The sequence below is a fragment of the Natator depressus genome, chromosome 9 (genome assembly GCF_965152275.1).
Source record: "Natator depressus isolate rNatDep1 chromosome 9, rNatDep2.hap1, whole genome shotgun sequence".
NCBI lineage: Eukaryota > Metazoa > Chordata > Testudines > Cheloniidae > Natator > Natator depressus.
The window spans coordinates 693,403-1,266,716 of NC_134242.1; the positions used below are offsets into that span (position 1 = coordinate 693,403).

At 49.8% G+C, this 573,314-nt stretch overlaps 7 protein-coding genes, 1 long non-coding RNA gene and 1 pseudogene across 12 annotated transcripts; 8 read left to right on the plus strand and 1 right to left on the minus strand.

The window, feature by feature from the left end:
• Window positions 1–1,362: 1,362 nt before the first annotated feature.
• On the plus strand, window positions 1,363–9,516 carry LOC141993730 (uncharacterized). The gene is made up of 3 exons (XR_012640933.1): window positions 1,363–1,466; window positions 6,607–6,737; window positions 9,406–9,516. It is a non-coding gene; the product is annotated as an uncharacterized LOC141993730 (long non-coding RNA).
• Window positions 9,517–10,525: 1,009 nt separating this feature from the next.
• Window positions 10,526–51,965, minus strand: BDH1 (3-hydroxybutyrate dehydrogenase 1). Its single transcript, XM_074963313.1, has 7 exons — window positions 51,865–51,965; window positions 40,642–40,773; window positions 33,890–33,962; window positions 29,943–30,053; window positions 23,190–23,331; window positions 15,761–15,913; window positions 10,526–12,589 (listed from the first exon to the last, which is right to left on the minus strand). Exons 2-7 carry the CDS (start codon window positions 40,725–40,727, stop codon window positions 12,120–12,122), a joined length of 1,035 nt encoding a protein of 344 aa, XP_074819414.1. The 5' UTR covers window positions 40,728–40,773; window positions 51,865–51,965; the 3' UTR covers window positions 10,526–12,119.
• Window positions 51,966–52,002: 37 nt separating this feature from the next.
• LOC141993655 (D-beta-hydroxybutyrate dehydrogenase, mitochondrial-like) lies at window positions 52,003–94,178 on the plus strand. The gene is made up of 5 exons (XM_074963199.1): window positions 52,003–52,161; window positions 65,916–66,026; window positions 83,245–83,386; window positions 89,171–89,323; window positions 90,996–94,178. Exons 1-5 carry the CDS (start codon window positions 52,003–52,005, stop codon window positions 91,463–91,465), a joined length of 1,035 nt encoding a protein of 344 aa, XP_074819300.1. The 3' UTR covers window positions 91,466–94,178.
• Window positions 84,992–85,323, plus strand: LOC141993732 (large ribosomal subunit protein eL33 pseudogene; annotated as a pseudogene).
• Window positions 94,179–117,485: 23,307 nt separating the features above from the next.
• Window positions 117,486–155,951, plus strand: LOC141993733 (very long-chain specific acyl-CoA dehydrogenase, mitochondrial-like). Its single transcript, XM_074963315.1, has 17 exons — window positions 117,486–117,552; window positions 119,355–119,419; window positions 120,111–120,245; window positions 121,754–121,898; window positions 122,523–122,652; window positions 124,326–124,448; window positions 128,824–129,022; window positions 130,002–130,106; window positions 131,875–131,961; window positions 138,037–138,099; window positions 138,250–138,351; window positions 141,552–141,649; window positions 145,270–145,342; window positions 147,082–147,154; window positions 148,109–148,181; window positions 148,775–148,850; window positions 154,903–155,951. Exons 1-17 carry the CDS (start codon window positions 117,498–117,500, stop codon window positions 155,038–155,040), a joined length of 1,740 nt encoding a protein of 579 aa, XP_074819416.1. The 5' UTR covers window positions 117,486–117,497; the 3' UTR covers window positions 155,041–155,951.
• A 2,285-nt stretch (window positions 155,952–158,236) lies between these two features.
• On the plus strand, window positions 158,237–172,511 carry APOD (apolipoprotein D). The gene is made up of 6 exons (XM_074963316.1): window positions 158,237–158,292; window positions 159,895–159,966; window positions 165,443–165,596; window positions 166,235–166,356; window positions 170,347–170,432; window positions 172,081–172,511. Exons 1-6 carry the CDS (start codon window positions 158,252–158,254, stop codon window positions 172,314–172,316), a joined length of 711 nt encoding a protein of 236 aa, XP_074819417.1. The 5' UTR covers window positions 158,237–158,251; the 3' UTR covers window positions 172,317–172,511.
• Window positions 172,512–191,313: 18,802 nt separating this feature from the next.
• On the plus strand, window positions 191,314–218,692 carry PPP1R2 (protein phosphatase 1 regulatory inhibitor subunit 2). The gene is made up of 6 exons (XM_074963200.1): window positions 191,314–191,489; window positions 201,390–201,497; window positions 202,468–202,548; window positions 202,890–202,996; window positions 204,913–205,104; window positions 215,024–218,692. Exons 1-6 carry the CDS (start codon window positions 191,314–191,316, stop codon window positions 215,089–215,091), a joined length of 732 nt encoding a protein of 243 aa, XP_074819301.1. The 3' UTR covers window positions 215,092–218,692.
• Window positions 218,693–235,138: 16,446 nt separating this feature from the next.
• ACAP2 (ArfGAP with coiled-coil, ankyrin repeat and PH domains 2) lies at window positions 235,139–342,795 on the plus strand. Of its 4 annotated transcripts, XM_074963320.1 has the most exons (25): window positions 235,139–235,265; window positions 256,143–256,200; window positions 258,051–258,170; window positions 260,932–260,985; window positions 263,723–263,781; window positions 265,252–265,435; window positions 267,671–267,715; window positions 269,275–269,370; window positions 275,165–275,239; window positions 294,197–294,309; window positions 298,588–298,608; window positions 302,305–302,356; window positions 304,374–304,474; window positions 305,697–305,802; window positions 315,923–316,134; window positions 316,382–316,451; window positions 318,447–318,541; window positions 321,072–321,253; window positions 321,580–321,684; window positions 322,043–322,135; window positions 327,143–327,330; window positions 327,641–327,750; window positions 332,262–332,372; window positions 332,641–332,702; window positions 338,026–342,795. In XM_074963320.1, exons 1-25 carry the CDS (start codon window positions 235,213–235,215, stop codon window positions 338,127–338,129), a joined length of 2,469 nt encoding a protein of 822 aa, XP_074819421.1. In that variant the 5' UTR covers window positions 235,139–235,212; the 3' UTR covers window positions 338,130–342,795. The 4 variants fall into 4 exon arrangements, with proteins under 4 accessions (XP_074819421.1, XP_074819422.1, XP_074819424.1 ...); XM_074963321.1 differs by lacking the exon at window positions 298,588–298,608; XM_074963323.1 differs by lacking the exons at window positions 321,580–321,684; window positions 322,043–322,135 and having other exon boundaries at window positions 338,026–342,794.
• Window positions 342,796–345,754: 2,959 nt separating this feature from the next.
• On the plus strand, window positions 345,755–446,279 carry XXYLT1 (xyloside xylosyltransferase 1). Of its 2 annotated transcripts, none has more exons than XM_074963318.1 (4): window positions 345,755–345,841; window positions 370,407–370,554; window positions 406,901–407,033; window positions 444,787–446,276. In XM_074963318.1, exons 2-4 carry the CDS (start codon window positions 370,464–370,466, stop codon window positions 445,181–445,183), a joined length of 621 nt encoding a protein of 206 aa, XP_074819419.1. In that variant the 5' UTR covers window positions 345,755–345,841; window positions 370,407–370,463; the 3' UTR covers window positions 445,184–446,276. The 2 variants fall into 2 exon arrangements, with proteins under 2 accessions (XP_074819419.1, XP_074819418.1); XM_074963317.1 differs by lacking the exon at window positions 345,755–345,841 and adding an exon at window positions 346,638–347,015 and having other exon boundaries at window positions 444,787–446,279.
• The last annotated feature ends 127,035 nt before the right edge of the window (window positions 446,280–573,314 follow it).

Sequence of the window (573,314 nt, forward strand, 5' to 3'; positions counted from 1 at the left end):
CCATCATTGGGATTCAGAGTCACCAGGCATTACTACCTGGGTTACATTTGTTCCTGTGCTGAAGGGACTGTCACTGGTCCATCTCTCCCACTCAGATAGCCTGAAGCATGGTTGACACTACCAACTTCTGTTGGTATAACTTCATCATGCAAGGGTGTGGAAATCCACACCCCTTAGCGACACAGCTTTACCCATCTAACCCCTGGTGCAGACAGCACTATGTTGACGGGGAGGGCTTCTGCTGCTGACATAGCTACCGCCTCTCGCGGAGGTGGATTAACGATGCTGACAGGAGAAGCTTTCCCGTCAGCATAGGTAGCATCATCAGTAAGCGCTACAGTGGCACAGCTGTACTGGTGCAGCACTATAAGTGTAGACAATCCCTGAGCCTTCCTCTCCCCCGGAAAGTCCCTTCTCTCACCAGGATGTGTGCGCCCCTGCTAAGGGCAGCCCCCTGCCTCCTTGCCTCAATGACTAGCTGTGGCTGGAAGGGTGGAGTGGGGGAAGGCTAGCAGGTCTACCTTCCATGCCTGACCCTTCTTGCAGGTGCTGTGGGGTGAGGCTCATGTACGTGCCCATCTCCTGGACAATAACCTGCTCCTGCCCTTTTAGCGAAGAACCTTTCTCCCTCTCTCTTACCTGACTGCACATGCAGATGGACATCAGGCCCATGGGAAAGCAGCCAAGGGGGGCATGGAGTGTGCCCTGCCCATGTACAGAGAGGGCCAGGGCTGCAGACAACAGCATAGCTACTCAGAATGTGGGGAATTTGTGTGATATTCACATTCCCACAGCTGCTCCATGCTTCCCTGCTGAGTGGACCCTGTGGTCCCATCCTCCCGCCTCACACCTCAGGCACATCACTCAGGGTAAGCGCACCAGTGCTCAACTTACTTTCTCAGATGCTCACTTCAAGAGGCCGGGAGAGCTAGCTGAGCCGGGTCCCTCAACTAGCACAGCTTGACTAGAATTGGGAGTTTCATTCTGGAATTGTCTGGTGTGGAAGCGCTGGCTAAGGTTCAGCTCCAGTGTGATCTAATTTAATGGCTACAGAATAACTCTCTCCAGACAGTGCAGAAAACCCACCATTAGATCTAGATGACACGTTAATAAGCAGACAGAACCTTGTTTCAAAACATTTCAAAACAAAACATTACATTCATCACCCTAAAAGACAAAGACAGACAACAGGTCCTGAAAGTCGGTGAAACCTCATGTTTTCCCTGATTAAGACCTGAAACAAAATGTAACAGCTGTGGTTAAAAATACCTCATCTTTGCTGCCTTCCACTCCATCAGGAAAAACTATATATAGACTGAAAGGGTCTTTACATAGAAAGCCTTGGTGACAATCGTCTTTTTTCCCTGGGAGCTGAAGCACACTGAGCCATGCAGTACTGCACCTAGAACAGAAAGATCCATGACAGCCTTCAGCGCTCGCACAGTCTGTGTTCCATAATTTAAGCAGTGAGTAATTATTTTCCCTTTTAATTTGATAAGACAAGTGAAGGCAGCTGCCTACATTTCTGTCAAACAATAATCAAAGGGACCTAATTTCCCTGCAAAGCTGCATGATGCAGTCGGCCCCAGATCACTCTCAAGTATTTTTGTGCCAACTGCCCTTCAGGTAGAGGCTGGACTGGCTAAATTTCCCTTCTCCATTTACTGTAGCTATTTATTCCAGAAACTGGCTGATAAAATCAACTTCGAAGTGCAAAAGGAGCTATAGCTAATAAGTGGAAAGCCCAGCTGTTGCAGTATATAGCAATGGTTGATATGTTACATCAGCGCTGAATGTCTTAACTTGGTTCTAGGGGGAGATGTGATGTGCTAGCATTTTTCAGACAGGACCTATGCAGAGGATCATCTGGCCAGATGGTCATTAAGTGACAGAACACAGTGGTTGAACGTATTCATCTGCAAACTCACTCCTCAGAACTCCAGCTGCCTTGCAGCTACCTAACTAGTCCACAGATTTGCTTTGCAGCTGTCAGAACCCTCCTGCTGCCCGTGTAGCCGCCAGACCCATCTCCTAGCTGGTGACCACTTCCAGTTTCCAAGAGTCACCTATCCAGAAACTAGGTATTGACCTCAACGTAAAAGACTAGGAGGACTTGTGGCACCTTAGAGACTAACAAATTTATTAGAGCATAAGCTTTCGTGAGCTACAGCTCACTTCATCGGATGCTGTAGCTCACGAAAGCTTATGCTCTAATAAATCTGTTAGTCTCTAACGTGCCACAAGTCCTCCTTTTCTTTTTACGGATACAGACTAACACGGCTGCTATTCTGAAACGTAAAAGACTGCATACCACTTTTCACAAGAGCAGGGGTGTTAACCCCAGTGTACTGGCCAAATTCCAACTCAGCTAATTAGATTCTGCCTCCTGGACTTCTCTTTGCCCTACACTGCTGTGCACATTGTCACATTTCTTCTGCAGAAGGAAGTGTCTGCATTTCAGTGGTGGGTGGCATTGTTATAGTGATCTCTGTGTGGGTAGCCTGCAAAGTACTTTAGAATTCTTTGTGATAAAGGATGTTTTGTAGATGTCAAGTGCAGTATCGTTATTTGGGTTTCCTGTCTGGCTAAGAACAAGAGTGGCAATGCTTCATGTCTGACGCATCATCTCTTCGGGATCTGCATGCTGCACTTGTAGAGAGGCAGGCTCAGCAACCTAACTGATCCATGCCATGTCTAACTTTAATCATTCTGTATTAAACCAGATGTCACGTGTGCCTGGTGCAGCTTGGTGTCTGGCCTGCTGAACAGAATTACCTGTTCTGGGGTCTATGGATATTTTGAGGTCAAATACTTAGATTAAGAGAACTGGATTTTAAAGTATCTGTCAATGAACTGCTGTGTGACTTTGGTTAGGTCACTGCCCCTCTCTGTGTCTCAGTTTCCGCTCTTTTTCTGTCTTTTCTACTATGACTGTAATCTCTTTGGGGCAAGAACTGTCTCTTGGTGTGTGTGTCTGTGTGTACGCACTAGCCAGCACAATGGGGCTGGGCACCTTCCTAAAAATCATCAATAACAGATTAATAGATTCCAAGGCCAGGAGGGACCAGTGTGATAATCTAGTCTGACCTCCTGTACAGCACAGACCAGAGAACTGCTCCACAATAATCCCTAGAGCAGAGCTCTCTGAAAAACATCCAACCTTGATTTAAAACTTGTCAGTGATAGAGAATCCAGCACACCCCTTGGTAAATTGTTCCAGTGGTTAATTGCCCTCACTTTTAAAAATGTACGCATTATTTCCAGTCTGAATTTGTCTGGCTTCAACTTCCAGCCATTGGATCCTGTTAGACCTCCTCTGCTGGACCCAAGATCCCATTATTAAATATTTGTACCCTGTGTAGATACTTACAGACTGTCACCAAGTCACCCCTTAACCTTCTCTTTGTTAAGCTAAATAGACTGAGCTCTTTGACTCTGTCACTCTAAGGCAGGTTTTCTAACCCTGTAATCATTCTTGTAGCTATTCTCTGAACCCTCTCCAATTTATCAACATCCTTCTTGAATTCTGGGCACCAGAACTGGACACACCATTCCAGCTGTGGTCACACACCAGTGCCAAATACAGAGGGAAAATAACCTCTCTACTCCTACATGTGATTTCCCTCTTTATGGATCCCAGAATCACATTAGCCTTCTTGGCTACAGCATCACACTGGAGCTCATGTTCAGCTGATTACCCCCTCCCCCCCAACACTGCTTCCCAGGTTAGAGTCCACCATCCTATAAGATGTGTGACCCATAGCCAGAAAGGGTTAAGCAGCTTGCTAATTGACCCAGATTCAACCTTTAGGGACATATTGGTAGATAATGTTTGTGGTTTTGTGTGTTTACATATATATTGTTAGAGGTTAACAATGTAATCAAGCAGTCCCTGTCTATGCTGTATTCTGTTAATTCAGAGATCAAAAGGAAACATTAACATTTAACAGAGTAACAGCCGTGTTAGTCTGTATTTGCAAAAAGAAAAGGAGTACTTGTGGCACCTTAGAGACTAACCAATTTATTTGAGTATAAGCTTTCGTGAGCTACAGCTCACTTCATCAGATGCATACTGTGGAAAGTACAGAAGACGTTTTTATACACACAAACCATGAAAAAATGGGTGATTATCACTACAAAAGGTGAGTAAGGAGAGTGATCACTTTACATAAGCTATTACCAGCAGGAGAGTGGGGTGGAGGGAGAGAAAACCTTTTGTAGTGATAATCACCCATTTTTTCATGGTTTTTGTGTATAAAAATGTCTTCTGTACTTTCCACAGTATGCATCCGATGAAGTGAGCTGTAGCTCACGAAAGCTTATGCTCAAATAAATTGGTTAGTCTCTAAGGTGCCACAAGTACTCCTTTTCTATTAACATTTAAATGAACTGTAAACATAGTGATATCACTGTATTCATCTCTCTTTGAAATGTATAGCAAATCACCTACAAATGGTGGAAAACAGGCAATTGCCTTATGTTAATCCATGTATCTAATTACCGGTGATGCTTAGAAAATAGGTTAACTTCAAAGTTTCTAGGATTCCTTATTGTTCGCCTAAGGACTGCAAGCTGTCAAAAAAGACATGGAACTGTATAAAGATGTCTGGGGTTCTGATCCTGTCATCTCAGATCTGCTTGATGCTTCATGCAGGGGAAGCTTAAGTCACAAGACTGAGATCTCCAGTCCTAATCTGGATCACCCTGAATATGAACATTGGACTATAACCTATGGACTAATTCTGAAAGAACTCTTTGCAATTATAAAGCTTACCATCTCTACTATTAATCTGATCTCAGAACTGTACTCGTGTCTGTATGCGTACTGATCTTTTAACCAATACTCTCTCTTTTTTTTAATACATTTTAGTTTAGTTAATAAGAATTGGCTGTAAGCGAGTATTTGGGTAAGATCTGAATTATTCATTAATTTGGAAGGTAATGTGTCTGATCCTTTGGGATTGGTAGAATTTTTTTATATGATGAATAAGATTTTCAGTAATCCTCATCATATTTGACCTGGGTGTCTGGGTGAAGGCCTAAGGCTGGGTTGCTTTAAGGGAAATGTGTTATTGGCTTCTGGGCGACCAGTGAGATATCATAGAAGCTGTTTTGTGCTGGTTTGGTAAATCTAAGTGTTGGAATATCCACCAGCTTTGGGGATTATTTGCCCCATTCTTTGCAATTCACCCTAATTGAGTGACGTCAGTGCAGCTCCCTGGGGATCCTGATCACAGATGGCCTACATTCTTTGTTTCTAGATGGATATGTTGCCACACACACCCCCTTTGCCTTCCTGGGTTACTCTGGGGCAGGCAACTCCCTTGTGTGCTGGGGTGCCTGATGTTGACAGTAAAGGCGATCCTGAGTCTCCCAGTGGTGATGGTGGGTAGGTGGGGATCTGCTAGCCACCCCTCGGCTGCAGCCCTTTTACTTACAAAGGAAATGAAGCTTGGTGGTGTCTCCACCTAGCTGGGTCCTGCACACTCTCACTGGCCTGCCTTGGGAGCCTCCAGGAATATACCTGAGCTAAGCTATGCAATGGTCTAACCCAAAAGTACCAATTATAAACAATATACAAACAATGTACAAACACTCCTTTACTTAACCATCTAGAAAAACATGCTATAAAAGACTGACATTAATTAAAATGTCACAACCACTTTAAATCAGCAGGGGGCATGTCAATAAATCATTTAATAAATGCAGTTTACAGTAGTAAACAGAGCTTACCCAACTCCCATTTACACTGGCACCACTTACCCCACTCCTGAGCGTGGCAATCCTCTGACTGCAGAGTTGTGGGTGCGTGTGAAGATCTTGAAGCTGGGGCCAGCGCTCCGTTGGTCCGACTGAGACAACACGGGGCAGGGCGATTCTACTGTGAGATCTTTCTATGCCGCTCAGTCCCTCTGGAGATGGGAGCTGTTCTTCCCAGAGGCCAGGAACCTGGCTCCTGGCTAGACGACAAGGCCGCTTCGTCTCTTCTTAGACTCAGGCACCCCCTTACAGTCTTGTTCCTGTCCCCCTTCCCCGAAAGCACTTTCCCAACCAAGACAGGAGGTGGTTACTCCCACTGCCTGCACTGCAGGCCCGCCTCAGTCGGCTCTGGGCTCAGCAACAGTCTCTGCCCCTCTGCTGACACCCAGCCGCAGGCTCCGCGGCTCCCCGCCTGCGCGATGCCCCTGCAGACTCTCAGCAGCTCGGACAGAGCGCCACAAGCTGCCTGAGTCCCCTGGCCCGGCTCTCAGCTCCCCCCACACCAGGGAGCCCGCCGCACGCTGCCTCTGCATCCAGAACGAGGGTCCCTTCGCCGCGGACGCAGAAGTCTCTCTCTTCCCCAAGGCATCATGGGAACTGTCATCTCTGAGGGTGGACTGCAGCATCCCAGCTGGAGCACTCCCAGTTCAGTTCCGAGGCCCCGCTAATAGAGGGGCCTACATAGACATTTAGCTGCATTAAAAGGAATATTGTTGACTTGCACCCAGCTTACCAAGCGAGTCAGATCGCTCTGTGTTAGTGACCTGTCCTCTGCAGGCCTCCCCCAGTCTTTGGGTCGGCTGCAAAACTGGGAGCTTCAACTTTTCCCCTCTTCTGTTTCCTCAGCACAGATACCGCCATCCCCCCTCAAGAGTGTGTACAGCACACGGCTGGCCGGGGAACTGATGAGGCCAATGTGTTCTGGCCAGCATTGGGCGCAGCAAGGACACTAGCTGCACCACAGACGCCTTGCAGTGGTGGGTACCGCATTTGCCATTCAGACCAGCCCACTGGGTCCAGAAATTGTGCCTCTAGCATTGTTAATAGCGGATGCTCTAGAGGAAGGTAGCCTGCCTCAGGCCCCCAACAAACATCTGACAAACTACGGGTATGCCCAATAATTTGGGGGTGAGGTGGGCTTCTACCTGACATGGCTCTTGCCCCTCCCTTCCCCACGGCAAACAGCACGCACCCTGAAGCATGAGAGTCAATTACCCATTTTAACTCAGCCTGTAGTGCTCCAGTGCTCTTGGCAGCCTGGAAATTGCTCAGCCCTTTAAAGACCCCACCCACACTGTCTGACTGGCTGAGCCCCGGCTGTGGAGAATTAACGCATACTGGCAAGCATCAGATACAGAGAGTGGGCAGGATTCCCTGGGTAGTCCAGGAGAACCCCACCCCAAAACACAGACCTCCACTAAGCTCTGCTTGGTCATCACAGCCCTCCCTCTGGGCCCTACTGGATCAACCAAGTCCATTCCCCAGGTGAGACGAGTGAGAGACTTTGTGCTCCAATCACTTCCTGAAACAGAGCAAGGCTTGGGCCAGGAAGTCATGCTGCAAATTACAATGGTGTAGGGATGGATTCTCCCTCGCTGACCATTTTGAAATCAAGATGGGATGTTTTTCTAAAAGCTCTGCTCTAGTAATGACTGTGGGACAGTTCTCTGGCCTGGGCTGTACAGGAGGTCAGACTAGATGATCACAATGGTCCCTTCTTCTTCACTCAGGGCACAGTCAACCTGTGGAACTCCTTGCCTGAGGAGGTTGTGAGGGCTAGGACTATAACAGGGATTAAAAGAGAACTGGATAAATTCATGGAGGTTAAGTCCATTAATGGCTATTAGCCAGGATGGGTAAGGAATGGGGTCCCTAGCCTCTGTCTGTCAGAGGGTGGAGATGGATGGCAGGAGAGAGATCACTTGATCATTACCTGTTAGGTTCAGTCCCTCTGGGGCACCTGGCATTGACCACTGTCGGCAGACAGGATACTGGGCTGGATGGACCTTTGGTCTGACCCAGTATGGCCATTCTTATGTTCTTCTGGCCTTGGAATCTGTGTGTCTATAGCCAGATCAAGCCCATCATATTGGTAATATGCTCCTGTATGCGCTGAATTGGGCCACAGTGGCTGGGAATCCCACTAAACCAAGGGGTCCTAAGCTTGGCAACATCAAGTGCTGCACTGGCAGCTTGCCAGGAGCCCAGGGTCTGAGGCAAATATGCATATAAATGTTCCTACTGTAAAATAGTAACTAAAAATGCACATGACCATGTCTGCATGCACTTGCATTCTCCTTGGCAGAGGTATAGAAATTGCTGGTTTGAATTCATTAGCAATAAATACAAAGCAGTGTACATACATCCCTAGTTACTGTTTCAAACAGAGCCATGGTCTGGGTCCAGTTTATAGATCTCCATGCGGACATGGTGGGGCACCCCAGCACTAAGGCATGGACTTATTCACAGCTATTGAGTCTAAGGGGTAGGTGCCCTTTGAATTGCTGAACCTGTCTTTCGTACAAGCCACCTTCTCTGCTGTGTTCCATTCATATCTGAGAGCGCATTCTCTGGCTCTGAGCCCCTGTAATCAGAACCTTGAGAACATATCTGTCCTACCTTTGTAGATAGCTCTGTGTCTTTAGGAAAGACTCCTTCCTTTCCTCATTGAAACAAACACACTACAAATGAGACAGAGCGCTTTGTTCACAATGTAGTGTCACGTTTTCTTAGCCGAATGTGGGATAATTCAACAACCAGAGTTTTGAACACCTTCTTTGAACTTATTTTTAAAAGTGGCTCCTCTTCACCATTAAAATACTGACTTGCTGACCCCTTAAGCACTGCCCATGCTTGTTTAGGATCAACAATCCTCGTCAGGGGAAATGTGAGCCAGAGATCTCAATTTAACATGCTTAATTGATTTGAACATAGTTAATTACTGAATTAGTCTGGCATTCTCATGGATGCTTTTTCTAGGGGGCTTCTGCCCAAACTCTACACTTATGAGTGTATCATGGGGGTCCTACTCTTCCCCCGCAATGCACATAGGGTGGCCACTGCTGCATCCCCAGAATACCAGACAGTCCGGTACTTCCAAGGATGGAGTAGGCCTACCCCGGCCGGCGTGACCCTGCCCCTGCTGGCATGCCCTCACACATACAGTGCCCACAGAGGGTGCCATTTTGAAGAGCACTGGGCCCGATTCTGGGAGATGTCCTGACCAGACCGGGTCAGAGAGAGGGACCCAGATGACATCACAATCTCCACCAGCTTCAGCTAAATCCCAGCCAGCACCTGGCATGTGTCATTTCCTTCAAATCCCCCCAACCCCCCAGTTCTTTTCTCTCTCTCTCTCCTTTTGCCTTCTGTTTAATAAGAGTCTGGCTTTGCCAGACAAGACTGTATATTTTGTAATGTTGCTATAAGCCTCTGACCAGAGAGGGAGTTAAAAGAAATGCCATAAACAATCGGCTCCTGATACAAGTTTACCAGGTCTCAGAGTGACTCTTACACTATGTGCTGTGGCTGTTTCTCCAGCAGTGAGGATGCAAACGAGAGTCGAGACCAGAGACAGAAGCTGCATTTCCTATCTTTGTTGTCCTTTCTCTCTCCTTTGTGCCTGTGCATTGTTTTGTCTTTTAGGAAATGGGATCGGACTTCAGCAACAACAGCTCCACCCTATCTCAACTAACTTCTTTCGATGACCACATCGACTGTCATACTATCTGAAAGAGCATCCGGCAAGGTGTCTTTCCTTATAAAACTCCCTGCAGCTACAGGGAAAGTAAATATGGTTAAAATAAAGGCCTTATTTAATACTTTACATTTCAAATGTTTTAACTGCTTTTCCTTCTTTTTCTATAGCTTTAATAAAAGGTTAAAAAGTTGTTGAAAGGAGTGTTTGCCATGGTACTAATGAGGCTGAGGTCGCTGGATGCCAAACCCCGAACCTTACTGAAACCTGTTTAATGTTGGACAGTTTCAGGGTCCTGTTAACATCTTTGACACTCTGGGCCCACTTATTCCATCAAATTAATGCAACATTTTTGGTGTCCCTGGTTAGGCTCAACAGGGCTCAACCCTATAGCTTTTTAATGTGTACAGCTCTCACTGAAGTCAATGGGCATTTTACACAGAATAAGACCTAAATGTCTGGGTCTAAGTAGTCACTATGTGTGAGTCCGGTATTTGTCATGAGATAGACTAGACTGATTTAATTACTTATAGTCAGAGTCTTAAAGAGCCCAACTTGTAATTTAGAAGACCACAGAAACCTATTACAATTCAACAGCTGTGTAAAGTGTGTGCGTGCACATGTCCTCTGGTATCAAACCTGCAGACCTCAGGTGTTAATGTTGGGCCAAGTCCAGATGTAAGCCTCTCACCTTACATATCAAAAAACAAAAAGCTGGAGCCTGTGGACTTTATCACCATTAGTTTTAATGTTAATCAAGCCAAAGGATATTTTGATCATTTCCTCTTTCTACTTGCTACAGTACTTACAACAGTGCAACAAATCCTCTCTCTCCATTTTCTCTAAGAAAATTAACTCGCAGTTACATTTTTGCTCACCTCCCACGCTTGAAAAATGTAACACTCAGCACTCCTCTGAGAAAGGCTTTTTTGTTGCTGGTGTTGATTTTTATGGATGTATTTTTCTGGGTTTTTTTTACAGTACAAAATAATGTTTCTAAGTAAGGCTGCGATGTTGGCAATTTTTTTAGTAAATTTCATGGCAGAGGTGTGGGGGAAAATGTGTAAGTCACAGAAGAGGAGGGGTGGGAGATCGAGCCCACCCCACACTCACCTCACAGCAGTGGCTCCTGTCCTGTGCGGCAAGGCTTGGCTCCCTACTCCCAGCCTTGTGACCTGGCACAAGAGGTCTCAGTGCCATTCAGGTTTGGCCCTTTTGCACTTTTGTAGAGGGATCAACGGGCCAAACCTGAGTGTCACACCATGGATTAGGTTGCAACGTCACTCAGGTTGGAGGCCTAGTCAAATGTGTTTTTACAGCCATTTCCAGTATTTCATGGACTTTATTCAAATTCACGATTTCTGTGATCACTGTGACCTTTATGACAAAATCGTAGCCTTATTTCTCAGTCATGTAAACATAATAACCATCATGGATATTAAACTGCCCTTAAAGTTTATTCCTTTTTTAAATTGATTTTCTGCTAAAGATCATATCCAAACTACATTAGCTAGACAAATGTTTCAGCTCCATGACTCCTTCCGTGTAAATTATTACTCTTATTATGTACGGTTTGTACTGCAGTAGGCCTAGAAGACCCAATCAGATCAGAGCCCCATTGTGCAAGGCACTGTTCAATCCGTGCTAAAAAGGTGATGTAACTCTGAGGTCCCAAGTGAAAAAATGACATTCATCGTCAAGGTGAATGTAACGGTTGGTTCTGAATGATCCTGGCAAAATACAGGAAAACTGGTTCTCATATGGAAATGGGTCAGTGCTGCTGCTGCACTACATTACGTCAACACTAGTGCAATTAAACATACTTCAAAGCTTTTTACTTTGAAGTCACAGCGTTCAGCTACTGCTGAAGAAATGAGAAATATTAACATGGGCTGATCCTGCAGCCTTACTCGCCTGTGCAATGCTTCTCACACTCATTGGCCTCAATGGAATACTCATGTGAGGAAAGAACAGCTGAGAATAAGGGCTTCAGGGTTGGGCACATGATCTATCCAACTCCTTGGAAAGGAAGTGTATGGGAGAGAAAGACTGAACAGCTCCCTTTGACCCAGTTTCCATCTTCGTAAATGTAATGATTAAAGGACAGGATCAGCTGCTCATTTCAGTGCTTAGAGTGCTATAAGATGGGATCCCTGAATTAAAGAAACCAGCAGGATCTTGTGCTATTATGACCAGTCCCCGTAACAATCTTTGCAGCCCTTAGCCATCAATCTGCAGCAATATGCTATTGCGACAGGAGGGCCTGCGGTCTGTGGAGTGAAGGCTGCCTCCGAGTCAGGAATGGTCAAAGCTGGTGTAACTCGGTCAGCGGAAACTAGACTGAAAATCCCTTCAGAGCAATTGTAAATTCAATGAGGAGCGTAACTTGCCATCTGATTTTGGAAAAAAAAAGGAATATTTGAAATAAATAGTACAGAGCTGAGTCCCTACAATATACATAAACACATTCCTGCCTACGAAAGGTCCCATGCAACAATTACTGCCTTTTAAATTACATTCAAATGTTTAAATTAACCTTTTAGATCTAAATTATGGTACCTTGAATACAGCTAAAAAAAATACAAAAGTGACTAACGGGAAATTTGTACAACATGCCCTTTGAAATTAACCTCCCACCTTGGCAGCCTAGCGACGAGATGCCTCAGTAAATGTAGATCCGATCCGAAATAGCAGCAGGCAAGTGCGTCATGATCTGCACGCGCAGCCACCAGTAGTAATCCATGGGGTGGTAGCGGGTGTAGGGGGAGGACGACATCAGTGCATGGGTGATGCTGTTGATGACTGGCGAGGTGTCTGGTGAGCCACTGTTGCAGTAACTCTCCATCTTGGTGATTTGCTCATCCAAGTACTTCCTGCCGTAGTCTTTGCGCACAGTCTCTGGAAGCTCCTTCCACATTTTCTCTGCTATGGCTTTAATTCGCTCAGGGGTGTACAGGTTGGTGGCCCCTATGAAGTTCCCAGGTTCCACCACACAGATCTTCACTCCTTGGGGGTGCATCTCGTACCGCAGGCAATCGGAGAAGGCTTCCACCCCAAACTTAGTGATGCAGTACGACGATCGAGCAGGGCTGCCCATCCGACCCATCATGCTGCTGATGTTCACCACACGACCTAGGAAGGTGCCAGGTAAATCACAGGGACATCAGCAGAAGGAACGAGCACTACATACTCAACACATTCGATTGACTTCAGAGCCTGTTCTGATGCTCCTGAAATCTCCTGGGCCTTGGGCATTTTTTCTAGTTAGGTGTGGAGTACTGTGTGTAATTACTGTGACTGTGTGTGCAAATGGGATAACAGTGCATGTCAATTGCTAATTGTGGTAATCAGCAAAACAGGGACCAAAGGCTACTCAGCCAGTGAAGCTGACATGCCAGCGCAGGGAGGGACCCAGGACAGCTGATGGAAGCAAAGGCACCCAGTCCAAATTTCCTGAGAAATACAGGGCTGAGACCAGTTTCCTCATAGTTCCTTGCGCTCCTCTCAGTTCCAAGTCCCCAGCCCTTGCCCTTTTGCCCAGCAGCTAATCTCACCCCACAAGGGAGGAGAATGGTCAGAGATTATCCCTGTGCTGGGGTAAGCTGAATTTCTGTCTCATGTTTTTGGTCAGTTTTGCTGAAACAGAGGGTCTGTCTGGATTTTCCCTGGGAGGGGTGTGGCAGTGCAGCTGTGTTGTCAGTCGTACAGGTATGTGGCTGCACAGAGATACACAGTCCAGTTGCACAATGTGTTTCAAGGATGCTTAGTGCCTTGGTTGTATCCAAATTCATTATTGTTGCCAAAGGCACGGCAGCAGTGTGAATGTACAGCAAAGTGCGCCAGTCGTTACAAGACAGATGCATATGGGCTGCAGCATATAGAGAGATTGGAGGGTCATCAGCAAAGAGCTAGATCTGTCTGAGTAGAAAACAGCTGCCAACCCACTGGAAGGGAGGAGGGTGTTTTGCAATCTGCCCCTCTGCCTGAAATACCTTGGAGATCATTCCTCTGTTTCCATAACAGCTGGCCATCAGTCACAACCCTTTCAGAAACGGTGTTTCAGCCACATGGACTGGCAGGACAGAGCTAATCGCCAGAGCTAGGCAGGACTCTAGGGTCTCTCTGAGCACCAGCCCGGGCATGCTGAGTTAGCAATACAAACACAGGAAAACAGCCGGCTCCCAGCAACAACCTTAGAAACCAGAGGCAACCCACCAACTTCAGTGGAGTGGCTCCGAGTTTCTGAGTGGGTAATCGAGAGCACAGTTTGGCCTTTCATAGTGTATGAAAATATGAACAGGAGCAGTTAGGAGCTAAGTCATCCCCTGGGCATCTAGGAAACCTGTCGCCGGGCTGCACCGAGAGGCCTCGTGGGCTGCTGACCCCTGATTACAAGTGCAGTCTGAAGACAGATTTAGTTCTGTTGGTGGCTCTAGCTGTGGGTTGTTGCAGTGCAGGATGGGCACGTGCCCATGGAAAGCAGTGCAGTGCTCTCGACAGCCACCCGCCCGCCATGGAGTTTACATTGTTCTCCAGGAGGCAGATTTAAATAGCAAGTTAGAACTGACACAAAGTTACATTCTCTAAATTCAGCTCCTCCTGCTGCCTCTGCTGCCCTTCTGCGTCAGGCTGGTCACTGTCTCGGGGGGGAAGCAAACAAACCTGCCGGCTGCAAGGCACTCGTGGGCGTGTGCTGATTCCCACACAGCGACGCTGTTGGCATAGCTGCTCCCAGAGCAGCACAGGGTAGTGCAGCCACCCACATACCCAGCACTCCTGCGCCTGCCCAGGGCCGAGAACCACTAGGAAGAACCGGGAGCAGAACTCTGCGGCCAAAGTCAGCCTCACCCGGCATGTCTGACAAATGCAAAGCCTGCAAGGACATGCCCTTAGATCCGGACCTTCGTCCCACCAGAACCAGCACAACATGCAGTGTGATAGTGAGGCGCTAAGCAGAGGCTGGGACGAGGAGCTGGGCCAATCCTGTGCGGTGGGAATTAAGGGTGCTCAGCAGCAGGCCTTTATGTAACTCTCAGACCACATGAATGGCTGTCCTCAAAGCCCCCGAGTTTGTACAAGAGTGAGGATAAAAGGTCCAGGGTGACGCAGGCTGCCAGGAGGAGACTTCCTGAGGACATGGACATGCAGTGAGTGGAGCAGCCTAAGGGTCCTTGCTGGTTTGGCAGCACCAAGTGCTATGAGCACATCTCTGCTGGGCTAGCAGGCTGGGCCCATGCCAGCGGGGTGCAGCCCTGGAGGACTCTTTTCTTGCGATGGCATGGCTCGGATGCCCCCGGCCTGGGGTTGTGCCTAGAGGCCATTTGGAAACCTCGGCTAGTGCCATTTAATTGGATGTTGTAATTTCCTGCACTTTCTGTCTCTCACTGCTGTTAATGTAACACCCCAGACACAGCTGTCATACCTGTAGTGTGCTTTGAGGTTAAGAAGAGTTGAAATTTAATAGCTTAGCTGGCTCAATATGGGACTTTCTTCCCCTTACGTCTCTTTGCAAAATCCATGTGAACCCCAGGTTTGTGATCTTTAGGTTAGAAACCCCATTGCTGGCAGCTCCGCACTCACTATAACGAGCCACCCGACACTAACAGCCCCCGTGTCGGCTGCTCCGTACTCACTATGACAAGCCACCCGACACTAACAGTCCCCGTGTCGGCCGCTCCGCACTCACCAGGACGAGCCAGCCGACACTAACAGTCCCCGTGTAGGCCGCTCCGCACTCACTATGACGAGCCAGCCAATACTAACAGTCCCCATTTCGGCTGCTCCGCACTCAGTGTGACTAGCCACTCTACAATAACAAACCCAGGGCCACCTGAGATGCAGCAGGAAACAATTTCCCTGATGCCACTGTAGCTTCTCCAGGCCAGCAAGAGCAGAGCCAGTTTATTTACAGAAGGGCAACTCGGGAGGTTCTGGCCACATATCTACCATGTCCAGCAACTCCAAAGCAGTTAAAAGGAGTTATGAAACCCATCCGGTGATGGACTAAACCCTGCACTCAGATATGACGTGATGGACAATAATATAGAACCCTGCCCTGCGGGGGAAAGTCACTCGCAGACTGTTTGGGCGGCTTCTCTGTTGCCCTTCACTGAGTGGTGTTCTTTCACGCCCACTGTGTCCAGGTGTGAACACTGCCCTTCTCAGCTGGTAGCATTTCACACATCCCTCACACCAGGAGCAGGACAATGGGAATCGGCCCTTCATCCACTAACACACCCGAGAAGCAGGAGAGCAGGGTTACAAACATGCTTGGGGGATGCTAACATGCAGGAAATCACTCACCTTTGGCCCTCCGGATTAGAGGGAGGAAGGCCTTAGTGGTTCGGATCGTCCCCCACAGATTCACTTCAGCTACCTCCTTGTAGGTCTCCAAGCTGGTGAACTCTACTTCTCCGAACGTGGAGATCCCAGCATTGTTCACCAGCCCCCAAAGCCCTGCAGATTAAATCCAGCACGAAAAATCACCACTTTGCAATTAATGACAGAATCCTGGGAAAGGGCTTTCTAATGGATTATCGAATCATATCGTGCAGCTTTTAATTACAATAATACCAAGGTCTGATAGCACTTTTCATCTGTGGCTCTCACAGCACTATACAGAAGAGGTCAGCATCATTTCCCCCATTTCATAGATGGGGAAATTGAGGCACAGAGACGTGATGTGATTTTCCCAAGATCACCCAGCAGGCCAGTGGCAGAGCCAAGAATATAACCCAGGTCTCCTGAGTTCCAGACTATCCACTACGCCTCACTGCCTTCCCATCTTAACCCATAAAGATGAATTCCAGAGTGGAAAGAACCCAAATCTGTGCTCACCTAACTGAGCAGACCATCGTCACAATCTATTCAGCAACACCTAACTCAGGGAGAGCATTACAAATCATGTTAATGAAATTCTAAATGAAATAAATACAGAATCTCCTTCCTCCTCCTTTATCAGATTAAAACATAGGAAAAAAAAATCCTGTTTCCAAATGCAAACAAGAACTGGCGAGATCGAGCAGAGACAATGGACTGTTGTCCAGAGTTAGTTACGTGCCGCAGTGCAGGCATACAAGGAAAGAGACACTGGAAAAAGAAAATGCCAAACTGAAACTGTCTCTGTAAATCCAAATTTATCATAGCTAGATTGGGCTGAAATGTCATGAGATCATCACAAGAGCATTAGTTCTCATACAACACATAACTGCCCATATTTCCCGTGGCCTGCAATACTGTAAGAGCCTAACAGCACTTTGGTGCTTCCACTCAGGAGGTGCAGAGATCCTGGAAATGATTGAAAGGAGAAAGATCAAAGTTTGAGATCTGGATGCAGATTCAGATTGTCCCTTCCTCAGATCTCCATGTTATCTTCATGGTGAAATAAAACCCAAGTAACCACATTACAGGGCACAGTGCAGATCTGTGCCACTTTATTTCATAACCTGAGAAACATTCTTTGTGAATTGGACTAAAAAGAAACTACATCCAAAAGCAAAAGCCAGACATCCTCTCCATAAAGGGCTTGTCTGCAATAGAGTTTTGCACCGCAAGGTTGTTAGCCAATTTGTAAAGGCTAGTATGAATACTCCCCCAAGCCCTAAGGTAAACGACAAACTTTTGTAGTCTGGAACAAACATGTAGGAAGTGTCCAGACTAACTTTCACAAATGGATTAACTGCCTCAAAGTAACTGTCAATCCGCTAATTTGAGCTAAAAACTCTAGTGCTAACATAAAAGCCAGAAGGTTTGCAATGCCGGGGGAGGGGAGCGTGTGATATGTGCACATCTCTCCTGCCTCTTCCTTTTGTTCTTTCTTCTAGGAGAAAGAAGAGGAAACTGACCACTGCTGTTCTCATCAGGCGTCAGTGATTAATGAATGGCTAGAGGAGAAATGTGACATAATTTGAACCAACTTGATACAGGAATCTACCTGCCATAAAAAACTATTGCCAAGTCCCATGAGATAGCTTCGCTTTGTTGTCTAGTAAAAGCCAAATGCTACCTGCTGATTGGGGGTGTTTGACAGAGCCCATGTTCTGGGAATTAAGCCACAGAGGGCAAACTCCTAATCTGCAGCTGAGAATTTTGGGTTGTTGGACGTTTAGACATGTACTTAATCACAGTAATGTGTTTATTTTATACGAATTACGGAACAATTAGTCTCTGGCTTCCTCTGTATTATCTCAGTTAGAGCCTTACTCTTCCCCGTGGCAGTTCTCTGCTACCAGGGCTGAATTAAGGACATTCTTTAGGGGAAGGAAATTGCCGGTTATCAAAGTGTTCCTAACATTCCATCAGATGCCCGTGGGCAGCTGAGGCTTTCACAGAGCAGAAGCTCAAGTGCTGTCCTCTCCTCACAGTGAGGTGTTTCTGGTGAGTACACGTCTTTCTCACTCAGGCTGAAGACAAGTCAATTCCGGCCTCCCCGCTGGAGCCTGTACAATCTGAGAAAGCGTTAACGGTCCTAACCAGCTTTGCAGGAAACTTCCCAGAGGGGTCTCCGTTTCTATGAATTATTTGCTTAGCTGATGTGGTCTTCTAAAAAACATTGTCTCTAATCTCCAGTCGTCCAGACGTGGCCTCACGATTGCCCTTCTGGGTTTACAAGAGAGCAGTATTGCATCCACTACTGGCCCAGCTCAGCACATGAATATGGGAAGGGAATCCATTAATGATCCTCCTCCCCAGGCTTCTGCTGCCTCTGAATGGGGCTAATTATGCCTGTTACTTTACAAGCTGCAATGTATTAATTAATAAACAAAACATAATTAGCACCGATCTTCAACTCTTTTCACCAACACTTGTCCCAGTCCTGCATGCCTTGAGCATCCAGAACTGTTGTGGATTTTAACGGCCTCAGTGGGAGTTCTGGGTGCACGAGGCCTTTAGGACTGGCTCCACTAACTAGTTAATGTTCACAGTGCCCTTGTGCAGAAGGCAAGCCTCAATGTCTGCATTGGGCAAATGAGAGACAGCCTCAGCGGATGACTTGCCATATGTGTCAGACCTGAGACTAGTACTCAGAAATTCCTCCCTCTCCCACTAGGGCATGGCCGTGTTCCCCCTCCACCCACCCTCTCTCCCTCCCTGTAAAGTGAACACCACAAAGACACAATGGTCTGATATAGCAAATGAACAGTGCAAAACAAAACTGCTGGCAGTCTCGGGATGGACAGCTCCAGAGACTGAGGGATCGCTCCTTCTAGGGGCGGAGCACTCTGGCCCCAATCTAGCAAAGCACTTAAACTGGTGCTTAACTTTAAGCAGGTGAGTGGAGCCCCACTAGCTGCTGTTTATTCTCGGAATGAAGCAGCATTCACCGGTACAAGCTTCCCCACACTGTCCTGGTGCTTCAGCAGTGATCTTCCAGGACGACCAACTTTGGAAGCGAGTTCTCTCTCTATGTCTCCACTGGCACTGCCAAGGAGGGTACCAATGCTGACAGGATTACTTTGCGATGTGGTCACCTCTCTGTTTGAATCTGGATGGAGACCCACCAAACAAACGTGAGGTGGTAGCAGCTTTCAGCTATACACACAGCCAATCTGGACTAGATTCCAATGGGCAGTCTGCAGGTGGGAGATGTGGGTTCTGCTCCCCAGATTCGCTATGTGACCTGAGGCAGGTCATTTAACCTACCTGTAAAACGGGGCTAATGACGCTCGCTCCCTAGGATGTGGGGAGGTTTGTGAGGCACTGGGAGAACACAGACACAGCAGCACAAAGAGCCGTTATTACAACCCTGCAGATGAAGCCCCCTCGGCTTCCAGGAGGCCTGGCAGATGAAGTGAATCCGGACAGAACATGAGGAAACTTCTCCAGCCTCACAGTGGGGTTTATAATAGGGGCAGATTATCACAGCTGGTTCCATGCCAACCTCTCCCCTAGTTTACTAAGAGGCTGAGCTCTGGCACGGCACCACCTGGTGCACAAAGCATGCATGGCACCAGTCCTGCTGATAACACAAGCAGGTCTTCCATTCAGGATGAAGAAAGGTTTGGCTCATCAAAACTCAGGGCCAGCACCCAGCTCGAGCCTGGCACCGCTGGCGTGAACCGGTGCCCTGCCGCCGCTGGAGCCGGGCCCGCCTGGCGTGAACCGGTGCCCTGCCGCCGCTGGAGCCGGGCCCTGCTGGCGTGAACCGGTGCCCTGCCGCCGCTGGAGCCGGGCCCGGCTGGCGTGAACCGGTGCCCTGCCGCCGCTGGAGCCGGGCCCGGCTGGCGTGAACCGGTGCCCTGCCGCCGCTGGAGCCGGGCCCGGCTGGCGTGAACCGGTGCCCTGCCGCCGCTGGAGCCGGGCCCGGCTGGCGTGAACCGGTGCCCTGCCGCCGCTGGAGCCGGGCCCGGCTGGCGTGAACCGGTGCCCTGCCGCCGCTGGAGCCGGGCCCGCCTGGCGTGAACCGGTGCCCTGCCGCCGCTGGAGCCGGGCCCTGCTGGTGAGAAATGGTGTCCTGCCGCCGCTGGAGCCGGGCCCGGCTGGCGTGAACCGGTGCTCTGCCGCCGCTGGAGCCGGGCCCGCCTGACGTGAACCGGTGCCCTGCCGCCGCTGGAGCCGGGCCCGGCTGGCGTGAACCGGTGCCCTGCCGCCGCTGGAGCCGGGCCCGGCTGGCGTGAACCGGTGCCCTGCCGCCGCTGGAGCCGGGCCCGGCTGGCGTGAATTGGTGCCCTGCCGCTGCTGGAGCCGGGCCCGGCTGGCGTGAACCGGTGCCCTGCCGCCGCTGGAATTTTGGGGGGATTTTTTGAAAGCCTGAAGAGGGGGTTTCAGGATGGGGTCCCTGTTGAGTATGGGTTGTAGTTGTTTGATGGTACCCCATATGAGGGGTTCCAGTGAGGGCTGGTAGGGGAAACTGGGGGTGTGAGGTCAGAGGGGGTTTTATTTCTGTACTGAAGCAGGTTCTCTTGGGATCTTTGGGTGGCCTGTTCCAGGATACAATCCACTACATGGACACCACTTGACACCCCAACATCATCAATTTATCAGCGCTACCCCACGCCAGCGCTGAATTATCTGTCCTCTTCCAGGGGCTGAATTTCTGACCCACTACAGACCCTGATATCATACTAACATTCGGAGGACTAGAATTCCGGTAACTCTGCCTCAAAGAATTCTGTCACAGCAATCATGAGATCACCCGCACTTACCATGCCCCTACCGACAGGCATAAGAAAAGAGAGTCATCTGACTGGACACGCTACACTCTTGATCGTTACATTGACTGCTTCAGGGAAAACATTGACTGTGAAACCCTAACAAACACCATATCCACACAATCTCTCCACCGCTGGGAGGGTAGCTATAAAGCCCCTGAAATCCAACCACCAGAGAGTGACCAAACCAGCAGGCAAAGGGGCCGCCATCGTAGTCCTCAATCATGACGACTATGCTAATGAGGCCAAACGACAACTCTTCAGATAGCACCTGCTCTACAGAACTCAGAGAAGACCCCACACCAGAATTCACCCAGAAATGTAAGGATATCATCAAATCCTTCCCCAGACAACTCCCAAAGAAATCCTACAACCTCATCCCCCACAAGCCCACCACGGGGACCTTCTGCAAGCTTCCCAAGACACACAGACAAGGGAGCCCAGGCAGCCCCATAACTTTTCTAGGCCCTAAAAATCAAGATTTGAATAAAGAGACCGTTGGAATAAGACATGAATCTAATCTATAATCCACTAACACCCCCCCATACACACACAGCTGCTGCCCTCCCACTTCCTTTCTCCCCATGATTGGAGAGGTGTTAACAGGCTACTTCCCCTGAAACGGTCCCTTGAAATATGTGTTAACTCCTTATGCTAAACAATCTGTTCCACCTTGTGTATAGCTGTGACAGCTGAGTTCATCTCCCAGATCTGAGGGAGAGCTCTGTGTAAGCTCAAAGGCTTGTCTCTCTCCCGCAACAGAAGTTGGTCCCATAAAAGATATTACCGCCCCCACCTTGTCTCCCTCATAATCCCCAGTACACATACAAAATGATGGGGTCTAAATTAGCTTTTGCCGCTCAAGAAAGAGAGCTTGGCATCATTGTGGATAGTTCTCTGAAAACAGCCAAAAAAAAGCAAACAGAATGTTGGGAATCATTAGGAAAGGGAATAGATAAGACAGAAAATATCATATTGCCCCTATATAAATCCATGGTACGCCCACATCTTGAATATTGCCTGCAGATGTGGTTGCCCCATCTCAAAAAAGATATATTGGAATTGGAAAAGGTTCAATAAAGGGCAACAAAAATGATTAAGGGTTTGGAACAGCTTCCGTGTGAGGAGAGATTAATAAGACTGGGACTTCTCAGCTTGGAAAAGAGACAACTAAGGGGGGATAGGATAGAGGTCTATAAAGTCATGACTAGTGTGGAGAAAGTGAATAAGGAAGTGTTATTTACCCCTTCACATAAGAATCAGTAGTTACCCAATTAAATATATAGGCATCAGGTTTAAAACAAACACAAGGAAGTACTTCTTCACACAATGCACAGTCAACCTGTGGAACTCATTGTCAGGAAATGTTGTGAAGGACAAAAGTATAATTAGGTTAAAAAAGAATTAGCTATCTTCATGGAGGATAGGTCCATCAATGGCTGTTAGCCAAGATGGTCAGGGACACCCCCACGCTCTGGGTGTCACTAAACCTCTGACTGCCAGAAGCTGGGAATGGGCAACAGGGGATGGATCACTTGATAATTGCCCTGTTCTGTTCATTCTCTCTGAAGCATCTGGCACCAGCTGCTGTTGTAAGACAGGATACTGGGCTGGACGGACTATTGGTCTGGCCCAGTATGGTCGTTCTTATGAGGTGCCTAAATCATGTTGTGGATATAGCCCTAAGTTTACCCTCACAGGCAATTTGCACCAGCATCCTCCCACTGGGGGTTTCACCAAATGGGGGATGTTCTCCCTTATGCTGGGGCTCCATGGCAGACCTCCAGGGGAGACTGTGAGATACACACATCCCCTGGCCCTTCTGGATCACTCACTTTTGGGGCTGTGCTGGCCAACTGTTCCCAGCTCCTGAAAGGAAAGTGGGAGGTTTCAGATGCTTTGCTCTCCCTTCCTGCAGGACTTTCCTCAGTGGGCCCCATGTGTTGGACTGTGCTGGTGTAGCCCAGGGCCAAAGCTCTGTACTAGGAGAGTGTAGAGAGCCAGTGGGAGTCACTGTTTAACTGGGAGAGTGCAGGAGAGGGGGATGAGTAACTGAGATAGCAGCTGGCACCCAGCTGATTCTTAACACATATTTCAAAATGTAATTCCCGTTCAAACCATACCCTGCTGTCTACATTGCTTCAGGTGGCTCCTGCCCCACTGGGATGCTCCAGAAGATGCCCTGCTGTGCCTGGCAGTCACTGCAGGGCCCTGCTGCAGCATGACAGAGGCTTATAAAGGCTCTGGCTGCATGCTGCAGCAGCTCGTGCTGAGGCATCAGAGCAGAACTGGAGGTGGGCAGCACGATTCCCATGGGGCCTGAGCCATGTGGGGCACTCAGCACGCTCCTGGCAAGTCACACATTCGGATAGGTGAGGCTACTTTTAACCTTAGTGACAGAAAGTCTCACAGTGATCTGGGGGGTCTGGATGGGACAGCCTGCTTAGCACTGCTGCTGCCTGAAGCTTTATCCCCTTCACACACAGCTTTTGGAGCCTGCCCTGAAAATCACTTGAGGCTGAAGCCAAGAGAGCTCCTTCCGTGTAAGTCTGTGACACAAAACCCAATGAACAATCTCCCACCTTTCTGGGGGTCCTTCAAACTGGCACCCATATGCTCCACCGCGCGGTCAATCTCTTGGCTGTTGCAGACATTGAGCTGGATAGTTCTCATTCGTTCACTCTTCATATTGTCCAGTTCTTGAGAACCTGCTTCTCCTTGGTCCTAGGCAGAGGAAAGAAATCAGTTTACATCTGTTCGGGACTCGTGTGAAGTTTGTGCAAGAAGAAAAGGGCCAAACACAAGCCAGCCGCTAAAAGAAAACCATGAGAGTTCAGTGGGTGGTTACTGGATGGCTGGCTTGCCCCTGCAGCTCTGGGGTGGAGGGGAAAGCTCTTTTCATAAGGAGGGAGTTACTCCCCCTGGAAGAATATCCCTCTGGGAGACCCTCCCCTGACCATTTAGCCCTGGCTGCTGAGTCTCCCACTTAATCTGCTTTGAAGAACTGCTCCTTTCTGAGGGAAAGAGAGAGTGTGAGATGTTACTTCCACATGACTCAGACTTATGGGGCTTGGGTAATGCCCCATACTGAGAGCGAAAGGGGGCTGGGTCCCTCCTTCCTTTGGGCAAGTAACTCAGCTGAGTTGAGTTGAGTTGAGACTTGCTCTTTAAGATTCACGTTTGGCTGGGAAACGATAACATATCGTGTGCAGAAAATCACCCAGCAGCAAGAGTGGCTGTAAGCTTAGCACAAACCCGTCCTTAATCACAGAATCAGGGCTGGAAGGGCACTGGGGCACCTAGTCCAGCCCCTATAACGTGTGGGCATCTCTGCACCCTTCTTTCCTATAAGCCACTGGCTATGCTGGGTTCTCACACACAGAGGTGAACGTGCAGATCAGAGGTGCTTGTGGCCCTGCTACTGCTCAGGATGGTGCCTCGAGGCCAAAGAACCTGGCTGTCCCTCTCTCTCTCAGCAGTTTTCCCAGAACAGATAGACCGTGGAAGAGGCTCTCCCCAGGGCCGGCTCCTGATCACTCCCTCTCTCTGTTCCTATCTCCCCTTCTTGGCACCTTTCTTCTCAGCTGAACATGCCCAATCCCCTCAGTGGGTCCTTTCAGAATTTACATCCTAACCCCTTCACCATCTTTACTGCCCTTCTCTCCAGCTGATCCAGGCCATCCGGCAGCAGGACACTCCAAACCGTTGACACTGCTCCAGAGATCACACATGGGCACATCCCCTTGGCTGCATTTACTCTCACTGCATCCTTTTATTACACACCTCTTTCTCAGCAAGCTCGCTCTCATTGATATGTCTGCTCTGAGCAGTTCCCCCAGCGGTGTGGAAATGTGGGCTGTGTTCACGTATCTACCTGGACTCTCATTCAGTCACGTTTTACACTGTATTCTAAGCTCTCTCTGCTCTTGCCTCCTAACCCCCAGCACACGCCGCAGCTCCTTCCTCTCCACATGGCACGGTTTGGACCTGATGCTGAGAGGTGGCTGTGAATTTCACAGGCTCATCCCTTCTCAGGACCAGTCCCTTGACTGGCAAGACAGCACTAGCTACAGGACAGCCCTGGCCATTGCACAGATCCCTTGGTGACGATAGTGAAAGTCTGGCTTGAAAAAGCCTTGTGTCCTCTCCTCATTGCGAGAAACTCCCTCTGCCTCACCTCCACAACGTGTCATCAGGAAACAGTTCTCTTTTTCTTCTGCACAAGCCAGTCACACAGCTCGTCCCTTGTGTGACGGCAGCCGAGCTCCGGTCTCCTTCCTGCTGTACCCTCTCTAGCTGGCTCTGCGTTAGTTCCCTGCTGGTTAGCGTTAATATGCAAGCACTTTAGGGCTCTTCTCTTCTGACCTTTTACAACTGATTTGGCAAAACATCCCTGAGAGAATAAAACTGCCCTCACCCTCCTCTCTAGACTTGTAGATGAGAGAGCTGGGAGAGACCTGTCAGAGCACCCAGCCCACAATGCTGGGGCAGGCCAGTTTCTGTGGCGCATTCTCCAGTGCTTTGTACTGTCTAGTTCTAAATAGCCCAAGTGACAGGGCTTCCCCTGCTTCCCTGGGCAGGCTATCCACCGCCTACGTTCTCCCTGAGACTGAGGACTGGTCTCTACTTGGAAGTGATATCAACATAAACTACACCGGTCATGGGTGTGAAAACCCCAAATCCCTGACGGATGTAGCTATTCCGTGCTTCCATCAACACAGGGAGGTGGTGTTCCTGCACCGACAGAACAACCCCTTCCATCGGTGTAGGCTGTCTACACACTATGGGGCTATGCCGACATAGCAATGCTGATAGTCTCCATAGAGCGGACATACCCTCAGCCTACCTTTCCCCTAGCTCAGAGCCCTCTCAACCAGAAGGCTGATCCTCCCATCTGTCCAATCCCAACATCTCACTGTGTTGGCAGAATGATGGCCGCTGATCCCTAAGTCCCTGCACTTCTGCTTCTTCCAAGGATTCTCCTGAAGGCTCCTCCTTTCCCAGGCCTCATCTGCTCTGGTTCGTGGTAGGATTTCTCTGGAGTTCATTAACTCACATCTCCGATGTCTTGTCTATTCTCTTCTCCATCTTTCCTTGGCATGCCTCTCCTGTTCCAGTGTGGGCTGTGTTAGTAGTGATTAGTATTTGCCCTTATAAGAAGACATCATGTGCTTGATTCACACAGAAACATTCTGCAGAGATGCATACGAAAATGCAGCACGTTCAGACCCATGTGTGGCTTTTTGGATTGCTTGTTTTGATTGTGATTGGAAAGACAGCTTAGTGCAGACGTTGGTTGCTTGCTCAAACACAGGTGGTGCTGAGGTCACTGTGTGTAGGCCAAAAAAGTCAAACAACATACATACAGCACATCTAGAGATGCCAGGAAGAAGTCACAAAATGCAACCATGCAAATTCCTCACAATCAGAAGACAGGGCCGGAAGAAGTAAGAGAGGAAAAGTGAAACAAAAAAATACCTCTCCCTGCCCCCATGGCAAATTTTGGAAAAGCTGGGAAATCAACTCCCAGAGAAGAAAATCTTGCAGCCCAGGTTCAGTGGGGTGGATCACAATGACCATGTCACCAAGTGCTGGAGGTACTGGCCAGGACTACACAGAGAAACAGGCATCTTTTGTGAGAATCCAGTTCCCACTGCAAAGCCCCCAGGCCTCTGTGCCACAGCTACTTCTAGAGATACTCTTCAGCATCGTAAGGTCTCCTGGCCACTTCACCACTGCCCCTTCTCCCTCCCACAGCTACAGAGCTACCTTGGCAGGCCCAGATTCTTCTGTCCCCCCACCCGACACGTTGAGCTAAACCCCACATTGACCAGTGCTGAGAAAGGGACAAGGGGTGGGATCCTGATGGCCAGGGTGGAGAACAAGCAGTGGCCAGGGGACACAAGGATGTAGTGCTGCTCCTCTGGAAAGGAGCAGAGTCAGTTGTGCTGATTGCAGATGCCCTTGCCAGCAGACTATGCCCTGTTGGGGATACGGTGCATTGGCTGGCGCGATACTCTGTTTCCATCTCCTAGTGACCTCTGGAGCAGTATCCAGACATCCTGCCCTCTGCTATGTGGAGAGGAGATGCTGTCTATGCCATTTTCCCCATTGCATGCTGGCTCTACGGGGGCAAGATTTCAGCCCCAGATCTGAACCCTGCTGCCATCTTTCTGTTTCCCAGTTACCCTCCAGTGCCCCCGGGCTACGACCTGGTGGCCCCATCAGCCTGGTCATGGTGGCCCTGCAGTGCAGCATTTCATCTTCGAGCCCTGGGAGCCTCCTGTGCCATCCTATGGGCCTTTCAATAAACTGTTCACATGCTCATTTGCTACCCCATTCCCTTGGCTACTCACTCCCCAACAACGCCATAAGGCCTGAGCACGTGAGAGCAAAGCAAGCAAGGACTCCATGACACGCCTAACAGCTGTGTAGATATCAGAGAGGTCCAATGGAGACAGATATGTTGCTGGAAAAATACCTTCTTCATCTTGTGTCATCTGGCTCCTATAGCTATTAACCAAAGAGGTGAAATAAGGCTGCTGCAGGGTGATGCTTACTTGGATCCAAGCTGCCATTATCTTTGGCAAGGAATCAAAATGTTTGGAAGCACCTGGTTGTGAAATGATGCATTTATAGAACCACAGTGGCAGATCCTCAGCTGCTTACTTGGTTTCCACTCATTCCTGATTCAAGACAAAACTCTCCCTGACTGCAGTTTGAGTTTCCCTGTGTAAAAATCAAGCAAGGAGCTCAGGGTTTGACCCCAACAGAAGATTTTGACTAATTAAAAAGTAGCACCAGATGTTCATTGCACACACTCTATTCATTTGCATGTGGAGGCGGCCGCGGAAAAACATTGTAAATCAAACCTATGGCCTTGAAGTGCAGCTATACTCTGCAAAGGTGACAACGTGAAAATGATACTCTGAAGTACTGCATTCATTTTCCACCAATCACTTCTAGATCAATTCACTTAATTTACATACTAAAAGACAACTCTTCTTATTCCCACCTCTAGAAATTCTACCTAGGATCTGAAAACCGTGCTGGGTTTCTTTCTGCCTAAGATCATCACCAGTATAATCGTTCTGCAATCAGAAGTTTGCTCAGTTTTGCTAATGATGCTTGAGGCATGAATCAAATTCAGGTCTCTCTCCCATAGCTGTACTGGTTCTGCAGGGCTAACAACAGAAACTTGGATTAGTCCATGATGTCAGGATATGACTTGAAGACCCACTGGGAGCAGATCTGCTGAGTAGGCTTTTGCCATTTTCACAGTCACTTTTCTGCTGATAACCCCTTTGAAGGCCTGTTGGCAGCACTTGCTATGGTCTCACTCTTTGAAGAACACACCAAGGGGAGTCCAGCAGAAAGTGCTACATCTAATTCCTGAGTGAGAGGCATTATGTGGAACACACTCTGCCGAGCGTTGGAATGGCGTTCACAACCATGCACCGCCTCTTGTCGCTTCCAGAGCCACTGCCAGGCAGTTCAGGCCCAAAACATGGCTTATGTGGGAATTGTCACAGGCCAGGGTTTTCTGAAGTGACAGAGATTGTAGGTGCCCAGCTTGACACACCATAAAGGAGCCTGAGTTTCAGACAGTGCAGATCACCCACCCTCTGAACATCCGCCCCTTTAAGGTCTCTCAGGTCAGCAGCCAAAAACCAAGGCCCCCAAAATCACTAGTCGCTTCTCAACATTTTGGCCAGATCTGCCCCGGTGCTGATGTTCATTCTACATCTCTTTCATCTTTAGTATCAGAGGGATAGCCATGTTAGTCTGTATCCACAAAAACAACAAGGAGTCCGGTGGCACTTAAAAGACTAACTGATTTATTTGGGCATAAGCTTTCATGGGTAAAAACCCCCCACTGAAGAAGTATTTTACCCACAAAAGCTTATGCCCAAATAAATCTGTTAGTCTTTACGGTGCCACCAGACTCCTCGTTGTTTTAATCTTTAGCTCTGCCACAGACTACACTGACAGACCATAATGTTTATCTTTTATTGCAAAAGCTCAGTAGAAATACTCAGAAAACAAGCGGCCGCTGTTCTATCCTTCAGGTAGTTTTAAAACAAGCAACAGTTTCCATGGACGTACAGTACTCTTATGTTCTTTTGCTGCATAGCCAGTAGAGGGAGCCGGAGTTAATGAATAAACCCCTTTTCCAGAGCTGCACTACCACAATTGACAGAGATGCTGAAAAACAAATTTCTTTCATTTGAAACAATGCAGGAGGGGAAAAAAATTATACAATTTAAAAAAAATAAATGAAAAGGCAAAAACGAGGGAATTGTATTAAAAACATTTTAAAAGTACCTGGCAGTGTCTCTTTGAAACAAATAATTTGGACGTGGGCACAGTTACACCTGATACATGCTTTAAAATAGGCAAACCACTCTTTGGCATCCTACTGAGAACAAAGTATGTTCTCACAAGAAACTGGGTTGGCAACAGGTTTCTGAATACCTAAATAAGAAAGTGGTAATGTGTTTGGACTTTGGAGGGGTGGGGGCAGGGATAGCTCAGTGGTTTGAGCTTTGGCCTGCTAAACCCAGGGTTGTGAGTTCAATCCTTGAGGGAGCATTTAGGGATCTGGGGCAAAAATTGGGGATTGGTCCTGCTTTGAGCAGGGGGTTGGACTAGATGACCTCCTGAGGTCCCTTCCAACCCTGATAGTCGATGATTCTATGAAACCATTCCAGGGCCTCACGCTGACACAGTGATCTGAATTCTGGCCTGTCTTACACCCCACTGAAACCCTCACTGTAATAAACAGGAAAATCAAGACAGAATTTGACTAGAATACCTAGGAATTGACTTCACTTCCATCAGTACTACTGCCTTCACTGGAATCACTCCTGATTTACACTGGGGATTAGATGTACCTCTGATTCTGGAAAATAGTAAATTTGCACCATCTGTCATCTAGTCACCAGAGGGTCGGGGGGTGGGTGCACTAATATATTAGTCAAAATACACTTTAAATAAATAGGCTTTATCAGATTAGGTCCAAAGACCCAGCCCGGAATTGACTCCAACATTCTGATTTGAGACAGTCCCAAGTCACTGTGTCCAGATTTTAGGTTCTGACCCATTTTTAAACTGGCTCAGAGCCATGACATTTGGATCTGAATTCAGATGTGTAATTCCCCCAAATCTCAGGGTGGGTAGCTCTGGGGTTCTGGTCCCAGCCCATCTCCGATTCTCATGGAAGTGAAACAAATGCTTGTGTCATTTCCTGGTGTGACACCCACCGCTCGGAAATTGTGCAGTGTGTTACAGTGCATGTGCATTAGATGAAGGACCAAGCTCTTTTATTTCCCTACCTTAAACAGGCAGCCAGCAAAGACAATGAAGCCTTTGGAGTGCAGGTGTTTGGCTAAAGAGAACCCAAATCCTGAGTCACAGCCAGTAATGAGCACAGCTTTGCTACCAATCTGTAAAACGAGATAAAATAAATAAAACATATTGAAAGAGAGTGTTTGAAACAAGTGAATTGCAGAGAAGGGATAAAACCCATATATGAGGTTAGAGGCATCCTCTCCCAGGGACGTCCTCCCAACTGTGGGCCAGTTAGTGGAATCTGGCACATCCCAAAGGCACCAAATATTAACCGCTGTATTCAGGGTTAGCTGAACTGAGCAGGAATGAATAAATGCAATATGCAAACAAGAATTTACAGGGGGAGAAATATGTCAATGTGATTAAAGAAAGGTTGTAGTTTAATCCTACTCACTGCTTGTTTCCTGTGGCCAACCTATAACACACAAACCCTCTAGTTACAGGTTTTAGAGTAGCAGCCGTGTTAGTCTGTATCCGCAAAAAGAACAGGAGGACTTGTGGCACCTTAGAGACTAACCAGTTTATTTGAGCATAAGCTTTCATGAGCTACAGCTCACTGCATCCGATGCATTCAGTGGAAAATACAGTAGGGGGATTTTATATACGCAGAGAACATGAAACAATGGGTGTTACCATACACACTGTAAGGAGAGTGATCAGGTAAGGTGAGCTATTACCAGCAGGAGAGCGGGGGCGGGGGAATCCTTTTGTAGTGATCATCAAGGTGGCCCATTTCCAGCAGTTGACAAGAACATCTGAGGAACAGTGGGGGGTGGGGGGGGGAAATAAACATGGGGAAATAGTTTTACTTTGTGTAATAACTCATCCACTCCCAGTCTCTATTCAAGCCTAAGTTAATTGTATCCAGTTTGCAAATTAATTCCATTTCAGCAGTCTCTCGTTGGAGTCTGTTTCTGAAGTTTTTTTGTTGAAGAATTGCAACTTTTAGGTCTGTAATCGAGTGACTCACATATATCACATTGGGATTGACAGAGCCAGAAGAGTACCCAGAAGTCACCTACTACATGACAGGCCCAACAAAGAAAATAACAGAACGCCACTAGCCATCACCTTCAGCCCCCAACTAAAACCTCTCCAACGCATCATCAAGGATCTACAACCTATCCTGAGGACGACCCATCACTCTCACAGATCTTGGGAGACAGGCCAGTCCTTGCCTACAGACAGCCCCCCAACCTGAAGCAAATACTCACCAGCAACCACACAACAGAACCACTAACCCAGGAACCTTTCCTTGCAACAAAGCCCGTTGTCAACTGTGTCCACATATCTATTCAGGGGACACCATCATAGGGCCTAATCACATCAGCCACACTACCAGAGGCTCGTTCACCTGCACATCTACCAATGTGATATATGCCATCATGTGCCAGCAATGCCCCTCTGCAATGTACATTGGTCAAACCGGACAGTCTGTACGTAAAAGAATAAATGGACACAAATCAGACGTCAAGAATTATAACATTCAAAAACCAGTCGGAGAACACTTCAATCTTTTTGGTCACTCGATTACAGACCTAAAAGTGGCAATTCTTCAGCAACAAAACTTCAAAAACAGACTCCAACGAGAGACTGCTGAATTGGAATTCATTTGCAAACTGGATACAATTAACTTAGGCTTGAATAAAGACTGGGAGTGGATGGGTCATTACACAAAGTAAAACTATTTCCCCATGTTTATTATCCCCCCCACCCCTCCACTGTTCCTCACACGTTCTTGTCAACTGCTGGAAATGGCCCACCTTGATTATCACTACAAAAGATTTTTTCCCCCCCGCTCTCCTGCTGGTAATAGCTCACCTTACCTGATCACTCTCGTTACAGTCCGTATGGTAACACCCATTGTTTCATGTTCTCTGTGTATATAAATCTCCCCACTGTATTTTCCACTGAATGCACCCGATGAAGTGAGCTGTAGCTCACAAAAGCTTATGCTCAAATAAGTTTGTTAGTCTCTAAGGTGCCACAAGTCCTCCTTTCCTCTAGTTACAATTTCAGCAGATCTCATAAGCTAAGCAGAATCTGACTGGTTTAATATTTGGATGGGAAACCAGTTGGTTAATGTAAGATATTATTTTTGCCTAGCTATTTTTCATTATGAAGGTCAAAAAGGGAAAGTTAATATTCACGTCTCCTCCTAAGAACATTGAATGGCTGGAGGTCAGTGGTGGAGGATGTTCAAATCCCTGTAAGTAGTGTGTGAAGTGCTCTGACATCCTTTAGGAGCAAAGGAATTGACTCCGCCATTTTGATTAGATATAGGCCCAGGCCACTGTGTCCAGGTTTGATGTGCTGGCCCAATTTGCGCCAGGCATTACACATAGAGAGGGTGCTGCTATTGGTACCATTAGTTAAGAACCATTTACCGTGGCCTCTGTTGAAAACTAGACACTTGGCTTCCCCCAGGGCACACTGGGGCTGAGCGACAATGACATTAGCTAGTCCGGCCGAACTCTCGGCAAGATTCCGTCAGCCACTCGGGGTTGGAGCAGCATCTGTGATTAATGCGGTCAGGAATTATTATAATGTCAGGCCTGTGCCATGTGCAAAGGCAGGAGGGTACAAGCAGCTTTCCCTTCCCTATGCCTGGCCACAAGCATATCGGGGAACACGGCCCTGCCGGTGCTCCAGCAAGTAGGCTCTAGCTGTCGGCAAGGAGATGAGGAGGGATGGGGCCATGCCCCTCATCAGCTAACAATGCTATTTGTGTACCAAGGGGGGAGCGTACGGTACCTTCACTAAAGTGCGTGTGGGGGAGGGTACTGCTCAGCCAGCACACCCCAGTGATTCCCAGGAGGCATTTGGGCAGGCTGATCTTGCTGTGCTCCTGAGGACTCCAGCAGGTGCATGGCTGCCCACCACGCAGGGCACAGGGCAGGATCTGACCCTTAATTAACTGTAATTTACAGCAATACAAATAATTGTTCCTGGTACTATGGCCATGGAGATTTTCTCTCAGAAAACACGTTTTAAACACTGGCCCCTGGTGAGTGTTTGGGAGGTGCACTATGCACATGGAAAAATGCTACTTGGCATTTACATGGTGCTTTCATCCCAAAGTGCTTCACAGACCACAATGCTCCCAGCCCCTGAAATCCAGACACCAGGGCACCCAGCACAGTAGGAAGGTAGAACTGTGACCAAGGACACTATCTATGGCAGGTCCCAAGACCAGAGCGTGTGAGCGACGCACAACCCTTGAAGTGCTGTATTCTCACCACAAGTGCTATTATTCCCAAAAGTCAGTGGGCTCAGTACCAGAGTAACTGGGTCTGTGTTATACAGGTGGTCAGACTAACTGACGTAATGGTGCTGTCTGGCCTTAAAATCAAGGAAAGAATTTCACACATAGGGATGTGAGAGACTAAGTGACTTGCCCAAGGTCACCTAGGAAGCAAGTACCAGAGCAGAGAACTGAACCTAGGTCTTCTTAGTCCCAGGCTAGCACCCTAACCACTGGGCAATGTGTCCGCTGCAAACCCCTGTTCTTCCTCAAAGTGCCACAGAACATACTGTCAGGTTTCAGAGTAGCATAATGTGGAGCTACACCAATTTCCGCCAGCAAAGAATTCTGCACCTAAAATCCACTCACAGGGGGCAGGACTATTGTATATAGTCCTGTATACACTGTATAAAACTTCCTTAGAGAGGAGCTTTCAAACTGGTAAGTGAGTTCCTAATGTAGTAGAAAAAACACTGGTCTGCGTGTTCAATTCCCCCATTAACAGCATGTGTTCTTCTCCGTCAATGGACACTACACACTAGGAAAGAATGTGGAATATGCTGGAGAGGTCCAACACTGGCTCTGTAGTGCAGATCAGAGAGGAGAATTTTGTCACAAGGTTTCTATCTTTGTGTTAAAAATCCTAGCTCGTCAGAGACAGCTGTTTTAAAGTGCTGTCACACTCACCTGATCTACTTCACTTGCGTAAGAACGTCTGGCACTTGGAGTCAAGAAAGGAAAGCAAAATCCTTGCACAGGCCTGCAAGAGAAACGAGAACAATCAGATACAGACTTTCTCCCAGCCACCGACCTTGAAACCTTGGCAAGAGCCACAAAGAGGTAATTTAGTTTTGCTCCTGTCCATGGCATAGGATGTAATCTGAGAACAGAGGGCTCGGTCTGCAAATCTCCCTATACCTATTTCTTCTCCACTGTGTCAAGCATTTTTTCCCAAAAGACTTATTGCTATTCCCAGGAGCTGAAGCTGCCAGGATACAACTACTGAACCTTATAAAACAGTCACTAATCTAACGCACACGGATACACCCAAACATGAAATGGACAGTACACAGAAAGCAGGTTTGGTGGCAATCATTCCACAGTCCAATAAAACTCACTGTTAGGAGACGGTCTGTGATATTCAGCTGAGGGCTTGGCTACGCTTGCGAGTTACAGCACAATAAAGGCGCCCCGGGCGCACTAGCTCACTACCCGTCCACACTGGCAAGGCACGTAGAGTGCTCTGACTCCGCGGCTACAGTGCTGCTGTGCGAGTGGAATAACGTTTGCTGCGCCCCTGCTGGAGCGCCATGGCGCCAGTGTGGATGTGGTCTTGCATTACTGCACTCTGATCAGCCTCCAGAAACATCCCATAATTCCCTTAAGTCAAGTGGCCACTCTTGTCATTGTTTTGGAATCGTTGCAGGAATGCGGATATGCCCTTTGAAAGCTCCATTTCTGAAAACCAGCTGCTTATCTCCTCCGAGACAAAGCAACCATTAGTGTGAAATGCTGTCAGAGAGAGGGGAAAGGAGAGGGGGAGGCGGGGGCGGGGAGGGGGGTCTGCTGCTGTCTGAACTTACAAGACAGCATGCTGACATGCTCTCAGCCCCCCAAAACCCCACTCTCTCTCTCTCCCCTCACATACACACAACACTCCCTGTCACACTCCACCCCACTCCCATTTGAAAAGCAAGTTACAGTCACTTGCATGCTGGGATAGCTGCCCATAATGCACGGCGCCCAATGCCGCTGCAAGTGCCGCCAATGTGGCCACGCCAGTGCGCTTGAAGCTGTCAGTGTGGACAGACTGCAGCACTTTCCCTGCTGCGCTCTCCGAAGGCTGGTTTAACTCAAAGTGCACTACATCTGCAAGTGTCGCCATGCCCTTAAAATTTCCCTTACTCAGTTCTACCTCATTACCCTTAATTACAGCCCCTCCCATCTCCTAAATAACACCTCTCTAGCCCTGGCGTCTGCACCAATCAGACGCTCTTATGGAGTTCTCACATCCCCTCTTAATAATTAACTAAGAGCTTGTGTGGCTTTGAGCCATGCCTGCCATACAGGTTACAATCCCCTCTGTACAGTTTATCTCCAGACATACTGCATTTCCAAATGCAGTGTGGCATGGAAGAGATGGTGCTTTCCACGGAACGAGCATCCATTAGGAAAGCTGTGTGACTGGCAACAACTCACTCGCTTAGCTCTTCCCTCAGCTTACAAAGATCGTTTAAAGCCAGGGCTCAGTCAGAACATCCATGAGAGCAATCCAAATTCCTTCCCCAAGCAATCATCTCTCCTCTGGGCTGTGTCAGTTTCTTTCTGTTTCCTTCACTCACTGTTATTGCTGCCTCTGGGCTGCATCTTGCTACAGTCTCCTGGCTCTCTCCCCTCAGTTCCCTGCAAATATTTCAGCTTCCCTCTGTGTTTCATTAGCTATCCCCTGGCTGCGTCTCTCAAACACTTTTCCCCAGGGAGCAGTGCTCTCTTTCTCTCGTAAATTGGTTCAGCTACTTGCAAGCAGATTCTCATCAGATGCCAGAGGTCCCCCCTAAACAATGCATGTGACGCTGCAGCACGTTGTACAAAGATCTACACATACTCAGCTTCTTCTGCTGCATCTAGGGCTGGATGGAGCTGTGACAGGAAAGGGGCTACGAATCAGACGGGTAAGGTGGAATCCTCTCCTAGTTGGACGGAACTGATATTGGCAAGTTTGACCGATCGGGTTACTACAGTTCACCTGCCATTCCACAGGCCAGCTCCTTCTCTACCTCAGCTGCAGTGTCACAAGCCCTGCGTCCTCTTGAAATAGCAGAAGCCAAGCATGAAGAGGGTTAATTGCTGCGGAGGTCAGGCGCAGGTCACAAACTGGCTGTGTCTAAGAATACCGAACTGAGATCCTGGCCTGGGGCTTTCATTTCTCTAGCTAAACATCTTTATGTATTCTAGCAGCTCACAACTTTTTCATAATGTTCATCTTAGTTGCATGAAACATTTTTATTTTTCAAAGTCATCTTTCGTTTGCGATTTACTTAAAACACACTGATTGACTGTTGTCCCTGTGCTGTTTGCAGAGCAGAGCAATCTTTTGCAGATAACTGTGAATTTGTTCTACAATAACTTCTCACTTAAAGTCATCCCGGTTAACATTGTTTCGTTGCTGATCAATTAGGGAACATGCTCGTTTAAAGTTGCGCAATGCTCCCTTATAATGTTGTGGCAGTCACCTGCTTTGTCCACTGCTTACAGGAAGAGCAGCCCGTTGGAAATAGCAGGTGGGGGCTTGGAGCCAGGGTGGACCAGCAGCCCCCCCCCCCCCCATCAGCTCCCCACCCCCCTAAGTTCCCTGTGTGGCAGCTGCTGGCCAGGCTACCAATTGCCGGCAGTTCAGCTGACCCTCCCCCCACTGCCATGTGCTGCTCCTGCCCTCTGCCTTGGAGCTGCTCCTGGTTACTGTGCGGGGTGGGGGGAAGAGGAGGGCTAATGTCAGGGTGTCCCCCTCCCCCCGCTCCTGCACCCCGCTTACCCCTTCTCCATACAGAGCAGGGTGGGGACACGACAGGGCTCAGGACAGAGGGAGCTTGCTGGCCGCAGCTGCTCTCTCAACTTGCTGATCTACTTAAAAAGGCAAAGTACTTAAGTGGGGTCAGCATCCTTAAAGGGGCAATGCGTGTGTCTCTCTCTCTCTCACACAGGGTAGAGTGTGAGGCTACATTAACAATGTGTTAACCCTTGAGGGCTCAGCTGAATGCTAGTTCATCATTTAGTAGTAAGGCATTCCCTGGGAAATATCCCACCCTCTTACTTCACCACCTCAGCCAAGCTTCACACTCATCATTGCTGTATACAGTATTAAATTGTTTGTTTAAAACTTATACTCTGTGTGTGTGTGTGTGTGTGTGTGTGTGTGTGTGTGTGTGTGTGTATATATATATATATATATATATATATATATATATATATATATAGTTTTTTTGTCTGGTGAAAAAAATTTCCCTGGAACCTAACCCCCCCCCCCACATTTACATTAATTCTTAGGGGGAAATTGGATTCGCTTAACATTGTTTTGCTTAAAGTCGCATTTTTCAGGAACATAACTACAGCGTTAAGTGAGGAGTTACTGTATCTTGTTTTGTGGGGTAGCCGAGTGAAATGAAGGTCAGTTGCTGATCAGTACTGATGCCAGCAAAGGAAAGTCCCAGCAAATGTGCATGATGCTCGGCCTCTTAATGTGCTTTTATGGTGTGAAGTAGGTTTAATCAGCCTTATACAACAACTGAATTCTAGCGAGCACATCAGAGACCTTTGACTCTACAGTGAGCTGAGGGTTATGGAATTTAATTTATCCTCTTTAATCTATTAGCTTTGATTAATTTATCTATATGCAAATCTCAGACAGAATTTGTCATGATTCAAGCGTGCAAAATGTTATCCCATTGCATTAAAGCATTGACTATGCAACAGCACTACCATTCATGTCAGCGGTGAGACTTCCATTGCAGCTCTGGCTAGCAGTCCGTGTGTGCTTTAGAACATGCAGAGTAGAGAAACAAGGTGTGCATTTAGGAAACAGAAATGTATTGTGAGCAAAGGTGACCGTAGCCCCACTGGGCTCCTCCTGGGTGCAGGTGTCTGCCTGGGTGGGGCTGACTGCAGTATCTGGACCAAAGTTTCATGCTGTTTGTATAAGAAATCTCTACAAAGTTGTTCAGTCTTCAGTGTTTAAAACTGTCAGCTCCATGAGCCATCTGCGAAGTCATTAGTAACCAATGCCAAAGCTTCCAATGTTTTTTAGGGTCCAATCCCACACTCTTCACTCAGGCAACCCCCCGCCCCCAAAGTCCAAGGCCCTCTAACATCAGCAGGGGCAGACTCAGCGCCTTTCAGGGCTGGGCTCAAAGTGAGATGGTCTGATAAAAAAAGTCAGTGGGAGTTTTGCCTGAGTGAAGAGTCCAAGGCTGGGCCATTATTGACTAGTATTGAGGGGCCACAAATGCAAAGCCTGCGAGCTGCCATTGGTTTGATGTGGCCCCCACATCTTCCAGACACACATAGCAAATGGAACAGAACTATTTCCTGGTGTTTCCTACGAACCTGAATGCTTGGTAGGTGGCTTCCTGGGAGCCTGGCTGCCTCTCTCCCCATGTACCACCACCACCACCAGAGTCAGGCTGTGGCCCTCCTGGTTTGGCCTGGGAGGGGCTGCTGGCACAGTGTTCTCTGTGAAGCCGCCCCCTCCCGCCCGCATCCCTGGAACTCACCTGGGGCCATCAGAACCAGAACATAAGAACATAAAAACGGCCAGACTGGGTCAGACCAAAGGTCCATCTTCCGACAGTGGCCAATGCCAGGTGCCCCAGAGGGAATGAACAGAACAGGTAATCATCAAGCCATCCACCCTGTCGCCCATTCACAGCTTCTGGCAAACAGAGACTAGGGACATCATCCCTGCCCATCCTGGCTAATAGCCATTGATGGACCTATCCTCCATGAACTTATCTAGTTCTTTTTTGAACCCTGTTATAGTCTTGGCCTTCACAACATCCTCTGGCAAGGAGTTCCACAGGTTGACTGTGCGTTGTGTGAAAAAATACTTCTTTTTATTTGTTTTAAATCTGCTGCCTTTTAATTTCATTTGGTGACCCCTAGTTCCTGTGTTATGAGAAGGAGTAAATAACACTTCCTTATTTACTTTCTCCACACCAGTCATGATTTTATAGACCTCTATCATATCTCCCCTTAGTTGTCTCTTTTCCAAGCTGGAAAGTCCCAGTCTTCTTAATCTCTCCTCATACGGCAGCCGTTCCATACCCCTAATAATTTTTGTTGACCTTTTTTGAATCTTTTCCAATTCCAATATATTTTTTTGAGATGGGGTGACCATATCTGCATGCAGTATTCAAGGTGTGGGCGAACCATGGATTTGTATAGAGGAAATATGGTATTTTCTGTCTTATTATCATTGCTTTCTTAATGATTCCCAACATGCTGTTCAGTTTTTTGACTGCCGCTGCACACTGAGAGGATGTTTTCAGAGAACTATTCACAATGACTCCAAGATCTCTTTCTTGAGTAGTAACAGCCAATTTAGACCCCATCATTTTAGATCTATAGCCAGGATTAATTAACTTTCCAGGTATGCTATAAAGTACTTCTTTTTTCATGAAGAAGAGCTCGGAATCTCGTTTCTCTCACCAACAGAAGCTGGTCCAATAAAATATATTCCCTCCCCGAACTGGTCTCATTTATCTTGGACATTCAGGGCTTGATCCAAGTCCATTGAAGTCAGTGGCAAGACTCTCACTGACTTCAGCCAGCTTTGGATCTGGCCCTGGTGTGGGAGGTGGATTTAGGAACAGCAGATATAGTCAGCTGTGGGCACATTAGAGTTAATATTACTGGGACAGGTCAATATCGTGCATTATGAATTTGGAGGAGGACTTGGTTGTGTGTCAGTCCTCATGCCCTGATTCTATTGTTATAAAGTACGATTTAATTGTTGTAAAAGTGCCAAGAGGAAAGGATGGAGATTTCAGTGTAAATCTAAAAAATTACATAAAAGAAAACATGTGAGTTCTAACAACAGTCCTTGTTATTTAACTTGAGTTGGAAAGACGATCCTTCATAACATTTAAGTCCTTTTTCAGGGCCTGATCCTGCAAACATTTGCTACTAAACATTGTCCCATTGACCTTAAAGGACTACTCACGGTAGCGAGTGCTATGCTTGGTCAGAAATGTTAGCTAGAATTGGCCCTGAAAGTGAACAAATGCAGCCATTTTTTACACTATAATTTAAAATGAAATTCTGCCGGGTTATAAACTTCTGACTTCATTATCCAACACCTGTCTTTATTTATAAATCAGTAACATATTTAGACAGCATTTGTGGGATACAGTTTAGACTCCAACCTAATTTTACAATTTGATTCCTCCATTCAAATTCCTGAATTTCAGACCAAACCCTGCAGTCTTAGCTCAAGCACAGCTCTCACTGCAAGTCCAATTCTGGACTCATTTATTCCAGAACAAGTCCGGTAAAGTGAGGGGAGTTACTCTGAATTTAGACCAGTCAAACTCAGATCAGACTCTGGGTCCAAATTAAGAGGGTGTTTTGTCTGAGCCAGGATTATAGATCTAAATGGTTAATCTTCTGCTTGCATTTAGAGAGAAGCCTACTTTGCCCAGGTCATCTTCATAAACAACTCCCTCCCTCCCTTCCAAATTTCTCTGTTGTTTTATTTGGTTCAGTACCTGTTTAATAGAGTCACAGAAATACATTGCAGCTGAGGAACTGGGACTAACTCTTACAGACGCAACTGGTCCCTACTCATGCAAATAACTAATCCCATTGAAATGAAGGAGCCACGTTGGAGCCTTGATGTGTGTGTCACACTAGCCCTCACACTCTCCCATGCCCCCCAGGTTCCTTACCTGAGACCATTTCCAATGTCCCTGAAATTCAGAGTTTTCATAGATAAAAGTGACAGAGGCCGGGATATCCTGGTAGCCAGCATCATTGCAATCCACAAACTGTACCAACAGCAAGCTCTTTCTCCTTTAGCTCTGAAACACAAGAAAGCACCTCTCCTTTATTTGCTCTGTACTTTTATAGTCATGCTGACTCCTAGTATTTTAACAATAAAATGAAGTCCAAAGTAGGCTCATCTTTTCCCCCCTCCACCCCATACAGAGAGATAAATAGCTCAAGCAACATCTACCAGTTTAAACTACTTTTTTTTTTTTTTTTTTTTTTTAAGTGAAGGGGTTTAAGCAAACAGAAAAGCAATGGGTCATTTTACAAAAAAATCTCCATTTTCATTGATTTATTGCTTCCTAATCTCTGCATTTTCTTAAACATTTAGAAAAAAATTAAATTAATTCCTCAAGTAACATAGTTTTAAGTCAGCTGTCTGAAATACTTTACCGTTTTAATGTAAATCCAGTGTACTCAGCAAAGTTAAATCCTATATTTTCAAAACATTCCCTGGGCTTTAATGCCAGTGGTAGCCAGTTGGCTAAAAAATGTGTGCAGCTCTTTGAAATGTAATGCCCCAAATGGCTGGCAATACAGATCCAAGCCCAGGAAGTCACTGAAAAGGGTATTCTAAAAACGAAAACGGCACAAAAGCAGGAGGTAAGAACAAGGGGCCTTTCCAAGAGTGAATCAATTTTGTATAAAACAAAATCTGATCTTAATTTTCTCCTAAAACCTGAATCAAACCTTTTTTCTTTTAAGCTGGAAAATACTGGTCCAGTTTTAATGTGTGTGTAGATAGATAGATAGATATTTTATTTTACGCTGTTATTGCACTTCTGGGGTCTGTCTGGAAACGGAGGTTGGCCAGAAATGAGAACATTCCATGAAAGGTGCTGTTGTGAGGGCCTTTACAGTTTGGTCAGAAGAGGGAAATACTGGAAATCTTGCAAGAAAGCCTGTTCTCATGAAAGTTTGTGCTAGACAGCTTTACAAACTCAGGTTTGCCGGGTTCCCATAAGCATCTGAACTTCGGGGTTCTCATACAGATCAAAGGTTCCTTCATTGCTCAGGTGAGAAGATTATTGCATGAAACTGACGGGCAATACATTGAGAAGAAAGGAGAGGAACGCCTTCTGTGGTCAGACAGTGGAGATACAGTGGCATGGGGGTGAGCAGAACTACTAATGCTGTCTAGATTTTTTTAAAAAATCCAAGAACATTTTATGACCATTCATAAACTCTACATCTATGGAAGCAGAGATAATGATAACGAGGGTAATAAACCCTCAGGCTTCAGGGTATGAGCGTTTTGTGTAGAAGAATTTTAACTCTATGTACATCATTGCACAACTGCCAAAGTGCAGAGCAGACGGATTTCAGCCCAGGTCACATGGAGCCTGGCTGCATGTCATGGGAAGGTTGCAAAGGAAGGGAAGATGATTGGGGTTTTCTCCCCTGATTTGTACTCGCTACTTCCAATGCTGTCCATCCCGCCCCTTTCCATGGGTGGGAGAGCAGCTTTCTGCCCATACTCTGAACTCCTCCCTTGGTGTCATCTGTCTGCCCCACACAGCCAGAGCCAGGAACAGTTGTTACATTAAACAGAGCGCTCTCTAGAATGACAGCTACCTCCCCTCTCTCCTCATGTGTCTCAGGGAGAGCCAGCTGTGTTCCTGATGGAAGTAACAAAGGAGGGAAGAAGGGTATGGTGCATTCCCATGTGACTTGGAGGACTGGAGAAGGGGGCTGGTGTCTCCCAGTCGATTTTCTCTTCCTTCGCTTCTCTTCCCGCTCTGTTGTGCCTGCTCTGCCCCTCCCTGTTACATCTGCTCTTCCTCCCATCCTCACCCCTATTGTATAGGCACACTCAACTCCCCATTGTACCTGCTCTGCCCCGCCCCCATCCTCTGTTCTATCTGCCTTCCCACCACTAAATCTACTCTGCTCCTTCGCTTTAATCTGCTGTTCCCCTCTCCTCACCCTTGGTTGCCCTTCCCATCTCCCCCAGCCCCCTCTCTGCTCTTCTCCAGGCCTGCTCACGCCCACAGGCTCCCTGCACTAGGGACTGCCATGTGAAACGTACAGTACTAGCTTGCTGCCCCTCATATTGTCAATGGAGAGTGACCGGTCCAGTAAAACCTGCTTTGGAGCACAGCATGCAGGAGACACAACAATCTGTGGGTCTGACCAGCAGGCCAGAGCCTGGCCAGGAAATGAGGGCTCAATCCTGTGCAGTGCTGAGCACTCCAGAGGGATTAGCTGGGCAGTAGATACTAGAGCAGATGGGCCATTGGTCCCATGTGATATTGAAAATCCCATGTGCCTGCTCGAGATTTTTGTGCCTAAGTCCCCCTGCAGTTAATTTCTGCTAGTTGTAAACCTGTTGTATTGATGGGAGAATAGCTTTAGAGCTGTGTCCAGGAGCAGCAAAGGGGTTCTCATTGAATGGGAGCTGCAGTGAGCCCAGAGAAATTGCAGGGTGATGCCCTAGTCTGACAAGGGTGACTTTGCACCATGCATTGCGCTGTCAGGGCTTGGTCACATCAGCCTCGTGATACAAACACGCCAGGCTGGTTCAGACTGGGTTGCCAAAGTCACAGCTGCAAAGGCCCAAGCCCCACCTCCCCAAGGCAGGCTTTGATGCTGCTGTATCTGCTCCAAAGCCAGGTACTGTGGAGGGGGCAGGTCGGGGGCGGGCTCCCAATGTTCTTTGCTTACCTTGTTATTTACACTTTTACAAACACTGCAAAGCTGCTGGCTGCCGCACAGGGCTCCCTGACTGACCCGCCCCCCGACCTGTCCTAGTCACAGCTCCCGTGCGCGACCCCTCCAGCCCCTGGGGTGCCCGCTGTGTGGGCAGGAGAATGTCTCTCCTCCAGTCTCTGCTGGGCACAGCCAGCCTGAGGCCCTCAGTGGGAAGAGGTGACACCTGGGTGCCTCAGGGAGGGGGGCGGGCTGAGGAGAAACAGGGTGATTAGCTTCTCCCCCCTCCTCTTCACTCCCCCCTACAGTCTCTGTCCCCTCATTACTTCCCTCCTTCAGGGCCTGTACACCCTGCCCCCATGCCCCTCTGGAGCCCTGTCCCCAAGTTACATCCCCCGGAGCCATGTCCCCCATTACACCTCCCTTCCCGGGCCCCCCTACCCCCTTTATGTTCCCCCTCCCGGGGTGCTCCCCGGTCTCCACTTGTGTCTCTCCCTGCACGCTGGATGAACTGCACTCCCAGGAACCCAGGTCTCCCCTGCCCCTGGGGCTTGGAGAGCTGCACACACGCAATCAGGAGCCCCACAGGAAAGGGCGGATGGGTTGAGCCCACATCTGGGAGCCCTAGCCATTCTAGCCAGTGAGCCCCTGGGGAACCATAGGTCTGCAGGGACCACATCACAGCCCCTCCCCCAGCTATAATCTGATCTCTCTCCACAAACCCACACCCTTGTTCTGAAATGACTGCTCCCCGTAAGGGAGTTACTCCCTTGTCTCAGAGGCCTGCACTGGTAGTGTCCAATGCCAGCCGATGCCCCTGGCAGGGTGGGGGGGCGGTCATTACACCAGCACGCTGAATTTAGGGTCTTGCTAACGAGGAGCTTTCCAGCGAGGCTTGGTTGTTCTTGAACCAGGCCTATGTTAAAGCAATGGCAGGCTGTATTTATTCTGTCTCCCTCCTTTGCTCGCTGTCACACAGAAGAGGAAGGGCGATGGGGGTGGGGGGGGGGGGGAGATGACTGCTTTCTCTTTCTGCTTTCCCTCTTCCAAGGCTGCTGGGAGCGAAAAGCAGGGATCCCAGCAGCTCCACTTCCTCAGTGCCTCTCCCCAGGATGGACAGGTTTAAATCCAAGTGATTTTAAATCACTGATTTCAATAATGATTTAAATCAAGAAGCAGGAAATCTTTCATTGAAGTAACTGATTTTAATCTTGTTTTGCATTTGTATGTTTTAGTTCTGTTCCTAAACATTCTCATTGGTTGGTAATCATTAAAATGTGTAAAAAGAACAGGAATACTTGTGGCACCTTATAGACTAACAAATTTATTTGAGCATAATGTGACAGGGTCAGGCCAGATGGCTACAGGAGAGTGAAAGAAGGCAGATATATTAGCCCCAGGTTAAGTAGGTCCCTTTTCCCTGGGTAAGGTAACAGGGAAGGTTCCAGAACAATCAGGAACCTTCTGGAGACAATTAAGACTGACAGGCTGATTAGAACACCTGCAGCCAATCAAGAAGTTGCTAGAATCAATTAAGGCAGGCTAATCAGGGCATCTGGGTTTAAAAAGGAGCTCACTTCAGTTTGTGGCGTGTGTGTGAGGAGCTGAGAGTGAGAAGGCATACTGTTGGAGGACTGAGGAGTACAAGCATTATCAGACACCAGGAGGAAGGTCCTATGGTGAGGATAAAGAATGTGTTGGGAGGAAGCCATGGGGAAGTAGACCAGGGCACACAGCTGTTCCAGGAGGCACTCTAGACAGCTGCATTCCACAGGGCCCTGAGCTGAAACCTGGAGTAGAGGGCGGGCCTGGATTCCCCCCAAACCTCCCAACTCCTGGTCAGACAGAGGAGGAGTTGACCTGGATTGTGGGTTCATGAAAATGGCCAAACTGAGGGCTGCCGCGAAGCTCCAAGGCGAGCAAATCCGCCAATAAGCGCAAGACCCACCAAGATAGAGGAGGAACTTTGTCACAATATATACACAGAGAACATGAAACAATGGGTGTTATCATACACACTATAACGAGAGTGATCAGGTAAGCTGAGCTATTACCAGCAGAAGAGAAAAAAATAAAAAACCTTTTGTAGTGATAATCAAGATGGGCCATTTCCAGCAGTTGACAAGAACGTGTGAGGAACAGTAGGGGGGAAAAACAAACATGAGGAAATAGTTTTACTTAGTGTAATGACCCATCCACTCCCAGTCTTTATTCAAGCCTAATTTAATCGTGTCCAGTTTGCAAATTAATTCCAATGCAGCAGTCTCTTTTTTTCCCCCTACTGTTCCTCACACGTTCTTGTCAACTGCTGGAAATGGCCCATCTTGATTATCACTACAAAAGGTTGTTTTTTTCTCTCCTGCTGGTTATAGCTCACTTTACCTGATCACTCTCAGGTAAAGTGAGCTGATGGATGATACCCATTGTTTTATGTTCTCTGTGTGTGTGTGTGTGTGTGTATATATATATATATATATATATATATAATCTTCCTACTGTATTTTCCACTGCATAATCGGATGAAGTGGGTTTTAGCCCATGAAAGCTTATGCTCAAATAAATTTGTTAGTCTCTAAGGTGCCACAAGTACTCCTGTTCTTTTTGCGGATACAGACTAACACGGCTGCTACTCTGAAACCTGTCATTAAAATGTGTGGATTTCCAAATAAATAGAGCCTTTACACAACATTTTGTACTTCCTTTTGCTAGCCAAGAGGATGAATTACATCTGTACACAGAGAGCTAAGCAATTATATATCTTGATATACTTTTTTCAGATTCTTAATTTTTTACTTTTTTATTATGTTAGAAATTGGTGAATGACACATTTCTGATTTCCTAGATGGTAATTGTTTACTTGGGATTTGTGTCAAGCTGCCCTGGAAACTGAAATTCAATTAAAAATGTAGAAAGACAGCATTTTTATTTTTATTAGTTAAAAAATTATCTTAAATGTCCTTCAATACACGAGAAAAAAATGTTTTGCATTTAAAATTAACTGATTTATTAAACAAAGGAAATAGTCATGGTAGCTAGAGAACTGACTGTTTCTTGACACCACGGGCCACACTGTCAATGGTATTTAGATGCCTAAAGATGCACACCGGTACCTACTGGGATTTTCAAAAGCACATAAGCAAGTTCAGTGCCTAACTCCCATTGGAATCAATGGGAATGGAAGTCAAAGGGGATTAGGCACCTAACCACAGGTGCTTCTGAAAATCCACTAGGTGCTTGTCGAAAAGAAAAAGGAGTATTTGTGGCACCTTAGAGACTAACCAATTTATTTGAGCATAAGCTTTCGTGAGCAAGCTTATGCTCAAATAAATTGGTTAGTCTCTAAGGTGCCACAAGTACTCCTTTTCTTTTTGCGAATACAGACTAACACGGCTGTTACTCAGAAACCTGTCTAGGTGCTTGTCTGTATCCTTAGGTGCCCAAATCCCTATGATGATCTGGCCCCACATGCTTCAAGGTTTTTAGAGCTAGTCTCCCACCTGTCTTTATTCAATGATGAGATGAGGAAAACAAGATTTTCTGTTTTTTTCAATTCCCCATCAGTTTCTCAACGTTCAATGAATTAGTCCAAATGAAGAAACTATTCCCTCTGCACCTGATAGCTAAATTAAAACCAAAAGTAATTCAGGCAAATCCATTTCTGCACAAGAGAAACTGAAAGTACTTATATTTGGAAAAATGTAAATACCAGTACTCACACCCCTGAAAAGACTGAATATAATATAGGAACTTAATGCAGTGAGGACATTGTGACATATTGAAAAGGCTTGAGTAGACCTCAAAAGTTAAAGATGTTTCCCCCTCATTCTGTATATAAGTAAAAACGCAGCACCCTTTAACTCATTCAAATTTAAAGAAGGCTTATTAATGTAGCATATTTTAGTCCCTGCCCTAAAAACTTAAAGACAGGGAGGGGATTAAACACACCAGATAAACCCGTATCAATGGAAGGGCTCCTCTGCTCTATTAGGATCACTGTGTATTTAGTTACAGAAACATACATCAATGTAGCTGAGATTCTGCTATCTCTAGATATAGGTACATATTTACCAGTTGTTGTTTTTAAGTCCCTAACTACATAGAGAGATCCAGGATTACTCTGAAGAAGCCTTTGCAGCCATGAAAATGTGGATGGAATATGCATTCTCTGCCTAATTAACATCTTACTGTTTGTTTATATAAAGGGTTAGATTCTCAGCTGAGTCCAAGTTTCTGTGTCAGGAGGCTGGTTGCAGCTTTCTGGATGCATACCACCAAGCCCTGGTGTAAATCAGAGCTGCTGAGACGCACCTGTAATTTATGCCACAGGTCTCTGAGTGATGGGATGCCAGTGAAGAGCTGAACCCACATAGCTCCATTCTGCTACTCCCTGCCTGCCCAGGCACAACCTGACACACCTTCCCCCTATACCAGGCATGGGGAGATTGTGGTGACAGCCAGCTCCTGGGCCAGCAGAGCTAGGCCATCAAAGAGCTCCCCTGTGTGGGGGGTTCTCCATGTGCCAGTTTATGTCACCTTTGTTCTGCTCAAGTAGCACAAAATGGACTTAGCAAACCAGAGTCCAGGACTAAGAATATTTATACCGGTTGCACCTTAGTGTAGATGTGCAGCAGTGGTGCAAAGCCCTAATGCAGCTGTGCAGCACTAGTGCAAAGCCCCAGTGTAGATTCAGAGATGTTCAGGCCAGACGGGACCATTATGATCATCTTGTCTGACTTCCTCCATTACACAGGCCAGCAGACCTCACTCTGTAACTTCTGCAGCAAGCCCATAACTTCTGGCTGAACATGTCTAATAGAAACACAGCCAGTCTTGATTTAAAGACTTCAGGTGCTGGAGAATCCACCACAGCGCTAGGTACATTGTTCCAGTAGTCAATTACCTCAGTATAAAAAATGTGCACTTTATTTCCAGTCTGAAATAAAGTTCTAGCTGCAGTTTCCAATCATTGGATCTCGTTAGGCCTTTTTCTTCTAGATGAAAGAGCCCTCTGCCATCAGAAATCTCTTCCCAGGTAGGTAGGTGTAGACTGTGATCAAGTCCCCTCTTAACCAACTCTTGGATAAACTAAATAGATCGAGCTTCTTATGTCTCTCATATCAGGTAGGTTTTCTAGAACTGGAATCATTTTTGTAGCTCTTTTACTATTTTTCAACATGGTTTTTGAAACCAAAACTGGACACACTATTCCAGTAATGATCTTGCCAGTGCTGTTACAGAGGTAATAGCACATCCCTACTCCCGCTTATACACCCAGGATTGCATTAACCTTCTTATGTACCGGACTCATGCTCATTGGCTATCTGTCGTGACCTTTACGTCCTTGTTGGTGTCACTGCATTCCAGGATACTCACTCTGACCTACAGTCTTTGTTCCTATGTGGATTTGGCTATATTAAAACACGTTGTTCAAATGAGCCACCTTACCAAGAAGTCCAGATCAGTCTGTATAACTGACCTGACCCCATCAATATTTGCCACACCACCAATTTGTATGTTATCTGCAAATTTTACTAGTAGTGATTTCATATGTTCTACCAGGTCAGTGATAATAGTTGACTGCATTGGTTGGACAGGGTTTACACCAGTGCAATTATCCCAGTTTCAGATTAGGGGAAATCCCATTGGTGCAGTGTATTTACAGTGGGGGGGTTGCACAAGTTCAGCTGCGTCAATGCAGCCATTCTCACGCAAAAAATCCCTAATGTAGACAAGTCCTTATACGGAACAGACTGGGGGCATGTCTACACTTACCCAGGATCAACACCGCGGCGATCGATGCAGGTCTAGAGAAGACCCACAAAACTGACCGCAGATCGCTCTCCAGTCAACCCAGGGTGGTGTAGACACCACAGTAAGTTGACCTAAGCTATGTTGCGTAACTTAGGTCGACTTACCTCTGTAGTGTAGACAAGGCCTGGAACACAAATTGTGTGAAAGTGTAGCAGTGATTGTTAGATTTCCAGCACCAAGTCACCTGAAGAAGCAGTGAAAACCTGGGCCCTCTTTTCTTCAGTTGTTTACTTGGTTCATACAGGAAACCCAGTGCTGCCTAGGGGCTAGTTAAGGAGACAGACCTGAATTCCATTCCCAGCTTCATCAATGACTTGGTGTCTGACCTTGAGCAAATCAATACAAATTTCTGTGCTTCAGTTTACCCGTCCATAAAATGGGGTCAATAAACTTCCTAATTTCACAGATGCTTATTGGGAGGCTTAATTAATAAATATTAATAAAGATCCTGGTAGGAGAAATGCTATGTATCATTAATTGTTTTGTGATTAATAAGGGTAAAAAATGGTCAAAAATGGCAAAAATATTTACATATTCATAAACTAATAACGTTTAACAGGTTCAGGTTGTGTAGATTTTTTTTTAATTTAACAAAATGAGGGAAACACATTGGAAGATCTATTTAAAAGTACTGTATCAAAGAGGATAATAATATAAATTAAACCTCGTCCATTTAGGGCCAGGCTCTGCCCTTGATGCTTGCCACTATTTCCCATTGGAAAAAAAAAAGTCTCGCCTCATGCATAAAGTTACTCACGACACAGGGCTGGTGTCCTACTCTTACACTAACCCACGCACTACATCCACTGGGCCTGATTCTCCACCCCCTTTACACCTGGCGTAGTCATCTCCCCGCACGATGTGGGTATTAACCATGGCTGCTGGTGTGAGTGAGGGGGGAATTCTGGTGTGGCAGCATTTCCCCTCTCCCTAACACAGATATAAATGAAGTCAATGGGAGACATCAGTGGGTTTTGTTTGGATCAGCAACAGTCCCTTGGCATCCGGCTCTCTGGTTCCAGCAACACACTGCAGAGATCCGGTCTGGGCTGGCTACACACCCCAAGCACCCAGCACAGGGCTCAGACAAAGCAGAGTCCTTTAAACCTGCCCGGCCACATTTCAGCACAAGCAGCATCCTGAGCGCACGCCCTGGGCTGGCAAGGGGCCAGGCTGAGCCAGCCCTCGGCATCTGACGAGGTGACGTGCCAGCCTCAGAACTGCATCATCAGCCTATCGGAGCAGGGGCGTGGGATGGAGACAGCCTGGGCCTCGTAAGGAGGTGCCCTTGCTTGCGTGTGTCTCCACATCACGCTGCCAGGGACCACACAAGTGATGCCAGCCCACCCGTCACCAGGGACAACAGCCAGCTCCCTCCGCACGCCTCTCCCGGGCCAGCTCGCTGCCAGAGCGGGGCGCAGGTGGCATCGCCCTGTCTGACCTTCATTTATCCACCAGGCCAGACCTGGAAAGTCCCCCAGCGCCTGTGTGCACGCGCGCCTCTCTCTCTCTGTGTGTGTGTTGTGGTGTGTGCGCGCGCGCGCGCCTCTCTCTCTGTGTGTGTTGTGGTGTGCGCGTGCGCGCCTCTCTCTCTGTGTGTGTTGTGGTGTGTGTTGTGGTGTGCGCGTGCGCGCCTCTCTCTCTGTGTTGTGGGGTGTGTGTGCGCGTGCGCGCCTCTGCTGTGGTGTGTGTGCGCGTGCGCGCGCCTCTCTCTCTGTGTTGTGGTGTGTGTGCGCGCGCCTCTCTCTCTGTGTTGTGGTGTGTGCGCGTGCGCGTCTGTGTTGTGGTGTGCACGCGCGCGCCCCTCTCTCTCTGTGTTGTGGTGTGTGTGTGCACACGCACACCTCTCTCTCTGTGTTGTGGTGTGTGTGCGCGCGCGTCTGTGTTGTGGTGTGTGTGCGCGCGTGCGCGCCTCTCTCTCTGTGTTGTGGTGTGTGTTGTGGTGTGTGCGCGTGCGTCTGTGTTGTGGTGTATGTGCGCGCGTGTCTGTGTGTGTGTGTTGTGGTGTGTGTGTGTGCACGCGCACGCATCTCTCTGTATGTTGTGGTGTGCGTTGTGGTGCGCGTTGTGGTGCGCGCGCGCATCTCTCTGTATGTTGTGGTGTGCGTTGCGGTGCGCGCGTCTCTGAGTTGTGGTGTGTGTTTTGGTGTGTGTGTGCACGCGCATATCTCTGTGTTGTGGTGTGTGTGCGCGCGTCTCTGAGTTGTGGTGTGCGTTGTGGTGTGTGTGTGCGCGCGCGCGCCTCTCTGTGTTGTGCGTTATGGTGTGTGTGCGCGCGCGCGCGCGTCTCTGAGTTGTGGTGTGTGTGTGCGCGCGCGCGCCTCTGTGTTGTGCGTTGTGGTGTGTGTGCGCGCGCGCCTCTCTGTGTTGTGCGTTGTGGTGTGTGTGTGTGCGCGCGCGCGCGTCTCTGAGTTGTGGTGTGTGTGTGCGCGCGCGCGTCTGTGTGTGTGTGTCTCTCTCTCTCTCTCTCTGGGCGCGCGTCTCTGTGTTGTGGTGGTGTGTGTGCGCGCGCGTCTCTGTGTGTGTGCGAGTCTCTCTCTGTGTGTTGTGGTGTGTGTGTGTCTCTCTGGGCGCGTCTCTGTGTCTGTCTCCCGCGCGGCGGCGGCGGCGGCTCGGTGCTCGCGGAAGCGCCGCCCGGTCTCGCCCGCCCGGCCCGGAGTTACCTGCAGGAGCCGCGTGTCTGCGAGGCTCGCCCGGCGCCGGCCACTGTGCGAGCGGCCTTCCCGCCGCGGGCTGAGGGGGCCGGCCGGGCCGGAAGTGACCTCACTCCGCCCCGCCCCGCCCCGCCCGCCGCCGCCGCCATGGTGCGGGCCCCGCCGCCGCTGCTGGCCCTGGCGCTGGCTCTGGGGCTCCTGGTGCTGGCGCTGCCGCCCGGCGGGTCCCCGGCCGCTCTGCTGGGCCTGGGCGGCGCCCTGCTGCTGGGGCTGCTCCGAGCGCTGCTGCCCCGAGCCGCCCGCCCCGTGAGTACCGCACCGAGCCCCAGCCCCGCACCGAGCCCCGCACCCGCCGCCTGCCCCGCACCGAGCCCCGCCAGCCCCGCACCCGCCGCCTGCCCCGCACCGAGCCTCGCCCCGCCCCCCGCCGAGCCCCGCACCCGCCGCCTGCCCCGCACCGAGCCGAGCCCCGCCCCCCGCCGAGCCCCGCACCCGCCGCCTGCCCCGCACCGAGCCTCGCCCCGCCCCCCGCCGAGCCCCGCACCCCCCTGACCCGCACCCCGCCTCCAGCCAGCCTTGCCCGGTACCCCCCACCTGCCCGCAGCCAGCCCTGCCCCCCCCCCCACCCTGCCCGCAGCCAGCCCGGCCCCGGCCTGCGCCCCCCGCCTGCAGCCGACCCCACGCCCGCTGGTGCCATGCAGTTCCCAGGGCAGTAACCCTGCACACCTGCTTCAATGAGGGGGGCAGGGACCCACACATGTGCATACCCCCAGGGAGTGGCTGGGACCCACACATGTGAAACGGAGCTCATTTCTAGTTCAGGCCCATCTTTTAAAAAAAAAAACTTTCGGAGAAACACTGCAGGGAAGGGTGAAAACTGAAGGGCAAGACGAAGGAATCCCTCACAGTAACTCCACCTTCCTTCTCTGCCCTTCCCTGTTCTCCCTTCCTTTCCTCTCGAGGTTCACTTCCATTAATCTTTTATTTGTGTCTTTCAATCTTTAGCCTCTTTAACTGACACAGAAAAGCTACTTTAACCTGACTCTTCTCTCACACCAGCGTAAATCAGGAGGAACTCCACTAACAGCAGTGGAATTATAGATTCACAGATTCCAAGGCCAGAAGGGGCCATTGTGATCATCTAGTCAGACTTCCTGGATAACACAGGCCATAGAACTTCCCCACAGTAATTCCTAGAGCAGATTTCAGAGGCTCTTGTTGAGCCCTGGGCTGTACCTGCCAGGAGAGAGATGTGGGACACGCAACCACCATTTGAAATAACTGTGCTGACCTCACAAGGAACGCTGCATTTCAGGGGCCTTTGAGATACATGTACTAACCACCTCCTAAGTGTCAGTCGCGGTATTAAAGGGCAGTTGGAATCATTCCCCAGGATCAGACCGTGCAGAGAAATCTGGCTGTTTGCAGCTGACACCAAGCAAATTGTCACCACATATCTAAGATTTTCCTCAGCTCCTAATGGGCACTGCTGTATTTATGCTGCTGTTCCTGGCTTCTGCAACATACGGCCACATCCCCTAGCCACTGAAACTAATGCGAGCCTTGCCATTGACTTCAATGGCAGTAGGACCCGGCCTCTGAGTTCTGTCTAGCGTGCCTGACAAGCAGCAGTAACTCAGCTGTCTCCAGGATTCCTACCTGAAACGCACCACTGCCAAACAGAGCATTCGCTCTTTGCAGCTCTGCGCAGAGTCCTGGCCTTGCTGTCAGACTGTTCTGTGCTGGTCCTGGAATTACACAGAACAGTCAATCACACGGGCCAGAATAAATATAATTGGCCCTGGAGCCACACTAGGCTGGGCACTTGAGGATTTCACCATCCCTGCAGCACAGGAACGACCCTGCTGTTCTGCCCTGGCCTCGGCTCCTTCCTTCTCCCTGCTGATGCTGGGTCACACAAACACGTCCTGGACATTCTTCCTCTTCACATCTGTTACCTGAGATGGGTCACATGACAGTCAGAGCAGGAGCAAGCGCTAGCCGTATCCTGGGACGTTGTGTGTCTTTTCCTCAGCCGCCTCATGTTCCCTAGCAGCAAGCACGACCCGGTCAGTTCTGAACCCTTGGCATTTGGACGAGCTGGTGGGATTGAGCAGCGCATCTCTGTTACCACTGAGTACAGATGTATTCTAGTTATGTGGGAGAGGGGCCTTCCACTATTTCCCTTCCCCAGCTGCCTATAGGGCCCCAGAACCCTGGGCCACAGCCCCTCTTCCAATCCGAGGGACCTGAAACGTAAAGAACCTTGGCCACAGGCTGGAAGTGCCAATGGGCAGCCAGTCCCAAAAGCTTGTTAGAATCATCAAATATCAGGGTTGGAAGCGACTTTAGGAGGTCATCTAGTCCAACCCCCTGCTCAAACAGGACCAATCCCCAACTAAATCATCCCAGCCAGGGCTTTGTCAAGCCTGACCTTAAAAGCCTCTAAGGAAGGAGATTCTGCCACCTCCCTAGGTAACCCATTCCAGTGCTTCACCACCCTCCTAGTGAAAAAGGTTTTCCTAATATCTTTCCCCAAGCTCACAACTCACTCCAGTGCTCTCACAGTTGCCTTGGGCTGCCCTTTACAGCCCATGAAAAGCACGGCTGAATGTCTCTCCACTTCTGGGAGGACCCAGGTCAGAGCACTGGGCAGGGATGCAGTCCTGCTCACGGTGCAGCTACCACAACTGTTAGCACTTCACACAGCACAACAATGTACATTTTTCTTATATTTGTCCATTAGCTGCAGCCCTTTAGTGCAACTTACATTGCAGTGACCACAGAACCTCCCTTATGTGCTACGCTCCAGCCTAGAGTGGATGCTTCTTTATTTACAGCCACGTTCTAACCTCAGTTATGAAAGCGCTGACACAGCTCTAATGATTTCCACTCAAGTAAAAGAAGGAGCATCTCAGCAGCTAGCTCAGGAAGCGGTTAATCATGGAGAGCAGAACTGTATGAACCGAAAGAGGGATTTGAAATCCCACAGAGTGGAGATCTGCCCCCCTATTTTTGCAGTTGACACTAATATGAACCAACCCAGATGTTAATTCCAGTAACATACTTCTACCTGGTGCCTGATGACTTTACTCTTTGTCTTCCACCCACTAGGAGAGTAGAACTGATGAAAACTGAGCCTTTGCAAGGGCTGTTTTCCTTTGTTGCTTCCTGGGTTTCACAGAACTATATTAATGAGATATTAGCGAACCAGGCCCATGAGATGCGTGTGTGAACTTGTTCCCATGCAGAGTCCATATTTGCACTGTGTGGTGGGGAGGAATTTGGTGATCTCAGTTCAAGGTCCACAAAACCCACCACCTCAATTGCCCTGAGTTAGTGAAACTACTGTCTTCAGCAGACAGACCAAGGAATCGGTGAGCACAGAAGCCTAAATTGCTCTCTCATGCCTAACAGCTGGGCCAAACTGGGGTAAGTCAGAAGAGGATCAAGTCCCTAGGCTGAAATCCTGGCCCCACTGAATCAATGGCAAAATGCCCTTTTACTGCATTGTAGCCAAGACTTCATCTCTAGTGGTTTAGTTGGGAAGTTCTCGTGTGCAATTTAATACCACGCAGCACTGCCTGGTCTGTTAGCAATTATAGAGATTCATTGGCTGGATTCAAACAGATAGCATTACAAGATGAACTATCCCTCTGAGCCCAGGTTCTCGCCCTGTGCATATACCAATTTAAGGTGTATGTGATGTAAAAAGAAGTACACATATAACACAGATACCAGATCTGATCTGGCAGCTGCTTGGAATAAAGAAGATTTAGCAGAAATGCTATTGTGGACATTACAAAGATGGGACACTTTAGTTAAACAGTGAGGTGGCAAAGTTTGCAGACAATACTAAATTACTCAAGATAGTAAAGTTCGAAGCTGAGTGCGAGGAGTTACAAAAGGATCTCACTAAACTAGGTGATCGAATTTCATCTGCCATTTTGTTTCCCAATGTTGATAAATGCAAAGGAATGCACATTGGAAAACGTAATCCCAATGATTCATACAAAATGATGGGACCTAAATTAGCTGTTACCACTCAACAAAGAAATCTTGAAGTCATTGTGGATAGTTCTCTGAAAACATCCACTCAATGTGCAACGGCAGTCAAAAAAGCAAACAATGTGAGGAACCATTGGGAAAAGGATAGATAATAAAAGACAGAAAATATAATAATGCTATTATTTAAATCCACACCTTGAATACTGGGTGCAGTTCTGGTCACCCTGTCTCCAAAAGGTAGATTGGAATTGGAAAAAGTTCAAAGAAGGAAAACAAAAGTGATGAGGGGCATGGAACGGCTTCCGTATGAGAAGAGAATAAAAAGACTGGGACTGTTCAGCTTGGGAAAGAGACGACTTGGGGGAGAGGACAGAGGTCTATAAAATCATGGCTGGTGTGGAGAACGTGAGTAGGGATGTGTTATTTACCCCTTCATGTAACACACTAACTAGGTGTCCACCCAATGAAATTAACAGACTGCAGGTTTAAAAGAAACATAAGGAAGTACTTCTTCACACAGCACACAGTCAACCAGTGGAACTCATTGCCAAGGGAAGTTGTGAAGACTGACAGTATAACTGGGTTCAAAAAAGAATTCGCTATGTTCATGGAGGATAGGTCCATTAGTGGCTATTTGCCAAGATGGTCAGGGATGCATCCCCATGCTCTGGGTGTCCCTAAACCTCTAACTGCTCCAAATCACTGACTGTTAGAAGCTAGGGTTGGACAACAGGGTGGATCTCTCAGTAAATTGCCCTGTTCTGTTCATTCCTTCTGAAGCATCTGGCACAGGCCACTGGACTAGAGGGCTATTGGTCTGACCCAGTATGGTCATTCTTGTGTTCTTATGTACAGATGTACCTGAAGCATCAATATTTGGAAGAATTTTTTTGAAGTCTGTCAACTCTTGTAATAAGTGGGAAAAGATTGCATGATGTCTGGGATGCTGCAAAACTGAGCACTCTCTCACACAACTAAGACCTCGATAATACTTAACAGACTTGTAGTGAAAATAATGGAAAAAATGATTTTTAAAATTTTTTTCGCAGTACTGTAAAATCAGAAATTGGTAGAAGAAAAAAGTAAACCTAGCAACTGGCACAGAATTGCAGACCTGATGTCCCACTTTATACTTTTTGAAATGAAATGTCTTTTGGTTTGTTTGTAAGCTTTGACAGATGTGCCAAATTCTGCTCTCCCAGACAGCACCACTGTAGTCTGTGGGGAGTATGTGAAAGTGCGTCTTTTGCTTATACAGTGACTCAAACTCTATGCTTGGTCTTGCTGCCACTGGAATTGCTCCCTCACATTGTATCTCTCTGCTGTCTAATAATCTCCTACCCCTCTAGTTCTTATTCTCTGCCACCTGCTCAGTCTCCCTGCTCCTCCAATGTTTCCCTGACCCCACCCCTTTTATTCTGTTTCTAAACTGTAGAGCCCAGTGGATGTGGCCGTCTTCCCCAAAGAGAGCTGGGGAGATGGTAGTCATGTGTACCTCACTGCTATCTCCAGAGGCTGTAGGGAAAGGCTGTCTTAACTGGAGGCAGTTGTGGCTTCAGTCAGTTGAAAGGGGAGGTAGATGGTCCAGAACACTAGCCTATGACTTTGGAACTGTGGGTTCAAGTCCCGCTTTGCCACAGACTTCCTGTGTGCCCTTGGGGGCAGGTCATTTACTCCAGCGTTGCTTAATATATTAAAGATCTGGGAAAGGGGTGAGCAGGGAGGTAGCATAATTTGCAGATGACTCAAAGTTACTTAGGATAAGAGACGTGTGTGAGGAACTTCAGAGACCTAAACAAGCTAGGTGAGTGGGCAACACAATGGCAAATTAATTTTAATTTTGACAAAGGCAAAGTAATGGAAATTGGAGGGAAAAAATTACTCCTGCCACTCTCATGGTTCTAAATAAACTTTCTCAACTTGTCAGAGGGTGGCTGGCCCCTTTAAGGGAAAATGGGGCCTCAGTCTAACGTGTGACAAGATCAGTTCACTTCCTCAGATGGCTGAGGTCATGTGATTAACTCAGGCCAGGCCTGGGGAGATGAGGGAGGAAAGGACAAGAGTCCTGGAATAGTCATTGCAGAAAGGAGCTAGGTGGGGTTAGGAGTGCTACGCATGGCAGAAGCCTCAGAAAATATTGATCTGGGGTTAGGCCCTGAAAGGCCAATGTGTGTAAGGACTAAATAAAATGGACCCCGGAGGGGAAGAGTTTTAATTACCATGGGACTGTGATGTGGAGTTCTGAAGGGGACTTGAGCAGAAGGAGAAACCGAGGCAGGGCACTGCAGAGAAAGGGACTTGGGCATTATTATGGATAGCTCAGTGAAGACTTCTCAATACGCAGCTATTGCCAACAATCAAACAAGATGTTAGGATGCATGAAGAGTGGGATGCTGAATAATATCGAGACTATTTTAATGCCTTTATTTAAATCAATGGTGTGTCCTCAGCTGTAAGTCTGCGCGTAGAACTGGCCATCCCATTTCAGAAGGGATAGTGCAGAACTAGAGTGGGTTCAGAGACGGGCAACAAGAACTATCAAGGGCCTGGAAAAACTCTAGTACAAAGAGAGATTGAAAAGACTGTGACTGCTATGCTAGAAAGGAGATGAGTAAGAAGGGACATGATAAAAACTATGTAGAATGATGAGTTGTCTAGAGAAGGGAGATCAGGAACTGTTTTTCCTGTCTCATAGCACAAGTACAAGGGGACATTCAATTAAATGGAATGGTGGGCAAATCAAAACCGATTAAATTGAAACACTTTATGATTAAACACAACATGATTGAATGTGGAACTCATTGCCCTAAGAAATCATTGAAGCCACGAATTTAAGATTCAAAAAAGGACGGGGCATTTATATGGATATCAAGAATATGCAGACTTATAATTAATGATAAAAATCCTGTAGAATGGACATCAAACCTTGCGCCTCAGAGCTTAAGACTGTCTCTAATGATTAGAGATCAGGATGAGCCGTAATGTTGAAGGCAGTATCCCACATCTGCTGCTGTGGGGTTCTTACACCTTCCTCTGCAGCATCTGGTGCAGGCCCCTGTCAGAGGTAGGATATTGGACTAGATGGACTCCAGGTCTGATCGAGGTTGGCGATTCCTGTGTTCCTCAATGAAGAGAAATACACTTACATTTTTAGGAAACTAAAGACCCGCCACTTTTACATAATGAACTTGTCAGAAAATGTATAAAATAGGCCCCTCTGCCTTTGCTGCCAGGAGTTCACAGACCCCAATCCTCACTGCGTTTTCATGCAGTGTGTGCAAAGTCCCCAGGAGGAGAACCCAGCTAGCCATGGCCAAGAGGAGTAAATCTGATTTGTGCCACTGAGATCAGTGGATCTGGCTGAATACACAGAGGGACATGGGTGTTGGAACTTGGCGTTCTGGGGGTTCCACCGCACCCCATGGCTTGAAGTGGTTTCCATCATAGACGGGGTTTACAGTTTGGTCCAATGGCTCTCCACACCCCCACTATACACATTGTTCCAGCCCCCCTACACAGGGAGCAGACCTCCTAAGCAAACAGAGATTCTTTTCACACAGAAACTTCTCAAAACAGCACCACCCTGTTACTCGCTAATTGATATTATGAAGAACATTAGAAAAATCAGCAACTCAGAGGGGGGCTCAGCATTCAGCAGAGGAATGTCACCAGACTCTGGATCGTCTCTCAGTAGTTATAATCCAGATTGGTTCATATTTTGTGAAGTTGCCTCAGTATTATGGTACATTTGAAACGGTTCCATTACTAGGACAGAAGCCCTTAAGTGCCTGGTAAAGCAGTGTGAAATTAAGTGTTTGTTGTCAGAACAGACAAAGTTCAGTATTGTAACTGCTTGTTTTGTACTTAAAATGAATCCATGCTGCACCAGATAATAAGGAGGGTGTCAAGGATGGGTTCACAGGGAATGGGACCTTGAAAAACAAATGACAGCGAGAGAGGGAATAGGAAAAAGTCTAGACGAATGTGTGCAGGTTCTCAAATTATCTGGAAAGGCTGAGGTTATCCAGCTACTTTGCTTAACTTTGCCTCTGTTGCAATCAGTGGATCTAATTTTGAGCATATGTGGAAATTGTTCAGTTTATTTTAAAGAAAATCAGACCCTTTTTTGAAAAAAATAAGTAAACTGTAAATGTGTTGATGAAGGTGCAGGTTTAAGTGAATATTTATTGTAATGTACTTAGACACACAACTTGCCTTTGTGGAAAATGTCGTCTAGATATAGCAGTGCCGTGCGTATAGATTAGTGAGCTAGCACTCGTGATATCACTGAGTCATCCCACCAAAGCCATCACAAAGCCAAGAGTTCTGTGTTCCAGCATTTCAGCAGCTCCAAGGTGCACTGGCAGAACTATGAGTTACCTACACACTGGTTACTCTGTAACACCTGCTGTCTCCAAGCACTGTACGAATATTGGTGAGAGAAGCCTCACCATCCTTTGAGCGGCAGCTAACTAGTAGTATCTTCGTTTCACAGAGGGACAAACTGAGGCATGGAGAGGCTAAGTGATTTGCCTGAGGTCATTCCAGCAACTCAGTGTCAGGATTCCCATTCCTGAGCTGCCTGCCAACCATGCTGCGTCTGCCTGCTCTACTCAGGACTGTGGGACCTTCACATTTACAAGCACTCAGGGCTTGACTACGCTTACTGGGGATTAACGAGCGGCTATCAATGCATTGGCAGTCGATTTAGTGGGTCTAGTGAAGACCCACTAAATCGACCGCCGATCGCTCTGCCGTTGACTCCTGTACTCCACCGGATCGAGAAGAGGAGGGGGAATCGACAGGAGAGCGTCGATGTCGCGTAGCGTGGACCCAGCAGTAAGCAGATCTAAGCTACGTCGACTTGAGATACGCTATTCACGTAACTCAAATTGCGTAGCTTAGATTGAATTTCCCCTGTAGTGTAGACAAGGCCTAGGTTAACCTGATTTTAAAATGTTGAGGGGTGCTGCTTGGGAGATGGTCATTTGAATATCTTATGAGCAGTCTTTCTATGAGCTGGAATAAAGAGCAGGAACATGAGGTATTTACACAGAGATCTGTTTTGAAAGGTGTACATTTGCACAGCCACAACTCTGAATGGGTGTACAACACTGTGTGTGAGTGTGTGTGCTCATGGTGTTTGCTCACACAAACCAATTACTTGTACACAAACACTGGGAGATGTGTGTGCAGTGCGTCTAACTACTTCTATATCACAGTAATATCCAAATACCTCACAGTCATTAATGTATTTATTATGCTCGTGGCACCCTGTGAGGCCATGCAGTGCTACTGTCTCCATTTTAGATGGAGAAAACTGAGGCACAGAGCCACTAAGTGATTAGCCGCAGGTCACACAGGGAATCTGTGGCAGAGCCATGCATTGAACGTCCTGAGTCCCAGCCTAGTGCTTTATCACAAACACCCCTTCTCAATGGGCTTATTGTTGCTATGGGCTTATTGTTGCTGGGAGGAGTGGTAGGTAACGCTGGAGGGTAGGGATAGGACACAGAGGGACCTAGACAAATTGGAGGATTGGGCCAAAAGAAATCTGATGAGGTTCAACAAGGACAAGTGCAGAGTCCTGCCCTTGGGATGGAAGAATCCAATGCACAGCTACAGACTAGGGACCGAATGGCTAGGCAGCAGTTCTGCAGAGAAGGACCTAGGGGTTACAGTGGACGAGAAGCTGGATATGAGTCAACAGTGTGCCCTTGTTGCCAAGAAGGCCAATGGCATTTTGGGGTGTATAAGTAGGGGCATTGCCAGCAGATCGAGGGACGTGATCGTTCCCCTCTATTCGACATTGGTGAGGCCTCATCTGGAGTACTGTGTCCAGTTTTGGGCCCCACACTACAAGAAGGATGTGGAAAAATTGGAAAGCGTCCAGCGGAGGGCAACAAAAATGATTAGGGGACTGGAACACGTGACTTACGAGGAGAGGCTGAGGGAACTGGGATTGTTTAGTCTGCAGAAGAGAAGAGTGAGGGAGGATTTGATAGCTGCTTTCAACTACCTGAAAGTGGGTTCCAAAGAGGATGGCTCTAGACTGTTCTCAGTGGTAGCAGATGACAGAACGAGGAGTAATGGTCTCAAGTTGCAGTGGGGGAAGTTTAGGTTGGATATTGGGAAAACCTCTTTCACTAGGAGGGTGGTGAAACACTGGAATGCGTTACCTAGGGAGGTGGTGGAATCTCCTTCCTTAGAGGTTTTCAAGGTCGGCCTTGACAAAGCCCTGGCTGGGATGAGTTAGTTGGGAATTGGTCCTGCTTTGAGCAGGGGATTGGACTAGATGACCTCCTGAGGTCCCTTCCAACCCTGATCTTCTATGATTCAGTGGATAAAGGATGGGATGTAACTCATTCCCTTATCAGTTTCTGCTCTGCCTGCTTCTGTCTATGATCTGATCCTTATCACACTGTAGTTCTTCCACATTAAGCCCCTTACCTTATTATTGCTACATACATCAGCAAAAACAAAAAATAGGAGCATGAGCATCTGGAAGGGACAGAGTGCAAGGCCCTTATTCCAGAAACTGTCTCTTGTAGCGTAACACAGGGAATATTGGGTTGCAAGCCACTCCCCAGAGACATTTTAAACCTAAGTTCCTTATTGCTTCCTCTTACTATTTTTTATTGTATATCATCATCGCCTGAAAGATAGTGCCTCAAGGAAGCCTATACAAACTCTATATTATACAGCCCTAGCTTCAGTTTGGAGAGCTATAGAACATTACAGTCATAAACAGGACACACAATTTGGTGTTGCTGGCTCACTTAAGCTTTTAAATTTAATTGTTTCACATAACTGACAGTACCATGATGAACAGAATAGGGGACGGGGAGTTCAGTCAGAGGGGGAAGGAGTATGTCCTAGGGGTTAGAGCACAAGATTGTGTGTTTAAGGACTTCTGGGTTCTGTTCTCAAAATTACCAGTGGCTTACTGTGTGACTTATTGAAATTGGAAAAGGTGCAGAGAAGGGCAACAAAAATTATTAGGGGCATGGAATGGCTGCCATATGAGGAGAGATTAATAAGACTGGGCTTTTCAGCTTGGAAAAGAGACGACTCAGGGGGGATACGATAGAGCAGGGGTCAGCAGCCTTCGGCACATGGCCCATCAGGGTAATTTGCTGGTGGGCCATGAGACATTTTGTTTACGTGGACCGTCTGCAGGTACGGCCCCCCGCAGCTCCCAGTGGCCATGGTTCACTGTTCCCGGCCAATGGGAACTGCGGGAAGCGGTGGGCCGCAGGGATGTGCTGGCCACCACTTCCCACAGCTCCCGTTGGTCAGGAACGGTGAACCGTGACCACTGGGAGCTGCAGAGGGCCGTGCCTGTGGATGGTCAATGTAAACAAACTGTCTCGCGGCCCACCAGTGGATTAACCTGATGGGCTGCGTGCCGAAGGTTGCCAACCCCTGTGATAGAGGTCTATACAATCCTGACTGGTGTGGAGAAAGTAAATAAGGAAGTGTTATTTTCTCCTTCTCATAACACAAGAGAAAGAAAGAAAGATCTTGGAGTCATTGTGGATAGTTCTCTGAAAACATCTGAAAACATCCACTCAGTGTGCAGGGCAGTCAAAAAAGCGAACAGAATGCTGGGAATAATTAAGAAAGGGATTGATAATAGGACAGAAAATATCATGTTGCCTCTATATAAATCCATGGAACGCCCATATCTTGAATACTGTCTGCAGATGCAGTCGCCCCATCTCAAAAAAGATATATTGGAATTGGAAAAGGTTCAGAAAAGGGCAACAAAAATTATCAGGGGTATGGAACGGCTTCTGTCTGAGGAGAGATTAATAAGACTGAGACTTTTCAGCTTGGAAAAGAGATGGCTAAGGGGAGATATGATTGAGAAAGTAGATAAGGAAGTGTTGTTTACTTCTTCTCATAACACACGAACTAGAGCCCACCAAATGAAATTAATAGGCAGCAGGTTTAAAACAAAGAAAAGGAAGTATTTTTTCACATAACACACAGTCAACCTGTGGAACTCCTTGCCAGAGGATGTTTTGAAGGCCAAGACCATAACAGGGTTCAAAAAAAGAACTAGATAAATTCATGGCGCATAGGTCCATCAATGGCTATTAGCCAGGATGGGCAGGAATGGTGCCCCTAGCCTCTTTGCCAGAAGCTGGGAATGAGCAACAGGGGATGGATCACTTGATGATTCCCTGTTCTGTTCATTCCCTCTGGGGCACCTGGCATTGGTCACAGTCGGAAGACAGGATACAGGGCTAGATGGACCTTTGGTCTGACCCAGTATGGCTGTTCTTATGACATTAGACAAGACATTGAATCATTGTGCATCAGTGTACCCACCCATTGAAAAAAGATAATACCAATCGAATACCTTAAAGCCAGATTAAGTGTTCATGCAGTGGCAAGTTGGACTTTGCAGTGTATCAAAAAGATCTGCTAACATACATTCTGTATTTTTGCATGCCCTGTTGAATCACTCTAAAATATCATTAAGTAAGGAGAATATTCCACAGAAATGATCGAACAATTAGAAAACCTGACCCTATGAGGAAAGGTTAAAATACTGGGCATGTTTAGTCTTGAGAAAAGCAGACTGGAGGTGCGGGGCTGGGATTATATAACTGTCCTCAGATATGTTGAGGGCTCTTATACAGAGGACAGTGATCAGTTGCTCTCCATGTCCACTGAAGGTAGGACAAGAAGTGATGGGCTTAATCAGCAGCAAGGGAGATTTAGATTAGATACTAGAAAAAGTTTCTAACTACAGAGGTAGTTAAGCTCTGGAAGAGGCTTCCAAGGGAGGTTGTGGAATCCCCATCACTGGTGGGTTTTAAGGACATGTTGGATATACACCTGACAGGGTTGGTCTAGGTTTACTTGGTCCTTCCTCAGTGCAGGGGCTGGACTAGGTGACTTCTCAAGGGCCCTTCCAGACCTACATTTTTATGATTCTATCTTTCCTATATTGCAGCAATAACTGACCAGTTGTTTTCATTTTGAACATGTGAATAAGAATTCACAGGTCTGTTTATACATTAAACACAGATTAATCTTTGTGAGTCGTTCTTATTATTTTAGTTTTGCACTTGCTCTTCACATGTACATGAGCAACTTTTGTGTCCATCCTGATGGGGAGCAATAACAATACCACCTAGCTCTTATATATCATTTTTTCATCCATCGAGCTCAAGCAACATAAGTAGCATTATACCCATTTTTTCAGGTGAGGAAACTGAGGCACAGAGCAATGCGGTAACTTGTCCATGGTCGCCCAGCAGGGCAGAGGCAGGGCTGTGAATAGACCCCAGGTTTCTGAAGTCCCAGTCCACTGCTCCTCCCAACTGCTGTGTCCAGCCTACTAGATGAGTTTGAATATGTTTTGTGGAATTTTGGTGTCATCTTCTCTTGTTGCTGGTGTCTGAAATTTTGCTGCCTTTTTCTGTCTCTCTACGTTGATTTACTTTTTAAAAAGGGAACTGTTGTCAGTGTCATTGTAACATAAATCTGGTTTTTTTGTTAGAATGGAAGCATGTATTATGGGTTGTACAGTGCATTTTCAAGAGAGAGCTCATTGCATTTCTGGACAAAAATGCCCACATTCTGATCTCATTTACACTGGTGTAAACCAGGAGAAAGTCAATGGTGTTAGACTGGTGTAAAATCAGTGTGACAGCAGAGTCAGGCCCATTGTGCCTTGCAGCTGGTGGTGTCATTTACAGCTGTGCACAGTAGATGTGAAATGCTGCCTATGATATAAATGTGTAGAGGGTTTTGAGTCTGGTAATGTCTCACACTCACTGTGCATGAGTGTAAATGGAAGTGCAAGGGGTGGGGTAGAATCAGGACAACTTCAAAACAACTTAGGACTTGTTGACATATGGTGTAGCCAATATCCCTACTAAAATACTATTGACGTGTGCTAAGCCTACTCGTTGGGCTGCGAGCTGCACCGGTGCTATGTATTGTAATTTTAATGGGCTTCTGCAGCATTGTAATAGCTCTTGCTATCACAGAGTGTATCCACTCCCTCTAAACTGTTGGCTTCCCCTGCACAGGTTGACGGGAAGGCAGTGCTAATAACAGGCTGTGACAAAGGCTTTGGACATGCCTTGGCAAAGCAGCTGCATGCACAGGGATTCACTGTCTTTGCTGGCTGTTTGCTGATGGTGAGTACTATGTTAAGTTAACTCTGTTAGAGGTTGTGAAGGGCACATTTTAAAGGGATTGTAACATGCTGATTTAAAGCCGTGATCAATGAAAATGTCTCTGCATTTTTAAAAAAAATTCAAATTAAACATATTTTTGCTTAGACTTCCACATTTCTTGCTCAGCATTGCGGAGTCAAAGCAGCTAGCTGTGGAAAAGCCCTAACAGACTATCAAATCAATAGGTCTTTCAGCCAAGAAAACCATCCCACTCGAATCTCTTATTGGAGACATCATCGACAGAAGCAAATAGATGCAATGCCAGGTGGAACACTTTCAGGAATTCTGTTCATGTGAAACCACTGTTTCTGAAGTAGCTCTAAATGAGATCTCTAGATTACCCAAGATCTTGATATAGAACCGTGTGTAAAGTCAGTCACCTCCTAGCACCAGGAATGGCTACAGGAAAAGATGGAATTCCATCTGAAGTACAGAAGAAAGGAGGACAGGTGTCAGACTCGCTGGGCGGCCAGCTGAGACAGGAGCTGGCTAGCATGGAAGCAGGCAAAGGCCGGAGCAGGCTGCAACAGGATCAAGGGCTGGATGGAGTAGAAGCAGTCTGTCAGAATTACTAGGCAATGGGTGTGTTCCCGGCCTGGTAGTGATGTTGAGCAGACTGGAGAGACTGCTTCCCTTAGGAGCCTGTATACCTGTCTTGGAATCAGCTGGGTGGGTCCTCACCTGTGGATTGGATGTGTGGGGCCTACCACAGGATGCTTCTGATGACTCACCAGGCTTAGGCAGGCTCCGAGGTAACTCTGGTTTAGGAAGGTTCAGGCCAGAGGTAACCGGTCACACATCAGATTGTGCATATGTTTAAGCACAATGTCTTGCTTTCCTGCCTGAGGGCAGGAGGAGGACCGCAAGACATGAAGGACACCAACATCATAATGTTGAACAAAAACAAAGGAGATTGGAGTGATTTCAGCAGCTGCAAAGGAATCTCTCTCTTTAGTGTTGGCAAGGCATTTGTGTGGGTAATTCTCAAAAGACTGCAAGTTCTTGCTGAACATGTATATCCAGAGAGTCAGTGAGGCTTTTGTCCTGACAGATCAACTATCAACATGGTCTTGAGACTGAGGCAACTGCAAGAAAAGTGTCAAGAACAAGGAAAATCTCTCTACGTTGACTTCATAAATCTAACAAAGGCTTTAAACTGATCAGCAGAAAGGGCCTTTTCTGAGTACTAGAGAGGATTGGCTGGCCCCCAGTCCTCCTCAGTCTGATCTTTATCTTTCCATGGTGGCATGAAGGCTACAATCCAGTGTAACGGTGATCAATCCAACAGCTTTGAAATCTGCAGGGGTGTCAAACAAGGATGTGTTTAGGCACCAATACTCTGATATAGTCTTCTCTCTCCTGCTTGATCATACTTTCTCATCTAGTACCAGGGCAGTACATTCCCATACAAGATCAGATGGGAACGTCTTCAACATCGCACATCTTAAGAGCAAAAGGCAAAGTCAAACACATGCTGATAAGATTTTTTTTTGCTGTTGCTCAGGAATTCGATTTATTAACCGCTCATGATATTGTAACATGACACACAATATCTGAACTGCTTCAGTGCTTACACCATTGTCTGTTGAGACAGATGGCTGCCATGTATTTATTTGTGTTACTGTAGTGCGTAGGAGTCCTAGTCATGGACCAGAACCCCATTGCACTAGGTGTACAAAAACAAAACAAAGTGACAGCCCCTGCCCCAAGAAGCTTACAGCCTCAGTATAAGACAAATGACAACAGGATACAGATAGATGGAGGAGGAGAAGTATACAATGAAAGAATATTGCTTGGCATGACAGGCAGTGAGCTCTGCACACCAGCAGTCTAACCAATGTCATGTTTTTTGTAGGCACCCCAGCAAAGTGGGGCGCGGGAGGGATTTGAAGGGGATAGTGAGGTAGCTAGTGATATTATCATTGTCCTACTCACCCTCCTCTGCCTGTGTGTGCCACTCACTTGTTCTGCCATATCAGTGTAGACTGTAAGTTCCTGGGCAGCAGCCAGAGCTCTTGTGAACTCTGCTTGGTTGGCGGGAGAGGCCACGTAGCATATTTGGGGTGTTGAAAAGCAACGCAGGGAGAGACTTCCAGAGCTTCAGACAACTCAGGGCAAATGTGCGGCCAGCAGGCCACTCTCCTCCCCCTCCCACCGCCCCCCGGCTTTAAGCCAGGGCTGTGGTTAGCTTAAGTGTCTCCAACAATTGTAGCTGTAGAGGTATCCACAGGCACTCACTTTCTTCTTTCCAGGTGGGTGCTCCACTCCTGCTCCGCCCTGAGGCCCCGCCCCCACTCTGCCCCTTCCCCAAGGCCCCACCCTCACTCCGCCTCTTCCTGCCCCCGCTCCACCCCCTCCTCCCACCGCCTGCTGCCGAACAGCTGATACGTGGGGCCCCCCGGAAAGCTGATTGGTGGGTGCTGAGCACCCACTATTTTTTTCCATGGGTGCTCCAGCCCCGGAGCACCCACGGAGCCTGCACCTATGGTGATATCCCCTGGGCAGATATGGGTCCCTCAGGAAGCTGGATCCCAAACGCTCTGTACTCACTGCCAGTGACCCTAGAGTATGGAGCACCAGAGCAACATGCTACCAGAATGGCGGGCAGCACCTTTCTGCTCTGACTTCATCTTCCAAACAGCCCCCTGGGGTAGCCCCAGTGCAGGAGGCCTGGGGAATGACATGGCCTGTCTATTTCCATGGGCCAAGCCTAGAGGAAAATAAAAAAAGGAGCAACTGGGAGGGCCAAGTCAATTCAGGTTTTGATATAACAATTGAAGATTTTACTAATAACAGATGAAACTAAATGCAGGAATTTTTATATATTTTTTACTTTTATGTGTTCCTTTAAGATAATTTAAAGCTGACTAGGAAATATTTGAAGGTGGCCATTGTATCCAGGTGTTTGGATGGCTGGAGACCACAGCTGTACTCCCAGAAACCCCCGCAGTACAGTTCGAACATAACCCACCTGGCTGCCCAGTGTCAGCAAAGGTTACGTTCTGTCATTGCACCAGAAAGGAAAGTTGGCCAGGCCAGACACCCCAGCTGACATATTTCATAACCTGGCAGAAGAAAGTCCTGTTGGACAACTGCCGTTGTGTGAAAATTTCCATCCAAAGGCTCTGTAAATCCTCTCTTACTAGCGTCATGCAGTGCTTTGAGCTGACCCTTCGCTGCTGCATCACTTTTCACTGCAGCGTGCTCGGGCTTGGGATAGGAGCAGCAGGTGGAAGGATGGAGTGAATGTGGAATCATTGTTAACAGGGAGGGCTATTTCAGGAGATTTGCACACCAGTGGAGAGCAGAGAGGGCATTTGAGGGCAAATAAATGAACTAAGTTGACCCCACAGTCAGCCTGACTATCTCGAGTTCTGTATGACCAGTTTGGTCATTTTCAGAAGCAAGGAACTTTCACCTCTTGGTCACAAGTTAAAACCTGACCCCAACCGGTATTGGCCTAGGAGGCAGAGTGATCCAGTGCAGGGTTTCTTAGTCTTTTAGGTTGGTGATGCCTCCTTTAAAGTAAAAAATTATTTTCATCACCCCCACCATTCCTTACACTTACTATAAAAGTAAAAATAAAAAATGTCTGACTGATAACCATGCTAAGCCTACAGGTCTTACAGCTGGATGTGTTTCTAGATGTTGAGACAAATACTTGACCTTGAAGGGAAAAGGTTATGCAGGGAGAGGGGCAGCAAGTTTTTTTTTGCTTTAGAGATTGTTATAAATTTTTCAACCCCTTGCAACATCCACAGCACACGTCCCTTGCTTGCTTTCATGACCCCTTGGGGTTGTGGTCCATTGGTTGTCTAGCAGTTAGAGCTGGGGTCATGGAATCAGGAAACGTAGGGTCAATGCCCAGTGGAATCATTGGCTTGCTGCATGACCTTGAGCAAGTTACACTACCACTCTGTGACTCAGTTTCCCATATGTACAAAGAATGTAATAATACTCACCCATCCTTGTAAAGTGCTCTGAGATCCTTGGAGGAAAGGTCATGTGGAAGCATCACTATCACCTGTCTGTTTTGTGGCTTGCTGTTGGTTGCTTTATCAGAGCACAGGGTTTTTATTCTTGTTTCCCTGATGCTGTCACTTTCCAGAAACCTTACAGTCACTGAAAGGTCTCCATTGCCCCTTCAGCAATGGACGGTGGTGGGGTCACATTCCAAGGGAGCCATACCCCATATCTGCTACTTCTCACAGCTCCCGCAGTGCATTTTGGCCCCCATGGTAGTTAGCGGGGCCCAAGTCATTAAACACTTCCTCTCCAGCTCTGTTTTATGGGCTGTAGCTCCAGATTGTCCTGCTGAGAGAAATGGGCACAGCTGTTTTAATTTGCAGCACTTCCTCTGTGGGTTCCTCAAACAACAGGGATATGGCAGAGCAGCCTCTTGACTTCCGTGTGAGGTGGCAGCGAGGGCGTGGTACAGGAATGGTGAATGGAGCCCCTCAGAGAATAGCAGCCCAGGCAGGGAGCAGGTGTCCAAGGCTGTGGGACCTGTTCGACACTGGTGGAAGTTGGGAGCACCTGGCACCCCCTGAGGTCAGGCCCTTCTGTAGTAAGATGCTGGTCTTCAGCGTTTCTTCCGAATTTGCATTAATGGGCAGCATTTGTGAAAACTCCCTGGTAACGGGCTTTGGGCTAAGGAGCTAGTTTGGACTAAACTATCACAAGTAATCTGATTCCAATAAGAATGGAAACACCCTGCGTCAGAGCTGGTGCTAGAGCCGTGTGAAGAGTCAATCCTCTAGGTCTCCCATGGCATCTTGGAAGCAGCGCTGATTCCTGGGCTACTCCCGATAAAACTCACCACAACCACCCGGGCCTCTCCACATCCCACCTGCCCCACAACTCTGTGCTCCATGGGCCTTATGGTGACCCCCCCCCGTCCCTCCCTGCGACACTGCACTCCGTGGACCTCCTGGTGACACCACCCCGCTCCGCCCTGTGACACCGCACTCCACGGGCCTCCTGGTGACCCCCCCCCACATCCTCCCTTGTGACTCTGCCCTCCATGGGCCTCCTGGTGACACCTCCCCCACCCCACCCCGCCCTGCGACACCGCACTCCATGGGCCTCCTGGTGACACCCCCCCACCCCACCCCACCCCGCCCTGCGACACTGCACTCCACGGGCCTCCTGGTGGCCCACCCGCCCTGCCCGGTGATGTTCCACAGGCCTCCCCGCGATCCACCTACGCTGCCCAGTGACACTGTGCTTCACAGGCCTCCCTCTGCGCTGCCTGCCCCACATCATGACACCATGCTACAAGGAGTTCCCTGTGCCCTTCCCACCTCACGATGCTGCGCCCCCCTGAGCATCCCCACCCCGCGACACTCCACAGGCCTCCCCATGCCCTGCCCATCCCGTGACATGACCCCACAAGGGCATTGCTGAGGCCGGCCTGCCTGCCCACACCACATGGGCCTTGCTGTGACCGGCCTGACCCACATCATGATCCGTGTCAGGACTGAATGGGCACTTCCCATCCCCAGAGAGAGGCGAGAACTGAAGGAAAGAACGAAGAGACTTGCCCACATGGAGGGGAAGGTTTGCTCTGCTGCTGGCCCCCAAGCACCGGAGCAGCCCCCGAGCAGAGGGGGTGGCGAGGACTGCGCTGTGAAGGGCTGTGATGACACAAGCAGGCAGGGCAGAGCAAAGTCAACTCCAGTGAAAGGCGCCTGTGGTGAGCAGCTGGCTGCAGGCCCAGAGCTGAGCAGCTGCAGCAAGGAGGGAGGGTGAGCTTCCCAAGGGCAGGGGGAGGGAAGTGCGGGGGACATGGCTGTACCAGGTTAGTCACCCAGGAATAGCAGCAAAACGGGCACTAGCCACCACACTAAACTTTACTGTACACAAAGTGTAGCCTGCCTCCAACAGTCGGCCAAGATGTGTGACTGGACGCTTCACCCAGTGCCACCGAGTGACTACATGTTATAAGGCAGTTTAAGCTTCCCATCACATCTCCCCCCTTTTGGTCTTTTCTGTATTTTAACAACTTTAAAACTCTAAAACTGTTTTTTTTTTTTTCCAAACTTTTTGAATGTCAATACATGTCTGTGTGTTACTCATCCCCGAATCATACTGGTTCTTCCTATAGCCACAGTGGGTAACATCTTGGCGACTAGGCTGTCTTTCCCTTGCAATGGCTTGCCTGGCAGGTTCAGAGTAGATTCATCTTCCTCTTCCTTGTTCTGCATCTTGTTCTCAATTGATTATTGAGTCTCAGGAACAAACTGAAGATGTCAATAGTTTCTGCCGAACTCCCCGCCATCTGTCTCAATGGTGTGTGACCTGGGCGCTGCATTCTTTTTCTTTACAACAACTTGAGTTCTAAGTGACATTGGTTCTAAGAATGTTCATAACCAGTTTTTGCCTTTTGATCTAATTCAGCCACTCCTCTCACTAGCCACTTTGGGGCTAGATTTTTTTTCCAGGGTTGGAACAGTAGACCTGAGTTGCCTTCCCATCAGGAGCTGGGCGGGGCTATGCCCAGTAGTTACTACTGGTGTTGGCCTGTACCTGGGAAGAGTAAGGAATGGATCTTCCTGCTTCAGAATTTCATCACTGTCTGTACTGCCCTCTCAGTTTCTCCATTTGCTTGTGGGTAATGCGGGCTGCTAGTGGTGTGTTCAAAGTCATGCTTTGTTTGGAATGACGTAAATTCAGCTGCAGTGAATTGTGGTCTGTTGTCTAGCAAGAACTGTTCTGGAATACCAGAATGGGCAAATGCTCTCTTTAATTTCTTGGTAACACTGCAACATGTTGAATCTTTCAAATATATTATTTCAATATATCTAGAAAAATAATCCATTTCAACTAGGTAATGATGTCCTCTGAATATGCATCAGTCTGCTACTAGCCTCCTCCAGGGGCTGTCTGGTAAAGATGTTTACCAGAGGGAAGGTGAGGGAAGTAATACCTTTCTTTGGACCAACTTCTGTTGGTGAAAGATGCAAGCTTTTGAGCTACATAGAGCTCTTCTCCAGGTCTGGGAAAGTTGGTAGAGGTATTGTTACTAGAGACTCTTTGCGTTATGTTGGTCTGTTAGTTCTGCAGTGTTCACATGAAGACATTTTATTCTTCATGTCCTTGCTGATTCCAAGCCACCACCCTGATTGATTGGCTCATTCATGGCATTTAGCTAGTCCTTGATGTCCTGGATAGATGAGGTCTAGAATTTCTCCTCTCAAAGCATTTTGGATGATAGTACAATCACCTTTAATCATTAGGCCATTGGACTTGCTTAATTGTCTGCGTACAGCAAAGCAGTCTCTTGTCACAGCCATTGTGTTCTTCAGATACTAGGGCCACCATGCCCAAATGTAACTAAAAACTTCTTAATGTTGCTCTTTGCAGCGGGTATAGTTTCCTGCCTGACACTTGTCTGTAAGTTCCCACAGCATCTACAAAAGCCTTTACATCATCTTCTATCCCACAGATATTTGAGTGCAATGTGGGGCTCCATGACAATGTGTCTGCTGTTACCAGATTTTTTACCAGGAGTATATTCAGCGATTGGGTTAAATTGCATGAGCCTGTTCAAAAGACATTGGCATCTCATTGATACTTGATAAAGGTCTTTTCCGTTGATAAGGGTTAGAAGAGGTTTATGGGCAGTTATCAGTTTAAAGGAACATAATCCACACAGATATCTGTAGGAGTTCTCACATGCTCATACACGTGCCAAGGCACTCCTTTTCAATCGGTGCATATCGTTTTTGAATGCAGCTGGTTTCCACTCAGACCCACATACCTGCAACAGTACACCACCAAGGACATAGCTACTGGCATTGGCAGTGATCACTGTGTGTTTGTTTGCATTGTTGAACATTGAAACTGGCCCTCATAAACTGGATGTATTGCACTTTACTAGTTCATTCAAGGATTTTGTCACTGTAGAAAGGTCTTGCAGGTATTAGCCAAAATAATTTACCATCCCCATTAAGCATCTCAGTTCTGGAACAAATGCATTCAATTGTCTAATTGCTTTTACTTTCTCAGAGCCAAGACTAATTCCATCTTTGTTTATTATCTGTCCCCAAAATTCATTTTCGTGTAGGTGGAAAACATACTTTTCTTTATTTAGCTTGAGTCCAGGCTCACTGATTAAGCTCTGAACTTTACTGAGGGTTTTGTCTTGTTTTCCACTGATGACCCATATACTAAAATTTTGTCCATAAAAATGACAACCTCATTTATGTTCCTTAGCCGCTCTGCCATCTTTCTTTGGAAAATATCAGGAATTCTGGTAATCCCAAAATGTAATCTTTGAAAACACAGTCTCCCAAATTGTGTAATGAATGTAGTCAGTGTAGCACTCTCTTAGAAACCACTTGAGGCATCAAGCTTGGAGAACACAGTAGCACCTGCCATGTAAGGAAGAAAGTCTCTGAGTGCTGGAAGGATATATTTTTCTCTTGTTACTGCTTCAATAAGTCTTTTAAGGTCCATGCAAGTTCATATTTTTCCCTATAACAGGTACCATCGGTGCAGACCATGCAGTTGGCTCAGAGCTTTTCTCGATTCTGTAACTCTTTTCCATTCTCTTTAACTCCATTTCTACTTTATGAAGTAATGGGATAGGAATTCTGTGGGGCATATCAACATCAAAAAGGCTGACAAAGGAGGTGCTGTTATCATCATGAATAGGTCGGAATATGAACAAGAGGCTGCTCGGCAGCTCTCCAACACCACTTTCTACAAGCCATTACCCTATGATCCCACTGAGAGTTACCAAAAGCAACTACAGCATTTGCTCAAGAAACTTCCTGAAAAAGCACAAGATCAAATCCGCACACACACACCCCTGGAACCCCGACCTGGGATATTCTATCTACTACTCAAGATCCATAAACCTGGAAATCCTGGGCACCCCATCATCTCAGGCATTGGCATCCTGACAGCAGGATTGTCTGGCTATGTAGACTCCCTCCTCAGGCCCTACGCTACCAGCACTCCCAGCTACCTTCGAGATACCACTGACTTCCTGAGGAAACTACAATCCATCAGTGATCTTCCTGATAACACCATCCTGGCCACAATGGATGTAGAAGCCCTCTACACCAACATTCCACACAAAGATGGACTACAAGCCGTCAAGAACACTATCCCCGATAATGTCACAGCTAACCTGGTGGCTGAACTTTGTGACTTTGTCCTTACCCATAACTATTTTACATTTGGGGACAATGTATACCTTCAGATCAGCGGCACTGCTATGGGTACCCGCATGGCCCCACAGTATGCCAACATTTTTATGGCTGATTTAGAACAACGCTTCCTCAGCTCTCGTCCCCTAACGCCCCTACTCTACTTGCGCTATATTGATGACATCTTCATCATCTGGACCCATGGAAAAGAAGCCCTTGAGGAATTCCACCATGATTTCAACAATTTCCATCCCACCATCAACCTCAGCCTGGTCCAGTCCACACAAGAGATCCACTTCCTGGACACTACAGTGCTAATAAACAATGGTCACATAAACACCACCCTATACCGGAAACCTACTGACCGCTATTCCTACCTACATGCCTCCAGCTTTCACCCTGACCACACCACACGATCCATCGTCTACAGCCAAGCTCTGCGATACAACTGCATTTGCTCCAACCCCTCAGACAGAGACAAACACCTACAAGATCTCTATCAAGCATTCTTACAACTACAGTACCCACCTGCAGAAGTGAAGAAACAGATTGATAGAGCCAGAAGAGTTCCCAGAAGTCACCTACTACAGGACAGGCCTAACAAAGAAAATAACAGAACACCACTAGCCGTCACCTTCAGCCCCCAACTAAAACCCCTCCAACGCATTATTAAGGATCTACAACCTATCCTGAAGGATGACCCAACACTCTCACAAATCTTGGGAGACAGGCCAGTCCTTGCCTACAGACAGCCCCCCAACCTGAAGCGAATACTCACCAACAACCACATACCACACAACAGAACCACTAACCCAGGAACCTATCCTTGCAACAAAGCCCGTTGCCAACTGTGCCCACATATCTATTCAGGGGACACCATCACAGGGCCTAACAACATCAGCCACACTGTCAGAGGCTCGTTCACCTGCACATCCACCAATGTGATATATGCCATCATGTGCCAGCAATGCCCCTCTGCCATGTACATTGGTCAGACTGCACAGTCTCTACATAAAAGAATAAATGGACACAAATCAGATGTCAAGAATTATAACATTCATAAACCAGTCGGAGAACACTTCAGTCTCTCTGGTCACGCAATCAGAGACATGAAGGTCGCTATCTTACAACAAAAAAACTTCAAATCCAGACTCCAGCGAGAAACTGCTGAATTGGAATTCATTTGCAAATTGGATACTATTAATTTAGGCTTAAATAGAGACTGGGAGTGGCTAAGTCATTATGCAAGGTAGCCTATTTCCCCTTGTTTTTTTCCTACCCCCCCCCCCCCAGACGTTCTGGTTAAACTTGGATTTGTGCTGGAAATGGCCCACCTTGATTATCATGCACATTGTAGGGAGAGTGGTCACTTTGGATGAGCTATTACCAGCAGGAGAGTGAGTTTGTGTGTGTATGGGGGTGGGGGAGTGAGAAAACCTGTATTTGTGCTGGAAATGGCCCACCTTGATTTTCATGCAGGTTGTAAGGAGAGTGGTCACTTTGGATAGGCTACTACCAGCAGGAGAGTGAGTGTGTGTGTGTGGTTTTTGGAGGGGGGTGAGGGGGTGAGAGAACCTGGATTTCTGCAGGAAATGGCCCACCTTGATTATCATACACATTGTGAAGAGAGTGGTCACTTTGGATGGGCTATTACCAGCAAGAGAGTGAGTTTGTCTGTGGGGGGGCGGAGGGTGAGAAAACCTGGATTTGTGCTGGAAATGGCCCAACTTGATGATCACTTTAGATAAGCTATTACCAGCAGGAGGGTGGGGTGGGAGGAGGTATTGTTTCATGGTGTCTGTGTATATAATGTCTTCTGCAATTTCCACAGTATGCATCCGATGAAGTGAGCTGTAGCTCACGAAAGCTTATGCTCAAATAAATTGGTTAGTCTCTAAGGTGCCACAAGTACTCCTTTTCTTTTTGCGAATACAGACTAACACGGCTGTTACTCTGAAACCTGTGGGGCATATATATGCTATGTGGTTCAGCAGCATTTCTACTGCATCCCCTTTTAAAAATCAGGTACACCAAATAGTCTGTCTCCTTCTTCCACCTTTCTCACTCCACCCATCATGGCAACCACACTGAAACAGAGGAGACTGTCAGCCTCTGATCACATCCACGGTAACATTAAAGCTTTTGTCTTTTGTGACAGGGTCGGGCCAGATGGCTATAGGAGAGTAATAGAAGGCAGATATATTAGCCCCAGGCTCAGTAGGTCCCTTTTCCCTGGGTAAGGTAACAGGGAAGGTTCCAGAACAATCAGGAACCTTCTGGAGACAATTAAGACAGGCTGATTAGAACACCTGCAGCCAATCAAGAAGCTGCTAGAATCAATTAAGGCAGGCTAATCAGGGCATCTGGGTTTAAAAAGGAGCTCACTTCAGTTTGTGGCGTGCATGTGAGGAGCTGGGAGCAAGAGGCACTAGGAGCTGAGAGTGAGAATGTGGACTGTTGGAGGACTGAGGAGTACAAGCATTATCAGACACCAGGAGGAAGGTCCTGTGGTGAGGATAAAGAAGGTGTTGGGAGGAGGCCATGGGCAAGTAGCCCAGGGAGTTGTAGCTGTCGCACAGCTGTTCCAGGAGGCACTCTAGACAGCTGCATTCCACAGAGCCCTGGGCTGGAACCTGGAGTAGAGGGCGGGCCCGGGTTCCCCCCAAATCCTCCTAATTCCTGGTCAGACAGAGGAGGAGTCGACCTGGACTGTGGGTTCAGAAAAACAGCCAAGCTGAGGGTTGCCGTGAAACTCCAAGGCGAGCAAATCTGCCAATAAGCACAAGACCCACCAAGGTAGAGCAGGAACTTTGTCACACATTGTAGGTTGCTTCTGTGAAAAACTGTCCAGTGCTGCCAAAGTACCTGGGGGGTTATTTAGGACAGTATCTGCTGGTTTCAGCTCTAGGAGAGGTTGAAGGTGATTTGAAGGCCCTTCTGGTATGACGGTTGCATCCACACCTGAATCTATTTTAAAATTAAGTCTTGCCTCAAATACTCAGTTTCACCTTCCAGGCTGGCTCTGTGTCATTACATGTGACTGAGCCCAGAAAAAAGGTCTCTTGACTCTCAGTGTTCACTTCTGTGTACAGCAGGGTGATGGGGTATGCAGACCCCACACTGGACAACATGGGGTTAATGAGCTAGTGTGGGCTCAAGTGTCGCTGCCCCATAGCAGGTGTGAGAAATGGCAGGTTCGGAGGGAGGAGATGAAGAGGGAGAACCCAGCTCAGTTGATGGCAGACCAGGGAGGAGAGCAGACATTCAGTCCTCGGCTGCTGCAGAGAGGGCAGACTGGAGGCAGAGCTCCCCAGCTGACTGCTGCCCAACGGCCCCTTCCTGAGGGGAGGGAGGGTCAGATGCTGACTCACCTTGAGAGGGAACCACTGCCTTCTATTACCTGCAAATGCAGGTTAGGGCCCTAGACTGATGAGTGTCCTCTGAAGGAAGAGAGCCTTGACCCAGCTTTGGGATGAACATCTGTGTTAATTCCCCTTGTTTTTGTTCATTAACTATCCAGAAGAGGAGAGACATTAAAGTGACCTGGCTGACGGTCCAAGTCACAGGAAGAGGCAGATGACCACAGCACTGGAATGACCATCAGCAGAAGGTACATGATGTGGAGAGAATTGCTATGCCACGCCCAGCCAAAAGAAGGCGCTAGTTGAGAGTCAACCGCTTCATGGGCAGACGGTGGCAAAACGTCCAGTTTTTGTGCATTTATGGCATGTGGCTCCTTTGGGTGGACAATCACCTCTTGGATTGTGATTTTCCCACATCATACGCAGCAATTGTAATAAATCCTCAAAGCCCCAGACATTGCCTTTCAGGATTTATTGAATTGCTTTTTACAGCTGTGCTAATCTCCTGTCGTCACTCTGTAAGTCACTTTCTCTAGGTCTCTTTCTGGAAGCCCCTGGTCTCTATTTTGATTTTTAGTCCTCTCCAATTGTCTCGTCATTTCTGTTGCTGTTTGAAGGGTTACATAGAATCATAGGACTAGAAGGGACCTCGAGAGGTCTTCCAGTCCCCTGCACTCATGGCAGGACTAAGTATTATCTAGACTAGTATTATCTAGAATTCTCTCTTCATTTGCAGTTTCTCTGATAGTCTGTTGCTAAAATGCCAGGCACTGTCTGTAGTCTGCTCTTCCCTTTTATCCTCAAAATCACAATTTTCTGCCGTGTCATACAAGCCTCCTATAAAAGATTCCACAGCCTCCCCCATATTTGGACATGCTGGTAGAAACACACTCGCTCATAAACCACATTAGGTTGAGGTATAAAATGCTCATCAAACTTAGCCAGCCCCCGCAGAGTAATTGTTCTTGTGGCTCTCGTCTCCAAAGGCCAAGGATTGAAAGACACATTCAGCTTCCCTGCCCCTGGTACAGATGAGAGAACTAGCTTTCCCCTCCCCTGTCTCGTTGTGGAGTTTAGTTGTAATGCAAAAACGTGCAAAGTGCTCCGTCCACGTGGGCCAGTCGGACAGTCTGTTGAAGCTGAGTCTCTCTGGAGTGGGGGACCTTTAGTGTTTTGACAAAATTCTGCAGTTTCTGTTTATCTTCTGACCCCATGTTGTGTTAGTCACACACATAGAGGCAAGATAGGTGCTAGTCACAACAGTTTTATTGTAAAAAAAGAGTGTCGACTGCCTCTGTCACTCAGCAAAGATAGGGTGCAGTATGCTTCATACAGTACAACCTCATGACTAAACATTTCCCTAGACCCAAAGAAGAGCTCTGGGATGCTCGAAAGCTTGTGCCTTCCACCCACAGAAGTTGGTCCAATAAAAGATATCACCCCCTCACTTTGTGTCTGTCACACATTATAATGCAGTTTAAACTTCCCCTCCCAGCCTGAAAGCACAGAAGCCGTAGAAAGAACAAATAAAACAAAGAGCAGGTGAAGGGGTAGAAGTTGTGTCTGCTGGGTGATGGAGATGCTGCTGTTGGAATCCGGGCACCAAGCCCAGACTCTGCTGATAAATCAACACAGCGACATGGACGAGGTTTTGTGGGCACTTTCATTTAGCATGAGGATCTGTCTGCAAGAGGGACGAGTCCCCTGTATGGTTCCTCCCAGGCACCAGGGGAGAAAAGGAGGCAGAGGGCGCACTGGGAATACCAGGTCTGCATGCTTCCCTCCGTGTTTTGTACCTAATGTGCATTCTTTTGGACGACCTCTTCTCCCCCCCAGAGACCCGAGGGGACATCATGGTGCAGAGTCAGGAGCAGCGAGGGTCAGTGACACAGCCCTAAAAAACCACCCAGGAGGCAACTCAGGCAGACCCTTCAGGAGACACTGGGAGTAGGAGGCACAGAGCAGAACCTTTGGGGGGATATGGGGAGACACCCCAACAGTCCTGGGAAGCATGCCTCACCTGAGCACTCCCGCAGCCCTCCCAGAGCTCACATCGCCCCAGAGGGGTAAGGAAGAGGTGAACCATGGAGGGGCAGGGCCAGCCCTGCAGTGGGCAGCCATGTCAGACAGTTATTCTGATGCTTATTTGATATAAAAATAGACCTTCCAAATCAGTATACTCTCTCGGCGCTGAGTGATTTGCAGGAGTTTAGGGCAGTAACTGATCCTCCTTGGCTGAAGAAGAAAATTCTTGTTTTAGGTGAGAAATACTAATGAGTGACACTGTTTTTCCAAGTCATTGACCAATGGCTGTTTGGCAGAAGTACTGGAAATGTGTTTCTTTTTATTTTAGTAAGGGCTGAGGGGGGAGAAAACTTACTTAGGGAGCCCTGGTTCTTAGCGCTCTGAGCTAACAAGAAGTGCCTTGAGCCCAGATACAGTAAGTCTCTGTTCGTGAGCTGGATTGGCTTCACTTCGTTCACTGCGAAGCAGCTGAAAAGCTCTTTGTATGATCCAAAGCTAAGTTTTAACAACGTTTTCCCAAGATACAGTGAGCAGCAGTGTACTGCATATAAACAATTTGCTTTAAAAGGGAGCATAACATTGTGATGCTGACACGATGCCTACCAAAATGCCAGCATCACACTTTGGGAAGTTTCCTTTTATGTACATAGAAAGGTGTGAGCAGTACTGTCGTGTCTCGTGTCCAGTGACCCAGGAAGTTCAACTGCTTCGTCCTGTGTTTCTGTGATGCCTGGTAACATTTAAGTTTTAAAAGGAAATGTTGTGGGACCAGATCCTGATTTCAGTTACGCTGGTGTAACACTGGAGTAACTCCACATTGAAGTTAATGGAGTTACCCCATCTGTATCAGCATGACTGAGACGGGAAGTTAGGCCATTCTGACTAACCACATGACCCTTTTGCTTAGCTGAAGAAGTTGTCAGAGGAAGGCACTTTTGAACAGGAGACAGGTAACCTGCAACACCAATAAAAGCAACTAAGTAAATATGCAATATTTACTTCAGCCTTCCTGCCAAGGCAGTCAAGCAGGTACCTGTGGGGTAAGACAGGCAATCTCCCCACCTACTGTAACATGATGTGGGACTACACTTGCCTTGTCCTTTTTGCCCACAATAATTGAAAGCTAGTATGCAAGTACAGGAGAAATCAGATCAATCAGAAGTGCATCTGAAGAAGTGAGGTTTTTACCCACGAAAGCTTATGCTCAAATAAATCTGTTAGTCTTTAAGGTGCCACCAGACTCCTTGTTGTTTTTGACTAATAGCAGCCCATCAAAATGCAAATGTCTCCTCCCTGATAAAGTTGATGATAAGAAGGAGGGGAGGAAATGGTGACCTAAATATCAGCTCTAAGATGCCTGGATTCCCTGGAGTCCATGGCTGAGCTAAGGGAAATTGAATTCCACCTTGTAGAGGTGTTTGTTTTTTGTTCTGTTTTTCATTCCTTCCCCACCCCCAAAAAGACCTTAAAGCCAAGTCCCAAATCCTGCCTGCTTTGCCTGGCAATGACCAGGTACAATTTGGAATTTGGTCTCAAATATAAGTTTTGTTTAATAAAAAAAAAAAATACACAGCAACAAATACAAAATACACACAGCAACAAAACCAAAAATAACCCCAACAAAACTAAGCACCTAAGAACGGTTTCCATTATTCTATTTAAAATTCCAGGGGAAATAGCTCACGAAAGCTCATGCTCAAATAAATTGGTTAGTCTCTAAGGTGCCACAAATCCTCCTTTTCTTTTTAGGGGAAATATTGTCCCTCAATTTTCACTTCAGTGCTTGCAAACTAAATATTGCAGCTTTGTGCTATTGCATGAGATCCTGGAAGTAAAACTGGACAAGAAACTGGTCATAAAGAAAAGTGGAGTTGACCTCATTATTCAGGGTGGAGTAAGCTTTTGTTCTGATGTCCTTACCCAGCGTTTCCTCTTCCCATCTTGCTGTGAACCAGGTGTCTGAATGGCTGCCACTCTCCCCACAAAGGTGACTGCATCTTCCTGATACTTCCATTACTATGCCTCCTGATCTCTTTTGTAAAAAATGCAAATTGTTATACAGAATGTTCACCTTTCAGTGTTTTATACCTTTCCTTTCTTATAGCACTGGACTGTTTGCTCTCAGACTCAGCCAGCAAGGAATTGCCTTTGGCATTGTAGTCTTGCATTTGCTTCTGAAAGAGAATGAAAGAATACATTTAATTAGAATGGGTAGGAATTTTGAGAGTGAGCTATTCAGAGGAGCTGCCAGAAAAGCCTTTACTCTCAAGTCCAGAAAATCTGGACTTCTGTGATCCTTTTGAAAATGTTGGCTCTGTTACCCACAGAGCACTGACACTGTTCAGCACTTACATAGCTCTCTACACCCTCCAAGTGCGGGGCAAACAGTAACCAATGAATCCACCTGTGAGGAAGGGAGAAACAGAGTCAGTCTATTTGCTGGGTGGGGAAATTGAGACAGAAATGGGAGGTAAATTCCCAAAGGTTGGACTCGCATTGTGTGATTGCATAGGCCATCTGGGGGCCACCTCTGTATGTGCATTTCCAACAGCACAAGCCTGTGTCCTTGGTGCGGGGCTAGATTACTGCCGTTCTGTCTGAGCAGGGCATCTCTCTCCTTTCTCTCTTGGGCAGGGTGAGAATGGACATGGCACCAGGGAGCTGGAGAGCATGAAATCAGATCGCATGAAAGTGCTGCAGCTAAATGTGTGCAGTGACCAAGAAGTGGCTCAGGCTGTGGAGTTTGTGAAGAACAATCTGAAGGAGCCGGAGAAAGGTAGTGGGGATAACATTACAGGCTGGGGGAGCCTGTGCTCTCAGGCCAGTTGCCTTTTTAATTTACTTACATGAACCCTTGTTAAGGAGGAATTACCCCACTAGGGCAGAGTTAAGTTTATCTGAGTGGCTTAGTAATGGATCTGACTGGTGTGTGGGAGGCATTTCCTGGCTTTAGTTTTTTGTTGTCACATTCTGGAAGGTGCAAAGGGGAGCTGGACTGTTGCATGACAGCAGATACAAGCTGGCAGACAGCAGCCACCTCTTACCATAGGCACCGACTTCCCCCCTTCTGCCCCCAGCCCTATTCCCAATCCACCCCTTCCATGAGGCCCTGCCTCTTCCCACCCCTCCCTGCCCCTATTCCAACTCCTTCCCCAAATCCCCACCTCAGCCCTGCCTCTTCCCCACCTCCTCTTCTGAGTGCGCCAGGTTCCTGCTCCTCCCCCTCCCTCCCAGAGTGTGCTAACGCTGCCAAACAACTGTTTGGTGGTGGCTGGGCAGGAAGCGCTGGAAGGTAGGTGGAGGAGCGGGGATGTGGCACGCTCAGGGGAGGAGGAGGAGGTGGGACGAGGGGTAAGGGGAGCTTGGCTAATTTTTCCCCATGGGTGCTCCAGCCATGGAGTCGGCACCTATGCCTCTTACTACGAACGGCCTGGCTCCTGCTTGATTTGAAGAAAGTTACTACTTGGCAGCACTGCAGGTAACCAGGCTGGCTGTGGGGAATGGAGCTTGAAATGGGACCTCCCTGTGCCTCTCCATCTCTCCCCTCTGTATCTGAGCCTGCTTCGGGGAGTTTGTGAGGGTTTGGCCCCAGTGGATCACACTATGCCTGCTCTGCTGTATTCATAGAGCCTGATCGGCCACCCACATGGGAGTAAACCAGCCACCAGCCTCAGACCAGGACTGATGATAAGCACATGACATGTCAGGGTAGTGAGCATCTCCTCACAGCTTTCTGTCCAGGGACATCCTCACAGGAGCACTTGGGGGTTTGCTCCATCCAAGAGGTGGGGTAGGGCCAGAAGTAGCTTTTTCCTTGGTCCTGGCAGGTGTTAAGGTGCTGGGCACATTAAAAGTGTGGCAGAAAGATAGTCCCAAACTTCATTCAAAGTACACAACAAGGTCCTTAATCCCTACATGAATGATGCTATTAAATATAAGGAAGAAATAACCAGAAGTCAGTTCCCACCTCCTCCCCTGAATGTGCTTTCTCTGTGCACAATTCTGTCCTTCCTGCACAACCATTCCACACCTGCCCTGTCTCATCAGATTCCTCTCCACACCTTCTCACACCTTCCCAAGCTTTTCACGCAGAGCAGGTTAGCAGCAGCGGCCCAGAGCTATGCTGTACAGAATAAGAGCTTTCAGGCAAACCTCACTGTTGTTTCTCAGACAGTGGCAATGAGATAAAAGTCTGGTTCCTAGCAGGGATGGGCACAGTATCTCTTGTGTACTTCTCCATCTGATAGGTGGGCAGTCCCTCCTTCGTGGAGATTTATGTAGTCACTTACTGCCATAGGCATGCTCATGGCGGCTCCCTCTCACTGCCATCTTGGGGCAGAGCCATGGGGGCTTGTTGGGATCAAGACTTCAGGGCAACACCATGTCTGGGAGATCGTGGTCCAAGGTCATTTTTGCTGGCTATAAGTGTGGCCTCCAAAACCAAAGGGATCATACTGCCCTTCTGAAAATTAACGGAGTTAGACCTGGGACAAGACTGAATTCTACTTGGGCAAGAGATGTGCCCATGTATACAATGCCAAACACCACACCGTGACTCTTGGTGGCAAGCCCAACACAACACAAGGCAGCTGGGTGAAAGTAACACATGCCCATAGAAACAGTGGCTTGCTTTGTGCTAAGTTCCAACCCAACCTTCTTGACAAAACCAGGGGGCACAGAATCAGAGTGATGCTGTGTCCATTTAGAATCTAAATTTTTACTGAAAATATAATTCAGAATTTTACTCCTGGGGGAATTCCGCACTACTGCACATGCTCAGAATTTATGTTCCCTGCAGATTTCTTTGCTTCCCCACAGAAAAATGACTCTCTGAAGGGGAAGCAAAGGGAAGCCACAAGAGCGGTTATGCGACCCGCCCCAGCAGTATGTTTTGGGTGCCCAGGGCAGCTGGCAGAGAGGTAAATCACTGTGGGGCAGGAGGCGGGACTGGGGAAGACCTGGCTGGTGGCTCCGACCCTGCCCCAGGCTCAGCTGCTAGTCCCAGCTGGGCTGGGGAGAATGGGACTTCCTCTTCCCCTGCACGGCATCTGGGGCTGGGTCAGACCCACCCCCAGATTTCTCTCCCAGCTGCAGGAAGCTCTGCAAACTGCTCCCCCCTCCCCCCAGCTTCCTGCACCCATTGCTCCTCAGCTGCAGGGGGAGGGATTCCTGTAGAGGGAGCTGCTCCCCTATCCACCCAACACCCATTCATCCAGACCCCCTCATACCCAGATCCTCTCACTGAGCCTCACCCTCCTGATAAGCCCCACTCCCCTTGCACCTGGACCACCCCAATGAGCCGGGTGCACCTGGATCCCTATCCCACTGAGCCCCAACCAGGTACACCTGGATCCCCACCGCACTGAGCCTCACTCCCCCAGCATCTGAACCCCCCACTGAGTCCCCCACCCAGACCACCCTGCCAAGCTCTATCCCTCCTACTCCCAGCCTCCCCCACCACTGAGCCCCAACACCTTCACCTGGAGACCCCTGCAGAGTCCCATTACCGTTACACCCAGAAACCCCCAACAAGCCCCTGTGTATCCAGATCCCCCCCTGCACCCAGATTCCCCACTGAGCTGCCCGCACCCAGGTTGCCCCACACAGAGCCCTCTCAACCCACACCTGGATCCTCCCACATTAAGCCCCTCCACACTTGGATCCTGTCTTGCTGAGCCTGCCTGCCCACACAGAGGGGCAGGGCCCTGGGGTGTTTCTGGGGCAGGCTGGGTCCTTGCACTGTGTCAGGGTTAGAATCATAGAATATCAGAGTTGGAAGGGACCTCTGGAGGTCATCTAGTCCAACCCCCTTCCCAGAGCAGGACCAATCCCCAACTAAATCATCCCAGCCAGGGCTTTGTCAAGCCTGACCTTAAAAACTTCTAAGGAAGGGGATTCCACCACCTCCCTAGGTAACGCATTCCAGTGTTTCACCACCCTCCTAGTGAAAAAGTTTTTCCTAATATCCAACCTAAATCTCCCCCACTGCAACTTGAGACCATTACTCCTTGTCCTGTCACCTTCTACCACTGAGAATAGTCTAGAGCCATCCTCTTTGGATCCACCTTTCAGGTAGTTGAAAGCAGCTATCAAATCCCCCCTCATTCTTCTCTTCTGTAGACTAAACAATCCGAGTTCCCTCAGTCTCTCCTCATAAGTTGGGTGCAGCCTCACTGCTGAATCCATGTCCCGGGGGGAGCTGCACAGTGATCTCCCACCTCTGTGCAGCCACTAGCCTGTGCTCTCCAGTGCCATGCTGGAGCCTCCACATTTATTTGACAAATAAAATTTGCAGAATTTTAAAATATTGTGCGCCGAATTCTAATTTTTTTGGTGCAGAATGACCTCAGGAGTAGAATTTGTTCCAAAACACACAGAAAGCACAACATTCCAGACGGCGTGTCTGGGCTTTGAGATGCTAAACTCTTTGGGGTGGGTAGTGTCTCTATTTCTCTTTGGTCTTGGGCCGCACCCACCAGTGTTGACACTGAACAAATAATAATGATAATGCTCTTTAAATGTGTGCCAGATGACTATCAAAGTTATGTTACAGACTACTATGATATGATTGACTAATGATGGAATCTCATAAAGGATTAACTGCTTTAATTAGCTTTTTCATAAATGGTCCTAAATGTATTAAATTTATTATACAGGCTCTGGTTACAGAGAGACCTGTTCCAGAACATGGCAGGGAGCCAAGAACTCCTGTGCCAAAGCTCTGCTGTAAGCCCTGTTCCCTCTCTGGCCTCGGGGAACTCATGACAAACTCATTCAATACAAGTCTCCGCTGAACTCTCTGACTTCTGTGAAATTACACTAGGGATTAATCAGGCACTCTGTGTCCTAATACCGTAGTACTCTTATCATTATTTATTATCTGTGGGTGCTACCGCAACACAGACCCTTATCAGGATCGGGGCCTCATTTTGCTGGGTGCAGCTCAAACATATAATTTAAGATCGTCTCTTCCCCAAGGACTTTACAGTCTACAATAAGGACAACGCTTAGCAGGTGGGTGTGTAACACAGGGAGAATGTGTCTAGGGGATGGGAGCAGTATGTGTAGCAGAAACAGAGACACAGCGTTGCCTGGATTAGCTATGTGTATAATTTATAATCTTCAATTAAAAATAATCATATGTACACAGACACCCAAATAAATGAACACGAGGTTTCAGTGGCTCTTCCAACAGGCCACCTGCCTACCTGTTACCTGAGCTAGCTAGCTGAGGCCATCACAGTAGAAACGGGATTTGAGAAGTGATTTGAAAGAGGGTGAGGGAACTGAATAGGAGAGAGCGTTCTAGGCATAAGGAGCAGCCTGGGAGAAGTTGCTCAAAGAGGACAAGGGACATTGGAGTCTGCCACGGTTGGCTGGGCAGAGGGGCCTGTTCATTATGTGGCAGGACAGGTGAGCAGATAAGTATAACGGGGACCCTGATAACGATGGCCCTACCACGACAGAAATAATAATAAATACACAACTAAATAACTGGTCAGAATTTTGCAATGTCTGATCCTTGTTTTCCTATAGTTTGCTCTGTCATTATCGTTGGTTATTGATTACATCACACCATATAGATATAAACAGGACTTTAGAAGAAAGACAGAGTCCTTACTCTGAAGAACGTAAAATCTCAGGACTCAATCCTGCAGACAGTCCTAAAGACAGCTGTGTCTTTAGTGCAAACGAATGAGGTTCTGCTGTAGTAAAGATTGAAAGTAGCCAAATTGTGGGCTGGTTACAAGTTGCTGCCCTCTGCAAACACCGGAGAAAGAACTTGGATGGCAGAACCCTGCAGAGGTGCCACGGTTAAGTCAGGACTTTCAAAAGTGGCCTCTGATGTTTCGGGTGCCCATCTTGAGCCTGTTTATTCAGAGGTGCTGAGCACCCTCATTCCCCCACAAGTAGGTGGGACCCATGGCTGCTCAGCCCCTCTGGAAATCAGTCCCCAGGTTAGGCTCCCCAAATCAAGTGTTATCCTTCATCTTCTCTGGCTGGAGGAGGACACTGTGCCGCTGCTGGAGAGGCAGCCGCTCCAGGGGAGCTCTTGCCTATTTCTCCTGTTTGTGCTCTTCAGTCAAACACCAGCCAGAGTGGGCCATGGTTAGCGGGACAGATACAGGTCCATCCCAGCCTCAGGAGAGCCAACGACATGACAGCAAGCAATGTTCCTGAGGGTCAGGTGCTGGCCCCTCACTAACTTCCCTGGTGCATTTGTCTTACCGGTTAACCCACCTTAACTGTTAACCCCCACACCGGCTGGAGTAGCCCCAGCCATGCCGACTGGCCCTTTAATCGGTTAACTGTTTAAATGAAATATTTTTAATCGTTTAAACAATTAACTTTTAAAACAATCTTTACATCCCTACTCCTGTTATTCCCATGTTACAGGAGCCCACTGCGGTGTTGTTGGTGTATTTCACTGTCCTAGATGAAAAAGTCCTGTTTTTGCCAGCAGGTTGTTTTACCCTGAGAGAAGATGAAATCCCAGAAGAGCTGTTTCTCCCTGAGGGACCCCCTACTTACACCCTTTAACTCTCTTGTTTATTGTCAGGTCTCTGGGGCTTGGTGAATAACGCTGGAGTATCAGCCTTCGGAGAGGTGGAATTCACGAGCATAGACAAGTACAAGGAGGTGGCTGATGTCAACTTGTGGGGAACTGTCAGAGTGACCAAGGCTTTCCTGCCCCTTGTTCGCAGAGCTAAAGGTACAGATGGCATCTGGTATGGCCGCAGTCAGAGAGAAGCTTTGCAAAGCAACAGGGAAAAGCCACTAGAAACCATCTCAAGTTCTGCCTTCAGTGATACCTGTGCAAGCCCCTGAGGCTGTACAGGCATGATGGAGAGCAGTATTTGGCCGTAATATGAGCACTTTGCAGATCTATAGCAAATCACCTTGTGTAACTCCTGTCTTTGAGGGGATCTGAGCTATAGCAAGGATGATAAATGAGGTTATAACAATATCTATGCACAGAGCCATTTTAGATGCTTCCCAAAAAGCCAGCCCAGCTAAACATGCCAGTGAGGTAATAAATATGAGGACTTTGGAGGCAGTAGGCGGATGCAAGCCCAGCCTCCTGCTCTGGGAAGGGAGACACAGACACACAAGAGGTGACACTGAGATGTTTTTTCCAGATATCATTTATACTGTGTGCTGCTAAATATATCCCAGCTGCCCTATAAGTAACTGCCCAGCCAAGTTTATATATTGTTATTCCTGTTCCGTTGTCATGGTGAAGGTGCATACAGGGTGTGAACAACAGTGTAGAAACTAAGTGTGCCACTCTGCTCCATGTGGCTGTAACATTTCAAGCCCCAAAGCTTGGCCCCACAAAACTCCTTATTAATGCAATAGCTGAGAGGATTTTCAGGGTCAGTTCAGCTAATGTAGCTGAACACGCGGCTGCAGGCTCCCCAGGGCACTGCTCCCCAGGAGCTGGATGAAACGCTAGAGGAGGTTTACTGCTCCTGCTCCCAGCCCTGCTGGAGTACAAACCACTTCGCGCTGACAGAGCACTGTGGTGAGTATGGGCTGTCCCTGAGGGATCAGGATGTCTCCCCTTTATCACAGCTGCAGCAGGGCCGCAATCACAGCTCCCTCCCCTCCTGTTTAACAGGAAAGCTCCATCCCTCTCCCATCACTCTCCACACACTCACGCCCCAGTTCCAGACACAGACCAATATGTGAATGGGCGCCAGAGAAACCTCCCCTGCACTGGCATGGGGAAGTGGGGGTGGGAGAGAAGGCCACCCAGAGAGTCCTGGGGCTCCCAGCTTTGGGCCCCAAATGCTCCTAAGCTTGCCCTGTCTGAGGTTTTGTTCAGTATTCATTATTACCTGGAAATGGGGATTGCAGCTCTTTGGTGAGTTTATGGAATGGATGGAGTGGCCATGGCCCTCGGAAATCCCCATCCATGTGCCCACAACAAACATGGCTGCCTCATCTTCTGTCCCCTGTTCCTCCTTGGCTAACACCCAGCTAGCAAATACAACATGAGTATCAGTGGAATTATTCCTGGTGTGGAGCTGGAAAGGGGCAAGGTCTTCCAGGCACAGGAAGGAGAGGGGGTAGACTGAGAGGATGACTGGTGATGAGATTAACCACGTTTGTGTCGGGGAGCCCTGACAACAGTGTGATTTCTGGAAGTCAGTCAGCAGCCAGGGCTGAGGGAAAGGATGTGTCAGTAGCATGAAGATCAAAGGAGGGTGCTTGCTGCCATGTCTTGGCTGAGGAGCCCCTTGTCCTCCAGCACAGAGTTTATGTTGTCTGGAGATTATTCCCTGAACAGGTTATCCTGTCACCAGTCTATTCGGGTGTCTATCCTGCCTAGCTCAGAACAGAGGCTACCAATTTTCTTTTCCTGTCTCTGTCCACTCTAGGTCGTGTGGTGAACATCACCAGCATGTTAGGGCGGATGGCCAGCCCTTCCCGCTCCTCCTATTGCATTTCCAAGTTTGGCGTGGCAGCCTTCTCTGACTGCCTCCGGCAGGAAATGTACCGCTGGGGAGTCCGCGTTATCCTCATTGAACCCAGCAACTTTGTAGCTGCTACTGGTATTCTGACACGTGAGAGCATCGAAGCCCAAGCAGAGGAGCTGTGGAGAGGAGCCAGCAAAACTGTCCGGGAAGACTATGGGAAACCCTATTTCACACGCCAGATAACCCTGATGAAGACCTTCATTAACAGCGGCCTGAAGGACATGTCACTCGTCCTGAACGACATCACGGATGCGCTCACTTCCAAGTACCCTTACACCCGGTACAATCCCATGGAGGCCCACTGGCGCGTGAGGCTGCACGTCATGACTCACCTGCCCACCGCACTTGCAGACTGGCTGTATATTTACTGAGCCACACTTTAAATAACTGGCCTGACAGCACCCACTCACTGTGTGTATTCGGATCTTAAAACTGATCAGTGGTAGCTAGAGACGGACCGGCTCCGGAACACCACGTCTCTCTGCACGAGGTGGTTTGGGCAGGATCAGGGCTTCGGCCCACATCTGTGTTGTGGAACACTGAGAAAAGACAGGGTCTGGACCCTTCCTAGTCCTCACTCCGTCATACTCCCTGCTATTCCAAGGGCATTTTCCACTGCACTGAGGAGGCGGCAGGGGAAGGTTTGTTATAATGGGACAAATCTGTTCCTGGTGTAAAGAGGCCAGCTGAGCTCCCTCCAGGGTGGATTTCTCTCATTAATGGGATCTTGCCAAGGGCAGGTCAGTTGTGGCCATGCTCGTAGATATCTCAAAGAAAAGAGCTAAAATGGGAAACAAAAGCAGCGTTTTCCATTAGACCAGAACTAGGTCAGTCACAACTTCTCTGCTCCCCGTCCTCGTGATATTGCTGAGTCACACGGCTCCACAGCCGTCTCTAGGGATAACAGCAGCATGACCTCTAAATGGCTTAATTGTGCAGGGTCAGGTTAGGAAAAAACTAGACAGCTCCGCAAGTGCAAAATCTCAGTAGAGAGAGGCCGTCCTCTCCAGGCACTGTAACCAGGGAGCAGACGGAGCCACTACTAGAGCCAGGGCCCAGACGTGGGCTGCGAGGGAGCACGTCTAAAGGGGTTTGGACCCTTCCCTGACTCTCTCACTGGCTGCTGGAGTGACAGGCCCTGAGACCAGGCCTTAGATAGCCCTAGAAATGCCCCTTCGTGGGCAGACTTTCACCGCTGGAAGACAAACAGGCACTTGGCTTCTGGCCCAGTTTTGGAATAAAACCACATTAGGGCTGCCCCAGCAGCTGCTCCCGTCTGGCACAGCTGCTCCTGCCCCTCCGCCCCCAAAGACACCAGTTGTTCCTACTGAGAATCTCCCACCCAGATCCACTGCCCTGGGGATGGGCCGGGCAGATTGTCACATCCCATCCATTGTGACAGAGTTCATGGATCCTGCCGTAGCTTGGCTCACTGGAGCCCATGGAGAAAGCCATGCTGACCAAGCCAGCAGCGTGGAGATTTATGGGTTAATAATCCCTGTCAGGGGCTTGAGCATCTCAGCTGTGCACCTGGCTGAGCGAAGGCTCTCATGCAGCTGGGCCTCCTTAGTGCTCACTAGAGGGCTGGATGAGGGCCCTCAGAGGGAGAAGCAATGGTTTGCTGATCAAAAGTCAGGACAGGGCTCTCGGGAGATGGGTGGTGCTTCCTGGGAGCTTGGCTGGCATTCAGTGTTGAGGTCGTTAACTCTGTGAAGGGCTGTAGCCAGGGACTGTGCCATTCAGGTCTGTTGGTTAAACAAGAACCCCTGTAGGAAACAGCAGAGAGGGATTGTTGTTGTTGCTTAACCCAGGGTGTCCTGTGAGCACTTCCTGATCATGCAGCCCCCAGCCCTACTGCTGTCCTGGACCCCCTCTGGGTTGAGAGGGTAGGGATGCCACGATCACTGGGTGCTCAGTGTGCTGGGGAGAATGAGTTGGGGTGGGGGAGGTTCAGTCTAGCTCCCAGTGGGTGGGTGTCCCCAGCACAAATAGCATCCTCATGGCTGGCACTAGCTGGCCCCCCTTTGGCCCTGCCTAGCCTGCCTTCTCAACAACCCCCAGACACCCACACTGAATAAGAACCATCCCCACAGGACACTGAAATGCCTGGATAGTCTGAGTACAAAGCCCTGAGTGGATGCTGCAAGGGGCACCATTTCTTTCCTTTTATTAATATTTCACAATGAAATGGCAATATGACAATAAGTGTCTCCTCAGAAACCTTCCTAGTATCTCTGCAGCTAATGAGAGTAGATGTGTCTGGTGGCTCGGGGATGGGGCCTGTTGTTCGTAGCATCGGGGTGCTTTGTCTTTGCTAGTGCTGGAGTTGCTCAGCACCTCACCCCTTCTCTAAGGAGTGACTGCTTGTAAGACCATGATCTGACTCCCGGCACTGCTGGTCAGGCTGGGGATCGATCGTCCAACTTCAGCACAGGTATACAGCACACACGCCCCCTGCTGCCGCTGTTTGTTCTGTTTCAAACTGATGTGAGATAAAAGTGAATTTCAAACCAGTTTTCAGAGTAGAAGCCGTGTTAGTCTATATTTGCAAAAAGAAAAGGAGGACTTGTGGCACCTTAGAGACTAACAGATTTATTTGAGCATAAGCTTTCGTGAGCTACAGCTCACTTCATCGGATGCATTCAGTGGAAAACCAGTTTGTCACTCATCCTGACCCTGCCCTCTTACATGAGTTACAGCATTTTATAGGACTCAGATTGTACCTGTGGCTGGATTCCAAATCCAGCTGTAAATGCTGTTTGATGTCGTGAAACCTCTTGAGAGTAAGGGAGGCTTCACATGGAGCTTGTGTGGAGAGGGCATGTGTTATAAATAAGGATTGGAAACGCTGGGCTGTAGGGCTATTTTCCATTGCAGATCACAAGTGTACAGAGAATGTCAGGGATGCAGGATGTCTGTTACTGGAAAAGATAAGATACCCTGGTGTTAAGCTACAGCAGTGCACGTCTGCTGTCCTCTGTATCCTTTGTGTCACCTGCACTGTGAAATTCTGGGAACACTAAGTACCACTTGATTACACAGAAGGGAAAATAAAGGAGATTTCTAGAGAACATGTTTTTTCCAATTCTTGTATTTTTTACATTTTCTCTTTTTCTCTGTGGGCTCTGTCACAGATCAGGGCATCTCTGGTCCAGCACAGCAGCTGCTCACAAGCTCCCAGCTCCTCAGCTGCCACCTCTCTTAGGTGGAGACCTGTGTCTCTCTCCCTACTGAGCTGCACAGCTCCCTGCCTCCACTGTGAATTCCCCAGCAGTCAGACTGCCTGAGCTGACTGCTGTGCCTTCCCCTCAGAGGCTCTCAACAGCGTAATTATCCATAGGTGTAAGTTACTGGGCAGCCCTTTCTAAACAAGGGCATGCTTGGGGTGAAAGCAGGACAAAGAAAACACTGAAAACAATAAAAGAACCTATATGCATGCTGAAGAGCTTACCAGTGATCACCCCAGCACCGGCTCTGGTAGGAATCAGTCCTTCAGATCCCACACCGGGGTCTTCCTGTGGGGACAGGTTCAGAACAAGCACCCCCGTGAGTAGGTCAAGTCCCTTCAACCCTGCCCAGAAAGGAGGGGGCCCCTGCCTTGGCTAGAAGGGCCTGTCCGGGTGCTGGATCAGAAAGCAGGCCCTGAGTCACTTTAGAATTTAGATGCAGCCGATTAACCAACAAAGACTGTACTTTTGGATAATCTAGAGCAGTGGTCTCCAAACTGGGGTGTGCGAGATGATCCCGGGGGTGCGCAGCAGCAGGAGAGCCGCCGGACGGCACTCTGCCATTTTTTTCTTTGGCGGCAGCTCTGCACGTCCACGGCTGGTGTTCCCCTCCGGCGGCCTGCCTGTGGCTGGTCTTCCAGTCGTCTTCCGTCGGCGGTGCGCCTGCGGCAGGTCTTCCGGTCTTCCCCCCTGGGGGTGCATGAACCAAAAAGTTTGGAGACCTCTGATCTAGAGAATCCAGTTGGAACCAGTATCTGTGAGCCTTTTCAGGCAGTGGTGCCTGGCAGGAGTTGTTATAACGTGAGTGAATTTGCCCCCCACTGTTCTTAGTTCCTGGAGACCCGAGGACTCCCTCCCTCATGGAATTACAGACAGCCCCTGAGCCACAATGACACACACATTTAACTCAATAAGGTTTGTCCAGGATATTGCCAGGTCTATCACAGGTCTGCAGCACTTACTTACCTGAGTAGCCCCATTGGAGTAAAGGGACTCAGGTAAGTAAGGGCTCCAGGATTGAGTTTTATGTGGCTTTTAAAATTGAAGGAGTTCATATTCTGTCACTGAGACGGACCTGCACTCTATGGTGCCGATAGGGAGGGAAGGATGAAGAGGTATGTAGCCTGCACTGGTAGTGTGGTTGTCAGCTACCACCCGCCCCCACACACCCCATGCACTGAACAAATACTGCCGTGGCTCAGCGCCACTGAGGCTCTTGACCAGGGGTCTCAAACGCAAATGACCACGAGGGCCACATGAGGACTAGTACATTGGCCCGAGGGCCGCACCACTGACCACCCTGCCCCGCCCCGCTGCCCTGGCCCCACCCCCACTCCACCCCTTCCGTGAGGCCCTGCCCCTGCCCCATCTCTTTCCACCCCTTCCCTGCCCCCATTCCAACCCCTTCCCTGAAATCTCTGCCCCCTCCCTGCCCCCAGGGGGTGCAGAAGGGGTGCAGGGGGCTCAGGGGAGGGGGCTCAGGGCAGGGGATCAGGGTGTGGGGTACGGCAGGGGGCTCAGGGCAGGGGGTTCGGCTGCAGGAGGGGTTCGGGGACGGGTCCAGCCTGGCGCGCACTGTGGGCAGGGCAGGCTCCCTCCCTGCCTGCCCTGCCCCCGCGCCGCTCTGGGAAGCAGCCGAGGCCTGGGGGGGCCGGCACAGGGGTCTGTGTGTTGCCCTGGCCGCGCCTCCAGGTACCTCCCCCGAAGCTCCCATTGGCCGTGTTTCCCCGTTCCCGGCCAATGGGAGCTTCCCCCGCAACACACAGCCCCCTGTGCGCCCCCCCCCCCCCCACAGGTTCCAGCCACTTCCCGGAGCAGCGCGGGGGCAGGGCGGGCAGGCAGGGAGCCTGCCCTGCCCCCGGTGCGTGCCGGGCCAGAGCCGCTCTCAGTAAATGCTGGGGGAGCTGGTGGGCCGCAGAAAATAACCCCGCGGGCCGCGTGTTTGGGACCCCTGCTCTTGACAGACCCCCAACGCATGGCTGCAAGCACCAGAGCAGGTCAGCGTCCATCAGTCGAGGGCTGCGGTTCACAGGCTCCCCAGCCAATTCTGCTCATTGTTGTTTGGTTTTGTGGTGTTATGGTTGCCCCTGAAGGCCACATCCAAGATCTGGGCCCTATTGTGGTGGGTGCTGTGCAGATGTCCAGTGAGGTCCCCAGCCCCACAGATCTTAGGGTCTACGTAGGCAAGACAGAACAAATAAGGATTATTATCCCCATGTTATGGATAGAGGCAAAGGGGGTGACTGACTTGTCACACCAGGAGTCTCTGGCAGAGGGGGCTGTTGAACCCAGGTTTCACGAGTCCCAGGCCAGGGCTTTAACCACCTGCCCATCCCTCTGCCCTGGGTTCGCTGGGTTATTGAAGACTGCTGTGCAGGGGAGCTTTCCTTATGCAGTCCCAGTCGGTGCAGATGGGTGGAAGAGCTCCAGGGTCAGAGAAGTCTTCCAAAGCCTGAAACTGAGCGGGTGTCCCAGAAGGGCTTTCTGAGTCTTTTCTCCACATCCAGACTGGGCTTGGGAATCATTTCTTATTGGTGGAACATCTTCAATCCTTGTGGTAGCAAGCAAACGTTCCGCCCGGCTTCACTGTCTGCTCGGGTCTCTGGCCGTGGGGATGTAGCTGATCACTAAGCGACTGCTCTGTCAGCGCGCAAGGAAGCTCAGCGACTCAAACCGCAGCTTTATTTTATACTTTCCATGTCGGGTTGCCAACTTTCTAATCACAGAAAACCGAACACCCCTGCCTTGCCCCCTGCCCCGCCCATTCTCCGGGGCCCTGCCCCCACTCGCTCCATCCCCTCCCCGTCACTCACTCTTCCCCACACTCATTTTCACTGGGCTGGGACAGGGGGTTGTGTGCGGGAGGGGGTGTGGGCTCTGGCTGGGGGTGCAGGCTTGGATGGGGCTGGGGATGAGGGGTGTGCGGTGCAGGAGGGGGCTCCGGCCTGGGGCCAAGGGGTTTGGGGTGTGGGAGGAGGGGTGGGCTCTGGGATGGGGCTGGGGATGAGGGGTTTCGGGTGCAGGAGGGGACTCTGGGTTGGGGTAGGGGGCTGGGGTGCGGGGGGATGAGGGCTCCAGCTGGGGGTGTGGGCTCTGGGGTGAGGGACAGGGGGTTGTGGTGCAGGATCCCAGTGGTGCTTACCATGGCTCCGAGGAAGTAGTAGCCAGGTCCCTGTGGCCTCTAGGCGCTTGGGTGGCCGGGCAGCTCTGCAGGGCGTGCACTACCTTTGTGTCTTCAGGTGCTGACCTCTGGAGCTCCCATTGGTCACAGTTCCCGGCCGATAGGAGCTGCGGAGCCGGCACCGAGTGGGGGCAGTGTGCAGAGCCTCCCAGTCCCTGGTCACCCCAGTGCTTAGGGGCCACAGGAACCTGGTGGTCGCTTCCGGGACCAGCACAGACCAAGGGCAGGTAGGGAGCCTGCCTTAGCCCTGGCCCCCCGCTGCACTGCTGACCGGACTGTTAACAGCCCGGTCGGCAATGCTGACCAGAGCCGCCAGGTTCCCTTTTCGACCGGGTGTTCCGGTTGAAAACCAGACGCCTGGCAACCCTATTTCCATGGTGCAATTTTCTCAGAGCACCGCCATTCAAGCTGACTGATGGTGCGCATTCACAGCACTGCTCGTCGGCTTAGCGTTCTGCAGACAATGACACACACACAGAGCTATCGGGCCAGATAGAATTATCCTCTTTTCACAGATGGAGAATTGAAATTCAAAGGGTCCGTGACTTGCCCAAGGTGTCACTGCTAGGATTAGAACTCAGGAACTTCTGGGTCCCCAGCCTGACCTTGGACTGCTGCTGCATGCCTCTTCTCCGCCCCTTTAAGAACTCTCAGATGAGATGTCAATCACCAGTATCTCTTCCTGTTGGGGTGAAAGCTCTGTGCAGACAACTCCCACCACTGAAAGGCTCAAATTTGCGGTTCTGGAATAGCAAGTATCAGATAAATACTTCTTTATTAACAGTGGAGGGAGTTACGTGAACTGTGAACAGGCAGGGGATGGCCAAGGTGGCCCAAGTGTTCCTTTCCAGAGCTGGGTTCATGATTCTGTTGGTAGTCACAGTATGCCATGAAGTTAAACTTTTGTTCTTATTATGGGGCTCATTGCTGTGCCTCCTCACGTACAGTGGCAGTGACTGACAGTTCTTTCTGAACACGGGAGTATGTAATTGTTATGTATGCAGACAGTCATGGGCGTGATAAGGAAGTTACAAGCTACAGTCAAATGGAAGTGCCATTGTGTTCACTTAACTTACATGTACAAATATCCCATTGTGTGCACCCAGTTTTCTCATTTGATGCACACATGAGCACTTGGACACATAATTGGTCCTGGCACATGCAAACACCAGATCTGGGTGGGCTTACTGGGCACTTCCATGGGTGACTAGGTGTGTGCAAAGGTGTGTTCACTGTTGGATGTGCTACACTTGAAAATCTGGCTCCATACCTTTACTTTTTAGAGTTCACCAGACGGTGACTTGTTCTCCTTTGTCACCAACTGGAGCCAGGCACCAAGCTGTGGAAGCCAAAAACTCCTTGTAGTTCTTACTGAATCTGCTCTTTATACTTCTGCTAGGTATCTGAGTAGCACAGGGGTTGGTATGTTTCTGATCTGAATCTCTAATGCTACTTCTTGGAATTAAAAGGAGTTTTGCAATTTACACTGACTTTGTAATGAAAAAGTGAAATACGAATAGAAAGGTCAGATCTAAAGAACTGGACAGAGAGGAAAGCAGGACAGGAAAATACTGGGGAAACCGAGGGTTATAATAGCAATAGCATGAGAACAGTAGTGGCTGTTATATGATCAACTGTAGGTAACATAAAGATGCTAAAGCAGTGGTTCTCAGCCAGGGGCACGTGTACCCCTGGGGGTAATCAGAGGCCTTCCAAGGGGGGACAACTCAGCTAGATATTTGCCTTGTTTTACAACAGGTCACATACAAAGCACTAGCGAAGTCAGTACAAACTAACAGTTCATACAGACGCTGACTTGTTTCTACTGCTCTCTGTATGATACACGGACATGTAAGAACAATGTTTATATTCCAATTGATTTATTTTATCATATGGTAATGAGAGGAAAAAACAATTTTTCAGTAATAGCGTGGCTGTGACACTTCTGTATTTTTATGTCTGATTTTGTTAGTTTTTAAGTGAGGTGAAATTTGGGGGTACACAAGACAAATCAGGCTCTGGAAAGGTTGAGAACCTCTGCACTAAAGAGATCCCTGCAGATGGAAACATGGAAGCTCACTGGATATAGACAATCTGTTGAAGGTTAATGGAAAATGAAGCAATTACAGGAGCTGGCCATTTGTTTCAGTCTCTGGTTACTAAATGCAAACACAGTATAAAAAAGAATTCATTCCTAACCAGCTTCAATCATTGCAGCTGTAAAGATACAGGCTCTCGTGAATATTTGAACAGTAAACTTTGCATACCAGATAAGAAAATACTTAACCAACTGCAGAGAAATAAGAGTTTAAAGCAGGTGGGTAGAGCTGACTGGCCTTTCATCAGCTCCTAAGCCAGAGCAGGTTAGTTAGACCTGCCCTCGTCTACAAATAAATCAGTTACTTTCCTGTTAGGCTGCAATGTTTTTTAATCCACCTGGGTTTGTGAAGGAAATCTGAGAGCTATTTACACAGCTGCAATTTCTCTGTGTTCTTTCCCAGTTTTTAGTCAGAGTGGGTGAGAAGAAGGTGACTTCCTCAGCATGGGCGGCTCTGCCAATTTTGCCGCCCCAAGCAGTTGCCGCTGAATGGCCACCGCCACAACAGCAGCGGAGCTGCCGCCCAAAAGCCGCTGCGGCGGGAAAAGCGGCGGAGCTGCTGCCGAATTGCTGCCACGGGACACGGAGCTGCCGCCCCATTCTAATTGCCGCCCCAAGCACCTGCTTGGAAAGCTGGGGCCTGGCGCCGGCCCTGTTCCTCAGAAATCTCTTGCAGACAGAGGCAAAAATCCCTGAAATGGGTCAGAGAAACTAAGTTTCTTTTGGATGAGGCAGAAAACTGAGGTCATGGTGACCTGTGGTTATTAGAGCCCATGAAACACCTTGCAAGCAGAGGTGAGTTGGCCAAGTGTCTTGGCCAAATTCCAGGTGTGTAGTTGCTGGCTATCTGCGCTCCCCTGCTGTTTTCAGCTGGATGCTAGATACGTCTGAGCCGTTGTGGTCTTTATCATTTCCTAAATGCACTCCCCGAACTGTTGCACAGGGAAAATGCTGTTTCACTTCGAGAAGTGGTTCCTCGTGGTGGTGGAGCATTTGCTGATACTCATTAACTTGTGCATCCCAGTTTCCCCCCCCACATGAGTCACATCATGGCAGTCTCTGATCAGGCTCTGTTAGCAGCGCACATTTTTCTCCCGCGGGTTGCTGTAACCCCGATGGCACAGTGACTGATCCAGTCCTGCTGTCGGTCTGGCAGCTCTTGTCTTGCCTTAGTTTGTCAGGATGAGTATTTTGTATTTAAATATGTAACTCATCATAACTTCAAAATGGGTGAGTTAGGCTAATGGACCACATTGAAAGGTGCCCGTTTGCGGTGGTGCCGAGCTTTGCCCCATGCGCACACTCCAAATGTTTAAGGTGCCCTGTGTCAGTCTGAGCCTGACCCTGCTTCTGTGCTGGGACGCTCCTCGTGTAGCGCACATCAAAGGCACTTTCTGCAGCAGCCACCGCATCAGCCAGTTCTGCCCTCCAGCAGCGAACGTACCGCTGGGAGCAGGATGCGGCCTTTGGGAGGAAACATTGTCTCTCCCTCCCCGTAGAGCATCTGTGCTGCTTTAGGGCCTGACTCCTCATTGGAGCAAGGGCTGCAGGGGTGGGCCCTGGTTTCTCTACCTAGGAGTAACACAAATACACACAGAGCTGGAGGGGATCAGGTGAAGGAAAATTCCTTGAGTTTTCCTCGCAGAGTTCCTGCCAAACCCTGCTGCTGGGGGGTTCTGACCCCAAACCTCACAGATCTCCTAGGCTGCAGGAAAGCACAGGGCTAGCTGTGCAGAGGCCCCTTGCCTCCCATCTGTCCGTGGGGTCCCACCAGGCCCAGGGTGGCGCAGCCCTGGAGGAGCTGGGCTGCCAGAGATTCCCCATGGTCCATATTAGCTGCCCGGTGCACAGGGGCCCATAGAACTAGATCAACTTTTCCAGGTAGTCCATGTAGAGCTCTAGGGAGGACTAATGCACATCCTCTGCCCCCCTCACGAATGCTGCCCTGTGGAGAGCACCCCTGGCTCCCCTTTCTGCTCAGCAGAAGGGGGATTTGTGCACAGATCTTGGGGAATGTGATGGGACTCGTTGTGTTTAGATTTTCCCCTAGGGATCGCTCTAGTTCTATTCAGTGCAGGAAAGGCCTCCCAGAATCTTTAACAGGGAGCAGGGTGCATCTGTCTGGACAGCATGGTGCACTCTTAATAGCCTCAGGTTTTGTCTGTCTTGACCACAAAACAAAATTCCAAACCCCACAGCAGCTGTGATTCCAGCCATAACTCCAGCACTTCCCAGAGTGAAATAACAAGTAATACCAAAGGACACAAGGAATCAAAATGCACAGGGGATAAAATATGTGTTCAGAAGAGATGTGAACAAAGATTGTGAGCACAGGAGGCTCTTCTAGGTGTCTGGAACTGCAAAGGAAGTGGCTTGTGGCAGGCTGTTGACATGGTTTCTATTTCTAGGCACTCGCGTCAAAGTACTGAGAGAGACAGCAGACAAACAGCACCTGGGGTTGCCCCTTCTCCATAGTCTTGTAGTGTAGTTTCATTTTTTCAGTGAGAATTAGGACAATGGTGATTGTACAATACTGAATGTAAATTATGTAAAGTTATTGGGAGTCACCGGATGGTGATGTTACAGACAGTGCTAAATCTTACTTATTTTAACATGTAGGCATTAGAATGGGGAGAAATGCTTATTGTCAGCTGTGATGCCCATCCTCTTAGAAGCTCAGAATGTAACCAATCAAAATAGTTCCCTGTTTTGTGTCTGTCTCTCTGAATTGTTCTTGGGTTATACCTGTGCAAGCAAACAAAGCATAGTGGTGCCAAAATAGTAGCAAGTGCTGCTGTCTTCCACTGTCTACAGGGCTTCAACTGAGATTGAAATTGAGGTCTCAATAAATGGCCGGATTTGTGGACCACAGTCATACAGTGGCTGAATCTCTATTACCCACCTGTGTGCCTAGTACCACCTACTGATTCGTACTTCTTTGACAGACATGGTAACATACCCCTTGTAATGTCTGAGATTCTCGGGACACAGCATGAGGAGTGTGTTTCGAGTTATAACATCCTGGGCCTTGGCTCGCTAGCGTGTGGGAGAGACGCTCGGGATGTGCCTGCTCTTAGCAGCAGCACTGTGGGGCACCAAAGCAGGACGCTCAAAGACCATCTAACCTGTGACACCCTGGGCATACTCTCTCTCCTCCAGCACCGGGGTGCAGGCCCACTCCCCGCATGGAGATTAGCATTGTGCATTGATGTCCGTTGTCAAAGCCTGCTCACTGCAGGGTCCCCTCACCCCACAGCTCTCTGACCCTGCTGTGCTTGTTGTCTCAGCAGTTTATCATACAGAGCTCGCTGCATCTTCCTCCATGTAAATATTTGATGTGGCAGCTACAGAATGCACCAGAAACTCAGTCAGTCAAGGTGCCAAAATGAACATCAGCTCCGAGGCTGTGGATATTGACACCATCCCTTCTGTGCAAGTTAAACGGGGTTGAAATGAACCTCTTGGGCCTCTCTGTTCGCAGCTACCCACTGCAAGGTGTGCTGTCCAGGAGAGGAGGGGAGGAACAGCAGTAAAAACCTGGCCCCATTGGGTATGTAGGCAGCAGGAGGTGTCTCAGGTGAGAGGAAGGGTCTTGCCCATGGCTGAGCCAGCCTGAGCCTGTGATCACATGTTCTGCTCACCTGGGCTGCACAGACCCCTGGTTCATCCTGCCCCTTCCCTTACACCAGTGATTTAAAGCAGAGCCCTTACTGCTTGGAGATCTCGCCTAGCTCAGGGAGCATTAGAGCTTACACCTGCTGTGGGCCAGTCCCCTCTGCTGGCTTTCCCTGGTCTCTCACATCAGACACAGGCTGCTTGTCTTCACCGTCACGGCCTGTCCCCACCCTACCGATCATCTCTCACTCGCTATCCATGTATCAGCTTCTAACTCCCGTCAGCCCATGAAGTCAGCCACTGTTGACCACCTGTTTAATTTTCAAACAGGCACCTTCATGCTTTTTTCCATGCTGCTCCTCATGCCTGGGAGGAGCTCATAAACAGCCACAAAGCTATCTCACCCTCCTCCAAATCCCTCCTCAAAACTCTCCTTTGCTGTGATGGCCACAAAAAACATGACAGCAGTGACCACAGCCCATCATGCTGATCTGTATTTCCTTGGGTCCTTGGACTCCCCCATCTGTCTGTATCCGTCTGCTGTCTCTTGTCTTATAGTTAGATTGCACGTTCTTTGCAGCAGGGATCGTCTTTGTTCTGTGTTTGCACCATGCCTAGCACAACAGAGTCCTCCTGGTCCAGGACTGAGAGCTCTGAGGTTCTTTGATAACACAGATAATCAATGATACATTTTGTCCATTAAATAGAGTGGCTGTTTATTTAAAATAAAGAAAAGTGCCTACAGTTATACACCAGACTTCTTCATTGGCTGATGCTGCCAAATTGGAGGGAAATCAGAGAAGAGCAAAAAAAATTAGAGAGAGACTGACTTGTAAGGAAAGGCTAAAAGAACGAAATGTGTCCAAATGATGGTGATGGGAGGGTTGTAATAAACATCTCTCTGTAGGTGAAGGGAGCAAAACAATCATGGGAAGGAGAATGGGGGAACCAAGGGGGTAGGAGAAGGATGGAATTAAACCCAAGCCAAATAACAAAAATCCCACTTTGAATGAATCTGAGGGAAAACTCAGTAAGATGTGTGGTATCTGGCTGTGCAGTGGTCTCCCAAGGGACGTGTTGGAAACCTCACTGCACTGCTTGGGACAGTTAAAACTCAGCTGCACAAAGCATTCAGGAATCCATACAAATTCTTCTTTGGCAGGGGGTGGACTATGGGCTTGGTCTTGCAACAAGCTGACCACTCTGGATGCCCTTAAGTGCCTAGTTAATTGTAAGCCCATAAATAGCCCCATTGAAGTCAAACTTTAAAACTTTTTATACAAATGATTCTTGTGAAAATAGTAGATAAGTAAATCCACTTAATGTGACTTTAAACCAAAGCCTAATTATATGTCATAAAGCCTAGCGTGATGGTGATACTGGGCTCAGATTCCGATCTGTTCTGCCGTGTACATCTCAAGAGACTCTTGTGTAAGTCAGTGCAGTTACTCCAGGGTTGCACTGGTGTCAAGGAGAGCAGAATGCACAGACTGAAGGAGATGTGACTATCCCAGATCTTTCTAGCTTCAGCCCTTGTACTCTGAACTGCTAACGTGTAACTCCCTCTACTGACAGGTTTCAGAGTAACAGCCGTGTTAGTCTGTATTCGCAAAAAGAAAAGGAGTACTTGTGGCACCTTAGAGACTAACCAATTTATTTGAGCATAAGCTTTCGTGAGCTACAGCATCCGATGAAGTGAGCTGTAGCTCACGAAAGCTTATGCTCAAATAAATTGGTTAGTCTCTAAGGTGCCACAAGTCCTCCTTTTCTTTTTCCCTCTACTGGCGGCTCCGCTACAATTCAGTATACGTGGGAGTCTGCTTGAGCAGTAGACGCCAAGCGTTAGACTACGAGCCAGACCCCAAAACACCTGTGCATAGAGCATGCATGCGGTCCTGCAGTGACTGTGCAGAGCCAGGTCCTATGCTGTATTCAGAGAAGTCTGGAGGCTGCTGTAAATTAGGCCACACCGCAATAGCCACAAGAGGCTGAGAACACAGCTGAGGGTATGTCTACACTACGGAATGAGGTCAAATTTATAGAAGTCAGTTTTTTAGAAATCGGTTTTATATATTCGAGTGTGTGTGTCCCCACAGAAAATGCTCTAAGTGCATTAAGTGCATTAACTCGGTGGAGTGCTTCCACAGTACCGAGGCAAGCGTCGACTTCCGGAGCGTTGCACTGTGGGTAGCTATCCCACAGTTCCCGCAGTCTCCGCTGCCCATTGGAATTCTGGGTTGAGATCCCAATGCCTGATGGGGCTAAAACATTGTCGCGGGTGGTTCTGGGTACATATCGTCAGTCCCCCGTTCCCTCCCTCCCTCCGTGAAAGAAAGGGCAGACAATCGTTTCGCACCTTTTTTCCTGAGTTACCTGTGCAGACGCCATACCACGGCAAGCATGGAGCCCACTCAGGTAACCGTCACCGTATGTCTCCTGGGTGCTGGCAGATGTGGTACTGCATTGCTACACAGCAGCAGCAACCCATTGCCTTGTGGCAGCAGACGATGCAGTAGGACTAGCAGCCGGCATCGTCATGTCCGAGGTGCTCCTGGCCACGTCGGCCAGGAGTGCCTGGGCAGACATGGGTGCAGGGACTAAATTTGGAGTGACTTGACCAGGTCATTCTCTTTAGTCCTGCAGTCAGTCCTATTGAACCGTCTTATGGTGAGCAGGCAGGCGATACGGATTGCTAGCAGTCGTACTGTACCATCTTCTGCCAGGCAGGCAAGAGATGAGGATGGCTAGCAGTCATACTGCACCATCTGCTGCCAGCCAAAGATGTAAAAGATAGATGGAGTGGATCAAAACAAGAAATAGACCAGATTTGTTTTGTACTCATTTGCTTCCCCGCCTCCCCCGTCTAGGGGACTCATTCCTCTAGGTCACACTGCAGTCACTCACAGAGAAGGTGCAGCGAGGTAAATCTAGCCATGTATCAATCAGAGGCCAGACCAACCTGCTTGTTCCAATAAGAACATTTACTTAGGTGCACCATTTCTTATTGGAACCCTCCGTGAAGTCCTGCCTGAAATACTCCTTGATGTAAAGCCACCCCCTTTGTTGATTTTAATTCCCTGTAAGCCAACCCTGTAAGCCGTGTCGTCAGTCGCCCCTCCCTCCATCAGAGCAACGGCAGACAATCGTTCCGTGCCTTTTTTCTGTGCGGACGCCATACCAAGGCAAGCATGGAGGCCGCTCAGCTCACTTTGGCAATTAGGAGCACATTAAACACCACACGCCTTATCCAGCAGTATATGCAGCACCAGAACCTGGCAGAGCGATACCGGGCGAGCAGGCGACGTCAGCACGGTCACGTGAGTGATCAGGACATGGACACAGATTTCTCTGAAAGCATGGGCCCTGGCAATGTGGGCATCATGGTGCTAATGGGGCAGGTTCATGCTGTGGAACGCCGATTCTGGGCTCAGGAAACAAGCACAGACTGGTGGGACCGCATAGTGTTGCAGGTCTGGGATGATTCCCAGTGGCTGTGAAACTTTCACATGCGTAAGGGCACTTTCATGGAATTTTGTGACTTGCTTTCCCCTGCCCTGAAGCGCATGAATACCAAGATGAGAGCAGCCCTCACAGTTGAGAAGCGAGTGGCGATAGCCCTGTGGAAGCTTGCAATGCCAGACAGCTACCGGTCAGTTGGGAATCAATTTGGAGTGGGCAAATTTACTGTTGGGGCTGCTGTGATGCAAGTAGCCCACGCAATCAAAGATCTGCTGATATCAAGGATAGTGACCCTGGGAAATGTGCAGGTCATAGTGGATGGCTTTGCTGCAATGGGATTCCCTAACTGTGGTGGGGCCATAGACAGAACCCATATCCCTATCTTGGCACCGGAGCACCAAGCCAGCGAGTACGTAAACCGAAAGGGGTACTTTTCAATAGTGCTGCAAGCTCTGGTGGATCACAAGGGACGTTTCACCAACATCAGCGTGGGATGGCCGGGAAAGGTACATGACGCTCGCATCTTCAGGAACTCTGGTCTGTTTCAAAAGCTGCAGGAAGGGACTTTATTCCCAGACCAGAAAATAACTGTTGGGGATGTTGAAATGCCTATAGTTATCCTTGGGGACCCAGCCTACCCCTTAACGCCATGGCTCATGAAGCCGTACACAGGCAGCCTGGACAGTAGTGAGGAGCTGTTCAACTACAGGCTGGGCAAGTGCAGAATGGTGGTAGAATGTGCATTTGGACGTTTAAAGGCGCGCTGGCGCAGTTTACTGACTCGCTTAGACCTCAGCGAAACCAATATTCCCACTGTTATTACTGCTTGCTGTGCACTCCACAATATCTGTGAGAGTAAGGGGGAGACGTTTATGGCGGGGTGGGAGGTTGAGGCAAATTGCCTGGCTGCTGGTTACGCGCAGCCAGACACCAGGGCGGTTAGAAGAGCACAGGAGGGTGCGGTACGCATCAGAGAAGCTTTGAAAACCAGTTTCATGACTGGCCAGGCTACGGTGTGAAAGTTCTCTTTGTTTCTCCTTGATGAAACCCCCCGCCCCTTGGTTCACTCTACTTCCCTGTAAGCTAACCACCCTACCCTCCTCCCTTCAATCATTGCTTGCAGAGGCAATAAAGTCATTGTTGCTTCACATTCATGCATTCTTTATTCATTCATCACACAAATAGGGGGATGACTACCAAGGTAGCCCAGGAGGGGTGGTGGAGGAAGGAAGGAAAATGCCACACAGCACTTTAAAAGTTTACAACTTTAAAATTTATTGAATGCCAGTCTTCTTTTTTTTGGGCAATCCTCTGTGGTGGAGTGGCTGGTTGGCCGGTGGCCCCCCCACCGCGTTCTTGGGCGTCTGGGTGTGGAGGCTATGGAACTTGGGGAGGAGGGCGGTTGGTTACACAGGGGCTGTAGTGGCAGTCTGTGCTCCAGCTGCCTTTGCTGCAGCTCAACCATACACTGGAGCATACTGGTTTGGTCCTCCAGCAGCCTCAGCATTGAATCCTGCCTCCTCTCATCACGCTTCCGCCACATTTGAGCTTCAGCCCTCTCTTCAGCCCGCCACTTACTCTCTTCAGCCTGCCACTTACTCTCTTCAGCCCGCCACCTCTCCTCCCGGTCATTTTGTGCTTTCATAGAATCATAGAATATCAGGGTTGGAAGGGACCTCAGGAGGTCATCTAGTCCAACCCCCTGCTCAAAGCAGGACCGATCCCCAATCAAATCATCCAAGCCAAGGCTTTGTCAAGCCTGACCTTAAAAACTTCCAAGGAAGGAGATTCTACCACCTCCCTAGGTAATGCATTCCAGTGTTTCACCACCCTCCTAGTGAAAAAGTTTTTCCTAATATCTGACCTAAACCTCCCCCACTGCAACTTGAGACCATTACTCCTTGTCCTGTCCTCTTCTACCACTGAGAATAGTCTAGAACCATCCTCTCTGGAACCACCTCTCAGGTAGTTGAAAGCAGCTATCAAATCCCCCCTCATTCTTCTCTTCTGCAGACTAAACAATCCCAGCTCCCTCAGCCTCTCCTCATAAGTCATAAGTCAGTGCTTTCCTGCACTCTGACATTATTTGCCTCCACGCATTCGTCTGTGCTCTGTCAGTGTGGGAGGACAGCATGAGCTCAGAGAACATTTCATCACGAGTGCGTTTTTTTTTTCTTTCTAATCTTCACTAGCCTCTGGGAAGGAGAAGATCCTGTGATCATTGAAACACATGCAGCTGGTGGAGAAAAAAAAAGGGACAGCGGTATTTAAAAAGACACATTTTATAAAACAGTGGCTACACTCTTTCAGGGTAAACCTTGCTGTTAACATTACATACATAGCACATGTGCTTTCGTTACAAGGTCGCATTTTGCCTCCCCCCACCGCGTGGCTACCCCCTCAACCCTCCCCCCTCCCCGTGGCTAACAGCGGGGAACATTTCTGTTCAGCCACAGGCAAACAGCCCAGCAGGAACGGGCTCCTCTGAGTGTCCCCTGAAGAAAAGCACCCTATTTCAACCAGGTGACCATGAATGATATTTCACTCTCCTGAGGATAACACAGAGAGATAAAGAACGGATGTTGTTTGAACACCAGCAAACATACACTGCAATGCTTTGTTGTACAATGATTCCCGAGTACGTGTCACTGGCCTGGAGTGGTAAAGTGTCCTACCATGAAGGACGCAATAAGGCTGCCCTCCCCAGAAACCTTTTGCAAAGGCTTTGGGAGTACATCCAGGAGAGCCGCGAATGCCAGGGCAAAGTAATCCTTTCACATGCTTGCTTTTAAACCATGTATAGTATTTTAAAAGGTACACTCACCGGAGGTCCCTTCTCCACCTGCCGGGTCCAGGAGGCAGCCATGGGTGGGTTCGGGGGGTACTGGCTCCAGGTCCAGGGTGAGAAACAGTTCCTGGCTGTCGGGAAAACCAGTTTTTCCGCTTGCTTGCTGTGAGCTATCTACAACCTCATCATCATCATCATCTTCTTCGTCCCCAAAACCTGCTTCCGTGTTGCCTCCATCTCCTTTGAAGGAGTCAAACAACACGGCGGGGGTAGTGGTGGCTGAACCCCCTAAAATGGCATGCAGCTCATCATAGAAGCGGCATGTTTGGGGCTCTGACACGGAGCGGCCGTTCGCCTCTCTCATTTTCTGGTAGGCTTGCCTCAGCTCCTTAAGTTTCACGCGGCACTGCTTCGGGTCCCTGTTATGGCCTCTGTCCTTCATGCCCTGGGAGATTTTGACAAAGGTTTTGGCATTTCGAAAACTGGAACGGAGTTCTGATAGCACGGATTCCTCTCCCCATACAGCAATCAGATCCCGTACCTCCCGGTCGGTCCATGCTGGAGCTCTTTTGCAATTCTGTGACTCCATCATGGTCACCTCTGCTGATGAGCTCTGCATGGTCACCTGCAGCTTGCCACGCTGGCCAAACAGGAAATTGAAATTCAAAAGTTCGCGGGCCTTTTCCTGTCTACCTGGCCAGTGCATCTGAGTTGAGAGTGCTGTCCAGAGCGGTCGCAATGGAGCACTCTGGGATAGCTCCCGGAGGCCAATACCGTCGAATTGTGTCCACAGTACCCCAAATTCGACCCGGCAAGGCCGATTTAAGCGCTAATCCACTTGTCAGGGGTGGAGTAAGGAAATCAATTTTAAGAGCCCTTTAAGTCGAAATAAAGGGTTTCATCGTGTGGACGGGTGCAGGTTTACATCGATTTAACGCTGCTAAATTCGACCTAAAGTCCTAGTGTAGACCAGGGCTGAGTCTCTGCATAGTGCAGGGACACCCCAGCCACACCCACTTTCCACTCTCCCTGGCAGCAGGAAGGGTGCCTGCTGTCAGAGCCCTTCGGTTGGCTCCAAGCCACTGCAGAGCACCCATACATGAAGCTGATCCTCCTGGGAGGAGCAAGCCAGCTTTATGGCTGGAGTCAGTCAGGGGGTGCAGCGCTGCCAACCCAAGTGCCCAAAGGGTACGTTTACTCAACTGGCTCGGGCTGCGGGGCTGTAAGATTTCTGTGTAGGCAGCCTGAGTCCGAACTATGGGAGCCCACAACCCTTTGAGCCTGAGTCAGCTAATCTGGGCCAGCCGTGGCCGTGTGCGGGCCTTTTATTCCAGTGTGGACATACCCAAACAGCACAAGACTGGCTTTAAAACTGAGATTTTTTAAACTAAGAAATGTTGGGTGGTTTTTATTTGATTTCTGGGTTTTGATCCTTTTTGTCTTTCCACTGTAAATCACTCAATCCCACCTTTCTGGGTCAGGTGTCCAGATATGTGTGTTCAACTTTTTGCTGCAACCACCAGAGCTAGAAACTTACTTTTAAAAAATGCAAGCTGAGATTCTCACCTCATTTCTTGACTAAAGGAGCTGGGGCTTTTAGAAAAATTGCACATACCACAACAGTTAATAACATAGGTCTTGCCCCATCTCCAGATGCTTCACAGGGAATGAATAGAACAGGATAACTTTGAGTGATCTATCCCCTCTCATCAAGTCCCAGCTTCTAGCAGTTGGAGGTTTAGGGACACCCGGAGCATGGGGTCACATCCCTGACCATCCTGGCTAATAGCCATTGATGGACCTAACCTCCATGAACTTATCTAATTATTTTTTTAACCCAGCTATACTTTTGGCCTTCATAACGTCCCCTGACAATGAGTTCCACAAGTTGACTGTGTGTTATATGAAGAAGTACTTCCTTTTGTTTGTTTTAAACCTGCTGCCTATTAATTTCATTGAGTGACCCCTGGTTCTTGTGTCATGAGAAGGGGTAAATAACCTCTCTTCATGGTGAAAACTGACCATTTATTCCCACCCTTTGTTTCCTATCTTTTAACCAGTTACTGATCCATTAGAGGATCTTTCCTCTTATCCCATGACTGTTTAGTTTGCTTAAGAGCCTTTGGTGAGGTATTTTGTCAAAGGCTTTCTGAAAGTCCAAGTACACTGTATCCACTGGATCAGCTTTGTCCACATATTTATTGACCCCCTCAAAGAATTCTAATAGATGGGTGAGGCATGATTTCCATTTAAAAAAGCCATGTTGACTTTTCCCCAGCATATTGTGTTTATCTATGTGTCTGATAATTCTGCTCTTTATGATAGTTTCAACCAATTTGCCTGGTACAGAAGTCAGGCTTACTGGCCTCTAATTGCCAGGATCACCTCTGGAACCTTTTTTTAAAAATAGGCATTACATTAGCTACCCTCCAGTCATCTGGTACAGAGGCTGATTTAAATGATAGGTTACACACCAGTTAGTTGTTCTGCGATTTAATATTTGAGTTCCTTTAGAAGTCTTGGGTGAATACCATCTGGTGATGTATTACTGTTTAATTTACCAATTCATTCCAAAACCTCCTCTACTGACATCTCAATCTGGGACACGTCTTCAGATTTGTCACCTAGAAAGAATGGCTCAGGTGTGGGAATCTCCCCCACATCCTCTGCAATGAAGACTGATGCAAATAATTCATTTAGGTTCTCAGCAACAGCTTTGTCTTCCTGGAGCGCTCCTTTGGCCCCTTTTCCACCCAGTAGCCCTGCTCACTGTTTGGCAGGCTTCCTGCTTCTGAGAGACTTAAAAAACATTTTGCTGTTACTTTTTGTGTCCTTAGATAGATGCTCTTCAAATTCTTTCTTAGCCTGCTTTATTACACTTTTACATTTGACTTGCCAGAATTTATGTTCCTTTATATTTTCCTCAGTAGGATTTGGTTTCCAATTTTTAAAGGATGCTTTTTTGCCTTTAAGTGCCTCTTTCACGCTGGATCTTTGGTCTTCTTACTGTTTGTTTGTTTGTAATTGTGGGGTATGCATTTAATTTGAGCCTCTAATACGCTGTTTTTAAATAGTCTCCATGCAATTTGCAGGCATTTCACCCTTGTGACTGCTTCTTTTAATTTCCATTTAACTTGCTTTTTTATTTTTATATAGTTCAGGGAATTTAAGCTATGCACATTGATAACCAACACCACTATATACTCGCATTGCTGCAACCCTTCTCTCTTCCCCCAGTATTCAGTACCTTCCCTTGTGAAGTCTTGATAAAGGGCCCAATCCTGCAAACCTGTGCTCATGGGGTTATTTATGGGAATAAGGGGGTTGCAGAAGTGGCCCCTTTGCACCCAATTCTACTCCCATTTCAGTCAGTAGGAAAATTCCCACTGACTTCAGTAAGAGCACTATTGGGCCCTGGTGCTACTACATGGCCAGAAAGGGTTAATCTCTGCTACCCTGCTGTATGCTACCTTTAATGCAGTGACTGCAGATTTTTACACAGATGTAGATTTGGCCTTTGGTCTCCTTTTTGCATGGAAGGCATCATGTATCCTATGTCAGCATGTAAATAACAATAAAATCCTGCCTGGCTATGTGAGGTTTCCACATCCACACCTCTGGCAAATAAGGTTTGAGTTTAACCCTGTAATGATGGCTGTGATGATCCATACATTCCTGTGACTACCTTGTGCCATCCAGAACTGGCTTCCTACTCCATTTTCTACCAATCCAACTCAGGCCTGCAGAGCAAGGGTGAATAGCATCACAAGAGGCAGTAATGTATCTGCAGCTGAAACCACAGAAGCAAACCAGGAAATGCAGCATTTGCTTATTTCTTAAACCCTATTCTGAATTGGTACAGCTAGGAGCACAATTTATGATGCTAATTATCAGGAATTTCCATTCTGTTGGGGTGTTCTTCATTCACGATGATCTGGAAAAGTTCAGGATGTTTGTGTGTCACTAGGTAGCATCAAACGAAGCTTGGATGAGTTATTAGTGGAGAGAGATGGGCCTAAAGTGATCCCAGATCTATTTCCTCCTCCTTAAAACTCTCCTCTGCTGTCAGCTTATGACCAGCTAGCAATGAGTAGGCAGGTGGTGCGATGAGACTGCTGCTTATCATGGATAACTTCTTGCTCATGTCACAGTTACCTCATCTTCCCTCTTTCCCCCACCCCTACTCCCTATTTGTTTATCTCATCTACCTGTTGGTTCTGATTACCAAGACTACTAGCTCGTCGTGGCTGACCTTTTATTGTATGCCTATGCAGCGCCTAGCGTAATGAGGCCTTGATTCTTGATTGGTTCCCCTGGATGGTAATAGAATATAGATAATACAGATGATGACATCATAATACCCTGAGTGACATCACCCCTGAAGCAATGATGTCACATTGCAGAAGCAAGCACTTCTTTATCAAGATTCCACAGCAGAGAAGCTCTGTGCCAACCTACTCAGCAAGGTGCTCCTCCCAGTGGCTTTCTAGGAGTAAGTCACAAGCCCACTATGGGATCGGGGCTGAATTTTGGGATGGGAAATAGTGAAGATCCCGTATAGGCTACACATGCCATACAATGGAGGCGGGAAAGCCCTGGTAGGGGCTATTTGGGATCAAGCCCAAAAAGGAGGGGTTGGGGGAAGGCTGTTTAGAAGGGAGATAGGTCCCCTGGTGATGTTGGCCTTGACTGGAGTGACAAAATGGTTCAGATTTCGGGATAAATTGCTACATACACCTTGTCTTGTGTTCACCCTCCTCCTTTTTCGGCAGAGGAAGTGAGCTGAGCAGTGCCTGCGGAGAGAATGCTTCGTTTGATCAGGACTAGACTGAGTGCCAGCTGGTGGAGGCAACTTTGGGCACAAGCTCTGGCTACGCCCCACTTCAGGTAGAGTAAACTGAGCTCAATTTATGAGTACAGCTGGCAGATTTGAAATCTTTACACCGTGACTTGAGGAGTTCAGTAACTCAGCCAGAGGTGAGGGGTCCATTACAGCAGTGGGTGGGTGAGGTTCTGTGGCCTGCCATGTGCAGGAGGCCAGACTAGATCATGATGCTCCCGTCAGGCCATAACGTCTATCAGTCTCTGTCCTTGCGCCATAGCTAAAAGGCAGTAACTCCCTTTGTCGAGCCTGGCCCTGGGGGCAGCGCCAGGGATTCTTCGCCCCCTCTTGCCCTTTCCAGCACAGCTGGGCAGGGATGGAGAGGAGACGAGGAGAGAGCAGGCTGACCCATTGTTTGTATTTGTATGTGTGTGTGTTGGGGGGGGGGAGGGAGAGAAGTAGGCTGACCCATTGTTTTCAGGGGGAGGAGGGAGGCTGACCCATTGTTTGTGTGGGGTGGAGAGCAAGCTGACCCATTGTTTTCAGGGGGAGGGGGGAGCAGGCTGACCCATTGTTTTCACAGGGAGAGGCAGCAGGCTGACCCATTGTTTGTGTGTGTGTGGGGGGGGAATTAGGCTGACCCATTGTTTTCACAGGATGAGGGGAGCAGGCTGACCCATTGTTTGTGTGTGTGGGGGGAAGTAGGCTGACCCATTGTTTTCAGGGGGAGGGGGGAGCAGGCTGATCCATTGTTTGTGGGGGGGGGAGCAGGCTAATCCATTATTTGTGGGGGAGGGAGCAGGCTCACCCATTGTTTGGGGGGGTAGAGGGGGGAGAAGCAGGCTGACCCATTATTTGTGGGGGGGGGAGAGCAAGCTGACCCATTGTTTTCAGGGGGAGGGGGGAGCAGGCTGACCCATTGTTTGTGTGTGGGGGGAGCAGGCTAATCCATTATTTATGGGGGAGGGAACAGGCTGACCCATTGTTTGCAGGAGGGAGGGGGGAGCAGACTGACCCATTGTTTACAGAAGCAGAGGGGGGAGCAGACTGATCCATTGTTCACAACATAGAACAAACCGATATGTTATTCTTATAAAGGACAAAGAAACACACGTGGCCATAACTTCCATCAAAATCAGTGGGAGCAGGACTGGACCCATAACTACGCACAAAAATAATCATCCAGTTTGCTTAATTACAGCCTATTTTCTTCAAAGCTGGCTAGCGCCGCACTCCAAGGAGCTGTAACTCGACCGTGAGGGCCCAGGGGCCAAACCAGCTGTGTTTGATTTAAGAACAAAAAAAATTAAGAGAAGTCAGAGCTTCACCTCAGGGCACTTTAAAGCCCTGTAACTCAAAGACAGGTTGACAAGCTTTCTTCAAGGTGTGTAGAAACATTCTCCTTTGGCTTTGGACGGTATCTGGCAGGTATCAGGTCAAACTTATAAGACAAAGTTAAAGGAGGGCTTTATGGAAGCTGTTTCTAGCTAACACTTCAAATATCGAAGTATTTTTGGTGTGCCCAGCACCATAATACCTATGTAGCAAGACAGATGGAGTTAGATTCTAGAGGTATGTCTTCATTGCGCCCCCCCACCCCTCCAAAAATATGTGTGCTTAACCCAGGTTAGCTTGCTGGACTAAAATAGCAGGAAGACATGGCAACTCTGTGTTTAACCCAGTTAGCAGGTCAAGTCAACCCCAGGCTCCCCTATCGGCTTTAACTCGAGTGGCTAACCCAAGTTAAAAGCCAAATTACTGTGCCTTCACTGCTCTTTTATCCTGGGTTACCTAACCTGAGTTAAGAACATGGCCCCCCCCTTTTTTTAAAGCGAAGACATACCCTAAAAAGCCAACTCCAGTGCTAGTTCCCAAGATCCATATCTGTTTGGGGAGCCTGAGTAGTTAATTGCTCTTACTAAATAAACTCCCGTCTGCCTGTTTTCCCCAATAAAGTACCAGCTGGCGAAAGAACCTAAGATACTGCTTTTGTGCAAAATCCCTGGTAGTAAAGATGGAGATCGGAGATGCCATCGAAGCAGGTTCCTTTTACAGTTTTCCAGGTGGTCTCTCAGGCTTTCTCTAAAGGTGCTGTGCCGTGACCATCAAACCGCAGACACAAGCCTTCCACTGCTGCCAGTCACCCAAGTAAATGCTTGTGACTGATGGTGAAAATTGCACTTGCATGATGATGTCACAGCGATTTTGTTCTTTTCCCCAGACTGACATCGCCTCCATACTATATAACACATCAAAAAGGGAGATACTCAAGTAAAGCGAACAAGGTAAGTCACAGTGCTTGTATAATTTTGCTTTGAAAGCCTTGGGAAATGGCTGCAGGTCTGCGCTCAGTGCTTTGTCCCGGACTGTGTTAATGACTGATGTTGAGACTGCCACTGTCCCCAGGGGGGACTCCTCCGTACTTCATAGATACTGTTGGCCTGATTCTCAGCTCACTCCTCTCCCATTCACTTCAGCTGGGCGTGGCAATCAGATCTGGTCAGCCTCAGAGGCAGTGAATAGCATTAGCATATAAAAAAATAAAGCACCAAAGAAGAAAATAAAGTGATGCCTGATGCTGCTTCTGCTGGCTCTAGGGTAACATAACGGGTATGGTACTGTAATGGTGCCAAACCACACAAGCGTGGAGGCCTGACGTCTAATGAGATTCACGTTGTGTTTGAGGCAAGTGTGTGAATAAGAACTGGGAGGAAAATCTGAAAAGCAGCTCAATTCTTAACAGCCTCCCCGTCTGCTGCACAATGACAGTAAAGGGGGGTCTTGGCAGCCACCCCAGGCAGCTCTCCCAAGAGGCCACACTGCAGAGTGACAATATGCCCAGCCAATGAAACACGAGGTGGAAGCATGACATCATCAGAACAGCTGTCCGTGATCTTGAGAGCTCTGAGCCTTTGAGAACAGGTGGAACCTCTCTGTGGGAGTTGGGTGCACCACAGTCCCGAGATCTCCGCAAAGGCAAAAATACCCTCTTCACTTACGTACATTTTCACTGTGCTTCTCAGCATGTCCTGCAGGGTGCCATGGTTCTGCAGTCAGCACAGGAGCGGTTCTCCTCCTGGACTCCCCACCTCTGAGCTGTGCAGAAAGCATACCATGAACTTCCCTCTCCTAGTATCACTCCGCTCTGCAGGGCTCATGTGTGTAAGTGCTCTTGTTATCGTCTGTCTCCTCCAGGAATCCACATCCTTTGTCATGAACCTGTTCAACGGGAAGCTTGTACCTGACAATGTTTTTCCTTTTCCCTCAGGTAGGATATTTTTATTTAAAATTTCCTTATGGATTTAGTGCTGATGGTGACGTTTGCTGGTTTAATGGCATAGTAGAGCAAAGCCACCGAAGTCACAGAACACAGGCCATGTGCTCCTCCCACCCCCAGCGAGAGGCTAGTTGAGTTTCCATGGAGCTCTCCGCTCAGTCTGCTGACCAGGCAGGGCCATCCCTACCCATACGCAAAGTATGCAGCTGCGTAGGACACATGAACTGCTGCGTGCTGCTCTAGCCCCCCTCCACCTCTTCCCCATGACCCCTGCCCCCCCACCCCTTCCCCAAAGCCCCACCCCTGTTCGTCCCCCCGCCTCTTCCCACCCCAGCCCTGCCCCATTCCACCCCTTCCCCAAAGCCCCCGCCCCTGTTCGCCCCCCTGCCTCTTCCCGCCCCAGCCCTGCCCCATTCCACCCCTTCCCCAAAGCCCCCGCCCCTGTTCGCCCCCGCCCCTTCCTGCCCCAGCCCTGCCCCATTCCACCCCTTCCCCAAAGCCCCCGCCCCTGTTTGCCCCCCCGCCCCTTCCCGCCCCAGCCCTGCCCCATTCCACCCCTTCCCCAAAGCCCCCACCCCTGTTCGCCCCCCCGCCCCTTCCTGCCCCAGCCCTGCCCCATTCCACCCCTTCCCCAAAGCCCCCGCCCCTGTTCGCCCCCCAGCCCCTTCCCGCCCCAGCCCTGCCCCATTCCACCCCTTCCCCAAAGCCCCCGCCCCTTCCCGCCCCAACCCCGCCCCATTCCACCCCTTCCCCAAAGCCCCCGCCCCTGTTCGCCCCCCTGCCTCTTCCCGCCCCAGCTCCGCCCCATTCCACCCCTTCCCCAAAGCCCCTGCCCCTGTTAACCCCCCCGCCTCTTCCTGCCCCAGCCCCGCCCCATTCCACCCCTTCCCCAAAGCCCCCCGCCCCTGTTCGCCCCCCCGCCTCTTCCTGCCCCAGCCCCGCCCCATTCCACCCCTTCCCCAAAGCCCCCCGCCCCTGTTCGCCCCCCTGCCTCTTCCCGCCCCAGCCCCGCCCCATTCCACCCCTTCCCGAAAGCCCCCGCCCCTGTTCGCCCCCCCGCCTCTTCCCGCCCCAGCTCCGCCCCATTCCACCCCTTCCCCAAAGCCCCCGCCCCTGTTCGCCCCCCCGCCCCTTCCCGCCCCAGCCCCGCCCCATTCCACCCCTTCCCCAAAGCCCCCGCCCCTGTTCGCCCCCCTGCCTCTTCCCGCCCCAGCTCCGCCCCATTCCACCCCTTCCCCAAAGCCCCTGCCCCTGTTAACCCCCCCACCTCTTCCTGCCCCAGCCCCGCCCCATTCCACCCCTTCCCCAAAGCCCCCCGCCCCTGTTCGCCCCCCCGCCTCTTCCTGCCCCAGCCCCGCCCCATTCCACCCCTTCCCCAAAGCCCCCCGCCCCTGTTCGCCCCCCTGCCTCTTCCCGCCCCAGCCCCGCCCCATTCCACCCCTTCCCCAAAGCCCCCCGCCCCTGTTCGCCCCCCTGCCTCTTCCCGCCCCAGCCCCGCCCCATTCCACCCCTTCCCGAAAGCCCCCGCCCCTGTTCGCCCCCCTGCCTCTTCCCGCCCCAGCCCCGCCCCATTCCACCCCTTCCCGAAAGCCCCCGCCCCTGTTCGCCCCCCGCCCCTTCCTGCCCCAACCCTGCCCCATTCCACCCCTTCTGGACTACAGCAGATCTCTCAGACAAACATCCAGTCTTAGAAGGTGCCTCCTCACGTAAGGGTGTTTGTGTCAAATCATGTAATAAAGGGATGAGGGTTAGACACATCCTGCTAATCTAGCTGTAACTTTGCCCCTCCCTAGTGCTCTCAATGGAGCAGATGCAGTTCCTGCAAGCCCTGGTAGATCCCTGCACCCGCTTCTTCAAGGTTAGTGGCAGTCTGCTGCCTGTTTGATTATGGAATAGCCTGAAGCGTGTGTTGTAAACAAAGGAAAAGGACTCCGTCTTCCTCAGACAGTGACGTGGGACGGCTGGCCTCACCACCATTAAAAAAAATTACTTCTCCTGGGGAATCTACCCTCTTTCTGAAGCCTGGAGGATGCGCAAGCACACACCCGCGTTCTCCTCCTGATTGTGATTTCCTGAGTGCCTCTAATGCCCATGTCTCATACAACGCGCCACCAGTCCGTCAGCCCGAGGCGTGGGTTACCTGTTTGGGTGTTGGCAGTGAAGGAGTTCATGTGGGAGGCCTTTCCGCAGGGATATTTGAAAGACAGGGTGGCTCTGCGAGGCCTGGCCCTCCCCAGAGATAGAGGACAGGCTTGGAGGGAGGGAGCGTGGGGCAGAGGCAGAGGGGAAGGGCAATCAGGGCATAGATCGCTCACTCCGAGGCTCACCCCCCACACACACACACACTGACCCTCGGGCTCACTCGCACAGCAACAGCAGGACACTAACACACCAGTGCCCAGATTGCCTGCTCTAGGATCCAGCAGCTCCTTGGTGCCTGGTAGGCAATGCGTAAACGTCGCCTTTGCCAGCCCCTCCGGCCTTGCCCCATGCAGCGTTCGCCTCGGCGTTGCACCTGCCTTTCACTCGCTCCCTTTCGTTACTTGAAGGAGGTCAATGATCCTGTGGAGAACGAGAAGCTGGAGAGCATTGAGAAGACCACCCTGGCGGGGCTGAAGGAGATGGGAGCCTTTGGGCTGCAGGTGCCTGAGGAGCTGGGGGGAGTTGGGCTGACAAACACCCAGGTAAGACAGAGCCTTGGGGGTGCAGGCATGAGGGGACAGTAGGGGCTGGGATCTGAACTCGCCCTGAGGTTGGGTGTTTGGAGCCAGTGTCTGGCTCAGGCCTGTGATGGGTGGGGCCAGGCATGGAACTCAGATCCAGCCTCCCCCAGGTTTGACTCGGAGCGTGAGAGCTGTCCTGACCTGGCGGGCAGGTGGGCCCGTTCTCTCTTCTCGCGGCTCCTCCCCCATTGTAACGTGGTAGAGTCACTTCCTGGAGGAGGTCGGGAGCAGAGAAGAGCGGGGCCGTGATTCAGAGGCGAAGGGGCAGTGCTTGCTTTGTGCCAAGGCCTGGCAGTTCAGAGCCCAGCCCCCCTGGACTTGCTGCATCGGGTATGAAAGTAAAAAGTTGCTGGATCCCAGGCACCTCTTTCATTCCGAATGAAGCCCTGCCTGGGGAGCGTGGCCGTGCTCAGCCTGAGAGCAGCCCGACGCTGAAGTGCGTGACGTTCCATTCCTGTGGCCCTGTGCACCGGGAGTATGAATCCAGCTGGCTGCGTGCGCTCAGTCCCCAGTGAGCCACAGACAGCTACATGTCAGTTTGTGCAGACAAGCTTCACCTCCCTATGCAGCGTCCAAGCTCTACCAGGGTTTAGTTGTAACAGCACAGAAAAGATGGTCAGCCAGTTTGTACCCACCTGGCCTAACCCTCTGGAAGAGCTGAGAGCTCTGGAGCCATGTCACCTGTCAGCCCCACACAGACCAGGCTGTCCCTACAGGCAGCAGACCAACGGTCGCTGGAAAGCCTCCAGCTGCCGTGCTGAGCTCCACCCATCCCGCCCGCTAGGTTTTTGTCCTGTGCCCGTTATAGTAGCTAGGGAGTGTGAAAATATCACCTGGATAGTTCAGAGGTGAGGCAGTGTGGGATAGGGAACCAGCGTGGGAGCTGGGAGAACCAGGTTCTGTTCCCAGGCCTGGTATCCTCTTGCTATATGACAGTAGTCTAGTCACTTCCCTGAGTCTTGCTTTCTAGTAATTCCATCAATAAATATTCATTACCATCAATTCTGCAGTAGCGCGTGGCTGGGTGTTGCTCGGCCAAACAGTCAGAGGCAGTCCCTAAACAGACAAGACAGACACAGTGGTAGACAGATGATGTATCAGTAACATCACCAATGTGCATATCTCGCTAGGTGTGGGTTTTCTTTTCCCTCTTTTAAAAAGTTCTACCCAAACCTTCTCCTACCTCCTCCCCTCTGCCCTTGTGAGCCAGACACAGTGCGGTGCAGGGATCAGCCAGCTGAATGGGCCTGAGAGTGTCTGAAGGCTCCTGATGACTGGTCTGTGCCCCCAGTGTCCTGCATTGGGCCATGGCAGGGGTGATTAGGAGGAGCAGATGGGAGCAGTGTTAATATTGGTGTTGATGTGGAGTGTTTGCTAGTCCCCAGAAGCTGTAGCATCTGAAGGTCAAACTGGGCAGCGGTTCCAACCTAATCCCCATCCCCACCATTTCTCTTTTGCTTTCCCTTTAGTATGCTCGGATGGTGGAGGTGGTTGGAGTGCACGACCTTGGTGTGGGCATAAGCCTTGGTGCTCATCAGTCAATCGGCTTTAAGGGAATCCTGCTCTTTGGGACCCAGAGTCAGAAGGAGAAATACCTGCCCAAGCTAGCATCTGGTAGGAAACAGGGCCTGTTTTCTTCACTCTGTTGTGCCCTATGAAAGGTATAATGTAGATCTTTACCCACCCTCCTGGCTTCTTGCAGGTCTCCCAGACACTGCTCTGAGCTGGGCTTTCAGCACTCTGCTTGCAGGCTGTGGGGAGGGGTGGTGACGGCGGGCGGCTGACAGCAGTGGGGAGAGCTAGGTGTAGCACAGGCAAGCTCTGTGCAAGCTTCTCTGCACTGCTCTGCCAGTTCAGTGCAGAAGCCTTCGAGCCCCGTCAGAGCACAGCCTTCGAGCTCTCACTGCAGGCTGGCATGTCGCTGTGCCGGCAGGGGATCTGCAGGATACCCAAGGCAAGGCACCGGCTGAGTTGCAGAAAAGTGCAGCTTTCTGTAGTTGTCTGTTTACATACGGCCAGCTGGTTGCCCTGGGGTGTGCATGGATGTACCCACCCCATCCTCATCCCGCCCGACGTGCCTGCCTGCCACGGACTCACTCCCTGCTGCGTAGGTGGGGAGCCCTCAGGGCAGTGGGGGTCCTGGGCCCCCGGCTGAGCCCTGGCTGCATGTGGGTTCTTTTGTGTTCTCTGTGCTGTTAAAGTCTGTGCCATTGGTGACCGTTCTGCTCCCTTCTGCAGGAGAGACCATTGCTGCCTTCTGCCTGACGGAGCCGTCTAGTGGCTCAGACGCAGCATCTATTAAAACCCTCGCAGAGCTCAGCGAGTGTGGGAAATTCTACACGCTGAACGGCGGGAAAATATGGATCAGGTGAGAGAAGTCGGGAGGCCGAAAGGGTTCCTCGAGGTCCCATGAGAGCCGGGAGATTCTGCAGGCCCCAGTGACACAGGAAGTGCCCAAAGCCATCACAGCTCGTGCTCAGTATAACAGCAGGAAATGCACTTCGACTGGAGCTCCCAAAGCCTGTGAGGTCTGGCCCAGGGTCCTCGGCAGGGGGGACGGGACGAATCCTGCAGCCTGGGCCCAGCCCTGCTTGGGGTCAGCCTCCTGTGGCTCCTCCAGTCGCTGGGGTTCAAGCGGGCCCAGGGAGGCTCTGATTCCCAGCACAGTCAAGGGCTGTAGCTGGCCCTCCGCAGCAGCTTCCCAGACAGGTCCTTGCCTACAGCCTCCAGCCCAGAATGAGCTGGGCTTCCTCCCTTTATACAGCTAGAGCATCTGGAGCATGCCCAGTCCCGCCGGGGAGGCAGGACTTCCGCTGTCAATAATATGGACTTAACCCTGTCTGGGCTAGTGCGGGGTAAGCAGACCCCGTCACACCCTGGTACAGAGAGGCAGTTGTGGGCCTGGAAGGAGGAGGAGATGTGGGACTTCCCCAAACCTTATGGTGCAGAACTGGAGTGATGATTCAGAAGAGTGGTTTCTCACGTCGGTTGAACCAGCTCCCCGGCCCCTGCTGGTTAGGGTGTAAGATGTTAGAGCATCCGTGATCAGGGCTAACGATAGTCCTGAGCCAAGATAGCATTTCAGCACGTGCTTAGGTCCCAGTGAATGAATCAGGATGTTTTCCTGTGGCCCAAGGAGAGGCAGTGTGGTAGAGTGTACTGAGCACCATGCTGGGAGTGAGGCGCTCCTGAGTTCTAGCCCCCATTCTGCCACTGAGTCCCTGTATGGCCTTGGGCAAGTCCCTTGTCTCTCTAGGTCACCTTCTAAGGTATGTAATGGGTGGTTCCAGCTGTATGTCAGTAATCAGGTGCCAGGGAAAGTTACGGTGAGGGGGTGGAAGAGCAGGTTTATATCAGGGAAGACAGCCAGCAGGAAGGTATAACAAGGTCTTAGCTAAAAGAAAGGGACTCGACTTTACCTTACCCATCCCTGGCTCCCTTTCCTGCTACAGCCTTCCCCTTCTGCCCCGTAGGCCTGGTCCACACACAGGTTTGGCACTAGTTTAACTTTGTCAGGTAGGGGTGTGACTTTTTACCAAATTGCTCACACTGGTACAACCTCTGGTATGCACTCAACTATATTGGTATAAAGGGTCCGTATGGTGCTATAGCTTATTCCTCCTCCCATAGTGTCTGGACTAGGGGCATTGTATCACTTTAACTAGACCGGTGTGGGTAAAGCACGACAACTTGTATATATATGCAAGCCTTAGTGTGTGGGATGCACTCATTCAACCAGGGTGTGTAATTTATCCACCATCTGCCTCACCTCTGAATTGTCTCTGGATAATGCAGTCTAATTACCTCCCTCCAAGGAGGTGAGGAAGATGAATTATTGTTTGTCTCTGACAGCATGAAGTGTTGTGCTAGGGCTAATTACACACAGGCTAGCTGCTGTTGTTATTAACTGCAGTAAAAAAGTGTGTGTAAAAGGATGTAATGGAAAAAGGGAAATCACTGAGAGGGAAAGAGAAGAGCCTGAGTAAATATAGGTGGTCGGGAGCTGGGACTCACTGTTTCCCTAATCGCTTTGGGTTCCAGTAATGGAGGGATAGCTGAGATCTTCACAGTGTTCGCCAAGACCCCGGTAAAGCAGCCAACAGGGGAAGTGAAGGACAAAATCTCAGCCTTCATTGTGGAGAGAGCGTTTGGGGGTGTGACCAGGTGAGAGAAGTTTATAACTTAACAGGCACGGTTTGAGGAGATATTAAAAGGACTGGGACTGTTCAGCTTAGAAAAGAGACTCAGCAGGATATGATTGAGGTCTGTAAAATCATGACTGGTGTGGAGACAGTGAATAGGAAAGTGTTACCCCTTCACATCACACAAAAACCAGGAGTCACCCATGAAATTAACAGGCAGCAGGTTTAAAACAAAAGGAAGTATTTCTTCACATGACACATAGTCAACCTATGAAACTCGTTGCCAGGGGACGTTGTGAAGGCCAAACTATAACAGGGTTCACAAAAGAACTAGATGAGTTCATGGAGGATAGCTCTATCAATGGCTACTATCAGAATGGAACCCGACGCACTGAGTGTCCCTAAACTTCTAATTGACAGAAGCTGGAACTGGATGACAGGGGATGGATCACATGATAATTGCCCGATTCTGTTCATTCCCTCTGGGCACCTGGCATTGGTCACTTTTGGAAGACAGCATTCTGGGCTAGATGATCCTTTGGTCTGACCCACTATGGCAGTGGTTCTCAAACTGTGGGTCAGGACCCCAAAGTGAGTCGTGAGCCAATTTTAATGGGGTCACCAGGACTGTATTAGACTTGCTGGGGCCTGGGGCCGAAGCCTGAGCCCCACCTCCTGGGGCTGCAGCCAAAGCCCATGGGCTTCAGCCCTGGACATTGGGGCTCAGATTACAGGCTCCCTGCCTGGGACTGAAGCCCTTGGGTTTTGTCCTGCCATCCCACCCAGGGCAGTGGGGCTCAGGTGGGCTCAGATTTCAGTCCCCCCCTCCTGGGGTTGTGTAGTAACTTTTGTTGTCAGAAGGGGGTCGCGGTGCAATGAAGTTTGAGAGCCCCTGCACTATGGCCATTCTTATGCTCCTATGTCCTTATGTTTACAAGGCTCAGCCTAGACTAAGATCCAGGAACTGTATTTCCAGCACTGACTTGTTGTATGCTCTTCGGCAAGTCTCTTAACTGCTGTATGCCTTGATTCCCTTGTCAGTTCAAGGGTGATAGCATACTTCCCTGCCACCCAAAAGTGGTGTTATCATCGGCTAGTTTGTGCACTTTTAACAACGGAAAGTGTAATAAATATTAAGTGTTGTTATTTATTGCTATTTTCCTCATTACTAGTTGACATTAGAGTAGCCTTCCTCTCCTGACTGTCTTCATAGGCTGACTTCACTTTTGTGGCACAATTAAAAACATTGGAGTTAGTCACAGCTCTCCTCTGAGCAGGTTTCTTGAACTGGCTTGTACAGGTTACTGATGCCACTGAATGTTCATAGCCCCGTGCCAAGAGATGGCAGCAGATATTAATGCTGCTGGGTTGGATTTTAGATGAGCAGCCTGGTAGCCTTAAAACTAAGTCATCATTCAGCTGGTGCCCTCCCAGTGGCCTTGAATTGCAGCTTGTCTGAAACTGGTACTGTACACGTGTACAAACATGTCCAACAAACAAACAAACAAACACTTTATGATGTGAACTAACTTAAGCTGTTAAAGGTTGCATCCTACAAACCAAAAACACCAGATATCAGTACGAGGTCAAACAAACAAACAAACTCAAGCATCAAAAAATGGAGTGTTTTATAAATAAAAAAGTGATCAACTACACTTCAGTCTGCCATATATGGACAATTAAATTGGCAATCAGCTACAAACTACTAGCTGGACCAAAATAAACTGTCATTTAATTTAAATTTAGCTACTGTGTAAAAAGCAACTGGTTTATTGCTGTACCACATTTACAGTGTGCATAACTTTACTAAACTGTTAAACCAACACACAGGCAAAAATCAACAAACAAATGGCAACAAACAACATGCAAGCAAAAAAACCCCCAACCAAAATGAATAAAAAAAATTAAGTTACATAGTAACTACAAACTGGGTAAACAAATTCCCTGGTAGTACCAGTCACACTTTGGGATCACTAACACTGCATCCTAAATATAGCACATGTTATTCAAAACAATTTTGTTCAGTGTTTGGGTACCAACAGTAAATCCTGACGCAGCAATATTTAATCAACTAGTTACTGTCCATTCAGTAGCTTATCTGAAAAGCAGCATCCATAAAAAACAATTAAATCTATATCAGCTACTGGGGTATCACAGAGCAATGCAACCAAAAAACCAAAATGCAAGCAGTTCCTGTTTCCGACCCAGTAAAGTTTCCCGAAAGGCAGCCAGCAGTAAGGGTAACCTATCATATGGATGAACAGTACGGTACAGCAACTTATTGCAAAACATTTATATATAAAGGCGTCATTTGTAATGTCACTAGTCCAGATTTCTGTTTTACTTCTCATACACACAGCCCTGTGAAACAGACTGTAATAATGCCTGTCTCAATGTTTCAAAACACAGTGATACAGGTGGTAACTGTAATTGCCCTAATAGGAATATGTTGCTATCTGCAGTACCACAAGGGCCAAACTACACCACCCAGACTGGAAAAAAATGGTTATGCTTAAATATAAAGTGCTGTCATATGTACACACACATACTCTACATATATACCCATACATGACATACAAATATATACACCATATCCATATTATCCTTACATATTCATTATCTAGAAGTGCCCCCAAAGCTCAATCATAAAACTACATTCCTCAGTCCTGGTCCCAGGCCTAACATTCCCAGGCCCACCATAAAAAACTAAACACAATTGAAAAATAAAATCTGTCCATCAGTTGTAGAAGGGAGTGTGCAAACTAAGGGTCCGATGGGGCATAAATGTATAAATAGCAAAGTAAAAGTAACCACATAACAGTGTTTAGCCCACTGGGTCATCTTCAGCCCATGCATTATGCTTTTCCAGGATGATGGGTAAACATCCTCCCCATAAAAAGACAAAAAGTGGGGGAATGTAGAAGGAAGAGAGACTGAGACATAAGGCCTTGTATCAGAGGCCTGGTATGAGGCCTGAGGCCTGGATTAAAGTAACGGTCAAAACTTTGCTAATATCAAGCAAAGTCAGGCTGTGAGCTAGAGGCAGGCCCTGCTCACAGACTCTGGCAAGAACAGGGCTGATATTGCCAAAACACACGTTCCTAAGAGGTGCTGGGCACAGAGCACTCGCACGAACACATTCCAGAAGGGTGGTACCAGAACACCCCGATACCAACACATTCCCTAAAGGTAACAGCAGCACACTGACCCATCCTAAAGATAGGGTCAGGATGACAGTGTGATGGATAAAGACGTACAAGGTGATGGAGTGTAACTGTCTACGTCAGAAGGTGTCAACTAACTACCTCAGAGGGGCAGTATGTAACTTCTTTGTATTGATGTATACAATCACTCCCTCAAAGGGAGTGTCTCCCCCTGGCCGAGGGAGGAACAGAAAGTCCCACCGTTCACTGAGCTGGTCCATTGTTACAGGCATACATGTATTAGTGGTCCGGTAGAGTCTGTGGGATACTAGTACCATATCAACAATAAACCTGGTTGGGTGCCTTCGTACCTTAACGGATCTTGTGATGATTGGGCAGTTCGCTCAAGGTCTGCTGTGCCAGCTGTTTGCACAGAGCTGGGACAGCACACTAGGAGAACACACACTCACAGCCAAACATCTGACCACACCATCCTGCCATGCCAAATGCCATGCCTGATCCTGGAGGGACTCAGCACCTTGTAGGGTCAAGCACCATAGGGTGGGACTTTAACCAGGGATGCTATAATGATTATCCAGCTGTCTATCAGGTGCTGAAGTCCTTGGATCTGCTTTCCAGGCCTCTAGCCACAAGAGGGTGCTAGACCATGATGTTCACGCACCACTTTCACTTTCCATTTATAACAAAACATAATCCATGCTCCTTTAAACTTCCCTCTGCTGAGCGATTTGCTACAATGAGTATGACAAACATTAGGAGAGAAGTGTTGGCATTACCAGGGGCACAGTGCTTGAGATTATGCAGCTACATGGTCTGGCATAGGGTACAACGTAACCGTTCCAGAGCCTTTAGAAATGGGCAATGGTTATTTAATTTATGTTTAAACTGCTCCCTGTTTCTATATAAGACATTGTGTTAACATTTTATTTGCACACAGAATTACTACATGTAAATGTGCACCCACCTTTGCACACTGCCAGGTTTTATCACATGTAGATCAAGTAACTTGGATCCTACCAGAAGCTGAGTCGCCTCAACTTCCATTGACTTCACTGTGAGTTCGAGGGCACTTGCCCCTTTGCAGGGTCAGGGCCAGGGTGCGCAGTTACCAGCACGCATGTGAGAATGCTCATTTGCAGCCACAAATGCAGAAACTGCACGTGCAGATAGGTGTGCATGTCCGAAGGTCACAGCCAGGCTGAGGTCATCTCTCGTTTCCTTCTGTTTTGTCAGTGGCCCCCCGGAGAAGAAGATGGGGATCAAGTGCTCCAATACAGCTGAGGTGCACTTTGATAACGTGAAGGTGCCAGCAGAAAATCTGCTCGGGGAGCTTGGAAAAGGCTTTCTGGTCGCCATGAACATACTGAACAATGGGCGCTTTGGGATGGCCTCCGCCCTGGCAGGCACCATGCGTGGAGTGATTGTCAAAGCCGTACGTTCTTGTTCTTGAAACAGGATTAGATCACGCGGATGGTTTGTGCAGGGCAAGTGACAACGGACTGTCTACCTGTCCCACATGTTAGCAGAGCATAGTCAGTGAGACGCAAGGGTCAGTTATTCTGTGGGACATCCCCATGGGGGAATGGCTCTGGGAAACCCATGTTACATGTGTATCCAGAGAGAGAGACAGGAGCTGATGCTGGAAGAGCCAACAGGTCAAAGATCTGCATTTAGACAAATAGAATTACAGTGAAATGTCTGTGTTTAATTTTAAGCATATGTCTGGTCCTGATGGCTTCAGTGGGATTCTCCGCATGCTTGTAAGACGTGTCCAGATTTGGGGCCTTAGTTTACTTAGCTGCATATGTTGGTTAGTCTTTTAGCCAGAAATTCTTCTTGTTCTCTCTTTTGTGTAATGGGATGAGATTGGGCTAAGGACTGGGGTTTTGGGGCTGGAGTTAAGTTGATGGCTGAGCTTACAAGACCCTTAGAACTAACTTGGTGGTGTTTCTGGTTGGATGTAATGTGATACCTTTGGAACGCTGTATCCAATCAATTGCAAAATTTCAGAAATTTTTCTAGGCATCACTGGGCAGAAGCCTATTGATTTTGGTGGAAATTGGAAAACCCAAAAGGGGGAAATGGAATATACACAGAGCCTGTGGCCTGGGGGAGCAAATGGGAGGGTTGAAATGAGTCCCTGCACTAGAGGGGGTAGGAGGTGGCTCACAGGGATCTTGTAGGGATGGGAGAGATGTCAGGAGCCCCTGGGGTGTGCAGCAAGCTTGGCCGACACAAGCTACACAGGGCTTGACATCCTAGTATAGATATTCCTATAAACATTAGCTAATTTGATTTTGTTTAAAATTGAAATATATGGCCAAATCCTGCAGCTTGGACATAGACAAAATTCCTCTTGTCTGTATTACATTAGCTTCTTGCTGTGATCATGGGTTCTTATGTAACACCAGGTTGATCATGCTGCTAATCGTAAGCAGTTTGGAGACAAGATCAGCAACTATGGGGCTATTCAGGAGAAAGTTGCACGGATGGCCATGCTGCACTATGTTACGGAGGTGAGAAATTCCTCTTAATTGCAGGATCAAGACCATGGTCAACAACTCCATTGTACAGGCACAGCAGAACTCTCAGGGTAAAGCTGGTCTGTTCAGGAGACAGGGCGTTCTGGGGGGCTGGTCCCACCCCAGACTGTGGAATGAAGTTTACCATGGACTAAGAACCATCCCACACCTCCCCGCTTCCTTCTCAAGCCCCAGGCACATTCTCTGACCTGCCTTCTCTGATATAAACACAGAGCAGTGTTGTCATATAAATAAACACAATGAAAAAACAAAACAGTCCACTGCACACCCAGTTCTCCCCCTGGGGAGTGGATGAGAGAAAGTGACCCACACTTGATATTAGATGTTATTTAATGCATGAGTGGATGGCGCTCAGATACTACAGTGATGCGGATGGTATAAAAATCTATATCAAATAGAACAGATTTTACCTGCTGCCATCCCAGTTTGTGCTGGTGTCATATCTCAGAGGCTGAGCTGGCAGGCTGGGTTGGTTCAGTGTTTGGATGAGACTTGCAGGTGGTGTTGGCAAATCACTGGGGAGCCCTCATTTCTCTGGGCTTGATTCTGTGCTTGCCTACACTGGTATAAAGTGGGAGTCGTGCCATAAAGACTCTGGCATAAAGCTGGCCTGAAACCCATGTGCATTTGGGAAGAATCAGGCCCTCTGACTCTGAGCCAGTGCCCCAGAGTGGTATTGGGAGCACTGTGCTGAGTTTTGGCAATGTTCCCATAGACCGGTTCATAGGACTGGAGCTGTGTTAACCTCAGCATCCTGGCCAAATTCCAGCGTGAGTAATTCCATGCTGCCCACAGCTCTGGGCCTTTAAAATTCCTCTTGTCCTGCGGATTGGAAGCAGCCTTGGGTTTAAAAAAAACAAGCAACCTCAATCCTCCCAACAAAACACCCCTTTCCTCTCCCATCCTGGCCAACCAATCCAGGAACTCACAATTCCAGGGAATTCACCCTGCAGGAGAGGAGGAACGTCAATGGACAAGGACTGTATCTCTCTCTCTCACCCACACAACTTCCTCCCACTATCACCTGAAACATGCATTTTCCCCTAATGGTTGTGGCCCGTTGCTGAGCTGTGCAGTAGCGGCTGTGCCCCCTCGGGCAGTTGTGTGCTCGCCGGGGGTGAAGCGGGCGGCAGGATTACTAGCAGCCGTCTCTGTTATGAGCTGGTTTAAGATGGTTTACACCTGCTGAGAAGCAGCCCTGGTGGTATTGCAGCAGTGCCCAGCTGCCCCAGTCAGGATCTGGTCCCCTTGTGCATCTGACCACTGGGAAAGGACTGGTCCCTGCCCCAGCATTTACAGTCTAATTGGAAAGGAGATAGAACAAATGAGTGTGATGACCCCTGGGCAGTGTGTGGTGGGAGGGGGATGAGGCTAATGATGACAAGATCCCAGGGTTACACAGGCTTGAAATCCACTGCATCTTCCTGCCCCTCAGCTTGCCCTTCGCTGACTGTCTGGCTTCTTGTGTGCAGGGCAGGGAATTGGGCTGAGGGGGGATGGAAGGAGGAGATGGTAGTGCCCTTATGAATCAGGTCAGGACGAGCCTTATGCCTGCAGGGGACAGCATGGGAGGACTAGATTTTGAGATGGGACCTCTGATGGGCAGTGCCCGCTGCAGAAGAGAGGGAGAGGATGGAGCCGAGCCAAGCCAGGCCCTCCATACAGCATACCTTGGGGTGTGGGGTGGTGTCTTTGGCACATACACCGTGTAACCAAAGGCAAATGGCTGGCTTCCCTGCAGTCGATGGCCTACGTGGTGAGCGCCAACATGGACATGAAGGTGCCTGATTACATGCTCGAAGCTGCAATCAGCAAGATTTTTGCCTCAGTAAGTGTGTTTGATTCCCAGCGCGAGATGTCTCCGCAAGGAGGGGTTAGAGCAAGCATGGCCTGTCAGTGTCGGGCTCATGCTGCCCCGTTGCTGAGCAGTAGCAGGTGTCAGGGCTTTGCTACGTCAGTGTCCCACTGGAAGGGAAAGGCGTGCTGCAGAGGCAAGCTATTCTCTCCTCTCTGGTGGCACTGCATCCCAGGGATTGCACCCGCAGGAACCCCGCCTGAGGCATCAACCCTGGAGCCAGAGAGCAGGTCCCTCCCGGACTGCGATCGGCCTCTCCTGCTTCCAGCAGGCGGCTTGTTCCTGTCCCACCCTTCTCCTGGCAGATCCCTCCGCCCCAAACCACCCAGTTCTCATTGCGCTCTCGCTGCTGGGCATGGACAATGCAAAGGGAGGCTGCTCAGGCAGGTGTGACTAAGCAGTGTCCACTGGAGCTGGCTTTCCTACAAGTCTCTCTCCAGACCAGGCTGTTTCCCCCAGCACTGCCTGCATTGACCGCCCAGCTGCTGCCACAGTGCCGTGCTCTCGCAGCCCCTGTGGAGTCAGCAGCAGAACCCGGCAGTTCAGTACCTGCAGTTCTTCGTTGAGTGATTGCACATGGCCAGGCCACGTCAGGTGTCTGCATGCCCAGCGCGCTGAAGCTGGAGAACTTTTCCCCTGAGTGGTACCTGTCAGGGCGGCACGTGCGATCTCTGCACGCTCATGCTACCAGCCGATGGTATAAAGGGGCAGAGCCGCCCCAGCCCCCCTTCAGTTCCTCCTCACCACCCCAAGGTCGGGAGGGGGCGTGTGTGTGCCTGCTTGCACAAATCTTCCCTTTTCCTCTGAGTGAAGTGTGTAATTTGTTGTAAATAATTTGGTTCATTGGTTGGATAGTGGCTCATTTCAGTCCATTTTCTCTTGGCTTTTCAGACTTGTAGTTAGCCCTGTCGACGCGCCGTGCCAGGGCATGCCTAAGTCCCCAGGTGTTAAACAAAGTTCTGGCTCTAATAAGTCTCTATCTGTCCGTGACTCTCACTACCGGTGGCTGAAGGGTTTGGGGGAGGGCCATGTTCAGGGTAGGTACCTGATTTGTAGTGGGTTCAGAAATAGGACCAAACCATTTCAGGAAGTGAAATTTTCTTGTGTTCTGATGCAAGCTGACTTGCGTCCTCCCTCCGAGCCCTGTTGCTTGGCACACAATCCTTGGGGCTCTGCTCCACCACGGGGTGACCTCCGGACGTCTCCGTTATCCCTCCTCAGAGAGGTTCAGAAGGGAGGCATCGTTCTCCCTCCCCAGGGCCCCAGAAGAAGCTGAATCCTGTGACCCACATGCCTCTAAGCCTAACAGATCTTCCTCATCAAGGATCTCCCAGTCCCTGACCGGCCCTTCCAGGAGTCAGTCAGGTATGGACCAGCCCTGGCTACGTGCTCCTCAGTACCACATGCTTCCTTGGCAATATGTGTAGAGTCTTGGACTCTGGTACCATCCTCTGTACCATTGAGACCAACTCCTTGGCCTGGGCCATCTGCATTGTCTGCATACGGGTACATGGCATCCTCGACACCAACAACAGCCTGTACACAGCAGTGAGAGACTTGCTTTGCCTTTTGATACCAGACTCCCCGATTGTACAAGAGCTAGAGTCATAGGTAGCAGCTATTTCTTCACAAGCTCTGGAGCTGTCTACATCATCAGTGACGTACCATTCGATTCCGGCTTCAGCACGGCAAACGTCGGTACCTACGATGAGCAGCTGGAACTCGAACACTTGGTACTCTCCCGGGGTCAGCCACCATGCTGTCCCACTAGTGCCACATCCAGCCACGAGCCCCAGTCACCTGCACCATGGAGTGCTGTGCCTCCAAGGAATCTTATGCATCCCAGTCCTGTTATAGGAGATCTCATAATTCTCTATCCTCCACACAGAGATCCAGATCTTGGTACCCGGGCTCTCTCAGGGGCAGGTCTAGAGACAAGGGGCCAAGGGCTACTTTTCACTGGGGCCCCAGGACTTAGCCATGGGCCCTCTGGAACCCATGGAGCATTCCATCCACTTTACGTACTTCTCCGAGACCTCACTTGTCTAAGTCACCTCTGAGACAAGGAGAAATGTCTGGAGAAATGTCTTACATACTTCAGGACCTGGTAGAGTAGCTCTACTGATTAATTAAGCCATCTTGGAGCCTACAAAAATTATATGGCAAACACCAGCATCACTTCCTCCCACTGCCAAGAGAACAGAGAGCAGATACCAAGTGCCATTCCAAGGTCATGAACATTTCTATTCTCACCCTACCCTGGGCTCGGTGGTGAGTGTAATCAATGATAAATCACGCCAAGGTCACGCCAAATCCACCTCAAAATAATGACTCCAAAAAACTCTTTCACTGCAAAATCTTTTTGGAAGAAACATTTATGCAATGTCAGGGTTACAGGTCAGGATAGCAAATCACCAGGCTCTCCTGGTCAGATACAGTTTCCCAGTCTCTGTTAACAGGCTAACTTTATTGACAAACTGCCAGAAGATGTTAGACAGGAATATTGAGTTGTGATTAACAAGGGTTGTCCAATCTTCCCATCATGCCGTCTTGAATAGGCTGAGGCTAGAGTGATGGCATCTGTGCCTATGATGTGACGCTCTTTGTGGCTGCAAGCATCTGGGGTTCCAGCAGAGATCCAACTGACAATTGAGGATCTCCCATTTAAAGGCCCTAATTTGTTTACAGGGAAAACCAATGAAACGCTGCATTCCCTAAAAGATTCTAGGGCAGCACTTAGATCACTGGGAAGGAACGTTCAGGCACTTTCATCCTCAGACAACCCAGTGGTGCCATTTTACTCTCGGAGGCAGCCTGATCAAGCAGAGATGACATAAATTCCACAGGATAAGGCCACCTCCTCCTCCATCTGCTTCAACTTCATCAAGACAGTGTTCGACCTCTAAGCAGCCTATTGGACTTCTTAGTCGAGGCCAGAGTACCACTGCGTCTGGGTCTCATCTCTCCTATCACTCCCTTTGGCAGCAGGTTAGCCCACTTCCTAGCTGATTGGACCCATATTTCAGCCAGATACTGGGTACTGAGCACTGTGGAACGAGGATATTCCCTGCAGTTTGTCTCTATTCCCCATACCTACCTACCCAGCCCCAGTCCCTTTTCAGGGGCCAATCTCACAAGGCTTTTCTTATCCAAGAAATACAGTCTGGTTTACAGTTGGGAGCCAAAGAGGTCTCTCCTTAACGCTGGGGGAAGGGATTCTGTTCCCATTATTTCTGAGGGAAGACTCAAACCTATTTTGGACCTGCAAAACCTAAACAAATACATAAAGAGATAACATTTCCCCTGGTAACTCTAGCCTCTGTTATCCATCTCTAGATCCCAATGACTGGTTTGCCACTCTCAGCTTGAATGATTTCCACAAGGCTATCCACCAGAGCTGCAGGAGGAAGGTTCATCATGGCTAACATTCATTATCCATTCACTGTCCTGCCTTTCAGTCCATCTTCAGCCCTGTGACTCTTTTCAAAGCGCATGGCTATGGCGACAGTGCATCTCAGAAAGGCAGTTGTCCAGGAATTCCTGTACCTGGATGGCTGGTTGATTCAGGGATGCTCCGGACATTAGGGGGAGGTTGGCATCAACAAGATCCAGAGACTCCTTTGTTCTGACAAGGATAAGTGAGTTCTCATCCCTGTGTAGAAAATTGGGCTTATTGGGGCAGATCTAGACTCCACTTCAGCAAGCGCGCACTTGAGCCTGGCCAGAGTCCAAGCAAGACAGGACCTCTGTGCAGACCTCAGCGCCCATCCTTGCACAGCAGTAAGGAATCGACTGAGACTTCTGGGGCACAGGGCAGCTGGCACATATGTGACTCAGCATGGCAGCCTTTTCACCACAGAGCCATGCAAGGCGGGTGGAGTCAATCTACTGACCATCTCATCACCCATTGGACGTGCTGACTCACGTACCTGCGAGTGGCTTGTCATCCCTAGATTGGTGGGTGTACCCTGCCAATGTATGCAAAGGGGTTTCTTTCTCCTCGACTCTGCCCTCCATGACATTAGTCACAAATGCTTCATCCCTGGGGTGGGGATCCTACCTAGAAGACCATCAGACTCAGGGTCTTTGGTCAGATCAAGAACTCTCTTTCCACAGAAATGTTCTGGAACTACAAGCTATTCACTTGGCATGTCAAGCCTTCCTTCCACACCTCGAGGAATGTACAGTACAGGTCCTCACGGACAACACAGCTGCTGTGTTCTGTGTGAACAGGCAGGGGGGTGCCAGGTGGGATCGCCTTTGCCCAGAGGCTGTAGATCTATGGGGGTTTGAGGGTTGCATCAAAAATACAATCACACTCAAAGCTTCACACCTACCAAGGTGTTCAGAACTGCCTGGCAGATTGTCTCTGCAGATCATTCAGCAGGGATCACAAGTGGTCCCTTAGAGCGGACATTGCAAGATCCATCTTTCAGTCATGGCGGGTACCAGAAATCAATGTCTTGGTTACTCGTCTGAACAGGAAGTGTCACCTGTTTTGTTCCAGAGCAAGTCACAGCCCAGGATCTATATCAGATGATTTCCTGTCGTCATAAAAGGACAAGCTACTAGATGCCTTTAATCCCGTCCCTCAGATTCCAAGAGTGTTATGCAAACTTGGGCAGGAGAACACCTTTATAACCCTCATCCGCAGCCATCCCTGTCGGTCTGAGGCCTTCCCCTTATCTCCTCAGTTATTCTCAAACCAAACACCCTCCCTCCCTCATTCCTTCTGGCCTTGCACTTCATTCTTTTCAAGGCCTTCCTTCTACATGCTAGTCAGGGCCTTTCTTCATATTACAGATATTTCCTTAACCAAACTTAAGGTAATGCTAACTCTTTAATGTCGTATTTATCCTACAGCTTTTGCTGGCTCTAATGGTTCCACCTTTTGAGCCGATGGCTCCACATTCCTTGCTCCATCTCTCCATGAAAGCAGCATTCCTGGTGGCCAGTGCTTCTGCCAGCAGGGTAGCAGAGCAGCGTGCATTAGGTGCTGACCCTCCAGATGTAGTTTGCAGATGAGGTTGATTTGCATCCTTACCCTACATTTCTGACCAAAGTTGTCTCGCACTTCCACCTTAACCAGGCTACCTACTTACCAGCTTTTTTCTGAAACCTCGTAACGATGAGGAGGGCTCCATGCTTGGGATGTCCAAAAGGCGTTGGCTTGTTACTTGGACAAGACCAAACAATTTAGGCTGTTTCCTCAGCTGTTCATTTCTTTGTCTGCCAGACTGAAGGGTTACCCTGTCTGTGGGCAGAGAATTTCTTTCTGGATCTCGTCCTGCACACTACTGTGCTCTGCCACGACTAAGGCCCCTCTGCCCAGAAGAGTTTCAGTGCGTTCTACAAGAGCTCAAGCAGCATGAGCTGCATTCCTGCGTCAGGTGCACATTACTGATGTTCGCAGAGCTGCAGCCTGGTCATTGGTGCCTCCTTTCACTAGACATGAAGCTGTTTCCCAGGCACTGAGCGATGGTGATGGGTTTGGATGATCGGTGTTGCAGTCCTTGCTCAGACAGACTCCAAAACCATCGTCCTTGCCAAAGTGCTTATGAGTCACCTGATTTGGAATGGGGATGTGCGATCACTTGAAGAAGAAAAAATGGCTACTTACCTGTTCTGTGACTGTTGTCCTTTGAGGTGTGTTGCACACGTCCGTCCCACAACCCACCTCCTCCCCTCTACACTGGAGTCAAACCCACTCAGGAGGGTTCTCCCTTTATACCCTCATCTGGTAACATGACCCTGGGGTGTGCGCATGGGCTGCCCCAAGGGGTTCTGCCGGGGAAAAGGGTCTCTGGTTTTGTTGCCCTGGGTGTGCACCCACCTGAAATGGGATGGACACGTGCAGCATGTCACTAAGTTACAGCACAGGTAACTAATAGGTAACCACCTTTGCCATTACAGTATTATAACAAACGCAGGCCCACCTAGGATTGCCCAGAGCCACCGGGCTAACTGCTATTATGCTGACACATCTGAGTTATCACATCGAGACTAGAAACATTCCCCTCTGCTGCACTGTGATGTTTTTATCTTTAGGAAGCAGCCTGGCACGTCACAGATGAGTGCATCCAGGTCCTTGGAGGAATGGGATACATGCAGGTAAACGAGCTTGGCTCCATCCGCCCCGAGCAGAACCGCATGCATCATTTTTAAGGCTGTATTCAGGAGCTCGCAGTGCTCTGCCAAGGCAGCTGTGTGCACTCCTCTTGCAGGGATCACTTGAGTCTATTAAGGTCTTTGTTTGCACAGGAAGCTGGTGTCGAAAGAGTCTTGAGGGACCTGAGGATTTTCCGCATTTTTGAGGGCACCAATGACATCCTTCGCTTGTTTGTGGCACTGACGGGCGTTGAGGTAAGGGGCTCTCTGTGGGCAAATACCTCCCCTTAAAGGCCTTGGCATTTTCCGGCACAGAGCGAGCATTGCACGGCACAGCTGGGAGAGGGGGCCAGGAATCTGCCCTGGGACTAGGAGCAGAGTCCCTGCACTGCGCCAGTGCCTCCACCAGGAACAGCCTCTCCACGGTGTGCGGAGGAAGCCAGGGTGGGGTGCGGGCAGGGCTATGCCTCTGCCCCACACTGGCCCGCTGGGCTGGCTGGATGCAGGGGGGAGCACTAAGGCTGGTGGAGCCGGCTCTGAAGGGATTCTAGTGGGGTCAGCTATGAACCCTGCAGCCATAGTGCAGCCTCCTCACACCACCCGCCGCGCAGAGCGTTAGCCGCAGCTGCTGAAAGGCCTCTCCAGAATCGCGTGGGAGGGTAACGTATGGGCTGTGGAGATGGGCCTGAATCAAATGTGCTCAGATCCGAACAGTCGCAGCACTGGGGGTTGAATCTAAACCCAGATCCAGATCCACACTTCATAGCTGGAGGGAGCCGTATGAAATTGGCTGAACCAAACCCTCCGTCCAAACACCCGAAGCTGTGACAGGAGGGGCTGGGTGGGGGGTTGGGCCGGGGGTGGGCAGGGGGATGTTTTGGAATTTGGAACCTGATCTGAATTGTGTGGTAAAAGTCCATTGCTGATGGTATGGGCCAAATTCTGCGCTCCATTGACTTCAGTAATAACAATCGTACCCAGCTCTTGTGCTGCTCCCATGTGGAGGGGTAAATAACGCTTCCTTATTCACGTTCTCCACACCAGCCGTGATATTAGAGACCGCTATCACATTTCCCCTTCGTCGTCTCTTTCCCAAGATGGACAGTCCCGGTCTTTTCAATCTCCCCTCATAGCTGTTCTATAACCATAGTCATTTTTGTTGCCCTTCTCTGTACTTTTCCCAATTCTAATTTATCTTTTTTGAGATGGGGCGACCAGAACTGCACGCAGTATTCAAGATGTGGGCGTACCATAGCATAGGCGCCGACTTCTACTGGCGCCGGTGGGTACTTGACCCCACTCTGCCCCCGGCCCCACCTCGACTCCACCCCTGCCCCACCCCCTCCCCCATTCCAGCCCCTTCCCCAGAGTCCCCACCCCAACTTTGCCCCCTCCCTGCCCCTATTCCGACTCCTTCCCCAAATCCCCACCCCCGCCCCGCTTCTTCCCCCTTCCTTGCTTGCTACAGCTGTTTGGCAGTGGCAAGCGCTGGGAGGTAGGTGGAGCAGCGGGGACACGGCGCGCTCAGGGGAGGAGGCAGAGGTGTCTTATTCTCTTATTTCTCTTATTTCTGTCTTATTATGTATCCTTTTCCTAATGGTTCCTAAAATTCTGGTCGCTTTTTTGACTGCCGCTGCGCATTGAGCAAATGTCTTCATAGAACTATCCATGATGACTCCAACATATTTCTTGAGTGGTCACAGCTGATTTAGACGCTCTCAGTTTGTATGTGTACTTGGGATTATGTTTTCCGGTGTGTATTACTTTGCACTTATAAGCATTGAATTTCATCTGCCATTTTGTTGCCCAGTCACACAGTTCTGTGAGATCCCTCTGTAACTCTTCACTGTCTGCTTTGGACTTAACTATCTTGAGTAATTTAGACGTATTGGAGCATAAGCTTTCGTGGGTGAATACCCACTTCGTCAGATGTATGACAAAGTGGGTATTCACCCACGCAAGCTTAAGCTCCAATACATCTGTTAGTCTATAAGGTGCCACAGGACTCTTTGCCGCTTTTACAGATCCAGACTAGCACGGGTACCCCTCTGATACTTGAGTAATTTAGTATCAAATGGAAACTTTGCCACCTCCTTTGTTCACTCCCTTTTCCAGATCACTTATAAATATGTTGAACAGCTCTAGTCCCAGTACAGATCCCTAGGGGACCCCGCTATTTCCCTCTCTACACTGTGAAAACTGACCATTTATTCCTACCCTGTGTTTCCTATCTTTTAAGTAGTTACTGATCCATGAGAGGACTTTCCCTCTTATCCCATGACTGCTTACTTTGCTTAAGAGCCTTTAGTGTGAGATCTTGTCAAAGGCTTTCTGAAAGCCCAAGTACACTATATCTACTAGATCACCCTTGTCCACATGCTTGTTGACACCCTCAAAGAATTCTAAGAGGTTGGTGAGGCAGGATTTCCCTTTACAACAGCTGTGTTGCCTCTTTGCCAAAATATTGTGTTTATCTTTGTGTCTGATAATTCTGTTCTTTACTATAGTTTCAACCAATTTGCCTGGTACGGAAGTCAAGCTATCCAGCCTGTAATTGCCACGATCTCCTCTGGAGCCTTTTAAAAATAAACTGTGTTATATTAGCTACCTTCCAGTCATCTGGTACAAAGTCTGATTTAAATTACAGGTTGCATACCACAGTTAGTAGTTCTGCAATTTTGTATTTGACTTTCTATACAACTCTTGGGTGAATACCACTTGGTCCAGGTGACTCGTCACTGGTTGATTTATCAGTTTGTTTCAAAACCCCCTCGGTTGACACCTCCGTCTGGGACAGGTCCTCAGATCCGTCACCCATCTTAGACACGTTCCCATCCCAATTTTTAATGCTGTAGACTTTGTTCTCTTCTGCAGTGAATGGAGCCCCCTTGTTGGGGGTGCTGTATATACAAACACTTAGGTGGATGGACAGAAATCTGGGTACCATGTAATGTTGTAATGCAGAAATGTTTCTTCATAAATCCTTCATGAATCCAAGCAATCTGTTCCACTGAGCTAAGGCCCTGAAAAATGGTTTAGTTGCAGAAAATAAGGTGGTAGATTTTCATATTTCGCTACTGCAGGGGTTCTCAAACTTTTGTACTGGTGACCCCTTTCACCTAGCAAGCATCTGAATGCGACCTCCCTTATAAATTAAAAACACTTTTTTATATATTTAACACTATTATAAATGCTGGGTGCAAAGCGGGGTTTGGGGTGGAGGCTGACAGCTTGTGCCCCTGCCCCCCCATAATAACCTTGTGTCCCCCTGAGGGGTCCCGACCCCCAGTTTGAGAACCCCTGTGCTACTGTATAGTTAACCCAGAGATGCCCGGCGCAACTCGGAACCTGCTGTATCAATTCCCTGAGGCTCATCCTGAGCATGTCCCTTTGCAGGGGTAGCCCTAAGAGTGTGTGTAATTAAATTCCTTTAATCATTTTTAAAACATTTTCAGTATGCTGGGGTCCAGTTAAAGAATCTGCGAACAACTGTCATGAATCCATCAGGGAAAACTGAGACCATCCTAAAAGAAATCGGGATGAGAGCAAAGCGGTAAGCAGCACAGAGAACCTGTTACAGTTTGCCTTTCAGTTACAGTGGTGTAAAATAACATGCTGCTTCTACTGGCAGGGCGATGGAATAAGGTATCTGAATGGTGGGAGTGCAGAGAGCCGTTGAACCAAACTGTAAACCCTGTAAACGATGAAGCCTGCAAACTGTAAACCCTGTCTATGATGAACACCACTTCAAGCCAGGGGGTGCAGTAGCACCCCGTCCACCCTTAGTTCCAGCCCCTCTGGTCCTGAGAGCATGCAGTGAAATCAGAAGTGATGCTTGCGATGCCAGAGCAGAGGCTTAATAGTGAGCCAGTCCTCCAGCACAGAACCAGGGGCGCTGTGACACTGATGGTGCCTCCTTTCAGACCAGCTGTAAAACCAAATTCCTGAGCATTTGTGGTCATAAGGATCCTATAGCTAGGGTGCCCAGGTGCCTGGTTTTCGACTGGAAAGTCCGGTTGAAAAGGGGGCCTGACAGTGTCCGGTCAGATCTACTGACCAGACACCCAAAGACCAGTTTCTGCGAGTGGGAGAGGCGAGAAGGCACTGGTTCATCACCTGCTCCAGCCCTTACTCAGCCAGGACCTCCTCCTACCTTCATCAGCCAGCTGCAGCCCCAGCCCCAGCTCTGCAGGCAAGTCCCTCCTGACCCAGGCGGTGGGGGGGTTGGAGGGAAAAAGCAGTGAGCAACAGGTGGGAGGGGTAAGAGGAGTGGACAGAGGCAGGGCCTCAGTGGAAGAGGTGGGGTAGGTGTGAGGGCTTAGGGGAAGAGGTGGAGCAAGGGTGGGGCTTTGGGAGGAATGGGCAGGGCAGGGGTGGGGCCTTAGGGGGGATGGGGAGAGGCAGGGGAGGTTCCAGCACTCCTGCTGAAGTGTCTGTTTTTTAAATATTACCAAGTTGGCAACCCTCCTGTGATTGGTTCCCTCTGGGGTGCCAATTGGAACTGGGATACCACTGAGCTCGCCAGTCCCACCAGCCTGGGTTCCCCTTACTCTGTGCTGCTGTGACAGGCTCTCAAGCCCCCTTCCATCACACACACACCCGGCTGCAGCTTCACACAGATGCTGGGATCAGTTCTGCATGGGAAAGCTCAGCTAAGGAATTGCCCAGCACTCAAGTGCATGCCCCCTTTGGAGTGTAAACCCAAAATTGTGTCGTCTTGCGCTGCAGAGAGAACTATAGAGCATAAGCTCATTGAAATTCGCTCCCTCCCTCAATGTGGAGGAAGATATGCACAGCCTTTTGTCCCCCAGTTATGAATTCCACAGACTGGTTTTAGAGAAAACAAAAGCAAGTTATTAACTACAAAAGATAGATTTTAAGTGATTATAAGTGATAGCAAACAGATCAAAGCAGATTACTTTAGTAAATAAACAAAAACTGCAAACTAGATGGGTAAGATATAAATTGGCAAATTCTGAGTGATAAACTGGCTGGAAGATTCTTAAGGTACAAGCTGCCTTGGCTTTCCCAGGTTTTCATACACAGGCTAAAAATCCTTCTAGCCTGGGACCATCACTTCCCACAGTTCAATCCTTGCCCCTCAGGTGTTTCCAGGTGTTGCAGGGAGAGTGAGATACCTTCGTGATGTCATTTCCCCCTTTTATATCTTCTTCCCACTTGCTGGAAAGTTCTTTTGCTGTGACCTGGGTCAGACAGTTCCCACTGTGTAGTGCTGTCTCTGAGAGGTTTTTGTTGTACACAGTTCCTGGGTGTGCCTGCAAGGGCGGGGGAGATGGGGGATACCAGCGAAAGGATGACACTCAGGCCTGAGAACAGCAAGCTATGCTTTATTGAAGGAAGAAGTTACGCTCCAATCTGCGTGGGGAGTCCCTAGGACATGCAGGGGGGCTGCAGGGGACTCTGGCCATTCGGGAGAGCTGACCAGGCAGGACTCCGCTGGGAGCAAGTCCTCTGCAGTGTTTTATTCTCTGTGTTTATCTCGGGGTTACATAGGGTCAACAGCTGGTTACATTCTTACATGTATGATTTATGCTTGTTATATAAACTGACTTGTTTACAGGCAAAAAATATGCTGAGCTATGCTAAGATATATATTTTGGCAGGGTCTGTCGGACAAAGGTCATTGAAACTGCCTGCATCCTCCGCTTACATTCAGTCATGTACGCGATCCGCCACTTAGCTCCTCGCCAATCTTCCACAACTTTGCCTCTACACTGGGGTAATCCTGGTGCTCCTGTTCACACTGGGGTAATCCTGGTGCTTGTGTGCATTTCCTCAACAAGCCATTAACCTTGTTTGGCCATTTTACTGTTGTACCTGAAAGGCTGCTTGTGGGTGTGTTCAACCTCAGAACAGGTTTGAGTAACACACACAGAGCCAAACTTCATAACTTCACATACAATGATAGCATGTACAATCCAACGAGATATTACTGTCTAGCAGATCCAGACTTTTAGAATGATACCTCACAAGACATACTTTGTACAAAACACATCCTAATTACATGACAGTGGTGAATATTGAGGTGTCAGGGTGTCACACCTGCCTATAGCCCTTTTTGCAAGAGTTGGGGTCAGGGACGGCAAAGCCTTCCCAAAAGTGGGGGGGCCAGGCCCCTCGCCCCTCTATGGCTCACCCTTTGCCCCTGAGGCCCCGCCCCCAGCCAAGCTGGAAGCCAGAGCTCGTCCAGGGAGCTGAGGACCCTCCACCTGCCTGGGGTGGGAGAGCCCAAGAGCTGTTCCCAGCCTGTGTCCCCACCCCCAGGGCAGGTGGAGGATCTGTGTCTCCCACATGGCTGCCGGGCTCCAGCTGCTAGCCTGGCCCCCCCAGTTCCGGCGCACCTGGTTGGGGTGTTAGACCAGGTGGTCTGGCCAAGTGTCCATTTAAGTGTTCACACTTTGCTACTTCAGTGGGAGTTTTGCAAGATCAGACCTAATGTCCTGTGCCCAGAATGGTGTGCATGGTACGTCCCATGCGTCATGTGATAAAGGTGGGAGGAAATTGTTCATGTAGAAAGGCTGATCTTGGTATGGGCACTTCCTGGAGATCGTGCACTGCCGGGTTTAGCTGCAGTTGTTTGAACTCAAACTCTTTTATGGTAGGAGTGAACCTTAGAGATGAGTTGTTGAAATAATCTGACCAGATGTCCCAGTTTTATAGGGACAGTCCCGATTTGTGGGTCTTTTTCTTATATAGGCTCCTATTACCCCGCACCCCCTATCTCGACTTTTCACACTTGCTGTCTGGTCACCCTATGTTGAAATGATACTGGGCCAAATTCATCCCTGCTTTACCTCCAGCTCCAGGGTATGTCTGCACTAGGAACCTGGCAGCACCAATAAAGACACTTACTACAGTGACACAAGGGGTTCTTCACTCGCTGTAGTAAATCCAGCTCCCCAACAGGTGGTAACTAGGTCGATGGAAGAATTTCACCTAGCGCTGTCTGCACCAGGCTTAGGTCGGCTTAGCTACATCGCATAGGGTGTGAATTTTTCACTGCCCATAGTGATGTAGTAAAGCGAACCTAACTTCGTAGTGCAGAATAGTCCCCAGTGACTGCCGTGCAGTTGCTCCTGGATGAGCTGCTGCGTTGTGTTTTAAACCCTTTGTCCTTTCATTTTTTTGCTCATCTCTTTTCTCCCTTTGCAGTAAAGTTGGGATTCCCACTGGTTTGTCTCTGGAGGGAATCGTTCACCCAGGCCTAGACAACAGTGCATACCTGGTAAGGGAATTCTTTCTGAAAGATTTATTTCTCAGAGCCCGACCCTGCAGCTGTTGGAGTCATTGGTAAACCTGCTGTCATCTCCAGTGCTGCAGGGCCTGACCCTTACATAGTCTGTCGTATTATGAGATCTGAATTATTTTGTACGTTTCTTGCATTTTTAGCCTTAAAGCAAATAATTTTCATGACAGCATCTACTCACCAATGATGACGTTTTTGTGATTCACAGCATTCATCTAGCATCTGCTTTAGACGAAGTTCATGCAAGGAATGTTTCTGTAGCTTACAGTTAGGAATGAACCTAGAAGCCTGTGTTTTAAATGAAGTGTTAGCTCTTTAAAAAGTCTTTGCTAAATATGAACTTTCAGATTCAGACTGAAACATCATTTTCACGTTTAAAATACCATTGCCCAGCTGTCATTTCACTCTTTCAGATTTGTCAATCTGATTTGTCAGATTTGTTGTCTCTGGCACAATAATAATAATTTACATTTTTAGTAGCATTTGGCATCAGCAGATCTCTAAGCACGTTCCATCACTCACAGTGTTACAGAGGGACACACATGGATGGACATGCACACACAAATGGACACACATGAATGTGAACACGGATACACACACACACACACACTCTCTCTCTCTCTCTCTCTGTTTTCTTGTAGGGGCTGTACTTTCTCCTGGGGGTTTTGCTTTACTTCATTCTTGTTGTTATCCCTTCATCTAAGATAAAAGAAATTGTAGGCAAAGCGCACATGGAGACCCACAAGACAAAGCTGCCAGTACAGGAGACAAGCGTCCCCATGTACTGCCGGGGGGGCTGGAACAATTTGTATAGTGGGGGTGCTGAGAGCCATTGAACCAAACTGCAAACCCTCTATATAATCGAATCCACTTCAAGCCGGGGGTGTGGGAGCACCCCCAGCATCCCTAGTTCCAGCACCGATGCATACTGCCCTGCCAAAGTGATTGAGCTGTGCCCTTGAGGGCCAGATGGCCATTCTGTCTCCATGGCCCATTCCTTTACAGGCCTCACTGCTGAGCATATCCCCAAGGGCCCAGTTGTGATGGTGGTTTCTGGTCTGCGGAGGACCCCAAACCCTCAGCAGCTCGCCTGGGACCCTGGGATCCTGTGTCACTGCCAGAGCTAGGGTTCTCCCTAGCTGGTTCCTGAGCGCCAGCTCCCCAGCCCCACCCTGATCTCTGAGTTTCAGTGACACCCAGAGGGCCAGTCCTCAGTGCCCGCCTGGGTGTTTTGTGTTGCTCAGGCAGCATAAAGCACAGGGGCTGCTCCGGGGGCAACTGGGGAATCCCCTGGCCAAGAGAATCCTTGGGTGTTGTAGAGCAGCTGTAGCTGGCTTCATACCGCGTGCTCCCAGCCCTCACGGTATGGGGGCAGGGCAGGAGCGCCTTGTGCTCCAGCAATCCCCAGCTGATAGAGTGGCCCCAGGAGGCCAGTCCTGCCAGTGGAAGTTGGGGCAGCCTTGAGGCTGCTCAAAGTCATGCCACGGGCTGAATCAGCTCCAAGCTTGGGGCTGGAAAGTGGCTTAGTGCCAATTCGCCTCCAGGTCTGAACACAGCGCAACTGGTCCCCAGGATCCAGCCCAGTGCCCTGTGCTGGACGCACTTTTCCCAGCGCTGCTCCCTGATCCCCAGAGGCACCCACCCACCCAGCAGTGGTTGCTGAAAGGTTACAGCTGTCTTGGAAAGGAAATGAACTGCTCTTCTGTGTCCATGTAAAGGTGACGAGGGCCATTGACCTGTTTGGTGAAGCTATTGAGAGCCTCCTGCTGAAATACGGCGAGAAGGTGATAGGTGGGTGCCTCTGTGGCTGCTGTCAGCCCGCTTCTAACCAGCCATCAGATGACGTTAAACGACATTCCACCATTTGGCCTGTCGTAAAACCCATCACTGGGGCACCGAGCCAGGGCCCAGGGTGTGCTCCCGGAGCACCACTTCTGTCACCTCCGGCAACGCTCTCGTCTCTCCCCTTCATCCTCTCCCCATTTCCCCTCTGAATTCCTTCCTGCATCACACTCCTTGCTCTGCCCACCGCACCTCTCTCTGAATACAGACCTAGGTGGTGTGCGTCCATCCCTTGGGGATTGATATGGGTCTCCTCACTGCGGCACGCCGGGGTGAAAGCTCCCCCCGTGCCAGCCTGGAGCGTCGCTGGGCTGCAGGACTGCCGTGCAGCTGGGGTGTCTGCATGGCCCTGTGTACCTGCTCTGCATCCAAAGCCCCACAAAGCTCTGCAGGCCAAGGTCTGTGTGTAGCACCAGCATCACGCAGCCCTGATCCCGATGGTCTCCCAGGGCTCCTGAACAGCTGAGTCGTATCCTGCCCTCAGTGTGCCCATGACATTTCATTAACACCCAGGGGAGCTGAGTGCGCAGAGCCAGGATCCAACAGGGGCCCCAGAAGTGATTGACCGATGGGTCTGGCTGGTTTGTTTAATTCGTTGGGGGCTGGGGCCGCGCTGCGGGGTGCTGCTGAGCATTTGGCTCAGGAAAACGCTCCAGTCTGCGTGTTAGAGCCAACCAGCCCAGTGAGCTCCCTGTGCCAGGCTCCGGCGGCATCACCCCCCCTCCCAGGGTCTCCAGTCGGTGGGTGGGTCCTTGTAGCAGTTTCTGGCCTGCCAATGTATCTGCGCGGTGAGAGCCGGTTCACTGGCTTCCGTGCAAGTGCTGCGGAACTGCTGTTAGTTTTCACTAGCATAACACGTGCGTGTGCACGCATGCCCCGTCTCACCAACGTCTCTTCTCCCAGACGAACAGTTTCATCTGAAACGTGTGGCCGACGCTGCCATTGACATCTATGGCATGGCTGTGGTGATCTCCAGGTAGGTGCGGCTAGCAGAGGAGAGCGAGTGCTTGGGAACGCCGTTCCTGGCCTGGCTGCCCACTGACCCTCCCAGGCTGCGGAAGGCGCTTGTGGGCACGTGGTGCTTGTGTAGACGTGTCCCTGCCCCGATAGCTTGTCTGCCACAGCGGCCAGTGCAGAGCGAGTGGCGGTAGGAGAGCGCCTGACACACGTGGGAATTTCTGTGCACATCGAATGGGCTCATCCCGGTAGCACCTGGGAAGCCAAACAAAACCGAGTGAGACGCTATGTCCCTCGAAAGCCAGGACTGTGCCTTTGCTCGCCCAGTCTGGGTGTCTCTAATACAGGGTCAGATCCAGCCGCTGGCGTCGGGGTGAGCATGGTGGGAATGAGTGGGACAAGCCACAGCTGCTTGTTCTCCGGGGAAGGGCTCCAGAGAAGCAGGGGAGTCCAATCCTGTCCTCTGGAACCTGGTCGCTTTGGGGCGATGCTCTATGGCTGGGCTTGTTCCGCTTTCCTGCTCCAACCCGTTCTGACAAGTGCATTTTCTGCGCTCACAAAGTCCTTTGTCCCTGTGGCCCCTCCCTCGTGGCCACCGTCTTGTCTCCGCAGGGCCAGCCGCTCTTTGTCTCTGGGACAACCCACCGCTGAGCATGAGAAGCTCTTGTGTCAAACATGGAGCCACGAGGTAGGCTACAGGCAGCTGAGGGGCCGGGTTTGGTTCACTCGCTGTGGCAGGCTTATGGGCTTGTCAACAAGCCAGCCCTGGCTGTGAGCTTGCTGCCAGTCCCTGCAAGAGAGCCCTGCATGGCCAGTGTGCGTGCCCTGGGCCCCACACACGCCCTGAGGGCCCCGCCCCCCTGTGCACCCTGGGCATGCCCTGGGACCCCCCCACACACCCTGGGCCCCTGCATGAGAGCCCCACGTGCCCCCCCGTGTGCCATGAGTGCCTCTCTGCATGCCCTGAGCTCCCCCATGCACACCCTGTATGAGAGCCCCACGTGGACCCCTGGGCACCTCTCCACGTGCTCTCTGTGTGCCCTAAGGCCCTCCCCCCCGCATGCCTTGGGCACCCTGCACGAGAGCCCTGCATACTCTCCATGTGCCCAGCACCCATGTACAATATGCTGCCTCTGCCCCCGTGACCTCAGTGCGGGCTACATGAGGAGTGTTGCTCTGCCATATGGCTTGTGCAGGGAGAGAGGTGTTGATCTGCTGCGTGGTCTGTGCGGGGCCGGGGCTATGTGAGGGGTGTTGATCTGCGTGCGGTCTGCGTGGGGGCCGTGGCTACGTGAGGGGCGTTGATCTGCCGTGTGGTCTGCGCGGGGCCGGGGCTATGTGAGGGATGTCGATCTGCCGCATGGTCTGTGCGGGGCCGTGGCTACGTGAGGGATGTTGATCTGCCGTGTGGTCTGTGCGGGGGCCGTGGCTATGTGCGGGGTGTTGATCTGCCGCGTGGTCTGTGCGGGGCCGTGGCTATGTGCGGGGTGTTGATCTGCTGCGCGATCTGTACGGGGCCGTGGCTACGTGAGGGATGTTGATCTGCCGCGTGGTCTGCACGGGGCCGTGGCTACATGAGGGATGTTGATCTGCCGCGTGGTCTGCGCGGGGCCGTGGCTATGTGAGGGGTGTTGATCTGCCGCGTGGTCTGTGCGGGGCCGTGGCTACGTGCGGGGTGTTGATCTGCCGCGCGATCTGTGCGGGGCCGTGGCTACGTGAGGGATGTTGATCTGCCGCGTGGTCTGCGCGGGGCCGTGTCTACGTGAGGGGTGTTGATCTGCCGCGTGGTCTGTGCGGGGCCGTGGCTACGTGAGGGATGTTGATCTGCCGCGTGGTCTGCGCGGGGCCGTGTCTACGTGAGGGGTGTTGATCTGCTGCGTGGTCTGTGCGGGGCCGTGGCTACGTGAGGGATGTTGATCTGCCGCGTGGTCTGCGCGGGGCCGTGTCTACGTGAGGGGCGTTGATCTGCCGCGTGGTCTGTGCGGGGCCGTGGCTACGTGAGGGATGTTGATCTGCCACGTGGTCTGTGCGGGGCCGTGGCTACGTGAGGGATGTTGATCTGCCGTGTGGTCTGTGCGGGGGCCGTGGCTACGTGAGGGATGTTGATCTGCCGTGTGGTCTGTGCGGGGGCCGTGGCTACGTGAGGGATGTTGATCTGCCGTGCGGTCTGTGCGGGGCTATGGCTACGTGAGGGGCGTTGATCTGCCGCGCGATCTGTGCGGGGCCGTGGCTACGTGAGGGATGTTGATCTGCCGTGTGGTCTGTGCGGGGGCCGTGGCTACGTGAGGGATGTTGATCTGCCGTGTGGTCTGTGCGGGGGCCGTGGCTACGTGAGGGATGTTGATCTGCCGTGTGGTCTGTGTGGGGCTGTGGCTACGTGAGGGGTGTTGATCTGCCGCGCGATCTGTGCGGGGCCGTGGCTATGTGAGGGGTGTTGATCTGCTGCGTGGTCTGTGCGGGGCCGTGGCTACGTGAGGGGCGTTGACCTGCTGCGTGGTCTGTGCGGGGCCGTGGCTACGTGCGGGGTGTTGATCTGCTGCGTGGTCTGTGCGGGGCTGTGGCTACGTGAGGGGTGTTGATCTGCTGCGTGGTCTGTGCGGGGCCGTGGCTACGTGAGGGGTGTTGATCTGCTGCGTGGTCTGCGCGGGGCCGTGGCTACGTGCGGGGTGTTGATCTGCCGTGTGGTCTGTGCGGGGGCCGTGGCTACGTGCGGGGTGTTGATCTGCTGCGTGGTCTGTGCGGGGCTGTGGCTACGTGAGGGGTGTTGATCTGCTGCGTGGTCTGTGCGGGGCCGTGGCTACGTGAGGGGTGTTGATCTGCTGCGTGGTCTGCGCGGGGCCGTGGCTACGTGAGGGGCGTTGACCTGCTGCGTGGTCTGTGCGGGGCCGTGGCTACGTGCGGGGTGTTGATCTGCTGCGTGGTCTGTGCTGGGCTGTGGCTACGTGAGGGGTGTTGATCTGCTGCGTGGTCTGTGCGGGGCCGTGGCTACGTGAGGGGTGTTGATCTGCTGCGTGGTCTGTGCGGGGCCGTGGCTACGTGAGGGGTGTTGATCTGCCGCGTGGTCTGTGCGGGGCCGTGGCTACGTGAGGGGTGTTGATCTGCCGTGTGGTCTGTGCGGGGCCGTGGCTACGTGCGGGGTGTTGATCTGCCGTGTGGTCTGTGCGGGGGCCGTGGCTACGTGAGGGGTGTTGATCTGCCGTGTGGTCTGTGCGGGGCCGTGGCTACGTGAGGGGTGTTGATCTGCTGCGTGGTCTGTGCGGGGCCGTGGCTACGTGCGGGGTGTTGATCTGCCGTGTGGTCTGTGCGGGGGCCGTGGCTACGTGAGGGGTGTTGATCTGCTGCGTGGTCTGTGCGGGGGCCGTGGCTATGTGAGGGGTGTTGATCTGCCGTGTGGTCTGTGCGGGGCCGTGGCTACGTGAGGGGTGTTGATCTGCTGCGTGGTCTGTGTGGGGCCGTGGCTACGTGCGGGGTGTTGTTCTGCTGCGTGGTCTGTGCGGGGGCCGTGGCTACGTGCGGGGTGTTGTTCTGCCGTGTGGTCTGTGCGGGGCCGTGGCTACGTGCGGGGTGTTGATCTGCCGTGTGGTCTGTGCGGGGCCGTGGCTGTGCAGGGCTGTGGAGGTGTGTGTGCGGTGCTCTGTAGCACTGTTTGCCTGGTCTGCGTTCGAGCAGAAAGGTGCAGCCCGATGAGTTGGGAAGGCAGCATGAGCAGGGGCCCAGGTGCCTTTGCCCTGATCCTGCACTGCTGACGTCATTGGACGCTTTACCCCGACTAGGCAAGTGATGGGTCAAGCCCTTCCTGCCTCGAGTAGCAAGTGGGCGGGAGGTGTGTGGCCCCCCGGCTTTCCTTGCAGACACTTACAGAACCCATGGAGGCTGGGCAGAGAGGGGAGGGGTGGGAGGGGCAGGCACACCGAGCCCCCGTGAGCTCAGGCAGTAAAGGGGGCAGAACAGCAGAAGGAGGGGAGTGATGAGGAGGGAAGGCCCCCAGCCTGGATGGGGGATTCCAGTGGGCTGCCCTTTTCCTCAGCTGTGTCCGCAACAGGCCCTGGCCCTCTGGCTGGCTTGGTGCATGGGCTACACAGACAGAGTTCAATGTGGAGTTTGCTGTCAGCATGTGCGTACTGGCCACACGTCAGGCTTTGGCTGGCCAGCTCCACATGCTAGCACGTGGATCTCCACGTGGACGTGGGCCCTCCTGGTGGGGATGGGGCTCAGGAATGGGCTGTTTCCATAGCCCCCATGGCACAAATGGCCTGGCCCGGCACAGATGTGTCTCCTGAGGCTGCCTGTGACCAAGATGGTGATTTCCTGCACTAGCCCTGGGAGACCTGACTGAATTCATTGTCAGTCTCTTTGGGGTCCGTAGTTCAAGGAACGGTTTATGAATCCCTCTGAGCTGGGGTTGTATGTAAGCGCTCCAGGGGTAGATGGGACAGAGGTGAGGCCTGGGGGATCCAGGGACGATAGTGGACAATGTGCCAGAAAGGAGTGGACTCTTGGACCAAGAAATGGTAAGTGGATTTCCCAGGGAAAGCCTAGGGAGAGGTGGATGCAAAGTCCGCACCCTCAGTGTCATGCTTTGGGGTACAGTTCAGATGCGTGAGTGGTTGTGTCACCGCTTGGCCTGTAACCCTGAGGCCCTTAAACTGCTTTGCTACTGTTGCCACATGTCTGGACTCTGTGGCCAGCAGCACTGTATGTCTGGGTGTTATGCAGCCCCGGGGCCAGCAGCTCCAGCCGCCGGCTTGTTCTTCCACAGCCACACCCTGGTCTCCACCAGTGACCCCAGCACGCTCCCAGTCCCGAATTTCCCCCCAGACCTTCTGCTCTGAAATGGCCAGCCCTATCTTGGGACGTTCAGAGGAGTAATCAGTCCATTGCTCCTTTAAAGAGACAAAAGCTGAGCAGTTTAACTGGAGTTAATAATCATGTCAAGTCAGACGCGGCACAGGGTTGGTTTAGAATAAAAGTGAAATAAGTTTATTTAATCAAAAAGAGAGGTTTGGTGTGAGTTCAGGTATCAGGGATACAGTCAGAAACGGCTACAAACAAAGACAAGTGGAAACATGCATCTACCAGGCCTAAACATAACCTAGCAAGATACAGTCTTTGTTCAAGATGGTTTCTCTCATCCCAGTCTCCTTTCCAGCTTTTTACTGGCTAGCCTGGCCAGGACCCATCCCAGATCAAATTGCTCGGTTTCTTTGTCTCCTTAAGGTGAAGGATACCATATAGGATTGCCAACTTTCTAACTGCACAAAACTGAACAGCCTAGCCCCACCCCTTCCCTGAGGCGCCCCCCGCTCACTACATTCCCCCTCCCTCGGTGGCTCGCTCTCCCCCACCCTCACTCACTTTCACTGGGCTGGACAGGGGGTTGGGGTGTGGGAGGGGGTGAGGGCTCTAACTGGGGGGTATGGGCTCTGGGGTGGGGCCAGAAATGAGGGGTTCAGGGTGCGGGAGGGGGCACCAGGCTGGGGCCCAGGGACTTGGAATGTGGGAGGGGGCTGCAGGTTGAGGCAGGGGGCTGGGGTGTGGGAGGGCATACGGGCTCTGGGTTGGGGGTGTGGGCTCTGGGCTGGGGCCGGGGATGAGGGGTTTCGGGTGCATGAGGCTGGGGGAGGTGGGGATGAGGGATTTGGAGTGCGGGAGAGAGCTGCAAGTTGAGGCAGGGGGTTGGGGTGTGGGAGGGGGTGAGGGCTATGGGCTGAGGATGAGGAGATACGGGTGTGGGAGGGAGCTCTGGGCTGGGGCAGGGGGTTGGGGTGTGGGGGTGTGAGGGCTGTGGGATGGTGGTGCAGGCTCTAGGATGGGTCCAGGGATGAGGGGTTTGGGGTGCAGGAGGGGGCTCCAGGTTTGGGGGGGCTCAGGGCTGAGGCAGGGGGTTGGGGCACGGGCTTAGCTCCGGCAGCTCCCAGTCAGCGGCGCAGCAAGGGGGCTAAGGCAGGCTTCCTGCCTGTCCTGGCACTGCGGGCTGCGCTACACCCTGGAAGCGGCCAGCAGCAGGTCCGGCTCCCAGGCAGAGGCACACATGCGGCTCTGCGCGCTGCTCTCACCTGCAGACATCGCCCCTCCCCCCCACAACTCCCATTGGCCTGTTCCCAGCCAATGGGAGTGTGGAGCCGGTGGTCAGGGTGGGGGTAACATGCGGAGCCCTGTGGCCCCCCTGCCTAGGAGCCAGACCTGCTGGCCACTTCTGGAGCACAGTATGCTGCCAGAACAGGTAGGGACTAGCCTGCCTTAGCCGGGCAGCACTGTCGACTGGACTTTTAACAGCCTGGTCGGTGGTGCTGACCGGAGCCGCCAGGGTCCCTTTTCAACCGGGTGTTCCAGACACCTGGTCACCCGAATACCATACGTACCATGGAGGGGGAATACAGGTGGAGTGCACTGACCTGTGACACTGGCTTCAGTTTCTCTGTCATCAGTGTCACTGTAACAGCTCAAGGTGTGAATTCTGGATCTCTGCCTGTCCAGCTCAGGGACCCTAGCTCCTGTCACAAGCACTGCACGGGCTGCAGGAGGTGACTGATCTCTGATACCAGAGCACCAAGGGGATTTCTGATCGAACGTACGTGCGGCTGCAGAATGATAGTGGCTGCTTGTTGTATGCACGCGGAGCCAGTCCTGAAAGCTTGGCCCACTGCATGTAAAATCACGCCCTCGGTCTGACTGCACAAGAGTTACAGCACGTGGTTTAATAACAAGTAAGTGACTATGTGTTTCGTTGTCCAATGCAGGCATTTGAGCGAGTGAGAGAGAATCTCCGAGCAGTGAAATCGTCTACGTGGAATCAGTCCTTTGCTAACATGAAGCTAATATCTAATGCTGTTGTACGGAACCAAGGGATCCTAGCCGCACACCCACTGGGCTTCTGAACAGAAATGCTGCTTTGGTTGACAATGAGCAACAGCTACAAATCAATCCTATTATATAGAGAAATATTACATGACACACAGTTGGCTTCTGTCTGTGAGAAAAGCCAACACTGTGCCACGGCGTCACTGCATGCGGGCTGCAGCGAGGGGCCGTGCATCTGTCCCACTCTCCGAGAACCCTGAGCACATGGACATAAAGGCCCCCCACTGTGGGTTGTTGGGGCAGCCTGCATGCATAGCAGCTCCCCGCCACTCCTCCATCCTGGTCAAGGAGATTAATTTGGGCCACATGGGTTCCAGCTGAGGGCAGGTTTTAACTGCCTCTTGCCTGCACTCTTCTAGCCTGCTCCAGGGGTCCCGCTGAGGCCTTTGCTGAGGGATAGAGAAGGTCACCCCAAGATGCACTGAGCCATGGCTGCTAGGTCCCCTCATTGTGTCCGTGGTTCTCTGGGTGAAGGGGAGAGGATCCTGGCTAAGTCAGTGCACACAGACTCCTGGCCATCTCCCGGTCTTCTGCCTCGTCCATCACCGAGGGTTGCTGTAGGGTGAGCCTGGGGCTGTTGTGATCTTTGGCCGAGGGTTTTACTGACCCTGGCGCAGGGGACTGTGAGCTTCTCGCTGTCTTTACATGCCACGTGAGGTGAGCTCTGGTTTGGTGTGCTGGGATCTGGCTGCGGGAGGTGCCTTCTCCAGCCAGGGCTGCGTGCAGCGTGGGCCTGCACGGGCATGCTGGCTTTGGGGGTCAGTCTTGGTGACCATCTCTCGGGGAGATGCTGCCAGCTGCCTGCAGCTCATGCAGAGATTAGATTCTGCCCGCTTGTGGGCTGGCGTCAAGGGGAGAGTCCAGGCAAGCACCCCCCGTCCCTGTGAACTCGGGGACTACCTTGGCAGGGCGAGGTCAGGTCGTGTGTGGTGGATGTGGGCCCCGGAGCTGGAAACGAAGGGGCTGGTGTTCTGGGAGGCCACGTTCTCCAGTGTCTGGTGGGCACATCCCTGCAGCTGTCAGCCTGCAGGCCTTAGGGGCACAGCCCAGTGACTCTCTGAGGCACACGTCCCTTGGGGCATGTGCACTGGGGTTTGCTCACAGAGGGCTGCATGGTATCAGCGGTGGTAACGTTGTTGAGCACTGCTAAGAGGCTGCTGCATTTCCATGATGGCTGGGCAAGCCCTGCTTCTGATGTGTGTTGAGGGCTTGGTCCTCTTTGGCTGAGGTGAGCTGCGCACCCAGCCCCAGGTGCCAGGAACAGCTGGGGCCCTGGTGATCTAATTCAGCAGAGCTGATTTAGGTCAGATACTAATTAAAATACTTCATGAATACTACCATTAGAGAGACAGGGTGGGTGAGGTACGTCTTTTACCTTCATTAGCGCTGTGTGGCTCCAGAGCTTGCCTCTCTCTCCAACAGACATTGGTCCAATAAAAGATAGTCCCTCCCCCATATCCTGGGAGTGACATGGTTACACCACCACTGCGTATCACCCTGACTGTGTGAAAACAGAAAGGGAGGTGCTGAAAGCAGGCAGCCCCCAGGGGGAGCTCAGCAAGGCTGACACTCCAGATCCAGTGAACCAAGAACACAAACCTGTTTCCTAATCAGGTCCCACACGTTGGGCTCTGTGCTCGGTGGGATGTTTCCCACTTGGACACTCATCCGCCTTTGTCTCCTCCACATTAAACAATCGAGCACGTCTCATTTGGCAGATTTAAATGCGGGCTCAGCCAGGGCTGCAGTCTCCCCCGCTCCCTAGAGGAGCCCATCGAATCCGGACCCCTGACACGCAGCACTTCCCTTTGTCTCCCGTGCAGCTGAGCTGTTTGAATGCCGTGTGATTCAGAGGCTGGTGCAGCGTGAGTTGTAGATTCCACCGGCAAAGTCATACACACACAGAGCTCGCTGGAAATGAGGCAGGCCCAGCTGCTGCGGCTAATGACACATTTGGGGGCGAGGGTGCTGTACAAAAAGGATTTTTGTGGAATGCCACAAATTATTCATCTTGCAGCAAAACCCTTGTCCGTGTGCAGGCAGCGCCCTGGAGGCTGGAGCTTGCATGGCCCAGACATGGCTTGGAAAGCAGCTGCTGCTCTAGCAGAGTGGAGCAGAACTCTGCTTTAACAATAGAGCAGCTGGCCCTGGAGCAAGGGCACACTCCCACAGTCAGGGTGTCTCCCCTGCTCCCCACTGTGTCTCCTGCACATTTCCTTGCCACATGGGGGGGACGTGGAGCAACCTGGTGGGAGGTTGCATGCCCATGGAAAGGCGTACCAGAAGCCATGCCCCATGCTATGGGAAGCAGCACAGGATACATGGGGGAAATAAATCAGTCCCACGATCCTTCCCTCGGGCCAGATTTTAGAAGGGCAGAGCCCCCAGGACGGCAAATAAGAGCAATGTCTGCAAAACAGGCTCAGCGCCTCTGAAAGATCAGCCCCAGCTCATGCGCTGAGCAGGATGGGCAGGTCTGGGTGAGAGCCACGCGGGGTGGAAGGGGGTGAGCCTAGCACTATGTGTCTCCCCAGTGCATACACACCTGGGCGCTGGGGAGCAGCCCAGGAAAGAAGCTAAGTGAAGCTGCTCTCGGGGCTTGTAGATGCAGGGTGGGCACTGGCCGGGGGGAGGGCAGGAGGCTCAGCCACTGAGAGGCCAGGCTGACATCTCAGTCCCGGCCTAGAGGAGGCCCCGTAGCACTAGTGAACGGCAGCAATCTGGAGCAGCAACTTCACTGTCACGCTGGCCCCAGGGCTGCGAAGTGCTGCTCCCGGAGGGGTCAGTGGGGACGCTGGGGGTATGGGACTGAATAGACACAGGAAGGGAATAAAGGGAAGGTGGCAGCACCAAGGAGCCCATCACAAGCAACTGACGGACGGGATCCCGACAGGGCAGCACCTGCTGTCTGGACACAGGATGTGGCCATGGGCACTGCAGTCCTGGCGTGAATGGCACTGGCATGGTTGTACGGCACCGTGCTAGGGGCAGGGGCCAGCATGGCCGGGTCGTGGGCAGACAGTGAGCCGGTGGTGGTCTCCAGGACAGCATCTTCTTGGGGCAGGCCATGGCTGACACACAGAGCAACAAGCCCGCGGAGCAGTCGTGAACAGCACAGGTGAGAACAGAGATGCCCCACGCTGAGCACACAGCACAGCGTTCATGAGCTGCAAGCAGAGGGCATCCAAAGGCAGGAGCTCCGTTGCGCACGACTGACTGATCCCAGGAATGCCTGGCCCTCGGCCAGTACGCCCAGGCCATGGTCCCAGGTATGTTCATGTTAGTGTCATGGTCACAAAGCCGGCTCTGCACGTCCCAGCGTGCAGGCAAATGGCAGATAGAGCAGTGCAGGGCAGCACTGGCCAGAGCGGAGCAAAGAGTCACCACTCGGCCTGCAGCCCAGCCAGGCTCTGGCCACCTAACGAGTGCAGCTGGCTGTAGCCGGTTGCCTGACGGGCTTCGGCCGGTTGGTTGGAGAAGTCAGCAGACCGGCTCTGAAGCAGCAGCTGGAAGAGGTTCTCTGCTTGCTTGTTGCCAGCCCTGCCTCAGACCAGGTAACCCAGTCCTGGCACGTCACTGATTTCTGCCTTCCACTCTGACCTTGGGTTCTGGCCTCTGGCTCGGTCCCTGACCCCTGCTGCAGACGCTGGTCATGGGGGCCGTGGCCTGGTCACGGAGAAGGCTGCTGCTGAAGCTTCTGGCTCTCCCAATGCCCAATGGTGCAAAGCCCTGGCAGGCACATGTGGTGTTTAGACAAGGCTCAGCATCCCAGGGGCCCAGGGCAGACCAGGCCTCCCCGGCGCAGGGGTGCAGTTACCTTCGCTGCGAGCCCATGAGGAGGCCGATGCTGTCAAGTGAGATGTCACAGTCTGGCATCACGTTGATTGCCCGAGGCTGAGCACCCACGAGCACTGTGGAGCCAGCGGGTGCTGCAGGGACCCTGCATCTCTGGCACTCAGGCTGGTTTCGTTTTGGTGCCCAGATCTAGATGTGGGGAACACGACTGCCATGTTGGCCTGGGTGTGTGGCCAGCTGGCCGAGAGCCATCGTGTGGGGGACGGTGCCACACCCCTTGTTGCACAACCCACGTGGTATCACAGGGCCGAGGCAGCACGGCGCACGCTGGAGGACTAAACGGCTCCCTAGCCAGGCACTGCAGTAGGCCAGGCCCAGCCGGGTGCGGGGGAGGAGGCGGCGTGACCTCCCTGACTGGCTTTTCTGCAGAGCACAGGGGCCATGCTGTGAGGGGGGCTGCGGCCCTGCGGCTGCTTTCTGCTGCACAGCACTGCGACATGCAGGCAACTGCAGTGGCCGAACTTGGGGTCAGCTCCCTTTGTGCGGGAAGGGCAGCGTGGTGGCTGCAGGAAGGGAGAAGGCAGAACTGGGACAGGATTAGCATGCGGGGGTGGCTGAATAGCTGGGGTGTGGAGCATGGGCGCAGAGGGCGCACCGGGCCTGGCTGAGTGCATGCATGTTTTCAATGGTGTTTATGGCCGTCCTTTGCCGATGGGAGGACGGAGATCTTTCCGCGAGCATGGCCACTGGCTCTTGCTGGTGTTGGCCAGGCTGTGGGTCAGCGTGGTGTGGCACAACGCATGGTTTGCAGGGGCTGCTTCTCCCCTGTGTGTGTGTGTGCGGGCACAGTGCATGCAGACCAGGGCATGACGGTGGGTTTCCCTCGGCTGTGGATGGGTGGCCGTCTGCCAGCCCACTGGGCTGTGCTCCCCAGTCACCGGTTGTCACTGTGCCTCAGTGGGTCACGCTGAGGTTGCCAGATTCAGGACAAACTGCTGAGAAATAGGGCAGACTCACCCGCAAGTGGTGGTTATTCTTCCATAAGCTGTAACAAAAGCAAACTTCTGTCTCACCAGGCTGGCTGACGAGAAGTCAGGCATGCAGTATCCTGAGGAATCCCAGCCCTTGTCACAACCCAGACACCAGATGTAAGGATGAGTGGTTATTGAAAATCAATTTCACCAGACGGTTCTTCTAATCTCGAGATGAGTCACATACCCAGCTCAATGTATAACGCAGATCTTACCAATAATCACGCTGTTGCCAATCCTTTTGTATCTAATATCTAAAGGTTTATTTTAGGGCTGTCAAGGGATTCAAAAAATGAATCACGATTAATCACGTGGTTTGAAAAATGACCCTACAAGAAACGGGCTGGGGTAATGCAGTGCCAGGCCTGGAAGCAGATGGAGAGCAGTAGGAACATCTCCCTCCTGCAGGTGCATTGCTGTGAAGATGCTGGTCCGTGGGGGAGGGAGTTTTAAAAAGAGCTTTAACAAGCAGTAGGGTCACCATACAAAGGGAAAATGGGACACCAGGCAGGGCCGGCCCGAGGCCGCCCCCACACGGGGCCAGCCTGAAGCCACCTTCCCCTGTGGGGCTGGCCCAGCCCAGCCTGCTCTCCCGAGCCCTCCCTCCCTTCCACTCAGGGCTGGCCTTGCCGCTCTCCCACCTGCACTGCACATTCCTCCGGGCCCCGCTAGGGGTCGCACCCCACTTCTGGGGCAAAACTGGTCATGTGTCCTGTTTGCGCTTGCCATCTGATCATCAGCTGGCAAGAGCTAATGGGACATATGCCCAGTTTTGCCAAAAAGAGTTGGGATGGGTGGGACAAGGCTTAAAAAAGATCTGTGTTGTGAACGGTGGCACTGCGGTGCTGTTGCCGTGGTACCTGCGATGGCAGTAGTTGGGAGGGTCAAGGGGATGGGGCGCGTGGCATGGGAGCCTTCGCATGGCTGCTCCGAGCCACTACCTTGCAAGCAGCCATCTCGGCGGGGCTGTCACTTGGGGGACAGGGAAGGACGGTGCAAGGGAACCATTCAACCCATGTGCATGCAAACACACACACACGGAACCAAACACTGAAGTTCTCCAAAACAAGGCAGTCTCAGCAAGCTTTTTGCAGAGGGAGGGAAAAGTGAAAAGAGGAGTTTGCTGATTTCACACATTTGACAGCCAGCGGTACAAGACTGGAAGCTGCATGCAGTTGCACTCCAAGAAATACCGCACCTTTTTCAATTATTCTGCATCATTTCTATAGCACTATAAGTGTGTCCAATGATTTACAAAGCAGAGGAGATCTCTTCGCTGCCCTGAAGTCCTTTCAATTTGAAATCTGAGCCCAGAATCCCATCTCGCCCACAGCCACACGGCCTAGGTTTATCAGACTCCACAACTATAAAATTATATCCCCCCCCGCCCCCACAAAAAAAGGAGAAATTAAATTTCACACCAGTGCTCCCTATCTTTGTGATACCATCTGAGAGCAGGGCTAATCCCTTTGATTGGCTGAAGTGAGGGGGAGGGTCAGAAAGCTGGCAGCAGATTGCATTTCTACATGTGCCTGGCACATCTCTAGGCTGAGCTGCACAGCTCTTCACTGTCATGAGTACGTGTTGCACAAAGATTGAGAACTTCATTATTCCCAAGGGAAACATCTTCAAACATGTCAAAAACAGTTGTTTTCAGTGAGATCCTAGTCCAGGGGTTGGCAAACTTTTTGGCCCGAGGGCCACATCTGGGTGGGGAAATTGCATGCAGGGCCACGAATGTAGGGCTGGGGCAGGGGGTTGGGGTGCAGGAGGGAGTGCAGGGTGTGGGAGGGGGTGCCGTGTGCAGGAAGGGGCTCAGGGCAGGGGGTTGGGGTGCAGGAGGGATGTGGCAGGGGGCTCAGGGCAGGGGGTGGGGTGCAGGAGGAGTGTGGGGTGCAGCAGGGGGCTCAGGGCAGGGGGTTGAGGTGCAGGAGGGGTGCGGCAGCGGCTCAGGGCAGGGGGTGGGGTGCAGGAGGAGTGTGGGGTGCAGCAGGGGGCTCAGGGCAGGGGGTTGAGGTGCAGGAGGGGTGCAGCAGGGACTCAGGGCAGGGGGTGGGGTGCAGGAGGAGTGTGGGGTGCAGCAGGGGGCTCAGGGCAGGGAGTTGGGGTTCAGGAGGAGTGCGTCAGGAGGCTCAGGGCAGAGGTTTGGGGTGCAGGGAGGGTGTGGATGTGGCAGGGGACTCAGGGCAGGGGGTTGGGGTGCAGGAGGGGTGTGGGGTACGGCAGGGGGCTCAGGGCAGGGGGTGGGGTGCAGAAGGGGTGCGGCAGCGGCTCAGGGCAGGGGGTGGGGTGCAGGAGGAGTGTGGGGTACAGCAGGGGGCTCAGGGCAGGGAGTTGGGGTTCAGGAGGAGTGCGTCAGGAGGCTCAGGGCAGAGGTTTGGGGTGCAGGGAGGGTGTGGATGCGGCAGGGGGCTCAGGGCAGGGGGTTGGGGTGCAGGGAGGGTGTGGATGTGGCAGCGGCTCAGGGCAGGGGGTGGGTGCAGAAGAGGTTCGGGGTGAGGGCTCCGGCCCGGCGCTGCTTGCCTGGAGCAGCTCTGGGGTGACAGCAGCACGCAGAGGGGCTAAGGCAGGCTCCCTGTCTGCCCTGGCCCCGAGCTGCTCCCAGAAGCAGCCGGCGCCATGTCCCTGTGGTCCCTGGAGGATGGCGGGGCAGAGGGCTCCACGCGCTGCCCTCGCCTCCAGGTACCTCCCCTGAAGTTCCCATTGTCCACGGTTCCCCGTTCCAGGCAAATGGGAGGTGCAGGGGCGGTGCCTGCAGGCGAGGGCAGAGCACGGAGCCCTCTGCCTCCCACCCCTTCCCTAGGGGCCGCAGGGACATGGTGCCGGCCACTTCCGGGAGCGGCGTGGGGCCTGCAGCGCCATGGGGCTGGCAATCCCGCGGGCCGGATCCAAAGCCCTGAGGGGCCAGATCCGGCCCGCGAGCCATAGTTTGCCCACCCCTGGCCTAGGACATGAGATGAGAGATGGAGACAGACGAGGTGCGCAAAGAAATGGTGATACAATGATCGGTCAGCATGACTGGCAGTGGTCTCAGCACATCATCAGCCAGTTACTCCAGCATAAATCCAGAGCAACTGCACTGGCCTTCTCTGGCGTAACTGAGATCGCAAGCTGGCCCCGATCTCCAGTCCCCAGCGGGGCTGGGAGCAGCTCCGCCAGCGAGAGCAACATTTAAAGTCACCCTTTTAAAACTGGCTGTTTGAATAGCGCTGACAGCCCCTTGCCACGCAGTCGCTCGCAGCTGCACAGTACCGCTGCGGCTGCAAGCGCTCTGCCCAGAAACACGTCTTCCCTTGTCTCCCTTCGGGGAGTGGCTGAAAGACAGAGAGTCTCTGCGGTTTTGCATCAGGTGCAGATTTAAGCCATCCGAGCTGCATGCCAAAAAAACAAGTGTGTCAGGGATCAGGGTGTGGCTTGTGCCAGCGTTAAGGAATGATGGCCCCAGCACACTTATAAAATAAGTGAGGGCAACTCGCTAGACAGCTGTTCCTCATAACCCGGGCCTCTATCAACACGGCTGAGCACTTTGCTTCTCCTTTTCAGCAAAGGTATGTTGCCAAATTAATTGATTGAAGGTGCATGTCAGTATAAAATGGGAGCTGCTTTCTTGTGCCCTGTGGTTGTCCTATTCCTTGTAGACAGGGTGCTGACACTGTATTTCAAAAATAAGGGACTGTTTTCTTAGCACCCCTGCCCCACCCCATCCCGATACTTTTTATTATTAATTCTTAGCAGGACTCACCTTCATTCTCCAGGGATATTTCTTGCTGCTTTTTGCAGCACTCAGCAACTCCCGATCTTGTCCAGAAGAGATCGTAAGTGCTGGAACGAGGGGTGCTGTGGGGGACGCCACCCTGCTGCCTTGAAGTGGTTTCAGTCATATACAGGTTTACAGTTTGGTTTAATGGCAGTATTCGTGCCCCTGCCTGCAAGCCACAAATGCTTTGGTTGGATTTATTTTTAATGTATGTTTTGGAAGTGTGCTGGGACAGCCGGGAAAGGATAAGGGCTGTCTGCCTGTCGGGGGTAGGGGGTCTAGGGTTGAAGATTTTCCTCGTATTGTTGCCAGTGAGTTGCACACCCTCTCATGCCTGGTGGAGGTGCTCAGCTTTTAAAGGGAGAAAAGAGAAATACACCAGAGCTCCTTTGGGTGCCCGCCCCGCAAGGGACGAGCGAGAGCCCCCAGGAGGGAAACACCAGGAAAGGCGGCACTAAAGGGTGGGCTGCATTCACCCGCGGAGCCCACTGCTCTGTCTCTTTCACTAGCTCTCCTGTCTGCTTGCTTCTGTCCCAGAGAGCCTCAGCCGCAGGCAGCAAACCAAAGCCCCCTCTCTGCTTACAGACCCACCCTCAGGACGGGGCCATTCATTACAGCCCCTCAAGTCATTCACTGATGCTCCCTGTGAGCAGGTGGGGGGGGGGTTTCTTCTCTAACCGCCGGTCAGCATTTTACACACAGTACTGGTGCAGCTCTCCTTGGATCAGGGCACTAGCCCAGCGTTTCTCAAATGTGGCCACCATGGCCGCGTGCGGCTACCAGGGGCTTTTCTTGTGGCCACAGCTTCCCGGGCTCAGATTGAGGTGCCAAAGTAGCAGCCCCCCTCCCTGGTGCTCCCGGATGCACTGCCTTGGTGTTTGTTGGTAGCTGGGGCCACCATCGGGGTTGAGCCCTGCCCCCCTCTGGATACACCTGGGGCACAACGGTGGAGGAGCAGGCAGCCATGAGTTCCCCACCTTCCCAGGGGCCGTGGGACTCAGGCCCTGGGGTGGTGGGGTGACAGGCTCTGGATCTGGAGCAGGGCTTCAGGCTTCAGTCCTGGGATCTAGCTGCGGGGCGGCAGGCTCCGGGTGCATGGCTTTGGGCTCTGTCCTCTGGCCATGGGGCTTTGGGCCTGGCCCCCCGCTGTCTTCCTGGCCCCAGCTGCCTCCCCCGATCCCCCATCCAGGGCTTATTTTGTCCCCAAACTTGCCAGGGCTGAGTAAGTCTGCTGTGAAAAGTGATACCTGTATGTTAGTTAATATCACTTTTCACAACAGACTTACTAGCTAGCAATAAATAAATTACGATTTGGACTTGTATATGTGCATATTTATTTGTTTTTCCTAATGCTAATTAAGTATTTTAGGAAAAAGCGTGAGAGCAGCCATCAGCAAGAGTTGGTGGCCGTACTCTGTGGCCACCAAATTATTTGTCCTAAGAACCCCAGCACTAGCCTTAAAGCCCAAGCCTGGGAGGTGCTGAATGCCCTCAGCGCCCCTGGATCTCACTGCCGGTCAGGGCTGTGCAGTGCCTACAAACCGTTGTTTCCAGGTTGCTGTTGCTCTCCTCACCAGATGCAGACGCAGGCGTGGCAGTTTGCTTCACCAGGAAGCATTGGGGATGGGCTTGGCCATGCTCGAGGTAGGCACTGGGCTATTGGCCATTTTAAGACTGCCTTCACAGCGGAGTGCTGGTGGTTTCCGTCCTTCCACTCCTTTTCCTCTGACTGTGGTTTTAACCTCATCCTGTCGCTAACGCTCTGTCATCGTGTCACCTCGTGCACGGATTTGCTCCTCCGGGAGTCCAGGCATTCTCTGTTTTATTTCTTTTTAGGTCTGGTTCCCATTTGCATCCACAAGTGACCATGCCAGGGACTTTGGCGCTGCTTTCAGTTCTGTTCAGTCTCCTCCACATCACCGAGGGACAAACGTTCAGCTGGGGGCCATGTCCGGATCCACCAGTCCAGGAGAACTTTGATGTTACCAAGGTGTGAAGAACTCTAAAATCCTGCTGGCTCAAAGCAATTAAGGCAAAGAGGGTGTGTAAAGATCAGCCAGCCTGCCAGGGTGGCTGAACAGCGGAGCAGATTTTGTGCTCCATGTGCTATGCCTCCCCTTGTGCCCACTCCACAGAGGACGTGAGTCTAACAGTGACACCCTTCGCTCTGTGACAGTGCTTTTCATCCATAGGTCTCAAAGCGATTTACAAAGGAGGTACGTACCATATCCCCATTTTACAAATGGGGAAACTGAGGCACAAAGGTGCATTGACTTGCCCATGGTCCTATAGCAGGCTAGTGGTAGAGAACCCATGTGTCCTGAATCCCAGTCCGGCGCTCTGTCCATTAGGCCACATTGGTACAGCCTCTCCTGCCTATAGAGCCTGGCTTTCTAGCTCAAGTTGTAGGGACACATGCATTTAATTCTAAAGGTTGCCAGTTTAGTCCCTTCTGTGGACCAATGTGGTTATTCTCACACAAACGTAGAAAAGTTTCTTTGAACTGAGCAGAATAAGGACAATGTTAATGAAGGAACTAGACTGCCCTGTAGCCTGTTGATCACATCCATTGAATTCCTGTGAATCTGAGGACACTAACAAGGCTTGTTCTGGGTTTTCTTTTTTCAGTATGTTGGGAAATGGTATGAAATCGAAAAGCTGCCTGCAAGCTTTGAGAAGGGAATCTGCATCCAGGCCAATTACTCACTGAAGGAAAATGGGAAGATTAAAGTGGTAAATCAAGAGCTCCTGTAAGTACCTTTTTCCAAGCTTGTATCCTTGCTGCAGCAGGATCCCAGTGAGCCTTGAGTTTTCTTGCCGCTGAGCGGAGAGAATCTCTTAAATTACACTAACTGGCTGATATTGTCTTTCTCCATATCTGCCAACGCAGCCTCATCTCACGTCCAGAGGGCACCATGCAAGGCAGAGGGGACGCTCACCTCATGGTTTCAGTAACTCAGCTGGCAGGACAAGATCTGTTGTCAGAGATAATGCATGGCCCAGCCGCTCTTCATCCCTCTCCTTGTGCTCTAGCTTGGGTGTCTGGTCTCTGTGCTGTACCCTTTGAGCACCGGCATGTCTTGTCGCACTGCAAGCCTGACCCGCGAATAGGAAATACATCAGTGCGTACAGCCACGGGTAAAAGAGCATACGCTGAGTATTACGCGCCGTCCTGCAGCCCTCGCTGGCCTGAACCTGACGTGACTTTACTAGTCTCAGGGTGACGTTCATCCCTGTGCAGAGGCAGCACGAGGCCCTTGCACTGCTTGGTGCTGGACAGGCACCTGGGCCCTGTGCTGGCCCCTTGCTCACGGGCGGATGCCACCAAAATACCAGTTAAGAGGCCACAAACCCAATCCAAGTATATTGGCCATTTCAGGGAAGCAAGTATTTGTAAGTCTGTTTTTGCAGTATTCACTTAGCTCTGGTAGTACCTGCTGTGTAATGTGTGCCAGAAATAGCTACCCACGTAAATCAATGAGCATTGTAAATAGACTGTTTGCGGTATTTTACTTGTGATTTGCAAGCCCAGAGATCTTCTGAATTTTTGCAGAGACGGGTCTGGGTGTTTTTTCTATAGTGCTGTCAGACAGTCTCAGCTTTCACAGGAGGCTGTTGTGAGTGAATGAGTGAAAGGTTCTTTGCATTCCCTGGCACGACATGGTGGCTTTGTACTACTGCACATAACAACATTTCAGCCCATTCTTTGTGCTTGGCAGATGAGCAGTGCCCGTTTGCCTTTGTGCCCATTTTCCTCTGTATCTGCTTAGCACTGTCTCCTCTCCTTCTTTGCCAAAGAAGGGCCTGACAAACAGCAGGGTAATTCATTGAGTCCATATTAAACTGCAAGAGATGGGGGAGGTTGTAATGTGACTGACGGTCTGTGTAATGATTTCACTCTGTTCAGGATCCTGAGAGCTCCAGAATAACTCGAGCTGTTCCAGGTAAAGAACACCAGCCCTCCTGTGCATACAGCCCTGAATGCAATGGCAGAGGGAGGAGGCTGCCACGAGAAGGAGCCAGGGATGTTTTTGCTGTTTGCATAGACCCATACATTCTCAGCGCTCACACACACTTCAGCCCCTTCCAATCTCTCTGCTCTTGGTGGGGCAAGTCAGCAACCATAACAGATAATACTTGTCATTTTCTACCATTTTGTATGTTCAAAGCACTGTACTGGTACTAACGAACTAATTCTCACGATGGCCCCAGGAAGCAGGTGGGCAAGTATTATAACTTTCTCCTTTTTACTGATGGGGGAAACTGAGGCAAAGAGGTACAATGACTTGCCCAAGGCCACAGAGTCAGTGGAATAGGGAATAGAGCTCAGGATCTCTTGTCTCGTAATCCCATGCTCATTTCTTCAGACCATGTGACCTCTCCCTTGCCAGCCCCCAAAAGTGGGCAGTTCTTGTTATAGGGGTTTTTGCTGCTGAGTGGAGGTGTTGGGATGATAGTTCAGAGTCTGTAATTAAACAAATCTTACTTTATTAAACTGGGACATGTAATAAGCAAGGGGAATAATATGCTTTAATCTAAGTAGGACACGGGCAATTAGACAGGTGTGAACATGTGATACGATTTCTGGAAGTTGGGCAAGTTCTGTGGGAGTCGGAGGAGGGATGTCAGCATCTCCTACCCTTTAACAGCAGAGGCCTGATCCCCACTGCCTGGCATTGTGTGTGTGGCGGTTACATCAACCTAGCTCTGCCAGTGTCTATTCACTACAGTGTTGCTCCGGCCGATGTAAGTCGCCCACTACACCAACCTAATAACGCCACCGCCGCAAGAGGTGTTGCGCTTTGGTCGATGTAGTTAGGTCAACGCAGTGTCAGCGCTTCCATCGGTCTGTTCTGGCTGTCAGCCCCAGCAGCTGAAACCAATGTAATTACTATGTTGGCTGTATGTCGACATGACTTAATTTTGTCACGTAGACTTGCCCTGATTCTCCTGTCGCTTACACTGACCTTGCGCCCCGCCTCTCCATTCAGTGGTGTGTGTTTTTTTGTTTTTTTTTTTCTCAACAGCGGTGTCAGCAGCAGTCCAGGGAAGGAGCACTCCAGCCGGCAACAGCAGCAGCTCAAGGGAGGGAGAAGGAGCTCCAGCCAGCAGGGCAGCCAGAGAAGAGGGAGGGCTCCAGCCAGCAGGGCAGCCTAAGCAGACTGACCCTCCCTCCTGTACCTATTGGGTTCCGGGAAGTGGGTGGGCGGAAGCCCGCCCACTGCTATAGGACCCCCCACCCCCACCCCAGCCTAAGGGGAGGATCCACAGGACCTGGAAACCAAATGATTCCGGGGACAACTAATGAAATAACAGGGACAGGAGTGCGGTCAAAGGGTTAAAAGAAGGGAGCCTGACGGGGACACCGAGCAGAGAACCCCGGACAGTGCCCACTGCTCCTCAAAGGCGTCAAGGGAGCCAGTGGACGCTGCCCGTTACTCCATATTCAGACCAGTGTGAGTGAGAGGAGAGCTGGTGTCCTTGTGCTGCACCTCTTTCACCCATGCAAAGTGAGCGTGAAGTGCTGTCAAATCTGAATGCTCCAGACACTTAGCTTTTTATACCCTTTTTGCACAGGTATAAGTCTCCACCCAAAGCACAGGAAAGTAGAGAATTGGTCCACAGATGGTGGAGAATCAGGCCCTGGGGGCTATTTTATTATGAGTTAACTTTATAAGGAAACCAGGACAGGGAAAGCTGAAGCATCGTGGAAAGAACAATGACAATTTCTGAATTTTAAGCAGATCTGGGCCTGCTCAGGGGTTGGGATCTCAATTTCAGAGAGAAAGGAGAAGTGAATAGGAAATGAGTCTCTTAAACATTCCCTGCACAATGTGAGCACATGCAGGGCTATGCAATAGGACGGGGTGCCAAACAAGTCACACTTCCTTCCCCAAAGGACATCTCCTTCCTATTATTATTATTATTTTAAGGTCAGGCTTGACAAAGCCCTGGCTGGGATGATTTAGTTGGGGGTTGGTCCTGCTTTGAGCAGGGGGTGGGACTAGATGACCTTCTGAGGTCCCTTCCAACCCTGATATTCTATGATTCTATGATTCTATTATTTGCATTGTGATGGATCAGGGTCCACTGTGCTAGCCACGTACAAAGGCAGAAAAAAGGGCAGTCTCTGCCCCGAGGAGTTCGCACAATCTTATCCTCATCACTGTCGTGTCTGAGAGCTTTCCAGCAGTGTAGTAAGCTACATGACAAACATCTGTCACTTGCTTGGGTTTTTTCTCTCTTCGTCTCCTACATGACAATTTGGGGATTTTTTAATTTCTTTTCTTTATATTAATAGACTGTACACACACTGTACCATGGGTTTATAGTTGCAAAACACACACTGACATTCTGCTGACACAAGCTGTTCAGTCCAGCAACACACAAAGCAGGAAAATACACCAGAGAGGCCGTTGGTTGTTCTGGGCTAAGTGGCCCCCTGCTCTGATCCAGTATGGCAATCCCGACGTTCCTATATTGCCATCTAGATTGCTCTGCATGGCATGACATCTAGAGTGTGCTGTTACTGGAAGTCGAAACATGTCATCTAAAAGTTGATTCTGTGCCTATTGGGAAGCTGCTGTTAACTGGAACACACGTTATGTGGGGTTTTACTTTGGATTTTAACCGACTATATGTAGATTACCACCTCAAGAGAGTGAGTTACTGGAAATAACTGTTTAAATGTGATTGCAAACCTGTGCCATTAATTTCCAAACCTCTTGTTCTCCCCTTAGCTCTGACGGCAGAATTAATCAAATCGAGGGGGAGGCTGTCCAGGCAGACGATGAGCTGGCCAAGCTGGGTGTCAGCTTTTACTGGTGTAAGTGTGTTTGTTTAAAGGCTCATCCTGGAAGAAGTTTAAAGACATTCCCTGCACCGGGCCAAATCCTGCTCCTAGGGTCTTGCTATTGGCTTCAGTAGCACCATGAATTCTGCCCAGAGCTGGGTCCTGATTCTGCTTGCACACTGGTATAGATCAGTGGAGTCCCATAGGTGTAAAACTAGTTCAAGTGAGAGGAAAGCAGGCCCAGTGGTAAGGCCCCCAGATGAGAAACGGTTCAGGATAAATGTTTCTGTGGCGACTAGGAAGTTGGACAATGATTTTATTTTAATTTAATTATGTGGCTTTTTTCTTTTCTTTCACTTGTTATCATGCCATCAAGGCTTCTACCATCGTTGTTACATGCCCGTTTCTCCTTGTGCACAATATTGTTTCAGAAAGTATTCCCTTTGTCCACCTTTACACTTGTTCCTCACACCTTCCTGCTGCCTTGTTAGAGGTTTGATGGCTGCTCTGATGTCTCCTGTGTGCATGGAGTGGGGAAGGAGACTATTCTTATTCACAAAAAGTAATCCAGGGAAGGGCTAGTTCTGCGCTGCCATGCACACTGGGGGAGTGAAACATGCTACCATTCTCCTTGGTACAAGGCAGTGGAGAATCAGGTCTGGATCAAGGGATGAACCCTGTAACCTGTGTTCTCACGAGTACGTCAGGCTGGACCAAGTTCCACTCCATCAGACTGATGTCAACCTGACCTAACTCGAACTCCATTTAAGTCAACAATCTAAATTTAGACCAGTCTCTTCTAACGGAGAGCAGAATTAGGCATGTCAGCCAGATCCTCAATGAATAAACGGTGCTACTGTACCCTGTGTAGAGGGGGCTCTGGCTTCCCTGGCAGCCGGGCCTGGGCGGGGGCAGCCTGCCACTGCCTCCCCAGCCAGGCTTTCTCAGGCAGCTGCTGCGCTGCATGGAGCGGTGACCCAGAATGGCTGGTGCCATGAGAAGTGTCTAGTCCCACCCCGTCCGCTCCCCGCCTGGGCCTGACTGCCAGGGGCAGAGTCTGCTGGGGGACAGGCACAGTGGGAGGACAGAGCCCCTCTCCCACCCTCCCGGCAGCCAATCGGGGGGGGGGCACTTGACCCCTCCCCCCGTGTCGCCCCCCGCGTGTCTTTGGCTGAACATCATGAAATAAAAACAGGAAAAGGGAATTACGCTATATGGCTTTAGCTGCAGGTCTGACCCAGTGACTCTAAGGGGGCAGGGGCAGGCACCAGGTGTGAGGTGTGGTGGAGTCATCTCTGGGCCTACCCACATGACCAGTACCCCCTGATGTCTGTTCTCATGTGCACCAAACTCCCCTTCATTCCAGCGTGTGGGGGGGGGGTTGGTTTTTAACTGTGGATTAGCTGTTGGCACTAGGCTGTATTACACATCCAGCATAACTAGTAATGAGTCTTTAGTTCAAAATTCTATTGGCTTTCTTGACTCTATCAGGTGTAACATGAAAGCTCTACATAATAACTTCCTGCCCTTTCATAGGTCACACAGCAAGTCAGTAGCAAAACTGGGAAAAGAACCCAGGAGTCCTGACTTACCGTACCTCCTCTAACTGCTTAACATACACCAAGGAAAATCAAATGTTGGTTAATCATATTTTCTAATGATGCCCCTGCTGTTTTTCTAGTCATGCCCTCTAGCCCTTACTGGGTACTCTCCACTGACTATGAAAACTACTCCATGGTGTATTCCTGCACTACTTTTATCTGGCTCTTCCACGTTGAATATGCCTGGATTCTGTCAAGAACTCCCCAGCTGCAGCCAGAAACTGTGGAACGCCTGAAGAACCTTCTCCGTTCCTACAAGATTGACACTGAGAAAATGAGGCCAACTGATCAAATTAATTGTCCTCCTGAGATGTAGACCCCACTGTTTAGAAGAACAAGTCCAGGATAGTTATGAACTCTGTTGCTTTCTTAGTGTTGGATAAAACCTCTTAATTTAGAATAACAAACTCTTTTGCTAATGGTAGCTTGTAAACCCTGACTGTAATGTCTACGTGTGATAGCAGCTAAATAGTATTGGTACTCTGCCTGTGTAACCTCTCTCATGTACTTTGAGAAGCCTGAGTAAATTATACCAAAACTCTTTCCATCCTTACTGTTCTTTCAGAGTTAAATAGGCTTTGAGTGCCGATTCTGAAGTTCTGTGGCGAATACAAGTTCTCAGGAATGGATGCAGGAGGATGTAGGCTGTAGCATACAAATGTCCCCTGGGGAAAACTGTTCTCATGGCATCTGGCAGGCTTGTTTCTTTGCATTTGTCTTGATGTCTGGTAGGCCTGTTATCAGCACACGGCTCAATCAGCGACATCATCACTATCGTCTCTCTAACAGCATCCTATTGACATAAGAGGGATTCTGTAGGGAGGCCAGAATTTGGGAGCCAAGATTCTCTACAGAGAGAACTTTTGTCCATTGTTTACATTGGCAGCTCTATGGTGAGAGATGTTTATTTTTACTTGAGGAATGTAATGGCTTTGCCAGCATGGGCATAAGCTTCTGTGAAGGCCACAGAACTCTTCAGTGATTTCACTGGTCTTTGGGTCAGGCCTTGTATGTCCAAATCTCAGATTGCTACATACATCCCAGAGTGTCTGCACCAGTCGCCCATACCCCTGTCTGAGAATGTGCCCTCCTATCTGTAACTATGTTGGAAGCAGTTTTGTAAGGGGAGAAGGGAGCAGCGTCTATTCTGTGTCCTAACCTAAACTGCTCTCGGCTTCTGAGATCTGTAAACAAGCAGGGAGAGAAAGAACATCTTTCCGCTGCTAGAGGCTGAGCAAGTGACAGGCAAATGGAGCTCTAACCCTGCCTGGTATGTGTATTGTACTTCAAGGATTTCATCTAAATACTCTGTCAATGGAAGGCTTTCATTCACATCCTGCTTGCTGCTTTTGTATTCATTGGGATATAGCCGGGACATCACCTTTTCCCCTGACAGATGTTCAGGAGTCATGATGACTCTGTATACGTAGTAACAATACAGCTCCTTACAAATGAAACCAAAGTACCTGCGGTACGGCTGCATAGACTTTTCCTTCAGACATGGGGAATTGGGGGTGCATAGTCCTTCCTCAGAATGCAGAGTCTGCCTCGCCCTGTAATGTCACACCGCTGACCAGTATCCGCCCTTCCTATGTGGCTCCACTCTCATTAGCTCTACGTCTTTGTCTCCTTTGGAAGCAAAAGGTGTTTTCCAGGAGAGCTGAAAGATTTACCAAGGTGGAGATTCCTTTCTGTTTGGCCATAAAAAGAAACAAAGCCAAGTCCACAGTGATGTACAGTAGAAAGCCTTTTGCTAGAAGCAAGTATCTCCTATCTGATGATGTAGTGGGGTGGTACTTGGAAAAGGCTTGGACTCTTCCAGCTGGTTTGATTCAGGCTCATTCTCCAAGTGTTGCTTCCTCAGCATCTGCTTCTGTCAATAATAATTGCAATTATATACATAGTGTTTCCTCTACAGATGCACTTTACAGAAGTGGGATAAGCCTAATTCTCCCCCTTGATGGTATTTTATACAGATGAGGTCACTGAGGCTAAGTGACTTGCCCAAGGTTGCACTGTGACCTCAGCGGTGATACCAGGCATAGGCCCCACATTTCTTTGTTGCCAGTCTTGTGCTCACTCTGCTAGACAACAGCTATCCCTTGTATGCCATCCTGTGCTGGGAACAGGGGGAACCAGGGTCACATTCTGGATCCTAGGTTAAAATTAGGGTGATCAATCCCCATCCTATTTGCCCCCCAAACACAGTAGATAATGGTCATAACCTTTGCTAGTTGTCCCAGGGCACTGTCTTCACAAAGGAGATAACTTTCTGCAAGCTGTGTGTGATACAGACTGCTGCTGCAGCCTGGTCCCTGGAGGAGGAACTGCTACCGTGAACGGGATTTCCCTGGAAACAGTCACAACAAATGTTAGTTCCACAATAGCTGCAGAGAGAAGACAGGTGTGGCTGATGCTTAAAAGATGACTGCAGGTTGTCAATGAGAGCAATTGTCTCAGGGCAGGTGCATGCTGGGTCAGTGCTGCTCAAAGTAAAGCTGCCTTTGAACATACCTGTATCTGGTTTAATTCCCTTTGGCCCCAGATACTGCCCAGCCATGGGGAAGCTCAGAGACAGAGTGTGGCTGCCTGGTGTACGGGGGTGGGGGGGAAGCATAACCAATGCAGCTTCCCTAGGCCACACAGCTTCCCAGCCCTGTGCATTCATGCAAAGAATCATAGAATCACAGAATATCAGGGTTGGAAGGGACCTCAGGAGGTCATCTAGTCCAACCCCCTGCTCAGAACAAGACCAATCCCCAACTAAATCATCCCAGCCAGGGCTTTGTCAAGCCTGACCTTAAAAACTTCTAGGAAAGGAGATTCCACCACCTCCCTAGCTAACGCATTCCAGTGTTTCACCACCCTCCTAGTGAAAAAGTTTTTCCTAATATCCAACCTAAACCTCCCCCACTGCAACTTGAGACCATTACTTCTTGTTCAGTCATCTGATACCACTGAGAACTGTCTAGATCCATCCTCTTTGGAACCCCCTTTCAGGTAGCTGAAAGCAGCTATCCAATCCCCCCTCATTCTTCTCTTCCGCAGACTAAACATCCCCAGTTCCCTCAGCCTCTCATAACTCATGTGTTCCAGTCCCCTAATTATTTTTGTTGCCCTCCGCTGGACTCTTTCCAATTTTTCCACATCCTTCTTGTCGTGGGGGGCCCAAAACTGGACACAGTATTCCAGATGAGGCCTCACCAGTGTCGAATACAGGGGAACGATCACGTCCCTCAATCTGCTGGCAATGCCCCTACTTATACATCCCAAAATGCCATTGGCCTTCTTGGCAACAAGGGCACACTGACTCATATCCAGCTTCTCGTCCACTGTCACCCCTAGGTCCTTTTCTGCAGAACTGAAAAGGCCAGGGACAGTCAGGCTGTGAGAGGAAAGTACCATCCTGTGCCACTGAGTTTCTCTGTTCTGCACCTCTCCTACCTACCCCTTTTGTCTGTGGCTGAAAAGGGCTTCCTGCCAAACCCTCTGCTTAGAACAACCTCCCAGCTACTGTTCGCTGAGGTGCCTCCTGGGGTAAAACCTCCGCCAATCCACCCACGCTGTGAAATGCATCAGCTAGAGCCAGCGCACCTATCTCTGTATGGTCCCCATGGCAGGGATGGAAGCTCTGTGTGGCAGGGATGCTGTTTACAGCAGACAGTGTGTCACGTGCACACTTACAGCTCAGCATGTGTACATTTACAGAGCTACCGCTATGACAAGAGCAAAAAAACACGAATGTCCCACCTGATTATCTGAATTCTGCGGAGGCTGAAGTGTCAGTGAAAATTCAATACAGGTCAAATTAGTCTCCAGAAATCTTGTCTATTAAACGTGAGCACCAGCTAGTGCACTGGAAAAAGCATTGTGACAGCCTTCATCCTTGTTAAAGACAGACAGCAGGAGCCAATGTTTGCCATCTATTCACTACTGTAAACAGGGGCTAATGCACAGCTGCTTATGGGATATTTATGGGACATATTGGTTCCTATGTCAAGAAACAAATGAGCGTGCTCAAGCGTGCAAGGCACCCTGTATCATCCACTTACAGTCAGTGGGAACCCCGGTCATTCAGCACTCTGCATCACTAGGTCTGTAGCAAATTCTGAGGATGGACTGCAGCGAGGCAGTGGGTGAGGATTCCATATAACCTGCAGGTGCCATTGATGGAGTACCTGAGAAGGCAACAGATTCAAAAACCTGACACAGGAAAAGGCCAAGAAAACATTATTGTCAAAAGCAAAACTAAATGCAACCAACAAGATTTCAAGGTAATTGTGTGCTTGAGCCAACACAGGCTGGCAGCCGTCAGAATCTTTGTAGTGATCCCAGGTCCTGGCAGTGCCAGCTTAACTCAGTAGCTCAATAATTCCAACAAACCCATATATTTGTTTTGGCAAGGCTGGCAACTGGCAGTAGTTTTGTTTTGTCATCTTTGCAATCAGCTACAACTGGCTAAGCTGGTACATACTCATTATGCGAGGATCCCTGATGTGTGTGGAGTACATGGCAAAGCATGCTCTTGCACTGAGGCATCCTGATAACACTGCAGGGAATCAGCACTGCATAAATACTTTGTCTCCAAAGGGAGGGATCTTGTAGCGATCAGAGATGCCTGCCATGTTTAATCTGTTATCACAGGAAAGCCCTAACTCCTACTGCCACAGCTGTCCTTGATGCAAAGTCTAGAGCCATATTCAACTGCATTTACAAACTGGAGCCCAGAACTACTATTCAGGAAAAGGATGCCCAGTCCATGGTGTCAGGAGAGCTGGGTTCTGCTTTCACTTCTGTTACGTACCTTGGGAAAGTGACTTAAACTTTCTGTGCCATATTTCCCCATCAACACAAGCGAGATGATGATAATATATACCCACCTCTCAGGAGAGTTGTGAGACCACATCCATCACCGTTCACAGACATTCTCAGATGGCAGATGCTATAGAAATGTCACTCGGTAACATACATTAAATAACTAAACAAAGGGTTCTTGCCAATTCTTTCAGAGGGGGAGAGGGAGAATGTTGGCTGGCGGCAGGTGCAGTGATGGCAGACACTGTATAAACTTCCCAGTACAGCTCTGACTAAAGCACCTTCGCACTCAGTCACCACCGGGGCTATGCCTGGGCCTTTCTGAAGGGAACAGCCTACCTACTGGGCTGCCTTACATGTGACTGGCTAGCAGGGATTGGCATGAGGGCACCCAGCTCATTTCGTATTTTACAATACACATGATTGACCACAGATGTGGTAGGACAAAAGGCTGTATCCGTGTGACCAGCAGTACTCTTCCACAAGCATGATTTATAAATGCAAAACTGGAGGTAAGAAGGAGAGGGACTTGCAATGAGTGAAGTTTTGTTTAAAGTCTCTATAAGAACATCCATGCTGGGTCAGACCAATGGTCCATCTAACCCAGCAGCCCACCTTCCAACAGGGGCCAATGCCAGATGCTTCAGAGGGAATGAACAGAACAGGGCAATTATTGAGTGATCCATCTTCTGTCAGCCATTCCCAGCTTCTGGCAGTCAGAGGTTTAGGGACACCCAGAGCACGGGGTTGCATCACTGACCATTTTGGCTAATATCATTGATGAATCTATCCTTTATGAACTTGTCTAATTCTTGTTTGAATCAAGTTATACTGTTTTCCTTCAGAATATCTCCTGGCAATGAGTTCCACAGGTTGACTGTGCATTGTATGAAGAAGTACTTCCTCATGTTTGTTTTAAACCTGCTACCTGTTAATTTCATTGGGAGACCCCTGGTTCATATGTTATGTGAAGGGGATAAATAACACTTCCCTATTCACTTTCTCCACACCAGTCATGATTTTATAAACTTCTGCCATATCCCCCTCTTAGTCCTCTCTTTTCTAAGATGAACAATCCCAGTCTTTTTAATCTCTCCTCATATGGGAACTGTTCCATCCCCCAAATCATTTTTGTTGCCCTGCTCCGTATTTTTTCCAAGTCCAATACATCATTTTGGAGATGGGATGACCAGAACTGCACACAGTTGTCACGGAGTGCCCGGGCGATGCTCTGGAACTGCTCCCCATGAAGCCAGTCAGGACTCTGGGGCAGTCGCCTTCCGGTGAGCAGCCTGTCCGCAGGGCAAACAGCTCACACGGCTTCCACCTTCCTGGGTCTGACCTCGGAGCATTCAGCATCCTCTGCCCCTCCGTGTGCTTCCCACAGCGAGACCGCTCAGGCGGGGCTCCTGGGGAAGCCAGAGGGTCCTGCACCCCAACTTCGCAGTCAGACGGGACTCTCAGCCAGTAAAACAGAGGTTTATTAGACGACAGGAACATGGTCTAAAACAGAGCTTGCAGGTGCAGAGAACAGGACCCCTCAGCTGGGTCCATTTTGGAGGGCAGTGAGCCAGACAACCACGTCTGCCCTTCACTCCATGTCCTAGCCAGCCACAAAACTGAAACTCCCTCCAGCCCCTCCTCCTCTGGGCTTTGTTCCTTTCCCAGGCCAGGAGGTCACCTGATTCCTTTGTTCTCCAACCCTTTAGCTCTCACCTTGCAGGGGGGAAGGGTCCAGGCCATCAGTTGCCAGGAAACAGGGTGTCGGCCATTCTCTGTGTCCAGACCCCTGCACACACCTGCCCTCTAGGGCTCTGCAGTGATCATACACCCTTACCCCACCACCTAGATACTTAAGAACTGCATAAGGGAAATTGAGGCACCCCCACAATATTCGGAGGAACCATTAAGAACAGTCCCACTTCGTCACATCTCTCCCCCCTTCGAGATCGAACTGAGCGGGGTCACTTTAGGCGGTGACCTGGGGAAGTTCGAAGCCACCAACGTTCCCATGGATGCCCCAGCGTCTCTGCCATTCCTTGGTAGGAGTTACACCAGGCCCTTCCAGTTTCACGCCCTCCCTTAGGTCGGGGGTGGTCGATAGCACTCGCAGGCCGCATGTGGGAAGGTTTCTGCGGCCCGCCCTTTGGCCACCCCAAAACCCCAGGGGGTCAAACTTGGATTGGGTCTTCTCCCCAACAAGCTGGCCAAACACAGCCACTTGGTTATAGGACTGTTTAAGTTTCTTAACAGCTTTCACTCCATCTGAGACCTTCTCAAAGCTATCCACACTGGGTCTTTCAACAGGACAGTCAGTGGATCCATTCACAACAGAAAATTTCTGGCTGTTAGGAACTGAAACTTTCTTGATTAAATCACTTTCACACCCTTCAGTTGCAGTAAACTGCTTGCAAAGACTCCATGAGGATTCCTTTCCCTAGGGCTTTTCTATGCAACAATTCACCCCTCCCAGAAATTCTGCTCTTACCCTCTTTACCTAGGGCTTGCTCTAGAGGAACACATTCCTGAGCAACAACAGACTCTTTCTGGGTCTCCCTTACATCCAGAATTACCTATGGCCCGTCCGGTGGATTCCTACACAATCCCCTTTCAGGCAAACTGACAGACTTCCTAGATAAATGGTCAGAAGCCTTCTCCTTCCCTTTGCCACACACAAGTTCAGGAATCTTTTCCTTCTTGCTACAGGTTTCCACACCCTCCATAGGTAACACAATCACATCACCTTCACGCTCTCCTTGTGCCCTGGCTAGGATCTCACCCTGATTAGACAGAGTTGCGACACCCTTTCCCAACCACACACGAGCAACAGGCAAAATACAAGCACCAGAATTGTCTGGTCTCTGGGATTTTACATAGACACTAACTGGATGCGACCTAGTTACAGGGCCATTCTCCTGAGCAGACACAAACTTAGGACCATTCCCTTCCTGGGCTTTAGCTGAATCCAGAACCAGCTCTGAGACAACTGCACAACGCTCAACCATCACAGGCTGCAAGGCCCCTTCTGTCTGCTCCACAGACCAAGAAGAGCCGGACACACTTTCTCCTTTACCAGACACACAGCTTGGGATCTCATTCCCCTTGTCCCAGCACACAAGGCTGATCACAGACACCTGCTTGGAGATCAGGGTAGCTCCCTCCACAGGCAAGTCAATACCTCTGACAGGCACAGGCACGTTTCCTTCACTGTCCCAATTCTCCACCCAGCTAACAGGTAAGGTCCAGGGACACTCATCTTCCACTCTCCTCGCCTTCCCACCCTGCTGACTAGACAAAGCCATCAGATCACAAGGCTGCCTAGGCTCATCCAAACTTTCCTTACCAAGCACCTTGCCACTCCCCACAGATCCCCTCCCCTGCCTGTGTCTCCCCCCACTCAGCTGGGGTCTCAGCTCCCCCTGTGCTCAGCGCTGCCCTTGCTGTGCCAGTGGGGGTAGGCAGCGAGCTCGCTGCTTTCCTCACTGCATCAGAGCCAGCGTGAGCCCCCTCTCCGGAGTGCAAGGGCGCAGGGAGCATCTCTCTGTCCCACCCAGCCCCAGGGGTCTGCTTACAGGCAGGCAGGTAGCCTGAGCCTAGCGGCTCCTCCCTGCTGCCAGCCAGGTCATCTGCATTTTCACTGACCATTTCCCTCTCCACCGATTGGTTCCCTGGATTCAAATTCAAACCCTTGGCCGTTACAGGAGCAGGGCCTGGATCCTGTCCCAAAGAGACACAGTCACCCCACAACAGGGTCTCGCAGCCGATATCCTGGAGAACCCCAACAACCAGCCAGCCCCACCCCTCCTGGGTCTGCACAGGGATCTGGGCCATAGGCAGGGCGAGGGGCTTCGTCCCTGGGACCCTCACCCAGCTCACACAGCCCCTCAACCTCTGAGGCTGCACCACCCAGGGCCTGACAACAGTTCTCTCTGTCCCAGGATCTCGCCACCCCAGGAATGTCTCCCCATTGACCATCACCTTCCGCTCCCACTGGGGGTCCGAGGGGCCTGGCCCCAGGAAACTCCACACAGACATATAGGTTGGGGTCAGGAGTGGGAGCCTGTCCACCTCCCCACCCATCTGGCCGACAGAGTCTATGGCCTTGGGACCCAGCAAGGGAGCTAGACACCGGGGCTTTTCCGCAGGGTCCCCCTGGTTCAAATCTCCAGCCTGCTCAAAGGCAGTGAGGTGGGCATCCACATCCCCCCCCCTTAACCAGGGGCAGCAATTTAGTCTCGAGGTTCCCTGCGGAACTGGCCCCCCGGGGTCTATCCCCACTCACCCCGGGGAGGTTCCCTAGGCCTCTCCGCTCCCCCACCGCCAGTTCATGCTGCTGCTGCTTCTGCAGCTCTTTCTCGGGCTCTCGCTGTCTCTCACAGTCCTCTTGCTCTCTCGGACTCAGCTCCAATCCCGTCCATCTCCAATCCCCGGATGGGGAACCCGATCGTGAAGACCCTCGTCTGGTCGGGGACAGGAGTCTTGGGGATGCCTGGCTACTACTCCAGCTGCTCCCAGATCCTGCTATAGCCCCATTTGGGGTCAGGAATCTGTCCCTTAGAGCGGTCATCCTCCTCCAGCTGCACGATTAACTGTGCTTTGGTGAACTTTCCAATGCTCAACCCTCTCTTTTTGCACAGGGTTACAATGTCCTTCTTCAGGAGACGGTGACAGACCATCACTCCACTCTTCCCAAGTTGTTGTGGACTCACAGGCCTGTGTGCTCGCAGCTCCCCACGGTTTCCAGGGAGAACCCCTAGTGTGCCAGCCCTTCTCGAGGTCACCACCTCTTTGCCAGGGTCGAGCTGCAGACTCCTCCGCCCCTGGGACCGCTCGCTGCAGTCCCCCGGGGGACCCTGTTACTGCAAAAGTCCTTTTCTCTGGTCACACAATCCTAGGGGTTAACCGCCCCCTGAAACCGTCTCTCTCTGAATCTTCAGCACGCCTAGTCCCCATCAATCCCCCTTTGTTTTACTGCTCCCCAGTCACTTACTGCAGGAAGCGCCATCCACGGGGTGCAGTAGATCCCACCGCTGCCACCAGTTGTCACGGAGTGCCCGGGCGATGCTCTGGAACTGCTCCCCATGAAGCCAGTCAGGACTCTGGGGCAGTCGCCTTCCGGTGAGCAGCCTGTCCGCAGGGCAAACAGCTCACACGGCTTCCACCTTCCTGGGTCTGACCTCGGAGCATTCAGCATCCTCTGCCCCTCCGTGTGCTTCCCACAGCGAGACCGCTCAGGCGGGGCTCCTGGGGAAGCCAGAGGGTCCTGCACCCCAACTTCGCAGTCAGACGGGACTCTCAGCCAGCCAGTAAAACAGAGGTTTATTAGACGACAGGAACATGGTCTAAAACAGAGCTTGCAGGTGCAGAGAACAGGACCCCTCAGCTGGGTCCATTTTGGAGGGCAGTGAGCCAGACAACCACGTCTGCCCTTCACTCCATGTCCTAGCCAGCCACAAAACTGAAACTCCCTCCAGCCCCTCCTCCTCTGGGCTTTGTTCCTTTCCCAGGCCAGGAGGTCACCTGATTCCTTTGTTCTCCAACCCTTTAGCTCTCACCTTGCAGGGGGGAAGGGTCCAGGCCATCAGTTGCCAGGAAACAGGGTGTCGGCCATTCTCTGTGTCCAGACCCCTGCACACACCTGCCCTCTAGGGCTCTGCAGTGATCATACACCCTTACCCCACCACCTAGATACTTAAGAACTGCATAAGGGAAATTGAGGCACCCCCACAATATTCGGAGGAACCATTAAGAACAGTCCCACTTCGTCACAACAGTAGTCAAGGTGTGCGTGTACCATGGATTTATACAGTAGCATTCTGATATTTTCTTTCTTATTATCTATCTCTTTCCAAATGGTTCCTAACATTCCATTTGCTTTTTTGACTGCCGCTGCAGATTGAGCAAATGTTTTCAGAGAACTATCCACAAAGTTTACCACTTTTTCCAGATCATTTATGAATATGTTAAACAACACTGGCCCAGTACAGATCCTTGAGGAATCCCACCTCTCGCCGTGGTGAAAAATAACCGTTTATTCTGACCCTTTGTTTGCTGTCTTTTAACTAGTTACTGATCCATGGGAGGACATTCCCCCTTATCTCATGACTGCTTATGTGCCTTTGGTGAGGCACTGTGTCAAAGACTTTCTGAAAGTCCAAGTGCACTCTATCAACTGGATCACCCTTGTCCACATGTTTTTGACCACCTCAAAGAATTCTAGTAGCTTGGTGAGGAATGATTTCCCTTACAAAAGCCATGTTGCCTCTTCGCTAAAATATTGTGTTCATGTATGTGTCTAATAATGTCTGTATGAAGAGATGTCCCTGATCATTTAGCAAGGATTCAGGAGAGCAAAATGGGGGGTGTTGTGTTATATATAGGCAAATTCATGTATGGATTTGTGTTATATATAGGCAAATTCATGTATGGAGGTCCATATAAGAGAGAGAGCCTGTGGAGTGCAAATAGGAGACTGAACTGGCTTTGATCTACGAAGGAGAAGATGGTCGAACAAGAGACACAGAGAGTGAAGTCTGCCCCCCCTGGATTTGAACTGAGTGAAGATTAAAAAAGATACTGCGGGGGCAATGTGAACCAGAGACCAGGTAAACTTTATAATCTACATCCCAGTGGCTAATAAAGACAGAATTATTGTTAGTGTAAGCAGCTGGTTTTGGAGATAGAGAGCACTGAATCCTCACGCAGGGATGTTAATGTCAGTTTTTCTCTCTAATTAGAGTGCCATAATAGCCAGAGTGAATGCTGCGGGGAGGGGAGTGAACACTGTGATGGGATGAAAAGCCTTTGCACAGCAGCCTGCAACCCACTCTGCTCGCAGGAAAATGTATATTTTAAAAAATGAATGTAAGAAATGACGCTGTGATCATGTGCAATCACAGCTCCTTGTCTCTCATTTCTTCACTGACTGTAGGAGAGATGGAGAAGAAAGGGTTCCAGGAAGAGGTTTATGAAAGGTTCCTAAAACAGGTTTACAAAATCCCACTTGCTGGCTCTCCTGCACTAGCGCTTTTGTTCCTTTTCTTTTAGCCAGTGCATAAAATATCAGCAGGTTTTTTCCCCCCTAGTTCTCAAGACAATTTTGCAAGGCCATGGTCACAATCACAGGTGGCATTGTGCTCAGAAAGTCTCTGTGTTATTGTTACTTCCCCACCTTCCCCTATCCCTTTGTTTATTTCATCATCCTGTTGTGTCATTTCTCTAATCTAAATTGTGAGCTCTGATACTGGGCTTGGTTTTTTAATCCCTAGTTACACAGTGCCTAGCACAATAGGGCCCTGACTGAAGACTTAGGCACATACTGTGATGTAAACAATGAGTAATAACCAGATAAGCAGTAGACTAGGGCAGGGGATGGGTTGCTCAGCACTGCTCCATACAGTGTAAGTAATGGCCATTTGGAACTACATATGCAAAAATCTTAAATCAGGGAATCAGTGTTGTCGTGCTGGGTCATGACTGTGAGTGCCAACCTCAGGGCAGACCCCCCAGACTGAGTATAAGGTCTATCATGAGATTTCACCCACCCAGTAACAAATGGGAAATCCTGAAGCACTGTAAAAGTCTTACCATGGAGCCACAGACCGTCCCCTTGGGCACTCCGGTCTGTTGTACCATCCAGGCAAGCTGGAGTTAGTGACAGTTGGTTGCCATACGTCAAAGATCTCAAAAGATTCACATTGCTTCCAGTTCCAAGAGACCAGTCACTTACCCTGTCTCAATTTGTATCTCAGACCTCACACCAAAGACAATACATATAGCCAGTCCTAGAGTAAACTAACTAAGGATTTATTAACTAGGAAAAAGAAATGAGATTCATTATAGGTTTAAGCAGGCAGCATATCTAGACAAATGAGTTACAGTCTATGGTTCCAAAAGGTTACAGAGCTGTAGTAATTTGCCAGCACTAAATGTCTTTTAGGGCTAACCCAGGTTGATCCTTGAAATCTTTGCTTTTCTTTCCTAACTCCGGCCCTATGAGAGTCCAAAGAGTAAAAGAGATGAAAAATTTTCATGTCAGCTATCTTTATTTCCTTCTTCCATAATTCATGTTGATGGGACAAGCTTTCTTGCAAGTAGCACCTTCATGGGAGTCAGAGGGCCATCAACCCAGTCTTTGTATTGTGATGTTTCATAATGGCCTGTTTAGTTTTGATGGTCCTTCTTGATGCATGCATGACTAGGAGAAGGCAACAGTCCCCTGATTCCAGGAAGAACAGCCCTAAACGGTGGAGAAGAGTAGAGAAATCCATCCATACAGTGATCCAGCGGTGGTGGAACATTCTCAAAAGTGGGAGGGACATGGCCTCTGGTCCCCCACCAGTTCCAGTGCCCTTGGAGTGATCCATGCATTTGTCACCTCCTGGCTGGATTACTGTAGCTCATTGTATCTGAAATTGAATGTGAAGATGATGTGCAAGGTGGTACAGACTGCGTCTGCCTGCCTTCTGCATGGCTCAGGCTTCTGTGAGCATATCAGGCCAGTGCTCTCTCTCTACTGGACCAGTCAGCTTCCATTGCCAGTTTAAGGCCTTGTTTCTCGTTTCTGAAGCAATTAATAGATTAAGCCCCACATCCTTGGCGACCAAATTTTGATCTATGAACCATTGTGACAGCTGTGGGTTAGAAATCTTTTGCCATCACATTGCCATCTTTAGGAAATGTTGCAAAGATTTCCGCTTGAGAATCTTTCCACTATACATGTCACTCTCAGTTTGAACATCCCTTTTATTCTCAAAACCCAATCCATGGGCGCTGACTGTGTGGGTGCTCTGGGGCTGGAGCACCCATGGAGAAAAAGTGGTGGGTGCTGAGCACCCACTGGCAGCTCTCCTATCAGTACCTCCCACTCCCCCAAGCGCCTCCTGCCCGCCAGCAGGCCCCGCTGATCAGCGCCTCCCCCTCCCTCCCCGCGCCTCCCGCCCACCACAATCAGCTGTTTCATGGTGTGCAGGAGGCTGGGGGGAGGAGCAAGGATGCAGCACGCTTTGGGGAGGGGCGGAATGGGGCGGGAAGGGGTGGGGGTGTGGCATTGAGGGAAGGGGTGGAGTGAGGGAGGGGCCTGGGGCAGAGCTGGGGGTCAAGTATCCCCTGGCTCAATGAAAAGTCGGGGCCTGTGACCCAAGCAACTCCCCCCAATCTTCCCTGCCAAAACAAAACAAAACAAAACACAAAAACATACCCCAATCAGAGTTTTGACCCCATAAAGGGAGATGTGCCAGAGACTCCATGAAGTCCACCAGGGACTTCGCTATTCTATTGACATTATGTGGAAGGCACTCGATACTATAGCGATGGGTGGCAGTATAAATCCCTAACATAGATTAACGGGGGGAAAATAGAGGTAGAGCTCGACGGCCTCCCTATACGTCTTGAGCAAAGATAATGGAGCCTCTTGCAGCTGCAGTTCCGGATTTGAACTTCACAGGACAGAATGATCCACAACGTCCTTATTTAGTTTATCTGGCTTTACTGAGCTTGTTTCAACAATATCTCTTTGGGGTTTTTCTTCCTACACAGAATCATAGAAATGTAGAGCTGAAAGTGACCTCAAGAAATCCTCAAGTCCAGCCCCCTGCACCCAGACAGGTCCAACTAAACCTGGACCAGCCCTGACAGGTGTTTGTCCAACCTGTTCTTAAAAACCCCCAGTGATGGGGACTCCACAGCTTCCCTTGGAAGCCTGTTCCAGAGCTTAACTACCCTTATAGTGAGAAAGTTTTTCCTAATATCTAACTTCAATCTCCCTTGCTGCAGATTAATCCCATTATTTCTTGTCCTACCTTCAGTGGACATGGAGAACAATCAATCACTGTCCTCTTTATAGTAGCCCTCAGCATATCTGAGGACAGTTATCAGGTCCCCCCTCAGTCTGCTTTTCTCAAAGCTAAACATACCCACTTCTTTTAACCTTTCCTCATAAGTCAGATTTTCTAAAGTAAGTCAGATTTTCTAAACCTTTGATCATTTTTGTTGCTCTCCTCTGGACTCTCTCCAGTTTGTCCACATCTTTCCTAAAGTGTTGCACCCAGAACTGGACACAGGCCTCACCAGCCTAACTAGAGCAGGGCCATTACCTCCTGTGTCTTACGTACACCACTCCTGTTACGCTTTATTTCTTTGACAAAAAGAAAAGGAGGACTTGTGGCACCTTAGAGACTAACAAAAATTTATTTGAGCATAAGCTTTCGTGAGCTACAGCTCACTTTATCGGATGCATTCAGTGGAAAATACAGTGGGGAGATTTATATACACAGAGAACATGAAACAATGGGTGTTACCATACACACTGTAACGAGAGTGATCACTTAAGGTGAGCTATTACCAGCAGGAGAGTGGGTGGGAGGGGAGCCTTTTGTAGTGATAATCAAGGTGGGCCATTTCCAGCAGTTGACAAGAACGTCTGAGGAACAGTGGGGATGGGAGGTGGGGGGTGGCATAAACATGGGGAAATAGTTTTACTTTGTGTAATGACCCATCCACTCCCAGTCTCTATTCAAGCCTAAGTTAACTGTATCCAGTTTGCAAATTAATAGCAATTCAGCAGTCTCTCGTTGGAGTCTGTTTTTGAAGTTTTTTTGTTGAAGAATTGCAATTTTTAGGTCTGTAATCGAGTGACCAAATACGCTCAATTGCCAAGCAATATCTCCCTCTACTGTGTGACAGTAACATAGCAAGCTAACCCATCCACTCTTTGTAATCATCCCACCCTTATTCACAGCAGGTGAGATTTCCCCTTGTGCAGTAGGCTAGGACAAGGCCTAGGTACCACTTCAGTCCCACATAGTGCTCTTTTGAGAAGTCCCTTACTCTGTAAGAAGTCCCACTGATTACAGTGTATAAATAAGGACATTGGAACCACTCGCAGAGGTAAGTACTACTCAGTGTTAGTGAGGGGGGCAGAATCAGGCTCTTGGAAAGCCTCATAAGCTATAGTAGTGCAAAATAATATCCTTCTTCTTCTACAAACACCTGTCCTAGATATACTCTGAACAGTATTCTCAGGGAGCAGCAACCTGGTCACTCTCTGGATTGCTCTCTCTGAGGCCTAATTAAGAGAAAGTTTGCAACATTTCTCAGATCCTGGATCTGTTCTGAAGTCTCCCGGATTTTGCTGCTTTAGTTCTGACTGTTTTCACTTCTTTCAATGGTTTCAACATTTTTTTCCATAATAACCTTACTCGACGAGAGGGGTGGGGGGTGTTACTGTGCTCTGTGTATTGATTCTTTGGTAACTGGTGCCTCTTAATTTCAGGTGACAGAGTAATATTACCTGAGGTGATAGACTCCTCTAAAAAATTATTTTGTATTAATGTAGGGCTGTGCAAGGTGTCTAAATACCTGCCTCACACTTCCACACAACCCCTCGCTGCCTCCACCCAAGCCACACAACCAACCAGAACAAACGTTTCCTTCTCCCGCTCCCATTTTTGTGCCTTCTTCCATGCAGCCCCATGGGGTAACTCAGACTGGGCGCTAGTGAAGCTGAGGGTAGGGGCATGCTCCCCAAAGTGGCTATTTGTTAACACCCTGATCTTTTTCCTTATTGCACGATTTGTGGCTCTTGTTTTTGCGGCAGCCCCATGATGCTAGAAAGCAGCACATGGAGCTGCTCTAGGTGGGGCAGCTTCCTCAATGCCACCAGCCGAGTCCCAGGTGGCACGAGACAGGCTGAGGGGCCATCAGCAGGCTGACCAGAGCCTGGAATTGCAGGGGAGCTGCAGGAGCTGGCTCCCCACGCAGGGGTGCTGGAACAGTGTGTGTAGTGGGGGTGCTGAGAGCCATTGAACCAAACTGTAAACCCTGTCTATGATGGAAACCACTTCAAGCCAGGGTTGCAGCAGCACCCCCAGGACCCCTAATTCCAGCACCTATTTGTCCACGCTGCATGGAGAGGAGGCTGGGAAGCTGGTATATAGGGGGTGGGGAGTGAGCCTAGGGTTGCCAGGCGTCCAGTTTTCGACCAGAACGCTCAGTTGTTGAAAAGGGATCCTGGTGGATCCAGGCCGTTAAAAGTCCGGTTGGTGGTGCAGCGGGGCTAAGCCTGCCCTGGCTCCATGCAACTCCCGGAAGCAGTTGGCATTTCCCTCTGGCTCCTACGTGGAGGCATGGCCAAGGGGGCTCTGCATGCTGCCCCGAGTTCTGGCTCCGCAGCTGCCATTTGCTGGGAACCACAGCCAATGAGAGCTGCAGGGGCAGCGCCGGCGGGGGGGCATGTGCAGAGTTGCCTGGCCTTGCCTGTGCCGAGGAACTGGATGGGGGGACATGCCACTGCCTCTGGGAGCTGCCTGAGGTAAGGGCCACCCGGAGGCCACACCCTGAATCCCCTCCTGCACCCCAACCCCTGTCCCAAGGTGGGGGAGAGCGAGCAACAGAGGGAGGGGGGATGCAGGGAGGGTGGGCAGGGCAGGGGGAGTTCTGTTTTCTGCAGTCGGAAAGTTGGCAAGCCTGTGTCCAGAGGGGTATGCAGGGGAGGGCTGCAAATGGGAGCAGCTGGAGCCCAGGGCACTGACCACGTAGGACACTACTGCCCCCCAGCACATCATGTCTATTCCTGAGGGCATACTGCACCAAAAAATTATAAATTATGCGCACAGTATTTTAACATTCTGCAGAATTCTGCAAATTTTATTTGTCAAATAAATGTGGAGGCTCCAGCATGGCATTGGGAAGCACAGGCCACTGGCTGCACAGAGATGGGAGATGACTGTGCAGCTCCCCTCCAGGAGACGGACTCAGCAGTGAGGCTGCACCCATCTCTGACATAGTGCAAGGACTGGGCCTGCCCCAGAAACACCCCAGGGCCATGCCCCTCCATGCCAATTGACCAGGTGTGGGCAGGCAGGCTCAGCAAGGCAGGATCCAAGTATGGAGGGGCTTAATGTGGGGGGATCCAGATGTAGATTTAGAGGGTTCTTCTGTGTGGGGCAGTCTGGGTGTGGGAGGCCCCATGGGAGATCTGGGTGCGGGGGAGAACTGGATGCACAAGGGCTTATTGGGGGATTCTAGGTACAATGGTATTGGGAATCTGCAGGGGGGTCCAGGTGAAGGTGATTCGGGCTCAGTGTGGGGGTCTGAGTGTGGGCCGGATAGAGCTCGGCAGGGGGCCTGGGGAGCTCAGTGAGGGGGGATCCAGATGGTGTGGGAGTGGGACTCAGTGGGGTGGGGATCCAGGTGCAGCTGGTTGGAGCTCAGTAAGGTGGGGATCCGGGTGCCTCACTGGGGTAGTTCAGGTGCAGGGGATGTGGGGCTTGTTGGGGGGATTCTGGGTGTGTGGAGGGGTGAGGCTCAGCAGGAGGGTCTGGTTATGAGGGGGTCCTGATTTACAGGGATTGGGCGGATGGGGGAGCAGCTCTCCTGCAGCTGTGGAAGGATGGGTGGAGGAAGCATGGGAGGGACAGTTTGCAGAGCTTCCTACAGGCAGGAGAGAAATCTGGGGGTGGGTCTGACACACCCCTGATGCCATGCAGGGAAAGAGGAAGTCCCGTCCTCCCCAGCCCAGCCAGGACCAGTAGCCGAGCCCGGTGCAGGGTAGGAGGCACCAGCCAGGTCTTTCCCAGTCCCGCCACCTGCCCTGCCAGTGATTTGCCTCGCTGCTGGCTGCCCTGGGCACCAAGACATACTGCTGGGGAGGGTCGTGTGACCGCTCTTGTGGCTTCCTTTTGCTTCCCTGTCACAGTCATTTTTCTGTGGGGAAGCAAAGAAATCTGCAGGGGACATAAATTCTGCGCATGCACCGTGGCACAGAATTCCCTCAGGCGTGCGTGTCCCAGGCCCCATGGGTGCAAAGCGCGGTGCAGGGTCAGGTCAGCGGCTGATGGGTGGCCCTGCAGCCTGAGGAGCACGTGCAGCGCCATGCACTCCGCCTCCACTGCAGCGAGGCCTCCCTCACCATCACGCCCTGCTACCTGCTGGGGAGGGGTGCTTGGCCTGGGGGGACTCGTCCTCGGGGGCAGCTCGTGGGGGGAGGGGCGGCTCGTTGCTGCGGGGGCGCGCGTCCTCGGGGGCAGCTCGTGGGGGGAGGGGCGGCTCGTTGCTGCGGGGGCGCGCGTCCTCAGGGGGCAGCTCGTGGGGTTAGGGGTGGCTCGTTGCTACGGGAGCGCGCGTCCTCAGGGGGCAGTTCGTGGGGGAGGGGCGGCTCGTTGCTGCGGGGGCGCGCCGCGCCCTCCGAGGCGCTGACCCGGCAGTGGCGGGGTGGGGGGGGCAATGCCGCCAACGGGCGCGCCGCCTCGGTCGGGATCGGGGCAGCCGCTGCGCACGCAGCTCCGCCCCACGCGCCCGGCCCCGCCCCTCGCCGATTGTGACGGAGGCGGGGGCTGCGGCGCGCGTGTCCTCGCGGCGCAGGCCTGGCCTCCCGGGCGCGTGCGCACTGGCCGCGCGGCACGGGCGGCTGTTCTGTGGCGCCTGGCGTGGGCCTGCGACCGAGCGAAGCGGCGCGGGGCCCCCGGAGCCGCCCCCGTCCCCGCGTGAGCGGCCCGGCCATGGCGGCCCCGGCCCCCTCCACGTCGGGCGCGGCGGGGCGCGGGCCCATCAAAGGCATCCTGAAGAAGCGGGGCTCAGGCGGCAGCGGCCTTCGCAGCAGCGCGCAGCCTCCGGCGCCGCCGCCGCCCCCGCGCCGCCCCAGCCCCGCGCCCGGGCCCTTCGAGGACGAGCAGGGGTGAGCCGCGGGCGGGGCAGGTTCCCGACTCCCGTCAGAGCCGCGGGTAGCCCCGGGCAGGGGGCAGAGAGCCGGAGGGCCCGCCCCTCCCCCGGCCCGGCAGCCCCTCCCCCGGCCCGGCAGCCCCTGCCTCCCTAGCGCGGGGAGCCGCCCCCCCCCCCCCGGGGCAGCCTGCGCCGGGCCCAGGAGCCCGCCCCATCGGGCAGCTGAGGGGAGCACTGGGGCGGCGGGCTTGGGGCCAGTCTGCTCTTGCGGGGGTTGGAGCGGGACTGGCCCTGCAGGCCGCCAGCCCCTTCTCCTTGAGGGGCGGAGGAGTCTCTGCCTGTCCCTTAGCCCAAGGCCCTTGGGCACTGGTGTGTGGGCGCCTTGGGCTGGCGCTGGCCCATGCGAGCTCTCCTCCGGTCAGCCCCCTTTCCTCGCCCAGCCCGGTGACAGGAATGGATCCGTTGGGGGTTATGCCCCTGTTGGTGAAAGTGTAAAATCAAACCCCAGTAATAGCTAAACTTCAGGAGTCTTGCTTCGGGCAGTGTTAGTGGCACAGGCAAAGGATTCACTTTAAAGGTATGGGATTTGTTCTGAAAGTGTCCTTTTAAAACAATTCCTATACTTATTTCATTTCACAGCCTTTCTGAAAGGTAAAGGTGGTATATACACTGAAGACTTGCCAGGAACCTCTAGAGCCCTGTGAACACTTTACAGATCAAAATGGCTTATAAGTTATTGAGTGCCCGTGGTGTGCATGGTACTGTACATACATAAACAGGTTCTGTGCCCCAAGGAGGTCACAATCCTAATCATGTATATACACGCAGTACTGCAGCGATAGTCAGTTATTTTTTTGCCAAGGTCCATGTTTCTTGGGCAAGGTCTAGTTAAGGTCCAGATTCCAGACAAGAGTGTAATAAAAATAACAGTAATGATGATCAGCAAATAAAAAGATTTGGGGGTCTGTTCAAAAGCATCTGGCAGTCTGGATTTGGTTCCCCTGATCCACCTATTGACTACCCCTGCAGTACTGTACAATATGATAGATTGGTGGGTACAAACCTAAAGCAATATGTACATGTCTGCTACATATTCACAAAACAACATTCTATGGCTTTACTGATACATCTTCAGTTATTCAGGTGTGATCACCACTACAGTACTTTGTCTGCTCTGTGATGTTCTGCTCTATATAGGTTTTTATATAACGATCATCTCCTTAGTATCTGAGTGTTTTTTCTATGTGTATGTTATGTGATGTTCATTCTCTTTCCAGAGGGAGAAGCATGTGGAGTTGTCTTTTCTTTTATTTATTTTTTTTTTAATATACCCGTTGTTGTGTGTTTAGATTAGAGAAGGCAAGGTCAAAGAAATGCGCCTTGCAGTTGGCGGGGAAAGTGATGAGGTGTGGGTTAGTCCTTAGTTTCTGGAGTAGTTTATTCCACAGTCTCGGATCACCCCTGGAGAAGAGTTCTATTGTGCCAGAGGAGTGAAGTTGCTGACCACGGTCTTTGTCCCAACCTATTAAATGGTCTTTTAAGTATGCTGGGCCCAAGATATGGAGTGCTTTGAAGATAAGGACTGAGACCTTGAAATTGATTCAGAATTCAGTGAGAGGCCAGTGAAGAGAGCAGAAGACAGGTGTGATGGTAGTCTGTGATGCTGAGGAGGTGCGCTGCAACTGTTTGTAGTAGTTGGAGTTTCCTAAGTGCTGAAGGTTTTGTGTTCAAGTATTTCCCTTTGCTGTAGTCCAGCCAAGAAGTGATAAAGGTGTGAATAACTGAGGGTAGGTCTTCATCTGCCAAGATAGGTTGGAAAGCATTGGTCCCAGATGTTAAAAAGCATTACTTATGGACATTGCAATGTGAGAGCTCAGTATCAACAAGAAATTCAGAAATAGTTCTAGACTACGGACTGAGTTGGCCAAGCTGGGGTGTGGACTTTCCGTCAGAGTGCACCATAACTGCAAACTCTTCAAAATTCTTTCTTCTGCCTACAAGCATCATTTCTGTTTTTCTCAGGTTCTGATTCAGCCAACTGATCTCATCAAGCATTGTGCCATCTTGGTGGCAGTAGTGGTGTGCTCGTATACCGTGAACGATAGGTAGAGAGTTGTGTGTCAGCTGCATATTGCTGGCACGTGAGTCCATGTTGTCTAACCAGTTCATCTAATGGTTGCATATAGATGCTGAAAAGGACTGGAGAGAGATTTGATCCTTGTGAAACCCCATGAATGAGGGGTCTAGTGGTGGAGGTGCAGTTTACTATCACTGCTTGTTGGGTGCATCCCTCTAGGAAGGACTCAAACCATTTTAGCACATTACCCTAGACTCCTGTCACTTCTCTCAAGTGACACTGTTCCCACGTGCTGAACCCACATGCTGGCAGCTCTGTCTATAAGGCGTTATACCTGGACATGTAAGTGTCCGCCAGGTGCGACTAGCAATAAAAGTCTTGGGCTTCCCAGACCTTCTCATTGTCTTGCAGCAGTAATTGAGGAGGGAAAACAAACTGTTTTCCACACCATATGGGTTGTATTGCTTTCCAGTACTCCGAATGGTAACATTCCTAAGTCCACCCCCACCCCCACACATGTAACTTAATGGTGTGGACCCTTGTTCAATATTTTTTATCCTGCACCAATTAGGGTTACCTCCCTTGTACCAAATTTTTACTTCTCTGTGGTGATAAAAGGACATTTTTTCTTGCTTTATATCACTTCAGGCCACTTTTATTTTGTATAGCATGTGTCTTCCATGTACTGCATGTTACTGCTTTTGTTTTTTACCTTATATGGTAACAAATTAACTTTATCTTGTACTTTATTGTAAACAGTTACATTGTATATTATATACAGCTAATAAAGTGTCATTAATGAGCCCTTGGTTTTACTCATTCAGTGCATGCTGCTAGCTTCTACTGAAATGCCTTGTCATGTTCCTCCAGCATATCTATGTCAGCTTGGTTTCAGAGTGACATACCAGTCTAAAACAGCTCAGCTCCCGTGCTGCTTCCGTCAAGTTTCCACCCATTATGTTGCTGCCCCATCTCAGTGGGTTTATACATTTTAAAGTTTAAATTTTTCTCCATAAAGTTCTTTTAACAGTTCTTTAACCATTTTTGACCAGTTTCAAGTTGGCACAATTCTTTAGATGGCTGCAGATCGGTAAAAGTTAATAACACTGGCATATAAATAAATTGAATATTATTATACTGTATTTCCTTAATAGATTTAACCCTGAGGGTGTCTACACTGGCAAAGTTACAGGACTGGCAGTTACAGTGCCTCTTAGAGAGCGCTGAAGGGAAACCTCTGTTGTGTGTTCACACTGTCAGCTGCCTGCACAATATCATGTTGGCACTTGCAGTGGTATTCAGAGCGGTGCACTCTGGGGAGCTATCCCACAAAGCAGGTCTTCCTTTTCTGCCGCTAAGAGTTGTGGGAAGGCGGAGGGGGTCGCGGGGCATCCTGGGTCCTGGCCCAATGCCCTGTGGTGCATCGTTTTGCATCCCAGCAGTCCCTGTGCTTCCATCTGCATTTGGGGCTATCTTTCAACAGTTTGCATACTGCTCGCTCTCTGCCTCTTCGGTCTGCAGGAATGGATCCCGAACTGTTGACCAGTATGCTGCTTGCTCTGACTAACACGTCGTCATGAGTGGCAGTGGAGTTATTCCTTAAACTGCAAAGGCAAGAGGAGTGCGACATTGATCTCGCTATGACACGAGATTCCTTGTGGCATTCATGAAGGTGCTGACCACAGTGGAACGCCACTTTTGGGCTCAGGAAACAAGCACTGAGTGGTGGGATCACATCGTGATGCAAATCTGGGATGACGTGCAGTGGCTGCAGAACTTTCGCATGAGGAAAGACACATTCATGGGGCTGTACGTTGAGCTCGCCCTAACCCTGCTGCACAAGGACATGAGAATGAGATCTGCCATTGGAGAAGCATGTGGTGATTGCACTGTGGAAGCTGGCTACTCCAGACTGCTACCGATCGGTCACTAACTAGTTCGGAGTGGGAAAGTCGACTGTTGGACTTGTGTTGACGGAAGTGTGCAGGGCCATTAATCGTATCCTACTCCGAAAGACCGTGACTCTGGGCAGCGTGCATGACATCGTGGATGGCTTTGCACAAATGGGCTTCCCTAACTGTGGAGGGGCGACAGATGGCACGCATATTCCAATTCTGGCACCAGACCACCTAGCCACCGAGTGCAGTAATCGCAACAGTATTTCTCACTGGTTCTCCAGGCACTTCTGGATCACCGTGGATGTTTCACAGACATTAATGCAGGTTGGTCTGGAAAGGTGCATGACACATGCAACTTTTGGAACACTGGCCTGTTCAGGAAGCTGCAAGCAGGGACTTCTTCCTGGACTAGAAGATCACTATAGGGGAAGTTGAAATGCCCATTGTGATCCTGGGAGACCCTACCTACCCCCTAGTGCCATGGCTTATAAAACTGTACACGGGGGCACCTTGACAGCCTCAAGGAGCAGTTCAAGAACAGGCTGAGCAAGTGCAGAATGACTGTTGAGTGTGCTTTTGGCCATAATATTTGTGGAGGGAAGGGTGAAAGCTTCACTCGGGGCTGGACTGTTGAGGCTCAGCACCTGGAGGCTGAGTTTGAGCAGCCAGAGACCAGGGCTATTAGAGGGGTGCAGCGCAGGGCCATAAGGTTCAGGGATGCCTTGAGGCAGCAATTTGAAGCTGAAAGCCACTAATATTTGTTGCTATGCTCGGGAGTGCTGTGCTTGTAATGCTAGGAGATGATTGTGATTGATGCAGACGATGCAATATGAAGGTTTAAGATAATTGTCTGTTGCTTTGCAGGGCTCTGTTTGATTTCAGTTAATAGAATAAAGATTGCTTTCAAACCAACACAATTCTTTTATTAAAAAACAGCCGGAGAGAGTCAAACAAAAAAAACACATCAGCACTGAGGGGGATGGGGAAGGGAAGGTCCCAGGAAGAGGTGGGGTACCGGGATGGTTAAAGATTTATGCATGTCCAGGGATCATATCCAGCCTTATCCTTTGGAGTACAGTGCAGGGGGTACTGTACTTCAACAGGGCCAAACTGCAGAGGGATGGCTGTTGAGTGCAGTGGGAACTGGGGGTCCTCAGTGCTGTACTGTGATGGGGGAGGAGTGGAATGCCGTGGGTACAGACTGGAACCAGGAGATTGATAAGAGTGTACTGGTGGTGTCTGGGGGGTGCATGGGAAAGAGTTCTGTGACAGTGGCTGCAAGGGAGTGCGGGTGCGGAGCTGCTTGTTTTGCAGTGCTAGTATCAGTTGGAGCATGTCTGTTTGGCGCTCCGTAACGTTTAAGAGCCGCTCCATTCTGGCTTGCTGCATTCTCCTTTCAGTCCCTCTTCTCGCTGTCCTGACGCTCCTTCAATTCCTGTTTTTCTGCCGCAGAGTGCATCATAACATCACGCAGGAAGTCCTCCTTAGTTCTTCGTGGCTGCTTCCTAATTCTGCGCAGCCGTTCAGCTGGCGATAACAAAGGAGGAGGCTGGGATCCTAAGGTCATCTCTGTGAAGCCAAAATGCAACATTTTACAGGAGCAGTATTGTTTGCAATACACAGAACACCTGATTCAGTGATTTAAAACACAGCCACTATTCACATACCTGTCACTAACTGGCTGACCCCAGGCAAGCAGACATGAGCCACAAGACCCCCAAAATGGTGAGTAGCCTCAGGGGCAGGGTAAATCACTGTTCCCGGACCCTACTGTACACTGGGCACGTGGCCCTTGGGGACAGCCAGCACTGTATGAGGGGCCCTGAAAATCATTCCTGTCCCCACATTTTCCTCAGGCTGTGTTCATTATGGAAGATATCTCGTGGCTGAGGGTGAGCAGGGAATCAAGGGAGGGTCTTCTCCATGACTGTGGCTTCTGCCTGACCCTTTTGTGGCTTGCCTGTGTGCACCAACGGTCCCCCCATGATGGCAGAGTGATGTGGGAAACTTACCGTTATTGGGGCAAGAAACAAAGAAGCTCTGCCAAAGAACCTGCGGCAGCGGATTGCCCAGTGTCTCCATGAGAGTTTCCCGGAGGTTTCTGAGGCAGGTTCCCGCGAAGTGAGGGAGTCAATCAACAGCCTGTTCCGCCGCTCAGACTAGGCATGTGGTGGTACGCACATCATACAGGCACAAGCCTGCTTTCTGCAACTCTCCTGCCCCCAACCACTTGTTTTAGCAATTCCCAAAATCAAATCCATTTACCAGGGGCCTCCTCTCTTGTTTGTGCTTGTCCAAGATCCGAGGGCTGTGACTGGCTAGCTTCTTCCAGGGTAGAAAAGAGCTCCTGGCTGCATGCATCTCTGCCTCTGGGTCCCCGTGCCCCTCAACATCGAAATCCAAGATTTCCTCCTCCTCCTGGCTTGGTCCACTCTCGACTGGCATGTGAGCCACCAAAGTATCCACAGTGGCCTTTGCAGTGGAGGTGGGGTTGCCACCGAGTATTGCGTCCAGCTCTTTGTAGAATCGGCAGCTCGTGGGCGCAGCACTGGAGCGGCAGTTTGCCTCCTGTGCCTTGTGGTAGGCGTTCTACAGCTCCTTCACTTTGACTCTGCATGGCAGTGTGTTCCGGTCATGGCCCCTTTCGGTCATGCTTCGTGAAATCTGGCCATAGGTGGTATAATTCCTATGGCTGGAGCGCAGCTGGGACTGGACAGCCTCCTCTCCCCAAATGCCCGATGGGGTCCAGCAGCTCAGCATTGCTCCAAGAGGGGGATCGCTTGATGCATGGAGCAGGCATGGTCACCTGGAAAGATGCGCTGAGACCACTGCACGCATCACCGAGCAAACAGGAAGGGGACTTTCAAAATTTCAAAGGAATTTACAAGCTGGTGATGACGGTTGGTCACCTGTGGGCAGCGCAGTAGAGTTCAAACCGATGACCAGAGAGGCAAGAACAGGTATTGTGGGACACCTCCCGGAGGCCAATTACAGCGCTGTAATCGACCAGGGTGTCTACACTGGCCCTGCGGTGCTGTACTCCTGGCGCAGAAAGCTGTACACCTCTCATCGGGGTGGTTTTTTTACAGTGTTGCAACTGCGCAGTTTCTGTGCACTAAGTGGCTTGGCAGTGTGTGTGCCTCGGGAGTTACGATGCAGAAAGCTGCTTTACTGCACAGAAACTTGCCAGTGTAGACAGGGCCTAAGTCATTTGGACCTGTTTCCAGTTTATGGCATATCAGTCTTTTTTTTTACTATTTTTAGTTTTACCTGAAGTGTTAAATACATATTTTTAAAATTTGTACAGTTGATTCAAAATATTAATTCCTAGTTTTAATACAGAGTTTTTTGTTTTTTTTCCAATTTACAAAACATCACCATATGGTTTTTCACTTCCTAGTAACATTTACTTCACACCACATTTGAACAGAACTTTTGGGTAGGATTTTTAATGTTGAGATCTGTTTCTTATACTTAGTGAACTTCTTTGGTGCTGGATTGGTTTTTGCTTCCAAAACACATAATCATCTGAAAAAGAAAACACAATCGGTTGTAGCCCCTCTTTGGTGCCCTTGCAGATTTTGTGCCAGCAATGCCCTTCTCCCAGACAGTCCCTACGTAAAAGAATAAATGGACACAAATCGGACATCAGGAATGGTAACATACAGAAGCCAGTAGGAGAACACTTTTTAATCTTCCTGTACATTCTATAACAGATTTAAAAGTGGCTATACTTGAACAAAAAAACTTCAGAAACAGACTTCAAAGAGAAACAGCAGAACTAAAATTCATTTGCAAATTTAATACTATTAATTTGGGCTTGAATAGGCACTGGGAGTAGCTGGCTCATTACAAAAGCAGCTTTGCCTCTCCTACGGAAATGTGGACAAATTGGAGAGTCCAGCAGAGGGCAACGAAAATTATTAGGGGGATGGGGCACATGACTTATGAGGAGCGGTTGAGGGAACTGGGGTTATTTAGGGCATGGCTACACTTGCAGATGTAGAGCGCTTTGAGTTAAATTAGCCTTCGGAGAGTGCAGTAGGGAAAGTGCTGCAGTCTGTCCACACTGACCGCTTCAAACGCACTGGTGTGGGCACATTTGCGGTACTGGCAGCGGCATTGGGAGCGGTGCATTATGGGCAGCTATCCTAGCATGCAAGTGACTGCAATGTGCTTTTCAAATGGGGGTGGGGTGGGGTGGAGTGTGACAGGGAGTGTGTTGTGTGTATGTGGGGGGAGAGAGTGGGTTTTTGCGGGGCTGAGAGAATGTCAGCATACTCTTGTAAGTTCAGACAGCAGCAGACCCCCCTGCCTCCCCCTCTCTCTCACAGCTTTCCACATGGTTGCTTTGTCTCGGAGCAGATAAGCATACTGGCTGTCAGAAAAGGAGCTTTCAAAGGGCATATCCGCATTCCTGCAGCGGTTCCAAAACAATGACAAGAGTGGCCACTTGACTTAAGGAGATTATGGGACATTTCCGGAGGCTGATCAGAGCGCAGTAATGCAACACCTCGTTCACACTGGCACTGCAGCGCTCCAGCAGGGGCGCAGCAAACGTTATTCCACTCGCCGAGATGGAGTATCAACAGTGCTGTAGCCGTGGAATCAGAGTGCTCTACGTGCCTTGCCAGTGTGGACAGGTAGTGAGCTAGTGCGCCTGGGGCTCCTTTATTGTGCTGTAACTTGCAAGCGTAGCCAAGCCCTTAGTCTGCAGTACAGAATAGTGAGGGGGGATTTGATAGCAGCCTTCAACTACCTGAAGGTGGGTTCCAAAGAAGATGGAGCTAGGCTATTCTCAGTGGCAGATGACAGAACAAGGAGCAGTGGTCTCAAGTTGCAGTGCCGGAGGTCTAGGTTGGATATTAGGAGAAACTATTTGACTAGAAGGATGGTGAAGCACTGGAATAGGTTACTTAGGGAGGCGGTGGAATCTCCATCCTTCCAGGTTTTTAGGGCCTGGCTTGACAAAGCCCTGGCTGGGATGATGTAGTTGGTGTTGGTCCTGCTTTGAGCAGGGGTTTGGAGTAGATGACCTCCTGAGTGAGGTCTCTTCTAACCCTAATCTTCTATGCTTCCATGACATTCTCATAAGTAAGCTGGAGAAATGCAGGCTCAGTGGAACTACCATTAAGTGGATACATAATTGGTTAAACAACCACAAACAGAGTAACTATTAATCAAAGGATGGCAGATTGGAAGGAGGTCTCAAGTGGAGTTCCACAGGGATTTGTTCCGGATCCAGTGAGAGAAGATGAGATCTATTTAATTTTAAAACCCTGGAGGACATGGGATCAGATCTTAGGGGCCTAAAGATGATCAGGCATCTGGTAGGATTTTCTAACATAATAACCAGCACCTGAGGCTCCCCATTGGGGGTTAGACTAGATGACCTTTGCAGTCCCTTCTAACTCTGTGGTTCTAAGTTCTTGTTTAGTGTAATAGTCCTTATTGTGAACAGAGAATATAGGGAAAACATTCATGTGTACCCCATGACAGTGTAAAAATACACATGATGACTAAGACTTAAGTTGTATAAATACTCTCCTGACAGGCAGAAGACTCAGTAATTCATACTCTTCTACCTCCATTTTTCATAACTTGCTCGGTCACTGTCTCTCCATTTAGCAAATACTTAATAGCAGAGCACTATAAAGAGGTCTAACATCTATTTTGCAAAAAATATTGAAAACCGCTCACTTAGTAGAACTACATGAAGTTATAATTTATAACAGTGCTTGTCTCAAAATATATTTTATTAGTTTTTTCCTTGCTTACTAATTCAAGGAATCTCCCAGCCATCTGCTTGACCTTTCCCTATTTGTACATGTCAAGAAATGAAAACCAAAGGAGGACCTGCATGTTCTGCTTCCTTGTCAAAAGAGAATAAAATGTCTTTTAGCATATGGGGAAGCTAACTTTCTTTGTTTTCTCATTTCAGTAAAAAGTCCCAAAAGTGGGATGAAATGAACATCCTAGCTACGTACCATCCAGCAGGCAAGGACTATGGTTTAATGAAAATAGATGAACCAAGCACTCCCTACCATAGGTAAACTCACTTAAACATTCTTTAATAATTGAGTATGATGCAATACTTGACTACACCTAAGTAGTTTAGCAGCGTACTTAAGCTTGTGAATGATACTGTATCTGCTAAAAAGAAAGAAGAAAAGGAGTACTTGTGGCACCTTAGAGACTAACCAGTTTATTTGAGCATGAGCTTTCGTGAGCTACAGCTCACTTCATCGGATGCATAGCATATCGTGGAAACTGCAGAAGACATTATATACACACAGAGACCATGAAACAAAACTTCCTCCCACCCCACTGTCCTGCAGCAGGACAGTGGGGTGGGAGGAAGTTTTGTTTCATGGTCTCTGTGTGTATATAATGTCTTCTGCAGTTTCCACGATATGCTATGCATCCGATGAAGTGAGCTGTAGCTCACGAAAGCTCATGCTCAAATAAACTGGTTAGTCTCTAAGGTGCCACAAGTACTCCTTTTCTTCTTTCTTTTTACGATTACAGACTAACGCGGCTGTTACTCTGAAAACTGTATCTGCTAGAACTATAGCTGACTGCATGACAGGCTTCAGGTAATCCACCTGAATTGTAAGTGATGAGTTAATGAGAGTTGGATGAGACAACAGTAACTTAGGGTACATTTGGAAGAATGTTACATGTTTTAAACAAAGGCTTAGGCTGAATATTTTGTAGCATTTTTAATGGGGATAAATTGATGTTGAGAAGTTTTAAATGTTTTAAGCTTTACACATTTTTGGAATTCTGTCTGTAGATTACACTGCGGGGTCTTGCAATGAATAGACTTAGTATCTGTGTAACAGGAAACAAAACTGTTTGCATCAAAATATTTAAACCAGAAAAAGAAAAACCTGGAATTGAGTTTTAAAGGAATAGTTGAACTGAAATAAGTAAAGTTGTCTAATGTCTGCACTACTGATCAAAATGTTTATCAGAGATAGTTTAGAATTAATTCTCTTGCATGTTTGTCTTTCTAGTATGGTTGGAGAGGACGATGAAGATGCAGTGAGTGATTCAGAATTGAATGAACCTGTAACAGCAGATGTGTTAGCTAAAAAGTAAGTGGTGCTGGCAATAGAATATTGACAAAGTTTGAAAATTGTCTGTCTTCAGAGTAATTTCTTGGTTTCGGGTAGATGTTACTGTTTTTATTAAGAGCTGGATTTTGCCATGACTACTCATGCTGAGTAGTAGCTTCCTATGCAAATGACACCATTGAAAACAAAACTTTTTGCAGAGTAAATTCGAACTTAACTTGAGACACTAGTCCTGAGTGATGGACAAAAGTATCTTTATGTATACCAGAAGGTTTTTTTATGTATACATACAAGCTAAGTACTTAATTGTTGTGAGATGTTGATACTCTGCTTCAGCACGTCTTCGTGTACGTTTTTGTTAGGTTAGTGGCAGCTGAAGGTAAAGGACCCAAGATTCTAGCTCAAGAAGAAGAGTGCAGGGAAGAGGAGGAGGAGGATGAGGATGAAGAGTTAACGCCTGAAGAACGAGGTAGGTTTTATTTTTTCTGTTGAATAGTTTGTTTCTTTCAGTAAGAAATGTCTGAGGAGGAAGAGAGATACCATCCGTCAGAAAGATGCTGTGATCTGAAAATGGAGAAATAGCTCTCTGGAGGTAACTTAGATTCCTTGTTGACTTGGATACTTCCAAATTTGGTTTGATTAAATTGCAGCTACTAAACTAGTCTGGGAGCAAGTTCATAAAGATCAGGCTCACTTGTCTTGGAGGAGCTTTTGTAAGATGACGGTAATGGGAGTAGTTTCCACAAATGCTAGTGTATTGACCCAGAGATGGTTTTATTTTGGAAGGTTACCCCTTAATCTGCACATCTTTCAGTTGGACTTAATTAGGGCTGTCAAATGATTAAAAAAATTAATCGCAGTTTTAATTGCACTGTTAAACAATAATAGAATACTATTTATTTAAATATTTTTGGGTGTTTTCTACATTTTCAAATATGTTGATTTGAGTTACAACACAGAAAAAGTGTACAGTGCTCACTTTATATTGTTTATTACAAATATTTGCAATTAAAACTGTGATTAATCACCGTTAATTTGTTTTGAGTTAATCGCTTGAGTTAATGGCGATTGACAGCCCTAGACTTTATCACTAATACCTGTCTATTGCTATCTGTATAGCACTTTTACCTCTCAATGGGCAGGAAAAGCAGCTACACTTTCCAGCCAATGTAATTCCATGAATCAGCTGGAAGAGGGAGCTAGCAGGCTATCCGTAGCGATTCCTCAATAGGTTGTTTCAGTATAGCTTTAAAGCAGACACTACTCTGAATTAACTTGGACTATAGCATTTTAACAGAATGGTCAAGCCGTGAAACATCTTGGGTTTCAAACCCAGGTGTTTGATGTTGACTGCAGAGAGGTATTGCTGTTTCTCATTTTTTCTGGTCCCACTTCTCCATTTCTAGAGTGTGAACTTTCAGTTTCACTTCTGACAAGGAAGTTGAAGCTGTACTTGGGGCTGCCAAGAAGCAAAGATTAATATGGTTGTGGTGAATTGTCATACCCTAACCAGGCACCTATTTCATAGGGAAAAACTACGACACATGCTCAGAGGTTGGGACCTTAGGGAAGGGTGGAAAGAGGTTTTCTTCTACGATTGGAAAATATGCCCCTGGTAGCTGCCTCTTGGCAATTAGCTGGCAAGCAAGTTAAGCCAGCTCTAGGGCTTGATCTGCTGGCCTCTGCAGTGATTTGTTCAAGTTCTCTATAGGACTAAAGAGAAGTTAGTCTTGCATCACTTAATAGGGGCAGGTATGCCGTTGCATTCCCCGAATGAAAAGTTCCCATGTGTCTTTGTTTGGTCCAGATTTCATCACTTATGTTTGGTGAGTAGCAGTCAGACTTTTAAGACACCCTCGAATCCATTCAGATTTCCTTCTTTGGGGAAGATGCTAACTAAAATAAGTCAGGATTTTTTTCTTATTGTCACCTCCATAACTGTTTATGGGTAATTAAGTGGCAACAAATCTAATTCTTAAATTGTTGTTCTTCCCATATTTCCTGGGGCTGTATCTCTAAATCTTCCCAAAACAGAGATAATCCCCTAGTAAGGGCATGCGAGGAGTAAGTTGTGCCCCACTCTACTGAGATGACTTATTTTCACTTGGCAAAATTTTTATGGCCATCTTGTTAATTGTTAGTTTGACTAGTAATTAAGAGCACTAAGCTGTAGTTTGCTAACACACAATCCTTCCATAGAGTATTTTAAACTAATTACTTAAAGAAAACATTTTAAATTCGAAACATACAATAACTTAAACGGCATAAAGATTACATACACTCTGGGAGAGGTAACTCCTACCTGGCAAACAGTGATATGTTGGAATGTTTTCAAAGAACTAGTGTAAGAATATATCTAAGAATCTTTTCCTGCTCTTTCCACAGAAAAAAAGAAACAGTTTGAAATGAAGAGAAAAATGCATTATAACGAAGGACGAAATATCAAATTGGCTAGGCAGCTAATTGCAAAAGAACTACATGGTGAGGAGGAGGATGAAGAGGAGGAGGATGATGAAGATCAAGAAATGCACGATGCTGGAGATGTAGAAAACATGAGTACAGAAACCGTTGAACCTGGTGAGCAGCTAATCGTCAAAGGAATGTTTAAGCATGGTGGTCCTTTGAACTGCCAGAAGTGCAGAAAAGCAAAGAGGTTTACCCTTCTCTTCCACTCAATTTGTAACCACAAAGGCTGAGAATATCCCCTTCCCTCTGCTATATTTATATAGCCTCCATCATTTTAGTATCTAGGCACCATCTTGACATCTAGGTTCTTAGCTTTAGAAATACACCAAATTGGTATTGTTGCTGTCCCAAATGCAGGGGTTCTCCTTTGTGGTGACACAATGGACAAGTAAGCCCATTTGTTTCAAACACGTCAGAAGTTCTCTACAGCCAGTCCTACTTCCTCTGAGCAAGCTGACCCTTGTTGCAGCAGCTGCCAGTACTTTTACTGAGGTGGGAGCAAGACCTGTACTGATGACTAAAATAAGCACTGGGCATGTCGGAGTGTCTCTTTGCACTTGCTTTCCACTGTGCTGCCATACCACTTTGTGGGCTGGCACCATACCTCATAAGTACTAATCTAGTGTTAGAGTAGAGCAGAGCAGGTCTCTACCATTCTAGCTAAAATCTTCCACTTACATTGCTGCAACTTTGCAACTAAGCAGTTAGGACATTGGTATGTGGTTTCCTGTTTTATATAATGACTTTACATTTCTGTATCTGCACTGAGAAGCCCAGCCGCCCTGCCATCTCACCTGCTGGAAGAGTTCTGTGGTTTCTAGCTGGGTGCTGTTTATGGAATCTGTTTCAGGACTCCATCCTTTGTATCAGCTTCGGGCTAGCAATTTTTTATAAATATGAAGTTTCATCCCACTTCTAGTTGTTGTGGGGAGAGAGGGAGAGAGAGCGAGCACGCTTTCTCTTTCCATCTCTAAACTTCCATCTCTTACTGTGCTGCTCCTTCCCCCCAGACTGTTTTTGGGGTGTCCTCCCCATTAAGAACTATAGTGCCTACTTTTGCTGCAGCTCAGCTCTTTGAAACAGCTGTGGGCATCATGAAGTTGATGTGTTCTCTCTCTCCCCCCCGCCCCCATTTCACTGGTGCTCGCAAGACTGTAGTAGCCATGAATCTGAAGTCTTAACCTTGCTGAGCTGCTGCTTGGCAAAGTTGTGAGTAGCAGAGGCACTAGAGCTGTCAGCAGACTCTGGAAGGTGTTGCGTTAGTTTACATTTAGTTGATATTTGGAAGGTTTTCTTCCCAACACTATAAACTACAGTCTTTTGTAAAAGGAGAAATTCTCCAGAAATGGTCTAGGCTCCCACCGTCCCCAGGAAAGGTGACTGGGCAACCAGTATTTTCAATTCTTAACTAAAATCACATATTTTGGTACCAATATGTATTACTGTGGGGCTAAAGCTCACAATAACTGCTCCTGGGGAGGCAGCTTTTGTCATTCTCAGACCCACTGATTGTTTAGCTTTCTATGGTAACGCATAGGGACCTACCAAATTCATGGTCCATTTTGGTCAATTTCACGGTCATAGGAGTCAAAAAATCATAAATTTCGTGATTTCAGCTATTTAAATATGAAATTTCTTGGTGTTGTAATTGTAGGGGGTCCTGACCCAAAAAGAAGTTGGGGGGAGGGTGTCACAAGGTTATTATAGGGGGGTGCGGTACTGCTTCCCTTACGTCTGCATTGCAGCTGGTGGTGCCGCCTTCAGAGCTGGGCAGCTGGAGAGCGGCAACTGCAGGCTGAAAGTCCAGCTCTGAAGGCAGAGCCGCCACCAGCAGCAGTCTGAAGTAAGGATGGGATGGTATAGTATTGCCACCCTTACTTCTGCGCTGCTGCCCACAGAGCTGGGCCCTCAGTCAGCAGCCGCCACAGTCTGGCCACCTAGCTCTGAAGGCAGCAGTGCAGAAGTAAGGGTGGCAATATCACACCACGCCATCCTTACTTCTGCGCTGCTGCTGGCCGTGGCTGTGCCTTCAGAGCTGGGCTCCCGGCCTGCAGCCACCATTCTCCGGCCGCCCAGCTCTGAAGTCAGCGTAGAAGTAAGGGTGGCAATACTACAATTCCCCTAAAATAGCCTTGTGACCCCCCGATACCTCCCGCAACTCCCTTTTGGGTCAGGACCCCCAATTTGAGAAACACTGGTCTCCCCTGTGAAATCTATATAGTATAGGGTAAAAGCACACAAAAGACCAGATTTCATGGCGGGAGACCAGATTGCATGGTCCGTGACGCGTTTTTCATGGCCGTAAAATTGGTAGGGTCCTAGTAATGCATAATCCTAAGACATATAATGGCTATTTACTAGAGCTTCACTCTCCAGGGGAAAGGAGGACACCAGTAGGAATCTTTGTGGCCTTTCTCCATGGCTTGAAGCTGCCATCTTCTTTCTGCTCCCTGCTATAAAGCAGGGAGGCAGCTCCGCTCCCCAGCTGCACTCTCCAGGGGAAAGACGGGCACGCGTTTGCAGTATTTTTCCATCTCTGCTGTTTGACATCACTCCATCCTGCTTCATAATCTGATTTCTGAGCTGCATCTGGTAATTATCAATTCTTGACTGACTGCTCATGCCCAATTAACTGTATAAGTTTCTAACACTTTATTTACCAGCTTACCAGTCCAGTAACTCTCCTAATTAGTTTAGCTTGAGTTTTCCTTTTTGTGAACTAGTTGCTTAACTTTCTGCAGTTTAGTTTATTCTTTCATTTATATCACTGTGCCTAATCCAGTGAAATACTTCATCACCTTTTAATCTCTACGTAATAGGCTGAATATCTGATTCACTTTTGCTCCGTTTGCCTAATTATTTTTCTCTTGACAATCCAGTCTCTCTTCATTTTTATCTTTGCTAGTGGATTGAAAGTTCTCCCTTGAGTAACTGATTATATGTATAGTTTTTAGGGGAGTAGGAATGATAAAAGTGGAATTAACTTTAAGCAAACCTGTGTTAATAAATGTCTTGTCCCTGTCTTAAATTCCTGCCAACCTTCCGAAAATTGTCTGCAATGAGGCTAATGTTAAGAGAACCGACAGCTCTCAATTAGGCTTTCAGATTTAATAGGTTCACAGGCAGGCAACAACTCTTGGTTGTTCTTCAAGTGATTGTGGACATACACATTCAACTGTAGGTATACACTCAATGCACTTGAGTTGGCGATTTTACCTGCAGTACCACAAAGTGGCGTAGATGCCCAGACTCTCCTCCTGTGTTGAGCTGAGCTGGGACATACAAGGGGCATTGTTGCCACTTCTCTCTCAGTTCCTTCTTATTACCTATGGTGAGAGTTGGAGCTCCCTGTAGCTATTTAGTTTTGGTTCCGTAGCCTTTCTAAAGAGTTCTTCTCGCTTTATATAGTTTTAGTTAAATTTAGTATAGTATGGTTTAGGATAGTTAGATATTGTTTCAAGAACTGATTAACATGGAAAAAATACCCAGGGTTTAAGCAATGTGCCACTTGCACGACCATGATCCCTGTCACAGGTAGGTACAAAATCTGCTTAATTTGTCTAAGTGGGGGAGACATTCAGTTTGTACCTCCTTCCATACCACACCAAAGAAAGAGAAGTCGTCTTCGGAGCTGGACCCTGACAACAAGAGGACGGACTCTCCATCTATAAAACGTGCACAGCTTTGAGACTAAAATTGAGAGAGAAGCACCAAGAGCTCCATGAACATCTCCTCTGTTTACTGAGGGGAGTTACATCTTCTCTTCGGACTTGGGCCACAAGAAGCCAGTGTCTTCTCTGAGGTCTCCTAGGTCTCATTGCAGACCTCTCTCCAGGGATACCAAATCTAAAAGTTATGATTGACTCTCTTACAAGGAGGCCCTGGTGTGGCACCCACCACATTGCGGGGCAGTATGAAGTGTAGAATACCCCCAAGGGAATAGCCATACTGGGCATCTTGGACTACTCCAGTAGGGTCTAGACCTCCACCAGAGTCTAAAAGGAGGTCACCTTCACCCATAGCAGGGACCTCTAGGGAAGCCCCTTCTACAATTCCTCAGCCTCCTCCCTTGTTGGAGCCTACAAAAGACAGGGCAATACTGGAGGAACCTCTAGATGTTCTCTCCCCGCTCCCCCACCGAATATTTCATCTTCTCCAGAAGAGGCTTTCACACAGAAGTCAACATCTATTTTGCTTCTGGAGGATTTTAAAGTGTTCTAGGATCTTATGAGAAGGGTGGCCACATCTGTGGGAGCGTGGGCAGAGCTTGCAAAAGATAACTGGCACAGGTAGCTAGATATCTTACAGAGCCCTGCCCTGGGAAGGGTCACTTGCTGGAATTGGCCAAAACCCTCCAACAAATGTCAGCTTCTGTCCCACCCACTGCCAAACAGGTGGATGGAGGCTATCATGTTCCTCAGCAAAACTTCAGTTATTTCTTTGCCCACCTGATTAGACTCTCTCATGGTCATGGCTGCTAATGAGCATTCCAGGCTCTCTCACTCCAGGCCACTCTAAAGACAGGGATTTTAAAAGGCTGGACTTAAATGGCAGGAAGGCCTGCACCACAGCCAGTCTTCAGAAGAGTGTCAAATTGCCAGGCACTGTTGATTTAAATACACCTTTATTAATTGGTCAGCAGTCTCCAAATTTGCAGACAGAGTGCCGGTGGAGTACTGAGGACAGCTCTTGGCCATAGTTTCTGAGGGACACTTTGCTAGCTGTTCATCACTTCAAGTGGCCACCGACCCTGCAGACACTGCCTCGTGCTCCATGGCTGCAGCCATCTTAATTGAAGGCTCCCCTTGGCTGCGGCCTCTTGTGTCCTGAGGGAGCTGCAAAATACAATAGAATTACCCTTCAAGGGTTTCAGACTGTTTTCCCAGACAACAGGTGACTCCACGCACACCTTCAAAGATTCCAGTGCCACCCTTCATTTAGTGGGGGTTTAAACCACAGTAACAAAGAGGAAATCTTTTAAACCTCAGTTATACTACAGAGCTTTATATCAGCAGAGGTCTCAGGACACCTTCAAAAGAAGGCCTAAGCCTCCTAGACGTTGCCAGTCAGCATCATCCCCAGTGGGCCCTTCTCATCAGACTACTTCAGCCTTCAAGCAGCTGTTTTGACTGTTCGATCAAGGACAACACACTGACCATATCTCACCTCCCTCCCTATGGAAAGTGCCCAGCACTGTAAAGGAGGGACATGTCATCCGGTTCAACTCCCTCCTGTCCCTTACCATGGACCTATCTCACAGGACTGTATTGCTTCAGGAAGTTCTCTTTTTTAGAATTGTGTCCAGATATTTCCTTACCTGGATGATTGTCTGGTTTGGAGAAGATCAGTCACTCTTGTCCAAAACCACATCATTGTCGTGAGATTGTTATTTTCTTGTGTAGGCAAGAAACTGAATGTAGGCAAATCAACATTACAATCAACACAATGAATAATTATTATAAGAGCAGTGCTTGATGCTCCAGCCTCCATGGCTTACCTTCGAATGGGCAAGTTTCAGTCCATAGTGTCTGTCTGGAAGCCTTAAATCCAACCGATGGACAACAGCTAGCTTCTGCCTATAACTACTGGGGCACATGACCTTGTGCACATATGTGGCTCTGCATGCTGGACTTCACTTCAGATGTCTGCTTACATAGCAAGGAAGGCTAACTTCTTCCGTTGCTGGATATACTGGGTGAAATTCTGTGGTCTGTTATGTGGGAGGTAAGACTAAGTTTCATAGTAATTATTTATGGGCTTAAAATCTGAGTCCATATAATAAGTCTCCACCCAAAGTTTCTGATAAGACATCTTCTGTTTTGGCTAGTAAGGAAACTGATACATCCTGTATTTTTTCCTGTGTTGGCTTTTAGTCAAATTTCTGTTGAGCTCTTGGCTTTACTTAATTCACATTATACTAGTGAGAGTCTGTTGATGAGAGTTCTCATTCATCTGTCATATCTCTGAGATGGCACATAGATCTAGCACAGTCTCTTCTAATTTTTTCTCTTCTCCCATGGTATGTAAGCGTGGGGTGTCTCTTACTCTCCTGTGGGGAATGATTTGGCTGCCGAAAGTCTCTATCTTAGGAAGCTGATTCTGTTATATTTAGGTGTGAAGATCTGGACTTTTCATCTGTGCTTTTGTGAAAAAGCTGAGTGAAACGGTGTCTTCAGCATTTCCTCTTGATTAGGACTCCAGGCAGTGGCAGAGTCCACTGGCAAACATGTGACATTATGTTCATGACTATCCCTTCATCCTTTTTTATACCACTCCCACCCTATGCTCTCTTCCTTCCCTTGTGGATTCCTGCCCTTCTGTTTTATCCTAAGACTAATGAGTTTTAACCCTACCAGTCCAGTGTCCTTTTTCTGCATCGTCAAAAGGTGAGGAAATTGTGTCACCAGAACAGTGGTCTTAAAGAGATGATGGTCTTACTCAAGCTCCATCCTAGGTCCTGCTAATTTAAGAGTTGCCCTTGTCAGTGCATAAGATCTCACACAACCTACAATTATCTGAGAGAGATGAAGGTAATCAATCCAGTTCAGTAACAGCCAGACCACCTAATGTACATTTGTGCCTTCCTGTTCTGTCCTTGAATGTTGTGCGTTCGTGGGCCAGACTGTTAAATCATTCCTTTCTGGTGTCAGGTGACCCTGCTTTCAGGTATTCTGGTTATCCTTGTCATGGTTTTTTTTTTTTTTTTTTTTAAATGCAAAGCATGGTGTTAATAGTTGTCTAGATTTGCTTTAGGATTATGTACTGCATTACTTCAGTTCCTTCTGAATTGCCCTGTCTACTCTCCCTTTATGGCTTCTGTTTGTTGGTTAGGGTCCTCAGACAAGATAAGGTTCCCTGGATGTCAGTAAACTTGTATCTGCTTCCTGAGACAAACTCCCTTTGGGATCATCTGTAGGAGAGAATTTCTACCTCATGGACTGTTTGCCCAACTGATTGATTTATAGATTGTAACTTCAGCGCTTGTTTGGGTTCTGATCAGGACACTGCTTCTGGAGACGTCTCTTATCCCTTTGTGGGGCTCTGATAGTTCCTTCTGAGGGAAATGTTAAGTAAGCATAGGATCCAGTTGGGCCATCTTCTTTTGTAATTCTCATCCAAAATGGGTTTTATCCCTCCCCAGGGACTATCAATAAAGGATGTTCCAGGGAGACCAGTTTTCCAGCTAGAAATGGGGAATATTGATTAATCCTAACAACTGAGTTAAATTTTTCATACAGAAGGTGTTTGATAGGCCAGGTCATGGTCTCTTTCTCCTCTCTAGTATAATCAGAGAGGATAGAAAACAAACAGTATTGCCTTTGTCTATTTCACTTTATTCTGTTAAGATTTTTCTATTGCATCCATCTTGTACTACATCTGGGTTCAGTTTGATTCCCCCCCCCCCCCCTTGCTCTTTTTAGGGGAAGAATTAGTGTATTTCACAGTTGACTCGTATTAACAAACTAGCAAAGGCTCGAATTCAGTTGTTAAACAATAATCTTTTGGCTTCTGGTGTTGTAGATTTTGGTCAGTCATTTTGAAGCCACTTTATATGAAACGTAGGCTGATCTCATTGCTACCTGGTTAAATCCAACCAAATCAACTCAACTCCAATTTGAGTGCAAGAGGAAACAAAGTTAAAAAATCTTGTACAGGCTTTTTAAATGTAAAGGAGATAAAATTTGCTTAACTAGGTTTTATATCCATTTAGGAAGGAACACAGACTTTTCACAACAGATTCTTCACTCTTTGCATTTGTGGGCGTGTTTTCAAAAAGGCGGACTTGAGAACATTTGGCTTGACTGACTCAGGGATAGGAAATTTTAGGTTCAAAATACTCATACCAGTGATAAAATGGGAAAACCACAGTTGTGCTGTGTGCCCTCTGAAATCTCCCCTGCGCAGATCAAATTCCTGGATAGAACTGGGTGTCATATAGGCAGCTCCCAATGCAATTGTTCATTGATTTCCCTCCAGAAACAGTAGGGCCCCTAGTTAGGCTTTTGTCCTTGCTGAGGTTTACCACTGTATTGTTTTGCATAACCTATTAAGCACAGGAAACTTTATTTTATAGATCTAAAATCTGCCCAGGACTGAGTCACAAACTTCTATTGTATGGAATTCATGCAGCTGTGGAAAATTTAGTTTAGTGACTGTAGTCAAAGCTTTGCCCTGTAGCAAGGTTTTTAGGTTAGATGTGGCTGTGCTGGCAGCTTGACTAATCCTTTTCCTGTAGCAAAGGGGTCAGGGTGCCTTTCTTTTTTAAAGTTCATATCAGTGCCACAAAGGATATCATCACTCCCCCATTTGATTGCTCAAAAGACTTTATCCTTGTATCTCAGACTCCTTTAGGCATTTGGAGGCTGTTAACACTTTCCCCGATACCTTTTAAATTGGGCTCTTCAAATCATTTATCAAAGACAAAAGTTCTTATTCTTGTTTCTAAGTTTCCTTGTTTGTTCTAGCCACTAGACAGTTGCTTTGAACCAATTAATACTTGGGCTGCATAAAAATACTTTAGGACTGCATTCTGCCAAGATGGTAAGTGGGAAGCATTGTTTTTTTGGTGTTCTCTTAAGCCCTCTGGGATTTGCAAGATGGCGTTAGTTACTTATAGGGTTGGAATAAGATCATTCTTTTGTTGTATTGTGTGTGTTTAATGCAAAAGTTTCTTCCGTAATATTGTATGGGGCTGAAATTTGGGTGTGTCTGATTCAGAAATCCTTTAAGGAAAATCTTAGAAGTCATGGGTAATGTGCTAGTTTCTTTAATTCATATAGTGTGGTGAGGCTGAAATAGCAAGTGAGGGCATGTGTTAATTGTAACTATACTTATGCAGCGTTTCACTATAGTACTGTGCTGCTTCGTTTCAAAACTCTGTATAGGAGGTCCACCCAGGAGTAAAGATTGAGCTAAAAAGTGATGAGTATGCCTATGTTTCAGGAATTTTGTATGTTGGGCTCTGCAAATGAGTAGCTTCTCAGAAATTTTGTAGGATATATCAGGGTCCCACGTAGTGCAGCAAGGATCCTGTGTTCTCACATGCTGTATATGCGAAAACAAGGGTGGCCAACCTGAGCAGGAGCCAGAATTTGCCAATGTGCATTGCCAAAGTGCCACAGTAATACGTCAGCAGCCCCTCATCAGCGCTCCCCCCTGCTCCCAGCACCTCCTGCCCACCGGCAGCCCCACCAATCAGCACCTTCCCCTCCCTCCCCACACCTCCCGATCAGCTGTTTCCTGATCTGCAGGAGGCTCGGAGGGGTAGGGGAAGAAGTGAGGGCATAGCAGACTCTGGGGAGGGGGCGGGAAGGGGTGGAATGGGAGCAGAGCCTGGGGCAGAGCCAGGGGTTGAGCAGTGAGCACCCCCCAGCACATTGGAAAGTTGGTGCCTGTAGCTCCAGCCCCGGTGTCGGTGCCTATACAAGGAGCCACATATTAACTTCTGAAGAGCCGCATGTGGCTCCGGAGCCACAGGTTGGCCATCCCTGTGCTAAGAGGTTCTGTTTTTTCAGCATTTTAGGAGAAAATAAAGTGAACTATTTGGGAGGGTTTTGGTAGTGGCTGAGGTCCCAGAAAAAAATGCAGGTTACAGAGGGTATGTCTACACTTCAACATAAGCCCATGGTTAGTATAACTTGAGGTAACAGATCTTGGGTTTGTTAACCCTAGGGCTTGATAATCTACTCTCATTCGCTGCATCTACACTGCAAAGTAAAAGGGCTTGAACCTGGGTTCTGACTTGACTTGGGCTTGCACCCTCCACGCTGGTGGGATCCTGGGACCCTGGTTTAGCACAATTTATATGTAGATGGAAGGGGGCGGGGTAGGCTTGAGTCTGAGTTCAAACCCTGGGCTTACATTGCAGTGTAATGCAGTGTATCCTGAGTCAAGTATGTTTCAGGGTTGCCAAATGTTACCTCTGCTCTTTGTGGCAACAAAGGAATGCCTTGTGAGTGCATGTGGTTCAAACCATGAATATTTATTTAAATTTGTTTCATAATCTCTCTCCTTTTTTTCTCTTATACAGCACATGCTACTAGTGACCAGCTGGAGAATAGAGTGGACAGCATAGAAGAGATCTGCCCAGAACTGTAACTGCTTGTCAAAGCTACAAACTTATACAGTGCTTCATGGTTTTGCGACTCTTAAGTATTGAGAGGCATGTCAGTTATAGTGTTGTGTTGCCAAGAATGTTAACTTTAGAGACTCGTATATTAGGCAGAAAAGCTGCCTAACTGGTTATTCTTGTGCCTAGTATTTCATGGAGAGTACAGCTTCATAATCCATCAAACCAGAAATTTGAGACAAATTAACTTGCATAGCGCATATTGTCACCACATGCTTTAAACCATACAAAAAATCAGTATCTTTGCTTTTGTTGATTTATTTATTTGACTCTGTTGTGGTATCTCTTGTAATAGAAGGGTTTTGGAATTCATGAACCAAGCAGTGCAGCAAACAGGTTGATACGTACTATCAGGCGAATTTAGCGGTTAAAAAGGGATGATTTTAGTAGCGTAACTTTTTGTAAAATTTTTTTGACCTGTTACTCTAGATGAAGGTATGTCATGACTCCTATTTTCTCAATCTTTATAAGAGAAGAGCTGCATTATTTTTGTGGTCTAAAAAGAAATCTGTTTGGAATCGGTTACTAGTTCCTGACTGAGACAACACTAACAACTGGTGGGATATTTGTACACTGGAGATGTGCAGACCTTGACTTTGCATCTGATTGTGATGCTCTCTTCCCTTGGGGATGGATGGGTTTTGGAACTTTCCTTATTTATCTGTTCAGATCTCAAAACTTCTTTCCAATATTTTCCCCCTCAGGCCCCCCAAATGTCACTCTCTACTGATTCCCTTAAGATCTGCCTTAGGATCCTTTGCACCTTCTGACTTGCTGTGATGTGAACTCGTGCTGCTAGCATCTGAGGATAAGTATTTATCTGAGCAAATCTACTTCAGTGCTATGGAGATGGAATGGCGTAGCTTTGTATCGTGCCAGCCTTCCACTCTGCCTAGTAACTGCTGATGACCTAATTCCTTCTTGGGACTTGTAATCTGTATGTTGAAAACCACTGGTTTAGAAGTTTCCTGATCCAATGTAACTTGCAGCAGCTGCTTTTGTAAGATGAAGGCTTTTTGGAAGAATAGAAGGGAGATTGTCCTATAATGTATAATTTATGTGCTGTTAACAGTGTGGTTCTATAGCCCTGATGGAGAGAGAGTACTGAACCTACAGATTACTGTAAACAATAACATCCCACTCAAAAGATCTTGATTATGGTGTGGATGCACTGGTATTCAGAGTAGTACTTGGTTTTATTCCGCAAATGAAGTACACTTAAAGCTGTGGGTTGGTCATGGAATATTTTGTATTCAATTATGTCTGTATTTCTCTTAAATTTGAATTAAATTTGATACGTTCCAAACGTCTGTAATTATACGGACCTATTTTAAAATGACTTCCTGTCCAAAATGTATTTATGAAGTCTGAATAAAAGAATGAAAAAGTTACTTTACAATTAATTTGAACTCACGTGTGAGCTTTTCTGAAACACTAGAATGCCATATTTATCACTGGAAAAATATAATCACGTGGAATGTTTCAGTAGATTGAATCTTCTGCCAAAAGTGTGGGGATGAGCTATACCAAATTAGTGTGTGGATTCCTAAGTCTCTGGTCAATGTCCCATTTTGTAGATAATGTGTTGCCAGCTCTTATAATATTTAGTATTTCTTAGCCCCAGCTCCTGGATTTGTGTGATTGGTGAGAATCTCATCTTTCATTATTGATTTAATAAAAACATTTCTAGCCCTCATGGTTGTGGAGTAAAAATTTGAAAACGTGAATCCTAAAGGCTCAATCATGAAAAGGCAAACAAAAACCTCATAATTTTGGTGGAGGCCTGATTTGATTTCTGGCTGTAATTGTCTTTTCCATTAATTGGAAGTAAGGAGCGATTGTGTGAGCCATCTGTTTTTGCTTGATTATATGAAAAATAGTTGCTTTATTTGCTACAGTTTTTCCAGTCAGTCTTTTTTTTAAAGATCATGTTGTTATTGCACAAATATTGATTGAAACTTGATTCTGGTCACTTTTGGCTGAACCATGAGAGATGCTGGGGCTCCCATGAGAGTTGAGGTGATTAGTGGGAGCTGACATCCATTGGCTTGACTAACTACAGGAGTTGAAGGGCACATAGCACTCAAGGATTAGACCCTCTCCAGTTCTCTTGATAGATGAGAATTTTTAGCATCCGTTCATATAAGAAAGCACTAACTGCTAGACACCTGTGCCCATGAAGGATGGCGTTCTCTTCCTTCACCTCTCCACTCCTCCCCCTGCCAAAACAAGAGCCAGGATGTGGCTGTTGGAGTTCTTTGCTGTGCTTGTCTTCCTAAATGTGTCCATTTATGTTGTTGGTTTGTTAGATTTACAGGGCTGCTCTGTGGATGGGTTGACATCACTTATGAACAAACTGTCCAGTTACAAGAAAGGAGCTAAACAGCTGCTGAATGGTGTTGACCTGCTCGATAGCAGTAAAGCTACAGTTTCAATGCTGCATGTGCTGTCTATCACTCAGTGTCAAACGTGGCAGTTTCTATAGACTAGATTGGGCCAAAGAGCAAGCAGTTTAAGCCACTTGTTCTCTTTTGCCCCCTCTCCCTCCCGCCCCCCTTTTCATTCTTGCTTTAGTACAGAATCGCATTTACAGCCAATGCCCCAAGGGGGTGCTGCTGTTAGCATCCTCAGTACTACCTGGGCAGGATTTTGTTTATAGACACACACATTGTTTACTTTTAAGTAAACAAAGGTAGATCTTAAAAAGAATCTGTTTTCCATGACAAGCCATAAAACACCAGATATGGGTGGGCTGTACTATCCTGGCGGAAGGGTTATCTTGAATTCCTTATACACCCCTAGCTTTCATTAACTTTGGGCAACTTGTTTTGAGCACATAGGCTCTTTGACTAAGGGATCTTCAAAAACAAGCTACGCATGATCTCCCTGATACCTCAGTTAGGGGTAAATTAAGTTCAACTGAAATACAAATCTATCTTTTTCTTAAGTGGGTTTTTATTGATAAAGAAAATGTAATATAGAGGATCATCTTTAACACTTGCCATCACTATAAAAATATTATTGTGTGTATATTTTCTGTTTTATTGCTGGTGGTTGGTTCATTTCATTTGCTTTGGACACAACTTGGTGTTTCTTAAAAGTTGTTTCAATCTGGAAACTGGGATTACTTGGCTTTATCCACACCAATATCTCAAGACATTTGAAAGGCTAAAATTAGGTAAATTTGTTTCAAAAGTTCTGATTATTGCAATGCAGTATATATAGTTTTTTAAAAAAAACTGTACAAGGTACCTGCCATTTGTTGTAAATCTGCCATATTGAAAAATAGCCCACCTTTTGAGGGTGGGGAAAAGGAGAGGAAAAGGAAAAAAGTCTCCTTAGCTTGTCTAATAGGAAGAAGATTGTCAGATTGCTTATGGACTTGTAATATCATGGTGGTTGTCAGGTGCTGAGTACTGCAATGTGGTGTATAAAAGCAGAGACAGAATGTTATGACTATTTACTTAGAAATTGGGGAATTGAGCTCCTAAGAACCTTTTCTGCAAAACTTTGCATGATAAGTATTTTCTACATTTATTTTTTAAACCTTTTTGTTTGTAAAATGAAAACAAGATGTCAGTTGCTGGAGAAATAATAAGTTTCTATAAATAAACCTTATACTAGACTCTCATTTGCAAATAGCATCATTTAAATTGTTAATTAAGAACACTCTTTTGGCTTTAACCCCCTGATGGAATTGTTTATTGAAAACTGAATTTCTTTTCGTAGCCTAGTATCTTGTGTTAAACTATTTGATTTGCATAGGCCCTCTTCAAAATATTTTAACCTGTTTTTATAGTTGCTGTTTCATGGTAATTTCTCAAATTTAGTGGCTTTTCCCACTTTGCAACCAGTCTTAAATGTGAGATGCTAAGTAAATTATACCCGCCACTGCTCCCTTCTAATATTAGGAATATCAGATTCTGCCTTCTGACAAAAACTGCCAATTTTCTCTTTAAAAAACCCTAGATCTGGGTATTGCAGCTGGCTACTGAAATTGATGTTGGAGCTCCCCCAGCTCCGCAAATGAGAGGGGGGATGTTTAGTCCTACTTTGTAATTGTGTTGTATCGTTACACCCCCCCCCACCCCACAATGGCATGGTATCTCACAGAATTACACCAAACCTGGTGGAGTCATGGTCTGTAAGGCAGCTTTTCTGCTATCCCAACAATATGGTAGCCTGTGTACGTACATCTGCATCTACCATGCTGCCTAGCTATGGCCATGTTGATGCAGGTGGGGGATCTGCCTGGTTATCATGTAGCATTACAGCTGTTGCTGCCAGCATGGAGGATTGTGGCCTCCTTCTACCATACTGGATTCTGTTTCCTTAGGCTAATCCCTCATCCTTGGTGCTTGTGGGGTAAACAGTGTGTATGGTAGTCTGCCCCACAGGGGTTAGCCCACCCTGTCACGAGGCATGGCCCGCTAAGATTTTGAAAGGTCTGATACCTTTATATACACCCAACACATGTGCCTAGGCGATATTGAGAGGAAGCAGTCCTGGGAATAAGCGGTGCTTGGGAGGAAATCTTGTCACTGTGTCCCTACGGGATTGGGGCCATGGGCCTTGCAGAGTGGGTGGGTCAAGGCTCCCCTCTCGCCCACTCCGTTGGGGTGAACTGCCTCCTCCCACACAGCAGTGCAGACACCAGGAGCAGGCAGCCTGCTGAATCCTCAGCCTGAAGAGTGAAGGAGAAGCTAAGGCCATACAATGGGCTAAATTACAACCCAGCTCAGAGGAGGAGAGCTGGGGGCTCCTGTTTGAGAGGTGACCCAGTACAACCCCAGCTCCAGGCAGAGGGTTGGGGTGGTCTCCCAAGCACAGTATGAGCTGGCCAGGATGCTTGTATGGACCGGGAGTCAGGTGAACAGCTAATAAAGTGAGTTACACTTTGTGGAAAGACTTAATAAATCAGAACCTCTAAGGGTTGTGAACCAATTTAGTTTGGGTAATTGACTCAAAAAACCTGTATGGGAGCAGTGCACCTGAGGTGCCACGGGGGGGACACTGGAAGGTAGTGCCCCATGATATAGGCATAGAATTTATAGAACAAAGGGAACTTTAGACCAGGGGTTCTCAACCTTCTTTCCGAGGCCCCCCCCAACATGCTATAAAAACTCCAGGGCCCAGCAGGGGAGGCCCTTGGGGGCTGCGGACCTCGGTTGAGAACTGCTGCTTTAGAAAATCTCGTCTGTCCCCCTCTGTACAGCCCAGGTCATTACATTTCACCCAGATACCGCTGTGTTGAACCCAATAACTTGTTTAGCTAAAGCATCTTCCAGAAAGGCATCTAGTCCTGATTTGAGGACTGCTAGAGATGGAGAATCCACCACTTCCCACGGCCATTTGTTCCAATGGTTAGTCACTCTCACTGTGTCATATTTCTAATTTGAATTTGCCTGGCTTCAACTTCCAGCCCTTGGTTCTTGTTATGACTTTCTCTGCTAGATTAAAGAATTCTTAATATTTTTCCCCATAAAGGTCATCACCTCTCAGTCTTTGATAAACTGAACAGATTGAGGTCTTTTGCTGGAAGGCATTTTCTCCAGGCCTTGAACCATTTTTGTGGCTCTTTTCTGTACCTTCTCCGATTTGTCAACGTCTTTTCTAAAATATTGTGACAGGGTCAGGTCAGATGGCTACAGGAGAGTGATCCTATTGGGATCCGGGAAGTGCTAAAGGATTCCCCCCCAGCCTAAGAGGGGGATCCACAGGACCTGGAAACCAACTGAATATGGGGGACAACTAATAAAATAACAGGGACAGGAGTGTGATCAAAGGGGCAAACGAAGGGAACCGGACGGGGACACCGAGCAGAGAACCCCGGACAGCGCCCAGTGCTCGTCAGAGGCATCACGGGAGTCAGTGGACGCTGCCCGGAGGAACTCTGGCCGATGGACTCTCCTATGACTGTGAGGCCTATTTCCGATCCTCCATCCGTTCACATATCCGGGCAATCTCCTCACTCCGGTTTTATAGATGGCCATTTTAGCCAGGGCCAGGAGGAGGTTGACCAGGAGGTCCTGTGACTTTGTGGGGCCATGGTTACAGGAGAGTGATAGAAGGCAGATATATTAGCCCCAGGTTAAGTAGGTCCCTTTTCCCTGGGTAAGGTAACAAGGAAGGTTCCAGAACAATCAGGAACTTTCTGGAAACAATTAAGGCAGACAGGCTGATTAGAACACCTGCAGCCAATCAAGAAGCTGCTACAATCAGTTAAGACAGGCAGGCTAATCAGGGCACCTGGGTTTAAGAAGGAGCTCACTTCAGTTTATGGCATGTGTTCGAGGAGCTGGGAGCAAGAGACGCAAGAAGCTGAGAGTGAGAAGGCGTACTACTGGAAGACTGAGGAGTACAAGCATTATCAGACACCAGGAGGAAGGTCCTGTGGTGAAGATAAAGAAGGTGTTGGGAGGAGGCCATGGGGAAGTCGCCCAGGGAGTTGCAGCTGTCACGCAGCTGTTACAGGAGCCACTGTAGACCGCTGCAATCCACAGGGCCCTGGGCTGGAACCCGGAGTAGAGGGCGGGCCTGGGTTCCCTCCATCCCCCCAACTCCCTACTTCATACCGGAGGAGTTGACCTGGACTGTGGGTTCCACCAGAGGCGAAGGTCTCTGGCCTGTTCCCCGATCCACTAGGTGGATCAGCAGAGACTGCGGGGATTGTTCTTCCTTTCCCCATGCTGGCCAGTGATGAGACTGAGTGAACGGCAGATTTGAGCCACAAAAGTGGCCAAACAGGGCTGCCGTAAACCTCTGAGGCGAGCAAATCCGCCAATAAGCACAGGACCCACCAAGGCAGAGGAGGAACTTTGTCACAATATGGACACCAGAACTGCATGCAGCATTCCAGTGTGTCATCAATGCCTTATTCCGAGGAAATACCACATCCCTACCCTCCTCTATGTATCCAAGAATTGCATGAATCCTTTTGGCCACAGCATGCCGCTGGGAGTTCATGTTTGCTTGTTTGTCTGCTGTGACCCCTGAATCCTTTCCAGAATCATTGCTTTCCAGGCCTGTATTCTGTAGGGATGACCTACATTTCTTGTTTCTAGATATATAACTTCTTATTTTTTGCTGTACTAAAACCCATTTTGTTTGAATGGACCCAGTTTACCAATTGATCCTGATCGTCCTCATTATTTACCACTCTGCCAATCTTCGTCATCTGCAAATTTTATCGACACTGATTTTATATTTACTTCCAGATCACTGATGAAAACATTGAATAATGTCAGGCCTCTTACTAATCCCAGTAAAACTACCCTAGGACTACCTCCATTAGATGTTTCCCCCTGGGCAAACTAGTTTGACATCTGTCAGCCAGTTCTTAATTCTTCTGTGTCCTTCTGTACATTGTGTAGTGGGAAATTTTGAATCAGAATGTTGTACAGTACTATCAGTCACGTTCTACCTGGGGAGCCACCTGGTTTCAGGTCGGTGCTGGCGATTCTGCACTAAATCTCACTGCAGTTGTGGGATCACCATTAAGGTCTTCCAAAATTTTGGGAATGTCCGGGGGGGCTGGGAGAAAGTTCAGGATTTGATGTACCTGAAGTGAAAAGCTGTCTGGATAACATGAAGGAAAGCAGTAAAGGGGAGAAAACTTCTATTTCAGCTTAACATAGTGACCTCTCAGTGTTCAGAGAGCTGGCGGAATGTCTCCCTCCCCCTCCTTAGGGTGGGGACCTCAACTTCTCGCTCGCTGCCACCTTTGGCAGCCCCCATACAGGACGGGGCTCATGCACAGAGCACCCACGCTCTCCATGGGGGGGGGGGGGGAGAGCGCTAGTTCCTCACTCTCTTGTGACTCCATGACCCATCTTGAATGTCAGCGAGCCCCAGGACCCTTGTGTTCCCTCTGTTGTTGGCAAGTGTCAGCCCTCTGCTTGGTGGTGGTGAGAGCGAAACTGGATGCTCAGTGGCTGTTCGGCACCGTGTGTGGAGGGGTGAATAAATTTAGCCTCTGCCCTCTAGGCATCAAGAGTGAAAAAGAATAGACAATGTTTAAGAAGGTACTAAAAATGTGTTAGAGGAAAGAAGAGGGTTAAGTTACAAAAAGGGTAAGGATAGGAATGGGGGTAAAGGAAAAACCAGGAGAATCAGAGGACAGATGAATACTTAAACCCCACAACAATAACCAGTCTCCCTCAGATATCCCCTCTAGTAACCAAATGTCATTGAAATCCTCCCACAAAATGACAGGGTGTAACCACAGAGTTTCTGCAACTGTCAGTCATCTGTGCGCACTGTCCTTTGTGTTGGAACTCTCTCCATGAGCTGCTGAAGGTAAGTTCATACAGTAAAATAGATGCTGCAGGCTTGGCTGCTGCTTGTGTGTGGTATGGTGCCAACACACCCCTTCGACGCCAGTAAGCCTCGGCTGACCAGGACTTCCACCAGCAGGTGCGGTATCCCTGTGACTCAGTATTGAGGCATCATGCTGCAAGGCCAGTATCTACCAGGCTGAGCAGGCCCCTGGGCTGCTCAAACCGTGACTTTCCTCTGGCTTCTGGAGGAAGGGGGCCTAACACGAGATTAATGGACAGGCTGGGGCTCTGGACTGCAGCACCCAGCAAGGTGAGGAGACATTTAAAGCCCAGCTGGGCACCATGCCAGGCCCAGGCCACAGACGCTCAGTCTCCCCTAATGCCCCGGATAGCACTGAAGCTTGGCACCCGATTATTTTGTATTATGTGAGAGACCAGAAGGGACCTTTTTGATCCTCCCAGGGAGGGAAATCCTCTTCCTCTGGACATGGAGTCTGGGGGCACCTCCTCTCTGCTCCATGCTTTCAACAGCCAAACTGTCTCAAGAACAGCTAGTTGAGGGGGAACACCCCATTTAAAGCTGGGCCCTTCTGGTTGGCTGGCCCCAGGGCCAAGAGTTCTCTTTCTACAGGGAGCAACTGAGGAGCTGCTGTTTCTGACGACAGAAGTGCCCTGCCGCCAGATCCCTTCCCTGAACCCTTTGTCCAGTGTCTGTCATGGCTGGGGGTGCCACCCACCCACAGGCTAGCTAGAGCCTGCACTCGGTTGCTTTAGCACAGGGGTGGGCAAACTTTTTGGCCCAAGGACCACATCAGGGTTGCAAAACTGTATGGAGGGCCAGGTAGGGAAGGCTGGGCCTCCCCAAACAGCCTGGCCGTGGCCCCCTATCTTCCCCCTCCCACTTCCTGCCCCCCTCAGAACCCCCAACCCATCCAACCCCCTCTGCTCCTTGTCCCCTGCCCCCCCCCCAGGACTCCTGACCCTAACCGCCCCCTGGGACCCCACCCCCTATCCAACCCCCCCTTCTCCCTGTCCCCTGACTGCCCCCACCCCTATCCACACCCTTGCCCCCTGACAGCCCCCTTGGGACTCCCACCCCCTATCCAACTGCCCTCTGCTCCTTGTCCCCTGACCGCCCTCTCCCAGGACTCCCCACCCCTAACTGCCCCCTGGGATCCCACCCTCTTATCCAACCCCCCCACTCCCTGTCCCTTGACTGCCCCCCGGGACTCTCACCCCCTATACAACCTGCCCTGTTCCCTGATTGCCCCGACCCCTATCCACATCCCAGCCTCCTGATAGGCACCCCGGGACTCCCACTCCCAACCCTCCCTGTTCCCCATGCCCTGACTGCCCCCCAGAACCTCCGCCCCACCTTCCCTTTACTTATATCACCTCTCTCCTTTTCCAGGTAACAATCCAACCTTTCCAAAGGAGTTGTTCCCATGCCCCTAATCTATCTTTGTCCTTCTCTGACCCCTCTGACTCTGAGATGGGGTGACTGCGCACAGTATCCATGGATTTATACAATGGTGTGTTTTCATTATCATCCTTCATCCCCATTCCTTACACATCCTGACATATTTGTTTAAGTGCAGCTGCAGTGTTTCAAAAGATAATTTCTAATGTAAAAGCTTCCTCACGTGTAGAAAAAACCCAAACACACACACACACACACTTCAAACTACTTTCATACTTCATTAAGGAACAACCTTCCCCGTCTTCCAGCCTTTTCCTTTAGAGGTTCCCTTTTAACTTTCATAAAAATAAAAGCTGCATCAGCTATCCATCACTGAAGTCTAGCAACCTATACAAAAGTGTAGCACACACATCCTGCTGCTTTAACCAGTATCTGCAGCCATAAGTCTTAGTAGGGATCCCACTGTAGGTGCACAGGCTCCTCGTGCATGAGATCAGAATGTTTTGAATGGCAGCGGCAGGAACCAGGCAGGCACCCTGTGCTGGGCAAAAGGGGCGGTGTGGCCACAGCCCTCCCTGAATTCCCTGGCATTGCCCAGGGCAGCACGATGAAACCTGGAGAGTGGCCAACTGGCTAATATGTGACGAATGTCAAACTCGGCCTTTTCCTGAAGAAATCCATCTTCGCTCTCGTCGTAATTAACTTTTCATTGAACATTGCAAAGAAAAAATAAAAGGTTTGGGGGAGACATCACTGTACACCTCCTGTATGGGAAGCGTGAAGCACTGCGGCAGCTAGTGGCACAGCAGACCTAAATCCACGTGGTTTAAACCCTGTTCATCAAGTAGTGGTCTTATGCCCTTAATTGATGCGCACAGCAGGTGTCTCCTCTGCCTCAGAGAAGGACACATCCCACGAGTTTGGATCTGTTCCTTCTCTTCCTGCATCCCAAAATCAAGAGACATTAAGCTTAAGTTACATCTGTTGGAGTAATCCATGAAAGTCATGTCTGATCCTGGAGAAGAGACATCCTCCAAGCCAGAGCTATGGCAGCTATCAATGCCACGTACCCCAGGCACCAGAACCCTGGTTTCATTGGGGAAAAAGCTAAAAGGATTCCAATACCGCCACCAGCACCCCTGGCAAGCATTGGCACCAACTCCAGGGCAGAGAGATCTGGTAGCATGCCATCCACTTCAGGTGCCAAGGAACATACCCGCACTGAGTGCAAGCTTAGCACAGTGTGCTTGTCCCCTGAAGGACTCAAAGTATTCTTTCAAAGGCAAGTCTTCCAAATCCTGCTTGACACTGAGGGATGGGAACAAGGCCCTGGTGAAGAAGGTTTGCGAGACTGAGGTACCGGCACCAATGTTGATGCAGACACCTGCCCTGGTACAGACCATCAAGCCCTTCCAGTACCAAGATATGCCTTCAAAGAACTGCCTTTGCCCCTTGTTTTGACAGCAGAACTGACAGTGATGGTGCAGGAATTCTGGACCTGCACCCAATGGCACCACTGTTACCAGAAATGTACTTTGTTCTGTGGAGGTGGTGCTTACATAGTGTCCATCGAATGCAGACACATGACTATCATAGAAGAGATTCTATATATCCATCAGTTCGTCTCTAGAATCAATCCTTTTCCTTTTTTCATTTTGAAGAACTCCAGTTACCAGGACATCTAACTTGTGTTTCAGTCATGAAACTGCCTCTGCAGCTCTCCTCAACTCCATGAGACTAACCAGCAGTAGACATCCATCCAGGGAGGAGAGTTGAGGAGAGATTAAAGAGGGAGAGCTAGCCTTGGCAACGAGATGAATGCTGGCTGAGGTGGTAATAATGGGACCTACAAATATACCCTAATTGTGAGCTGAACTATGAAGAGTGAGTGAAAGTTCATAAAAGACACAATAACCTACAACAGTAAATACTGCTGGGGAAAAGATGCAAAAGGGAGGTGGACTGAATTAATCCAAATGAAAAGTCCTACTGTTATAACTCAAAGACTATGATAAGATCATGCCTGGTAAACAAGAGAAGTGGAGAAGAGAAATAATGGACCAAAATTGGTGTCTCAGAAATTAGGCCTACTTGATGGACAAAATAGTGAGAGGATGAGCTATTTCGTTCATTATTCCCTTTTGGGGTCCTCTGAAAGAAAAAAAAGTTAGAAGGAGAATCAGGCTGTTGGAAAATCGCTGCCTCAAGGAGCTCAATCTATTTAGCTTAACAAAGAGAAGACTTAGGCCAGAGTTACAACACCGGCAGGTACAGCGCTGCTCAGAGAGCACTGAAGGGAAACTGCTGTTGTGTGTTCACACTGTCAGCTGCCTGTGCAATAGTGTGTTCACACTTGTAGCACTTGCAGTGGTATTTGGAGCATTGCACTCTGGGGAACTATCCCACAGAGCAGGTCTTCCTCTTCTGCCGCTAAGAGTTGTGGGAAGGCTGATGGGGTCGTGGGGCATCCTGGTTCCTTTCCCAATGCCCCATGATGCATTGCTTCACATCCCAGCAATCCCTGTGCTTCCATCCACATTGGGCGCCATCTTTCAACGGTTTGTGTACTGTGTGCCCTGCCTCTTCGGGCTGCAAGAATGGGTCCCACACTGTTGACCAGTATGCTGCTCACTCTGACCAACGTGTCACGAGTGGCAGTGGAGTTAGTCCTTAAACTACAAAGGCAGGAGGAGTGGCGACATTGATCTCACCACACACAGTAGCTACGAGATTGCTTGTGGCATTCACGGAGGTGCTGACCACAGTGGAACGCTGCTTTTGGGCTCGGGAAATAAGCACTGAGTGGTGGGATCGCATCGTGATGCACGTCTGGGATGACAAGCAGCGGCTGCAAAACTTTTGCACGAGGAAAGCCACGTTCATGGGACTGTGTGCTGAGCTCGTCCCAGCCCTGCGGCACAAGGACACGAGAATGAGAGCTGCCCTGTCGCTGGAGAAGCATGTGGCAATTGCACTGTGGAAGCTGGCTACTCCAGACAGCTACTGATCAGTTGCTAATCAGTTCGGAGTGGGAAAGTCGACTGTTGGATTTGTGTTGATGGAAGTGTGCTGGGCCATTAATCGCATCTTGCGCCGAAAGACCGTGACTCTGGGCAATGTGTGTGACATTGTGGATGGCTTTGCACAAATGGGCTTCCCTAACTGCGGAGGGGGCGACAGATGGCATGCACATTCCAATTCTGCCACCAGACCACCTAGCCACTGAGTGCGTTAATCGCAAGGGGTATTTCTCAATGGTTTTCCAGGCCCTTCTGGATCACCATGGACGTTTCACAGACATTAACGCAGGCTGGTCCGGAAAGGTGCATGACGCACGCATCTTTCGGAACACTGGCCTGTTCAGGAAGCTGCACGCAGGGACTTTCTTTCTGGACTAGATCACTGTAGGGGAAGTCAAAATGCCCATTGTGATCCTGGGAGACCCTGCCTACCCCCTAGTGCCATGGCTTATAAAACCATACACGGGGCACCTTGACAGCAGCAAGCAGTGGTTCAACAGGCTGAGCAAGTGCAGAATGACTGTTGAGTGTGCTTTTGGCCATTTAAAGGCCCACTGGTGCTGCCTATATGGGAAGCTGGACCTGGCTGATGACAATATTCCAATGCTTATAGCTGCGTGCTGTACGCTTCATAATATTTGTGGAGGGAAGGGTGAAAGTTTCACTCAGGGCTGGACCGCAGAGGCTCAGTGCCTGGAGGCTGAGTTTGAACAGCCAGAGACCAGGGCTATTAGAGAGCTGCAGCACAGGGCCTTAAGGTTCAGGGATGCCTTGAGGCAGCAATTTGAAGCTGAAAGCCACTAATATTTGTTACTATGCTCGGGAGTGCAGTGCTTGTAATGCTAGGAGGTGATTGTGATTGGTGCAGACGATGCACTGTGAAGGTTTAAGATAATTGTCTGTTGCTTTGCAGGGCTCTGTTTGTTTGATTTCAATTAATAGAATAAAGATTGCTTTCAAACCAACACAATTCTTTTATTAAAAAACAACAGCCAGAGAGAGTCAAACAAAAAAACACATCAGCACTGAGGGGGATGGGGGAATGGAAGGTCCCAGGAGTAGGTGAGGTCGCGGGACAGCTAAAGATTTGAGTATGTCCAGAGGAGAAGGTTGGATATGATCCCTGGAGTACAATGCAGCAGGTACTGCACTTCAGCAGGGCCAAACTGCAGAAGAACGGGTGTTGAGTGCAGTGGGTACTGGGAGTCCGCAGGGCTGGACTGTGATGGGACAGGAGTGGAGTGCCGTGGGTACAGGCGGGAACCAGGAGGTTGATAAGAGTGTATTGGTGGTGTCCGGTGGGGGCATGGGAAAGAGTTTTGTGATAGCGGCTGCAGGGAAAGGCAGATGCAGAGCTGCTTAGTTTGCAGAGCTAGTATCGCCTGATGTGTGTCCGCTTGGTGCTCCATAACATTTAAGAGCCACTCCGTGGCTTCATTCTGGCGTGCAGCATTCTCCTTTCGGTCCCTCTTCTCATTGTCCCGCCACTCCTACAATTCCTGTTTTTTGGCCATGGAGTGCATCATAACGTTATGCAGAAAGTCGTCCTTAGTTCTCTTTCTAATTCTGCGCAGCCGTTCAGCCGGCGATAACAAAGAGGGAGGCTGGGCTCCCAAGGTCATCTCTGTGAAGCCAAAATGCAACAGTTTACAGAAGCAGTATTGTTTGCAATACACAGAACACTGATTCAGTGATTTAAAACACAGCCACTATTCACATACCTGTCACTAACTGGCTGACCCCAGGCAAGCAGACATGAGCCATAAGACCCCCAAAATGGTGAACAGCCGCAGGGGCAGGGTAAATCACTCTTCCTGGACCCTACTGTACACTGGGCACGTGGCCCTTGGGGACAGCCAGCACTGTATGAGGGGGCCTGAAAATCATTCTTGTCCCCCCACTTTCCACAGGATGTGATCATTATGGAAGATATCTCGCTGCTGAGGGTGAGCAGGGAATCAAGGGAGGATCTTCTCCAAGACTGTGGCTTCTGCCCTGGCCCCTATGTGGCTCGCCTGTGTGCAGCAATGGTCTTCCCCTTGCCCCCTCGGTGCCCCTCCCCCCCGTGATGGCACAGTGGCACGGGAAAGTTACCGTTATTGGGGCAAGAAACAAAGAAGCTTTGCCAAAGAACCTGCGGCAGCGGATTGCCCAGTGTCTCCATGAGAGTTTCCCGGAGGTTTCTGAGGCAGATTCCTGCGAAGTGAGGGAGTCAATCAACAGCCTGTTCCGCCGCTCAGACTAGGCATGTGGTGGTACGCACATCATACAGGCACAAGCCTGCTTTCTGCAACCCTCCTGCCCCCAACCACTCGCTTCAGCGATTCCCAAAATCAAATCCACTGTCCAGGGGCCTCCTCTCCTGTTTGCGCTTTGCCAAGATCCGACAGCTGTGACTAACTAGCCTCCTCTGGGGTAGAAAAGAGCTCCTGGCTGCATGCATCTCTGATCTCCGAGTCGTCCTCTGCCTCTGGGTCCCTGTGCCCCTCCACATTGTCGTCCAAAATTTCCTCCTCCTGGCTCGGTCCACTCTCGACTGGCACAGGTATCTCTGTGGCCTTCGCAGTGGAGGTGGGGTCGCTGCCGAGTATTGTGCCCAGCTCTTTGTAGAACCGGCGGCTCGTGGGTGCAGCACTGGAGCGGACGTTTGCCTCCTGCGCCTTGTGGTAGGCGTTCCACAGCTCCTTCACTTTGACCCTGCACTGCAGTGTGTCCCCGTCATGGCCCCTTTCTGTCATGCATCATGAAATCTGTCCATAGGTATCATAATTCCTACAGCTGAAGCGCAGCTGTAACTGGACAGCCTCCTCTTCCCCAATGTTGAAGAGGTCCAGCAGCTCAGCATTGCTCCAAGAGGGGGATCGCTTGATGCATGGAGCAGGCATGGTCACCTGGAAAGATGTGCTGAGACCACTGCACGCATCACCGAGCAAACAGGAAGGGGACTTTCAAAATTCCTAAGGAATTTACGGGGTTGGGATGATGATTGGGCAGCCTGAGGGCAGGGCAGTAGAGTTCAAACCGATGAACGGGGGCAAGAACAGGCATTGTGGGACACCTCTCAGAAGCCAATTGCAGCACTGTAATCCACCATGGTGTCTACGCTGGCCCCGCGCGCTCTAGTCCCAACGCAGAAAGCTGTACGCCTCTCGTCGGGGTGGTTTTTTTTTACAGTGCTGCAACTGCGCAGTTTCTGCGCACTAAGTGGCTTGGCAGTGTGTGCGCCTTGGGAGTTACAGCGCAGAAAGCTGCTTTACCGCACAGAAACCTGCCAGTGGAGACAGATGTCACGTTTTTCCTGTCAGAACGGATTTCCTCCAAGTGCAAGCTGGTGGCTGCACTGGAAGAAAAGATTTGTGGCCTGGAAGGACAAAGTACAGACATGACAGAGCATCAGAGAGGTTAAGGAGTACTTGGACAACCTGATTCAGAAAGCATCACAACCCCAGGTTCAAGAAAGAAAGGAACCAGCCACTAAGGAACCAGAGTGTGGAGACCAGAGAGGGTGGTGGGCAGTTTACCACCAGACGCAAGAGGACCAGGTGGCATTCCGCACTGCTAGTGGCAGATGTGGATGAGCAGGCCGCAACCACCAGACAGAACAGGACCAGGAGGAATTACACATAGGTAGAAGTGTACAATCATTATCAAGTTCTTAACATGGAAACTGAAGAAAATATCGCTGACGATCTGGTTGATCTAATGGCATAAAGAGTTGTATGGGACCTGGATAGCTACAAAGCCCAACCCAAAAGACAAGCAAGTGTGCCCACAAAGAGATTTCCAACCATCCAAGGAGGACAGACAATCCTTGTTGGGAATTCTGTCAGAATGGTCGGACCAAAGGCCCATCTAGCCCAGTATCTTATCTTCCGACAGTGGCTGGTGCCAGGTGCTTCAGAGGAAACTAACAGAAGAGGCAATCATCCAGTGATCCATCCCCTCTCTTCCAGTCCCAGTTTCTGTCTGTCAGAGGTCAGGGACACCCAGAGCATGAGATTGCATCCTTGACCATCTTGGTTAAAAGCCATTGATAGACCTATCCCCCATTAATTTATCTAGTTCTTTTTTGAACTCTGTTATAGTTTTGGCCTTCACAACATCCCCTGGCAACGAGGTCCACAGGTTGACTGTGCATTGTGTGAAAATATACTTCCTTGTGTTTCTTCTCAACCTTCTGCCGATTGATTTCATTGTGTGATCTTGTTCTTCTGTTATGTGAAGGGGTAAATAACATTTCCCTATTGGCTTTATCCACACCATTCATATTCCTCCCTCTCAGATGTCTCTTTCCCCTGCTGTACAGTCCCAGTCTCTTTAATCTGTCTTCCCATGGAAACTGGGAGAGCAAATGTAAAGGAAAAAATGTGAATGATGATAGGGAACTGTTTAAGAATACATTACTAATTGCCCAAAATGCCACAACTGAGAGAGAAGGCTCAACTGGTATTAAAAAAACAACCTTATAGGGGAAATAAAAGCAGCTATTAAGAAAAAAAGGAGAAATTTAGAAGTTTTTAAGGTCAGGCTTGACAAAGCCCTGGCTGGGATGATTTAATTGGGGATTTGTCCTGCTTTGAGCAGGGGGTTGGACTAGATGACCTCCTGAGGTCCCTTCCAACCCTGATATTCTATGATTCTATGAAATTGATAGCTATAAATATCAGAAGCTAAAATTGTGCAACATGACACAAGAAGGGCTAGCAAAGTTAAGGACAGTGAAGAGTTTTCAAAGTGTATTAGGAACAAAAGGAATCCTAACACGGGTATGGTATTGAGCTATTACTAGAATTACTCCTGGGGGAATTCTGTGGTACTCCACAGAAAAGGCCCCCCACCCCCGCAAGATTTCTGTGCTTCCCTGCAGGAAATGACATGACAATTCCACCTATTTGTAACAACACTTTGCATAGCTGTAGCAGCTTCCATGTGAAATGAGGATCTCAATGTTTTTAGCACTATCATTGTTTACACTGACTATTAATTATGCAAGCATATATTTCTGTAGTGTTACCCAACTCTATTTGTCTGTTGTTTAAGCTGTTTATCTTGTCAGAATCCTAGAGCCATCGAATCCTAGAGCATGGTGGCTCCAAGGCAGGGACTGACTTTGAGTTACTTGTCTGTACAATGCATAACACAAGGATGCCCTGATCCTTACTAGAATAAAAACATTAATTCCAAATTAGGTAAGTTCATGGAGGATAGGTCCACCATCAATGGCTATTAGCCAAAATGTGCAGGGATACAACCCCTTGCTATGGGTGTCCTAAGCCTCTGACTGCTAGAAGCTGAGACTGGATGACAGGGGATGGATCACTTGAAAACTACCCCCTTTTGTTCATTCCATCTGAAGCATCTGGAAGCAGCCGCCACTGTCAGAAGACAGGATACGGGGCTAGATTCTACCAGTATGCCCATTCTTCTGTTCTCAATTAAGGAAGCTTTGCAATATCTACATGAGGTAACGATTACTATATTCATTATACAGAGGGATAAACTTGAGTCAGAGACTGAGCAACTTGCCCAAAATCCCATTCTGAATTGTGTTACAGTTGTTAATCAAACCAAGGATGTTTTTTTCTTCCATGTATGTGTAACGCACAAAAATACTAAATGTAGATAAAGTCCAGGCTGCTTTAAATGTATAAAAATAAAGAGCAAATTTAAGGGGACTCGGGGTTTCTGTGATGACTTGAACATCACGATTTACAATTTTCCTTGCAAACCAGTAAAATTGCATCTGTTTCTCTTTATGACCAGATCAGAGGCTTGACTGAATCCTTCCCTAGAGTGAGTCAAATCACCACAGGGGCATTGTCTTAATAGGTTGTCAGTAATTAAATATTTACTCACTGCTTTTAAAATACAGCAGTTACTATTCACATACTACTGGGGCGTCTGCTTCTTGAATGCTTAGGGAAGTAGTTCATGGGTAAGAATCCCCTGAATTCAAAGGGTCTAAGTATGAGTCAGGCCTACGTGCAAAGGTCAGGACTGTGACTGAGGTCTGTCTTGAGGTTTCTGTCTTGCACCACTGCGGCTGTGTGCGGGCCGTAGGACAACACACCGGTACAGGGCCGGGTACTGTCTCCTGTTCTTGCTCCACCACAGCAGGGCTGTTAACTTTGGTTGGAGGAATTCCTGGAGATTTCATCACGTGACCATCTTTAATTGCTGGAGACTGCAGAACAATCCTGGAGAGCTGGCAACGCTACGCCCCAGCAAGCTCTCCTGGGGGGCCAGCTGCAGCGAGTTGCAGGGACCCAGCTCCCTCGCTGGCGGGCAGGGCTCTCGCCCCAGGGCTGGGTTTAAAATGAGCCGAGACGAGGGGCGCAGCCCAAGACCGGCTCGAGCGCGGGTCACCCGACCGCAACGGCGGGAAAGCAGGACGGGGCTGGGGGGGCAATCGGCGCCGCTCTACGAAGAGCCCCCCCCGCGGGACCGCCCACGGAGCCGGGACGTCTGGTCGCCCCAGCCAGGGCAGCCCCCGCGCTGCTCCCGGGCGGGTCCCTGCGGGGCAGCGGCAGGCCTAGGCCGGCACAGAGGCCGGCCCCGCAGCGGGGTCCTGGCCGCCTGCGGACCTGCGCCGGCAGGGCCTGCCCGGGCTTCCCACCTCTCGCCGGGCGGGCTCCGGGGCCTTGCGGCGGGGAGTTCCGCAGGCCCCGTGGCCGGCGCAGGCGCTCTACCGCTCAAGCGGGGAGGCGGAGCCACGAGCCGGGCGGGTGCGTCACCTCCGCCCCGTCCACGTCGGCGCAACCGGCGCAGAGTCGCCGCCCCCTGACGAGCAGTCCCGCTCCAGCCCCTCGTCCTTCCTCGGTGGCTGCAAAGCCCCGCCTACTGCTTTTCCCCTCTGAGGTTGGTCGACCTAACTGTCAGTCAGCAGTAGAAGACGTTCCTTTATCTATCTCCATTGGCTTGCGTGGTTGTCATTCACCGAGAAAGGGCGGCATAAGGAAGTAGCTCCCTGTCGCGTTCTGTGATTGGCTCTCTCTTCCTGCCTGTCACTGCTGTAGGGGGGGCGTAGAAACATCGCTTCATGCTGGGTTTGGTGATTGGCCAGGCCGGCTCAGCTCCTGATCTGGTTGGATAACCTGGTTGTCACTCACGCTAGTAGGCTGCGCAGCAGGAAGCCCCGCCTCTATCCCCCCAGAGTTGGCCAAGCCTTTGTAGTTCGCTTTCCGATTGGCTGGCTGGGTTGTCGGTCCCTTCAGCGGGACAGGAGGAGCGCGAGCAGGGACGTCTCTCGGTCCCGTGTAGGCGTAGTAACAACGGCTGCGGCCGCCCCGCGCCGCCATGAGCCCCGCCCCGCGCGCCTAGCCCCGCCCCGCTCCGGCCAGCCCGCCCGGGGTCGCTGCCCGTCGCCCCGCGATGAAGGTGGCCGTGGACTTCGAGGAGTGTCTGAAGGACTCGCCGCGCTTCAGGTGGGGGGGCGCCGGTGGAGGGGGGCTCCCCTGAGCCCGCGCAGCGCCGAGCCCGTGGGAGGCTGGCCGCGGCCGCGGTCCTCCCTCCAGCCGTGCCTCCATGGCCTCGCGGGGGCGTCCCGTGGCTTGCGGCAGCGACGCGGGGGGCGCCCCTCCCCCGCCCCCCGGGACCCCCGCCTGCGCCCTTCCCCTCCCCCGCCCGCCCCCGCGGCGGGACCCCCGGGACCGCGTTGCGAACGGACTTTCTCGCCCTCCTTTTCTGCGGCTTGCCCGGCCTGGCCCCCTGCGAGGAGCCCCGCCTGGCCCGGGGCGGCGGCGGGGTTCGCCCGGGCGGCGGCGGCGCCTCTCTGGCCTCTCAGCGCCGCTGCGAGGCGCCCGCGCGCCCGGGGGAGCGGCTGCGTCTGTCCGCGCTGAGCGCGAGCTCCCGGCGGGCTTGAGGGGGACCGCGGAGTTGTTCTGCGGCGGGGAGTTGCGAGGTGCGGTGCGGGATCGCTAGGGCTTGCCAAGGGCTCTGCGAGCCTACCCACGAGGAGGTGCGGTAGAGTTGGAAAGTTTTACTTTTTATATTCGTTTCTGCAGACCCCAAGAGCTGTTGGGAGATGGGGGTCTCGTGAGACCTTTCTGCGCCCCCTCTTAAAACGCAAAGCTAACAAGGAAATGGGGACACAGCTCTCTTGATATGTTTAAATACCTTGCACCCAATGAAGAAGCTGCCCTGCGGAGGGACCCTGGGGCAGGGCGTGTCTTGTGAGAACTGAATTGGGACGAGGAGCTTTATAGGGGGTAACAAAGACCAATTGGATAAAAGGCTTGATTTATTTTTTAAGTGCAAGTGTTATTAAGATCCTGCGTGTGTACTCTGCAAAAATTAAAAACACAAACCATATTTAAACAGTGACAAACAAGTCAGAGGTTGGTTGAACAGATTCTGTTGATGTGACTCATTTTCTCTGTTTATAACTGGGGGATAACTTCCTTTCTAATATGTGAAACAAATACAGGGCAACAGAACCAAAGTCTTAGTTTGAATTTTAAAAAGAAGCAGCAAATTTAAAATACATGGAAATATATCTGCTGTGGGTGACAGTTGCAGATCTTAGTAAATAGTCAAATGAAAAATGTACTCTGCTGATCCAGTTTTATGTAACTGAAGCAGCCTTTCAGAAAATTTGGTTAAAATACGGGACTGAAACAATGTACAAATGAGCCCATGAAAAGCAGGTAACGGGTCCTTATTTATACTGCAGAATTGCTAGCCCAATAGGATATTTTAGCTAATATCACATGGATGAACATTTCTCACATTAATCATTTTGGGAAAGGAATATGTTCTAGCCCTGCAGGCTCTACTCGGGGACTAAAAGTTATTTTATCTTTAGCTAAGAATGTTAACCAGCAAACATTTTAATTGTACAATTTTTCTTACCCCTAACATCTGTACTGTAGTTCAGAAACTAGACAGTACCCATGGTATTCTATTCAAAACTGCCAGAAACTAGACTTGACAACAGCAGTTTCAGTCCAGCATTAAACCTGACCTGTGATGAATGAGTATAGCTCAGAGACATCTAAGTGATTTGCATATTTATAATGTATTAGGTAAGACTTGTGAAACAAAAATACCACCCACGCCCTAGTTGGCTGATGGAGAAAGTGGCTTGCGTGAAGGATTGTCAATTTGAATTTACCACTTTTTAGAAGGAAAAGCCTCTATAGTCATTGGAATAATTAATGCACTGTAATGTGAGCTCACAAAAAACACTTTATTATTTTTATAGATTGAATTCACCTAGAATATTACATAATTATTGTTCAAGAAAGAAAAGGAGTACTTGTGGCACCTTAGAAACTAACCAATTTATTTGAGCATAAGCTTTCATGAGCTACAGCTCACTTCATCGGATGCATACTGTGGAAAGTACACAAGATCTTTTTACACAAAGCATGAAAAAATGGGTGTTTACCACTACAAAAGGTTTTCTCTCCCCCCACCCCACTCTCCTGCTGGTAATAGCTTATCTAAAGTGATCACTCTCCTTACAATGTGTATGATAATCAAGGTGGGCCATTTCCAGCACAAATCCAGGTTTTGTCCCCCTCCCCCACCCCACCCCCACAGAAACCCACTCTCCTGTTGATAATAGCTTATCTAAAGTGATCACTCTCCTTACAATGTGTATGATAATCAAGTTGGGCCATTTCCAGCACAAATCCAGGGTTTAACAAGAATGTCTGGGGGGGGGGGGGTAGGAAAAAACAAGGGGAAATAGGTTACCTTGCATAATGACTTAGCCACTCCCAGTCTCTATTCAAGCCTAAGTCATTCCACAGTATGCATCCGATGAAGTGAGCTGTAGCTCACGAAAGCTTATGCTCAAATAAATTGGTTAGTCTCTAAGGTGCCACAAGTACTCCTTTTCTTTTTGCGAATACAGACTAACACGGCTGTTACTCTGAAACCTATTGTTCAAGAGCTTTTGTAAATGTGTCATGTATTACAAATTTTACAAATTCAGACTCAAGGAAGGAAAGTGGGACTGGAAAAATCTTCAAATACTGTGAGCAATCATGAAACTGACAAAAACCATGAAGTTTCACCCTGCTGCTTAGGAAACTGATAAATTGCTGCAGAAGAGCCTAAGAGAGCAAAAACAACCAAGGAGTACTTGTGGCACTTTAGAGACTAATTGTTAGTACTTCTCGGTTTTTTTGCTGATACAGGCTAACATGGCTATCACTCTAAAATAGAGCAGTGGGTTAGATTAGCAGAAACTCCCTCCAGCTTCCTCAAAGCAGACCATAGACACTGGGACTGGGAAGTGGAGCAAACAATGAAAGCTTTCTCTCCTCTTTTAAAGCCTGAGAAGGTAGTAGGTTTTTACTTAATCTGATATCTGCTAGTCAGAGTCTGATAAAAAGGTGGAGCAACTTGTCAGGGTCTGAGGACAGCAGGCTGATAAGAATCCCAGCTGCCTGTGGGTAGGTACTTGAGTGTTTTAGGAGGGCAGTGCTCATGGATCTTGCTGCTGCTGCTGGTAATTGTCTGAAGTGGTGTTAGTAACACAGGTAATTTATTTTAACTCTTCTCTTTAAACACACAGATGAGCAGCTATATGGATTGGTAATTGTCATATGCAGAACATCTTCTCTAACTAGGAGCAAGTTGGAATGTGCAATTGACTAATTTACCTTTAGAGTTAGGAAATCTTTTAAAAATATCTAATGGTAACAATCAGTTCTGCTAAAATCCATTGCATTTATTTTCTAGCCAGTTATCCCTCCCTCTCTCCTTTTCTTAAAAAAACAAAAAAAACGCTTGTTTTGGCTTATTGTTGCTATCTAGTAACCCACAGTTTTCCTAATTTTTTTCTTGAGCATTTATAGAGGCAACACTAAATATTTGTAAAATATTATTATAATGTAAAAGAGTAACCAATATTCCTTTACAGATAACTTTAAAAGAAAATAAAAACCAAATCTGAGTCCTTATGAGTATTCTTATCCTTTGTATCACTTTTTTCCAGCAGCGTGCTTACATACTGCTATTATCATAACAAAAATCCATACCATTTAAGCTCAGTTGTATACTAGTTTTTCTCTCCCATATTGAGTTTTATCAAATTTATTTTATTTCTGGATTTATAAAATGTGCCTATCACACGCACAGTGTGCTCTTAATAAATTGTGAATTTTTTAAACTACTGTCAAAGTAAACAGATGCCAACCCCAAAATAGATCCCTGTTTCCTGAAAACACCTGACTAAATGATGATGGTGATTTGCAATTCTAAGCATGAAGTGTGAGATTTCCAAAGCACTTAGAAAAGGTGAGTAAATATCACTTATTCCCATTTTACAGGTGAGATGACTGGGGTGCAGAGAGAAAATATAATTTGACCAGAATCACATGATGATCACTGGCAGTTAGGAACAGAACCCAGACTTTCTCATTCCCAGCTGTGCTAACTGCACTAGACCTTGCAAGTTCACGGACTCTGTCTACCAGCATAATGGAGCGAGGAAATTCCAGAGTTGAGGGCCCTCCATTGATGATGCCTGGCTTCCAGTTCCCTAGTGTTCAGATTCAGGGACTGTGATCTAAAGTGTGACCCACCCTAACTTCATCTGTCATGATATCACATAGGTTGTGAGGCAGTGTTTCCAGTAGTGAAGAACAAACCATACTGAGCTTTATGCATCAAAATAAACTGCTTGAATGGCCACAAGCAGCAAGGAAGGAGCCAGTGCAGTCTTGGAGAACTGGTCTCGTGCTATTTGTGGTTCTCCATAGAATACTGGCCCAAGTTCAAGATCCTCATTCTAATCTTCACACCTCTCCATGGGCTGGGATCAAGCTGTCTGAAGCACCACCCAGCTGTCTGTAACCAAACCTTCCATGACAACCGCATTTCTCAGGAACAGCGTAGTGGTCTAGAACAAGAATAAGACTGAGAGCTGTTCAGTGGTTGGTCCCACAATTGTAGAACTCCCTTGGTCACATCAGGATGTTTACATATCTCTGTCTTCAGACTCATTTTATAACATCCTTACTTTCCCTGAGAAATTAAATAAACCCCAATAACTCCAATTATCCCTCACTATCATGGAACAAGAAGAGAGGAAGACTGCTGCTCCATTTTATTGGAACCATTAAGGTTTGTGCATGCTTCGTTGAGTGTTACCTTTTCTCATACCTTCTCTTTTTGTCTCTTAATGACGCTTGATGTGTCATGTTAAATATAGACTGTAAGCTCTTCGGGGCAGAGATGTCCCTTTACTCTTTTTCTGTGAGGATCTGAAAAACAATACCCTATATAAAGCATGAACGTAGGCCAGAGGCTTCCTTCAGTAGCATTTGCAGTAATTTACTGCGTCGTAATGGTTTAGGTGCTCACACATTTTTCATTCTGCATGGTTCATAGGCAATGTCTAATTTAATCAGTTGCAGAATGCTGTTTGAACTTTGCACTTAAACAGTGCAAGCAACTTACTGGCTTTCAGGTTCCAAGCTCTGTGCTCCATCAGGAACTATGAATTTTCTCAAATCCTCTCCCGAAAAGATGGAAATAATATTTACAGCTTTTTTTTGTTGCGGCGTAATATTTTGTTGATGGTGACTTGATTAGTCCTGCCACCATATTAAAGACCAGTAGTTCTGTTAATTGTAATGTTGTTGTTGGAGAAATATGAATGCATGATTAGATATCTTTTTCTGTCCCCTAAGTTTATTTTTGTCTTAATTGGAGCATGAAATGGTCATTTACCCTTTTGCCATTGCAGGACTAGATTACTGCACTTTTTTTTTTTTAACAGGCTTGCTTGAAAACACAATGCATAAATGGGATAGTCTTGCCTGTTACTCTAGAACTTTTTTTGGCAAATATTCTGGGGACTTCAGAATTTTTTCTCAGTGCTCTAAAACCAAAGTTTAGTTGATAAGCTCCTCTGACCAAAATAACTGTCAATTTGAAATCCAGGTAATTGTAAGAAAGCAAGCTGAACTGTGCTGAACGGGGGTTTTTTATGTTGTTGCCTTGATTGATTACATGAGTTGTGCAGGTGCCATTAAAGTGGACAGTTCAATCCCTTGCATATGTTCTAAGTGTGTAACATAAAATTCTTATGTATTCTTGATTCAGAAAGTGCGTTTGTGAAGAGAAAATGAGAATGTCAGAAGAATCCTCCGATTGGAATACAATGCTGTTAACATTAAATGACAAAATACAGTACAGAAATGAACAAATATTTCTTAAAATTCGCTTGCATTTTTATATCAGTTGTGTGAGAAGCAGATGTTTGGATATGGATTACTGTGGTAGTAATACAAGAGGAAACTGATGTGTTATACATCCTTGTGCTCAGCTTACTCCAATAACTGGTTTGCATAAGTGAATATTTAAATGTTGGTCTTAATCTACCAATGACAAATATAAGCAACTTACATGGACAATATTAAACTTAGAGAATTGTATCTTTTAACAGCGTACCTGGGAGTGAATAGGAAAAATTCTATGAGCTGAACTTACTTTTCTGTAACTGTTCTCTCATGTAATGGGTGGGGTTGGGTATTTTTGGTTACTCATTCAGAGTAAAACTGAGCTGGAGTGCCCCCCCCCCCCCCCCCCCGGCCATTCAGGCCAGGCTGTTGGTCCTGGGGCGGTGGGGCTTCAGCTGTGAACCTCGCGTGGGAATGACAGCCAGCGGGTATTGTAAGTAACGCAGTGTTTTAATGGACACTGCATTGCCCTAACTACATTGACCTAAGCGCGACATCTCTCACAGACATGGAGTTAATAGGTCGGTGTAGTGGGTGACTTACATCAGCAGGAGCAACATTGCAGTGTAGACACAGAATTAGGTCGATGTAAACTGCCTTATGTCAATCTAACTAGTGTAGACCGGGTTATAGTAATTCTTAACTTTGGTTCTTCTTCGAGTGCTTGCTCATGTCTGTTCCATTCTAGGTGTTGGAGACTTTTGCCTAAGTGGTATCTGTAGGGTGGGATTCAGCATCCCTTTGAGTGCCGCGCTCATGTGTCGGTATATTAGGTGCCGCGGACTCAACACCCTCTCTGTTCCTTCTTCCTGTCTGTTGATGGTTGGTTGGAGTACCTTGTCTTGCAGATGGCAAGAGCATTAGTGATTTTTACAGCTTTTCTTATCTTCTTTATATATAGTTTATCTTCTTTTGTATATTTTAGTTAGCTGTTAAGTGTTAGATTAGTTGGCAGTTAGAGTCCCAGCTGGGATTTCATCCCGGAGCAGGGCATGCCCCACTCTCCTAACTTCAAACCATGCTGGTTGTGCAGCAGGCCGATGCATATCGGTGACCCCCACAACAGCTGTTTGAAGTGTTTGGGGGAAACTCATAGAAAGGAAAAGTGTCAAATCTGTAAAAACATTTGACCTAGAACCCAAAAGGAATGGGATATCCACTTGAAGGCCCTCCTCATAGAGGCTGCATTTTGTCCTGCATCAGAGCCCTCCCACTCGGCCCCATGCTGAGTACTTTGGCTTCGGTGTGGAGTGCTCGGCCCGGCACCGTTCCCCCTCACCAGTGCCTAAGAGGCAAAAGAAGAGCCTCCTGACACTGGAAGGGAAAGGGGCTTTGAGCAAAGGACCGATGTCAGGCCACGTGACTGCCTTGGGGCTTCACTGGTGTACTGTAGAGGTCAGTCCTCCCCAGCCCAACCAGGGATCCGCCTCTGGGGAGTGGCAGGAGACCCTGGTCTCTCCCAGGACCCTCATTGTCTGAAGTGGCCCTGGCGGCTAAAGAATAAGTAGGCTGACTGGCACCACAGGTACTGCATCAGGCGGAAGACTTGGCTAAGACCCTGACATCTAAGGGCCAGCTGATCATGGGACTGCCTCACAGGGCAGTGGAGCACCTTGGTCACCAGGCTGCAGGCGCAGATCTCCATCTCTGCGGCCGTGGACCCCAGCACCGTATCCTAGGTCTCCGACCAGAAGGCCGAGGTCTTTGATGCACTCTCCACCTACAAGACGTGGGATGCCAGACTCTCGGTGCCGGTCCCCATACCACTGGTATCGGTAAGCTTCCCATCAGAGATCGCCGTGGCCCAGGTCACCTTTGCCTAGATAGTTTCCCAGTCATTGGTCCCCACCCAGGCAGGGCTGCTCCTGGTCATGGCACCAGTCCCCTTTCCCTGGTACTGTTTGAGTAGGAGTTGTCCCCGGACGAAGCGGTGGCGGATCCCTCCAAAACAGGCAGTCTCTCACGGCTTCAGTGTGCACCAGACCCTCCTCAAAAGGGTGGTTGCTAACTTGAACCTACAGTCTGAGGAGGTTGCGGAGGAGTCTAATTACCTATTTAACCTTATAACCTCATCTACCCCAGCCCGGGTCACGTTGTCTGTCCACCCAGGGGTCCTTAAAATTGTCAAATCACTGTGGCAAACCCCCTCTTCCATTCTGTCAACTTCTAAGAAGGTGGCAAAGAAATATTACGTCCGAATACCTCTACACGCACCCTCCAGCAACGTCACTGGTCGTGTACGCTGTGAACCAATGGGACAGGTAGGGCCACATTAGTGACACACCCAAGAACAAAGATGCCAAGAGACCTGATTTATTTGGCAGAAACATTTATTCAACAGTCAGCCTACAAATCCGGGTGTCTAATCACCAGGCACTGACAGGCAGGTACAGTTTTAACCTATGGGATTCCCTTAACAAATTCAAAGAGGCCATCCCACAGGATTGAGCCCAGGAGTTTGTCACTTTGGTGGACGAGGGTACCGCAGTGGCAAGGGGAGCCCTACAAATGGCCTTGGACGCTGCTGACTCAGAGGCCAGGATGGTTGCCTCTGCGGTGGCCATGGGTTGTCCCAGGAGATGCAGGCCACTATTCAGGACCTCCCGTTTGAGAGGGTGGTGCTCTTTTCCAGGCTCAGGGCCTTAAAGACTGCCACTCCACCCTCTGCTCCTTGGGCATTCACACTCCTCAGCAGGCCAGGAAGCCGTTCTGTCCTCTGCCCCCGCAGTCTAGGTCCTGGGGAACTCCCCGATCGGGTTCCTACAGGAGAAAGGACAGAGACAAGGGGTCTAAATGGCAACACCATCATCTTCCCACCTGTCTGCTCAGCCTGACCCTCCCAGAAACCAGGGACGCCAGAAGCAGTCATTTTGAGGGTGTGCTCAAGGATTACACCCCAGTCACTTCACTTGATCTACCTTCCCTCTCTTTCCTTGATCGCCTCCGCCCCTTCCAGTTGGCCTGGTCTTGGCTAACCTCAGACCATTGGGTGCTGGAAGTAATATCCTCAGGTTACACCCTACAGTTCATAAACAACCTCTCTCCCACCCCCCTTCCCCGTCCCTTTCAGGGACTCTTCTTACGAGCAGCTGCTTGTCTAGGAGGTCAAAATCTCCTGCGCCTGGGGGCAGTGGAGGAAGTACCTCAGAACGTGAAGGGAAAGGAATTCTATTCCCACTGCTTCCTAATCATAGAATATCAGGGTTGGAAGGGACCTCAGGAGGTCATCTAGTCCAACCCCCTGCTCAAAGCAGGACCAATCCCCAATTAAATCATCCCAGCCAGGGCTTTGTCAAGCCTGACCTTAAAAACTTCTAAGGAAGGAGATTCCACCACCTCCCTAGGTAACCCATTCCAGTGTTTCACCACCCTCGTAGTGAAAAAGTTTTTCCTAATATCCAACCTAAATCTCCCCCACTGCAACTTGAGATCATTACTCCTCGTTCTGTCATCTACTACCACTGAGAACAGTCTGGAGCCATCCTCTTTGGAACCCCCTTTTAGGTAGTTGAAAGCAGCTATCAAATCCCCCCTCATTCTTCTCTTCCATAGACTAAACATCCCCAGTTCCCTTAGCCTCGCCTCATAAGTCATGTGTTCCAGTCCCCTAATCATTTTTGTTGCCCTCCACTGGACGTTTTCCAATTTTTCCACATCCTTCTTGTAGTGTGGGGCCCAAAACTGGACACAGTACTCCAGATGAGGCCTCACCAATGTCGAATAGAGGGGAACGATCACATCCGTCGATCTGCTGGCAATGCCCCTACTTATACACCCCAAAATGCCATTGGCCTTCTTGGCAACAAGGGCACACTGTGTAGCATGCCTGACACAATTTTGGATACAACAGGAAAGTAACTGAAAACATACAAAAATTATTAGGATTCCAAACAGGAGAGTTAGGGCTCCCTGAAACAACCTGTTTCCTATGCCAGAGAAATTGAAAAGGTTACTTAGCCACTTCCATAAAGAACTTGGCTCTTCGTGGGGAAGATATGCGATTTGTTCTAAGTGGCTAGCATGAGCTGTTACCTCATTGGTGTTGTCTGGTATATACACACAGCAGTCTTTTCCAATGAGAGCACAAGTTCCTCCTTTTGCCGCCAGCTCTATGTCCAATGCCTGACGGTTTTGGAGGGCCATCTGTCGGATTGCCCCTGTTTCTTTGGCCAGGGCTCTTAAACTTTCTCTGGTTTCATTTGCCATTATTTCAACTACTGCTTGTAACCTTAGGAGCCTTTTTGCATGGTGTATTACTCCCCCTAATGGTATTAAGGAACTGCCAATGGCCTCTTCCCAGGTTAAGGGGCTTATGTTATTTACACACCATTGGGCATCTGTTAAGTCCCTTTTTCGCCTGAAATTGCGGAGGCGTTCTCGAGGGAAGGTTCCTTGTACTCGGAATTGTGGGAAGAGTCGGGCGGGATAACAGATTCCTGACCAATTAGCTGGTAGTGCGGTATAAGATCTGGTCCCACACACCCAATGATGGCCTATTAAGGCCGGGAAGGGTCAGTTGCACCCATTTGTCATATAGGTGTTTACAAAGGAGGAGTAATATCCCCCAAAGGGTACAGGGTAATTCTTACGAGGAGTGGTGGTGTTTGCATGACATTGAAAGATTGTATTGTTTTCAGTAAGGTTACTATAGGGGGAACATGAGATTGATTTCTCTGTTTGATCCCAGGTTGAGAAAAAAATTCATATCTCCGTACCCGGCCCGCCACTTTTTAGTTTTGTTTGAATAATCCCATACACCACTGGTCACAATATGCTGAAGGCAACGGCTTTTCCCCAGATCCAGCCCTGTCCTATTACACACCCGACACCAATGACCTTTTCCCTCCACCACACTTATCCATTTAGATGCATTTATTCCCACCGCTTCCCAAGTGTTATTGCTGTTCCATATTTTGTTAAATGGACGACTCCCTCCAGTGAGGTCTGGGGACTTGAGTGAGATAGCCAGGACAGGAACACCAGTTTGAGAGTGGACTGGGATGTGGCTGCGCAGACCAAGCAATTAGAAATATTAAGGGTCTGAGCTATCCACACCTGCTGCTGGATAAAAGAATTGTCATCATGTAAGACTGTAAGATACCAGCAGCCAAGGAACAGGCAGAGGCGCATGTTGGAGGCAAGGCTCTTCTGGTTCTGACAACCTCAACTGAGGGAACCGCAGTCACGGTTTTACGCCCACCAGGCAGTAGGCGCTAGGCTCGCAACTGCCTTTTTTTGTTCATCGTCTGCTTCTGGCAACCCTTACGAGAGCGTAGATTGTAAGGTATTGCAGACTATTCCTCTGCGTCGTCTTCTGGAGTCAAAATTGACTCTGCGTTGTCCTGAGGTGATGAGTGGTTCTCTGGGGATGGTGCCTTCTTACACTGTGAAGCATGTATCCACGCTGCGATGCCGGATAGTTTGACAGCCGTCTGTGTAGTAAGCAGTACCTGATGAGGACCCTTCCACCAGGGCTCTAAGGCGTGCTTTCGATGATGGCGCCATACGTAGACCCAATCGCCTGGCTCGAGGTTGTGGCAAGCGTCGGAGGTGTGTTCCGTGGGCCAGGTGGCTCGAACCTGTGAATGGAAGTGACTTACAACTTGCATTAGTCCATTGCAATACTGAAGGAGCGCACTGTGAGTCAAGTTAAAATCTGGAACGGAAGTAATGGTAGTCATAGCTCACACAGGGCGTCCCATAACAATTTCAAAGGGACTTAATTTATGCCTTTGGGATGAAGTGGATCTCATGTCCATAGGGGCTAATTGTAAGGCTACTGGCCAGCTTAATCCTGTAGAGTCAGAAATTTTAGCAAGCTTATTCTTAAGTACACCATTTCGTCTGTCAACTGCACCTGCACTCTGTGGGTGGTAGGGACAGTGCAACAGGTGTTTGATATGCAATATACAGTCCAGGTGTTGAACAAGTTGTCCAGTAAAATGTGTACCCCAATCACTGGACAGAGTAGCAGGAATTCCCTTGGCAGGCCTAATATGATTTAACAAACATTTGGCAACAGACATGCAAAACACCGTGTAGCAGGGTGGCCAGAAACGGGTACAATGAAAAGGGGGCTACAAAGGCGCCAGTAGGCAAGCACCAAAGAGAATCGGGATGTAGAGAGCAACCTTGGGCAACCCAGGATTCTTTCTCGGTTTCTGGGGCACAGTCTTGGAGCAGGATGAGGTCAGTGAGGGGCGGCGGCGGTATAGAAACAGAAAGGGAACCTAGAAATGCATCTGGGGAAGGTTCTATGGCAGCAGCATGTTTAGCAGAGGCGTCAGCAAATGCATTACCCTTAGCAACATCAATATCCGCCATTGAGTGGCCAGGGCACTTAACAATAGCTAGGGTAGACGGAAGTAAAACTGCATACAGAAGGGCAGCGATGTAGGGCCCATTTTTAATAAGGGTACCGGCAGAGGTAAGGAAACCCCGAGTTTGCCAGAGGGTACCAAAGTCATGTACAACCCCAAAAGCATAGCGGGAGTCAGTGTAAATGGTGGCGGAGCATCCCTCCGCCAAAAAACAGGCACGGGTGAGGGCAATTAATTCAGCGACTTGTGCTGAGGTTACAGAAGGTAAAGGCGCAGCTTCCTGGGTTTCAGAAAGTGAAACTACAGCGTATCCTGCAAGGAGACGACCTTGGCCGTCTGGAAAACAGGAACCATCAGTAAATAAAACAAGATCAGAGTTAGGGAGAGGGACATCAGAAAGGTCAGCGCGCGGGACGGTGACAGCAGACACAGTTGCAAGGCAGTCGTGGGGATCACCGTCATTAGACAAAGGAAGGAGAGTGGCAGGGTTTGACTGAGAACGCTTTATGGTGATATATGAAGCTGATAGTAGTAAAAGTTCGCACCTGGTAAGGCGGGCAGAGGAGAGGTGGCCTTTGTTATGTTGTAGCAGGACAGTTTCTACAGAGTGAGGGACCAGGAGGGTAAGAGGAGAGCGGAGAACAAGGGAATCAGATATTTCGACTAGGCGCGCTGCAGCAGCCACAGCACGCAGACATGGGGGTAAGCCTTGGACAACAGGGTCTAAAGTGGCAGAGAAATAAGCCACTGGGCGGTTCTTTTCCCCGTGCATCTGAGTGAGAACTCCGTGCACACCCAGCTTGTTCGTGGCAGAAAAGGGTAAAAGGCTTAGAATAGTCAGGCAGCCCTAAGGCGGGCAGAAGCCAAACCCTGTTTGAGGGAAACAAAGGCAGAATTGGCCTCAGGGGGCCACGGCATGGGGTCAGGCACAGAGAATCGAGTGAGTTCCTGGAGAGGTTTTGCAAGGGAGGCATATTGGGGAATCCACTGTCTGCAAAATCCAGCCATGCCTAAAAACTGCTGGACCTGGCGTGGGGAGCGGGGTCGGGGAAAGCTAAGGATAGCTTGGACGCGGGTGGGAGAAAGTGCATGGGAACCCTGGGAGAGGAGAAAGCCAAGGTATGTGACAGAAGCTTGACAGAGTTGTAGTTTAGAGCAAGAAGCTTTGTGACCCTTATTTGCTACGGCAGTAAGGAGCACTAAAGAGTCAGTTTCAGAGGCAGACAATGAAGGGGAACAGAGGAGTAGATCATCTACATATTGGACTAGTGTGGACCTGGACAGGAAAACAAGGTCAGCAAGGTCTCGGGCTAATGCTTGGGAAAAATATGACAGGCTTTCAGTATACCCCTGGGGCAGTGTGGTCCATGTGTACTGTTGCTCCTCGTAAGAAAAGGCAAACAGGAACTGGGAGTCAGGGTGAACCGGGACAGAAAAGAAAGCAGAGCACAAATCAACAACAGTAAAATGAGTTGCATCTGGTGGGATAGAAGCCAGAATCGTCGCTGGGTTAGGGACAATGGGAAAGGCAGGTATGACAATGCGGTTAATGGCCCGAAGATCCTGAACAAACTGCCACGATTTTACTATCAGCTTTTCGAACTGGGAGGATAGGGGTGTTACAGGGGCTGGAGCAGGGGATGATAATACCTTGTTCCCGCAGGGCGGTCGTGACTGGAGCAGTTCCAGCCTATGCTTCGGGGTTTAAAGGGTATTGAGGCAGGCGAGGCAGAGGTTTGGAGGAATCAACAATAATGCAGACGGGGTCAGTATGTAAACGGCCTACTTCAGATGGGTGGGTTGGCCACAGAGAGGATGGGACCTGTGAAATTAGATGTTCAAGGGACGGGACCAATGGGTAGCAGGGGACCGGAGTGGAAAGGGGAGTTTCAGACAGCAAGGAGGCTACAGAATCACTCAGAGGACTGGGGGATTTGTAAGTAGACACCATCCGGGGAACAGTAGATGGTACAGCCAAGGTTACATAACAGGTCCCGACCCAAAAGGTTCACCGGAGTGGAATCCGAGAGGAGGAATGTGTGATCCGTGGAAAGGGGACCAACCTGGACTGGTAGAGGTTTTGAAAGGGGATAAGGGGTTGGGACTCCCGTAATGCCCACAGTGGATATGGTTTTTTCGGAGCGGGGAACCTCAGGCAGGTCGACAGTACGAACTACAGAGAGCGAAGCTCCCGTATCAACAAGGAAAGGGAGAGAAAGATCATTAATAGTCAAAACACATTCACCCGTGGGAGTGAGAGGTAGTAAAGGAGCTAAAATTTCCTGAGGTTCCCTGGTGTTCTGTCATTGCTGTGGGACAAAGTAAGTCTGGGGACTGTCGGGCTGTGCCGACGGGGGGTCTAGCTGGTTGTTTACAGAGCTATTAGGCTGGCGTGGACACTCAATTTTCCAGTGTTGGGTTGTTTACAGTAATTACAAACACCCCCAAAACCCGAAAATCCAGTTCCACGGCCCCTCCCGTGACCACGTCCCCCACCCCGGTACTGTTTACCTTGCCCTGAATAATGCTGTATTTGCAGGGCCATTAACTTTTGGGCAGATTGTTCCTCCTTTCCCTTTAGAGTGCGATGGCAGTGTTCTGCCACTGATTGCAATTTATCCATGGTTTCAGTTTCCTACCCAACACTTATTTGCTTTAGCATACTGCCAATAGCAGGTAGGAGGCCATTAACAAACGCATGAGCCAGGGCGCCCTTCCCATTTTCACTTGGTTGCTGTATACCAGAATGTTGCAGAAAAACATCAGTCCGTCGGGTGTGATAGTCACCCGGACTTTCGCCCTGTCGCTGTTTACAGTCACGTATGGCTGTCCAGTTTGTTTTTGGAGTCCATACTCGAGGGATGGCCTCATGTAGGTTTTTAGCGCGGTCTTTACACTTTTTCCGGTATTCAGCGTCAGGACCGGTGTCTGGTAAAGCTGAATGGCGCTCACTGATGGGCCAGTTGGCTGCTGTGAGCCATTTTTCACGCTTGCTAGGGGTTACAAGTAGCTTGCACAGCTGCAGGAGGTCTGCCTCAGACGGTTCATAGGTGTCGCACACTAACAAAAATTCCTCTGCAAATGTGGTAGGATTTTCCAGGGGCTTTGGAAAGCCTTTTACAATTGAAAGGAGCTCTGTACGAGTCCAGGGTTCATAGCTCCAAGTGGGACCCTCTTGTTGGCCCCCAGTATGCAGGATTCGGAGGGGAGCCTGGATAGGTTTAGAGCCAGAGCGTAAGCGTTGGGCCCAATCAGTGTCCAGGCTATCTTCGTATGTATGGGGAAAAACAGAGGAGTCAGGCAGACTGGAGGGTTTCGGGGGAATGGGGGGTTTTTCTTTACGAGTCTGAGTGGTACCGGAGGAATGGGCCTCGGCGGTATTGGACGATCCAGACTGGTCTGAACTGGAGACCCCTGGGAGTTGTTGTGACCGCCTATTGATCTGATGCAAGGATGCCAGGCCAATTAATGCATCTTCCTCATCGTCATCCCCAGAATTTAACAAGGGTTTTTTCATCCTTTCCCACAATGAGATGGGAGTATGAAGGGGGATGGGATCGATCCTGGTTTTCTCGGAGAATGGGATAAAGGGGAGCGCTCGGTCTGGCAGCGGGAGAGGAGGCTTCTAATAAAGCTTCTAACTTATTTGAATCTTTGAGAGAGGCAAGTTTTGATTCTGTCCACCTATGATTTGCCTCTTCCCACCACTGCATGAAACAATCAACCTCTCCTTTTGCCACTTTAGTTTTAGGTTGGCCGAGTTTGTCGTTTAAGATGTCTACTCGGTCTTTGTCCCAAGATCTTAACAGTGGCCACTGAATTTTGAGATTCTCCTGAGTTAGCCTAGACCATTTTTCCAGTAATTTACAGGAGTCCGGACCCTTCCTAAAATACATAAAATGAGCCGGTGTTCCTTTAGGGAACTGTCCCGACTTAGACATCTGGTTATCCATACAGGAGGACTTTACACACCAATCACACAAGAAGGAAAGTCGGGTTCGTCAGAGCGATGCCCGGTGCAACGCACAAAAGGAGCCCACAGGCTACTGCCTCAATCGCCCTTGCTTTCACACCAAGGGTTTTACCCAAGGTGCGGTGTGGCTGCGATTGTGCAGATTTCACTCACTCAGACCGTGGGGACAGGAACCCTTTGGTCAGCCGATCCCCGGATGGAGATGGTGCCCAGACTCAAACACACCACAGGGAGGACGGATAGACAGACAAGACAGTCCTCAGTCCGGACAAAACACAGAAATAATTACCTGACCAGATTCCTGATGTCAGATCCCGGTATCCCTACCAGAACAGAGTGGGAACCAACAGGTTTGATGGTGTAGACTTCACTGTGGTCATGCACCCTTTCGTTCTGGCGGAGGACCGCTCGGGCCAGGTGCCGGCTTGCCACGGCCATCCTAAGAATGGTCAGGAGTCACACGGCCCCAGTGAAGACAGTTGCCATCTCGGTGGAACCTCCAAATTGTCAAAGTCAGATTCAAGACTCTCAAAATTAGTCAGACCACTCTGTTTATTAGCAAAGCGCTTTGCCAATGCACCCAGATATGTGAGCCTCCTGCAAAAGCTCAAGCTAACTTATTTAAACAGATAAGGGAAAGCCAATTTAACATAAGAGACAAGAGGAAGCAGAAACTGACAAATATACATACATATCTTATTTGCATACTAACGTTTACCAATCTCCTAGCTCAGTAGGAGCTCTAAGTTAATTAGTTTGAGGACCCATTGTCTCACACTCCTTAATGTTTCTCTTCCTGACAACTATATTTCAACAAACCCTTCAAGCAGCATTTCTTTAATGAATTATAATTTCAATATAATTCATTCTACTTTCACACCATCTTATTCTCTATCCCTTTTTTAATGATTCCTAACATCCCGTTTGCTTTTTTGACTGCTGCTGCATACTGCTCGGACGTCTTCAGAGAACTATCCACGATGACTCCAAGATCTCTTTCCTGATTAGTTGTAGCTAAATAAGCCCCCATCATATTGTATGTATAATTGGGGTTATTTTTTCCAATGTGCATTACTTTACATTTATCCACATTAAATTTCATTTGCCATTTTGTTGCCCAATCACTTAGTTTTGTGAGATCTTTTTGAAGTTCTTCACAGTCTGCTTTGGTCTTAACTATCTTGAGCAGTGCAAGAGAAGAGGTCACTCATTTGCACCAGACATCATGCTCCCTTCAACTGCTGCTCTGGTTTTGTTTTGCCTGCTTGGGTTTGACTAGCTCAGGAGGTTACAAATGTTTCATGTTGCATGAGTGAGAATCAAGACAGTAGAGTTGTTTCCTTAGTCCTAGTCGCAAACCAATCTGTTAGAGACTACAGTGGCTCAAAGTCCTAACCCCTCTTTCTGGAAATTCACTCACTAATGGACAAGCATTCCTGGTACTCAACTTTTGGTCTTGTTTTATGACTACTTCCCATGTTAGAGTTTTGACTAAGTATGGGGATTACGTCTGAATTAGTTTTTATGAGGTTTAAATGATCCCTGCCCCAGATGCCTTATAGTGTAGAAAATGTGCCTGCTTTAGTTTGCATCGCCTCCCTTCTGGCAACTAAAAAGAGAAAACAAATCTTTTGTTAGTATAACAGTCTGAGATGAGCTGTTCTCAGTGTGTTCTCTGATGTGGCAATTCATTCTTTTCAAGTAGCTTGGAAATTCATTGATACGCTGCTGCTGCTACTGCTACATTCCTTGTGCAGGAAGGACAGCCCATTCCATTGTCTTCCCTCATATTAACGCGTTGTGGGCCTGATCTTGCAAAACACACATGCATGAATGCAATTTTACTCAGATAAGTAATGTTAGGAGTGTGTTTTCAGGATGGCACCCTCACCTGGCAAATGTACTGAAGAATTAATTCATTCTTTTTTTTTTAATTTGCTGTCTAAACATCTAAATACCTATTCAGTTCTTCCTTTCTGTTTGACCTTAATCCCAGCTCTCCTTTGAAAAACAAGTACCTACTGTAGAGACCAGATGAAAATGAATCCCTTATGAGCAGGAGGTGGAAGGGAGCGATCAATGACTCTGTCATACCTGAAATCCTGCACGTTCTGGTGCTGGAGAACACGTTTTTTAGATTTAGAGAGAGTAGTGCTATAGATGTACCACATCCTGTGATGTGTTGAGAGCCTCCCATTGAAGCCACTGAGGGTAATCAGCAACACCTTACAGAACTGGACTCTAATAAACTTGCCAGGGTTTAGGACTTCTAGCTCTGTATTTCTTGGTCTCTGTGAACAAATGTGAATTGGAGGAAGAGCTACCAAAATTTGTAAGGAAAATGGAAAATTCCAGTGTACTAAAACGGAGCAAAAGGCTGGATTTTTAGGTGTTAAGTGAAATCATAGAACACTGTGTAAATGTAGGTGAAGAGGGGGTGAGACCAGGGTGGTAGATTGTGTAGCTTGAGAGCTATATTGCCATAAGACAAGCACTGGTGCTTGACTTTGTCATAGATGAATAACTGAACAAAAGCATTTGACTTTATCTTGCTGAGGATTACAGCAGAAAATGGTGCAGTGTAGGCTTATCATTCTGAGAAGAGCAAGATTGAGAGAAGGAAGATGCTGGGTTTATACCAGAGAAAGTAAATGAGCAGATTTTCATGATGCAGCATTTATTGCTGGAAGTGGAAGGATTCAAAGTCCCAAGCATTAGACTGAGCAATTCTAATATGATGATAAACTTTTTGCAAACCTCCCTTAATCTATAAAGCAGTTCTCAGTGCTGCATGTTTCAAGTACCAGTGATCTTTTTCTAAATTAAATTTTAAACCTCTCAAAGGGGAGGTGGGACCACCACATAAGCCACTCTGGTCATAAAGTAGGTTTTAGAAATGCCTTCTCCAAGCAGCTTGTATTAGCTCACATAAATATGAAAGAAAAACAGAATCTGACTAGACTTGACACAAGACCTAAAAGTGTGTCATCTGGTATTTTACTACAAAGACAGATACATTATTGTGTACATTGGAGGAGATGGTATGATGGGATAACATGGTTTTGGTAATTAAATATTCATGGTAAATAGGCCCAATGGCCTGTGATGGGATATTAGATGGGGTGGGATCTGAGTTACCCAGGAAAGAATTTTCTGTAGTATCTGGCTGGTGAATCTTGCCCATATACTCAGGGTTTAGTTGATGGCCATATTTGGGGTCGGGAAGGAATTTTCCTCCAGGGCAGATTGGAAGAGGCCCTGGAGATTTTTCACCTTCCTCTGTAGCATGGGGTACGGGTCACTTGCTGGAGGATTCTCTGCTCCTTGAAGTCTTTAAACCACGATTTGAGGACTTCAGTAGCTCAGACATAGGTGAGAGGTTTTTTGCAGGAGTGGTGGGTGAAATTCTGTGGCCTGCGTTGTGCAGGAGGTCCGACTAGATGATCATATTGGTCCCTTCTGACCTAAATATCTATGAATTATATGTGATTTTTTTCTGATTTTTCAGTCTAAATTTCACCTTTTTAAAAGTTCATCCTCTAATTGTTTATTGAATGATGATACAGGGTGATTGGCACTGTCTGAGATGCACAATATAGATGCACAATACAGTCCCTGCCCCCCCTCCCCCAAGAATTTAAGCTTCAATGTGTCACATGATTCCTCTCATTCTTTGATGCTATCATCTTCAAATGTTTGTAGGCAGTTGTCATGTGTTCCCTTAGTCTAGTGGTTCCCAAACTTTAACAACCTGTGAACCCCTTTCACTAAAATGTCGTCTCGTGAACTCCCTCCTGAAAATGAATATTTCCAGGGATTTTCTCCTTTACCTGAGTATAAATTATAAAAGCAGTGATCTTGGAAATATAAAATGTTGTTTTTATGACATGCTTATTACACACTATTATGATTACAGTATTTTTATTACATTATGAAAACAGCAGTACTCTTCCAAGATCTCACTTTCGTAGCTTGTATCACTTTAAATAAGCCTGTTATAAGACAAGGCTCCTATGTTTCATCAGTGGGTATCAGATGTGGAACAGCATGAAGGTATTTAAGAAGCCAACTCAGAGTTCCTCCTACACAAGCATTCAGGTCTTGAGCAGTCCAGGCAAACAATGAATGTTACACCAAAGCTTAAACTTGTTCTTCATAATAATTTTAAAAACAATACCAGATGCCTATTTATTTAATTTTAAAAACATCAAAAAATATCCACCTCCCTTTCCATTTCTTATAAGTAGTCTTGAAGTTTAAATCTCCTCAGTGTGATAGATATGCTTGCTTTGATCTGCTTAGCTCTTGGAAGTCCAGGGGCTCCGGGCTGCTGGCCCCATGCTACCTGGGGTTCCTAGGGACAGCTCTGTCCGCCATTAGAGAATTTTTTCCTGGGAAACCCCTGTAACATTTCGCAAACCCCCCAGGGGTTCATGAACCGCAATCTGGGAACCACTGCCTTAGTCATTGCTTAGCCAAGCTTATACATATGTAATATTTTTCATAAATCAATTCCACCAGCCCTTCTTCCCCAAACCAGCCAACTTGTCACTCTTTTTCTGGTAATGTGGTGCGCATTCAATTAGCAAGGGATTAAGCATGTCGCCTCCTTTGTGCTCCATTATAACCCATGCTAGTCTAAACTGTGTTCTTAAGCATTCAAGTCTGCATGAAACTGTGGACTCATGAAAGCTCTTAATATGAGCAACTGAGACCTTGTGCTAAATCAAGAGAATTTTTAAAATAAAAGATGAAGTGTATTTTCTGTGTAAAGTCTTACTTTCCAATATATTGTTTTTAACTTTGCAGGGCTGCTTTAGAGGAAGTGGAAGGAGATGTGGCAGAATTAGAACTGAAACTTGAAAAGGTAAGATTCTTAAGTTGATTGTGTACACTTTGAAAACTTAAAAAAATTCAGATGAACAGGATCAAATAAACCTATTATTCTGCTTCTGATTCTCTGTGGCAACTGTTGCAGTGCTGATGTTCTGTTGCAATTAATGTTACGTTAGGATGTACCTGATACATTCAGCAGCACAGTCGTTCATTTTCTATGACCTGCTTTTTGTGTTAGGCACAGTCAAGGGGTTAAGTACTAAACCAGATTTGGGGTAGTAGTCACAGCTATAGATAAGCAAAATTGTAAATTTTGCATATAATAAATGGTTTCAGAAGCAATAGAACTAAGGTTAAAAGTATCAGATTGTTGCTAAATCTATTAAATAGACAAAAGGTGGGTTGTTGCTGAAAACAAGAGGAACTTTCCACAAGGTCACTTAGCACTACTGTATCTCTGCTGTTGTTTTGAAGTGCAAGTTACCCATTTGAATTCCAGTGCTCGTCGTCACTAAGCATTTTGCAATTACATGTATTTTAAAAATAAATTGACTCCTCTTGGCCATCACATCACCTTTAACTGATTCTACTTTTACTGAGTTTTCGTGCTATTTTAATGTGAACCTTGCAAACAAGTACATTTTTCTTTGCATTATTTTAATCTGTAACTTTTTTTTAAAAAGCGCCCAGTACTTCCCCTTTCCACCTGACCGGGATGTCTCCATTCACTGCTTCTCTTGATCTTCCAGTTCTTTCATACAGTAATAGGATAGTGTTTATAAAAGTATAATAGGAGAAATTCTTTCCTCTTGCATGCATGGTGGGTAATATGCTCCTCTTTAAATCAGTTTCATATTGCTTCCTTCTGGTTTGTTACAAGTCTGAGATTCACACATAGTTGAAGATTAGAAACAACTGGCTCTAATAATGATACTGCAAAAGTAAACTTTCTCTTTTTTTAACCTTTATTGGAACTGTAGAAGTTCCAGCTGCAGTCAAGTCAGAGAGAGCAAAAATCAATCAAGGTGATGTGAAAGCAACAACTAGGCATGAGGTGTAGAACTTTTGAGTTAATGGGGCAGGAGAAAAATAATACTGAGTCCTTTTCATAGTTAAGAAACAGTCAAGGTGCATTACACAGTAATGAGTAAGTTACTGATATTTCACTGACTCTGTAAGTAAATGGAGCAGCCATTTTCCACAAAGCACAAGCTTACGTTCCACCTTGAAAATCAAATGTTTCATTTAGAGTGCGTACATGAATTAAGATGCTGGAGTTTTCACTATCAGAAACAGCATGATAGTGCAGTACTTCATCGATAAGACAATATTGGTAATAACCCAGCAATAAAATAGAATGACTAAATCCAAACTCCTTTGAGGAAGTGAAAGTGCTACCGCTGAACCATACTGATGGTGATGACTTGGAGTTGCCTTCTCTTTTTGGAGAAAGTGTATGTGATCTCGGTTAACTGTAAGAGAATTTGTGCTTACCGATGGTGAGAAGAATAAACCTCTTAATGTCACAAGCACTCTAAACAGTCTCTTGGAATGCTGGTGAGATCAGTCTATAACAGCTTGCGGTTAAATGTTTTCATACAGCTTAGGACAAAATTAAGCAGCAATTTCTGAAATACTGAAGTCAAATCATTGGTTTCTAAAGTATTTGTTTTAGTTCAGGCTCTCTCCTATGCCTGGACTAAATCTGCTACAACAACTTGGCTTATCTAATGGGTCAAAATAACTACTGCACCTGTGTGTGATCGCTTGCTATGTACCTATAAAGGTTGTCTTTCACAGGAAATTAACTTTGAAATTCTGTGTAACAAAGTAACTGAAATTTTTTTTATTTACCATGATCATTTTCCCCCCTCCCTTTAGCTAGTAAAGCTTTGCATTGCGATGATCGATACTGGTAAAGCTTTTTGTGCTGCCAACAAGCACTTCATGAATGGAATTCGAGACCTTGCACAGTATTCCAATAAGGATGTGATAGTTGAGGTAAGTGTTTGGGGGTTAAATATTTAAAAGGTGGAAACATATAATAATTTAAGTGGGAGCAAATGTTGGAGAAATCTTTCATTTACAGTATTACTCATTCTTGCTACTTCTATACAAACTTACTTAACCATCACTGGCACGCCTGTCTTGATGAAGAGGCTTCATTCCAGGCCATGGCACAATCTCCTATTCAGTTTTGGGTTCTGACCTGCACTGGAGATTGGGTTGTGCCACAAAAAAAATATTCTGGGACAGGGTTCTCAACTTGGGGGGTGCTGAACAGGCATGACGGTCACAATCACTGTGCCCCTTCCTATGTGGGGGGTTGGGTACTGGTATGGAAAAGCTAGAGAACCACTGGTCTAGGTTTGACTACAATAAACCACAAAATAGGTAGCATCAGTTTAGATCATGGGTCTGAGATAAAGTACTTTTTGTAAATAAAATACTCCCCTGGCCTACCTTTGCACTGCACTGGGCCCATTTCAGCAGAGGCATAACTTCAAATTCAAATGTTGTCTGGTACAGCTAAGTTCTTTAGTCTGGTAAACTGGTATAACTTGTCGTAGAAAATATACAAATTTTGTTCTATGGAATTCTGCATAAAATTCCTTTTTTTAAGTGTGATTTTTGTTTTTCTTCCTTCGCCCCCTTAATTTTTGACTTGCTATTTCAGCTAAGGGCTTGTCTACACGTACAGAGCAGGGGGCAGTGACACCATTGCAGCTGTGCTGCCGTAGCACTGTAGTGAAGATGCTACTGTACCGACGGGAGAGCTTCTCCGGTTGGCGTAGTTAATCCACCTCCCCGAGAGGCAGTAGTTATGTCGGCCGGAGAAACTCTCCCTTCAACGTAGCATAAGAACATAAGAATGGCCATACTGGGTCAGACCAAAGGTCCATCCAGTCCAGTACCCCGTCTGCCGACAGTGGCCAATGCCAGGTGCCTCAGAGGGAGTGAACTTAACAGATAATGATCAAGTGATCTCTCTCCTGCCATCCACCTCCACCCTCTGACAAACAGAGGCTAGGCACACCATTCCTTACCCATCCTGGCTAATAGCCATTAATGGACTTAACCTCCATGAATTTATCCAGTTCTCTTTTAAACCCTGTTATAGTCCTAGCCTTTACAACCTCCTCAGGCAAGGAGTTCCACAGGTTGACTGTGCGCTGAGTGAAGAAGAGCTTCCTTTTATTTGTTTTAAACCTGCTACCCATTAATTTCATTTGGTGGCTCCTAGTTCTTATGGGAACAAGTAAATAACTTTTCCTTATTCACTTTCTCCACACCACTCATGATTTTACATACCTCTATCATATCCCCCCTTAGTCTCCTCTTTTCCAAGCTGAAAAGTCCTCGCCTCTCTAATCTCTCCTCATATGGGGGCTGTTCCAAACCCCTAATCATTTTAGTTGCCCTTCTCTGAACCTTTTCTAATGCCAGTGTATCTTTTTTGAGATGAGACCACATCTGTATGCAGTATTCAAGATGTGGGTGTACCATGGATTTATATAAGGGCAGTAAGATATTCTCTGTCTTATTCTCTATCCCTTTTTTAATGATTCCTAGCATCCTGTTCACTTTTTTGACTGCCGCTGCACACTGCGTGGACGTCTTCAGAGAACTGTCCACGATGACTCCAGGAGATCTTTCTCCTGATTAGTTGTAGCTAAATTAGCCCCCATGTTGTATGTATAGTTGGGGATTTTTTTTCCAATGTGCATTACTTTACATTTATCCACATTAAATTTCATTTGCCATTTTGTTGCCCAATCACTTAGTTTTGTGAGATCTCTTTGAAGTTCTTCACAGTCTGCTTTGGTCTTAACTATCTTGAGCCGTTCAGTATCGTCTGCAAACTTTGTCACCTCACTGTTTACCCCTTTCTCCAGAACATTTGTGAATATGTTGAATAGGATTGGTCCTAGGACTGACCCTTGGGGACACCACTAGTAGCGCTGTCTACACCGCAGGTTAGGACGGTATAACTCAGTCAGGAGTGTGGATTTTTTCATAGTCCTGAGCAACACAGTTATACTGATGTAAGTTTGTAGTGTAGACCTGGCCTACGTATTTTTCATTGAAAACTTGTGAAGATGTCGTTCGTGTGTGTGTGTTTTCAATATGAAGTTTACATCTAACTGAAAAATTCTCATTTTTTGTTTGAAAATGATTTTACTGAAAAATGCACATAAAATAGCAAAGTTTTCCGTGGAAAATCTGGATCATTTGTAATTAATGAAATTTGAGAATGTCTGAATTCCAAGTAGCTTTTTGTTTGCTAACCTGTGGATACAGTTGCTTGAAAAGGCCAAGGACCACTGCTTTATAACACTTTTCATGGAGACATTGTAAAGGATACAGAAGTTCACCTGAGATGTTGCTCTGTTGAACTATGCTGATTTGCAGCAGCTGGGGAATCATTCTTTTTTTGTTTGACAATAGTTGACCCCTTTCACATAGCAAGTCTCTGAGTGTGGACCTCCCCTCCCTTATAAATTAAAAACACTTTTTATATATTTAACACCATTATAAATGTTGGAGGCAAAGCGGGGTTTGGGGTGGAGGTTGACAGCTCGTGACCCCTCACCTAATAACCTTGCGACCCCCGAGGGGTCCCGACCCCCAGTTTGAGAACCCTTGCTATACACTTTATGTTCTCAGTATAATGGAAAATCTATAGCCTTTTGAAGGTTTACTTTTTGTGTTCCATATCTGATGGGATTTACCTTTACCTATTTATTTTCTTTCTTTACAGACCAGCTTGACAAAGTTTTCTGACAGCCTACAGGAAATGATCAATTATCACACGGTAAGTGTGGGTAATTGGAGGATGATTGTGACCACTTCACCTAAACAAACAGATTTTGCTAGCTAATGGTATATTATAATATTTATGGCCCTTAATTCTTAATGGATTTGAAATGTGTATGCCTTGATTGTGCTGATATTGCTGGAACTCAGCTTTGCACCCTTTGATGCAGGTCTGGAAACTGTGGGTTACTCCTCCCTTCTTAGCAGGCTAATGGCAACAGAACCAATTTGTAGCCAGAGTTCTTTGCCAGACTGAGTCTTGCTTTCCCTCTCCATTGTTTGCTCAATGTTTCTGGCACAACAGAGATGATACAGCAGATGCAGTGTCTCTGTTCTTTGTGCAGCTTCCTTCTTTGGAGCTGTGACCGATCAGTCCAGAACAGAAAACAGAGAAAATGCCAAGTTTGAACACAGCAGTAGTTTGTACCATTGTGGACTCCATCTGGAAGCTCAAGTACAAGTAGAGAGGTTATTTTTTTCTATATTTGGCATGGTTACAACTGCTGCTGGAATATAGTGTCCAGTTCTTGTGTTCACAATTCATGAAGGATGTTAATAAATTAGAGAGAGCTCAGAGAAGAGCCACAAGAACGCTTGAAGGATTAGAAAATATGCTTTATAGTGATCTATTCAAGAGCTTAATCTGTTGAGTTTAACAAAGAGAAAGTTAAGGGGTGACCTGAAGTCTATAAAAAAAAAAAAAACCCTACATGGGGAACAAATATTTAATGGGCATGTCAGTCTAGCACAGACAGGTATAATAGAATCTAGTGGCTGCAAGTTGAAGGTAGACAAATTCAGATTGGAAATAAGGCATACATTTTAACTATGAGGGTAATTAACCACTGGAACAACTTGCCAAGGGTTGTGGAGAATTCTCCATCATTAATAGTTTCAAAATCAAGATTGGATCTTTTTTTCTAAAAGATCTACTCTAAGAATTATTTTGGGGAAGTTCTATGGCCTGTGTTTGACAGGAGGTCAGACTAGATTACAGCGTTTCTCAAATGCGGCCACCGTGCCCTCTTGTGGCCACAGCCTCCTGGGCTGTGATTGGAGGGTGAGGGGGGAAGCAGTGGCTCCTCCCTGGTGCTCCTGAATACACTGCCTTGGTGTTGGTTGCTGGGGCCACCATCGGGGTTGAGCCCTGTCCCCATCTGGAGACGCTTGGGGCACAATGGTGGAGGAGCAGGCAGCCATGGGTTCCTCACCTTCCCAGGGGCTGTGGGACTCAGGCTTTGGGGTTCAGCCCTGGGGTGGCGGGGCGGCAGGATCTGGCTCCGGCTTTGGGCTCTGTCCTCTGGCCACGAGGCTTTGGGCCCAGCCCCCTGCTATCTCCCTGGCCCCAGCTGCCTCCCCTGATCACCCATCCAGGGCTTAATTTGTCCCCAGACTTGCCAGGGCTGAGTAAGTCTGCTGTGAATGTTAGTTAATATCACTTTTCACAACAGACTTACTAGCTAGCAATAAATAAATTTCGAGTTGGACATGTATGTGTGCATGTTTGTTCCTAACGCTAATTAAGTATTTTAGGAAAAGTGTGAGCAGCCACCAGCGAGGGTTGGTGGCTGCACTTTGTGGCCACCAAATTATTTGTTCTGAGAGCCTTAGGACTAGATAGCACCCACCTCCTATCACACAGATTACTACTTCTCAGTCACCAAGAGAGGAGTGTACTTGGACAAGCACTCAAAGAAGAAATGGTTACCTTAGGGAAACTGGTTCTTAGAGATGTTGTCCATACATATTCTGCGACCTTTCCCCGCTGCTGCAGAGATTACTATCTGAATTGTGTACTGGCAAAGGAACTGAGATGTTTGTGGTCACCCCACCTTTTATGCTTTTGAGTGAGGTGTGCCCCAACAACACTGTGCGGGCCAAATGGATTCAGTCTTGAGTGCATGGGGCGCATGTGCACCAAGAATGAAATACATAGGGACAAGATGTCGAAGAATCACAGTTAAGCTAAGTAATGGTTTGTCTAATTCACTATTTTTCGTTAACCTCTTGGAATGAGGTGTAATCATGCGGGCACATGAATGTTAGGTAGAATACTCCACTGAATGTGTGTTCTTATAGGTGCTCCACTACCTGCCCTCTTTTCCTCCCTGCTTCAAAGTTCCCTTGGTGGACTTTGTGGTAGAGAAGGAACTGAGGAAGGTTTGCCTGCTAAGTCCTGTATAGTCTTGGTGCAGGGCATGAGGATGAATAGGGAGCATGCATGGGCTGAACGGAGACTGATAGTGAAAATCTCCGATCAAAGGCACTTGGGGCATATGTGCACCTGAAATGGAGCTCCCATAGGGGGACACATCTCAAAGAACTACAGTAACTTCACAAGTTGGGTAACTTCCTTCCCCAGCTTCATGCTTTAAACTTTCTCATATGCACATCACTGGGAACAAGTACAAGAGCAGCAGCCAGAGTTCGTCACTAGAGTAGCTTTAGCTTTTCTTTTATCTTGCTGCATAGTAGTATGCTGCGAAGACTTTTCAGGTGAAAGATGTTTTTAATTTTGAAATACGTCTGATTTTTTAAAAACAATTAGAATAATGAGAAATGCAGTTTAAATGCAAAATCTACTGTTAGACCTGGAGACTTCAAAGAGATGGCCTAAAGAGATTCAGGTCTTCGGCAGAATTAAAGGCTTTAGATGTTTTTTGGCCTAAAATTAAAGGACTCCAATACTTCCAAATCCTTTATTGAACTAAGTTTTTGTTTTTTTCCTCTTTCAGACCCTATTTGACCAAACCCAAAGATCAATTAAAACACAGCTTCAGATGTTCGTTAAAGAGTAAGTTAATTTTCGTTTCAAATAAATTCACCTTAATAAACTGCAAGGAAAAATATCTCCACTAAGACCAACTAGGAAGTGAAATCAGCTTCTGAGAGAGGTTGAAGATATTTGGAAATCGTCAAGTCATAGCTTGCATAGCACCTCTTAAACTTGCCAAAAATAACCCAACAGCCCAATAGGGGTTGGACTGGCGTGGAGACATTTTCAGTCATTGTATTTTTTTAAATCATTGCTTTAAGTCATGCATTGAGTGTTTGTCAAACTAATCTGAAAATCTGTACTATTGCAACTTTAAAATACCATTTATAATGAATTCAATTATGGATGCTTTTTTTAATGTCACTACTGGGATGGTATCTTATTTTAATTTTACAAAACTACAATGGGCAAAAAACAAAAGATTGAAAATAATGGCCCTGATCATGCAAACACTGAAACAGATATGTAACTTTACTCACCTGAGTAGTCCCATTGACTTCAGTGGAACTATCAATATGTTTAAAGTTAAGCATGAGCAGAAGTGTTTTCCATATGAAGAGCTTTTGTATTAAAATTTTCTCTTGTAGGCCCTCATCCTGCAAACAGTTAAGTAGCTCCTTAACTCTGCCCTGGAAGTAGTCTCAGTGACTTTGGTGGGACTGTGCTCACAGTGCATAAAATTAGTATGTGCATACGTTTTTGAAGGATTGGGGCCTTAGTGTCGTCAAAATCTTTCACTTTAAAACAGTACTTCAGAACTAACAGCAAAGATTCATATTTAAGCACCTAAGGTTGGGATGTCAAAAGCACCTAAGCCACTTAGAAGCAGTCCCGTTAACTTCAGACTGCAAACCGTAAAGGAAGAGTATGACCTGGTTGAAGCATTTCAGCTTTCTTGACATTTTGAAGTTCAATACATCAGAAGGTAGTGCTGGTTTCAAACATAGCATGGACTGTTTCCTTACCAATTTTGTGTTTGAGTTTGTGGTGGTATCACAGTAGAGATGTTGAACGAGATCATGGATTGTCTTTTTCAGGATAGATGAACATTTAATGTGAATCTCAGCAGAAAAAAACTGTTAAATCTGAAATTCTAGTAACAATTAGGAAACTATTTAAAGAAAATACAAAGCAACCCACCTTTTTTGTTTAAATCAGATTTTTTTTAATCATGGTTATCATCTGCCCTGGGTTGGACTAGATGAATATACCAGTGTCTACAAGATGTATTCTTTTAAATTATACTCCCTCACTTGTTCAGAAGAACAGAGCAGCCAGGACAGTCACACTTCCATCATTCTTGTGCTGTAACTTGCACCTGATCCAGATATTTAAGGTGGAAAAGGGAAATAATAAAAAGATCAAATATGATACCTGTAAATGGAACCATGTTAGAAAAGGTTTAAAATTTGGTATATTTTTAAATATTTCATGATCAACAAAATGAGCCTTCCAAGGATATTGCAATTCATCTCCCCTTTTGTTTAGAGATATTAGAAAATTTAAAGATGCAAAGAAGCAGTTTGAAAAAGTCAGTGAAGAAAAAGAAAATGCACTAGCAAAAAATGCTCAAGTTCAAAGAAATAAACAACATGAAGTAGAGGAGGCCACCAACATTCTCACTGCAACACGAAAATGCTTTCGGCACATAGCTCTGGATTATGTTCTTCAGGTAAGTGTAGTTTTTCAAGAACAATGTGTTACTCCTGGGGGCGTTCTGCACCAAAAAACTAAAAATTCTGCACACAATATTTTAAAATCTTCAAATTTTATTGTCAAAATAACACTGCATAATCACACCAGTTTAAATTATTTTGGTAATTTATGTCAAAATACCTGTCAGCAAGTATGTGTGTAACAATACAGACACACACACACACACACACAATTTCCCCCCCCAGGAGTAGGGAGTTAAAGAAACCCCTATGACAACCCAGTTCCTGTTTCTCTCTAATGCCATGACAGGTCTGTATCGATCCATGGATGGATACAGACCCTGTAGTCATCAGCAGGGATTGAATCTGAAACCTTCAGCACCAAGGATTAAATTAATTCCTGTCCAGAGGCCCTGCACAAGATCTATGATCTCTGGACCACTTTACAATTAGAACTGAGGCTGCACCTGCAGGCTAGACACTGTACAGGTGTAATAAAAACATTCCCTGTCCTGAAGAACTAGTATAAGAGAAAAAATAAAGGTTTATTCAATAAATGAGAAGTGTAACATAACAAAGAACAGCACAAGCAGTACTCACAGCATTCCAGCTGCCTAATCATTATCAAGGCTTTTTTTGTTGGCATTATGTCAGAGGAGAGTTTTCAGAAGATGCTTAAGTAAACATAAGTGGTTCATAAGGGTCAATATAGGGGTGAATTTAGTTCCTACCATGTGAGATAAAGGAGTACAGTAGAGTTACAAACACCAGGGTTATGAACTGACCAGTCAACCACATACCTCATTTGGAACCCGGAAGTATGCAGTCAGGCAGCAAAGACCCCCCCCGTCCCCCCACAAAATAAAGCAAGGCAAGGAAACTGTGCTTGTTTCCTTTAAGATGGTTAAAAGCAGAATTTTTCTTCATAGTAAAGTTTCAAAGCTGTATTAAGTAAATGTCCAGTTGTAAACTTTGAAAGAACAACCATAACATTTTGTTCAGAATTACCAACATTTGAGTTATGAACATGTCCATTCCTGAGGTGTTCGTAACTGTGAGGTTCTGCTGTAACTTAGCTGTCCGTAGCAGGCTCTTACTATTTTGGTACAGGCTTAGGAGAAATGATCACATGCATTCAGCCATTTTTGCACATTCTACATTGGAATTCATGTGCCTTTTGGAGTTCGTCTGTTCTCGTGTACACTACAGTCCACTTAATAAAACTGCATTTATGGTGAAGGAAACTCCCAAATTTTCCATGTAATCCGCCATGGAAACAATTCAAGTTATAGATGGACCTTTCTGCTTACAATGAAGCTTTCTTCTGGGGGAAAAAATGACTTCACTATGAGAGGACTCTACTGGAGTGTGTCTGTGGTCATATTTACTTGGATTTAATTTGTATTTCAGTATTTCTCCAAGTTCCCTTTTATTTTTTTATCCAGAAAAGTCTTTTCTGTGTGTGTGTGTGTTGCAGAATGCTTTCCAAAGCATTGGATGTGTAGCTTTAAAATACCATCTGTTTTTGTTTACAGGTTCTGTAAAATTATTTTACTTATTAGCATTAAACAGACATACCAATGAAGGGAATTCCACGTTAATGTATGTGTCCGTTAAGTGAGGGTTTTTTGAGAAAATCTTATATTGTGGCAGGTAATTAAAGCCACTGACGAGAAAGCAAGAAGAGGACTAGATACATGTGAAAAATCAGATATTGCACATAAAATAAGACAAGGGGCATGAATGTTACTTTCTTGGATAACCAATGAACACAAGTGGTTAGTGATGTCAACTAACTTAATAGCATGATTGAGGTGGCGAAGATAAAATGTAATTAGCTTAATAGAATTCTTGCGAAGACTTTTAGACTCCGCTCCCAGAGGTGGGGACCCAGTCATCTTAAATGACTTTAAAGTGTCTGACATGTTTTGGCACTACATGAATAGATTTTAAGAACATAACCCATGAGGTTTGTAAAATACTTTTTTCAACTAATATTGAAACTTTGTGAGCATCTTTTGGGAATTCTAGCATTGCAGGTTTTTTCTCTTAACTGTAAATGGCGATGGTAAATACAATTAGTTGCAGTCTTCTCTGTAGTATTAAAAAAAAATTTCTATGAAGTCAGATTTTTGAATTCTGTTTTCCACATATTTTAAGGTTACTTTATTTATTAACAGTTACACATAACCTGGATTATTGCAGTTTGCGTGGGGATTGGTGAATAAAGCAAAATGTTTGTTTTTTCCTAGATTAATGTTCTTCAATCTAAGAGGAGATCAGAGATCTTAAAATCGGTAAGATCTTTACATTTTATGTGTAAAATGTCTGATTAAATCTGAAATATAAAAAATAAACATTTGAGACTACAAGTTGCTACCCTCTGATCAGCGACCTATGTAACATGAATTTGACTGTTTGCCTCCATGTCGCACAACCACCATCACAACTGGCACACTGGCTGGTGGTAGCAAGAGAGACTAAGACTGGGTGGGCATGTGAACTACACTCTATCACTATGCCTGCACTGCAGTCGGAGATGGGATTGCAGCTCATGTAGGCACACTCATGCTAACTTTAATTTAGCAAGTGCAGCTAAAAATAGCAGTGAAGACATGATGGCTTGGGCTTCAGCGCAGACTATACAAATCTTCCCAGAAACCTGGATATGTGTGTGTTTGTGCTAGCTGCACCAAGATCCACGCCACCACATTGTCTCTGCTATTTCTAGCTGTGGTAGCTAGGTTAAAGTTTGTCCAGGTGTGCCCACCTGAGCTGCACTTGCAGCTCTGACTGCAGTGTAGACATACACTTAATGGTGATCCTTTCACATCAGGGTGGAGGAAATCACTAAGGTTTTACGGCTATTGTGTATGCTGTACATGTTTTGTAGCGAAACTTGAATAGTTTGGCCTCCAAGGCTTTCAATAAGGTACCCTTTGGGAAAGCTGCATTCACTTAAAAATTAATACTTCTCCAAATCTGTTTTCAAGGTTGAGTCTCTCATTTCCTTAAAATGGCACATTTTTACATGAAGAAAATAGATTGGGACCATTTGAGGCTAATGTACATTTTTGCTTCAAATCTCATCTCTTTTGAGTGCCAGATACATAACTGGAGAGACCGTGTCCTTGACTTTGTCCCTTTCAAATTCCACTTTCCATTCCTTCACATCCTTTTTTCATGAGATTGTATAATTCACTTAAACTGTGACAGATTGGGTCATTATTACAAACCAGTCTTTTTCTCTGTGCCTTTGGAATCCTGGATATCTTCCCTTCTTTTTTCTCACAATGTATGAAGACTGCTTGATGGTTTCGTCTCTTGTTTTTGGTGAGTCGTCTTGGAAGTCCCAGGGAAGCAGATTGTGAGCTATTTCAGCTGTAACTGTAGAAGTTATGGATCTTTAACAAGCAGATTCTGTGCCTTCCAGCTGGTTTCTTAGGTGTTTGAGTGGCATATTTTTTTAACAAGTTTTAAATAATCGGACTAAAACATGACCTCACCTGTCAATCAGGTTTTATAGGATAATTTTATTAGCCCGTTTATGAAAGATTTAACTTGGTGGAGTCATTCATTTCTGTCTTGACCCTCGTATAGTCATTTAGACCTGTGCAAAGTGACCACAGAGTGGGTGTAGAGCACTACCAAGGCAGAATGGTAGTATTTTGCACGCACCTTGCACTCACTTTGTACTCATGTGTATCTCCACAAAGTGCAGAGCAGTGGAGAATTAAGCCCTGCACTTCAAGCTTGTTTGCGAGAGTTCATTCAGTGTGAGTTATGTATGTAAGATCTGATAACGCTCTATTAAAACTTCTTTCTAACGTATACTTGTATTCTTTCTTCCTTCTAGATGTTATCCTTTATGTATGCTCATCTGACCTTCTTTCATCAAGGCTATGATCTATTTAGCGAGCTTAGGCCATACATGAATGATCTTGGAGCACAGGTAATGTTACAATACAACTCCTGAATTAAAATGCACATACTAATTTGTGCTTGGGAAAACTATTGGGGAGAACTATGTATGTACCAGAGCCACTGTACGTTTATTCAATAAAAGTGGAAACTTTGGGGGATAGCCAAGATGAAGGCATAGTGTCACCATAAAAATTATACATTTAAAAATGTGTTACTAATTAAATGCAAAAAAAAAGTTAATACAACATTAAGGCTGCACATAAAAATTTTTATTTCCTTGCATTTTTCAGATTTCCCACAGCAAAATTAATTTCCTTTTACTTAATTTTCCTAATTAAGTTCCACATATATAGTAAAATCTGTCCCTGTTTTGTTAAGTATGTTCATGTTGTTCAGTATATACTGTAAAATGTACAAGTTATTCAATGCGTCAGTTAATTTTTCCCCCATCTGTACTTTCTTCTTTCTATTACCTTATATACTTGTTCATAAGCCGAATATTTTTGGTAAAAAAATGATGCATCAAAGAGCAGGGGTCGGCTTATAAACGGGTCAACACCAAAATTTGATTTTAAACTCTATGAAATCATTGAATTGAATATCTAATACATTGTCGTTTTGTTTACCTGGAGCGTTGGCAGGCACGGAGCCCCTCAGCTCCCTGTGACTGCGGTTTGCTGTTCCCAGCCATTGGGAGCTGTGGGAAGTGGCTTACCCTGATGGGCCGGGAGGCAAAGTTTGCCAACCCCTGAAATATAGGGTTGGCTTACGAAAGGGTCATACAGTTTTTACTATTTTTACCTATCCATCTTGGAGGGGTCAGCTTATAAACGAACAGGCTAATGAACAAGTGTATACGGTATGTTAAGATCATGTCTATTTTTTGTTGTGAAGAATTGTGCTTGTTGAGTTTAATAGAATATCAGGGTTGGAAGGGACCTCAGGAGGTCATCTAGTCCCACCCCCTGCTCAAAGCAGGACCAACCCCAACTAAATCATCACAGCCAGGGCTTTGTCAAGCCTGACCTTTAAAAACTTCTAAGGAAGGAGATTCTACCACCTCCCTAGGTAACGCATTTCAGTGCTTCACCACCCTCGTAGTGAAAAAGTTTTTCCTAATATCCAACCTAAACCTCCCCCACTGCAACTTGAGACCATTACTCCTTGTTCTGTCGTCTGCCACCACTGAGAACAGTCTAGATCCATCCTCTTTGGAACCCCCTTTCAGGTAGTTGAAAGCAGCTATCAAATACCCCCTCATTCTTCACTTCGGCAGACTAAACAATCCCAGTTCCCTCAGCCTTTCCTCATAAGTCATGTGTTCCAGTCCCCTAATCATTTTTGTTGCCCTCCACTGGATGTTTTCCAATTTTTCCACATCCTTCTTGTAGTGTGGGGCCCAAAAGTGGACACAGTACTCCAGATGAGGCCTCATCAATGTCAAATAGAGGGGAACGATCACGTCCCTCGATCTGCTGGCAATGCCCCTACTTATACATCCCAAAATGCCATTGACCTTCTTGGCAACAACAGCACACTGTTGACTCATATCCAGCTTCTCGTCCACTGTAACCCCTAGGTCCTTTTCTGCAGAACTGCTGCCTAGCCATTCGGTCCCCAGTCTGTAGCGGTGCACTGGATTCTTCCGTCCTAAGTGCAGGACTCTGCACTTGTCCTTGTTGAACCTCATCAGATTTCTTTTGGCCCAATCCTCTAATTTGTCTAGGGCCCTCTGTATCCTATCCCTACCCTCCAGCGTATCTACCTCTCCTCCCAGTTTAGTGTCATCTGCAAACTTGCTGAGGGTGCAGTTTCCATGAGAGTGTTACAATTGTTATATAATTTGTACTGGTAGCAGCCCCTATATTTGACAGGTTAGAAAGAAGGTATATTGTGTCATCCCAGAATGGGCGGGGATTCATTAGACTCTACAGAAAACTTTAGCAGATACCTACTGATCATGCTCATAAGTGAATTTTCAGTTGCTTGTAACCAGTCTGGTTGTGGATGTATTTTAAAATGGCTACTATTTACAGGTTGACTTTTGAAGTTCAGCTGATTTTAGCTCTCTCTACAGAAGAAGCATGGCATTAATTTTTTTCAGTGAGAAAACCATATTCCTTTCATAATTCAAATGTATGACATGATTTTTCTTAAGCTTTCAGCAATAGCATCACCCTTCAGTTGAAAGCAGGGATGGGAAATGTCAGTCCAGAGAGCCTAGTTCAGAGGTTTAGTGGGAGATCTTAACCAGTGTGTGCTGCCTGGGGCTCTGTGTGTGCCTCCATTCCCTCTTCTGCCACATGCCAGGGTCCCCCAATTTCCCTCTGCCAGGGAATCTGTGTGCCCATTCTTCCCCCATGCTACTGGCTTTGTGTGTGCCCCTTCCCTCCTCCCCCATACCATGGTCCCCTAATACCCAGAACTCCTGGTGAGGGGGAATCCCCTATTCCTCTTTCACTGTTCCAGAGTGCCTCACCAAGGCAGGGGCTGTGCGCGCACCCCATTGCTCCTTTCCCTTGCATGCCAGGGACTCTGTCTGCTTCCCATTTCCTCTGCATCTTACAGCAGGTTTTCCCATTATCATGTCAGGAGCTCAGTGTCTCTTCTTTTCCTTCCCCAAAGTACACCCCACCTCCCAGGGGAGTAGGCAGGGGGCTAGGAAGAAGGAAAGAATGAAGCCGCCTCCTCTCTCCTATCCCTCTGGCTGCCTCTTCTGACTGACATCTGTCCCATGGCTCCCAGCAGGGAGAGCAGCTATTTCTTCTCTCTCTTGGGATGTAAGTCATTCAGGGTGTCAACATGTTCCATTCTGTTGGGAGGATGAGCATGGATAGTGTTATGCTGGAAGATGTGAATAGGTGTCATCATCTAGTTGGATATATAGACGATTTCAGAGGTGCTTAGAGCTGTGGCTTTGCTAATCAGATGGCAGGGGCTCCTTGTCCCCCCCCTTTTCCCTTTTGGTTTTTGGAATTCCCCCCAAATCAATAGGGTTTTACCCTTTGAGGCCTGAACACTCCCTGAAATTTTGAAATTGATCAGATATGGTGTTCAGATGTCATCATGTTATAGACCAACAGAAATGCTGTCAAGTTGAGCATAAGGCCTTTGCAAAATCAGCCAGTGATGTGAAAGGATTCAACTGCAAAAAATCAGCTTAGAAAATTATTTTGTGCCTTTTTTGAACAAATGCATGTGATTGATTCTCCCCGGGGTGCCATCTGGAGCTGGGGTACCACTGAGCACTCTGACTCACCGGCCTGGGCTCCCTCTCACACTGTGCAGCTGTGACTAGTTGCAAAGGCCTCCAAGCTTGCACTTTCACCAGCATTCACACAGGTAGGGACACGCCCAGCTGCAGTCACATGCACGCTTTCTAACCACCAGCTTCCTAGCCTAGGACCCCAGAGCAGTACTGTCCTGTCACAGTCAAATCTGGCCAGTATGTGGGTTTAACACCTTGTACGCCTCTCCCTCAATGTGAAGAGGACCATACATGCTTGTGGTGACCAAGCTGAGATTTTCCCCAGAGACCTTAGTTAAACGCACACTGATTTGGATTAAAACAAAAAATAAGTTTAACTACAAAAGGATAGATTTTTAAGTGATAAGTGGTAGCAAACAGATCAAAGCAGATTACCTAGTAAATAAACAAAACCGCAAACTGAGCTTAACATACTAGATAGGTAGGATATGAATTAGTAAATTCTCACCCTGAGTGGTAAAGAGTCTGGCAGATTCTTAAGGCACAAGCTACCTTGGCTTTGCAGCTTGGGTTTCCCAGGTTTTCGTACACAGGCTAGAAATCCCTTTAGCCTGGGACCATCACTTCCCCCCATTCAGTCTTTGTTCCTCAGGTGTTTCCAGGTGTTGTAGGGAGAGTGAGGTACCATCATGATGTCATTTCCTCCCTTTTATATCTTCTCACTTGCTGGAAAGCTCTTTTGCTGTGCCCTGGGTCAAACAGTTCCCACTGTATAGTGCTATCTCTACACAGAGAGAGGTTTCTATTGTACACAGTTGCTGGGGTAATCCTGGTGATTTTGTGCATTTCCTCAATAAGCTATTAACATTGTCTGGCCTTTTTACTGTTGGACCTGAAAGACTGCTTGTGGGTGTGTTCAATGTCAGAACATGTTTCAGTAATACATACCTAGCCAAACTTCATAACTTCACATACAACGATAGCACATACAATCCAACCACATATTAATGTCGAGCAGAGCAAGACTTTGAGTGATGCCTGGATTTAGTACTGCAGTCATCTTCCACCCTGTGCAGCGGGGGGTGGGAGGGAGTGCTGGCAAGAAGCCAAGTACGGCTTCCAGATTCTGAGGTCAGTTTTGTGCCAGGCCTGGCCCTATGAAGTTTAGAGCAGTCGAAGGCCTGTTCTAAACATGGCTAGGTAGTAATGGAACCCCAAGGATAGCTGGAGTAAAGCATGCTCTGGACACCCGCTGTATTAGAGGGTAGAGGGGCGATAGCAGAGGAGCCAGCTACAGAGCATCTATTCCTGCTGAGGAAATGGCAAACAGAGATGTGGCCAGTCTCCATCCCTTTTGCCGTAATGGTAGAAATGAGAAGGGCAGGGCAGACTTCCTCACCCATAGTTAGTTTTACGCGATGAGTTTCTCTACTAGGGATTCTGTTGGTCAGATACTGTGTCCTTCTCCACGACTGACTTGTAGTGGTGAAGTGCAGTTGCTCTCTGATACATACAACTTTGCTACCCCAGTGCTGAGGTAGGGCAAAGGCTGCACAAAATCACATATGCAAAATTGCTGGTCATCACTCTGTTTAGTGCCAACTCTTAGTCCTCCAACCGTAACTACTTTATCTGCATTAATGTTCAGTGATCTTGTAACACTGATTGGGGCTGAGGGAAGTATAATATTCTGGCTTGGGGTAAAAGGACCAAATTACCGTACTTAATTTTTATAGGATGTTGAAAGACTAAAGTCTACAAGAGTATACAAAATATTATACCACGCTGTATCGTACCAAAGGATCTGTCAACGAGCTTCCATCTCCACCACATCGGAATACCTCTTAACCAGTCATATATTCATAGATCTCTCTCAAGTAATTCTGGGCAAAAGCACTGACATCAGTAACAGTATTATCATAGTTCTACTGATACTTTATTACAAGACAGGTTTTAAATAGTGATATTTTTTATCTTAAGACATTTAAATGTGGGTTTTTTTAGAAATATCTCCTGTATGCCATGTTTTCTGCAATAATCACTATTTTTACAACATCTGGGAAGCCGCAAACCACCTGAATAGCTATAGAACCTTGCCCCATTTAATGCTGTCTCAGGGAGCACATGGGAGCTGTCAATTTTAAAAAAGATCAGCTGGGGCTGTCACCACCTTCTCTTTGGAGGGGAAAGTCCCCAACCTCCCCTTCTGTCTGGCTTTCTCTGCTAATGCCACTGCTGCTGAACGGACCAGTCAGCCAGCAAGAGCAGCTAAAGCATGAGTCATTCCTTTCTTCAGAGGCTGAACATGTCATCAATGCAGTCTACCAGTCGCATATCCCTGGCACCATACTATTCTTGGAAACGTTTTCCTTAGAGCCTAAAGGAAATGTACACCTATCAAAGAGGTTTTGTGTCAGGAAAATTTGTCCTGTTAATTCAGAATGGTAGTAAAATGCTTTAAACAGGACTTTAGTTGATATTAAAGGTAAAGCTCTGTGATCAAGGAAGTGACCTTCCTGTGTATAAGGCAAGTCATGCAATGTCTAGACATAATATATTTTTTCTAACATGCATTATAAAGTCTAAAGAGCCAAATTTCTTTTTCTCTTTACAGCTGGATCGGTTGGGTGTAGATGCTGCAAAGGAGAAGAGAGATATGGAGCAAAAGCACTCCACTATTCAACAAAAGGTACTTGAAGGAATGTAAAATAGAAACTGTACACACATTTTGTACATCTGTTTGGTATGTCTCAGCAACAGAGCATAACTGCATTAGAACTGCTAGAAATAGTGTCCTTGCAGTGCAGTGAAATAGAATTACAGGTAATTAAATGGAGAGATGGTTTGCAGACGTTCGGATTGTGTTACCAAACAAGGTCACAATATTTCTGTGCGCTAGCTAAAATATCAATTTCAATGTTCTACTGAATGACTAATATTCAAATGCTGAGAAATATAACCCATTTATTAGAAACCTGACTCTGAATATGGTATCTTGGAGTCTTCTTTGCCATAAAGTTAACTTTTTGCTTGCTGTAATTGTTATATACCTATAGAAAGGGCATCCTCCATGTGGCCTTGTAGATGTAAGTTCTATTTACTTCCTGAATTGGGGCGAAATATAATAGTGTTTTGAAGTTGAGAGTATCTGCCACTCTTGTAGACAAACAGTTAAAGGAAACCCAAGGGGAAGCTTGGCTTGTATTTCTTATTTAAATGTATATGAATGTGAAAGCTAAACACTAACTGAAAGTTAATTATTGGCAAATTTGGTACTAACTGGTGCTATTGCATGTTGGGAAAATTGCAGCCATTTAAAGTGGAACAAAGCATCTTCAGTCGCATGGATAGTTATAAAGATCTGGGTCAATATTCATTTTGCTATTGTAATGCTAGAATTTAATAAGAAAATTCAGCAGCAAAATGAAGTTGGGAATAGGATGGAAGTTCTTTTTTGGGGAAAAGCTATAGCTGGAAAGTAATAGCTGCTGTTAGAGAGCAGCAGCACCTGGCACAGGATTAAGACCTCTCTTGGTACATACTATCAATTGACCATTGAAGGAGTAAGTTACGTGATTTGTTACCATGAGCTATAATAATTGCTGTAGGCCCATTATCCTTACTTGTTTTGTTTTTTTCCTTAAATGCTGCATAAGGCTGCATTACAGGTAAACTATTTCTAATAAGCTGAGTGGTTACTATGGAGCTTTGATAAAGAAATCCAGTACTTATGGAAACCTGATCAGTTAGAACTTCAAAAACACGTATTGGATCTTACTTCTTGTTGCCGTTCAACTACTGCACTTGAGTTAGGTTAGCAAACTATATGAAAATAATTTAATTCATCAAGTCATCTGTAATTATTTTAATTTCTTAATAATGTTACACCGTTTACAAAGACTCCCAGTGCATTTACAGATGCTATTCATGCTGGTTTTGCTCTAAAAAGCCCTAGGGTTTAGGCCTTGTTTCTGTTGGACATATGCTCCTCATCTCATAAGTCAGGATCACCTCATTTGCTGTCCCTAAATTCATCATTCTGGGGCTTGAAGGAAGACAGAGTTTTTGGTGGAAAGCGCTTAACTTGAACAGCAGCTTCTTAAATTGCTTTCCTTGTCTCTCTCTCTCTCTCTCTCCTCTTCAGATCCTTCCATTTGCCTATGTACCAGGTTTAAGCTTCTTGCCTCGCAGGGCCATCACAGCTCTCAGCTGGCCTAAAGCCTAGCTCTGGTTTCTTGTGTCATCTCATTTCCCTGTCACTCGGTCTAGAATGCCAGCCCCATTGGTCATTGCTGTCCCATTTCTTTCCTTCTCCCCCTTCCATTCCCATCATTGTACCTTCTTCCATACTGCCCATAGGCATGAACCCTCACAATGTTGGCAAGCCAAGCACTTCCCTCCTCCTACCAGTATTCACATCCCTCCTAAAGGTTCACTTATTCCCACAAACATTAACCTTCAATAAAAAGTGCGTGCGTGTGTATGTGTGTATATATAATTCAAAGTTTTAACTTGACACCTTATCTAGGTTTTCCAGTGTGTGTATTCTTCTTTGAGTACTTGCTCATGTCCATTCCATGTTGTGCGCGTGCCATGTGCACTGTTGCTGGAGATTTTTCCCTCAGTGGTATCCGTTGGGCCGGCTCTAGCACCCTCTGGTGCTGCGCGCTTATGCATTGGTATAAGGGGCCCCAAGGACCCCACTCCCTCTGAGTTCCTTCTTACCACCTGTGATGGCTACTGGAACAACTCCTCTTGCTTTGGCAAGCCGTCTTTCAGTGGTTTCGTCTGTTTCCTAGTTTATTAATCTTAGTATAATTGTAGCATAAATATTGTAAATAAGACTAGCGTAGATAGTTAGAACCCCTCCTGTGGCATGACCCACATTCCAGTTGTCTGAAGTGTCTGGGAGTGGCTCACGTATGAGAGCGCTGTCAAATTTGTTGGGAATTTAAGCCTCGTACGAAGAAAGACAGAGGCTAGATCGAGGTCTATCCTAATAGAAGCCGCTCTTAGACTGGCTTTGGAGCCAAGCTGCTTGCATTTGGCACAGAGCACTTGGGCCTCAGTGCAAAACACTCCTCCAGCACTGCACGTATCCCGATACCATTCTCTATCTCTGGTGCTGAGGAAGAAACATAAAAAGCAATAATCAGAGAGAGGGCGTTTGCTGGTGCCAAAGAAAGAAAGGCAAGCAAGGGGAAGGTAGTAGAGTGCAACCCATGTTGGACCACTCCTCCCCCTTCCGCACCGTTGACTCCGCCCAGAATGTTGAGTCTGCTGTGGGACCCTCTGCTGATGCCGAGAAGTCATTGTGGCACCAGTGGAATCATGGTGCCTTCAACCCCAGAGGCCTTTGCAGCAGCCAAGGACTTATTACTCCTGGTACCACCGACTCCATTGGTACAACCACCAGCTCCGATGAGCATGAGCAGGAGAGAACATGGTGCTCCGAGCTCCTTCCCAGCACCAGGACCTTTGATACCTTCCAGGGGCAAACTGACCCTACTTTCTTCTATGAGGTCATCCCGAGTCCAGCACTTGTTGCCAGACTCTCAAGACTGATTCGTGGAAATGAGGGGTACCGCTCCCCTGTGGTCACCTCAGGACTCCTCCTACACCCAGCCCAAGAACTGCTACCGGTACCTGTCTTATGTGCTGCCGGACCCTGGTGAGGTTCTCCTCGCTGGTACCTGCCAGGTGGTCAGGGCTTATGCAGTGGCCATTCTGGAACCCATGAGGGTTTTCCCTGGTAACGGGTCCGTCTCCTCACCGGTTCTACTCGGTTGCTTCTGAGAGGAGGGCTCCTGCACCACTCCATTCGGTAGTCACCCCTGGTACAGGCCTCTTCCTCTTCCTCCCATCTCTGGACCAAGCGGCTCACTGCTGCAAGATGACTTTATATCCTATCAAGCAGAAGGACACACAGAAACTCAATCTTGGGAGAAACATTTATTGGCCAGGTAGACTACAGCTATGAATCTCGAACCAAGAAGCCCTGGTTGGGAGATGCAAAATTACAACTTGTGGGACTCCTCAAATGTAAAGACTCCGTGCCTCAGGACTCAAGGCGGGAATCCTCTGTCCTCTTAGAGGAGGGAAAGAACGTTGCCAGAGCCTCTCTCCAGGCAGACCTCGACGCAGCCGACACGGTGGCCAGGCCAGTGGCCTTTGCAGTGGCTATGAGGCAGGGTTCTTGGCTGGAGTCTTCCTGAGGTAGCCCTGAGGTCCAACAGTTGATTCAGGACCTCCCTTTCAAAGGCTTGTTGTTGTTTTTTGAAGCAAACGGACATAAAGCTCCAAGGCCTGAAGAACTCAGGGCCTACCCTCGGGTCCCTGGGCTTCTATGCTCCAGCCCCTTCAAGGAAACACTTCGAGCCTCAGTAGCCAACCCGTTTTTTCGGCTCTGCCACCAAGACAGGACTTGTTCAAAAGAAGAAGCGGAGGTTACAAGCACAGTCAACTGCTTCCATCTGCCTCCGCCTCAATGCAGGGGTCGTATAGGTACTTTGGGCGGGCCCAAGCAGGCCTTTTGAAGGTGCACCTGAGGGCACTATGCCAGTTCCTGCTTTGGATCCTGTCCCCCCTTTGTTTTTGGACCAACTTTCCCACTTCAGCCTGGCGTGGTCCCACAACACATCAGACCACTGGGTGCTAAATACAGTGGTGGGCAGTTATACCCTTCAGTTTTTGTCCACCCCTGCCTCCCACCACCCATCCCCGTTCCTCTTCAGGGACCCTTATCACGAACAACTCTTAGCCCTACAGGTGATGACTGTGGAAGAGGTACCTCAAAAATTGAGAGGGAAAGGGTTTTACTCCCAAAATTTTTTAATCCCAAAGGCCAAGTGGGCCCTTGGTCCCATTCTGGACCTGTGTCACCACAACAATTATCTCAAGAAACTGACGTTCCACATTGTCTCCCTAGCCTCCATCATCCCATCCTTGGATCCAGGGGACTGGTACACTGCCCTCGACTTGAAGGTTGCTTACTTTTACATTTCCATCTTCTGTGGCCACAGAAGATTCCTCAGGTTTATGGTAAACCAGACTCATTATTAATTCACTGCTCTTCCTTTTGGCCTGTCCACGGCCCCCGGGTTTTTACAAAATGCATGGTGATGGTAGTGGCCTTCCTCAGAAGGCAAGGCATTCTAGCCTACCCGTACCTTGAAGGCTGGCTGATCAAAGTCCAAGCACAGAACAGCATCAGCATGGGCGAAGCCACCTTCCGAGTACTGAGCCTGTTGATAAAGGAACAGAAGCTGACTCTCATTCCAGTACAGAGAATAGAGTTTACTGGAGCAGTGTTCGACTTGACCAGGACAGAGCCTTTCTTCCAGAGGCTCAATTCCAGACAATGTTGGACCTGATACCCAAGGTCATGGCCCATCCAATCACAGCAGCTCGGTTTTGCCTCAAGCTCCTGGGACACATGACCACGTGCACTACGTGGTACGGCACATAAGGCTGTGCCTCAGGGCCTGCAAGTGTGGTTAGGTTCAGTGTACTCACCAAGCAGACACCACTTGGACTCGGTGCTCACTGTTCCAGCCCTGGTCCTTGCCTCCCTCGACTGGTGAAAGAGCCCCCCTTCGGTGATGGCGGGTGTCCCCGTTGTCGCCCCTCAGCCGTCACTGTCCATAGTGTCAGATGCTTCAGACCTGGGTTGGAGAGCACACCTCGATCAGCTGCGTAGCCGGGGGGAGGGAACGGGGGAGCGATCCAAAAAAAAAAAGACGCCACCCGCTGTGGCGCTTTTACTCACCCAGCGGCGCTCCGGTGGCCGCCCTCACTCGCTCCGGGTGTCTGCTGCCGAAGCCCCGGCGCGGGTGACGGTCCCGCCGCGGTGCCACTGAAGCCCCGGGGCGCTGCCGGGTGAGTAAAAGCGCCGCAGTGGGTGGCGCCTTTTTTTTTTTTTTTTTTTTTGGATCGCTCCCCCCGTTCCCTCAACAGGGGAAAATTTAAAAGGCGCCAAGACATTGAGAAGGTGCCACTTGTGCTCAGTGGGGGAGCGGGCGCTGCCCCGCTCCCCCCCCCCCCAGCTACGCTACTGACCTTGATCACCTCAGGACACAGGCCCTGTGGTCCCAGGACGAACTCTCCCAGCATGTAAATGTTAGGGAGCTCTGAGCGGTCTGCTTAGTTTGCCAAGTGTTTCTTCCCCAAATCACAGGCAGACACCTCAACCATATTCTACAAGCAGGGAGGAGCACGCTCCTCCGCCCTGAGTCAAGAGGCCACACCTCTATGGGACTTCTGTGTAAAGCACTCAATTCACCTCGAGGCTTCCCATCTTCCAGGAGGCAGGAGTGCCCTGGAAGATAATCTCAGCAGATCTTTTTCCCCTCACCACGAGTGGTCCCTTCACCCAGAGGTCATGAAGTTCATGTTCCAAAGGTGGGGATCTCCCCAGGTAGACCTGTTCATGACCAAGCAGAACAGGAAAGCCCATCAGTTTTGTTCGCTGAACAGGAACAGCCCTGGCTCCCTTTCAGACGCTTCCTGTTTCTAGGAACAGAGCTTCTGTTCTATGCATTTCCTCAGTTTCTCTGGTACACAAGGTCCTTCTAAAAATCAAGCAGGGCAAGGCAAGAGCTATTCTTATAGCCCTAGTGTAGTCATGCCAACACTGGTTTGGCATGCTGTTAGACTTATCCATAGCGCTACTGCTTCCACTCCGCCTAGACCTGACCCTGGCTACGCGGCTGTAAGACAATGGCTGTTTACTCCACCTGAACCTCGTGTCCCTTTACCTGACTGCATGGAAGCTCCATGACTGAACCTGGAGGAGCAAACCTGTTTGGAACAAGTTTGACAGGTCTTGCTGGGTAGTAGGGAGCTGTCCACTAGAGCAACCTACCTCGCTAAGTGGAAGCACTTTTTTGATATGGTTGTCCTGACGAGGCCTTTCTGACTCAGTCTTCTCTTGAATCCATTTTGGACTACTTGCTCCACCTTAAACAAGGAGCTCTGGCATTCACATCTGTCACACCTAGCAGCAGTTTCAGCCTTCCATCCGTCAGTGGGGGGAAGGTCATTTTTCTTTCACGGGATGACAATCCACTTTCTTAAGGGGTTAGTTCACAAACCTGACAGTAAAGTCTCTCTGATTCCCATGTAGGATTTGAACTTGGTTCTTTTGAGCGGCTAGTATCATGTCCTCTGCTGTTTCTCTCCTGGAAGGTCGCCTTCCTGATAGCGATGACCTCAGCCAGAAAGGTCTCTGAAATCAGGGCCCTTATGTCAGAACCACTGTACGTGGTGTTCTTGAAGGGCAAGGTTCAACTGTGCCCTGCCCCCCCCCCCCATATGGCCCTCCTGCCAAAGGTGGTCTCGCAGTTCCATAGCAACCAAGCCATTTTCCTGCCAGTCGTCTTCCCAAAGCTGCACAAGAATTCAGAAGAGCGACAACTTCACTCATGGGATGTTAGTTGTGCCCTTGCCTTCTACATCGAGAGGGCTAAACTGTTTCGCAGATCCATACAACTCTTTGTGGCAATAGCAGAGAGGATGAAAGGACAACCAGTTTCAGTCAAGAGAATCTCATCCTGGATAATCTCCTGCATTTGGGTACGCTATGAGCAGGCGAATGTTCCGCCGCCTGCCATCTTGACCATTCATTCCACAAGAGCTCAGGCTTCTTCAGCAGCGTTTCTGGCCCATGTTCCGATCCAAGACGTCTGCAGTGCTGCAATCTGGTCATCGGTGCATACTTTCTCATCCCCCTACGCCATCACCCAGCAGGCTTGAGATGACGCCAGGTTCGGGAGAGCAGTGTTGAAGTACACATGTCCATGAACTCAGAGCCCACCTTCTTGGGTACTGCTTGTGAGTCACCTAATGTGGAATGGACATGAGAAAGCACTTGAAGAAAAAATGGTTACTGACCTTTTGTTCTTAGATATGCATTGCTCATGTCCATTCCCCAACCCACGCTCTTACCCCTCTGGTCACGGAGGGAAAAATCTCCGGCAGTGGTGCACACAACGTGCACACACCTAACGTGGAATGGACAAGAGCACCATACCTCAAAGAACAGCAGTTATGGAAGGTCAGTAACCGGATTTTGTGTAGGTGGCGAGCTTTTCAGGGACAGGACTTGTGTATGTAGTAATCCTAATTAATAACTCATTTCTCAACTGGTTCGACAAAGACTTGATGTTCAGTGTGCTGAAAAGTGTAGTTTTTAATTTTCGCTTTTCCTGAGAGGTTGGTGTAAAAGTGGTGGGGCTGGGTTAGATGTGCTGGGTAGTCTGATTTTTCTGTAGGTAAGATGGTCTCCATTTGTTATGGTTTAATTTGTGTCTGTCAGGTTCATGCACATACTGCAAGGATGCTAGAAGCAATCCATAGTATAAAAATACAATAAATGAACTTTTCTCTCATATGCTCAGGTACATGGTGGTTGGTAGAATAAGATGGCAACACCAGGTGAATTCTAGGACCCTTTTTGCTATAAATTTACAGACGGAAAAACAAGTATTTTAGCTGCCAAAAGAGGATAGGCAGCCTTCAGCGAATAGTATTGTCAGTCTAATGTGAGACTACCAGATTTCTTGTTTTCTTAGTCTGATGCAGCCGTGTGTTGCAGCAACAACTGTTGTGTAATTAAATAACTTTGGACTCACTAAATTAATCCCTTTCTCTCAAGGCTATAATGACTTTTTGTTTTGTAACATAGCTTATATGATGCTGTGAACACAGCAATAATACAGTAAAATATGTTTTTACTGTATTCAAAGTATGTTTTTCATTGTATTCAAACACTATTCTTTCATGTAAAATGTAACCTAGAGTAATGGTCAGGAGGGAGCTGGAGTGAGGGGAGGTGGATGAGCAAAGTATCATAGCACAGGCTGTGTCTACACTACAAAATTAGGTCGACTTTATAGAGGTCGATCTTTTTAGAAATTGATTTTATACAGTCGATTGTGTGTCCCCACTTAAGACCATTTAAGTCGGCGGAGTACTTCCACAGTACTGAGGCTAGCGTCGACTTCCGGAGCATTGCACTGTGGGTAGCTATCCCACAGTTCCTGCAGTCTCCGCTGCCCATTGGAATTCTGTGTTGAGGTCCCAATGCCTGATGGGGCAAAAAAACATTGTCATGGGTGGTTCTGGGTACATGTCGTCAGGCCCCCCGTCCCCCCCCCCCAGTTAAAGCAATGGCAGACCATTGTTTTGTGCCTTCTTTCCTGGGTTACCCGTGCAGATGCCATACCACGGCAAGCATGGAGCCTGCTCAGCTCACCGTCACCGTACGTCTCCTGGGTGTTGGCAGACACAGGACTGCAGTGCTACACAGCAGCAGCAGCTCATTGCCTTGTGGCAGCGGATGGTGCATTACGACTGGTAGCCATCCTCGTCGTCTCCTGGGTGCTCTTGGCTGGCCTCGGTGAGGTCGGTTGGGGTGCCTGGGCAGACATGGGTGCTCCTGGCAGACCTCAGTGAGGTCTGTCAGGGGCACCTGGACATAAATGGGAGTGACTCAGGTCATTCTCCAAGTTTTGTCTAATGGAGATTCAGTCCTGCCTGGAATATTGGCAGAGGGATAGCTCAGTGGTTTGAGCATTGGCCTTCTAAACTCAGGGTTGTGAGTTCAATCCTTGAGTGGGCCATTCTGCCTCAGGCTGCTCTCCCGGCCAGCAGCACTGCGAGCACCCAGGAGACGATGACAGCTAGCAGTCCTACTGCACTGTCTGCTGGCGAGCACCCAGGAGACGATGATGGTGGTAATGGGGCAGGTTCATGCCGTGGAATGCCGATTCTGGGCCCGGGAAAGAAGCACAGACTGGTGGGACCGCATAGTGTTGCAGGTGTGGGACAATTCCCAATGGCTGCGAAACTTTCACATGCATAAGGGAACTTTCAGGGAACTTTGACTTGCTTTCCCCTGCCCTGAAGCGCCAGAATACCAAGATGAGAGCAGCCCTCACAGTTCACAAGTGAGTGGTGATAGCCCTGTGGAAGCTTGCAACGCCAGACAGCGACCCGTCAGTTGGGAATCAATTTGGAGTGGGCAAATCTTCTGTGGGGGCTGCTGTGATCCAAGTAGCCAACGCAATCACTGAGCTGCTGCTGCCAAGGGTAGTGACTCTGGGAAATGTGCAGGTCATAGTGGATGGCTTTGCTGCAATGGGATTCCCTAACTGTGATGGGGCGATAGATGGAACCCGTATCCCTATCTTGGCACCGGAGCACCAAGGCAGCGAGTACGTAAACCGAAAGGGGTACTTTTCAATGGTGCTTCAAGCACTGGTGGATCACAAGGGACGTTTCACCAACATCAACGTGGGATGGCCGGGAAAGGTACGTGACGCTCACATCTTCAGGAACTCTGGTCTGTTTCAACAGCTGCAGCAAGGACTTTCTTCCCAGACCAGAAAATAACTGTTGGGGATGTTGAAATGCCTGTAGTTATCCTTACTACTGAAGTGAGCTGTAGCTCACGAAAACTTATGCTCAAATAAATTTGTTAGTCTCTAAGGTGCCACAAGTACTCCTTTTCTTACCACAGTGTAACTCTCCCCCCAGAAATAAGTAAAAAATGCATTCTTAGTGCTTAGTTATCCTTGGGGACCCACCCTACCCTTTAATGCCATGGCTCATGAAGCCATACACAGGCAGCCTGGACAGCAGTCAGGAGCTGTTCAACTATAGGCTGAGCAAGTGCAGAATGGTGGTAGAATGTGCATTTGGACGTTTAAAAGCGCGCTGGCACAGTTTACTGACTAGGTTAGACCTCAGCGAAACCAATATTCCCATTGTTATTGCTGCTTGCTGTGTGCTCCACAATATCTGTGAGAGTAAGGGGGAGACGTTTATGGCAGGGTGGGAGGTTGAGGCAAATCGCCTGGCTGCTGATTACACGCAGCCAGACACCAGGGCGCTTAGAAGAGTACAGGAGGGTGCGGTGCGCATCAGAGAAGCTTTGAAAACCAGTTTCATGACTGGCCAGGCTACGGTGTGAAAGTTCTTTGTTTTTCCTTGATGAAAACCTACTTCCCTGTAAGCTAACCACCCTCCCCTTCCCCCTTCAATCACCGCTTGCAGAGGCAGTAAAGTCATTGTTGCTTCAAATTCATGCATTATTTATTTATTTATTCACACAAATAGGGGGATAACTGCTAAGGTAGCCCAGGAGGGGTGGGGCAGGAGGGAAGGACAAGGCCACGCTGCACTTCAAAACTTATTGAATGCCAGCTTTCTGTTGCTTGGGCAGTCCTCTGGGGTGGAGTGGTTGGGTGACCGGAGGCCCCCCCACCGCATTCTTGGGTGTCTGGGTGAGGAGGCTATGGAACTTGGGGAGGAGGCGGTTGGTTACACAGGAGCTGTAGCAGCTGTCTATGCTGATGCTGCCTTTCCTGTACCTCAACCATACGCCGGAGCATATCAGTTTGATCCTCCAGTAGCCTCAGCATTGGCTCCTGCCTTCTGTCAGCAAGCTGACGCCACCTATCATCTTCAACCTGCCACCTGTCCTTGGGTTCATATTGTGCTCTCGTGGACTCTAATATTGTCTGCCTCCACGCATTCTGCTGGGCTCTTTTAGTGCAGGAGGACTGCATGAGCTCAGAGAACATTTCATCACGAGTGCGTTTTTTTTCGCCTTCTAATCTTCGCTAGTCTCTGGGAAGGAGATGATATTGTGAGTGTTGAAACATTTGCAGCTGCGGGAGGAAAAAAGGGGAGAGTAGTAGTTAGACACATTTTAGAGAATAATGGGTAGACTCTTTCAGGGTGAACCTTGCTGTTAATATTACATAGCACATGTGCATTTGGTACAAGGTCGCATTTTGCCTCTTATATTGAGGGTCTGCTGGTTTGGTGTGAGAGATCACACACGTAGGGCTGGTGGGCAACAGAATTGGGCTTGCAGGCAGCCATGGTAAGCCACGGTCTTTTGGCTTCTTTAACCTTCATAACGTGGGAATGGTTTCAAACAGCAGCGCCCGCATTTCCCATACCAAACAGCCGTTGGGTTGGCCATTTAAAATGGGTTGGCAGTTTAAAAGGAGGGGCCAACTAATGGTTTCTCAGTGCACAGCAAGCAAGCGATCTTCAGCCGCCTCCTCCTCCTCCTCATCTTCCTCGTCCCCAAAATGCGCATCCCTGTTGCGTGATAATCCATTGACGGAGTGGAAAGCACAGGGGTGGGGTAGTGGTGGCTGCACTCCTTAGAATGGCATGCAGCTCATCATAGAAGCGGCATGTCTGGGGCTCTGACCCCGAGTGGCTGTTTGCCTCTTTTTTTGGTAGGCTTGCCTGAGCTCAAGTTTCACATGGCACTGCTGCGGGTCCCTGTTATAGCCTCTGTCCTTCATGTTCTTGGAGATTTTTTTCAAATGTTTGGGCATTTCGTCTTTTGGAACGGAGTTCTGATAGCACGAATTCGTCTCCCCATACAGTGATCAGATCCAGTACCTCCCGTTTGGTCCATGCTGGAGCTCTTTTGCGATTCTGGGACTGCATGGTCACCTGTGCTGATGAGATCTGCACTCACCCACAGCTCACCATGCTGGCCAAACAGGAAATAAGATTCAAAAGTTCGCAGGCCTTTTCCTGTCTACCTGGCCAGTGCATCTGAGTTGAGAGCGCTGTCCAGAGCGGTCACAATCGAGCACTCTGGGATAGCTCCCGGAGGCCAATAACATCGAATTGTGACCACACTACCCCAAATTCGACCCGGCAAGGTCGATTTCAGTGCTAATCCCCTCGTCGGGGGAGGAGTACAGAAATCTGTTTTAAGAGCCCTTTAAGTCGAAGTAAATGGCTTCGTCATGTGGACGGGTGCAGGGTTAAATCGATTGAACGCTGCTAAATTCGACCTAAACTCGTAGTGTAGACCAGCGCAGTCTCCTTCAGCCAAGATGAGGAGCCAGATGCTGCCATGTCTATAAATCAGGAGTGGATTCCTTCACTGCTGTTGCTGAAGCACATGCACGTTTTGGCCCTTTGCTCCTGAAGGGAGAATGATCCCTCTCATCCACCTAAAACAGAACTGCTGTTGGAAAAATAAGAGTTACTTCCTGGCCCTAAAATAGGGATGAAACAACCTTGTGTTTTTCCAGCTTCTGCTAACTACTCAAACTATTTCAGGTTTTGCTAAAATATCTCAAGTTTGTTGGCTTGTTTTTTTTTTTCTAATGGTGATTCAGTTTCAAAACCAAAGATATCTTTCTGTGATGTTGGCACTGTGTGAGGGGAATAGATGATTCCCCTCTCAAAAGCTGGATTTGCACAATGGATATCCTAAATACTGGGTATGCTGTATTTATTTTTCATTAAGATTTCCTCTCCCCTCATCTCTGTTTTTGTCACGCTCTTTGTATTTGATGTTCATTCAACCTGCCCCATTTTCCACCCTATTTTTCATTGAATTTTTTTCTCTGCTCCTTTTTTGACAGTTTCACTTAAGCAAAATACAAACCCAACATTTGAACATTGAGTGCCTTCAGAGTCTGGCAAAATGAGTTTAACCATCTTTTCTATAGACTTTAATGAAGAACTTATAACCAGTCACTAATTTTGGCTATTGCAAGGCTCTAGAACTGCAGTTGCTAAAGAATAGGATTACATGCAATAGCCGCAAGAAAATTATCTTATGATAAAAGTGGAAAAAATACATGTCGCATAGCAAGTTTTAAAATCCAGTATGTCCAGAATATTGGTGATGTTTTTCAAGCATTTCTGAGACATTATGGCTCTTATGTAACACTGTCAGATTTAGTAAGACGTACTGTGATGTTGCATAGGCGCTGACTTTTTAAAATTTTTTCCTGGGGTGCTCTGCTCCACCCCTTCCCCTGAGGCCCTGCCCTTGCACAACCTCTTCCCGCCCCTGCTCCGCCATCACTCCGCCTCTTCTTGCCTCGGCTCCAAACCCTCCCCCGAGACCCCCACTGCTCGTTTTTCTCTGCATGCCCTCAAGCACTGCCTCCAGCCGCCCAACAGCTGATGGGCTGCCCCCAGCCGCCCAACAGCCGATGCTGGTGGTGCTGAGCACCCAAATTTTTTTTCTGTGGGTGCTTGAGCCCAGAGCATCCACAAAGTCAGCAGTTAGGCGTGTGACTTACTAAATTAGTGTTGGTTGCACATGTTAAAGTTGCCTTGGGGTAGCTTTACTAAAGGGGGATCCCTGCTTTCAAAGATATGAAAAAGTAGAAGACCATACTATACATTTCAATTGTTTGTCTGGCTCATTTCCTCTACGTGACCCTCCCCCAGTAAATGGCAAATCTTGAGAAATGAATGAATACCAAAATAGAAAATATAGTTTGAATTAGAAATCTAATGTTGTAGCACTTCAGTTTTGTCTATGCTGGCTAGTGGAAACATAATTTCTGTTTTTAAATGAAAATAAATTTGCGAATAAGTTCAGTCTTTAGCAAATATGTTTATGCTTAAGGAATATAAAATTCTAAATCATGTGAAATGAGTGGGTTTATTTCCTATAGAGCTCTCTGGAAAGAGCTGGAAGTATTTTTTTTTTTTCCCCTCTGATTATTTTTGTGATTCATTAAACTTTTTTCCATTTGCCAGGATAAAAATACATTACAATAATATGACTGCTTTGCCCCTCTTGTTTATATTATGAAATAAAGACGCTAAAGATGATACTCTGTTTGCCAGTTTCTTTTTCAACAACTATTCTGTTGCTGTTATAGAAAATTCCCCCCCCAAAACTCCACCAGTAAAATACCATGGATGGAGCAGTTGGAGGCCTTTAATTGGTTTGGCTTTCTCTTGCAGTTCGATCTTTGACTCATATGTAAATGACCTGCTGTGAAGTACAAACATTAAAAATACTTAGTCAGTTGTGTACTGCATGTAGTTAGGAAAGTATGAAACTACTGTCTGCACCTACTCTCAAGCCTTAATGTACCATGTAAGGTTGCAAGTCAGTTGAGCTAACATCAGCAGTATTGTCCAGGCCTTAAGAGAAAGTCATGGTTTCAGTCAATGTGAATTGAAGCAGGAGCTGCATAATGACAGAGCACTTGGATCATTCACGCAAGGCTACAAAGAAAGCAACTAATGGATCACGTTTCTTTTTACAAAACAATTGCAATGTCAGAAACAACTTTGCGAACCTAGAGGAGAATGTGATGACTGCATGGCACTCTTGGTTGGGCAGAAAGAATCCAGGAAATCTACCTTTTTTCCTCAGACGACAAATCACAGAAATCATTAAGGACAGTAAGATGCAAATCTTTAGCAGGTTTCATTATGTTTGGGAGTTGGTAAGTTTGAGAGAAATTAAAACATTTATTAACTTAATTACATTTTATAAGAAGAACGTTAACTCAGCAAATTTTAGCCCTTTGAAAAGGTTACAGTATGGAAAAAGAAACCCTGAAAATACTTTGTAAAACACTTTTATATTTTAAAATGTTTGTATGTAATGTATGAATTCTCACATTATACTAAAATGGTACTATAATATTTATACTGAGTGTGCATTTTTATATGAAATCTTTTTAATATTTAGCATCTTCTGAATTGGAGACCAGATATCAGAGTATTAAGGTTTATGAAGTGTTGAGGACTAAAGAAAAGTATGCATGTCTGAATTCTGGGTTTTATGAGCATTGGGTTATAACTGCTTTGTTTGTGTTGTTTTTAACATATACGCCCATACAATAGCTGGCTACTGCTAAAATTCAAAGAGTAGTTTTCACTTTTATAGTGAGTGCCTACTATCAGATTCTGAATTATTAGCCAATATTCTGATCATGATATAGTTACCTATTAAAATAAATTGGGAATAGCTGAGAATATTCTGTGTGTAAGCTCTTCGGCCATTTTATTGAATAATATACTGTCCTGGGCCCAGGCACCTGCTGTCTTTATTGCCTGCATCCATTCATAAAAGGCCTAAACTAACAGTTGTAACCGTGCCCTTCTGGGTTATCACTTTCTTCCAATCACAGGGGCAGAGCAATGTTCCCTTTGGGATCTTTTTAGAATCCTATTAGTAGGATATGAGGCTCATCAGTGGGAGCAGATTATGCTGTCTTTGCTGCTGCCTCCTTTTCCTTCTACCCTAGGTCTGGTCATGACACAGTTTGTGTCCATTCATCTATTTCAGTTAAGGGCAAGAACCCCCGCACGCACGCACGCACACACACACACACACACACACACACACACACACACACCCACCCAAATAGCTAAATCAGTACAACCCGTAGTGAGGACACAGGTATACCAGTATAAAGATGCCTTATGGAAGTAAAGCTTCTTCCTCCACATTTCCATGAATAAGCTATGCTTCAACAAGCATCTTTATACCGATATAACTGTCTCCATACTAGGAGGTTGTACTGCTGTAACTACACTCATATCTGATATACTTATAAGCAATACAGAAAGTGTTGGTAGATGAACCCCTATGGAGCAAAGCTCAAATCAGAGAATTAAATGGAGGTCCCTCATTAATTTAGCTACTGCTAAAAATTAGTATAGTCTGGCCACCTTGCTCTTTGTGAAAAGTCTCTGTGCAAGTTTGTCATTCTTACCCTCAGCAATGAACTGCCCCCAATGTGATGAAGGACTGGTTAAACTTAGGGTTTGTCTACACAGCCCTGCTCTGTAGGGTAGATTCAAATCCCAGCTTGCCATGAACTAAATGTTATAGTAGAAAAGCCCTCAGTTTATTTCAATTCGTTTACAACGTGAATTAAGATACTGCTGAATTCAGGTCACTTTAAGTCTGAATAAGCATGACCACGCACAGTGGTTTCATGCAGTTTAAACTACTCTGAAAGTGAATTCAGTTTGTTTCCTGAGTTTGCCCATGTAACCAAGTTCTAAATGTATTTCTTGTCCTTTGGGCCATGGCCTACGGTTTCACAGTGTATATATGTATATAATGTCACTCTGTGTGCATGTAAATCCATGGCAGACTTCAGCCTGTTACATGCAATGAAGATCTAGAATTTCTTAGGAAGATTTGAACTCTCCACCCAAGGAACAGGTCTGTGTACCTCCAGGAATATGAAAACCAGCAACAATGATGATGTATTCTACTTATAGATCAGCACCTCCTTCGTAGAAGTAAATCTGTCAGCCTCCCTGAAGAATGTACTAGCTGACCCAGTCCTGAAAAAAGCCAATATAAGATGGAGACAATCTTTCTATTGTCCTGTCTCTAGCATCATTCTGCAGTAAAATCATTGAGAAAATAGTGACAGCCAAACTCCAGCCTTGTATGATCTCTGCAGCCATGCTGGATGCTTTGCAATCAGGCCCCAGACAAGGACACAGCATAAAGCAAGGGTGGCCAGACTTACTGTTCCTCTGAGCCACATACAATAATCAGAAATTTGAGAGCCCCAAGATATACGCAACCTGCCCCGTGGGGCGGAGCCTATTGGGGCTTGGGACTTCATCCCTGTGGGGCGGCGCCTGCCGTAGCTTTGGGCTTCCACCCCGTTGTGTGGTGCCTGCTGGGGGGCACACCTGGCTGAAGATCTGACCCACGCCATTTCCCTCCCGTCCCTGCAGGGCAGAAGTCCCTAGCCTCACCACCTTGCTGCAGGGCAGAGGCCCCAAGCTCCCTCCCCCAGACTGGTAGCTGGAGAATGGTGGGGGAGTGCAGAGGGCTCCACGAGCCATGCTTTAACTGTAAAATAGCTGTATGTGGCTCGTGAGCTGCGGTTTGGCCACACCTGGCATACAGCCAGCACTAATGGCATTAAGAGAGCCTTCTTATGGCAATGGATGGAGACTACATCTCAGTGTTTCCACACTTAACCTCTCCTCTGACTTTTGACACAGCTGCCCTGTTTAGATGTGTCAGGAGAAGGTGGTGTAGATATACAATGGCTTCAATCGTTTCTCTCCAACCGGATGCAGAGAGAATGGACAACTGCTTCTCTTCCTTTCCCACACCCCCTAACCCTCACCTAAGGACCTATGCTAGGCTCCCTCTTTAGTAACCATGCAAGACCATTTAGAGAGTGGTGAGGCCAATAAAAGGTGGTTGACACTCAGCTATCTTTCCTTTTCCAAAAAGTCAACTAACATCTGCATAAGGATGCTGCAGGTCTACAGGTGACTAACTCCTGGAAGAAGAGCAGCTACCTCATATCAAAGCAAGCAAGACTCAAGGGAGGCTGGTCAGAAGAGGGGGAAAATCTTTGAAGGAGTGGTTGGGTCATTGTGTTCCCTTTCAAATGAAGGTGCATTTTGTGTCATTGCAGAAATTGTTTTGGGATCGTGCTTATTATTCCAAAATCCATTGGCTGTATCTTTATTGACAGCAGTGCCCATGTTTTTTTCGGTGGACCCTGTGATGTATTTATTTTATGCTCTGCATGTTCAACTTCCATTAGGTTTGTGTTTGTCGGCAAGGTTGAGGAGAAGTCCTATCAGACTTTTAGCCAGATATGGTCTTCCTTTGCTCACTGTTTTCTCCACCTCATACATTTATTGAATAATGTCTGTTGATACATAGTTGTGAGTTCAGTCATGATTCCAAAGGGCAGTTTGGGATATGAATTTCACAGCCATCTACTGTATTTGGATGCCTATTTACTATTCATTTTATTGGGAATAGTGTTCATATCCCTTAGACATCTTTGAAAAATCTCACCCTATTAATAAAATATCAGATGTAAAATTCAGATGTAATCAAAGCAGAGGGATAATAAAAGAAATAGGATCATGGGATAGGGGACTCTGTACAAAACACAAATATGCAGTGTTGAGCGTAGGGTGACCAGACGTCCCGATAAAATCGGGACTGTCCCGATTTTTAGTTCTTTGTCCCGCCTCCTGACTGATGCATGGTCGGGACACCATTTGTCCTGATATTGCGGCTTTGGCCGTTCCGGTGGTTGGTTTGGGTTTTGTTTGTTTGTTTTTTGCTGCGGCAACTCTGGCCGCTTTTTTAATGTTACTTTTGTTTTTTTGTTTCCCCCATGTGTCCCAATATTTTGTCTGTTTCATCTGGTCACCCTAGTTGAGCGTATTGCTGTGAAATATAACGTTCCAGTAAAGACATGGTGATTACCACAATTTCTGCTTAATTGCAACTTTCTGAAAATATACTCTTAGTTCAGGTATTGTTACTCAGTCACTCTTTTGTATCTAGACAGTTGGAGGCTCTGCTTTTAATGAAATTACAGAAGTTTTCATACTTCCTTTCAGTTTGATTTCAGTTTCTTGGCTTTTCTGCCGCTTGCCCACTGCTGATGTGCAGTTTACTGAGCTGTAGAATGCTGCTCTTTTTCACAAGTATCTGTAAATATGGCTGGTAAAACTCCCCATGTCTTGCTATGTAATGCAATTATGACAGGTATAGATTTTGTGAAATAATATTGACTCTAGTGCCTTAATCTTCCCTGAAAATTCACCTTCTTAATGTTCGCAAAAAGAAAAGGAGTACTTGTGGCACCTTAGAGACTAACCAATTTATTTGAGCATTATTAGTCTCTAAGGTGCCACAAGTACTCCTTTTCTTTTTGCGAATATAGACTAACACGGCTGTTGCTCTGAAACCTTCTTAATGTTGTGTGTGGGCCTAATAGCTGCAGAATAATCACTCGGTATTGCAGGCATGATGCTATTGCCAAATATCAGTTTAAAATTAATGTTTTTGAGCTGCATTTGAAATTTTTTTTTTTTTAAATACCAGGATTTCTCCAGTGATGATACTAAGCTAGAATACAATGTAGATGCAGCCAATGGCATTGTTATGGAAGGGTATCTCTTTAAGCGAGCCAGCAATGCCTTCAAGACTTGGAACAGGTAAGACTTCAAAAACTCTCCTTGTTATGGTTTGTAACCATGCTGATTATTAGGCTAAATTCTGGGCTGATTTATAACCCTGGAAAACCCATTAATTCCACAAAGTTGCCTGAGGCATAAATTGGTGCACCATTTGGCCAGTTATATTTACTGCAGTGACTGTACAGAATTCAAGGAAATTTCTTCTTTTGTTTTGTTTTCTTGCTTGTTTGCAAGCACAAGGCCTGATCTTTGCAAGTTCTCTTCTCAGAGCTTCTATTGAAATCCATAGATGCCACAGGTGCTGGCTTCTAATTTTCCCCGGAGGTGCTCAACCCCTGCTCCACCCCGGCCCCACTTCCACTCCACTCCTCTCCCGCTGCCCCATCCCTGCTCCTCCCCCTCCCTACTAACACCTCCTGCACGTGGTGGAACAGCTGTTCCATGGCGTGCAGGAGGTGCTGGGAGGGAGGGGAGGAGTTGATTGGTAGGGCTGCCGGCGGGCGGGCCTGGGAAGAGAAGGAGGGGAGCTTGGCTGCCGGTGGGTGCTAAGCACCTGCTAATTTTTCTCCGTTGGTGCTCCTGCTGGCTTGCTGGATTAGGCCCATGGGTTGTGACTTCACACAAACTTTGCCTTGCTCTTTGGGTGGAGCATGAAACTCGTGATTGTGTACACAATGTCATTTGGTCACAGTGTTGCACTAGAACAAATGTTCAGTTGATTATCAGAGTCACTGTTTCACAAGCTAGAATGCCCCATCCTGCGAGTATGGCCTACGTTCTTTGTTCCTAGATGCATATATTTACAATTAGTCATATTAAAATGCATATTGTTTGCTTGCTCCCAGCTTACCAAATTATCCAGATAGCTGTGTATCAGTGACCTGTCCTCTGCATTATTTACCACTCCCCTAATTTTTGTCATCTACAAACTTTATCAGTGCTGGTTTTGTTCTTCCAAGTCATTAATAAAAATGTTAAATAGCATTCGACCAATAACAAATCTCTGCAGATCCCACTGGAAACACACCTGTTCGATGATGATTCTGTGTTTATAACTACATTTTAAGACTTGTCAGTTATTAAATGGATTTAAAATTGGCTGTGGGCCATGTTAATTTTATATCTTCTAGTTTTTTAATCAAAATGTTGTGGAGTACTAAGTCAAATGCCTCCCACAAGTCTAAGTATATTATGTCAACGCTATTACCTTTAACAACCAAACTTGTAATGCCATCTTTAAAAACATCAGGTTAGTGTGACAGGATCTATTTTCCAAAAAGCCATGCTGGCTGGCATTAATTCTATTGCCCTACTTTAATTCTTGATTAATCAAGTCCTATATCAGCCATGCTGTCATTTTGCCTGCTGTCAATTGTCAGACAGGCAGGCTTATAATTACTTGGGTCATTCTGTTAACTCTTTAAATATTGGCACCACATTAGCTTTCTTCTGGAACTTTCCCAGTGCTCCAAGACTTATTGAAAATCAACGTTAATGGTCCAGCAAGCACCTCAGCGAGCTCCTTTAAAATGATTGGATGCAGGTTATCCAGTCTCCCTGATTTTAAAAATGTCTAACTTTAGCTGCTATTTAACATGTTCCTGAGCTGCTAGTGGAATGGAAAGTGTTTTATCATATGATATGATTACATCAAATGTTTTTCCCCAAATACAGAACAGAAATATTTATAGAACGCTTCTGCATTTTGTGCATTATTATTGATAATTGTACCATTGGCACCTAGTAATGGACTAGTACGCTTATTAGGATTCTTTGTTCCTAATATATACTTTAACATCTCCTTTACTGTCCTTAGCACCACTGACTGGATTTTTCCTTGTGTCCCTCAGCTTTCCTTATCAGTTTTCTGTAATTCCTAACTTCGGATTTGTATTCATTATTATCAACTTCCCCTTTCTTCCATTTGTTGTAAATATATATTTTTTTATTTTTATTTACAAGTACATTTCTAACTTTAGTTCGTTGCATTCTTAGGCATAAATGCAGTAACTTCCTATCTGTTTCTGAAGCCTAAAATGAGAGGTGATCAAATGCATTGTTTACATATAGAAACTGGACATCTCACTGAAATGTAATTAGAAATATGAAAGGTAAAGGTGACATAAGAACCAGTTTTACACATTTATTACAGTGACATCACACTTTATCACAATGAGATACATTCTGTCAAGAAAAAAAGATAACATTTTTCTCTTGCTCTCCTATTTTCTGGTGTGTGGTTACTTTAATTCCCAAACTGGCCAGCTTCTCTCCATGTATTGTGCAATCCTCTGGGCAAAAGATTTGCTTTTGGTTTGTGTTCATATTCCTGAGATTCCAGAAATAGCCAGGAATCAGATGCTATAGTCCAGAGCACTCTCTTATTGGCTATACAATTAACATTACTGCCAGGAGTTCAGACTGGTTTTCAGTGTGGTGCTTTTTTTTAAGATTAGTACTGATGCTGCAGTGCAATTCTTTATTTATTTTTCTCTTTTTAAAAAAAAAAAAAAAATTTTTTTTTACTACAGAAGCAGAGACTTTAGTGTTAATTTAATTAAAAAGGTCTGTCTGGTGTTATGACAGTAATGCCAGTAAGTGGTGAAGATGTTAGAAACTTCTGTGGATTCTAATGGCTGAGGCTCATAGTTAAGATTTAAAGTTTACAGTGTATTAAAGGAAAACTGCATTAGAATGTCTCCAGTCACTTGACCGCATATAACACGACTATAGTGCTGTTTATTTCTTTAAAATGTCCTGTATATAAAAATGTAAAATGAAGCAGAAAGCATTTAGAAATTCTGATGCCTTTATACATCTGAAAAAGTTGAGAGCTGCAAGACCCAGGGAAGCGCAGGAAACTTCCACAGTGGTTTGTTTTTTTGTTTTTTTTTTGAAAAGATATTTCTGCACACGTGAAATGGGGGGAAAAACAACAAAAAGCCTTAGGAAAAAATATAGAATTTGCCTAGAAAGTGCTGTTGAAATGTACTTTCCTGAGTCTCCTTCTACAGTGCTGATCTTCTTTCTTGCTAAGTGCAGGCTGCATTTCCAGTTGAAATTATTTTAAAAAGGGTAACTGCCAGTTCCACCCAGTTTCTGTCAATTAGCACTTTGACATCTCTTCAGTATTTTAAAATAGTTCTTTGTAACTCATTTTCTAAAAATACATTGTAGTAAAAATCATGGCACGTTTTACAAAAACATTTTGCTCTTAACTTTCCAAGATGTTTTACGTTAGACTGTCTTTTTAAAACTGCCATTGTGTTTCCTTAACTATCAAACGGATGCTGCCCTAATTAAATAAGTTTATATTACCTTTGATGAAGACATCGTATGGAAATGTAAGAAAAAGTAAGTTGACAGCTTTTGGGATTCTTTGGGGGAAATTATCTGTTTACAGGCAACCCCGCCCCTTTTCCCAATAAAAATACTATTGTAAGTTTTCATTGGGTGTGGAGCAGATCAGTGCAGTGCTAGCTGACAAATACTGTTGATGGTGCATGTCTTGGTATGTAAGATTCATAAATAAACTTGTGGACGGATTACTAGGCAAATATGGAAACTCTACACAATGTGACATTGTTGTCATGTAACTTTATTTTATCAATCAAGACAAAACAATTGCGTGATATTCTCTGAACATTATTTGTGATATTGAGTGTTCCTCCCTTTATTTTCATTTTTTGTAATTGTATGCTCTGCAAGTGTGTGTGTGTTTTGAAGGGGATGGGGGTGGTATCCAGTGCTCCTTCTTTTTAAAGTATTAGGAGCTAAACATTTTGAAATCTTGTATACTACTTACTGTGAGTATTCATATACATGATGATGGACTTCAGTGGCGATGGGAGCTAAAATGTAGTAATTTTATAATGGAAAGCTTGCAAAGAGGGGTATGCAGATTACTGCTGGAATTATCGGTATATGTACTAAAAGATACACACATATATCACCTCAGTGGTTCAGGAAGTGAAACCACACTCTGTTCTTAGTGTGATGCACTCTATGGAAAATTACTTGGGTTCCTGGAAATTCAGTATTTTACAAAAATTCCTTCACTCTCTTTATCAGTGGTGTGAATGTGGTGGGTGGAAACAAACCCCTTAGGAAATACAGTAGTACTCTCTGTGTATTCTGTGCAGTTTGTCAGGTTGTGGGCACTGTAAGCCTTATCTTTGATTTGTGCTGGGTTTTCATATCATGCTAATTCTTCATTTATTTTGCTCATTTTGCATTTTCATTCCTTTCCCTCCTTTCCCTTATGTTTTAATCCTACCCAATTTTTTCACATGACAGGAAAAAGCCAGATCACATCAGGTACCAACCAGCTTTTTATACTTTCCCAATGTTCTTTGGCACGTAAAAGCTCATCATTAACCCTGCATTTCATTTTGATTACTTGCAATGGATATAAAGTGTCTGTTTATGAAAACAGAAGGATTTTGCATGGATTGACAGCACATGTGCTGCTCAACACCTTTTAAGTTGATAAGAAGGTTTGATGCATTTATAGTCAGAGGAGCTTAAAACACCCCTGCTCCCCCAACTTAGTCTCCACTGTCAGACTTTTCCAGAATATATGTTAAAAGTGCTGTCTTGCTCCCATTTAAAAGTCAATAGGCATTTTGCTACTGACTTCAGTGGGAGCAGGATTGGGTCTTCAAGTGTTTCTCTTTTAATCATTCTATTTAATTCTCTGAGCCTAGATGATTCGGTCAGCTGCATGCCTGTCAAACAATAAACAAAATGACTCCCTCTTGAAAGTTGTTAAAGCTGATTTAAGTTTTATGTAAAGACACGAATGTCATTTTTAAAATTTTCTTTTCTCATTGCTCTTTTTTCTCTCTTGTATTTTCAGACGTCTAAGAACTACTCTTCACTGATTTTTGTTCTTTTCTAACTGACAAGTGTTGATTTTATTTTTCCTTTCTTTTGGATAAAGTTGAAGTGAAATTAGCCATTTGTTTAACGGCAACTTTGAATGATATAGAAGAATTTAATGTCAAAATATCTGCCTTGTGGAGCAGCTTCGTTTTAGTTATGTGCTACTAGAGAGCCAACAGGAACAAAACTAATTTTTTTTTTAGGCCCCCACAAACTGTCGCTTCCCCCCCTGTTTTGTGGTAATAGAGTGATGTATTTAAAACACATGGTTGATAAAGCTCAGCACTTACAACACAGCTAGTCTCCAAATCATTTACAATCAATCCCAGGAACGCACTAGGGACGTTGCATCCAAATAATGTAGGAACAGAGGCACGAGGTGCGAGTCTGATTTGTCTTTGGACCATGCCCTTCTGTGTGGATTAGAAACCAGAGAACTTCCTTCATTGGATCTAACCCTTTTAAGATAGACTAAAATTTGGGCCTAAAAAAATTTCGATTATCTTTAATAATGAAATCACTGTGGTGCTACTAGTGACCTTAATGCACTGTATTTTGTAGTTGTCACTTTTCAAAAAATGCTATAATGCTAATGCGCAGTCATTCACCCATTTGGCATAGATCTGTGGCTAAAGTAAAGCCAGAAACTAATGAGTATTCATTATGGCATATGCTGTACCAAATAAAGGGTTACATTTTCAGTGAAATTTTTTCCCCATCTCTAAAAATTTAAATCATTGGGCTTCTTTAATTTGACTTTTTGTAAAAGGTAGATAGAGCAGTGTGAAAACCTCCAAGAGAAGACCTCAGAAGTGTTGTCATACTGTACATTTATACTGTCAGATATACCATGGTTGCCAGATTGGAGTTTATTCACTGTGGAGATTCACTAAATGTTAACTGTACAAGTGGAGTGTGTTGCATTCATAAAACTCGCCACACTTATTAGAGATTTGCTCCATTGCATGTTATCTCTTGTGGCAGGGCTGCACTTTTCTTTGCTTTGTAGGGGTTGCTTTTCATGTATCTAACTGGTTGTCTGTACAAAAGCAAAGAATAAGTGGGAGTTTATCTTCCTTTTTCAGCCTGCTTTGTAGCTGAATTATCCATTTCTTTACTTAGAAATAATCTACATAATGATTGGGTTACATCCTCAATTAATACATTCCTTTTAGATGGTAAAGGTGATACCTTTTAAATTTCAGTGACTGAAATATAATGTAGTTAATAACTTGAAAAAATCCTTTCCATATTTCATCTAAGTATTTCAGTCATTTAGAATTAACCTTTATAATTTTCTAAATGGAGATCTTGCTTTTTGAAACTAAATATATTCCTACAACATTTGGAAATATAATTGTTAAAAGGTAGAATCTCAGCTTTCTACAGGCTAAGCACTAACTGTTTTACAATAACAAATTCCTGGCATGAGTCTAATTCTTTTTATACCTTATTTCCTGCTTTGTTCTTCCTTAAGTATTTTTTGTGCTTGTGGTGGTTGAATGAATAGGGGTGTTTTGTTACTATTTGTAGTGAAGTAGAGTTCAGTATTAAACAATTTCATGGATATGTGACTAAATGTTTTGATGCGTACTTTACATAACATTGTTCTTCGTCTTAACAGGCAGCCAAAAATAAGTGACATACTGTATGAGTGTGTTTGTGATAGCCACTTTAATATAAGATATAAAACACAGGCTTGTATTAAAATAAACCTTTATCAAACAAGTATGCCCAACTTTGACTATTTTCAGAGTAACGTGCTGAATTGCTTTTGTTTTGTTTTTTAGTTTTTTCTATACTCTTTAGCCAGTTACTCACAGTGATTCCAATTTTGTGATTGCATCCCAAGGAAATAGAGTGGCAGTTAATCAGTTATTTGTCATGTTTCGTGTATAGTAGCCTGATCTGATGATGAATCAGATGTTCTGGACCAGGGTCCTATATGCAGAGTCTTTTCCAGAGTAGTAGCAGTATTTCCAACCCCAAGCATTCAAAAACCATGAGTCAGGGCCCCAAAAATAAGATTGGCAATTTTGGGAGTCTTTTTATTTGCCTTCTGGTATTTGAGCCTGCAGGGTGAATTTGCTTCATGTTTTCAAGCTTATCTCTCCAAAAGCAGGGGCTAGGAACTAGCTTAAAAAAGAAAAAAAGGTTGATTCTCATGCAGTCTCTTAAAATCATAGAATATCAGGGTTGGAAGGGACCTCAGGAGGTCATCTAGTCCCACCCCCTGCTCAAAGCAGGACCAATCCCCAGTTTTTGCCCCAGATCCCTAAATGGCCCCCTCAAGGATTGAACTCACAACCCTGGGTTTAGCAGGCCAATGCTCAAGCCATTGAGCTATCCCTCCCCCTTGATTCTAGCATCTAGGGCTTTAAGAAACACCAAATACTAGAAAACTTGCAATAAATCGCAAGAGGTGGCAACACTGCAATAGTTTTAGCAACTTCATAAGTTACTTTCTAAAACCTCTCTCTCTCAAAAAATATTTGAGTGAGGAATTCATATATTCTAAGGCTGGAAGTGACTGCGGTGATCACCTAGTCCAACCTCCTGCATAACAGTTCATGGAACTTCCCCGAAATAATTCCCTGTTTGAACTAAAGCAGTTATTAAAATCACATCAAATCTTGATTTTAAATTTGCCAATAATGGAAAGTCCATCACAACCCTTGGTATATTGTTCAGTGCTTCATTACCTCACTGCCTTGATTTCAGTCTGAATGTCTAACCTCTCAGCTTCCAGCCACTCCATAGTTTAAGTGTTATTGGTAAACAAGCTAAAATAGATTGATAAATAACAATTTAAAACATTTCGCTTGTCATAAAAATATATATGTGACCATACATTGGAATATGTAACTTTTGGAATGAATATCTTCACTAACATAGTGATAATGTGCATGCACTTGTGTATGATTTAACTAACGTGAATCTTGCTTAATTTCTTTTCCTTTGTCATTGTTTTGATGAAAGCCCATCCTTGTGCAAACTTGTCAACACTTACTGAGACATAACTTTTGTGAACTATTTTATTCAGTGTGATTCCATAGATATGTTCGTCTGTTACAACCAGTAAGCACTGTGAAATCAGTTAAATGTTTGGATGTCTTCTTATTTATATAGACGCTGGTTTTCGATACAGAATAATCAGCTTGTTTACCAGAAAAAATTTAAGGTAGGTACTGTACTTCCAATACCCAAGAATGTTGTTAATGGGAATTAGGGTGGTATGTTGATTAGAGCAGAGGGATGAAAGTTGAGAGATGCTGCCACTCATTTGCAACATGACCTTGAGCAACCCACTTAATTTCTGTCTCAATTTCCCCGCCTATAAAATGGGGCAATATCAACTTTGTAAATCTCTGAGATCCCTGAATGATAGGTGATTTGTAAGTGCGCATTGTTATCATTGGGGTTCCTGATAATGATTCCACAGGTTGGGCTGCATTCTAAAATGAACATGAACTCCTGTTTTTCTCTCAAAGTAGGCTGCTGGTTGCTGTTAAATTTCATATAGGATTAGTTTTTATGCCCTTTGAATTTTCTGTGCAGTTTTTGTCTCGCTTCCATTCAGAAATTTGTAATGGGAAGACTTTTAATTTTGGGCTTTAGTTAAAACTGCCAGTGACAAATTTAGCTTTTCATTGTTGGCTGATGCCACTTTTAAAAACATTGTCTGTTTTCATAGAACTTGGGAGAGCTGTGGCACCTGGGCAAATCTGGTGCAATAGGTAGCTTGTTTTTTAAGTAATATTCTTCCTATAATTGAAAATTTTTGTGTGCACACACAAACCTGATTGGGGCCAGGAACGTGCAGTCCTGTTTGATTGATTGGGAGGTGCAGGTAGGCAGATCCACATAAAAATTTCTCTGTCAAGAGTTACTTTGGTCAGATTTTATCCTACAAGAGAAGGTATGTGCAGCTGCTGCTGGACACAGTATTCTATGATGCTTCAACAACAGCTATATTTCTACCCCTACTGGTCTGCTCCCTGCCTACTTATCCACCTCCCACCCCTAATTAAAAAAATTATAGGAAATGAATACATGGAAAGCTTTGTTGTGAAGCACTTGGGGGTTGCTACACACAAGATGCCTGACCCAAACCTACAAAAGCAAGGCTATGAAAAATTAAGCTACTTTATATACATATCCTCTTTTCTTCTACCCACAAGCGCACACCTTACATTATCACAGCTACCAAATACCACAGATCGCTCAGAGCATCCTTAACTCTGCCCCATCTGCAGCCCAGGGAGGCCAACCTTCTTCATTCCCTTCAGCAAATATGCCTGTACCAAATTATCCGTTTCCCCATACAACTAACTTCTGCACCAAACGCCCACAGTTACTAGTGTTGGGGGAGAAGAGTCTAATAAAGGATTGTGTGCAGAAGGGCAGAAGTGGGTTGGGGGTGGCAGAGTTAGTTAGAAATTGCCATAATGGATCAAAACTGAGGTCCATCTAGTCCAGTGTCTTGTGGCCAGCAGCTGGGTGTGGTGTGTGGTCTGTTGTGTAAGGTGGCTCTGGTAATGGTTGGATATATGCTTGTGGGTGGACAGGAAGAATGAATGTACTGATTAGGTGGTTTAACTTTTTTTTTCTTTTTTCCATTTGGGGGTTTGTCAGGTCTGGGAGTGTGTGGCAATCCTAACTGCTTCGTGATAATGTTTTGTGAGCAGTATTATTATTATTTATTATTTATTATTTATTTATTATTCTACCATGATCACACTGTAGACACCATAACAAATATTATACTTCAACAAAATCCTTAAACTAGCATCAGTTTTTGTTTTTTTTATGGACCCAATTTTTAAAGCACCTTCAACTTAGCATCTGATTTTGCACTTGCAGTGAAATGTGGGCACATTTAATTGTGACCCCTCTGTCTGATTTGCAAGCTAATTATTTTCTTCTCAGAAAGAACAGTGGTACTCAGTTGAGCCACTGTGCTGTTTAAATATCAGCTGTCAATCACACAGTCAATTTTTATAGGAAAGGGGGGGATTCTCCCAAGTCTGTATTACATTTTCATACACATTAATGTTTAACTTCTACTATGGATATTACATGCAATCTGTTTTGATGAAATGGAAAAATTGGAAAGCAGTTGGGACTAGCAGTGGCTTCAGTAAGTTTCTCCCCTCACCATAAACTTGACTTGTTTTGTTCATTTTACCTCTTTCTAGGATAATCCCACAATAGTCGTTGAAGACTTGCGGCTTTGCACAGTTAAGCATTGCGAAGACATAGAAAGACGTTTCTGCTTCGAGGTGGTCTCTCCAACAAAGTAAGGGGTAATTTTAAAGTTCATATATAACACAAGTTTTACATACCCATTTCAGACTTGGAATTTAAGAAGGCCATGTAGGGTTCTGGACTAGAGGACCTCTTGAAGTCTCTTCCAGTCCTATGATTCTGTGTTTTGGGAGTGGTCACAATGGGAAAAGAATCTCAACCACTTTGTTTTCTAAATTCTGGGACCTGGAGCATGTGATATTCGGGGCAGCCGTAGTGACTATTCAGTCTGCTTTTTGCACTTGTAATAAATATGCATTCTGGTGCTCGTTATACAGTAGTACAGTTGGTAGGCAGATTGCTGCTATATGGATCGGTTGCAGGCAGTACTATCAGGCTGCTTCTTAATAGTACAAAAAATGGCTTCCAATTACGTCTGATAATTTCTAAATTCAGGAATAAAGCACAACATAATAAAAGGAAAATACTGAATTTTTAAAAAGTAAATATTAGCTCAAGCAGCACCATGTAGTATAAAATACTGCCTAGTGTGTTCAGAGAGGAAAGGCAGCTCTGCATGTGCAAAAACTGGACATTCATGTCAGGTTAGTGTCCTGTGGTATAAGGCCAGCTGCTCTTGCGGGGTGCTGTGTGTGTGTGTGTTCTCTTCATCTTATTGTCTGTTTCCTGCTCTTTCTCCCTCTACCCTGTAGCCGAATTCTACCTTTATTTGGCTTTTGCCTATCTACGCTTTCTCAACCCTTCAGTTTAACACTTGATTACTTGTTTTCTCTGAATGTTAGTGTGGGCAGCGGTTTTTCTCTTTAAATCCCTGAAGTCTCCTGCCTTTGAATTCAGTCCCATATGTTAGACATCAGAACTTTGTGCCTTCTCCAGACATGTCCTATTTAGTCAATCATGCAGGTGAATGGGAGTTGAGGATGCAAAGCAGAAACTTCAGGATAACCACATGGAAATTAAACAGCAAATTAAACCATCCTTTGGATTTCTTAGAGTGTCCTACCAAGGTATCCATCATTTAGATTTGAGTATTTTGAGGCAGGGAACGTCTTCATTCTGTGTTTATGAAGGCTCAAGCACATGTCAGCTGTTAACAATAATAGTAACTGTGTGGTGTAGTATGTATACAAGGATGTGCTGAAGTTTCTAACATAAAACTTGCTTAAGAGTCTGGCTTTTAATGAGTAAGTCTCTTCTTTGAGCCAATTGGTCAGTTTGCTTGAATCTCAAAGTCTGTGTCTTATTTCTCATAGAAGCTGCATGCTCCAAGCTGATTCTGAAAAGCTGCGGCAGGCATGGATTAAGGCTGTTCAGACCAGTATAGCTACGGCATATAGAGAGAAGGGGGATGAATCCGAGGCAAGTACAGTTACCTTTCAGGATCCAGTAATACAGTAAACCATTTCTGATCCTTTTTTCTTCAAGTGAGAATTGTAGAAGAAATTTAATTATTTTTGTGAGGTCTCCGATCTGTCTCTACTGAATTAACTTTTTATCTGGTAAGGTTATTTTGACCATTATGTTTTGAATCAATAACTTCTTTGAGTGATTATCTACACAGATTTCACTGTTGGAGTGCATGCACCCCATGTGCACGGATTGGGTTATTTTGAATGACAGTGTCTGTTGAGGGCTCCAAGGGCACAGGTGTGGTTCTGCTCCCCCTGTAGATGAGAGAATAAGGGGCAAGGTGGCCTCAACCACCTTGCAGAGCACCAGCATGTGTTCCAGCGCCCAGGGTAAACAATACCAAAAACTACAGAGATCTGGGTCCTCATTCAGATACCAGTCCTAGCAACAATTCCGACAGTGTCTCTCAGGACTACTGAGGAAATGTCAATGGTTCCACTAGCACTGCTCCTCGGTCTCACCCTCCATAGCCCTCCAGCGGGGACAAACACCAAGGAAGCAGTTTGGAAGGGACACTTGAGAACTCAGCTAAATCATCTGTGGATCCACCCCCTTGGTTTTTGTTTGGCCTCTATTGTTTCAAAGAAGTCTGAGTTAGGATGACCTTGGACTGGTGGGTCCCAGAGGTTGTGAAGAAAGGTTCTCACCCAGTTTCAAACTGTTCACCTTGCCCATACCCACCCTCCACCTCCCGTCCCTCTTCAGGAACTCTTCTAATGAGGCACTTCTACAACTAGAAGTCAGCTCCCTGCTACAACTGGGAGCTGTAGAGGAAGTTCCTCAAGCATTGAGAGGAAAATGCTTCTACTCCCACTACTTCTTGATCCCAAAGAGGAATGGTGGGTGGAGACCCATCCTAGTTCTGTGACGTCTGAATTCCTTCATTGATGTTTCAAGTTCTGGATGGTCACCTTAACCTCCATCAACCCCCATTGGATCCTATGGACTGGTTTGCAGCTCGTGACCTATAGGATACTTATTTCCATATCTAAATAGTCCTGGAACATAAACAATTCCTGCGGTTCATGGTACGAACATCCTGCTCTCAGTACAGAGCCCTACCCTTTGGTCTGGACAGCCTGAGCCACATTAAAAAAGTCGTTCCCCAATAATATTTGGATTGGGTTATGGGGAACAGCAGCAACTGTTAATTCAGCTTGCAAATTCTCAATTTCCATGTGCACTTTAACCAAAGGCTCAAGGATTTTGTGACCCCCCCGCACCAACAAAAGCTCTGCCATCTGTCCTGGCAGTATGTCTTCCTCCTGAACAAGATCTCTCCTGACCACAAAAATTTCTGTGCCAGTATCCTTCCACCCAGGGAGTTCTTTGCCATTTACTCTGACAGCCTTTGTGCTTCCCGCCAGGTTGTGCAGTTGCTATTTTTACAAACCCTGTGTGATAAGTGGCAATTGCCTGAGGTGCCTCTGTGCTCTGGGTAGCAGCATTTCCATGAGTTGCTTGCTGCCTGTTCCCACTCAGCACTGGTCATTTATTCCTCAGGTGCTCAGTGGAATTACAATGATAGCACCTTCTGGGCTCTTCTGTTTTTCAGGAGAGTTGGGGCGAGGACTGGAGGAATTACTTGAGGAGCTGAGAGCCTACCCTCCCATTCACCCTCCTTCTTCCCAGGGGTAAAATGGGGACCCTGCTTCCCACCAAACTTAAACCCCTCTGCCTGTGATTTATTACTAATAGATGCTTGGGATTCAAATTCCTCCGCAAAAGTAGCAAGCTCTTCAACAGTTTTTTCACCTTTTTTATCCCATAGACACTGTTTCACCTCATCATTAGACATATTCAGGAACTGTTCCTAGGCAACCAGATCACACATTTCTTCGAAGCTTGAAATACCTTTTCCCCTTACACACTTATCCAGTAAATGTCTCATTTGGTTTACGTATGCCACATTACTCATTCCAGCCCCTCTCTTAAGGCTTCTAAATTTTACTGTAAGTTTCAGATGTAATCTGAAACTTAGTTTTTAAAACCAATTCCTTAAATTTACCATAATTTGAAGTATCACTAATTGGCATCTTACTGAATATATCCAGAGCTCTCCCAGACAACTCTGGAACTAAAGTGGTCATCTTTTGATCATCAGCAATCTCATGGAGCACTCAGCCTTTCAAAGGTGATGAAATATTCAGCAATGTCCCCAGTCTCGCTATATGCAGAACACAACCACTCCCATTTGTGGATTTTTGGAGAGGTGGGGCCCCCTGGTATGGGGTTCTGGTTCCGCTTCTCTAGCAAGGCCAGTTCATGCTGTCTCACTTTTTCTCTCTCCTCCATGTCTTTGGCTTGCAGTTCCAGGGCAGCTTTTTGCCTAGCTGCTTCTGCCTCCATCTGCAGACTCTGTAATTCCATACGTCTTCTATGTTCTTTTTCGTTTTCTGCTGCCTGCCATCTGCAGAGCTCCAATTTTGCAACTGTTTCACTATCACTCATTTTCCTGCTTTTTCTGCCCCTACTTCCCTTGCCCGAAATAAGCAAACAGAAAATAACAAACTGGTAACCACTTTCTGTTCTCTAGCCAACACACTTAAAACTCCCTTAAAATCACCACCAGTGTGTCAGAGCAATAAGCTGTGCACGCTACCCTGCTCTCTGCGCCACTGTGACGGGTTGATCCCGATTTTCCGGGGTGCCACTTCCTGTACTGGGATATCACTGAGCCCCCCTGTTCCACCAGCCTGCACTCCTTCACCCTGTCCTGCTGTGCCAGGCCCTCAAGCCTCCTCTAGCACACACAGATAGGTAGGGACACACCCGGCTGCAGAAGGACATAGACACTGGAAATCAGCTCTGCGTGGAAAGACTCAGCTTGGGAATTGCCCTTTCTGGAGTGTAAACCCAAAAAGTTTATTAACTACAAAGGATAGATTTTTAATTGATTATAAGGGTTAACAAACAGATCAAAGCGCAGATTACTGAGCAAATAAAGCAAATGCAAACTAAGCTCAATACACTAAAGAAACTGGCACCTAAATATTGTTTTAGGCATTTCTTTCACAGGCCAGATGACTTTTTCTGGCCCAGGCTCAACTCTTCTCTCTTCCCTGCCCTCCCCCCAAGTCCTTGTTTCTTAGATCTTCTCAGCAGTCATCCTGTGGGAGGATTCAGTGAAGAAGGAGCCCTGATTAACTTTCTTCCCTGCCTTAAATAGGATTTACATATGGCGGGAATCCTTTATTTCCCAGTTTGGTCTCTACCCCTTCTGTGGAAAAATACTAGCAGGCCAAGATGGAGTCCAGTACCAGGTGACAGGATCACATGACCCTGCAATGTCAAAGCAGCATCCCAGGAAGCTTCTCAGGAAGGTGGGAGATTAGCATCTTCAAAGTCCTATTGCCCTCCCTAGTGGCTCATTGACTAACCAGCCAGTCTTGTGGGCATTCCCCAGGTGCAAACACTTTTGTAGTTGATACATAGTCTATATTCCTAACTTCAGATACAGAAATGACACATGCCTACAAATAGGATAATCATATTCAGTAAATCATAACCTTTCCAATCCCTTACATGACTCATCTTGCATAAAACCTGTCTTAGTTATGCCACATTCATATCATAAGCATATGGGGCATAGTGTCACAACATCCACACAGACTTTGATGTAATATACAGAATTCATAGGAACAGTGATAGATTCCTAGTTGGCAAAAGGATACCTGCCACAGCACCCAGACATCAGTGACAGACATACAACAATTCTATGTGCACCCAGTAACGCAAGTGAAAATCTCCCTGAAGCTTCTGGGGCACATGTCGTGTATGACCTGCAGCTTGCTAAACCTCAAAGGGTGGTTAAGATCTGTGTATTAACCCAAGAGAGACTGTAAGGACATGTGGATACCTCTCCACAGAGAGCCTTTCTTCATTAGACTAGTGGATACACCCAGACCAGGAGTGCACAGGAGCTCCATTGTCTGCCTCCCTCCCTTAGAATAATCTGATCACGAGTACCTCCACCTATAGGTGGGGAGCACACTTGGACCAACTCCAGATTCAGGGGAAGTGGTTGGCTCTCATGTCATTCCTTCATATCAGTGTGTTGGAACTCCAAATAATTCGATTGGCATGCAGAGTATTCTTACCTCTCCTTTAGGGTCTCCCTGTGCAAGTGCTTATATACAATACCATAGTGATGCACTGCATCAACAGGCAAGGAAGGGCCCTATCCTCCCCCTGGTGCCAAGAAGCTATGAGTCTGTGGTTATGGAGTATTCGGCTCCAGGTCACCCAGTAGCTCTCCATCTCCCAGGCCTTAGGAACATCTTGGTGGGCCAGCTCAGCAGAGGTTCTCCAAGAGCCACAAGTGGCCCCTCAAGCCCTTGGCCCTCCAGGCAGTCTTTTGCAGATGCGGCTACCCAACAATAGACTTGTTTGTGTTATGCCACAGCGACAAATGCTAGAGGCTCTGCTCCAGAGGAGGCGGAGTCTGGGATCCCTCACAGGTGCTTTCCTCATCCCTTGGTCTCCAGACCTCATATATGCTTTTCTCCAGGGTCCTGTGAAAGTTCAAGCAGGATTCAGGGACAGTCATCCTGATAGCATCCGCTTGGGCCAGACATTTCTGGTACCATACCTGATGAGACTGTCAGTTCAGAGGCCAGTCACCTCACTGAGTCTGCCTCGCCTGCTCTCTCAGAATAACAGTCAAGTCCTGCACCTGAACCCAGAGTAACTGAACATGACTGCCTGGATACTGGCTGGCTGATGTTCCCCAGGAGTTGTTGTTTGCTGGCAGTCCTTGACATCTTGCTGCAGAGCAGGAAACTGTCCACAAGACAAACTTAACAATGTAAATGAAGCAAGATGGATTGATTAAGTCACTTATTTAAATCACTGATTTTTAATAATTTAGATCAGCAAGCAGGAGACTTTGTCATCAATTTTAATTTTGTTTTGCATTTGTATTTTTCTACAGAAAGATTGATTCTCATTGATTTGATAACTATTAAAATATGTTGATTCGTAACTACATAGAGTCTTTACCCAGTTTTTCTGACTAGGAGGATACACTATCATCTACACACATTTATTTAAGCAGTTACATAGCTTAACTTACATTTATTCAGAATATTAATTTTTACATTTTTATGTTAGAAAGTGGTGAATGATGCATTTCTTATTTAGTAAAATTATTAGTTTTTTAACTTGTGATTTGTGTCAAGCTGTATTTGGATGGAAATTCAAACACAATTAAAATGCACAAGCATTTCAAATTGTTTATTAGTTAAATAAAATGACCTTAAATGAGCTGTATGCATAAGGAAAAAAATGGTTATAAAAACATGTCTTGCATTTAAAACTAACTGATTTATTAAACAAAAGTATTATCTGTTAGTGAATTGAACTAATTTTTTCTGGTCACCATGTCCTTCAAGATTTTAGAACTAGTAGCTTTCATCCTCGAACACCCAGTTGTTGTTCTGTAGAGTGGGAGAGGACAACAAGTTTTCCTGCTGTTTCAGCTTCCAGATGTTTTCTTACTTTGAATGAACTAGTTTTTTAACTGAACTGGTTTAATAAACTGAAATTAAGAAATTATTCTCTCTGTACCTGTAAAAAAGACTACTGCTATCAAAGCTGATTTAGCACTTCAGCAAACTCTGGGTGCAGGTACTTAGCCAGTGAATTCCACAAGTTCAGTGGTTTGACTTTCTTTGAAACTTGGCGACAAGCATGTACTGCTTACTATTGTTTAATGTATCTGATTTTAATAGATTATACTAAGGTTAGTCCTTAACATAGGTTGTTAAAGTTTCAAATTTAAATGATTTAGTTTTTTTAAAAATCAACCCATATTTAAATAAAAAATCCTATTTTTAAAAATAAAATTTGAAATACTGATTTTTTTTTTCTCCACCTCACTGTAGGGGGATTAACCATGTTTGTCCCTATGTATATTCCACATGTGACATGCATGTGCATCAAGTGCTTGAGACTCAAAAACCTTTCAAGTAGTGTCTGTTGGTCCATGCCTGTGCCCTGGTCCATGCCTGCGTCCAGGGTATAAGGGGAGGTATGAACCAACTGCCTCTGCAGTTCCTTCTTACCATCACATGGCCTGAGTCGGAATCTCTTGTGTCTGAAGATAACTTTGCACTCTTTCTTATCTATAAATATAGTTGCATCCAGTTCTTAGTCTAGTGTATTTGGTAGTCTCTTTATAGTTAGTGTAGATCAGCTTTTCCCTGCACCAGGGACCCTCTCCATTTCCCCTCTTGGGAGGAGAACTATGCCCAGGGTTCAAGAACTCTCTCTTGTCCTTGCTGCTACTTGGTCAGCAACGACCACCAGTGCTATCTTTACTGCCTTAGAGAGGCACGTTTCTCTGCCCTTTCCTCCCTGGACCTGAGGGATGAGAACTTCAACTGAGGAAATACCTCATGGATAAAGTGGTGAGACCTCAGTTGGATCCAGGCTGGGGTGAGTTCCCCGTTCGTTGGCCTCAGCACTCGAGTAGCACCCCTCCGAGCATAAGCTCTGGAGCGGAGGCCAGATCTGATAAAGCTAAAAACTTTGTGTCAGGCACCTATCACAGAAACAAGAAAAAATGCCCTTCCGGGTCTGTTCCCAAGAGAAAGGATCCCTCCTCGACTCCTTCCAAATCGGGTGAGTTCTCGCGTTCAGGTCCTAAAGACTTAGTCCCACTTAAGCCTCCCAACCATGAGGGTAAGGTGCACAGGAGCAAGTGTGACATTTTGGAGATCACCAAGATCAGTAAGTGTTTCTCCCACCATCTGCCCTATAACCTCAGGTGCCTTCATGCTCTTCTGCTGTAGCTCACATCCCTGATGCTGGACCAGCTGCTGGCCTCCTCCCTGAGTAGCTTCGCTGCTAGGCAGTCAATGAGCCCAGCTGCAGTGCCTTTGAACTGACAGAGTAACCACAGCCCCTGATTGGCTGCTGATTTACCAGCCATGCTTATAAGCCTGGCCCGATAGTAGATGAGCGGATGCTCAGTGCGTACCATCCTGCAGCTATGCTTGCCCTTGTTCCAGCCCTGCTCCAGCCTGCGTCCAGGGCTTGCCCCTGCTCTGCTCCAGCCCTGTTCCCTTCTGGCTCCACTGCTCCACTTCTGCTCCACTTCTTTCCTACGACTCTGGTTGACCCTCTGGCTCTGGCATTCAGCTTCTGTCCCTCCAGTACTGACCCTTGGCCCGTTCCTGAACTCTGTCCACCCTGGACCTAGCTCTAATCTCTCATTTCACTAGGCTCGACTGTCCACAGCTCAGTGGCAACACCTACCTACAAGCCCAGGGTCTCACCCTGGCTTCCACTAGCCCAGTTACTACTTGTAGGGTAACCCCAATAGCGCTTCTAGTCCTGAGTCTGCCCAAGTCCATCCTTTCCGAGTTCTTAGGTAACTTATGCTCAGACTGTTCCCCTCCATCAGCCCCTTGGCCATCCACTCACTTTGGCATCCACATGCCACACAGTTTGCAAATAGAGGGCTGCTTGGGGTGGTAAAGTAAACAAAAGATTTACTTAATAGAAAAACCGATTCAAAGCTGAAATAGCGAGGGAAAGCAAACAGTCAGGTTACACATAAAATAAACATGAACGCAACATCAGGCTTTGTTCTTCTGTATTAGATAAAATCCCTTTTCTAATATGAGTTACCTATTGCCTTTGGACGGTTTCCCACGTATCCCCCTAGCTTGGGGATCAAGTGTTCAGACAGCTTCCGGCTTAAAGACTGCTCCTCAGTTTCTGGAGGCCAACCCTAAGACACATGCCTGCTTTTACAAAGCTTCTTCCCTCCCCCCCCCCCCCCTTACATGGTGACTCATGGTCATACAGACTGTGGAGATCCCCTCTAGATTCAAGAGCCGGGATGTCTTTCCATTACATTCAGTGGTCCACCATTCTCCTTTCCTGGGCTGGAAAATGGATGTGTACTTGAAGTTGGTTTAGTGTCAATGACTGGCTGGGAGGTGCCTTTCCCTGTCTGATTGCTCACTGTACTACTGTAAGGTGGAGCTGAAGTTTTATAGACTGAGGCTTATAATTCCCTGGAGGACATCTTCGCCCTCCCATACCCATAATCACCTGGGCTTTCAGGCTCAGTCCTTCTGAGGGAAGTATCCACACCAGAAAAGGAATCAACTTCAAGGAGAAAGAGCTACTCCACTGACCCTGAGTGGTAGATACACAATTCAGTGCTAAACAAAATCTTCATTCAGTGGGGAACTCCATCCTGGGACCTATTCATCTCTGATATACAAGGAGTTCAACATATACTGCACTAGAGCAGCACTGGGTTGGGACTCCAAGGCGATGCCCTTCTACAATCCTGGAAAGACCACTTGAGCTTTTCCCCCTGTTTTGCTGCTGCTGTAGGTTCTATGGGAGATTCATCATGACAAAGTGCAAGTCATTGTTGTTGCATTCAACTGGCCCAGGCTATTCTGATTTCCAGACCTCCTGTGAATGTCTACCCACCCACCATCCAACCCTTCCTGCATCCATCACTAGAGAATGGCAGGACTAGACATCCCAGCCCATACGGTTTCCACCTCACGGCCTGGTGTCTGGAAGGGGATCAGACCTAGAGCGTTCATGTTCGGAGGCTGTTCATCAAACTATTCTTAATCACAGCAGACAAGACTCCATCAGAAAATGCTATCTTGCTAAATGGAGGCACTTCTCTACCTGGGCACAACAAAATCATTTATCTCCAGAGACAGCAGGTATTCCTGTTTGTTCTAGAATACCTCCTCACTCTTCAGAAGTTGGGCCTTCCTATTCACTTGCTGTGGGTCCACCTAGCAGCAATCAGTGCCTTGCATCTTTGAGTAGAGGTCTAGTCTATTTTGACTCACCCCATAACACTCAGATTCCTGAAGGGTCTCACTAGGGCCTTCCCACCAGAAGTGAAGCCAACAGCTAACTGGGACCTCTGTCTTGTATTCTCAATACTTACTAAGCTGCCCTTTCAACCGCTGGCCATGTGCTTGATGTCCCACCTATTCGCAAAGGTTGCCTTCCTTATCACCATCACATCAGCCAGGATGGTGAGCGAGCATGATTGAATGCAATCATGGCCAACCTACCATAGGGAACTTGTCAAAAAGAAAAGGTATCCTTTTGCCTCAACCCAAAATTCATCCCTAAGGTAATTTCTGGGTTCCACATAAATCAAGTCCATTAACTTACCGGTATTCTTCTCAAAGGTTTATAACTCCAGTAAGGAGAGGAGGCCTGACTCTCAGATGAGCTTTGGCATTCTGCCTACAAAGAATGAAACCAATTAGAAAAATGTCTTGACTATTCGTTGCTATAGCAGAGTGAGCACAAGGACAAGTAATACCTGTTCAGAGACTGTCTACATGGATTTCTATCCTCCTTTACTGTCAGTGCATCTCCCTCTCCAGGACGGTGTAAGGGCCCATTCTACTAGAGCACAAGCAACCTCAGAAGCATCTCTTTGATACTCATCTATGGTGGACCTTTGTAAGGTGGCAGCCTGGGGTTCCAGCCACACTTTCGTGAAGCATTACACTTTAGTCTAAGCCTCTTCTGCAGATGCAGCTTTTGGAACATGTTATGGACATCTGTACCACCTGCATCCTTGTGCCCTCCCCCCCCGCCCCGCTATTTGACTCTTGCTTACCAGTCACCCATGTGTGGAATACACAAGGATCAGCACTCAAAGAAGAAATGGAGGTTGGTTACTTGTAACTGGTGGTTTTTTGAGATACGTGATCCCTATCTGTATTCTACCACCTGCCCACTTTCCCTTCTGCTTTGGATTGGATTCACGGTAGTGAAGGAACTGGAGAGGCAGGTGGTCCACAGCTCCCTTTATAACCCTTGCTGCTGAGCACAAGGAGCTCCAGGGCACAGGTGCAGACCAGCAGATGCTGCTTGCAAGATTTTCTGATCTCAGGTTCCTGGTGCGTGTGCATATTGGATGTTTTTGTAGTTACACATCTTTCCTTTCAGTTGTTTAGCAATTAAAGAGTTATAGATAAATGTGGAAGCTTCCTCCAGGGCCATAGTAATGTTAACTGCTGTGTCTCTAGTTCTTTTTTTTTTGGTTGCCTCTTTGTAGAAACTAGAGAAGAAATCATCATCCCCTTCTACAGGAAGCCTAGAATCTGGCAGTGAGTCAAAAGAGAAGTTGTTAAAAGGAGAAAGTGCGCTACAGCGGGTTCAATGTATTGGTGGTAACATCACCTGTTGTGATTGTGGCCTGGCAGATCCTCGTTGGGCCAGTATCAACCTAGGAATCACATTGTGTATTGAGTGTTCTGGGATACACAGGTAGGTAAACCCTTCACACATGCCTCATTTCATGCAGCATGGCCAAAGCATTACTTCATTATGAGGTGTTTTTCCATCTTGTAATGTGTTCGGAGGCAAGATTAGAGACCCCTGCATGCAGATAGAATTAAGGTTACAGCTTGATCTGCAAGAGGGACTAGTAAGCCTGCTTAACATAAGACAGTATGTTAGCATACAGTAGTTATGTATTAATGTGAGGTGTTTTTTTTTTTTCTCCCCTGTTTAGGAGTCTAGGAGTTCACTTTTCAAAAGTTAGATCCTTAACACTAGATACATGGGAGCCTGAACTTCTAAAGGTATGGTAATCCTTTATGAGAAAAGAGTTTCTAAAAATGATAGTAATAGTTTGTAGCAGGAATTGAATTTTTTTGTCTAATTGTTGGTCTAGAGCTCGTGCTTGGAAATGAGTGTTGGCACGGAACAATTAGTAGTGGGCCAAGTAGCCTTGGAAAGTGAGAGAGGATTATCATATTTTTTATTCACAGCATTTTCAACCTGATTTAAGCATAATAGCTAATGAAATCTGAGTTACAAACCAAAGCCCAACACCATTTGAAAAAAGGGATTCCAAGGCTTCGCTTGGTATAGAATATTGATGTTCAAGACATTACTACAGTTGTTTCAGATTTCTTGTGTATGCGCATTGTCGGGGGAGGAGAGAGTTATGTGTATGTACTGTGACAGGGCAAGGGCAGATGGCTTTAGTAATGTAGTGGGAGATGGATATATTAGCCCCAGGCTAACCAAATCCCTGTTACCAGGATAAGCAAATGGCAGCTGCTCCAGGTCAATTAAAACACCTAGGGCCAATTAAGATCCTTCCAGAAAGCAGGGAAGACAGCTAGGTTGATTGGGATACCTGAAGCCAATCAGGGTCTGGCTGAAACTAGTTAAAAGCCGCCCAGTTAGTCCGGTGGGTATGTGTGTCAGAAGCTGTAGGAGGAAGCCGTGCTGCTGGAGATACTAAGCAGTACAAATCATATCAGGCACAAGGAAGGAGGCCCTGAGGTAAGGGTGAAGTAGATATGGAGGAAGTGGGGGCTGCTGTGGGGACGTGGCCCAGGGAATTGTACATGTCCTGTTTCCAAAAAGTCCGCTACCATAGCTGATACTATAAGGGTCCCTGGGCTGGAGGCTAGAGTAGAGGGTGGGCCCGGCCTCCCCCCTCCATTCCCCGATGAATCACTGAGACTAGGAGACAACAGACTGTGCAAGGGAGGGTAGCTTCTCCTCGCCTCCCTTGCTGTCTTATGTTGAAAATAGCTCAGTAGACTGTGACCCGTGCCTCTAGAGAGAGAAGGGCTATGTGGAGGGTCACAGTGAGCCTCTGAGGCTAGCGTAATCCGCCAGGAAGTGCGGGACCCACTGAGACAAGATCGGAGCTTTGTCACAGTACGTATTTATCAGAATGGTGTGATTATTAAGATCCAGTGTCACGTGATGAATAGAAAAAATGCTTTATACATTTGTGCAGTTGGATAGCTGGTCCAAAGCATTTGTTTCTAGCTAGGACGGTTCACAAGTTATTGGGCCTTACTGCTTTTCTAATCCTAAAGAATAACCCTGTAAAAATGGCAGCAGGGATAAGGGTGCGGATTTCATCGTACTTGTGTTGTGGATTTCCACCTCAAATGTGTTAATTTTACAATTAAGTACTCACCGCCCCTTTAAAAGTCAGGTTAGCAATCTCTATCTGGGTCTGAGAGTCAAGCTGCATTCTTTCCTTCTGACACACCACTCCCAATAACAGTTCTGCAAGGGAAATTCTGCTTGCAGTGACACCTGTGCAGCCCCTGTACCGTTGAGGGTTTTGTACAGATGTAAGTGATTTGGAGCTGATTCTGTTGATGCATGAGATGGACTAGAACTCAATGCATTGCCTCTTATGTGTGCAGGCTCTGCAGGACTAAGAGGAGTATATTCAGTAAAAGGTGCAGGTATGGCTGAGTGAATAAAAGAACTGTTGAGCACGAGGGTGGCGCAATTTTTACATAATCACTTTTCAGACTAGAATCACACTTTAACCTGCTGCTAGTCCCTTGACAGAGTAGTTCTTTTTTGGTACTTGCCATTTACCAGCCCAAACTATTTTTTCATTACCTCATTTGGAAGTCTGTTTTCTTTTATTCACCACTCTTGTTTCATTACCCCTACCCTGACAAGGTTTGTTGAACTATTGTAAATGAAAGATATCTCAAGAGGCCCAAACACTGTGGTGATGGGCGAGATATGAATATCACTCAGAGAGATAATGCCTTTTATAGTTGTGCTGATATTTTCTTGTCTTGTAGCTGATGTGTGAATTGGGGAATGATGTCATCAATAGAATATATGAAGCAAAAGTTGAAAGAATGGGAGTTAAGAAGCCACAACCTGGAAGCCAAAGGTAGTGATTTAGTTTGGTTTTACTGATCTTCTTGTAACTAGTGCTATAAATGTTCTCCCTTTAAACTCTCTGCATTGTCACTTAGCACAAATAACTTAATTTTGTCTTTGTGTTGTTAATTTGTGCCCATTTTGCACCATTGCTCCTTCGGGTCAAATGCCTAATGGTTACAGGTACTCTTTCATCACTATTGCTTTAATCCTCTGTGGAACAGCGTATTTCTCTCTGCTTCCATTCAGCAGCCCAGCATTTACTGGGGCGAGGAAGTAAAGTCTGCTTTTCTCTGATATGCTTTTGCCAGGAAATTCTCAAAACTAATTTGGTTCATAGATGCTGCTTATGGTGGAGACTAAAGCTTTTATGTTCTCCTCAGCACTGCACCAGATTCTCCCTTTTGGCCTTCTGCTTAGCTCCCTTCACCCTTTCCCCAGTCTCTTCCCCCCCTCAATCCTGTCACTTTCTGTCTCTTCCAGCCTTAGGCTATATCTACGCTACAGACCTTACAGTGCCACAGCTGTACCACTCAGCTGTGCTGCTGTAAGGTCTCTCGTGCAGCTGCTCTGTGCTGGTGAGAAAGCTCTTCCACTTGCATAATTAACGAGCGGCGGTAGCTATTTGAGGGGGAGAGTGTGTCCCACTACCATAGCACTGTCCACACCGGTGCTTTTGTCGGTGAAACTTATGTCAGTCAGGGGTGCGTTTTTTTCCACACCCCTTACCGACAAAAGTTTTGCCGATGAAAGTACTAGTGTAGCCAGAGCCTTACTTTAGCCTCCTCTGCGTGTGTAAAGTCTTCCTCTACCTGTTCAACTGCTTCTGTTCCACCTTATTTTCATCTCCCACCAGTTCTCGTGTACATTAATTTCTCCCTCAGCTCCTTCTCTGCCACCATCTCTTTGCTGCTGGCAGCGTTTGTTATGACCCTAGCTCTCCTGGCATCCCTGTTATCTCCCACCTGCTGCTCCCTCCCAGCATTCCTTCCCTTGTTCTCTTCCTTCTGAAGTTGTCACTCAATCTCCAGCAAAGCTACCATATCTCATACCCTCTCCTCCTGCCCTTGTGAACATGTGACTGGTCCCTGGGACGCAGTTTGCACAGATCCCTCTGGGTGCCCTTTCTTTCCCCCTCCCCCCCGGACACTGTTGCCTTCTGTTGGCCCTTTCAGCTTTTCTTTAGCTCTCTGCCATGTCCAAATCCTCGCCTTTCTCCTCCAGGAGGCCATCATCGGCCATCCTTATCCTGTGCTGATGATGATTCCCTAGTTTTTCCCTTTTCTCAGTCCCCATCCCTTAACCTGGGTGACTTCAACTTTTATGCTGATGACAGTCTGACTCCAGGGCTACTCACTTCCTCGCAGTCAGCCTGCAGCAATGAAATACACCTCTACCAACTATCTCTGCCACTTCATGACTGACCTCTTCACAAAACAGTGCTCTTTTGAGTCCTTCACATCAGGGTTCCCTCTCTCATCGCCACCTTATTGCATTTAATTCTTATATTATGTTCTCAACAACCTTCAAGTAGGTATTTCTGGTCTTGCCACTCTGTCTCCTCTCATTCCTTCCTATGCTTCATGGTCAAGCTGTGCCCAATCATGCATAACAATAGGTCTCTAAACTTTCATTCTGTGGGTCACTTTATAAGAGAGCTCTTTGTAGAACACTTCCGTACCCAAATTCCCAGTTCCCTCCTGCATGTTCTTACACAGCTTCATGCTCTGGACCGCCACGCTTTGCAGATCACTCATGGTGCATGGACACTAGAAAACCACTGTTGCAGGATGCTTGACATCATTCCCATGAGTGTCTTAGCTATTCTTCAGTAACTCCAGTGATGGTGGTTTCATCAACCCTTTCGTTAATTTATTCCTGTACTTGATTGCTCTTTCTTAGCTTGCACCTGAAAGGTGTCTGAAAAATAAAATCACCTGTTTGTCTCTGCCACACATTTTGTGTGTACCTGGTGATGGCACCCTGAGGTCAGGAAGAAAGCGCATTTCAGTGCAGGTTATGCTGCAGCTGCCTACTTTGCACCTAGCATCATTCATCACTCACGTGTCCAGCCCTTATAATCTTTTAACTTTCCCAGGCATAACATTAATATTTACATAAAAATGTAAATGGACAATATTTTATTAGGTTGCTGTTACATATATAAAGATATGGTATATAGATGTTTCTAAAGTATGACACACTATCATGGGAGTGTAAGCTATTCTAAATATGGAGTTTGATTTTCTTATAAACTTGTGTTCATTCACTCAGCATTCTCAAAAACTCTTCTCTTGGGCTGAAACAGATGCGGGCTTACTTCCAAATTGAACTTTAAATCTGTTCAAGAATTTTGCATTTCAGAGAGCTGGAAAATATTGTCTTCAGCTTTCTTAAAAAAAAAAAAAAAAAGATTTTACATGCAAATAACTCAAAGGCTGAACTGCATTACTTTAATAATGGCTTTCATATGAATGTGTGCACTACTTACTGTGTTCAGTAAAGTTAATATAACTTCATTGATGTTTGTCTATTGCCAGGCAGGAGAGAGAGGATTATATCAGAGCAAAATACGTGGAAAAAAAATTTGTGGAGAGACAGCCTGCATCAGTGTCTCCTGAGCATGGAACAAAAGTTCTGCCTCAAAGTCAGGAGGAAAAGAGGCACAACATCCCTGAAAAATCCCCTTTGGCTGGTGAACAAGTCACAGCTTCTCCAACAGGTATTTACACCCCCCTATCCTTGTATCTATTAGCATGTTCTTTTAAAATGTGTCACTGATATTTTATTTACTGAATTGCTATCTCAGTAAAGAGAAGGCAGAGCTGGGTCTCAGTTGTTCAAAGTCTATTTCAGAGGCTCAGGGGAAATATAATACTTGCCCTGGAGTGTGTTTGATTTTAAGGGGGAGGAGCATTTTAAATTCAGACATGTACTAATCAGTCTTTCCTCCCTATTTTTATCATCCTAAACTTTCCCAATAACTTCTTCCTGCCCTTTCTCCTCCTTGCTGCCTGCTTTGTGCTTTGCTAACTTGCATGTCCCCAGCGGTTGCTGTAAGTAGCGACGAGGTGAGGCGGGAGTCTCTGTTCTGTCCTGATGAGCTAGATTCACTCTTCTCCTACTTTGATACCTCTTCAAAACTGCGTAGTAGTAAGTACTACTCTCATGACGGGTTCAGCATCTGCATTGTGGTCCATTGTGTGGCGTGGCCATCTCTCTACCTATAGTCCATTGTCTCCAAGCTATTGCATTGCTTCGTGTTTCCATGAAATAATTTTAAGCTTTTGACTTATCCTGACCTCTTTCCTTTTTATAAAATGGTTGCAGCTTGAACCACTGTAAGTGTCTGGATCAAAAGTGCAGTTTCAGATTATTTCTTTGAATACATTAGAAATATTGAATCGTTACCACTGTTCCCTTAAAAATAACTGATAATGAATTCAGGACTAAGTGTAAGAGGTGGGTACCTTAGTAGCGTGAACTCTAATAAGTTTTTTCCTAAAAACAGTAAGAAGCAGTGACAGTGGGACCCAGCACAGTGCCAGTGACCGTAGAGAACACCTTGCTTCCACCATCTCCACAAACAGTTTGTATGAGCCAGGTCCGTTTGATCTTGCACTTAAAGATGGGACTTAAGTGATTTCTTTTTCTGATTAAAAACATGCTAGCAAAAAGCAGACTGCGACTTGCTGGTCCCAGTAAATACTGGTGGTATTACTAAGATTTCCCCTTTTTCCCCCTCATGTTCCAAGTGTCGTTTTAATATAGCTGCTAATTCCTGAGAGTCAGCAGCAGTATTGTCTTTCACCCATTCTCCCTCTCATGCTTGGTAGCAGGAAGGTAGCTGAATCCTTCTAAATCCAACTGGAAGATGTTTTTCTGCCTCCGATAATACCAAACTGGAATTTATTTTTACAGCATTTAGAGCAGTGCTGTTTTGACTGTCCTCTGAAGGAAGGCTTCTGGCATTAAAGACTTACATCCCTAGTTAACCACCATTCATAAAAATTGCAAATAGGTGTCCAGAGGAACATATATAAATGGTTGAATATATATTGCATCCTGGTAGCTGGAATTCTGACTCACTCAGAAACAGTGGGAACTTAATGAATGTACAATTCTTGTTGGAGTCTGAAAGCAGAGCAGTGAAACAGTCAGAGTTGGGAGTTCCTTTAAAGGTTGCTCTTATTTCCCCAAGATACCTTCATTAGCCCAGCTAGTAAAAACTGAAGTGTTTTTGGTCTTGTCATAGGGTGGTCTGGGCCTGAAGCGCTCTCCTGCCGCGTGACGGGCACACCTGCCTGATTTCCCCCCTGCAGACTCTGTAGAAATAGTCAAAAGTCTTTCTGAGGACAAACAGCCCTTCTGAGGTTCATTTATTGCAGAAGTCCCATGCACATAAATCATAACAAAGCATGTCCCATGCTATAGAGTTTCCCCAGCATCATCCAAATGGTACATGCAACACACAGCTCTGGTGCCCCCACCAGGCCTCAGCCCTCCGGCGCAGCCCCGGCACCCTTCACCATGCCCCAGCCCACACTTCCATACGGAGTGCAACTCCGTTCTTCCCAGCGGGTACCTGGCAGCATCCGTCACTCCCTCTAGCCCTCTCATGGTTCCCCTGGGTCCAGCTCTCCAGCGTGGAGACATTAGCCAGTAAGCCTCTCCCGTGCTCTCAAGCCCTGGCTCTCCGGCTTGGGACATAGACTAGCAAACCTCTCTTGCTGCTCTCTTTGCCTTCAGCCTTCCCCCAGGAATGACCTTCTGCTTCCTTCTGGGACCATCCAACAGCCCTGATCCTTGGCAGCTCTCACCTGTCCCTGATTCCCACTCAGGCAGCTCTGATTCACCAGGTCTCTCTCTTTGTGCATCTCCCTAGTCTGTTATAGCTCCAGGTGCTGCCCTAGCCTCTTAATTGGCTAAATGGGAGTGTTGCCCTGAGGGAAGAATGCCTTCCTAATCCCAGAAAGTGGTGATCTGGTCAGAGGTGCTTCAGTTTCGAAACACAATTCACAATATACCTGTAGGGCAGAGAGAGCAGGGCAGCAGCTGCAGCAGGAAGGCTGCTGCATGGTTGTGGGGGAGGGACAAGAGCCGTTCAGCTCCACCCCCACCCCCCACAACAGCCTGCTGAATAGATGGCACCAGGAGGCAGAGAAGCCTTTTCCTCTTCCTCTGTCCCCTCAGCTCCCCCATACAGTTTCCACATCTGCTCTGGGCTCTGTGTGTGTGTGTGTGTTTGGGAGTGCGCCGGGGGTGGTGGTATTACAGAGCATCCAAGTTATCTCTTCCTGCCGCTGTTCACCTGGAGCCCAGAGGATACTTGCTCTTGCCAGTCTGGTCTGATCAAACGTTCCCCTGCTGAAATGGGCAGCGGGGGGCAATCCCAGGTTCCAGGCCATCTTTTTTAGCACAGTTCTATAGCATTTTGCAGCAGTTCTGACTGGGATCTTTTTCTCCGCTAGAGCTGTGTCAGTAAACCCTTTGCACCAGAAGGTAGCAGACTCAGGCTATGTCTACACTGCACTTTCATTGGTAAAACTTTTGTCTGTCAGAGGTGTGAGGAAAAACTCATCCCTGACCAACAAAAGTTTTACCGATGAAAAGTGCCGGTGTGGACAGTGCTTTGTGGGCGGGAATGCATCTCCCACCTGTCGTTGGGAGTGGTTTTATTTTGTTGGCAGGAGAGCTCTCTCCTGCCAACAAAGGGCAGCTTACGCTGCATGCCTTTCAGTGCAAGGCTTTAGCAGCACAGCTGTGCCACTGTAAGGTGTGCAGTGTAGACATAGCTTTAGAAATCTTCCCTTGTTGCCAGCATTGCTGAAACATATCGGGCATCTTTTTGGCAACATGCATGCTTCTCTTACTTTTGTTCACTTGATCACCAAAGCTACAAGTCATAATTGCTCCCTGCCTGATGGATCTGTGTGTCTGACATTCAGACAGCTCAGATTTCTGTATGTCCCATGTGTCTGAAGACAGGCTGCCCCTTGCTGCGACTGTGAATGATACAGCAACCAGCCACTGCTTCGCTACGGCCTCCGCTTCTCAGCCCTTGTATGGAATTGGAAGTTCCCTTCAGTGCTTGATGCTGACTTGCCCTTTGCTTGCAGATCTCAGATGACTTGTTTCCTGTTTCTCTGTAATTCTTTTGTCAGTTAATCGCTGACTTGGGGCATGTCTACACTTGCCATTTAAAGTGGAAAAAGTCCCTTTTTTGCACAAAAACCATGGGAGCGTCTACCCTTGCCAATGGCTTTTTGCGGTGAAACTCTGACGTTTTACCGCAAAAAGAAAACCACCTCCACAAGAGCCATATAGCTCTTACTGGTGATGCTTTTGCGGTGATGTGCAAGTGAAGACACGCTCTTCCTGTTTACAGAGCTTTTAGCCTCCTGAGGATATCCCACAGTGCCTAAAGTGACCACTCTGGCCAGCAGCTCTGCTGCTCTGATGCCAGGTAAACAGACATCCACCCCTCCCCTGTAAAGCCCCGGGAACTTTGAAACGTCCCTTCCTGTTTTCTTGGCAAGTGCTCGCCTATCATCTGGCCAGGTGACAATGGCTGCTCCACGGAGCAAAGGATCTCCTGCTTGGAGCAATGCTGAGCTACTGGAGCTGATCAGTGTTTGTGGGGAGGAGGCTGTGCAGGGACCCAGGATGCCCCACGATATCCCCCCTCCCCCCCCAAAATGGAGAGAGCTGCACTGTGGGATAGCTGCCATCAGTGTGCTGCTCTCATCGGGGATGGAAGTGCTGCTCATGTAAACACTCTGAAGCCTGAGGAATGAAGTGAGGACACAAACCAGCGCTGTTCTTTCCCCGGTTCCCTATCACCGGTGAAACTTACAGCGCAAGAACTCTGCAAGTGTAGACATACCCTTAGTTTTCTTTTATTTACAAGCCTGACTGCTAGAGTGAGGCCAGGCTTAGCCAGTGTGGTGAGACTTTGATGTGCTGTGTGTCTGTGATGCATCTTTTTTGCTGATTTGTTGGGGCTTTTTTAGATTGTTTCAGTTCTGATCGTTGGTTTGTTACGCTTGGGGAATGACCCCAGCAGTTGAGCGGTGTCACCCAGGTACAGTCATAGCCTCCAGTGCCTGTATTGGATTGGCATGTAGGATCACCTCTTGCAGTCAGATCCTGGAGTGAATGCCGTTTTGTGACAAGCCGCCCCAATGCATCCCATAAGTTAACACCATCATGGTACACAGCCTTCAGGAAGGAGCCCTTAAGCCGTGTTTAGCTCTCACTGGTACCGAGAGTCTGGGTTGAAAAGTGGTGTTGCAGAGCAGAGCTGGCCTGATAGGCCCAGAAGCACTGTTCAACATTTTTGTAGCTATTTTTTGTTCCATAGGTCAGAGCTGAAGGGCTGTGTCCAGGTATCAGCTCTGAGTCTTGACGTTTCATGCCCTGAAGCCTGCCTCAAGGTGTACATCAAGGCTGCTTCTTCCCATCATGTACCTCTCTTGTATTTGCTGGAAATACAACTGAACTTCCCAGACAGGCCTTTTATTCACTCTAGTCTGCTTGGGGAATTGTGCCTGAGGTTCTCTGGCCTGTGCTATGCAGGAGGTCAGACTGGATGATCGCAGTGTTCCCATCTGGCCTTGGAATCTGTGCATCTCGGTGCAGTTCCCTTGGGTCAGGCTGGTGGATCTGTGGCAGCATAGCCACATCACTAGTGTAGTTGCACCAAGGCATCTGGAATCTCTTGCATCCAATCTTTCCTTTTCTTTAATTGGTCACAAATATCCTTATGCCATGCCATGCCGAAGAGCTGTCTGACATCATTTTTCACTGTTATTCCCAACTAGGCTTACAGCTTGAAAGCTGTGTTAAGGCACATTCGGACAGAGGGCAAGTCTGCAACAGTTGCTAGATTAGCTCCTGTGCAATGGAGTTGCAGGGCAGCCACATGCAGTTCTCATGTGTGTACAAAGCATTATTGCATAGACTCACTATCATGGCACCAATGCTGGTTTGTGCCATCTGCTCAACAACCATTTTCTGGGTTGAGTACCCAAACTCTGCTTCATGTACTTTTTTTTTTCATATTCAGAGCAATCTTGCCTCTCTATTTAAAACTTTGCATTACTGTTTGTTTATGCATTGTATTGACACTAGGTGGTTCCTTTGACCCCTGTTTCTACTAGGTTAGCGTAATAGCAAGTTTCTATATATTGCTGGTTAAGGTGCTTTTTATGGATGCATCCCTGGAGCTCTCTAGTTTCCTTTACAAGCTGTACCTTGGGAGAAAAGAAAATTTCTTGGCTGTAATTCTTGTTCTCTGAAGTCAGATACAATAGCTAGATTAATGAGTGATGTTCCACAATTACTAATAACTTGGTGGTTATGAATAGTTTTGAATGGAGCCACAAAGTGACTTTTATTGGCTGGTGACTTTTATTGAACTTAGCCATGGCCATCTATGTCCCCCAATGGCAAGATGGTTCAGTGGCTCAGAACACTGTTCTGCAAAGTCTGACCTGCCATGTGCCAGAGGCATGGATTTGCAGTGTGGAGTGATCTATTTCTATACTCTAAGTGTATTCAGCACCTTCTGAGAGCAAGAATTACAGGTAATTAATCTTCTTTCTTTCAGAAGGAGAAAAGCGAGATTCTTGTTTGTTTCATGATTCAGAACAGCTTCATCCAGGATTGCAGCTTTATAGAGCTGCCTATGAGAAGAACCTTCCTGATATGGCAGAGGCATTGGCCCATGGAGCTGATGTAAACTGGGTCAATACAGAAGAAAACAAAGCAACACCACTGATTCAGGCAGTCTTAGGGGTATGTGACTTACTGCATCTTGATTCATGGGGGGAACTAGTAGAAATATCACTGGATAGGTGATAACAGCTAATTATTTGCCTTGCTATCTAATGATGGCATTTGATTTGTGGTACCAAAGTTGACTATCAAATTACCTTCCTTTCTCATAAAGTGATCTCTGAACATTTCTCTGTTACTGACCTGGTTGAGACCATATACACTGCCAGTACTGAAATGTGATATCTGAGGCCAAATCCACCGAAGGCAGGGTTTGGTCTTGGTTCTAAAGGGTTAAGCATTGAATTGGTCTTTTGTCTTCATTCCTTAGGGCTCATTGGTTACTTGTGAGTTTTTGCTGCAGAATGGTGCCAATGTCAACCATAGGGATGTGAAAGGAAGAGGACCACTACACCATGGCACAGTCTTGGGGCACACTGGGTAACACGCTGCTGCAGGACTTGTTGAACACCCATTCTTTTCTGTATTCGTTGATTTGCAAATATACTTCTTACGTTTTCAGCATTTCCTGGCATTTTAATATACGTTGAATAGCTGAAGTTATTCTTAAGGACATTCTGGCTTTTTATGCACAGCCCCTTTTCAAACTAGCATTTTCATTCATTAACAAGCAGAGTATTGGACTGTAAAGGGCTAGACTGAAAAGTCCAGTGTCCTTTTGGGAATAATATGTATTAAATGATAGAAGAACTTGGGACGTATTTCAATTACCAATTGCTGTTAACTCCTGAGGGGCACTGCACTTCTTACGAAAGTGACAAACAGATAGAACTGGTGTAGAGGGGGCCAGAACAGTCCCTGATTTCTTCCTGTCAACACACACTGCTCTGCCAGTGCTGGGCAACTGAACAGGGTTTCAGACAGCATCTCTCCACTGCTACAAGCAGGTGCCTGAGTCTGAAGACTCTTCAGCATGTACATTCTATCTTGTTTGTGCTGCTCAGTGGTGGTTCTCTTGCAACACGCTGGAGGTGGGCGGCCAGATTTCTGGCATGTCAAATTAAAAAGATTGTAAAGGAGATTTTAAACTAAGGGCTGGGGGAAACAGACAGGTGCGGAGGGAGCACCTTGTTCTGACAGAGACATCCCTTAGGGGAGGATTTATTAAAGAGGATCTTCTATATCCTAGTAAAGAGGAGAGGATAGAAGTTGATAAAATACAGGCAGAAAATGAAAAGAAACAGACAAAAAGAGGCCCATTCAATTACATCAGGTGAAGGCAGACAACCAAATACTGACCAGTTTTGCAAGTGTTTGTATACAAAAGCAATAAGTCTAAATACTAAGATGGGTGAACTTGAGTGTCTGGGATTAAATGAGGTTGTTGATATAATCAGCATCACAGAAGCTTAGTGGAATAATGATGATACAAAATATACAGTAGAACCTGAGCTATGAACACCTCTGGAATGGAGGTTGTTCATAATTCTGAACAAAAGTTTACAACTGAACATTGATTTTATACTGCTTTGAAACTTTAATGTGCGGAAGAAAAAGGCTGCTTTTAACCATCTTAATTTAAATGAAACAAGCACAGAAACAGTTTCCTTTCCGTGTCAAATCTTTTTTTAAACTTTCCTTTTATTTTTTAGTAGTTTACGTTTAACACAGCACTGTACTGTTTGCTTTTTTTTCGTCTCTGCTGCTGCCTGATTGTGTACTTTTGGTTCCAAATGAGGGTTGTGGTGGACCGGTCAGTTTGTAACTCTGGGTTTTGTAACTCTGAGGTTCTACTGTATAGGAATGATGGAGTAGGTTGCACTGATGGGGAGTGGCACTATATGTGGAAAAAAAGCTGAATCAAATATAGTAAAAATCTTAAATGACTCAAACTGTACCATAGAATCTCTTGGAATTTCTATCCATAGCTTGAATAATAAGAGTATAGCAGTAGGAATATACCACGGACCACCTGACCAGTGATTGTGAAATGCTCGGGGAGATGAGAGAATACAAAAAACCCAAAACACCCCAATAATAATGGGGGATTTCAGCTATCCCCATATTGTCAAGGAGCATGTCCCCTCAGGGCAGCATGCAGAGATAAAATGTCTAGACACCATTAATGACAGCTTTTTGGAGCAGCTAGTCCTGGAACCCACCAGAGGAGAGGCCATTCTTGATTTAGTCCTAAGTGGTGCACAGGATCTGGTCCAGGAGGGGAATACAGCTGAACTGCTCGGTAACAGCAACCATCATGTAATTAAATGTAACATCATTGTAGGGGAGAAAATGCCAAAGAAACCCACCACCGTAGCATTTACCGTCAAAAAAGGGAACAACACAAAAAAGAGGAGGCTAGGTAAACGGAAGTTAGGGGGTCACAGGAGCGAAATGCCTGCAAGTTGCATGGAATTTTTTTTTAAAAAAAACCTCAGAGTAGAGGTGCAAACTGTATGAATACATAGAAAAACAACAACAAAACCCGAGAGGATCCCTTCCAAAAAGCCACCATGGCTAAACAGAGTAAAAGAGGCAGTTAGAGACAAAGAGGTATCCTTTAAAATTGGAAGTGAAATCCTACTGAGGAAAATAAAGGAACATAAACGCTAATGATTCAAGCGTAAACGTGTAATCAGGCAGGCCAAAAAAGGATTTGAAGAGCAACTAGCAAAAGACAAAAATTAACGGCAAAAGTTTGTTTTAAGTAGATTAGAAGTAGGAAGCCCGTCAAACAATCAGTAGGACTTCTGGATGATTAAGTTGGAAAAGGAGCACTCAAGGAAGACAAGGCCATTGCGGAGAAGCTAAAAAAATTCTTTGCATTGGTCTTCGCTGTAGAGAATGTGAGGGAGATTCCCACACCTGAGACTTTTTTTAGGTAATGGATCTGGAGAGCTGTCCCAGATTGAGGTGTCAGTAGAGGACATTTTGGAATAAATTGATAAATTAAACAATAGTAAGTCACCAGGAATAGATGCTATTCACCCAAGAATTCTGAAGGAACTCAAACCTGAAATTACAGAACTAATAACTCTGGTGTGTAACCTATCACTTAAATCAACCTCTGTACCAGATGACTGGCAGACAGCTAATGTAACATCAATTTTTTGAAAAGGCTCCAGAGTTGATCCTGGTAATTTCAGGCCATTGAGTCTAACTTTAGTACCAGGAAAATTTCTTGAAAGTATAGTAAATAAAATAATTATCAGAGACACAGATGAACATGATATGATGGAAGTCAATGCCACTTTAGTAAAGGAAAATTATTTCTCACCGATCTCTTTAAATTCTCTGAGCGGGTCAGCAAATGTGGCCAAGGGTGATCCAGTGGCTATAGAGTACTTGGACTTTCAGAAAGCCTTTGACAAGGTTCCTTCCTCAACAAATGCTCTTAAGCAAACTAGGCAGCCATGGGATAAGGGGAAGGTTCTCTGTTGGATCAGTAACTGGTTAAAAGATAGGAAACAAAGGGTAGGAACAAATGGCCAGTTTTCACAGTGGGGATAGGTAAATAATGGGGGTCCCCCAAGGATCTGTACTGGGACCAGTGCTGTTCAACATATTCACTATTCACCACCTTTTCCCAATCATTTATGAAGTGGCGAAGTTTGCATTTGATACTAAATTACTCAAGATAGTTAAATCCAAAGCTGACTGCAGAGAGTTACAAGGGGATCCCTTTAAACTGGGTGATAGGGCAACAAAATGTCAGATGAAATTCAATGCTGATAAATGCATAGTAATGCAAATTGGAAAATAGAATCCCAGGTATGCATACAAAATGATGGGGTCTAAATTAGTTGTTACCACTGAAGAAAGAGATCTTGGAGTCATTGTGGAGAGTTCTCTGAAAACATTTGCTCAATGTGCAGCAGCAGTCAAAAAGCTACCAGAATGTTAGGAAAGGGATAGATAATAAGACAGAAGATGCCACTATATAAATCCATGGTACTCCTATATCTTGAATATTGCATGCAGTTCTGGTTGCCCCATCTCAAAAAAGATATATTAGAATTGGAAAAGGTACAGGGAAGGGCAACACATGATTAGGGGTATGGAAGAGCTTCCCTATGAAGAAAGATTAAAAAGACTGGGACTCTTCAGTTTAGAAGAGTGAGGATGGCAGATTTGATAGAGGTCTATAAAATCATGAGTGGTATGAAGAGTGAATAAAGAAGTGTTGTTTACCCTTTCTCATAACGGAAGAACCAGGGTCACCCAATTAAATTAACAGGCAGAAGGTTTAAAACAAAAGGAGGTACTACTTCACACAATGCACAGTCAACCTGTGGAACTCATTGCCAGGGGATGTTGTGAAGGCAAAAACTATAAGAGGGTTCAAAAAAACTAGATAACTTCATGGAGGATAGGTCCATCGATGGCTATTAGCCAGGATGGGCAGGGATGTAGCCCCAGGCCCCTAAGCCTCTGACTGCTAGGAACTGGAAGTGGATGACAGGGGATGGATCACTTGATGATTGCCTGTTCTGTTCATTCCCTCTGAAGCGTCTGGCAGTAGCCACTGTCAGAAGACCGGATACTTGGCTAGATGGACCATTGTCCTAGTATTGCCCATATGATCATTCTTACGTTCTTATGAGGTCTTAAAGCCTTTGGTCCTACTGAGTGTGATCTCCAAAGGGAGGAGGGGCCCATTGTAACAGTCTCCATTCCCTTAACCTGATCTGCAAGGTGCACCTGTGATATTTATCAAAAACTATTCCACAGCTCCAGCTTAGTTTTGATTAAATTAAGAAATGACTTTCTGCACTATTGAAATCTTGGCATCATTTCAGATTAATTGAGCTGATGGATTGAAGCTGTGTTGCTAGGGTTTGTGTAAAATGTACTTGGACGGGATTTGAGATGTTCAGATTATTTTAGTTGGTTTAAACTAAACTGGATTGAATCCTGCTTGTTTGTCTGTAAAAATGTTTTCTTTTGTTTTTTCTGGTGGAAATTATGCAATAATGCAATTTCTTTAATAGGCAAGTGTGTTTATTCCTAAAACGAGGAGCAAATCAGCATGCCACTGATGAAGAAGGGAAAGACCCTTTGAGTATAGCTGTAGAAGCTGCAAATGCAGATATCGTAACTCTGTAAGTGTGTTCGATTAGGTTGAATTTCAGATTTTTTCCTGTATTGCTATACTCTGAGTCCTGTAAGCATATAAGAAATACTTGAATGGATTTATACCAGAATGGACAAACTCAAGACAATCCAGAGAGAGGGGGCATAGTGTTCACTGGATGAACTGAAAGAAACTCTGTGTATCTTTCACTGATGAAACTCAGAAATGCATTATAGTTTATACTATGTTGTTTTCAATGTAGTCAAAATGACGTTCTTGTCTTTTCCAAACCATAGGTTACGTTTGGCAAGAATGAATGAAGAAATGAGGGAATCAGAAGGACTTTATGGACAGCCAGGTCAATACTCTACTAATAACCATACTGAGATGCAGTATAAGAAATGCATTCAGGAATTTATTAGTTTACAGCTAGATGATTCATAGTTTTTGAGCAAAAGAAAATTAAAGTAGCTTCATACCACAGTGTTTTCATAAGCAACATATACATGTATGATGTTTGATTGAAGTGGACAGTTGTATACTCTAAACGGTCATGTGTTCGCAGGTGGAGGAGGGAGGGTGTTTGAAATTCACAATTGTAGTGGTACATGTTAGCACTGCTGTATGCAACTCTTTTTGCTGCTGGCCCTCCACACCATCCGCTGTGCAGCTTTCTAGTAATGTGCTGCTGAGACCCAGGCAATGGTCAGCTGCTGCCTTCTATCTGGATGGTTCAGCAGCAGTCAAGCGTTAATCTTACTACGGGATGTCTGTCTTCTCCATTATAACCCCGTTGTGTCTGTCGTCTTCATTATAACCCCATTTCCTGAGGCCTACACCGAACTTTCATACAAAATCACTGTGGGCAGAAACATAAAAAGAAGGGCTTTTTTTGCACTAATTTTTTAAAATGTTTTAGACCAAACATTCATTTTTAAAGACCCGTTTTTTGTACTATACAACTAAACCAGTACATCAGAAAAAAATTGGCAGGCATTTGGTCCAATTGGTATTAAAAAGCAAAAAATCTCACTTAGCATATATGTACAAATAACTCACAGGCAAACAATACCATTTACACTTAAATGTCTAAACTTGTATTTATACAAACCACTTTTATTATAGAGGACTTATTTAAACTAATGCTAAAGGAAACCAATAATAGAAATGAAGCTGGTTGACAAGTTCTAGTACTAGGTATTGTTAAATCTGACTTAAATGGGCACCAGCCAGGCAATTTAGTTAAAGCAAAACCATCCTGCTTAAAGGGCTCGTTCCTGCAAAGTGCTAGTCACTGTGGTGTTGATCCAACAAAGCACTTAAGCTTGTGCCATTCACTTCAAAGTGACTGTGCAAAAGTGCTTTACCAGCAGATCAAACCATATACCAATAGCCCATAAATATGCACATAAATCCTGCAGCATAATCCAGTATTCAGCAACCTAGGATTATGCATTTCATAACAGACCTTAAGGACGGATTTTCAACCATAACTCTGAATTTTCTTGGAGTTGTTAATATTAAAGGTTTTTGACGTTAAACTTGGAAGAAACCACCAGTCAAAAATGATGCAGGCTCTTCTGCTGAGTAAAGGAAAGTCCATCCCCTTTTTGACTGTCCAACATTTAGCCAGTGACATTAACAGCTAACAAGATGTGTTCTGTTTGATTGACAGGCTACAGGTAACAGGGAACCTCCTAACTATTTAGTTCTCAATTTCATTTTCATTTTAAAGTTAAAAAAGAAAGAAATGACCATCTAATTTCAAGGGTGGAATGCATTTGCTTTGCAGCAAAATGCTTGAATTTGGTAGCTCCAAAGTAAAATCTTTTATATAAATTTTGGGTAAATTAACTGGTGTGCCACAGATGTGAAAGTGTTAGAAATCAAAATTTGTATTTGTATAGTGTATAGAAAAGGTTTTTGTTACTGAACATTTCAGGGCTTGCGCTGGCTTTCATTCATAACAAATACAGGCAAATTTTATTTACATAAAGTGCATTGAATGTCTAACCTTTAACTTGAGGTGACTGAAAATGTCTTCCCTAGTGTTGTGTTCAAAGGATTTTTAGACAAAATTTTTTCAACCATCTGGAGAACTCGGAAAACGTAGAGAATTTGTTTCATCAAAGACAATTTGAGGATTATCTATTATTTGTGTTACAGCAGTATCTCCAAGCCCCAGCTGAGATTGGAGACCCCATTGTGCTGGGCATGGTACAGTGAGAATCAGTCCCTGCCCAATCTAAATCAGCAAGACTGACAAAGGGAAAATAGAAGTGCAGAGGGGGGAAGTGACTTCCTTCAAGTTATGCAGGAGGCCATTGGCAGAGCCAGTGGTAGAACATGGGTCTCCTGACTCGTGGTCCAGCACCTCAGTCACCGGATCATGCCGCCTCCCTGGGCACTTTGTGACCAGCAGTATTTGATTGACTCAGAACATTTACAGATTATAACAAATGATCTGAATGTTTTCAGTGTTAATATATGTTAGCCTGGCAAATTGTCCTGTGAACTTACCAGCCTGAGAACAAAATTATGTTCACCCTGCCTTTATGGTGACGATAAAGGCAACAGCTTTGCAAGAGAGATGTATCTTAAAATGTCCTTAGCACCCTTACTCTCATACTGCTCTTCAGAGGTGGTTCTGAAAAAGATGATGGTATAATAATAGATTCTTTGATAATTTTCCTGGGATTGGGAGTTGGATGAGGGTAAGTGTGGTGTAAGAGAGTCCTGATATAAGCATGGAGTGATGCGAAGTAGATACTTCTCTACTTTAAGGTATGTCTACACTGCAGTCAGAGGTGTGATTGCAGCTCAGGTAGGCATACCAGTGCAAGCTTTAACGAGACTGTGTGGCTAAAAATAACAGTGAAGGTGTGGTAACACTGGCTTTAGCACAGATTGTACAAACCCACCTGGAACCTGGGTTACATACTTGTGTTGCTGGACTGCAGCAAAGATCTGTGTTGTCAGGTTTTCACTGCTATTTTTAGCTGCATTAGCTAGATTAAAGTTACTGCAGGTATGCCTACCTGAGCTGCAGTCACACCTCCGATTGCAGTATCCACTTACCCATGCTATGAAATAAGTGAAACCAATGATTAGTTTAGCTAGGTAGCATCAACATTTCTGGTGTAAAAACATATGATTGGTTTGAACCGTTGATGGAACATATACATGACTTTGCATGGTACAATGGGTCTTCCAAAATATACTTTATGTAATGGGTATTAGCTGATTTAAACAGCTCATTCTACAAAATAGGCATTGCTGCTGGTAGAAGCCATATACTCCATGGGTACCGTTCCTTGCATAATACTCGAGAATGCTTACCTTTTGGTGCTGCAGAACGTCTGTTACTATGTGTCTGCTACCCCTTTTCCTGTCTTTTCTTAAATGTTCAATGTGTGCCTTTTAAGTTATTTTGCTGTTGAATGGTTAATCAGTGATATAGTATTTTTGTATTAAAAATCTGCACTTTAGCTACAGTTTGCTTGGAAAGGGGCTTTCCAGAATTTAATTTTAAACACTTAAAAATAATATTTACAAGGTTTACAGTATTAAGTATTTTCATGCAGTGTGCAAACTTAAGGGATATTTTATTTTACTCGTCTATTTTTGTATGTGATACTTTTTTGTTATTAGCCAAAAATAGAGCCAAAAATATATCTTGCAAAAACAAAAAAGCATACATCCAATGAAGTGAGCTGTAGCTCACAAAAGCTTATGCTCAAATAAATTGGTTAGTCTCTAAGGTGCCACAAGTCCTCCTTTTCTTTTTGCGAATACAGACTAACACGGCTGCTACTCTGAAACCGTGCAAAAACAGTTTTTCTTGAGAGGGAACATCACAGATCCAAATGTGTTAACTGAACTGTAGCACTAGTTCACCTATGGAATCAATTTCCTTTTATTTCTACTGTGTTAATTTAATAACATGCATTAGACATGGTCAGCTCTGACTTGTGTTATTTAGTGTATATTCTCTAGATGAATGATCACGACTCTGATTTTATTGTATGCTTGCCTCTCAGTAAAAGTAATTAGAAGTAGCTGTTATGAGCAAACACATGCTGTGTGTCTGTTCAGGTCTCAAAAAATGCTTGGAGCTAAACCTGAAAAAGGAAAGGAATTTCAATAGAAAGGAAGTTCCCTTTTAAAAATGTGCTAATGACAGTACTTATATTTTTTAGAGTTGGGGAAGATTTTTGTGGGCTTACATTTTTATAAAAAGAAAAGGAGTACTTGTGGCACCTTAGAGACTAACCAGTTTATTTGAGCATAAGCTTATGAAGTGAGCTGTAGCTCACGAAAGCTTATGCTCAGATAAATTGGTTAGTCTCTAAGGTGCCACAAGTACTCCTTTTCTTTTTGCGAATACAAACTAACACGGCTGTTACATAAAAATGTAAGGTTTCAGAGTAAGCCCTGCCACTATTCTAATTTTGTTCTGGCCAACTGTCATTTCTGAGAATCTGTTAATGAACACAGTGCTAACCACAAATACACAGGAATGAGACAGGTTTGGCACTGGAAATGCACATATAAAATGGCGGAAAGACATAATGGCAATGTAACCTTCTACTCCCTGTCCCTTAAAGACTCTGTAAAGTCATTTAAAACCATACCACGTGGAAATGGATGAAGGGGGACTATCTGCTTCCCTTCGCCACCCGGACAAAGGGAAGGGAGGTGTGTGTTGCACACCACTGTAGTTGGTGAGAGAGGTAAACTTTTGGTTCCCCTCTTCTCTTATGATGTGCAACATATAATGGAGTTGTCAGACAGGGAACAGCAGTGTTTGGCCCCTGCATACTCCTTTCCCGACTTGGAAGGGGCAGGTTTTGGATGGCAGCATATTACCTGCTTCTGCAAAGCCTTCAGCACATGAGTAAATTCCATGGAAATCAGTGGCTGAAAATTGCTTAGCTGCTAGTGTAGACAGGACAGGAAGAGAGACCTGGAACAAATCTCCTTTCCATGCTCCACTGTCTATCAGCGAAATCATTTTCAGTACCCATTGAAGGGAGCTGGGTGACACTGCTGAAAAAACATTGTCAGCAATGGGTCATTGTCTTAGTGTAGAGAGACTCCCATTGCATTTAAAAATAAAACAAAATGCCATTTTACCTATTAAAATACTAAAGCACCAGCACTTGCAAACTTTAATTTCCTCAGTAATGTGGGAATGTGCTCTGCTCTTATACTGTTGCTTGCTAATAATTGTTATCGTATGGACTAGCTGGTTATGACATTTTTTCTTCATCCCTTATTTCTGCCATAGATCTACTTTCAAGAGAGCCTCTGACTTTTTCGTTTTTAAAATAATGATTTTATTCTGTATATATTAAACATGTTTTTCTTTTACATTGTTGTAAAATACTTGCATCTCTCCTTTCTAACTCTGAACTTTCCTCTGTGTGGCTGCCTTTGAGGTGCTATTTTCAGGTATAATTTGGCTTTGTTTAATTTGCTTTTACAGAGTGTGCATGTAGTTAACCAGTCTGTCACCTTTCCTGTCACCCATTTTATACCATATATGAAAAATCTGTTATACAAACATATAAATGTTATGCAGTAAGGACTAGGAGATTTGTGAGATGATGCATGGTGTTAGCCATCATGATAAATATTTTAGAAATATTTTCCTAATTTATTTTTTTTCTTCTACCCAGGAGATGAAACTTACCAGGACATTTTTCGTGATTTTTCTCAAATGGCATCCAATAATCCAGAGAAGCTAAACCGTTTTCAGCAATCAGATTCACAGAAGTCTTGAGTGTCTAAGAAGAAAAAGAACTAAACCTGGTTCTTTTCTAATGCTTCTAAAGCAGCAGTCTTTATTTTTTTAAACTGCTTTCATTATGTGTTTTTTGTGATATATTTGGTAGTCTGGATTGAGTGAGCACTCTAGTGTAGCCTTAGGCTGGGTGGGAGGTGTAATTTGCTGCATGTGATTCAGGGTGAATACTGCAGCAGCTGGAGATGGAGCTGTTTTAGCAAGGGATACTGCCTCTGATTGGAGAGAGTTTTTTTTGTTTTGCCATGTGGAGGCAGGATTAGGTTGAGTCACACTCAAGGCTGGCGGAAGCTGGGAGCGTTGCAGAACTGCTCCTCTGTCAGTGGTGTGGGATGACCAGATCCTCACTGCTCATGGGCAGTCGCTAGCAGCACAATTTCCCCATGCCTCCCGTTCTTCCTAGCTGTAACCCTACAGCTCCTGTCTCTTCAGGCAAGGACCAGCTTGCCTTTTCCCTCTCCAGTCTGTTTGGATGGGAAAGCTGGTGATCACCTGCCTGAACTCCCCTTCTGTACATCTGCCCCTGACACACACACACACGATCCTCCATCTCCTCTGCTCGGTGTGCTACTAACACAGGAAATGATGATGACGTTGCAGGCTCTTCCACAGCTGACTCCTTCTAACCAGTGCAGGCCATGAGGCCAGTGACTGCTGTCCTGTCACTGTACATACGTATTCTGGAGGACCACATGTAAGAAAAGCAGCAACTTCCCTATTTTACTATAAGACTTGTTGTGAACAAAGTTGCTTGTTTGATTGATTCTCTGTGGAACTTTCCCTTCGGAGTAAATTTGATCCCCTAATGCCATCAAGTTTTGTTTTTAATGCGTAAAACTGACTGACATCAAAATGCATCTCAAAAACTGGAATTAGGGAGTAGAAAATAAATAGTAAGCCAAGCAGAACATTAACATAGGACAGGCATGCAAATGAAAGGTTGCCTCTCCTGCCAAGCTGTTCTCAGGATTGTTCCCAATAAAGAAATATTAAAACACTCACAAGTTATGCAGCCGTCCTACACTCGGGGCAATCAATCCTTTTTGCCAGAGCCTGCCATAATAAAATCTGTGTACTGGCTCTCTAAAATAGGGCATGTAGTAGAAAACCTGGAAGTCTTACTGTACGGCTGCTCGAAAAAAAGAATATAATCAGAAGTGGTATTCTGTTGGCAGCAACCAGAACTTTTCAGTGGGCTCCACCCTGTGTTCTGTTGTGCGCATGCACATGATGTATAAAAGTAAAGATTTATCTGTGTATTTATATTAGATAGCATATAGATAGATAATATACATCTGAGCCCCAAAAGCATCACAGACTTTCTTAGTTACCAGTCCTCCATTTGCTGGCACTTTGAACAGTGTAAGAAGGATTTCTAGGTAGGCCTTCCAAACTACTGCAGATTTCCTGTAATCTTCGTCAACTATTCAGAACAATATACTATACTGCTGCTAAAATTTATTTTGGAAATAAGTGAGATTTAAAAACATTAGGTGGTTACAATGCAGATACAGAAGGGGCTTTCTAAATTTATGTAAATGTGTGATAAAATTAAGCTTTTCCAGGCATGTTACATTTCAGAGAGTTTTTTAAATATTTATCCTTGTGCATTAAATAGCTAATCAAAAATAAAATATATGAAATTTTTGATACCAGAATAAGATCTTCATGCTATAGAAAGTGTCCAATAGGTTATTGTGGTAAATGGGTGAATTTTACAGTCTCATCATTGCTTTATTTGTAGCCTAATTACTTGAAGCAAAGTAAATTGTGTCCATTTTAACTGCATTGATTTTTGGACAGTAATACATTTGCGGTTACTGCTTACAAATGAGTTTCATAAGTTTTTTTTAATAGGAATTGGTTCCTGGAGAATGATTGGGTGCTCTCTGATCTGTCTCCTTAAATAGCATTCTATCTTGAGTAAGTTAGAGCTTAGAGAGTAGAAGCTTCCACACGTAGAGTTGGGACGCTGTGTAAGATACGCCCATTATAGAATACTCATTTCAGATACACAGTTTTGTCTAGATGCCTTGTCCTCTCACGTTACAAATAATGCTTGGTGTACAGTGAGAGTGACTGTATAGAAAAGCTGCCTGAAGCTTCAGGGCACAATCACTGTCTTTATTCCGTAGTGCTGAAAGATATTGGAAGTCTCTCCTCTGAGATGCCCCATGCCATATCTCCACCTTTGTGACCACTGCAGCATTTCCTTCCCAGTCACTCAGGGCTGCTGCTTAAACTTGCAAAAGGGTTCCCTATAAAGCACAGCTCTTTCTCTGTAGCTGTGTGGAGCCCCTGCTGCGTTCCCAGCTCTCGCCAGTCAGGGGAGTGAGTGACCTAGCTTTTGATACTGTGTTTATGCTAAATTGTAGAATCTGCTTGGATTGTTTGTCAGTGCGTGATTGTATCCGAGTGCTCTGACAGAAGACCTAGAGTTTGTAAAAACTTGAAGTCATTTTGGCAGCCCAGGCTAGGTAGTGTAGTTCCTTGGCCTGGTATTGCGCTGAGATGTGCAGTGTAATGTGCATTCACCAGAAGAGCATTGTTGTGATCATTGACACACTGACAAAAATGGACATGCTGTGAAGCTATCTGGTGTGTAGCAAGATCAAGTGTTCAGTTTGCAGGACGAAGTATAGTTGACCCCCCCGGCTTTAGAGACGGTGCTTGATGGGCAAATCTGTAACTCATGTGTTGCTGTTTTGCTTAGTAGTATTAGGAAATTCCCACTCCTGCTATGAGGTAAATCTGAATGTAACTTGAATAGTGTGCATGAAGTAAGACTCTGTTGGGCTTTAGTATCTGCTGAGCCATGTGCCAAGTACTGGGAAAGTTTAGTTCCAGTTCATACTTTCACCTATGTGTAGAATACAACTGGTCTTAACTTGTGGAAAAGGCAGCAGTATTTTCTTAACACAGTTTAAAATAAATTGATCATTTATTTTAGGCTTTTATTATCTTTATCCTAGCCAGGGCCAGATGTGCGGAAAGACTTTTAGAATGAGTAAATATGGAAAAGCACATAATACATTTTAGCATACTTTTGGACATGATTTACGTAGGTTACCTGCTGGTTAAAATTGTGGCTATAATGTTTCATTACAATCTGTACTTGTTTTTAAGGCTTCCTGTTTTCTATTACTTTGGGTACAATGCTTATATATTCAGGTATTTCTGTACTCTGCTGAATTTTATACTATTTGACATATTGAAATTGTTATCCTTTTCCTTAAGTTTGAGTGAATCCAGTAGGTGATAGAAGTCTTGCTTTGCTTTCACTCATGTTGCAGTTGGAACATGCACATCAGTTCATTAATACAGGGTAGAATTTAGTTTCCTCACCTGCACAATTGGGACCTAATCTCAACCTCATCGAAATCAGCGGGAGCCTTCCCATTGACTTCACTGGACTCAGATTATGCTCTTAATGATTTATAATGTTCATGGTATGTTGGAAGATAACTGTCTGTATCTTTCACTTGTAGGGATTCATTTTCACTTGCTTTACATGTAGACAGGGCTGACATGTAAACAAACCCCCTCCAAGTGCTGTTGATTTATCAGTAAATTCTCCATATAAAACGGAGTGTCTTTCTCTCATCCTGAATCATGACTTGTACCCACAGCATGTTGTTTGATGTATAGCAATTATATGTAAGCACTGGTGCAAGGGATACATGAGAACTAGAAGAAGTGTAACATTTGCTATAATGTTTTCAGTGTGTAGACAGCTGCTGGGAAGCAGGGAAATCCTGTTTTTTAACAAACGTGCATGTGAAGTATGCATTTTAATAATCTCTGAATGGCACAGAGAACATAAAAGGACCATTTCATGGAATTCCAAATGTACAAATGCCTTGAGTCCAAGGCATGAGTATTTGTACGTCAGAAGGATTAGAACTGATGATTAAGATACTGAAAGCATTTTAAAAGCCAATTCTGAAAACATCCACTATCCATCCACTTACAGATAGGTAAAGAATGTTTTCCCCAGTTTAATACAATGCCATGGTTGATGCTGCTTTGCACAGAGTTCTGCCTGACACACACACGTCTCGGTATAGGTATCTGTTTGTACAAATGGGCACTTTTTTAAAACAGTCAGCCAACTATGTACAGATACGATGGGGGGAGGAGATGAATGTACTTTTTTTATTTGCATTTTCCCCCTTCACCATTCTTTCTTTACCTTTCTGCGTACTGTATTTCTTCTCTCTTTTCCCATGGAAGGAGATGGTAAGGAAGGAAAATTCCCACTTGATTTTTATCCTCAGGTCAGAATTTTTCCCATGTTATGATAGTAATTACTGAGGAATCAAACCATGTTTCCTCAAACTGGATGGTTATTCTGTTTGGAGTGATAAATGACTTTCTGTACCTATCGCTAAATACATCTTTACTAGACAGTAGTTTTGAACCAGTCCAGTAGTAAATTGTTGTTTTTTTTTTTTTTGGTTTTCCTAAATGCATAATTGGAAAGAATGTATAACCAGTCCTACTTTGCATTTAATAAGTCTATAGACTTTGTATCAGAAACTTGAATGTAGTTTTATTGTAGTTTCATTGTAAATGAAGAAAAATACATTATCTTAATAGTTACTCTATGTACATTATGTAAGAATTGTAAATACTATACTTGAATAAAGACTTTGTATGCTGCAAAATCCTGGTGAAATGTGTACAGCTGTCAAGGCTTTGCCATGCTCTTAGAACTAAAAGTTAATATAGCTTAAAGCAAGTAGCCTTCAATTGCTAGTTTGGTTGTGAGCTACACCTACCCTTGGCATACTGCATTTGTGAGTAAAAGTTCAGCAATGGCAGGTGCTTTGGCAGAGTAACGCTTCCAATCGCTGCGTTGGGAAGGAGCCTCTCCTGCAGAGCTTTGGAATTTTGCAGAAGGAAAATTCAAATTCTTAACTGCTCAAATCATCCCAGTTTGCAGTTTTTCTAAAGTTTCAATTTAAAGAGCAGATTATTTCTGATGGATTTTGAAAGAAGTAGTCCAGACTGATGCAGAGGTGGAACAAGTGTTGCAGCCAATCTGAAACAAAACTGGGAAGAATCCTCCCAGACACACTATAGGTGGGGCTGGTAGCGCAGCCTATTATTCAAGTTGCCTAACACTTCCCATTATAAGACCCTCTTCTCTGTTTAAAATTTTACCAAAATGTAACTTGGCTGAAATTTTCCATGCCAGATGTGACACGTTCGGTCACAGAGACCCCCTTGGGACTGTCACCTGATGTGCTGAGAATACCTCTGAGCCTGTTTTTCCCTGGCAGCTTGGGACTCCAGAACCCTGTCCTGTTGAGCCAGACACACAAGCCTGATGCAACACAGACCCAGGGTCTGAACCACACGCCCCAAAGCTGCAGACTTAACTGCAAACAGCTTAGCAACTGCTGCTGTCTGTAGCACCCAGACACCCAGCTCCCAATGGGATCCAAACCCCAAATAAATCTGTTTTTTACTCTGTATAAAGCTTATACAGGGTAAACTCATAAATTGTCCGCCCTCTATAATGCTGATAGAGAGAGATGCACAGCTGTTTGCTCCCCCATGTATTAATTACTTATTCTGGGTGAATTAATAAGTGATTTTATTAAGTATAAAAAGTAGGATTTAAGTGGTTTTAAGAAATAACAGACAGAACAAAGTAAGTTACCAAGCAAAGTAAAGCAAAACATGCAAGTCTAAGCCTAATACAGTAGGAAACTGAATACAGGTAAATCTCACCCTCAGATGTTTCAGTAAGCTTCTTTCACAGACTAGAATCATAGAATATCAGGGTTGGAAGGGACCCCAGAAGGTCATCTAGTCCAACCCCCTGCTCGAAGCAGGACCAATTCCCAGTTAAATCATCCCAGCCAAGGCTTTGTCAAGCCTGACCTTAAAAACCTCTAAGGAAGGAGATTCTACTCCTTCCTAGTCTGGGCCCAGTCCTTTTCAGACCAACGTTGTCGCTTATGGCCTGGGTCAAGGAATCTCTCTTAATCCCGTAATTACAGACCTTTGTTCCAGTTTCTTTCAGGCATCTCTTTGGGGTGGAGAGGCCATCTCTTGAGCCAGCTGAAGACAAAATGGAGAGGCTTCCAGGGCCTTATATTCTCTCTTGTGGGCGGAAACCCCTTTGTTCTTCTGTGGAAAATAACTGCAACAAGATGGAGTTTGTAGCCACCTGGGCAAGTCATGTCCATGAATGATTCAGCTTTTTGCAGGCCAATGCCATTATTTACATGTTAGTTTGAACGTTCCCAGGAAAGCTCAGGTGTGGATTGGCGTCTCCCAAAGTCCATTGTCAGTTAAGTGTTTCTTGATCGGGCACTTACTGAGAATAGTCCTTTCTCAAGAAGCTGACCAAATGCTTCACTGAGGCTACTTAGAATCAAACACATTGCAATACAAGTACATAGTCAATATTCATAACTTCAAATACAAAAATGATACAGCATAATCATAACCAGCAAATTACCTTACTCAACCTCCTTTGTACAAGATTTGGGGCAACTATAGGACCTCGGTTGCACCAATGATCTATACGGTCACAGTTCATGTCAATAACGTCACACCAGGTATCTGCCTCAGGATGATTTCTTTTTTAAATTCAGCCCAAGCAGTTGGGTTGTTTCTGAGAAAAAAGCTAGAGGAAAATACATTGTTTTGCCAATGTTACAAAATTCTTGATCTTTTCTTTGAAATGCTCCCGCACCCTGATGCTTTGGATTAGGGAGCTGAAATTTGACAGTGGAGGGGGTCTTTGTGTGAGGGATGTGCCTTTTGTCTTCCCCATGAAAATGTGCCCAAATTTGGCCAAGTTATAAGGCTTTGAAAAATGGCAGGTGTCATGTACTCAGCAGACTTCTTTGATTTTTTTGATAGCGGAAACCTCTGAAGATGGTGCCCTTGCTGAGCCTGCTGGAGTATCTCACAGCTCCTAGTGCTGACCAGTGTGCATGCTCCACGGTCAGAGAGGCCCTGAATATGCTGCTCTAGGGTGGATTTGATTTAAATCCTAATTTAAATCACTAGTCAGGAAGACTAATTATGGATTTCTACATAAAAGCACATTCTTGTTGGTTGTTATAACCTTAATACATGTTCTTCACAACTCCGATAGATGTAGGTTTCATTTTCAGAAAGTACATGCTATACAATTTTAAAGTGATTTATTCTGAAAACTTTTCAGATGAGTTTTACAGCTATATCACAAAATGAATGATTGTTTGGTTAGTTCATTTACCAAAGGTATTTGAAGCAGTTCACCTCCCAGTGACTTCATAAATATCTATCTCCAATTCAACAGGTTAATCACTAATATTTGGAGGATTTTCTTTCCAGGCTGTATTAGGAGGAGAACATCACCAGACAAACATTTAAATGGTTTTATTTAACTACAGCAACATTATGTATTCTGGATTTTTTTTCTTCAAGAGCAAACACTATTTTAACAGAACAAGCATATGAATTTTTGAATTTAGTTAAACATTTGAGTTTTTTAAAATCAGTTTGTATTGCGGGGCGGGCCGGGGATGGACACTAGGACTGGGCTTTCAGAGGGGCAAGACTGGGCCTGGCTGGGTAAGGAGACTGGCGCCGGGGCTACAGGAAGACAGGTTGGGTCTGGCTCAGCAAGGCAGGCAGCATTTCCTGTCTTGACTCTCCCAGCCCTCGCCTGCACTATTGGCCAGGTGGGTTCACCCTTTCCCTGGTCCCTACTGAGCTGATTCCTCAGGGGTTGCAGGCTCTTTTCGTCAGTTTAAAATGCCCCTTCCTTAGTAATGAGCTACTCTGGCAATACTGGGGTTTCCAGCCCAGCTGCGTGAGAGGGAGAATCAGGCTCAGCAGAATTAGATTCTGTGGGGAGGGAGACTATCGGATTCTTCACACTTTATTTTAATCCATTTGCATTTTCAGGAGCCGGACGCATGGCCCCGCTCTGCCGGGCAGGGGCTGGCTGATGGAGAACGGGACATTTACCGACCCCCCGCCCTGCGAGGCGTCTCCCTGGGGCGAGGGGCTGGTGCCTGCCCCGGGACCGGGGGCAGGTCCCGCAGCCGGCGGAGCTGGGTCTGACCCCGGCGGAGCTCGGCGCCCCGGCGCGGCTGCTTTCCTAAGGATGGCCCCGATTCTGGGGCTTTTCCTCCTAGAGGCTCCTATTGCCCCCCCCCCCGCTCCCGGTTTTTCACCCTGGCTGTCCGGGCCGGACCCTGCAGCCCGCCGCGGGGCCGTTCGGGTTCGCCCCTCTCCGGTTCCGGTTCCGAACCGCCCAACCGCGACCGGGCAGAGCCCGCCGGGGGCCCCCGGGCTCGCGCCGCCCTGCCCCGAGCCCGGCGAGCTCCGGCAAGCCCCGGCCGCGCTCTCCCGCGACCCGCCCCGCGGGCCGGGACCCACCGAGCTCCGCCCGGCCCCACGTGGCTCGGAGGCGGGGCCGCTCCCCGCGCAGCCCGGCGGCCTCCGGAGCCGGCCCGGCCCGTGCGCGCCGCCATGGCCCGGCTGGGCGCCCTGCGCCCCCCGCCCTGCGCGCTGCCGCTGCTGCTGCTGGCCGCCGCGCTGGGCGTCTGCGCCTTCTACGGCCTGCGCGCCCCCCCGCGCCCGCGCCCGCGCCCGGCCCCGACCCCGGATCGGGCCCCCGCCCCGGATCCGGCCCGCGCCCGCCTCCACCTGCTGCTGATGTTCACCAAGGCGGCGCGGAGCCCGGCGCTGCAGGCCCGCGCCCAGGCTGCGCTGCGCTCCCTGCTGCGCCGCGCGCGCCTCCAGCCCGGCCAGGTCCTGCACCTGCACTTCGTGAGCGAGCCGCGCAGCCGGCAGATCGCCCGCGGCCTGCTGCGCCCGCTGCTGCGCGGCCTCCCCTTCCGCTGCCAGGTAGCGCGGGGCGGGGCGGGGTGGGACGGCAGCACCGGGCGCTGGGGGGCACCGGGTACTGAGGCTCTGCCGGGCACAGGGCGCTGCGGTGGGGTGGGATGGGATGGCACCGGGTGCTGGGGTGTGACGTCTGTGCCGGGCACCGGGCGCTGGGGGGCACCGGCACGGGGCGGGGTGGGATGGCAGCACCGGGCGCTGAGGCTCTGCCGGGCACAGGGCGCTGCGGTGGGGTGGGGTGGGGTGGGATGGCACCGGGTGCTGGGGTGTGACGTCTGTGCCGGGCACCGGGCGCTGGGGGGCACCGGCACGGGGCGGGATGGGATGGCAGCACCGGGCGCTGGGGGGCACCGGGCACTGAGGCTCTGCCGGGCACAGGGCGGTGGGGTGGGATGGGATGGCACCGGGTGCTGGGGTGTGACGTCTGTGCCGGGCACCGGGCGCTGGGGTGGCACTGGGCACTGAGGCGGGATGGCTGTGCTGAGCGCAGGGCGCTGGGGTGGCCTGGGCCAGCCCTCCCGGGCACCCGAGGGCTGGTACCCGCAGTTCCGTTCCATGGGACTGTGCACCCCTCTTGGCAGATCCCCAGGAGCCAGTGCCCTGCCACTCTCCCACCCCAGGGCTTAGTCCCGGGTTCTTTGTCAGAGGGGCTGTCCAAAAGAGACAGGTGCCAGCTGCATGGGGGATGGTGCTGCACACCCAATAACGAGCAACTATGGAGAGACCTTGCCTATAGAGAAGTCTTCTCCCGAGTCCCAGCCAGGGAGTGGGTGGGTCAGGCAGAGCAGGAGGGCTACTATCCCTTGGCTTTTTATTCATGTAACTCTGGAATTTTATGTTATCCTTATAAATGTTGAATCCCCCTTTTAAATCTTTTAGCGCTCTGGTCTCATGTGGCAGTGAGTTCCACAAGTTAATTCTGTGCCACAGAAAACATTTGATTTGAGTTTTAAATATGTTGTCTTTTAGTTTCCTTGGGTGGCCTGTGGGGGCTGTTCCCCTTATTGAAATGCTAGCAACTGGGGAACCTCTCTGCCAGTTTCAGGCCCCTCCTGGATTGCTTCTAATGCCTGGCCCTCTCCTGCAGTGATCGGAAGGGCTCCTGGGGCTGCTGGAACTGCCTGGCTGCCTAGCCTGAGGCTTCCTCACGCTGTGGTTGCTGGGCCCTGTCTGCTGGCGAGCTGGTGACGCACCTTGTGTTCACGCTCAAATGTGCTCCCCGCAGCACATGGGATCGCCCCAGCATGTAGGCCGGACTCTCTCTGAGGAGGCCTAGCCACTGGGCCGGCTCCTTTCTGCCTGATACAGTGCCAGTGAGGCCTGGCTGTGGGGGACACATCCCCAGCCGTGCAAACGTTCCTCTTCCTGCCATCGCACACGCCCCAGCACCTGGGCTCTGCTTCCCGTGCCTGGATGCACAGGCCTCACGCTGACCGGAGCCCCTGAGAGAGGACTCATCTCTTCGGAGACCCGTCTGATTCCTCCGCTGGGGGGTTGCTGCCTGCTCTCCCATCGCTTGGGTTCGTTGGAGCTTTGACCGGCGGCGCTGGGGCCGGCTCTGGCCTGCCTAAGGAGGGTGCCGTGCCTGCAGGAGGACACGGAAGAGGCAAGCCAGGAGGACTCGACATAGGAATGCACCCGTGTGGATGGGGACCCGGGTCTCCCCCTCGTGTTCCATCACTGCGGCTCCTAGCCCAGGTCTCGGGCAGCTCGGCCCCTCCAGCCGCCGGTGGCGGCCTGGACCCCCAGCAGAGTGTGGCCCCTGAAAATCACTGCGACGGGGGCACGGCCATCTGTTGCGTCACAAGCTCGGAGCTGCGTCCGATGAAGTGAGCTGTAGCTCGCGAAAGCTTCTGCTCAAATACATTTGTTCGTCTCTAAGGTGCCACAAGTCCTCCTTTTCTTTTAGCTCGGCGCTGTGGCTCTCGGGCTCCAACTGAGGCTGCCGGAGCATCCTGTCCTGTCCCGCCGGCTCCCACCTTGTGACGGCCGCCTGCGAGCGGGGGCAGCGCCTGACCGTGGCTTGTCCTGTGCTGTGTCCTGAACCGCTCCTGCGAGCAGAGAGCTGACCGTTCAGCTGGCCTCTCCTCGGGGAGAAGGACGAAGAGCGGGACGGGCACCGGGGGAATCGCGGCATTCACCCGGGCCTGAGGCAGATTTCCCTGGTCTTCCAGAAGCCGCCCTGCCGGTAACGGGGGGACGTGCCCGGGGGCTGTGCTGCCGCAGTGTTGCGTCCGTCGCTGATGCGGGAGAGGTGTGAGCACTGGCGCCCAGGAGCCTGGCTGCTGTGGAGAAGCTGCCGAGCTGGGGCTTGCCCTGGCGCAGGGTGAGCAGGTGCAGCTCTCCGTGTAGCCTGAGATCGTGCCATACACAGCGGTGTTGCCGCCCCCGCTCCCTACTCGCTGCTCCCCTGCTGAGGCATCCCAGGGTCGTGCTGGAGATATTGCAGAACTAACCACGTTGAAGTGATTTCCTTTGTTTTTCAGCCGGAGTTAAGATTTGGGAGTCCAGTTCCAACCCTGGGCATTAGCGACAGTGCAGGGAAAGGCTTGTCTCAGGCCAGTCAGTGGCTTGTGTACGCAGAGGTCACAGCCTGCGATCAGTTGCAGAGCTGCCATTTTCAAAAGATCAGCTTGCCAGAGAAACATTTCCTTCTCCCTGGAGACACTGAAGTTCTCTGACAAAACTTTTGTTAGTGCAGAGTTAAGCTTGCCCAGTGCTGCCTGTCCAAACCCCTGCATTCTGCAAAACCCAAACTTCTGAAATCCAGCAAATACGGAGTTAAGGACCATGCCCATACAACCTTAACTCTGCCCTCTGAGTGATGTCCCAGTACTCCCATAACACACACACACTCCCTCCACCTTGGCAGACGGTGTAGAACCCTCCGTGAAAGGGGCACGTGACCACTGTAGGACAGAATTTAATGCCACGTGTTTGCTCGGGCAAAACTTGTGTTTAGGGGAGGTGTACGAAACAGAAAATAACTACACCTGCCCTGCACTCCAACACTGAGCCTACGCCATAAAGACAGTCCCACACTTGCTACATTTTACCTTCGCCCTGATGCACTGGGTTCCCTCTAACAATATACTTTCACTTACCTATCATTAAACCCCCAGACTACTCTTCGATCCCTCCTCACTGCTGAGAGGACCCATGGCAAGAAGACCCCGGTGCCCTGCTGCTTGGGGTTGTGTCCCTGACCATCTTGGCTAATAGCCATTGATGGCCCTGTCCTCCATCAACTTAGCTAATTGTTTTATTAACCCAGTGATAGTCTTGGCCTTCACAACATCCCCTGGCAACGAGTTCCACAGACTGACCATGCACTGTGTGCAGAAATACTTCTTCTTCTTTGTTTTAAACCAGCTGCCTGTTAATTTCACTGGGTGGCCCCTGGTTCCTGTGTTGTTAGAAGGGTTAAGTAACATTTTCCTATTCGCTTGCTCTACAGCAGTCATGGTTTTTTGACCTCAGTCACATCCCCCCATAGTCGTCCCTTTTATAAGATGATCAGTCCCAGTCTTTTCAATCTGTCCTCACACGGAAGCTGTTCCACATCCCCTCATCATTTGTGTTGCCCTTCTCTGTATCTTTACCAGTTTTAATCTATGTTTTATGAGATGGGGCAACAAGAACTACATGCAGTATTCAAGGTGTGGAAATGTCATGGGTTTCTATCGTGGCATTATGATATTTTCTGTCTTATTGTCTATCCCATACCTGATGGTTCTTAAATTTGTGTTCCCTTTTTTGACTGCCGCTGCCCATTGAGTGGATGTTTTCAGAGAACTATCCACAATGACTCCAAGATCTCGTTCTTGAGTGGTAATAGCTAATTTAGACCCCATCATTTGATATGTGTAATTGGGATTATTTTTTTCCAACGTGCATTACTTTGCATTTATCAATGTTGAATTTCATCTGCCATTTTGTTGCCCAGTCACTTCGTTTTATGAGATCCCTTTGTAACTCCTCGTAGTCTATTCAGGATAGGTAAGTCTAAAGGAATTTAGTATCTTCTGCAAACTTTGCAGCTTTACTGTTCACCCCCTTTTCCAGATCATTTATGAATACGTTGAACAGCACTGGTCCGACTACAGATCCTTGGGGGACCCCACTATTTACCTCTCTCCATTGTGAAAATTGACCATTTATTCCTACCCGTTGTTTCCTATCTTTTAACCAGTTACTGATCCATGAGACTTCTTGTCCCATGACTGCTTACATTGCTTAAGAGCCTTTGTCGAGGGACCTTGTCAAAGGCTTTCTGAAAGTCCAGGTATCCTATATCCACTGGATCATCCTTGTTCACGTTTGTTGACCCCCTCAGAGAATTCTAATAGATTGGTGAGCACGATTTCCCTTTACAAAAGCCGTGTTGACTCTTTCACAACATATTGTGTTTATCTATGTGTCTGATAATTCTGTTCTTTACTGTAGTTTCAACCAATTTGCCTGGTACTGAAGTTAGGCTTACCGGCCTCTAATTGGAGTCTTTTTTAAAAAGCAGTCACATTAGTTACCCTCCAGTCATCTGGCACAGAGGCCGATTTAAGCGATAGGTTACATACCACAGTTAGTAGTTCTTCAATTTTATATTTGAGTTCCTTTAGAACTCTTGGGTGAATGCCATCTGGTCCTACTTGTTGCTGTTTAATTTGTCATTTTGTTCCAAAACCTCCTCTATTGACACCTCAGTCTGGGACAGTTTTTCAGACTTGTCTCCTAAAATGAAAGGCTCAGGTGTGGGAATCTCCCTCACATCCTCTGCAGCGAATACAGATGCAAAGAATTCATTTAGCTTTTCTGCAATGGCCTCAAGAGACTTGTGCTCTGTCAAGATGCCAAGTGCTCCTCATAATGCAATCACAGCTCTGACAAGCTGGTCCAACTAATTCCTCCACCGGTCAGTACAGCTACCCAGCCCAGGGCATGCAGCTGGAGAGCATGCAGATTATTCGCAGTGAGTGCTGCCCGCTCCCGGGGCAGAGTCAGTGCCCTGGCATGTTCTGTAACTCTGCATTTCCTGGGTTTCAGAAGTGTGAGTTAATGCAGAGTTAAGGGTGCCCCGTGTCCTTTTGTGCTCTTCCACAACGTCGACAAGCGCGGCTGACTGTCAGAGAATGGGCACTCAGCGCTTCCTAGGAATCAGGCCCCTTCTGGTGCCTCCGGCTGATGGGTGAATACGCGGCTCGAGGGGAGAGGGGCAAAGCACAGCCTCGTCAAATGTAAATGAGAACCGGCCTGAGTTTCCTGTTTCATTCACTGGAGGATGAACGTGCTGGCTGACTCTGGGACACGATCAGTGCATAAGGATCTTCCGGGGAGAAAACACCTGCTACTGAAGGGCTCTTTGATCTGGCGGAGAAAGGCAGAACTAGAACCAAGGGCTGGAAGCTGAAACCAGACCAATGGAAATGAGTAATCCGGCACAGTGAGGGTGATTAGCCATTGGAACAAACTCCCCTGGGAAGTGGTGGATTCTCCATCTGTCTGTGACTTCAGACCCAGACTGGAGCCTTTCTGGAAGATGTTTTAGCCAAACCCACGTTACTGGGCTCAGAGCAGGGGTGGCTGGGGGACACGCAATGGCCTGTGCTCCACAGGAGGTCAGACTAAGGTCCGTTCTGGCCGCTCACTCCGAGTCGGAACGTGGCTAGCTGTGGAATGGGCACAGAGCAGAAGGAGGAACGTAAGCGCTCAGAGGTTCCAGGAAGCTGCTGTCGCAGTAGAGAGACTTTCTCTCTGTCCGTCACTTTAATTGGAATGTTTAAAATGTATTTGAACAGTGGGGAATGCGCCTTCTTCTAATGAAATTAGAACGGAGCTGGTGAGACGTCATTCGCTCCTCTGATATTCTGAAAGCAAGATCCTCTTCTTTGCAGACGCTTTTGGCTGAATAATTAATCGTTGAGTAACCTGTGATCAAAGAATGCTGTTAGGAAATGACTACAGTTTGTTAAACCATTTTCTGTCTTGTTGGCTGGGGGCCCTGGGAACTGTAGATAGCTTTCAGCCCGCTCTGGCTGCTGAAAACACTGTGAAGAGGATAGTGGGGGATGCTGCATGCAGAGCCACCCGTCTGGACTCTGCTGACCTGGCTGGGTTCATGGGTATGGAAAACATAGAGCAAGAGAGAGAGACTGCCGGGGAGTTTGACTTGCTCCTTGCGTGCGTCCAGCGCATGTTCCAGCTCCTTGACTGACATCTTAGCTAGGGCAGGGCCTTCCCTAAAGGATGAGTTGGGGGATGGTCATGCTGAGACTGAATCCCTGGGCTTTTGCACCTGGTACTTGGGAATCCTGCATTCCTCAGCTACAGACGCACTTGCTTCTCAAAGCGCTGTAGTGCAAAAGGCAGCCGACTCCCCCGTGGCTGTGGGCAAGCTGCCTGCACAGTGCTGCAGCCCCTGCTCCTTTGACATGGGGTGAGTTCCCCTCCTCCCAGGCCTGGGTGCTGAGATCCTTATCGATTCACAGATGGCAAGGCCAGCAGGGACCATTGTCATCATCTGAACTCCTGTACAGCACAGGTCAGAGAACTGCCCCACAAGAATGCCTAGAGCAGAGCATTCAGAAAAAAATCCAGTCATCATTTCATAGAAATCATAGAATTGTAGAATTGGAAGAGACCTCGAGAGGACATCTAGTCCAGTCCCCTGCACTCAAGGCAGAACTAAATATTATCTTTTAGACCATCCTTGACAGGTGTTTGTCTAACCTGCTCTTAAAAATCTCCAATGACGGAAATTCCACAACCTTTCTAGGCAATTTATTCCACTGTTTAACCACCCTGACAGTTAGGAAGTTTTTCCTAATGTCCAACCTAAACCGCCCTTGCTGCAAGTTAAGCCCACTGCTTCTTGTCCTATCCTCAGAGGTTAAGAAAAACAATTTTTCTTCCTCCTCTTTGTAACAACTTTTTATGTACTTGAAAACTGTTATCCTGTCCCCCCTCAGGCTTCTCTTTTCCAGACTAAACAAACCCAATTTTTTCAATCTTCCCTCATTGGTCATGTTTTCTAGACCTTTAATCATTTTTGTTGATCTTCTCTGGACTTTCTCCAACTTGTCCACATCTTTCCTGAAATGTGGCGCCCAGAACTGGACACAGTACTCCAGCTGAGGCCTAATCAGTGCGGAGTACACCGGAAGAATTACTTCTCGTGTCTTGCTTACAACACTCTAGCTCTCAGAATGATGGGGGGGGGGTTTGCAGCAGTGGTACACTGTTGACTCATATTTAGCTTGTGATCCGCTATGACCCCCAGATCCCTTTCTGCAGTACTCCTTCCTAGGCAGTCATTTCCCATTTTGTGTGTGTGCAACTGATTGTTCCTGCCTAAGTGGAGTACTTTGCATTTGTAAAATGTGTAAAAATATAATTAGGAAGGCCAAAAAAGAATTTGAAAAACAGCTAGACAAAGACTCAAAAATTAATAGAAACATTTTTTGTAAGTACATCAGAAGCAGGAAGCCTGCTAAACAACCAGTGGGGCCACTGGATGATCGAGATGCTAAAGGAGCACTCTGGAGAAACTAAATGAATTCTTTGCATCGGTCTTAATGGCTGAGGACCTGAGGGAGATTCCCAAACCTGAGCCATTCTTTTTAGCTGACAAATCTGAGGAACTGTCCCAGATTGAGGTATCATTAGAGGAGGTTTTGGAATAAATTGATAAATTAAACAGTAATAAGTCACCAGGACCAGATGGTATTCACCCAAGAGTTCTGAAGGAACTCAAATGCGAAATTGTGGACTACTAACTGTCGTCTGTAACCTATCATTTAAATCAGCTTCTGTACCAAATGACTGGAGGATAGCTAATGTGATGCCAATTTTTAAAAAGGGCTCCAGAGGTGATCCTGGCAATTACAGGCTGGTAAACCCGACTTCAGTATCAGGCAGACTGGTTGAAGCTACAGTAAAGAACAAAATTGTCAGACACACAGATGAACATAATTTGTTGGGGAAGAGTCAACATGGTTTTTGTAGAGGGAAATCATGCCTCACCAATCTCCTAGAATTCTTTGAGGGGATCAACAAGCATGTGGACAAGCGGGATCCAGTGGAGATAGTGTACTTAGATTTTCAGAAGGCCTTTGACAAGGTCCCTCACCAAAGTCTCTTAAGCAAAGTAAGCTGTCATGGAATAAGAGGGAAGGTTCTCTCATGGATTGGTGACTGGTTAAAAAATTGGAAACGAAGGGTAGGAATAAATAGTCAGTTTTCAGAATGGAGAGCAGTAAATAGTGGTGTCTCCCAGGGGTCTGTACTGGGCCCAGTCCTATTTAATATATTCATAAAAAGGGGTAAACAGTGAGGTGGCAACATTTGCAGATGATACAAAACGACTCAAGATAGTTAAGTCCCAGGCAGACTGCGAAGAGCTACAAAAGGATCTCTCAGAACTGGGTGACTGAGCAACAAAATGGCAGATGAAATTCAATGTTGATAAATGCAAAGTAATACATATTGGAAAACATAATCCCAACTATACATATAAAATGATGGGGTCTAAATTAGCTGTTACCACTCAAGAAAGAGATCTTGACGTCATCGTGGATAGTTCTCTGAAAACATCCACTCAGTGTGCAGCGGCAGTCAAAAAAGTGAACAGAACGTTGGGAATTATTAAGAAAGGGATAGAAAATAAGACAGAAAATATCATGTTGCCTCTGTAGAAATCCATGGTACGCCCACATCTTGAATACTGTGTGCAGATGTGGTCGCCCCATCTCAAAAAAGATATATTGGGATTGGAAAAGGTTCAGAAAAGGGCAACAGAAATGATTAGGGGTATGGAGTGGCTGCCGTATGAGGAGAGATTAATAAGACTGGGGCTTTTCAGCTTGGAAAAGAGACGACTAAGGGGGATATGATCGAGGCCTATAAAATCATGACTGGTGTGGAGGAAGTAAATAAGGAAGTGTTATTTACTCCTTCTCATAACACGTGAACTAGGGGTTGCCAAATGAAATTAATAGGCAGCAGGTTTGAAACAAACAAAAGGAAGTATTTTTTCCACACAACGCACAGTCCACCTGTGGAACTCGCTGCCAGAGGATGATGGGAAGGTCAAGACAAAACAGGGTTCAAAAAAGAACTAGATAAATTCACAGAGTATGGCTATTAGCCAGGATGGGCAGGGGTGGTGTCCCTAGCCTGTTTGCCAGAAGCTGGGAATGGGCAACAGGGAATGAATCACTTGGTAATTACCTGTTCTGTTCATTCCCTCTGAGGCACCTGGCATTGGCCACTGTCGGAAGACAGGATACTGGGCTAGATGGACCTTTGGTCTGACCCCAGTATGGCCATTCTTATGTTCTTAATCCTCTTTAGTTTATGAACATCCTTCCTGAATTGTGGACACCAGAACTGGACATAATATTCCAGCAAGGTTCACACCAGTACCAAATACAGAGGTAAAATAACTTCTCTACTCCTACTCCAGATTCCCTTGTTTACGCATCCAAGGATCTCATTAGCTCTTTTGGTCACACTGGGAATTCATGTTCAGCCGATTTAAAACTCCCCTTCCCCCCCAAGTCTTTGTAAGAGTCAGCTTCCCAGGATAGAGCCCCCCATCCAGTAAGCATGGTCTACATTCATTATTCCTAGATGTGTACATTTAGAGTAGCCATATTAAAGACCATATTGTTTGCTTGTGTCCGGATTACCAAGCAATGCTGATCGCTCTGACTCAGTGACCCGTCCTCTGCATTATTTACCACTCCCCCGATCTTTGTGTCATCTGCAAACTTTATCAGTGATGATTTTATGTTTTCTTCTAGGTCATTGATCAAAATTTTAAATCATTTAAATCATTTTAAATCAGGCACTGATCCCTGGGGGACCCTGCTAGAAACACGCCCACACCCCAGAGCTTTGATGGGCACCCACGTTGCAGGCTGTTGAACAGCACGGGCCCTGGGGTCACTCTCGTTGCACTGGGTGTTCTTATTGCTTCCACGCTTAATTCAGCTGATCCAGCTCATGTGCTGTGCTCGCCGCCTATGAGGCTGGCTCCAGGTAGCATCATCTGTCACTTGGTCCAGCCTTAGGGAGTGAAAACGTGGCAGTTGCGTGAGAAATGCCAGTGCAAAGGCAGCTGAACCTGAAAGAAGCTGAGCTCAGTGGAGAGGAATTTGAAACGCAGCTAGAGAAACCTTAAGAAAGCCAGGTTAATCTAAAGGCGTAGCAAACAGGGAAGGATCACAGAGAACTCAGAGGGGAACCAGGCAGGGACAGTAGTTACTCCTGGGGGCATTCTGTGCCAAAAAAATTAAAATTCTGCGCACAATATTTTAAAATTCTGCAAATTTTATTTGTAAAAATAAATCACACCAGGTTCAATTATTTTGGTAATTTATTTCAAAATACCTGTCGGCAAATATGTCTGGCAATACAGACACACACAAAAATTCCTCCAGGAATAGAGAGTTAAAGAAACCCCTATGACAACCCAGTTCCTGTTTGTCTTCCCCTCCCCACCAGCCCAGACACTCTCACCGCTGCCCCTCCAGAGCCCAGCTGCTGCCCCCCAATCCGGACAGTCACATCCCTTACCCCCCAGAGACCAGCCACAGCTCCCCCCCCAGCCTAGACACTCTCACACTCTACCCTCCAGAGGCAAGATGCAGCAGGCCCCCCCTTCCACCCAATCCTCCTAGAGCCCAGGGATCCAGAGGGAGAAACAGCCTGCAGCTGGGTCCTGGGCTTGCAGGGAGTTTCCTTCGCTCTGCCGTCTTCTTCCTTCAGGGCGTGCTGGGATCTGCAAGTGCTGGGAACCTTCCAGTTTCCTCCCGCTCCCCTCGGCCTTGTCTTACGTTTGCGATCTGGGCTTTGCCCCTAGCGGCAGCCAACATCTCTGCAGCCCATGGCTGTGGGGGAAAAGGGAAATTCTGCCCATAGAACATTAATTTCTGTGAAATTCTGCATTGCGCAGTGTTGCAGAATTCCCCCAGGAGTAAATAGCATCAGGCAGTAGGGACTGCACCTAATTAGTCGTGGATATAAAGGCACAGGGGAGAAAAATGAAACTAGCAGAAAAGGTTTAAAGATGAGCCAACATCCGTGCAGGAAGCGGGTTCACAGGAGCAAGGCGTGGCCCTGCCCTCACACTGGCACGACTGGGTCACTCAGCGTCAGTTAGGCTGGGAAGCTCTTCGGGGCAGGGCCTGCAGTCGCAGAGGCTGTGAGCACACCGCAGGGCCCAGGGCATGGACCCCATGATCCCAGGGCCAGATCAGCAGCCTGCACTGGAGTGGGTGTCAAACGCCGAGAAGGTGGGAGAAGTTCCCCTGGAGGCCAGGCTGCTGGGAAGGAGCCATCCTTGCCGCCCGGCAGCAGGTGGCACTGGTGCACCGTGAGGCTGCATGGCAAAGCTGCCAGGCGGCCAGAGAGGAACCGGAGGAGTTTGTTGCAAGTGCCTCGGTGGCTGGGTAGAAGGACCCTGCGAGTGCCAGGCCCCTCCTTCCCCAGCTGCTTCCTCCAGCGCCCTGGCTCTGCTCTATTTTTGGAGGTTTTTCCAGATTTTTATTGTTTGTTTCTGTTGAAAGTTCTTGAGGGCGAGCATTTCCGGCCTGCTGGGCTCCGACGCCCCCAGGCTGCCAGCCCTGCCTTGCGCCCAGGATACAGCTGACGGCGCCGCGTTCTCCACAGCGCCGCGCTCCCATTCTGGAACTGCAGGGCTGGTGCGCCGTCCCCGTGGCCGTGCGGCTCCCTCGGCTGCAGTCAGGCTGGCCTCCTCCAGGGAGCGCTGCCTGCGGATGGGTTAGCAGAGATTTATTTGAAAAGAAAAGCTGATGTGAAAGCTGCAGAGCCGTGCTTGTCTTTGCCTCCTCCTGGCAGTGCGGTGCAGAGGGGCAGACGTGCGCGTGTGTTGGACTTAACAATAACCCAGTGAACCATTCCCATGTCTTGTCATCAGAGTTACCCATTTTCTAATTGCCAGAGCTATTTTTGCTTTAAAACAGAGCTTGTTCTCCCAGCCTATCACAGGGAAGCATCACTGTGCTCTGATGTTTGTTACCAGCTGTGCTGCTTGCTGGCTTTGCAGCCCTGGGCAGGTAGTTTCCACTCTCTGTGCTTTGCTTTCCCCATCTGTAACCTGTGGATAATAACGCCCTTACTGCCGAGTTTGGCACTGGACCAGAGAGGAGTATTCCCTGCCTCCTCCTGTGGGTTGATCCTGCAGTGAAGCGATGCTGATCTGTCTGTAATGCTGTGCTTATGCCATCACTGCGAAGCTAATTGGCAGAGGGGGCGGGGGGAAAGCAGGGATAAAGTAGAAATGGAACCTGGTTTTTAGTGAGAGTGCATAGAAAGGGTCTCTTCTCCGTGTGGGTGGTGTGTTTATTAAAAGCTGTTTGCACAGGAAATCCACAGCCACACTTTCCTCGAGTCCTAAATGAACTCAGCCAGATTTTGCACCAGGGATTTTGCTTGAACGCTGCAACACAACTAAAGAATGAAATACAAAACTACAGCAGATGAACTCGCTGCGTCCAAACCTGTGCTGGGGAGAGGAAAAAAGGCCCTTGAAATATAGAGCACAGCTCCTCTGGAGGAGAAAGCCCCCCCGGCTGCGGGCTGCAGTGCAGAAGTGCCTGTGGTACTTGAAAGCACACGCTGAATGCAGTTATTTTCCCATCTGTTTTCGGCAATGCTCCTTCTGACGTCTGCAACTTCAGAGTCTGTTTTCCAGTAGTTTTGCCTTTGCTGTTCGGCTTTGTGTGCATTTCCAAGGCAGCGGGCTCCACTCTGTCCCAGCTCAGTGCTGAGTAGCCCGGGGAGGGGGCCCCCGGAGGTGCTGCAGGGCCCCAGGAGGGGGGCTCTTCCCTCTGAGTCAGCATTGAACTGGCGCCCTGGCTTGCGGCTGAGAAGCATGGTGCTGCTGATGCTGCCATTTGCACGGTCAGAGGAGACGGACCCAGGCCCTAGCTATGGTCTGCGGCAGACGTAACCGGGGCAGAGCGGGGGTTTGTGTTGTGTTAGCCTCTGGGATCAGCCAGAGAGCCGGGGCGGGGGTCAGGCAAGGCAGCTGGAGCAGGTGAGGCGAAGTGCCCAGGCCAGTCAGCACAGAGGAGAGTGTGGCTGGAGGGAGCACAGGGACACCAGCTGCGTAACATCACCCGTGGCCAAAGGTCCCTGCCGGTCCCTGCCCCCCCACCCCACCCCTTCCAGCCTGCTCCTGCCAGTCTCAGTTCCTCCGGGCCCTGGAGCTTCTCTTTGATGAGCCCCGGGAGGGGGGGCGCTGTGACCCCAGCCTCTTCTCCACACCCCATTGCAGCTTGCGTTTGGGACAGCAAAAAACGGGGGAGTGGGGGGTGTTCGGCAGGTGTCCCGCGGCTCCTGGTGCTGGTGCCGTTAGCTCTAGAACGAGAGCGAACGAGTCACTTTGTTCCAGGTTGTCTGGGGCGAGATGCTGATGCGCTGCCTCTTCCCTGGCTATCATCTAACCCCTGGGCAGACGGCCGCGTGCGCAGAGGTCAGGCAGCCACAAAACCGGGCTCCAAACAGACCCCTCTCTCGGCCGTGAGAGCGCGCCTGGGGCAGTACATGGTTCCCCACCTGCCCTGAGGAAGGGGAACGTAGATAAAGGATTTCTCTGTTGCTTGTGCAGCATCTCTGAGTTAGCGATGTTATGCAGAGGAGTCTGGTGAGATGACGGCAGAAGGTCGTGGAGCTGATGTGGCCTCCCTTGCAGTGCGAACCGGACCTTACCTTCCCCGTCACTCCCCATGCATGGAGGCCGCTCTCGGCACTGGGGAGCCCTTCAGCTGACGTCCCTGCTTTGCTAAGGCTGGCTCAGCGCCCCGCTGTGGGAGCCCTGGCGGCTGGCCGTGCAGTGTCGAGCACCATGCCCTCAAAGCCTGCTCAGAGAGGCCTAGTTGCTGCGGTTCTCCAGGGCACCAGCCATGGCTGGATCTGTTGTGAAGAGTTTGTGTTTCTGTGGCGGTCGTCGCCCCACACCTGGTCGTCCTGGCCCATCCCGTCTCCATGGGCGGGAGAGGGTCCGTGGAGGGATCCTCCCATGGGTGAAGGGTTCTTTGACACAGCCCGTCTGAGTGTGGGGGAGTCGCAGATGCCGGTAGGAGGCTGCCCTGTCGGCACCAGCCTGAAGTGGTCTTCGCATTGGTCCTGTGCCACAGGCCACTTGGACCCAGTTTTATTCCTCTTGCTCCATTTCTGGCCAAGCTCTGCGGCTTGTTTCCACGTCTCTGGATGCAGCAGCTTCCACCCCGGCGCGTGGCCCTGGGTGGGCTTGGCTTTGGCTTGTTTCGACAGAGCACGAGCCCTGAGGGGAGCAGAATTCCCCTTTCCACCCAGGCCCTGTGCACCTGGCCCCCGGCCCGGCACGCAGAGCCGTTTATCAGGAACTGCCCGGAGGGTGATTTATTAACGTGGCGGCGCGGCGGAAGCGCTGCTGATGGCTTTTATTAATGACGAGGAAGTGGCAGTAAAGGAGCAGAGGTAACGTTGGCACCGTGACTCAGACAGCAGCAGCTTCCCCTTCTGTGGCAGGGAGGGGAGCCCTGCACCTCGGGGCCAGGCAGCGGCTCCCAGGCAGGCTGGGGCAGCCGGGGGCTGATGGCGATCTCTGGGGGAGATGGGTTGGTGGGAATGCCTCAGGCAGAGCCGAGTTGCGATCGCTGCCCCATGGGCTGAGCCTCACGCTCTCCCAGTTATCACATCTCCCCCTCCCCCAGCCCGCCCCGCTCACTGGTGGTTCTGTCTCGGCACATAGACCATGCGCTCTTGGGAGCTGGCGTTCGCTGGGGGCCTGCACAGGAGGCTGGGGCTGTGATCGGGGGGGGGGGGGGTTTCTCGAGCTGCTGCTGCAGCATGAACGTTTAAGACTGGGGCTCTTGCAACCCGTGAATGTCCGCGTGATAGTGCCCCTTTGCCAGCATGCAGCAGCGCCCCCGCTGGCCTGGGCTGTAGCTGCATGCAGCCCAGCCCCCTGCGGGCTCAGAGCCAGACTGGGATTACCGTAGGCGCTCCTGGTTCCAAGCTGGTGCACAGGCCAGGAGAGCTCTCCTTGCCCCAGCCCACCCGCCATAGCATGGCCTGGGAAGTTTACTGTGCATGCTTCTATTGGCGGCCTTCTCCAGCCTGGCGCTGGTGGGGATCTGCGCTCTGACGCCCAGCCCACAGCTGCATCTCAGGCCTCTGCTGTGCTGGGCGCTCAGGTGTGACACTGGCTCCCCCCAGCCGCCTGGCTGGAGCCTTTCCTTCTCTCTCCTCTGTGCAGCACCACTTCGTTCCTCTAGCTCTTCGCTGCCCTCCCCAGGTCCGTGCCAGCTCAACGCCCTGTTTTTCTTCCACTCACATTTGATTTCCCAGCCCCTCCCATGTGTCTGCTTCATCCATTTCAGCAGCAGCAGCTTTTAAACCCAATGATCAGTGTCTTGGCCTATGGCATTAGCTGAACCAATTCTTCCTTCCCCTTCTCAGCCACTCCTCCGACCCAGCGGACAGCCGATAACAGCTCTTGGTTGCTGACCTGGTCTGTATGGGAACTGGTGGCCTGGAGAGGGGGTGTGTCCCATTCCTGGGCCTTGACCCTTGCAGAGCCCATGTGACAGGTGCGTGGCTGCGTTCCAGCTCCCGGGAGACAGCGTCGCAATCAGGCTGCCCTTCGCTGGTTTTTTGCAGTCCCAAACGCAAGCAAAAGAAGAAGCTTAATCATGTTACACAGATGATTGTGCCGGTGAGAAAGGGAGAGAAACCGTGTGGCTTAGGGGGATGGATCACTTGATGATTAGCTGTTCTGTTCATTCCCTCTGGGGCACCTGGCCACTGTCGGAGGAGAGGATACTGGGCTAGATGGACCATTGGTCTGACCCAGTAGGGCCGTCCTTATGTTCTTATGGGGGAAATCCAGCAATGCAATAGGGCTTCCCCTCCCAGATCCCAGAACACTGCACAGGAACCAGCATTTGCACCGAGTTTGTGCACCCGAAATGTCTTGCACTCATGTGATAGTGCCATTGTGCAGTGGTGACAGTGTTAGCAACACACGCTGTGCTCACGCCGTCCCCAGGCTGCAGAGCTGGTACCAGGGATGACAATACCCTGGGAGAAAGTTGGCTTCTGGCAGGGAGGGACCCTGCAGGAATTAGGGTCTGAAAACAGCTCAGGAGGCTCCCGGTCTGTTGGCGCCCTTGGCAGACTCCTGGTTTAATGACACCCATGCCCTGAAAGAGAAGAACAGAAAAGAAAGCCAGTCGCTCTGTTTTCCCACTAAGTGCCATCTGAAAAATTCATGTAGCGCTGGGAGGTTCTCCGAGTGCGTGGAAACGTCCCAGCCTGCGACAAACCTGCTTATTGCCCACACGTGTGCGCAGCCCAGCAGCATGCCTGATGAGCCTCTCCAGATACTGCTGCCCTACCTGCAGTGTCCTGGGAGAGAGACGCTCACTGGAGCTGAGGTGCAGGTGCTGCCTTTTGGCTGTGTGTGCACAGGAGCAATCTGCTCTGATGCCTGGCTGCACGGCTCGCAGGTCTCCTGCCCCTTGTGTTTCTGGAGGCAGAGTCGATTCATTCCTTCTCTTTATTGCTCAAGAATGTATTGCATGAAAAGAGAATTCTTGGAGTGGAAGGTCTGCTCCTTTCTCTGCAACAGCCTGGGCAAAGCTGGGGCTACTTCCCATATGCCAGAGGGTTGGGGAAATCCCATGGCCTGATTCTCCTCGCACATTCACTGATGTAACTCCACAGCATTGCAGGAGACTCGGCCCTCATGTTCCTAATAGCGCGGTCCTGCTCACTCCAGTCTGGTGGCTGGGTGCTCTGACCAGCCGGCATGTGTGGGAGTTCCTTCCCGGGGCTCTCTGAAGTACAGGTCAGCCCCCTCCCAGCTGCAGCCCTGGAAATGGTGCCGTGTGCGTGCTGCTGGGGTGCTGGGCTCCCATTGGTAGCAGCAGCCCTTGTCCTGTCGCCAGTGCAGAGGGGAAGAGCTCCTTGCTGGGGATGTTCCCTGCTCCCGTGCTTGCCTGATAGCAAGACAGCATTGGCCTCACCGCAGCACAATGCCCCTGCTCCAGCCTGTGTGGGAAACTGAGCCCTGCAGAGCAGGTGTGTTGGGTGCTCTGTGATGAACGTGGTTGAAATGCCAGAGTCCTCTGTGCATCTCGATATTACCGGGGTCGAGAGAGAGCTCCGTTTCACATTGGCCTTGCCATTATCCACTCACGGAGATGGTCGGTCTCCTGACAGCATGATTATTGCTCAAACGCTGTAACCGGTGTTACGTGCTCTCTGCAGCAGTGCCTCAGAAGGGCTTTTATGCTGGTCATGTCACCCAAAACACAAAACCTGTGGCTAATAATAGACTCTCCTCCCAGACTTACTGCTACGCTTCCCTTTGTACATCTCTCCTGCTTTCCATCCTCACCGTTGGATCCGAGAGGGAAATCACTGACTGCTAGATGCACCGACCTCTGCACTGGCACAGACAGGTTGCCGTGATACCAGGATGATGGGCACTTTATCAGGGCTGACTATAGTACATGATCTTGGACATGCCTTCCGTGACTGAGGAGTGCTCACTGGGGGGAAGCCTGTGTTCCTTTGGCTCTTCCCCAGGTTACAGGGCCTGCTGGAGCCATTTCTTTCCTTCCCACATGTGCGTGTCGTGTTGCTCCCGTGTTTACTCTGCTGACGACACTGTTGGCGCTGAGAGGGAGTGGCTGGCTCAGGGATTGGCAGTGATGCGAGGAGCCGCCTAAGTCACCAGTTCCATCCAGCACAGTGAAGTGACTGGTCATATCCTGGTGCCAGGCCGAGGTGCGATGGGGGTCAGGGCGCTGCTGTGCTGGGCGGGCTCTGGGGCGGTGTACGTAGGCCGTGCGCTGGAGACGTTACGGTCTAGGAAGGCGAGGAACGTGTCACGGATGGAGAGAAATGCATCCATTGGGTGCTGAGGAGAGAAGGGGTGAGGGTGAGCTGCCAGCAGGCATGGTATGGCGCGGAAGGGCGCTCCTGAGAGGAGTGTCAGCAACATGACGTCGTTGGAGAAACCCCAGCCTGCGAGCAATTTAACCATAGCAGTTCCCTCTCCTCTCCCCCATCTCTGAGAATGGCTGGAGCCAGCTGCCTCTGACGACGGTGCAGACAGTCCTGTAGTGGGCGACTTGCCAGGGACCTTCCCACAGGGAAATTTCTTCCTGGCCCCTGTCAGCTACAGGCTGACTCATGCCCTGAAGCACGAGGATTTTTTTTGCCCTTTGTAAATTTTTATCCTGTGTGACTGAGACATTCCCCAGGGTACAATCTGGAGCACTGAACAGCTGTGTCCCATCAGTTCTCCAACCTGGGGTGACTCTTATGTTGCTTGCGGTAAGAACCCCCACTCCTGGTCTGTTCACACACCGCCTCAAACATGTAAAATCACTCCCCGTGGCACCGCATTGAGCGCTCCTTGTTAGCCACTCAAGAATTAAACTGCAGAGCAACACCAGCAAATTCTTAGTCCCAGACTTTCCTCAGAACTGTGCGTCTTGTACTGTCTAGCACACTACTGAACAGTAAAGCTCACAGAAAGTCTGTCATTTCATCAAAGGAAAACGATCTATTATAACTCAATTTCTTGGGCGAGAAACATCCTTGCTGAGTCATGGTGACACATAGTCCATTGTGGACCTGTGGTTTGAAACATTCCTGTGATGCAACGTAAATTTCTTGTTCACACCTTCCAGTTGCTGGAGAAGGGATGCTTAAGTCAGCCTGTTGACTTTGTTGATACCTGTCTGGGAGAGCCAGTGTGTCTTTGTCTCTGAAAAACTGGTTTGTGCCTGCTTTTCTTAATCTTGGAGCATGTGATAACAATGATACATGCTAGAATCTAACAATTTAACATACAGTGTTGATACACACTGTTTATCAGGATGACAATATTCAGCAGATTATGAGTTTTCAAATGATATCTCAAAGGCATACTTTGTACTAAATTTATCAGAGTCTTGTAAAAGTGGTGACCATAATAGTATAGACCATCACAGTGATGTAATGCTGGACATTCTTGTTGTCCAGATAAATGTCTCATCCTTTTTCAAATCCTGCTGAGCACTTGGCTTCAATATCATCTTGTGGCAGTGAGTTCCATGGGTTAATATGCATTGTGGTAAAAAGAAATCCTTGTGGGAGTTGTAAATGTGTTGCCTTTCAGTTTGTGGGCTGCCCCTTGCTCCCTCATGTCAGGAAAGGGGTAATTTGGAGTCCCAGCTCTCAGCGCCAGCCATTTTTCTGTGCACTCTCTCACACCCCTGCAGGCCAGACCAAACTGTTGTTTGTTGATCTCTTAGCAAATGCTTTTTAGCCACATCTGGGCTCCCGCATGGCCTGTGGAACCGTGCTGCATAAAGGGACAAAATCCTTACGTACACCCTGTGTATCGCTGTGTCGGCATCAGCCTGCGTCACCATCAGCCACAGACAGATCCCCAATACAACCTGAGCTGCGGCCTGCCCCTCCCGAAGGGGGAGCGCAGCACGGCACGGGGGTGGCCTTCCCCCCACCCCGGGGCGGGAGCGCAGCGCGGGAGCAAACGTGGATACGTGAAAGGCAGCCAGTCCCATCCAGACAAAGTGGCGTGTTTGGCCTTCCGCAGCAGGTAGCTCAGGTCCCCACAGACAGCTCGCTGTGCAGAGGAGTCGCTTCTCCTCTTGGCGCGAGCCGTTATCATTCAGGGCCGGGGGAGCAGGATGTGTGTGTGCAAGATGCCCCCCGCAAGGCTGGAGGAACTGGGAGGGGGTGAGATGCCCCCCTGGGGACAGGGGAGCAGGTGGGGTCCCAGATGACTTCCCTCTGTGGCAGGAGGAGCGGGGGGCAAGATGCCCCCCCCCAGGGCTGGGGGGAGCAGAGCGGGGCAGTACCTTTGAGGCTAAGGGCCGTCTGGCTGGCATCTCTCTTGGTAGCTGCGTGGGAAGGCCAAGGGCCCAGCAGTGATCAGCGATGGCCTGTCCTGGGTTTTTGCTTTCCACTGCCCCCGTTTCGGTGCCCAGGACATTCGTTAAATAGCACTGCACTTCTCTACCACTCGCCAGCTGAAGCTTTCCAACCACTTTACACGGTCCAATGAGTTCGGCCTCACCAGGCCCTGCACTAACCGCTCCATTTCGCCGGGGGGCTCATGCCCAGAGCGCTAACGTGGCTTGCGGAGCTCACGCAGGGAGCCTGGCAGAGTTCGAGACTAGAGCACTCTCTGCACAAGGAACGTGACCTGTGGCTGGCAGCTGTTGTCCACCATGAGCCATTTTCCTCATGCAGCCAGTGTCTCAGAATCTTGGCGTGCGTCTGACAAGGCTTGGAGAGGGGAATGCTGCTGAGATCCCTGCCCTGGAGGGGACTCAAGGAGAAATCAGTGCCCTATTAACAGACCCTCTTCTGTATTTAGGCAGCAATGCTGCCAGCCTGTGATTTGACTTCTCTATTCCCTGTTCATTGGTAATATCACAGTCAAGGTAAAACTTCAACTTCAGGATCAAACCAGATGACAGGGAGGGAAGGTCCGTACGCAGAGGTAACCCTTGCTGCACTTTCCTGACATCACTGTTACATAATGTGTCTTGCAGAAGAATGGAAGATGGTGTTGTCAGTTATTGCGTTTCCTGGGTATCAGAGACTTCTCCCTCGTGTGGATGAATTACCTCTTGGTTTGGTGGATTGAAGTAAAACCCATCACAGTCTGTTTGAGGGTTGGTCTCTGAGTCTAGTTTAGAATCAATTTGCAGCTCGTCTGGTGATGATGTTTTAGTGAGACAGTACTGCCTGGGAAATGTCTGGGAAGGCAGAGACATGGAGTACAGCCCCTTTGTCCTCTCTGGATTCGGCTGCATTTAACGTTACTGAAGAGCCAGTGTCTGGTTGAACTTTTCCAGTTTTCCTTTACATGCAGAATACAACGTGACCTTGACTCTCCAGGTCTCAGAGATCCCAAACTCTCTTATCAGCAACAGGGTCAGGTTCCTGATGTCTGTTAATTACCCTGAACGGGTGGTTATCTGGCATGACTCAGTAACCTGTAGTATGGCGTTTGGATAATAAACATTGGACTGCATAGTAGTTACTGTGTGTCAACTTAGTCGCATCTCAAAATCAATTAGGGGCTTGTAAAATGTCAGTAGCTAATGGCTGACGAAGTACATCTGGGAACACGTGCTCCTCTTGGCAAAGCCCCTTTGTTAGCCTCCTTTGTATAGTCTCCAGTCTCTCAGAGGGCAGTACAGCATGTGGGTGCGTTGTAATTTTGTTTTCCTATAGCTCATGAAAATAACCGGATTTTTATTTGTGCATCTATTTAATTACGTTGTGTGTCACCAGCGAGAGAGGTTATAAACAGCATGCATTCGGAAGAGATCTCTACGCAGCAGGGTGCCACAGAGCATCATGGGAGTCCAAGTGTTCCGGGCCATAATGTTCTCCACCGTATTTACAGTGGCAGGCCACAGTGATGTCTGTGCAGGGCTCACAATCTCCCTGCATGTCCAGCCACAGAAACCAGCCCCGGGAAGTGAAGGGGAGAGTGCTCTGCTTGTGATGTGATGTGTTCAATCCCGTATTAAACCAGCCTCTGATCTGACAGCCTGTAGTGCATCATAGCAGCAGATACACCGGGCGGGTTTGTGGCACTGATGTCCAGGGACCCTCTGAAGCACTAGCAGAGAGCAGTTATTTTTCTTTCTTTCAATGCACCGTGCAGCGACTGCAGTCCTTGGCCTCGTGAGTGCCCAAGCCCTGGCAGCAAACTAGTGCCACAGGAGAGTCTGTGATACCCCCTCGTTCAGCACAGGGTTCATGGAGATATAGAGTGTACTGAGCGATCCGCATGGGAAAAGTGAGAGGTTACCTTTGATCTGGGCGGGAACTGTTCTCGCGGGTGATGGTGGTGGTTCTTTTATCAGCATTTATGGTGTGTGCCCTCCTTGTGCGAGATACTGTGCAGACCTAGATGGAGGCAGAGTCCCCGCTGCAAAGAACTTGCAGGCAAGGGCGTGCAGTCACACCTGGTGGGATCAGGCCCCTGCTGACCACCTACAGTGTGGCTACAGTGAGATCTCCCGGGGTGAGAGTTTCTGGTCCCTAACCACTGACATTGAAGGGAGTTTTGCCACTGGCTTAAATGAGAGCAGGTCCGGGACATTGGCCCATAGCACAGTCTCACTGCATCAACAGCAGCGTAAGAAACCCCAGGAAGCCACCTGTGCCACAGGCTCTGACCTCCTGCTGGTGCAGTTATTGGACCCTCTTTTATTTGCTGGTTCGCGTGCTGTGGCCCATCCTTCCCTGCACCTAGTCTTGTGCTGAAATGTTAGAGAAGGAGGCTGGGCTTGTGGTCAAAGCACTGGGCTGGGGCTCCGGGGATCTGGGTTCAGCTCCTGGCCCTGCCCCAGATTCCCTCTGTGGCCTTTGGCAAATCACTTAATTGCTGTGTGCCTCAGTTTCCCCATCTGAACAATGGAGATAAACAGTTTCCTCGCCCTATCTCATCTATTTAAATTATAAACTCCTTGGGTCGGGGCCCTTAACTGTGTGTGTGCAGTGCCTAGCCCAGGGAGGCCTCTGGGCAAAACTGAAGTCCCTCTAAATAATCCACATGGTTCAGTATTAAGCACCAGCGAATGTGCCCAGCGCGGGGGGGTTGTCTGCGGTGCCGTGGACCCAGTGGTGGTTTGTGTATCTCCCCCAGGCAGTGCTCCATGACGTGGACGTGCTGACAGAACGGCTGGGCCCAGTGGTGGTTTGTGTCTCCCCCAGGCAGTGCTCCATGACGTGGACGTGCTGACAGAACGGCTGGACCCAGTGGTGGTTTGTGTGTCTCCCCCAGGCAGTGCTCCATGACGTGGACGTGCTGACAGAACGGCTGGGCCCAGTGGTGGTTTGTGTCTCCCCCAGGCAGTGCTCCATGACGTGGACGTGCTGACAGAACGGCTGGGCCCAGTGGTGGTTTGTGTGTCTCCCCCAGGCAATGCTCCATGACGTGGACGTGCTGACAGAACGGCTGGGCCCAGTGGTGGTTTGTGTGTCTCCCCCAGGCAATGCTCCATGACGTGGACGTGCTGACGGAACGGCTGGGCCCAGTGGTGGTTTGTGTGTCTCCCCCAGGCAGTGTTCCATGACGTGGACGTGCTGACAGAACGGCTGGGCCCAGTGGTGGTTTGTGTCTCCCCCAGGCAATGCTCCATGACGTGGACGTGCTGACGGAACGGCTGGGCCCAGTGGTGGTTTGTGTGTCTCCCCCAGGCAGTGCTCCATGACGTGGACGTGCTGACGGAACGGCTGGGCCCAGTGGTGGTTTTGTGTCTCCCCCAGGCAGTGCTCCATGACGTGGACGTGCTGACAGAACGGCTGGGCCCAGTGGTGGTTTTGTGTCTCCCCCAGGCAGTGTTCCATGACGTGGACGTGCTGACAGAGCAGCTGGGCCCAGTGGTCGAGGCCATGCGGAAACACTTCAGTGCTGGGTCCGGGGCCTACTACAGCGACTCCATCTTCTTCCTGTCCGTGGCCATGCACCGCATCATGCCCACAGGTGAGCCTTCCGGGCGTGGCAGCAGCCAGGGGCGGCGCAGTGGGCTTCTCCCCGCACATAAACGTACCCCGCGGCCCACGCAGTGCAGAGAGGCTGCTGTCACGGGAACAGCAAGCTTGCCCGTGTGCCGACAGGCAGGTTTGACCTCGATGAGCTACGCCCGCTGCCCTAGTGTGGCGCACAAGGGCGCTCTGTGTAGCCTGGTGCCCAGTACTGCATCACTGACACACCCAGGGCCGTGTTGGCTGGTGATTTCCAGCTGTGCCCTGGGGCTCCTGGCCCGTTACAAAGGTGGTGCTGGAAGGTGCAGTGCTGCAGCTGTTGTTTCCAGGTGGTGGCTGGGGAGTGCCCAGGGCTAACCTGCAGTGGGGCTGAGCCCTGCAGTCAGACGTTCTTTCCAGCTGCTGACACTGCCTAAGGCCTCTCCTCCCGAGGCTCCGGAGTATGCTCACACGTTCCCCCGAGGAGGTAATTCCCTGTGTTGGGGTCAGAACCTGATTTCTGCTCCCTGTTCTTAAGGAGCCTGGTGAAGGCCCAAGTTGTCACGGACTCACAGGTCGTGCTCTCCCGGCTTCGTGCAGTCCCTGGAGGGAACCCCCTACAGTGCGACAGCCCTTCTCAGGGGTCCACTCTCTCTTGGGGGTTAAGCCCCTCCGCCTCCTGGAGCCGCACCTCTCTGAGCCTCCAGCATGCCTGACTCTCACCGTGGGCCCCCTCAGGGAGTCCCCTCGCTCTGGACCCCCGGGGCCTCCATTCCCGGGGAATAATGCCACCCTGATCTCTGGATCAGAGCGACTCTCAGCCAGCGGAACACAGGAGGGTGTATTGAGCATCTGAACCCAGCACAGGAAACTCTCTGGGCCTCAGGCCTGGCCTCCCTCAGCCCAGCACATCTAGTCTCTCCAGCATCCAGGCAGGCTTCGGCTGCTCATGCTCTTTGGGCTGAGCTGTCCCCAAAGCCCCGGGTGGGAGAGCTGGTGGGTCGGGGAGCCTGCATTTAAAAGGCCAGTCCTCAGACACAGACCTTTCCTTCACCCACGGTGGTTTCAAACCAGCCCTGTTGTGGACCAGGCCAGAGGGAGCTCTCTGTGCCATGCGGGCCTGAAGCTGTGACTGCCCCAGAAGCTCAGGTTGAAAGGGGTGTTGCCGGCGAAAGGCGCTCGGCACTTGTGAATGGGACGGCAGGCTGGGATACGGGTGTGTGTTCGGAGCGCCAGTGATTTTGTGGGTTGAGTCAGCGTGTCAGGACACTGCTGTGTTACGTCTGAGTCTCCTTCGTGCCCCTGGAGCCCACTGAAAGGAACTGAAGTCCAGGATCCAAACAGCCCTGAGCTGTAAAGTAGTACGGAGCAGGAGGCTGCCCTGGCCCTGTCTCTGCTTCCGACAATATCTGAAATTCTCCAGCTGTGTTAACTTCCTGCTTTTCCATCCCCGCCTGTGCCTGGCGAGCAGATGAGGACACAGCAGGTTTGTGGTAGCTGATGGCCCCTGCCTGGCTGGCTCCGTGTGAGCAGACACTGGGAGCAGAGCAGGGTATTGATTAGTGCGTTCCTTTCCCATCGGAAAGCTCTGTTGATGGATGGTCATTGATTTTGTCTTTATCTGTTCTTATCTTGCCTTGCTCTCTGCATGATTGTGGAACCAAGGGACAGCAATAAATCTACAGGAAAACAAAGCAGCCCTGGAAAAGGGGCTTGGCTCAGTTAGCTGCAGCCTTTTCCTTCCTCTGCAGCCTGTGGGTAGTTCTCCTGGGACACATCTTCTCTGTAAGCTCGGCCTGTAACTCGCTGTGTCCCTGCTCTGTCCTCCCTTCCTGCTAAGACTCCTGTTTCTCACAGCAGGGGCCAGACCTGGGAGAGTGGCTGAGTTGTTGACGCACTAATGAATGTTTGGGTCAGAATTTGATGGTCACAGACCATGTGGGTGTTGTGGGGCCTTCATAGCGTTTTGCATCCCTGATTCAGCAAGGTACCTGCGTGTGAGGAGCCCTCTGGCTTCAGGGGGGCAGCCCAGCCCTTGCAGGTCAGCACACACGTCAGTGTCTTGCTGAGCTGGGCCGCTGAGCAGTGTTTGGCTATGGCGGGGAATGCGTTGCAGTGGTTAGAACAGGGGGCAGGGAATCAACATTTGCATCGGTGACGGGAAAGGCCTGTTAGGTCATCTAGCCCAACTGCCTGCCAGTGCGGGGTGGCTGGCTCTGGAGCCATGTCCTGGCCAGCCAGTGTTCCCAGTGACAGCGCTCCCAGGGCTTCTCATGGGGAAGCTTCATTCTACTAGGGCAGAGTTGAGCTCTCCAAAGCTGTCTAAGGGATTTGGACACCCAGTTCTCGTGGGATCCAAGTCACCTGGCAGCAGCTGCTTGTGGGCATGTCCTGGGTCGAGGTGTCACCAAGTCACCTGGCAGCAGCTGCTTGTGGGCATGTCCTGGGTCGAGGTGTCACCAAGTCACCTGGCTTCCCTGCTCTTGCTACTCGCGCTGCCTAGATCAAAGCTGGCTCGGGTATGTCTGCTTGCACTACAGTCACGCCTCCGATGGCAGTGTGGACGTGGGTGTCATTAATGATTGGCTGTAAGCCAGGGGCTCTGAAGTGTGCTCAGGGAAGTTTCTGTTGGGCCATAAAGCCCATTATAGCTGAGTGAACACGAGGGGGTGGCTTGCCTGAGCCCATAGTGTATTGTGCAGCGCCGGCAGTTATATGAGCAGTTGTTATTTTCCAGACAAGGAGGAAATGGAGCAGACTCTGGCATCCTTCCTTTGTTCTTGGGCCGTCCTTTCAAACACAGCCTTCTGGAGGAGGGTCGTAGCGTCAGGCAGCAGGGAAGGCAGGAGGGTGACCCAAGACCTTCCTGGTGGAGGTCTGGACCCACTGGCACCATGAGGCATGCAGAATGGTTTGTGGGGGGGGGGGGGGAATCTCCGGAAGAAAGAGGCTGTCTTGGGTTATTTTGTGATGGGCTTTCTATTCGCTGAACAGTCACCCAGATAAAGTGAATCTGTCTAATGCCCAGTGTTGTTAGATATCTGGATTGGCCTGGCCAGGCACCCGGTGTGGGGCAGAACAGGACAGTGGGTGGGGGCTGAGTCCAGGAATCTGTCCTTGATGCTCGTTAATTTCCAAAACAGCAAAGACCTGCTTTTCTACAGCCCAGCAGGCTGCTCTCTTGTGTTTCTTCCCACCCTGATTTGTCCTCCTCCATCTGAGAAGCAGGTACATCCCACCTGCCCTCCGGGAAGTCTCAGTTTGGCTTGGAATGCTGCAATCCCAAACCCCAGAGATGGTTCTCACAGCAGCCTTTGCGTATTTGTTGAAATTCATGGATCAGGACAGCAGTAGGGGCATTCTGTTACATGGTGGCTGATTTTGTACCCTACCGCAGCTGAAATGACTGCAACCCCCTCTGCCCCCTCCTCCCAGGCACTGGAGCTGTGCCAGGACTCTGACTGGAAGGTTTCCCTGCTGCAATGACCGAGTGCCAGGCAGTGTGCTTGGCTCTCCTGGCGTGACTCCTGTCGGAAGGGTAAGGTGCTCTCGCTATGGATCATTGGCTGCATGGGATTGTGGGCCCTTTGGAATGGATTTTGAATGACTGCCTCTAGTTGCTTCCCGTGCAGCAGGGCTCTGTGGTAATGTTCCCATTTGTGAATTCTTGTCACTCTGAAATTGGCTCCTTTCTTTGGCTTGTATCACTGGCTTCCTGTGAAGCTGGCACTTACCCTCCAAGGATAAGGCAGAGCCACTTGAGCCTGCTGGCCTCCACCCAGCCTAAATCCCGCCTGCGTGCTTTGTGCAGCTTGGCAAACTGCGAGCACCGTCTCCCTCTGCAGAGGCAGGTGTGAAATGCAAAGGGCAATGTCTTGGTGGCCAGACATGTCAGTCACTTGTCACGTTCCTGAAGCCGGAGTCTCCTTCCTGTGGGCATCTGGGGCAGCTAGCGATGACTGGTCACTTGCCATTAACAAAAGAGAAGGAAAAGCGCAGACTGGAGAAAGTCACATCCTTGGAAACCTTGTCAGAGAGGCTCTGAAACACGCAGGTTCTGTCGTCGCTCTGAGCATAACGCGTCTGCCGTGGTTTGAGCTGCTGGAGGAGGAGTGGTCAGGTGATGCTGGGGTGGGCAGAGGCATGCAGGGAACAAGGAAAGGTGAGGAACAGACTGCATGTCATGGGCAGAATGGACCAACATGCCAGCCAGCCAGGGTAGGAATAAATGGTCAGTGTTCTGAATGGAGAGAGGTAAATAGTGGTTTCTCCCAGGGCTCTGTACTGGGCCCAGTCCTTTTTAACATATTCATAAATGATCTGGAAAAAGGGGTAAACAGTGAGGTGGCAACATTTGCAGATGATACAAAATTACTCAAGATAGTTAAGTCCAAAGCTGATTGAGAGGAGCTACAAAGGGATCTCACAAACCTGGGTGACTGGGCAACAAAATGGCAGATAAAATTCAATATTGATAAATGCAAAGTAATACATATTGGAAAACATAATCCCAACTATACATATACAATGATGGAGTCTAAATTAGCTGTTACCACTCAAGAATGATCTTGGAGTCATTTGTGGATAGTTCCCTGACTGCATTTGCTGAGCTGTGTAGTGTCCGTCAGAAAAGCTACTAGAAAGTTAGGAACCATTAGGAAAGGGATAGATAATAAATCAGAAACTGTCATAACGCATGTATATAAATTTATGGTACCCCCACACCTTGCACACTGTGTGCGTATCTGGTTGCTGCATCTCAGAAAAGATATATTGGAATTGGAAAAGGTACAGAGAAGGGCAACAAAAATGATTAGGGGCATGGAACAGCTTCCGTTTAAGGAGAGATTAATAAAACTGGGACTTTTCAGCTTGGAAAAGAGATGACTAAGGGGAGATATGACAGAGGTCTATAAAACCTTGACTGGTGGAGAAAATGAATAAGGAAGTGTTATTTACCCCTTACTTAGCACAAGAACCAGGGGTCACCCAATGAAATTAACAGGCAGCAGGTTTAAAACAGACATGAAGAAGTACTTCTTCACACAATGCACAGTCAACCTGAGGAACTTGTTGCCATGGGTTGTTGTGAAGGCCAAAAGTATAACTGGGTTCAAAAAAGAATTAGATAAGTTCATGGAGGATAGGCCCTTCAATGGCTAATAGCCAGGATGGTCAGGCATGCAGCCCCATGCTCTGGGTGTCCCTTGCCTCAGTTTGCCAGAAGCTGGGATGGGCAACGGGGGGGATTATTTGATGATTCCCTGTTCTGTTCATTCCGTCTGGGGCACCTGGCATTGGCCGCTGTCGGAAGGCAGGACACTGGGCTAGATGGGCTATTGGTCTGACCCAGTCTGGCCATTCTTATGTTCCAATGGAGACTGATGCTCTTTCCTGTTGACACTGTTGTAATGAACTGGCTATCAGGCATGCGCCACTACCCTGTCCTGGGCCGAATCAGAACTGCCAGCTGTGTGTCACAGGCCATATACTGCAGAGTGCTAAGGGAGAGTCTGCTTTAGTTCCACTGTTGGGGTGCTTTGGCAGCAGGGGGCTCTGGGGCCTGCTGTTGCTGCCGTGAGGAGAAGCATGGAAGCTGCAGGTGGCAGATGAGTTTATGACACTGCCCTCGTTGCCTCCTCCGGCTGGAGAACGGTGCCGCAGCCCGTGCTGATCTTCAGAAACAGGAACCTGCTCTCTGCTTTAATGCAGGGAGCGGCGCCGTCTGCAGCTCCTCAGCTCCTCTGGGTCTGAGTGCAAGAGCGAGCAGAGACCAGGGGTTGGGGCAGGCTCTCACCGGAGAGGGGCCAGGCTGGTGTAAACAGTGCCCCGCCGCCCCTCTCAGGCAAAGGAGCAGAGCAGGTGCTGGCCCCTCTCTGGAGACCAGCACCAGGCTGTCTTTCTGTGCTAGGGAGTCACGTGCCCTGTGTCCAGTCCAGAGGGACACACGAGGGCTGTGTGACCATTAAAACGCAGTTGACTGCTGGCTCGGTGGCTCACCGTGGTGATGGCTTTGAGAGCAGAGGGGTCAGTGGGGCGCTGGGGACCAAGGGTGCCTCCGAAGACCCGGGGCCAGTTGCCAGTGCAGTCTCTTTGCCTGCGCGTATGCAGTGCCCGGGTGTCGGGAGCAAATGCAGAATGTGGCTTGTTCCGCCGGCCCTGTGTCCCCATGTGGCAGGTGGATAACCTGTTTCCATGTCGAGTAAATGTGCTTCTGGCCGGGGAGCCCCAGTAGGTTGCTTTGCCTGTGAGAATTATTGGGAGGCCTCTGGGGATGACGCTCCTAAATAGTGCCGCTAGCCCAAGGAGATTCCAGGGCAGGAACAAGTCCATGACCGTTCAGCCCAAGCAGGAGCCGAGTTGTCATGGGCTGAAAGCTGCCCCCGCTGGGTGGTGGGGATCCCAGGTCATAGGCCCCGAAGCAGCCGGGTTGCAGCTCCAGCTCTGCAGATTTCCCGCTTGGGCCTGAAGCAGGCAGCATGGGCCAGTCACTCAGGCCCAGGGCCCTGGGTTGTTTACGAATTTGAATAATAAAAAACGAGAGCCACGCAGTGCAGGTTGTGGAGCAGGGAGTGGGTCCTGGGGCGCCCAGCCAGGCCGGACCTGGCTTAACACCCAGTGCTCTTCTGTCGCACGGCTGGGGATGCGAGGCCTGCCCCTCCCTCTTGTGTTGGCGCTGGGGATGCGATGCCCCTGGGCCTGAGGGTGCACGTCTCTCTGCCCGCCAAGGCCCAAGTGTGGGATGGACACCCAGAATGAGCAGCGGACACATGAATTGCTGAGGGTTCATTTGCGCTGTGTGAATAACTCTGCCCCACCATGGCAGCTCTGCAGTTTGGTCCTCCTGCTCTCCAACCCTCTCAGCTAGCATAGCAAGCGGGGGCCGGGAGGAGGGGCCATTCTGATCCGCGCGCAGGCTGGAGAATCCAGCCAGGGATTCCCATGGCTAAGCTCCAGCCCAGCTGTTAGAAAGGCGCCCACTGTTGATTGAAAGAGCTCACGTGGTGGCGAATCCACCGCAGCCCTTGGGAGTTGTTCCGGGGCTAAACCCTCTTGTTTCTAGTCAGACATTGTCTGGCTTCAGCTTTCCACTGCTGGGTCTCGTTCTGCCTTCGGCTGCTGGTGGGAGCAGCCCTCTGCCAGCAGGAATCCCCTCCCCGTGGACACTCGCTCACTGGGATCAAGTCACCCCTTAGTCTGCCCTGTGGCCAAGGGGTGGGGGAGACACCTAGCGTGCTAGGGAACACTGGGACTAAAGTGACGGACCGCCCTCATATTGCCGGGCACTGGAGAGGCCTGAGAATGTGACTCTCTGAGTGGGAAAGACCACGGGCCTGTTGCCCGCCCCCCGGATACAGGCTGAGCTGCCCGGTCCTGTCAGCACTGGGCAGCACTGGTACTGCTATCGTGGAGGCCGAGACCATGCCAGCAGCCTCAGGTTTGCGCCTCCGAGAGATGCCCAATGTACTGGGGCATCACTTCTTTCAGGTATTCAGCCCTAATCAGCCTGGCCTAGCTACACCCAAGCCAGGTGCGTCTCATCCCATGCGACTGCTGATGTAACCATGGTGCTGGTGTGCATGTGCACGGTCAGTGCCCTGCTGGTGGAAGGGAGCTCTCTTTTCACACCTGGTGGGGCGTGACTCAGATGGGGTCTGGGCTGAGTAGCAGCAGGCCAGGAAAGACGTTTGCTGGAGCCACTTTTCCATTAAGCTCTTGTTACGGTTTTGGAGGTGTAGGACGTATGCTGAATGCGAATAGCAGTATTATTATGGTCTGCATCACTTAGACACTGTCCTGGTTTCTTTATTCTATGGCTTGAAATGCTCAGGATCTCCATGCTGCCCTGTCGCAGAGGAGTCTGAAGCTACTTAATGTGAAATGCTTGTTCTCAGCTGACAAGTGTAACTTGGGGGTTGCAGTCCTGGCTCTAGGGTCTCATAGAGACCTGTCTGTGTCTCTGTCTGTCTGCCTGCCTGCCTGCCCATCTGTCCGGGCCTCGCAGGGGCTGGCTTGGTGCCCAGTATTTTTAAAAAGACGTTTGACAGTTTAAAACGAGTTTAACTTTGTTTCAGAAGCTGCTAGTGAAGCTGATTGATGCTTCGTTCGCAGCGTGGTCAGATTTACTGCCCCAGGTGTCTGCATTATGTGTGCAGTGCCTGTGGTGATTGACAGGATGGGCCAGGCCTCCAGGCTCACTCCCTGTGTTGTAATTGAAATCAATATATTTGAAAACGTAGAAAACATCCAAAAATATTTAAATAAATGGAATTCCGTTATGGTGTAACAGTGCGATTAATCGCAATTAATTTTTTCAATCGCTTGAGAGCACTAGTTTTAAGTGTAGACAAGCCCTTACATTTCTAACTTCAGTGGAGTTAATTTGATTTGAACGGGTGGAGGATCTGGGCCACTGTATGCAGTAGTGTGACTTGCGTAACTCTTAGACTCTGGTTTGGGCTCATGTACCGTTTTTCAATACAATGGTCGATTTTGTGCTGGGGAGACTTGCCCGGCGAGAGAATGTGGGAAGTTCTGAGCTTTGAGGATGTTGCCAAGTTAAGGATGGTGTCAAGGTGAAATAACGCCTCTCCAGGGGTGTGCAAAGCTTCCTGCTTGCAAAGGGCGCTTTGAGCAGGGGATTGGACTAGATGACCTCCTGAGGTCTTTTCCAACCCTGATATTCTATGGTTCTATGTCCTTATCCCACCTGGAGTGAGAAGGGGTGGGTTCCCTGAAGGTGGACGCAGTAGAGGTACCATCCCAGTCGCTCCTTTGCTGTCTGACTGACTCTGCCAGCAGGTGACAATTAGTGCTGATTGTGGTGCTGGTTTGATGTCGCGGATGCTTGTCCAGGAGAACCTGACTTGAGGCACCAAATTCAGTTCTTCACAAGCTAACACCTTTTGGTCACATTTGACCTGACCCAGATTCAAAATGGCTGATGTAAAGCTGAAGGACTCTGTCACCCATTTCTCATCCCCTGGGCCACGCGGTCACCCCCAGAGTCTCTTTGCATTGGTGGCCAAGGATTGGTGACAAAGGAGGCACCGAAGCCTACTGTGAGTTCAGATCCGTTACCCAGGAGAGAGAAGGAATGCTTCTGTGCGGGGCCGGTGATGTGAGTAGAATTCAAGGGCCTAAGGAGCCAGAGCTTCACTTTTAACGAGTCTGAATAAGAACCATAGTCTGTGAGGTTCAACTGAGGTGTGATTATTGCTAATTGAAAATTTTTACCAGCGTGTGGTGAGCTGATGTCAGCGGGTGTCATGAGCAGCTGGTTTGTCACTCAGGAGAAGACTCTAGTGGGGTAGGCCCAGCCTTGAAACTTCGCCCTGTTCGTTTGGTTGTTATTTATCTGTTCCATTCAGAGTATGCTGAGTCAGGAGCGTTGGATGGGATGACGGGAAAAGGAATCAAGGGGGTGCTCCTCGGGAATATGATGGACTGTAAACATCTGATCCAAATACATGGGACCTGAAGGTTATAAATGTGTATCTGGCCGTTGTATTCTGTGTCAGACAGCTCTCTAGTTTATAGCCTCTGATTACACTGGAGGATTGGCATCTTTTAGCTTTGAGGGAATCTCTGAAAGGTCATGGGCAGGCAGACATGCCCTGTGGAGTCAGAGAGGTTTCGTAGAATTTGGGTGAAGGTGGCGTTCAGTAACCGGGAGGCAGCAGGTTCTTGCTTGGCCAATAAGAACAGCTGGCAGGCTTAGGAAGAGGCGTGGGGTGCGTTTGCACCGCAGCTGGGCGCGTGCTTCCCAGCGCAGCCAGACAGACGCGCTAGCCCAGAGCGAGCTCACGTGCTAAAAGCAGCAGCGTGCTAGTGGCAGCCCAGGTGGCAGGCTTGGGCTACCTGGACGGGCGGCTGGCACTCTGCAGTGCAGACGTGCCCCGTACAGGCCCCATTCGAGCAGTGTGAGAGGCAGGCCTTGCAGACGTTCTGTACCTGCTAAACAAACTGACAGGAAGAAAGACGCCCTGGCAATAGAGGAAGAAACCAGCCCAGACTGCAAAGTGCCCTCAGGCCTTAAGGTTCCCAAGATGAGAGGGAGGTTGCCTCTGGCACAGGGCTTTGCATCTTTTTACTAAGGGGATTCACCCACCGCATTGTGTCTTTTCCCCAGCACTGCAATCCTAATCCCAGCCTGATGCAGCGGGGAGGCCCCAGGGAGCGGGGCTGGACAGCGAGTGCTTCTGTGCCACGGGGCTGGCCAGACATTACAGCCTGGCACACAGGGTCCCAGTGCCACTGGGGTTGGGCCAGCCGCCCCTCTGTCCGAGTGGCACTGCGAACCTGTGCGCTAGGTCAGGGCTGGCGTTAGACTCGTTGGGGCCCAGGGCAGAAACTAACGCATCGAAGCCCAAGCCCCTCCACCCAGGGCTGAAGCCCAAGCCCGATCATGTAATTTAGCTTCACAGAGCCCCCTGTGGCGTGGGGCCCTGGGTAATTGCCCTGCTTGCGGCCCCCTAATGCCGGCCCTGCGCTAGGTCACAGCACCCAGAGCAGAGAGCTGGCCCCAGCCACTGCCACGCTGCTGCTTTTAGCCCGTGAGCTCGCTCTGGGCTAGCGCGTCTGTCTGGCTGCGCTGGGAAGCACGCGCCCAGCCGCGGTGCAAACTCACCCTACGCCTCTGGTGTAGTCATTGGGGCACAAGCTGGAGCCCAAGCTCAAGCCCCAGGACCCTGTGAGGTGGGAGGGTCCCAGAGCTCATGCTGCAGCCCAGACCCCAGCGTCTACACCACCATTACACAGCCCCTTAGCCCGAGCCCCACGAGTGCGAGTCAGCTGGCACTGGCCAGCCACAGGTGTCTAACTGCTGTGTAGACGTACCCTGAGAGAAACTGAGGCCAGTGGGAGAGCTGGGAGTAAAACCCAGGTATCCAGACTTCATACTTTGTTCCTACAGCTACCGCACAGGCCGATCAGGCCAGATCGTCTGAACGCCGCTGCCCTGACAAAGCCACATGCATTGTGAGGTGGGCGAGTGCCATTTTCAATGGCAAGGTAACAATGGATTGTTATACAAAACAGTAACGGGTGGGTTGGGGTGACGGACTTTAAGAAATGTCGTTGCAGCATCTGTGGAGGAGAAGGGCAGCCGGAAGCACCCGAAGTGAACTCCCATGAGGCAGTGCAACAGCATGTCAGAACTGCGGTATTTTGTTGTTGATTTTTGGCTGAAAACACAACATTTTCCACAGGGGAAACCCCCCCGTTTTCTGTCTGGTTCTAATTGCTGCAGCATGGCTTTGTGATCAGGCATTTCAAGGGCAACAAACCGAGGTGCTTTAAGATTTCTAAACAAGCTGGAGCTGTTAACAAAACTGGAGGAAAATAACTGCTCCATCAGGGAATAATCTTCGCCTAGACTCACACCAGCCCTTTAACAAGAATCTAGGACAAGGAAAGTGAAGACAGTTCCCTTCCAGTGCCAGCAGCCCAGTGGGACACAGACTGATTGCTTCTTCCCAGGAACCCTCCTTTCCCCGAAACAGTGACATTGGCATCTGGAAGGAAGGCTGGAGTTTCTAAATGACACTCTGGGTAGGGAAATCCGGTCATTCGTATCAGGGCTGTGGATTGTCAGGCTTGCTCCCTGCCGTGAATTTCTAGGATGTACAGTGCACACACAGTGAGTGTATGACAGGCCATGGACTGCAGGGCTTGCTTTGCCCACACATCTGCCAGCTTACATGTGTGCCTGGGGGAATCCCTCAGGTGCCTTGCACTGGGCTGTAATATGGCACTTTCAGAGGCACCCAGACTGAACCAACACCAACTGGAGCAGTAACCTTAAAACTAAGCAGGAATGTGTAAAATAGCCATCTCCTCCCCAGAGTGACCTTCCATTTTGTCCAGTGCTTGGCGGCTCCACTGAGCAAGTGCAAACCTCCTGCAAACCAGTCCTGGCTCAGGAGCGAGCTGCAGGAAATCCTGCTGCTGTTTTTGGTTAGAGCCTGGCTTGAAGCAAGAGCCACCCCGCAGAGCTTGGAATCTGAATCAGCTGGCGCTCAGGCCCACCTACACGACAGCTGCCGTCTGGCCATAGCGTCCAGGGCTGGTTGAAAAATCTCCATCAACACGGTTTTTCGACAGAAAATTGGGTTTTTGACAAAACAACTTTTCATGCACGGTGTGTGCTTTCCACAGAAATGCTTTAGGCCAAAATGTTTTAGGCTGAAAACCTAAAGTGCCGCCCATGGTTCCTCACGGAAGTTGTGGTTTGGGTATCTCATGCCCCCCTCTCCTCTATGGACTGGGCTCCCCCTCCCATGAGGCATTGTAGCCATGCGCCCTCGCCCAAGGCGGGCTGGGTTGTGGCACATCATGGGAGGCGTCATTTGGGTAGGGCCCTGACTCTTAAAGGCAGAGGGGCTGGAACAGTTTTTATAGTGGGGGTGCTGGGAGCCATTGAACCAAACTGTAAACCCACGTCAAGCCAGGGGATGTGGCAGCAACCCTAGTTCCAGCACATATGCTTAGAGGAGAATGGGCCCTGGGGCACCTGATCTATGGCTGCCGTGAGGCACTGAAGCAGCATTTCAGAATCAAAATATTTCACTTTTCGGCCAAGGGATTTTGGTTTCTGTGGGGTAAACCCCACATTTTCCTACCAACTGGTCTGTACTTCGATTGTGCTGAAGTCTTGCCCTTCTTTAGCAAATAAAATAGTACACTAATGACCAAAACCACCAGGGAGACCCTGCAGAGAGGGCGAGCGTGAGAGTGTGTATGTCTGTGCACACACATGCACCTGGGTGTAACACAGGCAGGCTAAGAGCTGTGGAGACCAGAAGTGGGGAAAGCTGCTGCCCTGGTCTGTGTTGAACCTGCTGCTCCAGGGGTGAGCAGAGGCCTTCGGTGCCCGGGGCTGTCCATCTGGCACCTCTCATGAGCACTCTCACTCTGTCGCTCAGACTCTGGTGAACAAGGAGACTCAGTGCGTGCCGCACACATTCAGCAGGGCCGCTGTGACAGGGATGATATTGTTGCTGTTTGAGTGTAATGGGAGAGGCGTGTTCAGGACAGTCCCATGGACGGTGCTTAGCCTAAAACGCCTGTTTCCCCTGTAGAACCATCGTCTCAGTCAGTCGTGACCCACAGCCCCCCCGGGGGTAGTGTCAGTTTGTGTTATTTCCGTGAGCTGCCCCTTGCTGTAGCTGATTATTTTCGGCGTCCTAGATCTGTCAAAGCAAGCCGGGCATGTGGTGTTATTTCACCTGCTGCGGAGCGACAGGGTCTTGGCATCTGCCCTGCCAGTGCTGTTATGCAGATACACGTCCTGGGGGAGGCTTTCTTCTAGCATCTGTAGCAGTGACTATTGATTGTGATCATGGGAAGTGGGAGGGTTGGAGAGAAGTTAAACAGCAACCGGTGCCAGCCAATGGCTTTGGGGCAGCACTGATTATCTCTGTGCCTTCGGCCATTCTTCCTGTGTTTAAAGGAGCATCGCAGCATAAAGACGACTTGGGAGTGCATTGTACGCTGCCTGCCCTGGTATTTACGCACCAGGTCGACAGTGAGGTGTGACATGGATGGCTGTGCAGGGCCAGCTGCACTGTGGGGTCTCGCCGGCCATCTTCTAAGGATTTGCGAGTTTAGAAGAAGATGAAACGAGGATGGTATTTGTCTGTGGTACCATTGTCCCTCCCTAACTGCCCTCGGTAGCTAGTTAAGGCATGAGCTCGTTTACCTTTGGTGGATGTATGAAAGAGGAGACAAACCCCAATGAACTTTGGAATCAGACGAAAACGATTATGCTTAAAACGACCCGAGCACTCATTCCATAAAGTCAGTGTCAAGCCACACCATGGTTAACTGAGAAGGTGTTTGAGCTGCAGAAAAAGGAGACATAGTGAAAGAGCCTGGCGTGGAGATGGACGAATGTAGGAGAGAATATAAGGAACCGAGTAGACAGATTCAAAGGTAGATTAGTTGAGAAAAGGGTGAATATATATAAGGGCAAAATGTATGGAATGTGAGAATTATAAAACAATAATAGAAACGGTATGGTCACAGTGGTTAGACTTCTTATCGAAAGGTTCCCCTGCGATCAGACATAATCAAAGATCATGATGGCAGAGTCCCCACTGAGGGTGATGATACTAAATGTAGGTGGATCAGGAGCAACCAGTCCTGAGAGAGGAAGTGATGCATGCTATTGTCAAATGAAACCCAGGAAAGCATCTAGACAATGTGCCTGCAGGATTGTTGAAAGGGATTGGCCAATGCGGTACTGATCTTGCGTTGAAAATTTGTAACGATGTGTGGATGACTATAAATTGGCTGGCGGATTGGATGCAGGGAATTTTTCAGCCCTTTCCAAAGAAGAGAAACATAGGAGAGTAGTAACTGTTGAACTATCTCCCTGATATTGTTCACAAGCAAAGTTCTGCGCCCCATAATCCAAGATTGCAGGAAATGAAGAGGAGAAGCAGAACTAACACGACAGGAAGCTGGTTTCAGAAATGGCTGAGGCATGTGTCACCAAACCACGAGTCTCTGTCCCACCCTTGATGACTCGCTCCTTAGGGTGGAGTTCAAGATGTGGGAAGTCCCCATGTGGCTTCATCCTGAGAGGCCACGCGCTCACCGCTGCCTCTCGCTGGAATCCAGCTAGGGCTGCCGGTGCTTGGCACGGCTCAGGATTGGCCCCTGGGGGCGGAAGAGGGGGGTTTGTGAGCAGACAAGCAGCCAGATAGGAAAAGTTAATTCTCTGCATCTTCCTCCGCTTCACCCAGGTTGATTGGGAGCAGGCGAGGCATCGTGCCGCGCAGCAATGCGGGAGAGCAGCAGGAACGCAGCCTTGGGCCAGCGCACAGATGTGCAGTGGAGGGGTGCTGTGGCACGTGGTGTGGGTGGCTGAATAACAGACTGCTCCTGCGTCACGCACGGCACTCCAGAGGGGCTGGCGACGGGCTGGAGGAGCCCTCCTGGGGAGTGCTGTGAGCAGGCACCAGCTTGACCTTCGTGCCCTCCTTCCCCACGCCTGTGGCCCCCCAGCACTCCCTAGCCACATAGGGAGGGGGTGTCCCAGCGTTCCCTGTGGCGTCTGGGGTTCTGTGCTAAGCAGCATCCAGTGCTTTACCTCCCACCCCTGCGCTGGAGGCTGGGACAGACGTGTCTGAGGACCAGAAAGGGTGAACCGGTCAATGATTGCTGGGCACCAGTGTTCCCTCTGATTTTTTTATGTCCATGTGCGGAATGAATTTTATGATGTGCACCCATATGGAGGTGACGTGTGACACATCACCTTCATATGGGGGCACATCACAAAATTCATGTGGTGGGGTTGGAGCTGAGGGGTTCGGCATGTGGGAGGGGGCTCAGGGCTGGGCAGAGGGTTGGGGTGCAGGAGGGTGAGAGCTCTGCCTGGGGTGAAGGGTTTAGGGTGGGGCTGGGATGCAGGAGGGGGCTCAGGGCTGGGGCAGAGGGTTGGGGGGTGGGGCCAGGGATGAGGGGTTTGGGGATGCAGGTTGTCCCGGGACTGCAGCGGGGAGAGAGGCCCCCCCACAGCCCTCTCACCGCAGCAGCTCAGGGCTGGGGGAGAGGTGCCTCACCCCGTCGGCGAGGCCGGCGGGGTTGAGCTAGGCCGAGGGAGGGGCTCCTCTCCCCACTGCAGCAGGTCCATGCTGCAGGAGAGGCATCTCTCCCCGCCACAGGCCTGAGCCCCTGCACGGGGCTTAACAGGCAGCTGCGTGGCCGCGTGGCTTAGAGCGAACTCATCTGGGGGCCCGAGGAGGGACAAGTTGGCGAGCGCTGGGTAGGGCAGACTGGCCAGCTGGCATCACCCCTGCACTGTCCCTGGCTGCAGGGGAGCTGGAAGCAGCCTGCTGCTCGGGTTCCAGTGACGCCCACAGAGCACAGGCCTGGGCACAGGAGTGGTGGGTGAGGGTCGGAGGGCGTGGGCCCTTCTCTCGCCTTTGTCCTGCCATCTGGTGGCAGTAACGGGCAGGTCTGGGTGTCTCAGTGATCGCTCCGGCTGGTGGAACCGGACACGTGTGTGCACAGACGCACACACACATACATCCAGCCCAGTGCCGGAGGAGGCTGTAGAGACGGGTGGACCAGGGAGAGTCGTTGCTCCCAATCCCTGTGGGAGATGTGGCTGGCATCAGGGGCCCTGATGTGCTGGGACATCCAGTAAGCGTCACCCCAGCTCTGAATGGGGTTAAAATAACTGTGTGTTTGCCCTTGGGGAGCCACAGCCCCTCTCAGCCAGGGCTAAAATGCTGGGAGAAACCAGGACTTGGAACGCGGGACTTGGGTGGGAGACGCTTATAATTAAGGCTTGAAAAATGTACCAGTCACTGGTGAGCCCAGGCCTCACCCTGCTAGCCAGGGGGACGAGCACGCGGGCACCCCCCTGGGTCTGTCACGTGGAGTCCTGACTGAGACGGGGCCCCATTGTACAGGGTGCTGCACAGCCCTGGGCCGGGCAAACAGGCCTTGCTGCAGGGCCAGGGGAGGGGAAGCGTGGCTTTGCACTGCCCCAGAAAAGCCCAGGAAACTTGTGTGACACAGAGGGCAGCTTGCCTCCCACTTCCCTCTTGCTCTGGGAGGAGGGGAGGCGCCTGCTGCCCGAGGACTGGCCTAGCCAGGGAGGGTGCCCTGCATTGCCTGGCCAATGCCTAGGCACAAGCAAAGGGGAGGGTGCAGCATTGTCCCACGGTGGCTGGGTCCTGGGCATGAAGCAGGTCCGGCCCTGGGCCAGGACAAGTGCTCCCATTTGACCAGGTAAGAGGCTGGGGCAGCACCTGTGGGCTATGAAGGACCAGGTGGATTCTGATTGCGAACGAGCTGGTGACTCAGAGCAGCCTGAGAGTCAGGGAAAGAGGCAGGGGAGAGCTGCCAGCATCAGAAGGCAGGTCCTGGAGGCAGGTGAGCAGTAAGGGGGGTTTGCCGGGTGACTTCTCCAAGCCAGAGAGCCAGGGCTGGGGGGCTGAGGACAGGAGGAGCAGCCGAGCTGCTCTCTATTTAAGCCAGAGCCAAAACCCAAGGGCGCCGTGTCTCATATGCCGGCATCCGAGATCAGTGCCCAGGTGCTGTAACCAGCGGTTGGCCACTATCGAGGGGGGCTGGATGTTGTAAACTGCCCTCCGGATGTCGAGTTGGACACTTCCAGCACGAGTTACTCCTGCAGCACTGCCCCATGGTCACAGCTGGGGCAGGAAACCAGGCCCAGGCGGTGCCTAGCTGGGGCAGCTGCGGAGGACTCAGAGCAGCTTGTTGAGGCTGGTCCAGGATCTACAGTCAGGGAGGCGGGGAGGCAGATGCAGCCATGGACTCCTGAATTTATGTAGTGTGGTCAGACGCGCTCTCCCACCGACGCTTCCCCTCGGTAAGGCTGTCGTCGGCTGCTCCCTGGAGGCCGTGCATGGTAGAGGGTCAGTAGTACGGCTCCCCCGGGCGTGTGGGCTGCCACAGCAAAGGGGTGTTGAGAGCTCAGCCGCGGTGTCTCATCCCAGCCGGCAGCAGGGGGATTCCTGCCCTGAGAACCGGCAAAACTCAGTTGTGCCGTGTTTTGTTTCCTGTCTGAAAACAGGGCGTCAGTCAGGCAGAGCTGAAATTGGGGTCATCTGTCCCAGCTCTCCCGGCAGGTTTGCCAGTAACGGTGTCTCATCAAAGGCCTGGCGGAGCAGTGTGCACTGGCCAGGTTCTGCTCCCTGTCAACAAGCTGAGGGTGTCGCTACGCGCCCGGCCCACAGAGCACCGTTCAGGCCGAGCGAACACCAGGGCCGATACGGACGTAGTTCAAGTGTTCGTCGTAAGTGGAGAGGCTGAAGGGAAGGGGGCAGCGGAGGAGTTTGCCTGATGGAGTTTCCACCCCAGAGGAACTGTGAGAGGACCGGGGGAGCAAGGGCCCGGGGGAGTGGCAGGGGTGGCCTCCTGGCAGACAGGCTGTGGTGGTTCCCACTGGGAAGAGCCTGGTTGTGCTCCCGCTGGATGGGCTGGGTGACTGCCTAGCAGAGGGACAGAAGAGGACCTCCAAGGAGCCTAGGTGTGGCAAAAGGCATCTGTGTGGGGTATGTGGGGCGCCGAGGGATGGGATTTTAATGACTAATTGCAGTGGGGTGATAAATGGGCTACGTGTTGGGACTTAGGTTTTGGATAGTTTGCTCAGTGGTTTTGAAAGGAGATGTACAATCATATCAAAAGCTCCTGGTGGAGAGTCCTTGGGTTTTCTGAGGGGGAAACTGAGGCAGGCGCCCATGTCATGCTGTGGCCTTCCCCAAGAGGGTCGGGTTTTCAGGCAATGCTGAGCACTCAGGCTCCTCTTAAGTGAGGCACCCAAGTCACTCATCAGCTCTGTCGTGCCGTCTGTCTGTGCCAGGTGTGCCCTGCATGCCCAACCGGCAGAGCCCTGGCCAGCTGGTGCCCCACGGGTCGGAGCTGGATGTCAATTTGGAGAGCAGACCCGCTCAGTGTGACCTCACGCACCGTACACACGAGGGCACACCGCATGGAGGCTGCCATTTTGGATGGCCTAAGGCATGCGAGTGCGGAATTGCATGCCTTGCTAACCCTGTCACACCAGGCCACTGCTCCTCCGGGCTGTTGCTCCCAGTCTCGCCCTGTGACAGTCCCGTGGCCTGCTCTGAGCTGCTCACTGCCTGTCGCTGGGAAATGACAAAACCATGTGGAAGCTGCAGTGCAAGTGCAGAAGCAGCCAGGTGCAGGGGCTGTTGATGGTTGGTCACCAGTGGCTGGCACGCATCCTAACTGGTTAATTAGCTGATGGGCTGGAATCGCTTTGCAGGAGCTGCTGTTCTGCTGTGTCAGAGGCATGATGGGGTTGTGGCCTCTGCTTACTGACATCATTAGCCAGGAGAGTGAGTTCTGCCTCTGGGGAACATCCTTCCACTCCTCTGGCCATCTCTTCTGCGGCAGGTATTTCCCGGGCAGTCTGACAGATGCCTCTGTCTGGGTCAAGAGCATGCTGGGGCTTCTGCTCATTGGACGGGGGGGGGGCTGGTTTTCTTCAGTTGACTTCAAAACTTCCTGCAGGTAAAGAGAGGAAACCAGCATCTCCCGCCTGGGTGCAGGGCTGCGGGTGGGGAGCTGCCTTAGCTGCAGCCCCTAGCAATGAGAGGGAGATTGGGAGCACTGTGCAGGGAGTGCCCACGGTGCAGCTGCTGGGATCAGGTCACTCTGGAATTGCCTAGGCAAGCCCATGTCTCGCCCCCTGGCGCACGCTGCAAGTCCTGTCCCCTTCCAGGGGTGAGGGTGCAGTGGCACATGCCCAGCAGTGTACCCCTGGCTAATCCAAGTCTGGGGTGGAGCTCAGGTCCCATTGCAGACGTCCTTCCCCGCCAGTCTCGTGTGGCCAGCGCCTGTTCTGAGCGTGGGACGGAGGGACAGATGGATAGGCAAACACCGTTCGTGTCTGGGTGTCACTGTAGCAGAACAAGAGAGCTGAGCGGTGTATGGGTGAGGGCACTGTGGGAGTAGGCACCAGTGAGAGAAGATGGATGTTGTGCCATCGTGCGCGGCTGGATGAGTGGCTGAAAGGGCGGGTTGCAAGAAACCCCCAAGGGCCAAATTGTGAGAGGCTGAGAGCAAGCCGGGCCTTGGCCCCGTGCACAACTCGCATGAGAGTTTGTAGCAGTGGGGAGTGTGGGTGCATCTCCTTCAGTGTGCCCCAGAGACCTGCTGGTCCGTGTGGGGAGGGGGCATTGCATCCCCTGCCGCACCTGACAGCCGAAAGGAGGGACAACTTCCCTGCAAGCCCGGCTGCTTAGGAAGACTTGTAGCTCACCATGTATCATCCCCAGGGGTCTGCACAGCCCCCTGCTCTGGCCAGTGGCAGAGGGCCCCAACGTGACCCTAAGGATGGAGCTGGCCTGCTTGGCGTAGCCCAAGATGGTGTCACTGTGGGGCTGCCGGGTGCATGCTGGGGGGAGCTGCGTTTCACACCAGGCCTGGGAGTGGAGCGTCTCAGGACCGTAATGGGCTTTTCCAGGGGTCTCCTTCTCCAGGCGAGTGCAGCTCAGCTGTGCCACCTGGGCTTTAGCAGGGCTCAGGTGGCCACGGGACGCAGCCATTGGGGCTGGAGCGGGACACTTCCGTGCGTGTTTGGGGCTTACAGCTGCCTTGCGAAAGGATCGTTTTCAAAAGGCACATGTGTTGGGGGGGATGCCAGGAGTGTGCAGTTCCCTGACCATGGCGCAGTGTTCTGAGTTCTCAGGCCAGCTGTCCCATGGTGTGCCCTTCACGCTGGCTGCAGAGCTTGTGAACTGTGTCACGTTTGCTCTTGCTCATGCTGCAGCCTCTGACAGCAGCCTCCCGGCTTCCTCTTGGCGTGGCTCTGACGTAGTCAGGGCTCTGCTCCGTGGGAGGCAGGATTTGTCCTGGGGGCAGAGGGAGAGACTTTATCTGTCAAGAAAACAGGACCCTAACAGGGGAACACACAACAAAACAGGAAACTGCTCACGGCCCTCAGAAAAGCCCAGGGGAAAACTGCCAGGAACAGCCGAGAACATGGGGGTTCGAAAAACAAAGGAAGCCATGAACAAAGGAGCGGAGCATGTTTGTATAAATAACCTGCATATCCATATGAGGTTTACCACAGGTCTGGGCATCTGAGGAGCTTCTCTGCTGACTTGTGTCACCTTGTGCCTGTGCCCTGCTGCCCGCTGCCATTGGCATCCCCTGTGCCCGGCAAACTGTGCTGGGCCCTTTAAGAGTCCCCTGGCACAGTACAGATGTCTTCTCTCCCCCATCCACTGCCTGCCCAGGCCCCTTCCCACATCTCCCTTCGGGCATCGGAGTGCTAATTTGGTCGCTTAGGTGATGCTTTTTCCTGGGTATCCATGGGCGTTGCTGGAGCCGGGCTTCACACCCTGCTGGCTGACCCAGTTGCCTGAGCCAGTGAAATACACTTTATGCATGTCTGTGCGCGTGCATGCGTGTGCCTGCATATGCACAAGTGTGCACGTGGTGTGTGTACGCACAGGCATGTGTTCAATACACATTAAAGTCCCAGACCAGCCTTGCTGCAGTGCGTAGTGCACTGTGGAGCACAGGGTGTTCGGAGGCTGGGGCACGATCTGGGAGGTCGTGCTGAGCTGACTTCCCTGGGGGATGGGAGTGCTCAGCACCTCTTGAGATCATGCCCTGACCTGGAAGGAGTGACTGTTACGGGTGCACAGCCGGGTGCCAGCCGGATCTCCCAGGCAGTGCAGAAGGGGGCTCTAGGCCGGCCCATGCCCACAGAGACAGGCCACAGGTGGGGTGGGGCTTAGCCAAAGCATGTGCCCGTTCAGTTCTGGGGTGTGGTGGAGATAAGGGGCCGTTCTCCAAGTTCAAATCCAGGTGGGAGATGGTGCAAGGCCGAGAGGATGGGCTGTGGCACGTAGAGCTGCCCGGGGCCCGTCTAGTGAACAGCGCTGGCTCTGGGCTGGAGGTTCACACTCAGCACGTGGGAACCTGCTGCTCTCCCCGTCATGAGAGTCATTTCCAGGTAGCAAAAATCATCAAAGGAGTCAAGATTCAAACGTGAAACAATGGAGCAGTGAGCGTGCAGCCCGGTGCGTGTCTCTGCCGCACGTGCTGGCTGCCTGGCCTTCAGGCCGGCCTGCGCACTCGTGTCTCTTGGCTCAGGGGCAGCGGCCACGTCACCTCATCGCTCGCTTGGCTGGCTGCAGGCGCTCCCCCCCGTGTGCTGGCACAGAGGCAGCTCCCAGCCCAAGTTAAAGGGCTTTGTTTCATCGGGTTGTTCGACACCAGTTCCTAAAACACACACGTGCACGCACGTGAGGGAGGCTTGCTGGCAGCCTGCATGCAGCCCGTAGGTGGTGCTCTCTTGCCTCCCGTGTGTGACTTGGCAGCTCCCCCCCACCCCCCAGAGCTTTACACCCTGTCCGTACAGATGCCAGGCAGTCAGCTCAGACAAGAAGCCACCCGCTGTCAGTCCCGTGGCTGTAGTCCTCACGCATCTCCGCGGGAGGTTGCTGCCTCTCCCTCGCAGTCCCCAGGAATGCAGGGCATGCCTCTGCGAAGCTGGACACAGCTGTTCACGGCATTGCTCAGTGCGGGTTATAACGCCCACCCGCCTGGTCAATACGTGGCTTTGGCTGCTTGCCCCGGGACCCAGCGCTTTCCACACTCTCCGGAGGCAGGAAACGGGCTGGTGCTAGAGTCGTGGGGAGGAAAGGGAAGGAAATGAAATCTGGGACTTGTAGGCATTTTTCTCCTTGTCTTAAATTCTCCTCTGAGAGTTTTCCAGCCTGAGCCCACACAGGCCCCAGCACAGCAGAGAGCAAGTTCCCGTGGGTCAGGCAGACACCTCCGCACCCTGCACTAGAGATCCATCCTGGGTGGAGCTGAGCTTGCAGGGAGCTTGTTCCCTCTGTACAGAGGGGGCAGACACGGAGAGGCCGAAGGACGTACTCAGGGTCTCACAGCCACTCCGGGTTGAGCCGGGAAGCAAAGCCAGGAGTCCTGACGGGTAGCCCCCTGCCCCTGCCTGGAGACAGCTGCCCCCAGGGACCAGGGCTGGCAAACAGCTAAGGGCTCTCGTGCTGTGGGGAAGGAGCAGCGCTGTGTCAGGCTGCCATCCTGCTAAAGAGCTGCTGACATCTGGCTCCCGCGGAGATGTCTGGTTTCCGTGGCGAGCACTTCCCGGGCCGTGGGAAATGAGCGTGTGAGCGAGGGGAACGTGCCCCCTCCCCCGTGGTTTCCCTCGCGCAGGCGGAGGGCGCGCTCGCGCCGGCCGTCACTGCCAGGCCGTGCTGAGTGTGAGGATCTAACACAGGGGAGGCCCTCATTCCTTTGGCTGCAGGACGGCCGCAGCTCGGCATGGAGCGCGCCCTTAGCGAGGCAAAACCCTGCGGGCTGCGCGTGACGGGCCGGTCCCAAGAGCCTGTGCCACTGGCTCTGCGCCTTCACGTCGCCCGCGTGGGCTGGAGGCCGCGCTGCATTTACTCTTCACGCCAGCTCGATCGCCCTGCAGCCTGAGTCAGTGTGTAATTGCAGTGTGGACGTACCCTGAGAGAGCACTGGCAGTGGGCCTGGCCCTCGCTTGCTGCTTAAGCCTCACAGCACCCCCGTGAGGAGGGGGGAATCCAGGGCAGGAAAAGGAAGGCCCTGATCCAGCCACAGGTGTGGATCCGTTTGCTGGCCCAGGGCCTGGTGACATGCCCATTGCCAGGCAGAGCCCGTGTCAGAGCGGGGACTAGAGCTCAATAATGCCTGGCCCCTGTCCGGAGTTTAGATCACAGATTAATTTGCACTCTCATGGAAACTCAGCTCTGGCAAAGAAACGAATCATGTGCCTTTGCCACTTCCTCCTCTGCTGTCTGCGTCCCTCGCCGCACATGGTAAAGCCAGGCTCCTGGCCACGGCAGGGTGAGAGCTCTGGGCGGGGAGTGTCTGGGGAGCTCAGTGTAATGCAGCTGGTGCGAGAGGGAAAATGCCATTTTCAAGCCCACGGTATCCCTTGGGCGCACTGAAGAGGGGCCCTGGCCCCCAGGGCCGTTCCTGTGCATTACCCAGAGCGCCTGAGCCATGCTGGCTGCTGCAGCAATTGCAGTACTGACAGGCTGTCACCGGGCCAGGCTCTGCCGGGAGTGGTTTAAAGCCCTTGTTTGCACAGCGGCTGAAAGCCCCAGGATCGAAGGGAACGGATGGCAAAATATAGTTACCGGTTCAGTGGCAAAGTTAAAAAAACCTTGTCTTCCGAGACACATCCTCACAGTTCCACACACGACCGCGCCAACTGGTGCCCTGCGCGGGGGGTGAGATTGGGCCTCGGAGCTGGAACCACCTGGTTCCTCCACCCGCCCTTGGGAGAAAGGGGAAACTATCTGTAAAGGGACCAAGTGCCCCAGTAGATCATAACAATTCCAGCCCGGCACACTGCCGTTACCAGGGAGCGCACAAGCCATGCTCGGAGCCGTTAATCCAGCTGGGCAGACGGCAGCTGGCAGAGCAGTGGTTATTTTCTCCCGTGCTCATTTTCTGCCTAAGTGCGAGATGCTTTTGTAATGTTTTTACTCTCTCCATGTCTCACTTGAGGGTGGCTGTTCTCTGGAGGTGTGTCAGCCAGCGCGGCCTGCAGACCAGTGCAGAGAGGCGAGAGGAAATTGGAGTTCCTCTCTGAGCTCAGCTTCCTTCTGGGGCACAATTAATTGCAGTTTGTTTTCTAGAATTACAGATGAGAGCTGTCAGGTGGCATGGCTGGTGGCTGGTTTAATTGAAACCCAATGAGCTGTCTCAAGGCTGCTGTGCGCTAGAGTCGATAGCTTTGGAAACCTCGCCCGCTTCCCAGAGCCGTCCCTTCTGGGCGTACCAGATCCCTTCCCCCATTCCTGCTCCTTGGAAGCACATGGCAGATGGAAGTTTCAGTCCCCTCCTCCTGGCTCCCCCATTCTGAAGCCAGGCTGCTCCTTGGGGTGCTTCTCCACGGAAGAGGTTACAGCCGCCTCCACCCTGCTCCCGGGGAGACCGCTCTGCCTCCTTGGCTGCGGGTTTGCAGGGGCCAAAGTTGGGTCTGGTGCAAATTGTGCGCTTTCCACAGAAACAGGTCAAAATTTCCCATCTTCGCTCCGGTGCTGCAGGAGCCCAGGGGCCCAATTTCTCCTGGAGACAGTTTGGCGATTTTGGTTAAATGTCTTGTAGTTAAAGCAGGGAACTGGGGCTCAGGAGCTCTGGGTTCAGTTCCCAGCTCTGCCGGACTCCCTGGATGACCTTGGGGAAAGCACTTCATATCCCCATCTGTAACAGGGCTAATGACACCTCCGTCCCCTGGCGCTTGTGAGGCAAGTTCATGAACAGTTAAAGTTCTCGGAGCATCTCAGATGGATGTTACCATAGGAGGAAGAAGTAGCTGCATTAAAGCACGGCAACATATGTCTGTCACTGTCCTCTGCTGTGTGGAATTACCCACTCATCTATGTGTCATATAGTGCCTATATAGCAAACCGCTAGTGGAGATTCCCTTTTGGCACAAGTTACTGAGCACTGACCTGTGACGGGCCCTCCTTGCAGTTGCCTGGCTGCAGCTGAGCCGAAGTTGGATTCTTAACAAACGTTCTGGTAAATGAAAGAAAGATTCTGCATGTGACTGACAGCTGGAGGCACCTCCCTGCACAGCATGAGAGCTTCCAGAAACAGCCTGTTGTCCCAGCCACGGTCCACGGAGCCTGCACTGCCACGGAAAGCAGCGGTGCGGGTGAGTTTGCACCCTGCGAGCCTGCTGGCTGGTCACGCTATCGATTTCACAGCACGCCCTTTCCTGCCAAACGGTTCCCTTCGCCTGGGGTTGGATTATCGCATTTATCTGGTTTGCCCTAAATCCCAAATGGGGCACACCTCTCTAATCCCCGCTCCCTTATTCCTGTGTGTAGCCCAGGGGCTGTTCTGGTCGGGGTCAGTGAACGCACGGTGCTGGTCTGCACAAGTGACTTCCAGGATCCGTCTTCAGGTCCCTGTGAGTGATGGGGCTAGCCTGCCCAGTTTTATCTATGTCCACGTCTGCGTTCATGGGACGTGTGGGTACAGGGATTTGGTTTGGCCCTCTGTAGCGGTACTGAGCAGCTGTGAAATCCTAGTTTAGCTCTAGGGTTCGAGAAGGCACCCTGGAAAGACCCAGGGGCGTTCAGGCCTGTGTCTCACGTTCCCAGTTCAGAGAGCCTGCTCCTATGTCACTCCGCTTGCATCGTGCTAACGCTTCCTAAAGTTAGCCGGAAAGTGAGGGGATCTGCTTTAGTACACACATTACTGCACACTGGTTTGAAATCTTTGCAAAGAGAGGATTATGATGGTGGCAAGTACTAGCCAGGCCGTGGGATTGTTTGCTGCAGTCTGAAGTGAGTACATCTCTCCCCTTTAGATAGTGTTGGATGAGCACATCTCCAGCTAACAAAATGAAATACTGTGCAGGTTGGCGCTCAGACAGTATTTCACCTTGATTTACAGTTGAGCTTCGACACTTCAGCGACTAGACTGCAAGTCTCTTGTCTGATGTCATGGTTTATTCTTTAATTTTTCTTTTTCTTTTCCACTGGGGATAGTACATTGGATAGGCCAGGTGCTGAGTGCCCTGGATTAGTGCAGGGTTTTGCAAAGAATTCAGTGCTGCTGTAAAGCCATGTGTTCCGGAGACATATAAATAGAAAGTGCTGGATGCATTTGAAATGGAAAAGCCACATACTTGATCTATATGTTTCTAGCCCCTCCAGTCTGCGTCGTCTCTCCTATTCCCTGCAGTATGCTTTTAGATCTGAAAACGGAGGGCTTTCCACCCATCCTCAGCATAATGGTAACTGCGGATGGTGTGACCCGTGTGCAGAGCGGCCAGAGAGCGCATGGCGATGTAAGAAGGATGAAAATGGAACGTGAAGAACTGCTGAGTCCAGATAGTTCATGTTATTGTTAGTGTTGTTTGCACACGAATGGTGCCAGTTCATCTGAGGATCCCCAAGCACGTAAAAGTCCATAATTAACCCTCACAGCACCCTGGGCTGTAGATCTCGGCCCCGTCCTCCAGGCAATGAAGTGGGTTGGTGGTGGAGCTCACGCCCCGTCCTGGTACCGTGTCCTCTACACAGCCAGCTCTCGTGCCCGGTGAGGGAAGTAGTATCAGGCTGAGGGAGGAAGGCAGGGCACTGCTTGTCAAGCAGCCAGTAAGGCAAGCCCCAAGCTTTATCCACAGATGCTGGGGTTAGCAGTGGATGCAGAGTGCCTGGCCTGAGGTCTGTGGTGCCGTTTGTGCAGCGTGCTCGGTGTGACGCTTGGGGCTCCATGGCGCCACATGCTGCCGGTTGTGAAAGCAGAATAGCGATGGGCATCTGCTTCTGAGCCAAGAACTACTCTGGTGCTAAGCGCCAGAGACAAGACCCTGGTTGACACCAGCTCCGCCCTCTGCAGGAGCAGAACTCAGCCGCGGCTTGCCCTCCACAGGCTTTCGCTGCAGACTGAAATGGGTTTCCTGTAAATTGGATGAGAGCTGCCTTCCCTTTGGCTCATCTGGCTCCCATCCTTTGTAGTGTCACATGGGGCTGCCAGGGATCTGCTCCCCTCTCCTAACTCATTGCAGCTCTCCCCAGAGGGTCTCACACCTCTCCTCTGCATACCGTGTGCCACAGGGTAACTGGGGCTTGTGGATAGACGAGCCCAGCTCCCCTGTGCAGAGCAGCTGAGTCTCATCCAGCCAATTACAGGGGCTGGACTGCTGCTGGGCCTGGAAAGGGCTGCTAGTGGGCAGGATGGGGGGTGACTGACTGGGACAGGTGGTGCTGCTGGAGGGAAAGCTGCAGGGGAGTGGAGCTGACTCCTCGGGCGGGTCCCCTGGAGCAAGGAGCCAGGTGCTGGAGAGACAGCCCTGAGGCTGCTGCCCCAGAGTGGGGGCAGAGCTGGTCAGAACTGGGAAGCTGCTAGTGGCCCCCGAGAGGGATGGAGCAGAAACCGAGACCTGAGTTCAAAGTCTGCTTTTCTTTTCCTGTTAAGAAGATAAACGGAGACGGGGCGTGGCAGTAAGTATTTTGGAGCTGGGGGAGAAACCGACGCTGTCCCATGGTGCATGTCATGTGCTGTGCCAGCCTGCTGACAGTGTGCTGGCACAGGGACTGGCTGGCGCATTCTGGGCTTGGGACTAGCCCTCGCGCTGTGTCCGAGGAGAACGGAGGCTGGGTTCACTGAGTGGCCCAACACGTGTACTTATGTAACTCACAAAACTCTTTCCAGACCTCAGTTACTGTCACAGAAGGCCCGGGGCGAGGCCAGCAGGACTGATCGCTCGCTCGCACGTGCTCAGGGGCTGTGTTGAATGGGGGCCCAGAGGAGTCGCCGACAGCGGCAGCTGGCACCTGCAGAGGGACCTGACACGCTGCGTGGCTACACGCATCGCAGTTAGCAGGGTTTTGCAGCCAGTGTTTGGAGTAAGCAGCCATTGCCAGTCACTGGATGGGCTTTACATTTTACCCAGCACACTGCAGTCGGTACAGAGAGAGTGGAATTAGCAATCTGCCACGAGTGGGTATTCATGAGTTCTTAAAATCACCCGGTGGGGAGGGGGGTGGCACTTGGACCAGATTCATTTATTTCAGTTTTTTAAACTCATTTTTAGACATTTGAGAACAAACAGGTGAATTCTCCCCTCTCTGTTTGGGAGCTGTTGGGTCAGCGGAGTTGCTGTGGGTTAGCTAATGCAGCAGCAGTGACGAGCCCTGCTCCCGTTTGCTTACACATACTGGCGCCCAGGGTTGCTAGTAACAGCACACTTGGCCTGATGGCCATTGACTAATTGATCCCACAGTCCCCTGTGGGGTAGGCGCTGGCTTGTGTGTGCTGCTCCCATTGTATAGACAGGGCAACAGATACAAGAGGGGGTCACTTGCTGAGTCTGTGTTCTGAGGGGAGCTGCAGAATGATCTCTCACCTCTGTGCAGCCAGTGGCCTGTGCTCCCCAATGCCATGCTGGAGTCTCCACATTTATTTGACAGATAAAATTTGCAGCATTTTAAAATACTGTGCACAGAATTTTTAATTTTTTTGGTGCAGAATGCCCTCAGGAATAAAGACTAGGAGTGAGCACAGGACTGGGAGCCAGGAACACCTGCATCCTAATCCTGGCTGTGCCACTGTCTGTCTGTGTGACCTTGTCACTCACCTGGTGTGAATCCATTTCCCACTCTGTAGAGGGGAGACTAGTGCCCACTGATGTTCACACCCACCTGCTTCCCAGGGGGAATGTGGTGATTATTAACTATTGCTTGTTCAAAGCACTTGTGTTGTGCTCATCATCATAGACTCTGTGATGGAGCCTCCCGTGCTTGCTAAGTGTCGTTAGATCAGTGATGGTAGAGCCGGCGGTTGCTGAAAAAGGTATTTGGATTCTAAAAGGCCATGTGGTCGCTGTGTAACGGCACTGGTACATAAAAATGCAGGTACTGAAACAAGTTGACAAAGTTCTTTTAATCCACTTAGTGGGGACCCCTCAGCATTCCAGCCAATTTGTTGCTGGCTTTGAGAGTGAAATGTATAAATAGTGGTGATGTTACAGGACAGAGCAGCCACTGAAAAGTGTTTGATGTAGCTACAGACAACTGACTGCACTGTCGTGGGATGTGGATCCATGCAGGCTCCGCTGGTATGAAAGGTGGGTGCTGTTTGGCCGGGGGCAGGGGAAATGCTGTCTTTCTGCCCTTGCTGCATTGCTCTTCAGCCCTCTGAAATGTAAATGCAGTGAATGAAATCCACATGGAACAAGCACTCTGGAAAAGGGTTTGTCCCCATCGGCCCTGAATGGTGCCAGTCCTGTTGTACAATGAACTGTTCTATAAACATAGGGTAGGGTAATGTGGCAGTCTCCCCTCCCATCCCCTCTTGTCAGAGTCCACCTTACCTGGCTGGGCTGCCAGTGCCCTTCCGCCTCGGTGGTGTGTGAAGGAGCTAGGTGTCTCGGGATCGGGAATGGGCCAGGGAGCCTTTCACCTCCCTCTTGGCAGCTTGGAACGAGCCCGGCGTGATCCTCTGGCTGCTTGGTGCGCGGGGGCTGACATGTTGGATCTCAGACCTGTTCCAAGTGAACAGGGCCCCACGATGGTCACTGACTGGCTGTGTCAGCAGAGGATGAGGGCAAGGCCTGGGCAGACCATGGAGACTGAGCTGTGTCTGGCACGTGAGGGCAGGGGCAGGCATGTGGCTGAACTAGGTGAAGATGCTTGTCCCTGCACCTTCTCTGTAGTTAAGTGGAGGCCTCTGGCACTCAGCACTGTCAGCCCATCGCTTTTACCCTGGTAAAGTCACTGCGCAGATCGGCCTCAGTGAGTCGTCAGGTGTGAGCGGCTTGGTGCATGGTGCTTAGAACAGTATTGGAGTGTTTCTTCTGGAGAAGCAAATCGTACAGTGAGCCTTGAGCTGGGCACTCGGCGCAGGTCTGCCCTGCAAGTGACCCTCATTTCTCACTGCGTCTCTGATTTCTAGAGCACGTTGGCTCATCCTGCAGCCAAAGAGCACTCTCCAGCTGCCAGCCCTGCGAAATCAAGCAGCTCCCGTGCAGCCGAGTCAGTGCTGTGACCTGGGAGCTCGCTACCCACACTCATGGAAAGCTAGTGGGTTGCACCGGGGATGCTGAGGACGTAATTTGACCCATAGAACCTGACTTGCGTAATGATCCAGCCTAAGGTGGAACAGCCCCACGGTAGCACTCCGAGTCTGCAGGGCTGGCAGCTGGAGCACTCTGTGCTTGGGGGATGAGCTGATGCGCTCTAGGACTCAGTGAGGCTGTGTACCCACTACTGCTTAGGTTGGCATAAGTTATGTCGCTCGGGGGTGTGAATACCCCACCCCCCCAGCAACCTGAGTTACACCAACCTGAGCACTGGTGTGGACGGCGCAGTGTTGGCAGGAGAGCTTCTCCTGTCAACGGAGCTACCGCCGCTGGTTGGGGGTGGATGAATTACATCGACGGAGAGCTCTGTCCCGTTGGCTTAGCACGTCTGCACCAGCAGCGCTGCCGTAAGCTCTGTCCTGTAGCCGTAGCCTGAGACACAGTGAACGCGCAGGTGATGCTCTTTCTACAGACTCACTTCCCAAGACAGCTCCATGCTTAAAAGTATCCATGGAGACTCAATAAATCTACAGCTCAGTATTGCCTTTACTTCTCCTGGTGGCTAATGACAGACCAAACTAGAGCAGGGAGAGGTTTAGACAGCAGCGAGAGCTAAATGATGATTAGAAATCAATTTACACAAGTGGAAGAGACATTAGAATCTGGCCCAGAGAATCTAGAATTGTAACTAGCCTAAACGGTGGCTCTGTTAGTGGTTTATTAGAGGGGTCCATTGGCACATTCAGAATGCCTGTCCAAAGCATGAAGGCCCAGACCTGGAAGGTCTTTAAACTTCTAACTTCCATTGCCCAGATACCTTTGAGGAATCGGCCCTAAGTTATTAGTATTTAAGTTTCCTGAATTTGATGGAGCTGTTCTCAGGTTACACCAAAGTAAGTGAGATCAGAATCTGGCCCACTGAGCTGTGTGGCCCAGATCCTAGATTCATAGATTCCAAGGCTGGACGGGACTGTCGTGATCATCTCGTCTGACCTCCTGTACAGCACAGGCCATTTAACTGCTCCACAATAATTCCCAGAGCAGAGCTTTTAGAAAAACATCCCATCTTGATTTAAAAATTGTCAGTCATGGAGAATCCACCACGACCCTTGGTAAATTGTTCAAGTGGTTAATTAATCTCACTGTTGAAAATATTCGCCTTATTTCCAGTCTGAATTTGTCTAGCTTCACCTTCCAGCCATTGGATCCTGTTAGATCTGTCTCTGCTAGACTGAAGAGTCCATTATTAAATCTTTGGTCCCCATGCAGGTACTCATAGACTGTGATCAAGTCGCCCCTTAACCTTCTCTTTGTTAAACTAAATAGATGGAGGTCCTTGAGTCTGTCACTGTAAGGCTGGTTTTTTAATCCTTTAGTCATTCTCGTGGCTCTTCTCTCCAATTTATCAACATCCCTCTTGAATTGTGGGACCCAGAACTGGACACGGGATTCAAGTACCAGTAACACCAATGCAAATATAGAGGTAAAATAACCTGTCAGCTCCTACTCGATAGTCCCCTGTTTATCCATCCCAGAGCATGTTGTTGTTGTTGATCACATTAGGTTGTTGTTCATCACGCCGGGCGCTCATGTTCATCTGATTGTCCATCATGCCTCCCAAATCTTTTTCAGAGTCCCTGCTTCCCAGGTAGAGACCCCCCCAATCCTGTAAGAAAGCAGTTCTTTGTTCCTAGATGGATACATTTACACTTAGCTTTATTACAACACACACTATTTGCTTGCGCCCAGTTTACCAAATGATCCAGATTGCTCTGAATCAGTGACATGTCCTCTTCGCTATTTATCACTCCCCCAGTTGTTGTGTCGTCTGCAAATGTTATCAGTTATGATTTTCTATTTTCTTCCAGGTCATTGATAAAAATGTTAAATAGCATAGGACTAAAAACCAATCCCAGGGTGAAACAGACCCACTCAATGACAATTCCCCGTTTACAGTTATATTTTGAGACCTATCAATTAGCCAGTTTTTAAACCATTTAATCTGTACAATGTTGATTTTATGTATTGTTCTAGCTTTTTAATCAAATAATTGTGTGGTGCCAGTCCAGTGCCTTACAGAAGCCTGTAAATATATTATGTATGTATATTAAATATATCATTTTTAGATGACAAATCTGAGGAACTGTCCCAGACTGAGGTGTCATTAGAGGAGGTTTTGGAACAAATTGATAAACTAAACAGTAATAAGTCACCAGGACCAGATGGTATTCACCCAAGAGTTCCAAAGGAACTCAAATGTGAAATTGCAAGACTACTAACTGTCGTCTGTAACCTACCATTCAAATCAGCTTCTGTACCAAATGACTGGAGGATAGCTAATGTGACGCCAATTTTAAAAATGGGATCCAGAGGTGATCCCGGCAATTAGAGACCAGTAAGCCCGACTTCAGTACCGGGCAAACTGGTTCAAACTATCGTAAAGAGCAGAATTGTCAGACACATAGATGAACATAATTTGTTGGGGAAGAGTCAATGTGCTTTTGAAATCATGCCTTACCAATCTACTAGAATTCTTTGAGGGGGTCAACAAGCATGTGGACAAGGGGGATCCAGTGACTATAGTGTACTTAGATTTTCAGAAAGCCTTTGACAAGGTCCCTCACCAAAGGCTCTAAAGCAAAATAAGCTGTCATGGGATAAGAGGAAAGGTTCTCTCATGGATTGGTAACTGGTTAAAAGATAGGAAATGAAGGGTAGGAATAAATAGTCAGTTTTCAGAATAGAGAGCAGTAAATAGTGGTGTCCCCCAGGGGTCTGTACTGGGCCCAGTCCTATTTAATATATTCATAAACAGGGGTAAACAGTGAGGTGCCAAAATTTGCAGACTGCAAAGAGCTACAAAAGGATCTCTCAAAACTGGGTGACTGGGCAACAAAATGGCAGATGAAATTCAGTGTTGATAAATGCAAAGAAATGTACACTGGAAAACATAATCCCAACCATACATATAAAATGATGGGGTCTAAATTAGCTGTTACCACTCAAGAAAGAGATCTGGAGTCGTCGTGGATAGTTCTCTGAAAACATCCACTCAATGGGCAGTGGCAGTCAAAAAAGCAAACAAAATTATTGGGAATCATTAAGAAAGGGATAGAAAATAAGATAGAAAATATCATGTTGCCTCTAGATAAATCCATGGTACACCCACACCTTGAATACTGCATGCAGATGTGGTCGCCCCATCTCAAAAAGATATATTGGAATTGGAAAAGATTCAGAAAAGGACAACAGAAATGATTAGGGGTATGGAATGGCTGCCGTATGAGGAGAGATTAATTAGACTGGGACTTTTAAGCTTGGAAAAGAGCTGATTAATGGGGGATATGATCGAGGTCTATAAAATCATGACTGGCATGGAGAAAGTAAATAGGGAAGTGTTGTTTACTCCTTCCCATAACACATGAACTAGGAGTTGCCAAATGAAATTAACAGGCAGCAGGTTTGAAACAAACAGAAGGCAGTATTTCTTCACACACCGCACAGTCCACCTGTGGAACTCTTTGCTAGAGGATGTTGTGAAGGCCAAGACCATAAAAGGGTTTAATACAGAACTAGATAAATTCATGGAGGATAGCTCCATCAATGGCTTTTAGTCAGAATGGGCAGGGATGGTGTCCCTAACCTCTGTTTGTCAGAAGCTGGAATGGGTGACAGGGCATGGATCACTTGATGATTCCCTATTCTGTTCATTCCCTCTGGGGCACCTGGCATTGGCCATTGTCGGTAGACAGGATACTGGGCTAGATGGACCTTTGGTCTGACCCAGTAGGGTCATTCTTAATTTCTTATGTAAACACTATTACTTTTATCAACCAAACTTGTAATCTCATCAAAAATATATAAACTTAATTTGACAGGATCTGTTTTTCATAAACCCATGTTGATTTGCATTACTTACATTACCTTACTTTAATTATTAATCGAATCCCACATCAGCCACTCCATTATCTTACCTGGGGTTGATATCATGCTGACGGAGTTATAATTACACAGGTCATCCTGATTACACTTTTAAAATATTGGCACAACATTAGCTTTCTTCCAGTCTTCTGGAAATTCCCCAGTCCTCCAAGACTTATTGAAAATCAGCATTAACAGTCCAGCGAGCTTCTCAGCCAGCTCTTTTAAAGCTTTTGGATGCAAATTATCCTGACTTGCTGATTTTAAAATGTCTGACTTTAATAGCATCTATTTAATATCCAGATACATTGGTGGAATGGAAAGAGTGTTATCATCACCATACAATGAGATTGCCTAAATCTGTTTTTTTCCCTAAATACAGAATAGAAATATTTATGGAATGCTTCTGCCTTTTCTGCATTACTGTTGATAATTCTTCTATTTCCATCTAGTAACGAACCAATACCATTGTCAGGATTCTTTTTGTTCCTGGTATGTTTTTAAAAACACTTTGTTATTGTCCTTAACTCTGCTGGCCATAGACTTCTTATGTTCCTTTGCTTCCCTTATCAATTTTCTACAGTTCCTAAATTCTGATATATATTCATGACTATCAACTTCCCCATTCTTCGATTTGTTGTGGTGTATGTGTGTAAACACATATTATTTTTTATAGGTGCCTTCACTTATCCTCTAACCCAGGTGGTTTTTTTAAACTGGTACAGCCTTCTTCCTCGATTGTGGTTTTTTGGGCAGCTAGTAAGGTGTTCTTAAACAATTCCCAGTTATCATTCAGATTTTTCTGATTAAATTGTTCCTCCCAGCTGATTTGTCTCATATTCGTTTTCAGCTTTGTGAAATTGGTCCCATTAAAACACAAGTATATATAACTGGTCTGGAATTCATTGTTCTTGGACATTATAAATGTGATCCAATCATGGTGTCTTATACCTGAGTTACCATTAACTTTTAGTTCTGTGATCTGTTAGGACAAAGCCTAATAAAGAATTCCCCCATGTTGAGTTAGGAAATTGTCATCTATAATGTTTAGAAATTCCAAGGATGTTTTAGTACTGGCAACATGAGACCTGCAATGTATGCCGCTCAAATTGAAGTTCCCCTTGATCACTCAGCTTTTCTTCCTAAACATTACAGATAGGTGCATAAAGAGCCTGTCATCCTGTTCTCTAGTGTGATTTGGGGTCTGTAGCAGACACCAGCTAATACCCCATCTTGTGCTTGATCCATTGGACATTGATCCATAAGCATTCAAGAGCATTGTCTTCTGAGTTATCAGTGACCCAGACACAGCTGATACCATTTTTGACACAGAGTGCCCCTCCCCTCCCCCTCCCTTTTGCCTGCTCAGTCCTTCCTCAGTAGGTGATAACCACTGATTGTAACAGCGCAGTCATTGGCATCACCCCACCCAGTGTCAGCAATGCCAGCTAGGTGGCATTTACGCTCACAATGAGTAAGGCTCAGATTTTGTCAGGGATAATAATAACTAATAACTGCGGCAGTGTCCAAGGAGCTGCCAGGGTCGTCCTCCTTCCCAGAGGCGGTGAAGAGCCGCTGGGGTCCCCCTGCCCCATGGCCGGGGAGCAGCTGGGGTCCCCCTGCTCCACAGCAGCTGCAGGGAGGTGTGGGTGTCCCCCTGCTGCCACGGCTGGCAGGGAGCTGCGTGGATCGTCCTGTCCTCTGCAGAGGCTGGGAGCTGCGGGGTACCCTCCTGCCCTTGGTGGCTGGGAGCTGCGGGGTACCCTCCTGCCTGTGGCAGCTGGGAGCTTGGGGACCTCTGCTGCCCTTGGTGGCTGTGAGCTGCGGGGTACCCTCCTGCCCTTGGTGGCTGGGAGCTGCAGGGTACCCTCCTGCCTCAGGCGGGGCAGGGGGGTACCTCACAGCTCCCTGCCGCTGCAGGAGGCAGCGGGACCCTGCAGCTCCCAGCTGCCGAGGCTGAAGTCACGGAGGTCTTTGGAAGTCACGGAGTCCGTGACTTCGGCTACTTCCGTGTCAAAATTGTAGCCTTAACGATGAGCAATTCCGATTCCTCTTGGCAGTTACCCAGGCTCCTCGCACTGGTGTGTTGGCAGTTTAAAAATTTCTTCTTTTCACAGCCTTTGGTTCCTTCATTAATTTTGTCGTCTTCATCTCAATTTTGTGTTGACTGAAGGTTCGTGTTTTCCCTGTTTTTACCCTCCTCTGATGCTGATAGTTTAACCCCCTCCTTACTGCTGTGGCTAGCCTGTCCCCGAGGAGATTGGTCCCCCATCTATTGAGGTGGAGTAAATCAGCGTAGCCCCATTGACATCCCCATGGATTTACAGCTGCGTGAGTTTGTCACCTTGTGTTGCTGATTTTTCTTCTCTCTCTCTTCCAGAGGTAGAACGGATAATCCAGCTGGACTTGGACCTGAAGTACGAGACCAACATCCGAGAGCTGTTTGAGGAGTTTGACCATTTCCTGCAAGGAGCCGTCATCGGGATAGCCAGAGAGATGCAGCCTGTCTACAGGTATGCTAATGTGTGTGGCACTCAGCAGAGGTGGCGAGACAGCAGCTGGCGTTCCTGTGCTTTGCTCACATGGAGACTTACTCTGCAGAGCAAAGTACAGAGATCCCATGAGTCCTGCTTACTGGGGCTGTGTATTGGGGATATTCAGAGTCTGGTGTCTGTGTGAAGAGAAACATACAGGACGCTGTTCTTTGCCTAAGTCATTAACTCCATGTGTCACTTTGGACAGAGAGGCCAAAACTTGCAAAGCTGAGTTCCTGAAGTCTGTACATAGGCTCCCTGGACGTGGCCTGGCTCCCGGCCATGCTGCTCCCAGAGGAGTCGCTGTGACTTGTGGGTGCTAAGGCCGCTTCTCTTTAGGTGCCTACGGCTGGATTTAGGAGCCTAACTCTGGGCGTCTCCATCCAAAACCTTGGCTACAAAGATTCAGTTCTGTCAGTCAGAGCAGCAGCGGTTTCCCTGCCAAGGTGGGTGCCAGGTGTGACAGCTGCATGTGTGTTTTGCTAGTCTGACCACTGAGCCGAACCAAGTTCTAATCACAGGCTCTGTGCAGTGCGGCCATCCTCCTGGCCTCTCTGCTCACCTCGGGGGCTGCGTGCATGGCATCGTGGTGATGCTAGGTGTAAATGGGTCTCACCCTCCACTTCCTGCACCGATTTCAGACCACATTCCGTGCTAAAAAGTGACCCCGGCCAGGGAATCCCTGACCCCAAACACGGTGAGCACCTCCATATTAGGGGCCACTCTTGGCTCCTTGCACTTGATCGGTTCTTTCGTTCCACTGCAGGCACAGAACAAAAGGGAGGAAAGCGAGGCTTTGAACTGCCTGAAGGGTCCTGCCGGAGTGCTGAGTGTACGGGCTGGGAATATATTGACTTGCATGTTGTGTAGATGTGGGTTTCCCACATGTGCTGGAGGCTACTGCTCTTGCTGGTGCTGATTTCAGTTGCAGTCGATGATTTTTGTACTGAAAAATGTCCTTTGCTCTAAGACATATTTGTACGAATGCTGGAGACTACACACTGATAAAACTCTCAATAATCCTGCTTTGCAAGCTCGACCCAGGTGGAGAATTCAGGAGTTCAAGCCACAGCCTGCTCCAACAGAGCCAAAAATGTTTCCAGTCACAGTCACAAGGCCTGGCAGGGGCAAGCGAACGGCATTTCCAGTGTCTTTGTGTTGGTTTCTCTCCACTGTTGCCGGGTGAAAGAGTCACATAACCAATGGGGAGCCTGGCTGGGTAGCTAGTGACTCCGAGGAGCCCCTGACTGACCCTACACCCCATGTAGAAATCGACAAAGGAAAATAGGGAGAGAAACCGTTTTCCCTTCTCTCTATCCCTGACACAGCATCTGGGATCACTAGAGCTAGAGACATTCACACGGCTTCAGACCACAGTATGATCTTTTTAAATATGTGTAACCGCTTCTGAGAGTGCTGGGATTTCTTTAAGGAAACGTGACTGCTTCCTGTGAGAGTCACTGGCCTGGGACTTGGCCTGGTTGCTAAAACACGATAATCCTCTTGAAGTGTTTTTCTGTGAGATTAGGGTCCATCTCCAAGCTGTGCCTTGGTTTCACATTGGGAGTCCTCTTGCAACATGAGCTCAGTGGGATCATGGATCTGGATTCACACGCTAATGAACTCCTCACAAAGTAATTGTCCGACCTGGGTGTCTCTTGGCACTGTTGAGTCGCTTGTGCTCAGCAGGAAGCCCAGACTGAGCCAGTGCAGAGTGAGGTCCCGTTTCCTTTTCAGAGACAGAAATGTGGGTCAGGTTTCAGGCCATCAGCGAGGTGTAGGAAATGGATGTTTTCGCTTCCTTGACTGGGCCAGGCTTGTGGATAACGAGGGGCCAGGGTTTTCCAGGGCTGTCGCCCTTCACTGCAAATCCCAGCAGCTGGGAAGTAGAGTTAACAGAGCTCTGGCGTCCCCCGTCACAGCCAGAGCTGAGTGTGCACCCACTAGGCCCAGAGATTCACGGAGCTCCCCCTTGGCACCTCAGTAAGTAGCCTCGTTTTCAGCAGAGCCCGGTGTGTTGGGAGCTGAGCCATTCCATCAGCTTGGTCTCGCGTGATCAGGGTGACGTGGCCCCGGAGCCTCAAGCGAGCTCCAAGCTGCACAGCATCCATGGTGATGCACGACCATCCAATGCAACGGGAACCTGATTCATTGTTTTAAAGGAGTTGAAGGTATGTCAGGGTCTTTCCCTGTCCCTGCTGCCACGCCCACCCACCACTCCCCCTCCTGCCAGGTTCATGGGGGTTACAAACTCTTATATAAAACCAAACCCCGCCCATGCTGCTGTGCGAAAGAGCCACAGAGACTGGGAGCCTGGCTGGCTGGCTGCTCGGGGACACAGCGGCACCGCTGTGCACAAGGGCCTGTCCTGGGCACAGAGTAACCGAACTGCCAGCCCAAGGGATGTGTCTCTGCCTCTCTCACCTCTAGTGACCATACACGAGGCCTGTAACGGTGTCAGGGAAGAAATGCTTCAGACAGTGGCTTTGAGTTTGACGATGCCCCACAACTTCACCCCAGCTTTGGGGACAGACGAGCCTAAAACACAAACCATAAAGACGGTGGTGTGAGGGCAATGCCAGGCTCCTTCGTGTGCAGAGAGAAAGTTGTTATTGAAGAGAGGTGAAGGGGAGTGATCTGAGTGCAGACCAGGGAGCTGGAGCGAGCTGGCAGACCAGGTGCCAGCTCATGCCAAGGTCCCCAGGTCCCAACTGAGCACGGACACACCCACAGCTCGAACCGAACTGGCTCATCTGGGTGTTATGGGTTTAGTGTTTAGACTGTATTGAATGCTTGTGAGTTGCTGCTTACATTAATCTCACATATTACCATGTAACATGGGATGCAGATATTCTATGTAAGCATTGATACAGTAAGCCCCTGTGACTGCGTAATCACCAGACGGGGGAGGGACATTAACTAGTGTAAAGTGCTGGTCTCCAACAGAAGGAGACCATCCTGGCCAACGAGGAAGGCCCATCGACACCAGACGGGCTAGTGTGGGACATTAAAGAGGATAAAAGACTTTGTTGCTCTGCTCTTCCCCCACCCCAATGAAGATGAGTCTTGCAAGTGGCTTCCTCCCATCAGCTGAGGTCACAGCTCAGGGCACATGGGGGGATGGGAATAAAACCCCCTAAGAAGGAGGACTGGACTCTGGGGGCAAGGTTTCTAGGCACAAGCAAGAGAACCCCAGTGCTTAGCTTGGGTTAGCCCTAAAGGACATATAGAGCTTGCTTTTTATAGAAGCTTCCAGTACCTTTTGAAACTTAAGATGGTAGCTTATTTGTGTATGTAAATTTACCTGCTTTAACCTTGTTCTTTACGCTCTTGTTTCCTTTTCCTATTTAATACATCTTTAGTTGGTTTATTATAAGATTGGCTACAAGCATTGTCTTTTGTTATAGGATCTAAGGTGCCTTGGGAAAGTGACTGGTCCTTTGGGACTGGGAGTAACCTGAATATTGTTGTGATCCTTGGTGTCAGAGACCATCTGTCACACCTAGGTGGAGAGACAGATTGGAGTACCCAAGGAGACCGTCTGTGACTCCATGTGAAGACTGTTACAGTGGCTGGGGAGTTTACACTTGCTAATTGGTCGGTGAAATCTAAGTGTAGAACTCGCAGCCAATCTGGGGTTTGTGCCCTGGTTCCTAACAGTCTGCCCGGAGCTTGGTAGCCATGACCTGGAGCCGCTGCAGGACAGCTTGACACCAGGAGCCCCCAAGTTCTAATCCCGGCACGGATCGAGGTGAACTCGGGCAGGTCGCTGGAGCAAAGCTCCATTGGTGGCCCGTAGACAGAATTCGAACTCTGTCCTCGGGCACCTGTCTCTAGGTGCCTGATTTACAAGTGTGCTGAGCACCTGCCACTCCTATGGACCTTCCATGAGACCTGGGCAAGGGCTTTGCTGAATTACGGCCTAGAAGGGACTTCAGGGTTTGCTCTGCTGTGTCTGACTCCTCGGGGGGCCAGGGGAACACTGCTACCCCGTGGGCACTGTTCCTCATCTCTGAATGCAGCAGGAGCGCGCACGCCGGCTGTCAAATTCAGCCGTAACTTCCTGCCTGTAACAATAGTAATTCCTAGCTCTGACACAGCATTTTTCATTAGAGACTAGTAAGGTGCTGTGCAACGTGAGTCAGCAGCATCACTCCCTTTGTGCCTGTGATGCGTGTGGCCGGCTTTCCGCACAGTGCAGTCAGATTAAAGGAGCAAAGCAGGTTCTTGCGGTGTCATTTCCAGATCCCCTTTGAGGATGTCTCCTCTAAACTGAAATTCTCAATGTTCTGATTAGTACGCAAGGAAATTGATTTAGTTTGGCCTTGTCTGTTCAAAAGACGAATCTCAAATTTCGTTGTAATCGAGGCTGAGCCAGATCCTCACCGTGAGATGCCTTGATGTGTTGGTTGTACCAGATTGGCTTGCACGAGGGTTCTCAGGTGGAGCGGCTCTGCTCCCCAGACTGGAATTGCTGGTTGTAATGAGTGTGTGCTCAGGGAAAGATCAGCAATTAACAGCTCTTCATGTCTCTTCTTTTCCCATTTCAACTGTTAGTAATGGGCATTAATAATTAAATCTTCTTCTGAGGGGAGCCCAGCCGTACTATGTGTGCTACTGGCTGGCCGGAGCCATGATAAATTCAGTGCTGGGTGCACAGACATGGCGTGGATTCTGCTCCCACGCCCAGTCTGTATAACGGACAGGCAGCGGCAGGCTTGTGCCCAAAGGAAATGTGCCAATGTTTAAGATTTGTTATTTATAAGTCTAAATGGATTTTTCTTAATATTGGAAATTAAAGACCCAGATTCTCTCCTGCTACGAGACTCTGTGCAGCAGGCGGGAGGCTTGGGGCTTCCTGGTTTTCAGCACATAGCCCTGCCCCCCCAGCCCTGGGGCTGCTCTCACCTATGCCACCTGGCAACCGTCCCCACGGGATCAAAGGCCATCGGGGGCTAGCTGAAGTGCAACAGTCTCTGGCCACACACCCTCCCCCAGAGGTGGTATGGAAGCTGGGTGCACTAGCATTGCTGGATAGGTCGAACGGTGACTGGCACCGGGGGGTATTTTTACTGTGCAGAGGCCTACGTGACACCAGTGTGCCGCTTGCACCCTCGTGACGAGAGCCGTGGGAGAATGAGCTGCATGCAACCTGCCTGACAAATCGCCAACCAGCTGTCCCCTGAGCTCCTGCTGTAGATCTGTGTTCCCAGGGAGAACGCACAGGCCAGGAATAACCAGTCTTGACTTTCAGGACCCTGGCTGAGTTTGCTGGGTTGGCAGAAAATATCTTATTTGTAATTAGAGCAAATTTGCTCTGATTGAGAGAGACTGTATATGGAGCCACAGTACCATTTGTTCTCTGACTTTGGCTCCCACCCTGCAGTCGAATCCCTGCACCCATCCAGAGAGTCATGACTGCGAGACCGGGGCTCATCTTTGCACACAACCCTTCTCGCTCTCCGGGGTTGGCGAAGCCAGTCGGACCGTGTGGGGGACGTGTTCTGGCTAAATGGATCCCTTTCCATTTAACACTATTTGTTTTTTTAACAGTTTTGTGAGCGGAGCTGAAACGAAAGCGGCTGTTTGCTGCGCCCTTGTGAGGCTGGTGCATAGCTCAGGGAGAGGAATGGCAATGGGCTATGGCGCTGCGTTGTCACTTCTAGGTCACTTGTCCGAAGCCGGCTCAGTGGCCACATTTAAGCCCTCAGTAGCTGGCTGCTCTGCAGCAGCCTGGGCCGAGTGGCCAGGTGCTCCCAAGCCAGCTCTGCGCATGCTCTTGGTAGGGCCCTACCAAATTCACGGCCATGAAAAACACGTGAAATCTGGTCTTTAGCGTGCTTTTACCCTATACGATACAGATTTCATGGGGGAGACCAGTGTTTCTCAAATTGGGGTCCTGACCCAAAAGGGGGTTGCTGGGAGGTTGCAAGGTTATTTTAGGGGGGTTGCAGTATTGCCACTCTTACGTCTCCACCGCCTTCAGAGCTGGGCGGCGGCTGTTGGCCAGGTGCCCAGCCCTGAAGGCAGCACCTCGGCGGCAGCAGTGCAGAAATCAGGCTGGCGATGCCGTACCAGTGCACCCTCACTTCTGCGCTGCTGCCTTCAGAGCTGGGCGGCTGGAGAGCGGTGGCTGCTGACTGAGGGCCCAGCTCTGCAGGAAGAAGTGCAGAAGTAAGGGGGGGCGGGCAACACCACACCAGGCCACCCTTAGTTCTGCGCTGCTGCTGGTGGTGACGCTGCCTTCAGAGCTGAGCTCCCAGCCAGCAGCCGCCGCTCTCTGGCCGCCCAGCTCTGAAGGCAGCGCTGCCGTCAGCAGCAGCACGGAAGTGAGGGTGGCAGTACCGCAACCCCCCTGCAGTCACCCTGCGACTCCCCCACAACTCCTTTTTGGGTCAGGACCCCGACAATTACAACACCGTGAAATTTCAGATTTAAGTAGCTGCAGTCATGAAATTTACTATTTTTAAAATCCTCTGATCGTGAAATTGACCAAAATAGACCATGAATTTGGTAGGGCCTCAACTATTGGGCTGGATACAGGAGTCACTGGACAGGGGGCTCTGGGTATGAATCTGAGAATGGCTCTCATCTGCCCTGTGTCTGGACTCTCTGCAGACAGGGACCTAGACACTGTGCTCCCCTCGGGGGACCCCTCCAGGTCAGGCGTGTGGGGAGCTTGCCTTGTTGCTGTACCTGTTCTGGGCACGTGTGGAGGATTTCAGGGCCCGGAGCAGTAAATCCAGCTCCACCTGTCATATCACGTTAATACACCACAGGGACTAGCTACGGTGTTGCAGAGTCAGATTTCAAGGTTAACGTCAGACTGAGATCATTGTACAGTGTTCGCAGTGTAGACTCCAGGAGTCTGTGTGCATGGAACAAAATGTGTCTTTGTTTTCCGGGAATGCCTCAGAGGTAGAATGGCCCTGTGTGTGGTGGCTGAGGCCGGAGCAGCCTTATGGGTAGCTCTGGAGGATGTAGCTTGCTAACCCCTCTCTGCAAGTGATCTTGTAAAGGCAAGTCGTGGTTCTCGGGCCAGGTCCATGAACGATTGGCCATCCCGGGAGGGCTGAATAAGGGTATAGTGCTTTACTTTCTGCTGTCAAAGGAAAGCACCTGCATGGTAGCAGACTGGGGTGTGGTGTCCAGCGAATATTCATGGCAGTGACAGGCTGGGTGGGTGGTTATTTATTTCCCTATTTCATGTTTTCAGACCAGTTTTTGCTTCTGACTGATCCTCTCATGTTTGGTTTGGATTATCCATATTGTTGTTTTTATCCATATTAAAAACCCAAGACTCTATCCTCCAGCCATCCAGGGCATGGAGAGCTATGGGGTAGCCAGGGCACCCACTCCTGCAGAACTCCTCTTGCTCGTTAGCACTGAAACCCCCTTTGGTGGAAGACTTGGCAAACAGAAACCAAACAAACAACACAAGAACAGGAGCTAGGATCCTGATGTCATTTCTGCCAATTCTAAGCAAGACGAAAATGGTGCGTTATTTATACAGAAAAACAGGGCATCAAAACTGCAGCCAGGTCCTTTCTCGTGTGCCCTGTGACCCAGGGATGGATTGAAGGCGCTGCTTGCGGTTCCTGAGGCTGTGCTGCCTACAGGTCTGGGGGGACCCTGCTTTTCCCTTGTGACTTCCTGCTCCCTTGCAGCTTTGACAGGTCCCCTCTGTGGGTGCGATGGTGCTGCAGCCCCAGAGTGAAGCTGGCAGAGTGGTGTTTCACGGATTGGCCCCCAGGTGGTTGCCCAGGGTTCTGCGATCCATGTCCAGCAGCAAGGTGCACGTTCGCCTGGGGTCAGATCGCGTTTGTGCGAGCCGTGGCCGTGCCCAGGCCCATGTGCTGCGGCTCTGACTGTGCTAGGAAGTGCAATGCCTCTCATGCTAGCCGCAGTGTCAGCACAATGACAAGCAGGGCTCAGGCATCTTGAGTAGCGGGTCATGAAAACCTGCCCGGGGCAAGGCTAAATAACACAGCAGTAAAAACGCCGGCATGCTCACAGCTGTGCAGAAAAACACACAGAGAATCCCATAGTGCAGACAAGGCCTGGAGGTGCCTGAGTTCATGCCATCAGTGGGCCTGGGGTTTCCCTTACCCATGTATTCGTCAGATTTCCTTTGACCCCATTCTCCCTGTCCATCCGGAGTCAAATCACCTCTGCCCTGTTGCCTGTGATCACATGTTCACTGTGTCTTATGGGCCATCGTGTTACTTGTAACCTGTTAAAGTTAATGGTAGCTTAGGTACAAGTGATCATGACTTGATCACATTTATAATGTGCAAATAGAATTAAGTCAAGACCAATCATATATACACTTGGTGCTTTAATAGGGCCAATTTCACAAAGCCGAAAACAGTTATGAGCTAAATCAACTGAGAGGAAGAATTTCATCAGAAAAATCTGAATGATAATTGGGAATCATTTAAGAACACCAAACTAGATGCCCCAAAAGGCACAATCCCACAACTGAGGAAGAAGGCCATGCTGGTTAAAAAACTGACCTGGTTTAGAGGGGAAGTGAAGGCAGCTATAAAAATAATAATATATGACAAATGGAAAAACGGGGAAGTTGATAGTAATGAAGATAAATCAGAAGTTAGGAATTGTAGAAAATTGATAAGGAAAGCAGAGGGACACAAGGAGAAGTCTATGCCAAGCAGAGTTAATCACAGTAAGAAGGAGTTTTTAAAATATATTAGAAACAAAAATAATCCTGATAATATTTGTCTATTAGTAGATGGAAATGGTAGAATTTTCAGTAACAATGCAGAAAAGGCAGAAGTGTTCAATAAATATTTCTATGCTATATTAAGGGAAATGAGATGATGCAGTCTCATCATATGGTGATGATAACACTCTTTCCATTCCACCAATATCTCTGGAGGATGTTAAACAGAAGCTACTAAAGTTAGACATTTTGCAATCAGCAGGTAACTCGCCTCCAAGAGTTTTAAAAGAGCTGGCGGAGGAGCTTGCTAGACATTAATGTTGCTTTTCAGTAAGTCTTGGAGCACAAGGCAACTTCCAGAAGACTGGAATATTTAAAAACTGTAAACGGCATGACCTAGATAATTCTAGATCTGTCAGCCTGACATGGATCGTGGGCAAGATAATGGAATGGCTAATATGGGACTCAATTAATACAGAATTAAAGCAGGGTAATGTAACTAATACAAATCAACATGGATTTCTAGAAAGTTTGATAGATTTAGATTATAGTGTTGATGTAATATACCTAGACTTCTGTAAGGTCTTTGACTGGGTACCACACAATTTTGATTAAACAACAATTAATTAACACGGCACACATTAAATGGATTAAAAACTGGCCAATTGATAAGTCTCAAATTGTGACTGTAAATGGGGAATCATCACTGAGCGAGTGTGTTTCCAGTGGGGTCCCACAGGGATCGATTCTTGGCCCTGTGCTGGTTAACATTTTTTTCAATGATCTGGAATTAAAATGACACAAAAATTGGAGGAGTGACAAATAATGAAGAGGACAGGTCACTGATACAGAGCAATCTGGATCGCTTTGTAAACTGGGCACAAGCAAATAATATGGGTTTCAATACGGCTAAATGCAGATGGAAACCTCTAAGAACAAGGAATGTCAGCCAGACATATGGGATGGGGGGCTCTCTCCTGGGAAGCAGTGACTCTGAAAAAGGTTTGATGGTCATGGTGGATAATCAGGTGAACATGAGATCCTAGTGTGATGCTGGGGCCAAAAGAGCTCATGTAATCAACAATAACAAAATGGGCTAGGACTTGGGTGACCAGATGTCCCATTTTTATAGGGACAGTCCTGTTTTTTGGGACTTTTTCTTATATAGGCGCCTGTTACCCCCCACCCCCTGTCCCGTTTTTTCACAGTTGCTATCTGGTCACCTAGCTAGGACACACAGACAGGGGACTCTCGAGTAGGAGCAGAGAGGTTCTTTTACCTTTATATTTGGCATTGGTGTGACTGCTGCTGGAATACTGTGTCCAGTTCTGGGGTTCACTGTTCAAGAAGGATGTTGATAAACTGGAGAGGGGTCAGAGAAAAAAGAATTAGAGACAATGCCTCATAGTGAGAGACTCAAAGAGCTCAGTCTATTTAGCTTAACAAAGAGAAGATTCAGGGGTGACTTGATGCCAGTCAGTAAGTATCTACATGGGGAACAAAGATTTAATAATGGACTCTTCAGTCTAGCAGAGACAGGTCTAACAGGATCCACTGGCTGGAATTTGAAGCTAGACAAATTCAGACTGGAAATAAGATGTAAATTTTTAACAGTGACAGTAATTAACCACTGGAGCAAGTTACCAAGGGTTGTGGTGGATCCACCATCGCTGACATTTTTTAAATCAAGACTGGATGTTTTTCTAACAGATCTTCTCTATGCTGGGGCAGTTCTCTGGCCTGTGTTATACAGGAGGTCGGTCTAGCTGAGCACAAAGTTCCCTCTGGCCTCGGGATCTATGAATCTACACACACAGCCCCTGTCAGAGTAGATGGGGAGTGTTTAATCAGAATCATTTTTTCAACACCAAGGTGAAATGCTGCTGTTCCCCTGCATGCCTCCCGGGGTCTAGGACACAGGTTCTCGCTCACTCCATCCATTTGCATTTCTGTTTTCTGTTTTTAGGCTTTGTAACCATAAAATGCTGTCAGTGCAGAAGCCAGGAGCACTGAGCTGCTGGGCAGTATCAATACAAATGCTTGCAGGAAATGTAACAGTAAGAGAGAAGCAGAAAGGAAACGGCCCCGAGCCTGCGCTCATATCCTGCAGAGTTAGGGGAAACCTCCAAACAGCAAAACAGGGTGGTACTGGAGTGTTTCCAGTCACTGACTCATGCTGAAACAATGCCTGGGTGATGTTTGTGTTGGACAAGTGCATTTCCAGAGCATGACAGTCTCTCAGCCTGTCCGAGAGCGAGTTGCTGAGGTTTCTGTTGCGTTGGCTGGGGATGGCACCTCTCCTGAGCAGTGCTGGCTCATGTCGTTGCACTGCGGCTTGTTACTTGCAGGTGATGCTCTGTATGTTTAGCTCTCCCCTGGGATCCCAGCATTGTGGCCCAGCCATGCCCTGGCAGGTTTGCTTTGGCGGTGGAGTGGACAACACAATATCGACGTACTCAGTGGGGTGCGGATGCTGCTTTCTGTGGCATGGATGCACCGTGGGTGGGAGAGGATGTGGGGAGCCTGCACGGGTCCCTCCTCTGGCATGTTATTAAATACCATTGAAATGTAAAGCTGGGTGTGTCCCGTACCCTTTCCTGAGCTGGGCTCGCCCTTTTCTGCCAGCTGCTGTGTTTTGACCCAGGTTCTTTTCATGGCTCAGACATGCTGTACTTCCTGCTCCACTTGCATCAGACACACGGTACAGGGGATTACAAATGTCTCTGCAAGACCGGCCACAGGAAGGGGCTGATCCAGCCAGGTGCTGAGCACGCTCAGCTGCCCTTGGCTCCAGTGGGAGTTGAGGGCACTCAGCATCTGCGCAGGACTGTCCCTTAAGCTAGAACGTGCCGGTAGGATCGTAGTGGCAGCACTGGGGTCTGATGCCGCCAGCCCTTGGTCCCCAACAGGATGTGGGTTATACAGGGACTGTGTGTGAGGTTTGCAGGTGGGGCCCCTTAAGGACAGTCAGGTACCTGGTCACATGTTCTCTGCATGTAAGGGGACTAACACCTGGGCTGGTGCATCTGTGTTAGTGTAGGGGATTGTGGGGGTGGCATCAACTCAGCCCCAAGGTTTATATTAGCAGATGGGGTTCTGCGCAAGGAAGCACTTATGCAAAGTCATAATCTTTACAAAGCTTATTGCACCTGCTTAGCGTTCCAGCTAATCGGGTGTGCTGCTTAGTAACGTGTGCACCGGCCGGCAGAGGGCTGGGGATGATGCTTTTCATCCAGCAGCTGGGCTTCCGTGCCAGCTCCTGAGCTCACTGAGAGTGATTATCATTTATTATTAGCATTGCCGTGGTGCCCAGGAGCCCCGGCCATGGACCAGGCCCCAGCGCTGCACAAACACGGGACAGAAAGACAGTTCCTGCCCCCAGAGGCTACAATCGAAGTACGACACAAGAGACAGCCCACCAGGGGAGCACTAGGAAACAATGGGACATTGGTCAGCCAGAGAGGCAGTGGTCCCCGCACGCCAGTGGCCTGACCATTCCAAACCTCCTACCTTCTGGCCACATGGCTGCATCAACAGCCCTCTTGGATGTGCAGGCAGACTCCACAGGCTGCAGGCGTAGAGCCAGGAGTGACAGGACGAGGGTCTGACAGGAGACGCTGCTTGGCTCACAGCTAGACCCCGACCCCCTGCACGAAGCTGGACTTCCTGAACAAGGTGTTCAACTGAGCTGGGGGGCAGATCCCCGCTCCAGGCCATGCTGCAGGGCCTCAGGGCTACAGTGCAGTCCTGGCCCCTTTGCGCCCCCTCCACACACGGTTGTGGACATGGAGCCATTGGGATGAGAGCTGCCGTGGAGTCCTCCATCCGGCAGTCTCTGCATGGCCTGCCCCCAGGCAGTGGGATCGCATTGCTGCTGTCGCCGTGTGTGGGGCCCTTCCCGTCAGTGCACAGGGCAGAGCCTCGTCTTCACGGGTGAGCGGAAAGATGCACAGGGTGGGAAATGTCCAGTCCTGAGTGCTGTGACCCCACCCCCGAGGAAGAGCCGGGGCTGCTGGTCTCGCCCATTGTGCCAGATCACTCCTGTCTTGGGCTATGCTCTGCACTTCCCTTCGGAGTGCTTCCTTGGCACGTACCAGCCCTGCTGGTCTGTGGGGAACACCCCGCCTGCGGAGGCAGCCCTCGGGGGTTGGAACCTGTGAACTGTCCCTGGGGGAAGGAACAGCCAAAGCCCAGAGCGTGGCTTTTTGTGTCAGCGCGTGTGCTTTAAACGTAGGAGGCCCTGGGTTCAATCGCCAGCATCTCCAAGTTCTCTTTGGGTGGGGGAGGATAGCTCAGTGGTTTGAGCATTGGCCTGCTAAACCCAGGGTTGAGAGTTCAATGCTTGAGGGGGCCATTTAGGGATCTGCAGCAAAAACTGGGGATTGGTCCTGCTTTGAGCAGGGGGTCGGACGAGATGACCTCCTGAGGTCCCTTCCAACCTTGATATTCTATGATTCTATGTGCCAATTGCCATGTGGAGGCCTGTGCTGGGACTGTGCGCCGTGTCTGGACGCCGGGGGGTCAGGGGGCGACGGATCAGTGGGCTGCGATGCTGGACGCTTTGTGCACAGCTGTGGGAAGTGCTGTCCCCATGTCGGCAATGGGGAGGCTGAGGCAGAGATCAGGGCGGAAGTGTCTGCACTGGGCTCGCCCTACCTGCAGTCACGGTGAGCTGCCGACTGCAGATTTCCTTGCCTGCTGGAGGGCGGCAGCTCACCACTATCTGAACCCCAAGTGTGAACAAGAGCTGGGTGATTTTCAGAGCCACCCTGTGGGTCTGCTAATGGCAAGTCTTCTCCATGGGTCCCTGCGCAGAACACTGTACTGCCTCTCGCATTGTGGGGCTGGTTCGCCAGCAGGACGGCACGGGGAAACTGCTGCATTTCCCGGGGCTCTCTAGGGTCCGGATGGCACGAAGTCTCCAGCAGCAGAACGTGGCCAGAGCTCTGTGGCCTGAGCCACCGACCGGGGCAGCGACAGAATGGATCCCAGCGGGCGATTGCCAAGGGGTCTCTGCAGGGCGTTGGTTGCAGGCGCGTGCTGGCTGGCGTGGTTCATGGCTCAGATGTAATCCCCTGATTTCATAGATCACCAAATCCTGCTGATCCTAGCGCTGTCCCCGCTTGGAGAGTCTCTGCCAGTCAGGTGGGTCTGGACGGGGTGGACAGAAAACGACTGGCACCTGCAGGCTGCAGAAATGGGGCCCAGCAGCAGCACTGCCAGCCCGTGGCGGATTCACACCCAGACAGGCTTGGACTAGCGAGCCTGGAACATTATCTGAGGGCGTAGGCAGGGCTGCAGGCAACCAGCGCAGGCCATCCCATCACAGCCGTGGCAGGGTTCTTGCAACTCCCTGTGGGGCAGCTGGCACTGGCCACTGTTGGAGGGGGGACACTAGGCCAGATGGATCCTGGGTCCGATCCAGGCTGGTAATGCCTGTGATGTTTGTTAATCCTCTCACTGCCAGCGCTCCTGCCAACCTGCTGTGATCTATGGGTGTCCTGGTGGAGTCAGGGGTTGTGGGGGGCACGTACCTGGCCCTTGGAGCAGCTCAGTAGGTAATGGTTGACTTGGATGCATCTGGAATGGTCAGTTGCAGTCAAGGGGGTTAAAAGTTCTCCATGGACCCCTTTGCATGGATATTAGGTGCCCTACAAAAGGCAGAGGGGACGCCTGCGGGGGATAAGAACAGCCATAGTAGGTCAGACCAATGGTTCATCTAGCCCAGTGTCCTGTCTTCTGACAGTGGCCGATGCCAGCTGCTTCAGAGGGAATGAACAGAACAGGGCAATTACCGAGTGATCCATCCCTGCCAGCCAGTCCCAGCTTCTGGCAGTCAGAGGTTTAGGGACACCCAGAGCATGGGGTTGTGTCCCTGCCCATCTTGGCTAATAGCCATTGATGGACCTATCCTCCATGAGCTTATCTGATTATTTTTTTTTAACCCAGTTATAGTTTTGGCCTTCACAACGTCCCCTGGCAACGAGTTCCACAGGTCAACTGCGCGTTGTGTGGAGAAATACTTCCTTTAGTTTGTTTTCAACCTGTTGCCTGTTAATGTCATTGGGTGACCCCAAGTTCTTGCGTTGTGAAGGAGTAAATAACACATCCTGATTCTCTGTCTCCACACCTGTCATGACTTTATAGACCTTGATCATCTCCCCCTTAGCCGTCTCTTTCCCAGGCTGAATGGTCCCAGTCTTTCTAATCTCTCCTCATACAGAAGCTGTTCCATACCCCTCATCATTTTTGTTCCCCTTCTCTGCACCTTTTCCACGACTAATCTATCTTTTCTGAGATGGGGTGACTGGAACTTCACCCAGTATTCAAGGTGTGGCATTAGAGGCATTATGATATTTTCTGTCTTATTATCTATCTCTTTCCTAATAGTTCCTAACACTCTGTTCGTTTTTTTGACTGCCACTGCCCATTGAGTGGATGTTTTCAGAGAACTGTCCAGTGACTCCAAGATCTCTTTCTTGGGTGGTTACAGCTAATGTAGACCCCATCATTGTATATGTATAGTTGGGATTATGGTTTCCAATGTGCATTACTTTGCATTTATCAACATTGAATTTCATCTGCCATTTTGTTGCCCAGTCACGTAGTTTTGAGAGATCCTTTTGTAGCTCTTCGCAGTCTGCCTGGGCTTGACACAAAACTATTCAAGACAGTTATCTGCAAATTTTGCACCTCACTGTTTACCCCTTTTTCCAGATCATTTATGAATATGTTAAATAGGACTGGGCCCAGAACAGACCCCTGGGGGACACCACTATTTACTTCTCTACAGTCTGAAAACTGACCATTTATTCCTACCCTTTGTTTCCTATCTTTTAATACTGCTCCGTTCTATTCTGATTTGACTTGCTCCTTTCACAGGCAAATTCCCCCCGAGTGTCGGGTGTAAAACCGAGTGCCAGCAGCTCAGGACTCAGTCTAGAGCTGGAGCTTGCCTGTGGTTGCTGTGCCTGCCACGGGCAGGCTCCATCTTCATGGCCCTTGTGCCACCCTGGGCTCTCCGGCTGGGCAGGGGAAAGACTGGGGGACCCAGGGTGTTGTGGATCCTCTGGCATTGCCTCGGAGCCAGTTACAGTGTGCAGGGGCTGGGTCTTGGGGCTGGGAAACGCCCCAGGGGCTCGGGCAGATTCGGTTTGGCCATGATAGTACCACTGTTTGTTTCCTCCCTGGGGGAAAGTCCATGGCTATATTCAGTGCTGTGTCTTCCCATTGGGAGCACGGAGCCTCCTTCAGGGCAGGCGCTGGCCACAGACCCTCTGCACGTGTGGTCCCTGTGGCCTGTCCGAGTCCAGCCAGCCCATTCTTCCCAGCCATTCCTCCTCCTGGCAGCGTTGGCTGCTGCTGAGCACTGCCAGCAACACCTGATGGTTCCTGACCGGCTTGTACAAACTCCCGGCACGCATGAGCTGGGCATGCAGAGCAGCCTTCTGCCCGTCAGGAGATCAGCCACTGCAAGGCTGCACGTTAATTCGCAGTCAGTGCTGCTGTCGTATGTGTGGGGAAGAGCGGAGCCTAGGAATTGTTGGGCAGTCGCTCCCTAGAAGAAGCAGCCAGAATTACAGAACAGCCAGTGCCTTTAGAAACTGGCAGGAGACACCCTGATTTGCAGAGAGCAGCAGGAGCTGCACTGTAAGCTTTTGATCAAATAAATACCCCGTTTTGTAACCCACAGTGTGCGCACACGTTCTCCCGTACGCTCTGTCTGGGGCGGGGGAGGATGGTATGATGTGTGTGCATCATGGGGCAGCACTGACTGAGCATCGCTGAGCAGCTGGCCTGGGATGTTCTTTTTGCTGAGTCCAAAACTGACTTTATTTTTTTCGTAGCTTTGGCAAAATTGTATTCGCCCATTTTGGAGAATCCCAAGTGCTACAGAGACGATACTTCTCAGCAGCTGAGAACGCTTAAGATAACGTGTGGGTGTGCGCAAGTGCTTGGATAAGTCAAAGCGTTTTTTTAGTAAAAGCCCCAAACTTGCCAGGGATGGACTAGGGCTGTGAGCCTGCACATAGAGCCTTGCCAGAGTTGGGATCTGAGTGTGCGAGGCCTTGCTGTTGTCAGGGCTTTGCTTAGTGCTTGCCCCTGGCTGGATCGCACAAGTTTCCAGCAGCCAGTCGTAGCCAAGAATCAGAGGCCATGGTTCAAAATACAGGCATGAAGGTCTCTGCTTTTCTCGTCATTCAGGGCAGCTGCATCTCCTCTCTCTCCGCTGCCTTCTCCCATTCCTGAAATGGTGCTTATCTGGGTGATTATTGACATCTTCTGCATTTAATATGTTCTGTGCGTGTTACTCTCTGGGTAATTAGCAGCAGTGATGAGATGCTCTCCTGTTGCTTTGCCATGTTGCTGTCTGAGCTAAGCTCTGTGTGTCTAGGTGTTTATACCACACTTGTGACTGCAGTGCTTGCATATAGGGGGCAGGACTCTCTGGGTGGCAGACAGCGCAGAGATCACCATTTCATGCTGCTCCGGCCTGGCTGGCCAGCTCTCAGCTGGACCCGCTGGGCACGTTTCAGACTTGGACCAGGACCCAGTGGAACCAGCAACGGCTCTTGCCTGGGAAGACGCTTTGTGCGTAGCCAGCTCTTGACGGCGCTGTGGCTTACAGCGCACACGGCTGAGGCGACTGTGATGTGATCTTGCTGAGGGGAAAGGATGTGGATTGTGCAGGCCTGGCAGCACCCGGAGGGCAGACTGTTGTCACTAACCAAACAGACAGTCCCTGTCTGAAGTTGGAAGTCTATGCCCACCCCCTGCACTTCTCTATGGGAGCTCAGCCTGCTCTTGACAGAGCTGGTGAAGGCCAGAGCCTTCATCTTTGTGCACACAAGACCTGATGAGGGCTAACCCCCGCACAAAGGAAATACCAAGCCTTGAAGACCTGCAGTGGAATCAGTGTCGGTCAAAGTGCCCTTTGCAATCACATTGAAAGAGTCTTTGATCTGACGAGGCCTTGGAGCCACTAGGAGATCATAGCCCCTTGGTAAAAGCTGCCCAGAATTATTCACATTTGCCTTGGGAAAACGGGGCGTGTTGTTCCCTCTTCTGCATGAACCTGCGCCTGTCCATCCCTCCGCGTATCCCCTGCCTCTGGCCTGGAGGCAGAGGTGGTCAGGGTAGACTTCGTTGTGTTGGGGCCTCACCCAAAGCCCACCGAAGTCAGCGGGAGTATTTCCATTGACCGCAGTGGGCTCTGAGTCCAGCTGTGCGTGTGCACTCTGGCAGGAATGCACCATGTCCCTGTGCGGCCTGCCCCCGCTGCAGCCCCGTGCCTGCTCCGACAGCCCAGGCGGGAACATGCAGCCCGTGCTTCCCGGGGCGCAGCTGCAGGGACCACTGAGCACGCTCAGAAACAATAGCTCTGTGGTGGTCCCTTCACCGTGGACCAGCCGCAGGGGTCAGCCGAGCGCTCCGGCGTGGCCCTGAGCAAAGGGAGTGGCTGTGTGTGGACGGCATTAGTGACACAGGCGGCCGTGCGGGGCAGATTGGCCTGAGTGGACAGTTACAGCCTCAGAGGAGCTTTTCCCTCCCCCCAGAAGCTACGAGGGAACGAAGCGGGGCTACAGTGGAACGAACACTGCGTGGGACCTTCCCTGCAGCCCTGGCTGCCCCAGCTCATCCATCTCCACGCACGTGCTGTGGGAGGGGGACGTATCCTGGAGCTGTGGTGAGCCGCAAGGTGTCTACCCCCCGAGCGGTGGAATAGGGATGGGGCAAACCAATTTACTCTGCTCCTGCCCAGCTCCAGTGCCTGGCTGTGCTGGGCCGTGGATCCAGATGGTGCTCGTCCTGTGCTCGTCCTGGCCGTGCAGACAGCTGCTGGAGGACCGTGGGCGGGCAGGGGTCCTAGTGGGCTGTCTGTCGCTGTGCACCGGGCCTGGCCCTGCTCACCGCTTATATGCAGATGGGGAGCGGTTTATATCTGTGTCGTCAGGATGCGGCACTTTTGATTGAAATGAGCTGGTGCTGGTGGTTCTGTGCTCGATATCGGTGCTCTCAGGTTGTGCCGGGTGTGGTGGGGGCGTCCCATGGGACTGCCGGGGTGCAGCGCATGGCGAGGGCTTGCATCACTTCTCGGCTCGCCATCGGAGCTGGGTGCGAAGGAGATGTATTTCGCAGGGCTCAGAGCTTTGTGTGTTCTGCTTGGGGGGTCCTCGCGTGTCTGCTATGGGGCGGGGGTGAGTGCTGTGATGGTTGGCACCCTGGCTAGTGTGTCTGGGTGGGGGAATAAGAGGATGTTATTTTGTTTGAACCAGTTGGGAATGTTTACAAGCCAGGCCTTGCTCATCCCATGCTCAGAGCTGGTGGGGACTGCCCAGTTAGTAGTAAATATCCAACAATAGACACCAATAAGTCTGTGACCAAGGGAAGAAGGTATTTGGGGATGTGAGGGGGTTACTTAGGGCTGGCAAACACTCCAAAATCTCCAGAGGAGACGTGCCGGAGCAGCATGAGAGAGCTCGGCTCAGCACCTTTTGCACTTCTCAGGCTGTTGGAGGTGTGTTTCCCTCGTGGCACCAGGGAACCTGAAAGAACGTTCTTAGCCCTGGGGCCTGACATTCAGCAGCTCAGTTCTGTTTGGTTCTGAATTAATGCAAATGGGAAAAGGGTCCGGGTGGGTCTGTTACACAGTCGCATGCAGCTAGATATGAAATAACTGTGGGGGCCTATACAGTGGGCTGTCCTCCATGTGGCTCTCTGGGAGAGCTGGATGATCAGGTAGCGATGCTGTAAGACTGTCCCCAGAGTCGTGCCAGATGCTCGGTGCAGCCCCCGGGACCCTGCAGGCTGCACTGCGGAGAAGAGCTGTGGCACAGTACTTCGAGCATGGCGCTGGGCTTTAGACCTTTAAGGCCCTTGGGCCAAAGCCATGCCTGGTGAATCTCCACGGGCTTCAGGAGACTCGCCCCAGGGATGCATTTGGCCCATGGTCAGGACCCATTGATAGTGGTAGCAGTAGCAGCGTAAACCAGTAACAGACAGTGTCTGCTGCCAGCCACCGCCTGAGGTTCCTGCCCCTCCACCCTTGCCTCTCCCGGCCTCAGCTCTCAGAGCACGGGCTGGCAGCTCAGACGAGGTGACATTGCTTTCAGGGAGCAGGAGAGGGTTTTTCATCCTCTCTGGGCTCTGGGATGTTCTCCTCTAAGGTGCCCGGCATATGCACGGCGTCGTCACAAGGAGCGTGCGGGCCTGCCTCAACCCGTGTGCCCCTGCCCTCGCGGACGCTGCTAACGACAGCGAGGCACGGTCTCGGGAATGGCATCCTGCCAGCTTGGCAGTAGGCACCCTCCGTGCCACGCGCGGCGGCGGTGGGCCAGGGCAGGAGGGTTCTTGACAGGATGGATTAATGTACCGCGCTTGCGGCGTAGTGCTGGAGCAGGGAGAGAGTGGAGGAGGGGGACTGAAGAGCAGCAGCCCAAGGAGGTGAGGAAAAGGATGCGGCCCTGGGGGAAGCCTTAGCTGAAATGGGGGGGCGGTGGGTGCTACTGCACGGGGCTGTCCGGGTGTGCGCAGTAGATGGGTCTCATGTTCCTTGCACCGATCCTAAGGGAAGAGAGGAGACTGCCTTAACCGCCTCAATGACCAGAGTGCAGGGGACAGAGCCCCGCACAAAGGCTTCCTGCAGCCTAAAACATTGGTTGTTGCTGTGTTCCCTTGGCTCGCTGCCCGGAGCAGTCAGCCAGGGACTCTGGAGAGCTTTGGCCGTGCGGTGACTGGCTCCGAGCTGAAATGCCAAACCCCCCTAATCTCGTCAATTGACAGAGTTTGCTTTTGAACAAGCTTGGGAATGTAAACAGGGAAATGGATCCCAGCTGGTGGGGTGGGGTGGACTGGTGCTAGTGCTCCCCCCAGGAGGAGGAATGTCGAAAAGCTTCCTTGTTTCGCTGAGAGTTGGTAGTGGAGAAGCAAGCTGGGCTGCCCAACGCTGGAGAGGCAAGCTGGCTGGAGCCCCAGCCCAAAGGACGCGCAGTTGGTGTTTGTCTCCAACCTCTCCTGGCCTCTGGTTCTTTTCTTTTACCGTCTGGAGTGCAGGGAGCAGGGAAACCCTTCCTTCCAGACCCAGCTGTCCGTTCAGCCCGGATACCCTGTGTGCTTTGTGAGGAATAAAGCAGAAGTCCAGGGCCTCCAAGACTCTGGAAGAGCATGTGCCTGTTCCTCTAACCACGCACCCCGGGCTATGTTATTGAACCCGTAAATAGTCCCATCAGATCTGGGTCTTGTCTCAGCCCGTAGACATGGGGCCCTGGGGCCCTCTTACTGCTAATGGCCCCAGCGGCCAGCCCCTCAGTCTGACACTGCATCCCAAAGCTGTCCTGTCCAGCAGTCCAGCACCGCTACCATGAGGCTGAGAGCTGGCTTGGCGTTGACGCTGAGTGCCCCTCACTGAGTCACCAGCTGCAGGAGCTTTCATCCACGCACAGACCCAGCCCTGCACTGCGCAGTGTTACCAAGCTGCCGCTGGAGGCCAGACACGTGGCCAAAGGGGGCTCTCCAGGAGGGAGCTGCGTATACCTTCTCTCCCATTGTGTAGGCACGGGGCTTACGGCAAGCCAGGTACCCAGGTTTGGGTGGTGTCTGGGCCAGATTGCAGGAATGCAAGTTTCTAGCACTCAGATTCCCTGGAAGTTTTGGGCAGTAAAATAATTTCTTGACGGTTTGACGAGAACTTTACAAGACACCCAAGCAGCCAGCCAGGTTTTGTTGTGAACCTGTTATGCTGTAGCTGAATCTCAGGCAACTGCAGGCAACAAACTCCTAATAAGCTGTCTTCCTCTAGGGCCATGTGTTTTTCACAGCTGTCCAGAATGTCTCTTCAGCTCCAGGGAGTCCTGTCAGCTTCCCAGCCCCTTTCCTCATCTGGTAGGGCCACGGTCATCATTCAGCAAAGCCCCACTTTCCCCAGCTGCTGTTCACTCCCCATCAACGGTTTCTGGTGTTCTTTCTCAGCCCTTTGGGCTGCCCTAGCCCTTCGCCCGTGAGTCCGAACCTCTTTGCTCATGTCATTAGTCCTGGAGAAGGTGGAGTCATGGCAGATCCTCAGTCAGCAACGGATTCACTGACTGCGGACATCAGCTCGAATCCAGCCAACAGTGACCAGAATTGTTCCCTTCCTGGTGCCTTTGCAGGGGTGTCTGTGGATGTCTGGGCAAGTGTCCACATCCCACAGACCAGCCCTCCGTGGTCCCCTGGGGCACGGAGACTGATGCCCTGCTCTCTCCCGCAGGCGGTGCCTCCGGGGTGCAGGAAGGGAGGAGAGAAGTGATGGGTCCCTGAGTCAGTGACACATGTAGGCACATTCACGCACCTGGACCCAAGGGGAGACGCGCTTTGATCCAAGTTTGAAACCATGCCTACCCCATGGAGCCGCAGACGTCCTAACGAGAGGAGAGAGAAAGCACATCTGGCCTGCTCGCCCAGCCTGGCGCCCCAACGCTTCAGTGCGCCCCAGGGCCAGAAGTGTAGCATGACACTAGCGTTTGGTCTGGGCTTGGGCTACTGGGCTGGCACTGGTGAAGTGGAAGGCCGGATCTTTCTCCCGCTGTCAGGGGAAAGGCCCACACACTGGCTGCAGGAGCGTTAGGCCAGGAACTCTGCTCTCTGTTCCTGTGAAAGTCTTAACACATGTCCTGCTCGCCAGGCACCAGCCACTCCTTGTAAAACGCTATCACCCCGAGCGATCGAGTGGCACTGCCAGGCGATATTTGTCCTCACAGCCCAGATCCCCAGAGCTGGGGGCTGCTCCTTTTGCCCTGCGTGCCCATCATCTTGCCTGACATGGATCCCAGAGAAGATAGTCGAGTGGCTGACACAGGACTCCATTAATAAAGGATTAAAGGAGAGTAATAGAATTAATGCCAATCAACATGGCTTTTTGGAAAAAATAGATCTTGTCATACTAACTTGATATCATTTTTGTTGAGATTATAAATGTGGTTGATAAAGGTAATAGGACTGATGCAATATATTTAGGTGTTTGTGAGGCATTTGACTTGGCACTGAATAAAATTGCGATTAAAAAAAACTAGAATGATATAAAATTAACCTGGCAGACAATAAATGGATTGAAAACTGGCTAACTGATTGTCTCCGAATGTAACAGTAAACGGGGAATTGACATTGAGTGGGTGTGTTTCCGGTAGGGCCCTGCTGGGATCAGTTCTTGGCCCTACATTATAGAACATCTTTATCAATGACCTGGAGGAAAACAAAATCATCCCTGATAAAGTTTGCAGGTGATACAAAAATTGGGTGAATGTTAAATAATACAGAGGACAATTCTGATACAGAACAATCTGGATCGCTTGGTTAACTAGGCGAAAGCTAATACTGTGTGTTTCACTATGGCTAATTGTAAATGTATATGTCTGGGAACAAAGAATGCAGGTCATATTTACAGGCTGCAGGACTCTTTCCTGGGAAGCAGGGACTCTGAAAAAGGTTTGGTGGTGATGGTAGATAATCAGCTGAACACGGGCTCCCCGTGTGACGCTGTGGCCAAAAGAGCGAATATGGTCCTGGGATGGATAAATGGGAGTAGGGAGGTTATTTTCCCTCTGTATTTAGCATTGGTGTGATGACGGGTGGAATCCTGTGTCCAGTTCAGTGCCCACAGTTCAAGGAGGATGTTGATAAATTGGAGACAGTTCAGAGAAGAGCCATGAGAATGATTACAGGATTAGAAAACCTGCCTTAGAGTGGTAGAGTCAAAGAGTTCAATCTATTTAGCTTAACAAAGAGAAGGTTAAGGGGTGACGTGGTCACAATCTGTCAGTACCTACATGGGGAACAGCTATTTGATAATGGGCTCTTCAGGCTAGCAGGGGTAGGCCTAGCATGATCTAGTGGCCGGAAGTTGAAGGTAGACAAGTTTAGAATGGAAATAAGGTATACATTTTTGAGAGAGAGAGTTACTGACCATGGGAACAACTGACCGAGGGTCGTGGTAGATTCTCCGTCACTGGCAATTGGGTGGTTTTCGGAAAGCTCTGCTCTAGGGATTCTTGTGGGGCAGTTCTCTGCCTGCGCTGTACAGGAGGTCAGACGAGATCAGTGGTTCTCAAACTGTAGGTTGCGACCCCAAAGTGGGTTGCGACCCCATTTTAATGGGGTCGCCAGGGCTGGTGTTAGACTTGCTGGGGCCTGGGGCCTAAGCCTGGAGTCCAAGCCTGAGGGCTTCAGCTCTGGGCAGCAGGGCTGAAGACCTTGGGCTTCGTCTTTGGCCCCCCCTTCTCCTCCTCCCAAAGCAGTGGGGCTCAGATGTCTCAGGCTTTGATCCCCCCTCCGGCAGTCGTGTGGTAATTTTTGTTGTCAGAAGGGGGTCATGGTGCAATGAAGTTTGCGAACCTCTGGACTATATGATTACAATCGTCCCTTCTGGCCTTGGGATCTATTAAAGGCACAGCACTTCCTCATTTGTAGCACATAGCAAATCTCTTGTTGACTTGAATGGGAGCAGGTCCTAAGCAATTATTGTACCATGGCCCTTGTCATCTCTTCATGGCAAACCCGTGAAAATCGGAGGGATTCTGGGTGCACAGGAGATGCAGATCTGGGGCGGGGGGGGGGGGTGAGAGAGAGAGAGAGAGACAGATAGACAGACATATACAAATATATACAATACATGGAAATATCCATTTTCACCTTTGAGAATATTCTTGGTGATTTAACAAGAAGCTATTTTAGAACATATTATTACAGCCCTGCCTTGAAGCCCTGCTGTATGCCAGGATCGTCGGTCTGCCAAGCAGTGGTAGGTTGTTTATTTCTAAGGCAGACAGCTCTGAGGTAGGATAGTCATCTGAGCTGGCCGGGCAGCAGCACCGAGTGTTAAAGGAAACATCAGAGGAAGCCAGGCCAGCGACTGTGTGCCCAGTGCTCAGCCGGCAGGGGAAGTCCTTGTGGAATTTTTTATCTAGCTTTCCTGGGCTGTGTGCTTTGAATGCTGGGAAGTGCTATTCTCCAGATGTTTCCTAGCACATGGACGCTCTGTTTATAAAGAGTTGCTCGCAGCAGAGCCCCTCTGCAAGGGGTAGCCCTCAGCCAAGGGGGCGCAAGGCTGCAGAGTCATTAACAACACAAGTGAAAAACTTGACCATGTTTTGTTTTGGGGTCAAGGCCCCTGGGCTGCTCTCTTGCCCTGGCTTTGTCTGGAGCCTGTTTCCCCTTTTGAAAGGGATCGTGGAGGCTAATGAGGCTACGGCATGATCAGGCTTGAAGTTTAATGAAAGGCTGAAAGTTTCTCTTCTCCACAGAGCAACTTCCTGCTGCTTGTCAGCCTGGGGAGAGAGCAGAGCTAGCGAGGTCTGTCCTCCTGCCTTTGCCGGGGGCTCCTGGGTGGCCGAGAGAGCTGGAGCGGTCACAGGGCAGGGCGTCACTCCGCGTCGGGAGGGTGTGTCACGCCGTTAACGCCAGAGGCCAGACCCTGGGCTGACGTAACGCAGCCTAGCGCGGGGGAGGCCACTGGCCGCAGCTGACGGCGCAGCCAGCAGACTTTCACACAGTCCGGGAGAAGGGCCGTTCGTGGCTCAGCTTTTGCCCTCCTCTCACTACCGATGTACCATGGCCGGAGTCTGTCCCCGGGGGCCTTGCCAGCAGGGGGAGTTTGGAGCAACAATTTCCGGCTGTTGCTGGTCCCTCTAGCGCCCACCCTGTCCCAGTAACAATGGGATGTGCTGGGTAGTGCAGGCCGGGGCACTGTAGCCCCTGCAGACGCCCGAGGGGTGGAGACACTGAGGCCTGGCCCAGCTCCATGGAGCTGGGGGTGGTGGGGGGGTTTGTGTCTCCCTTTGATTTCAGTGCTGTTGGCTCACGGCCAGTGGGCAGAGAGGGCCTGTCTGCACCAGGAAGTTAATTCGGTTTAAGGTTGGGGGTGACTTTAAAGCGGACGTACCCCTGGTGTGACAAGCCTTTGGTGTGATGGCATCTGGCTGCAAAAGTGTGGCTCCATCCTCCATCCGCAGAGGGGTTTGTGAGCAGACGCCCCCACTGTCAAGTTTCAGAGTAGCAGCCGTGTTAGTCTGTAGTCGCAAAAAGAACAGGAGTACTTGTGGCACCTTAGAGACTAACCAATTGATTTGAGCATAAGCTTTCATGAGCTACAGCTCACTGCATCGGATGCATTCAGTGGAAAATACATTGTATTTCCACAGTATGCATCTGATGAAGTGAGCTGTAGCTCACGAAAGCTTTTGCTCAAATAAATTGGTTAGTCTCTAAGGTGCCACAAGTCCTCCTGTTCTCCCCACTATCAAAGCATCCCCATTCAGGCCGTGCTCCTGAGCCCCATGTGAGATTCTCCTCTGGCCCCTTCCCTGGCTCCTGGCACAGCCGATGTCACAAAGCCGTGAGCTGCAGATAGCACATTTATTGGATTACAGTGTGCCGGGGAGACTGGGGCTTTCCCTGCATTCCCAAATGCACACTAAAGGCAGCTTCTGCCTGGCCCAGACACAGCTCCTGTCTGCTCTAGCTGTAACCATGCGGGAGGACTCTGGGGTCCCCAGGGCCCCCGGTAAGTTCTCACTGTTAGCTTTGGTTCCCCTTTGCTTATCCCATGAATACCAGAGTCTCCCGAGCACGTGGTGAGGGGATTTGGTCTGGCCTGAGGGGAAGGGCTAAAACTGCAGTGGCCAGGGTAAGCGGTAAGCCTGGCAGCAGCCCGCCCAGTGGGAGCACTGCAGTGTTACCGACCGGGGAGTGAGCGGAGCGGGGACCCAGCTGGGGCCGTCCCGCCCAGCAGGCATGCACTCACAGGACCGAATGGCCGGCGAGCGTCCATCCCTTGAAGTAGTCACCTCTCAATGAGATGCCCTGGGACCATGCCACTTGCTTGCTGGGTACATCGGGCCATGTGCTTGTGGGGAGGTTTCCTGGCGCCTGGACACGGGGTGGGAATGGCTGGCCAGGCAGTGCATATCCTGCTGCTCGTGTGAGCGTCTGGGTTCCCCTCCCTGACCCGTGCTGCCAGGCGACCGTGTTGCCGTCGTGGCAGCAGGAGCCTGCAGGTCTCTGAGGCCTGCAATAGCAGCTGCACAAACCCTAACCCGCACCACCAAGAAGGCCGCCTCCCACAATGGTATAGGGCTCTCCGTAGCCCCTCGCGGGGGCTCTCAGGCCCTGGCGTGTCCCATCTGTGTGGGCTCTCTGCTTTAGGGCCTGATCCTGTGCTCATCTCTGCCTGTCCCAAGCAGAGGAACGGGGCATCCGGGAGTCAGATCTTCCCCCGGCGAGTGCAGGCTCGCAGCCTCCCTCAGGCGAGGCCTGGGCTCTCCGGCCTGCCCAACCTCCAGCTTCCCCCAGTGCCGCTTGCCGGGCAGCGTGAAGATCCTCACGACGCTGAGAGCTGAACATGGGAGGAGAGCATAAGCTAAGCTGACTTCAACATCAGACTCTAGCCCAGGAGCCACAGCTCGAATCCTCTGCTTCTCCTCGTATTTAATTCCAGAGCAATGCAGAATCCAGCGTCTCGTGCTGGGACGTGGGGTCCAGTTTGCCGCAGAGCGCAGGGGCCGTGAATACAGCTTGTCACGGCGCTCCGTGAGCACAGTGCTGATGGCGTTTTCACAGGTGTCACATGCCCAACCCCCTCTACCTCAGTCCCACTGAGCAGAAGGAAACCACCTCGGGCCTACCCAGCGCTCCTGCGGGCGATCCTGAGAGCCTCCGAAAGCACTGCTGGTCCTTAAGCTAAAGTCCTGTGCGGCCACAGGGGCGCACTCCTGCAGGGCACAGAGCAGGCTGCAGAGACCTTGGCTCGCCCGGGGCTGTGCGCAGAGGGTGCGATGCTGAGGAGCCGCACAGCTGCATGGGACCCAGACAGGCCACACTGGGTGGATTCTCGTGGCTGTTTCCTTTGTTCCTTTCCATGTCGTTCTTCTTCCCCCTGAAGTGCCTGGCTCAGGCACCAGGTCCCCTTCGCCTGGCCTCTCGGCTCCACATTTCATTTCTTCCTGATTTGCCTGTGATCTGTGTATTCTACAGCCCTGGCGTGTACCATTGTTTTGGCGCTCCTGCTTATTCCATCGCCTCTCGAAACATAAAATGTTTCCATTTGTCGTCCCCCCCCCCCCCCCCCCCGCCATCAAAAAGCACCTGTTGCTTTTAAAGCAAAAACAAAGCACATTGGAATGAGCGTGCTGGAAAAATCACAGCTGGCCCAGGGGTTAGTGGAGAAAAATACCAGGCCGTGCGCAGCCTGGCAGGAGTCTGGGGAGGGTGAGGAGCTGGAGCTTAGGCCTGGTCTTCCCATGGAAAGCTGATGTGCATGGTCATCAGGTATGGAAAGTTGCAGCCCAGAGAAACAGAACTCTGCCCAACCCGCAGGCCTGGGGGACAGCTGGGCTTTCGCTGTAGTGCGAACTCTGCTGTTCAGGGTCATTGCCCACGTGGATTTCAATGCAGTGGTCGGTTTAGGTGGCATGCCGTTTGTGCTGTGTTTTACTTTGCTGTCGTATTGAGGAGTATGAAGCACCCACCTGGATTTCCTTCCCAAATGCTGAAGTTTCTGTTTGCAGGAAGAGCAGGAAAAGGTTCCAAGGAGTTTAGGGATGAAAGGCCACAGCCGGAGCATCTGCCAGGCAGCTGCGTTTGGTAGCTCCTACTGATCAGAGAAACCAGCAGCCCTCGGGCGCCAAGGGGAACACTAGTTGTGACAGTGTATCCTCCCGGAGCACTCCCAGGCTCTTTTAGTTGGTAACCACACAACAGACACATGGACTCCAGCCAGCCTCTGTGCTCTGGGAATCACCAGGACGAATTAACCGTTTAATTCCAGCCTGCCGGTAGCTATGCCAGGAGCATAGCAAACATGCTCTCAGAGCACTAGCAACTGCGCGTCCACGCTAGATCCATGCCATGGGGGAACTGCACCGCCTGCCCTGCAGGGCCTGTGTGTGTATCTGGGTATGTCAGTGCCTCTCCGGAGCTCTGTGAGCTTGAGCCTGACTCTGCAAAGACTTACCCCACACAGGGAACTGGCTGCACTGAACCACCCAAAATAGGGATCTGGATCAGACGCTGAATGCACGATGGAACTACCTGTGGGGTGCACTTTACTTTCCGGACAGCAGCCTGGCTAGGCCGCCTCTTGAACCCCTGGGAATCGGTGGGGAATTTTACCAAATCCTGTAGAATTTTCCTCCCAGACTCTGCACAAATATGGGTGCGGGAGGGAGGGGAATTTCTCCTGCAGGTTCTCTCCGACGCTCAAACACTGGGTAATGTTTGTCTGCACTGAGTGTAAACTCGGGTAGCTGACTTTACCCACTTCTCGTTTGGGGAATATGGAGTTTGGTTTGGGTTAGTTTAACCACTTATATATTTTTGTCAGTACACGACCATTAGATCACATAGATTTGGTGCTTGGTTGTTTCACCCACTCTGGTTTCCTTTAAAGAAAATCGAACTCTTCCATCCCTCTTGATCTCATTCTCCCCGCCCCCCCGCACCTCCATGGGGCGCTCCGTTTGGCTGGGCTCCCTCTTCCCATACTCCTAGCTAGAGAGAACCAAAATGCCACAATTAAAGGAGCGATTTGGCAGAATGGTCAGTGACGGTGAGATCTGCACGAGAGACCATGCCAGTGGGACGCCAGACCACTCCAAAGCAGCTGTTGTTGGTTGGATTTGAACCTGCACCTGAAAGGTTAAAAGCTGTCCATGCTGTTACTCGCTCCTGGAGCTGTCCGCTCCCTTGCCACTGAACTGTTCTCACCCTCATGGACTCTGTGCCTTTGGCAGCGGACACCGGGTCCCTGCGTCTCTGAAGAGCTGCACTGGGATTTATTCCCTTGTGAACAGTGCAGTCACACGTGCGCGCACACGCACTGTGACTCGACCTAGTACATAACAGGACAAGGGAAAGTAACACTTCCTCCTCCAGGTTTTGGCTCGGCACTAAACAATTGCTGTTTGTTTGTCCACCAAAAAGCAGGGTATTGTTCTCTTCCCATTACTGCGTCTGCATTTACTTGGATTAGCAGCTGCACGCTAATCCCCTGGGGAACGATGCTGCTCTAAAACTGATTTAGTCATTTAAAGTAAATCTGCTTTTCTGCCTGGTCGAGCTGGGGCTGGAGCCCAGCCTGCGCTGGTGGATGGCGCAGTCGAGGGATGAGTGGCGCTCTGGGTTGCGGCTGTGTCAATGTTCCTGTTACAGCGACAGGGGTTATAATCCTGTTTTCAGGAGTAATAATCCAGCTCTTCGACAGTTGCTCTGGGCTACCCCTCGGCTATCGAGGGTGCAGCACGTTTCTTTAAAATTAACAATGTGAAACAAATGATCAGTCCCATCGCTTCCGAGGTGCTGCCGTCCCTTTCCCCTCTTGGCGTCTGGCTCTGTCCCTTCCTCTGCTCTACGTTATTTTCTCTCGTTTCCGTGGGTGGAAGCTGATTGTTTTCATTATAATGCTTGAGCGCTCAGAAGAGAAGCTGGATCAGGTAATACATAGAGATGGGCTGGAGCCCCAGCCCTGATCCAGAGGCCCTGAACATTGAGGAAGTGTCGCTCCGGAGCCAAGCTTTGGGGTGCAGGTCTGTATCTACCAAGGGCTGAATCAAACCCTGCACGTTGGGGAAGCTTGGTTCTGGATCCAGTCTTTGCATCTTGGGCCTATCTCTAACTCTGTATAGTTTTGTTATTTTCTTTCTCCTGTAAGTGCAACGTAGATGATGCGATGCTGTCTCACACCTGGTGTTTGCTTGGTTCATTGGCACTCACAGACAGACTGACATCACTGTGGCCTGCGTGGTCCTGTCTGAGAGATTTCTGTGCTAGTCACAGAGCCTGATGGAGAAAGGTCTGATCCTTTTCTCTCTTCCCAGCACTTTGGATTGCACTGATCATCAGACCGTACTGACTGGCCCATGCGCCTTCGCTGAGCAGACCATGCACTGTCCCGTCCCCCCCCCCCCCCCCCATCATCACTTCCATTCTTCTGCCGCCGAAATCCCAGACAAGGGTTTGGGTAGGACCGTCAGAAAATGGAGTTTTCCTTCCATGGGAAATGGCCACATTTCAAAATGGCTTTCACTTCCACATTGGAAGGAAAGGCCAAAGTATCAGAAATATTCACAAAACAAAAATTCCCAAGTTTCACATTAGAAATCCTAGATGGAAAATTTTGCCTTTTCACTTGCAAAGAAATGGGCTCAATGTTTGGAACTGACATTCTCGGTTTGATTCAGCTGATCAGAAAGTTGAAAAGTATTGTCCCAGTCGACGGTTTTGACAAAGCCATGTTTTCTGCCAGGAGAACGTTTCCTACCGAGAATGCCTGGTCACTCTGGCCTTGGGCATTGGCTCCCGTGCGACACCACTGCTCTCCGTGGTTCTACACGGACACCCCTCCTGCCAGTGGGCGTGGGAGGGCTCTGGGAGGGTGCAAAACTTGGGCTGCGGAGCCACCAGGCAGGTGGTGGATGGCTGTCTCATTTCTTCCGTCCCAGGAAACGCAGGGCTTTTGCTTTCCCAATGCCTGGTTGAACTAGGGACTCGGATGAGACCCCGGCCCGGTTAGGGCTGTGCCATGCATGAGGGAGGCAGTGCTGGTGAGGTGTGATGCAGAGTATTCCAGCTGCACTCGTGTTCATCTGCAAGTCGGAAGGTGGATGCAGTGTAAAGCCCTGGTCCAGGTACTGGCCACACCCAGGCAGGGGGAGAGGGAGGGAGATTTCAGCTTGGGAAAGAGACGACTAAGGGGGGATATGATTGAGGTCTATAAAATCATGCCTGGTGTGGAGAAAGTGAATCAGGAAGTGTTATTTACTCCTTCACATAACACACGACCTAGGGGTCACCCAACGAAGTGAACAGGCAGCAGGTTTAAAACACACAGAAGGAAGTATTTCTTCTCACAACGCACAGTCCACCTGTGGAACTCCTCGCCAGAGGATGTTGTGAAGGCCAAAAGTATAACTGAGCTCGAAAGAGAATTAGATAAGTTAATGGAGGATAGGTCCATCAATGGCTATTAACAAGGTGGTCAGGGATGCCTCATGCTCTGGGCGTCCCTAGTCTCTGTTGGCCAGAAGATGGGAATGGGTGACGAGGGGATGGATCACTTGATGATTCCCTGTTTTGTTCATTCCCTCTGGGGCACCTGGCCCACTGTTGGAAGACGGGATACTGGGCTGGATGGAGCCGTGGTCTGACCCAGCCTGGCTGTTCTTGTGTATGTTCTTATGAGATGCAGCACTGAGTCAGCCACACTGTCGTGAGCACCAGCGTGTTCGGAGAGCGACAGGTCGAGCTGCGCTGAGGTGGACACTGGAGCATCCCCTGATGGCTGCCCTCCCATCAGACTCCTGAGGCCATTGCAGTGTCTCCACTGGAGCTGCAGTAACCATTAACTGGGGTTTCTGCAGGGCCGGCCCCATGTCTCGGGCGCATGTGTGCGGTGCGCAGGTTAATGCAGCCCAGCTCCCGTTGCTTTCCTACCCAGGGCACGTCCAGAGGTGCTGCAGGGCCGTTGATGTGTCCTGTGCAAAGTGCCTCACTGCTGGGACTTGGCAGAAAATCAGCAGGACTTCTCCAGGGCTCCACCTCTTCCGCCATCCCTTCTGGCTAGGGTGGCATTTGGAGCTGAGAGCCTTCCCGCCCCACCGAGCAAACGGAGCCAGAGCTCAAGGCACGGGACAGCTTTGCAGAGCCATGAGCTGGTTTGTGTGTGTCTTGTGGCTTCCCTGCTGCTCTGGTTTGCCTGGTGACGGTTCTCCCAACTGCTGAGGGACAGCTTCCAGCCACCCAGCAAACTCACCTTCGGGGGGTCTGCTGAGCCCCCTAAAACCCTGAGCCGTGAATGTGATGCGCATGGAGCAATGAATCCTAAAGCAATGAAAAACAGCTTCCCCCCAGCCCTTCCTCTGGGTCTAAGCAAGGCCTGTCCCCATGCACCATAGCTGTGTGCTCCGGCTGTCAGCACTGCCTCCTGCTGGGCTGCCAGGTGCCGGGGGAACCAGCCGCCAAGCACAGGGCTGGTGGCAGTGCCCTGCAGTGCCGTGTGGATCTGTGTCTGTCACCCTTCGCTTGACCCTTCTTACTCAGCGTGGTGGCTGGAAAACGAACTTGTCAGTGCCACTGCTGTCAGTTTCGCTGTCTGTCCACCAGGCTTGGGCTGCAAACGCTGCAGGGGTGTTTGTCTGATTTAATAAATCTGTTTCTGTGGGAGTTGTTTTAAGCTTCGCAGAACATTTCTGCTGCTCTTAGGGATTCTGTCAGTTATTTTAAAAAGCCTGTTTTTACAGACCCTAAATGTTATGCCCAAATCGGATCGGAGAGCGTCTCTAAACAATCTAGCAACCTTCAGCCACAAGACGCCTTCTAATCAGCATGTGCCACAGCACCCCTGTGAGACGGACATTACACTTACAGCTGGGGAAACCAAGGCACAGAGCCATTCACTCTGCTGCGTCCAAAAGCACCTACTGGGTTCAGTTGTCTCATCTTTGGAGGCTCAAGTTGTGCACCCAGACATTGTGAGACCCAAGCGTTGGGAAAGGTCTGGCTGCATGTGAGCGTCCTGGGGTCACACAGGGCCAGGTGCAGAGCTGGGAACCCACTGTGTCCTGGCTCCCAGTCCTGTGCTCTGACCAGCTCTCTCTCTGTACATTGCTAACAATGGGCCTGATTCTCCGCTGCCTTGCTGCTTGCACAGTCATGACACCCGTGCACAATGGGCTGTAAACGCTGCCGTTCGCCTGGTTCGCTGGCTGCACAAGGGTCGTGGAGGATTATTGGACTGGTCCGGGCATGGATGCGTAGATTCAGAGCAGTGCATAGGAACTTGGAACATTTAAACACACCACCACACCGCTGCTGGTGTGCACATGTGAACACATCCTGCCACACTCTGAGCCGGAGGCCTCTCTTGGCTCGGACACGCCTGCCCAATGTTGCAAACAGCCTTCATCAGCAAGTTTGGATTGTGTGTGCCCCGCTGTGTCTGACTGAGTTCCTGTGCTTGCTGCAGCTGCCTGGAGCCTGCTTCCGGCGCGGGAGAGGAGCAGATCTAGACGAGCGGGGGGGCTGCCACGCCTGCCAACACTCTTGGTTAATGTGGCTCTGAGGTGGTGGTCATGTTTTGAAGAGAGGGAGCTGGGCCTGTTCCCATTGCGGCTGCTCTGCGGGGGAGCTGCGAAACCTGCCCCGAACGGCAGTGACCACCTCTCTCATTCAGAGGGACTAGCACGGGGCGGGAGGACTTTTGGGCCTGAGGGCCACATCGGGGAATAGAAATTGTATGGCAGGCCATGAATGCTCACAAAATGGGGGTTGGGGTGTTGGCTTTGGGCTGGTGCTGGAGATGAGGAGTTTGGGTTGCAAGAGGGTGCTCTGGGCTGGGACCAAGGCGTTTGGAGGGTGGGAGGGGGATCAGGGCTGGGACGGGTACAGGAAGGGGTGCATATTCCGGTTGGGGGTGCGGGCTCTGGGTGGGGCTGGGGATGAGAGGTTTGGGATGCAGGAGGGTGCTCCGGTCTGGCTTTGGAGCGCAGGAGTGGGATCAGAGCTGGGGCAAGGGGGTTGGGGCATGGGGAGAGGCTCAGGGGGTGCAGGCTCTGAGCAGCACTTACCTCAAGGGTGGTGCGGCCCCCGACCCAGCACCCCGGCCGGAGCGGGGCTGAGCTATGTGGTGTGGCTCGCAGGCCGGATCCGGCCCATGGGCTGTAGTTTGCCCACCCCTGGACTAGCAGATTGGTGAGTGGGGTGTTAGCGTCTAGCCTGCACATCACCACGGGCTGAAAGAGCAACGAGGCGGTGACTAGGCACCAGCAGACAGCGTCCAGTCCCTCAGGGGTCTGCGTCTGGGCTCGTTGATCCGAGGGTCAGTCAGGAGGCAGTGCGGTTAGATCAGAACCAAGCCCGCTAAGCCTCAGCAGGGTGGTTATGCACTGCTGCCATTCCCCGCTCGTGCAGGGCTGTGGGTGGACCCCAGTCCACGCAAGGGGGGCACAGTATCCTCCCAAGGACAGGATGCTGGGACCCTGCCCCCATGAAACCAGTGTTTGTGGGCACCCAGAGAGAGGACAGAGACTGACTGGAGGAACAGAAGGGCTGCTTTGTGCTGGGATGCTCACCAGTCCTGTGAGCTAAGCAGGGCCAGACCAAAGCCTGGTTTTAACCACTTACACCATCTGGATCAATGCTGTGATGTTCACTGCAATAGTTCTGCCTGGTGTGGATGCAGGGCTCCTGCCAGCCCAGCTTATTCCCCTCATACGTGGGTATACAAAGCTTTTATCTGCAGGCGAGCTGATTTTCTGCCTGCGTGAAAGGCCCCCAGAGATCACAATGGTACTTCAGGCCGTGGGCGTGGTGTTTCAGTGCTCTGCTGAGTCAGCCCTCGGTGCTGTTCCAGGGAGCCCCAGGCTCCTGGAGGCACTGTCTTTCCGCCAAGATGTAAAGCCGAGGACCTGCCTGATGGTGATCATTAAAACCCCCCAGTGAGTGCAGTGGCTTTAGTCATGGTGCCTTGGTCAGATTTCAGCAGCTTTCCTGAAATCCCCATGCAGCTGCCATTGGACATGGTGTAATGCCTTGAAATGGGTGAGTGCTCTTACGGAGCTACCGCATTCCACCCCCAGAGGTAGCTGCATGTCAGTGGTGAAAAGTTTGCAAAGTGCATCAGGATGCCCTGGAATGAAGGAAGGTGGCCTGACCTGGGGCAGCCGCACTGACTGCAGCAAACTCAACCCACTGTGCAAGTACAGTGTGACTCCAGGGGGAGTTTCGGTGCCCAAAGAATGCAGGGTGTGTCCAAAGTGACCAGTGCTGTGTATGGACCGCACAGTCCCACCCTTGTATTTGTCTCATGCCTGTACAAAATGAGAGGAAGAAGCCGGACTGCTGGCTCACCTAGTCCTGCCACAGTCCTGGCATCGCAGGGCCCCTGCAGACAGGACACAAGTGCAACTTGATCTGCGTTTCCTCTGCAAGTCAGGAGCCTGTTCCTGCTGCACGCACAGCTGAACCACGGCTATTGTTCGCAGCTGTTCGGGGTTGTGTGGGGTTCCCGTGCAGGTCTCTGCACTAGGACGCGAGCGCCAGGAGCCAACACATCAGAGAGCTCTCCCGCGAGCGCTCTGTTGTACCGAAGGAGTCAGGGGGGTTCGCAGGGCAGAGGGACTGACGGCGTCACTGCTGGGGAAGGAGCTGCGTGGGGCTTCTTCTGTAGCCACTCAGACTCCTGTGTGAGTCTTTCACAGGAGCTTTGTGTCTGGGTAACCCAGCGGCCCTGCACAAAGCCCTGTTGTGACTCTTCCTGCCGTCACCCCTGCCGCGGGGAGGCTTTGTCTGGGATGGAGCTTTGAAGGGCTCCGTGTGGACAGTGTTCACGGGACCTTGAGAAATGGTGGCAGGGCTGAGAAGGGTTTGAGTGTTGCTCTGCAGGGAGCTCGTCTGGCCTCTTTTCCATCCTTTCTTGGGAGGCACTGGGGGTTGGCTTTAATTCCCAGCCCCTTCCTGTAGTGGGAGAGCTTGTGACCCCAGTGACACGGGCAGGAATGGAGTCAGTGCAGACTGACGCCAGAGGGCCTACAAGCAGAGTCTGGCCCACTTTGTTTCACTGTTTTTATTCCATTTGTCTTCTAGAATTTGCCTTTGAAGGGGAGCTGAACCCTGTGTCCCTGAGTGCCCCATGGGCAGTACACATTGCACAGCGGCATCGGGGGCTGGGTTAGCCAGTAGCTGTCAAGGCCTTTGATTTCTCAGTCTGCAGCACCCCTGCAATGCAGCCCATTTCTGCCTTTTTCTGCACCAGCAGATCCTTCCCAGGGGACCAAGCAGGGTGACCCAGGAAACTGGGGAGCCTGATGCTGATCCCCGCAAACCCCTGGGAAGGCTGATGGGGGATGCCGGCAATACAGCGTGAAAAGATGGTAACAGAATGAATGCCCGTCAGCATGGGGGGCTCTGTGGGAAGCAGGACTTGTCACACCACCCCATCATTCTGTTTGTGAGGAGATCACAAGTGTAGCTGACAGAGGTCACTGTGTTGACTGAGGCCTGCATAACTTCCTGATAAAAACAGCACACTACAGAAATCGGTGCAGCCCATGTTAAGGGACTAAAGACTAGTTTATCCAACAGAAGGGCGAGCTCTACCTGGGTAGGAGTTTCTGATAGCAGAGGGCTCTGTAACTGATCAGAAAAAGGCTTAATATGATTCCATGGTTGGAAGTTGAGACTAGATAAATTCAAACCACAAATAAGAGGCACATTTTTAAACGGTGGGAGGGTAATTAATGGTTGGCATCATTTACCAAGAGTTGGGGTGGATTCTCCAGCACTTGCCATTTTTAAATGAAGACTGCATGTCTTCCCAAAAGCCCTGCTCTATCTTAGCCAAACATTAGGGGCTTGATCCAGGAATTACTGGGTAAGGTTTTCTGGCTTGTGTTATGCAGGAGGTCAGACAAAATGACCATAATGGTACCACTCTTTAAATCTATTAAGGGCTGTTATAAAGAGGTCAGGGATCAATTGCTCTCCATGTCCACTGAAGGTAGGACAAGCAGTAATGGGATTAATCTGCAGCCAGGCTGATTTAGGTTAGATATTAGGAAAATCTTTCTAACTCTCAGGGTGGTTAAGCTCTGGAACAGGCTTCCGAAGCAGGTTGTGGAATCCCCATCACTGGGATGGTCCAGGTTTACTTGGCCCTGCTCACTGCAGGGGGCTGGACTTGATGACTTCTTGAGGTCCTTTCCAGTCCCATAATCCCTTCTGGTCTTAAATCTAGGAGTCTCTGAGGCAGGTGTGAGCTCAGGCTTGCATTCCTTGTCCACCCGGAACACCTGGAGTCTGGAGAAGTGTGGGCTTGCAAGGAATGGGTCCCAGGGTGGACTTTTATCTCAGTCTTGCAGGGACAATGCTGAGGGTGAGCGAGTTTCCCTGGGGTACAGAGTGCATTTTTGTAGCTGGTGGAGTTAGTGCTTCTTGCGAGGCTTGTGCTCAGCTCAAACCTGGTTGCTGTTGGAGCCATCTGCCTGTGGCCTGTAACGCCCCCGTGTTGTGCTTTTCTCCCTTCTCCAGGCACACGTTCTGGCAGTTCCGCCGTGAGAACCCCCAGACCAAGGTGGGTGAACCCCCTCCTGACGGACTGCCTGGCTTTAACAGCGGGGTCATGCTGCTGGACCTGGAAGCCATGCGCCAGTCCCAACTCTACAACCAGTTGCTGGAGCCAGACATGGTGCGGCAGCTCACGGAGAAGTACCACTTCAAGGGCCACCTGGGGGACCAGGACTTCTTCACCATGATTGGCATGGAGCACCCCGAGCTGTTCCACGTGCTGGACTGCACCTGGAACCGGCAGCTCTGCTCCTGGTGGAGGGAGCATGGGTACAGCGACGTGTTTGATCAGTACTTCAGGTGCGAGGGCCAAGTCAGAATCTACCATGGGAACTGCAACACGCCGATCCCCGAGGACTAGGCCGCTCGTCGCTGTCTGCTGGGGGCAGCACTGCCTTTTCGGTGGTGGGAGAAGCAGCTAGTGAAGTGTGTGCACCAATGCCCCGTGCAAAGGTGTGTCCACCCCATTGTGCGCTAGGCTTCCGCGCCACACTCCAGCTGTTCCAGGAACATTCCAACGCACCTCACCTCAGGGAGGAAGTGCAGTCTAGTGGTTAAACCAGGGCACCAGGGTTCTGCTCCCAACTCAGACACTGACATGGCTACATGAGTTGGGCAAGGCATGTCGCTCCTCCATGCCACAGTCTGCCTACCTGTAAAATGGGGCTAATAATATTTACCCTCCTCCCACTGTGAGGCTGAATGAGTTCGAGCGGCGAAAGCCCCTATGTACATGCAAAGTATGCCGATTCAGTGCAACGGCACATAACACTGCCTGCCCTCACGCCCTGGGTGCGTCGCCCTGTGGGATAGGGACAGCGCCTCATTTGATACTGACCGTGTCAATGTTTGCACAGTGTTCATGAGCATTGCATTGTTATTTGCCTACATAAGGGACCATCACTCGGTGACCTATTTCTGTGTCTAATGCGGGGCGAGGAGACACCGTCTCCAGCCTGGCCTCATTTAGAATAAAAGCCAAACAAGACTTTGTAAAGACTGATTTGTGCTGATGAAATTACAAAGCTGCATTAACACTGGGTTACTCCTGGACCAAAATTGAATCCAAATGAGCTTTAAAGCCTTCTCTTGGTTCTTCCTAGTGCTAAAAGCTTTTCTGCTGTTCTCATCTTAGAACCACACAGAGTGTGGACTAGTGTGTTCTTTTTTACTAGCTCTTCAATTAACCTTTTGTGCTAGCATAAAGGTGTAAATGTAAAATACTCTGTGTCCATTTTCCACAGCACAACTGATGCCCTGGGTGAAAAGGTTTGATAAGGGTCTGGTTCCTTCTTACGGTGATTAAAAAGTAGCTGACATGTGGCTGTTGGGTAAATGAAAAAATGGTGTCCTACGTACCATCGCCACTCTGTTTAACCGCCCGAGAGTCCTGAGTCAGGTCTATAATAAAATGTATTCATGGCAGTTGTTATTGCCCCTGTGTGTGTGGCTGATTATAAATGGCAGAGATAATGAGCCTCATTAGACCATTGTCCTTCCTTGGCAGCGGTGAGCTGCTTTTCACCAGGTAAAGCCGCAGCGTTCCAGCCCATGCTGGCAGAGTGCTCTCTGACGGCCGTGCACAGCACCCCCAAGCCCTCCGGGTCCTGTCCGGTCTCTCCCAGATTCCTCCGTCGCGGAGGAATCACCAGGGGTGGATCTAGCCCAGTGTCCTGGCTCTGCCAGCAGCCTGCAGCAGCAGCAGACGAAGGTGGGATACCCTGCACCCTGGGGAAGCTTCTTCCTGCCGCCAGGCATTTAGTGATTGGCTTGTGCGGGGGCTCCAGCTCTTTAGCTCAGGACATGTTTTCGGTCCTGACCCAGCAATTCCAGAGGGGGGCACAAAGCGCTGCAGAGAACTGGTTGTCTCAGTCTCTAGGACAGCTGCTGTGGTACTGAACGCCTTGCCGTATGCGAGAGAGAGGACGGGGGTATTAGTACATGGGCTTTAATCCTGTGGCGCCGTTAGCCACTGCCCAAACCCACCTCCTGCCTTGCCAGCGAATCCCCGTCGGTCCCCACAGGCTGTCACAGAGGCAGGCCTTGTGGAACAGAGCTTGCAGGAAGGGGTGCAGATTTCCCGGGGATCTCTACACAGCCTAAGCTCCATGTCCAGCAGAATTGCGACAGTTGCACTTGGCCTAGGGCCTTCAGCGGCGCTAAGGCCAGTCTGTACTTTCTAGTGTAACGTGTCCGTCGTACAATGAGCAGCACAGAATAAAATCCAAGTTACACAAGGTATCGCTGCATCATAGGCTGACATCATACATGTAAATATCAGCCCTGGGCTCAGCTATTCACAGCCTTCCTCCTGCGACGTCTGGCTTCCCGAATATTGAGAAACTCCTGGACAGTGAAAACGCACCTACTCTGCAAACACAGACAGCTTGGCAAAATCACCAGAGGAGTTTACCCACCCAAGCACACGCTCTTCTAGCCAGCTTGATTAGGGTGAATATGAGTTACCAGGCACAGCAGTTAGAAGTGCATGATGTGAGAGCAGCTGTGGCTCGTCTGCCTTACTAACCCTGCATGTGTCTGAATATGCTTCAGGTCTGGTCATGTTATTGCTTACCGCGGGTCTGCCGCTCAGAACGAGAGTGCTGGGGCTCTTCTCCAGCACACGCTACCTCTGGGAGGGGTCACACAATAGAGTACAACGCTATCGGTCATATGAAGTGCCATTTATGGGGCCAAGGCTGTAAAGTGCCACCCCCCGCCTGCTCCTCTTCAGAGTCACAGCCCTTGCTCTCAGGCAGTGCAAAGCCTGTCTCTGCACCTGTGTTTGCTTGCTCAAGGGAGGGTGGGGCGAGGCTGGCCCCCATGTAGGAAGATCGCTAACCCTGCAATGAATTTGTGCTGGACACTGTACCCATTTAACTATGAGTTTCCAACCTGGGTTGGTAGAATCAACACCCCTTGTGTGTGTAGACAGGGGCTTAGTTAATCGTCAGTTACCCTACAACCTAGCACTAATGACCACATGGTAAATAGCATGGCACATGACAACCCTGTGATTAACACAGCAGCCTCAGTGCTTTTGCTTCTATACACACTATTCTTCATCTTTCTGTAATGACACCAGACTCCCAGTCGTCGGCAGGTGGGATCAAACCTGGGGCCTCTGGACCTTAGTGCATGCGCGAAACACCACATGGCCCTTAGGCTATGGCCCTAAGGCTGTAGAGCAGACTCATTAATCTCTCTCTAAGTGGTCTTGGTGCCACTTGATGGGCCAGAACCCCACCCCCAGGAGATGTGGGGGTTCCACTTCCACTCTGCTAAGTGGGAATGGGGGGGGGGGAATGCAGTGAGCACTTTTAACTCCGTTGCTGCCTGTTAATAAAGGAATAGCTTTTAATTTTTTTAAAGGCAAAAAAAAGCTGGCAACAAACGTAACCAGCCTGGCATTGGTGGGTCTGAGCATCACTCAGCTTCGCCTCATTTTGAACCCCAGACAAGCAGCAGCTCTTCACGCTGTTGGACGGCCCCAGCACTAAGCCTGTTCCTTCTTTGAGTCGCAGAACCGATCTGTTTCCAAATCACAGCACAAGCGCTTGGCTCCAAATTTCCTCCCAGGTCCTCAGGGAAGGAATTACTAAAGGGTGACTGAGAACAAGGGAGAAGCAATATCCTCTTTTCATTACTCCACCATTTTAACAAAGGGGCGGAGATGAACGATCATTGTGACCCCCTGAGAGCAGCGTCAGCTGCGGCCCAGCTTTGCCTGGCCTGCCAGGGCTGGAGGATGCAGTCTACCAGTGCCCGGGCTAAAGCAGAGCTGGTGATTTAGTGCCCCCAGTAAAGCCAAAGTCAGAGGTGACCTTTTCCAGCTGCGCCCTTCAGTACAAACTGGCTTTGCCCAGAAGCCTGAGCGCTCCGAGCGAGGCAGCCACAATGGGCCTGAAGCGACCTTCTGTGTGGGGGTCCCAGGCTCAGCTTGGGCCCGCTACTGTGTGTAAAAGGCCTTTGCCTGGCTGCAGCTCTTCCCAACTGAGCCTTGCCGTTCTCCTTGCAGTGAAACAAGCCTCCCACCACTAGCACTGGCCCCCATGCTATAGCTGGGGCCCCAAGGCACAGCGCGGTAAAGTGATGTGCTCACGGTGACGCAGCAAATCCGTGGCCGAGACGAACAGACCCCAGGAGGCTGGACGCCCCCGTCCCCTCCTCCAGCCGGCGGCTGGCAAGGCCGCTCACTGCTCGTGCTGAGCTGCCATGCACACCCCAGCGAAGGCCAGGGCTGACCTGGGCGCGGGTAACGGTCTTGTTACGCAGTCACACAGACCTGGTAGCGGGACGCTTACAGCGCTGCCCCCAGCAAGGAACCGCACTTCAGCCCCTAGCACTCAGAGCGTGGTTTCCTCGCCCTATGCGGCACGCCCTGCCCAGCACCTCGTTTTACCGGTCGCTCTTTTAACCACGTTACCGACACGGGTGGCAGGAGCTGTGTTCGAAGGGGCTGAGCTGGCTGGGAAGGTGCGTGCTGGGCTGTGAGCGTTAATTCCGGCCCTGAACACCTTTGTGACGCTGGGCCCCAGTCACCCCGCACAGAGACGGGGTCTGGGCCGGGAGGCTCAGGGCCGTGCCAAGCACACGGGTGTTCACAGCACGGCCCCGTTTGCTACTCAGCGGCCTCCTGGCTGCCCACATCATCGGCGAGGGCCGTGCCGCACTGGGCCGGGGCCGGGCAGGAGGTGCACACCCCGATGCTGGACCCCCGACGCGGCCGTGGGGAAGCAGGTGCAGCAGCTGAGCTGGGGCTTACCAGAGTCCAGCCCTCGCTAGCCCTCATGCCTTCACCACCACTGACCCGGCCACTTAGACCCAGGCACTAATGGGCACAAAACTTCAGCCAGGGCTAATCGCCCTGACGACGAGCAGATGCCGCGGCGATTACGTTTGGCCGGTGAAAGGGTGGCTTATAAACTAGCACTTGGCTTTGCCCCATGTGTCTGCTCGACGCGCTCGGGTCCCTCACACAGCCGGGGCCAGAGCCTCACGCCACACGGCTCAAGGCGCCATGCCCAGGGCCAGACGAAGGAGCATCCTGACTAGGGCCTTTCAGCTAGTGCATTTCCAGGCCTTATGGATGTGAAACAAAGCATGGAGCTGTGACCCAGGTACAACCGATGGAGCCACAGCTGTCTGAGTCTGCAGAGAGCCTGAACCGCCAGCCTGGAGACAGGAAACTGCCCCAGTCGCCACACTGGAGTGTAAGCCAGACCCTGCTACTCAGATGGGTGCGTCTGCTGACACCCTCATTCCTGCCTGGGCCCCGAGTGTGTGTGTGTTGGGGGGGTTGCCCTGTGGGCACCACACCATAGCGCTGCTGGGGTTGTGGCTGGCGGTCCCCAGGCCTAACTGACGACAGGGCACCTGGCTGTGAGGAGGGGAGTAGCCCCAGGCTTGCAGGTCTTGCAGCCTGTGAGCAGGACCAAGGCAAACCAGGCAGGCCCCTGGCATGGGCCAGGGCGGGGGGCAGTGGTCAGGTTGCTCAGTTCAGCCAAAGATGCTGGAACACATGCGAGGGAGCAGAGGTGAAGTGTGGAGGGGCGTGTGTGGGGGGGGACTGTCACATGTTCCCCCCCCCCCGATTATTCATCACATGGTGTGGCCGGGGGCCACCTCCCAGCGAAGCAGCTGTGCCGGGCAGGGAGAGGACCAGCTGGGACCTGCAGGGGAGGGGTCTGCGGCTTTCTGGGGATGGGGATGGGGGGGTATGACTTGAGCGGTTCTGGGGTTGTTGCCCCCCCCACACTCAGCATGTATGGGTCGTCTATGGCGGGGGGGGCTGTTTAGGGTGAGTGTGTGCGTGGGGTGATGATGAGAACACACAACGGCATTAGGGGGTACACTTAGAAGGCACATGGAGGGGGGGGCGCAGCGGTCCCCCAGAAACCTGGGGAACTGACACACACACCCCCCAGCCCCTCCAGCTACGCTTGCCGGGCGCTATGGCCCCCATGTGTCCCAGAGCCCAGGGGCAGGAACCAGCCAACCCAGCCTATCACTAGTGATTGCAGCATTACTGGGGCCGGAGGGTGGGGGGGTGGGGGCATCCTGGTGTGTACTCAGCCCCACTGGTACTCGCTGGGGTGTGAGTACCCAGCGCCAGGCTCCTTCCCCCTTCCCCCCCCCCCCCCGGCGAGCCATTGTTCACTGCACGATGCCGCTGTGTCAATGCGTCCGGGGGGGGGGGGGGGATCGGGGAGCAGCCGCGAAGCCTGGAGCTGCGGCCTTGCCATGCCACGGGCACCTGGCCCCGTCCCTCATCAGTCCCATGTGCCCCCCCACCCCCGGCTCGGGGGGGTGTCCTGCGCCCTCGTGTGTCGCACGGAGCAGTGCGGGGTGGGCAGGCGACCGTCCTGGAGCTGGCCTGTGCCCGTTCACCACTCGATGGTGGCAGTGAGTGCTTTCCCTGGGGCACTTCTAGCCACGCGTCACCCCACGCCCGAGCGTCAGAGGGCTCAGAGGGGCAGGGCCTAGGGTGTGAGCAAGGGGGTGGTTTACCCAGAGAGCACTGGGGGAGGGGGGTCACCTTGGGATGAGCATGAGGGGACCCTTTAGGGTGGCCCTGGGGTGGGGGGGTGAGATTGCATTCAAAGGGAGCAGGGCTTTATGCTGCTTGACCAGGAAGAGGTTTAGGGTGCCTGCCCAGAGAATGGTTTAGGTAGCACACCCTTGGAGCGTGGGGGGGGGGGGCGGGGGGGCAGCACAGGAGGTGGGGTTTGGGTGAGGGGAGGGGTCAGGTGGCAGAGGAGGCGGGGTTATGGGAGGGGTCAGGGTGGCAGAGGAGGCGGGGTCAGGTGGCAGAGGAGGCGGGGTTAGGGGGCAGGGTCAGGATGGCAGAGGAGGCGGGGGTGGGGGTGGGGTCAGGAGTCTGCAAAGTGCCGTGAGGTGGAACGAGCCGCTCCAGCATCAGGAACTACCCCCGGCTCTAGGACAGAGTGACCGTTCATTTCTGCCTGGCGCAGCGCTGACGGGACAGGAGGCCCGCTCGGAGAGCAGCTTGCATGATGGATTATTCTGGGGCGATGGAGAGGGAGGGGGAGTTCAGTGTACAGAATTGGGAGCACGAGCAAATACGCATGTAGAAAACCTCTTAGGGCTCGTCTACACTGCAGCATAAGCCAGGGTTAGTAGAACTCATGGTATCAGACCCTGGGTTTGTGAACCTCGGGCTTGAGCATCTGCACGCATCTGTAACCCAAAGTCAAATAGTGTAGCAAAGCTGAGCAGCAGTGTCACGCAGTGGCGTCCCTTGTTGGAATAAAGTAATAATTAATACATTTATGTAATGGGAAAGTGTGAGGAAGACTGGCCCAGAACAGGACCCCCCCCCCCCCGGATTTGGCCTGACCAGTAGAAAGAAATAGGCCTCTCAGCGTGTGGAGTCTGTGCTAATTGAAATATGCCTGTCAGTTTACAAGATCTGTGTGAATTGTAAAGCACATCCTGAGACAAAAAGTCTGTTCCAAAGTGATAAGATTACCATTAAGGGCAGCTGCTGTTACAACTTGTTTTCCTGAACTCAGGGATAAGATCTCTTAAACCCCACACTTGCATTTTTATTGTGCTTGTTTTCTTTTGATATGTAATAAGTGGTATAAACAGGGTTATTGGACTCTGTCAAGCCACAGTGATTTTAGCGTGGCTATGGTAAAGAATGAGTAGGTAGTCAAATGTGGATGTGAAAGGAAAAAATGCTCAGTGAACGAGAGTGTGATTGCGGGTGTGTGTTTGGATGAGGAGTAAAAGGTTGAGGCACCAGCCTTAAAATCATAATAAACGACACCACGTCTGGTGGAAGAAAAACAGCTACCCTCCGACAGGACCGTTTGGCCAAAGAATGCGCTGGGTGAGATAACGCTGAGGGCACACCGGAATCCACCCCCCAATCACCCCAAGGACAGGGGGACCAAAGAGCCGAAGAGCAAGATAACAACAAACCGTCACTGCTATGCCGTCTGCGGGATTGACTAAACGTGAGAACAGCATGATGAGGCAAACCCCATAGACTTGTCTGAGGCTGGAGCCCTATAAAGATAGACCCTAAAGACTGAGGACTTTGGGTCTGGTTCTGCAACCAACTTCCAGGAGCATCGGCTGCGCATCTGACAAGGCCCGGCTCCATCCTCGTGTCCAGGCCACCTGGCCAGCGACTTGGCACAAGCAGCTCCTCGGCTGGTAACTATGACAACAACCTTCCCGAACTTGTGTGTGTGAGTGAATGGAATGTTATAGCCACAACTGACTGCTTACTCTGATTTGTCTGTATTCACAATAAACGCGGCATATTGCCTTACCCCCGGAATAAGATCCTGCTGGTTTTTATTTTCTAAGTATAAGCCCTCTGCTCCGCCAGGCGGATGTGGGGCTTTGGTGTCAGCTCCCAGACTGGGGCTTGCTCATTAGGACAAAGGACAGCCAGGGAGACCCCAGCGCTCAGCAACTGTGTGGCCATGTGGGGAGGGTTTTAAAGCCTCCACAGCGGCACTCAGCGCCCTCCTGACTGACTAGGAAGAGGTGGAACCTGCAGGCTGAGGGCCCAGCCCTACAAGTGCGTAGGCACCCCTGTAGTGTTTGTAGGCTTAGGCCCGGCAGCTAAGATGTGACAAGAGCTAGTGGCAGACAGCAGGGAGAGACAGGTGGGGGAGGAGGGACACAGCAATGTGTGTCCACATCTAACCCACATTGCTAGTCCAGCAAGTGTTCTCATTGGTCCACATTGGGCAGGACAGCCAGCCTGACCCACAATACACTGCAAATGTTTCCGAGGGCTGCACAGTGCCAAGCACCAGGGCATTTGCCCCCGGAAATCCTAGTGCCCAGCCTGGATCGAGCAGCATCAGTGGGACCGGGAGTCTGACCTCAGTGTGGATGCTCACAGCCAGGTTTGACTCACCTGTATGCCTAGCCCTCGGTAAGCACTGCAGGGAGCTGGACCCAGGGGTTGTTTCTTGCGCTCAGCATGTCAGAGCCCCTCTCTGAAGGAAGGCAGAGCCTCGTCAGCGAGGCAAGGATGCACAGCTGTCTGTCTCAAGCCATGGACCATGGACGTTGGTGCTCTAGGTTGGAGGCTCCTTGGGTGACATGGCCGTGGCCGGTCTGGTGCAGGGCTTACCTGGCAGATGGTCCGTTCATTACAAGTACAGAATGAACACGTGGTGCTGCTGAACCAGGGTGAATGACCCTGTCAGAATAAAATCATAGAATCACAGGAGATTAGGGTTGGAAGAGACCTCAGGAGGTCATCTAGTCCAACGCCCTGCTCAAAGCAGGACCAAAGGCTCAGACACCTGCTGCTGGAGGGGAGGGGTTACCTGGAGAGTCACCCTGTGACATCACCTCCAGAAGACGGGTCTCAAAGGAGGAACGCCCAGCAAGGGTGCTGTGTCAGCCGATCCGTGCTCAGGAAACTGCAGGCCCACTCTTTACAGGGGCTGTATTCAGGAGCCAGCTTCTGAGCCCAATGCCCCAAACATGACAGCAACAGCAGGGTTTGGAGGAGCCGGAGCTGGTGCTGGAGTGTGGGCTCCACAGTATAGTGGGGCTGGGCTGCACCCACAAGCCAACACCCCAGAAATGGCCTTTTGAAAAATGAGTGTTCATGAGCCGTTGGTTCTGTTACTCCGAGCTCAGCGGGCTGCAGAACGACGGTGTGACACCAGAACGTTTCACTCTTTTTTCATTGAAAACGGTAAGGAAATGTTATCGGCATGGCTATCGTAAACTCTCCTTTCCTGACAGCTACGCCGCTCGCCAGTGTCGATGGTTTGCCTGAGTCCGCTCCATTGCCAGCCTGTGCCCCCACGAGGGCCACCCCTTGTCGCCCCGTCTCGCTGCCACCTACAGAGCAATCCTGGGGCACTTGGCTCCCACACCTGCTCCCTGCACACCTGGGCTGCCTCTCAACCTGGTGCTGAATACAAGGGTACTTCTCTCTCGGGCTACTGCCGGTTTGTGCCTGACCCGCTGCAGGGCGGGGCCGTCGCACCAGTCCCCTGGAATGGCTGCCAGCTGCTCTGTGCCGCACATGCAGAGGCCAGGGCTGTTGGCTGGGTTCCCATGGACTCTCACTCATGCTGAGGAAGTGACTGCAGAGGCTTCACCAGGCTGCCAGCTCCCCAGCACCACCCCAGCAAATACCCTGAACTTCAGGTGTCAATAAATGACAAACTAGCAGTTCCCAGGGGTCCCGGGGACAAGTGTCTCTTCAGGACCCCTTTGCGCCCATCCAGCTGCTCAGCGCCCAGCTTCTCCTCTGCAGCCAACTCCTCCGGCTCCGTCTGCAGACAGCCCAGGGCTGTCCCATGCCTGGGGATTGGGGAGCCCTCTGCCAGCTGAGGAACACAATCCCCTCCACTGGCTGGATCCATCCCACCAGCTCAGCAGGGAGCAGAAGGTTTGTTACAGCAATAGCTGAAAGCCATCGCTCTCGGGGGTGCAGCTCCAAAGCCAAAGCCACCTGGGAAGGCTGGCGGGTGGGGGGTCTCTGTCCTGGCCCTGCGCCTGCTATATGCAGCTGCAGCCCAGACTCCAGTGCACAGTGTCCTACCTACCGAACAGTCCTGGGCTGGAAGGGACACTCAAGAGCAGTATTCTTGCTCCGGTTCCCTGGTGCATCTCCAGCTATATAGAGGGGCTGTGGGGCAGGTTGGATCCCCCTGTGATGGGGCGCAGCCGGCTGGCCCATGGTTCCTTGAGCCGCCAGCCTCTGTTACATTCCCACTGGTTGTGTTTGCTCCCTCCAAGGCCCATGACCGAGCTGGAAGGTGTAGTCGGGGCTAGCTCTGTGCCCGAAGGAGCCTGAGCTGAATAATGCTTCTCATTAATTTCAGCATCACACAGCAGGATTCATTTTCCGTTTCCTTAAGAAACCAAAATATATTTATCAAACCAGGCAGGTCTCATAAAACAGCCTTGCTGGCTGGAGCCGAAAATACCAAGTGCCTGCAGGGTAAAAATAGCCGGCTTTGCTCCATAATGACAAGGTGGCTCGTAACCCTGCACTTAGCACAGTCTCACTGTGCTGGGTGAGACAGCCAGTTACGCCAGGCAGCAGCCTCGGAAGGCAGAACGGGAGCTTGCCCGCGCGCCCGAGCGTCAGCTCCACCACGCATTAGCCTCCTCATTGGCCTATGGCTCTGCCTGCCACGGAGCCGCGAGCACCTTCTTGAAAACATCCCATGGGGGCGCCTCCGTCCTGGTAACCTCCATGGGGCAGCCCCACGGAGTCCCCACAGGACAGGGGAAAACACACAGTCCTGGCTGAATGGGCGGCAGCTGGCCAGCACTGGCCCATGCACATCAGAGCTTCCCCATGACGCTCGCCTAGTGCTGCTTCCGAGCTCCAGGCGGCTGCGAGGCCAAACGGGGTGAGGCCAGCTGGTATGTGCTGTCGTTGGTCAGCATCTCAGCGTTGGGGCACTGCTGTGGAATTAAATAAAACTCTTCTGAGTCAGTGCTGATGCCATGGCCCAGTACGGTGCCAGCAGCCGGGTGTGACTGGAGGTGGGCATGGGCTCTGGGGCCACACAGGGGCCCTGTAGCGCTTACTGCAGTGGTGAGATGGAGGGTAGCCCCAGAGTCCTGGCCACCGCTGGGCGTACGGACCTGCACTCTGCCTACCTAAAAGTCTTTCCTCACTTCCTGTCCTAAACCATGTTGCTGTGTACTATCACATTGCTGGTCCGCTCAACCCAGAGGCAGCCTTATTTCAGGGCTGGCTTACTGGGTAAATAGCTTGGTTGATTTGGGGCTCTTTGGTGAAAGGGGCTATTTGAACTGTTTGATATTGTTACAGAAGAGAAATGTCATAGCAAAAGCCATCATTATAGAAGAGACCAGGCCACCCCAGGCCCTGCACAGACCTCCAGGAAGACACAGTCCCTGCCCCAAGTAGCTCATGATCTAAACAGAGACTCCAGGAGATGAGATCCAGCGCTCAGCAGAGGCGTCAGGGTGGGGCTGGCACGGGGCTGGCCGGTTCCCTTTCCAGTCTATCTCAGCCCATCTCCGCAGCTGCCTCTCTGCCCAGGCTCCGGCAGCGGGCTGCTCCTTTGCAGGTGTCAGAGCAGCGGGGTGGAGGGGAGCAGCCCAGCAGGGTGTCTGACAGGCCGGGCGCAGGGACGAAGGAATTGCAGAGGCAGTTGCAGGAGACGCAGACGAAGGAGGTGGCCAGGCTGTTGTGGGTGGGGCGATGCGATCCTGGCAGATGTGTCGGTGGGGCAGAGCCGTGCACGCTCTGACAGCAAGGCCGAGGAGCTTGCAGCTGATGTGGCGAAGGAGCCGGAGAGGGGGCGATGAGAAAGGGAGACGGGTTCAGAGGCTGCATTCTGTGTGGACAGCAGCGGGGGCTGGGGGGCCAGGGAGGGGCTGCAGCCATTGAGGTGGGAGATGATGAGGGGCCAGGCAGCAGGGAAGGCCGGCGGGGCTGGGGTGGGGGTCCAAGCACTGGAGCCGCAGTGGGGAAGGCGGGGGGCAGGGGGGTGTTTCTCCAGCAGAAAACCTCGGTCTGAAACTATGGCCCCTTGAGCGCTGAGCTCGTCCCATACCAGACAGGAAAGCTCCCCGTCGGCCCACTCGCAGTGCCGCTACCTCGGCGTCGACAAAGGGCCTTGCTAGCAGGCTGGGGCCCTCCCAGCCCAGCCGTTGTTTTCTGGTACCCGAGCACAGCCAGGCCCATTTGTGCCCTGCTAAGAGCGGAGAATGGGTCTACCAGCAAGTGCTATTTATAGCTCGCAGCAGCTTATCACAAGATGTTCCCAATTACTCAGCATGCAGCTTTTGGTGAGGCTGGCCAGGGTATGTTTAACATGACAGATGTTATTGCTGAACACAAAGGGGGTGTTTTCTGTTCCCGCAGAAAAGTGAATTAATCAAGGCACTCAGTGGCTGTGGCTAGGCCTGGCTTTGGAGCCCAGCCAGGCCCCGGAGTCACAGGATTCCTCTTGCAGGGCAATTAGTGCTGGAAACCAGAAATCTGGCGAACAAGCCCAGGTCGTTCCCCTCTCAGGAGCAGCCAGAAGCCCTCCGGGGGCTTTCCCTGGGCTTTGGGCACTGGCGGAGGAAAGAGGCTGATTTTGGTGACTGGGGGAGAAGTTTGCTCACAAAGCAAGAAGCTGAGAGAAGCATGAGAGAACAAGGCAGCAATGGACACAGGACTGTTCCCTCCCTGGCCACCATGAGCCACTCCACGCAGCGTGTCCTCTACGGCTCTGGCTGGTTCCCTGTTAATGGCCAGGGCTCTTCCCGAGGGAGGCTAAGCAGGCTCACCCCCGCCCCTGGCCCCAGAGCCCGATACTCATGTTGTATAGCACGAGTCTCATGAGTTTGGGTGTTTTCCTTAAAGCTCCAGCTCCTGCAGTCCTGGGGCTAAGCGAGGATCTTGGCTTTCTTAAACAAGCCCATTCCTAGCCCTTGTGGTTGAGGAAAAAAGCTGGGAAACGTGACCCCAAAAGGCCCCAAACGTGACCCTGGAAGGGCCAGACCATTTGGCAAATCCATAAAACCCAATGCTGATTGTTTTTAAAGATCTCATGATTTGGGGGCCTGACTCATGATTCCTGAGTGCTCAGGGGCTGTGACGCACTCCTGCTCCTCCCCCTTCGCTGTGCCCCTCAGACATCCACAGCAGCAGTAGGGCCTGTGGGGAGACAGGGGCCTGTGCTCGCAGTGACCCCAGTGTGAATCAGGAGCAGCTCAGTGTAAACCTGGTGGGAGGGTTTTGCAATGACTGGGGCTAGCAGCCTAGCTCCCCCCACCCCGGTGAGCCTGCCTGTGGGAAGTGGAGAGACATCTATAAAGTGGCCCAGTGCCGATAATGCTAAACGCTGACAGGGAAAGGTAACAAAATTCCAACTCAGCCCCTTGTGTAAAACTGTTTATAAACATCGGTACAAGTGAAAGTGGAAGGACTGGCCTAGCCAAACAACAAGGCTCCGGCCGCACGTTAATGGCTGTGCTGAGACCATGCCTGGGAAACAAGAGTGAGAGAGCCAGGACTGGTGTGTTGGAAATTAGGCCTAAATAGTAGGCAAAATAACGAGAGGACGGGCTGTTCCCCTCCATCCCCCCCCTTTCCTTTCCCTCTGTCTTCCATGGAGTGACACTGAGTGACAAGGGCTGGGGGCTGGCCTGTAGGGTCTGTCGTCTGCGGGTCAGCCCCTAAGGGGTGACACGGCTGCTCTCGCTGCTGTGGTGTTGCCTCCAGAGGTGGCTGTGTGGCCCAGGCAGGCTCAGCCAGACCTTGCACTGGGATGGCTAGCGAGTAAAGGGCATGTCAGACGGAAGGGCAAGTCCAGCTCCTGCTTAGTGACACCCACCTTAGAGAGGAGTCAAGGACAGAGTCCGCCCCTTGCAGCACACACTGAGATATTTGCATTTGCCTTCGTTTTGAGAGGAAGCCAACAAGGCAAAGGGCTGGTGAGACTCACTGGTCCCAAGCTGATCAGCAATGGATGGGAGCCAGAGGCTGCATGTGGGTTCTCCTGGTTCCCGGCACGTTTGCTGTGCTGATTTGTCGTCACCAGGCGATAATCGCTCCTGGGCACGTGGGCATCCCCAGAACACTCCTGGGGCCAGGCTGTCCTGTGCAGGGACTGATCCAGAGGCATTCTTAGTGTAACACTAGTAGGAGCCACCCTGGTACTGAGATTACTGCTTATCATGAAGATCTGCCTGTTACGAGCCTATTATTTCAAAATATTTGTAGTTTGCACACCTAATGCATCTGCACAAGACAGCACAGGCCAGGGGATTCCAGAATATGCAACCAGAGCTTTGTACCTCCTTTTATACATGTCATAAATATAAAGGGAAGGCTAACCACCTTTAAATCCCTCCTGGCCAGAGGAAAAAACCCTTTCACCTGTAAAGGGTTAAGAAGCTAGCATAACCTCGCTGGCACCTGACCAAAATGACCAATGAGGAGACAAGATACTTTCAAAAGCTGGGAAGAGGGAGAACATCAAAGGGTTTGTGTCTGTCTGTGTGATGCTTTTGCCAGGGACAGAACAGGAATGGAGTCTTAGAATTTAGTAAGTAATCTAGCTAGGTATGTGTTAGATTATGATTTCTTTAAATAGCTGAGAACATAAGTTGTGCTGAACAGAATGAATATTCCTGTCTGTGTGTCTTTTTTGTAAACTAAGGTTTTGCCTAGGGGGATTCTCTATGATTTGAATCTAATTACCCTGTAAGGTATTTACCATCCTGATCTTACAGAGGTGATCCTTTTCTTTTTACTGTTTCTTCTATTAAAATATTTCTTTTCAAGAACTGAATGCTTTTTCATTGTTTTAAGATCCAAGGGCTTGGGTCTGTGGTCACCTATGCAAATTGGTGAGGATTTTTACCAAACCTTCCCCAAGAAGCAGGGTGCAAGAGTTGGGAGGATTCTGGGGGGAAAGACGTTTCCAAACAACGCTTTCTCAAGAACCCAGAGAAACATTTGGTGGTGGCAGTGGAAAACCAAGGGCAAAGGATAAAATAGTTTGTACCTTGGGGAAGTTTTAACCTAAGCTGGTAAAAGTAAGCTTAGGAGGTTTTCATGCAGGTCCCCACATTTGTACCCTACAGTTCAAAGTGGGGAAGGAACGTTGACAATACACATGTACATAAACATGGAAATGCATCATCACACCCACAGCATTGTCTGCTCACCAAAGGACAAGTCTGCTTGTCACCTAAGGTCATCAGCAAAAAACCCACAGCTGTGTCCTCAGCCCGTGCTGAGTCACTGCTCAGCAATCTGACCCGCTGGGGATACACTTTAGGGCTTAGACAGCCCCTTTTAAATCTAGTCCTCGAGAGCAACTGACCTGTCTCAGACGTAGAGGTCTCTGTACTGTGTGATCCCACGAAAGCTGGCCCACTTTAACCTTGGGTCTGCAGGCTGCAGCCAGAACATGGCCATGGCCAGGATAGCATGGGTTCTGCCAGGCACCACTGTTCTAAACCATCCGGACTGCCCTGGGAGCGGATATGATCACGCAGTCCTGCGACTCCACCTGGAATAGTTCTGGGGGCTCTGTGTTGGACTCCAGCCAACCATTGGACTATTGTTCTGGGCTGGGGTGGCTGTCAGCCGCCTCACAGAGCCAGGCATGGCAGAGGCTAGTCCGATGTCCTTGCCTGGCTCCATAGCTCTGCTCAGCTGGGGATCAGACACAGACCTGCCCTCCGATCTCCAGCCAAAGGCGTCTTTGCCAGGTGCTGCTTATGGCAAAACCAGTGCCCCGCATGACCAATCCATGTGCCACAGCTGAGGCCCAGGGGGGCTTCCCTAAATCAGCAGCGTGTGGGCTTTGCCCATCGCACCGTAGCACCGGCCGTTACCCTTTGGCCTGACAGACCGTCGCGTCTTTGAGACCCTCCGGTGCCAGGCGCTAGCGAGGCGCAAAGGGCTTTCGTTTACATGATACAATAATAATGGCGGGTGTCAGAGATTCTTAGCTTGTCAGTTCTCTGGGACAGGGCCTTTTTGTTCTGTCTGAACAGCAGCTGGCACCAGGGGCCCTGGGCCCTGCGATAATATGCATAATGCTGGCCCAGTGCTGTCACCCTCGGCACCTGCCGAGACAGCTGCAGGCCTGCAGTGCGACCCAACACACACAGAGAGAGTGCTCTTCACAGTAATACGAGCTGGAGCAGATGCCACACAAGTAGCTCTCAGGTCTATGATCCATAATGCAGCACTGACAAATGCTGCTCAGGTCTGTTTAAAAAACAACATTGCTTCCCCAGACTGTAAAACCTCTGACTGCTGGAAGTGGGGCTGGATCACTCCATAACTTGCCCTGGTCTGTTCATTCCCTCTGAAGCATCCGGCACCATCCACTGTCAGAAGGCAGGATACTGGGCTAGATGGACCTTTGGTCTGACCCAGCCCGGCTGTTCTTATGTTATGTTCTTATTTATCTAATTTGCCCATTATTCATTAGCCACACACCCGTCACTGCTACTTATCACCTGTGTCTCTGAGCCCTGCGCAGAAGAGAATCCAACGCAGGAGAGAGCAGGGAAAACATTCACTGGGGATGCCCCTGGAAGCAGAACCAGGTATCTGATTTGTATTTGTCATTAAAAAATATTTTCTTTAATTTTAGTTTCCATGTTTCTTAGCTTCAGTTTATGCAAAACTAATGAACTGGCAGGTTGTGGGGAAAAGCCCTTCTGGAAAAACCCTTGAGTCATCGAAATGACCTGTTAGTAGACAGAGAACATGCAATCTCACTAACTCATCTTCACCTAGAAATGGAGGGGAGTCCAATTTTTCTCAAAATTACAGGATATTTTTCCTGTTGGTCTTTCTGTCTCCTTTTCACAGTCCCTTTGTCAGGGCTCCTTACTTCCCGGGGGCTGGGGGGTTAGAAATATTTCCTTAATAGTAAATGCTGCAGAATGGAAATGGCTAGTAATGGCTCTACACACTCTTCGAAGCTGGACTGTTTTTCACCATTACTGGAGTGCATTTAGATAAGGGCCGCACTGCATCCCAGCTCCCATTATTAGATACCCTGGAACTGCAGCCTCAGAAAATACAGCGCCCAGGCAAACTGCCCTGGCGGGCACCGGGGTGGGGTGAGACTAAGCAGTAAGTGCAGGGCCTGGGCCAGTCTGACTTTTACGGAGCTCCGCTCCCATGCTCAGGTAGCAGGATGCTGTATATGTACTGAGCTCACCTGAACAAACAGAGGGCAGGAACCTAGCCGCAGCTGCCATGCCACTCTGGGCTCAGCGTCGCCGTCAGCCCTGCCTCCCTGCCCACACAAGCTGCTAATTCGGAAGGACTGCTCCTCTCACAGCCCTGGCTGCTCGGCAAAGCCATGTTTCTCTATAGTCCTGGCTGTCCTCAGAGCTGTGGGAGGATTCGGAGCCACCTGCATTTGGACACCGTGGCTCACTCTGTCCCAAGCCATGAGCCCAGCCCCGCTCCCTTCGCCACACTCCGATACACGGCTCTATACGGGTCCTACAGGGCATGGAGGGGCCAGAGAGCCGTTACTGAGGGCCCATTAGGGACTGAGGTAATTACCACTCCACTGGCTCCCGCGCTGTCTGCCCTGCTCATGGCCAGCCCATTCCCTGGCTCTGCAGAGGGCAGCCGCGGTGTGCAGGGGCAGGGCTCTGTGGGTTTTCCATTGTCCTGCTTCTGCACAATGCTGTGACTCCGGATCCCTGCCTCTGGGGACGTCTGCACCCAGGGACATGGAGGCAGGGCTGGTCCCTAAAAGCAACCGCCCCCCCAGGGCCACCCAGCACAGGGTCCTCCAGGCCCCCAGGGCTGTAAGCAGGCTCCCCTGACCCCCAGTGAACCCCAGCTGGCAAAGGCCAAGGGATGAGCTCACTGCCCCATGGCCAGCCTGTCGGGGCAGCAGCCCCGGCCAGGAGGGGAGCTGACGCAGTGCCTTTTCGTCTGCACTTCTGGGCTGCAGGCTGCGGGGGGCGTAGAGGCTGAGTGTGGGCACCCAGGCACTGGCAGACGGAGACCAAAGGAACCGAGACCTCACTTTACTATTTTTCAAAAATCGCTGCTTTTGGGGGCCTGATTCCTGAGTGTGAACACAGGAAGCTGGTGAGGCTGCAGTCCGGAGACACTGGGAGATCTGGGCTTCTCCAATCTAGTAGCACCTCTGAATCATTTGTTGCCTAGGGAGTGAGAGAGGCCGATCACAGCAGATCCAGCATAATCACATCAGGAGCAGGAACTAGCCTGTGCAGAGCAACGTAGCCCAGCTGCTCAGGGTCTTGGGGCCTGTTGCTGTGACTGAAATGACTGTACCCCTCTGGACTAGGCTACAGGTCTGGGATTCTATCACAGCCGAGGGGCCCTGGTAGAGTCTGTTTCACCGAGGCAGGTACTAGCGGGGTGAGGCTGGTCTTACTTAATGCTGGAGGAACTTCACTGATGCCGATCCCCGGAGGACTCACGCTCCGGCTTCACACCCATGTGAGTGAGCTCAGAGGCGGCAGTAGCTGCAAGGCCGTCAGAGCAGACAAAGCAGAGGAGGGTCCTGCTGTGGCTCCCAGGATGGGTGAGTCAAGACCTTCTGAGGTTTTGTTCGGTCCTTGGCCAGGCTGTGTATCAGGCGGTTTGGGTCAGAGACACCAGGCCACCGGGGGGACTGGACTGAGCCCACCAACTCATGGCGCTGACATCACTGGGCTGGCCTCAGATGGCAACACCTTGTGATCAAGTCCTGGGCTGCCTCTCATGGTGTTTGTCTAATACACTAGAAACACCTTGCTGGAAGCAGCTGCTTGTGTGCAGTGGCCACATCTAACTCGCAGAGATCACTGGGCTGTGTTGGTGTCCAGCCCCCTGGGCTTTACCCACCTCCCCATCTGTGCCGTTTGGGCGGGTGAAGACACCCAGGCCCCTACACAGTGGGCACCGGGTCACTGGATGAATCAGCCTGGCTGCATTACAGCCAACAGAGCTGTCTGCCGGGCAGCCAAAGGGTACCCTGAATCATAGAATCATAGAATATCAGGATTGGAAGGGACCTCAGGAGGTCATCTAGTCCAACCCCCTGCTCAAAGCAGGACCAATCCCCAATTTTTGCCCCAGATCCCAAAATGGCCCCCTCAAGGATTGAACTCACAACCCTGGGTTTAGCAGGCCAATGCTCAAACCACTGAGCTATCCCTCTCCCCCCTGCTGATGTCACTCACTGGGTATCGCAGGGACGGGGGAGGGAGCTCCCCTCACTTCCTGGACTTGCAAGTTTAACTCAGAGATTTCGTTATTTTAGATCTTGTTCTGATGGCACCGGGTAGAGGCACTTACTGCCCGCAGCGGATGGCTGGAGGGCCTGTTCTTTAGCGCCCAGGATGAATGCTAGTGCTCAGCATTGCCACCTAACCTTGAAGAGAAAGCCACTTCTTTGCACATGGATACAGAATACAGAGCCATTAAATATGAGCCAACAGCCCCTCTGCAATAGAGTGAGGGGTGCTGGGGTTTAAGTGTAAAACACCGCTAATGAAACCATCAGTACTGATGGAGTGATGAGTTAATTATTCACATGGCTCTATTATTGGTATTACGATTGCACGCAAAGTGCCTTTTCACCATATGTCTAAGTAGGTCGACTGCGGTGGGCACAGAGTTAAGCCCACACCGACCTTTTCTGGAAACCCCCGCTGAGGGGTTGCAGTGGGAGCAGCTTGGGGGTGAGTGCTTTTGGAAACTGCTCCCCACATCTGTGAATTAGCGGGGGGGGGTGTGACGATGTGACGCAGCAGGGAGGGGGGAGTGTTGACCTGGGAATGTGCCCTGGGGACGGGAGACCTGAGAGCCTGTCACCTGAGCCAGGAGGGGGAGGGGGAGGTAACACCTCTGCCCAGGAATGTGGATGGAGGCTGCAGCAGGGAACCTGCTCGGTGGGTTTAGTTTCAGTTTGGGGCTGGGTGGAGGAACACAGGGAACCCCAGGGCTGGGGTCTAAGCTCCCTGCTCCCCCAGAAGGACTTCACTGAGGGGTCCTGGGTGTCCCCACAAGCTCTGTTTTGGACTGTGTTCCTGTTGTCCAATAAACCTTCTGTTTTACTGGCTGGCTGAGAGTCTCAGTGAATCCCAGGAAGAGGGGTGCAGGGCCTGGACTCCCCCACACTCCGTGACAACTGGTGGCAGCGGTGGGATCTACTGCACCCCGTGAACGGCGCTTCCTGCAGTAAGTGACTGGGGAACAGTAAAACGAAGGGGGATTGACGGGGACCAGGCGTGCTGAAGATTCAGAGAGAGAGACGGTTTCAGGGGGCGGTTAACCCCTGGGAGTGTGTGACCAGAGAGAAGGACTTTTGCAGTAACAGGGTCCCCCGGGGGATTGCAGCGAGCGGTCCCAGGGGCGGAGGAGTCTGCAACTCGACCCTGGCAAAGAGGTGGTGACCTCAAGAAGGACTGGCACACTAGGGGCTTTTCCTGGAAACCGTGGACAGCTGCCCGGCCTGCGAGTGGCCAGCCGGGAGATGTACGCTAAACGCCTTAAGAGCGACCTGGTGGAGCTGTGCAGGCAGAGGGGGCTGCGCGTCGGGAGGTCCACCAAGGAACAGCTGATTGCCCAGCTGGAGGAGAGGGATCGCTTGGATGACCCGATCCCTGTCCCTGAGGGAAGCCGCCCGGCGGACGCAGCGTGGGCCCTGGGGCCTGACCAGGCTGGGAGGGGTCAGACTGCTGCCCAGGACACCCCGAGACCCTTCCTACCTATGCCTGGGGGAGGGGTTGTGGGAAGCCCAGCGAATACCGAGGGCCCCCTGACCCCAGCAGCCAGCAGGGGATCCTCCCAGCGGAGCTCCCCATCCCTGGAGCGGATGCGGCTGGAATGGGAGAGGGAGAGGAAAATGAGGGAGCTGGAGGATCATGAAAAACAACGTCAACATGAGGAGAAACAACGTCAACATGAGCAGGAGGAGAAGGAGAAACAACGTCAACATGAGCAGGAGGAGAAGGAGAAACAACGTCAACATGAGCAGGAGGAGAAGGAGAGGGAGCGTCAGGAGAAGGAGAGGGAGCGTCAGGAGAAGGAGAGGGAACGTCAGGAGAAGGAGAGGGAGCGTCAGGAGAAGGAGAGGGAACGTCAACATGAGCAGCAGGAGAAGGAGAAACAAAGACAGCATGAACTGGAGCTGGCCAGGCTGAGGAGCAGTGGGGCCCCGGCTGCGGTGAGTAAGGGGGGACCCAAGACTGCAAGGAGCTTTGATAAGTGCTTCCTGGCCCAGCGGAAGGAGGGGGAGGACATAGATAGCTTCCTGACGGCCTTTGAGAATGCCTGCGAGCTGCACAGGGTTGACCCTGCAGACAGGCTCCAGTTCCTCACCCCCTTACTGGACCCCAAAGCCGTGGAGGTCTACAGCCGGATGACAGGGGCAGAGGCAGGGGACTATGAACTGTTCAAACAGGCTCTGCTCCGTGAGTTTGGGCTGACCCCCGAGATGTACCGGAGAAGGTTCCGGAGTCAGCGTAAAACGCCTGAGGTCACCTACCTACAACTGGTCAACAGGATGCAGGGATATGCCCGCAAGTGGACAGCGGGGGCCCAAACTAAAGAGGACCTGCTTGACCTGTTTGTACTGGAGCACCTGTATGAACAGTGCCCTTCCGACCTGAGGCTGTGGCTGGTGGACAAAAAGCTCGCGAACCCCCAGCATGCAGGGCAGCTGGCCGACGAGTTTGTGAACAGTCGGTCAGGGGGTAGCCGGGAGGAGTCCCAAAAGAACAGGCCCCCCCCGATGCAGAGAGAGAGCCACCATGGGGCCTCCCAGCGGGGAAATAGGGAGAACCCCCTCCAAAGGGGAACGCCTGGTGTCGGGCCCCTCCGACCCGTTCGAGGGGACCAACGTGACCTGAGCTGCTATCACTGTGGCCAGAGAGGCCACGTACGGGCCCAGTGCCCCGGGCTCAGGGACAAACTGAGCAGACCCAACCTACCCAGGGTTAACTGGGTAGGGACTCAGCTGGACGAGGGGCAGGCGACCCAGGAAAGGGGGGCTACCAGTTTGCCACCTGCTCAGGAGGGAAGAGTACCCCCAGCCAGCCCCGCCAGAGGGCTGGAGGCTCTGGACTCAGGGTGCTCGGTTTACAGGGTGGGTGCGGGGCTGTCCCTCCGGAGAGAGTGCCTTGTTCCCCTGGAGGTGGATGGGAGGAAGGTCAATGGATACTGGGATACGGGCGCGGAGGTGACGCTGGCCCGGCCCGAGGTGGTGGCCCCAGATCGGGTGGTGCCCAACACCTACCTGACCCTGACGGGGGTGGGCGGGACCCCATTTAAGGTGCCCGTGGCAAGGGTACACCTGAAATGGGGGGCCAAGGAGGGCCCCAAGGATGTGGGGGTACACCACCATTTGCCCACTGAAGTTTTGATGGGGGGAGACCTAGAGGACTGGCCAAGCGACCCCCAGACCGCCCTGGTTGTGACCCGTAGCCAGAGCCGGCGAGGGGCACTGCGACCTGACCCTGGGGAGGGTACCACACTGGAGGCGCGAGACCCTACTCGGGTGGGGAGGGAGCGCCGAGGGGCACGGCTCAGAGAGGCTGCGGCCTCAGACCTGGCCACGGAGGGGGAACCGGGCCCCATCCCTTCCCCAGCCGCTGAGTTCCAGGCCGAGTTGAGGAAAGATCCCTCCTTGCAGAAGCTCAGGGACCTGGCCGACCTCAGTGAGGGACGGACCATGAGGAGAGGCTGCCAGGAGAGGTTCCTGTGGGAGAAGGGGTTCCTGTACCGAGAATGGGCTCCCCCAGGGGAAGGGGAGTCCTGTGGGATCAGGAGGCAGCTGGTGGTCCCCCAGAAGTACCGCCGCAAGCTCCTGTCCCTGGCCCATGACATCCCCCTCGCAGGGCACCAGGGAATCCGGCGCACCCGGCAGAGGTTGCTACAGAACTTTTACTGGCCCGGGGTCTTTACCACCGTCCGGCAGTATTGCCGATCCTGTGACCCCTGTCAGAGGGTGGGGAAGGCCCGGGACAAGGGGAAAGCGGCGTTGAGACCTTTGCCCATCATAGAGGAGCCTTTCCAGAAGGTGGCCATGGACATCGTGGGGCCTCTCAGCAAGACGACCCGGTCGGGGAAGAAATACATTCTGGTGGTGGTAGATTTCGCCACCCGCTACCCCGAGGCAGTGCCCTTAGCTTCCATTGAAGCAGACACCGTGGCAGATGCGCTCCTGACCATTTTCAGCCGAGTGGGGTTCCCCAGGGAAGTCTTGACAGACCAAGGCTCCAACTTCATGTCGGCCCTGCTCCGGTGCTTGTGGGAGAAATGTGGGGTCCGGCATGACTGGGCCTCAGCGTATCACCCCCAGTCCAATGGGCTGGTGGAGAGGTTTAACGGGACGCTAAAGATGATGCTGAAAACCTTTATGAACCAGCACCCGCAGGATTGGGACAAGTACTTACCTCACCTGCTGTTCGCGTACAGGGAGGTGCCCCAGGAGTCTACCGGATTTTCGCCTTTCGAACTGTTATATGGAAGGAGGGTGAGGGGCCCCCTGGACCTGATGAGAGACGAGTGGGAGGGGAAGGCCACTCCCGATGGAGAGTCAGTGGTGGAGTATGTCCTGACCTTCCGAGAGAGACTGGCTGAACTCATGGGCCTGGCCAGGGAGAATCTGGCCAGAGCCCAGAGGAAGCAGAAGGTCTGGTATGACCGCACGGCGCGGGCCCGTGCCTACGCCACCGGGGATCAGGTGATGGTTCTCATCCCCGTGAGAAAGAACAAACTACAGGCCGCCTGGGAGGGCCCGTTCAAGGTCGTCAAGCAGCTCAATGAGGTAAACTATGTGGTGGAGCTGTCGAACCGGGCCCACCACCGCCGGGTGTACCATGTGAATATGATGAAGCCATATTATGCCAGGGGGAATGTGGTGTTAGCTGTGTGTGGTCAGTGGGAGGAGCAGGGAGATGACCCTTTAGTAGATCTATTCCCTGGGACCAGAGCTGGTTCCCCCCTGGAAACAATCCCCCTCTCGGATCAGCTCACCCCTGCCCAGCAAGCTGAGGTCAGGGGGGTGCTGCATCCGTACCGACAGCTGTTTTCCAACCAGCCTGGACGCACTAATCTGACTGTCCACCGGGTGCAGACAGGGTCGCACCCGCCGATAAGATGCTCCCCCTTCCGAGTCACAGGGAAAACTGCTCAGGACCTGGAAAGAGAGGTCCGGGACATGCTGGCTTTGGGGGTGATCCAGCCATCGGCCAGCCCTTGGGCCTCGCCGGTGGTGCTGGTCCCCAAAAAGGATGGGTCAGTCCGGTTCTGTGTGGACTATCGGAAGCTCAATGCCATCACTGTATCGGATGCCTACCCCATGCCCAGGCCGGACGAGCTCCTAGACAAGCTGGGAGGAGCTCGGTACCTTACCACCATGGACCTTACAAAGGGCTACTGGCAAGTGCCGCTGGATGCAGATGCCCGGCTGAAATCGGCCTTTATCACCCCTCTGGGGCTCTATGAGTTTCTGACCCTGCCTTTCGGCCTCAAGGGAGCGCCGGCCACCTTCCAGCGCCTGGTGGACCAGCTCCTGAGGGGGATGGAGAGTTTTGCCGTGGCGTATATTGACGACATCTGTGTCTTTAGCCAGACCTGGGAGGACCACGTGTCCCAGGTTAGACAAGTGCTGGACCGACTCCAGGGGGCTGGGCTGACTGTCAAAGCGGAGAAGTGCAAGGTGGGGATGGCTGAAGTATCTTACCTGGGCCATCGGGTGGGGAGCGGCCGCCTAAAGCCGGAACCGGCCAAGGTGGAGGTGATCAGAGACTGGCCCGCTCCCCACACCAAAAAGCAGGTCCAAGCCTTTATTGGGATGGCAGGATACTACCGAAGATTTGTGCCCCACTTTAGCGCCATAGCCACCCCCATCACTGAGCTATGCAAGAAGGGGAAGCCAGACAAGGTGGTCTGGACCGAGCAGTGCCAGGAGGCTTTCCGGGCGCTGAAGGAGGCTCTGGTCAGTGGCCCAGTTCTAGCAAACCCAGACTTTGACAAGCCCTTTGTGGTGTTCACCGACGCCTCCGACACGGGACTGGGGGCGGTGCTAATGCAGGAGGATGAAAAGGGGGAGAGACACCCCATCGTGTACCTGAGCAAGAAGTTGCTACCCCGGGAGCAACACTACGCGGCCATCGAGAAGGAGTGCCTGGCCATGGTGTGGGCCCTCAAGAAACTAGAGCCCTATCTCTTCGGGCGACACTTCACCGTCTACACCGACCACTCTCCCCTGACCTGGCTGCACCAGATGAAAGGAGCCAACGCCAAGCTCCTGAGGTGGAGCCTGCTCCTGCAGGATTACGACATGGACGTGGTCCACGTGAAGGGAAGTGCCAACCTGATAGCGGATGCGCTGTCCCGGAGAGGGGGCCCCGAACTTCCCCAGGTCACTGGTCACAGTGACCCCGCTCAGTTCAGTCTCGAAGGGGGGAGAGATGTGACGATGTGACGCAGCAGGGAGGGGGGAGTGTTGACCTGGGAATGTGCCCTGGGGACGGGAGACCTGAGAGCCTGTCACCTGAGCCAGGAGGGGGAGGGGGAGGTAACACCTCTGCCCAGGAATGTGGATGGAGGCTGCAGCAGGGAACCTGCTCGGTGGGTTTAGTTTCAGTTTGGGGCTGGGTGGAGGAACACAGGGAACCCCAGGGCTGGGGTCTAAGCTCCCTGCTCCCCCAGAAGGACTTCACTGAGGGGTCCTGGGTGTCCCCACAAGCTCTGTTTTGGACTGTGTTCCTGTTGTCCAATAAACCTTCTGTTTTACTGGCTGGCTGAGAGTCTCAGTGAATCCCAGGAAGAGGGGTGCAGGGCCTGGACTCCCCCACACTCCGTGACAACTGCTCCCCACATCTGTGAATTAGCGGGGGGGGCATAACTGCTTCCCGGAGCGTGTGCAGGAATTTAAATTTGACCACTTTTGGAGGGGCGTGTTCTGTGCCCCCGCCGGGGCTCTGGGGCCAGAGGCTCTGTCAGCTCCTGCCAATTATTGGGTGGACCTATGCCCCTGCTTGCCCCTCCCGCCCCCGTGCACTCCCCTGCTGCTTCCTGTTTTCATTAGGCTGGCAAATTCTCAGAGATGCTGTGTTTCTACCGCATTGCACACAAACACACGGAAACAAAAACAAATCCTTGGTTGCCAGCCAAATTGCTATGTCCCCACCCACCAATGAATCGATTGACGTTTACATCTTGCCACTTTCAGAACTGAAAATCCTGGTGACACACACGTGCGGAAACTGAGGGGTTTACAATATTCACACCTTTGACTCAGTTCTCTCCTGGCGTGGGAGTGAAACATTGGACACAGTGTGAGAGCTGGGCTTGGCTGAATCTCTGTCCTGTGCCTATGTCTTTAATACTAAGGCTCTAAAATGGTTTGCAACAGCAAGGCATGAACGAGCTGTAAGAAACACTTCACAGTACAATGGGGTACACAGACAACAGCTGCCATGATCGATGCGGAGAGAGTCGATGCAGGAATGGTTCACATGGAAAAGGTTCCTGGTGTGGCCAAGCATTCTAGCACATTCATTGCTCTGAGCGGGAGGAGGCAGGTAGCGTCTTTAGGGGAGAGGAATTGGTTTTAGAACATTATAACGGCCCAACTTTTCAGAGGTGGCCTGTAATTTCGGGTGCAGCCATTCTGGGGTTCCCAGTCTGAGGTTCCTGGGATGTGATCTCTAGAGCACACACTGCTCCCAAATCACAGAATCACAGACTATCAGGGTTGGAAGGGACCTCAGGAGGTCATCTAGTCCCACCCCCTGCTCAAAGCAGGACCAAGCCCCAACTAAATTCGGAGCGTTAGACTCCTACCGCTGGACAGGCACACTAGGGGCGGTGACAATCAGAGGGCACTGTTGGAGCCATGGCCTCTACTGCATTCATGCTGGCCTCGCGTCTGTGGGCTGGCAGGGCTGTCGCGTACACAGCCTGCACCAAATTGCAGCCCCCTCAGGCAGTGACTGACTCCAGTGGGGTCAGCATTGCCCCCCACTGTACATTTAAATGGACCCACGGCTTGGTTCCTAGGCAGCCTCAGCACTGCCTGTTGCAAAAGCCATAGATGTTGTTTTCTCTCCCGGGGCCTGCTTCTGATCTCAGGCCCCAGTTAAACATGGTGAATGGCTTGACCCCGCCAGACTCGGGTGCGAGTGAGCGGGGAGCCAGGCCCTGAGCGCCGTGCGGTCTCTCCCACCTGTCCTGGTGCTGGCGGTACTAGCATGGGGGTTATTAACCGAAGGAACAGTGAGGGTGCAGCCTGCTTCGCAGACTCTGCTGCTGCTTTGCTTTGTGTCTGTTGCACCATTAGGAGGCGTGTGACGTGGGACTGATCGGTGTCTCTGCCCGGGTCTCCCACACCCACATTGGGTGCTACTGCTGTGGCCAGGGTACCAAACCCTGCAGGGCTGACGGGGCCAATGACTGCAATGGAGAGTTAGAGCAGTATGAGAGTGGGGCGAGCTGGCCCCTCCTGCTCCACATTCCCACTGCAATTCCAGAATAACTTATTAACATTGGGCCCTGTCAACCTGACACTGAGGGGTTAGAGGTTGGGACACTGTCCCTTTGAGACTAACACAAACTGGGTCCGATTCTGTGCCCCGCCAGTGAACCGCAATGGCGTTACTCTGGGATTGCACAGGTGTAAGGAGAGCGAAGCTTGGCTCAGGACCTAGCAGTTAATTGCCAGGTGCTCTTCCAGTGTTTTTTATTGCCTATTTCCCCCGGGGGTCAGTGTCAGCCGGTCATTGTATAACGAGCCTGCTCCACTTTCTGAAGGTTTGAAACAGCACAAACTGGGGCCTAGAGACGAGCTAGCTTCCTGAGCCGCATTTCCGATGCTGGTTCGACAAATCTCAGTAGAGATGAGAGCAGGAGAAACCTCTGAAAATCTTTTGTCGGTAAAATGCATCGAGGCTGAAAACCACACCCATCTTTAATTAATATGCAATTGTTCAAGCTAAGAACGCAATAAACCAGGCTTAGCTTTCAGGTTCCAGCCTCTAGGTCGGTTACAGACAATTTAATTTAGCAGAGGGCTCTGGATGACCCTTTGAATGATAGAACCAAACTTTATTTAAAAGAAAAATGGCTGATTAAGCAGACAGGCATGTGGTTACGACTTACCCAGGTACTGTGTCCACATATCTATTCAGGGGACACCATCATAGGGCCTAATCACATCAGCCACACTATCAGAGGCTCGTTCACCTGCACATTTACCAATGTGATAGATGCCAGCATGTGCCAGCAATGCCCCTCTGCCATGTACATTGGTCAAACTGGACAGTCTGTACGTAAAAGAATAAATGGACGCAAATTAGACGTCAAGAATAATAACACTCAAAAACCAGTCGGAGAACACTTCAGTCTCTCTGGTCACTCGATTACAGACCTAAAAGTGGCAATTCTTCAACAAAAAAACTCCAGAAACAGACTCCAATGAGAGACTGGTGAATTGGAATTAATTTGCAAACTGGATACAATTAACTTAGGCTTGAATAGAGACTGGGAGTGGATGGGTCATTACACAAAGTAAAAACTATTTCCCCTTGTTTATTCCCCCTCCACCCCCCACCCCCCGGCTGTTCCTCACACGTTCTTGTCAACTGCTGGAAATGGCCCACCTTGATTATCACTACAAAAGGTTTTTTTTCTTTCTTGCTGGTAATAGCTCACCTTACCTGATCACTCTCCTTACAGTCTGTATGGTGACACCCATTGTTTCATGTTCTCTGTGTATATAAATCTCCCCACTGTATTTTCCACTGAATGCACCCGATGAAGTGAGCTGTAGCTCACAAAAGCTTATGCTCAAATAAATGGGTTCGTCTCTAAGGTGCCACAAGTCCTCCTGTTCTTTTTGCGGATACAGACTCACACGGCTGCTGCTCTGAAACCAGGTACTTCGGGTACACTCACACTCAGGGACGGAAGGAGGTGTGTGCGTGTCAGTGGGTGATCAGAGTGGAGAACAGACTCGTACCCCTGGAGGCTATCGGGCCCCTCTGGCTCTTAGTAGGAGCTCTCCTGCCATCGAGCAAGGCTCCCCCTTTTATACCCGATCATGCTAATTACCATTAACCCTACTGTTACCATAGTCACATTTCTGCCAGCTCTTTGCAGCCCTCAGCATGTAAATTAGCCACGCACCGGTGCCCTTTCCGTGCAGCGTTTTAATGAAACATTCAGACGCCTCAGAAACACTCATTAAAGCCCCGTCCTAACCCACCCGCTGCCCCAGCACCACTCGGGTCGTGTTCTTGCTACCAGCAGTGTCCTCACCTCCCTGCCCCGCGCCTCCACGGGCCCTCAGGAGCCAGCGTCCCTCTCTCCTCCGCCCTGAGCCGCGCTGCGGCCAAAGCCATGTCTGTGCTTCCACGGCCACATCCTTCCGCCGAGCCCAACCCAGCCCCGCGTCCCTCGGCCCCTGGTCTGCGGAGTGGGGGCGCAAGACGATCGATTGGGGGGCGGCCCGGAGCCCTGCGGCCGTGGAGGGGCCGGGGCTCTGAAGGGGAAGGCGCCGCTTCTCCCCGGCTGCGCGGCCGCCCCTGCTCCTGGCTGGGGCCCCGGGGCCCCCTTAGCCCAGGGCCCTGCAGCCCCTAAAGCCGCTGCGTTCCGGGGGAGGGGGAGCTCCCAGAATCGCGGCTCCCAGAATCGTGGCCATGGGGGCGGTGCTACGCTGCGCAGAGCCACCTGCACCCCCCCCGCACCAGACACGAGCTGCCCCAGGTAACTGCTCTGCACCCCCTGCCTCCCCCGGCCCTGAGCCTCCTCCCGCACCCCCACCCTGAGTGCCCTCCGGCCCCCTAACTCCCTCCCGGACCCCGCACCCCCACCCTGAGAGCCCTCCGGCCCCCTAACTCCCTCCCGGCCCCCGCACCCCCACCCTGACCGCCCTCCGGCCCCCTAACTCCCTCCCGGACCCCGCACCCCCACCCTGAGAGCCCTCCGGCCCCCTAACTCCCTCCCGGCCCCCGCACCCCCACCCTGACCGCCCTCCGGCCCCCTAACTCCCTCCCGGACCCGGCCGCCCCACCCTGAGCGCCTCCCGCCCCCTAACTCCCTCCCGGACCCCGCACTCCCACCCTGAGCGCCCTCCCGCCCCCTAACTCCCTCCCGGACCCCGCACTCCCACCCTGAGCGCCCTCCCGCCCCCTAACTCCCGGACCCCGCACCCCCACTCTGAGCGCCCTCCCGCCCCCTAACTCCCTCCCGGACCCCGCACCCCCACTCTGAGCGCCCTCCCGCCCCCTAACTCCCTCCCGGACCCCGCACTCCCACCCTGAGCGCCCTCCGGCCCCCTAACTCCCTCCCGGACCCCGCACTCCCACCCTGAGCGCCCTCCGGCCCCCTAACTCCCTCCCGGACCCCGCACTCCCACCCTGAGCGCCCTCCCGCCCCCTAACTCCCTCCCGGACCCGCCGCCCCACCCTGAGCGCCTCCCGCCCCCTAACTCCCTCCCGGACTCCGCCCCCCACCCTGAGCGCCCTCCGGCCCCCTAACTCCCTCCCAGACCCTGCCGCCCCACCCTGAGCGCCTCCCGCCCCCTAACTCCCTCCCGGACCCTGCCGCCCCACCCTGAGCGTCCTCCAGCCCCCTAACTCCCTCCCGGACCCCGCACCCCCACTCTGAGCGCCCTCCCGCCCCCTAACTCCCTCCCGGACCCCGCCCCCCACCTTGAGCGCCCTCCCGCCCCCTAACTCCCTCCCAGACCCTGCCGCCCCACCCTGAGCGCCTCCCGCCCCCTAACTCCCTCCCGGACCCCGCACTCCCACCCTGAGCGCCCTCCCGCCCCCTAACTCCCTCCCAGACCCTGCCGCCCCACCCTGAGCGCCTCCCGCCCCCTAACTCCCTCCCGGACCCCGCACTCCCACCCTGAGCGCCCTCCCGCCCCCTAACTCCCTCCCGGACTTCGCCGCCCCACCCTGAGCGCCCTCCCGCCCCCTAACTCCCTCCCGGACTCCGCTCCCCACCCTGAGCGCCCTCCGGCCCCCTAACTCCCTCCCGGACCCCGCCGCCCCACCCTGAGCGCCTCCCGCCCCCTAACTCCCTCCCGGACCCTGCCGCCCCACCCTGAGCGCCTCCCGCCCCCTAACTCCCTCCCGGACCCCGCACTCCCACCCTGAGCGCCCTCCGGCCCCCTAACTCCCTCCCGGACTCCGCCCCCCACCCTGAGCGCCTCCCGCCCCCTAACTCCCTCCCGGACTCCGCACCCCACCCTGAGCGCACTCCCGCCCCCTAACTCCCTCCTGGACTCCGCCCCCCACCCTGAGCGCACTCCCGCCCCCTAACTCCCTCCCGGACTCCGCCCCCCACCCTGAGCGCCTCCCGCCCCCTAACTCCCTCCCGGACTCCGCCCCCCACCCTGAGCGCCCTCCGGCCCCCTAACTCCCTCCCAGACCCTGCCGCCCCACCCTGAGCGCCTCCCGCCCCCTAACTCCCTCCTGGATTCCGCCCCCCACCCTGAGCGCCCTCCGGCCCCCTAACTCCCTCCCAGAACCCGCACTCCCACCCTGAGCGCCCTTCCGCCCCCTAACTCCCTCCCGGACTCCGCACTCCCACCCTGAGCGCCCTCCCGCCCCCTAACTCCCTCCCAGACCCCGCACTCCCACCCTGAGCGCCCTCCCGCCCCCTAACTCCCTCCCAGACCCTGCCGCCCCACCCTGAGCGCCTCCTGCCCCCTAACTCCCTCCCGGACCCCGCACTCCCACCCTGAGCGCCCTCCCACCCCCTAACTCCCTCCCGGACTCCGCCCCCCACCTTGAGCGCCCTCCCGCCCCCTAACTCCCTCCCGGACCCCGCACCCCCACTCTGAGCGCCCTCCCGCCCCCTAACTCCCTCCCAGACCCTGCACTCCCACCCTGAGCGCCCTCCCGCCCCCTAACTCCCTCCCGGACCCCGCCGCCCCACCCTGAGCGCCCTCCCGCCCCCTAACTCCCTCCCGGACTCCGCACCCCCACTCTGAGCGCCCTCCGGCCCCCTAACTCCCTCCCGGACCCCGCACTCCCACCTTGAGCGCCCTCCCGCCCCATAACTCCCTCCCGGACCCCGCACTCCCACCCTGAGCCCCCTCCCGCCCCCAACTCCCTCCCAGACCCCGCACTCCCACCCTGAGCGCCCTCCGGCCCCCTAACTCCCTCCCGGACCCCGCACTCCCACCCTGAGCGCCCTCCCACCCCCTAACTCCCTCCCGGACCCCGCACTCCCACCCTGAGCCCCCTCCCGCCCCCTAACTCCCTCCCAGACCCCGCACTCCCACCCTGAGTGCCCTCCCGCCCCCTAACTCCCTCCCGGACCCTGCCGCCCCACCCTGAGCGCCCTCCCGCCCCCTAACTCCCTCCCGGACTCCGCACTCCCACCCTGAGCGCCCTCCCGCCCCCAACTCCCTCCCAGACCCCGCACTCCCACCCTGAGCGCCCTCCCGCCCCCTAACTCCCTCCCGGACCCCGCTGCCCCACCCTGAGCGCCCTCCCGCCCCCTAACTCCCTCCCGGACTCCGCACTCCCACCCTGAGCGCCCTCCCGCCCCCAACTCCCTCCCAGACCCCGCACTCCCACCCTGAGCGCCCTCCCGCCCCCTAACTCCCTCCCGGACCCCACCGCCTCACCCTGAGCGCCCTCCCGCCCCCTAACTCCCTCCCGGACCCCACCGCCCCACCCTGAGCGCCCTCCCGCCCCCTAACTCCCTCCTGGACCCCGCTGCCCCACCCTGAGCGCCCTCCCGCCCCCTAACTCCCTCCCGGACCCTGCACTCCCACCCTGAGCGCCCTCCTGCCCTCTAACTCCCTCCCGGACCCTGCCGCCCCACCCTGAGCGCCCTCCCGCCCCCTAACTCCCTCCCGGACTCCGCCCCCCACCCTGAGCGCCCTCCCGCCCCCTAACTCCCTCCCAGACCCCGCACTCCCACCCTGAGCGCCCTCCTGCCCCCTAACTCCCTCCCGGACTCCGCACCCCACCCTGAGCGCCCTCCCGCCCCCTAACCCCCTTCCGGACCCCGCCGCCCCACCCTGAGCGCCTCCCGCCCCCTAACTCCCTCCCGGACTCTGCACCCCACTCTGAGCGCCCGCAGTATCACAATGTGTTAAACCAAGATTTTCAAAAATAACGAAGCACGTTCCATCACATTGCTCTCACTCAAAATATTATTATTAATACTAATTTTTTTAGTGAGAGGAAAAAGGTTTTTTGTACCGTTAATAAATAAAATAAAATAAAAAATTATTTTAAAAATATTGTTTATTTCATCTTTATCTCATCGGTTTTTAATTTCTATTTTTTGTGTATGTTTTATAATTTACATAATATCTTCGGACAGTAGCACATGGATATAATTTATACCTACATAAATATACAGATATTGGGGGTGCGTGCGCCAAAATTTTTTACTGATAGGGGTGCGCGATCAAAAAAGTTTGGAGACCACTGCTCTAGGCCACGGCTGCCCCTCTGATGAAGCAATAAGGGCTGGCCTTTAGCACTGCGTCACTTGTCAAGAAAGCTATTGATCATTTTAACTTTATTGCTCAAGCTGCCTCATGCCCTGCTCATTGTTACGCTGGCAACACCCTACACAATATTTTTTAATTTAATTTTTATTCACAAAAATACCTAACACTTCAGCATCTATTAAACAATTAATTTAACTTATTTTTATTTTTTAAACATTATTACCAATTTCAACTAAATGGATTTCTTTCCTTTTAAGAAAATTTGTCAGTTAAGCCCTAATTTTAAAATAGGTACTCTGAACTCTGGAATAAGCTGCTCTACTAAATTCTGGTAATTAAGGGTAAAATCAGTTATAGTAGCGTTAACAAATTGCTGTGTGGCCAATCACGATGTATATTGTTACACACCCCAGGGGTTGCGTTAGTTTAACAGAGCACTTCATTCCAATATCATATTTTTTTCCATTAATCACTAGAACAACATCCATCACTCTCACAGACCACGCTCTCCACTGGTGTCCTTCATTGTGTCAGTCGCACTCGGCATGTTCCTCTGATTGGCTGTGCTTTTGGTCCCACGCCGCTTAGCCACAGACAGGCATAAGCACTTCAAACACATTACAGCGAGAGACGTACGGAAGCCCCTTCCCAGAGCTACAGGCGGTGTGCAGGGTGTTCCGTGTCTGTGTCTCATAGGGATGTACCCTCAACCTTTCTCGGTAGATGTTTGCGTGGAGATGGTCCGTGGATTGAACGAGGGCAAGTCAGCAAACGCATCTGCGTTCAGGTTAAATACGAGTAGTGAGGCTGTAAAAAACCCACAAATAGTGATACACAGTGCAGGTCTTAGGTTAATAACAGGAAGTATGTTGAGGATGAGGTGTCGCTGATCCCAAATTCCTCACTGCCCCAAAGGAGAATTTCTCACACCTTTGAAAGACATTCAGTCTTTCTTCCTGGATCATTGTGTATACAATTAAGGCAATACCGATTTAATAGTTATTTGTTCATAATCAGATCAGGCACTTTTCCCAATTCCAAACGTACTAATATTTGGATTACTGTGTCCAAAACATATTTTTCATAAACAAGACAAATTATTTTCCCCACACAATAATTTCTGGCTTGATCATTACAAAAAACAATTTACTCACTTTAATTTGGATTTCATTAAACATTGCAGCAATTTCATGCATAGAAAAACTGTAAATCTTTTTGGAGAGGGGTCATGGGGTCTCCATGTGTTACAAAGTGGATTAGTTGCTTTCTTGGCTTATTATTTTAACACATAATCAACATATTTCCTAATTTTTACACAAGTTTACACAATTCCCAATTAACATTTCTGAACCAAACAACGCTGACATGGCTCCTACTACTCCCAAGGCATCTAATTCTCGTCTCTTCCCAGGAGAATAAAAATTATGAGTGTGACCAAATCCCAAATTAGCCACATCTTGAACTCCTTGTAGATAGGCTTGATAAGTTTGTATTGGCCCCGTGTCTCCGGATAGGTCAGACTGCCCACAGAGGCAGCTGGGCCCTGTGCCTCCCTCGGCCAGACGGGCACATGGGCAGGGGAGCGCCCTGTGGTTAGGTGAGTTCTTTGTTTCGATTACAATCCGAGTCAGGGTGGCTGCCTGGGAATTCATTTCACACGGCAGCCACACCCTCTCTTCTGCCGTGCGTGCAGACCCTGCTTAGTCATGTGGGGAAGAATGTGCATAAGGATGAAGAAGCCGACCCAATGCACAATCCAACCTGCCTGTTGAAGCAGATGCTCCGATCCAGGTACCAGCACCGATGCTTGTGGCCTGTATCGATGCGAGGCTGTTTTACAGCACTCCTGGGGCAACCCACTATGTTTGCTACCCACCATCTCAAGGCAGCCCTAGACGAGCAGGTACGTTGTCACTGCCCAGGTGGGGAAGTGAGCAGAGACGTCAGACCCAGCGCATGGCCCGTTATCAGGATTCTTTCACAAGGGTTGTGCTAATGGAAGAGCAAGGGAGGGACAAGGGGCCAGTCATCCCAGGGATCATTGCCCTCAGGGCTGACGGGGGCTCAGGAAGTCCAGGGGTGCACTTGCTGAGCTCCGTACAGCCGGTACAATCCGGTGTCACACCGAGAGCTGCCGTCAAGCTCGGCTGCCTGTAGAACTGCCTTTCAATCTGGAGCGAGCCGGTGGACTGAGCCATTAATCAGCTGCACGCTGTAATCAGCAACAGCAGGACGAGGGTTCCGTTAACAAAGGAATGAGCAACTCCACCAGGGCAGTGACTCTGGCCTGACCCTGGGCAGCTCCAGGGCAGCTTTGCATCACGCCGCCAGCGCAGAGGGTGCTAGCATCGCCATGGCCAGCCGCGGGATGATCGGTGCAGGAAGCCTCCAGTGCACAGAGCTGGTATGTGGCTCCTATTCTGCTCCCTCCATATGGCCTGGGCAGTCGGGGCTCCCCTGCACCCCCACGGTGCCAGGCTGCTGTAATGGCGTTTCCTTCATGCCAGGGGCCAGCCCAGGGCACAGAGGGGCCAGGATCACGGGAGGCAAAGGAGGCATAAGCCCTGTGTCTGTCTGTCCCTGGATGGCATTGTGGGTGCTGGGGGCAGGGAGAGTGTGCGAGATGTCCCCGGTGCCCTCCGCTGAGAAATCCCTGCACCGTGTGCAGTCTCCTCCTGCGAGGCCGGAAAGTTTGGCGCTTCCTGTGCAATGTGGCACCCCAGGTCCGGGAGCACTTAGCCAGCCGAGATCCAAACCACCACACACCGTTACCCCTTGCAAGGCTGCCATTCCGTGGGACGAATGGGCTCTGTTTAGCCATGAACCATCCCCACCTTCCTCTGTCACCGCAGGTCTCTGTCCAGGTCCTGGCTGTCCAGGTCTGTCCTGGTCCTGTCCTCTGCCCCAGACACCCCACAAGGAGGGTGGGAGCTTTCCACGTCAGGGCGCCCTGTGCTGCCCAGGAGTCGGGATGGAAGGCAGCTTTCCATGGGTCTGGGCCTGGGAATGACCCTGCTGGGGGAGAGGCCTCCCGTACGCCCTGGGGTGCACTGGCTCCCCTCCATCCCCTTCCTGTGCACCCCAGTCTGCTGCTGTCTGTGCACGGGGAGCCTCTCCTCGCGCTTGTGGGGAATGTGAGCTGCTAGAAAAAGCATCACAATCGTATTTCACTGGGAAGGGCTTGAATCCTCTTGCCGGGGAACTGGGCTCTGGTGGCCATCAGGCGCTGTTCTGGAACACCAAAATGAGCAAAGTGCATGTTAGTTTCTCGATAACGCTGCTGCGACATGTTGTGTCTTCCAAGTACATGAATTCTAGGTACCTGGAAAAGCAGTGCGCAGTGAGGAGAGAATGATGTTGTCTGAATTTGCATAAATCTGAAGCTAGTCTCTTCCCAGGGCTCTCTCTAGAGGTGTTTGCATACAGTATGGCTCAGCATGGTCTCTTGAGGTTATTTGTACTGAATTTCCTTTCAGAAGTTCAATATATATCACCAAATTCTTCGTCAAGTTCTTCCACCTTTCTCACGAGGCCCAACGTGGCTGCCACGCTGCGGCTGAGATGGCTGCTGGGCTTTGGTCCTTTGATCACACACAGCAGCAACCTGGGCGGAATTCAGATCCTCCTGCTCCTGTAGCACAAGCCCCTGCCTTGAGAGCTGAGGAGGAAAGGGGAGTCCCAGTGAGCCATTAGCAGTATAGGGCACATGACACACCATGAAGCCGTTCGGATTCTATTCAGTAGGTCTCATTCATGGCGAACTATTCTCTCCCCTCTACAGTGCTCTGTGTGTACGTGTATAACTGCTGGGCTGTTTGTGACAGGATCTACCCTGCCCGCTGCTCAGAACATGCCTTCTCCATCCACCCATGCCCCCCTGCGATGCCCAAAGCAGTGATCCCCTTGGTAGTCTGGAAAGCCTGTGTATGACAGAAGTGACATGGAGGGCCAGCCCCACCCACGTGCACTTTTCACCAGTGGGCCTGTGCCAAGTTTCCAGTAGGAATTGGTCCTGTTTCACACTGCTTGGCCCAGCTCTGTAGCCAGGTCCATTGCACCAAAAGGCCCCTCTGGTTACTTGTTACAGCTTCTAGCGAGTGCCCACATCCCCATCACCTGTCACCATCCATCCCCCCAAATGAACAACTTAGCAACCAGGGCTGTTCTTAGGCAGCCCCAGGGTGTTCTTCAGTCACTGCCCTGGGCTGGCTGAAGTACTCGGCTAAGGAGATGAACATGGCTAGCCTGATTGCACAGCCCTAGGCACAGCCCTGATCCCACTCCCACGACTGGCACCAGCGACATTGCAGATTTCCAAAATGCTCAGTGCCCTCTGGGGAGGCAGAACCCAGGGTCAGGCAGGATCGGATTCATGACACTTCTTCTTTTTCTCCACTTGCTCTTTAGGGGTTTGCATGTGGCCTGACATGTCCCCTGGATTTCCCTTGAGAATTAGCCTGGTCTTTCCTCAATGGTGGTGAGCAGAACGGGACTGTGAGATGCCTGCCCAGCCCTGCAACAACGGGCAATGAGCTGCCAGGAGACGTCGTGCCTGTGTCCAATACTGCGGCCACACCTGCTCGTGCTGCCCTGCCTCGTCTGTGGGCAGGGAAGGGTGCCAGGAGGCGATCCATGAGCCTCACTGGCTAGGATTTGCCTTGGAAAAGGAAAACATTTGCAGTTTCCTTTTGTTATTGCACCAGCTGCCTCTGCCACGTACTGAGGGACGTGGTGTGGGGGGAAGACACCATGCAGAATAAGGGATGTGTCTCGAAGGGCAACCCACCTGCTGGGGAAGCTGGGCGCCCCTTCCACACTTCAGCCCTAGTCAGCAAAACACTTAAGCACATGCCTGAAGTTAAAAATGTGCGTAAAGGTGTTGCTGAATCAGGGGCTCAGGTGCCATTGGCTTTGGTGGAGGATGAGGGAGCTCAGCGCCTTCAAGAATTGGGCCCCCAAACAAAGCTGTAGTTGGGGCTTAATGAGAGAGTGAAAGTGTGAAAAGGCACGTGGCCAAAGGGCCAGGGCCCAGAGAACCGCTGGGTGGCACAATAACTGCAGTGAATATGGTCTCAAGGAAAAGGAGAGTTCTGAGCTGCTCCCAATCCCTGGCAGAAACACTGGGCCAAAGTCATCTTCTGAAACCAGGGGAGCGAATCTGACCCCGTGCGTTTGACTCTCCTGTAATGGGAAACTTTCCACACGTGCTTCTGCACAGCCCTCGCCCCCGGAAATCGAGCCGGGGGGTGTGAGAGAGTCACACACGTGTGCCGGGGGAGGTTATCCTGCACTCTGCGGCCCGGTGAAATTAGCTCTGTCCCTATGGCTAGCACCACCCCAGTGAAACTCCACGAGTGACTATTAGACTCCAGCACTCGGCGTGTGCCCCAGACCCTGCATGTAGAATGTCTGCAAACGCTGAGTTTCTTTCCATGGAAACACAAATTGCTGCAATATGGAAGTGGTGCAATTATTTTACAATGTCATTTTATAAGAGGCAGCTCTTTTGTGCTTTTTCCCCTGCAAAACACCAGCTAAATTTTGCTCACGTACACCTCTCAGATCTGATAGGCTGCAGGGTCTGGTTAACTCTGGGAGAGGACACTCCTGCATGCTCCTCGCTAACCCTGGGGGTGGGGGGTGGCTGCAGTGGCTTTGCCCCAGCTGGCATGGGAAGTCCATGGTGCATTGGTGACTTGCAGGCTGCGCTAAGCAGGCTCTCACTGGATGATTTACTCTTCCTCTAAGTAGCTTTCAAATTCACTTGGAAGCACATTCAAGTGACTCGTAAAATCCAGTTACTGCCATTTTACGTAAATTGAAGTACTTTGCTGTTCACTTCATTGGGGGCAGATCTTGAGCCCCGTGCACTGGGACTGGATTTGCACAGTGTCTCTGAGCGCCTCCTAGCCAGCTCCTTTATGCCTCGCTGTGAATTCCTGGGCAGGAACTTGATGTATCTGGACTTGGCTGTTTTATGCCCAGTTTCTTTGCTCCAAGCACAGCCCGGCTGATCCCTGCACTGCCTCACCCGGTGCCTCCAACCTGGCTAGCAGGGACCCCGTCAGGGAACAACGGGACTTTGGCCTCTCTACCTCTTTCGGACCTCAGCCTGGCCACAGACAGTCTGCCAGTGGTGTGCTGGGGTCCAGGGAGGGGGCTCTGTGATACACCCTCCTGCCCATGAGCTATTGGGCTAAAACCAGCAACTCTGCTTGCAGCCGGCAGCAGTGGTCCAGAGATTCCAACCAGCCAGGGCTGGATCCCAGCACGTAACTGATGTGAAAGGCTCTGTGGCCATTCCCAAAGCCCTGAGTCATCAGCTCTCTCTGCATCCCCCAGCTGCTGAGCCCTGTAGTGTGGGGTGTAGTGTGAAGCCTAGAAAGACTGATAGAAATGGATCCAGGTGTAGTCCCAGAAGTGGGCGAGGGGTGCGGGGGGTGGGGTAGAGACTCCACGGGGCTACACATTCTATTCCTTCCAAAGGGCAGGGCCTGGATTGGAGGTGGGCTCCCGGTGCCACCCGCACGCCACGGTATACACCTGGCCAGGTTCTCTTCTGAGCCGTCTCTGGGGAGTGCAGCCAATCGGAAATGCCTGGCTCACATGTAAATGGAGAATTTCCCCCTTCCCAGCCATTGCTAGCACCTGCCCCCCTCGCACGGAACTGCTCTGGGCTGGCCTGGGCCCAGTGCGCAGGGGGACGGAGGGGGGAGTGCCCGTGTGGGGGCAGGACAGGGCTGCAGGCTCTGCTCCAGGAGGTGCATGAAGTCAGGGCAGCATCACCCATATGTAGGTTGCCGTAGGGTGCTCATCGCCAAGTGGGTGAAATCCCTAGCCAGATAAATTGGAGCAAGGTGGCCGTAAGGAAGTTTAATTCACGTTCACACTGGAAATAAGATGCAGCTTTTTTACGGTGTGGGTAGCGATTGTAAGAGCTCACCAAGGGACATGGTGGATTCTCCATCCGGAGTCTTTCCACGCCGTCTGTCTGACGAAAAGCCGTGCTCCAGCTCCGCCAGAAGTTACTGGACTAGCTGCAGGCGTCGCTGGGTGAGGTCCTCTAGCCTGGGTGAGGCAGGTGTTCAGTCTAGATGATCACGGGGCCTTCTGGCCTGGCCATCTGTAAACGAGTGTAACATACACACTCAGGGTGGCAGAGGGGGTGTGGCACAAACAGCAGCTCACAGCCCCCTTACTTTAACCCACACTTTCTTTGGCCACATGGGGCACGCTCCGTTCCCAGGTACAGCCGAGTCAGACTAGTCACATCAGCTACTAGCAGTCATTTATCTTGACCTTTGTTTCCCAACATACAGGAAATTCCCTTGGCTTCTAAAGCGCGATTCTCGTTTGTAACTGGTGTCAGTGACTGGAATTGGGCAGCTGGCCTATGAAAGTTACACTGATTTAGATTCCCCTTCCTGCCACGGGTTTATGTGCAACTAACACATCGCTTCTTGGGTTGGGCCGGGGGGGGGGGGGGGTTTCCACCCACTGAGTTTAATGTGAACCACACCCCCACATCCGACAGCAAGATCCTTGCACTCAGCAGAGATGGTGGTTGTGTGTGAAAGCCTGTGGGAAGCCATTTTTAAAAGTCATCGCATGATGTGAGTGAAAGTCACGGGGCCTTGTGCTCCTACGTCACTGCTGTGCTCCTGAAGCTCTCACCCATCGATGGTATGTTTCCTTCATCAGCCAAAACCGGTCCACGGGATACTTAATAAATAAAATAACAATGTCTGTACAGAGACGGCAATTCCTCAGCCAGCTGCAAAATATATGGGTGACTCTGCATATGACTTATTTCCAAGTAGCATTCGGGGCCTTTCCGGATGTCTTTCTACCCATCCAGAATCACTGTTCAGAGCAGCATCTGCATGTGCCGGTTTCCGTGTAAGTGGCCTGCACTCTGCACCCCCAGCTGTGATTTCCCAGCATTAAGATGTGATTTCTAGCCTCCAGAGACCAGTGTCGCTGAGAGATGAGGCACCTGGGGACCTGGCCTCCTGTTTTAAGCCATCCAGCCCCAATTCATTTTGCAACCCTAAAGCTCCCGGAGTTGACACGGTGCAGTAGGTGCCTTTTCACTGTCCTCTGGTTTGTATCCTTTGTTAATGGCATGCTGGGAAAGTGTCCTGTAAGAACTCAGCTACACGAGCCATGCCAAACACAGGCACTGTGATTCCCATGAGGCTGCCTCCAAAGGCCCGGATAGCTGGGACCCCAGCTCTCTGTGACTACGATTTCCTCTGCCAGCCTGCCAGGGAAACCCCCTCTCCGTGGCAAACCAAGCGTGACTCTGCAGTGCCAGCTCTGAGCAGTTCCTCAGTGATTAGTGAATGGCTAATCCGAGTCTCTTGTCTCCCCAAACGAGCAACGCACTGGGTCATGTTGCAGAACAGGAGTCAGTGACCTGGGGCCAGGCCGTGATGGGGATTTGCTGCTGGGGGGGAGCAGCGTCTCAGTGTGGTGGGACCTGCTGGCTCAGGGCAGAGCTCCGGGCAGAGCTCCTTTGAAAGGATGGGAACTGGCTCCTCCCCATCACACGTGCTTGTGGGCCATGAGCTGCCGGTTGGGCACGGCAGCCACAAGCAGGCTGTGCCCCTGGGTTTCTGGTTGTTGTCACTCTCTGGTTGTTGCCTGTGGGGAGCGCGTACAGAGGGGGCAGGAGGCGATTGCCCGGCATTCCTGAAGGAGCATCTCTGCTTGCCCAGTGCACAGAGACCTCCAGAAGGGCACGTGGAGAGAGAGGTCAGGTGGTTTCTACCTCAGAGGCCGCTTCCATCGCACAGACCAGGAGCATGTCCACACTATAGAATCAGGTCACAGCTCCCGCAGTAACGGAAGCGGTGGTTCACATCCCCCCTAGCGCCTTCCGTCAGCAGTGCGTGTCCTCACCAGGAGCACGTCCACCCACTTAACTGTGGGGCACTGATAACTGGAGCCCCCCACAGACACTTTACAGAGTTAAGGTGACGTAAGCTGCCTCGCATCGACCTGACTCTGTGGTGTAACCAGCCTGAGAGGTGTCTTGTAGGTTAGGGACAGGCACAGCCATCGTGGAGAACAAACTAGCAAGGGGCTCCAGCTAACGCAAGGCGATAACATGATGAATGCCGGCGTCCCGGGCTGTTTCACAGCTGTGCTCTTCGTACCATTCTGGGACTCTGCCACAACCGTTTCCCTCCTAGTGCCAGTTTCGGGGAGTGGAGCTGGGGGATGGGAGTTAAGTCTTGGCTACAGAGCATTTTAAACATTTGTTTCAAAGAGGCTGGTGATTTTGTCCCTGTCCCCATTGCAAGATGGGTGAAAAAAGGCAGATGACTTCAGCTTACTGCAGGAGTCAAGGCACTCACTCCCCGAGCACAGAGCTGTTCCCAACCCTGCAAAAGAGGGAGGAGAGAGTTCTTTTCTTTAAAGGGCAGGAAATGAGCTAATTGATGAGGCTGGTATGTTTAATTACAGGGAATGAAGAAAGGAATCGCTCATCATTTACAGACTGCCACCTTTCCTGGTGCCGGTGCGTCCGCAGCTGGGCAAAGGCTGCCTGGATCTCGGGACGCCGGCTCCAGAGAGCCAGGTGTGGTGCATATGGCTCCAATGCTGGAGTGCAGACCGGCAGCGGGCGCAGTCTGACAGGAAGCAGGAGAATTCCCTACACGCCAACGAGAGTCTGGTGCTAATGGATAGAAGTCGCCAGTGTTACGTTATTTAACGTTTATTTATTTTACGTTCAGACCGCAAGGATTCCAGAGAGGCTGAGCACTGCAGTGACAGGCCCCGCAGACGTGGGAAAAGCAGGACTGAGACAGTTTTTGCAGGATTACCGAAAGCCAGGCCATTGTGTTTGCCTTGGAAGGATACTTTGTTTTGCCATAAAGCAAGGTGCTCTAAAGCTGGCTGGATTAGATGTTTGTCGTTCCATTGGATTAGTTGAAAAGCAGCCGTTAGTACAAGGAAGCAGCTCCCTCGTGGGTCACAGATTCCCTCTTCTTTCCAGGGGGTTCGATTCCATCTGAGGGAGGAAGAGGAGGCAGAGCAAGAAGCAGATGCAGGACTGACGGATGCAGGGTGGGGCTTATGTGGCATCGCTCAGGGGCTTGAATTGGGGTCACTCAATCGGTGCAGCTGCCCTGGTGCACGTTGCCTTACTTAGCAAGGCCTCGCTGTGCTCACACTGGGGAAGCCTTTCACTGCTGAAAAATCGTAGCAACTGCCCTAGGCAAGCCAAAGTCCCTGTGGAGTGTGCGAGTGTTGCTGGGGCAGGAGGGGCTGGTGCAGGAGTGGGCAACAGGAACTGACTTCACTCTCTACCCCAGCTCTCCCCAAGCCTGACCTGACGGCCTGGGGGAGTCAGCCTTGTGCCAGCACCTGCATTGCCTCCGCGGGCCTCACTAATGGTTTCTCTATCGGAGTCAGCCTGAGTTAAGGATTCTTTGATGGGCAAAGACAATTTCTGGTGATTACAACGAGCCACGTGATTAGAGAGAGGAGCTGGCAAGACACCGTAGTGACCTTCCCAAGCAGGGCTGTCTCTCTGGGGGAGGGCGACACTGATGCAGGCCTCACGGGCCTCTCACGGTTATTTTCTCAGGAGCGAAGATTCGTTCTCAAGGCAGAAGTGGGAGGGGCACCAAGTCACAGCTGCTTCATGCCTCCGCACTTTGCAGGCCAGGCTTTCGTTTCCCTCAATGATGGACTGGACTCCTGGGTTGGGTCTGCAGCTGAATGACCTGTGTGTTTGGAAGCACAGAACTGCCGGCTCCCATGCCAAGTGTGGGCCTGTGAACTGGAACTGGCCATTTTGCACTGGGCTTGGCCATTTAAGAGCTCTGCTGTCCTTTCTGTGGGCTGGATTCTGCACAGATGCATCCCTTCTTGCTGAGCACATCTTCCCCCCGTGTGCGTTCGGAGCGACGTGGGTCTCTTCTTGGCCACCGTTCGCTCAGCACTTTGACCCCGAGGTGCTGCCCCGACGGAAGCTCTATTGGAACACCCTCAGCCGGTTCTGGTAGGTACCGGTGGAAGAGCGCAATGTTACACCACCAGCCCGGCGGCCGAAGCCAGCTATGGGAGAGCAAGCCGGGTTCCTGTCCAGCTCACACATTCCATGCGGCAGGAGTTGGAAACACGTTTACACTGGGGCTGATGCATGAGCCAGGAAGGCCCCAGCTTGACCCAGGTCGAGGATCCAAGGCACGCGTGGGGTGGATGTGGACGTTGTCCCAGCAGAGCTCTGGGAGATGTAGTACCTCAGCCTGGCAACCTGCCTTTGGAACTGCCAGGAGCACTGGGTGAGCACTGCCGCAGGCCACCCCTCAGCGCCAGCTCTCCGGGCAGCAGGGCAACCCCAGCCGGTAAATGGCAGACGTGACTGCAGGGTGAGAGGGCACCAGGCTGACAGCACTGCCCCTCAGTCCAGTGAGGGATCTTGTGAGATGAACGCTGGTCCATGGGGAACTGGGCTGTGATCGCTGCTCGCTGGGGAACGACAGCTCTGGCACTCTCTGAGCCTCTTGGGTGCAAACTTGCCCTACAGCGCTGGGAAGGACGGGAGAGGGGAGGGTCTGTGGCTGCGTTCACATGTCGGTGACCACGATGCTCCTCTCCTGGCCGTGCTGCTGCAGGAGAGAGCTGAAGGGAGTCCTGAGCTTTCTGTCTGCAGCTGTGGTGTGGGGCAGAGCGGGGTGGCACTAACTCAGCTTGGCGAGCCGGGCAGTTACCCCAGCTCTGCTGTCATGGGGGCGGGAGGGGGCGTGCACTGCTAGCCAGGGGGCCGTGAGAGTTAGTGTTTCAGTTGGTAAAAGTCCTTCACAAATGTCCTACAGCGCATCGTTATCACCGTCCGAAAGGATTCGGGATGGCCAAACGACACAGGCATGCTGGCATGTGCCACAGAGTCACCCTCCCCGGGAAACGCTCCAGGGGCTACACCGGCCTGGTATCACACCCAGGCTCCAGGGTCTCAGGCTCCCGAGGGGCATGAACTCCAAAGCTGAAGAATGTGCCCATTGAGAATGCCCTGCCCTTAGTGCCCGGATATTTAGCGCTCAGGACTGTTGGTGGGGGCAGCTCCTCTGTGATGGCAGCTAGGGAAAGAAGCAGCTTTCAAAGCTCAGGGACTATCTGGGGTGAGTCGCTGGACCCCTCCTTGCTATAATGTCTGCATGGGTAACAGCGGGGCTCTCGGTGCCGATCCAGCCCTGTCACACTCTGCGAGGTCTCACGGCTTGTGTCTACATGAGCACGGCTGGTTTTTACGGCTATGGATGGATTTCAGACCTGGTCTATTCATGACCTTTAGGAAGATCAGAACATAAAGGACAGCTTGGCAGCCTGAAATTCACAAGAGCATTTTGATACCTCTCGTTGTTAAACTGCCGCAAAGCCCAGCACTCTCACATAATGCTTGTGGGATGCGTGGCCTCCCCATGTCTCTCATTAGGTTTGTTTTCAAATCCACACTTTCAGCCTCCGTGACAGTTATGATTTCCCTTGCCACATTTCACACCAGCCTGTGCTGTAAATATTCACCCGCTGAACCGTTTTGCAGTTCTTTCCGTGTTAAGATGATGAACTGTCAATATAACCTCACCTAGGGAGCAATTAGAGCAAATGATCCCAGACAGGCATCAGGGAAGAGCTGCTCTGGGGACATAGCAGCCATCCCCATTTGGGAGCTATGCAAAGTCAGGCGGAAGCTCTGTTTCCTACCCCCAGAGGACACAGTATTTACTGTCCAGCCCTCCGCTATTTCTGCTCCGCTTGCTCCTGTCAGTGCACTGAGTGCCGCAGAGCAACACAACAGCGGCACCGATGTGGGGTCCCTGGCTTGCAAAAAACAGAATTAAATTATTCACAGGGCGGAATCCCGCACTCCCCCATAGAAAGCAGGGTGCCCGGGTCAAGCCTCACGTCCCCACCACTTCAGGGCTGTGAGCCGTGTGGTTTGACCTGGTCAGAAAACCAGCAGTAGAAAAGCGGGTGAACCAACGGTGCAGTGTGGTGCACTGCACAACGGGGTAAGGACCGTACACCGTTCGCCTAGCAAACCTGCAGGCCTGGCCCAGGGAAGGGTCCCATTGCCCAGCAGGTGTGGGGTTTTACACACATGGGTCATTCAGCATGAGCCCTGCAAACGAATTGTTGATGTTCTGTACCTGCATTCTGGTCACACGCTAGTGACGTCCGGAGCTGCACCGTCGCACAGCGGAACAAAACCACCTCGCAGAGAGCTGGGCGTGACTGCTCCCCATGAACACGGCGATCGTCACAGCTTGGCGTGCTGAAAAGTCACTTCAGATCAACTTGATTTGAAGGGAAGGGAGTCCTGAGAGCAATCGTGTGCCCTGAGAGATTGCCAAAGGGACAGGCTGTGGGCACAGGCTTCAGTAGAGGGACCTGAAGTTAGGCACTTGAAAATCAGGCCGCATATTCCAGGGTGCTGAGCATGCAGAGATCCTACTGATGTCAGCGTGGACGGGGGTCTGTCCTGCTGCAGCGCTGGAGACCCAGGTGTCTGTGGATTGCTAGACAGAGCCAGGCCTAAGGGTTGACTTCTTGGCGCCCGGCTTTCCTACACCAGTTAAAACGGATGTGGGTGGCCATTGGTCGGGGCGTTGGGTCAAGCCCATCCTTGCTGCTGAGACCCTGGAGGACTCAGCTCTGGAAATGAACTGAGTGACCAGTACCAGGAGCCCTGCTGGCTAGGGCAGGGGAAGTTTGTGCTCTGGCATCTGGAATCGCTCTCCATCGAGACACTACCATGAGGTAACTAGGTAATCATCGATAGTTTGCACTGAGAGAGGTGCCCAGCTCCAAAAGCTCCAAAAGCCTTTCACTCCAAAAGGCACAGCCCCCAGCAGGTGTGTCAGCTGAGATGATGTAATGGGGGTAAATGTCTCCAGCACTCAGAGACCTCACACCTTGAAGGGTCTCCAATCTCTTTATAACAGCATCTGTCAGCTGACGGCAGATTTGCTGCCTGTTCCTGACTTTATGGAGCAGAATCTATTTCTGTTTCTAGCATCCCTGGTAGCCGGGAGTGAGTACATCTTCATGTGTCCTTTCCCCTTCCCCAGTGTTCTCTAATAGCTCTGCTTGCTTTAGCAGATTGGGTCTGGAGATATATCCCCCGGAGATTGTTCTATGCCACTGACTGAGCTAACGGTGTGTATTTTTCATCACCTGTCTCCCTGTGTCTCGTGTGATTCTCCTTAGTAACTGGAGCCAAAGACTGTGGAAGGTTCTCTGACCCGCCAGTTATCCATATGGAGGCCTCTGGGCCTCAGGAGTCGCTCTGCACAGGAGTTTTCAGGGGAGGGTGGCGGCATTTTGGTTTCATGGATTCATCAGAAATTCTGAGGAGAAGAAGAACGCAGCAGGACGTACACGTACAGTCCGTACAGAGAGTAAGGGAAGAGGAGCTTCCTCGACTAGTGAAATTACTTGTGGAATTCCAGGGTGGGAGAAAGTCTCATGGATTATTTGGCGGGGAGGGGGGGAGACAGGGTGCATCCTTTCCGGTAGATCCATCCCATGGAGAGGGCTGAGAAATGACAGCATCACCCCCGATTCGTGAGGCTGGCACTAGGCCTGGTGCATTCCAGCCTGTCTTTAAAAAGGCATTCTTTTAGGAGAGTGATTTCAGCTTTTGTTTCACTTTGTGAACTTTTCCCAAAGACTTTGCAGAGCTGCGGAATGGAGCAGAGCTGAGACATGTTCCGAAGCACCTGACTTCTAAAAATTTCACTTGGTTTTTAACAGCTTCAGCTCTTATCCGACTAAGTGGCTTAATTACTGACAAAACTGGTGCCTGCCTCTGTTGCTACCCTTTTCTATGATCTCACTACCAAGTCTGGGGAAGCCACGGCTGATCCTCACACAGGACTATCAAATTAACTAGCCATCAACGAGGATGAGAGGCATTTGGAGCAAGTGACACTCATTATGTTATTCACAGGCAATTAGTTACATTGTATCCAAATTTCAGCATTAATTCAGGCAATTGATCATGCTAAAGCTGGAATACAGTTTGAAGCTAAAAGAATGATTCAAGGTCTGGAAAACCTGCCTGATAACGAGAGACTAAAGAAGCTCAATCTATGTAGCTTGTCAGCTACTAACCTTTCCTTTGCTTTGATCAGGGTCTGTAAGTACCTACCTACATGGAGAAAAGATCTCTGGTAGGAGAAGGCTTGTCAATGGAACAGACAACGGCAGAACACGATCCAATGGCGGGGCACTGAAACCGGACAAATTCATACTAGAGATAAAGTGCAATTCTTTTTCCAGGGAGGGGAGTTACCCCGGGAACAGCTTCCCCAGGGATTGTCCATCACTTGTAGTCTTTCAATCGACGCTGGGTGGTTCCTTCTGAATGACATGCTCTAGCTCTGCCAGAAGACAGGATTAATTCATGACCCACTTGGTGAAATTCTTTGGCGTGTGTCATGGAGGGAGCTCATCTTAGACGATCATAATAACCCCACTGGGCCTTAGTCTGTGAGCTAGCAGCATCTGGTTACACAGCAGAGCCCCCGATCTCCCAACACTGAGCGCCTCTATGGAGCTTTTCACCCAGAGATCCCAGCCTGCGTTCCAACGAGAAGTCAGTACCGTCACCCCCATTCGAGACCTGGGGAACAGGGACTTACACGGGGTGACACAGCAGGTTAAGGGCACAGTACCCTGTCCACTAGATTCAGCTGTTATCAGGCCCAAGGAACCACAAAACTGAGAAATATGCCCTGGATCAAGGGCTGGATTGGCCCCTACATGGAAGAATTTAAAAGTGCTGCTGTCCCCGGGCTCCACAAGAGCTGGGTGGTGCACTCCCGCACGGCGGTTCTCTCCCCTTGTTCCTCTTGTGATGAGCTGAATTAAAGTGTGTCTTCGTGGCAATGAGCGTTTTCCTCCCGGTTTGCTCTTGGCCGATTTTATGTTGCCTGCTCCACTTTCCAGAGTAGCCAGGAGGAGGCTGTTTACCCATTTCTTGCACCTGTTCTTGTGAGCACATTCTCATTGCTGAGCCCTCCTCTAACTTGGATTAAGCCAAAACACAGGGGCAACATTTATTTTATCCTGCTGGTGATGGGTCTTTAAGAGGTCTGAACCCCAAAGTGAACCCTGAGCTGTTTTGACTCAGCAGGTTTTAGTCTGACTTTAACACTCAGCCCAGCCTTTGCAGCTATCGCCTGGAATCAGAGCACTGAACCCAGGGACTGTTCACTTGTGTCCGCTCAGATACTGCTGGAGTCAGCCACTGGCTAGCCAGGAGGCAGTTTCAAATGGGTCGCTGGTGCAAACGTTAACTGGGGAAAGAATGCTTAGCGGGACTCATTTTAAGGGGCCAATCCTGCAAGCTGCAATGAGCTCACGCAGGGTCAGGCACTAAAGCATCCAGTGTACTTCTAACTGAGCCTCAAAATAGCACGGCGACTGACGATGGCTGCACAGCATTTCACAATCAAGCAAAAGGCTCAATCTGCTCAGCCCGCTGTGCACAGACGTTGAGTTTGCGGCCAGAATGTGAGTCCTGCTGGGCCAGTGCCCATCTGGAGAACACGGAAAAGGCCTCGCAAGTAACCGCATTTGCTTTGCTTTAGTTTTTGCTCTAGTAGAGCGTAGGCTGGTTGACGGCTGTGGCCGGACATGTGGTTAACCTGGCTGGGATGTGCCAGGGAGCTGCAGCGTGGGACACTCAGATCAGGGTTAGCCGGGGTTGGGGTCAGAAAGTACAAAAGGTGTGGCTGCTAACTAGCAAAAAATGCACCCAGCTCTTCACTGGCCCACCACACTGAACGGCACACCCCAGGTTGTGAGATGCCACACCCTGTGTCGCCATGGTAACAGGCACGAGTGTGCACAGTTCACGTCTAGAATCCAAGTGCAGAACAGCTGAGTGCAGCCCCAGAGGTGGGAGAGTGTTCCAGGTATTGCCATGCAAATAGTTATTAAAGAGAGTGATGCTCAATAAATACCTTCCATGGAAACAGGGTGAGAAGGTGTTTCAAATCCTCCTGCCTCCATCTGTACGCAAGCTAATCACTCACTTGTCAATGCGAATACAACCCGAGTGGGACGGAGTGAAAACTGTGCAAGGATTTCTGGATCCGCTCCAGTGTTTTATCCTAAAGGATCCCAAAAGCACGTTATAAATCATAGGCCAAGTACTGTCCTCAATTACATCAGCCGCACTGACGTTAATGGAGTTATTCTGGATTTACACCACCGTAACTAAGATCAGAATGTTTCTCTCTCTGTTGGCTGAACCAAACCGCACCTAACTGAGCTGTGTTCAGCGTTTGTCTCTGCAAAGCTGGGCACCTCCTTTGGGAAGGCATGATTCCAGAATGAAGCTCTGAGCTAGAGGGAGACGGTCAGCTCCTCCTTGATGGTGCTAGTATTTGATTTTGCATCCCTCGGGTGGGTTGTGGTCACGACTAAAGGGGCCTCCTCCGTTTTATCTACCTCTGTGTATTTACCGACAGTATTTTTGTGCAGAGCAAGCTCCTGCTGCGAGGGTAGCCCAGTGCTCTGCGAGGCCAGCTCAGAGGGCAATGCACCACGCTGTTCAGAGAGCTGGCCCTGCCTCTCTCCTAAGCAGCCAGCAAGACAAACGAGAAGCATGTTTTTCTCCCTGCAGGTTGAAGCGAGTTAGGGCCCATGGGCCCAGAACACATATTCCACCAACCAGCAGCCTACTTAGGGCACCTCCCAAAGCTCAGACTTGCCAAAGCAGATTTTTAAATCTGCCAGCTACTCTCTCACCCCATCCATGCCAGCCAGCTTTCCTGTCCCATTCCTGCTCTGGCATTCAGGGCTCCCCAGCGGAGCGCTGATCAAAACAAATTGCTAGTTATTTGTCCAAACTCTGCTGTGAAAATCGTGCACTTTCACTGGGAACTCTGGAGTTCTCCTTGGGCCAACAGCACGCTCAGCACGAACTCAGAGGGCAAAATGCTACTGAGTCATATCTCAGACTCTGGGCACAGGTACCCAGTGAAGTACTGCAGAGTTAGGTTGACTGCCATTGGGATTTAAGCACCGTCCCCTAACAGGGATGGTTTCCTGAATCAGGCCTTGGAGAGACTGGAAATCTGTCTCAGGGCAACAAGGGGGAGATTTTAAAGTATATTAGGAACAAAAAATCCTACCACAGATCTAGGCCCATTACTAGAAGGCGATGGTAGAATTGTTAATGATGCAGAAATAAATATTTTTGTTCTGTATTTGGAAAGAAGCAGGATGATGTGCTTGTATCATGTGAGGATGATGACACACTTTCCCGTCTATGAGTAACTAAGGAGGATTTTAAACAGCATTTAATTCTTTTTTAAATCTGCAGGCCCAGATAACTTGCACCCAAGAGTCCTAGAAGAGTTGGATGAAGAGATCTCTGGCCTGCTGATGTCATTTTAAAATAAATCTTGGAATACTGGGGACATTTCAGAAGACTAGAAGAGTGCTAATGTACCAATATTCAAAAAAGGGCAAGCAGGATGACCAGGGTAACTATAAATGGATCAGCCTGTCATCAGTTCTGGGCAAAATGATGGTAAAGCTGATGCGGGATTCATCTGATAAAAAATTAAAGGATGGGAACAAAATTAATGCTAGTCGACAGGGCTTTGTGGAAATAGGTCTTGATGAACAAACCTGATTTCATTCTTTGACGAGAATACAAGTTTGGTTGAGAATGGTAACTGCACAGATGTAATAGACTTTTGTAAGTCATTTTATTTAGTATCACACAACCTTCTGATTGAGAATTTAGCTATATAATATCAATAGTGCACATGTTGAATGGATTAAAAACTGGCTAGCTGACAGATCTCAAACAGGCATGTCAGTGGGGAATCATCAGCGAATTGGGGTGTTTATACTGGGGTTCCACCGGGGTCAGTGCTAGGCCTGACGCTCTTCAACATTTTCACCCCATGATCTGGATGTTAATAGAAAATCACCACAGATAAAATTTGCAGATGACACAGAGATTGGCAGATAATGAGGATGGGGCAATCATACAGAGTGATCTGGATCATTTGGTAAACTGAGCCCTTTCAAACAAAATGTGTTTTAATACAGCCCAATGCAAGCTCCTACATCTAGGGTCAAGGAGTGCAGGCCACACCCACAGACTGGGGCACTGTGTCCTGGCCAGCAGCAACTCTGAAAGGATTTTGGCGTCCTAGCAGACAGACGGCTCAGGAGGAGCTCCCAATGCACGCTGGGGCAAAAAGAGCTAATGTGATGCTGGGAGGTATGAACAGCGGAGCAGTGAGCAGAAGGGGATTTTCACTTTTTATAAGGCATTAGTGAGACTGATTCTGGAACATGGCTTATGATTCTGGGGTCCACATTTTAAAAAGGTTATTGAAAAATGAGGGAGGGAACAGAAGACAAGCACAAAAATGATTCAAGAGCTGGAAAATGTCTTTAAGGGCTCTAGCTGTTTAGCTAATCAAAGAGAAGACAGAGAGTGGCTTGATTAGCGTGTCTAAGGAACTTCATGGGGAGAAAATACCAGGTCCTATCCAGCATTTAATCTAGCAGAGAAAGACAGAACTAGCACTGAGAGCTGAGCATCTTGCACCAATTTTGAGGTCACATTTGCTCTTTTTTTTTTTTAAACTTCCAGATCTGCAACATTATCCTGAGATCTGCTCATAAGTTGGGTTCTTGCCTAATCCTGTAACACCACCAGCAACCCTGGCCCAACTGATGTTGGTGCACGATAGGTGGAATTAAGGTGAAATAGAGAGTAGTGACACATTAATGCAGACGGCCTGTGTCCACACTTTCGTGTTACAGGCGCTGCAGGACAGTATGTATAAGTCAGACTGAAAGATCAATGGGCTACGGAATGGACTCACGCAAGAAGGTCATTCTCTGGCTGTGGGAGACATCTGGTGGCACACAGGCCCTGGCCCCAGGAGATATGACGTGGGGAATGGCCCTGTGCCCTGGAGGCAGGGAGATGCAGCATGTTTCATGGGCCCTGTGTCCCAGGACTGATTAAACAGGAAAAAGGGAGCCCCATAAAAGTCAGAGATGGGAAAGCTGTGGGATCATGCAGTCCCCTCCTTGTTTGCTTTGTCCAGCCTTGTTTTCAAGGGCTCAAGCAATCGGGCTTCCCCACTTCTGCTGGGTGTCTCACCCATTTGCCTCTTTTGCCCAATATGGACCTAACAACGTGCATGTTTCTGGGAGGGTCTCAGAGAGCCTCCCACCTCCCGACAGCAATCGGCGTACCATTGTGACTGCTCTCAGCCCCAGTCCTGCAGGCTCATTGAAGTCAATTTGTAGTCAAGGAGAGTTTTTCCATTAACTTCAGTGGGAGCAGAACTGAGCACTTCACAGACAGACCGTGGTACAGAGAGGTTCAGTTTCTTACCCAAGTCAGTGGCAGAGCTGGCAACAGAGCCTGGATCTGGTCCCAGTCTCCCAGGCTCATCATTAGTCTGACCACCCCACTCTTGCATGGAAAAGCCAGCTCAGATCTATGGGACACAGGATATTTTTGCATTTTGTATTGAGGACAGCGCTCTACCGCTGCTGTTATTTTATATTGCCACTGAGGCTGAGAACTTAAAAGGAGTTGGACATTTACATAGATATAAAGCATATCCAACATGAATGTAATTAATGACAGCAATTTTCGGAAGAGATATTAAACCTCCTGCTTCAAGTCTTAATTCAATCTCGAACAATTAGACACCAGCGTGAGAACTGTGGGGCGGGGGCAATTATCCTACATCTGCGGCTGTGCGGTTCCTTACACCTTCCTCTGAAGCATCTGGTTCTGGACACTGCCAGTGACAGGCAACTGGGTTAGATGGACCTTGGGGCTGATCCAGCCTGGAGGTTCCTGTGCTCCTAAATGTTTTGTAAAAACATCACATGGATGAACAGCAGAACAAGGGTAAATTAGAAAGTCAGGAAAATCAGCACATAGATGTTGATATGAATATGCCAAAAAACACTCATAAGCACAGAGCCACACGGGAATCAGTGTTTCACATCTTCTGGACAGCAGCCATCACAAAATAGGGAAGTTCAAAAAGTTAGACCCAAAACACTGACACTAATAACAATGAAATATACCAGCATGAATCCTTTCCACCTAAATCTCAAAAATCTCTGAGCAGCTGCCATTGAATTCGTCCCTCCTCCTTCTGCTCCAGTGCAGGTTTTCAGGGAAGAACAAGAACGATTTAAAATGCACACAACATCTGCTCTCGCCCACCAGGAATAACTGGTAATAGGATGTATTATCAAATAATAATAGGGTGAAATATACATAATACAGGGTTGATCTGGGAGTGCCAAGTCACACGCTTGTCAGAAAAACCGAGTGGCAGATTTATTCATAAAACATGTTCGGTAAATTTGGATGGACATGTCAGCAAGGGGGAGTGGGTTTCTGCAACATCCAGGACCTCTTCTGCTGCCGCATGCAGGTGCTGGAAATTACTCCTTGGTGTGTAAACTCAAATAATTGTTGTACAGCTAATGGCTATTGATCATGTGCAATTCTATAGCTCCTTCTAGTCAAGTAAACTTTGCAGGGGAGCATTACAGTCTGATTTGTGAGGGGAAATCGAGGCACAGAAAAAGGACAAAGTGGCAGAGCCAGGAGTGGATTCCACGTCTCTGGACTCTACTTCAGCCACAAGACCTGAGCCTTTTGGAGCCACAGCATGGTCCCGGGGATGGGATGCTGAATGGGGAGTCTGTTCATGACTCTGCTACTGACCCACTCTGTGACCTTGGGAAAGTTATATAACTTCTGTATGTTTCAGTTTCCCTATCTGCAAAACATCGATACACCATTAGCAGGGTTCAGAGAAGGGTTGGACACAAAGGTCCTGGGCGGGAGATAAAACCTTCTGCTCAGGGCTTAAGCTGAGCTCTAGCTAGTGGACTTGGACCTTCCTGTGGAGAAGATTGTGACAGGTTACCCCCAGGGTGCCACTTGGAACTGGGGTACCACTGAGCCTGTCTGACCCGCTAGCCTGGGCTCCCTTTACATTGTACTGCTGAGGCAAGCCTGCCAAGCTCTTCCCCAGGCTTCAGACCGCACGTTACCAGCACACACACACAGGTAGGGACACACCCAGCCTCAGGGCCGGTGCAACCACTAGGCGAACTAGGTGGTCGCTAGGGCGCCAACTGGTTGGGGGCGGCCAAAAGCGCGCTCCGGGGAGGCAGTGGAGCGGAGGTGAGCTGGGGCCGGGGGGTGTGGGGAGGGCCACCTGCAGCAAGTAACGGGGGGGGACCGCGCAGGGGAACTGCCCCCCGCCCCAGCTCACCTCTGCTCTGCCTCCTCCCCTGAGCACCACCCCGCTCTGCTTCTCTCCCTCCCAGGATTGCGCGCCAAACAGCTGATTGGCGCCGCAAGCCTGGGAGGCGGGAGAAGGGGCAGCGGTGGCGTGCTCGGGGAGGAGGCGGAGCAGAGGTGAGCTGGGGCGGGCAGCTGCCGTATGGCGGGAGTTGCCGCACACGACTCCCCGGGCCGAGGGAAGCTGCCGCAGGGGGGGCGCCGAGGGAAGGGAGGGAGGGGGGGCGCCAAGGGGAGGTGCCACAGGGGGGGCGCCGAGGGAAGGGAGGGAGGGAGCCGAGAGGAGCTGCTGTAGGGGGGGCACCTCAGGGTGGGGGAGGAGGGGTGCTGCTGCAGAGGGGGGCACCTCGGGGGAGGGTGGGGAGCTGCCGCAGGGCTCCCGGGGGGGAGGGGGCGGGCGCTAGGTGGAAGTTTCGCCTCGGGCGCGAAACAACCTTGCACCGGCCCTGCACCCAGCTGCAGCTATACACACAGATGCTGAGATCAGCTCTGCATGGGAAGGCTCAGCTAAGGAACTGCCCTGTTACTCAAGTGCACACCCCCCTCCAGAGTGTAAATCCAGAATTATACCATCTTGCACTGCACAGAGATCTGTACAGCATAAGCTCATGAAATTCACCCCCTTCCTCAATGTGGAGAGGAATGTACAACAGCTTTTTGCCCCAAGTTATGATTTCTACACCCTGGTTTTGGACTAAACAAAACAAGTTTATTAACTACAAAAGTGATTATAAGGGATAGCAAACAGATCAAAGCAGATTACCTAGGAAATAAAACAAAAATGCAAACTAAGCTTTATATACTAAAAAAATTAAATATCTGTAGCAAATTTTCACCCTAAATGCTGTTTTAGGCAGATTGCAGAGATTCTTGAAGGCAAACTGCACTTGCTTGCAGCTTAAAACTCCATGTATTCCTTTCACAGGCCAGAAATTTCTCTAGCCTGGGTTCACCCCTTCTCCCCAGCTCAGTCCTTGTTTCCAGGTGTTTTCAAGAAGTCATCTTGGGTGAAGAGTCAGTGGAGGACCAAAACGATGATGTCATTCCACTGCCTTAAATAGCTTTAGCATATGGTGGGAACCCTTTGTCTCCCAGTTTGATTCCCATACCTGGTCAGTGGAAAAACACCAGTATCATAGAATCATAGAATATCAGGCTTGGAAGGGACCTCAGGAGGTCACCTAGTCCATTCCAGTGCTTCACCACCCTGTTAGTGAAAATGTTTTTCCTAATATCCAACCTAAACCATTACTCCTTGTTCTATCATCTGCTACCACTGAGAACAGTCTAGATCCATCATCTTTGGAACCCCTTTTCAGGTAGTTGAAAGCAGCTATCAAATCCCTCCTCATTCTTCTCTTCTGCAGACTAAATAATCCCAGTTCCCTCAGCCTCTCCTCCTAAGTCATGTGCTCCAGCCCCCTAATCATTTTTGTTGCTCTCCACTGGATGCTTTCCAATTTGTCCACATCCTTCTTGTAGTGTGGGGCCCAAAACTGGACACAGTACTCCAGATGAGGCCTCACGGACGCCAAATAGAGGGGAATGATCACATCCCTCGATCTGCTGGCAATGCTCCTACTAATACAGCCCAAAAATGCCATTGGCCTTCTTGGCAACAAGGGCACACTGTTGACTCATATCCAGCTTCTTGTCCACCCTGCACTTGTCCTTGTTGAACCTCATCAGATTTCTATTAGCCCAATCCTCCAATTTGTCTAGGTCCCTCTGTATCCTATCCCTACCCTCCAGCATATCTACCACTCCTCCCAGTTCAGTGTCATCTGCAAACTTGCTGAGGGTGCAATCCACACCATCCTCCAGATCATTAATGAAGATATTGAACAAAACCGGCCCCAGGACCAACCCTTGGGGCACTCCACTTGATACCAGCTGCCAACTAGACATGGAGCCATTGATCACTACCTGTTGAACCCGATGATCTAGCCAGCTTTCTATCCACCTTATCGTCCATTCATCCAGCCCATACTTCTTTAACTTGCTGGCAAGAATACTGTGGGAGACCGTGTCAAAAGCTTTGCTAAAGTCAAGGAATAACACGTCCACTGCTTTCCCCTCATCCACAGAGCCAGTTATCTCGTCATAGAAGGCAATTAGATTAGTCAGGCATGACTTGCCCTTGGTGAATTCATGCTGACTGTTCCTGATCACTTTCCTCTCCTCTAAGTGCTTCAGAATTGATTCCTTGAGGACCTGCTCCATGATTTTTCCAGGGACTGAGGTGAGGCTGACTGGCCTGTAGTTCCCAGAATCCTCCTTCTTCCCTTTTTTAAAGATGGGCACTACATTCGCCTTTTTCCATGCACATGCTTGCAGAAACCAAGGGAGTGACTTGGCTTTGCTGCTCAACAGCTGCTCCTTGGCTTGCTGGCTCCCTTGATTGCTAAAAGAATGAATGCCTGTCTACTTTTAGCCTATTTGCTGACACTGTCACTCTCGCCCTGTCTCCGGGTAACGTATGGCTCCATTATGTCTGGGATTGTATTGGTGGGTCTTTCTAGGAATCATTTTGCTGTGCACTGGACTGCCTCCAACATGCCTTTTTTTGCTTGATCAAGGGTTGCTCAGAAAGTGATTACAGGGGAATGCTGGATGCACCATGCGTTGAATCCCAACTGCACTAAGCATTAAATGCCAGATGCACCATGCATTAAATGCCAGATGCACCATGCATTAAATGATTTATTGGACACATTTCAGACTAGTTTCCAACTGGTGAGTAGCAATAAGAGGCTGTTTGGGATGTCTGCAGATTGCTACAGACATCAGTTGGATGAGTGCATGAGAAATGATAGCCAGGAGTAACCCATCTGGGTAAAAACAACGAGGAGTCCTTGTGGCACCTTAGAGACAAACAAATTTATTTGGACATAAGCTTTTGTGGGCTAAAACCCACTTCATCAGATGCATGGAGTGAAAAATACAGTAAGCAGAATATATATTATAGCACATGAAAAGATGAGAGTTGCCTTACTGGGGGGGCGGGGTCAGTGCTAACGAGCCAATTCAATTAAGGTGAAAGTGGCCTATTCTCAACAGTTGACAAGAAGGGGTGAATACCATGGGAGGGGAAATTACTTTTGCAGTGTTAATGAGGCCAATGCAATCAAGGTGGCCCATTTCAAACAGTTGACAAGAAGGTGTGAGTATCAGCAGAGGGAAAATTACATTAAAACAATGTCATATCAGTCTGTTAAGAAGGAGACCCCGTCCTAATGGCCCCCACGATCACCAGATCAGGGTGACCAGATGCCCTGATTTTATAGGGACAGTCCTGATTTTGGGGTCTTTTTCTTATATAGGCTTCTATTACCCCCCACCCCTTGTCCCGATTTTTCACACTTGCTGTCTGGTCACCCTACACCAGATAAAGAAACAGATCTTAAGATGGTTAAAGAAAACTGAGTTTGATAGCATCTGTCTGGCAAGAAATCATTTATCAATAGCTGTGGTTGTGAAATCCTCATTTCTTTATTGTTTTGTCATTATAGTCCCCACTTCCCTCTTGTTTGTATGATCTCTGTCTGGTTCTTTGATTGTTTCTGTCTGTTACATAATTAATTTTGCTAGGTGTAAATTAATTAAGGTGGTGGGATATGATTGGTTAGAAAATTTGGTTAGGATTGGTTAGTAAAATGTTAGTAAAATGATTGGTTAAGGTATAGCTAAGCAGGGCTCAAGTTTCACTATATAAACTGGGGTCCAAAAGAAAGTTCTTTGGGAACCAATTCCAGGACACAGCCCCAAGATCAGAGCTGCCAGATCTCAACACTCTGCCAATGACACCGTGCAGAAACTGGAGTGCCCCAAATGGACCTGATCCTGACTGGCCATCAAGAAAAGTTCATCTGCCTTCTTGGGAGTGGTGAGCATTGTATGTGTAGCGTGTGCATTCTGTTTCGGTGATTGTTAATAAACAGAGAGCAAGGATATTACTGTGCAAGGCTCTTTCACTAGTAAAAGGTCCTGCAAGCCCTGAGCCCTAGGAACAGGGTAAGGGTGGGTGCCCTAGAGTTTGTGAGTCACAGAGAATTTTGTGTTGGTAACGTGGGGAAAGGGCTCGCCCTAGAAGGAGACGGCACAGAGCTGAAGCGAGCGACCGAGTGGTGATGTCTCGCACATGTGTGGTTAGTTCCCCGGTCTGTGGGCATCACCTGTTCTGGTAACACCGCTGGGGCAGTGGACTGGGGCCTGCGAGAGGATGTGTTTTAAGGAGATGAGGGCTGAATCAGAGGGGAGCAGGTCAGTGAGGGGCACAGTGTTATAGGAGCTCAAAGGAGCTTAGGGTTAGTGTCACAGCTGGGCCATGCGGCAGATCAGGTGCAGGGTGCAGTACCAGGGGCTACAATATCCTGGAGTCCCACTCCCAGGTCGAACACTCCACCCCGCGTGCTCCATCGGCCCTGCTTTGCTGGGCGTTCAGCAGGGGCTGTGAGATGCCTGCTGCTGCCCCTCGGCACAGAGGCATCCAAAAGAGTGTCTGTTTGTTGTGATTAATTTCTGAGCTCCCAGGAGCTCCGGGCCCTGCTAGCAGGGGCAGAGTCTACATAACCCTGGGCACTGCAGCGCTCACCTGTCTGTGGCTGATGGCTCAGCAGCCTGCGTGGCCTGGCCCAGAGCTTTGCTGTTTCATTCCTGTGCAGTCTGACGAGCTCTCACAGCCAGCCTGTCTGCAGGGTGCAGAGCAATGAGACGCTGAAGGACGGTTTAGTCTCCCAAAAGCCCAATGCAAACATCTAACTCTGACTTTGGGGCAACTCCGTTTCTGCATTACCTTCACCCATCTGAGCCTCATTTCCTGAGGTGCCTCTGTCAATCAACCCCTGCCTTCATCCCACTCAAAAGCTACTGTCAACACGTAGGAACACAGGCCTTCCCAGACTGGATTAGACCTGGGGTCCAGCTAGCCCAGGATCCTGTCTCTGCCAGTGACCAGCATCAGCTGCCTCAGAGGAAGATACAAGAATTCCACAACGTAGGTAATGTTGGGATAACCTGTTCATGGAGAAGTTTCCTCCTGACCCGCAAGCCCTGGAGCAAGAGGATTATTAGCCCTGAAAAGCTCTTGTTTATTTTAAAAAATATTTACTTATGTAACTCTGGATGCTCTCGTCCTCCCTAGAAATGTCTAACCCTTATTAAATCCTGCTACATCCTTGGCCACAAAGTTATCCTGTGCCAGTGAGTTCCACTGGTTCATTGTGTGTTATGTGAAAAAGCTCCAGCCTTCTCAATCTCTCTTCCCATCTCCCGGGCCTCCGCATTCTCAGCACCCCTCTCAGACCCCCTGTCTTTCTGCTGTGTCCTTGTTCAACTAGAGCGACCAGGTTTGCGAAATCTCTGAGCATCAAGCTCAGGCAGAAGTTGCTGGTGGTGCGGTTAGCACCCCATTCCAGGGCTAAGGTTCTGAAAGACCCTCTGAGATTGCAGGGGACAGCACACGCTGCGTTTAGTGGAAGCTAGAGAGTCAAGGCTTGACCTCAGTGACCCCTCCCTCCTCTGCCAGTGTTCAGTGCCTCTGAGTCCTGCCCCTTCTCCACACATCCCCTCCTGGGCTACGTGCCCTTGTGAGGTCACAGCAGCTCAGCGAGGCTGGGCGTGGCTGCTGCTTGAACAGACCAGCAAGGCAAACTCAGGGGCCATAGGAAGAGGAGGTTCAGCAGGGGGCACCCTGACTCAGCCCGCAGCCCGTGCCCTGGCTGTTTGTTAGCGGAGGAGCTGGTTTTTCAATGAGATGATCAACTGAGTTCCTGCCCAGCCTCATTCCTTCTAGAGTTTCAAGTGGCTGCAGGGATCTTTTCCCCTTCCTGTCCTGAGCTGCAGGGTCGCATTATTGTGCTCTGTTAACGGAGTTGGATGCACTTCGTTTGTAGTTGGAGCACTTCCCGTTTCTGAAGTGTTTGGGGACCTGAAAGGCAGATTGCCTTTCCTAATAGTCCACGCGCCCGGGCGGCTTCCCATTCCTTTGGAATTCCTGCCAGGCCCCCGACGGTCGGGGCCAAGCTCAGACTGATTTAACTTCCGGAGGGGTGGACCTCGGGCCCAGCGGCTGGCAGATCTGCATTGTTGGGGATTCCGCTCCCTCTCCCGTGGCCGTTCGTGCGACGGCTCTGATTAGTCCGATCGCTGTGCAGACTCTCCGCACTGCCGCTTAATCCCATGGCTTCTCGTTCTGTCCTTGCTGGCCAATGAGATTAACTGATCTCTGCCCTCTAACATCCTTCTACGTGTCTGCAGACAGTTATGTCTCTGTTCAGCCTCTTCCCTCCTGCACCAGCATGCCCTGTTCTGACCTTTCCTCGTAAATCAAGGCCCCTGTCCCCTTCTGAGCTCTCCCTCCTTTGTCTCTGCAACTGCAAGGCCCCAGACTGAGTGCAGGGGTGAAGTCAGAGGAGACTGGAGACTTCGCCAGGGATGGGCCTGCGGCAAGAGCCCTGATTCAGACACCCCCGAATTCTGGGAAGCTCAGGTTGTGACTGCACCTGTCTTTGTAATGGGCCGAAGCAAGCACCCCTCTCAGGAGCCAAGGTCTGTCTGCTGAGAGCAGGGTGCTTGGAGTGAGCCGGGCAAGCAGTGGAGAGGAGTCCAAGCAGAGCACTCAAGGTGGGATCCATTGGACGGAAGGCACCAGCCTGAGTGGAGTGGGACCCACCTGGAGGTGGCTGGCAGGGGAGCAGCCAGCGAGAGGAGAGAGGAGCAGACCATCTCCAGAGCCACTGATGCAGCGCGAGCCTGTCACTGCCCGGGATTAGCCCAGGACTCGTGGCCTACGTCGTCATGACTCGCACCATATAATGCAGGGCCAGGCGCTGGCCCTGTTGGGAGGGACCGATTGTGTCACAAGTGACACCAGCATGGCACCGTTATGCCGTGTGTTAATCTCACTGCTGCCCTGCAGCGGGGATCCCCCACAAGCTCCTGGAGCAGGACCTGCTGTATGAAATCTCCAGTAACAACCCTGACCCTTAAACGGCGCTCAGTGCTCGGCTCCTGCACAGATTGTTCCAATGGTTAAGAGGTCTCCTGGGTAGCAGGATGAGCCTGTCGCTGGAGCTCGGGGCATGGGCACAGCCTTAAAAACCAAAACAGTGCAGCATTCTGTCTGAAATTCAGCAACAGGCATCCCTTCTCCCAGGGGCCAGCCATGGCATGTGGACTCTGCGCCCGGCCAAGGGCCGGCCATGCTGGGAGCTGGCGTACGGATGCAAATAATATACATTTTAATATGACTAAATGTCAATGTAGACATCTGGGAACAAAGAATGCTCACTTACAGTATGGGGACTCTATCCTGGGAAGCAGTGATTCTCAAAGAGATTTTGGGGGTTGGATAATCAGCTGAACACGAACTCCCAGTGTGGCATCATGGCCAAAGAGGCTAATGCAATCCTGGGATGCATAAATGGGCATCTCAAGTCAGAGTAGAGAGGTTATTTTACCTCCATATTTGGCACTGGTGTGACGACTGTTGGAATCCTGTGTGTCCAGTTCTGGTGCCCACAATTCAAGAAGGATGTTGATAAATTGGAGAGGAGTCAGAGAAGAGCCATGAGAATGATTAAAAAGATCAGAAAACCTGCCTTATAGTGATAAGCTAAATAGATGGAGCTCCTTGAGTCTAAGAAAGGGAAGGCTAAGGGGTGACTTGATTACATCTATAAGTACCTACATGGGGAACAAATATTTGATAATGGGCTCTTCAGTGTAGCAGAGACATGTCTAACCAGATCCAAAGGCTGGAAGTTGAAGCTAGACAAATTCAGATTGGAAATAAGGCAACAAAAGTTTAACAGTGAGAGTGGAACAATTTACCAAGGATTGTTGTGGATTCTCCATCACTGAGAATTTAAAATCAAAATTGGATGTTTTTCTAAAAAAAACTGCTCTAGAAATTTTTGTGGGGCAGTTCTCTGGCCTGTGAATCTATGAATCATTTTTTCTGCACCTGTCCTCCCACTCGGTCACCTGGTTTCTTTGTCCTGTGCTTGGAACTGTGGTTCCAGTCTCCTATTTCTGCCCCCACATCACGGAGGAAGAGGAAGTATCTTCTCCTAGCTCAAGCAAACCCCTTAGCACATCTGTTGCCTTCAGTCTGGTGCACACCTGTGGCAGGTCCTGGCACTGATGGTGGATACACAGATCTACACAAAAATAATAAAATCGACACGGGCTTTCCAGGATACAGCAAATTCATAATAACTTCATAACATCAACCAGCATTCATAAGCTGCACAGACACTTACAAACATACCCTATATCACCCCTATACTGGGGCTGGAGATAAAATCTTACTCAGATCACATCAATATAGAATCACAGACGATTAGGGTTGGAAGCGACCTCAGGTGGTCATCCAGTCCAACCCCCTGCTCCAAGCAGGACCAACCCCAACTACATCATCCCAGCCAGGGCTTTGTCAAGCCGGGCCTTAAAAACCTCTGAGGAAGGAGATTCCACCACCTCCCTAGGTAACCCATTCCAGTGCTTCACCACCCTCCTAGTGAAATAGTGTTTCCTAATATCCAACCTAGACCTCCCCCACTGCAACTTGAGACCATTGCTTCTTGTTCTGTCATCTGCCACCACTGAGAACAGCCGAGCTCCATCCTCTTTGGAACCCCCCTTCAGGTAGTTGAAGGCTGCTATCAAATCCCCCCTCACTCTTCTCTTCTGCAGACTAAACAAGCCCAGTTCCCTCAGCCTCTCCTCATAAGTCATGTGCCCCAGCCCCCTAATCATTTTCGTTGTCCTCCACTGGACTGTCTCCAATTTGTCCACATCCCTTCTGTAGTGGGGGGAACCAAAACTGGGCACAATACTCCAGGTGTGGCCTCACCAGCGCCGAATATAGCAAAGAATGAACGAGACTTTGCTCTCTAGAGTAACATGTGCTGGAAGTTTTCTGAGTCATGCTGCAATTGTTAGATGATACATTTCCTTTTGTGTGCAGAAAAGGAGCAATGTTATTCCTCATCCACTGCCTATTCCAACATTGCTTCTATTACTTTCAGTTTGAACATCTGGTAACAGCACATTCTGTCTTAAAAACTCTACTAAATCCAGTGTCTTTCTTTTATGGATCGAGCAATTATAATTCTCTGCCAAAGCAAAATTTGTATGCAGAGTAAGACCTTGAGCAATATGTAACCAATGGGGGGAAACGCATTCCGATGGTTGAAGTAGGATCTCCATTCACAGAGATTCAGTGAGGAGAGAAAAATTGCAGATGGAGCTGTATTAACAAAGACAAATACCATCCAATTAAAGGGTATCTAGTCCCAGAGGTACAGGCTATTATTCTTCCACCTTCAAAACGGTGTTGAAGGTATATTCCACCTGATAACAATTTTGTTTCATTTCATGCTTGGTCGGCGAATGTGGGGGTCAAGTACTTTGGTAGGTTTTTAATTTTAAAACAACAGCATTTTTCAATAACTCCTGAATCCTCTGTTGTGCCCTTCACTGAAATATCACCCAGCTGCAACAACCGAGCAAGGGCGATAGTGGGTTCTTCGTCACTTGGATGGAGTCTTTAAATCAAACCTGGCCGTCTCTTTCTAAAAGATCAGGTTGAAGTAGAGCAGCAGTTACCTTATGCTGTCGTGAGTGGGGTGCCCATGAACTGAGGCCCCCAAAAGCACTGGTTATTTTGCAAATCTTGGCTGTTAGGTTTGTATATGACAGTGTGGTTCCTGCAGAGACTTTCACTGGCTCTGTCACTGTTAGGCGTGTTCTGTACCTACAGGTAAGCATGCTTTATATGGCATATCTTCATGCTGCCAAAATAAAAATTAAAAAAATAAGGGAGCAACTCTTTGAGAATGTCAGACACGTCTTTCTCTTTTACACGTTTTTCTAAGATGAATCAATAAAGGGTCTGATTCTCATCTCACACCAGCACAGAACGGATATAAATATGTTGGCTTTACTGGAGTTACTTAGGTTCAACAGAGGTCAGAATCAGGTCTTTTTTCCCAGCAGTATGTCCACATTTCTTTGAATCCTGCTAAACTCTTAACCTTAGTGATCTCTTGTGGCAATGAGTTCCAGAGGCTAACTCTTCATTGTGTAAAAAAAATATTTCCTTTTATCAGTTTAAATGTATTGTCTTTTAATTTCATTGGTTGCCCCTTATTGTTGGGCAATGAGAGGGAAGGTAGGAGTCTCTGATTTACCTGCTCTGTGCTGTTCGTTACTCTGTACAGCTTTATCATGTTCCCCTTTACTCACCTCCTCCCAAAACTGAAAATCTCAAATCTTCTCAGTCTCTCCTCAGTTATTTTTCCTATGAATCTTCCAGGCAGTGTCATGATGCTTGAAAAGCCTCCTATGAGCCTCAGCCTGAATTACTCGCCCCTCTTCTTTGTCCCCCCTGCCTTGACTCCTCCCGCAAATGAGGGCAGGAATACAGCATCCACATCAGCACACTTCCTCTTCTGAGTGTGGTTGGCATGTACTTGATGTGGAATTACAGCTCTGCTGATATAATTGCTCCTTAGACAGATGCTTCAATCTATCAAAAGCTGTATCATCATGTAACGGACCAAATCAGCATGATTTGTCCAAAAGTAAAGTTTGGAGCATTTAAATAGAGAGATAAAGTACATCTCTGGGTACAGAGATTTATAGATTAAGGTGAGAAGGGACCATTAGATCATCTAACCGAGCTCCTGTAAATCACAGGCCACTGAATTTTACCCTGTTGTTCCTGCATTGAGCTCAATGACTTGTGTTTTGGCTAAATCCTGTCTTCCCGAAAAGCGTCTAGTCTTGATTTAAAGACATAAAATGATGGAGAATCCACCACTTCCAACGGTCAGTCACCCTCACTGTGAAACATGTGTGCCTTATTTCCAATTTGCATTTCTCTGGCTTCAGCTTCCAGCCACTGGTTCTTGTTCTGCCTTTCTCCGCTAGATAAAGAAGCCCTTCAGCTTCCCTTCAGCTTCCCTTGCCCGGAAAGCCACTTCTCATCCTTTCTGATAAGATGAGCAGTTTGAGTTCTTTGGTCTCTCACTACAAGGCATTTTCTCCAGCCCTTGCATCATTTTTGTGACCCTCTTCTGCATCCTCTTTAATTTTTCAACAATCTTTTTAAAAACGTGGCCCCCAGAACAGGACAGGGGGCTCCAGTATCAAGGAGCTCCCATTGGGTTGTTTGTCCACTGTGACCCCCTAAATCCTTTTCAGGACACAGGATCCTACACGTCTGACCTTGCATTTGGCTGTGTTAAAACACATCTCGTTTGAATGGGCTTAATTTACCAACTCTTCCAGATTGCTCTGCAGGACGGCCCTGCCATCTCGATTTACTACTCTGTCGATCTTTGTGTCATCCACAAGTTTGATCGGCAGTGATTTATATTTACATCCAGATCACTAGTGAAAATGTTGGAAAGCCTCAGGTTCCATTTAATGATGAATCCATATTGACGACTACTTGTTGAAATCCTTCAGCTAGCTGGTCCTTAATCAGTTAAACGTGAGCTTCATTGATATTGTATAGTGCTAACTTTGTAATCTAAATGTCATGCAGTACTTAGCCAAACATCTTGCAAAAGTAAGTATGCTAAAGGAACACAATGACCTTTATCAACCCAACTTATCTGATCAAAAAATGAAATCAGGTTTGTCTGACAAGACATATTTTCCATAAACCCATGTTGACTGGCATTAATTATACTCCCATCCTTTACTTCTCTACCAGCTGACGCCTGTACCAGCTTTTCCATTGTGCTGCCTGTGACTGACTGCTCTATGGTTAACCAGGCCATTCTGCTGGCCCTTTTTGAACACGTGCACATTAGCACTCTGCCTGTCTTCCGAAATTTTCCCAGAATTCCAAGATGTATTTAAAAATTAATATCAGCAGAGTAGAGGTCTCCTCAGCCAACTCTTCTAGGAGTCTTGGCTGCCTAGTGGAACTGACGGCAGCAGAGCTGGAGCAATTTACACCGGGTGCGAATCGGACCTGGGTTTGCAAAGCACTTTGAGATCTTTAAACGGATGTTGCTATTGGTATTAGTACTGGGCCAAATTCCTCTCTGGTGTAACCCCCGGAGTAACACAATGGGTAAATGTGGCCTGGGGTGTTATTATCATTACCATGTCTTGTCTAAAGGGAGAGAGGCTCCCGAACCCGTTCCCCTCTGGCTCATCTCAGAACCAACGCTGAGATGGCAGAGAAGATCCTGATCAGTAGTTCTGGCTTCACTCCCCTGGGGCATCCCGGCGCATAATCAAATGTGGTGCTCACGCACCGCGTGGCACGCCTGCCCGGCTCTCTGCACACACCAGCCAACCCCCCCTCAGGGCGCTGCTGAGAGCCAGCTGGCTGAGGGATTTTCTCCTAAGTGCAGCAAGGGGGAGTGATCCACCGGGCGGTTACGTGACTTCCCCAAGGCCACACATTAGCTGCCTGCTCAGCTCCCGCCTCCCTCTGGGGTCAAGCACAAGAGGTGGTCGGCATCGCTGTGGCTGTGCAAGCCCGGGCCCAGCCTGCTCCTGCTGGGCCGCCAAACCCCCTTGGACACGGGTGGGCATCTGGGGCATGTCTGAGCAGGCCTGTGACAGATCAGTGACAGCACAAGCAGGCCAGTGGTCCAGGTGAATGGCCTCGGCCCTGCCTCTGACTAGCACCACCTTGCACAGATTGAGGGGGTGCGGGGGGCATTACTCTGCTTTAGACTAGAAAATGGCCCATAGAAAGGATATTCCCTGGCTCCTCTCTCCATCTGGGAGCCGCGCCCTCATCTGAAGATGGCACGGAGCAGCCTCAATGGCACAGGGTTCTCCGGGAGACGAGGGTGGTACAGACACAACGCGAGAGGAGCTGGCTGGCTGGGTTTTGATGGTTTGATGAACAGTAAGTGACTTCTGAAGGAAATAAAAAATGTAGTTGGAACTTTGTTTCCTTTCAGATGTCCCTATTGTTTGAAACAAAACAAAACAAAAGACCCCAAACCTCCCAAAATGTCAGTTTTTCAAAAATCAAACACTGAGAATCTTTCCATTTTGGGTTTTCTAAAGCTGAACATTTTAACCAATATCCAACCGTTTTGCCCAAGGCTGGTGGTTTCCAGAAGAGGCAGGGGCAGGCCCGTCACCAGGGCATTCCAGGGACTTTTGCCACATGCTGGTTCCCACTGAATCCCATTGCGTTCCTGCGGGACGGTTGGAATGTAGAGCACTGGGGCAGGTTTCAAACCCTTTATATTCTGGGCTGGTTCAGCCAATCGGAGACTCGGACAGGTTCATCGGTCCCAAGGCCAGCAGGGACCATTGTGACCATCTGGTCTGACCTTCTGCAGAACACAGGCCAGAGAACTGCCCTGCAATAATTCCTAGAGCATTTTTTCCCCACAGTTGCCTGCGGCAGATTCTAGAGATATGGACCCACCCCCAAAGCCAGTGGGTGGCAGGTGCAGGACAAGACAGGGTTGTTACAGAACGGAAAGAGCCCAGAGGGAGGAGCAGAGCTTACCGTAGCCACTGGGGTGGCCACCCAGCTGGAGGTTAGACTAGCCGCAATGGCAAATACTCTCCTTGACTCTCCGTATGTGATGCATTGGCTGGATGTGATCCTGGGTCTTGCAGACCCTTCTCTCCCAGGACCTTGGGCTTGAGAGGTTGCATGCCAGCCCCATCTCCTCCCAGGAGCCAGGCGTCTAAGGCCCAGCTTACCCAGCCCTCAGCAGGATTCGGTCATTCTGGGAGTTTCTGCAGGATAGAGACACTGCACTCCACCGTAGCGTCATGGACCTGGGTAACGTGCAGCTGCCTCAGAAACCCACTGCAGAGGTTCGCAGCTTCTCACCAGAGGGAAATTAAAGAGAAAAATGGCAGCAGACATCCTTACTGGTGCTATGCACTATCCACCCCAGCAACGGGGCTAGTGCTGAGGGCCAGGGACTGCATGCCAGCACTCTGATTCCCCACTCTGCCACTGACTTGCTAGATAAATCACTTCCCTTCACGCTCCTCAGTTCACCCATCTGTATAATGGGCATAACACTGCTTGCCTAGCTCTGGGGGGAAGGAGGGGGGATTGTGATGCTCAGCTAATGATTGGAAAGTGCTTTGAGAGCCTCTGATGCAATGTGCTCTGGAAGTGCAAAGTATTAATGCAGTACAGGCTGCTCTACTCTGCCTTCACAGACAAGAGTTATATACATTTGCCTTCCCTTTTCTCAATGGCATGCCAGGGTCAGGGCTTCTAGTATGCCCAGTACTTTCTAGGTTAAGGGAACAGTAATTGTGCTTTATACGAGGGGTTAGAGATTTTTATCAGGAAATGCTGGTAAATACAAATTTCATCGGATACACACAGACTGAAGGAAAATATCTCCATCAATAATAACCAAAACTTCAGAGAGGCAAAGTAAGAAAAATGCTGCTTGAGAACATATTAGGTTTGGTTTAAGGACATTTACTCTGTAGCTTTTGCCGTGATGGTGTCAATTTGTGTTTTAATGGTTATAAAGTTTTAGCTTTTTGAATCTCAACACCTAGTGTCATTAAATAATGATTGTCGGACACCCCCAATGATTTCCCACAATTGTGAACATTTACGTTGATAAAAATACAAAAAAGTTTAAAAATAAACATTGACATGATCCATTGGAATTACAAACAGAGAAAAATCAAATTCGGCCATAGATAGATTTATGTTCACGCCTTCCAAACCTGTGGCTCCCAGGGGAAATGGTAGCATGAAAGGCAATACTGCTAGCCCCATTCACGCCAGCCAGGAGGAGGGCTGCATTAATTACCTGCAGTAGTTATTGGTCTTGTTTATGATGCAGTGAGTTCTTTCGAGGGCTGGTAGGATTTGGGCACACAGTACATTAAATGTTAAAGGTAGCGTCAGCTTCCATGGTAATTTAAGGCTGCCATTTGGTTCTGCTTTATTCCTACTTCCTATGTGCACTGAGGGGCCCGGTTCCTCTTTTCAAAGGGGCTATTGTTAAATATAATGAGCAAAAGCCTTTAAATCATCCCAGTATTTCTTGCTGACTGCGTTTCACTCTCTGCCTGGCTCAAAACCCAGGGTTATTCCTTTTCTTTGTTTTTTCCTTTTTGAAGTACTTTTTGCCAAATTTACACACACACATTTTGCATGCAACTCCTCTCTCTGCTTAAACATGCCGGTTGTGTATTACAGATACATGTTTATGTATTTGTGTACACACATACACACACCTAAACACACACCCTTGCACTTCTAAACTCAAAGAAGGGTCACATGGCAAATCAGGAGATGCAACGGAGGGAGGGGGATTCAACCGCTGGAAGCAAAACCAATGACTGGGGAAGGGGGGCACCATCTCCTGCCATAAAAAGGGCACATAAAAGTTCATGGCTTGTAGTTCTTTCCCCGCCCATTTCAAAGGGGGCCTGCAGAGGAGTTTTTTAACCTGTGCCCTTATTTTTGGCTTCTTTATGCTGGAGAGGGAGAGAGCTTGACAAGCCTGGTTGTTTTTCAGTAGTTTGAAAGACATGAGCCAATCTCTGATGGGCGGGGAGGAAAGCTTCCCTTTGAGGCAGGTTATCCCACTAGGGGGTTTGAAGCAGCTGACTCTGGGCACTTCTGGAGTGGAGATACTGGGCTCCCTGGACCATGTCCTGACCTGATGTGGCAGTCTCCATGGCCCTGTTTTGCTATGTGCTGTGTGCTGGCAGGGCTCAGTTCTGGGTTTGGAGTCCTGGGGAGGGGATGCTCAGAAAGGCTGAGAAGAGATGTTCTGGGGGTAAGGATTTAAAACTGATGCCAACAAAGCCTTGGGGAACAGAACACAGAGTGGCCTGCCCTGGGTCCCTACAGCTCGGAGGCCCAACAGGAGCTTCCCTAGCATCTCCGATTCTGCGTTGCCTGGCTGCATGAGTCTAGCTGGAGCGATTGGCACCCCGCTTCCTGCAGACACCTCCTCCGCTCTGACGTCCTGACTCTGGCATCCTCAATGGCCAAGCTCCTTCGGGAGCAGCCATGGAGAAGTAAAACCAGCAGCTGTAGCACTGGGGGGAGCGGGGCTGTTACACACTCCAAATTGAGACAGTGGGGCTGGTGAGGTGGGATGGGGAAGATTTGCTCCCCCCCGAAGAGTCAATCCAAGATGGCTGCACCAGCATCCTGCTCCCAGCCGGCGCTCGCCGATCAATGCCCTTCGTCCCGTGGGAACGTCACAGCTGTGAGCTGCTGGGAAATGTTCAGAGATCCAGCAATGCCCTCTGTGCACAGTGCCTCCCCGGCACCTTAACCCCCGCCCTGCATGGCTGTGGATCGCTGGACCTGGCACCCTGGGAATTATATATTAGGTACCCATGGGGCATACGGCAAGGGCTCCCTCCGCCTCCCTAGGGCTGAGCGCAATGATCTATTGCACTCCCAAGCTTGGCTTGCTGGGGATTGGGCCAACCCCCCCACGACGATGCCACCTGCCCCGCCCCCCCAGGAGTGATGCCCCCCTCCCCCCCAGCGGTGGTTACTGCTGGGCCCAAGCCAGCCCTGAAGACTTTGTCTGGACTCTGTTCATCCCAGAGCCAGCCAGGCAGTCCCCTTCACCCACGTGAGAGCAGACCGTGGGGACCCCGGGACACATACTGCCTGGTCCTGCACAGGCCAGGCGGTGCTGGCCCCGGGGTGAGAACCTCTCTGCTGCCCTGCAGCCCCCACAGAGAGCGTTAGAAGGGCCTGTCGTGCCAGAGCCCTGCCAGGACGAGTGGGGAGCGGGGCTGAGGGCTGCTCCCCGTGGCTAGGGGCTCAAGGAGAGAGACACTGCACGTCTGAGCCTTTGGGCACATCTCTCATTGCAAGTTACTTTAACAGTCAACCACAGTCTGGCCTGACCCAGCTGAAACGCCTGCCTCCCTGCTCAGAGTCCCCCGAAGCCTTGAGCGGAGCGTGCCGGCACGTGTGTGTCCTTCTAGCACTCTGGGGCAGACCAGCATCCCGTGCGCTCGGCCCCGGGCAGACTTCTCCTGGGGGGAGGAGGGACGGGAGGGAGTCCCTCTCCGAGGAGCACTCGCTGACAGGGGAAGGCCCAGCGCACCTGCTGGACAGCGATCAGAGGGGCCTGGCCCTGGTCACGTCGCTGTCCGGATGGGGCCGGCATTCAGAGCTTAGGGCCCGACGTGGCTATGGCGTCACCTCCCTGAAGCCAGCATGTTACACCCCAGAGGGTCTGGGCCCTTGGAGCAGAGCCACCTGGAGCCCAGCTTGAACAGTCCCCGGAAATACGTGTTAACTCCTTACGCTAAACAAGCAATCCCACCCTGTGCTTCGCTGTGACCCTCTCAGGACCCTCCCCAGCCCAGCGGGAGAGCTCTGTGTAGCTCGAAAGCTTTTCTCTCCCCCCCAACAGTCGTTGGTCCAGTAAAAGATATTACCCCTCCCCCACCTTGACTCAGCAAGTGACCAAAGCAGATCATCCCAGCAGCATCTGTCTGTCTGATGCGTGTGTCCATCTATCTACCCCCATGGTCGTGGTGTGCAACCTGGGCCTCGGGACACAGCCCCTCTGTCTGCCTGGGCACCCACTCCTAGCAGGGCCCTGGAACGTGCCTGATTCAAACAGCTGCATTTTAGAGGATTTCTCTCCACAACTGCGGAGGGTTTCGGCATTCTTAGCTGACAATAGAAGCAGTGACCTTGGCATAGGGCATTTCCTGGAATCAGAGACCAGCTGGGGCTAATCAGCTCCTGCCAGCATGTCGTTAATGCCCAGGAAATGGCCTGCACCACGGTCCTGAGTGCTGGGAACCAACCCCTGTTCTGGCCAAATCTGCTCTTGTAGAGGCATAAAACCAAAACACCCAGACAAACAGATTTCACGTAACAAGCAACTCCTCCCATGGGGCTTCCAGCATAGGACGTAGCACCAGTGATGCAGGAGGGAGGGCCAGGGATTTCCAGATCTACCCAGGAAGGGGGCAGGGAAGTAGTGCAGAGACAGAGCTGATCAGGAATTTTCCAGCACACCTTTCCATCAGGAAGTTTCAGTTCATGGAAAGTGAAACCGTTCCTGGGAAAGGGTCATCTCGCCGAATCGCCAGAGTCCAAACAGGTTTGCAAATACTTTCAAGATTATTGAAACATCCCATTTGACTTTTTTTTTTTTTTTTACTTGAAACAACTTTTCATTTAGAAATTTTATACTAAAAAAGGTTTAAAGATTTAAAGGTCCAAATCAGAGTGAAATGTTTTCAAATCATCATAACTAGATCGACGCAAGCTAGAGCTTTTTTGGATTATTATTACATTCCTGACCAGTCGGGGAGCCACATGTGAGCCTCTCGCAGGAGTTTACTCAGCAGAAGTCAGTGTCGGTTAAACTGGACTGACTCTCTTGCCTGCCCAAATTAGGCAGCTGAGTGTGTTTATAAAATGAGAAGAGTTAAGATCAGCAGATTCCCGGGTGTGAGAGAAAACAACCAGACAAGTGGGAGAGAGCTCCCACCCTGCTCCTCGGGGAGCTCCTGAATTGTCCGGGCCCAGGGAACAAACAGTGCTCACCACACGCCTCCATCCCTCCCCACCACTCACAGGGGCAGCCAATGAAAGGCAAATGCGGCTGCTGCTACTCCTTCTGCGGGCCAGGTTCCCAGGGGTATGGCAAGCGGTGAGAGCTACACCCCGGTCCGTGTGTGCAAGCAAATCCTGGAGAGCAGCTCAGCCTAAGGGAGCCTGGAAAGCTGTTTAAAGTTGGTTCTGTGCCACAAGGCCCAATTCTGCCCTTGGTTACACCAGTGAAAACCAGCAGAGCTGCTCTGTGTGTGAGCAGAATCAGACTCCAGGGAGAATGGAGGCTGGGTGATGGCGACAGTTATGCCGGGGGGTGACCTGCTGTAACTTACACCTTCTGAGCCCTCTGCTCCCTGCTTTGTCTGCTTCCCCCTCCTGCTCCATGGCTCCATGACGGCAGCCCAGACGGTGCCAGGGGTCAGAGGTGGAGTGTGAGGGGGGGCGTCATACATGTTGGTGAGTGGGTGTGAATCTGAGTCAGTCAGAATACAGGAGGGCACTTGGGTGGGTGTAGAGGGGTATGTTATACCAGCTCCACTCCTCATGCTCTGAATCATAGAATCATAGAATAGCAGGGTTGGAAGGGACCTCAGGAGGTCATCTAGTCCAACCCCCTGCCCAGAGCAGGACCAATCCCCAACTAAAACATCCCAGCCAGGGCTTTCTCAAGCCTGACCTTAAAAACTTCTAAGGAAGGAGATTCCACCACCTCCCTAGGTAACGCATTCCACTGTTTCACCACCCTCCTAGTGAAAAAGTTTTTCCTAATATCCAACCTAAACCTCCCCCACTGCAACTTGAGACCATTACTCCTTGTCCTGTCATCTGCTACCACTGAGAACAGTCTAGATCCATCCTCTTTGGAACCCCCTTTCAGGTAGTTGAAAGCAGCTATCAAATCCCCCCTCACTCTTCTCTTCTGCAGACTAAACAATCCCAGTTCCCTCAGCCTCTCCTCGTAAGTCATGTGTTCCAGTCCCATAATCATTTTTGTTGCCCTCCGCTGGACACTTTCCAATTTTTCCACATCCTTCTTGTCGTGGGGGGCCCAAAACTGGACACAGTACTCCAGATGAGACCTCACCAGTGTCGAATAGAGGGGAACGATCACGTCCCTCGATCTGCTGGCAATGCCCCTACTTATACACCCCAAAATGCCATTGGCCTTCTTGGTTCCTGCTGTGCAAGGTTAAAGGGCACAACTGAAGGCAATGCACTAAAGGGCTGTGCCAGTGAGCTGGGCACAGGGCAGCACGCAGCTTGCCAGGCACCCTGGGGGGTGGGACTGTCACAGTGTGCTGTGAGCGGTTTTATAGTCTAGTAATCCGCTAGTCTGAATAATTCATTGCTAGTAATTTAACAGTCTGTATTAGATACACGGTTACCACTCACCCAGAGCACCTGACCTCAGTCGCTGGATCCGTCTAACCTAAAACCAACAGCTTCCATCAGCCAGCGGCTTCCACACCCAGACGATTCTGTTCGGTTTCTTAAAGCCACAGTAACACCATTGCCTTCTTTTCAGTCTTGTTGTTTAAACACAAATGTATTTGCACATGTGCGCACACAGACACACAGACGCACACACACGCACACCCACCCACCAGAATTATCTTAACAGCTCTTTATCCGTCTTTTCACAGGTCTCCTTTGCCGCAATGACTGTCTAATGTCTCTATTTGCTGCATGATTGAAGTTGTTCTGACGACTTCGAGGAGTGATGCCATTTTCATTTTCTTGCTGCTCTTGATGTTGTGCTATGTGATTCCTTCTTTCCGCTGAGTCTGTTCTTGCAGGGAACAATTTCAAATGTCTCCATTTTGGTCTAAACACTTGCCTATTATTAGTCATGACCTCAAAAGATTGAGGTGCTACCTCTTTTGTTACAGTGGCTTTCTGAGCCCAATTCCTACCATTCCGGACACATCCTCTGTCATTCAGTTTCAAATAAGGTAGTTTGTGAGATTCTGTCAGAATAATTTTTTGATACACACTCTACTGATATTTATATTTATTCCTTTCTTTATATCCTTCTTGAAGGAACATAAATAATCTGTTTCTAAGCTTTCTGTTAAACAACTGGGTGGGTGATAAACCTTGCTGTAATGGGGATGTTCTATAACTTAATAATGCCAAATATAAGTCTGAATTTGTTTCTTCAGCTTTCGTTAGTTATCTTTACTATTTTAACGCCATTTTCAAATAGCCCATTAGATTGTGGGTAACCTAGACTAGATGTAATATGTTTGAAATTATAGGCTATGGGAAAACTTTTAAACTTTTGACTGGGAAATTGAGGTATTGGGAATGTCATGCCTTAATAAATTAAATCAATCTTTGCAATGACTTCTTTTGCACATTGTTTTCTAGCATAGGTATTTCAGGAAAAGGCAAAAAATAATCAAGAGCTATAACACATGCATGTCCTTTATATTCAAAGGAATCTAAACAGACTTTACACCAAGGTCTGAAACGTTCTTAAATAAATGTCCGGGGTTGTTTAGATTCAGCATTTCTATAGTTTTGACACATGCCACATTCTTTTACACAGGCCTCTGTTCTGGTTCATTTGTGACCAATATAGAACCTCTCTTGCTCTACGTTTACATTTTTCTAGGCCTACATGTGGCTCATGTATGTGTTTCAACATCTCTGCTGTTAACCCTAAAGGAATTACAACTTGTTACCTTTAAACAGAACTCCTTCAGTTACTGATAAGTCTTGAATAAATTGATTACATGGTGTCAGGATTCCTTCCCCACTCTGAACTCTGGGGTACAGATGTGGGGACCCGCATGAAAGATCCCCTAAGCTTATTTTTACCAGCTTAGGTTAAAAACTTCCCCAAGGCACAAACTTTGCCTTGTCCTTGAACAGTATGCTGCCACCACTAAGGGATTTAGACAAAGAACAGAGAAAAGACCACCTGGAGTTCCTATTTCCCCCAAATATCCCCCCAAGCCCTTACGCCCCCTTTCCTGGGGAGGTTTGAGAATAAACAAGATGAGCACAAACCAGCCTTGGATTTTTAAGACCCAAAAAACCCAATCAGATTCTTAAAAATCAGAACTTTATTAGAAGAACAAAAAAAAGATAAGAGAACAACTCTCTAAGATCAGAATGGAAGATAATCTTACAGGCAATCAGATTCAAAACACAGAGAATCCCTCTAGGCAAAACCTTAAGTTACAAAAAGACACAAAACCAGGAATACATATTTCCTCCAACACTGCAAATTTACAAGCCAAAACAAAGAAAACCTCATGCATTTTCTAGCTAGATTACTTACTAACTTTACAGGAGTTGGAGGGCTTGCATCCTTGATCTGTTCCCGGCAAAGGTATCACACAAACAGACAAAAGCCTTTTTCCCCCCCTCCAGATTTGAAAGTACCTTGTCCCCTCATTGGTCATTTTGAGTCAGGTGCCAGCGAGGTTACCTTAGCTTCTTAACCCTTTACAGGTGAAAGGATTTTGCCTCTGGCCAGGAGGGATTTTATAGCACTGTATACAGAAAGGTGGTTACCCTTCCCTTTATATTTATGACACGTGGCTTTGGGTTTTGTTATTACATCCTTTTGCAGTAACTGTAATAACCCCTTTGTGAATTCTCCTCCTGTCTAGATGCTTGTACAATTTCTTCCCATACTCTTTCTTATATAGGAAACAAATGTTAACTACATCTACATGTACCTCATCATCATCCTCTTCAATTACATTGGTCACATCCTAAGCTCTAGAAAGAGTATCCACAACAATTAACGATTTGCCTGGCTCGATATTCTAAATGTAAACCATATAAATACAACTGAAAAAATCATCTTTATAGTGGAGGCCGGATGTCTGTCATGTTCCTTTTTGAAATATTCACTAATGGTTTATGAACTGTTTCTGCCAGTGCAGATCTACAGTATAGAAATATGGTAAATTTTTTGCATGCAAAAACCAGTGTCAAAACCTCTTTCTATCTGAGCATACCGACATTCCATTTCTGACACGGCTGTATGCATAAGCATGGCTTCCATGGGCCACCATACTTTTGTACTAGAACTGCTACCAGATCTTGTTTGGATGCATCTCAAGACAATTTTGTAAGTCTGTTGCTATCAAACAGTTTTGATACTTGAGCTGTTTTTATTAGTTGCTTAAAGTGCTTGTATTCTTGTTGATGTTGACATTCCTGTTTCCATTGATTATTTTTACAATGTAAAGCCCTTAAATTTGTTGTTTTTTTCTCCTATGTTAACTATATATTTTCCTACAAAATTGGGGTGACCATATATCCCTATGCTGAATACAGGACACCTGGTAAAATTACTTGTATTCAAGCGAGTTCAATAGCAATCAATCAGAACTATGCACTACAAACGTTCAAATTAATATCAAGTTGATTGAGTCTTTATTTACCTTCTTATCTTTAAGGCTTTAGGATTCGCACAGGGAGGGCCGACACACACACTCCAGTACACCTCTCTCACACTGGGGGTGGTGGGGGTGCCCAACTGACCCTCCCCTCCCTGGCAGCCCCCCTGTTTTTGGAGTTGACGCTAATATGAACCAACCCAGATGTCAATTCCAGTAACATACCTTCTACCTGGTGCCTGATGACTTTCCTCGTTGGCTTCCACCCACTCGGAGAGTAGAACTGATGAAAACTGAGCCTATGCCAGGACTGTTTTCCTTTGTTGCTTCCTGGGTTTCGCAGAACGATATTAAGGAGATATTCGCGAACCACGCCCATGAGATGCAGGTGTGAACTTGTTCCCATGCAGAGTCCATATTTGCACTGTGTAACTTCCCTGGGGGAGGAATTTTTTGATGTCAGTCCAGGGCCCACCCACCACCACCGTTACCCCAAATTAGCACCACTGTTAGCCTCAGCAGAAACCACAAGGACGGGGTGAACATGGAAGCTGGAAGTGCTGTCTCATTTCTACCGGCAGACCCTCACACTCAGGATTTAGGGTCATTAGCAGGAGCGGGAGAGGGAAAGCTTGTATTACGGCTGCTTTGGGGCATCTGCTCGGGGGAGAAGGAGAGAACACGAGTTTCTGGGACTATCAATCCAGCCTCTTCCAGGAGCATTAAACTGGCACAGATCCAATCCAGAGCTCCAGAGCAGCCCATGTGTTTGGGGGAGCAGGCTAACCCACACGAGGGCATCACGCTCTTAGACTCTGAAGGCGCAGCTTAGGCAGCAAGTTCAGAAAATGCGGCTCAGCACAAGCCATGGAAAGTGAATAATATTTAGTGTGCAGCCGAGTCCTGGAGCTGGAGAGGGGAGTTCTGCAGCTGGGAGAGCGGGAACGGCTAGAACATGCCACGAAGGAGCGGCTCCTGCCAAGCCTGCTGGACCTTTTTCATCTGTTTCAGTGCTTTGCTTATTGCCAGGCATTTCTGGCGCCTGCTTGTCACCATGCAATTGAGCATCACCCACCAGGTGAGGGGGTTCCCTTTGTCCGCAGCAGGTCCCTCTCAGCCTGGCACAGCGCTCTGCGCTCTCACCAAAGCAGGGCAGAGGGCAGGTTATGGCCACTGCAGACAACAACCCAGAGGGTCTCTGGATCAGTCCATCACCCTGGGCCAAAATTCTGCCATGCCCCTGCCACCCACGCAGCACAAGCCCATTGACTGGAGTCCCTGTCTTCTCACAGCAAAGGCACAGTCTGGGCTCTGCCCCGGCCCACCCCGACTTCAGCCTGGCCCTTGACACGGGGAGGGGGCAGGGTGAGAGGAGACAAGGCATCTTGGCTTATTCCATCCTGCTCTGTTCTCATCTTGCACCCAGAGCCGTGGCATCTCGGCCTTGCGCTGCCCACGAGGCATCCGTAGTGCTGGACACGATGGCAGGTTTATAACATGGACACCTGTCAGCCAGGAACTGGTCTGAGAAACCCCAGCGCTTTGGACACAGACCCCCAGCTTGCCCTCAGGGCAGAGGGCTTTCATTCACTACTCCCTGGACCAAAAGACATCGAGTATCCCAGCTCCAACCCGTGAGCCACCTTGTCACCTGCACCAGGGTCCGCCTTTGTCACACAGCATGCCTCATCCTTGTGAGCACCACCACGCTCGCACGCGCACCACCCCAAGGACTGGCGGGCCTGTGCCTTTCAGGGCTGAGATCTGACCCCAGCCACCCCGGCCACCCCAACTCGCTCAGACAGAGCTACCCCTGATTGACTCTAGTGCAGCTGAGCCCTGAGTCTCATCACTGGTGGGAAACTTGCCTTCATAGGGATCTATTTACCCTCCTGGTCACCAGTGACTATCGGCCTGGGGTGCTGAGCAAACCTGCGTGAGTGTGTGAGAGAGGCGTGGTAACGGGATTCTGTCCTCCCTGAGGCTACGGTCTGAAATCTGCCTATAATGCACGTACATGAGCGGAAGAGAGAACGTTCGGCTCATTATCCCCTCACTGAAATGAGCACGCATCCTCACGCTGAACAGTCTTTTCCATCTCAGCCAGCAGGCAGGCAGCGGCTCAGCCCTGGCAAGCCCAGCTACAGCCGCTGAGGAAAAGAGGGAACAATAATAAACGCCTTTATACCAAGGAAACAATGAAGATGAAATGCAAAGAAATTACCACTAACTGCTACATTCTGATGTAAGGGGTTAAATCTGGCTATGAATATAGAACGCGGATTAACCGCCGCCCTGCACGCCTGCCTGCATTAGCAATGCCTTCATGCAGGGCTGAATTAAATGATTGCCAGATAATTACTTACATCCACTATCCTTGCTGCGAGTGGCATGCTGAGGGGAGGGAGTCACACTTGCTCTCACAGTACAGCTTGTGATGCTGCGAATACCGTTAAGAAAATAAAATACAGGAGAGAACTCTCTTATACTGTCCTCACAGGAGCATGTAGGCAGAATGAGCTGTCGCGGGCCAATAACCACAGCCATAAGCTAGAGGAATCCTGGGAGAAACTCACCCTGGACAGAGCGTAAATGGGACTTGGGGGGCATGGGCCTTGGGCAGGCCCTCTGCACAGGGGTGAACCTCACCAGTGAGGAGACCTCAATGGTTGTTATAGACTCCTATGAAGGCCATAGCTAGTGCCTTGCGAGCAGAAGAGCCAGTCTCTAAAGCTGTAGGTCCAGATTCTCCTCTGTCAATGGAGCTACACAAATGTAAACTGGCACAACAGAGACCAGAATGCAGCCCATAAAACCAGCTCATGCCCTGCTTGTGTTAATCGGCCTGTGCACATGACTGCCAGCTCAGCAATTCACAAGCGCGACATCTGCAGGAAAACCTGCTTGTTTGACTGCTCCGTTTGATGGCCATGTTAAGAAATTCTCCCCCACAGAGTCAGTGCTTCATCTGCTATTTTTCTCCTTTGTCCTGTGTGGCAGGTTTCTGTCTTGTTCTCTTTGTTTTGCCTCCTCTCCTTCAGCATGTCTCCTGTTCGTGAATGGCCAGTGTACTTCCTCAGCAGAACTGTGCAATCATTTCTTCGGTGCAGCTTTCTGTCGAGCTCGGGACTCTCCCCGGATTCTAAGAGGTCCCTGAGACACTTCAGTGGCTGCCTGGGCTGGGTCTGAGACAGGAGGGCAGAAGGCGTTGTATTGGCTGACATTTTCTTTGTGCATTTTTATGCAAACTCAATAGAGAACGAATGACCAAATAAAGGAATAAAAGTTGCACTGGGCTGGCACCGCAGGGTCCTTAGCTTGGGTTGGGGCAGGTTGATAGAGCCGGGCTTGCCCTGATGTCCAGGGGAAGGGCCCATGGGAATGTGAGCGAGAGTGGCAGAGCAGGGAGCGCTGTGTCTACATGCCAACGAGGGGGCAGCATCTCCAGATGCTCTGGTGAGTGTGGGAGCCCAGGGTACCCTGATCTCCACGGGCTGTTTTTGGTTTTCAGGGCTTGCCATTTAAGCATTTCACCGCTCAGAGCTGTGCATTCTCTTACTCAGTGTCCGCAAGCCATCAGAGGGAAGTAAAGGCTTGTAAGATCCTAAGAGGAAAACAAGACAGCGGTTTTTGCAAGCTTTTCATTTTAGTGAGGTGGGTGGAGATTTTGTTTGATCATCCAGCAGCGAAGAGGAGGGAGGTCTGGTGAAAAGAGAGAAGGCATAAAGCAAAGACATTACAAAGGCAGGGGTTTAGAATTCACTCTGCCGTGCGTCTGTCAACAGCGAGTTCCCATGAACCTTAACCCCTAGGACCGCTGCTGGAATAACCGGGGCCTAGCTGGCCTGGCCCTGGTTTGACTCTCTGGGCCCACTTACTGCACTGGAGTGGACACAGGGCCACTCTGCCGTCAGTGTCGGGTGGAAGCTTTACGGCTGGGACTGGTGAAGGTGAAAGCGCCAGGCTTAGTCCTGGGTAGGGACAGGCCTGGAATTCTGTTCACCCTGCAGTGCCTTTCATCGGGGATCCCAGAGCACAGCACAGCAGGAATGAGCTCTCGTCTGCAAACAGGGAATGTGGTGCAGAGAAGAGGTTCGTGCCCTGCTCTGTGTAGATGGCAGAGGTAGGAATGAAACCCAGCCCTCTGCTCTTAACCACTGGCACTCTCTGGGTGTGGTGCAACGACTGCCATTAGCAGTACTGTGGCACATCTACCCTTGAGAAACACGACACAGGGGTCACCAGCTCCTGCCGCACTGAAACCTAAGTTCTTGGGTGAGGGCAGCAGTGCCGCTGGATGGGCGCTCTGGAGGAGATAAACCACCATGGACACTCAGGAGATGCCCACAGTTACACTGGAAAGATCACGTCTCCGTCCAAGCCTGGTGGAAAAGCAACACTCGCATCTGCTCTTGGGACAGCTCCCCCTGCGAGAAAGGAGGTCCCGCCAAAATGTTCTACAAGAAAAGAGCGAGCTCTGCTGCACTTGGAACACACGCTGGCAGAAGTACACAGGGGCACCATCCGTGTGCCATGGGGAGAGATGGCACTAATGTCTGTGCTGGCAGGAAACAAGCAGGAATGGAGACACGGGAGATGGACTCTGCACTGCCGGGGTGTTGTAGGCTCCTCAGGAGAACTGTGGAGGGGTCTCTGGGCTGGAATAGCAGGCGCTGCGGCTGGTCAGGAGCGAGGGTCTCTGGCACAGCGGGTATGGCCCAGGGTGGGAACTGCAGCGGGCACTGCCATGACTGCCAGAACAGCGTGGCGAGCTGGAATCTGCACAGCACCTGCCTCCATCTCTGTCTCCAGCCGGTGCTAGCCCCATCCCACGTTGTCACTAACTCTCTGTTCACTCCCAGTTTTACCATTAAAAATACAGCGGTGTGGGGAGGAGGGGAGGAAAGGAAAAGCCCCATGACCCAAAGCAGGGGCTTGACATCCACTCCTGCCATGAGGGCGCCAGCAGCAATCAGCCAGATGGCCAGGAGCATCATTGCCAAACCACAACTAGTGCGAAGGCCGTCCGCCCTGGGGAGTTGCAGGGAGCTCCCAGAACACGGACACCGCGACAGCGTGCTGGACACCCTGTGAACCTGCCCGCTAATCACCAGTTTACTTCTCTTTATGTCCTGCAGGGGCCGTGGGCGGGGCTGGACTGGGAATGGGAGGCGCTCTGAACGTAAACACACCAACGTATTTAGCCAGCACGGTGCAGGGGAAGAGCACCTGGCACGTCCCTGGAGACCAAAACCCCGTTATTCCGCCGCAGCCCAGGCAGCCACGGTGTGCCCGGCAGATGCGCCTCAGCCAGAGGGAGAGGGATGCCCGCTAACGGATGGGCGCGCCGTTCGGTCTCCAGTCTCATTCGTTCATAGGCCTCGCTGCCGAGGCTGTCGGTGAGGGGCCAGTTGTGGGGCTGGTTTGGCCACTTTCACCTTCGCCTGTGGAAAGGACTGAGCCGCGAGGCGCCGCCCAGGTGTACACGGCTGTGGGACAGGCTGTCTGCCTGGTGCACGCTGACGCTTCTACAACCTGGGCCTGTCTGCGGAGACAGCCGCCATTTTGTTCTCAGAGCCGCTGCAGCCTGTTGCGGAGGAGACACACGCTGGGCCCTCTCCTGGAGGCTTCGCCTGTTTTCTCTCTTCTTGTTTTCCTTCATCCACAGCACACCATTCAGAACTGGGTTCTGTGGTTATGCCCTGAGCTGGGTTCCGGGTGCTGAGCGGGAGGTGAAAGGGCCAGCAAGCCATCACGCAGGCTCTGCGCCACCCAGTCCTCCAACGACCGCGTGCCGGGCACCCAAAGCCCTAGAGGGACGGTGTCACCTTCACCCGCACAGTCTCACCGGGCCGAGGCCACCCTGGGCATATCCCACTCCTGGCCCCTCAGGCTTTCTGAAAGCTTGTCCATCTGTGCAGAGCGGCTGCCGCTGGACTGTAAGGCGGATGTGGCTGTGCCTGCAGAGGCCAAAGGTCACCCCCCATTTGGGGGCTCCGCACGGCAGGGAGCTGCGCTCAGCCCGGGCTCTGCGCGCTGCTGGGTAATGTGTAAATGGAAATTAATTCAGGCGCTACCCCAGTACAAACAGTGTTAAAGACCACGACTGCCAGCCTCGAGCGCTCCCTAACCATGAACCAGTCCCCCCACGTCACACGATTTTAAGAATTAATAAATCAGAGGTTCTTTTTAATTTGCCATCTCGTTTCTAAACCCGCAGGCGTCCCGGTTTCAAGCTTGACTCTGCAAACACGAGGGCCAGAACTTACTGGATTTTAAAAATGAAACGGAGACATTCTCAGAACGGGACTCCACGAGCTGGGGGCTTTAACCCTCCCCCGCCCCAAATATCTTGTGACTCGCAATAAGACTCATTAGAGTTGGGACACTGAATGCCAGCTCTCCAGCGGGACTAGCGAGAACAGCCCCATTCCTGTGCACTAGGCACTGGCCCTGCGGCAGCCCAGAGCCAGGCTCTCACCACTCCCTTCTGAAACCTCCCCAGGGAGCTCCGTGCTTCCTTTTCCAGCTTTCAGCTCCATCAAGCTGATTGCTTGCTGCTGAGTGTGGTGGGCAGCGGCAACTGCTGAAGGTACCAGGCACGGCCTAAAGACACCCCACGGAGTTTGGTGGAGTGTTAATGGATCATATGCCTGCAGCACGGGCAGGACTGGGGGGAGCAGCAGGGAATGGGTCAGTCGCTCGCTTTACAAGAGCAAGGTTAATATTGTGCAGTGGCTGGCGTATGGCGCTTTCCTTTCTTCCTTCGTCCCGTTAGGAGAGAGGGGAGAAGTTTGTATAAAAAGCAACCTGGTCCAGTGTGCCAGTACCATTTACACGGGGCCTCGCACCTGGAATGAGCTCCCAGAGTTTGGCAGATGGTGGATCCGACTCTGCTCCCATTGAAATCGGTGGCAAAACTCACCTTGACTCCACTAGGTGCAGGCCCTCAGCCTGCAGAGCTCAGCCCACCCATGCCTCAAACAGAGCCGCCTCTGGTGAAATGTGCGGATGCTCAGCGATGCACCACAACATTGGCTTAGGGCAGGAAGCAAAGCGGAACGTCACATGCAGCCAAACTGCAGCTGCAATCTAGGTAAGGGGAGTGATCATCCTCACGGGAATGACAGCAGGACCCTGGGCTCACAATACCAGGCTCCGGAGAAGTATGGTGGACCCAGAGAGAAGGTGCTGCACACATTCCAAATGTGCGACAGGTGTTTCTCCTGCAGACGCTGCCCAGGCCTGGCCGGTTAGCTAGTACCACGGATCGCAGTCTGCCGTGGCCCGGGAACTACACTGCACGTGCTCTTGCTAGGTGCGTTTTGGTCGCTTTAACCTTCACCCCCAGACACGTCAGAGGAGATTTACGAGGAGTTCCTGTGTCCCGGGAGAGGGGAGGAGCTGAGGGGATACTCCAGGCATCTTGTTTGGGTTTTGTTTGATTAAATATTCTGAATAACTATTTCAGCGACATGCTGGATTGTGCATACACCAGCAGCCTCTGCACAGAACTAAATTAGGATAATTGTCTTTAATCCCCGGTTCAATTGTTGCTTTCAGTTCTTCACACAGCATTAGTTTTCCTTCATGGTTCTTTAATTAGGCATTACTATTGGGCCCGTTAATTACACATTCTATTTCTAATACATCTGCCTGAGAAGACAATGAATCAGTCAACCAAGTATCCTTTTGTTGCTTCTTGTCAGAGGGCAAGTGGTCTTCGGAGGAACAGCTCAGGTGTACAGGCAGGCCCCTGTCAGATCATACTGAACACCAGATCCCTCAGGAGCATGTTGTTTTCCCGTGTAAGTGGCAAGGCACTTGTATTGGCTAATGCGGGGAAGTCCAGTTGTAAAACAAGGTTCCTGAAAGGCTCTTCTTCCCTGCAGTTGTGTGGTTAGGTTAGTATTTGTAGGAGACACCAGGCTTTCCCCACAAAGGGGGTGCAGGGAGATGTATTTCTGCTACACGCTTTTCTCTGCATCCATTAACATTTTGTACTTCTAAGAAAAGCAAGAATCCAGATGGCCCTGAGCCACGCTGCAGCAAGAGACCAGCATGTTTAGAGTTAACGCCATCCCTTAGGAGGAAAGGGAACGAAAACCACCCAGCACCTTGGCTGAGCCCAGCACAGCAAAGCTAAGGGCCATGTAGTCAGCACAGAATTATCTGAGCACCAGCTGAAGTGAGTTGACCCCAGATTCACAGCTATAGTAACACTGACAGATCAGCCAGTTAGTGGCTTCTAACACTGCTACACTCACTCCCAGCCACATTGCTTTGGGAGGGGAGAGAACGCTGGTTGGTGTCTATTGGGTTCAAAGACAGCATGGTATTAGCCCAGATGAATGATTACGGGATTGAAGGCCTTTGGTGGATCTTATGAATATGCCCAGATATCCACAAGCACCAGCACGAGAAAGAGAGATTTTAAGTAATTATAAGTAGCAAGCATAGAGAGCAAAGTTGGCTACCTAAGAAACAAAATAAATTCACAGTCTGAGTTCTATAAACTAAACAGGATTTGAGTCAAGCCGTGTCTCACCCTGACAGATGCTACAAACAGGTCACAGATCTTCAATACACAGGCTGGGACTCTTCTAGCCTGGGACCACCCTCCCAGTTCAAAGTCTCTGTCCTCCAGACGTGTTTCCAGGGGTTGAGTTATGAGGCCAGGTCATGAAGTTACTTCCCCTCTTTTATAGTTTCTTCCAGCTTGCTGGAAAGATCTTTTACTATGATGTGGGTCAAGAAGTCTCCATCGTGTACAGTTCCTCTGATAGTGGATTCTTTCCTTGATGGGTGTTGATGAGCCATTAATGCTGTTTGGCTACTCCATTGTTGTACCTGAGAGGCTGGTTGTGGGTGTTCCCAACCTCACAACATATTCCAGTAACACACACATAGCCAAACTTCATAATTTACCATGCAATGACAGCACATACAATCCAACAGGATATTAATGTTCAACAGATCAAGACTTTTGAAAGGACACCTCACAAGGCATACTTTGTACAAAACATATCATAATTATATGACAGTGGTGAATATGGAGGCTCCAGGGTGCTGCTTTGAGGTACAGAGTGCCACACCCAGTCAGACAGGTTATCAGAAAAGCTTGAGAGACACTCCTGCTAGCTGCAGTTGGTTTGACTTCATATTTCTCTTACAAGTCTGTCTATATAAATATAACTTTGCTACTATTAATACCATAATATACAGCACCTTTCATCTAAGAATATCAGGGCATTGAAACAATTGAATGAAACAATGAAACCTCCCAGCACCCCTTTGTAAAAATAGCAAATTATTATTGTACCCATTTTACAGGACAGAGGGATGGTTGGATGGATAGCAGACCACTGACTCGGTGTAGGTCACACCGTGAGTCCCAGGAGTCTTGCTCTCTCTCTACTCCAGATGCCACAGCTGTGGCTCTCAGGCATGGGCCCTGGCTGTGAACTGCAGAGTGCTCCTGCAGAAGGTCCTGAGAATGAAGTGCTTGGAGAGCCAAGCAATGGGAATTGCAGCGTGGGGGCTGGGGAAAGGAAGCAGAACAATACCCGCCAGTCTGCCCCTTCCAGCGCGATCTGCGGAGTGAGACAGTGCAGGACACACTGCCCGTCCTACGTTCTTTTGAAAACCACAATTTTAAAGTCATACGTATGAGAAATGGAGCAATCTGATGGCCTCATCAGAATTCCCAGCCATGCCTCATAGTTAGAGCTTCATAAACCCCAGGATATGCAGTGATCTGAATTCCAGTCATGGATTCCAACTTTACAGACCTCTACAGGCCCTTAGCCAGTTAAATATGCCTCTTTCAGCACAGTTTTATAATAACATTTCAGCGCTGCAGTGCAAAAACCTGGGGTAACAAACTGAACTGCATGAATTCAGTCTTGGCCTGAATCTGCTCCCATCTGTGCTGGTGTCAATCAGCAGTAATGCCTTCGGGGCCATGGCGCGACCCCGGTGTCACGAGCTCATGAGTCACACTGACCGTCCGTGACTGTCCGTCCATGTCGGTGTCTCACTCCTGACACCACAGCTGGGTGGGATTCACAGTTCATTCCTTGTCAGATCTTGCTACTGAAATAACCTGAGCACTGTGACCTTCTCAGTCTGTCTGGATGATGGACGCAGGGGATGCGTCCCAGCAGGTAAACCTGCTTGTGGGAGAAACTTGTCCTCTGGCTGTTCACATTACATAATCGTGAATGTGAAGGGTCGTGTCCCTGTCATTAAGGGCTCAAGGGCTCAGAAGCGAAATGCCAGTTGTCACTAAGCTCGCTCCTGAGCCCCTGGCTTGGGTCTGGATTCTGAACATCTCGGAAGCTCTCTTTGGAGTTAGCGTTTTGGATCAGCCTATTACTGAGGCAGGGGCTTCATGCACAATTTAGATCCAGACCCAGATCAAGAATCTCCCAAGCGTTCAAGGGTGTCAGCTCTGTAGGTCTGGTTCGGGCCCATCTGAAACCAGGCCAGGGCCCCCTTCTCCCTCAGCCTTTGTTTGCCAGTGCAGTGCATGCGGGGGAGGGGGGTGTCTTACTCAGGCGGCTGACTCAAGACAACATGACCCACCCCAAATAGGATAGAAAAAGCAAATTCCTATCAGCCTTTATCAGCACAGAAATGGCTGGGGAGGAGCCCATATGCTGCAGATTCTCCGAACCAGGAGTGTGGAGGGGAGTGACAGCTGAGGAAGGGGCAGTTCTGGGTTAATGCATACAGGGCAGGGCCTAGTCATTAGATGGGGAAACTTGGGTGCTGCCCGACTTGCTGGTGATTCGCCGGGAGACACACTTCCCTGTGCGTTTGCACTGAGCTAGCTGCGCAGAGCTGCTGGACGTGCGGCCTGTAAGACGAGGTACTGATCACTGTGGTCTCTAAGGAGCCCCTGGGACTTTATCCGGAGGGTTCTGGCTCTGGGTGGAAGTGGTAAGGCCTGCAGCTGGGTAACTGAGAACAGAGGTTGGTGCTGTTATGCTGGAGGTTGGGGGAAAGCTCACTGAAACTGGGGGATGACAGTCGTCCTTCACTCAGGATAAATGTGAGTAGCAGTTCAGCCCCTTTTTGGAGTCAGATAGCTGAGTCAACAGGAGCCACCGCCCGACACCCAGGCTGCGGGCAAGCCCAGTGAGCGGCTGAGCTATGCGGGCAGTGGGCTTTCACTGGGGATGGGCTGCAAAAGCCGGGGGCCCAGGTATTGTTTGGTGAAGCCGTGTGTGTCTGCAGGCAGGAACAGCCAAGTCAGACAGTTGGAGAAGCACTGGTAACGTGGCCCCAAGCGAAAGCTAAGAGAGCCTTTGGGCAGAGTGCTTGCTGGGCAGAGGCATGAAACCATGAGCAAAGAAACTTGCCTCCTGTTCGATTCCTGCTATTTGCAGGTAACAGGACGTTGGTTCCTTGTAAATAAACAGGACTGCATCAAAGAAACACCTGCAACACCTGACTCCAGCATCATTTTCTCCTCCTAGCAGACACAACCTGCAACATCCTGAATGCTGGCGAATGCCTGCCTCAGAAAAGGTAACAGGACTGTGGTTTCTGCATGGAGCCGTCTCCCTGCTGGAGCAGAGGAGCTGGGAGGTAGCTGGCATTGTGCATTTCACTTCAGATGCAGAATGTCACAGCTGGAGTCACCATGCCCTCTTCCTCCTGGGGGTGTCTGTCCTGTTTGGTTATTGCTTTATGCTGAAAGTTACGTTTTGCTCTTGGTGAACAGAGAGAACCACCAAGAAACCCAGGGATTCAGGTGGCGTTTATAAAAGCAACCAAGAGCTGAGAGTCCGTGGCAGAGCCGGGACCAGCATCGAGAGTTACAGCGCCCAGCATGCTCTACTCGCTGAAACCCCCTTGCGCTCCCATTAGCACTGAACCATGGCAGTGTTGGGGCAGGGCTTCCATCTCGCTGCGCCTCACACTGCCGAGTACTGGCATGTAGATACCCAGGTGATGGATGCCGTAGAGATATTGAAGAACATAAGAACGGCCAGGCTGGGTCAGACCAAAGGTCCATCCAGCCCAGTATCCTGCCTTCCGACAGTGCCCAATGCCAGGTGCCCCAGAAGGAATGAACAGAACAGAGCAATTATCGAGTGAGCCACCCCTGGTGTTCACTCCCAGCTTCAGGCAGTCAGAAGCTATACAGACACTCAGACGACTGATGCCGTAGAGACATTGAAGGCAGACAGAACAAAGCCTGTCATTAAAATCTGCCGTGTGCTTTCTGCCACCTCTCTTGGTGCGGGACGTTCCTCCGAGCCCATTGGAGTAACTTTCCCATCGAGTCTAGAACTCAAGGAAACACGGAGCAGACTGAGGGGTCTGAATGGGCCAAGTTTGCCAACGTTTCTTTGTACGTGTTTACGGACGACTACTCAGCACATCCTCCTTGCGCGCACTGGACTGACATCATGCAGGAACTGCGCATTCCTTGCGTGTCTCGAGAGTGCCTAGACACTGTGGTTGGTGCCGTACAAATAATAAAACACTGTCTTTTGTCCCTCTAACCTGCACTGCACGTGTTTTATGCACAGCAAAATTCTAACTTAATTATGACAATTAAATTAAAACCCTTGCTCTATTGCATGCCTTTCGTTAATTAATGATCCTCTGCTCTGGAGACCCGTGAGACTAAACAGAGGCCAAGTGCTCTGCCTGGAGCCAGCTCGCAGCCTAGGAGAGCGGACTGCTCTGTCACCGTAGCAGCCAGGCATTCACCAAGGGCTCCTCTGAGACCCTGCTGTGACGGAGCCCGGGCGGGCCGTACCTCGGCAGGTGAGCTCTTCGCTGACCTGCAGACTGGGTCGGTGCAGGGTGATCAGCTCTGGTGTGAGTGGGACCTTGGGTCTCACCCTGGCAGATCCCAGAGCCCATCACCAACAGACTAGGACAATGGTAATAAAGCCCAGTTAATAAATGTTGCTTAGCTTGTCTAGGGTGTCTCCTGTGTCTTCCAGTCCCAGCCCCTCTTGCCAGGCAGATTGCGATATCCCCATCTTATAGCTGGGGCAAGTCAGGGCCAGGGCCAGGCAGCCAGCCTTTCCCATCCTGGGGGGAGCTGGGCTAGCGCCAGCACTGCACAAAGCAAGCGGAGGTGGATCTGCTCTGACTCCCCACTGCAAGTGTCCTGCTGGGCATGAAGTGGGGAGCAGCCTCTTGAAACCCACCCCCTTTCCTTCCTCCTCCAGCAGACAGCCCCTGCTGCACCCTGGGAACCACTGGGCAAAGAGGGGCGGATTTCTACTCCTAGAGCACAGCCAAAGGCCAAATGAGATCCAATGACTGGAAGCTGAAGCTAGACAAATACAGACAGAAATGAGGTGAGTGATTAACCACTGGGGAACAGCTTCCACAGGGCAGGGCGGATTCTTGCCCCAAGAAGACTGCAAATCAAGACTGAGTGTCTTTCTAAAAGACCTGCCCTAGCTCAAACAAAAGCCAGGAGCTGGAGGAAGCAGGAGCCCTGGAGTGGAATCCTCTGGCCTGTGCAATGCAGGGGGTCTGGCCCCAGAGTATGTGAAGCATCGCACCCGAAGTTGTAAAGCAAGGCACTGACATAGCTGCAGCTCGAACCCCGTCTCCTTCACTCTCAGCATGATTGTCAGCCAAGCACACGCTTTTATCCACCAATTCAAGGCAGCCAGTTCTCGGGTGGAACACATCAGCTGTTTCACAGCAGACAGACACTGCAGAGCAGTTTGGGACAGGAAGTGGAGGTGGACAGCATGTCCAGGTGAGAGCCCGGCTGGGTGCAATTGCACGAGTTGCACCTCTTCCCATACAGAAAATGCACACAAGAGGTCAGGGCCCCAGACTTGCATCCCATTTAAAGGTTTCAGAGTAGCAGCCGTGTGAGTCTGTATCCGCAAAAAGAAAAGGAGGACTTGTGGCACCTTAGAGACTAACCAATTTATTTGAGCATAAGCTTTTGTGAGCTACAGCTCACTTCATCGGATGCATTCAGTGGAAAATACAGTGGGGAGATTTATATACACAGAGAACATGAAACAATGGGTGTCACCATACAGACTGTAAGGAGAGTGATCAGGAAAGGTGAGCTATTACCAGCAGGAGAGCGGGGGTGGGAGGGAGAAAAACCTTTTGTAGTGATAGTCAAGGTGGGCCATTTCCAGCAGTTGACAAGAACTGGTAACACCCATTGTTTCATGTTTTCTATGTATATAAATCTCCCCACTGAATGCACCCGATGAAGTGAGCTGTAGCTCACAAAAGCTTATGCTCAAATAAATTGGTTAGTCTCTAAGGTGCCACAAGTCCTCCTTTTCTTTATCCCATTTAAAGGTGAGCTGTTCTGCTTTGCTGCACCCATCCCCCGTCAGCTTCGTCAGGGTCTCACCACAGCGAAGAAAGGGCATCGCTGGGATGGGGAGATAGCAACAGTGTGTGCAAAGCAACTCTGCCCCTCCCTGAGACAGAGCAGGGCCGCGAATGCCACCTGGCACGTTCTGCAGGAGAGCGCTGCCTGTTTTCTGCTAGAGATGATCAGCCATTCACATGGGACAGGTTTTGTGTCACTCGGCCTGTCCTAACGTTCAGGGCAGGAGCTGCTGCCAATAAGCAATACAATTCCGCCAGCTCGAATGGCCAGGGGAGCTCCAGCCTGCTCCGGGCCCTCCCCGCTCCCTCGCAGCGCAGGAGCAGGTGCTGCTCTTTCAAACGGTGGATTGGACCTTCAGGGCGGCTCTCTGCAAACGGCCCAGCTCCTCAGCTGGCTGTTGTCTCTCCTCCCACCATTAATGCTTTAGGAAGTAGGTCGTTCTCATTACAGAGCCCTGCACAGCTAGCCGGTGTCCTCACACTAAGCAGGAAATAATGCACCCAAATGCAAACTCTTCATTAAAAAGCCTGTGTGCCCGAGAGAGACCTTCTGGCGGAGACCCTCCCCCGTCATGGCCTCTGCCTCCACTGCCCTCCCCCAGCATTTCATACAGCTGTGAGCAGCATGGGCTTGTGCCGAATTTTCCTGTCTTGACCAAGGTTGCAAATGGCTGATTACAGAGCCCTGCCCTAAATCCCATCATGAGGCTGACCTGGAGGCTAGAAGGAAAATTAGACTGAAAATACAGGCACTGCGGTGGGCTCTGCCCAGAATAGTGAGTGGTGGGTTCAGCGGGACATTGCTAGGCCAGGATGCTGAGATATCCCTACAGACAGCAAATGTTACTGACGTGAATGGGCTCTGTGTGAGTGTCAGGCTTGGCCCAGGTACCGGTACAGACATCCTCTCCCCAGTATAGCAACTGCATGGTAACTGATCAGCTTCTAACCCAGTCCAGGGCTGCCTGGCTGTTTGCCAGATGCCTGTCCTGGGGAAAGCTGGCAGGAGGTTACACGGTATCCGGTTCATTTCCAGAGGAGTGACACAAGCGCCATTCCTGCTCTTCGTCAGGCTCGGTTTGGTCTTCCGCCAGTTCCTAGCTTCCCCTGCATGAGCGCTCAGTCTCACCTGGCTCTGGCAGGAGGTGACAAGTGTTATGTAACACCGACAGACCCCGGTCATCGGCAGGCGGGATTGAACCTGGGGCCTCTGAAGCATGAGCCTCTACTGCAAGAGCTAAAAGCCAGATGCCTTTGGCTAAGGCTGTAAAGCAGACTCATTAATCTCTCTCTAAGTGGTCTCGGTGCCACTAGATAGGACAGAACCCCACACCCAGGAGGTGTGTGGGTTACACTTACGGGTCCCAGATGCCTCCATCCATTAACCCCCTCCCTCCCGCCCCCAGATTGGGGAAATACCCGAGACCAAAGGCAAAGCGACTCTGGCTGGCTTTGGCCTGAACAGGGCAACAGGCCCACGGCTGAGAAGTTCACCCCACTCCAGGGGTTATCCTGGCTTCAGTGAAAACAAGCCAGTCACAGGGGAGATTGCTTGTTCCAAGCAAAGAGGGCTGGCCCTTTGCCAGCTGGTAGTCAGACTAGGATGTTTTCAATGCAAGAGTCACCATTTCACTTGTTTTTTTCCTAACCGGGCTGCCCCAGAATCTGGGCCCAGGCCCCTGGTTCATGGCTCTGCCCATCACACTGCAGAGGCTGCAATGCTGTGAGATGCAGCGAGTGCCCCTGGGGTGTGTCCAGCCTCCCAGGAAGTACCAGAAACCCCATTTACAAACTCCCCATTCAGGGGGATTTCCAGCTCATCTGTACCGATCTGCCTTCAGATGCATATCCAGGCTACATGCTTGTGGCAGACCCACCCCCCTATGCTACACAGAGATCACATTTGCTCCCTATATACAGTACATCCTATAGGCCTCAGCTAAAGGAACTGCATGCAGAGGTGCAGACACTCCTTCGGGGCAGAGCTCAGCTCACCCACTGAGACCAGCAGCCCCAGTCAGAGGAGCAGCCACCGAATTTTAAGGTTCATTGTCATAGAATCATAGAATATCAGGGTTGGAAGGGACCTCAGGAGGTCATCTAGTCCAACCCCCTGCTCAAAGCAGGACCAATCCCCAATTATTGCCCCTGATCCCTAAATGGCCCCCTCAAGGATTGAACTCACAACCCTGGATTTAGCAGGCCAATGCTCAAACCACTGAGCTATCCCTCCCCTCCCAGGAGCTGCCGTCCGCGGGAAATTCCTGTCTGGGTTTGCGCTTTGGTAATTAAAACCAATGAGCAAAATACTTGTAGCCAACAATACATAAATGTCGCCCCCCTTTGTATGCAAACTGTCCACTAGCCAACTGATTTTGAAGAATTTGTTCTTTGAAATTATGCATGGACTGGTCCCTACAAACATCGTGCTGCCTAGGGCTCATTCGTGACCCACCTGACAATTGCCGCGACCGCTCTGAGAATTTGCTGTTCAGGATTTCTCTGGTGTCCCTGGACATGCGAAGTCACTCGACTGGCACAGGCCCTGCCAGAGGTGACACCTCCTTCTGCCAACATTTTTGCAGCACAATTGTGCTGAGGTGAGCAGGAGGCAGCGTCAGCACCATCACCGTGAATTCCCAGCCAGGCTTCTCCGAGAGCTGTGACTATTCCCGCACTGCTCACTCAGCTGCCGCAAGCAGAGAGCCCTCCCAGAGGGAAAGGCTGGTGCAATTCGCCCACGGCAGGGAGTGAATCCCACCTGCCCTTGGGGCTGGCGAGCCCACACCAGGCATTGCACATTTCCAGGTGTGCCTAGAAATCTAGTTAGTGGACACAAGCTTTACCCCTAACTAGCTGAGCTCCCTGCCAGTGTCCCCGGGGCTGAATCAGCTGGTGCCGGCATGTGGTACTTTCACTTGCTTGCGTTCCCATGGCAGAGCATGTGCATGGATCGATACCCCTTTCTGTGGGAGGAAAGGAAAATAAAAACCTCTTTGGGGGAGGCTCTGAGAATCCCCTGGGATCTGTGGGTCCCTGGCAGCCAAGGCCCTGAGACACTGTTTTCAGTCATTGCCACCAACCCCCACGTTTAGATGTTTACAAAGCCCCCTGCTGTGTGTTGGGTGCAAGGGCTAACACACCTGTGGGGAGAGCTCCTGCCCATCTGCTCCTTAAAAAGCACCCCAAGGGTTTCTTTCCACTGCGTGCTAAATAAAACGTAAGATCATCCCACAGCATATCAGGGAAAACCCAGAGCCTAAGAGGGCTATGGGGTAACAACCAAGAGAGCCCATCCCCACTCCCACAACAAGCCCCACACCTGCCCTCCTAGCTCACTGTCACGGAGTGTGGGGGAGTCCAGGCCCTGCACCCCTCTTCCTGGGATTCACTGAGACTCTCAGCCAGCCAGTAAAACAGAAGGTTTATTGGACAACAGGAACACAGTCCAAAACAGAGCTTGTGGGTACACCCAGGACCCCTCAGTGAAGTCCTTCTGGGGGAGCAGGGAGCTTAGACCCCAGCCCTGGGGTTCCCTGTGTTCCTCCACCCAGCCCCAAACTGAAACTAAACCCACCGAGCAGGTTCCCTGCTGCAGCCTCCATCCACATTCCTGGGCAGAGGTGTCACCTCCCCCTCCCCCTCCTGGCTCAGGTGACAGGCTCTCAGGTCTCCCGTCCCCAGGGCACATTCCCAGGTCAACACTCCCCCCTCCCTGCTGCGTCACATCGTCACATCTCTCCCCCCTTCGAGACTGAACTGAGCGGGGTCACTGTGACCAGTGACCTGGGGAAGTTCGGGGCCCCCTCTCCGGGACAGCGCATCCGCTATCAGGTTGGCACTTCCCTTCACATGGACCACGTCCATGTCGTAATCCTGCAGGAGCAGGCTCCACCTCAGGAGCTTGGCGTTGGCTCCTTTCATCTGGTGCAGCCAGGTCAGGGGAGAGTGGTCGATGTACACGGTGAAGTGTCGCCCGAAGAGATAGGGCTCTAGTTTCTTGAGGGCCCACACCATGGCCAGGCACTCCTTCTCGATGGCCGCGTAGTGTTGCTCCCGGGGTAGCAACTTCTTGCTCAGGTACACGATGGGGTGTCTCTCCCCCTTTTCATCCTCCTGCATTAACACCGCCCCCAGTCCCGTGTCGGAGGCGTCGGTGAACACCACAAAGGGCTTGTCAAAGTCTGGGTTTGCTAGAACTGGGCCACTGACCAGAGCCTCCTTCAGCGCCCGGAAAGCCTCCTGGCACTGCTCGGTCCAGACCACCTTGTCTGGCTTCCCCTTCTTGCATAGCTCAGTGATGGGGGTGGCTATGGCGCTAAAGTGGGGCACAAATCTTCGGTAGTATCCTGCCATCCCAATAAAGGCTTGGACCTGCTTTTTGGTGTGGGGAGCGGGCCAGTCTCTGATCACCTCCACCTTGGCCGGTTCCGGCTTTAGGCGGCCGCTCCCCACCCGATGGCCCAGGTAAGATACTTCAGCCATCCCCACCTTGCACTTCTCCGCTTTGACAGTCAGCCCAGCCCCCTGGAGTCGGTCCAGCACTTGTCTAACCTGGGACACGTGGTCCTCCCAGGTCTGGCTAAAGACACAGATGTCGTCAATATACGCCACGGCAAAACTCTCCATCCCCCTCAGGAGCTGGTCCACCAGGCGCTGGAAGGTGGCCGGCGCTCCCTTGAGGCCGAAAGGCAGGGTCAGAAACTCATAGAGCCCCAGAGGGGTGATAAAGGCCGATTTCAGCCGGGCATCTGCATCCAGCGGCACTTGCCAGTAGCCCTTTGTAAGGTCCATGGTGGTAAGGTACCGAGCTCCTCCCAGCTTGTCTAGGAGCTCGTCCGGCCTGGGCATGGGGTAGGCATCCGATACAGTGATGGCATTGAGCTTCCGATAGTCCACACAGAACCGGACTGACCCATCCTTTTTGGGGACCAGCACCACCGGCGAGGCCCAAGGGCTGGCCAATGGCTGGATCACCCCCAAAGCCAGCATGTCCCGGACCTCTCTTTCCAGGTCCTGAGCAGTTTTCCCTGTGACTCGGAAGGGGGAGCATCTTATCGGCGGGTGCGACCCTGTCTGCACCCGGTGGACAGTCAGATTAGTGCGTCCAGGCTGGTTGGAAAACAGCTGTCGGTACGGATGCAGCACCCCCCTGACCTCAGCTTGCTGGGCAGGGGTGAGCTGATCCGAGAGGGGGATTGTTTCCAGGGGGGAACCAGCTCTGGTCCCAGGGAATAGATCTACTAAAGGGTCATCTCCCTGCTCCTCCCACTGACCACACACAGCTAACACCACATTCCCCCTGGCATAATATGGCTTCATCATATTCACATGGTACACCCGGCGGTGGTGGGCCCGGTTCGACAGCTCCACCACATAGTTTACCTCATTGAGCTGCTTGACGACCTTGAACGGGCCCTCCCAGGCGGCCTGTAGTTTGTTCTTTCTCACGGGGATGAGAACCATCACCTGATCCCCGGTGGCGTAGGCACGGGCCCGCGCCGTGCGGTCATACCAGACCTTCTGCTTCCTCTGGGCTCTGGCCAGATTCTCCCTGGCCAGGCCCATGAGTTCAGCCAGTCTCTCTCGGAAGGTCAGGACATACTCCACCACTGACTCTCCATCGGGAGTGGCCTTCCCCTCCCACTCGTCTCTCATCAGGTCCAGGGGGCCCCTCACCCTCCTTCCATATAACAGTTCGAAAGGCGAAAATCCGGTAGACTCCTGGGGCACCTCCCTGTACGCGAACAGCAGGTGAGGTAAGTACTTGTCCCAATCCTGCGGGTGCTGGTTCATAAAGGTTTTCAGCATCATCTTTAGCGTCCCGTTAAACCTCTCCACCAGCCCATTGGACTGGGGGTGATACGCTGAGGCCCAGTCATGCCGGACCCCACATTTCTCCCACAAGCACCGGAGCAGGGCCGACATGAAGTTGGAGCCTTGGTCTGTCAAGACTTCCCTGGGGAACCCCACTCGGCTGAAAATGGTCAGGAGCGCATCTGCCACGGTGTCTGCTTCAATGGAAGCTAAGGGCACTGCCTCGGGGTAGCGGGTGGCGAAATCTACCACCACCAGAATGTATTTCTTCCCCGACCGGGTCGTCTTGCTGAGAGGCCCCACGATGTCCATGGCCACCTTCTGGAAAGGCTCCTCTATGATGGGCAAAGGTCTCAACGCCGCTTTCCCCTTGTCCCGGGCCTTCCCCACCCTCTGACAGGGGTCACAGGATCGGCAATACTGCCGGACGGTGGTAAAGACCCCGGGCCAGTAAAAGTTCTGTAGCAACCTCTGCCGGGTGCGCCGGATTCCCTGGTGCCCTGCGAGGGGGATGTCATGGGCCAGGGCCAGGAGCTTGCGGCGGTACTTCTGGGGGACCACCAGCTGCCTCCTGATCCCACAGGACTCCCCTTCCCCTGGGGGAGCCCATTCTCGGTACAGGAACCCCTTCTCCCACAGGAACCTCTCCTGGCAGCCTCTCCTCATGGTCCGTCCCTCACTGAGGTCGGCCAGGTCCCTGAGCTTCTGCAAGGAGGGATCTTTCCTCAACTCGGCCTGGAACTCAGCGGCTGGGGAAGGGATGGGGCCCGGTTCCCCCTCCGTGGCCAGGTCTGAGGCCGCAGCCTCTCTGAGCCGTGCCCCTCGGCGCTCCCTCCCCACCCGAGTAGGGTCTCGCGCCTCCAGTGTGGTACCCTCCCCAGGGTCAGGTCGCAGTGCCCCTCGCCGGCTCTGGCTACGGGTCACAACCAGGGCGGTCTGGGGGTCGCTTGGCCAGTCCTCTAGGTCTCCCCCCATCAAAACTTCAGTGGGCAAATGGTGGTGTACCCCCACATCCTTGGGGCCCTCCTTGGTCCCCCATTTCAGGTGTACCCTTGCCACGGGCACCTTAAATGGGGTCCCGCCCACCCCCGTCAGGGTCAGGTAGGTGTTGGGCACCACCCGATCTGGGGCCACCACCTCGGGCCGGGCCAGCGTCACCTCCGCGCCCGTATCCCAGTATCCATTGACCTTCCTCCCATCCACCTCCAGGGGAACAAGGCACTCTCTCCGGAGGGACAGCCCCGCACCCACCCTGTAAACCGAGCACCCTGAGTCCAGAGCCTCCAGCCCTCTGGCGGGGCTGGCTGGGGGTACTCTTCCCTCCTGAGCAGGTGGCAAACTGGTAGCCCCCCTTTCCTGGGTCGCCTGCCCCTCGTCCAGCTGAGTCCCTACCCAGTTAACCCTGGGTAGGTTGGGTCTGCTCAGTTTGTCCCTGAGCCCGGGGCACTGGGCCCGTACGTGGCCTCTCTGGCCACAGTGATAGCAGCTCAGGTCACGTTGGTCCCCTCGAACGGGTCGGAGGGGCCCGACACCAGGCGTTCCCCTTTGGAGGGGGTTCTCCCTATTTCCCCGCTGGGAGGCCCCATGGTGACTCTCTCTCTGCATCGGGGGGGGGCCTGTTCTTTTGGGACTCCTCCCGGCTACCCCCTGACCGACTGTTCACAAACTCGTCGGCCAGCTGCCCTGCATGCTGGGGGTTCGCGAGCTTTTTGTCCACCAGCCACAGCCTCAGGTCGGAAGGGCACTGTTCATACAGCTGCTCCAGTACGATCAGGTCAAGCAGGTCCTCTTTAGTTTGGGCCCCCGCTGTCCACTTGCGGGCATATCCCTGCATCCTGTTGACCAGTTGTAGGTAGGTGACCTCAGGCGTTTTACGCTGACTCCGGAACCTTCTCCGGTACATCTCGGGGGTCAGCCCAAACTCACGGAGCAGGGCCTGTTTGAACAGTTCATAGTCCCCTGCCTCTGCCCCTGTCATCCGGCTGTAGACCTCCACGGCTTTGGGGTCCAGTAAGGGGGTGAGGAACTGGAGCCTGTCGGCAGGGTCAACCCTGTGCAGCTCGCAGGCATTCTCAAAGGCCGTCAGGAAGCTATCTATGTCCTCCCCCTCCTTCCGCTGGGCCAGGAAGCACTTATCAAAGTCCTTGCAGTCTTGGGTCCCCCCTCACTCACCGCAGCCGGGGCCCCACTGCTCCTCAGCCTGGCCAGCTCCAGTTCATGCTGTCTTTGTTTCTCCTTCTCCTGCTGCTCATGTTGACGTTCCCTCTCCTTCTCCTGACGCTCCCTCTCCTTCTCCTGACGCTCCCTCTCCTTCTCCTCCTGCTCATGTTGACGTTGTTTCTCCTTCTCCTCCTGCTCATGTTGACGTTGTTTCTCCTCATGTTGACGTTGTTTCTCCTCATGTTGACGTTGTTTCTCCTTCTCCTCCTGCTCATGTTGACGTTGTTTCTCCTCATGTTGACGTTGTTTCTCCTCATGTTGACGTTGTTTTTCATGATCCTCCAGCTCCCTCATTTTCCTCTCCCTCTCCCATTCCAGCCGCATCCGCTCCAGGGATGGGGAGCTCCGCTGGGAGGATCCCCTGCTGGCTGCTGGGGTCAGGGGGCCCTCGGTATTCGCTGGGCTTCCCACAACCCCTCCCCCAGGCATAGGTAGGAAGGGTCTCGGGGTGTCCTGGGCAGCAGTCTGACCCCTCCCAGCCTGGTCAGGCCCCAGGGCCCACACTGCGTCCGCCGGGCGGCTTCCCTCAGGGACAGGGATCGGGTCATCCAAGCGATCCCTCTCCTCCAGCTGGGCAATCAGCTGTTCCTTGGTGGACCTCCCGACGCGCAGCCCCCTCTGCCTGCACAGCTCCACCAGGTCGCTCTTGAGGCGTTTAGCGTACATCTCCCGGCTGGCCACTCGCAGGCCGGGCAGCTGTCCACGGTTTCCAGGAAAAGCCCCTAGTGTGCCAGTCCTTCTTGAGGTCACCACCTCTTTGCCAGGGTCGAGCTGCAGACTCCTCCGCCCCTGGGACCGCTCGCTGCAATCCCCCGGGGGACCCTGTTACTGCAAAAGTCCTTCTCTCTGGTCACACACTCCCAGGGGTTAACCGCCCCCTGAAACCGTCTCTCTCTGAATCTTCAGCACGCCTGGTCCCCGTCAATCCCCCTTCGTTTTACTGTTCCCCAGTCACTTACTGCAGGAAGCGCCGTTCACGGGGTGCAGTACATCCCACCGCTGCCACCAGTTGTCACGGAGTGTGGGGGAGTCCAGGCCCTGCACCCCTCTTCCTGGGATTCACTGAGACTCTCAGCCAGCCAGTAAAACAGAAGGTTTATTGGACAACAGGAACACAGTCCAAAACAGAGCTTGTGGGTACACCCAGGACCCCTCAGTGAAGTCCTTCTGGGGGAGCAGGGAGCTTAGACCCCAGCCCTGGGGTTCCCTGTGTTCCTCCACCCAGCCCCAACCTGAAACTAAACCCACCGAGCAGGTTCCCTGCTGCAGCCTCCATCCACATTCCTGGGCAGAGGTGTCACCTCCCCCTCCCCCTCCTGGCTCAGGTGACAGGCTCTCAGGTCTCCCGTCCCCAGGGCACATTCCCAGGTCAACACTCCCCCCTCCCTGCTGCGTCACATCGTCACACTCACTGCTTTTATAGCCTCTTGATAGCTTCACTCACACCAGCTGCACCCAGCCCAGCAGGGCCGTCCTTAGGATTTATGGTGCCCTAGGCAGGATTATTAAACTGGTGCCCCTATGCCTGACTTGCTCTTAGCAACACAAGCATAAGCTTACAGCACTGGAAAACTTGCCACATGCACTTTATTAAAAACAATTTAACTTAATTAAGCACACTGTAATGCTGATGGACGAGCACTAAAGAAGTAGCGCTATAGAAAAAATTCTGATTTATTGACAGAATGATGCAAATAATATAATTTTTTTAATTTGTCAACATTTTTTGGAAATTTCTATGAAGAGGTATTTTAATTAAAAGCAATCTTTCTGGCTTTTTTGGATGCAAAATCAGTAATAATGTCATCATATGACAAAGACAAAGTGATGTCTTGTTCGATTGCAAGAATAGTAAGACCAGTCAACCGTTCCTGACTCATTGTAGAACAGAGATAGTTTTTAATGAGCTTTAGTTTTGAGAAACTCTGTTCTCCTGATGCTACTGTTACAGGAATTATCAGTAGAATATGTGTGGCAATGTACACATTAGGATATATGTCAACAAGTTTGCTGGTATGAATAGACTACAATGTCCATCACCAATTTTGCATGTGGCAACACTGATGACATTGCACTCAATTCTTCGTACAGTTCAAGTCCATTTATATCAGAACAATCACTGTGCTTCAGGAGACTCTCTAGGTTCTTGCACTTCGTCATTTGCTGCTCTTGTTTTCCTATTTCGTTGAATTTAGTTATGTCATACAAAAATCCAAACTGTTCATGGTGTGCTCGTAAGGTATTAAACCTTTCATCAACGGCAGATATTGCTTTATCCATCACAACATTAAAAAATTCAACCTCAAATTTCTTTTCTGGATCGTCTATGGGCTCATCTGCGCCTTCATAGTCCACTTGCTGTTTTTTCCTTGAAACTCGTGTCACGTTCAGACATGGAAATTTTGGTTCTACACCGAGTGCCTGTGCAAGCTCCCTTGCTGTAACCTGTGCTTCTTTGAATCCATTTTCTCTGTATTTCACTAAAAAGTCTCGTGTGTTGTTTAGTAAGGTAAGTGTTGAATCAAGCTGCATCATTGGACTCTGCATTATTTTGCTTACACTTGAGATTTTAACAAGAATGTCATACCAGATTACGACAGACGTTAGAAACTTGAAGTTGGGTATTTCAGAGGCTAATGACTGTGCTTCACTTTTAGCTTTTGGATCTCTGGCTTCTTCCGAAATAGCAACCAGTGCTACGTACACTTCCTCAGATTGATAGCTCAACGTTTTTGCACTTTCTACTCTGCTTTCCCAGCGTGTCTCAGATACAGGCTTAACAGTAATACCACTGATATGTGCTTTGAATATTTGCCATCGTTGAGTGGAAGCTGAAAAGAGCACGTAAATACGTTGCAGCAAACCAAAAAAAGAAATAGCTTCTACAGGAGACATATCACACAAAATCAAATTAAGGCAGTGGCATGCACACGGAACAAAAAAGGCTCATGGATTTTCTGCCAGCAATCTATCTTGCACGCCAGAAATGCATCCTCTCATATTGGCACCATTATCATAGCTCTGTCCTCTAATGTTCATTACGGACAATCCCATTCGTTTTAGTTCATCAAGGAGAGCTTGAAGAAGTCCAAAACCTGTAGTGTCCTCTACTTCTAAAAATGTGACAAATGATTCCTTACCTGTAATCTGTGCTGAATCACTAATGTCGACAAATCTCACTACTAATGACATCTGTTCTTGATGACTTATGTCCGGAGTGCAATCTAGAATTACGGCAAAATATTTTGCCAAAGTAACCAGTGAAACAATTTTGTCTCTCACTTTATCACTCATTAGCATGATCAGTTCGTTTTGAATTCTTGGTCCCAAATAGTGGTTATATATTTCATTTTCAGTTACTCTTCGGAGATGTTCTCTCATCACTGTGGTAAATTTTCCCAGCAGTTGTACAAGGCCCAAAAAATTGCCATTTTTGGGCTGGAATAATTTCTCAACGCTTCCTCTAAAAGCAAGATTGTTTGTTGATAGATATTCAACAATAGATAATAGACATTCAAGAACACGACGCCAATGCTGCTTCTCTGACTCCAGCAATCTTTGATTTTGGGCATCAAGAGTTGTCTGATTTTTTAACCTTACACTCAGCTCACACCATTTGTGCATACTTTCAATGTGGTGTTGTGCCTTTTCATGTTGCGGTAATGTGTGACTAAGATTTTTCCAATCATTAATACCCGTGGTTGCTATCTTAAAATTGCAACTATTGAAAAACTTGCATGGGAAACAAAATACAGCATCCTTGCATTTAGAGTACACAAGCCACCGTCTGTTGACAATTTCACCATTAGAAAGTCTTTTGTAGTAATTGTTTTCTGTTCTCTAATGTATTTAGGATATTCAAGACCTTTTATTCTCACAGGGCCTTTCTCAAGTATAATGGTACGGAATTCATTGTTTAAAGATTGCGGCCATGCGCCAATGTCATCTATGTCCCATGCTAGTACAGTTTCAACTGTTGTAATTTCTTGTTTTGTGTCTGCATCTGTTTCAAATGATTGTTCTGTGTGTTGTTGCGTTTCTTGAGCTTCGTCGGCATAAAAATTTTCTTCAGCAGTTACTTGATGGTCTTGATCAACTTCGTTGTTTTCATGACGTACAAACTTAAGTATAGAACCCTTCTGTGCTTCTACAGCTAATCCTATTTCATCTTTCCGTTTTCTTTTTTGTGACCTGGAAAGTTGTTTTCGATATGACATAACTTTTAAGGGTGTTTTTTAAAGAAATAACTGTTTAAATTATTGTCAGATTATCAGAAATATTATTTAAAATAACCAATATAGGATAGCCGTGAGTCTGTGACCTTGAGTGAGTCACAAGGCGCTCCGCCCCGACTGAGACACAGCAGAGTCGGAAACCCATGTCATTTTTACAAAGCCACTCTTTAGTTTTAAATGTATGGTGGGCATCAGTCTGAACGCTAGTTCCAATTCTCTATCCACCTTACACTGTAACTAGATCAATGGCATTATCCAGTTTAACGAGCTGGGTTTCCAAACAGTGGGAAAATAGAACCCTCGTTTTACTCCTAGGTAAAGCACAAAGTGACCAGAATGAAGTCAGCACAGAACCAGCTCCTCTAGGTGAAGGCAGCCCAGAAATGCTACCGAAGTCCGATTGTGCCTTGTCTTTGTTTGGAAAGACGTTAGCCACAGCAGCACATTTGGGGCCCAGCCAGAAATACGTGATCCATCCCTGCCTCCGAAGTTCCATCAAAACCTGTCATTTTCACAGCTCTAGCATGACCTGCTGCACAGATTCTTCATAAGGACGTGTCCCTGGCCTTTTTAACTCATATTAACTGTGTATTTACTTTATGAAAGTTGGACAAAACATTGTGAAAACGTAAGACGTTGGCTGCCCAACCTCTGGGCTGGCAGAAGCTATCCTGACTCACTGGGAAAAAAGCAAGAGAATCTTGGTACAACAGATGGTCACTCTGTACACGCGTCAGGAGATGAGCATATTCCAGTTGTTGGAGGAGGGCTCTATTTAGCAGTAACAGGGCTATAGGAAAGGCAGTCAACATTGCTTGTTTCTCTGATGAAAACTGGCCCACTCCCTGCCCCAAACCAAACTTGTCACACAAAATTGTCAACAACTTAATTTTCTGTTTTTGGCTAAGATATTGATTTTTTTAAAAAAAGGATTGAAATTGGATTCAGGATTGTTAGCAAGCATTTTTGGCAAACAAAGTTGTTAAATGACAATCTAAATGGCAACACAGTCCTGCTTCCATGCTTGGCTCACTCACCCCCAGCCTGCTGGTCCAACAGCTGCAGTAGAGGAGGAGATAGGTGGAAAACTTCAGGACCCCAAAATCCACCTCTTGGGGTGCAGAGTGGCAACAGCAGCAGCAAACCCTCAGGTCTGATCACACGCCACTGGGTGCCACCGCCAGCCCCACGGGCCATGGTGAAGTTAGCCCAGCATCTGATCTCAGGAACAGGGCACCCACGGAGCCGCAGCAGCTCATCCTGCCCCACGCAGCTCCCCCGAGATGAGATGGATCGCTGCCTGCCCGGGGGAGAGACGCGCTCCCCTGCTAGGGTGACCAGATGTCCTGATTTTTCAGAGCAGTCCCGAAATCTGGGGCTTTGTCTTATATAGGCACCAATTACCCCCACCTAGGGTTACCAGACAGCAAGTGTGAGAAATCAGGACAGGGGGTGGGGGGTAATAGGAGCCTATATAAGAAAAAGACCTGAAAATTGGGACTGTTCCTATAACAGTGGGTCATCTGGTCACCCTACCCCAACCCCCATCCTGACTGTTCACACATGCGGTCTGGTCACCCTCTCCCCAGCCCAGCCAGCTGCGTGTGACCATTCCAGTCCAGCCAGCCCCTGTTGCGCGGGCTGGCTGCCAAGGACGTGAGTTACTTTCATTTCACTTCCTCAGCACGCAGCCAGCCAGCCCCCCTCCCAGCCCCAGCACCTCACCCAACCCAGCCCTGCCAGAGGGGCGGGGGGGAGAGGGGGGTGCTCGGCGGGGGGGAGCGGGAAAGGGGGGGCGCTGCGTGGGTGGAGAGAAGAATGGACGTTATGGGGGTGACAAAGGATACTACCAGAATCGCCCAGCCTGGCTCACCTCACGGCAGGGGGGGAGAGGGTCACACTCATAGGTGTGGTCCTTCCCCACCCCTTCCCAGAGACCCCAGCAGCCAATCCCCTCCCTCAGACTCTGCTGCAGGCAGCGCATTCGGCTCTGTCTCAGGCCCAGCCCTGCTCTTACATGCCCCACGGCTTCCCGTCTGTCCCAGCTCCCGGCCGAGCGGTGCCCCAGACATGCTGGTGCCCTGCGCAGCTGCCTATGGCGAAGCACGGCCCTGCAGCCCAGCCTCCCGGGCCTGGCCCTCTTTCAGCAAGCCCAGGAACCTGTAGGAGCGTCTCTGCTGGGGCAGGGAGTTCACCGTCTCTTGGCCAGGCTCCAGCCGGTGTGCGCAGAGCCCCCCGCTCAATCGAGGGATGAATCCACTTTGTGGAAATGGAACAGAGAGGCCTGATCTGAAATATCCGGAGTAAATCTTGAGCCTGGCTGCCCGCTGTTGGCATGGCCCATCAGCTGGGCAGGGGAATGCCTGGCCTTTGGGCTCGCCCTGGGCTAGCCCCCTGCCTGACCCAGGGAGCTCAGTCCAGGCGGCTCGTTCTAACTTCCGTCACACTCTGCTTAGATCCCACCCTTTTCTCGCGCAGCACCCACCGACTGAGCTGCATTATCGCAGGCCGACCCTCGTGGGGCACCCGGGCTGGGCTGGGGTGCACAGCGAGGCTGGCCTGGCGGGTGAGAGGTCATGGAGTCGGAGCAGCTGGCCCTGCCGAGTTAAATCGTGTGCTGAGGACCGGGAGGCAGGGCTGGGGGTGAGGTGGGACGCTCCTCTTCAGTCACCCAGGACAGAGCAGCATCAGATGGGCTGCTGGGATCCACTGCAGCCTGTGCCCCCGGGGAGGCGAAGGGCTCGCTGGGGCGCTGGGCAGGGGTGCAGCAGAGGCCAGCTACTCGCACCGAGAGCCTCTTTGTTCACTGATACCATTGACGGTGTCCCCGGTTACGCATCGGCCCCTCTGTCCCGTCCCATCGCCCTGCGGGGATGTCCCGGCGGGGAAGTCCCGGATGACTGGAAAAAGGCTAATGTAGTGCCAATCTTTAAAAAAGGGAAGAAGGAGGATCCTGGGAACTACAGGCCAGTCAGCCTCACCTCAGTCCCTGGAAAAATCATGGAGCAGGTCCTCAAAGAATCAATCCTGAAGCACTTACACGAGAGGAAAGTGATCAGGAACAGTCAGCATGGATTCACCAAGGGAAGGTCATGCCTGACTAATCTAATCGCCTTTTATGATGAGATTACTGGTTCTGTGGATGAAGGGAAAGCAGTGGATGTATTGTTTCTTGACTTTAGCAAAGCTTTTGACACGGTCTCCCACAGTATTCTTGTCAGCAAGTTAAGGAAGTATGGGCTGGATGAATGCACTATAAGGTGGGTAGAAAGCTGGCTAGATTGTCGGGCTCAACGGGTAGTGATAAATGGCTCCATGTCTAGTTGGCAGCCGGTGTCAAGTGGAGTGCCCCAGGGGTCGGTCCTGGGGCCGGTTTTGTTCAATATCTTCATAAATGATCTGGAGGATGGTGTGGATTGCACTCTCAGCAAATTTGCGGATGATACTAAACTGGGAGGAGTGGTAGATACGCTGGAGGGGAGGGATAGGATACAGAAGGACCTAGACAAATTGGAGGATTGGGCCAAAAGAAATCTGATGAGGTTCAATAAGGATAAGTGCAGGGCCCTGCACTTAGGATGGAAGAACCCAATGCACCGCTACAGACTAGGGACCGAATGGCTAGGCAGCAGTTCTGCGGAAAAGGACCTAGGGGTGACAGTGGACGAGAAGCTGGATATGAGTCAGCAGTGTGCCCTTGTTGCCAAGAAGGCCAATGGCATTTTGGGATGTATAAGTAGGGGCATAGCGAGCAGATCGAGGGACGTGATCGTTCCCCTCTATTCGACACTGGTGAGGCCTCATCTGGAGTACTGTGTCCAGTTTTGGGCCCCACACTACAAGAAGGATGTGGATAAATTGGAGAGAGTCCAGCGAAGGGCAACAAAAATGATTAGGGGTCTAGAGCACATGACTTATGAGGAGAGGCTGAGGGAGCTGGGATTGTTTAGTCTGCAGAAGAGAAGAATGAGGGGGGATTTGATAGCTGCTTTCAACTACCTGAAAGGGGGTTCCAAAGAGGATGGCTCTAGACTGTTCTCAATGGTAGCAGATGACAGAACGAGGAGTAATGGTCTCAAGTTGCAATGGGGGAGGTTTAGATTGGATATTAGGAAAAACTTTTTCACTAAGAGGGTGGTGAAACACTGGAATGCGTTACCTAGGGAGGTGGTAGAATCTCCTTCCTTAGAGGTTTTTAAGGTCAGGCTTGAGAAAGCCCTGGCTGGGATGATTTAACTGGGAATGGGTCCTGCTTCGAGCAGGGGGTTGGACTAGATGACCTTCTGGGGTCCCTTCCAACCCTGATATTCTATGATTCTATGATTCTATGACCAGGCGAGCAGAGGGGGAGCGGCTCAGGAAGGGCAGGGGTGGGGGTTCCACAGGAATGGTAGGGACGGTCCTTGGGAGGAGTGGGCTGTAAGGGAGTGCTGGGCACCTGGACGGACGGACAGAGGGAAGGAAAGCACACGGCCTGCTCAGACTCCCGGAGCTCTGACTGACTCTGGTGCATGGCCAGGAAAAGCAGGTGCCCAGGATTTAGGATTTAGAAATTACAGCCCTGCAAAGCGAGGCACCGAGCCGGATGGGCAGTCTGCAGCGCTGTGCCACGGGGGGGTGGGCCATGCGCGTCTGGCCCTGCCGGGGATGCTCCTTGGTCCTCCTGCTGAGGCCTTCGGCTCTGGGGTGGGGGAGCCTTTGGAAGAGGAGCTTTTCGTCACTGTAAATGCTGCGGGGCAGAGGGGTGGGGCCGGCACTGCTCTGCCGCCCTTTGCCTGCTTTAGCCACTCCTCACTCAGTAACTGCAGCTATTCTGCGGGGACGCTGTCTGGCTGGTGTGTCTGGTGATTGTGTAGTTGTGTGTTTCTACCTCGAATAACCCATCCCCAGCTAACTCGCCTCAGCCCGTCCATCCGCACGCTGATATGGTACCGGGCAGACCAGCGCAGGGAATACGCGACTGCTCAGAGCTGGTCACCCCCTTCCTCGCCTCCCCAGTCAGGTCCTGGTGGGTCATGGTAAGGGAGTTGGGTAACTCTCCAAACAGGCCCAAACGGCTGTTTGGCCACCGCTCCTCCGTGGGGGTGGGATCTACCTGTTAGGGCAGGGACAGGGAGGCAGGGCTCCTGGGCTCTAGTCTCATCTTTGCCACTGACCTGGGGCAAATCCTGAAACTCAGGGCCTACTTCAGAGCTGGAGTAAGCGGGGGCACTACACCAGTGCCCACGGTTCATTACCCCGCTGTAACAGCGGATAATGACATTGCAGGCTCAGTTGTTGAATGCTGGCGAGGCATGAAGGGAGGCCGGCTAGCCCCGTGATTAGGGTGCACACCAGGGACCTGGGTTTCATTCCCTTCTCTGCCACAGACTTCCTGTGGGACCTCGAGCAAGTCACTTAGTCTCTCTGTGCCCCAGTCCTGATCTGTACTGTGGGGAAAAGAGCCCTGCCCTCTCTCATTGCGTGTGGGTGTGGGTGGGTAAATACAGTAAAGACTGTGGCGTGCTCAGGCACTATGGTGGCGGGGGGGGGCATGTAAGTGCTTTCAATGAACAGAAACACTTTGCGGTTAGGAATCCAGCCCAGCAGTGAAGGGGTTAGAGAGCGTGATGCTCTGGGTGCTGTCTCCCCTTTAAGTCGAGGTGCAGTCATGGCATTGAGAAAGTAAAGGAACCCGCCCTCCTGTCCTGCTGCATCTTGGTTCCCTTTCAGAGCTTCTTGTCCCCAGGCTCCCTTTACCAGGCCCTGTTTGAAATGGGACGCTGGGCGGGGAAGCGTTATGTAAGAGGAGCCGAAAGCGCCTCCTCCATGCCAAGCCACGCAGCTCCCTCCCGCTGGGCATGCAGGGAACAATCCAGCTTTCATTGGCCTGGGTTCAGGTACAAGACATGATTATTTACAGAGTGTCCTTTGCCAGCACACGAGGAGACTGGCCCCAGCCCGGCCTAAGCCGGAAACGAGCCAGGCCTCCTCAGGGCGCTGAGCTCTGAGCCGGGAGATGTGTGCACAGCAAACACGCAAAGGTGGGCCCCAGGCTGGGCGCAGGAGGATCACTGGAGCACTTGGTCACCCTTCGCTGAGGACGCTGACTCTGGCGAGTTGTGTCTGTGCCATGGACGCCCGGAGCAAACACGCGTGCGCACTATTGTCCAAACTCACCCTGCCACCCAAAGGGTTGTTGTTAATCAGCTGCCTGGCAGAACTTCGCCTTTAACTAAATGATAAACAAAGCTGAACAGGAAACTCTGGGGAGACTAAAATGGTGGCTAAGGACAGTGAGTTGTCCAAGGAGATGGCCCTTATGGTCACTGCAGATGAAGTCTGTTGACATCAATGGAAAGATTCCCATTAACTTCAAGGGTTTGTCTGCACTGCAATTAGACACCCGCGGCTGGCCTGTGCCAGCTGATTCGGACAGAGGGGCTCAGGCTGTGGGGCTGTTTAATGGCGGTGTAGACGTTCAGGCTTGGGCTGCAGTCTAAGTTCTGGGACCCTCCCACCTCACAGGGTCTTAGTGCTCACGCTCCAGCCCAAGCCCTGACATCTAGCCTGCAATTACACACCCCTTAGCCTGAGTCAGCTGGCACAGGCCAGCCAGGGGGGTCTAATTACAGTGTAGACGTACCCCAAAAGACCTGGGCCTGGGCCCTGTGTAAGAGTTGGAGCCAAGTGGCTAACACGCACACACACACCCCAGGCTGAAACAACCTTGACTGAGGGATTCCACATTTCTGCTCACTGGGGGTGATTCCGCCCCAGAGCAGAGAGCCCAGCACAGGCCTAGGCACCCTGAGTCCCATCCTTAACCAGGATGGGCATGTTGCCGCTGTCGTGAAGGAAGCATCACTTGAGGCCCTTGTGTGTGCTACTCAGGACATAAGAATGGCCAGACTGGGTCAGACCAAAGGTCCATCCAGCCCAGTATCCTGCCTTCCGACGGTGGCCAGTGCCAGGTGCCCCAGAGGGAGTGAACAGAACAGGGAATCATCAAGTGATCCATCCCCTGTCGACCATTCCCAGCTTCTGGCAAACAACAGTGCACAGCCCAGCCACCCACCATCTACGTGAACATAATGCACAGTCAGGGCCTGATCCTGCCCCTCCGTTTCCCCACAGATGCCTGCCAGGCAGGAGGAGGTATCTGTCCGAGTGCCGGCAATGCAGCGTTAGCTGTCTGGCCTATCTCCCGTCCTCCCTGCCCATTGTATTTGTAGGGGGGCAGGCACGTTGGGCATGTAACCCAATAGTGATGCTGCGCTCCGCGTAGGAGCACAGGAGTCTCCCTCCCAGAGGGCTCGGGGCACAGCACTGCTGGCCAGTCTGAACACAGCAAATACCAAGCGGCTCTTCCAGCGTGATGTGCAGCCTGGCCTCCAGCCAGACGGGCTCGGGCAGGGCTATCAGGGGCTGGACAGAACGTCGCCTCCCTCCACGGGTCCATTGGCAAGGAGCGAGGCTGGACCAGGGTAAGCTGAATGTGTAGAACTTTATCAGCCCCTGGGCACTGCTCTACCCATGTGGCTGAGCTGCCACCAGCCTAACTCCATGTTCCCTGTTCCCCGGTCCTCTGGCTCTGGTTCCACTGCGCATGACCCAGATGCCACAAGCCCAGCCCTAATAGCATGCACCATCGGAGTCCAGGAGGGGTCTGAGAGTGTGTCCAGGGACAGCAGAGAACAGCAGCCGGCCGTGCCTCAGCTCCTGTGAAATGACAGAGCCACACTATTTTTGAGGGGGAAATGTCTGGGTATTTTTAGTGCTAAAATATACAGTGGGGAGTGCTGAGGGCTTCTCGTGTGAGCTAGTGAGGAGAGCAGTAGCCAGAAAGCCAGGTTCCACTCTGGCTCTGCCACCGCCTCCCTGAGGATGACCCTGTCAAGGCACTTGGTCTCTCTGGCTGTAACATGGAGGCAAATCACTTGGAAATGTCCAGGTTTGTTCACAAAGTGCGCTGGGTCTCAGATGGTGTGGGGAGAGCAGGGCAGTGAATGGCTGGAGTTTGGGGTTCACTTGGTTGCCAGCAACCCTTGAGCAGAGAAATCGCCTCCCAAGCATTAGTTCTCCAGGACACTTGGTTTCTTCCTGCGTGTGGGGCTGACGAGTCACTGGAACACACTGCACCAGGATGCTCCAATCGTGATGTAACATGATCAGTTATGTAACATCATGTGACAGTCACAAATGTATAAAGCAGAAATAGGGCAGCAAACTGCCGAGAGCGGAAATGCTTCCCTGATGAACAACGCCTCCAGGTTCACCGCTGAATGAACTGTAATCCCGCTGGCTGAATGAACTGCAATCACTCTGGTTTGCCTCTGTTTTCATCCTCTGAGTCAAACATCCCCAGAGACGTATGGCAGTGTTGGAGGACAGAGCTTTACATTCAGCTATGGTGGAAAAAACACAGTGAATCAAATAGGTAATTTTTGCATCCAGCATCAAACCGTTAGGAACATTAGGTCACGGGTGATTAAGATTAACATGCAGCCCTGTTCTTGCAAGCGTCTCAGCAGTTATGCCTGATGCTGCCAAGGAGAGTGGCTGTGCTTTGGTTGATTCAGGTAAAGATCTGTGTAAGATCAGCTCCAGCAACACTTTTAGAAGAGGCCATCAAATCTCTTTTAGGACAACAAACACAAAAGCCAACGCCATGCTGACCTGAAGTGCACACGGAGGCTCCCGTGTGTTTGCAAACCTTGTGCTGTCTCCCTTAACCCTGGGGCTTTCAGATTTTGCATTTTCTCCTGGTCTCATGAAATTGTAGAAATCAGAGATGGGCAAGGCCCATTAGTTCCTCCAGCCTGCTCGGGGCCCTGTGTTCTCTGGTACAGCTGGGGTTCAAACCCTGACTGCTGGGATTTTCAAAGGAGCCAAGTGGACTTGGGACTCAACCTCCAGTGAAATTCAGCAGCATTTGGGCTCTTACTCCCTGAGGCACAACTGAAAATGCCAGCGGGGGCTCCCATCACTTACCTTGGTGACAGATATCTCCACAGTGCAACAGGTACCCAGCCAGTCTCCACAGCCTTCCCTAGAGGGGAAAGGACCCATATCCCATTCGTGCCACCACCCTGGTCAGCCAGTTCCCCTCCCCCCAACCTGGGATTATTAGGGAGTTTCTCCTGATATGCCCCTCACTTGTACCCCATTAGTTACACCCCTACACAATCCTGCCCCTCGTATGCTACGGGGCAAAGTGAGTTCCTGGAGGAAGGGCAGCCGACGCTAGCTCCAGCCCCTGGGATGTGGAGGCAACGTGGAGGGGAAGAACTCAGGGGAACTGGCAGCATCCTCTACAGAGGGTGTCTGCCCCCAGGCTGAAAGGTGATGCCAGGTCTCTGGGCCACGTGAAGCTCACTGCTACTTCTGGGCCCGTAGCCACCAACACCTTCTCTTGACGGCTAGCCAGGACCCACAGCCCCTGCCCCGCAGGGTCCGAGCTAGCCACAATGCTGGACTATTGCAGCAGGCGCTGCCTGGGCCCAACTTGTAAGCAAGCAGGTCAACGGAGGCTCCTCACACGGGGCTCTTCCCGTGGCACTGTCTCCCCATAGCTGGTTCAGAGCCCTCCTCAGATCAGGCGCAAGAGGGGCTGGATCTCTCGGGGCACAGCATGAGCCGTAGGGCCGAGGCAGCTGACCGGAGCGTGGGCGAAGGGCCAGCAGCACAGTTACCCTGGTGGAGGCCCCTCAGCTGGGTATTGCTCCGGTTCTGCTGCATGGGAGCAGGCGCCATGTCCCCTCCTCGGAACGCCTCCAGCACGCCGCCCCGCTCAGCAAAGCATGTCCGCGTGAGCCGGAGTCTCAGCACAGCCCCTGGGACCTGCCTGTACGCTGAAGCGTTGTGCAGAAACAGGGCCCTCCACAGCAAGGCCACTGCCCGTCGCCCCCTCAGCTGCCTCCTCAACACCACGTCTGCCATGGCACTCACAGGGCGTCAGTGGAAAAACGGTGGTTGGCCAGTGCTCGTGGGACAGCTGGGACAGCCGATATCTGCCCGGTTCAGCGCATGGTGGGGGCCTCTCACCAACCCTGCATCCACTGGCCTACTCCTTCCCTTGCAAACGCTTCAGTGGAGTCTGCCCAGCTAGTTCACTGCACACCAAGAAACCAACAACCCGGGGCTTGCGTCTCCCCGGTGCACTGACAATCCCGTTAACCTGCTGTGTGGAAATCATTTCCAAAGGGTCAAATGATAGATAATGGAACCCAGTTTGATCCTCCAGTCATGCTGCTTTATTTGATACATTTTTCTTTGTAATTTTTTAACAGTATGTTGAACAGTCATGTTTCATCTTTCTCAGAACGACAGCAGAACATTAAATACACCGGGATCTTTTTTTAGATCATCAACAATGGGCAAATGAAACACGAAGCACAAACTAAATCGATTCATTTGGGCGATTCAGAACCTCTACAGAGATTTTAGAGAAGCCAGTATTTCATCTCTACACTTTCTCCTCCCCACCCCCAAACTTAAAAGCAGGGGCGGAGGGGGAATAGAGCGTGATCTCTAATACAATAATAACAGTGTCGTCTCTGGCACAGATAAACATTTTAGTGCAAAAGAAGTTTGCTTTGGAGGGTTGCAGCCCTGCAGAATGAAAACTGCTTGGACATGCTCTGCTGACCCAGTTTAGAGATAATGGGCTGGAATCAATCACAATGCAAACTATTTATTTATTCCTGTTTTTTAAATGTACCAACTGAAGGCTTCAGCTGGTTGCAGCTGCCAGGGTATCATATGGGCAGAAGCCAGTCTCTTAGATCGTTGGGGTCCAAGCCATCTAGGCATTATAGGTAGGGCCCTACCAAATTCATGGCCAATAGTTGCAGTCATGAAATTTACTCTTTTTAAAGTCCTATGACCATGAAATTGAAGAAACTTGACTGTGAATTGAGTAGGGCTCTAGTGATAGGTTAGAACCAGCTGCTTGTATCAACCTGGAAATATGCTGGATGTCCATACGGATCACAGGGCACAAGTGTAACGGGTTCCATTCCCCACGGGATGATGTTTCAGAAGATATCAGGTGGAAACCCTCCCCCACCAGAGAGCGCAGAGCTCAAATTTAGTTGTGAGGTGAAGAAGACATGGAACAGCCCAATCCTCATCTGGGGCAAATCAGGTGTCTCCACTGATTTACACCAGCTGAGGCTCTGGCCCAGATAACTGAAGTGCAACTCTCAGCCAAAGGGACAGATGTAATTGTCCAGAAAAAGCCTTTGTCTGCTGCCAGTGCAGGAGAAGATCTGTCCAGCCTGCTCAGGGTCTCCCTGCTTGCTGCATGGGGGGTGGGGAAGGGATTTCCCCCGGTCAGACTGGCAGTGACCTTGTGGGGGAAGGGGGGTTCGCCTGCCCCAGCAGCATGTGGGTGCGGGTCACTTGCCGGGATCATTGGGGTGTATCCCATGTCATTGGTTTCCAGCAACGGGGGCGAGTGCAGAATCAGACCCCTCAGGAAACAAGCATGAGTGGTGGTGTCGTGTGATAGCTTGGCAGCAGTGGGCGTACGGGGCAATGTTTGCTTGTGTCCACTGCTGCTCCTTTACCCTGCAGAAAGTCCGGAGTTCATTCCGAAAGCTTTTCTCTGCTTGTATTTTACACTCGGAAGCTCAGGCGCTGGCTGACCTCTCTGACCGGGGGCCCGTTTGACCGTGGTAGAGGACCTGGAGACTGGTATGACTGGTGGCGTAGCAGCTACGGGAATGAGTCCCCAGCCTGCACAGATGTGTCAGTAACTCTACTCAGGTTAGCAAGGCCACGTTCCATAAGACTCCACCTGCAAGTAACGTTACTCACGTGCATAAATGCTTGAAGAGCTCTTGTTTGGGGCTGGGAGAGCCGTGGCTCGTTTTTCAACCTCGCTGCAACACTGCTTTCTGGCTCCTCCGAGGACTATCAGAGTCCCCCAGGTCAAACAAGGAAGTCAGGACATGACAAGCCCAGCACAAAGAGATGGTTGCCTTGGAAAATAACATTTGCAAGGTCATTTACAAGGTCATTTCTTCCACCCGAGGCAGCGGGAAAGGACAGAGACACAGTTCTGCAGCTCAGCCTCAGAGGATGGACTTCTGGCCTCTCTCTTTATTCAAAGGACAGCGCAAGAGAACAGCCAAAGGCACAAGAGCTTCTCTTTTGAAACCAAAAGCTTAGACTGTAGGAAAGCAGGAGAGAGGTTCTCCTCCAGGCGAAACAACTCGACTCCATGGAGACGCTGCACTGCAATTCTGTGCCTCTCCCAGCATCCGAAACCTTCGCTCTTGGGCCTCAGTGCCACAAACATTACAGCAGCCACACAAAGCACTTCGGGCTGGCATTTCCTGTGCCTGGCAGCCAGCCTGCTCACGAGCGGCTTGGATTTACTTTGGCCTGTGGGCTGCAGAGAATACCCCAGGGTATTTTGCGAAGCTTTGCTGTATGCCATAGCTCACAACATGGGGTTTTCAAGACGGTTTAGTTAAGGCTGGAGGAATAAACTTGTCAAGGATTATCAATTATACATGACCAGTACTGAGTTCTAAGGACACTGGGAGCTTAAACTTGGCCCCAAATGTAGGTTTTAAAGCTTAGTGGATATGCCCTTCCCAATTAGTTTTTCCTGTCGTTAGTACATGCTACGCCATGTGAGAATGATTCTGATCTTAAAAAGAAAAGGAGGACTTGTGGCACCTTAGAGACTAACCAATTTATTTGAGCATAAGCTTTCGTGAGCTACAGCTCACTTCATCGGATGCATAAAGTGATCTGATCTTAGTTACACTGGTGTAATTTTGGAGTAACTCCAAAGAATTCAAAAGCATTACTCCAGTTTTTGCTCAGTCGAGGAAACTCGAGGTGTTGCAGTTCCCTCTCCAAGTTCCCATGAGCTATAACATAATCGTCAGGGGTGAAATCACTCCCATGCAAAGGGCCCAGACTGTATTTGTGGGGGCTTAGGTGGGACTCCAGGGCGGCCTAGGCCTCATGCTGGTCCTCCACACAGGCGTGAATGCCACCCCACAGCAGGTTGCAAAAGCCCCTGCACAGCAGATCCACCTTTTCTTATAGGTTTCAGAGTAGCAGCCGTGTTAGTCTGTATCCGCAAAAAGAACAGGAGGACTTGTGGCACCTTAGAGACTAACACATTTATTTGAGCATAAGCTTTATGTCATCTATACAGAGGTGCACCACGGATTTCACGGGTGCCGCATCAGGAAGAGCTGGGTAGCTTGCTAAACGGAGTGTGACTCTGAACCAAATGGCTGCTATACAGGAGCCTTTTGCATAGTGGAAGATCCTGAACAGCGGATGAGACAACCTGGTTGAATTGTTCCTACTCCTTTCTGTGTGGCCCTCTAGGGCACAAGTAGGGCTATATCTTCAAAGCTCCTTTGCATGGAGTGAGCTGTGCTTGCTTTGTGAGCTCACTCTGTGTGCGTGTGTGTAAGTGCAGGGGCAGGGGGGAGAGGCCTTTGAGCCCTTCCATACAAATTGATGACATTTGTCATTGGGCAACAGCCCTGTGCTCACATCATCCCACTGCAATTGCACATTTTTGCCTGAAACCTGTCTTTGTAATTAGGGCTGTCGATTAATCGCAGTTAACTCACGTGATTAACTCAAAAAAATTAATTGTGATTAATCACAGTTTGAATCACACTGTTAAACAATAGAATCCCAATTGAAATTTATTAGATATTTTTGGATGTTTTTCTACATTTTCAAATATATTGATTTCTGTTACAATGCTTAATACAAAGTGTACAGTGCTCACTGTATATTATTATTTTTATTACAAATATTTGCACTGTAAAAAGGATAAACAAAAGAAATAGTGGTTTTCAATTCGCCTCATACAAGTACTGTAGTGCAATCTCTTTATCGTGAAAATGCAACTTACAAATGTAGAATTATTATTTGTTACATAACTGCACTCAAAAAGAAAACAATGTAAAACTTTAGAGCCACTCAGTCCTACTTCTTGTTCAATCAAGCGCTAAGACAAACAAGTTTGTTTACATTTACGGGAGATAATGCTGCCCGCTTCTTATTTACAATGTCACCAGAAAGTGAGAACAGGCATTCGCATGGGACTTTTGTAGCCAGCGTTGCAAGGTATTTACATGCCAGATATGCTAAACATTCATATGCCCCTTCATGCTTCGACCACCATTCCAGAGGACATGCTTCCATGCTGACGATGCTCGTTAAAAAAATGTGTTTATTAAATTTGTGGCTGAACTCCTAGGGGGAGAATTGTATGTTTCTAGCTCTGTTTTACCCGCATTCTGCCACATATTTCATGTTATAGCAGTCTCAGATGATGACCCAGCACACTTTCGCTTTAAGAACACTTTCACTGCCAATTTGACAAAACGCAAAGAAGGTAGCAATGTGAGATTTCTAAAGATAACTACAGCACTCGACCCAAGGTTTAAGAATCTGAACTTAACTCGCATGGTCTCGATTCTGAGCTCTGTGACAATGGTGGAACAGTTCTACTAAAGCCACTGGGGTTCTTCTGGGATTACACCAGTGTAACTGGGACCAGAATCTGGCCCATGATACCTTTCAGTATTCATGGGAGGCAGGTCTCAGGCACAACGGGGTTAAGTGACTTGCCCAATGTTATGCAGCAAGTTAGTGTCAGGCTTGGGAGTAGCCCGTGGAGCCCTTTCCTATGATCACTGTGCTGCCCAGTCCTCTCTCTCCTGCCAGCTCTTCTCCATTTATGCTTTGAGGCCACTTCTCCAGGAAACTGTTCCCAAGTCTCTTTCCCTCCGTTCCATCGTTCTCGGGCCTTTCTTCTCCAAACCCCAGTTCACCACATCCCTGCAGGAAGCAATCTCTCAGAGGCACTGAAAAATGCCACCTCTGTCCTTCCCTGCCACTTAGCCATGTTGCCTCTGCACCTTTTCAGGTGCTGTCACTTGCCACTACATCCTCCCACCGCGCCGCTCCTTCCCTCCGGCACAACAGCTGCGTCAGGTGCTTCTAAATGGGTATGCACCCAGAGCTCACATGCTACGCCCTGCCTTCCAAGTGCATCACCTTAAGCCACCCAGGCACCTCACAGAGCCTGGTGCTGGCTGGGAAGTGAGGAACCCAGGAAACGTGAGTGCATGTGAAATCTCCCCTCCACACCTTCTCCCTGTCCGTTTCAGTGCATGGCTCCCTGCGCATCTTCCAGACCTATATGTCAGGACCATTCTTCAGAACTGAGCCAGGTGCTCTGGCCAGGAGTAATTCCACTTGCAGCACTAGACATACTTAAGGTAAATGATTCACGACAGGCAAGATGGGGAGACTGTTTTGTTAGAGCCAGCCATGGCCACCTTTGCATTTATCAATAGCGGGATGTGTTTTCTCTTCCCCTAATGTTGCATTGTTATGCAGATGTTCTCTTCTGCCACCAGTGCAGTGTGGCTATGTGCTGACAGTGCTGATAATGTAGCCTAGCAGGTGGTGCCTAGAGCCCCTACATTTAACGACCCTTAACCAAAGTGGTCTATCAGTGTTCTCCAGACTGCACTACCAGCCATCCCCCTTCGTTAGCGCCTTGGCTTCTCTCAATCAGATGATGTCATAGAATCATAGAATATCAGGGTTGGAAGGGACCTCAGGAGGTCATCTAGTCCCACCCCCTGCTCAAAGCAGGACCAATCCCCAATTAAATCATCCCAGCCAGGGCTTTGTCAAGCCTGACCTTAAAAACTTCTATGGAAGGAGATTCCACCACCTCCCTGGGTAACGCATTCCAGTGTTTCACCACCCTCCTAGTGAAAAAGTTTTTCCTAATATCCAACCTAAACCTCCCCAACTGCAACTTGAGACCGTTACTCCTCGTTCTGTCATCTGCTACCACTGAGAACAGTCTAGATCCATCCTCTTTCGAACCCCCTTTCAGGTAGTTGAAAGCAGCTATCAAATCCCCCCTCATTCTTCTCTTCCGCAGACTAAACAATCCCAATTCCCTCAGCCTCTCCTCATAAGTCATGTGTTCCAGACCCCTAATCATTTTTGTTGCCCTCCGCTGGACGCTTTCCAATTTTTCCACATCCTTCTTGTAGTGTGGGGCCCAAAACTGGACACAGTACTCCAGATGAGGCCTCACCAGTGTCGAATAGAGGGGAATGATCACGTCCCTCGATTTGCTGGCAATGCCCCTACTTATACAGCCCAAAATGCCATTGGCCTTCTTGGCAACAAGAGCACACTGTTGACTCATATCCAGCTTCTCGTCCACTGTCACCCCTAGGTCCTTTTCTGTAGAACTGCTGCCGAGCCATTCGGTCCCTAGTCTGTAGCAGTGCATGGGATTCTTCCGTCCTAATTGCAGGACTCTGTACTTGTCCTTGTTGAACCTCATCAGATTTCTTTTGGACCAATCCTCTAATTTGTCTAGGGCCCTCTGTATCCTATCCCTACCCTCCAGCATATCTACCTCTCCTCCCAGTTTAGTGTCATCTGCAAACTTGCTGAGGGTGCAATCCACACCATCCTCCAGATCATTAATGAAGATATTGAACAAAACCAGCCCCAGGACCGACCCTTGGGGCACTCCACTTGATACCGGCTGCCAACTAGACATGGAGCCATTGATCGCTACCCGTTGAACCCGATGATCTAGCCAGCTTTCTATCCACCTTATAGTCCATTCATCCAGCCCATACTTCTTTAACTTACTGGCAAGAATACTGTGGGAGACCGTGTCAAAAGCTTTGCTAAAGTCAAGGAACAACACGTCCACCGCTTTCCCCTCCTCCACAGAGCCAGTTATCTCATCATAGAAGGCAATTAGATTAGTCAGGCATGACTTGCCCTTGGTGAATCCATGCTGACTGTTCCTGATCACTTTCCTCTCCTCTAAGTGCTTCAGAATTGATTCCTTGAGGACCTGCTCCATGATTTTTCCAGGGACTGAGGTGAGGCTGACTGGCCTGTAGTTCCCAGAATCCTCCTTCTTCCCCTTTTTTAAAGATGGTCACTACATTAGCCTTTTCCAGTCCGGGAACTCCGCCGATCACCATGAGTTTTCAAAGATAATGGCCAATGGCTCTACAATCACATCCGCCAACTCCTTTAGCACTCTCGAGTGCAACGCATCCGGCTCCATGGACTTGTGCACGTCCAGCTTTTCTAAATAGTCCCGAACCACTTCTTCCTCCACAGAGGGCTGGTCACCTCCTCCCCATGCTGTGCTGCCCAGTGCAGCAGTCTGGGAGCTGACCTTGTTCGTGAAGACAGAGGCAAAAAAAGCATTGAGTACATTAGCTTTTTCCACATCCTCTGTCACTAGGTTGCCTCCCTCATTCAGTAAGGGGCCCACACTTTCCTTGACTTTCTTCTTGTTGCTAACATACCTGAAGAAACCCTTCTTGTTACTCTTAACATCTCTTGCTAGCTGCAACTCCAGGTGTGATTTGGCCCTCCTGATTTCACTCCTGCATGTCCGAGCAATATTTTTATACTCTTCCCTGGTCATTTGTCCAATCTTCCACTTCTTGTAAGCTTCTTTTTTGTGTTTAAGATCAGCAAGGATTTCACTGTGAAGCCAAGCTGGTCGCCTACCATATTTACTATTCTTTCTACACATCGGGATGGTTTGTCCCTGTAACCACAATAAGGATTCTTTAAAATACAGCCAGCTCTCCTGGACTCCTTTCCCCCTCATGTTATTCTCCCAGGGGATCCTGCCAATTAGTTCCCTGAGGGAGTCGAAGTCTGCTTTTTTGAAGTCCAGGGTCCGTATTCTGCTGCTCTCCTTTCTTCCCTGTGTCAGGATCCTGAACTTGACCATCTCATGGTCACTTCCTCCCAGGTTCCCATCCACTTTTGCTTCCCCTAATAATTCTTCCCGGTTTGTGAGCAGCAGGTCAAGAAGAGCTCTGCCCCTAGTTGGTTCCTCCAGCACTTGCACCAGGAAATTGTCCCCTACACTTTCCAAAAACTTCCTGGATTGTCTATGCACCGCTGTATTGCTCTCCCAGCAGATATCAGGGTGATTGAAGTCCCCCATGAGAACCAGAGCCTGCGATCTAGTAACTTCTGTGAGTTGCCGGAAGAAAGCCTCGTCCACCTCATCCCCCTGGTCCGGTGGTCTATAGCAGACTCCCACCACGACATCACCCTTGATGCTCACGCTTCTAAACTTAATGTCCAAAGTTGGTTTGCCAGGGCTCGGGGAAGTTTTTCCAGGATCTTGGAGAAAAGAAGCCTATGGATGGCGTAATGACCCCCCCAAGGGAACAAGAAGGGACACAACGACTAACGCACTTAGAGATGGGCCCACAGTGCAGGCCCAGGTCAGTGTTGTTCCACAGTGTGAGGGTCTTTGGATCTGGGGGTTTGATTCAGCCCACTGTGGGGCCTAGACCCAGCATTTTGACCCAGACTCCAAAGTGGCCCGAGTTCAGGTGTTCCGTTCCAGGATTTTGGTTCGGGCCCAGCAGTAGTTTGCAATATAGAGGTCTGACACTGCTCTCAGTTATGCCCAGTTAAATGCACCCAGGTTGGTGCAATTGCACTGAATACACCTGGTGTGAGAACAGCACTACGTCACTGCTTAGCTTCATAACAAGTAACTCTTGCTAATTACATACAATGATCCTTTAAACAAAGTCTATTCCTTTCCTTCACCAGCCACTACCCTCCCTTTCACAAGAATGCTCCCAGCACCCCACCAGTGACACCTGAGAGCCAGCCACACAAACCATTGTCCCACTAATGGTTAAGTGGTCTCTGCTCCTGGCTGTTACTTGTATCATGCCATGATTGCAGGAACATTGTTCTCTCACTCACTAGAGATCTAGGCTCCAGGGCCTAAGTTTGTGTGTTCTGGGCCAGTTCTCTACTGCCCTGCACCTGCACAGCCTGCAAAGTGGGTGAACATAAGAATGGCCCTTCTGGGTCAGACCAAAGGTCCATCTAGCCCAGTATCCTGTCTTCCAACAGTGGCCAATGCTAGGTGCTTCAGAGGGAATGGACAGAACAGGGCAATTATTGGGTGATCCATCCCCTGTCGCCCATTTGCAGCTTCTGGCAAACAGAAGCTAGGGACACCATCCCTGCCCATTCTGGCTAATAGCCACTGATGAACCTATCCTCCATGAACTTATGTAGTTCTTTTTTGAATGCAGTCTTGGCCTTCACAACATCCTCTGGCAAGGAGTTCCACTGGTTGACTGTGCATTGTGTGAAGAGCAGGTGTACGCTGCTGCCACCTGTGGGGGTGTGTGTCTGATCTGGCAGCCTGCTGCTCCCACTTTCCATAGGGGTAACTGACCACATAGGGGGCCTGAGCCTGGGTCTTGCGCAACAATCTGGAAAAGCAAAGAAATGGCTGCACTGTCCCTTTGTGGTGCTGACTCAGATCCGATGCCTTAGAGCTGCTGGCTTCCCCCCAGCGCAGAGGACACGACGGCGTTAGCATGTGTTCCCAGAAAGCAGCCGCAGTGAGCCTGGGCTGACACTGTACAGGGGAATAGAGCTGAGCTCCTGCTGCACAACAAAGGGGAGGCTGAGCTGGGGAATAAAGGGACCTTAACGTGGGTGTAGGTGTAATTTGTGCCCTGTCAGTCCCCTTCCCTCTGGAGTGCAAAGTAGCCTTTGTGCAGCTCGGACTCAGGCCTATGGCTAAAGATGGGAGAGAAGCAGATCCAACATTTGCAAGTTTGTCTCTGCTCTGATGCGTCCCCGGCTGCACAATGGGCTGGAGATGCTAAGCCAGCTCAGCCTCTCCATGGCCGGCTTTGCTGTGCAGGAAGAGATCAGCTCCATTCTCCCCGTACGTCCTCAGCCAAGGCTTACAGCTGCTGATTTCTGGGAATGCTCAAGGTACGTCCGCACTGCAGAGTTAACTCGGGTGGGCGGCACCTGGGTCTGAGCACCTGGGTTAATCTCACCCAGGGAGAGCAGCCCCACTGCAAGACCTACCCGAGTTACTGTGTCCTCACTGGGCTGCACTGCCCCATATGCATGGCTAGGACTTCTGGGAGCCCAGCCCCTGGGTCTCAGCGCAGCACTAAGCTCCGCAGTAGAGCTGGGCCACGTTTTTTGACACATTTACTGGATAAACTTGGGCACATATTCAGTAGTATTCACCTGAAATGTTTCAGTGGTATCTAAATGAATGTTTCGATTCAACAAAAAAATTTGGAAAAAAAAAATCGTTCTCACTTTGAATTGAACTGGAATTATTTGGGGATTTTTTGGTTCAGCCCCCATACCAAAAAATCTGTTATTTGCTCGGCTTTCCTTGACTCAGACTTGGACACCCCCCCAGAGGGGTTCCTGAGACCCTGGGTCTGAGCCCTGGGTTAATGTGGTTTTTGTGTAGATGGAAGTGGGGTTTGGCTTGAGCCTGAATTCAAACCCTGGCTCACACTGCAGTGCAGACACACCCTTAGAAGCAGGCTGTCCCACCCGCTCCTCTGGGCTGGCGGAAATCAGCAACCCGAAGACACCAGGATCTGTTTCTGCACCAACAAAAGGCAAATCTCCCAATTCCTTTGCTTTCCAGACTGTTGATCACCTGAAAGTCGTGACTAACCATGGGAAGGCTTAGCGCTGCTCCACGGTCCCGTTTCAGGGCCCTCCGAGGAGCAAGGTGATTATCCTCGAGAGCAGCCGTGCAAGGCAGGGTGCCTCAGTGCCCCGGGGGTGCTTCTCAGAGCAGACCCTGGAAAGGGAAGGAAAGCGGGTGTGAAAGGGACTGCAGGCAGCACCCACCCATTACCACTGCCAGTCAATATCCTGATCATGCAGCGCAGCTCAGGAGGGAAGATACAGATGGCTTAAAGCTGATCCTGTGCCGGCTGTATGTGAGGTCAGGCCTCAGGTGTCCATTAGAACATCCTAGCTGCTAATGGCTCCAAGGGCCCAATAAGGTAGCCGAGGAATGAATGGGGGAGTAGCGACATATTGGCCATGCCCTTTGCCCAGCCAGGCCCCCTATGCCAGCAGCAGGGGAGGGAATGGCTGGCATAGGAGCTGCCATGCTGGCTGAAGTGCTGGCCCTGTTGTGGCTGGCTATGGCAGCTGCAGGGCTAAACCAGCAGCAACTCTGTGCCCAGAGCTGGGCCGATGTGTATATCGTAGTGCTATGGCAAACTAGAAATGGGCCCCAGAAGAATGCTTTGTCAGCATGGGCAGGATGCTGATGGCCTCCAAAGGGGTACAAACCAGTGTGATCATATAGCTCAGGAGAGACGAGCTCCCTGCTCTCAGTTCCAGTGTCCGGCCTGCAGCAGCCCATGGTACCAGTCACATAAGAACATAAGAAATCTGATGAGGTTCAATAAGGATAAGTGCAGGGTCCTGCACTTAGGACGGAAGAACCCAATGCACAGTTACAGACTAGGGACCGAATGGCTAGGCAGCAGTTCTGCGGAAAAGGACCTAGGGGTTACAGTGGACGAGAAGCTGGATATGAGTCAGCAGTGTGCCCTTGTTGCCAAGAAGGCCAATGGCATTTTGGGATGTATAAGTAGGGGCATAGCGAGCAGATCGAGGGACGTGATCGTTCCCCTCTATTCGACACTGGTGAGGCCTCATCTGGAGTACTGTGTCCAGTTTTGGGCCCCACACTACAAGAAGGATGTGGATAAATTGGAGAGAGTCCAGCGAAGGGCAACAAAAATGATTAGGGGTCTAGAGCACATGACTTATGAAGAGAGGCTGAGGGAGCTGGGATTGTTTAGTCTGCAGAAGAGAAAAATGAGGGGGGATTTGATAGCTGCTTTCAACTACCTGAAAGGGGGTTCCAAAGAGGATGGCTCTAGACTGTTCTCAATGGTAGCAGATGACAGAACGAGGAGTAATGGTCTCAAGTTGCAATGGGGGAGGTTTAGATTGGATATCAGGAAAAACTTTTTCACTAAGAGGGTGGTGAAACACTGGAATGCGTTACCTAGGGAGGTGGTAGAATCTCCTTCCTTAGAGGTTTTTAAGGTCAGGCTTGACAAAGCCCTGGCTGGGATGATTTAACTGGGAATTGGTCCTGCTTCGAGCAGGGGGTTGGACTAGATGACCTTCTGGGGTCCCTTCCAACCCTGATATTCTATGATTCTATGATTCTAAGAGCGGCCATAGTGGGTCAGACTAAAGGTCCCTCTAGCCCAGGGTGCTGTCTGCCGAGAGTGGCCAGTGCCAGGTGCCCCAGACAGAATGAACAGAACAGGGAATCGTCAAGTGACCCATCCTGTCATCCAGGGAAAATCCTGTGTAGCGCCTGGAGCCGTGGGATGGAGCATGCTTACTGGCACTATAGGGACGGTGCATGTACAGACCAGAACTGTGAGGGGCTGGAGCATGCTCAGTGAGGACAGAATCTTTGGTGATTTTAGCTGCAAAGTTCTAACAAGTCTCTACTGAGTGTGTGTGAACTGAGATTTTTCAAAGACTTATACTTGGCCAAACGTGAACAGCTTTCCATGGGAACAGCAAAAGGCATTTGCTGACCCAAAGGCCACACCTTGCCAAATTTCAAGTCCCTGTTGTAAAGCTTGGGGGTACTAAAGCTTCAAAATAGTCACCCAAATTTTTTAGAATTGAAAAACGGTATTTTCCCCTGACCTCATACTCAGAAACGTCTGCATTTTTTTGGCTGAAACATTCAGAAACATTCAACCTGAGGCAGAGACTCAGCATGGAACATTTCAGCCCAAATGCTGAGAGTCTCGCAAAATTAAAAGCAACTAA

Coding starts and splice junctions, on each gene's coding strand:
- ACAP2 (XM_074963320.1), top strand. CDS start 235,213: ATGAAGGTGGCCGTGGACTTCGAGGAGTGTCTGAAGGACTCGCCGCGC. Junction 275,240..294,196: donor ACTCCACTATTCAACAAAAG/GTACTTGAAGGA, acceptor TTTAAATACCAG/GATTTCTCCAGTGATGATAC. Junction 322,136..327,142: donor AAACAGTTTGTATGAGCCAG/GTCCGTTTGATC, acceptor TCTTTCTTTCAG/AAGGAGAAAAGCGAGATTCT.
- LOC141993655 (XM_074963199.1), top strand. CDS start 52,003: ATGGTGCGGGCCCCGCCGCCGCTGCTGGCCCTGGCGCTGGCTCTGGGG. Junction 83,387..89,170: donor TCTGAAGGAGCCGGAGAAAG/GTAGTGGGGATA, acceptor GTTTATTGTCAG/GTCTCTGGGGCTTGGTGAAT. Junction 89,324..90,995: donor CCTTGTTCGCAGAGCTAAAG/GTACAGATGGCA, acceptor TGTCCACTCTAG/GTCGTGTGGTGAACATCACC.
- XXYLT1 (XM_074963317.1), top strand. CDS start 346,638: ATGGCCCGGCTGGGCGCCCTGCGCCCCCCGCCCTGCGCGCTGCCGCTG. Junction 347,016..370,406: donor GCCTCCCCTTCCGCTGCCAG/GTAGCGCGGGGC, acceptor TGTCTCCCCCAG/GCAGTGTTCCATGACGTGGA. Junction 370,555..406,900: donor GCACCGCATCATGCCCACAG/GTGAGCCTTCCG, acceptor TCTCTCTTCCAG/AGGTAGAACGGATAATCCAG.
- PPP1R2 (XM_074963200.1), top strand. CDS start 191,314: ATGGCGGCCCCGGCCCCCTCCACGTCGGGCGCGGCGGGGCGCGGGCCC. Junction 202,549..202,889: donor GCAGATGTGTTAGCTAAAAA/GTAAGTGGTGCT, acceptor CGTTTTTGTTAG/GTTAGTGGCAGCTGAAGGTA. Junction 202,997..204,912: donor GTTAACGCCTGAAGAACGAG/GTAGGTTTTATT, acceptor CTCTTTCCACAG/AAAAAAAGAAACAGTTTGAA.
- LOC141993733 (XM_074963315.1), top strand. CDS start 117,498: ATGAACCTGTTCAACGGGAAGCTTGTACCTGACAATGTTTTTCCTTTT. Junction 129,023..130,001: donor GTGGAGTGATTGTCAAAGCC/GTACGTTCTTGT, acceptor ATGTAACACCAG/GTTGATCATGCTGCTAATCG. Junction 148,851..154,902: donor GTCAAACATGGAGCCACGAG/GTAGGCTACAGG, acceptor TGTCCAATGCAG/GCATTTGAGCGAGTGAGAGA.
- APOD (XM_074963316.1), top strand. CDS start 158,252: ATGCCTGGCCCTCGGCCAGTACGCCCAGGCCATGGTCCCAG. Junction 165,597..166,234: donor AGAACTTTGATGTTACCAAG/GTGTGAAGAACT, acceptor TTCTTTTTTCAG/TATGTTGGGAAATGGTATGA. Junction 170,433..172,080: donor GGGTGTCAGCTTTTACTGGT/GTAAGTGTGTTT, acceptor CTGTTTTTCTAG/TCATGCCCTCTAGCCCTTAC.
- BDH1 (XM_074963313.1), bottom strand. CDS start 40,727: ATGATGCTGGCTACCAGGATATCCCGGCCTCTGTCACTTTTATCTATG. Junction 33,963..40,641: donor GACATTGGAAATGGTCTCAG/GTAAGGAACCTG, acceptor TTTCTCTTGCAG/GCCTGTGCAAGGATTTTGCT. Junction 23,332..29,942: donor TTGCTGGCTGCCTGTTTAAG/GTAGGGAAATAA, acceptor TCCTCTGCCTAG/GACCAAGGAGAAGCAGGTTC.